This window comes from Maylandia zebra, linkage group LG7 (genome assembly GCF_041146795.1).
Source record: "Maylandia zebra isolate NMK-2024a linkage group LG7, Mzebra_GT3a, whole genome shotgun sequence".
Lineage (NCBI taxonomy): Eukaryota > Metazoa > Chordata > Actinopteri > Cichliformes > Cichlidae > Maylandia > Maylandia zebra.
Genome location: NC_135173.1, coordinates 56,933,962 through 57,382,084, shown reverse-complemented (window position 1 = coordinate 57,382,084; position 448,123 = coordinate 56,933,962). Strand labels below are relative to the sequence as shown.

Genomic DNA, 448,123 nt, shown 5'->3' with positions numbered 1-448,123 from the left:
CCCTAATTTTTTTTTTCCTCCCATGTCCCCTGGGGGGCTCCGTAGAATACACCACATCTCCCCTTTTAAACAAAAACAGAATATTCCTTTTCTCAGGACAGAACTTCTCTTTTTCAAAGCCATACAAGAACATCTGGCAAACAATCTGCATTACATTTTTAACCTTTTGTTTTTGTTTTCTTGTTCTTTTCTTTTCTTAACAACTCTTTTTAGCTTTATTTTACTGTGCTCTACAAAACCCTTATAACACAGTTACATAACAACAACCTTTTTTTTTTTCTTACAGATCTAACTTTTTAGGTTTAACTATTGGCCTCCCTGACTTGGTTCTGACCACATCAGTGTTAACAGGTGTAGCAGGGATCACACTGGGTGTTTGAGGCTTCTGCAACACAGGCACATTAGCAGGTTCATGCACAGGTGAACTTAAAGGAATCAAATGCACACGATTACGCCTCACAGTCCCTTGTGGTAACTCCACTGTGTATGATCGGGGTGTAGAGTGATTTTGGATAACAGTGCCTGTAGTTTTGACATCAGTCACCCAAACTTGCTCTCCTGGGGACAGGCTGCATAAAGGTTTTGCGCGGTGGCGCCTGTTGAAGTTTGCCATGTCCATCATCCTCTTCTCCCTTTCCTTTCGAGCGAGCAGTGCGTTGTCCGGCAGTGTGGGCTCCAGCTGCGATGGAAGCATCGGCAGTGTGGTTCGCAGACGTCTGCCCATTAAAAGCTCTGCAGGGCTGTATCTGGACTGCAGTGGTGTAGCTCTATAGGCAAGAAGAGCTAGATAAGGATCAGCTGCTTTTTTCAGAAGATTTTTTACAGTCTGCATAGCACGTTCTGCTTCTCCATTACTTTGCGGAAACTTGGGACTGCTTGTGATGTGTTTGAAGCCGTATGCTGCTGCAAAGTCTGTAAAGATTTGACCTGAATACTGTGGTCCATTATCAGACATGAGGACCTCTGGGATGCCGTGACGGGCAAAGAAAGATTTCAGGTGAGTAATGACATCGTTTGATTTTGTCCTGTTTAACAAAGCAATCTCAACAAATCTAGAGTGATAGTCAACAGCGAGAAGGTAAGTTTTCCCTCCCAGCTTGAAAAGATCTGTGCCCACTCTCTGCCATGGGCGGGCAGGGTATTCTGTTGGCATGAGTGGCTCACTGTTATTGTGTCTTTCTTGAATACACGTTTTGCACTTGAGCACCATCTCAGAGATTTGTTGACTCAGCCCGGGCCACCACACTGTTTGGCGTGCACGAGCTTTACATTTTACAACACCTTGATGTCCTTCGTGTAGTTTTTCCAGCACCTCGTTTCTCATTGCTGAAGGAATGACAAGCCGTGTGTCTTTTAACAAAAGGCCGTCTTCAACAGTGAGCGTGGCTCGGTCAGGCCAGTAATTTCGCAGTAAAGGCTCTTGTTTTGCATGTTCTGGCCAGCCTTCGGTGCACATGTCCATGACGCGAGCACACACACTGTCGCTTTTCAGTTGTTCCTTCAGTGTTTGCATATATGATGAACTGACAGGCATGTTTGCTACAATACTGTCGACATATATGTCTGTGCTTTCCATTAGCTCTTTGTCTGACAGGTTCATTGGTTTTTTCAGAGGTGAGCGGGACAAAGTATCTGCTGTCCAGAGCGATTTCCCTGGGGCGTACTGCACAGTGTACGAGTAACGCATGAGTCTCATTCTGAATCGCTGGATCCTGGGTGGCAAGAGATCCAGAGCTTGTCCTCCCAGTAAGGAAACGAGAGGTTTGTGGTCCGTTTCAAGACAAAAATGTTTACCAATCAGGAAATCACGAAAACGCTCACACGCCCATGTAGATGCCAGTGCCTCTTTTTCCACTTGTGCGTATCGTTGTTCTGTAGGAGAAAGGGACCTCGATGCATACGCCACTGGTCGCCATCCTTCTTCCCACAGCTGCAAAAGAACACCTCCGAGACCATAGGATGAAGCATCTGCTGATACTTTAATGTCTCTGTTGGGGTCATACATTGCGAGCACTGGGGGTGAGGTCAGGGCATCTCGTAATGTTTTGAAAGCTCTCACTTGGTCAGTTCCCCAATACCATGCGTTCTTTTTGGAAAGAAGATCTCGCAGGGCTTTGTCTTTTTCAGCTAAATGGGGGATGAACTTGCCCACTTGATTCACCATGCCCAGAAAACTGCGCAACTCTGACACATTAGTTGGCTCTGTCATTTCTGTAATTGCCTCCGTTTTCTTCGGGTCAGGACTGATTCCTGTATCCGCTATGATGTGACCCAAGAAAGCAACCTTGCTCTGGGAGAGCTCGCATTTTTCAACATTCAGCGTTATGCCTGCTTTTTCCAGTCTTTGCAGTGTAGCATGGAGACGGGAATCGTGCTCCTGATGGTTACGTCCCCACACCAACACATCGTCAATGTGACACACCACTCCTTCGAGACCCTCGATGACCTCCGCCATCATGCGCTGAAAGTGTTCGGGCGCTGAGTTGATCCCAAACGGTAGGCGGTTAAAGTGGAACCGCCCAAAGGGTGTGATGAAGGTGGTGAGTTTGGCAGACTCATCGGACAGGGGAATCTGCCAGAAGCCCATGTTGGCATCCAGTTTGCTAAACACTTTGGCTCCTGCGAGCATTCCGAGACTTTGTTCAACCGATGGCAGGACATATTTTTCCCTGCACACATACTCATTTAGTCCGGTAAAGTCTACGCAAAGTCTTAGCCTAGGGCTGTTTTTCTTTGGAACAACAACCATGCCGGCACACCAATCCGTTGGTTCCTCAACTCGGGTAATGACACCAAGCTCTTCCATTCGTTGGAGTTCCTCTTTTACCCTTCCCATCAGAGGCAGAGGAAGCCTTTGCGGAGTTTTGAGTGAGTACGGCACAGCATTCGGTTTGAGTTTAATGTGATAGGCCCGCTGCACTTTCCCTAGACCATTGCAAAGTTTAGGGTAAGTAGTCTTCAGAGTGTCCATTGAAACCGCGTCAACTCGCACCAGCAGGCCAAGAGCTGTAATGGCGGGCAGCCCTAGCAGTGGAGTGCTCAGGTTTCTTACAACATAGACCTTCTCTGTTGTCTGTTTCGCTCCGTAGTTGAGCTGTAGCTTTGTAAAACCTGCAACGTCCAGTGGTGTTTTTCCAGGGCCTAACAAAGGTTTTTCTGGCTGCAGGAGAACTGGTCTGTGTTCGTTAGCAAAAATCTTTGATAAGTCTGAGTCAGCTATTACAGTCACATCTGCTCCAGTATCCAGTTTGAAAGTGATTTTTGCATCTTTCACTTGTATGTTGGCTGTCCACGCCTGGCCGTCACTGGAAACTGAGCCTAGGAAGAAACCTTGCTCCTCTTCCTCCTCAATACTTTGCACTGTCTTGCTTTGTCTGCAGACTCGCTGGTAGTGACCTTTTTTTACACATAAATGACATTTTGCATCATTTGCTGGGCACTCAGGTTTCGGATGTGGAGAGCCTCCGCACTTGTAGCATTTGTTACTTTGTCTCTTGCTATATTGCTGTTGTGTTTTGACAGTTTTATTTTTGAACATGTTGAACTTTGTTTTGTCGTGCTTTTGTATCACTCTGTCAACTGTTTTCGCATTTACATGCATTACATTTGTTTCACTTCTCAAAGCTGACTGTTGCTTTTTGATTTCTTCTGACTGCCTGGCCATATTTATAGCTTTATCCAAGTCCAAGTCTTTTTCCATCTGCATGCGCTCAGACAGCCTCGTGTCGGCCAAGCCCACTACTATTCTGTCTCTTATCAGCTCATCGTGGAGCGGTCCGTAGTTACAGTGCTCTGCTAATGCATGCAAGGCAGTCACGAATGCATCAACAGTCTCATTCGGCTCTTGTTTGCGCATATTAAAACGTGCGCGCTCATAAACAACATTTTTCCTGACAATGAAAAAGTTGTGGAAGCTATCTCTCACTTTAGCATAGTCCCGTTGGTCTACATCACTTAACTTTAGTCCTCTCAGGACGTCATCCGCTTCGTCTCCCATACAATATATGAGAGTGTTCACTTGATTTTCCTCCGAGCTCGCAGACAGATTACTTGCCTGACGGAATCTCTCGAAGCGACGGACCCATCTTGTCCATTCGTGTGGTTTGGAAAAATCAAAGGGCTCCGGTGGTTGGATGCTAAACGTAGCGCTGGGAGTGCTAGCCGCGGTGCTAACTCCTGCCCTCGGACGATCGTCTACGTCGTCATTCGGCATTTTGTTTCCACCTTCCCCTTCTCCTCACACTCGGCAGATGTATGGAGTCTTACGAGTCACACAGCACTTCTGACACCATGTGTGATTCTTACTCTGAATCTGAATAAGTACGCGGGACCACTGTGTGCGGTAAGACCATCTCTTTTACTTCCTGTATTACCATCTACCGGCATGCATTGCCAGTGCGTAACACGTAATTACACAATCAAACAGTGAACACATACTGCCCATACAACAAATGTACCAGAGACAATTATGAATACTACGGAGCCCCCCAGGGGACATGGGAGAAAAAAAAATTACGGAGGAAAAAAAAAAAATTAGGGAGAAAAAAAAAAATTAAGACGGACTTTTGCGAGATCTCGCAAAAGTATTGCGAGCGCTCGCAAAAGTATTGCGAGATCTCGCAATAAGTATTGCGAGCGCTCGCAAAAGTATTGCGAGATCTCGCAATAAGTATTGCGAGCGCTCGCAAAAGTATTGCGAGATCTCGCAATAAGTATTGCGAGCGCTCGCAAAAGTATTGCGAGATCTCGCAATAAGTATTGCGAGCGCTCGCAAAAGTATTGCGAGATCTCGCAAAACTCCAACAATGGCGGCAGCTACTTAGTTGTAATATTACTCTTTCTGGGTCACAAAATACACTTTTAAGATATTTTGAGGCGTGAATGTAGTTGTGTAAACGTCAGATACCTGCTCGGTTTACAAGACATCACATATTTGCAAAAGAGCTCCGACGTTTTTGGAGATCTGACACCCACTAGCTCGAAGCTAACGGGAGGTCGAGACCTACTACAGCCGGGAGGAACACCGCTTTCCCGGCACATCGTGCCTCGACCTCCCGGTCGGCTTCGAGCTGGCGGCCACTAGCTCGAAGCTAACGGGAAGTCGAGACCTACTACAGCCGGGAGGAACACCGCTTTCCCGGCACATCGTGCCTCGACCTCCCGGTCGGCTTCGAGCTGGCGGCCTCCGAAGAATGCGGCTAAAACTTTTGCGAGATCTCGCAATACTTTTGCGAGCACTCGCAAAAAGTCCGTCTTAATTTTTTTTTTCCTCCCTAATTTTTTTTTTTCCTCCCTAATTTTTTTTTTCCTCCCATGTCCCCTGGGGGGCTCCATAGAATACACCACATCTCCCCTTTTAAACAAAAACAGAATATTCCTTTTCTCAGGACAGAACTTCTCTTTTTCAAAGCCATACAAGAACATCTGGCAAACAATCTGCATTACATTTTTAACCTTTTGTTTTTGTTTTCTTGTTCTTTTCTTTTCTTAACAACTCTTTTTAGCTTTATTTTACTGTGCTCTACAAAACCCTTATAACACAGTTACATAACAACAACCTTTTTTTTTTTCTTACAGATCTAACTTTTTAGGTTTAACTATTGGCCTCCCTGACTTGGTTCTGACCACATCAGTGTTAACAGGTGTAGCAGGGATCACACTGGGTGTTTGAGGCTTCTGCAACACAGGCACATTAGCAGGTTCATGCACAGGTGAACTTAAAGGAATCAAATGCACACGATTACGCCTCACAGTCCCTTGTGGTAACTCCACTGTGTATGATCGGGGTGTAGAGTGATTTTGGATAACAGTGCCTGTAGTTTTGACATCAGTCACCCAAACTTGCTCTCCTGGGGACAGGCTGCATAAAGGTTTTGCGCGGTGGCGCCTGTTGAAGTTTGCCATGTCCATCATCCTCTTCTCCCTTTCCTTTCGAGCGAGCAGTGCGTTGTCCGGCAGTGTGGGCTCCAGCTGCGATGGAAGCATCGGCAGTGTGGTTCGCAGACGTCTGCCCATTAAAAGCTCTGCAGGGCTGTATCTGGACTGCAGTGGTGTAGCTCTATAGGCAAGAAGAGCTAGATAAGGATCAGCTGCTTTTTTCAGAAGATTTTTTACAGTCTGCATAGCACGTTCTGCTTCTCCATTACTTTGCGGAAACTTGGGACTGCTTGTGATGTGTTTGAAGCCGTATGCTGCTGCAAAGTCTGTAAAGATTTGACCTGAATACTGTGGTCCATTATCAGACATGAGGACCTCTGGGATGCCGTGACGGGCAAAGAAAGATTTCAGGTGAGTAATGACATCGTTTGATTTTGTCCTGTTTAACAAAGCAATCTCAACAAATCTAGAGTGATAGTCAACAGCGAGAAGGTAAGTTTTCCCTCCCAGCTTGAAAAGATCTGTGCCCACTCTCTGCCATGGGCGGGCAGGGTATTCTGTTGGCATGAGTGGCTCACTGTTATTGTGTCTTTCTTGAATACACGTTTTGCACTTGAGCACCATCTCAGAGATTTGTTGACTCAGCCCGGGCCACCACACTGTTTGGCGTGCACGAGCTTTACATTTTACAACACCTTGATGTCCTTCGTGTAGTTTTTCCAGCACCTCGTTTCTCATTGCTGAAGGAATGACAAGCCGTGTGTCTTTTAACAAAAGGCCGTCTTCAACAGTGAGCGTGGCTCGGTCAGGCCAGTAATTTCGCAGTAAAGGCTCTTGTTTTGCATGTTCTGGCCAGCCTTCGGTGCACATGTCCATGACGCGAGCACACACACTGTCGCTTTTCAGTTGTTCCTTCAGTGTTTGCATATATGATGAACTGACAGGCATGTTTGCTACAATACTGTCGACATATATGTCTGTGCTTTCCATTAGCTCTTTGTCTGACAGGTTCATTGGTTTTTTCAGAGGTGAGCGGGACAAAGTATCTGCTGTCCAGAGCGATTTCCCTGGGGCGTACTGCACAGTGTACGAGTAACGCATGAGTCTCATTCTGAATCGCTGGATCCTGGGTGGCAAGAGATCCAGAGCTTGTCCTCCCAGTAAGGAAACGAGAGGTTTGTGGTCCGTTTCAAGACAAAAATGTTTACCAATCAGGAAATCACGAAAACGCTCACACGCCCATGTAGATGCCAGTGCCTCTTTTTCCACTTGTGCGTATCGTTGTTCTGTAGGAGAAAGGGACCTCGATGCATACGCCACTGGTCGCCATCCTTCTTCCCACAGCTGCAAAAGAACACCTCCGAGACCATAGGATGAAGCATCTGCTGATACTTTAATGTCTCTGTTGGGGTCATACATTGCGAGCACTGGGGGTGAGGTCAGGGCATCTCGTAATGTTTTGAAAGCTCTCACTTGGTCAGTTCCCCAATACCATGCGTTCTTTTTGGAAAGAAGATCTCGCAGGGCTTTGTCTTTTTCAGCTAAATGGGGGATGAACTTGCCCACTTGATTCACCATGCCCAGAAAACTGCGCAACTCTGACACATTAGTTGGCTCTGTCATTTCTGTAATTGCCTCCGTTTTCTTCGGGTCAGGACTGATTCCTGTATCCGCTATGATGTGACCCAAGAAAGCAACCTTGCTCTGGGAGAGCTCGCATTTTTCAACATTCAGCGTTATGCCTGCTTTTTCCAGTCTTTGCAGTGTAGCATGGAGACGGGAATCGTGCTCCTGATGGTTACGTCCCCACACCAACACATCGTCAATGTGACACACCACTCCTTCGAGACCCTCGATGACCTCCGCCATCATGCGCTGAAAGTGTTCGGGCGCTGAGTTGATCCCAAACGGTAGGCGGTTAAAGTGGAACCGCCCAAAGGGTGTGATGAAGGTGGTGAGTTTGGCAGACTCATCGGACAGGGGAATCTGCCAGAAGCCCATGTTGGCATCCAGTTTGCTAAACACTTTGGCTCCTGCGAGCATTCCGAGACTTTGTTCAACCGATGGCAGGACATATTTTTCCCTGCACACATACTCATTTAGTCCGGTAAAGTCTACGCAAAGTCTTAGCCTAGGGCTGTTTTTCTTTGGAACAACAACCATGCCGGCACACCAATCCGTTGGTTCCTCAACTCGGGTAATGACACCAAGCTCTTCCATTCGTTGGAGTTCCTCTTTTACCCTTCCCATCAGAGGCAGAGGAAGCCTTTGCGGAGTTTTGAGTGAGTACGGCACAGCATTCGGTTTGAGTTTAATGTGATAGGCCCGCTGCACTTTCCCTAGACCATTGCAAAGTTTAGGGTAAGTAGTCTTCAGAGTGTCCATTGAAACCGCGTCAACTCGCACCAGCAGGCCAAGAGCTGTAATGGCGGGCAGCCCTAGCAGTGGAGTGCTCAGGTTTCTTACAACATAGACCTTCTCTGTTGTCTGTTTCGCTCCGTAGTTGAGCTGTAGCTTTGTAAAACCTGCAACGTCCAGTGGTGTTTTTCCAGGGCCTAACAAAGGTTTTTCTGGCTGCAGGAGAACTGGTCTGTGTTCGTTAGCAAAAATCTTTGATAAGTCTGAGTCAGCTATTACAGTCACATCTGCTCCAGTATCCAGTTTGAAAGTGATTTTTGCATCTTTCACTTGTATGTTGGCTGTCCACGCCTGGCCGTCACTGGAAACTGAGCCTAGGAAGAAACCTTGCTCCTCTTCCTCCTCAATACTTTGCACTGTCTTGCTTTGTCTGCAGACTCGCTGGTAGTGACCTTTTTTTACACATAAATGACATTTTGCATCATTTGCTGGGCACTCAGATTTCGGATGTGGAGAGCCTCCGCACTTGTAGCATTTGTTACTTTGTCTCTTGCTATATTGCTGTTGTGTTTTGACAGTTTTATTTTTGAACATGTTGAACTTTGTTTTGTCGTGCTTTTGTATCACTCTGTCAACTGTTTTCGCATTTACATGCATTACATTTGTTTCACTTCTCAAAGCTGACTGTTGCTTTTTGATTTCTTCTGACTGCCTGGCCATATTTATAGCTTTATCCAAGTCCAAGTCTTTTTCCATCTGCATGCGCTCAGACAGCCTCGTGTCGGCCAAGCCCACTACTATTCTGTCTCTTATCAGCTCATCGTGGAGCGGTCCGTAGTTACAGTGCTCTGCTAATGCATGCAAGGCAGTCACGAATGCATCAACAGTCTCATTCGGCTCTTGTTTGCGCATATTAAAACGTGCGCGCTCATAAACAACATTTTTCCTGACAATGAAAAAGTTGTGGAAGCTATCTCTCACTTTAGCATAGTCCCGTTGGTCTACATCACTTAACTTTAGTCCTCTCAGGACGTCATCCGCTTCGTCTCCCATACAATATATGAGAGTGTTCACTTGATTTTCCTCCGAGCTCGCAGACAGATTACTTGCCTGACGGAATCTCTCGAAGCGACGGACCCATCTTGTCCATTCGTGTGGTTTGGAAAAATCAAAGGGCTCCGGTGGTTGGATGCTAAACGTAGCGCTGGGAGTGCTAGCCGCGGTGCTAACTCCTGCCCTCGGACGATCGTCTACGTTGTCATTCGGCATTTTGTTTCCACCTTCCCCTTCTCCTCACACTCGGCAGATGTATGGAGTCTTACGAGTCACACAGCACTTCTGACACCATGTGTGATTCTTACTCTGAATCTGAATAAGTACGCGGGACCACTGTGTGCGGTAAGACCATCTCTTTTACTTCCTGTATTACCATCTACCGGCATGCATTGCCAGTGCGTAACACGTAATTACACAATCAAACAGTGAACACATACTGCCCATACAACAAATGTACCAGAGACAATTATGAATACACCACAGAGGGGAGGTGAGTGTTCTTCTGATTATACAGCTAAGCAAAAGCGAGCGTCCTTACTGATGAGCAGCCTTTGAGCAGCGACAGGGCTGACTAGGTGAGTATTGAGAAGGCGTGGAAGGTGAACCAGGAAGCCACTACTGTGAACTGTTACTGTGAACATAACATACAACTACTCAGAAAACAACTCAAGGAAAACACAAGAGAGCCAGAGCCAATTTTACCGCCATAGTAAGGCAGACAATGTGGCAAAGAGTGGAGGTCCGGGCTGCTCCTTAAAACTGCTGCCTTACTGCCGGTAATGAGTTACAGGTGGGCTCGAAAGTTGCCACCCCTGGGTGCACAGCTCTCTCAGCAGGGAAGAGTAGTAGATCCCCGAAAGCTGACACTTAAGCCATGTCAGTAATTAAGAAATAAAAGGCTGTTGGTCCTGATAATATACCTTTCGAGGCACATAGATGTGTAGGAGAGAAGGCAGTGGACCAAATTGTTTGATATGAATGTCTTGGACGTCAATGTCAAACGTTTTTGGACTGAAGGTACCTGCATTGCAACCACACATTACTCACCAAATTTATGGGATTTGAGTTATTGCTTACTTTCTTCAAATTCCCCCCAAAATAGAGGAAAAGTTAAATGGATTGACTTATTATTATTTTTCTTGCTTGTAATTTTTTGTAACTAGTCACAGTTGAGCTAGTCAGTTTTATGGTGGGGTTTGAAATAAACCAGCCTCTCTTTACTAGAGGATGTGTCTTTTGATATTCAGGCTGTATTTTGATATTAGAAATATTAACCGCTTTTGCTGAATGCAGAAACATCACTTGACAGCATTCTTTGTCTTCATGTGGCTCACAAATGGGAACACTCACATTGGCTCCGAGAGCACGGTGAGTGACTAATAAAGCCTGGGACTATTATGGTCTTCCACCAAGCTGATATTTACTTCGGGAGATTCTGAAAATATCCTTTCATCTACAGAAGCCTCTGAGGCAGAGGTTCCAACATGATTCTGTCACTTGCGTGTATTATTGCCACAACCCTCATTTTTCAGGATTTAGAGCTGGGGGGTTAAGTAAAACGTTAATCATAGTTTATCAGATAAATTCAAATACAATGCAGTTATCCTTAGTCAAAGTTAAATTTAGGAAGGTAGAGGAAAATTCAGAGGAATGAAAAACCTATGTCATTAAAAAAAAAGAGAAAGGAAAAGACAGAGAGCCATGGTTAATTACAAGTGACAGATAAATGCCAAATTCATGACCGGGCATGCTGAGAGCTTAAGGTCAATGACGTGTGGACCCTGTGTGTTTGTGTGTCTGCGTGTGCGCTTATAACTGCCTGCCTACCCAGAATAAAACTGCATGTCTCTGTCTAGTAATGTCATTAATCACCTTTGGTAATAAACACAGTTGACGCCAGGCCCAGAAACTGTACAGTTTCTTGATGGTTTGCTCTATATGCCAGAATCCCTGTAAGTGTGTGTGTGTGTCTGCAGCACAGATGTCATAACCAATTAACAACTTAGTAGCAACATAAAATACCCCTAATGAATTGTATCTGGTAATGCACTGAATCCTGTGAATGTGTGGTTGCGATCTGAAAAGGTGTCTTGTAGCAGAACTCAAATTGTCCCGAAAGAGTAACATTATTTTTCATTAGGAATCAGGCAGTATGTCTCCCTCCATCACTGAGTGTTACACTGAAATACCTAGCGAGAAAGAGGGAGGGCAAAGAGGCAATTCATATAAAGAGAGATACAACTAGAAAAATTTAAACTGCAATAAGTGTTATTTTCTTTTTTTTGTTTGCCACTTTGAAGAAGCAGAATATATTGTGACATCACATTACTGGACCATTGTTCATGCATGTCTGATTTGTGTACGAATATACCATGTTGTGGCAGAGGTGTGATCTCTGGCTCTGCTGCAGGGGAGGGGTGATATGGCAGGCTCAAAAAGCAGGGCTGTGCAGGCTGCCAGGGACGCTGTGGACAATCCAGTAATCAAAATCTCCCATATTTAAATGACGCTGGGACCAGAGCAGGAGAGAGCTGGAGAGCTGTCCAACTGGAGCTGAAAAGTACCAGTAAAGTTTTACATTTACAATAAAAATTGCTTCACAAGCACATTCTGTCTAGTGTGTGGTGACTGGGGTTCACACATGTGTTTGAAAGTTATATTGTGGACGCTGGCCAGCCACTGAATGGTGAGCTCGTGTGTTGTAAAATGACACAGCCATACATATGAGCGAAATGAAAACCGTTCACTGAATGAAATGAAACTTTCCAAATTGGTAGCAGCAACTAGGGGTCACTGAGTCAATAATGCATGGCTAGAAGAAGGAAAAAAAGCATCTTGAAGAACATATATTAGATCATATATTTGTGTGATCACAGCACTGTCTTACTGGCTGGAAGAAGGAAAAACATTTGCTTAAACAACATTGGTACTCCTGTCTACTTTATTACAACACCTTTAATTGCTGTAGTTTCATAATGCTGTGCTACGTTTTGCACCTTACATGTGACAGTTATCTTGGCTGGAGCTACATAGTAGCATTGCTAGAATCAATGAAAATCATTGTGCTTTGTTAAAAAAAAAATCGGTTTTTTTAAAACAGCTTTTATGTTGCAACAGCAGGCTTTTGTTCCTCAGCTAACAATGTAAAGTATTTTAATATATAACAGCATTTCATTATATACAACTTTTACATTAAGACTTTTTGTCAAGGCAATGGCTAAATGTAAAAATGCTGTAGGGGCAGAAATAAGTAGAAGTATTTTTGGCTGCTCAGCTGTATGAAATGAAGAAAATAACATGTCTAGCATGTCTCATCTGGTCACAACAGCATGCTCTGAAGCTGTCATCCTGGCCTCGGGTCAGTGAGATGTCAGAGAAGCGTCTGGGTGAGCAAAGACACCCAGGAGCAAGGAGACAAGGAACCCTTTAAACAAATTAGGAACTAGGTGATTTATTATTTAGACTGTGTTTAATGAAGCACTTTTTAATTGTGTGTAATTTTACGCTAGACACTGCACTTCTTCTGATTCATCTGCAACACTGTGGAAACAAAGGGCAGCCTCTGGAGATGAAAAATTAAGCCTTACTGCAGTTCGTCTAGGTACCAGTTGAGGCTGGGTGCAAATGAGATTCAGTCCCCTCTAAACTTTCATGTTGAAATGTCTATCATTACAGGATTTAAAAAGCATTTTTATGACATGACATCAAACAAAATCTTAGCCTCTAAGGATAGTTTCCTTTATAACAACTCCAGGGCCAACACGTTGGATCAACTTTTTTATAACTCATCCACCTGGATAATTGAGTTATGGGCATTACCATATTGATTGACAGATGTTCCAATCCTAGTCATCATCTCTGAGGTCTCATCCACTACCAGGGGCAGATCTAAAGAAATTTTCTTAGGGTGGCATGGAAATCAAGTGGGGTGGCATAATTACACAAATGCAGGAGTTACATTCCGCATGGTTAAAGTACATCAAATGCAGTAAGTATAGACATGTTTAATATAAATATATTTTGTAACTGTAATATTTTCTTTAACCCACATAATTAAACATTTCAGTTACATAAAACATGCAAATTTTGATTTTATGTACTATATAGTCTATATAATAAATAAGTATGTAGTCCAGTAATTCTTAAAAATGTAGTAATCATATAACTCTTAGTACCATTAATGTTATTATTATTATTGCTGTTGTAGTTATCATTTGATCATTATTTACATTTCCAAAACACCATGTGCCAAACGATTCTTAGAATTACAATTTAAAAAAAAGTTCTGAAAATGGCCATAAGGCTCTTGTTCTTTCCTGGTTGGCACATCTCTGCAACATTGTTTGGAAGTCTGGTGGTGGAACACGGCACCAGCACTTTATCCTCTGAAGAACAGTGTCGACAAGTTTGCCCAATTGGTCAATATGTGTGTGTGTTTTCGGACTTTGAGGCCGCATTTAACTGCATCTCTTAGGGCTGTTTTGTAGCATGAGGCATCATGTCTGTTGTTACAAACTGGGCATTAGTAGAGTTGCAGTGACAGCTTCAGGTTCACATTGTTGGAATGATTCTGTTGATGGTTTTTGAACAGAACTTTTACGTACATACATTGGTGTAAAAAAGTGTTTCAGATCACTGAACAAATTTAAATATTAGACAATGATAACACAACTAAACACAAAATGCAGTTTCTAAATCAAAGTGTTTATTATTTATGTCAAGGTGCGTGGTGAGAACAGGACCCAAATGCAGGACTTTCCAATCAAAGACAGTGCGTTTGATTTACAGTGAGACATGTAAACAATCGTGAAACAGCTTTCAAAGAAGTGGTTTCCGTGAACGTGCTCCCAACTCCCGCTCCGTGCTCCGTGGTGTGACAGGCAAACAACTCCAACACTTGATATTTACAAATGCTCCAATCCCATGACACACTCCTCTCCAAGTTCCTAACAAGACAAGGTGTAGAGATCAGTTTGGTGAACTCACAAAAACACACAGACTATTTCCACTCAGAACTGGGACTTCACTAACTCAGTAACTGAACGATCCAGCGTTGACTCAAGCTCAGTCAAACAGTTTAGTAACCACTTTGCGAAAGTGATCAGCAGCACCTGGAATCTAGATGGAAGACAGGTGTGGCTGGCTTCAGCGTGGGAAAGACCTTCTGGCCTGATGACGCCTATAAACTGGCACACTGGAAAACACACATAGACATAAAGGAGGAGCCAAAAAAAAAAAAAAACACAAAGAAAAACACACACACAAGCAGCAGATCGACTGGCGGAGACGATCACAATTTAGGAGGGAAAATCTAAACCTACATCGTATATAGTGAAAATAAAAATGAATATTTAGGGAAAGAGATTGAGAGATATGTCACTGTAAGACACTATATAAAAGTTACTAGACCAGTTCTAGGTTGCAGGAGTGGTGGAGCACAGCACAGTGAAGAGACCAGAACTGGAAACCTTTAAATGAAAAGCTGGCATAAAACAAAAAACATATAAACTAAACAAAATCAGTGGGAGCTAAGTAGGTCACACTTAACTTTTCATAGTTCAAGATAGTTTTATAACTAAAACTATCAAACCCAACCTTGTTCCAGATTTTGCTGTCAAAAAATATTTGGCATGATGTCTTCATTCAGACTGAATTCATGTATTATTTTCTCCCTGTCTATTAGTGCCATCACATTGGATGAACTGGTGCGACTGATCCCAAAACTCAAACAAGTACGAGAGGGACTAAAGCTCTGTGATTTAGATGATGTGTGGGCACACCCTCATCAGAGGTAGCTCTTAGATTTAAAGCATTTAAAACAAAAGGCAGAAAAGCAACAATAAAAGTTAAAACCTCAAGATGTTTTCCAACATTTTCGGACATCATTTTAGAGACAACCTTAAACATTACATAATACTTACCACTTTGTTAATTCTTGTTGATGGCTAACATGCAGCAGAGGATAATTTACACTTGGCACTGTCTTTATGGATCCTTAGTCCATTTTGCACCAATTTACAGTTGGCTCTACAATAGATGTGCCTGGTTCAACTTCCAGTCACAGCCGCGACAAATGTCCAACGCAGTTCATAGAAGCAGTGCCAAAGTCTTAAAACTATTAAAGTCTTGAGAAAATAGGTTCTCCAGAAAAGGCTTCACAGTCTGAAGTGTTTCTTTGGTAGAGTGGGGCTTCTGCTGCTGCTCTCTTCCTCTGCAGCCTCTCTCTTCACACCCTGTACAAACATCTTTAGAAACTGACAGAGCTCCGACATGATACCTCTGCCCTCTGAGCTGTCCGTGACTCTCCAGCGGTTTGTCATTTCACTTCTCTCTTCTGTGCGATAAATATATATATCTTTTGCTGCTTTTTATTAACCAATCTTTCTTCACACAGTAAATTAAATAATTTGTGCATTACAGCTAAACTAAGCTTATTTTAACTGAGAATCAATTGCTAATGGGACCACAGAAGAAATATTTGCAGGAGGATGTTGGGCATATGTCATGACCCAAAATTCAAAAGATTAAATAAGCTGATCAGGGCTTAACAGAAATTTTGTGCAAAAAAAATTGTGCAAAAAGTATTAAATCACCCTTCATTTCTTTATGTTTTGCTTCCAATGAGATAGACTGTTTTGACCTTTTTAAAATTGTCTAAAGTAATCTGCTCCTGTGACAGATTGGCGACCTGCCCTCCCATACTGTGATAGCTGGGATAGATGCTGAATTGAATACATACTTTTCAACAACTGTGAAATTGCTTTGTTGTTATTTTGGTTGGTACTCCTCAGTTAATATCACTCCCTCTCTCTATCTAAAAGCTGTTTTACTCATTAAGCACTGAGCTCATGTCAGCTTTATTAAGCCTTGCCCTCTGAGGTAAATGAGATTAGCCTAAAAAAGTCTATTTATAGCCTATACAATAATATTTAAGTCTTAAAGATCTCAAGAGGTTATGCCAATCATGCATTATACAACAAAAGGGGTTTGAGAGTTGATTCTGAGAGGCACATTTAACTCCAACAATAACATTTCTTTAACTGGTCACATTAAAATTGAAAAAGACACATTTTCTCTAATTACTATAAATGGAATCCATCTGTGCATGTTTCCAGCTGTGTGTTATGAGCATAAATCATGAAAACATGGACAAACTCTCTCTCACACACTGCAACAGATTACACCACATAACCAACCGTTTTTAACAGTGCCACTTACAGCGATAACAAAAACTATTCAGCTTTATTAACTTTGATACTTTATCCATCAGTTGTCAGCCGACACATTCTCACATTCGGCTTGTTTCTTACGTTTCTTGTATTTTTGCACACCACTGTTGCTTGTGAAGCTTGCACAAAAGAATCTCACTTACGTGTGCTGTACCAGTGTACCAGTAATGTGACGTGACAATAAAAGTGATTTGATTTGACTTTAATAACTTAAATACTTCACTCATTCTTTGCAAACTAACACTTTGATGAACACTTGAAAATGTTTATTTTTTTTGCTCATCTGCTGACATTCAAGCTCCAGTTAGTTGCCGCTCCGCAACTTTTACTCTTCATCCATTATGTTTTCATAATTGACGGTTTAATGGCTTTTATGACTAAGGTACAACTTAATTTGCATTGCAGTTCCATTCATGTCACAATTAATCTGGTTCAGTTTAGAACAGTCTTGTCCACAACACCAACCCTGGAGTTATCAGCAGCAAATTTGATGCTTCAACTAGAGTATGGAGCTGGCATTGATGTTCATGCTTGATTACATAATTTCAACACATTTGGTAAACAGTGCAGTTATGTATACTAATTAAATATATGTGAAAAAATAGCAGTAAACTCTGGAGCAGAGAGTCTAGACAAAAAACTGCAGGTTCTCTAATGACTCCAAAATTGTCTCTTGCCACATCTTAGCCCAGCAACAGATTAGCAACCTATCCAGAGTGTTGATGAGGTGATGAGAGCTCACAAGCCCAGAATCCCAGTTGGTCACAACCAATAGCAAAGACCAGGAAGCTGAGAACAACAGCGTACTGTGTGAGAAACATGCAGGAAAGTCTGCACCAGCGTCCATAGCCCCCACGTTGATCCAGAAAAAGTCAAGCAGCATGTATGTATGGAAGAATCCTAGATGAATGCAGCATGAAGTCAATTTGAAGTAACTGAACATGTTTCTGCAGATTCACCTGTATTAGTGTTGCTTAGCATAAATTTGCAACAGTTTGTGTCATCCTCAAGGCTAAAACCTTTATGGTTCCAGCATGTGATGTCCATGTGATATTTTAAATTTCCAGCTGACAATTAAGTAACCATTTATGCAGGCACTGCACTATTCTTGTGAACAAGTGTCAGCACCAAGACAAAACCTCTACATCAACATTAGTATACAATTAAACGTCCAAACAGGAAACAAAACAAACTTTAACTTTTAAAGCAGCTTCCCCTTTTTGCTTCTTACTTGGCCAACTCAAGTTTCACACTTTTCAGTGCTTAAATTTCACCAAGCATATCAATTTGGACTATCAGTATAATTTTAGATTAATATTTCTCGCTTAAAAAAAAAAAAAAAAAAAAGAGACAATGACTTAATGAGGCATTTATCAGCCATTTATTGTTAATTAAGGAAGTTAACATGGTTAACTGCATTGAAAGTCATACAATAAACCTTTAAGCGTTGTGAGAGGTTCCTCCCCATGCCAGAGGAGGAAAGCTGCAGGAATATACATACAGTATATTTTATTGGCAAGTAGATATGTTTAAGTACATTCTCCTCTACCTGGAACTCATGTACAATTTAAAAAATAGATTTTGTTTGCATTGCGATCACCTTTTTTTTGTTTTTTTTGTTCAGGATGTTAAGGATGAAAGTATTCACATTTAAGTGTTATGGGTTCTTGAACGGCGGTGGAACTAAAGAGCACTGTTAAGTTGGTTTGTTTCTTTTTAATAGCTATCACATACACATAGACTCGCCTTCTATGCGTATGCCTATGTATCTAAATTGCTTACATGATAAATGGAAAGCAGTTTTATCATCTCAGGGAGAAAAAACAAAAACAAAAAAAACAAAGCCAAGAATGTAACTTAGAACACGTATGGCCGTCAGCAGCCACAATGTCACAGCGCACACGCGCACACACACACACACACCACAAAAACACTGTAAGCACACATTCCACAAAACATTAGGCAGGTACAAAGTCAACCATTCAACGATAAAAACTGCATACAGTACACCACACTACAGAAGATCTCAGTCAGATGATGGCGTTTACACGGGAGATGTTCCAAAGAACACTTGCTGTGGAGCAGCCACATATTTGCAGAGTCCTCCAATGAGAGGAAGCAGCTCCCGGAAACACTGATGTCATGATTTTTTTTTTTTTTTTTTTTTTTTAAATCACAGAAAGAAGCTGTTCAGTCCAAAATCAGTGGTTACGGAGAACTATTCACAAGGCAAGCTGCTTCTTCCTTTTTCTCAAAAGGAGAGATTCTGAGTCAGCACTGTTACAGCAAGTTCAATCGCAAAACTGCAGTTTCTCAAGGCGTAGTGATGGTAAGCAAATGTGCAGAAACTGACAATGCTTGACAAAATACTGAGGCCACATGTTTGAAAAAAAGTGACTATCCTAATATTGAAGCTGATCGTGAAGATAAAGAAACAGTGACATTTAAGAAAATACATTTTCAATTCTTACTGTTAGCTGATAAGATTCTACTCTCATATCTGCACTTTGAATATAAAGCTGGCTTAGCATAAGGCTAGTCTGTATAAGCACAGTCAAGAATCGCTTCCACCATACGCTTCCTCAAGGTGATGTTAGTCATCCTTCGAGCACTGCACTATAGATGGCAATTTCAATCAGTCAGTCCACTGCCTTAGTCCAGACTTAAATCATCTCAGTAACTAACAGATGAACAGCCATTAAATTTGGTGCTAATCTTGAATGCAAGGTACATTCAAGTTTCCCTGAGGATACTCATGTAGTGCCATTATGAGATCAAATTGGTGAATATCTACAAAAGTGATGACATCTTTAAAAACCCTTTTTTTATTTTGCATGCGATGCCAAATGGTAAATATTAGTAAGTTACATGATAACAATACAATTTTCATATACCCGGCTGGGCCTAAGGAGGACCTGATAGCTGCTCCATGCAGACTCTACAATAAACATCACAAGTTACGTAAAAGTGAACAAACCAAAAAGAATACGGGTCAATTTGAACCAGGTGTCTATTACTATTATCTGAGAATAAAGAGCACCCAGACATTAGCAGATATAGAAAAAGTAACACAAGTACTTTTCATAAGTCCAATGTGTAACTTAAAATCAGCATGGTTTTATGGATTTGATAGAACGAAAGTACGTTTCTTTACAGATAATTTAGAATAGTGATGTCATTAAACATGTATACAAATACTATTAATCCGAATATTTGTTTTATTGATTTACCTTTAAGTAGATTTAATATAGCCGTTCCCTCGTTTTCAGTCTCTAAGCAAAACTAAGCTAAACAAATAGCTACTAGCTATAGCATCATAGTTTACAGATGTGAGAGTGGGATCCATCGTATTATCTGGAGTAAATGATTGTTTTTCTCCAAAATGTCAAAGTATTCCAATAAAACTGTTCACTTTGATTGACACACAAAAGAAAGACCAGAAAATACTCTCCTATAAAATGTGTGAATGTTTGTTTGTGTGTATAAGCTCCTGAATCCAACTGACCACAACCATAACAATTTATCTACTACCAAAACTGATGTGTGATTACTTCCTAGAACAAACTTTTAAACTTAAGTACATGTGGTGTTCAAAATAGGCAATGGTATATAAAGGCATTTATCCTTAACAAGAAAAGAATAATAAAAAAAAGGGAAAATGCACTTACAAAAAAAAGGGGGGGGGAAAAAAAAAAAAAAAAAAAAAAAGAGACATCTTTTTGGCAGCCATCAGCATATGGCAATGCCTGCAAATGACATACAGAGACTCCCCTGAAGTCCTAATATGTCAACATCCTGACTTTGCAACATAAGTGCATAGCTTCAAGAAACTCCTCCCAAAAATCCAGATTCATAAATCCACCAGATGAATCAAGGCTTAACTGAAACTAATGCTGCCAATTCAAAGTGCAGCATTAAGGACATTCGGCTTGAGCTCTGGAATGATTAACCAACACTGTTAATCCTAATGAAAGCGTACTAAACTCGTGAACTAGGAGACAAAGAAGTTAATTACACTCCCAAGAACCTGAATTTTTGTTTCTCTTTGAGGTGTTTTTGCCACAGAAAAATTAATTTGTGTAGTTACAAATCAACAGTAAAAACCACTGGAAGTTTTTCCCCCACTTTTGTTGAGCCCAAAGACTGTATAACTAGGTGCAAAATGTGAATAAAATTATGTGTGGGTTTGGCACAGGCCTTTTTCAGTAAACTCTTCACTTCCATCTACAAACGATCAATTTCACTTTCCTTTGGTTAATTTAAAAAAAAAAAAAAAAATTTACACAGAAGAATGAGAGATGAGCAAAGATTAGTTAGGTTCTTTTCCCTCTGAGGAGGGTGCTCGCTGTTGGCAGCCCTTTTTGCAGTGAGATTTACAAAGCCTAAACCCAAACTGTGGTTTAGTAGTAGATTTAGCATGTTAGGCTTCTCAAAGGCTCTTCTGACGATCACAGTGGTTTAGAATTCAACTAGAGGGAAATTGTTCACTTAAGAATAAGCAAGAACAGGAGGGGAACCCCAGTTTCTGGTCTCCCTCGTATCTTGTGTGTGTGTGTGTGTGTGTGTGTGTGTGTGTGTGTGTGTGTGTTCTTGTTTTCTTTCCCCCATTGTTCCATATCATTATGGTCAAGTCTCAGGCTTCAAGGTGTGGCTGGCGAAAAAACTGTCAGGTATCAAGATCCTAAAAAGAAAAAAAACAAACAAACTTGATTTAATTTGATTGTCTGGATGCAATACTGGTCTGTGTTAGATAGGGGTGGGGTGGAGGGTGGGGGGTGGGGGGGGTGCAAGATGTTATTTATGCACTGAGGATTATTTACATGCATTGTGACAAACTGGCAATTTTCAGTTGTAGCATTTTCATATCAGCACAATCCTGAGGTGAAACATTGGATGGCACTGCTTAAACATTGCTTCTTTTCTCTAGTCAGATATATCAGTCAGTTAAGCTAATTATTTGCATTTTAACTCTTAAATGACTGAAAGGGAACACTTAAACATTGAAAATGTACAACTTGTTATTGTTTCATAGGAAACGTGTAGGATCATTTATGCTTCAAGGAAATATTTATGTTTTGAACATTACATACTTTAATTCTATTGCAATTTTCCACTAATCACTGCATTGTAATCCCACTGACAAAAGTCACTTGAATGAATGATGAAAAAATTTCTCCTACTGAAAACACTCCTTCCAGGTAAAGTGAATGAATTTTCTTACCTGGAATATTAAACCTGCATCAAGATTAAATTGTAATGTCGTAGTTTTGATGCAGTAGTGATTGGTTAACAGACTAGAACACGATTCAGAGATATCCTGAATTACATGTGGTTTAACAACTGAAAAAACAGAGCAGCAGGGGACACCATGAACAAACCTACAGTTTTCAACAACATTTTGACAAAGCCTATAGCTCAGTTATCCAAAAGCCTTTATCTCTAGGACTGATCTCTGTGAGGACGAACAAGTTGTTAAGTTTTCAGAGGAAGGTGCAGGTTTCTAAAAATGGAATAAAGATCTTGTGGAATGTCTTTGTGCTTAAAATGATTTAAAAACATAGTTAAGAGCATTAGAACAATTAGGTACAGATAACAGAAACAGTGTAGGTATGAGAAAGATAAATGACCCCACTTAATAACTTGATTGCTTGACATTTAATGTACTAACAGTAGGTATGAAAAAATGCAGGAAAGAAAAGAGGACTGGCACTTTTCATCTTCCAAATAAGGAAACAGATTACAAGTCTTTAGCAGAAATGGTCAGAGATGTTACATGGATATTTGAGGTGTGCTTACTTAATCACAATGTCAGCTCATGCATTAAGTGACAATAATAATAATAATAATAATAATAATAATAATAATAATAATAATAATAATAATAATTTAAAAAATGTTTTCCATTATTATAATTTAAATTTCCCTTCAGTAAATTTAACCTTCTTCTCAGCTATATATAAACTACAAAAGATTAGAACACAATATTTAATTTTTTTTAGGTAATCTAAAAAGGTAAAAGTTAATCAAAGCTAGTTTTGTTGTTTTCTCCTTAATTAACAATAACTCTGTATTTAATGCTATAAAGACTGACCTTTATTGTTTTAACTACTGTAGGCAACTGTCTTTTTCTAATTCCTTCTCTTTGACAAGCAGAACTGGTTGTATTTTTGTTTTTTAGATCAGCTTCCTCTCATTTAAAGCTATGACAGTTCTCTCCGTATGTTCTTCATGGATTTACCTGGAGCTGATAGAGCACTGGTATCAAAAGGTGAATCTCATCTGAAGCTCTTCTGTTGCTGCATCAGCCCCACATTTTCATACACCCTGGAGCTGTCCTCCCTCATCCTGACAACAAATACAAATCAACAAGAAACTGTCAATGCTTTCTTTACAAGGGTTTAAATGCCACAGGTCATTTAAGAGGCACTTACTCTGTGCAGGTGGGAGTAGGAATAGGAGTGCAAGGAGGCAGAGGGCTCTGCTCTCCTCCAGTCAGGTCAGACAAAGAGTACTTAATGTTTGTGTACTCACGTCCCTTAATCTTACTTTTCTGTGGAGGAGAAAGCAGATGAATGGTATAAGTGTGAGTAGAAGTGAGGTGAAAAATAAAAAACAAAGTGCTGCGTACCTGCTCTTCTTCTATGCGCCTCTGCAATGTTTCTATGTAGTGCTGTACAGCCATGTAGATGAATCTGTATTGTGCCTCAGTCTGCACCATCCCAGAACGCTGAGAACGAACCATCTGTATGGTCTTCGGCACATCAATGTCACAGTCCACTCCTGCACCAGGAAAAATAAATAAATAATTTAACAAATTTAATGCATTTTGCATAGTCAAAAATAGACTCCAGACTGCAGTCCAGATCTTGTCCCAAACACCATTCTTTATAGAGTTTATAAGTCAGGGAAACCAAATATGCACATTTTTGTTGATGACAATGTAATAGCGTAATCTTCAAACAGCTGGTCACTTTTTCAAGAGAACCTGGAAAAGCGCTTCGACGTATTTGAAAATATGAGACATAACAGTCCCCTTATCTCTCAAGGTATCAGCTGACCAGGCACTCATGACATCCAGGCATGAGTGCAGAAACATTTGGACTACATTCTCCAGAAATGATCAAATTATATATATTTTTAATGAAACAACTCGGCAAGCAAAAGGGGAGATACAAGTACTCTGTGGGATTGCATCAGGAAGGTTCATCTCGCATAAAACTCTGCTAATATCAAATATGAGGAGCTACCTGCTGTAGCAACCCTTTGTGACAAGGGAGCAACAAAGCTTAGATTATTTATTCTAAACATCAGTTGTCTCTTATAAGTTTTTGAAGTCTAGTAGAATTTTAAAAACAAAACAAAAAACATGTAATCTGTGTGTGTTTTTTCTTGGATAAGCAGAGAGTTATGTAGACGTGTATAAGACATCATCCTCACACGTCTAGACTGCTGAGTGTTCGTTTCAAGTACTGGCAAGAAACTGGCAAGTATGCAAGCACAAACTGTGTAGTTGCTATTAAGAAGCAACCAATGAAAGAACTGGCCCTAGGCCAAAGTAAGTTTTGACTAGATCAGTGTTAGCCCTAGCCCCTGACTGTGACAGAGGTTAAGGTTGACAGATAAAATAAATTCATGATACAGTGCAGGACAGGTACCATTAAATTAAATACAAAGTTATTTAATTATTTCACCAAATATATATCTGTCCTCACAATCACACTTAAAATGCTCAGACTCAGAGCAGACATTAATATGTATGCAGCCTGAAACAAAAATCAATTTTGGGAAAAAAAAAAAAAAAAAAAAAAAAAGAAAAAGAAAGAAAAAGAAATGCATTTACAGACTAAGAAAATATGCAGAAGAAAATATGGAGAATTGTGAGCTTGGTGCTACAGTGGCCACAGAGTGCATGTGTACTCACCTTTTTCTCTGATCACATCTATTAGGATGTCAATCACTATAAAGGTTCCTGTCCGCCCAATCCCTGCACTGAAAAACAAGACTTTGAATAACCATATCTCTTTCATTATCAATGATAAAGTGTTCTGACTGTGGAATTTGAGGTACCTGCAATGTACCGTTATTGGCCCAGCATCCAATATGCTCTCCTGTTTAAGGTTGACCTCTTCTAAGAAGTCAAGTACACCACCTGGGTCAGTGGGGACTCCATGATCTGGCCAGGCCCTAAAGTGGTACTGCCAAACTGTACGTTCTGTGTTGCCCTGAAAAACAACAACAAAAAACAGAGTCCATAATCAAAGGGGTTCATGGGATTTGAACAGGTTTTAAATCTGTCATCTTTAGTAATTTTTGGCATTTATTGCAGTGAACTTCAATGATGGATAACAACTTTTTTTTTTTTTTTTTTTTCAAAGAATCATCATGTTAGATTTGCACAGTATATTTTCATACAAACAAACAACTTACCTGTCCAACTTTGGAAAGTTTCAGTTCTCTTAAGATGTAGTCATGTGCAGACGTCTCTCTGACATTGCGAACACGCATAGCCCCATACTCCTTCAGCGCTGACACGTCTGGCCAGTATTTCACACACTTACTCTGTTGAAACACAATCACATAGTTACACATTACATATTCATCAGTAGTAATAGTAGAACATTTGAAGTTCCTGTGAATGTCGATATTTTCTGTAAATATGTTAAACACATTTTAATTTTTTTAAAGGAAACATACATGCATACATACATACATACATGGAAATTTCACATACTAGAAGTTACTGCTAATATTAGCTAAGATAGCTAGTTATCAGGAAGTTGACTATTTTTGTTTTTTTACTTTTTCCACACTATATCCTTTACTTTGAACTTTTGTATAAAATTTTGAAGTTTTGTAGTTTTTCTTTTTGTATTTGTACATTTTTCTTATTGTGGTTCTAATTGTATTATACTCAACTTTTTGCATGGCATTCTATTCTGTTGTTCCCTTTGGTGCATCTTTATTTAATTTTGTTTACTGTGCTCTACATTCTAATTTTATATTTAACTTATTGAGTCGTTTTACTGTCAAGATATTTTCTCATGGGTTGTGTATGACATTTTGGCTGCTGTAAAAGGATTTTCCAACTTTTGGGATGGCATCTATCTTGTTTTATCTTAAACACGTCAATTTAGGAGCGTTGATAGTGTCTCACAGAAGTTCTTTACCTTTGTTTTTTTTTGGGGGGGGGGGGTTGTTTGTTTTTTTTTTAAAGACACTGGGAACTTTTAAGTATATTTTCTAAACATGCAGGGTTAAAGTTGTGATCAGTGCATTTCAGCTTGAACCATGATAAACCTGTCATGCAGTTTTGGTGCTTTAACTTTAAAGGTAGTTTCAAACTGTTAACAAATTAATAAACATTACTAATTAACTTATTTTTATTTAATAAAATACTAACTCAAGCTTAATGACCTAACAGTTTAGAATTTGTTAACAATGGTGTTTATCCCTGACAATCAACCATATTGTCTGCTTAGATTAATTATTTTAAGAATTTGAGCAGCACACAAAAACGGCACATCTTGAAATAGTATCTTAACCTTTAAGGTAGAATTGCAGTTCCGTGATCAGTCGCTTTGCTTACCTTCCCTCTTTCTACCTCTTTGGTGGTCATGACGATGACTCGAGAGTCCTCCTGAAAAACCATCCTCCAGAAGTCACTGATGGTGTTATGTAGACAGCCCTGAGTGGCAATGTAGCTCTTCTTCACCTTGGTGCCTTGATTACACTTTGAGTCCAAATCCGGCTGCATAAACACACATAAGCATGACACAGTCAGCAACTGAGAAATACAGCAAACAAGAACACAAACTGACTGATCACACAGGCTGATGAATAGCGGCGTGAGTGAAAGTTGACATATGAAGCCATCTACATACTATCACATACATATGCAGTGTGTGCAATGTGTGTCCCAAAGATGACATGAGTTTACCATGACAGTGGATACTACCATGATGATATTGGCGTTGATATAGTCAGAGCCTGGCTCATCTGGGTCCCCGTCTTTCAGCACCACGCGTGTGTGGTCGACTGGAAATGGAAATAAAATCAGTAGTTAGTTGCCTCAAAAATCCCTTCAGGAGGTCCTTGAGCAGTTAAACTGGAGGGTTTTTATAGACAAAAATGAGTGATTTTCTTACAAGGCAGAATGTTCTTGTATCGGTTCTTGTTTTTGTTCTCTGGTCTCTGGCCCTCTTTGCGACTGTAGAGCAACTTGCACTCTTGTTGCTGTAAGGTCTGAATAGGAAAAAAAGAGGAGAGTCACATTTTAAAATGCCATTTCCAACCAAGATTTCTAAAATTTTTAATCACACTTTATCCAGAGATGGTTTTCTGGGGGAAATAACCCAGTAAATGAGCAGTTTCTGAAATACTCTGACATCAACAATCATGCCACATTATGTTAGGTGTCAAGTTATTTGTTAGCCTTAGCAGGCAAGCTGAAGTTAGCCGACACTAGGCATATTTGTTGAGTGAAGCCTTGCGAACACGAGATTTGGCCTTCAGGAGAAAATTATTGTCAACATTAACAGGAAATTCAATACATAGCAAGACTCAAACCCTTAACCTATCACTCTTCTGGTTAATGTTAGTGAATACAACTATCGCTGATGCAGACAAATCACAAGAAATCGTATATAAACAAATACTATCTTGAGTAGAAAAGGTCAGCTAATTCCAAAGTCTGCCATTTTCAAATTACTTTATTAGCTTACATTACTGTATGTTGCCAGTACAGGCATAAGGTTGCAACTAACTGCAATTTGCTTGCTAACATTATTCCTCCTGAAATCATGTACGGTACGTAGAAAAGCTAATTCGCTAGCTTGCTAAATTATTTCACTGGCTACTGTGATCCATGACACTAATTTACAGTTAATGTCCAACACTATTAATTTTAGTCAGCTGTCAATTTTATAATTAGGGCTACACGGTGATCCTTATCACAATTATTTGGTTAAATATTAAGATCACAATTACCTATGATTATTCATTGATTATAGTGACACCAAAAAAAATTTATCATGTAAACAGAACCCGGTTTTCACTAACTTCACCTAATTTATGGTTATAAATTTATCTTTGCAGACAAATAATGAAGTCTTTCACTTCATTCACTATAACTCCATGTCTATGCAAGTATGAGGCTTCACAATGGCATAAAAATGCTACAGAAGCTATGTCCATATTTTAAACTGTCTGCACATAAAATAGATATGCATGAAAGCATGAGCAACAGGAGGCAGTTCACTTCACATCCAGAATCAGAATCAGAAACTTTATTGTCATTGTCATGAGAACAACGAAATTAAGAATGGTCCCCGATCATTGCATCATCCCTAGCAATATCAAAATATAAATAAAACAATAAAATTCAATAAATAAAATAGATAGAATACTTAAAATACTAATAAGATATAACAGTAAAACATTCACATACATTCCCACACACATGCTTCAGACCGTGCATAGATTAACACAAGAGTGGCGTGATGGACATTTAATATGTAATAAAGTTATGACTATTTACTTTCATTTTTAAAGATGTCGATAATACAAAAGTACACGAATAATAAAAATTAACACAAACGTAGGACCACTCACCTCAAATTCTTCCCAGAATCCCTGTTTGACCTTGTCTGTTGCCTCCGCTAGTTTGCTAAGCTCCCTAACTCGACTCTCAATCTCTGCTGCGTTAATACGGGTAGTGTTCAGAGGCTGCAAAGACCAAGAGTCAGAAGAGAAACAAATCAGGAAATGTTTCCAATGTTTCTCTTCCTTTACAACTGAACAGATTCTGAGGCAGGTAATATAGGCACAAATGCTTGGGAACACATGGCTACAGGAGATGGGTCAAACCTGTTTAAGCTGAAGCACAGTGCCCAGAGTTTCAACCATAGGGTTCTTCTTGTAGTGCTCTACCAAGTCTGTGAGGGAGTCAAACTTCTCCCCTCCACCCACATCATACTTCAGGTCATGCTGAGCAAAAGGACACAGGTACATCAGCAATATAATTAAAAACAGACTAGCCTTATGTTACCAGAATCAAGATACAGATGTCTTTTGTATACAACCAATTCATATCTATGTATACAGTCCTCAAGACCTAGGTGAAATTTTACAAGGTATGTTAATTGACTGAATATCTTGTCTTAAAATACTGAGATGTTGTTGCTTTCAGTAATGTGCAAAAACTCTATATTATAGAAAATGAGTGACTGCAACACAACTTCTAGCTTATCCACCTTGGGTAGCAGCAGCTATACCACTGGGTATTATTAAAAAGTATTTTCTAAGAAAGCACTCTGCTTCTGAACTTGAAATTTTCATTACAAAAAAGAAAAAATCTAGGTAATCCATGTCATGATTTTGAAGAGGCAACTAAGTAATACTGAGTAATGCCACAACACCAGTCTGGCCTGTTAAGCAGCCAAAAGTTAAGAATAATTAAGGGCCAGGGCTAGCTGGTTAGCAAGGCTTTTAAAAAAAAAAAAAAAAAAAAAAAAAAAAAAAGTCAACTAATAAATCTGCTACCCTTGGAAAGATGGAAAAGGATAAACTAAATTTCTAAATATACTTGGGTGGCTGCTGGTATACCTGCATGCTACATGATGCACAGAATTCAGACAAACTAAGAGGCAGAGTTTAGGTGTGGAAAACACACGGAGTGTGTACAAAATCTGGATCTTACCTGGCAGCGGATCATGACATGAGTGACTTTAGGTTTACTGTCACTGCTGTCTGTTTTGTCATCTCCAGTACGGACCGATAGAACAAAATCTCCCGGATGGCTCTGGCTCTCCCTCACCAGGAAACTGCCATTCTTGCCTTTCTCAGTGAGCAACTTCTCAGCCTCCCTGCCCGACAGGTGTCCGTGGAACCATCTGCAATGGGAAAATATGAAGGTAGTAGAATATATCACGTAACAGAGATGTGCTCTCATATTATGTAAACTGCAAGATCTGCCTTAGTTAACTTGAAGCAAGCACAGCTTATCAAAGATAAAAGACATAACATTAAAATCTGAAGCTTATAGTTCTTACTTACTGTTTAAGTGTGAATTGAACTGGCAACTATAGTGTTATCAAATAGTTTAAAAAAAAAAACAAAAAAAAACAACACCTGTGTCCAAAATGGTCTTATGTAAATTTAATATACAAAATATACAAGGTGTTCAGAAATTATTGACAACTCATTTGGAGTTTGTTTTTTTTAGAACTTTTCTGCCACAAAAAATATTACATGAACATTAACACTTACCTCTCTGAGGTGGGATCTGCACAGTTGAGTGGATACTTCAGCTCAATAACATCACCGTTTTTCTCTTTCAGTTGTCCATGATGTTCCATGTAATACTGCACCAGCTCTGCAAGTGTGGCAAACTTCTCCCCGCCATAAAGGTCATAGTAATCTCCTGTGTTCTGGATCTTAATATGGGTGACTGCTCCATTTCGCCTTCAGAACAGCACAAACATTTATGTTACTATCACATGAAAGATCATCATCAGGTTACAAATGTAGGAACAACTGGCCTATGATCCATTTTTTACTCATATTTTGAGCTCAGATACAAGCTAAACAGCCAAAATATTATGTTACATATTATAAGTTATATTATAAGTCATAAAATTTGCAGAATTTTTCAGCGTGTTTTTCTCTAATTATTTTAGTTCTACCACCATGTTCTGTCCATTTTTGTACACACAAAACTGGTCTGTTTTTCACTCTTCACTGCCCTCTTCTGTCTTCAATTATATGACTGAATATTTTATTTTAAAAAATAGCTTTAATAATCAGTTTTGGGGAAAGGGTTAGGGAGGGTTAAAAAATAAAATAAAAATGAGCACCATTAGCTCCAGTTATGTGAAAAGAAAACATAACTGGAGCTAATGGTGAGTTATGCCACAACAAGCTGATGGAGGACTTCCATGACGCACTCAGCACCTTACTCATCACTCACTACTACTGCATTCAAATCATTACTAATTACTAAACTCTTAATCTTTCTCCCATATGTGTCTTTTGTTCCATTTCCCTCTGCACTCTTCTCTTTCCCCTCACTCACAAATGATCGTGGCAGGTGGATGTTTTCACCCTACAATATAAAATGCCATGAGGTAGGTGTTCTTGTGAATTGGCACTAGATAAATGAAATTGAATTCATTTAATTTAATTTGAATTAATTTAATTTTAAAAAATGTATAAACAGAAGATGATTACTTTGCAAAAAGTTGCAGACAGGATATAAACTGCCTCTTAGCTCTTGAATCACAGAAGTTACATTAAGCTGTAACTTGATAACAAACAGGATGAACCTACAAATGACAGTGTTGTGAGTGTCAGCTTTAAGAGGAGATGGCGTCATGAAAGTACAGAAAGCTATAGGCAATCAATCTGACCATGATTAATCCCCAAGATTAAGATGTTCACAGTATTTCTCACTTGTGAAAATTAGTTCTTTTGATCTGACAAAACAAGATTTTATGACATTTTTCAGATGAAGTAATTCATTGGATCTCAATCAATCAGGACATTAGGTGATAATGAAAACTACTCTATGGAGGTACTCTGTGCCTCCAGCTTTCGTCTTTCAAACAGAACACAAAATTTTATACTGTCACCAACTTTAGGAAACTGTTACAGGCACGACATTATATTAACTGAACTGAAACAACCCTTAGGTTTGTTTCTGTTCCAGCCCTTCTGATGCAGAGCGAGAAATGATACAAAATTAGCAAAGTGATAATCAGTTTAACACTGTGTAACATGTACCACTAACACCATAGGTATCATTTCTATTGGCATATGTTTTTTGGTGATACAAACCAGACTAACTGTTGAGTAATTATAGGTGACTGCCATCAACACAGAAAATAGAAAAAAGGAGAACTTGTGTCAGATATGCGGCTCAATAACTGTCAGTGACTTAGTTTAAAATAAATAAATAAATAAAAAAAATTTTTTTAAAAAGGACAAGACACGCTGATTTAAACTAGCGTCCTTGTGGAAATGTCAGTTTCCACACGAGAAGCATGATTTGTTTTGTTTCCATAGGAAGTAAATATGGTGCAAGATGAGAGACCGTAGAGATGAAATATGTGGCTGTTTCAAAAATAACACTGGCTACATCAGCCAAACTGACTTAATGATACTTTATCTTGAAATAGAATTTATGACTTGACAGGCCTCAAGAGAAAAATACAAAGCTGTTTGGGTTTTTTGCATCAGCAAACACTGGTCTTGCCTTCTTCAGATAATACTGGATTTCTCACTATCGTCCAAAATTGTAAAGGAAAGACAACAATTTAATAGTCCAATTATGCTGCAAGGGACAGAACATAAAGAACTAATACAGACATATTGTATCATGTTATTACTTAAACAATTCCCTCTTCACACACCAAGCAAAGCTATTACTCTTTTCCAGTCATGTTTGTGTCCACCTGTTAAATATAAGTCTAATATTTACTCTCAGGCTTGCTCTGCACCAGCTCCTAAGTGAACCATCTGGCCATTAAGCTGCTAGATGTAGATGTGCTAGTTTCCAACTTTGACTGCTTGTTAGTTTAGTGCTGGGTACCTAATGTGCTGCAGGGGTTTATCTGTGCTTGTTCACTCAAAACACCTGCCTGCTGCTCCTGGAAACGAATGTGATGTGGGCAGAGCGTGGAAAACAGACAATTATACTGAATAGACTAAAACATCCTACAGAACTGAGGGATAATTCTCTGTGGATTTATCAAAACCTAATTCAAGTTCCACAGTCTTTTGACTAACTGTTACTGCTGAAATACTGATTAGTCCAATAGATTAGTCAAACAGAACCACATTCGTGGTTCTATTTGAAAGCAAAGTAGGTAGGACAATTTTGCTGTGAAACTACACTGTCCTACAAAAAGTGTGTCTTAAATCTTGCTTTATGCAGATCATAAAACAGAAGAATCCAGTAAATTATTTCACTCTTGCAAAATTTTAGTTTAAAAAAAAAAAAGAGAATAAAGAGAAAGAGATAATAAAAAGAGATAATATATGTAAAGTGAAAATTAAACGATTTGTTGCTCATTCAATCCATTTATATTTTCTCTTCCAGTCGAAGGGATAATGCTGTATAACTCCTGTCTTTTGAAAGTCCTTCAGCATCTGTGACCAAGCCACAAAAAAAAAAATTAAAAAAAATATTAGGAAAAACCTAAAGGCTGGCAATACTGAAATGTCCAACCATTCAAAATTTACTTTGATCACCTTAACAGAGCTCATAGTCTTTCTCAAGTTGATTTGTAAAAATTATTTATAAAGTGCAAAAGCACATTTTATTAAAACAGCAGAACAATCACAGTTCATCCATTGCTTCCTGTATTGTAATGGTTTTTAAAACTCTTAATGCACACCACAGGGATAGCCAAAATATCAAAGCAAACCTCTGTAAAGTTGACTCTGACAGTCAACTTTGTATGTTCCTTGTTTCCTTACTTGTTTCACAAGCAAGAATGTTTTGTTTTATTTTTATTTTAATCTAACTTGTAAAAGGGTAATGCAAAACAATTCTTCTGTTATAAAGTCAAAGAAAGGCATCCAGATCATTAAAAGGGAGGGAAAAAAAACAAAAAAAACAAAACAAAACATTGGATCAGCAGACAGATTATTCAATGTCCAAATGTTTGCTCCAGTAACACTGTTTAGTTTTCACAATCCCACAGTACACTAGGGATGCACCTCTGGAGTATGGTGCTTTGTACAAACATGTGTAACGTCACTTACCGTACTGAGAGCGTGAAGTCTCCTGGATTGCTTTTACTGGGTCTGGCTAAAAAGCTCCCGTCCACTCCACGAGTCAGCAGGAGGTTTTCAGCCTCCACACCTGTGATGTTGGGGTGAAACCACCTAAAAGAGGACAAGTAAACTAACAATTTAGACTTACTGTTAAGTACATGCATTTCATTTTTACTCATTATATAGTGCATTGTGTGAACTTTTTGCCAAAAATCCATACATTGCACAACAACAACATGACATAACTCAGAGTGGATGGTCAATTATAGTACTAAGAGGTGTTCAAAATTATGAATTAACTGCTTAAAACTTGATTATTTGCAATTTTCAATCCACTATTCAGAGACAGTATTATCAAAGTTCTTCTAAAAGCATGTAGTTTCATCTCCACTCACTTATCTGGGCATTTTGAAGTATCAATCAAGTTTAATTTTAATGCTCACCTGGACATGAAAGTTAAATCTGATTAAAACAGCTTAAATGTGTCAATGACTTACACATTAATGAGGATTTCAAAAGGCCACTGGGGAAGTTATACTCCAATCACCATCCTTGCTGTTAAAAATTTCTTGCCTAGATTTCAATAAAGGATTCCTTTGAGAGTCTTGTCTCTCTCTTATAATGTTTCTGGTATTATTGCACAGGATGCTTGCTGACAATGAGACTCATTTGGAACCAAGGGTAAAAAAGAGCCACACTGTCTCTGTCTTTCTTCACTTCCTCTCTATCCAACTCTGTATATTCCAGTAAAGACATTCAGAGGCTGACTGCGCTCTTTCTACAAGTTGCCACCCTGCACTCCCCCGAAAAGACTGCCTGCCTGTTTCACTCATGCGTCCATTGTGGTCATCTCCTGCCTCTGCCTCCCTGTGAATATTATTTTCATCTTTTGCCTCTCGTCTGTACAAGAAGTCTGTGTTCTGTGCACCATCTATATGAAATATATTTATTCCACTCGCTAACGATGACTTTTTAACGCGTTACATTTATTACCTAAGGAATTTAATTTACTTAAAATGTTGAAACTGCTATGACTTCTTCCTACTCTGCACATATCTACAACGTCAAAGTACTTCATTTCCGTTATTCTGATGCACTCCTGCTGTTTTCCCGTTTTCTTGTTAAAATGACTCGTTAATTTTTGTACCAATATGGGGTGTCTTATGCTCAGTTATTTGTAAATACAGCTGGTTTGACTTGGACAGCAGCTCAAACCATAACAAATCAATCCAACAAGATGTATCTGTTAACAGCAGCTGTAGCAGAGTTGGTTAACTTGAACTTTATCTATTAGTAACTACAGTTTGTGGACAGCTTAGCTTTGTATGTTCTGTACAAATGTTACAGCGCTGTTTACTTAACAAGTTGAGACTGCCTTAAGTTGCCGGTGTAACGCTAAATGAAGCAGCCCTACACCACCTATTTCTGTCTATTTCCAGAAACGTCGGAACTCTCATTGACTGTCTACCGACATACCAAGATCCAAACAGCTGAGTTCACTTAAAGTTAGCAGACTCAGCTAGCATTATCAGCAGACATTGTTTTCCAGACAGCCCCCGCTTACCTCCGAGATGTCATTTTTTTTCGTTCCTCACTTCCTCGCTGGCAGTTAGCAGTAGCTTTAATTAGCTGGCTAACGTTTCCCACCGTTAAAGCTTCAGTTACAGTATAAAGTGCTTCATTGGTTCACATCCGGTCAAAACGGGCACCTTAAATGTAGTTAAGCATCGACACCAATTTTTTTTATAGCGCCCGTTACAAAAAAAATGTCTCTAGGCCTCGGCCCCGGAGACTTCACAGCAAGTCGATTATTGGACGTCACCAAACCTGCGACAAAACAGAGGGTGTAATGGATTTTTTCACCCTGGGCGTCCGTTTCTCGTGGTCGCTTTAACCCGCTTAAATAAAAGCTACAGATCTCAGTCCGTCCGGTAAACGGCGTCAGATAAATTAAAGAGCCAGATCACTTTCACTCAGCGCATGCTCTTTAAAGGTTTTTTTACGATACAGCGGCGAAAGCGGTAAACGACGAAGAACGTCTGCGAAGGCTTCTCGAACAGTTCGTTGACTGTCTGTACTCACGGCAAAGGGAGATAAATTACATTTCATATGTTATTTGTGACGTAATTAGATGCGCTACCATTTTAAAAATGATATTATTAAACTTTCGTAATGTTTTGTTGTGGCGTCTAGGGTTATTAGAAACGCGTAGAAATAAATACAGATAAAAAAAATTAGTATAACAATTTCTTTTCTATTTGAACATTTACTTGCAATCTTTGAGCTATCTAATATTTGTCATTTGCTTTGTAAGCAAAATCATATAAAATATTTCACATAAAACAGACTAACTTAGGAGAAAGTCAAGTGGTGATGTAAGTAACTTTATCACTGAAGCATTGTACTCTTTTCCCCAAAATAGTACATCCATAAGACTGGTGAAAATGCATCTTGCTTTTAAATCCTTTTATTTATATTTGATCCAACAAATATAAATATTTGGACAAACCCATTAAAACCTTGGCCAACATTCAAGTCATGATGGATGAGATTTCAACCTTTCAAACAGGGTGCTGGTGTAAAATGCTAATATTGGCCATAGACAAAGGAAAAGAAGAGGAGGAGGGTGTGTTATGAGGCAATGAGAGCGTAGGAAAGACAGAAGTCTGGGGGTTAAAGTTGGCAGTATAAATATATTGTGGTAGATATATTGTTTATGCAGGAGACCAGATGGAAGGAAAGCAAGGCCAGGAGTATTGGAGGTGGATTCAAGCTGCTCTACCATGGTGTAGATAGAAAGAGGAGTGGAGTAGGGGTAAGGAAGAGTATGTGAACAGTGTTGTGGAGGTGAAAAGTGTCAGGCAGGAACATGAGTCCGAAGCTGGAAATCGAATGGTCGATGTTGAATGTTGTCAGTGCGCATGCAACACAGGCTGGATGTCAATTAGAAAAGAAAGACAAATTCTGGGGTAAGTTGAGTAAGTTAGATGAAGCAATAATGTCACCGGGGGGGGGGGGGGGGGGGCATTATTGTGATTGGTGCAAAATTCTATGGACATGTAGACAAAGGGAACAGAGGTATTTAGTGGGTAAGGTGTTAGAGAAATGCAGAGGGACGGATAATAGTACATTCTGCGAAAAGGATGAAAATGTCTGTACTAAACATGTACTTTAAGAAGAGGGAAGAACACAGGGTGACATAAGAGATGAGGAAGGTGCACACAGAGGGTCCACATCTTATGCAAAATGTGCAATCTGAAAGATATAGGAGACTGAAAGGTGGTGTCAGAGGAGAATGTCGCTAAACAGCATCAGATGGTTGTCTATAGGATGCCTTTGTACATTAAGAAGAGGAAGCGAGTGAAGGCAGAGGCAAGGAGTAAGTGAAAGAAGTTGAAGAAAGAAGAATGTTGCACAGAGTTCAGGAAGAAGTTGAGGCATGCTCTGGGTGGAAGGAAAGAGTTACCTGATGACTGGGAAAGTACAGCTTTAGTGCTGACACTGGTGTTTGGTGTATCCTCTGGACACAACTGGGTAAAGCAGACCTGGTGGTGAAATGATGAAGTACAAGAAACTATTGAAATGAAGAGGTTAGTAAAGAAGGAGTGACATATTTAGGAGATGAAAAAAATAGACAGGAAGGCTAGGAATACAGCAACGAGAGAGGTGGCAAAGAAAAAGGATTGTAGTGTGTTGTAAGTGACGCTAGAAATTAAGGAAGGAGAAAAGGACTTTTGCTGATTGGCTAAACAGAGAAATTGAAATGGAAAGTATATGCTGCAGGTTAGAGTGGTTAACCATAGAAATGAAAATGTGCTAACAATAGAAGAGAGTGTGTTAAGATGATGGAAGGAGCACTTTGAGGTGCTGATAATGCCAGAAAATGAGGACGATAGGAAAACAGATGGAGAAAAGTTAGTGAATCACAAAGAGTGGAGGATTAATAAGGAGGAAGTGAGGGCAGCAATGAAGAGGATGAAGAGTGCAAACCCAGTTTATCCAGATGACACACCTGTGAAGGCATAGAGATGTCTAGGAGAGACGTGTTCCAGGAGGTTGTGCTAAACAGTCTTTTGGTTCAAACTGTTTAATGTAATGTTGTAGAGTGACAGGAAACCTGAGGAATGGAGAAGAATCAAAATACTTTATTAAGCTGAGGGGAAATTATTTGGTCACTGTCACTCCAAGACAGTAAGAACAGTAACTTACTAAACTGAATTAAATAATACAAAATATTATAAAGTTACAAATCTAACAAAAAAGTATTCAAGTCTGTCACTCATGCCACACTACAAAAAAGTCTTACAGTGATGCACTGTGTCTTCAAGCAGTATTATCTTCAAGTAGAGTTTTGAACTGCTATGCAACATTAATAAATTACTATTATCATTATTATTGTTGTTATTGCAAAATGCTGTCAACTGATATCAATTGTTTTCATAATCGTGTACTATTACTTAGATGACTTGGTGCTGTTGTTTAGGATATTTTGTTATTATATTCTTATTATATATTTGTATAAACATATGTATTTTACTCATTAAATTAGTGCATTTTCACTTATGTTCTTTTGATTTGATTTTTTTATAAATCAATAAATAAAAGTATTTACATTCAGTGTAAAAACACAAATTATAGTAAACTAAAGAACATGAGTCTTTAAGTATTCGCGTTGCACATAAGGAGTCTTTACGGGGTTGACTTTGGCAAGTTTACATAGACTTAAGGGACTTCTTCCAATAACAAATGAGAAAACGAAAAGTTGCCTTTCACTTCCTTTTCAGTGTGTGTCACGTATCCTCGGAGGTTTGGCCCTCGCAGGTACCCGTGCAGTAAGCCCGTACGTGGCAGTCTGAGAGCAGCACAGAGTAGCCGAGCTTGTTGCGGCTCCTCTCCTGCAACAGTCCACTCACACAAACTGGATATACAGTAGCGAGGAAATTTTTTATACCGTCAGATTTATTTTTACGCTTTCCACACAACCACTGAAACATGTTTACCTTGTCGGAGCTAGTTGTCTTGCTGGCCGTCCTGTCGGCCACTGCTTCTGGTTACTTCGTTAGCATAGACGCCCATGCCGAGGAGTGCTTCTACGAGCGGGTCAACTCCGGCACCAAGATGGGCCTCATGTTTGAAGTGGCCGAAGGAGGCTTCCTGGACATCGACGTCGAGGTGAGATGTTTCATTCGGATAGCAAAAGAGTCACCTAACGCGAGGCAGGATGTACTTGTAAATCATAAAATGCAATGCAACACAAGGCCTGTGCTAATGCTAGCTATTAGCCGGTACCGTTTGGTAAAACTAGTTGGGTGCAAAGCAGGTGTAAAGGATTTAACATACAGTTGAATGGAAAACGTTAGAATTTACATCTTACAGAGTTGCTTTTTTTAGTTTCCCGCTAAGAGCTGCTCCATAATGATGATTAAATTACCCATTATGATATAGGAAGTGCAGCATTAGCATTGTTTCTAAGTTGCTAATTATGTAGCTAATACGATTATTGATTATTGAATAGTTAATGCGCTGTAGACGTTGTAGGATTTGTTTATTTTCGCTAGTTTTAAGCAGAAAATCTAGCTATTTCTGCAGTCTGACTTAGTTTCTGCCATATGTTTCCTAAAGCACATCATGCCCGTCATGTTATTCTCCAGTCATGCAGCAATGTCAGTTATTCAGAAATTCTTCTATCTCCAGATAACAGGACCTGACGGTAAGCAAATTTACAAAGGGGACAGAGAGTCCAGTGGGAAATACTCGGTGGCAGCGCACATGGATGGAACCTACAAGTTCTGCTTCAGCAACAAGATGTCAACCATGACACCCAAGATTGTCATGTTCACCATTGATATCGGAGAGGCTCCCAAAGGCCAGGATATGGAGACAGAAGGTACACAGTGGGGATTTATGTAGTTTAACCGCAACTCTTTTTATTCCCGTTGCTTTTAAAATGATTGTTCCTTTTATTAATTTCTTATTTTTTGACTTTATTATGTGGATTCACTGTTTCCCTCTTCGTAGGTGGTGACAGCTGGGATGGTAGGGCACAGCAGGCTTTGACTAAACTACTGTTGTGAAATAAATTTTTGAGCTTGTGATGCACTGCAGTCTTCTCTAACCAGAGTTGCTTCTGTAGTAAAAACTAATTAAGCATACATAAGACAGACGTGGTGATGTTTGCGAATGATTTGACTTGTTGCACATGTTGAGAACATGTATGAAGTATAAATGTCTCTGATAATGGGACAGCACTGGCAGATACATGCATCACAGGTGTGAAAAGGATATGCACATCTTGCATGTTTTTGTTGTTGTTTGTTTTTGGGGTTTTCTTTTTCAAATGGGGGTAGCAGGGTTCCTTACCACTGTGTTGTGACTCATCACTGACAAGTCACTTTTCTCTTGTTTCAGCCCACCAAAACAAGCTGGAGGAGATGATCAACGAGCTGGCAGTTGCCATGACAGCCGTGAAGCACGAGCAGGAGTACATGGAGGTCCGTGAGAGGATACACAGAGCAAGTAAGAGCTTTTACATTAAGTCCAATAACCATTGTAATCATAAGTGTAAATAAATCTTTATAATTGTTCTCCTCTTCTTCTCCATCCAGTCAATGACAACACAAACAGCAGAGTGGTCCTGTGGTCATTCTTTGAAGCTCTGGTTCTGGTGGCAATGACACTCGGACAGATTTACTACCTGAAGCGATTTTTCGAAGTGCGGCGAGTGGTGTAGTGCTATTCAAATGATACTCCTCTGTGTCCTCCACTGTACTTTTTTGTTTTGTTTTGTTTTTCCCCTCCAACACCAAGACAGTTATTTACACTGTGGAAATGAGAGTGGCAGTTTTGAGTAAAGCCTACATGTGATTGGATCTCAGAGGTTTTGTTCTCTTGTTATCTGTTTGGTTTCTTCTTTATAAATATAATTTATGTTTGGAACGAATGGCCAAAAGATTGTGGGATAAATTTCAGTTTATTAGTTTTTCTTTTTAACAGATCTGTTTAATTACAGTTAGTACAGCTGTTTCCTGTGCAAATGACTGTAAGGCTCAGTGTCCGCAGTCAAATGAAAGACTTAAAATTGCACATGAATGGACAGGTATGTGTGGCGTCAGAGTGGAATGTTGCCTATATTAAGTTTGAAATGGGAACCGTTTTGAAATGATAAAAATGGCACATCTGAAAACATCATTGCATTAGTTTAGTGTCTGAGATAGGAAAAGTTTGATTTCAGGTGTCAAAGCCAAGTCAGACTGGCAGATACTGCCAATGTGTTAATTCTCAAAAACCACAAATTGCACTCCCGATGAACTTGTCTAGCTATCTGAAAAAATGTACATTGCAGCTGGTCTTTAAGGGAAACTATACAGGTTCTAACACTGTCTATTGATTCATAGCGATTTGTGGCACAGGTGGGTGGACATCTTTTCCAGGGGAAATTGTGTGGCTCACTCCCCACATAGTTCAGAAATAGAATTCGACAGGGAAGTCTTTTGTGTTGCCATAAACTAACATTTATGATTTTCAAACTCTTGGATTTTAAAAAGTTTGGCCTGGCTGTAAGATCATAAAAAGCAGAGGCAGGGTTGAATTTTAACTGAAATATTTGGGGTGCCTCTCAAAGTATAGAGGAATACTGAAATCCATGTTACATGTTGATTTGGGTGGGTTGGGTAGGTAGGGGGTTTAAACACTTGACTGCTGTGTTCTTTAGTTGCTTCTATAGTTATTTTTGTTAGGGTTGGGGATTTTAAATTATATGTATAAAATTTGAACTGTTAATTTGCCCGCCCCCCCCCCCTCCCCTTGAGCATTGCTTGTGACAGCTGTTTGGATGAGGTCTTTCTTCCAAGTATATACGTCCAAGGCAGTAGATGTTTCCATTTAGCCACACCATGGTACATGCACTAGATATGCTCCAGATTTGTATTTCAAAGAATTTATGGTGAGCTCGGGCAGGAAAGTTGCTCTGTACACAGTCTCTCCTTTTTGTGAGTGCAACGAAATCAGCTAAATGGATCTTTACAAATGTAGAAGTGTGGTCTGTAAAAAAAAAATGCCCCAGGTTTCATAATAAAGCCAAAATTCTGTACAATTATTTTTGATGTCTTTATAAATGGGTGTGATGTTTCATTATGATTAGAGAGAAGGGACTTGTCAACAGGTGTAATTGCACCATTACATTAAAATATTCCTTGGAACACAGCTGCTCCTATATTTTTTCAAGATTTTAAGAGGTTTATTATCCCAGAACATAAGGACTAGTGAGGCAACACTGTATCAACTTAACTTAAAATGAGTAATACAAATTAGGCAATCCAATCTAAATTTAGAGGAAAAAATGCATATAAATAATTCACATTAATATCCAATGGGTTTTACATGAGAATTATACTTACGCGTAAGCTCTACATCATAACTTGCACCATAACCAGAGCCTCTTTATAGCAGTATGTCCTAGCCTTCTACATAACTTGATATGCACTTCCTGAGAAATGTAACCACACGTCGGGTGGACACATACCACAAGGACTTGGAATGGCATGGAAGGTTGCAGTGTAGGCATTAAAGGAATTTCCTGTTAGGATGTAAATTTCCTTTACAAGCTTTAAGCTTTAGAGTGCAAGAGAGGGCTGGTATGAATATAAATATAAACTTTAGGAATTACAGTATATAAGAAATTGTCATGTGTAATGTATTATGATGTGTCCCTGATGTGTGGATATATGATTGGTGCTATGATGCTGCACATCCTCCTTTCTGCTTCATTAATGAGCAGGGTGAGAAGATTCCTGCATCTGCTAGCATTGATGTCTTTAGTGAATAGAAGGCTGCTGCCAATGACCTTCTGTGTGGTACTTGGTCAGTGCATTGCCTTTCTGTCTGCACCTGAGCCATGATGAAAATGCTACAATACAGAGGTCAGCCTGCTCAAGTATCCTAGGTAAGTAAAGATAGTTTTCCAGATGACAACGTATTTTATTTGAATCCCCATTTACTTGAAACTGGTGATAACCTCTACAGCAGCTCCTCCAAAGTAGAGGGGCAGGAACTCAGTCCTGTTTATTTTGTCCATGACAATCCACTCAAAGCACTTCATAACTATAGGAGTTATTAGGTGATGGTCATTCAGGCATGAATGCTGCTGAGGTCTTTGGAACAGGACTGATGGTAGCAGATTTAAATTGTGTTATCTTAGCTTGAAAGAATAAGATGTCAGTCTGTGGCTCTGAGAGCACCTCTGCGGCCAGAAAACAGGAGAATCTCTGGCAGAAGAAACTAAAGCAACTGTGTCCAGAGAGGAAGCCAGAAAAGCTTTAGTTTTCTAAAGTGTTTCCACATGAACTGTTTAGAGAAAAAAGTACTTTAACAAAAGTACCAATAATATAATATGAAAACACCTGACTGCTGCCAAGCTGCTGCTGCAGATGTTTAAGATGAAACTCCATTTAAGTACTTTATTGTCCACTAATGGATCCTACTCAGATGTCTGTGGTGGCTGTCCTGTGAGGAACACAACAGCTTTCCCATCAGAAACACTACATATTGATTTTTTTTAAGTATATTTAAAAGCAGATGAATTAAAAAGATTGAGGACTGTGACATAGTTAACTGTATGCATCTACAGGAGGATAAAAATGAATGATAAATTTATGTAATGTAAAAATGTACATTTGGTGAACCAGGTGATTTTCCAGAGATGTTAAAAGTGCTGGTGGAGTATGCATCTTGCAGCCTTCACTTTGGTACGTTTTTATAGATATCTGTTTTTAGATTTTGTTAGCTCTCGCTTGCCATGGCAAAACACCACTATTGCAGGGTGCCCAGAATCTGTGGCAAAACAATCCTAAATCATAATGACAATTGCATTGTTCAGGAGAACGACCAGCAACTGCAGGAAGGTTTTATTTATCTTGTGTACAGTCACTGGGAACCATGCAGTTTGGAGAGCTTCTGTTCCCACCCGGCGTGTAAACAGCAGCGGACCCGGAAACAGGAGCAGCGTGGAGTGCGACTGTAGCAGACCCACTGTGAACGACTTTAGTTTCGAGCTCTGCTGAATGTTTGGTTTCCAGCATGGATAATACAACAGACGGGACGTGGGACAGATTACCAGTTAAACTCAACGAGAAGATTTTGCAAACGCTCGATGAACTGAAATTCACACACATGACACCTGTACAGGTCAGTGAACACTTTCAGCCCGTGGCTCACACCTCTCCTCAGTAAACACTAAATCTGATCTGTTGGAATTTTCCCTTCTAGTCTGCCTGTATCCCGCTGTTCATGAGTAACAAGGATGTGGCTGCCGAGGCGGTAAGTGCGCCATTTAACCATTAAAAATAAAGATCACTGAATTTTATTATTGCAGATGTTTCAGAGTTATGGTAAACATCCTCCCATCCACCCGCACATCCAGCCAGCCAGCCAGCCATTCAGTGTCACGGGTGTCTGGATCCTCTCCCAGCTGTCCCAGGGCTGCAGACAGGGCACACACTGGACAGGTCGCCAGTGTGTTCCCGGGCTGACAAACGTGGTGACCATCCATGTGCACAGTATACATTATACCGATTAACCACCACTGCAAGTACTGACATTTGAATTTAACTGGACAGGAAAAATTGTCTTGACAGGGTCATTCCATATAAAATCCACCCAATCTGGAAAAGTGGACCCCCAGACATATCCGCTGGTTGTTGTATTTTCAATGTATGTTATAATAAATCATGCTATTTTACCTTAAGAATGTGAACTTTTTCAAAAACCTCATTTATCATCAATAATTTTAAATATGGGTTTTTGATGCTGCCTGAAAGTAAACGCAGAAATAAGCTTCCGGAATCTCAGAGCTGATGTAACCACCTCAACCTGACACCCCCGTCTGCTGCAAGGTTATCTGCTCAGCACACGTGTAGAGAGTGGTTGTCCTGTGAGTTATCGCAGCAGCCTCTTGTAGCTCACTGAGTGTCATTTGATTGCAGGTGACTGGGAGTGGAAAGACGCTGGCTTTTGTCATTCCTATTATAGAACTCCTCCTGAAGCGGGAAGAGAAGCTAAAGAAGATGCAGGTAAGATTGAAAGCGAAGCAAAGATGGCATTTAACCCCAGTTTAAAAAAAAAAAAAAATAGGATGACTAGCAGTGTTTGAAGTAATTAAAATGAGCTTTTGTTCTTTTTTGTGATATTGTTATAGAGTTTAATACCTCCTTGATCCTGAACAGCTGAACTCTGAGTTATGATAGTTCTTGATATTTTACAGATAATCTGTGAAATATACAAAGCCTCAACAATATGATTTGGACACTTTGTTAAGCCCCAAATAATGTCTTTTGCAGGTTGGTGCCCTTGTGATCACTCCCACAAGAGAACTGGCCGTACAGATCAGTGAAGTGATGGAGCAGTTTATTGAGAAGTTTCCACAGTTCAAGTAAGTAGAAGATACAGTGTGAAAGGGGTGTTGTATATAATACAAACCCCTTAGTTAATAAGATGAAAAATTCTTAAAGCCTATTTAAATGAAGTGTAATGGTTAAAAAAAAAGTGTGAAAGTGAACATGTTTGGTTGCACTCCATATGTCAGAAAGAGCAAATAGTGGATGGAAATTTGTGATGTGCTCGTATGGTGAAAAAATCTGCCTTTAAGAGTGTGGTTAGAAAAGTCCGAAGTTGGTGAGGGTGGCCTCTGCCTCTACAGCTATCCTTGGATAAAACTGGAAACTATTCTAATGGCCGTTAATTCATTATTGATATATACTGAGGTGTCAGAGGTTGTCAAATGTCGTCATCATCATAATCTAAGAATGAAAGTGTTTTAGATTAATGTCGAAATTATCCCAGTATATAATACTGGCTTTAATAAATACCTGGCATTATATAGCAGACAGGAAAAGACCATGGCGATGTGCCCATTTACATATGTGACACAGTTACTGTGGTACTGTCACAGTTACTGAAAGAAATATAAAACTGATGAATGTGTGCAGACAGAGGATATACAATGTGTAATAGGTAAAGTTGCCACTCTGCTCCTTAAACAAATAGCAGTGCATCACTGATCATGTTATTAATGTGAACCTATGTCACCCACAAAATACAAGTAAAACCCCTTGAAAAACATAATTATTATTTTAACTGAACTGTGACTGAAATAGTAACCGGTTGTATAAACCTCTACTTCATTAATGATCAGAGAAGTCTTTCATGTTTTCCCACTTGGTGTTTTTCAGGCAGATTTTACTTATCGGTGGCAGTAACCCAGCAGAGGATGTGGAGAAGTTCAAGGATAAAGGGTATGCGATGATCTGAGGGCCTTTCCACTAACACACGACTAGCAGAGTTTTTCAGCTGGACTGAAATATATCCATTATAAGCACAATGATCCACAATCTTGTTCTGTTAAGAAGTAAAAATTGGGCTGTGTTAATGAAATTAGTTTTTCTGAATGGCTCTTCATATCAATGGACCCAGGAGTATTATATCAAAAACTCCTGTGCTATCCATCACAGAATCATATTAAAAACATCCAAACCGCTTGAATTTGTGCATCTGTGTCTCAGAGCAAACATTGTGATTGCGACACCGGGACGCCTCGAAGATATGTTCAGGAGAAAGTCTGATGGTCTGGACTTGGCCAGCTCAGTTAAAAGCCTGGATGTGCTGGTTCTAGATGAGGCCGACAGGCTGCTTGACATGGGATTTGAGGCCAGGTATGGAAAAACTCTTAACATTTATTGTTTTCAATGCCAGAAGAAATTATCCTGAGGCCTATAGCACCTCTTCAGAAAGCTACTCAAATGCATATGAAACATGGAGCCCACAAAATGAATAGAATTTCACTTGATGGATAGAATTTCACTTGCCAAAATAGTCAAAAGGACTTTGCTTTTTAATGCTTTAAAGTTGGACATTTTAACATGTGAGTCTATGGGAATTGACTCAGTTTTGAAAAAAGGTCTAGTGACTGTTAGAGGAACTGCAGTTTTTTGTGCGTCACTGCTGGTGAAGTCTAATGTTAAAGCACAGAGCACGACAATAAGAACTATCCAAATACTTTGTGTGTTTGAATTTTGTAGTGCGTTTTAACTCGTTATGGGTAATAGTCTGTATTTGTGTATCCAGTCTAAACACCATCTTAGGTTACCTGCCTAAGCAGAGACGTACAGGCTTGTTTTCAGCCACTCAGACCCAGGAGCTGGAGAAGCTGGTGAGGGCTGGCCTCCGCAACCCCGTACGGATCACCGTCAAAGAGAAAGGCCTGGCCCCTGCTGCCACCGCCCAGAAAACCCCTTCCAGGCTGTCCAACTACTACACTGTGAGACAATTATTTATTCATTAATGTAGAAAAGTGTAGCAATGACACAAAAAAAATCTCATGCTTTTATTTCAGATTTGTAGAGCAGAGGACAAGTTCAACAACCTGGTGGCTTTCCTGAGGCAGCACAAGCATGAGAAGCTTCTGGTCTTCTTTAGGTAAGTTAAAGCGGTACACAAAAAAACTTGGTAGCTTTCAACTTTGCTCGTGTGTTGTGTGAACCACTGGACTGCAAACTCATTGTCATGACAACAGTTTCTTTTATTGGAAAATGTTTTTCTCCGTGACATGTCCGATTAGGTCTGTTATGACACGATTCCTTGTCATCTCGTCTTCAGTACCTGTGCTTGTGTGGAGTATTACGGTCGAGCTCTAGAGACGTTGGTCAAAAAGGTCACCATCCACTGCATCCACGGCAAGATGAAACATAAACGCAACAGTATCTTTGCTGACTTTCGGAAACTAAAAAGGTAAAATTCAGTTTGTGTGTACAGATACAGAAAATATGGCTGTTTTGGGGGGGTGGGATTTGTACATCATTTTTTTGCTTGTGTGTCATGCAGTGGGATCTTGGTGTGCACGGACGTGATGGCCAGAGGCATCGATATCCCTGATGTTAACTGGGTGCTGCAGTATGATCCTCCCAGCAGTGCCAGGTGAGTCAGTACTAACTACATAACTGGATCTTTTGGTCACTGTATGCACCTCTTGTTTTTGCATTTTATTTATTTATTTGGTCTGACTCAGTGCCTTTGTACATCGATGTGGGCGAACAGCAAGAATCGGTAATTATGGCAATGCTCTCGTCTTCCTGCTTCCAATGGAGGAAACCTATGTTAACTTCCTGTCCATCAATCAGAAGGTGAGTTCAGCAGAAACTGAAAGTGATCAGTAACTTTTCACACCACCTCTCTGCTCTGGTTGCTCCTAACTGAGAGTCTGTGCTAGTTCAGCATACTTGAGACCTCTTTACTTGTATGGTTCACTTACTGGGGTGGCTGTAGCTCAGGTGGCAGAGCAGGTCATCCACTAATCAGAAGGTCGGTGGTTCGATCCCAGGCTGCATCCTGGCTGCATGGCAAATATCCTTGGGCAAGATACTAACCCCGTGTTTGCCTACTGGTGGTGGTCAGAGGGCCCGGTGGCGCCAGTGTCCGGCAGCCTCGCCTCTGTCAGTGCGCCCCAGGGCAGCTGTGGCTACAATGTAGCTTGCCATCGCCAGTGTGTGAATGTGTGTGTGAATGGGTGAATGACTGAATGTAGTGTGAAGCGCTTTGGGGTCCTTACGGACTAGAAAAGCGCTATACAAATGCAGGCCATTTACCATTTACTCAGAACATCAGCAGTCGGGTTAGGTGATCACATGATCATGAGGACTATGGAAGTAAACAACCTCAGTATCACAGCTCCTTCATTGGATTACTGTTGCATATTTGTAATTTGTTCAGTTGTAAAAAGCAATGTGTTTTTTAAATGAAGGTCTTTAACCAACATTTAAGAAAATGTAAGCCCCCTTTCACCTGCATGCTCAGTAGTGTTAAATGATCTGTAGGCAAGTAATGTCCCACACCTTTAAAAATCCAACCCAAGTACAAGGTTTAAGTTTACTAGGATTATATTTATATGAAAGCTCAGAATTATTTTAAAATTGCTTGCAACCAAAAAGGAGAAAAACAGAAATAAATTTGCTGTTGATAATATTTACCACAGGATTTCTAAAAGTACACATTTTTGCATGTTTTGGTTTCTGTCAGCTTGTCCTTCACAATATATTCAACTGTAGTCACGCTTACTTTTTTAAAAAAAATTTCAAGTAATAATTTCCATCAAATTGCAAAGGAAATTCTTGGAAATATTTTCCATTCACAGCTAAATTCTTCAGAAAATTATAAGGTGCACAATATGGAACCTGCAAAATCTCATCTTGTTCATCTACTCCCCAGTGTCCACTCCAGAGGATGTCCCCAATAAAAGACGTGGTGGATGTTCTGCCAAAAGTGAAGGCCATGGCTCTGGAGGACCGGGCCATGTTCGAAAGAGGGATGAAAGCATTTGTCTCATACGTCCAGGCCTACGCCAAACATGAATGTAGCCTCATCTTCAGGACCAAAGGTTAAAAAAAACAAAACAGCAAGCACATGTGTAGAGCATCCTAAATATTATTCAAATACAAATTTGTTGTATCCACAAACAGACAAATGTAATGTGTCACATTTTCGATGTCTAGATCTGGATTTTGGCTGCTTGGCACATGGCTTTGCACTTCTTCGCCTGCCCAGGATGCCTGAACTGAGGGACAAAAAGTTTCCTGATTTCATTGAGACGACAGTGGACACAGACACCATCCGTTACAAAGACAAGAACAGGGAGAAGCAGAGACAGAAAGCACTGGCTGAGCTCAAAGATAAGACTCCCTTTCCTAAAAAGAACTTTATAAAGAATAAGGCCTGGTCTAAACAGAAGGGCAAGAAGGAACGCAGGCAAAAGATGGCAGCCAAGAGAAAGCACAACGAGGTATTTCCGTTCATTCATCATTAATGTTTAATTAAAGACATCTGATGACTACAGTTTTAACTTTTGTGTTTTTGCAGGATTCTGATGTGGATGATGAAGACCTGAAAGAGCTTTTAGATGACACTCGTCTCCTCAAGAAACTAAAGAAAGGCCAAATCAGTGAGGAGGACTTTGAGCAACAGATAACAAGTGGAGCAAAGTCGAAACACAAAACAGAAGAACCGTAACAGTTTGGAAGAAGACAATGGACAATATAACAGCTATTCAGATGTATCCACCGGAGTTGAATTAAATCTCTGACACACATTTAGTTTTTGTTGGTAGTTTTTATTGGAGAATTGTGAAGCAGTTATAAATAAAGTTTGATGAGTTCATCGCTGACTGCAGATGGGGTAAGGACTCCCAGGTCAGTGAAGAGGAGGGTGATGAGGGAGGGAGGTGTGTAATCAATAATTGGATGTTCTTCTGACAGGTTCTTTGCAGTCTTCAAGGTGTCTGCTTTGTACTGTTGAGCCCCAAAATAGATATGTAAGGAAAGCTTCTGAATATAAAATAAGGGGGAGAGAAAGAAAATCTGTACAGTTTTACCTTAAATTTATCTGGCACGTCCTGTTGGTTGAGCGGGTACAGACGTACGAATTTGAAACTCTCTGCCACAACGTAGAAGGGCTTGTTGTGTGCCTTGGAGCACAAAGCCATCTGATAAGTGCCGATCTGCAAGACAAAACACAAAAGTCTATTATTGTATCACAAGCTGTGTCACATTTATCACTTTTAGGGTGAACAGAGTGCAACCCGTGTCACAATTTTAAAATGTCCCATAAAGACAACACATGCGAGCAAACATTAAGTTACGGTTTTAAACAGACTGTATATCGCGGTCTCAAACTCATATATTGAGGTGAATAATTATAAGTCAATTTGGCACTTGAAGTTACTTTTTTGTTAGAGAGGATTTGTGTGTTGTTGAGTGCAATGTTAAGTTCTTTAAAAAGCAAAAAAATGATTTAATACAAAGGCAATATGAGCAGAAAGCACAAACAGGGCTGGCTGTGTTAGAGTTATTTGTTAAGAAAACTATTTTCACTAGCAGTCAAAAACTAATGTGTACACTTATGTCTGCATTTTTTTTGTTTAATACGAACAAAATTATAGCAGAACTGCTACCACGTGTGGTCAGAAAGAAAGTACCAATTAGTTTTTTGGTAGTTCACTGAAAGGCTTCAGTTAAGAGTGAGAAAAACATTTTTTTTTTGCCTTGTTATTCAATATTTGAAATTTAAAAACACAAACAAACAAAACACTACATTTTCAGAAATATCTGTGGGTGTTTTGTTGCTTGTTTGGGGTTTTTTTGTACTACTCAAACACTAAAGTGGCCCTCCAATGAGATGACAGTGCCAGCAGTGGCCCACTGCTCATTTCAGTTTGATACCCCTGCTCTATATTAAAGATGTAGCTGCCATGATATCACTGAGGCATCATTGGTTAGCGAAGCCCTGTTATGAAGCTGCAAACTAAACATTTCCATTGTCTCCATGTTGGTGTCTTAAAACAAGATATGAAAAGTGAGCAGAGCCACACAGTAAAGCATACCCTGCTTTATCGGGACATTGATGGAGACAATAATTTATAAAATGATCAGAATACAACACAGAGAACCCTGTGCTGTAACCTGACATGCACCACGTTACAAATGTAACTACAGATCACCTTCAACACACTTGGTTTATCATAAAGCGTCATTTATGGCTTGCCTAGACTACAAAATGTTGTGACGTATGGTTTGGAGTTGACGGCACTAATACAAAAACAAGTAAAGAAAAACAGGAGGCCAAGAGAGGCCCAAAGAAGAAGCAATAACCAGCATTTTAACACTGATTTGAATTTGATTCAATTGAAGAGCATCTGAGTTTTTACTGGAACACACCTTATTGATGATCCCACCACTCTCCACAACTCCCTCAGCACCAACGATGACTAGATCCACTTTTTCCAAGACGTATCTGTAAAGAATGACAGAAAATACAAAACTAATGCAAATGACATTGACAAGAGACATGACATTAAAATCAGACGTTATTAACATCTGTATCCACCCCACAGCTGCGTCCAGCACCACCGTTACTGGAACATTGAGTTTCCTCAGGGCTTCTGCCATGTGTTGCCTGAATAATTTTTAAAAAAAAAAGGACATTATTGAGCCTGTGTCCTTTCAGAGTAAGACTACAGTACAGTATATAGACTGCTCCCTCACCCAGCTGCATCAGGCTGTGATTCAGTCACATAGACAGAGAATCGTTTCTTCTCAGCTGCAGCTTTTTCCAGCACCCTGAGGACAACTCTGGAGTAGGAGTGAGTCAGGATTTTCTGAGAGAGACAGGGAGAAAAACAAAAATAAAAAAAAAATGCATCACTGAACCTTTTCCCTGTACAGAGCAAGAATTAGGTTGTGTTCCATACTTACAGCGCCATCTTTGATAAAGGTGTGACAGAGCTTGGCAACCTTGGTCCTTGACATGGAGATCTTCTCTAAAAATAGTTCTCCTCTCTCCTCCATCACCTTCTTACAGCGAGACAGGTCCTGAAAAGAATAAATGTTAGCATCTGCCTTGGATTAAGATAACGGGTCTGATCATGCAACCTCTTTAAATCTGGCCAATCTCTATAGCAGTTCCAGCAGGACTGCTATTTCTAAGTTCCTTCTAATGGTCTTTTTTTTTTTCTAAAATCTTGCATTTGTGCATCTACAATGTGTGCTAGAACTTCTTTGATTTGGATTCCTTTTTGGGAAGGAGAATGACATTTCAAAACTGCCAAGGACGACAAATAAAAGGCTCAATAAAACATGGTGGAAGCAGCATAACGGGAGGGGTCCCTAGTGAGCTTGGCTTCCAGTGTCCCTAGGTCACAAATTTTTATTAGTGATGTGAAAAACAGAGCTGAATCTATACTGAGGTATGCAGAGCTACAATTTCTGCTTACAGCAAAAAACAGCCACATCCAGCAAAGTCCCACAGTGACCCAAAACACACTCTAAAAGTAGCGCTGGAGTTTTTGATGGTCAGGAAATGGAATATCCTGAAGCTGTTGGTTCAATCACGTTATCTTAACCCGATCAAACTGTGTTTCACTCACTGAAGACAAAACAAAATACAGACCCATAAACAAACAGTAACTAAAGACAGATGCAGTAATGGCCTGGCAAATGTCATGAAGGAGGAAACACATTCTTTGGTGATGTCTGTAAGTTCCAGGCTTCAACCAGGCATCGACTGCAAAAAAGTATGAAAAATAGTCACAACTACTTTCATTTGTCAAATTGTGACACCTCCAAACCTAACAGTTTTTTCTTTACTTTGATTATATTTGTTCTCCTGTATGAACCACAATTTTGCTGTAGAATTGCAGTGTCTCTTTTAATAAAGTTCTTTCGAGAACAGTAGCACTTGCACAGCATCCATAAGGTCTGACTCGATAACGTACAACAGATCTGGTAGTGCTCTGATGATTTCACTCAAGTTATTCACGCTTAATCTTGTTCAATGTTTGAATGTCCAACGCCAAACTGTCTTCACTCACCTGGTGCTCCAGAGATGTGAGGCTTATGAAGCGCAAGAAGAGCTCCCCTCCCGAGGAGACAGCCACAGAGGAGTCCACTCCTGTAAGGCAGTCTGTGGCTGACGTCAGGCTCTCCCTCAGGCCCAGGATTGTTTCACCTGAAGGGGGAGAGACAGCTTTGTCATCCTAGTAGTTCCTTACAGTGCTCTTTGATTGATTGATTGATTGATTGATTGGTAATTTATTTCAACATGTGAACAATATACAAGTACATTTAGAAAAGAAATAAGAGAGAAAAAAATACTATACAAATTACATACAAAAATCTGTGAAATCTTTATTTCATTTATGGTAGAAAAATAATAATTCTTATTAAAACTGTACTTGACATGTGGGCTTCAGTAACTTTTTAAAGCACTCTAGATGCTGTTTTCAGATCTTGGCCCACATGATTATCGCAGAGAAACGACAAAAAACACTATTTACAAATTGAGAAAACACAAAAAGGCTAAATTTCACGTCTTCTTCTCCACATCCAAGCGAGAATAAGAAAAGCCGAGAGGTGTCTATATTAACACCAAGGGCTTAACACTAACCTTTATCTCTCTTTAGGAATTCAAGCAAAGTGCGGATAGCAGCAACAGCAGAGGCCATGTCCGGGTCTTTCTTCATCTGATCCCTGAAATACTCCACCAACTCTGTCCCAGAGATAGAGGCACAGAGATATCCAGTTAATATTTCTAACACAAAAAGCAGAAAATTATTTTTAAAATAGAGTAATTTACCTTCGTTGTTCATCCTGAAAGCAACAACAGCGCCTAAAAGATAACCACAGAAGATTTCTACAGGTTTCAGTCAGTGCGCTCTTTCTAACACATGCCAGAGCGGCTGACTCCGCTCACTGTCTCTTTCTTTCAAACGAAAATATTCACAGCGCTTGAAATATTGTTTTAAGTCAGCCCCACTCTGAATGGCAGCAAAACCCCGCTGAACTCTGTCTAAAAGTTGCTCCTGTCACTATTTCCAACTTACACACCATTAGCTCATCCTGCAGAAGGCAGGTTGACGTGTCGCAGAGTAATGACGTAGACAAAAACGTCTCCCAGACGCCGTGCCGTTCACGTGAAGTTGGAAATGTGACTTTAATTCGTTCATGTGTTTTTTTTTCTGTTTTCGTTTGTTTGTTTTTATAAACCACAAAATAACAGCAAAGATTGTAAAATAGTAACATAGTAATGCAGAATCTCCACAAAGTGAGTGAAATGACCATAAAGCAACAACAGAGAGATAGAATTGTCTATTAAAACCTCAAAGATATTCACTTACCTATAACGAGAGACAACCGGACCATACGAGAGTCAGAGACAAAACAACTGGTGAGGAACCATTTGAACTTTTTATTGGTGTCAGGTCCATCCATGTTAATGAACAGTACAGCACAGACATTTAATAAGTTGCTTATTCCATTCTGTAATGTAACTTAAAGGACATATAAGTGTTTCTTAGTGTGCTCTGGGCACAGTGGGTATAAAGAGGTACAAGAGCATAAAACAACGTTTATTATGAAATTATTATGAAATATGTCTTCATACCAGCAGTTATGATATAATGACATTTATAATAATGATGTACCTTAATTGAACTACACAGCAATATTACGGGCCATTTATGAAATTAAGTATACTGCTTACACAGGGTGAAGTGTCAACACATACTTTATTGTTCCATAATCCAGCTTCCAGTTAATCTCGATACCTTTCACAGCCACAAATATAGCTAAACTGGTCCCAAACCTTTAACCTGTACCACAGTATATGAACTAAAAATGTAAACACCAACGCACATAGCAAGAAAATACATATTTTAAAATGTTAATGAATTAAATTAAACTTGCTAATTAATGTCAATAATGATTTTTAGTGGGCTAACTTGATTCCAATAGCTTGTAAGCACATGAAGGAAAAGCCAAAGATTAAATGCTAAAAGTTAAAGAAGGAAGAATGTTATACAGAGTTCGTGGAGGAGCTGAAGTATGTGAAGGAAGAGACTATTAAAGAAAAAGTGGAATAGTCAGGGAAATGAAGAACACAGACAGGAGTACTGGGAGGCTAGGTGTATGGCAAAAAGAGATGTGTCAAAGGCAAAGGCTAAAAGCTCATTGTGAGGCTGGACACTAACAGCCTCACAATGAGCTAAGGATAAGGGAACTTGTGAGGATAAGGGAACTTGTGAGGATAAGGGAACTTGTGAGAGAGACTGAGCTGGAAAGGATGTGCAGCAGTGATTTGTCACATAGTAGGAAAGATGTGTTAACAAGTGATGAGAGTATGGTGAGAAGATAAAAAGGAGTACTTTGAGGAGCTGATGAATGAAAAAATAATAATAGAGAGGGCGATGGATGGGAAAATTATATCAGGAAGTCCAGAGGATTAGTAAGGAGGAAATGAGGACAGTGAGGACAGTGAAAAGGGAGTTTGTCCAGATTTAATTCCAGAAACAAACAATGCACATTTACTGACAGTGGGTATGACAGACAGTTTGCTGGGAAACATACAAAACATTTTTATACAAAATCTGAACAAGTTTAAAGTGTTTTAATTCCAGAAAATCTCAGGTTTTAAACATCTATCACAATGGGCAGTGCACAAGAGAGGTGACGAAAAGAGTGGCGACACAGTTGAAGATTCACCCCTGTTTGGTGTGATTAAGAGGGGCAGGATTAGAAATGAGAACATCAGAGGGACAGCTCAGGAGTTTGGAGACAAAGTTCAAGAGGAAAGCCTGGGGTGGTTTGGAAGTGTGTAAATAGGGCATAATGTATATATTAGACAAAGAACGTTAAATATGGAGCTGCCAGGCAGGAGTAATAGAGAAAGATCGCACAGAGTCGCACAGAAAGAAGACATGCTGAGGCCTGGTGTGACTGGAGAGGATGCCAGGGATAGGATGTGATAGAGGTAGCCTGTCTGAGTATTTTTATACACACTGCTATTATTTCTACACATACTAAACTACATACACTTCTAGAGATATTTGTTATGGTGTTGATGCACTTCTCACAATGACATTTTACAACTTATGAAAACAGTTTATGTTTCTTAGTCAGAACCTTAGGTCTGTCACTTTCCTGAATACTGTCCAGCACTGCATTAGTGTTTACAATCAAGTTATTTCAAATTGTTTTCAAATATGTAAAAATGAGCAAATACAGTCACACACTCTTGGTGTTAGCAGTGAAATTGTCCTTCGGGTGAAAGCACGTTCTAAGAAGAAGTTTAGTTGAAACACACAGAAATACATACAGTCCTTTGTCCTTTTGGCACGGGTAATTACATGCATATACTATACATATAGATCCAACGGCCACTTTATTAGTTGCATCTTACTAATCTCAGCTTGGACTGCCTTTTGTCTTCAGAACAGGCTTTAATTCTGTGTGTTATAGACTCAACAAAGTGCTGGAAACATTCATCAGCAATTTGAGTTTCCTGTTCTTAGCTGACAGGAGTTGCACCTGGTGTGGTCTTCTGCTGTCGTCAAGTCAAGTCAAGTCAGCTTTATTGTCACTTCAACCATATACAGTTAGTACACAGTACACAGTACACCTTTTTCCAGATGGCAGGAGTGTGAAGAGTGTGTGAGAGGGGTTGTTGATGTCATGATTAAGTGACATCAAAGACATGCAAAACAAATCCAAATAGACTCCACAGAGACACAATATAACTATAAAGAGATTTAAAATCTGTGACAGAAAGAGATGAAACCAAGGACAGAACAGAAGACACAAAATGACAACATGAGGCAAGCAGAAAAGAACACAAAGCTCCTGAGACATGCTCAAAATGACTGACGGATACAAAACAAGGCCAAAAGACACATAATGACTCCAAAGAAATGTCAGATGTTTGAAGGAGATGCACAGTGACAAATAGAGACATGGGACAGAACCTGCCAGAATGAAAGTGGTGTAATTTTGCTGTTGTTTTTCAGTCTTGTGTTAAGACGTGGGGGACATTTATACTCTTACTCGAGGCCAGTCTATGCAAAGTACTAAAAAACAATAATGAATCAAACAGAGTAAAAATATGAAATCTTCTTCGTCCTTTCCTCGCACACTCTCTAGTTTTAGCGTCAAGTTTTCTGGCTGGAGTGAAGTAGAGAACATCAGGCAGCTTGCAGCCTCTTTGTTCTCCTCCTGGCTCAGCAGGGAGACGGCTCTTCTGAGTGCAGCTGCAGCCTTCCGCCCCCCCCTCCTCTCGCTGCTCTATCAACCCGCGCAGGCGCAATTGGCTCCTCTGTGCGCTCTACTGTTTGCATTGTGTCTGAGCTGCCGGCGAGCTTTAAAAATATTATACCCACCGCGGCAATGTCGGGCAGGTCGGTCCGAGCTGAAACCCGGAGCAGGGCGAAAGATGACATCAAGAGGGTTATGGCCGCTATTGAGAAAGTACGAAAATGGTAAGAGGAAAAGTAGAAAAAAAAAAGCAGGGTTCGTTATCTATCACGAGAAAGGCTTGCTTGTTGGGGGAGGAGAGGGAAGGAGCGAGACAGAGCGAGGGATGAAATTGAAAGAAAAGGACATTTTCTGAAGTGGATTTCACGGCAGATGTACTTGCAGCTCAGGTGCACCGGGGCGCACTAGTGCGGTGCACCACCCCGTCCATCGGCGGGCTAGCACGTTTAGACTACATGTAGCCGGCGTATTTTTCCACTGATTTTAACGGCAAGGGTTGAACCCAGAAGCCATATTTCGATGCAGTCACATGAAGCCATTGCTGCCCGCTGTTGAGCTCGTAGCACAGGCGGCGGTTTTTAGGATCGAAACGTCTAATAAGTCCGGACTTGGAAACAATTTGACGACGGCGCTCTTGAGTCGGAGCAGTTTAGTCCGTCTGGAGTTTTAAATTAAGCGCTTTGAGTCGCCCTTTAGGTCTGATAGAGACTGAGGCACGGTGGGGGTTGGGAGAGGGAAGTAGGCTACTGTAGTGCATGGCTGAACACGTAGTGACTCAGTCTTAACGTTTAACACAAGAAAAAAGCCTTTTATACACATTTGAAGGCTCCGATACGCCGATTTTTGTTATGATAGTATACACAATTTAGGTGTGAAAGCTTACTTAATGGCCAAATTTATTTATTTATTTTAAAAATAATTTATATACATACATTATATGTAATTCCCAGGTCGGCGTAGAGTTTTCGTGGTTTAATAATGTCCCTGATGTAACTAATATTGTGAAATTAAACTTAAATATGACTTAGGGCAGGGAAACTCATTTTAGTTAATACAGACCGGTTTGAGATATATATATATATATATACATACATATATACACACACACATATATATATATATATATATATATATATATATATATATATATATATATAAATATGTATATATGTTCATTTGTGAAAAAATCCAAATTGTGTCCCTCGCGTGTTTGTAGCGCTTCACTTTGGCATAATCACTTTGGTATAATTTTACAACTTTTAAATTGACCAGAATTTAAGTTTCAGTACCTAAAATCACAACAAGATGTTAAAAATCGGAAGGTCAAACTGAAGAATCAGAATTGAAGTATTTTTAAGTAATCGGCATTGAGTTATTTTTGAAAGAGTCAATAAAAACATCTTACTGGTTGTTAGTTTAGAGGAAAAGAAGAGCCAGTAAGATGTTTACCCCTCTCACTTTATAATTACCCAAGATTATTGGGTTACTGGCCGGATTACAGAGAATACTGACCTCTCCTTCGATTGATTAATCAGTAATGGATCCATAGAAAATGATTCAACAGACCACATTTCTCCCATATTAGCTTATTGCTAATATGAGTTCCCTGTTAAATTCATAATTGAACTGAAAATCGTTCTCCCCACACAGAAGATATTCAGGCTCGGTCATTTCTGAAAGACCTCCCTGAACCTTATTATCCTACCACAGCACTTCACTCTCAGGCTGCTGGTTTATTTGTGGTTCCTAGAATTTTAGACAGTAGAATTCAGAGGCTTCAGTTTCCATAAGTTCTCTCTCCTTTTAAGATTTTAAAGTTCAAAACCTTTCTTTTTTCTTTAAAATTTCTATTTAGGACTGGATCAGGTGACCCTGAACCATCCCTTAGTTATGCTGCAGTTGGCTTAGGCTGCTGGGGGCTTCCCGTGATGCACTGAGTGTTTCTTCAACATTCGTCTCTTTTTACTTTCTGTGTGTTTATACAGCCCGACTGTATTCAGTCATTAGGGAATATTCAACTCTGGTTCTTTCTCCCATAGTATGTCTTTTGTCATCTCTCTCTCTCTATGCTCTTCACTTTCAACCCCAAGCGGTCAAGGCGGACGGCCGTCCCTCCCTGAGCCTGGCACTGCTGGAGGTTTCTTCCTATTAAGAGAGTTTTTCCTTCTACTGTAACCAAGTGTTTGCTCATAAGCGATTGTCTGATTGTTGGAGTTTCTAATATTGTAGCATCTTTACTATACAGTACAAAGTGCCTTAGGTGACTGATGTTGTGAATTGGTCTTAAATCTCTTAGAGTTTTTTGAGAGTTTTTTTCTTTCTTTTCATCCCCCCCCCCTCAAAACTACAACTAAAATGTAAAGTTTCTCAGCATTAATTAAAATAATAATGAACTAATTTACTGTTTCATTCATTTTCAAAGCCATTTTTAAAAGGCACCAATAATCCTGGTATCAACTTCACAACTCTTATTTATAGTACTTTTTTGTGCCTATTTTTAGAGCCCAACTTATTGCTTCATCGCTTGTTTTGTCAGATCAACAATCCCAAAGTATTAATTTCAATAGTATGAGGAGGAGAATACTGGCAAAGTATCTGATCTGAGAGGCTGAAAGTTACAGCGAGTAATGTGAGCTGATAAAAGGCAGTAAAAAAACAAGGTTGTGATTATTATTTATTTCTTTTTTACCCCTTTGCATTTTAAAGACCAGAGAAATGAGTAACTGAGAATACGAGTGTTCAGCATATGAGTGACTAAGCAAACCAATTGCAAGCTTTAACCTTTGGTGTTCAAAATGTCAGGTAACATAGGATTTCTTATTTTGTAGCTTCAGGTTACTATCAGAAATGTTTAAGACATTCAAATATTCACTGGAGAATGGTAAATGGCCTGTATTTATATAGCGCTTTTACTAGTCCCTAAGGACCCCAAAGCGCTTTACATATCCAGTCATCCACCCATTCACACACACATTCACACACTGGCGATAGCAAGCTACATTGTAGCCACAGCCACCCTGGGGCGCACTGACAGAGGCGAGGCTGCTGGACACTGGCGCCACCGGGCCCTCTGACCACCACCAGTAGGCAACGGGTGAAGTGTCTTGCCCAAGGACACAACGACCGAGACTGTCCAAGCCGGGGCTCGAACCGGCAACCTTCCGATTACAAGGCGAACTCCCAACTCTTGAGCCACGATCGCCCAAGGATCATTTTTACTTAATTGAAACAGTGGTACCTTACCAACAACAGTTGGTACACTCTGTACTCTAAGAACATAACTGCTATACTAATCCAATACTTTTTTTTTTTTTTATTGTATTTTACATTCCTATAGCATCATTTATAGAGTGGCTACAGTTATATCTACACTGCTTTCACACTGGCCCAGAGCCCTTGAGTCAGTTTGGTTTTTCTGTGCCTTACAGGGAGAAGAAATGGGTGACTGTTGGAGACACGTCCCTTCGCATCTACAAGTGGGTGCCAGTTACAGAGCCCAAATCAGATGATGTGAGTTCATTATCATCACCACCACCATCATCAAAATCATCAAAAGCTGTATACTGATTTATCCAAGCTCCGGGCTGTGTTTGTTCATCTTCCTGTCACTTTATTGCATGTTGGAACCAGTTTTACTAACTAACATTGCGCGTATTCTCCTGCTTCAGAAGAACAAGAACAAGAAGAAGGGCAAAGACGAGAAATATGGCTCAGAAGTGACGACTCCAGAGAACAGCTCTTCTCCAGGGATGATGGACATGCATGGTGGGTGTTTATGCCATGCTCCAAAAGCCTATCATCTGATATTCTGTCATAAACTGTGGAGTCTCCCCACAGCCACTACAATCCAAAATATAAAATGTATTTATAGTTGTATGATACAGCTTCACTTTACAGAAAATGGCAAAAAAAGGAGAAAAGTAAGTGAAGCTGTAGGACTTCCAGGCAAGCTTGGGAAAGTGAGATAATGTATTCCAGGCATTTTTGGAAGGAAGTTCTTCCATTGGCTGAAACATTCCAGTAACCATACTTGCGTGAGTAACAACAGGCAAACCTTTATCCAGTCTTTGGTCTGAACACGCCACCTATCATCTCAAGGCAAAAAAACAGAAAACAAAAAGAAAACCAGGCAGGCCCTGTGCTTTTTTTTTAATCAAAGGTTTCTAAACTGGAGGAAATGGTGGATTTGTTAGTGACTACTTTTGAGTAACACATTAAGTTGATTTGTTTTTGCAGTGAGCATTCCCTGCAAAACCTACAGTGTGTGTGTTCATGCTAATGAAGAAGCATGTCACCCAGTGTGTCTGTGTGGCTCATTGATGTGTTTTTAATAGTTTTATGGGTTTTTTTTTCCAAAGACAGCAGTGGTGCTATGACACAATAATTAGCTAGATTTTATCACAGAGATTACACCCTGATAATGATAAGCGGAAGAGAATGGATGGATTTTTTTTCTTGCCTTTTTAAAGTTCCCTGTTTTTCCTTTGCATATTGTTTTTTCTTCTGTTGCATTATCATGGCGTGAAAATTGACAGCGTAGACCCTTTAATACTCTTTGGAGTCATTCATTTAATTTTTTTTGATTATGAATCAAGTATTTATAAAAAAAAATATGAGCATGACACTTAATGCTGCAAACCAAAATCTGTTTGCCTTTAAAGTGACTGTGCAATACTTTCAATTTGTGTCTTTGCTAGATGACAACAGCAACCAGAGCTCCATCGCTGACTCGTCCCCAGTGAAACAGGAAAACAGTTGTAGCACCAGCCCTGCCCCAGAGCCCACCTCCACATCACACCGTGACAATGGTGAAGCCAAGACTGACCAGAGCCCAGACAGCAAGAGGGGTTAGGCACTTGCAAACACACTTCCAAATAAACAGACAGACACACATACTTTAAATGACAGTCTTATCCAAAGCTCCTCTAGCAGGTGGTGGAGTTGCATTGTCAGATGGGTGAGGAGCCCCTTCCTGTTTTTGTTTTTATCCTCAGAACAAATAGCATCACACTGTGAGAAGATTAAAATGACTGCTTCTACATAGTCAAACACTCATACGGGGACCACAGACACAGTGCAGCTGCCGTGCCGTTCCCCCCGGGACTTTAACCGTCAACCATCTTTTACCGCCACCCTCAATTCATCTTAATGCCAAAACCCCCTCTCATACATTCACATTCTAACTTACATATTATATTTTTGCATATCTCAATGTACTCCTCACAGCAGCAGTCTTGTGGGGGATTGAACCTGGAAATATTGCACCACGAATTTGAACTGAGTGCACAATAAGCAAAGATTAAACATGTTATACTTTTCAAAGAATAGTGTAATACATTCACCATTCAATTATGGACCACAGAAGTAAAAACATTACAAGAAATAAATCCTAGAATGAGGTAAACAGGCCAATGAGTGTGTCAGTGTGCGTCTATAGTCTTGCAACCATAACATTAATCAAACCAATTGTTTCTGAATTGATCATAAATAAGCTTCAAGAAAAAATGCCAAACACACTGAAAAGAATTGGTGTAACTCCAAAAGTGAAAACTGTAGATAAATTTGAGGGTGTTTTTGGCAGTTCATCTCTGTGACCACACTGTCATTAAAGTATAAAGTATAAGACAATTCAACAGGTATGTGTGCTCTTGTGCTGATCTATCATTGTCTTAACAATCTCCAGGTAAGAGCATCCCTTCATCAGAGACCTCAGAGAGAGCACAAAGTGCCAAGAGAGACAGCCTGTCCTCAGGGGAGAAGGACTCTTCAGACAGCAAAGCCACTCAGGTATGAACACATCTGTCTATAAAATTTGAATCGGTGTCATATGATCTGCTGTTGTAACCCCTAGAGGGAGCAGCTGAAAGAAGAAGAAAGTACATCCACTTTACTTCGCTTCTCAGACCCAGAAGATATCCTTTATATACAGTCTATCATATTACTATTTATTAGTCCAGAAAAATCCTCAATATTTTCTTTTCTTCTTGCCTGTAGGACCTAGAGGATGAAGCCCCGCCCAGCAAGAAAAGCAAACTGGAGTCCTCATCTCAGGACTTTGAGGAGAGTTAAATGTTTGGGGCTGAGTCATTACTCTTCTTCAGCCTCCTGTCTCTTTCCCTTTGTCCTTCCTCCATTAACTCTAGATAATTTAGGGCTAATGGACATACTGGCTCTCCTCTCACTCCTGTTTTTCTTCCCTCACCTTCTCCTCTCTACCTAAACTAAAAGGGATAATGGACGTCTCCCACCCTTCCTCTCTCACTTTCACCCTAATGGCTGCTTCCCCTCCAGTTTGTCATCTTTGCCCCTGACACTCCCCTGTCACAGAGGGAGAATGGATATTACCTCTGTTCACTGGTCCCCCTCCGTGCTTCCTTCCAGTCCTCCACACTTTTCACTAATGCCAAGAGACACGCCGAACCTGGGCTGCAACCCCCTCTGTGAACAGGGGCAGCGCTGTCAGCCAAGCCACCACCAGGCCAGATGACAAACACTGACCTGCTTCTGTGACTAAAAGAGTTAACACTGGGATTAGGATGAGGTCAATCGCAGACACTGCTCTGAGACCATTTTTTAAACGTTTCACTGCTAAGGGTTTAGCTCAGGATAACTGAAGAGGCTAGCCTGGTCTCAGATCAGCGGCTGCGGGGGGAACCTCCACCCTAGGACCACGTCACTTCAATCCTCCCGATGCGCCTCCTGTTAGACTAATGTTCTATATTTGTTTAGGAAGTGTTTAGGGTTTTTTTCTCAGGAGGGTCAATGCACTGTTATGGTATGTCACAATCGATCACAGATAGATTTGCTGCTGTAGTGGATGTCTTTTTTCTCTATCCATGAAAAGTTCACCATTGACATATGTTTTTGTTTTTTTTGCTTTCAAAGAGAGTTTGTTTATGGTTCGTAGAGGAAGAATATGACAACGGTACTGGTTGAGATACACTCTTGGTTAAGTAGTAAAAACAGGCATAGCTAGCGTAGGTCCTGGAGGTGTGCCTTGAGTTGCTATGATTAAATACACGTTTTAGGTCAAGCAGGTTTTGAATTACAATTTTGGTGCCATGTTTTGTTTTGTTTTTTGCCTTACAATTATCACTAAATAGTTTTAGCCGATATTTATTTTTTACCTACAACTGTTTTTCATTTAAAAAGAATAGATGAACATTTTGGGAAATATTTGCTTTCTTGCAGAGAGTCAAACAAAAAATATGGCATTGTCACAGCCAGGCATTAGTTAGCTTAGCTTGGTATAAAAGCTGGAAAAGGGAAATGGCTGGCCTGGGTTGGTCTAAAATCAGTCAAATAAGAACTAGGAACACCTGTAATGTTGCAGCAACACACAAATCCACCAGGTTAAATTTCCTTGATGGGTGTCGCCCAAAGTAGGACGGGACAGGAAGTGGCAGAGGGAGAAGCTAGCCTAGCAGAAATAGTATTTGATTTTGGTTATTTTACTTTTGTGAATTTTTCTCTAGGGGGTCACAGCTTCTGTCAAAGACAGTCTGGCGCATAACTCCCTGTGAATGACACGACTTAAGTTTTAGATTTGTTTTTTTTTTGTTGTTGTTTTTGTCCAAAAGCTTTGGAGATGTTAGTAGGTGAAACTAGCTTACATGTTAACATGCTATTTATTATTTATTTACAATTATTATTTTTACTTTTATACTAGAATGAGACGAAGAAAGAGACGAAGTCCCTCATTACTTCTTGGCACATAAGAAAGTGTCTAACTGTCTCCTGCCATGTAATCGCGTTATATCGCATTATCATAAAACTCTCTGCAAGGAAGCAAATTGGCGTGTTATTCCTTTACACAGTTGGAGACTGGAATTTGAACACTACCCAGAAGTTAATTTAGTTTTGTCTTGTGAAAATGTTGCAATTTGTAAACTTCAGTCAGAACACCAGTTGTTGGTCTTTGTCTACTTCAGGTGTTTGTTTGTTTTTCTTTTAGCACCTTTAAGTAGAAATTGACCAATTTCCTGGACCGGTTTTCCCACCTGCTCCACCATTTAATCACTTCTCCTCTGTGTAAGTCTTCTGTGTATCACTACTTCTCTATGACCTACTAAAGTCTTTTAGCTCAAACATTGGTTCTAATCCTCCTTCAAGGTGCTGTCTGTTGGCTGAATCCATACACATGTGGCATCAAGCTCTTGGTTTTGTGCAAAGTTGTGCAATTTACTTGAACTTTGTTGTGTGGATTCAGGCCTGTGACCTCTAATGTACAACCTCACACATCTAAGATTTACTTTCATTAATTGAGATTTCCTTGTCAATTTGGATTGAAATGAATTGACTCACCACAAATCAATGATTTCATAACATAACAGGGGCTTTATGATGCAGAATTACTTGATCAGATTTCAGCAAATCAGCATTCACATGGATGGAGAGAAAAGAAATTTAAAAAAAAATGTCTTGGTATAGAGGACGGATTAGCATATACCTCATTCCCAGTCCAGCAGCGCTGGAACTTAAAATGCTATTGTATTGACATTAACAGTTATAAACAGCATTATGTACACTCAGTTTAAGAAAAAAAATCTCACTTATGTTGTAGCTTTCATCTGATCGAGCCAATTGCTTATAGTTTGCTCATAACTGTAAAAAAAGAAAAATGGAAAAAAAGAGCTGTGAGATATAAGATCTTGTATGTTTTGGGGTTTTTTTTTTTCTTGGGACCATATTGTTTTTCTTTAGATCTTGTACAGATTTATGGTTTGGTTTGACTTATTTATTCCATCAGTAGTGCTTGGTTTTTATCATGTCCAATGGTTTTGTTTTCTTAATAAAAGTCACAAAATTTTCTGGGTGTTGATGTTCAGTGTTTGTTGAGAAGAAAAAGGGCACGAATCATGAGGACATCTGAAATAGCAGCCTTATCAAAGTATGCTTTTTGCTTTTGAGTGGCTTGTTTCAGCTTGCTTTTGCCAGTATGTGAAAGCTACATATTCAGACACACTTTTTTTTCATACCTTTGTTACAGTGGAACAAAGACATGAAAATATTAATAGTAGGACTGACTGCCCAAGGCCCCAATACCAGGAGGGGCCCTTGGAAGCCTCAAATGAACAGTTTTCCATTCACAATTTTTACTTCTACTTAATGTAATCATTAAGTTACCTGAATAATTAAAAAAAATAGTGGAGGCTTAGATGCCACTTTGACAAATGCTTTAGTCCATTCAGTTCTTACAGAACAGTGCTCAACTCTTACAGTACAGCTAATTAATTTTATTAAGTTGACTGCTAATGAAGACTGAGTCATATCTATAATCAAGAAAGCAAAACTGGGTTATCAAACAAGAAAGAGAAAAACCAAACTTCAGCCGTTAGCAAAACATTTATGCAACCACAATTACCACCATCTGGTGGTCTTCAGATAGAATGTAGGTTTAATGCACGTACACACTGCCTGAATTTCTTTTAGCCAAAAGTTACATGCACGTTTTAGAGTGGTTTTAGCGGTTTTACTTTACATGATTGCCACGTCTTTTTCATGTGTGAATTACACTGCCAAGTTCCAAATTTCTCCTTTTTTCATGCACTCCCACAATATCTGAGGTACTGAAGCCCTGGTTGATTTATATTTCTATTAATGTAACCAAAACAACAGGAAAATAAGTATATCAATTTCACAATGGAGATGTTTTTATGTATATACTTTCCTTATTTTTCTTGTCAGACAACTATTGAAATGTGAAAAAAGTGCATCTGGGACGAGCAGTGGCTGACCGGTAAAGAGGAAAGAAAGGACGAGAGCAGCTTTTCTTTTCTTAGCATTTGTATTGTTCTGTTCAGGAGTATACAGCACATAGAAAACAGTGACATTTTCCACCACATTAACATCTGTAAAATGGTTTGAAACCATTTATAGATGGTGCCTGAAATTGTTACATATAAAACATTACACCAATAATTAGACGCATCACTTATAACAATGTTTTAAAGTCTATACAAATAATTTTCCCCTTGAGTGAAAACCTCCTTATAGAATGTCAGCCTTGTCAACAGGGCAAAAAAATAAGATGTACACATAAAAGCTATCTTTTTGTTCCATGGCACTTTGTACACATTTAGCAGAAGGAAACTTCTGATTAGTATTTACAAAAACTAGGGTCAGTGGTTAGTCATGTATTATACACTGTTACACTGGAAGATTCAATATGATCCAAAATTGTGCTTTAGTATAAGATATATCAAATAAAAACTGCTATACAGGGTTAATTTAAAGAAATAGTTTGGCAATTAAGGTAATTCACTTAGTCGCTTTCTGACAGCTAATATTCTTGTAGTAGCACCTCTAAAGCTCACAAACAGTTATATGATCATGTTGCTTTAAATAGTACAAAAATGTAAAAAAAAGAAAAAGAAAAAGAAAAAAAAAGGCAATTTGTTTTATTTTCAACACATTATTTATAATGCTTCCCAATATTTCTTCAATATGTGCTAAGCTAACCTGGTGTAGCTTTAAGCTGACTGCACTTTAGAAATCCATTGAAATCCATTCAGTACCATATCACTGCTGTTTCTTTGTTTATTGTGCTTATAATTACAAAATCCACCAGATGTTAGGATTACCTTTAATTTCTATATATGTGCTAACGTGTGCTTTAATAATGTATTTTGAGGTTATCATTATTTTGTAAGAAACCAGGTTATACAGGAGTTACACATGCTGTGTGGTAACTATGTTCACAGTAAATGTTTTTAGTGTATAATAAGGTGGCTTTCATAAGGTAACTTTAAATAATGATGTATGTTCATTTGACAAAGTAAAGTCCAGTTGTATTGTGACTTTTAACAGTCACAATACAACTGGAATAGACTTTAGTAGTCAGTGTCATTAAACTCTCAAAGCGAAAAAGCAGAATTACTAAAATGTCAAACTTTTGCTTTAAAGGTACTTGTTGCAAATTCCTTTTTTGAAATCATTCTTCACAAAATAGAGAAAAAGAGAGAACTAAAGTTTAAGCAGGGCTGGACTACACTATGTGTAATACCAATTTCCACAACAAGGTGGTGTAGCAAGTCAGTGTAACGTACAACTCTATTTTGGGCATTTTCAGCCTATTAGTACAGTATAGAGAATAGACAGGAAAGCAGACTCAAATCCCTGGTCCCCTGCTTAAAAATGCTATTTGTAGGGGTACCCAGTGTAACCTACATTTAACCAAGCAAATAACTACGAGCACATTCTTATTTTCAACACACCTGCTGATCAAACCCTGCACCTTGGCGCTGCAAGTTTTCCTTAAATGCCGGAGAGGAAGATTGCAAAAAGTACCTTTAAAGAGGTCGGCATGAAAGTTAGTGCTCAATGATCGGCACCGTCCTCCTTGAAAAAATAGCTTTTAAATACTTTGAGAAGAAAACGTACATTTATTGAATCTTTAAAGTGGATAGTGCAAAGCTATCAAAGTTAGTAGAGGCTTCTGGAGTTTCATTTGGGCAGTTTCCTGTAACATTAGGCAGATGCATTTCAAAAGCCCACCTATACTACAGTAGTCCTAGCACTGACTATACACCTTCAATCAGTGCTAGCTTATTTTCCCTTAAGGGTGTCACTGGCTAATAAAAGATCATACAATAAATAACAAAATGCAACTTCATTATTAACCTTCAGTAACTTTCTACTGCATCGTTTGAAACATATCAACCTGTGGGAGACTAAACAGGAAAATGTGTTTATTCCTGATGTTGAAAAAGCTGTTGAAACCCAACCATGAGATCTGTTTAGTAGCTTTTGATTAAGTTCCCCATTCGTCACAATATTGCAGGCAACTTTTAAATTGTAAACTTTTAGGCATCTCAGGAAATGGTCCTTAAAAATCTCTTAGAAATAAGAACAATGTGAGATTATAATGAAAATCTCAGCAGTTACTAAACAGACAGAATTGTGTTATTTAGTTAAGCAATGAAACTTTATACTGAAAAAAGTACGTGTGAAGGTAAACCCATGCTTTGAAAAAAGGGCCTGAAATTATTATTTTTTGGAAAGTACCATTTCCAAGGTCAAGATTGAACTATATCCATATCAGAAAATATTTACATTGTCAGCATTTAGGTTACTACTAGAACTTAGGTTGCTAAATCTGTTTAAACAAATTAAGTCAAAATTATTTTAAATATTAAAATGAACTATTTTAATTGGAAATCTGTGACAAATTTAAGAAAAAATATGAAATATTACAAGAAATAATATTATTTTATGATCACTTTTATCATAATATTTTATGATAAAGTGATCATGTTTTGAGAATAAGGGGTCGTGTGAGAATATGAGAATAAAGTTAAGAAAAAATATCTTACTATTATAATATAATATTAATTTGCTAAAGTAAATGCAACAGTCTAAGAAAACAACGTGCCATAACATTTTGAAAATACACGCAATATTATGAAAATAAATTATTTAAGAAAAAAGAAATCCCCTCATTAAAAATGTCTGTATAACATTTTAAATAATAAAGCCAAATGATTTATTGAAAAAGTTGTAATATTCTGAGAACAAAAATTTTTTTACAGTGATGCAGTATTTTTAGAATACTAACTATGATAATTACCATTATAAGAATTTAGTAATAATATTCCAAATGTCTATTTTAATATATGCACTTGAAACAAAGTGTTGAGGAAAATTTGTCTGCTTTTCCTTGTCAAAGTAGGAATGATATGCAACTTAACGGCAAAGATTTAATATTGAAAAAAAGAAAAAACATGAATCCAGCTCATACACACTTCAGAAATGGACATTCTTACTTTTTCACAATTCCTTGCATTACCATGTTAGATCATTTTGAAATCTCTGTGTATTCTTCAAGGATTCATGTGTTGTTGTGCTTTGAGCTTTGGGCCATTTAATATTAATCATATTTATTGGATCTAATTATGAAGAGAGCCCCGTTAAAAGTTTGCTTATACTTGCTGATGGCAAAGTAACCTGATGGCAGTATAATCACAGGTGATTTAAGATGGCACTGAACTGTTTCACTGTGTGATGAAGAGCATGTATGCTACACACTATTAATATGCAATAAATAAATAAAGCTGGCGTTCTGCAGTACGCCAGCTGTTAATTCATTTTTTGTATTTATGCATTTCTTCAGCACCTGCCCCATATAGTGGTGAGGATGTGCATGGATTTTTTTTTTTCTTGTTTCACCTATATGTCCACCAAAACATTACAACTTTTTCAGTTTTATTATTATAATTACTTTTTCCCAAAAATATTTTTCCCTTTTTTATTAAAAGGGCTTCACAAAATATTGCATTAAAACATAAAAAAAAGTTATGGCAGCATCAGTGTGATTGGTTTCTAGCATCACACTGAGCTATGTGAAACAGAGTGGAGAGGTGCTTCATCTTCCCTTCATTCAACTGTGCTTCCCTTTGCTGACCATCAACAAATTCAGCCGAAGTTATTTTAGAGAAACTGAAATGCAAAACAAACATTAAAAATGACAAGTGCAGAGGACGGATTCCTTTTGTTATTAACATCAATATTGCACCAAAGCAGCATACAGTATTTGGACGAGCATTCTTCATGACACAGAATGGAGCTGCAGAGTAAAGGATTCAGACCAGGACAGTGGCTACTTCTGATATGCATAAATACGGTATAAAAATACATTATGGAAAAATTTGCAGCGGCTATATTCAGACATGTTGGGTTGGACTGTGGGGAAAAAAGAACAGGAGAGGAAACGGTGGTAACTGAACTTTTTAAGGCGAGGAAGCAAAAGGAAGGGGAAGGAGAATAAAACACCTGGAGCCTCTAGAAGGTCTGATCATCATTGCAGGACTCTGTGGCATGTCCGAAGGCCTCGCAGATATCACAGTAGGGCCTTTCAACGGCAGGGTTGCCATGGTAGGTGGTGTGAGGTACAGAGTCGGGGCTCTGAGCCTGAGTGGGGCAGTCCTCTGTGTCGTGGAGGTCAAAGCAGTCACAGATGTCACAGAAGAGACGCGGGGTTGCCTTCTTCTCTCTCTTAGATATGCCTTCATCAAACCTACGTTATAGAGAAAAGCGAAAACACACAAGCTGTGGCCATGGGTTTTTATCTGAATATGTTGTATGTAAATCATTGTATACTACACTAGTGTTTTCCTAGTCTTTTTCCTTGAAAGTGTTAGACAACAATGTGATGAGTCAAGTGCGCTGGTGGTCCAGGAGCGGTTTTAATTGTTATGACCAGGGGTGCACGTAAGTGGTCCGCAGGTGCACATTCGCTGTCAAAATAAAAGACGCGCACCAGATAAGAAGTTGCAACACGCGTTTGCGTACATAAGATTTTCTGGAGGAGGACAGACATTTGTTTAGAACTCTTAAAGATGTCAAAGAAGCAAGCTCCTTTAAGCAATTACTCTGGTGTTCCTCCACCTCCAAAGAAATGTCACTCTAGCGGACAAAAACAGTGCCTTTTATATGTGCGCAAACGCGTGTTGCAACTTCTGTCAATTGTCTGTCTGAACTAAAAGCTTTGCTCAATTATAATAAGCGAGAACAGCAGAAAACTGCCTACACAAGCAAGAGAGATTGATTGGCACTTTTGATTGAAAAACTAGTTAATTAGTCTAGCTGATCAATTCTAGATGATTTGTTTGTGCTCATTAGTTACATTTTTTTAACAGTATATTTCTTACCCATCAGTCCCGTCGTTACCATTGAACTCAGACAAAGCAAGCTTCTTCAATTTGATCTTCAGCTCCTCGTTCTTCCGCTGCAGGTCCACAATCACACTATTCAGGAAGTTGATCTGATGGAGAAAATCACACATATCTCCTCTTAAAGGACGCTGGGGTCATGTGTGCAAACGTGTGCAAACATTAACTGGAAACCGAGAATGAGATCAGTTCTGTTAGCAGCAAGTCTTACCTGTCCCTCTGCAAACTCCTTCTCTTCCCTCAGCTGCTCCAGAGCTGCATCACCTGCAAAAGTATGTCAAAGTCAAGAAAAAGAGTACACAAACTATTTTTTTGTATCTCTTGTCAGATACAAGACTGAGGTATTTTCTCACCAGAGGGTGGGAGTTCCTTGTCTCCTTCCTCCGAGGCTTGTGCTCCCATAAGCCTTTGCTCTAGACTATGAACGCGGCTCTGCAGCTGAGCTTTGTCTCTCTCTAGCGTTTCCACGGCCGACTGCAGGGTCTTGGCCACGGCATTTTCTCCTCGCAGCACCGTGATCTGCCGATAGAGACAGACAAATACCTTACATATTTGGCATTACACAGGACAAATGTAGCGTGTCCAAGATACTATAAGTTGAGCGTGAGTACCTCATTCCTCAGAGTTTCTAATTCCCGGTCTTTGTCTGAGATTAAGGCTCCAGTGGATTTCTGGAAGTTTGTGTCCCCCTCTGATTCCACATTTGAGACAATTTCTCTGCAGAAAAATGTGTACAAGGAGTAAACAGTGAAAGGACTTTTTATTTCCAGTTTCTTGCTATTCTTTATTTGCATGCATTGTTTTCTATCTTATAGATAAGACTGTATCCATTTAACGGTGTGATTACTAATGTTAAATGTTGACAGCCTAGACAAGAGCTTAAGATGATTCACAGTGTCAAACGCACACTTGAAATCAAGAAAAACAGCTGTAACATAACTGCTCTTGTCTAAGTAAGATTTCACTCTCTCAACAAAAACAGACGTTTCAGTTGAATGAAGAGTGCGAAATCCAAATTGCATAGGGTGTAAACCCGGATTGGAGTTAGTGGTGCAACGGATCACGGTTGATCCATAATCCAAACCCATCCCACTCCACGGTTTGGAACGCACGTGATCCGAAGATTCGAAAAAGAAGAAAAGAAAATATGTGTATGGTGGTCAGTCTGTCAAGCGATAGTTATGGCCACCGCTAGCGGTCCAAGTGGAGGAGCAGAGGAGTTTGCGGCATTTAAGCAGGCCTTTGCTGCCCAATCCGACTGGGCTACAGCTATTACAAAAACCATTGGGGTGTTTAGCTGCAGACGGGAGGCCGTATTCCGTTGTGCAAAACAAGGGGTTTTGCACAAGGGGTTCTGCAGCTGGTTCAAAATGCGGCTGCACGACTCCTAACAGGAACTCGAAAAAGAGCATATAACCCCCGTGCTAGCCTCTCTGCACTGGCTGCCTGTGTCTTTTAGAGTTAATTTTAAAATTCTTATGTTTGTTTTTAAATGCCTTCACAGTCTTGCCCCGCCTTACCTCTCTGAGCTTCTTCATCCCCACATACCCTGTCGGTCTCTCAGGTCAGCTGACCAGCTGCTCCTGGAGGTACCGAGATCCAGGAGGAAGCTCAGAGGGGACAGGGCCTTCTCTATTGTGGCTCCAAAATTATGGAATAATTTGCCCTTGCATGTTAGAGAGGCCCCTTCACTGTCCACTTTTAAATCACGTCTTAAAACCCACTTTTATTCCTTGGCTTTTAACCTCAGTGAGACTTAGTTTCTCTTTTAATTGAAGTAGTTATTTAATTAATGATTTCACTCTTCTTTTATTTGTTTTTATTTATATCTCATGTAATTTTATTTTACAGTTCCAATGTACAGCACTTTGTGTCAGCTGTGGTTGTTTTAAAGTGCTTTATAAATAAAGTTGATGATGATGGTAAACTATGATGAACATGCTTGAGCCACGCTATGATATCTCGTTGCGCGTCCACTTCAGTGACAAGATCGTTCCAAGCACGTATGAGCAGGAAAAGTTACAGCTGAACTATCCCAGGCATCTTCTGTTGCCCTAACTACAAATGGGTGGAACTCCAGGGCAACGGAAAGCCACGTGGCAGTGACCGCTCATTATATCACAGCGGAGTGGTAGATACAAAGCCCTGTACTGCCCAATAGATTAGATTAGATTAGATGAAACTTTATTAATCCCATGGGTTCCTCTGGGAAATTCAGTTTCCAGTAGCACAGTGAGCAGAAATATACCACATATACACATATATAAATATAGAGAATACAAAAGGGATAAATAGAATAAATAGGAATAAGAATACAAGGGAACGGCACATTTCAAGTTTTGTGAGTCTATTACACCATTGGATATTAACAAAAACTATTGCACAGGGAAAAGGCACTACAGCTTACTTGTTCCCCCCTCCTTTGTCCCCGTTCCCCCTCCCTCTCCCCTCCAGCGAGGAGTTAAACAGTTTGATGGCGTGTGGGACAAAGGACTTTTTAAGTATGCTCGTCCTTGACTTTGGGAGAAGCAACCTCTCACTGAACAGACTCCTCTGGCTGTTTATGGCCGTGTGCAGAGGATGCCCAGCACTGTCCATAATGTCCATATTGCACCCTAATTTATTTTTATATAAGTGCGTGGAATGAAATTTTTGTCTTTTTTTTCCTATTTTCGCTGATCCGAAAATTTATCCGATCCGTGACTTAAAACCGTAATCCGATCCGAACCATGAGATATTTGATCCGTTGCACAACTAATTGGAGTCATTAACATGTTCCATGATAGAATTAGCAACCCACTTTTCTGCAATCTTTGAAAAGATAGGGAGTATGCTAATAGGTTGATAATTAGCAGGGTCTGATTTATCACCCGATTTCTAAATTGGTGTAACTTTTGCCACCTTCTAACTCAGAGGAACAACTGCCTGCGTGATTGATAAATTAATAAGATTGGTCACAGGCACCAAAAGATAAGATTTATAATGCTTCAAGAAATTGGTATCAAATCCAAACTCATCCCTTGCTTTAGAACTTCTTAATTTAGAGATTATATTTTCTACTTCATTTTCTGAATATTGAACTTTGAATCTTGAGAAGAAACATCCTCTTTGGTGTCGGTATTCCCAATATTTTGTTGAAGGTCACAAGAATTAGAAAACAATTGTGCAATTTCATTAATGGTACTTGGAAATGGAAAGGAAAAAATCATTTAATTTAGTAGCGAGGCTGAGAGGCTCGGATACCAGTTCACTGGCAAATTTAAGTTCAAGGTCTTTATCAGCATTATGCTTACTGTTTGTTAATATTTTCCCAAATTAGCTTACAATTTCCTTTGGCACTATTAATTAGTCATGAAAAAATTTGCTTTTGCAATTCTCAAAGTTTGTGTGACTTTAATCCTTGCAGATATAAAACTTAATCGATCGGTATTTAATCCAGATTGTAACAATTTTTTAAGTAACTGGTCTCTGAGTCTCATAAGCTGTTTACACTCAGTATTAATCCAAGGCAAGGAATAAACTCATTTCTTTAAATGGCTCTCTTTCTGAAATTGTGACAAGACCCCTTTTATAGCAGAATATTTATTAGTGTCATCACATGATAGTATGCTAGTCCAAAATTATTTAGAGCTACCATTAAATTTTGTTCTTGACTATTTGGAATAAATGTTTTTTTTTTATATTCATGCTTTTACTGACACATCTCAGTCGCTTGACGGAGGCGGTCGCACTTTCTCCTTCTCCCTTATCTTTCCTGCTTGGCTTCTCATGTCTTTCGTATAGTCTTGCTTATTCTCTAACCCTAAGAGAGTCTCCCAGACTTGTTCTCTAAAAACATAAAGAAGAATTATGGATTTGATCAACTGGTCCCTTAACGGAATTGACACCCTCCTGGGCTTGGGAGAGCCCGATTGTCCTGCAGAGACGTTTGCTGCCGGATACTTGATGGTCAGTTGCGTCGTGTGTCTGGCGACACTCTCGATGGAGGACTTTGAATGACATCTACCAATTTGGAACTACGGTAACAGAGTTCTAGCTGATTGGAGCTGGCTTGGACCTGGCTTATCGAAGAATAAGAAGCAACTACAGCTGTTCAAAATACCACAAGGGTTGCCGACATGATAGACGATGGGCAGGGCTGTGAGTACTCAGACTGTGTGTTTTTTTTTTTTTTTAAACGTAATATGGATAACATCTTGAAGAAGAACAACGGGAATTGAGAGACCTGGTGGCCAGTGACGGACATTAGACCAACTGTAAAATTGGAAGCAGTTTGTTCGCACTAACCAAAACAACTACCATCTTCATCTCATGTGGCCCCCCTGGCGCCAGCTGGATGCTCATAACAATTCTCCCTAGATAATAAGACTGTTTGTTATGACTCTCTCCCTCCTCACCCGCGTCGACCGAAGATTGTTGACTTTTGCTTAACCAGGTGAAGGGACACTTTCTCTCGGTTGAACACGGAACACAAACACACCGACGCACATATACACATGTACACTGACACAGACCTACACTCACCCCCCACCCCCTCCATACGCCTTCAAAGCTTATGTCTTCCATGTTGTGAGATGTGATGATTCATGTGCTGAGGTGTTTTTTCTGTTCTCAAACTGATCTCCCTGTTGGAGCTCAGTCTGGGGGGAGTTCTTTTTTTCTCCTCGTCTTTCCTCATGTTGTGCATTTTCCATTGTTGTCCGGTTCCGGGTCGCTGCTCGTGCGGCTGACCGGCCAGCTACCTAGCCTGACCTGTCTCCCCAATGTGATGTTTGTGTATTGTATGTACGGTCGGCAAGGTCAGTCTCTTAATTGCCCCTTGGGGATAAATAAAGTCTTCTGAATCCTGAATCATTGTTTTACCATTGTTGGAAATGAGTTATTATCCTTGTCATGTTGCCCTGTGAGGTCTGTGTTTTGTAATTGTTTTTACCAGTTTTAGAACTTAGTACTTGGAGCCCTGGCAAATAAGTGTATCAGTAAAGCACTGGTTCAACTTCTGTTGTTTGAAAAATGTGACATATAGATAAAAATGACTTGACTTGGCTTGACTATGCTCACATTTGTCCAAAGGACATTGTTCCAGAAGTTTTGCAGTTTGTTCATATGCAACTTTGCAAAGCTCTCTTTATAGAGAGAAGCTTTCTTCTGGCAACCCCTCCGAACAAGTGTAGTAATCGTGCTGTCATGAACTTTAATATTTCCCATATAAACTGGGGCTTTCAGAGTCTGAAAGCTGTAGCACCTGAATAATCATCTTAGCTGTATTTTAGCAGATTTTATCACCGATTGCCAAAAAACACTTACAACAGAATAGTAGCAACCAGCTGACACTCCGGCAACATATCCGTTCCAGCAGTCTTGACAAACCAAAGAGAAGGAGAGCAGTTTGTTTTACTGAATCATCTCTCATGTCTCTTAATGTTTACTTTAAAACACTCTCTCCCGCCACATCTATTATTTCTGCTCTAATTGTATGCAACCTTGCCATTCCCCTCGAGCCAAAACTGCAGAGCTGCCAGTTCATCTTACATCTTTTTGACTTCACTTCACTCTGCTCCTCACTCTGATCTTACACCACATATTTGTCTTTGATGTTAGACTGTGCCTTTCACTCGGAACTTAAGTCACTGGTCTCCATTAAGTGGTGGGATGTTTATGACTGGCACAGGGCCACAGAAGTGATATTCACAGCTTCTTTTGTTTCAAGACTTAGACAAGGCTTAAAATAAGACCAAACAGCGTCACAGTAAATAGATGAAGGAACTAAAATTACATTTTAAAAAAATCAAATGTTATCCAACTAAGAGCAAATCTGGGAATACTAAAAGAAAAAACACAGTACTAATGCAACGTGGCCTGGAACTAAATCCCAAAGTGACATATTTATATTGCTTGGTTTACCTGACTATAAGTCTAATATCCAAAGATATTCAGTTGAGTTTCTTTTTTTATTTAAACAAAGAGTGCCCTTATGTCTTATGATTTGAAAGATTCAGAGGTTGCTCTTCTGCTTTTGTAATAGTCATATCTTTGTCCATTTATTTATTTTTTATACTCTATGCTGTACAATCCTTCCATTTTCTTAACGGTTTATCCACTTCAGGGTTGGTTGGAGCCTATCCTAGTTTTTTTTTTTTTTTTTTTTTTTTTTTTTATAAATGACATCAGAAACAGCAGTATGCGACATTACGTGATGGCAGAGCTTCAGTTCATCCTTTGTCTTTTTTTTTTTCTTTTTTTTTTTTTTTTTAAATAAATAGGACAGGGGGAATGAATGAGAGAAAGAGGGGGAGAGAAAGAAAGAAAACCAAAGGGGAGAAGAGACGGTGAGAAGGGGGGGGAAGAGAGAGAGAAAAAAAAAAGAACTCCTGGGTCACCTGTATGGAGAAAAAAACAAACAAACAAAAAAAACAAACAGAGGAGACAGCAAACAACAAAGAGCAACATAATAATAGAGAAAACAAAGCACCATCACAATAAACTAGCTAGTCATAGATATCAATATTTACTAAATAATAAACGATATTGTGCAGCACGCAAGATAGACAGCGCACAGTGTGCTTTGAGGCAGCAGCCAAGAAAGCTTTAGTCCGCGTCTGTGAATACCCATGTGTGCATACCTGTGTGGATCAGCATGCTTGCATTCCAAAGGTTTCTCCATGTAATGATCTGCTAGGGAGTGTGGGGGGGCCACAGCCCCGTCCTCCAGGGTGTGAAGTGGGTATGGAGGAGATCAAAACTCCAGACATCCAGAGGCCCCCAGAATACAAGAGACCATGGAAGACCAACAGAGGGGCAGCCGCGCCACTGTTCCAGTAAGAGCTGAGGAGAGTCCCAGATGAGGGCTCGCCCAGCAGCCGCGGAGCAGAAGTCAGGGGGAGTTGCAGTGACGCGCCCGTGAGCTCCGCCGGCCCCCAGCTGTGCCTGAGTGACCGAGCCCCAGGCCGAGAGGCCGGGGGCACCCCACCTCCAAAGGGGCCCGAGCGAGCCCCAGGCCCCAGGCCCCGACAAGCGGCCGCCAAGGAGTGAGCCGGTGTGTACCCGGACGCCCACCCCCAGATACAAAGAACCACCAACACACCGACACCTGAGGGAGTCCGCCACCGGCAGGGGAAGTGGTGGTGGGTGGAGATAGGCCTCCAAACCTTGGAGGGCCTGAGGTGTCCCCAGAGAGGTGGCGTCTGATACCCAACCTGACATATAGACACAGACATACGGGCACACACAGACACAAACATCCATTCCCACCCTCATGCTCTCATATGCACTCACTCCACACTCAACCAACGTGGAGACAGACATAAAGAGACGCTGTACACACAATCACACTCCCCAAGCGTACTCTACAAACCGGGTCTAGGTACCCTTGCCCCTGGAGGGGGGAATTGCACCCAGACCCAGGTGGTGTTACCCTTTTCCCTGCGGTGGGGAGAGGCAGACCACCCCGACTCCGCAGCAGCAGGGAGGCCCCACACCCCAGACCGCAGTCGGACGGCCAACTCCTCCTACTAGCCCTCCCGCTCCAGCAGGCCGCAGAGAATGGGGGTGGGAGAAGACTCCAAACCTCCCTCCACCCGCTCATTGTAGTGTTGATGCATATGTGTTCTAAGGTGCAATTAAAACCCAGGAGGGCATGGAGCTACCTGCCAAGGAGCAGCAGGTAAGCGCATAGTCCCTCCTGCTAGCCCTCAATGACTAGTTTTCATGGGACCAAAGGGATGTTACACCCTGGACAGATCACCAGGTTCCTCACTGGACTAATGCAGATACATAGACAACCTTTCACACCTAGGGCCGTTTACGACGAGTTCATGTGCATGTTTTTGTACTGAGCACCTGGAGAGAACCCATGCAGTCACATGTAGATCGTCCATACGCCACTTGACAGCCAAACTGGGTGGTTATTTCAAACCCAGGGCATTTTTGCTGTGAGGCACAGTGCCAAGGATCCCAGCATTATGCTGCCCCTGGTCGTTTGACCAGAACATTAATATGAAAGATAATGACTGGAAGAGGACTTTGTTCATAGTGAGTCTCTCAAATAGATAGCAATCAAGTCTTTCTAGATGCAAGTCTGTCTCCTCAGGAGTAATCTTAAAACCTCTCCTCTCAGTTATGTGGGGAGTTATTTGAAGCACTTTTTAAAACTAATCTCTAATAATCTCAATTTTAAGTGGTGAACAGGACATAAAAACTGCAAGTATAAAATTACCAGTTGACTCTGATAAAAACTTCTTAAAGCTAGTTGTTTTCTGAAGAAAACATCCAGATGTGCAAAAATGACATTGGTCACACAGCCTCTTATATCCTGATGATCAGAGATCAATCCTGCACTCATAGCTGTTGACCGAGTAGGAAGCTGGAGCCAACAATCAGTTAGTCAGCAAGTTACTTGGTTACAATCTCTTCTTTTTTCCCAGTCTTTAATTAAACCTTCAGCAACAAACCAGCAAATCACCACCAGAGAGCTTTTGATTTTTATCTACAGACTTTCACACCAAGTTTCACACTTTAGCTCTTCATCAGCTCTGTTACCAGGACTACAATACAGATGTAACGCTGGCTCATCTCTGATAAGAAAAAACAGTCCAGCAGTCAACAGAGGGATGTGTGTAAGTACAGAAGGGAGTCCCATTAGAGGAACCACGTCACATTAAAGCTACCCTCCAAATCTCCAAAGGAATCAATCTCCTGATGTCAATATTTGAATAATCAACCAGCACTTAAGGAACGAAAACATTATAATACTGTGGTTTTATTTCTGGTCATTCCTGATAATGACTTCAGAAGCTGTTTAGTGTTGTTTTGATGGCTTTGTGTGTATCTTTGTTTAGCTGCTTTGTTGTTATAGCTACTGTGTTGTGCTAGTTTATAGTTGAAGAGTTAAAGGGGACCAAGTGTGTTCATTTTCACATTGAGTTCATTGTATTCTTGAACTCTACTAAAGTAGGGTTGCATGAGTCATACTTTCATACATATTCATATCAATTAATGATTATTTATGTTATAGAGGAATTTGGTGCTGCCCCTCATCTTTGGGAAACAACTAATTTTTCACTTTTTAAAAATGAGTTAAATGGTTATTTGCTAAAAAATGAAAGATATGACATCATTATTGATGTTGGCTGTAGTCTTTTATAGGTTGTTACATTAGTTTTAGATGCATCAGCAGAGGAATTACTGAGAGATACAGTGACGAACACTATAACATTCTATGTTCAATGTTTAAAAACTAAACAGGAAAATATATTAAAAAGTCAGAAAATCAACATTCAAAATTTGAAGAACATATTTCATAGTATCTAACCTGGTCTTCATGTCTGGCTGCTGACAGCTGTGATCCTCGTTGTGCTGAGGCGTAAACACACACACAGACAAAATATAGAAGTATTTAAATAGAATCTAAACCCGTCTTAGCTTCAACAATTTAGTCACAGCAGGAGATAAAACCTCATTAGGCCAAAACCCTGATCTCTAACAGGATAAAGGAAAAGCATTTACATAATAAGAAAGTTAAAAAGGTCAATACCTCATCAGGATGCTGAGACTTGTGGGATGCCAGCTTCAGCTCCTCACTAGGGAAAGAAAAGACAATTCACACATTTGAGGGCTGCACTAAAGGCAGTGTAGTCGGGTCCCAGTGATGTCTGTGTCACCAACACTGCTATATGCTTAAATCTGGTGATTCCCAGATATTCGCATCTGTTAACATCTCACCTATACAAACCCAAGTAAGCATATCCAATACACATCTGGCTAAATATTCTAATGCTTAATGACTTTGTACTGCTACAAGAATCATTACTGATATACACAACAAATATATTAGAGGCTATTTTTGTAAATGATGAATACATTTCAATTAGGGTTGCAACGATACTCGTATCGATATTGAACCGTTCGATACAGTGCTTTCGGTTCGGTACGCATATGTATCGAACAATACAAAATTTTTAATTTATTTTATCAACTTTTCTTCTGACGATGCTGTCTGTGTTGAGAGCTCAGTGGATCTGCGTTTGACTACTCCGCCTAGGCTGCACTGTCGAGTGCAGATCCACTAAGCGCAGCGCAAGCTAGCAAGACAGAAGCTAACATGGCAAATTGAACCTCCCCCACCCTCATTCAGATCTGGCCTTTGGAACTATTTTGGTCTTCATGTGAAGTATGACCCTGAAGGTAAGCGCGTCATGGACAAAAGTAAAACAGTATGTCGGATGTGCCACGCAATGCTCAATTACATGGGTGGGAACTACTGCGTTAGCACAGTCAGCTCGTTAATGTGTTGACGCCATCCAGCCCCACGCACGGGGCGATTCACGGTAGCTCGTTAACGGAGATTTGCCGTGTTGTGGCGTTAACGTCATTTCAGATTAACGCTGACAGCACTAGTGGGAACACAATGAATATGACTGCACATTTACACCGACATCATCCTAGTGCAAAGACAAGTGGAAGTAGACAAAAACAACAAGCACGCATGCTACAAACTTTACCCGAGTCATTTAGACAGCCGTTAGCACATGATTCTCCTTATGGGGACCTGATATGTTTAATATGCTGCTGAGAATATAGCCCAGAAGAAGCTTATAGTATAGCTTTTATTTTGGAAAGAGCCATTTCTCTGTAATAAACTCTCTTTTCCAAAGATGAGTGATTTCTCGATCAGAGAGATTTATTTTTTTTATTACTTTGTTGTTTCAGCAACATTAAATATAAAAACTGTACTTTTGAGTTAAAATATATATTTATAATTTTAATAAATGACAAATTAAAAAAGCATGAACATTTTTTGTATCGAAATATCGAACCGTGACACCAAAGTATCGAACCGAACCGTGAATTTTGTGTATCGTTGCACCCCTAATTTCAATGATGAAATGTTCATGTTGAGCACCCATTAGTTCCCTTCAACTCTCAAAGATGTCCTTGCCAGCTGATACTCCCTAATCTAAAGACTATAATATGATCACACAACATCTGAAGTAAATAAAAGCACACAGGGGTTATTAGGAGACATTCATATTGCTGTTTGTTTTATAAGCTGTACATGTTCTCCCATTAAATCGCATCTCTCTACAGGAGATGCACTGACCAAGCAGCCAACCCAAATGGTGATTGAGAGCTACATATGGCATCAACCAGAGGCAACAGGCTTGATTCTGAGGCTAATGTGAAAGTACACTAAAGTGCAAAGCCACTGATGGATCTTACTGATGGATCTTGACCTGAAAATAATAAAGCCAATGTGAAATTGCTAAAAGCTGATTATATGCTAGAAGTCAAATTCAACACCTTCCATCATAACAACTGTATGACTCACCAGTTTGGATTGTTAACAATTAACAACACAGACAGTTGTAGCTGATTACTATTTGAAATTTCCAGATACTGAGTGAGCCAAAATTTTGAGAAGATAACCCATTGTAAACCATAGAAAAGTTCAGGGCTGGAGTTAATGTGTAGAAACAGCTACAAAGAGCTTAAGTATTACATCATATTCAGGCCATCTTCTTTTCTACAAACTTCAGTGCAGTCTTTCATTGGTCGTGCTGAGAAACCAAAAAAGTATGTCCCTAAGAACACACTGGCCTCCACTACAGGAACTGTGGTTATGTGCAGTTTGTGTAAACACCTCACTAACTTATTTCTTCTATTCTTTACTGATTACAAAAATCTCTACAGCAGTGTCCAGCTGTTATTCAGACATGTCTGAGCTAACTATGAAAACTCAACTTGCTCATGGACTCAGCTTTTCTACCCAGCTGTGATATTTGAACAATTGTTATTTTCCTATTTCTGAATTAGAATTCTGAACTTTCAGTTCATGTCTATAACTGTCACTAAATAAGAGATATCTGTAAAAATGCTCAGTGGATCTTAAAAAAAAAAGTTAACCATTACTTCAAATGGATTGTTTCAAAACACGATGGATTTATATTTGGAAACCATTCTCAGACTTTAGAAAAGCTATTTCTATGTCTGTGATGTCTGAGCAGGGACGATCAGAGAGTGCTGTTTGCCCCTCCCACAAAAGCAGCACAGAAAATTTTCAGAAGCTCTTTCACGAACCTAGCTCTCTGGGCCTGGGTGAGGCTTTAACATATTAATGGTCATGAAGTTAGCAGTACAAATATAGGGAGGTAGAGGGCCACCACAGTTTAAGATGTTTTGATGTATGCTCAATTATCCAGGTAAGTAAATCCCAAAAGGTTGATTCTGTTCATCTAGATGTACGATTTTCAGTGAGAGAAACGTTTCGTCGCTCATCCAAGTGACTTCTTCGGTCTCCGAAATCTCTTATGGGAGGCACAGTTCAAGATATTGACAGTATAAAGGATGAACCACCACCGTGACGTCATTTTCTAAAATGTACATAATCTATGTTAAGATATTCTCTGATATAAAGAGATCAGGCTACAACTAAAATGAACAACCCTCTGTGCCAAGAGCAATGGCCACTGACCACTGACCTGACTTCAGTGTAAACTGAATGTGAGATTGTCAGTGTACATTATATGCTGTATATACAGACAATTTTCATACAGCCATGATTGTGATGAAACTGATCTCTGACATTTATTAGTTTAGTAGTTTCTGAAAATATAACCAAAAAAGTCAAACATTTTGCACAACAATCCTAAATCTTAAAGTAGTGAAACGTGATGAGCTAATCTACATATTAGCTCTCATCACTAAGAAAGACACGTGTTGTTCTGTGTCTGCTGCCTACATTCACTCATGACACAGTCCTATTTTAAAAGGAGTAGTTTATATACTGTAGTGCTTTACAACTAACCTACCTACACTACACTATTTGACTACTGTATATAAAAAAGACAGCAGCATAGACAGTGTTGTCAGGGAATTTATGAATCTGGATATTTTTGGATGCCGGAACTAAATGATTTGTTCAGGAAAATGAGTTTAGCCCCATGTAGGTCATTCTTAGGATTTGTGTCAAAGTTAAAACTCTGAAGCTATGTGTGACTAATAGCCCAATCACAGCACCATCTGGGTGAAATATTTAGCTGTCTGCAGTATAATTACATTCCCCATGCCTCTATAGCATCCTGCACTCTAACACAACAGTGCGCTCCACTGTGCAGTTCTTTTTGCATATTCTGTGTTCAGAGGACATCACAAACCTCTCGTCTCAGTTCCAGTTGTGCTTTGTGTTAGGTACTAATTATTCATTTTAACATGCTAAAATAATTAAATGAGATGAGGAAAATGTCGACATTTCACCTGCTAAATATCAGCAGGTTAGCAGTTGAATAACAGCAAACTGTTTTTTTTGTCATTGTTAACAATAGAATATCTATTCTAAATTATATTTCTAAATTCTAATTCTACAATACATTTTTTTTAGATAGTAAAAAATAGGGCATGATGTAAAATGAGTTTACCACTCCTGCTTTAGATAAAAGACGGACAGACCCTGCTTACAGATCTAAATATCTTTTGCTGCCTTCACACTGCAGGAAATAGATGATTATTTAAATGCATGATCACTTTAATTCATATTCCACATAAAGCACAATTTGATCTCAACTGGACTGGATCATTAAAACGGCTGCATACTTGCCTAAAACCTGAAAAAAAATGCCCCCATAAGTGTATTCTTTCTCTTAGTGTAAAGACATACAGAAGTACACTCTGAAGACATACATATTCTCACATAATGAGCCATCTATTTACAAGAAAGAACAGCCTGAAAAATAAGTGACATGTCTCATGTAGTGTGTCTGCTTGCTGTCAAGAGTGTTATTTCAAACAAGACTATGACTGAATACTTTCTTCGCAAAGCTAATTTTGATGCTGATTTCAGACAATCATCTCTCGCTTTCATGAATCCCACAGCTGTGATAAATATAAACATCATCTGAACTGTTTATTTATACTGCAAATCCAATTTTCTGCACTCTTCCATTACGCAGGTGGCCTACAGCTGAGTTCTCTATCTTAACACCCCCTGTGTGACCGTTTTAACAGTAAAAGAAAAAGTGAAAGAAATGAAAGCATAAAAAAATATCCAAACCAAATGAAGTTAATGAACAATATTTTTGGCCTTCAAAGATAAAATTACAGCAGCACCAAAATAACACAATCATGACACGTATGTGAGCTACAATGTTTACAGCTGTTCTTTCATAGCACAAAGCCACCTTGTTTCCGTACAAGCCTGAAAACCCTCTCTCTTGCCGTCTCTCTCTTTCTCTCTCACACACACACACACACACACACACACACACACACACACACACACACACACACACACACACACACACACACACACACACACACACACACACACACACACACACACATGCTGATGTCACAACAAGAGAAATAGCCTTGTCGGAGCCAGGCGGTCCTAGGAGGAGAGGAGGGATTACATAACAGGAGCAGAGTGAGGAAGGACGTGCCTCAAAAAGGATGGCGGAAAACATTGTTGGGACAAGGCGGGGTGGAGGTGGAGGGAAAGAAAATGTAAAACAACAATATAAGACTGTAACATGAGTCATCCATTTAGAGAGCTTTTATTTTCAATTATTTAGGCAAAGGCAGAAAAAAAGACAAAATTGTGCTTGAGGAGACTGGAACCGTTACACTGTCACTGATGTCATTTGTTGACATTTTTCATCTCCATTTGCTGCCTCTACATGCTACATATTGATGACTATAATCCAGCCAGTTAAATCCATGTGGAGCTCTGCAATTTAAGGGTTCTGATGACTCAAGGGGACGTGTGGCAGGATGATGTAAAGGCTCCAAAAACACACGCATGGACACTACATATTTACACATGTACACAGAGGTACTTGACAGCTTGACAGAAACGCAAGCTCTATAAATAGAGCTCAGCGGCAGACTGGAACTTCACCAGAAACAAAAAAACAGAAAAGAAAAGAAGAAAAAATATGCCATAAGAAGAGAGAATACTTTTATCCTGAATCAAAAGCACCATGTTTCAGCTTACAACCAAAGATATACTGCTGAGTCAGTGCAAATGAAAGACTTTCCACATCTACATGTCAACACCAAACACATAGAAGGAATTAATAATGTAGATAACACGCTGTAAAAAAAATGTCCAATTTTAATTCAGATAATGTTTTAAATGAACTTGAGCAGAGAAAAGTCAAGATATAAGGATCATGTGGCTAAGGTTCATGATTCACTATTTTCACACATACAGCTTCTCTACTATTTTTGGAAGAAGGGGTTGATTATTATTTCCATGTTCAATCAGTTCAATCCCAGGAGACGATGTAAATCCCATCAGAAAAGGCAGCTGTCATAAAACATCTGCCGAATCAAACATGCGGAGCTACCTGCTGTGAAGACCTGATGTAAATGAGCAAGCAGCCAAAAGTTGACATGTGAGATTACTGTGTCGACAAAACTGCAGATTCAATCAAGATATTTCAGGATCACATTTTGTGACATTTTTAAGTATAGTTAAGGCCTTAATTTTGCATAAATGGCTCTCAGACTTTTTAAGCATCTGTGAAGACACACTGTCAAAAACATTGCAAACATATACATCCAGAAATGTAAAAACCATAACGTGGATTGTACAGTTAAGGATCTCAAACCTGAATAATGAATGCACACTCAATCTAAATTTCCAGTCAGGTGTCATGATTCAGGAATGTTTAATAGGAGTACTACGCAAATGGGCTTTCTTTGCTGTGTTTCTAAACAGTATTGTACATTGTCCTCCACATCCATTATCACACAACAGCATGCTCTGACTAATTGTACTTTCCACAACAATTTAGAGCATATTTACAAGTGGAAGCATCTCTCTAGAGAGTTACACATGTTGCCAATTCAACAGCACATTTGACATTTCAGCTATAAAAATAAAAGTATTTTTGACCCATTAAGGTAACAACTAACAACTGTCAAGCCACATTCTCACACAGTCCTTACTGAGCGGAATTAGAGCTTGAAAATGCAGACTGGATTTTTAATGAACATTTGGCCCCCAGGACAAATTTAGCAGCTCCAAACTAATGAACTGGCTGGCTGGGGGTCACCTTTACGGGAGGCAAGAGGCAGGAAAAAACACATTAGTTATCATGAGTACTCACATTTCCTTGCAGAGGACGCCAATACGCTGGTTTTCTGAGCTGCTCCCCTCTTTTGACAGACTGAGCTCTTCCTGATATTTGGAGTTCTGCTGTTTCAAAGCCTCAAGCTGAAGAGGAGCAAGATGGAAGAAAGGAAAGAGGGTGAGAAAGACACAGGGACTACAGGTATACAAGATTACACCTGATCCTTATTATTATTTCTCTAGAGGAAACAAACAAATATTGCAATTGTGTGCTGGTCAGTGATTTTTGGATCCCGTCTGGAGTATTTATGCTTATTTCATCTTGGCTGTAATTAAAGCTGCAATTACTCAAAGGAGTTTTTGTTCTAACAGTGATGCTCTGCAATTTTAAAGAGTTTGGTTTTGTTCTTCTACCTCATTACTTCAGTGTGAAATGTCTCATTTCAGGCTTTTTATCACTAGTGAGGGATATGAGTGTTTGGCCTACCTGTGTAAATGCTATGCATAAATAGCTCAAACAAAGAAGTTACCTTAAACAGGAAAAGGAAAGTCAGAATTCAATACCAAGAGAATGAAGCAAGAAAAAAAACAAAAAAACCTTAATTTTGGATAATTAATTTTGGATTTCTTCATAACATTGCGTATGTAACAGTCAGTTAACAATATAAAACTCCACTTCTCATTCGTCCATATATCAACAGAAATCCCTGTCCTACTAAAGACATGTTTATGATCTTTCTTTCACAAAAAAATGAAAGCAAAGGTGAAAAACAGTCCATAAAGCACAGAAGCTGAAAATAGTGACTGTCAATTTATCTGAATCCCCATCTAATCAATTATCAAGGTATTTACTGGCTGGGATAATCCCCAAAGCTTTAAGTCAGTGACCACACACATGAGTGTCTATGGTTTAATTCTCTCCTTCTCTCCCTTATTTAAATTCCAGCAACATTTTTGAGCTCTACAAAACACACAGATATATTCAACATCTTGTTCTAAATGATCGTTGCATTCCTTGGTTTGCATTCAAGAAAACTGCAGTAAGAAAAAAAGAATATCTGGGTCACTAAGAGTGAGACCAGAGGTAATACCTAAAATACACCAGCAGACCAAAGAGGCAAGCAGACAGCAGCATGAGCTGGAACTAAAAATAAAAGCCCCAGAAAGATCTATTCCTTCAACTTCACTGCAAGAAAACTTTTTTGTTTCCCATTTGAGTCACATGGCAGAGATTCCAAACACATCTGAAATCACTCCTGAAGCTTCAAAGCGCTTCTCGGACACATACAGCGCTGTGATATCAGCTGCTTTAGAACAGCGCCAGTCAATAATTAATTAACGAGTATGACTTTGAAGTCTATGTTTTTGCTGAAACAAAAAAGAAAATAAATACATTATAAAAACCTCATGCTAGCCTTTTAGAGCATGTTTCCATTTGCACATTTACACATTGTGATATTAACTGCAGCTGAGCTTCAGAGTTTTTTTTAATTCTATTATGATAATGTCCAAATTGAATGCATAAACACATGAAGACACACAAACAAGCACAAAATACAGAATTATCCAATAGGTTACAGGCACAGGCAAGGATCATTCACCTGCTTACAATGACCAAGAGATACTACTGTATTAGAAAATGACTGCAGCACTGAAGGTTTTCCTCTCAGTTTGATGTGCTAAAAATAAATAAATAAATAAATCTAACGAATGATCCTACCTGGTAGTGAGGCGAATAGAGGTTGTTGGAGTAACCCTGATGCAGAGCAGCTATGTCCATACCTACACAGCTTACCACTGCTGGATTTCAGATGCGTTCCCTCGCTAAACGACAGCAGTGTTGTGACAATGCCTCCCCTCTCACTCTGTCTATAAAATGCATACACCAACACAAGCCGCTAGGCATCAATAAACCATCAGCTCTCATACCCTGCTGTGCACGACTGAGAGAGAGAAATGGAGAGCGTGTTGCCTGTACAACTCTCTCTCACACACACAGAGTCAGGTTAGGTTAGCACTTCCATTATGTAAGCCTAAATAAGCTCCTCCTCAGACTCCCCCCCACCTTTCTGCAGCTCACAATCTGGTTTGTGCACACCACATGCACACACACGCATGAGAATTTTGACCATTCATTCATTGGTGAATTTCAGCATCTCAGATTGAACCCTCAGTTGGAGACTGCAACAACATGTAATGTACATTCTACCAGACATGCCTTCATACTTTAGGCTCCTGCACTCGTTTAGTGATGTGTTATAGCATGGATACTCTGGAAATCTAACTAGGGCTGCAGCTAATCATTATCCACATGACCAGTTAATGTCTATACAGCAATGCCTGATTCTAGATCAATCAGTCCATAGTTTTAGTTGTCAGCTTTAGGAACCAGCTAATAGAAAAGAAATGCATCTACATGTAGAATTATTTTTATTATTAGAAATACTTATGTTAGGTTATTACACGTTACGGTTTAAATGGTAAAACAGTTTATTTGAAATGAAGATGTTCTTTCCATGTACTAAGTTAGGAAATTACTGCACTTTACTTAAATGTGGTGTATTTGTCTTTATGGCCGGACCTAAATATTACCCACATAGCAAAATTGGTATGGCCCGGATCTGGCCCACACAATGTGCTTACACATTGCCCACATACCACAAAAAATGACGGCCCTTTGGTGGCCCACATCTGGTTTGCCAGATGTGGCCCATACATGGTCCAGCACAAGGCCAGTTGCAGACACACTGCTGGTCCTGTGCTGGCCCAGAACAGTTTCAGCTCTGGCCCCAGATGTCAGCCTAATGTGTACCTCAATCAAGCCATGTAATAACAACAATGTGCCGGAACATAATAGCACAAAAGTAACATGACGAAACTCTGTTCAGACAGTGAATGGACTGATTCTTATGTAGCGCTTTTCTACTCTCCCGGATTACTCCAGGTGCTCTATACAACATGCCACATTCACCCAATCACACACTTTCTCTAAACCGAGTGCTTCCTAACTACATTCATACACATTCACACTCTTTACATGCAGACTGGAGGAACCAGGTATCGAACCACTAGCATTCCGATCAGTAGGTGACCTGCTTTACCTCCTGAGCTACAGCCACCAAGTGGTAAACATGAGTAAACCCTCACTAGGTTTTGGACAAAGTGTACACTCACAAACCTGTCAAACCAGCATTTGAAACACTGGCTACCATAGCAGTATAGTATTGCAACGTGGCATTTGGGTCTTCTAACTAAAACAGGAAAACAGGAACATAAATAGTGCCATCATTGCCAGACCTGGCCCACATCTGGTTGACCTACACCCTACCATGACACCAGTTAGTCAGAAGTGCCAATTGATGCTGTATCTAGGGAAGACCTGTTTTCTATGAGCCTGGGCCACATAAACCACACCACAATCGGGCCAGATATGGCATGCCATTACAAAAACAGTGCCATCTATGCCAGACCTGTCTGCTATGTGGGTATTTGTCTATAATGGCACACGGCAAAAATATCAGAATTATTGTTTCATGTCGTCTATAATGTGCCAGTATGAATCTATATTTTACAGAACACAATGCAGACAGAGAGGCCAGGGTAATTTAGAAATGGAGTCATGCTGTTTAAAAGGCAGATCTGCTCCAACCCTGTTATTTACAGTACTCTTTAGTCTTTACGGGACCGTGTGCCACACCATTTTCCTTTCAAATGTAACAATGTATGCTAGAGGTGGGAATCACTATACAACTCACGATACGATATTATCACAATACTTAACGCACGATACGATATTATTGCAATTTTTTAAAATATTTTGCGATATTCAGATTCTGTACATAAAGGTGAACTTTATCAATATTCATTTTATCTAATATCAAAGTCTCACACTCAGTCTTTCTCTCATTTCAGTCAGCTTTATTGTTGACAAACTGAACGGTTTGTATTACAGTCTAGTCCAACTTAACTGAATGCAACCATCTGGTACAATTATAGCTATTCTGAACTATGCAATTTATGAAAACTATGCAGCCCATTCAGCAACTGAAGACTTTGAAAGTAAATTAAAACAAAATATAATTTTACATTACATAAAAAAAGTTTTAAACTTAATTAAAATAAAACATGTCTTAAATTAAAATAAGTAAACTGTCATGTTTATTGCTGCCAAAAAAAAAGTTAAACACATTTGGACAGTGAAGGAATGTCAGGATTCTTGCTCAGAAAAAGGAGCTGATCAACATACTCTGAAGTCAGAGCAAATTGTTTGTAACAAAATATCGATTTCTGCTGTCCCTGTATCGATACATTATTAGCAAACAAAATATCACGATACTACACAGTATCGATTTTTTCCCCCCACCCCTAATGTATGCTATGTACAGTCATGTGGAAAAGAAAGTATGCCCTATTTCAAGTTTTTCAGGTTATAATAAAAACAGCATCTGCTCCTTAGAAGGTCTTAAAACAAAGCTGAAGTAGATCCTTACTGTTTCCATAGGAATTCAAAGGGTAAGTAACAATCGGGTGCTGCTAATCAAATAAACTAACTGATCATCAGCAAGAGCGGGATGAGTATGAGCTTTGGTAGTTTGCTGGACTGAAGCACTTAGTCCATGTGTTAACACAATGCCAAGAAGGAAAGACATCACCCGTGATCTTGATCTTTCTAAGAGTGGACATCCTAAAAAAATGTATTCAAAGGTCAGACTGTAATATTCAGAGAAACTGCAACATCTCAGACTCTACAGGTCTCATAAAGCATGTTAAATGTTAAAACTGATAACAAAAGGTTAGTATGTCTTTTTTCCCAAAGTGTTCCCAGGAAAAAGGCTCTTCTCTCACACATGACAGCACAGATTAGGTTTTCAAAGCTGCAACTGAACAAACCCCAAGACGTCTGCAACACAGACAAGTCTAAAATGAAGATGTCCATGAAGTTGGTCATAATGCACAGTAACATACTCAATGAAGACCAAACACAGCATATCAGCACAAACGCAAAAACAGGTAATGCTACTCTTTCAGAATATTTGGGACTCTTTCATAAGTAATCTAAAGTGATAAGACCTCTGTGTTGTGTTCCTGAGGATCTGTCTATAAAAAGCCTCTTGTGATTTTAATTTGGTGCTTTTAAATTTGTTAGGCAGCTGAACGAAAAATAACATGCTTAATTAGAGAACTGCACATTAAGATGATCTGCAGTCAGCCCCTTTTTTCTTTTTCCTTACTTTTCATCTCTGTATACATATTAGAATGCTCAGAGTAGGAATTAATTCAATGAAGATATTAATGAAAAAAAAAAACTATAATAACTTGGACACAACACAAAACACAAAAGAGACTGATCTCAAGTCAGTTGTTTATACTGATGCATACTGATGTAATGTTGCCATCACACACACACACACACACGCTCACACAGCAGCTCACTCTGACATGTGCAGTGTTACATCACTACCTACAGCATCATGGGTGAGTGGAGAAGAGAGCTAGACGTAAGAGCATCTCTGCTGAATAATTGCTTGATCACGTGAGTGTTAGTTTTAGTGCACAAAGTCAGATTTCTCCCTCCTGCAGCTACCAAAAAATTTGGAATTAAAATATACACACGTGAATTTGATACATGCTACTATTCAGCAGTGCTGGCAAACAGAAAGAAAGCATCCAAAATGTAACATTTATACTGAATTAAAACGTCATTGATGAAAGCTTAAATAATTTACACAAAGAGGAGTTGAACTGTGCAGGAGGTGCTTATTTTGAGTGCTCACAGTTCTAATTATGTAACTTCAAAATGACTAACATTTACTACATAAATAACCAACAAGGTAAAATTCTATTTTAACCTTTAGAATGACTAACAAAAAATATTTTACGAAAACTGCATAAAATATTATGTACAACATATTAAAATAGAAAATATTACGTAGTTAAATCTATGTAGAAATGTAATTTGTATATTTATTAAATTATTAGGGATCCTTCGTCCTTTTAGAGACAACTGACACCAAATGGACCTTAGCTAAAAATATGTATCCATTTCCAAAGCTCACCATGTCTCAATGGTAGAATAACACACTGAATTGTCAATTTAAACTTGCTAATGAATGATTAGCAGAAACATTGTAGTTTTATGTTTAAGTCTTAGTTTTAGCTTTTCAATTATTATAATGTGGGTGGTATTTTTGCAAGACTTATTATAGGTATTATAATACAAACATAAAACTTCATGTAGTGCCGATATTTCAGTCACAATAATTATCTGCAGCAACCTGCTATCTTCACATTTAAGCACACTGACAAAGACAAAAACTGGAAATTTCATAAGCACACGATATTTCGGTTATTTTTTGTCTTTTTCAATTGCCAGTTTTTTATTTTTATTTTAGTTTAAGTGTTTTTTCATATCTAGTGTTGCTGTTTAGCTTAGCTTTAGTTAAATATAGCTAAGTGGAGAGCAAACATGCTACCTCTCCTGGACCATGAAACCCTCTTTAGAGAATCAGAGAGAAAGTGAGAGCAGACATCCGATAGAGAAAGAGTGGGAGAGAGGACAGAAAAAAATGGAGATTAGGCAGGGGTCATAGATGACTTAAATCATGTCAAGCTGGTGTTATATTATATACTCAGTTTAAGTTGACTCAAGTATATAAACTTGCCACTGGAGTAACAGGGGTTTAGAAACAAGCCATAACTTGCTTGTCATCAGTATGCACATACAACTTTGATTATATATGTAATCATGTTCTTATAATGTTAATTTAAGTGTCTCTTTTTCTGCTTACACCAATAGGATGGTATTTTAATTATCCATGAATTCATCAAGTAACAAACGGTATAGAAAGGAAGCTGTGTTCAAATTCCTTCAGTACTTCTCTGTAAAACAGTGGGAGAGTACAGCTGCAGTGCTGATCAAAGTGTGTAGGAAAAATGCTGGGCCAATAAATTATATAGTTTATGTCAAACATAAAGCATGTTTATGTTCATTTTTCATTTCCTACTCTAATCTCCTGTGCATTTCTTTTGTAGTGAGGAGATTCGCCATCTGGAGCCCACAGGCAAGCTGACAAATAGCAAAGATGAACATGCATTATTTGAGCAAGAGCCATGCAGTGAATGATCCTCTGCATGTGGAGTGCAAACGGAGTAGAGCTGCTGAGTATAAGATAACAAAAATATAAAGTTACAGCTGAAAGTGCAAGTCGCAAACACAGGAAGGCATAGAAGGAGGAAATACAACAAGAGGGATGGACTGTAGTATTTCATGGGTGGCTGATTAAATACGATGACTGGCCCAATCACATGCGGTCGGTGTGGGAATGTTGATGTGAATATGTAACAAAAACCCTGCAGGCTACAGAAGCTGAACTGATGTGCATGTGCAAGTTCTTTCACGGGGTTGTGGCGACATGAAGTAGAACACAAGCATGTGACACTGAAACTGTACAATACCAACAGCAAAGGGTCAGAGATGGATTAAATAGTGTTTGCTGCTCTAATGCATAATTCAATAATTAAAGGAATTCCTGTTTACAACTAACACATCCACTGTGTCATAGTTGATAGTTTTTGCTATTTTAATTTCATGCAACAAACAGCAGCCACAAAGAACCAATGCTTAGATGCTGGTGTAGCTCTGACTGTTCATTACTGGTTATAAATGCCATCCACCTGCCAGAGACTACAGATTAAAATTAATTAAATCCTTAGATTCATGAAGAATTACTGGTATTTCATTTCAATTTGGACATATAATTAATTATTATGAAAACTAAAATAAAGGGTAAATAATTTTTTAAAAAGTGTAAATAATAATAATAATAATAATAATAAAAAAATTAGATCCGGAGGGCACACTGTTTAACACAGTTTTGCTCATGTTTACATGAACTACTCCTATGTTACAAAGTTGGGGTTGGTGAGGCTTCTCCCACTTTTTAAGTGAGAAGCACAATTCAAGGGGGCATTCCAGTTGATTTAAACTAAAAGGTAGGATTTCTGACTTCCCACTTCAAATGGAACGCAGCACAAGATATAGTTAAGCAGCTCTGATCTGCCCTACAAAAGGCTTATGCTCAAGCAATTGACTGAGCATAAGCTCAGTCAATTGCTGGAGTTGCTGGAGCATAAATGCTAATGTGAGATATTGTTTCAACAGCCAAACGGTGTTAGTCTATTAATAGAGGAATCCGTTAAATGTTGAAGAGGAAACACATTACTTTAAAATATATTTGGCAATGCTTTTACAAGCTATTTTGGGAAACGTTGTTGTCGCCTCGATCTTGTCAGCATCAAGCCTATATGCAACATTTTTGCATTTTCATAAAAAATAAAAAAATAACATAAAGACAGCTATAGAAAATATTTTCAACTGATTGATTAGCTGCAGCCAAGAACATCTGTTAGAGACAGTCATCATGTCGGGTGACACAATCAATGGCTCAAAATAAGAAACTGCTTTGGTTTGAAACAGCTTGAACTTCTGTAAACTCTGATCAGTGCACACAAAGTAGAATAGCAAGTGCAGTAACTATCAGGGAGGCAGGGCTCAGCTAACAGCTAACACTGGTGAAAGAGAAGATAACAAGACCAAGGGATAGAATAGAACTTGTAAAACCAGCAGTGTGTATCCACAGTATCCACAGGTGATAAACATCATCCCACATATGTCCAATGAAAGCCCTCTGCTCACCTGTGTCTCCAGTGTCCTATTGTCAAGGGTCAACTGCTCCAGCGAAAAGGCCAACCTCTCTGACTTTTCAGTGGCCTGGAAAATATAATGCAGCCAGTATGAGATGTATGTTATAGTACAGAAAGAAATGCACATGTTTAACAACAAGCCTATTTTCCCTCTGGATATATAAAAACGTTCACATACAAATTTTTTCATTAATTATTCACTAAATGACACTTTGGGTTAAAAAAAGCTACCAGGTAGAGTGCGCCTCACACACTGTGGTAGATTTAGTCACTGTAGAGTTAATGCATACACCTTCCCTGAGTCTTGTTTCTGTTTTGGATAACTAAACAAACCACTTTTAAAAAAACTAAGTACAGAGTCAAACAGAGTCATATTAGCACTCAAAAACAGTACTCTATTAATAGAACAGAGCGATTAGAACTCATTAAGGATGTTGGCTAAAAAAGGAAAGTCAGCCTCAAGATTCTCCTACTGTTTCACCCTTACATTAATCTCTAATGGGTTTCTTGAAGCATGAACAGAAGTATGAAAGCTGTGGCTTTAGGCAAAAAAGAACTGCAAACTGTCCGGTCTACTTTCAGAAACAAAAGCAGTAGAAAAAAAGACTACATGCATTCAGCAGATATTCATTAGCAGGAAAAACTGTCTAGTTTTTCAATTTTTCATTGCTGCATTTATACATTTTCTCCCACCATGTTTGATGTGTTAAAAAAAAAAAAAAATCTGAAAAAGAGACCACTGGGAATGTAAAAGTAGTAAAGGAACAAAAGTCTTCTATAGGAATTGTTGTAGCACTGTTTCATAATCTGGAGCAGGCGCCACGTTGCGGAAGCCGCCATGTTGCCCCACCATCTTGAATATTGTTGCCTATATGGGCGTTGTTATTCCACCTAATTGCGTTTTATACAGTATATGTGGCTAGAGATCGGCCACATGCGTAGTGTGCCTTAATTTAACAATAACAGATAGCTCTTTAAAACTATCTCTCTAAAAAAAGCAGCAACTGTAATTCCTCTCAAAATGTATGGAAATAATACTGTGAATAGTCAACGGTAACTTTATTGTTCCCAAACACAACAAACACACCAGACACACACACACACAAAAAAAATTCATGGCAATAAAATTATAAGAAATTACAAGATGTACAATTTCACTCATAAATTCAATTAAAATGCCCAAATTACCAAGATAATCAGTCACAATAAATTGTTAAATGAACCGTTTTACTTATCAGTAATTTGTATCAAATTAGGGTTAATATCTTGCCAACTTTTCTTTCTAGAGAATTACTATGAAATTACTCTAAATATTTCTTTTTTTTTGTACGGTGTTAGGACAAATGTTTGGATTGTGGGTATGGCCTTTTACAGTCAAATGAACAGATGTAAATGTAAATGTAATACAGTAAAAAAAAATAAAAAAAAATATTAATGAAAATCAAAAGTGAGTAACGTCAAACTGAACCTCTTGAATAAGTGTATTTTGTACATGTGCACACCTACCTGTGTCAGCTGGGCTCTCAGCTCTTTCTCCCTGGAATGATTCTCCTCCTTCAGGGTCTGGTAGTCTTTCGTTGAACGCTCCACAATCTGCTCCAATCCTAACAGAAAAGAGATAGCAGCTTTAACAAATCACTCACTGAAATGAGAATAAAGGTAGCAGATATACAGCAGATATGTTTACCTTGCATTGTCTTTGCTGCTTTCCTGTTCTCCTCCTCAGCTGTCTCAAGTTTTTCTCTCTGAAACGGAGAGGCATCAGCTTGACCACGAGCTAATCACTCAAACAGCAGCATTCTTGAACCTTGAGCTAACCAGGGAATAATGACTGGCTCCAGAAAGCATACAAGGTTGTTGGATGAAATTCTGCTCTCAACGATCCTCACAAACAAAAACACAGAGTGATTAAATAAGACGAAGCTACAGCTCCACGAACCACCCGCACAAACATTGCACTTCATTTAGAAGATGTGCTGAAGCGTTTAAGCACAACTCATGTTCTTGCTTTTCTGTCAGTGATAATAGCAAAACGACTGACTCTGTAACATTATTGTGACAATTCAGACCAAAACATTACTATAATAATTTTAACTTTTATTTTTGTGATTGATTCATGTTTCTTGATTTTTGGCACAATTGCCAAAATATCCACTTGCATATTTACTTAGAGTTAATTCTCAAAGTAAATAGCCCTGTACATCAATACAGCAACAGTTACTGAGGATTTCTTTCTTTTATTATACAGCACAATTATTTCCATGTGTTCCTCATGCTTGCTCCATATGGAACATATTAATTTTCTTGTCTTTGAATCTTTAAGGATGTTTCCCAATAGGTCTGGCATTTTCATTTATTATATATGCACTCTTGTGAGCGATGACAATATAATATTCACTTACTAAACAGTCACAATCTATTCATCCTGTGTACCAGCTAAATGATCACCTTTTAAATGTCTACACCAAAACTTCCTCCAGCTATTTTGATGAGACAGGCCTTATGTCAAAGTAGTAATTGCTGTTCAAAGTTAAAAGATCAAATTTAGGAGTTAAATGTGCTCTATATCCTGACACCACCATTTTCTATTTAAATGCCGTTGAATTGAATGGGGTTAACAGGATGAGAAAGCTGTATCGCTTGTTTGTTTTAGCCAAACATCTGTGGTCTTTTTATAGATGCCTCATCACTCCAGCCACTCACGCACACACTCAGACCTTTTGCACTGCTTCCAAGCACTTTCTTCTCCAATGTCTGCCTCTCTAGTGTTTTGTACACATTCCTCTTGTATAGTGTATATATTGTATTATATATAATTCTCCTGTCTGTTATTTATTCCTGCATTCCTGTACAGTTGGCGTGGAGCACCCATAATTTCATTGTACATGTGCAATGACAATAAAGGGCTGTTCTATTCTATTCTTTTCTATCCTATTCTATTGTCAGTAGGCAAACTGAATAAGCTGTCAGTAAGTACTGTTTGTTGAGTTCATACAGTAAGCCACAGGTAGCTGAAGAAGTAGTTTTTTAACAATGAACAACTAAAAGCAGTTCATTTCTCACAAGATTTAATAAACAGTTTATTTAAAAAAAATCTATAAAATTATTTTATGGGTCAGGCTTTGAAGGGTTAACATAATCACAATAATTGCATTAAGAAAAAAATTATATACAATCAAGATTTTAAAATTAATTTTAATCCTGATCCTAATATATAAAGTGTTAAGAATGTAATTCCTGCAGTAAGTAGTTCAAAATAAAAATAAATACCTGCATTGATTTGTAATATATATATATATATATATATATATATATATATATATATATATAAATAAAAAAATAAATATATAAAAATGGGAAACAGAGCAGTTTAACTTTTATTTTACCCCAATTAGTTTTTAATTTGTAGTTCATTTTGACCTTTTTTTGTACTTTTTTAAAAATAATGTTTACACATTATAAAAATTCTGGCAAATATGAAGTTTACAAACTCTGTATAAATGTATTAAAATAACATGCTTGTCATCATCAGTACTATCAATTTGTCTCAAAGGCCAAATAACTAACCATTTCTCCCAGTTCTTTTTGGAGCGGTATAGAAGTAATTTCTTCCATATAATGTATATGTTTGAAAATATTAACAGACAGTGTGGCAGTAGGACAATTTCTGAAGCCAGTGTCTTGTAATGGCTTGTTTGCATGCTGCTTCCAGAAGCTATTTTTGTCAGCACTGCTTAGTCCATCAGGGTTATAACCAAGATCTAAGATCTAACCAAGTTCTACAAACATTAAAGCCCAAGACTTAAGAAATAATGGTTGTTACTTCCTTCCAAACAGGTAGGACAAAGGTGCCAGTCAAAATTTATGGGCATGATCAACATTCCTGCCAGCAAGCCTAGATGGGTGACAGTTTACTTCAACCTTTGTTTGATTTGTCAAGCCGATATGTCTGGCTCAAGTTTCTAAAATGAATGAGCTTGCACTTTTTAACAATCTTACACACAGGGGCAATGGAATAATATGCACACTGCCCAAATCTAGGATCTTGCATCTCTGATTCAAACTCAGGATTTGTACTCCTCACCTACTACAGAAATATGGGCTAGCTGAGCAAGCAGTCTCATTGTAATGTTAACGTTTGTCCATGCTGTAAGTGAAGAATACAAAGACTGGATGCAAACGTTTCACTAAAACTAAATATGTTCATTACAAGATTAAGAAAATCCCAGTCAATCCAATCAAAAGCACTCAAACTGAGTAGAATAACTTTTTCCTTTTTTTTTTTTTAATTTGTTCAATAATGTGTAACACTTTCCTCACACTGTCTTGAGTTTGCATCTATTTTTTTTATTAATCTAGTTTAATCCTCACTAGTTTTTAATTTTCATTTTTACCAAGTTAGGGAGGGTCTAAAGAATTTTTTTAAATCAATAATTGTACTGAGAAAACAAGAATTTATACGATTATTCAAATGATTTTTGTATTTAATCCAGACTACAAGTAGTGTTATGCATGACTGTCTCTCTTATAGATGGTTTGTTTCCTCAATCTCCAAGCCTGCAGTTTTGTTGTTTTGGGGATGATCTAATAATTTCCTTACCTCACAAATCCTATGTCTTTCTCCACCTACTCACTCATTTTGTGTACTTCTTATTTGTTTCTGACTTGTAATGCATTATGACAGCTATTTTATTGGCAATAATGCTCTCTGATTTTTTTCATTTTTGTTTAAGTTCTATGGTTTCTACTTTAAAATTATTTCCTTTTGTTTTAGTTTTATTCATTTTAAGTTTCTTAAATTATTATAATATGTGAGGTATGTGTCAGAATAGAAGAATATAAGTGCTATTACAATAAAAACGCAACACTCTGCTTTTATGTAAGCCAACCTGTACATTTTAAATAATTTTCTATTAATGTTTTTAGGCCTTTTATATTTTTATACTTGCTTGAAAAGTTCACAATAAGTTAGATATTAATAATTGAGACCAATGTAAAAAATAATGTAAATGTGAGTTATCATAACAAAGAGCTATGTTTGTCTACGTTCTCTTAGATGTATCACTTTAAAAGCCATTATTATTGACAGACAGGTAAAGTATACAAGTTCAAAGATGGGCTACAGTACATTGTCATTTCTCTGAACATGTGTATTGTATTTATTTATGTCCAGAGTCTCTTTCCTTCTTACCAGACTGGTTAGCTGTTGTTCCAAAGACGTCTTATCCTGCTGTACAGACTGAAGCTCTTTCTGCTTGCTCTCCAGGTCAACACTCAGCTCACTGATCTGTTCGAAGCACACAGTATAGACCATAAAACATACACATGTATATCTGTATAGAGCCATAAATTATGCATCATCACAGTAACTTCAACAGACCACACAGAGTATCACATTTTACTAGATGGTGGGTTGAATGAAGAGTGTTATACCAGTTCTTCTGATTTTACAATCATGTAACAATTTCAATAATAATGATAAATGATGACTAACACATTCAACAAGCAATTATGTTTCTTATAAAGCTGTGGCACAGGAATCGCTGAACAAAACACCATAGTCAAGAATTCTCTGGTGCTTTCTACAAACCTTCTTCTCCTGAGACTGAACCTGTGCCTTGAGGCTGCTGATTTGTTGCTGTGACAGAGACACAGCATCCTCCTTCTGCTGGGACGCCCGGAGCCTGAGCTGGAGATCTGCCACCTCCCTCTCTAGCTCCATTATCCTGGAGCGCTCAGACACTGTGGCCACCTACAGCAGAAAGCAGAGTCATGAGGAGGCTATGGGGCAAAGAGGAGACAGGGGGCATGAGAGAGGAGATTAGTAGTGCCTGCTCATATGTAATCATTTGCTTGGTTTGTCCAAAATGCAAAGACATTTACTTTACAGTCACATAAGTAAGGGAAACACATTAATTTAATTATTAATGTATAGCCTCATTTTCCTTTTTCATACTTACCTAATTAATTAGGGAGCCTACGGTTACTTAGCCTACTTGGGTCAGAAATCAATTAGACAGAATCTGTAAGATATGTCACCATGACATGACATGAACCTAAAACAAGCAGCTAGCTTAGCTTAGCATAAAGACTGAAAAAAGTGATGGAGCAGCCACAGTCAAACAGCTAAAAGCTGCTGTTTATGACGATTTCTGCAACTTTATCATCTTGTTAAATACGGTGTCGAAATGTATGAAATCTTCATATTCAAGATATGGCGCTTTAAAGGGAACCGCTGAATTTTCTTCCTGTTATAGACACCACAGAATGGTTATTACAACTACAGCTATTGCAATTTACCCCTGTTTGGCAAATGTATTTATTTTCATGACTGAATAAATGTTAAGTATATTATGGACGTTATCTTGGGGATAATAGAAAATATAGTCATGCTGAACATCAAATGGGTTATTTTATTGGCCTTAAGAAGTAAAGGTTTACTGAATATCAGTTTATTTGTACTTTTAAAAGAATGTATTTTTAAATATGACATATAATTGAGTAAAACATATCACAATGTTTCTCCCTTACATTAATGTGTTAGACATAAGCCCTATAATGAATGACATTTACTGTTATGAACACTACAGCCTGTAACAATCTGCACTTTTGCTATTTAATTGTGGCTGAACCAAGTAGGTATTAAATAGCCTGTTGCGGTACAAAGAAATTCCAAAATGCACCAAGGAGTAGAAATGAATACATATTCAGTTATTTGAATCTTTGTGTCATCTGACAGCTTACATTCTTTATGTTAAGCTAAACTAAGTAGCCTCTGTACATTTCATTATACAATACAGGTACAAAAATCTTGAGCCAACCCTCATTTCCAAACCTTCCAAAGCTTAGATTTTAGCTTAGATCTTTTTAAGGTGGTCTTAAGCAATATTTCTCCAGGCATTCTGGAGGTCTTTCAAAGTTCTTCTTTGAACTCTGCCTACTTTTGCCCACATTTTCAGTCAACTCTTTGTACCTCACCATTTTCAAAGGAAATCCCACGCAATCTTTCACAAAAACACAATTTATTCAATTTCTTTACCTGAACCCATAAAAACTGCCAACAATAACAGTTTGATAGGCATAAAATTATATTACTGAAACAACGTGATTCCCAAAAAGCTATTAGTTTAAACCTTAGCATATGACATATATTTATATCTTGGCATATGGATATGTACATAGTCTCGTTAAAAAAAATGTTCTGGGGAAAATGGACACGTAAAGAAGAAAGGACGAAGTGGCAGCCCCAAAAACTACAGTAGAAGTAACGCATCTGAATGTCATGTCAATAAGAAGCAGGAAAAAAATCCAGCAAAGACTTAAAATAGGACCTGAGAGATGCATATGCCCCTTCAGTTGATTCATCTACTGTTCACTAAATCCTCATCAGAAATGGTCTCAATGGAAGGGTGACTGTCAAGAAGCCATTCTTAAAGAAGGAAAAGGTTTAAGTATGGTAAATTACACAATAACTGGACTTCTGGATGGTGATCAATCCAAATTTTAAAACCTTGATATTACATACAGAAGAGGTCAGGAGAAAGCAATGCTCACTGTTGTACCTATCTGTAAAACATGGTGGAGGTTCTGTCACAGTGTGGGGTGCATTTCAGCCAGTGATGTTGGAGATCTTGTCAAAGTTAATGTAATTATAAATGGATTTTGATCCACCACATAATACTACTTTGAAACCATCTGATTGGCAATGCAACATTTTTCAGCATGGCAAACACACTGTCAATGCAATACACACACACACTGGAACACTATGAGTCCCGGCTTGGCCTCCCCATAGCTCAGAACTCAACATTACAATATTGAAGCAGTGTGATCATCTTAAAATGTAAAAATGTTTTTTTTTTTTTAGAGCTTTAGAATGTCCCTCAGGAAGCCTAGAGAAATATTCCTGAAGACTTCAGTTCAGGTTGTGTTGAAGAATAAAGGTGGTCATACCAAATATTGGCTTTAAAGCTTGTAAGAATGGTTTAAACTCTGTTTTTGCCTTATATACTGGATTTCCATGTGTGTTTGCACTTGTTTTAATAATAAAGAGATGAGGGATGGCTTAAGACCTTTGCACAGAGAGAGAGATTACATCAAGAACTTTGGCTATACAACTGGCTAAAACAAACCAAACATTCATTCATAAGAAAAAAATCCACTCCCACTGGAAAGAGAGGTGGCAGATCTGCAGCAAAGTTCCAACAACCAGCAGAAGACCTGGTCCAAATGGGAATTTATTGCTTTACTACAGAAGCGTTTGACTCATCAAAAATATGTCAAAGCTTCAGGTTAAAAGACATAGGATGGGAGTCTTCTACATTTATCTTAAGGTCAGCAAGTCCCATGAAAAGGTCAGGTAGTGAAAGGCTCAAACACATACTATTTGTTTGCTCTCCAGGGCTCTGATGGTTTCAGACATCAGATATCTGAAATATGATCATCTCAGGGCCTTCAGGTACAGACCCCCAGTCTAAAACAGAAGGTTTGTGAGGAGCACAAAAGCTGGGTTTAAAGAGAAGGACACCAAAACAGTTGTTAACATTGTTTCAAACAGTGACCAGTTGCAACAGGACCCAGCATAAAATAAATATGAATTATTTTCAACTTTGAATCATGCAAAACTACTCTAGTAGAGTCCCGGAATAATTACATGACATTGACAATAAGCATAATAGGTATACTTTCATCTGTCAGCTCCCTACATTGATAATGTTTGTTTACACCTCCTGCATACTCTATCACATAGTCCAAACATAACAGTGCATGTCATAAGAGCACATCTGAAGTGGACTATCTCCTGTTGTGTGCTACATATGGGAAAGGACAACGTCACCGATTTAATGAGCTAACTGTCCTGAAATTGTTGCGAAATCGTGCCCACACACCTTTATTTACAGAATAAAAATGATAGGGCACGGAACTGGTTTCAATATTCGGAATTAAAATGTATATGAAGCAAAGCAACATATTGTTGACATCTCTACATTGTTAGTTTGTAAAGTTTGTAAAGAAAAAACATGATTAAAGGCAAATCTGTGCAAACAACAAGACTGATCCTTTGTTTCTTTGATGCTATGCATCAGTGAGTTATTGTGAAGGATGACATCTACAGGAGTAATAATGTTACTGGTAAAGACAAGGCAGTATTCTCAAACAGACTGCATTTCACACCACTTTTCTAGCTTCCAAGCACTCACACAGCTGTGACACACTGTTTTGTGACTCAGTACTTTGCTCAAGGACACTCCGAGATATAGAGTGGAGGATGTTGATGGCTTATTTTCTGAGACAAAATCATGCAAAAATGCTTGATTTTGCTCTTTTCATGGGATTTGTTGATAGGAGTAAAATGTTGAAGGATTCCACCCTTATTCTTTAAAGCCAACTAAGTCTAAAGAACCATAATCTCCAAAAAATATCCTTTAATAAAGCTTTATGCACATATGTATATTGTTTAGTATAAACAATAAACATGGGTTATCTGGAAAGCTCAAAGCAGATGAAATGTTAATGTCCCTATTGCAAGGCTGTGGACAATTTGCATGGTGTTTGCATGCTGCAGTTCCTTCAGTATATGCCAGTTGTGATTATTAAGTCTAGCGGGGGAAAAAGGCTGTGGCACTACAACTGCCAGAATTACCCTAGTGTCCTCTAAATCCCTCTGGAGTTTTTCAGCTTTGGTCTTTTCAAAGAGCAGGCTCTGCTCAAGCTCCTTTATGTGGACATGCTCCAGCCTGGTCTGCGTCTGTTAGTAAAAGAGAGCAGGAAGAGAGGAAAAACAAACACCATTGCGAACACTGAGCTGCCAGCTTTGTGCCACAGACAGAAAGAAGGCAAGACTTTAAAGAGAAGACCAGGAAGTACAAAAGCACTGATGGTTTGCAGCATTTCAGCTTTTTTGTTTGGAGTATCCAGAGTTAGTTACTGTGATCATCTCTTTCTTTCAGATACTTTTGTTTCCATTTCATGAAGCAATTGAACAAGACTAATCCGGGAGTGAGAAAGATGCAGAAAAGACATGCACGATGAAGGCATAAAAAAAGTGAAGACAAAAGCGGCATTCAAACACAGACATGTGGACAAACAGATGATGAGAGTAATGGTAATTTAAGTGCTGCAGATGGGTAGAAAAATCTGAGATGAATAAATGAAAAGAGCAGGAATAGAACACAAGTCTGACCAAAAAAAGATAAATGATTGATGGAGTGCAGGAAAGGCAAAAACATTATGCAGCAAGTCTGATTTAATCAACTTCTCATTTTTTGGAAGAAAATGATCATCAGCTTTATGGTGTCATCCTAAGTTGTGAATTAAAAAGAGTCAGGAATCACAGTGAAAATCAAACTAACATGTCACTCAGTGGAACGCCGAGTTGACAGTGATGATAAACTATTCATCTTGGTTGGAGTCAATAAATCATACCAGACTTTCATTAAAGAAGTATCAGCCTGATCAGTGAGAGGCAGACAGCTCGGGTGAATAGGACAAGTGAGAGAACATGTTTAATTGAGAATCGGATTATGTAACCACATTTACCTCGAGGTCTCCCTTGGTGATGCATGCCTCTTCTACTCGAAACTGTAGGTCCTCCACTTTCCTGTCAAACAGGGACAATAATAAAATCTTCTAAAATCACAACACACAAGTGGCTCAGTCATTAAAACCCTACAGATTTACTGAAGAGCTGGAACAAGCTGATACTGCCAGTCATTCTGGCAGCCTTCTTATTTCAAAGAAAGAACCTTCTCTGTGAAAACAGGATGCTGCTCTTTTTCTCCCTCTTGTATTAAATGAGGCATTTCCAAAGTATGCATTTCAGGGCAGACGGTATCGTTGTCATGTGGATGACAATCAGAATGATCTACCTGCTACAACTGACAGTGCTCATCCGGAAAAAACTGACTATTTAGAAGACAGCAAATCCTAAATGGCAAAAAATTCATCTTAACTAAATATACAGCAAAATTAAAGTTATTTTGCTAATATCTTTGCTCTGTTAAAAGCTTAACGGGTGCTTGATTTTCTGTTGACATATGCACAAACTACAGCTAAAAAGCTTTTACTATGTAAAAGCAATTGCTAAATTAAAGCAAGTTTAATTTCCTAAGGACTTAGAAAAAGATTCCCATGCTTGTCTCACCTCTCAGCTGGACTAAGATGTAACTCTCTGTGTATAGGTTTGTACAGGTTTAGGCTGTGGCTCAGGTGAGGTCGCAGGTCACCAACCAGGTGATAGATCAGTCTTTGATTCCTGCTGTCTTGGGCAAGATACTGCACCCAAAGCTGCTCCCAGTGGATCAAATGGATGAAGTCTGCTTATGTGAATGGGAGAAAGCGCTTAGGTGTAGATAAAAGCGCTGTAAAAATTAATTTGTGTGTGACTGGGTGAATGAGACTTGTAGCAGAAAGAGTTTTGAGTGTTTAAAAAGGTACTATATAGGTATTAGTCAGTTTATTATACTTTTTCCTGATTAAAATTTATTCAAAACAAAGCTGCTAGAAGTTAAAAGGGTACAATGAAGAGGCAACACATCACTACTGTTTTAGCCCAGCTGCCCTGGGTACCAGTGTACTATAAAACCAAGCTTTTTATAGATCTAGTAATTCCATATTTTGTCCCCAGTCATCCTCGAAAGAACTCCTTCCCACTCTTGCCTAAATGTTGCTTATCATGCTAAGCTATTCTTAAGTCCCAGAATATAGATATGGAGCTGGTTATAGGTAAAGTCAAGTCAGCCACCTCTTCTCCTCCTCCAGCTGGTTGAGCAGCTCCACTTTGTCTCTATCTGCTGCTTCTACCATCGACCGCAGCTGATCCATCTTGGCCTCCATCTCCACTGCGTACTGCGGCATACAGAATTAACATGAGTGCACACATCACAAGTAAACTGTTAGATGTTGGTGACAGACCACACTTTGTTTGACCTACTGATGCCATTTTCAAAATGTGATATTGTTTCATTTTCTTATTTATTTATTCTGAAATTCTGAACTGTTCACGTGTCTCACCTGATCCCGGCATTTCCTCAGCAGAGTCAGCTCCTGCTGCACCTCTCCTGCATGGCTGGTTGCTTTTGCCACCTCGCACCTCTCCAGGTCCCTCTCTGCCAGCAGCTGCTCGATGTGCTGCTGCTTCTCCTTCAGAGCCTCCTGCAGGGCTGTGGTGCCTGAAATCTTACGAGCGTACCGAGCTGACGTTTCTGTCAGCTGTAAAAATGACACAAGCACTCGTGAATCACACTGCAGATGTTAAATCATGCACCACGCAGATTAACCAGATATCTCACCAGTCCTGCTCGGCTGGGTTTCCCACTGATTGAGGAGGTGGCGGAGCTGATGGAGCTGATGGAGGAAGCGCTGGGGCTTCTTTTGAGAATGGACCTCCTCCGTGAGCTCTTTGCCTTGGAAGGGGTGGTACAGGGGAAGCCAATTCGGGTCACCTTGTGAACTGGAGCAAACAGGCCATACCTGGGCATGCACTGGAAGTACCTGAGGAGGAGACAGGTTGTACTATGCAATTATCCTCTGTCATATGTACTACAGACAGAGCTCAGAGTATTGTAAATTTGCTATGCAAATAAAACTAAAAATCTGTCTGTGCTCTTTACCTGGTTCCAGCTACAGCGCCATCATTCTTGCCTAGAGGTTCATCTAGTTCGACTCCACACCAGTCTCCCTTAGCAAAGTCTGTCTCTCCGAGAAACCTCACCACTCCTGCCTTGGTACCACCAACCTACACACAAAACAATTCATGCAAATTCATTTTTATCTAAAAATGTTATCTTTTTTCTATTTACAATAACGGCTTCAATCTAGTGGAATTATTCAAGGTGAAGCAAGCAATTTATCGAACTTGAAACATTTACACAAGCAGCCCTAGGAAAAAAAAGCACTGAGTAGTGTAGCAATAAACTTTTCTGTGAGGCTCCATGTCTACATCACTGATATTCTGCCCTAACGCCAGCCGTCACAGTGGATTCAGTCATTCTTACCAGCACTCGGTCTCCCAGCCTTAGCTCCCTTCTGTTCTTCTTCGTGGAATCTGGGTCGGAGAGGTTGGACACTGACTCACTGGATGTCAGGATCCGGTTAAGTGCTCCGCCTGTCTTAATGGCGGTGCCTGGAGCTGAAGGAAGAAGAAAAAAAACAAATACAAGAACGATCACAGGGTCCACATTTGTCAGTCACTTTGTAAGAACATCTTAACTGAAGCAAAACTGTGAGATGTCCCAAATGCTATTTTGTTTCTTCCAGTCTCTGGCTGTGATCAACAGCCTTTATTTAAAGCTGTTAAAGCTGGAGGTGGGGTGATGTGACCAAAGTCTGATTTTAAAACTGGAAATTTGTTTGACAAATTCATTCTAAACACTAGGTAAAGAAAATGGCTGTGCTATGAAATCAACTGTGTGTCTACCTAAAATAACAAGGCAGAGAAAACGCTATAAGCAGCAGAAGGTTTGTTACTTTTTTTTTTTTTTGTATCTTTAGAGACCAAGATCCTTGTTGCAGAGCAGTAGTCTACTACCTATAGACTTTTAGCTAGGTGCTTAAAAAGTTTTATGGCAAAGTTTCTAAGTCAGCAACAGTGAGTTGAATTGAAGCAGGACGATGACTGTGAGAGAGGTACTCAAGGTAAGAGGGCCAAGAGCACTTGGCATTAAGAAGTTTATCTTCTCTTCTACTATCTGACTAATTTTTATTTTACTTTAGTTAGTTATTTTCCAAAATGTAGCTTTGTACATTTAACTTTTAGTGTTGAACAGGACAGAAAGGAGAGAAAGAGAGAGAGAAAGCAGGGAGAACAGCACACAGGAAATGGCCTGGGATGGAATCTAGCCTCTGTGGTGGCCTTGAGGCATGTGTGTCGCCCACTTAACCCTGAGTGATCAAACTAACATTCAAATTTCAAACTACATCCAAAGGTAACCCTGACAACATGGAAAAAAAATCTCTTAAATATAGCACGACTATAAGGGAATTTTAAGAATAAGCAAATGGCTAAAGTGGATGTTAACCATCTGCTGTTAAACCCATTAGTCAGAAACACACACACACACACACACACACACACACACACACACACACACACACACACACACTATTTTCTCTTTATGCTGCAAGTAGGAAATAAACTCCCTGGTGCCTCTCTCAGTCTCTCTACTCTGCAATCAATGTTAAAGGATAGAGGATAGTGGAGCATGGCTCTTGTGCAACATTAAGGCTAAGATACAAGTCTTTCCCTAAGTTTAACAAAGCTGATAAGGGCATCTCTGAAAATATTTGGTCTGTAAAGCACAGTTATCCACCCTGTTATGTTTTCACAAATAAACTTACTAGATGAAGTAGTGCCAGCAGGTGCTGCCTCGCTTGTTGCGGAGACTCCTTGTGTTGGGCTGGCCCGGCCTCCATTCGTCTCCTTCTCTGGCAGTGCTGTTCTGGACAGCTTTGAAGGCCGCGTGAATATCCCCCGTCCGTCCTCACACTGGAAGTACCGGACCCCTGCCACAGAGCCATCGTTTTTCCCGATCGACTCGTCCAGCACAATGCCCGCCCACTGGCCGGGAGCAAACTGCGTCCCTCCAACAAAGTGCACATAGCCAGGCTTGTTGCCGTTCACCCAGACTCTCTCTCCAATTTTAAAGTCTGTGTTTCCATCTTGGACTGGTGAGGTCACACTGCCAGGGGACTTTTCAGGAGGAACTGGCTTCGAGGTACCTGCAGTTGGAATCATGTTTTAATAAACCATAGTTAATAATCTTAAATATTACTTTTTTATAGTTAGATTTAAAAGGTGCATTTTTTGCCAAAAAGAATTAGGTTAATTAGGTTAAAACAAATGAAAATCAAATTTATTTATTGAATTTTCCTTGGTTTTGTTATTATTTATTAAATTATTAATAAACACCAAGTCAGAATCCAAGGAATCATATTGTAATTAGTTGGAAAAGTTGTTGGACTGGTGCACCCATAGTAGTACGAGGAACAGATTAAGTTCTAGGGAGATTTAACCCCCAAAAATGCTTCTGTTTGGGGATTAGTACCTGGTGAGAAATGTCAGTATGATCTGTTTAATACAGTCTGCATTCTAAAAAAAAATCTGCAGCTGTAAACATTTTGAGTTTCTTGTAGTCTTTCTCTATTTTCGCTTCATAAATAATGCTGAATCCAAATAACAATCATCCAAAGACTGATTTAAGGATGTAGATGATTAAAAAGAAAAGCACCTTTAGTGATACTATATACAGAAATACACATGGAGGTCCAGCACACTTTGAGAAAACTCACTGATAAGTTCTGTAGTTAAGAACGGCCCAAACAGATACAAACGATAGCACGACACTTCTTGTTGACAGAATTAGACACTTTAATAAACAGACACAATCTTGAGGGGTTTTTTCTTCAACAGCTTCTTACCAGATGACGGTGATGTCCGTGATGGAACGCTGGAGGGACGGACTATTTTACTGGGGGGTTTTAGCCCACTGGCTTTGCCTGATGTACTCATGGCTCCTTGTTTGTCCATGGCTGGGGGGGGCCTATTGAAGATGAGGGATTAGGCCTTCCCCACCACCTTACACGGTCACAGTATGATAAACAGGAGCTGGCAAAAAGAAAAGAAGAATGTATCCTCAACAAAAACAAATATAAAAAGATGACAGTGACAATAAAGAGGACACTGAAAATGCTACATCCAGATTAAGATAATCAACTTTTGGTTATTTCCTTACCTGGATGACTAAGCATGCATTAAGAAATAAAAAGATGACATGTCAATATCAAGGCAATTTCATGTGTTTTAATTTTTTAATTGTAAAAATCTAAACTGGTTATAAACTATTATACAAAAAGATAGATTTTAAATTTAAATTCTAAATCGTTCTGGTTATTTTGAATGTGTTTTTTGTTAATCAGCATCAAAAATCCCTTATTAAATATTTTGTGTTCTTTCTTGTCTTAGGACTTTTCATGTGTGACTGTAGCCCATTCACAGAGGCCTACAACCCCCACAATTACATCAGTGTCTCAGTGAGAGCTGTCGCTCTGCTCAGTGAGGCCTCAGTTTGTCTCAACACCTCCTACTGTATGTCACTAAGTCACAGCCCAGTGTTTATTACAGAGCTGTTCATTATCATCTGTGAAATCACTGTCATATTCAGCTGACCACATGGTATGTCTCCAGTTTCAGCTCACATGCCCATTAGTAGAAACATCTCTGCTACCATTTAATTCACAAGGTACGTATATGAGTCACACTGACTACAACAAGAACGTCTTTGGACATTAAAGCTAAGCGACTAAAGCCACCAAGCACTAGATGTTCATGGATGGAAGCTAAAGGTAAAAACTCATTTCAGGATGTTGGAAGACAAAATGTGTTGATTTATTTGGTTGTAAAATGGTTTATTTCAGACAGCCATACATCTACCCCAGGTTTACCGACTAGTGTTTCTAGACAACAACGTTTTAAATATTAAAAAACATGTGTTACACCATTTATTTATATGTCAAATTCAGATGTGTGTTTCCACATGCTATAATGGCCCAACCTGAAAAGACAAGATTTTCACCTTTCATTAACCAAAGCTCAACATTTTTACAAAATGTTAAGATTTTGTAAAAGGTTTCAACAAACCGTTCATGAAATCTTCTTATCAAAGAGATGGGCAGGGTGAGATGAGTTGTATTAGCTTAGACGCCAGTCACTAAATAACAAAATTAGCGTTTGACATCAAACAGACTATATTGTGCTTCCAAGGAGCCAGACTTTGTTGTAATTTTTGAAGTGCTCTTGGGCAAAGTTGTCTAGGCTTTCTGCAGGTCTTTCAATGCTTTCAATGACATTGGCTGCTTTTTCACTCATTTCCAGTCCAATCTTTGTACCTGACCATTTTCAGAGGAGTGTTTTTTATTTGGTTCTATCAGCTACTTAACACTGACCTATGAATCATTCAAGTATGTAAAAGACACCTGAGTCAAGGGATGAACCAACTTAGCAAAAGAGCTGTTTTAAATAGTTTGTCATGGCACTTTGTTACTAACACCCAGTTGCAAAAACACATATTTTTTTCACATTTCTTTAGCTAAATCTATGAAAAATACCAAAGATAACACGGTTTGACAGGCATAAAATATTATTTTTTCAATAACAAGGTTATTCCCAAAGAGCTATAGCCAAAAAACATATCTCAGCATGCTGTGCAACGTCCTTTAAAAAAAAAAAAAAAACAGCTCCTAACATAGGACCTGAGAGACACATTTGGGCCTTCCATTGATCTATTTTGCTGAAGCCTCAAGGAAAGGAAAATGTTGGTATAAAAAATGTACACAAGAACTCGACTGAAAAATCAATGGTCCACAGTCACAGTGTTCAATTGCCTTAAAACAGGATTATGAATCAAGAAACCTCCTTTAAATAATTATAATTAAATTAAGTGCAGAACAGAACAGACAGAAAACAGAGGCCAGTGGGAGATTTTCCCTAAACGTCACAGTCGAATACCAGCACCAGCAGTACAGACATGAAAATACAGGTGAAAAGTTTTTATGAATAATCTTAGCTGAAAAATCCGGACAGCTTTTTGATTATGTGTTAATTTGATCCAGTATCTTGAAAACTTCCAAAGATGATGTTTGGGTTATAAAGAAAAATCTAATTAAAGAAGATGTGTCTTTCATGAAAGACACATCTTCTTTATTGTTTGTAAGATACTGGAGAATATGTTCTTTTTATATGAAATGACAACATCACAATGGACATATTTACATGGAGAGATATAACTGATAAGAAATCTTTAAGAATTCGAAAAATAGCTTCATAATGGAGGCAAATGTTGTTAAATTATTCTCAAAAACAGATGTTTAAATCTAACTCAAATCTAATGGGACTCAGGGGCACCAGTTTTCCTCCTGGGCCACCAAAGACTTAACGCAGCCTTGTCTCCGAAGCAACCGACACCGTGAGCAGTACCTGCTCTGTCCATGGTAATAAAAGTATATCATACTCATTTAGGTCGACCTTTTTAGTTGGAGCACTAAATCGTTTCTCACAACACTGAAGAGAAATCCTGTGCAGGTAACATTACTTCAGAGGTCTTCCCCCGCCCAGCAGGTGTTGCCAGACCAACACAACAAGCACACCTACAGCTGTCATGCATCAGCCTGCTCTCCATTCTCTGCTTCCAGCTCACTAACGACCATTCAATTATCTCCGGTTTTGCATGATCACACAAAAGCAATTAATGAAGGGAGAAATCGTTAGTGTACATAACAGACACATAAGAAGACTGGTGTGTGTTGTTTGTGTGGGCTGGGCTCTCTGTATCTATGGAGCTAGTGAGATAACTTGGATTTTTACCCGCCACACTTTCCCACTAGGCATCCTGCACATTTAACCAATACCGGCGGACTGACTGGCATGTCATTTAGCAGCAGATCATAGTGATTTACGTGAGGTAACAGGCACTTGTTTTTTTATCATATTTTGCATCCTGTTAGCTAGAGCCACGGTGGTTGCTGGTATGCCAAAGCTAGCTAGCTTCAAAACAGCAATAACGCACAAACTGTGGTTAATATAAGACAACTAACACTCTAATGAGGCGATATTAAAGCAGACTAAACACAGACAACAGTGGGGAAAAAAGCTGCTTTGAGAGCTTACTTTGTCTCGTTAGATGAACTGGGTCTCAGTAAGGAATGTCGTGAGAAGGTGCAGCGTACCTTGCACCGTTACATGTTTTTTCCAACAGCTACTGTTTCCCAGCCCAGCCCCGACTCACACAATCTGACGTCACTCTTGGAAATGATGCTGCCTTCACAGCCCCAACATAAGCTCGTGAACTGTGAAGCCTAGTTGTAAATTTGGGGATCTGAGGTTACTATCGTTGCCAAAAATTAAGGTAATTCTGGAAATGAACTTAATATTTTTGTTAGCGTAAAATAAAACTAGAGTAGAGAAAAATACAAAATGTGAATTAAACAATAATATTTACTTAGGTAATATAACATTTCAAATATCAGGAAAATATTTTGATCCGTTTTATCAAATTTTTCACAACCAAAAGGAGGAAGATACAATGTTGCGTGAGTTAATATGGGCTGGGATATCTGCATTACTGTCAAAGTGTTGTTTTGTTTCTTTGTTTTTAATGATATTGTGAACTTCAGTCTAGCCCCTTAAAAATATCACATATCAAGGAGTAATAAAACAAAAACTGAAAGTAAATAGGGAAACTCACAATGGAAATTATCTGAATCTACATTAACTAAAAAAAATGCTAATTAAAAATACATAAAATACTAATAATAAAATGTCATCAGCAGTTATTGAAATGCAATTTCTTAAAGTGGGAAAAGAAAAAATAAATAAAATTCTTAACACCTCACAGTAAAAATAAAGGCAAGTACTGACATAAAAATGTACTTTTGTAGATGTACGCTATTGTCACTGACGCATAATGCGAGAGCTTCATTTTGCTGCTTTAGCTCTCTGAATCATAGCTTTGTTTTCTACACTTTGCGCAAAGCTGAAAAAGAATAGCTCACTGGATTCGTTTTCAATCGACTGTTTTTGTAAAAACTGAGGAAAAAACAAGAAATATTATCACAGTCCCTGAACCCCAAAGAGACATATCTAAATAACTTAGATATCTAATTTACTGTCAACAACTAAATGATTTTTATTGGATTTTTTTCAAAGCAAAATATTTTTAAAACTTTTCAAAGGCTAATTTTACCACCCACCTAACTATGGAACAACCATTGTTTAAAATAAATAAATATTTATTTATTTACGACCTTAGTGAAAGTACATTATTAGTAAGTAGAAAACATTCAAAAGTAAAAGTGCGCAAAATGTGCTTGGTTCCATTCAGACACTGAAAAGTGGACCAAAAGAACTATGTAATGTTTAGGCGTAATCTTAATTTTTTCTTTATTGAAAACAAAATGTGACAGGGTACACAGACTGAAATGTTATACAAGCAGAAATACACTTGCAAAGGCATTTACATACACAGTGCTTTATTCAAACTAGCTGAAATTATCTGCAAACCATACTAGACTATCTCAAAAAACCTCCCTTTGCATGTGGGTTTTGCCCTGATAGTTTGTTAGCACTAACGTGAGCTAAACTTTTCTGTGGCTGTACAACCATTTCATTCAATAAATATTATTTCAGTGGGCAGCCAAAAGATCAGTGTTACACTTGAACTGCCTAATAAAAACATTAAAACCAACCTTATCAAGTATCGTGGATACATGAGCCGATGGCATCTATGTGAGATGTTGCCTTGACAAGCTTTTAAGTTCATTCTTTACTCACCTGCCCAGCTACTAGGGAAATGTAATTGTAAGCTACTAACGACAGGTAAGTGGCTTATAATCACAAAGTACATCCAAAGTCACAACAGGTGCATCATTGCAATAAAAGCACTACACCACTAAGATGTATAGTAAGTGAGTCATTTTGTTCATAATTACAGCAAAAACTATTTGACATTTAATTTCAACTACAATAATATAAATGTTTTCAATAGCCAGGAGTTTACCATGCATTTGTGTATTCAGGTGGATCTTAGTTTCCCTACAGAATTAGAACAGGGACAAGCAGCTGGCTTTACAGCCTTCTATCATCTATGGTGGAAATGTCATTCTCTGATGACTTTTTCTCATCTTTGTCGCTGCTTCTTCTCAACAGTTTGTTAAGGACCTTGTTGAAGGCTCCACTGAAGGCAGGGCTCGAGAAATAATACAAAACAGGGTTGAGGACACTGTTGAAGTAAGTCAAACACACTGACGTGTAGAATGCCAGGTTGGCTTCTTCAAAGTATTTGCATTCATTGTACCATACCTTGAGGACCCACACTGCAATACGCGATATGGTGCTGGGGAAAAAGCAGATGATAAAGATTAAAGCCACGGCCAGGATGAACTGAACGGCCCGTTTGATTTTCCCCTTCTTGTCCACAGTCCGGATTCTCAGCTGCCATGTAATTCTGATGGTGCAGAAGGCCACGATGGCAGTGGGCAGGAAAAACTGGACAACATAGAAAGTGTTATGCCAGGTGGAAAGGGGACTAAAGCCCATGCAGATGTTGAAACTTTCACACTGCGTACGGTTGTTGTTGTAATAAAAGTGCTGATCAGCAAGAAGGTACCCCGTAGCAAGGAAGATCAAGCACCAGAGGCCAAATGAGACCCAGAAAGCATAGCCCAGCCCCATTTGGTTGATCCGATTCGACGGGTGGACGATCTTGAAGTAACGATCTACAGCCACGGCCGTGAGGAAAAAGATCCCAGCTGCGCGGTTGGCTGCCAGCAAAAAGAGCAAGATGCGACACGGGATGTCACCGTAGAGCCAGTTTTTCCCACGCCTGTAGTAATCTGCTCGGAAAGGCAGGCAGAAGAGCACGATGGAGTCTGCAACTGCCAGGTGAGTGAGGTACACAGCGTTGGGTTTCCATGTGTCCATGTGAAAGATGAACATCCACAGGGCGACAAAGTTCCCCGTTAGTCCAAACATGAACTCCAGGATGAGAACTGGAGGCAAAACTTGGTCCAGGATGGGAGATTCGAAGGCACAACAGAGATCTGTGACTGTGAGATTCATCTTCTGACCCATCAGAGGAAACGGCTGCTGTAACATACAGTGTCGGTAAAGAAAGGCTCCACCAGGTGATTTCTTTGGAAACTGAATCGTGTTTGCGCATATGCAAAAGGTGCTCAGCCAAACATACTAATCTTTATGTGGAGTGAACATCTGTGCACTCCGTTATCTATGGGGAAGCGGTATTGACCCAAAGGAGCATGGAAACAACTGTAAATGTTATCTGTCCGGGGAGTGCACCTTCATTATAAAACTATTATGCAGGGGAATAGGTTTACTCACGAGTATTGAGTGGGATGGATGAAAAACAAGTAACCTGCGGCCATTTAAGTAACTAAGATAAAGCAGCATATCAGAGCCCTGAAAAAGAACTCATTTTTAATGCTTTAAAAATAACAGACACACAACCATTAGAAGAAAAAAAGTCAAATGTGGAAAGAGTGTAAGGGTGAAGGAGACTGAAATTTATTAGCCTACAGTTTTGCTTGAGTGAAGAACATTTGGGAAGGATTCATGTCATACCACACCTTTGGCAAACGAGAGAAAGCAGCTATTAACTAAAAAAAAAAATGCCAAGTGAGTGGCTGAGTCCACAGCTTTTTATGTACAGTAAATAAAATAGGTATAAAATGACTTAATGTGTACATTTGGCCAGGTCGTCGCTGTTACAGGTCACATCCTTTCAGCAAAAGTGCATATTTGGTCTTCACTTCTTGACTTCACCCAGATCATCAATGCTGTCATCATCCACCTACAACGCACAGAGAGACACGGAGACTGAACTGTGTGTCATGTTTGAGATTATAGAGGACATTTTCAAAAGCAGTTCAGAAAATCCGCTTTTCACACCGTCCACAGACCCACGACACTGTCCTGTGCTATTATTTTGGATTGAATGAGTTCTAGCCAATTTATATTGACACTAACATATGCTGCTGTTGAGAACAATATAGTTATTATGGCATTTATTGTTTTACTGCCCAGCCCTAGATGGCACCTTAAGATGTGCGTAAACAAATGACTCAATAAAACTGAGCGAACGTTATAAATAAGAGAGTGCCAAAATTCCTAGACAACACAGCAACATACTGAGGGGGGTGGGGGCACTTATTTTTTTAAAAACACATTACTGTAGGGACACAGTATATACACCAGTCCCTCACATACATACTGTACAATGTAAAGTACTCTTATGCATGTCTCCCCTCTTCTTGCAAATGTTTGCTGGAGTATGCTGTGTTGCACATGCAAGCAACAGGAAGCTAACTGCAGTTCACTTAAAGGCAGCCGGTGTCACTGATAACAACTTGAACTTTGTTACGTTTTTACAAATTGCCAGTGAGAGAGTAAGTTAAGAATGAACCTTTTCAGCACACCCTGGTTTTCTCCAGCTTACCTCAGGCCACTTCTCTTGAATGACGTCAATTATGTCGTCTGTAAAATCTCCCTGAATGATTATTTCATCCTCTGCTGTAACTGAGGCACCACAAGAGAATTTCTGGGCAAAGAATCGCTGAGCCTCTTTAAGGTCGATGTCTGCAAGAGTCAAACCAGAGAATCATGTTAAGAATAAAACATGAAGGGAATAAGATTTTGGCAGCCTAGAGGATAAGGACAGCACAAGAGCTCTCACCAAATGTCGCCAGGCCACACACCCGTGTGACGTATTTCTTCTTGGCTCTTGGGATCTTTGCTATTGTAACTTTCTGAGGCACAGTCTTCTTTTTCTGTTTGATCTGGCCTCTTCCACCTTAAAAGGTCAATTAAAATGAACCGGATTTAAACTCATGCAGTGTTAAGTCGCACACAATTAAAGCACTGATAAAAAGTGAAATGCAGACAACATGAAGCAATCAATCCTTAGCTATCATTTGAATCCTAAAGACTTACTGGAATCAGTAGACTCAAGTTTATCAGACCCATGTCTTAAAATGAACCTATGAGGTCTCAGAGTGTAAATAAACCTTAAACAAGGCAGGTTTCATACTTATTCCATTACTTTATATGTAGGAAATTTGATGCACTATAGCAGTGAATCATGAACCAGTAGATTCTGATTCCTTTTCCCTCTGACGTTTACGTACCTCTCTTCTGTTTCTTCTTTTCCTCCTCCTCGCCTGCAGGAGGAGCATCTCCAGTGCCCGGTTCCTGCTTAGGCGCATTCGCTGCTGGGCCAGTGGGACAAATGGAAAATGGAACAACATTAAACCCACTCCCTCAACAACATGTTTAGCTTTCAAGGGATTATTATGCAGCTTGAAAGCCTGGAATCATTACAGATCTTTACAGCAAATCGTTTCACCTTTCAGGCCTTGAAAGTCTGTTTTAAACAATTAAAAGCCAGTTCTGTTCACACTGTGGTGAACCTTGCAAAGACAGGACCTCTAGAACTCCAAAACTATATTTTTAAAGTACACATGACAATCAAAAGCATTTCATGTAGCATGGAGCTGACCAAAAATTCATCACACTAAATGTTATCAATCCAAAGAGCAGCGTGAGAAAAACTTTAATGTCAGCATGACCTAAATGAGCGATTCGAGAGATCAGTTTATTCACAACAGCTGGCTAAGTACCAGTTTGGTATTATAACATATATGATTTAGCTTCCACAGAACAAAGTCAGCCTGAACAACGTCAGAGCCTGCTCAGAGCAGCAGTGTAAGGGAACTCTGAGCTTTTTCAAATAAAGCATTACTGTTAGAGAAAAAAATAATCCTGACTGACTGTGAGGGACCCAGCAACTGCAGCTAATATTAGAAAATTGTGGCTTTTGTTGGAGTCAAAATGTTAAGTCTATAATTATCACCTCATCTAATCTTTTTAGAGGAAGGCTATTCTGTTAATGTCCACAACTGTATTTTTAGTCCGTGAATGACCCACGATTTCAAAATAATGTTCATGGCTGTTTTAGTGCAGCCCCTCGGACCATCTGTCCCTCTTTAAGACAGTCTTTTCTGACGTACCTGAGATGACCATATTAGAAACAGTCCCTCTCTATGACATCAAACACATCCAAGAGTAGAATAACCTGCCTGAAACATGAGTTTTTAGAGCAGTCTGAAACCTGAAATTTTGGCTCATTACTTGCACCTACACTGACATTTAAAACTATGACCATGATCAATAAGAGCATCCAACTTGCAAAAATGGTTACATTCATTCATTATTATATATCTAAAATCTGAAACGCCACTCACCTACAGTCATCCTGGCAAACACATCTGGAAAGTTCTTCTCCAGCCACTGCCTACATTTAGCTGGCTCAGGCATGTACTCACAGTACTGCAGACACAACACTGCAGTTATTTACATTGCAGCAGAAAAAATACCCCCAACTGAATATTTATAGAAAAGTGGGTCACACAACTAAATATGGAAACTGATAGTCAAACTCACCTCTGTAGGCAGAGAGCACACTGCAGAGAGAGAGAAAAACAAATCAAAAATTAATGTCACGTTTTGAAAAGGGGCCACCGCAAAACAATTGAAGATGAAGTGTGGTTTTGATGAGTGGTTTTATATACTGCACCTCCACAATAAAGAACTTTCATTGGGTACTTTGAATCAGGGTCAGCTGTCCCTTGCTCTGATCTGCTTTCCAAGGACCCAGATTCCATCTCAGTAGTAGCCATCAGAAATTAACTAGAAAAAAAGGGACAATGAACACAGGGCACACACAACATTTATCCAACTCATGTTAAATACCAGTAGTTTGTGAGTTGTGTTTTAGGATTACAATTAAAAAATACCACAGAAAGATGTGCTTTCTTTTGTTTTTAAAATGGGTGCAAGTTTTTTGTTCTTTAAACTGACAGTAAATGGCAAAAAAAAAAAGCCTTTTAGAATTTACAATATCACAACATTCCCAAAGATATTCAGTTTACCAACATTTCACAAAGTAAATGTACATATTCAAAAAGAAAAAATGGTAACTTTATATCTATATTTACCACGCACAGACACTTTGATGAGATGCCAAGTATATTAAGGCAACGCAAAAATATTCAGCAAGTTCTTGTTTGTTTGTTTTTCTAGGTTAGAGAACAATACCATCCACATCAATTCATGTGTGAAATACTTATTTCTCCTATACTGAAGGTTCAATCAGTGCCCTGGTCCATATAAAAGATGGACAGAGCTACAGTGATGTCACCTATTCCTGAAGTCCCATTTTGAAGTCTCCAAAGCTGTCATTTTGGTTTTAAAAGAACAGAACAAAAAAAAAAAAAACAACCCCGGATGTGGTAAGGAGTGACTAGTGGACATCAACAACAAGCCAATGCAGACACCACAGATAATCCATTGTAAAACATGTTATGCCCAAGATTTATGGGACAAATTGAATTTTTTAATGAAGTATGATCCATAACAAGTGATAGAGGTTGTAAACGCAACAGGAAAGTGTTTATAATCGTCAATACAGAAATCCATCTTCCCATAGTCTTCTGTAGGACCTGAAATCTTGTTGCAACCCCAGCTATCACCATCTGGCAGCCTTTCGATAGAATGCATGTTTAAGGCACTTCCGCATTCTGGGCTACTTTTCACACCCAAAAGCTACATCCATATTTTATACTGTCTATGGTTTCTGCTAATTGCGTGATGCTAACACATCTCATCTCTGTTTGAACTTATATCACTAAGTTATTTGGCAAATAAAAAGGAAGAAACTTGCAGACAGCATTCTTTAATAATTCATTTACAGAGGAATCCATGCTTTCCTTTGCTGGCACCAAATGTCAATATATAGAAGCTAAATTAGTTTGAAACACTGCATGTATTTGCATTGCTTGCAGATATATGTGAAATATCAGCAGGCAGATATTTTTTGCCTGATACTGGCCCATGGCCGATATATTAGCGTTTACATTTTCCAAAAGTGTGAACATGCAAAAACGTGCAAACTATTTATTCTGTACAGGAATTATTGGAGAAAAGGGTGACTTTTCTGAAAGGGTTTGAACACAGCTTGTCCACCAGAGTGAATCTGACTCTAGGTACTGTGCGTATTAAATGTAGCAAGTACCATTATAACTGGGTGGAGTTTTTAACTTTTCACTTTAACCAACACGTTTGTGAGAAAGAATATGCGTCAACCTCAACATATTTTATGTATATATATAAATAAAGGCTAAGAATCAATATCAGATGTTTTATCCCATGAAAATATGGATTGGATTCGGAATGAAATAGAGGTCCGAATGGTGAGCAAATATTTGAATGGGAGAGAATTTACTTACAAGTTGTGAAAACTGCGCTTACATAGACTACACTGCAACATGAAAAGGTTTAAATACTACTCATGATTAAAGTTTACATTACAACTTATAAACCGACGGACTAAAGTCTCTTTAGATTTATTATCAGACAATAATACATGGATGAGCACGGCTCCTGGCAGTATTTCATCATGCTAGCCTGCCTTGCCAACACTCTTCCCTTAGTTTCACGACATATCGGGCACAAGGGTACCAGCTAGATAACAGCATCAAACAGATGTGACTGAAGTGAAATTGATCACCAGCCGATCTCAGACTGTAATTTAGCGCCTGGCTCCAAAACATAAGTGGAAAGAACCACAGAAAAAATAAAACATATAAGGCAGTATGAATTTGATATTGCCTGTGGAAAGAACAGGCTTTAGCTTGCTAACACATGCGGCTTCTTTGCATTAGCTGAGCTATTAAACAGAATAGTTCGCTACAATGCTTATAGTAAAGTCTACAATTAAACCGTAGTAATTATTCTGCAAACACCCATCCCGTGGACACGATGCATCGAGCTGATATCTTTAAAAAAAATATCGAGTTTAGTTTTACTGCTTCATTCATCAGGTAAGATTCATTCGCCCAGCTGTCACCGTAAGCATCTAGGAATTAGCTTAGCCGGCTAACTGAGCTAACGCACGGCTAAAGTGGACACGCTCTGCTGCTGAATAAATACAGAATAAATGTCAAATTACGTACCCCGTACGATATACTCTAAAACTGTTGTCTTTCCAATGAAACCGATCGCATTATTCAAGCTCGTAAGAGTTTTAGAAAAGCATTCTCATGAAATATGGTTCACTTGGCGTACTTGGAGCACGCCATGTAACGCGTCTTGTTTTCTTCTTCTTCTGTATAGGGTTTATTGGCGGTTGGCAAACAGCAAAATGGTGCATTACCGCCACCAACTGGTGTGGAGTGTGGACCGAAATTACAATAAATAAATAAGTAAAATATTCAAATTCTCCCGAACAAATGGGTCTGCCTTAAAAACCAAAATACAGCCTGATAACTTTCACTTATAGAGCTCACGGGAAATAAAATTAAACAAGTCCAACTTCACTTTTATATCGTCCGGCTTTTTGATCAGTTGTCTTCCTGTTCCCTACTGCAGTCACACTCCCCTGTACAGTGTTTACCTATTCACTTCTTGTTTTAGTTATAGGGGTGGATTATATGCTTCAGCGCCCCCTGTGCTTCGGAGTAAAAACACACATCACAGATTTATTTTACATCTAGTTTTGTTTTCATTACTGTCTAAGAACCTTCATAGACGTCTAAGGAAGGAAGCTCAAAACAAGAGTGAATACCAGAACAAGATGTTTGGCATTGGCAGAGAAAATCTATCAATTTTCAGGGGCATACCCATTTAGGAGAAATAAATTTAATAAATTACTGCTACTCCTCCTCCTCCTACTACTACTACTACTAATAATAATAATGATAACAATTATTATTATTATTACTATTTTAAAAATAATTTCCCAAATATGGCATTAATGAGGTGTTTGTTAGTCTTGTTATTCTTGTTCTTTTATTTTGGAGTTATATTACATTATTTTGAAAAGTTCTGCAGGAGTTCCGTCACTGACGTCACAACATTCAAAAGTTGGTTGAAGTTTCTACGAGCTAACGTGTAAACTTTTGGGGGAACATTTGTAGCATGTTTCTAAATTAGAGCAGATTTGAAGCTTTTGGATAGTTGATATGGTAAGATAATCTTAGCTATCTTAATAAGCTAGCTAGCTACCGACTTGCCCTCGAGAGATGCCCCAGAAAAAGCTCGGCACAACAATAACAACAGTGACTGATGATAGAGATTGAACAGATTTTAGTAAAAAGCTGGAATGATGTGATGGAGAAAGGGAAAAGACTGTGCACAAATGTAAGTGCTCTTGGAAAAGCCTCAGCCTGTTCCCTCTGGTCAAATGGTAAACATATGTTTTCAACTACATTTCCACCATCCTTCTTTTAAAAAATTTTTTTAAAAGAGGTGTAGTTTCATCCACCCAACATCCACTTCTGCTTTGTTTCAGATGCTTCAGGTGAGCGGTGGCATAGCACTCCAGTTAAAACGGTGAGTAATATCGACACATGTCGGGATAGTATTGTAGCAGAGTGATTGTAATTTGTTTTGTATTATATGACACTTTTAAGAAAAATGAAGGTGCTTCACTTGATGTGCACCAAATACCTGGTCGAAACAGCTTTAAGATGGACAGCAGACCAAAACAGGGCACCAAAGGCACCCCTCCCATCTTAGCAGATACCTTCCGTACTCCCAGCATGCAGGAAACTAAGGTAAGAGAGGATGGATTGCTAGGAGGATCAAGCAGGATGTTGCTGGTAAATCTTTCACATTTGTGTTTATTGTTTATATTGTTTGTTTGTTTTTTGCATTCAAAACCCAGTTATTGAAATAATTTTAAAAGTTTTATATCCTTTGACCAACACAATAACTGATTGATTCCTTCAGTTGTTATTTGAGGTTTTCTGTCATTTGTGTGTTTGGCAAAAGTTTACTGCAACTGACCTGAGCAGCACCATCATCCAGAGGCAAAGGAAGGAACTGCACCTGCTGATGGCTGAGTTAAAGGACCGGGAAACAGAGTTAAATGCCATGGCTGCTTCCCATCTTAAGCAGCATCATACCTGGGAACAGTACCGCCAGAGGGTGTTGACCTTGGAGCAGAAGTGTGCCCATTTAGATGGTGAGGAAAGCTAAGGATATGTTGGTCAGTTCAATACAGCTGAAACTCACAGGGGAAAGCTGGGTTGCAAAGCAGCTTGCAGATGTCCAGCAACTGTAGGCAGGATACAGCAGCTTCAATAGCGCACTGTACATAAGATTTACCAATCCAATGTAGAAGGAAATTAAGCATAATCAGTTATGGTAATCTAAGGACCTTGGAAAGAAAAGTGACCGGACTTCTTTTTTTAGGCCTTCGCAATAAGGCTTAAAAATCTGTGACTCTCCACCAATTGTTCTTGGAACTGAAAAAGCTTGTTGGATGAGAGGTGAAAAGTCTTCAAGAAACTTAATAAAGTCCAGATGCTTTTCTTTCCAAGCTCCTTAGATTCAAAAGTGAAATATCAATATGTTTATGATAAACCATGACAATATTGTAAATAGCTTTGTGATTTTCTTTTCTCTTGTTGCTGACAATGTAATTAATTTGTATAGATATGGTAATAACATGGTTGTTATGAAGCCATAATAAAAGTAGGAACCCCGGCTGAGTTGTAAAGAGACCAAAAATGCATTATATTAATAAGTAATCATTTTTTCTTTGTCTGCACATTGTTTCTATAGTTTGCACATCATCTGCAGACTGAGGCTGTTGATGAAGGTGCGTACACATGCCATTTTGTTAAACGGCCATATGGCGGGACTTTGTTCTTTTTTGTGTGTGCAGAGGAGGTGCAGATGCGTAACGAGGTGATCAGAGTCTTGACTAAACATGTGCGGCTGGTGGAAACCAGGGAGAAGGAGGCCCAGAAGGAACTCGACGAAGCCCGACAGCAGATCTGTGAGCTTGAAAAGAAGCAGAAGCACATCAGTGAAAAATGCCAAGACTTTCAGGTACTTTCAGGTACTGCCATAACATCAGCACACAGTTGGATACACTTAGTACTGCTGGGTGTGGTCGTTCATGTGATGAAACATAAAGATAAATGTTAAAAATGATTCAGGAATGAATTGGGTTTCTTTTTTTAATTTGTTTTTTAAAATTCCCTGATACACAATTACTTTTTTCAGCTAATCCCTTTTGGGATCGCCAGAATAGATCATCTGCCTCCATTTCACCCTGTGCCTCTCATCCTTCTCTGTCACACCAAATCTCTGCATGTGCTTATTCAGTACCCTCAATACTGCAGTTCAATATTCCAGAAGCTTCTATGTGATCTTCCCCTTTTCCTCTTCCCTCAGCTCCATCTTGAACATCCTTTGTCTAATATGGGCCTGGGCAATATGGGAAAAACAACAATTTATAACCATAATGTTTTAGTACCGTTTCATTAAATCTATTTTTTTTTAGCTGTCCTCATGACATCATGCATTCATGATATCACTTTGTCTGTTTGTTTGTTTTTTCTGTCTTCAAGTATGGTACAGGATAAAGTGTGTTAAGTCTAATGTTGTGTAGCCAAAAGGTCTTCACACTACCAAATACCTTGGATCCTTATTTCTAGCATTTCCTCATCTTTTGAGCCTTTTTTGGGAGCATCACTTTTGGTAATTCTGCGACTTGAGTCTTCTTTTTCCATTCTCATTTTGCCTTTTATATCATTTACACTCCTGATGTACTGGTGTGTATAGCTACGGTAACTCAAAGCACATGTGCTGCTACCAGCTGCTCCTCCTGCACTGTCTATCAGTCTAACCTGATGTTGCTCTAATCCTATTCTTATCACTTGCACTCTGTTCTCTGAGATTTTATCATGGATTTCAAACAGGTCAATAATAAACAGATGGCCTGTATTTGTATAGCGCTTTACATAGTCCCTAAGGACCCCAAAGCGCTTTACACTACATTCAGTCATCCACCCATTCACACACTGGTGATGGCAAGCTACATTGTAGCCACAGTTGCCCTGAGGCGCACTGACAGAGGCAAGGCTGCCGGACACTGGCACCACCAGGCCCTCTGACCACCACCAGTAGGCAACGGGTGAAGTGTCTTGCCCAAGGACACAACGACCGAGACTGTCCGAGCCAGGGCTCGAACCGGCAACCTTCCGATTACAAGGCGAACTGCCAACTCTTGAGCCACAAGTCACATCAACTTTGCATTCAAATTTCATTTGAATTGTTAGTGATGAGAACAATCTCTGTGGTTATAACTGAGTATTTTTCAGTGGAAGTCTCCAAACCCAAAGGTATTCAGGTGATGAAGGAGACCAAGACCCCCACCAAAGGAGCCCCACCCAGCAGCTGTTGAAACCTTGTGTTTTTGTGTTCTTAAATGAAGAGGCAATAAAACAGCTTGTTATAACACAAACAAGGAATATTTTGAACTGGAAGTCATGCAAAACTATTTTAGCACATTAATACAACTATGTGTCCATGCTGTTTTTCAGGAGAAGAACCAGAGTCTCAACTCCACAGTCACGGCTCTGTCCACACAAGTCGGCTCTCTGCAGGTCAGGGAGGAGGAGCTCAGTTCCATGCTCAAACTCAAGGTACACGTGTAAATCTTTGCTCTCTATATAATCTACTGGTCTTGTATCAATTTATGATGTCCCATCATTTTATCTAATTATTCTAACCCTTTAGGACCAAGATATGGCAAAAGCCTCGAGTTGTATACTCGATCTCTCAGGGCGCCTGCAAGACCTTGAGACATCTCTGAAGAAGAGTCGCTCACAGGAAAGCAAGCTCCTGAAAGACCTGGAGGAGAATAAAGTGTCTTACAAGGAAGCCAGACATGAAGTCACACAGCTCAAAGGTACATTATTAAAACTTTGTGTCATTTTGTTGCCTATTTACTCTCATTCTTTAGAGGGCAGATGATCAGAGGACACTGATATTGTTAAAAGAAAAATAAGGATAATGGAACAGTAGTCTGCAACTCTGCTCATAAAAAGGAATTGAAAGCCTTTTGGGAATCAGATTTAGAAGATCTGCCCTTATACGTTGTCTCCATGTGCTCCATGTGACATTTTTAGTCTGGATGTATGGCTGTATATTTTTTTCCAGCATTCACAGAGTTATGCACAATAAATTCTGTTAACACAGACTACAAGACACATACCATTTAGTGCTGACACATAAAGCATTGAAAACACAGGAGCTTTTTATGAAGGATCATTATTATAAAAACTCTAATGGTATCTGAACTTCCAAGATGCAGGTTGGACCGTATTTTTCAAACGGAGAACTTGTCCAACCATCAAATGGCACACTCCAAAAAACAAAGATCTTCAGCAGAAAATCTGGAAGAAAAAAAAGTTTGGCCTTTCTGTTAAAAATTAGTTATCTGTTTATTTGCATGATCAGTCGTTTATCGTGTTCTTCTATGTCGTGCTGTGCTCATAGAGGAGCTACAACAGCAGGTAACACAGAGCAGCACCCAGAGAGAGGAGATCATCCGCCTCAAGCAAGAACTCCATCTGCTTCATGGGGACACCCTGACAGGTACATCGCAAACACACTGTCTCACTGTTTTTCCTGCTATTTCATTGGTGGAAACTTCATGATGTATTTCTTGATATGTTTTTGACGTATAAGTCTCTTTGAACCCCGAAGGCTCGCTGGATAGATTTAGGACTGGCTAGTGTTACGTAGAGTTCTGTGTGCTTTATCCTGGTATATGGTCCTCATCTTTGATATTATATAATGAGTGAATATCTGTATGATAGCTATTTTAAATAACTGTTTTCATTTTCCTTTATTTGATGAACCTCTTCATCATTTTTTCTAATGTAAAAAAGACCAAACATATTGATGTGACAGTTATATGAAGTGGTTCTAGAAACGGAGAATAATCGGCATTTCATTCTCAGTGAATGACTCGCAGTAGATGGCGTCAGTGAACAGTGACAGTGTTAGATTCAGTAGCCAGGAGTATGTAGAGATAATGAGGTATGCAGTCCTGTCTTATCTCAGCAGTCTGCTTTTCTCGATAGAAATCTGTAGGGTAGATTGTTTCAGATACCTCTCAGCCTGAGAAAGACACTCTCCTGCAGAGATAAGCACAGCATTTGATCTCTTTGACCAGGGGAGGGAAACGGCTGGAAAGATGAGCTGCTAGAACTGGCCCACTCCAAACAGGAACGCCTCATGTCTGAGCTCCGCTGCCTACGACAGGTATAGTTTCTAACATGTAGTATTTCCCTGAGAGTACTGAACAAAACATCATAAGCGTGAACCCATAAAATATACTGTGGTAACTGGAGCCCAGCTCTGGAAGTACAGCTTTCCTCATTCCTCCAGCATAAGGTGACTTACCGGTTGGACAACATACCTCAGTGTTTCTGCAGTTACACAACGCAGATGTTTGACTCTGGGATACTGTCATTGTCTAGTGCTTCTTGAAGTAGTAACAGGCTATAAAGGGTAAATAAAGAGAGACAGTGGAACCTCAGGCACAGGCACATGAAGGTCTCCTGCTTCTCCTGTAGATTAGTAAAACCCCTGAACTGAATTTGGCTGATGTTTTTTTTCAGCCATTCCCATGATTTTCTCCAGTTCTTTTGAAACTTTTTTGTGTCTGAATGTGCTTCATGTTTTCACGTAATTGCAGTCATTTTGTGTCTATAATTCAGGGGGAATGCAGTAATTTCAAATCTATTTCCAAGTGTCCAGAGTCTCTTTTTTTTGTTACATCTCTGTCTCATTGTCATCTAGGTACTTGATATAGTGTGCCTCTAAATGATCATTAAACATATTTTTATATTAAGTTACAATTTTTAGGTAGTTTTCATCTGTTTGTAAGTGAGAATCTTTAAATCCACTTTTACTACTAGAATTTTTCTTTCAGCGTCTCTCTCTTTTCAACATAAATGCAGACAATTTACTCTGGTTTGAACCCCGCCTGTCATGTGGGGTCATGTTTTTAATAATTGAAAGTTTTAAGTTTAAAAAAAATGCATTCAAGTGATCATGTTTGTGTGTGTGCAGGTTTGTGAGAATCAGCAGAATGACCTGCAGCTGATGCAGCTGAGTTGTGAAACCCTGAAGGGGAAGACCAGTCAGGGATTATTGGGCAGGTGAATAATGTCCTAGGATAACAAACAAAACAGCAAAAAAAGTGCAAACCATGTAACAAAAATATGTGAAGGAACTACTTTCTGGTAGTCCTGACCCCAGTATAGTAGCTTTTCCACATATTGTTGTTCAATGGTTTGCACTAATTTTGCTGCTTTTGGACTGCTCCTGTTAGGGGTGGCCACAACAGATCATCTGCCTCCATCTCACCCTCCCCTCCATAGAGTCTTATTCTGTCTTCTTCACTATGTCCATCCATACTGCCTCCTGTCTTTTTGGCAGTGCCACTGTTTTGTGCAGCCAGAAATACATTTTAGAGCCCACAGTTATTAAAACCACAGAGGCTGCACAGCTGGCAGCAGGTGGTTTAAACCAACATGGTTACAGACCCTTTGCAGGCATATCATGTCACAAACCCATTCCAGCAAACTAATCTTTCACTGAGTAAATATGTGTGGATTATATTGTTGGCAGTAGGTATACTGTGGGGTTTTTAGAGACTCTGGACACTGATAGCAGCACACATACCCACAGCTGGCTTGTTGACTGGACAACATACTAAAAAACCCCATAAACATTCAGTGTGTGTGTCCAGTACAGTCCAATGTAGGAATGAATTAATTGTTTCGTAAGACTCAGATAATGTCTAAATGTCTAATTCTTAAATCTCAAATTTAGTAAGTGTCTGTGTTTTGTATATTAAATTGAATGTGGTAAAGTTGTGAAAAATCCTTCTAGATTTTTAACAGGAACAAAAGATTAATGAATGCGTCTCTCTCTGTGTTTCAGCCAGGATGAGTTAACATGTAACTATCCGAAGGATGAGTCACCTTCTTCACTCAGAGGGAAGAACTTAAAATCTGTGTATGATGATCTGCCTGCAGATGCTCTTCAAAGCTCAAACAACTGTAACCAGGGAGTCTTCTCAGCTTACTTGATGGATGTAAGACAACTTTATAAAGTCTCTCTACAAACCTCTTGTTTGTCAGGGACAGCATATAAGAAGAAAGTTTGTAGGGAGGGTGGGAATGGGGCTAAAATAGGTTGTTTAAGACAAGATGGGGCGATGTCAAGGGGCGATCGTGGCTCAAGAGTTGGGAGACTGACAACCTTCCTTGTAAGGTTGCCGGTTCGAGCTTGGACAGTCTCGGTCATTGTGTCCTTGGGCAAGACACTTCACCCGTTGCCTACTGGTGATGGCCAGAGGGGCAGATAGCGCGATATGGCAGCCTTGCTTCTGTCAGTCTGCCCCAGGGCAGCTGTGGCTACATCTGTAGCTTGCCTCCACCAGTGTGTGAATGTGTGTGTGAATGGGTGGATGACTGGTTGTGTAAAGCGCTTTGGGGTCCTTAGGGACTAGTAAAGCACTATACAAATACAGGCCATTTACCATTTTACAAGTTAAACTATGGGGGTACACCAAGGACCTGTATATGTTAAATTCAACTGTCAGTCACCCAAAGCTACTCTGATAGAGTCCAAAAACAAAAATATTGTGCTAGAAGTAAGTCTGTGTTTTTTTTATATGGAAACCGGAATGAAATACTTTTGACCACACAATTTAGGCTGGTGACAGTTCTGAAACATGCGTTGGCAAAGAATGATGACACAATGGAGTTGTCTTTTAATGCTGCTCAGGTTGGAAAAATTAAGATATTTCTGTTTCTAGTTGTTATTTTAAGCTAAACTAGCAAGATTTTAAGTAACTCCTAATATAAGCACAGACAAAAGTGACGTAAGGTTTTTCAGGCATTGCAAAACAAATCCGTCACCATATTGAAGTATTCCATTAAGACCAAGAGTTCTTTCCTTCTCTCATCAGGACGGCCCTCTTTCCAGATGCTCTCTGCAGCAGCTGTTAGATGAGTCCAGGCTGGTTGTGGCTGGTTCAGGGAACAGCATCCTGAGACTCCACAGTTCTTTACAGAATAGCAGCCAAATGGTGAGTTGTAGCCCACTGACCCTTTTTATTTCCAGGAGTCCCAGACACCCCAACATCACCCAAGTACCTCCATCCTCAAGTACCTTCATGACTTTCGGCCTCTTTTCATCTCTCTCTCTCCTTATTTGTGTTCATGGGGTGTGACATGAAAAGGATAAAAAATATTCAGTTCCTCCTGTTTGGGTGTGTTAATCATACCAGCTTGATCTTATTTCTTTTTCTCTAACAGACCAGTCCAGCTCCACCCAAAGTTCGTCCTCAACATAACACCAACCAGCCAGTAAATCACATGGACTTGATGACTCAGCTGAAGAATTGATTTTCCTCATGTATGTTTCAGTATTTACCAAAGTGACACAACTGTTGAGCACTAACTTTGAACTGAAAAATCAGTGTTACTATATTAAGCACTGCATGCACCACTTGTTGAACCTTAAGGCCTCCCAGGAAAAGGTGAAGTATAAATACAAACTGTGAAATGTTTTTATATCACTGATATTGTTTTAAATTGTGAGATGTGAATATGTCCTCTGTAAGTATTTAAACATATAAAGACATACAAAAATGTCATTGATTAACAAAGCCAAAGAGTGTATTTTTAAAATCTTATTTGTGGCTTTTAAAGGCTGAAACGTGTGGAGTGAGTGAGATGGGAAACCAGTCCTACTGGGTGGTGTGTCCTTGTACCGTTTTTCCAGTTTCACGGGCTACAGATCAGCCTGGTGACTCAGCCGAAATGTCTGCGTCTTTTAATAGCTTTTACGTTTTTTTGTTTGTTTTTTTAAATAAAAATATCTGTATATAACCTACATGTATGGTACTTTATTACCTGACAGTCGCACACTTTTTTTTCATTTCCTTTCATTGTGTTATTTATGGGTTTGGATGGAAGCTGCTTTGTTCGGACAGCTTTTTTAAAGCATCCTGTGGTAATTTGAAGGAGCTAGCCAAACCAGCAGGATTGTGGTGACGTGCGCGCGCCGCACCTGACTCACCTTTGTGGTTTAACGAGGCGCGAGAGCACGGACAAGGAGCCTGAACCTGTGTGTGGGACCACTTTGGATTTATGTGTCTCTATTTTTCGGTGAAAACATGAGTAAAACGAAGAATAAGAGTGATAATAAGACGGAAAAGGCTTTGGCTGCGGAGAAAGAACAGTTCGGAAAACAACAGGTTAGTCACTTTGTTCCTGTGACGGATAACTTTTTGATGTCTTTCCCCCCAATCTGTGGATTTTAAAGTCTTCCTTATTGTTCACACCGTGTACTTGATGATAACTAGTTTTAACTGTCAAATGGGTACTACCAGACAGTATCGAAATGTCAAATTCTTCACTTCTTCTGACATATTAGTGGAAAATCTTGTTAAATATATCACGTGTCAAGGAAATTCACTGGTGTTATTTCTGTCATGTCTTAATCTTGAAGTTCAATCTGATGTGGCTGTGTTAACTAGTTCCTCGTGTCCTGATTGCTCTTCTTTCATTTCTTTTAGCTCCACAGCATCAGCAAAGCTGTCACCACAGCTGAAATACCACCAAAAGACAAACATGTACGCAGTATCCTTTTAACAGCAGGTTTCCTGCTAACCAGGCTTACTGGATATACAAAACAAATACAATTTCATATATACATCTTTATTTTTTTATAAATAGCTCATGCTGACTGGCTTATTGGGACAATGCTAACATTTGCTAAGGAAATAAAACCGAATCCCTGTAAGGTATTTGGGTAGGCTTCATAGGTATCAAATTAAAGAAAAGCAACTGAGATTCGGCTTTTGGGGATCCTCAGTGTATGTGCTAAATGTCACATTCTGGAGAGCATGTTGAGACATTTAGACATTTGAATGCATGAGTGAAAAGTTGTTGGCAATACCGGAGGGGGGGGGAATCAGGACCTCTCCTTTAAAAAAATGGATTATTAATTGCAAAAAGTCACAATATGCCTTTGATCAACTTTGCTGAAAGTCTTTGTAAAGTTGTCAGTTAACATATTTTAAAGTTAACATAACATTTTCTTTAAAAAGAATTATCTGATGGAGACCCTCAACACCTTTTTTTAGTTATCAACTTTAGTTATTGCCCACCTCTGGCAAATAACAGCCTGAGAAATGTATCAGTCAATCAGTTTAGATACGTGATTTCTTGAGTTTTCAACTGTCCAACACTCTTCAACTTTGACTATACATGCAGTAATGTTTGGAATATTTCAGTGTATGGTAAAGTGGTGAACTGACCAGCAGTTGTCCCTAGATCAAAGCCATAGCGTGTGTAAAATATGTTGACTGTATATAAACCATTGCTTTCTCTCCCCCTTTGTCTTAAGCTTATCCACTGTCACCATCTCTTTTTAAAAAAAATTCATAATTGTGATGTTGATCTAATTGAGGAACTGAGGGATTCTATCTCTTCATATGATCCGAGCGGTGTCAGTCTCTCCTTTTATGATGAAACTGCTCAGTTATGGCAATCAATGTTATGCTTGTGTTTATTGTCACTTAGAAAACCTCATGCAGTTATTGAACTGTATTAAACTGTTACAGGGATTTATTAAGCTGTCAGTATAATTTAAACAGAAAACAAAAAGAGGTGAGAGGACCAAGTGGTCGTCATGGATCCAGGAGAGTTAAGTCCTGATTGTGGTGGTGTTTTTGAACCAATTTCACATGGGCACCACCGGGCATCTACGGTGAGCAAAGGGAGCCAAGGGGCCAGTGGACTCTCAGAAGACCTGTACAGTAGCCAGAGTGACTGAAACTGATAGCCACAGAGGGGTGGAAGCACACCGCTCTGATGTGCAGGGGGTTTGTTTGAATTACAATTCAGAATGAAAGCTTAATAGAAAAAGTGAATGAAAACAACTAATTCCCCCCAGGATTTTTTCATAATTTTTGAAAGCCCAAATCATAAATTGTATTAAAATGCAATAAATCAGAATCAGAATACTTTATTAATCCCGAGGGAAATTAGGGTTACAGCAGGCAGCACGCTAATGGCGCATGCGCACTTACAAAGGAACCTTCTGACCAACTTTACACAAACATCACATTGGGGAGACATGTCAGAAAGGTAGGCTGATAGGAAAAAAACAACGAAAATACACTACATGAGGTAAGAGGAGGAGAAAAAAAACTCCACTCAGACTGAGCTCCTAGTGGGAGAACAGTTTGATAACAGAAAAAACACCTCAGCACAAAAGCACATGACTATCAATACACCATAGAAACACAAGAAAAGCAACAGGGGCGGTAAAGGGTAAGAGAGCCGGTGTATACAGCGCATCCGGTCCTGCAGCATATCTGCGCTGGTCCAGTTGACTGCCATCTTCCCCGGTAGGGCACAAGCATCGAAGGCGTTGGAAAGGGAGGGGGGATGAGTGAGTGCTTATCAGTGTAAGTGTATGTGTGTGCGTGTCCATAGTTTAGCTGAGACAGTGTCCTTCGGCCTATCAGGCTAAGTAAACAGTCCTCCAGCCAATCCAGGTGTCCTTGCATGGGACGGGAAGAATAGCCGTAACACAGTCGTTATCAGGGGACACCCAGTAAGTGGGGCCTTAATTTACAAAATGAACATATTGTATTTAGTACAATTTCAAACTAGGGACTGAGTAAATGAATGTATCGGGAAAACATTTACTGAAGTCATAATTTAAATCTTCTCAGATCAACCAGATATTCTCAGATTTTTTTTATTTCAACCAGAGCAGTCACCACCCTGCCAACCAGTTAAAAAGGTTGCCTGTTGAAGGCTTTGCCACCCTGCATTCATTTTTCAGACAGTTTGACAGTCGACTGCGATAGTGTGTCCGTACTTTCTTTGAACTGTTTGTGCATTGGTACTTGGGAGTCTCCTTGACAGCTGTACAGATATCATCATGGGAACTCATAAAGAGGGTGGAGCTACGGCCTTCTGGTCGTATGTCTTGAACCTACCTCTATCCAGCAACTCCATTGTGAGCTGGAAGTTTTGCTATCTGGTTCACAAAATCCTCAGGGATGGACACAGAAATGTAAGTTCAGTTTTTTGCATTTCCTTCACCTTATACTCTCCCGCGCTCCGGTTGGTGATATGTAATCTCTTGTGTCTGTTTGATGTACAGGTGGTGACGGATTCTTACAGATACTGTCGTAATGTGAAAGATATGGGCACCCTCTGGGTGAGTAGCTGCCATATTGAAGCCGCAGCTTATATTTAAACTAGAGAATACAGTTTGGAGGTTTATCTATTAAAAAGCTTTATTTTTCATATTGAGAGTTTGTAAAAAGATCTGCAGTTACATGCATCTTTGTTTCACCTTTTTAAGATGTTGATTTCTAAAATAGTCCTTTTTTGTTTGTTTTTGTTTATTTTTTTTAAATTGGTGGTTTTGTTTGTCCATATTTGGAAACATCAGTATGACTCGCATTAATATTTATTAAAATATTTGTGTTGACTGAGTTGGTTGTTGGGTTAGTAAGGTGATTCAGTTTAAATATGATTGTTTTCTAAGCAACAAACTCTTTTTTTTTTTTTCTTTCTTCTTTTTTTTTTTGTTCTGTTTTTTTTCTTTCCTGTCCAGGGAAACTTGCATGATCGATATGGGCACATTGTCGCCTTGTCTTCCAAATACCTCTGCCAAAAAATGGAATTTCATAAAAAGGTAATTACTCATAATTTTAGTGTTACGTTGGAACAAAGGTACATTTTTACAGCATAATCGGTGTTTTGTTGCTTTCTTGTTTCAAGAACTAGAAACAAAATGCTCTGTATTGCTGTTCCTACCCACATGCAGACTTACACAATCTCCTGTGTACTTAAACTGTACTTACTACTGTAAGTACAGTTGTACTTAAATTGAACTGCTCATATACCTTACCATATACGGACCATACCATATACCTTTAACATTTCAAAAAACATAAAAAGCGGCTAATCCAAATGGCAGTCAGTTAAGCGTGAAAAAAGGAGGAAAAACACGAGCATGTACTGTATCAGTCAAAAGTTTGGACACACTTTGCCTTCACTGCTTCTATTAGCCTTAGTTAAAGGCCTCAGATCCTAACCAAACAGAGCTTTCTTTGTGTGCCCATCATAATCCTGGAAACACTTCCAAAAGAAGTGTATTAACAGTTTTACTCTCTCATAAATAAAGGTTAAACATTTCTGGCAATTAAAGACAATTGTACAGAATTTTTAGAAAACCTTTAATTAGTACAATACAGGCTTTCTTGTCTGTAGGCAGCTAACATCCATGTGCTACAGGAAAGGGTTCCTTAATCAGTTGTTTTAATTAAGTAGCATAATATGACTTTTTTTTTTTTTTTTTTTTTTTTTTTTTTTTTACAGCACAAGGTTATCCCAGGCAACCTGGAGGCCAGTGATGAGACTTTGGAGAAGGAAGCAGGAAGTGACATGAACAAAGTGTAAGTCGTCCACTTTTTTTTAAGCACAGGTAATGTGTTTCAGTTCTGCTTGAATATTTCTTGTTAAATGTTTTATATTGTAGGCTGGATATGACACAGGAGCTGTTGGATTACCTGGATGCTGGACTCAAGATGGCTGACACAGGTTAGTCCGTTAGGAGGGTCATTTTATAGATAGATAGAGATAGATATATATATAGATATATCTATATCTATAATATGTAATATATATATATATATATATATATATATACACACACACACACACAATACTAGTAACTAGTTTAGAATAAGTTGCTACTTAAACCAGGAATATTTTGATCAGTCTCTCAATACTTTCTGACATTATTTTCATTTCATTTATTTATTTATAAAGCACATTTAATAACAACAGAGAGTTGACCAAAGTGCTGTACAAAGTAATAATTAAGCAGTGACATTAACATCAACAACAGGTAAGAAAATTAAAAGGAAATTAGGATAAAAAGAATTGGTAACTCTCGTGCAGTATCAAAAGCCAAAGTGAAAAAAATGTGTTTTAAGATGTGACAGTTGGGGCCTTTCTAATGTGGAGAGAATAGAATAGAATAGAATTCAACTTTATTGTCATTGCACATGCACAGGTACAGGGCAACGAAATGCAGTTTGCATTCATCCAGAAGTGCTTTCTGGAGAGGTAGATCGTTCCACATTTTCGGCGCCACAACCACAAATGCCGATCCCCTCTATGAACCATCCTAGACTTGTGTAAGATAAGGAGTATATGATCACTTGATCAAAGGGCTCTAGAGGGCGTATAAAGCTGCAAAAGGTCAGACAAATAGTCTGGTGCCTGGCCATTTAGCGCTTTATAAGTCAAAAGTAAGATTTTAAATTTAATTCTAAAACTCGCTGGAAGCCAATGAAGGGAAGCAAGCACTGGAGTAATATGTTGGTGTCTCTTCACAAGAGTCAAAAGGAGGGCTGCAGCATTTTGTAAAAGTTGTACTGCAAATGTTGTACATTACTGTAGTGTGTCGTGTTTTCTGCACCACGCCTACTGGAGATTCCTTGAAATAATACGCCTTAGTTTACCTAAAAAATAGATAGTTTGAACCAACACATTAGTGTTCATTCTGTTCTTCAGCAAGTTAAAAACCCCTAATCAAATTCCCTAATTTGGCTTTAATGCCAAATAGTATTTCGCCAGGTGGAGGCCAACCAGGCCAAATCTACAACTCCAGCTGGGCAGTGCAGACTGATGCCACTCATACCTCTCATACAGGACTGCAGCTTTCTCTATCACTTCTGTGTGCGATTGTTGTTTAAGCTTCACAGCCGTGAGTGAAAAACAAATATTTATTTATTAAAATAAATCATGAAATAGTCAGCATTATTTAAAAAATGCCTTAAATCAATCATAACCTTTTCGTCACAGGCATTTCTCCAGATGTTCTTCTTGGACACAGAGACCGGTTCCGTGATCTGTTTATGAGGTGAATTATTTATTAGAGAAACTCACTAATCTATTTAACAGGAACAAAGTAAAATACATTTGCTGTTTAAGTGGTAGCTAAAACCTAATTTCCATTACAATGAAAAACATGTAAATAAAAATCTGAAAACGACAAAGAACGACAGTGACCTTAAAAGAAGAGGTCTGACACTGACTGTTATTTTTTTCTGTAGCCTCACACAGTTCTTTGACAAAGCCAGAGAAATGGAGTTCTTTAAAACTTTCATCCAGATCCCAGATCTCCCAGATGTAAGTGCCACAGATTTCTTTTTTTAACATATACGTGCTTTGCTCCTTCTGTTTTTGTGCCTTTTGTGTATGTTAATTGTATCATTGCCCCTCAGGCTCCTCCAAACTTCCTCCGAGCCGCTGCCTTGGCTGAGTACAAAAAACCAGTAGTAGTGACGCCAAATGAGGAGCATCATGAGGAGGAGGAGGATGTGGAGCCACAACCAGAGTTTAGAGAAGCTTCTCAAATGCCACAGGTATGGTACATAGTTGTCAGAGGATATGGTACTTTGAAATTCCACCAGCTTTGTGTGGTGTCAGTGCTGATATGTAGCTTTTTATCAAACCAGTACTATCTGCTCAACCAAATGAGAACACCTGATTCTTCAGTGGAGCAGAGAGAAATGGAAAATGACAGTCTGAAGAGAGAGCTAGATGTTCTGAAACCAGAATTACAGATCTTCAAGAATGAGGTAAATGGGATAAGATGACAGTGTTGGAGTGGCTGGTCACATAAATCTGAAAACCCTTCCTCTATGCAGTCAGCCATGGTCCTTCCATATGATGGCTAAGAGGATGCTAACTGTAGCATCCTCTGCTTTGTGATTGGTGATATTGATACATTGTGATCATTGTGCATTCATTAGGACTTGTATATTGAAAGTCATATTGAAACATTACCAAGTTTATGTTCAAATGTCTCATTTACAGCTTGTAATTGTAAAATGTGTTTGTTTCTGTGTTGTTCACAAATTAACCAAAACAGCAAGACAAGAAGTCCTTGTCAATAATTGTAAGTTTCTTCTTCCTTCCCCAGGCTCAGAGGTGTGTAACAGAGTTAAAGAGTCAAGTGAACCGACTGCAGGCTGAGGTCGAGGAGCAGCGCACCCACAAGCAGATGGCAATGGTTGAAAACGAACACCTGCGCATGGAAGTGGAGGCTTTACGAAGCACTAATGTGGCTAACATCGGGGCACAGATTGGATTCAAGGAGGCAGATGGTGAGAGTTCAGATGTGAGCATGCAGCTGAATTAGCAATACAAAAAGAGCTAAAACTGAGTAAAAAGGTGCATCTTCTTCCTAACTACACAGGCAGAGCTCAAGCAGCAGAGCTTCGTTTCACTCAACTTAAAGAGAGACATGCAGAGCTGGTTAGCAGCCATGCTGACCTAATGAAGAAGGTAAATTGCAGTTTCTTTTATGTTTATTTTTAACTTCCTTAGCTGTCGCCTTTTAAAAATTGAAATTAGAACGTTGAACCACATTGTTCAACTCAATTAATGATAGAGATAATTGGAGATGGTGATAGGTGAATTTTGTTACCTTCTTACAGACCCCATCCTGCTGTTTTCCTGTGTTTCTCATTTTTGTAGCAATGAGAAACACAGCCTTTACCTTCTTAGTTATTATGGAATGTATTTTAATCATGTGCAGAATACAGAAACGGTGAAGATTATGTCAAGCACCAAACAAGAGCACGATGATTTGCAGAGGGCTAAATATCAGCTAGAAACTGAGCTGGAAAATCTACGACGGGAGAAAAGCAATGTGGTAAGACCTGCATCAGACATAGTTTTGTGTTGATGAACAAAAGCTGTTGTCACTATTGATCTTTTCTTTCTTTCTTTTTCTTTTTTCGTCCTGATCAGATGAATCAGCAGCAGATGGAGGTGGACCGCCTGAACCAAGAACTGCTGGAGCAAAGAGCAGAGCTTGCCACCTTGCGCAGTACTCTGGAGAGTAAAGAGAAGGTAAGACTGTAATATGACCACAGATTTCATGGCAGAACACATCTATTTTTAGACTTTTGGGAAAACCCTTGTTGTTCTTTCAGCTGCTCCTTTCAGGGGTTGCCAGAGCTGGCCATCTGCCTCCATCTCAACCTGTTCCAAGCATCCTTCTCTGTCACACCAACCCTCTGCATGTCCTCCTTCACTACATCCACGAATCCTTTGCAGTGGTCCTTCCTCTTTTCCTCCTGCCTGGCAGCTCTAAAGTTAACAACCTTTCTCCAGTATAGCTTCTAGCCCTCCTTTGCATATATCCAAACCATCTCAGCCTTGCCTCCCTAACTTTGTCTTCATAATGGTCGACCTCAATGTACTAATTTCTCTGATATAGTAATTCTAATCCTGTCCGTCCTCTTTACCCCTAATGAAAAACGTAACATCTTTAACTTTTCTACCTCTAGCTTGTCCTCCTGACTTTTGCTATCCTGCTGTCACTAATTGTCCCTGACATTTGTCTCCACCCTGCCTGCAGTCTCTTCTTCCCTCGCTTGTGCTTGTCTGTTTATGTGAATTGTTGACCCCAGTTATAAAAAATTCATCTACCATCACTATTGCTCCTTGCAGCTTCACCTTTACTCCTGCTTGACCTCATCTGTTAACCTGTCCATCACCATTGCAAACAATAAGGGGCTCAGAGCCAATCCCTCATGTAGTCTTGCCTCCATCTTGAACCCATCTTTAACATCTACCGCACACCTAACTACTGTCTGTCGTCGCATATATCCCATCCTCACGTACTTCTCAGACTCATCCTATAGTACCTGGGATAGGCTCTAGAGTGTTGAAAGCATCTTGGTGCCTGATAACCAATGCCAAAAACACATTGGGCATTGAGTTCTCATATGAGTATGAGTTCTCAAGATGTCTTTGTGTTTCTTTAGGAGGGATCTCAGGTGAGCAGCAGTTTGACAGCTCTGCAGGCTGAGCGGGAAGTGCTGCTACGCTCTGCAAGAGAAAAAGATGCAGAGCTTACCACTCTGAGACAACAGGCACAACTGCAGCAGAGCTCCCTGGACTTGGAGAGAGACAGGACCAACCGAGAGCTGGAGGATCTGAGAGCTCAGCTACAGCAGCAGGTCTGAAACACGCATCACTAAAAGGTCCAGAGTGAAATACAACATGTCTTTCACAGGGCTAATGATATTAATATATCAATAATGTATTAGCTCAGGAATAGACTGCCAACCTATCCAGGGTTTATCCCTCCTCTTGCCCTGTGACAGCTAGGTTAGGTACCCAACCACAACACTGAATTGAATAAGTAGCAGAGGATGAATGGAAAGATTTCGTCTTCAGGCATTGCAAAAAATGTCCACACTTTGGTATTTTGATATCTGTAACGCTTTGCTTATGTGTTTTCTCTGTATTATTGTAGGGTCTTTTCAATTGCAGTTCAAAGCACTATGCAACTTTTATTGTGATTTGGTGCGATATAAATACAATAAAATTGAATTGGCTCAGTAGCTTTGTTTAAGACATGTTCAAATATCAATTCAGTTTTAACCTCTTTATGTTAAACTACATTATAAAATCATACTTACTCCTTAGAGCTATAAATATCCAGGTATCAAGCCATGTTAGTGATCTTTAAATGAACTTTCCAAACTGGTTGAGTGCTCCATTAACTTGGCATGACAGTCCTGTAACACTGTCAGACTTTAAAAGCTAAGATTAAAAGCCTCAGAACCAGATTTCTATTCCACATATTGTCTCCCTCCTATAGCCTCTGTACAACATCTGTAACACTGCGTGTAAAAGGACTGCCTGACCTTTGTCATGATATTGGTTGTTCAGCCTTGAACCACTTAGGCCCATCTTTCTTTTTACTTCCTTATCAAACACAGCTCTGTCTTGTGTTTACTTTTACTTTATTTGCCTCATTGATGATTGTGTTTTTCTTTGCTGTACTGGAAGCATTTATAATTGGCACAAAAGTGCCCCTAAACTTGTTGTATAATATAATTCTGTCTGCTTTTCTGTGTCTTCTGTGTTTCCTGTAGCTTGCCATAAATGCAGCACAGAAGTTGGAAATTGACAGGCTCAAGCGAGATTTGGAATCCACACGAGCAGAACTGACACAAGCAAACAACATCCTGCAAAGCAAAGAAATGGTCAGAACATTTAGATCAAAACTGCTGTAAACTTATTTTCTAGCATCTACAAGCCTTGAAGATTATAAGATAAGACTTATTTGTAAATGGAAAAACGTTTTTAAAATCTGTTTCTCAGAGTGGTACCCAGCTAAACAACACACTGGCAGGGCTGCAGGTGGAAAAGGAGGGGTTGCTGCGTATGATGCGGGAACAGGAGGCTGAGCTGAAAACCCTCAGACAACAAACTCATCTTCAACAGTCCTCTCTAGAGCAGGAGAGGCAGAGGAGCAGCATGGAACTGGGAGGCTTACATGCCCAGTTACAGCAACAGGTCCAGTTTTCTGTTTGTCGCTCTATTTTAAGACTTTATAACTGACTAATTATTAACTTCGTGTGTATGTGTGTGTGATAAATCAGGCTTCTCGTGAAAGTCAGCTAGCCCAGAAGCTGCAGGAGGAGCAGTTTTGTCTGCTACAGTGTGCAGTGGTGGAAGCTGAGGGCATCATACTGGACGCTGTGGCCAAACTGGATGACCCTATACATGTCCGCTGCATCAGCTCTCCTGGTAAAATCACTATTATTTTTCCCTCCTCAAAGAAAATCCCTTTAAAAAGAGTTTTTAAAAAATATTTTAAGGACGGAAGCTTTTTATTTATTTGCATTCAGTTGCCCATGTGTTTGAAAAGTGTGCAGTACATTATATAACCAAAGAAAAGCCATAGAATAGGCATTTTAATACAAAAACAAAACAAACTGAATAAAATCAGCAAACCTCTATTCTAAGACATTAATAAATATTGACATTGGTTCATCTGTTTGAGGAAACACACGAAGAAAGTAAACACATGGCTGATGCCTTTTAAATTTCAGAGATGACTGAAGTTCTTCATATAACTCATAGCATTCAATAGCAACAGCAATCTTCAACACAGATGTGCAGATGTGCACATTATGATATGGAAAGACATGGCAAAAAAAAAAAATCCTCCACTGAAAATAAAGATTCAGTCTACACACACATTTAAGGATTCATCATGATGGAAAACTATAAGTTGTTACTTCAGCACTGCTACACAAAACTTTATACAATAAATTAACATGGTAACCAAAAATCTTTAATCCTCAGACCTTGCCATTTTGCTTTTCCATACAGTTTGTTTTTGATCAGTTCTTTGTGTTTGACAGATTATTTGGTGAACCGAGCGGAAATCACCCTGAATTCTATTGACAAAATGCAGCAGAGCCACTCGGCCTATCTGGGAAACAGTAATGGTACGTTGGGAATTGTGGGTGTGTTCAGTTCAAGTCAGGTACATCAACTGATTAGTTTGTTTAATCCTTCCCTGTTCTGTCTAGATGCCAGTGGTTTGCTAAGAGCAGTCACACAGTTTTCCCACCTTGCTGCTGACACAATTGTTAACGGATCGGCAACATCTCACTCAGCCCCTGTCGACCAGGCGAACTGTAAGAAACGTACATAGTTGTTGTAACTGTCGTAACACTTGCTAAATATTTTCTACACAGAAAGTTGAATGCTGTGTGTTGGACTCATACAGATCTGACTGACAGCTGTCGGGACTGTGCCAATCACTGCCTTCACTTCTTGAAGGATTTGAAGATTCAGGCGAGTTTACAGCGAGCAGACCCGTCTGCAATACGCTATACTGTTCAACGCATCCTCGCTGTAGGACAGGTGGGACTGAATTTATATTTAACCAATTAACAAGACAGTATTGTGTGTATGTATGAGTGTGAGAGAGAGAAATTGTCAAGTGTGTATGTGTAAAATTGAAAATGAGGGTGGGTGAGCAGTGAACCGCTCCCTCCATGACCATGTTTCCATGTTATTGAGATAATGGCAAGAAAAGTGCCAACTTTTTTGCAGGTTTCCAAAGATCCTGAACTTGACCTCTCAATACTCGCTACTGAGACTCATGTTTGCTGTAACTGTGTGACTCTTGTTTAGGATTTGCGTCCGAAAGGGCATGATGTGCTAAAAGAAGAACTAGGAAGCATGGTGGACAAAGAGATGCTCGCCACATCTTCTGCCATTGAAGAGGCTGTCTTGCGAATGGATGTAAGAACAACCATCAGATAATTTATAAAATATATATAAGATGATCTTTTTGATATATCAAAAATAAGCATTCTCTACTATGACCTGTCTACGCAAAGCTACTGTTCTCTGAATTATATTTCTATCATTTATCTCACATAGACATCTGTTCTTTCTTTTTTTTTTTTTTCATAGGAAATACTGAGTCAGGCAAAGAAAGACAATACTGGTGTCAAACTGGAGGTCAATCAGAAGTAAGAAAAATCCTAAAGAATCATCATAAAATTATTTATTTCTGTGGTGGTTATTTTCCTCCTCTCTTACTTACAATCTGTGTGTTTGCTTCATCACAGTATCCTGGGATCCTGCTCAGACCTGATGAAGGTAAGAAAGTGGGCAATATTCAAATAATTTTGTGAACTTTAGTTAACTCTTGTTTCCTGTATTTACTGTGGTGCTCTCTCTTCTCTCCAGGCTGTTCACATGCTGGTGACTGCTGCTACTGACCTACAGAAAGACATTGTGGAAGGAGGAAGGGTAAGTTGATGTCACCCTAAAGATAAAATTGCAGGACAAGTTCAGACATTCTGTCTTTTTATTCATCAAACACGATGCAGAATGGAAAAAATGTGGGAAAAATCATGATTATCCTTTATTATTATTACCTTATTCTTCTTCACATTAACATGTAAAAGTGGCCTTTTTAGAGCTAAAAGCTCTCGAGCAAAATTGTGTGTGAGTGGGGCTTACAGACGTGTGTGTGTGTGTCAGTCCAGTCACTGAGTGTTCAACAGTCTGATGGCTTGGGGGAAGAAACTGTTTCGCAGTCTGGCAGTGAGGCCCTGAATGTTCTGGTAACACTTGCCAAAAGGCAGCAGAGTGTGTGTGTGTGTGAGGGGTCCGTGGGGTCTTCCACAATGCTGAGTGGGTGCGAATAGTGTCTGTGATGGAGGGAAGAGAGGCTCCAATTATCTTCTCCATTGTGATACCATTTGAACAACTAACAGTCTTACCTATAAATTTCAATATATCCAGTGTTTTAGCATTTTGCTAAATTTTGGCAATGAGCAAGAAGCAGAATCTGCAGTTGGTGTTTTATCGAGTGACCCATTTGTTCCATTTGTGCTGTCAGGGTGCAGCAACTGTTACTGAATTCTATGCCAAAAACTCTCGCTGGACCGAAGGACTCATCTCTGCTTCCAAAGCTGTGGGCTGGGGGGCCACACAGCTGCTGTAAGTTCAGAAATTTATCAAAACCCACTTACTGATTGATATTCTGAACAATACAATTTGTAAATAATAAATAAAACTGTAAATGGATGGTTTACTTTCATGTTTAGGGACTCAGCTGACCGGGTTGTGGGTGAAAAAGGCACATATGAGGAGCTCATCGCCTGCTCACATGAGATTGCTGCAAGCACTGCTCAGCTAGTTGCTGCTTCCAAGGTACAAACTCATGTCAAACATATTTGTGTTGGTTTGTTAGGTATCAACATACAAAGTCATGTTCAGGCTCTCGAATCTTGAAGAAATGTGGAATTAAAAAAAAAAAAAAGTACCAGCACTCCTCTGTTAAATTAACAATACTGTGAAAACACATTTGCCCTCTGCCTGATTTCTTGTGTTTTTGCATATTTTCCCAATTACATGTTTCAGTTTATCAAACAAATGTTAATATTGGGTAAAGATAAACCAAGTAAATACAAAATCCAGTTTTAAATAATGATTTTATTTATTAAGGGGGAAAAAAAACTACCAAAATCTAGCTTGAAAAAGTCATTTAAGCCTAATGTTTGTGAAGGTCATCCAGGAGGAGCATATGCTGCAGAACTTATAAGGCTGGTATCAGATGCATTCCCTAACAGCAATGTAACTCCTTGTTGCTGGTTTCTATCTACTGCTTCAAGCTCTGGAAGTTGCATTTAAGTGGGAATGTGCACAGGAAGCTTTAACACTTAATCCCTCACCTGCAACCACATCTTATGCTTGTACTCCTACCACAGAAATTAAACATTCTCAGCTATGGTGTCTATCAAACATGACCAGTCTCACTCATATTCATCTGTTGGACCAATTTATGCTATAAAGCAGAAAGTCACATAAACCCAAGTTCACTGCAGCAATTGGTGGAGTCCCTGATTTTAAGCCCTATGGGAGTGTCCCCAAGAGGGTCACGGACCCCCTGTTGATCCTCTACCTAATCACATGAGCCAATGAGTGAAAATGGGTGTGGGTCGCAATCAGCCAAGGTTTTAGGTGAATTGGAGCGATCGTGGCTCAAGAGTTGGCAGTTGGTCTTTTAATCGGAAGGTTGTCGGTTCGAGCCCCGGGCCGGACAGTCTCGGTCGTTGTGTCCTTGGGCAAGACACTTCACCTACCGCCTACTGGTGATGGCCAGAGGGGCCGATGGCGCGATATGGCAGCCTCGCTTCTGTCAGTCTGCCCCAGAGCAGCTGTGGCTAGATCTGTAGCTTGCGTCCAGCAGTGTGTGAATGTGAGGGTGAATGAATAGTGGAATTGTAAAGCGCTTTGAGGGTCTCGAAAAGCGCTATATAAATGCAATCCATTATTAATCCACTGTGAAACCTAGTCCCAACCAACTATTGATTTACTGAGATGAAATGGATCAAAGGAGCTGGTTCCACAGAAGAGGGGCCTGAAAGCTGAAGGATTTACCTCCCCTTCTACTTTTAAATATCCAAGGAACCACAGGAATACCAGCAGTCTGAGAGTGAAGCTCTCAATCTGGATTTAACAGGGAGCCAATGAAGAGAAGCCAAAATGGCAGAAATATGTTTCCTCTTTCTAGTCCCTGTCACTTTTCTCTTTTCTGGGTCAACTGAAGGCTTTTCTGGGAGTTTTTAGAACAACCTGATAATAATGAATTACAGTAGTCCAACCTGGAAGTAATAAATGCATGAACTCCTTCTACATATTTGTTTAATATGCATTTTGAAGGATATATCCAGGTCAAAAATGACTCCAAGAACAATCTAGATAGACACCATGTTTCTAAGATGTTTTTATATAGCAGAGTACAGTTACTTCAGTTATATATGAATTAGCCTCTTCAATATTAGAAAAACTTCTCAGTATTTTCAACTTGAATTGTTGCATACATGTCATGTCAAAGTAGGTGAGGTAAACATGGTCGTGGATAAAATGAATTTATTGATACTGATATAATAACATATTTGTGGACTATAAGTTACTAGCTGTTACTATCAAACTTAATATAATTAATTAAGGATTTTTTCTTTTGTCTGAATTTTGGCGCCACCTGCATCACAGTTAAAGTACTGATAACCTATATTTGGTCTAAATCTGGACAAGAGTGAGGCTATCCAGTTTTGTTTTTCGTTTTTTTAACAAACAACAAAAGTGAGCTGGATCATATGATCCACTGAAGGAGAAACATGGATTATCAGAATTTAAATACAACAGAGTTCTTTTGGCATGATTGTAAACATGATGTTCACGCACAAAAACTCTCCAGTGTGGCTAAAACAAGAGGAGTGGGCTAAAATGCCTCCACGGAAATGTGGTTTAAACTACCAGGTGAACAAACACTTGACAACAAACAAACACTTCACTATATTTATCAAAGGGCAAAAAGAATTGGACATGTATCAGCAATAAACTGTTGTCAGTGCAAGTTAAAGCAGCTGATAGTGGCATACATATATGCCAAATGGGCTCTAAATGCCAATCGACAACAGTGTCATTAAGCACAATGTTAGAAACATAAAACATAAAGGTGATAAAAGAATGTGTGCAATGCTCTACATTCAAGGGAAAGAACATCATACGAAGCATGAAAAGAAAGGAAAAAAGTATCTGCTGATCCACAGCATTCCTTGGTGTTCCACCCTTCATTCATTCATATCTCTCTGGTTTTAGCAAATTTCTTAACAAAAGAGATCTATTAAAGGCTATTTTAAGGTACTAGGTTAAATATGCCAATGTTTAGTAACAGTTCTTTTTACACCTTCAGATGAATGTTCGGGGGTCAATAGGTCACTCTTCACTACACCTTTAACTCTGTCCAAACCATCCTCAAGTACCTTATAGCTACAGGTTTTTTCTAAAATTATTATACACACAGATGCGTTACTCAAAATTGTCATTACTGAATGTTCTTCTCAATCTTTATAGCTGAATGAACAGAAAGCTGTTTTTGCATTATGGTGAAGCTACTAAAATGTACAATTGCCTTTCTATCTGTTTTCTATAAATACAAATATGAAGTGATTTGTTTGATGTTTTGTTTTTTTTCTTTTTCTTTTCTTTTTTCAAGCAAGTACACCATGGAATGAAACAGATTCACTACTGTCCCGTGAAAATTGCACAGTTGCGCATTGATGATTGTTGCTTTGCTACATTTTGGAAGGAATTTAATTCTTCTTAGCCTTTTGGCTTTTATGTGACAGTGGAAGTTGCTGGTTACTTTCCAAATTTGATTTCTCAATGAAACCAAAAGACGTGTTTTTTTTATGAAGTGAAATTTCCCTTTTAAGCCTTTCAGGTTTAAAGGGAAACTTCACTTCAGTGACTGAGTCTCAAAGAGGTAGAAATAGCCATTATTACATTAAAACCTAGAACAAAGACAAAACATGCATACAGCTCTGTGACTTTATGTAACTACTTAGAACCACCTCAGCCAGCATGGTCACCCAGTTACATCCTTTGAAATGTGCCTGCTCTGTGCCCATACATGCACCACATAGTGAAAAACTGTCCTTATGGAAAACAAACTTACTGCTACTCATTCCAGGTAAAAGCTGACCGCAACAACAAGAAGCTGAATACGCTGCAGCAGGCCTCAAGGCATGTAAATGACATGGCTGCTGTGGTCGTCACCTCCACCAAACACGGGCAGCAGCAGATCTCTGACCACGGTGAGAGGAGAAGCTCATGTTGCAAGAAAATAGCTGATGCTTCACATTTTTAGTAACCCTTTATAATAACAGCATAGTTTTGGCTAAAAATGGCAGCATACATGTAAGCAAACAATAAATCTATACAACTTGGTGAGTGTAAGTTTAACACTTACTTTAGCCCTTTTTTTGGCCTCTTATTTCTGACACTTTCTGCTGCTTAATACTTAACTGTGTTAAACAGCGGGCCAACCTGTCTACCACTGAGCATAGCATAGCTGAGCTAGCCTACAGCTTTAAGGCTTGTGAGGGTTTTTTGTTCATCTATCTCATTAGTCCGTTTGATCAGCAGCAGTTTAGCATAAAATCAACCAGACTAATCAAAATGTTTAAATGCTTAAAGTAACCATGAAATTGGCTGATTATTCTATGATGCAGCTTTGACACTCCAACTGATATTGTTGCCTTTACAGGCTTGATGGACTTCTCCGGCATGTCTCTGATCAAGCTTAAAAAAGAAGAAATGGAAGCTCAGGTCAGATAACATGTCTCTGAATGGATTGTTTAATTGTTTGTCCTTATGTGCAACTTGCTTGTTGTTCTGGATCATGTATATAAGACAAGTTAAGCCACCTTTTAAAGAAACAGTATTGTGACTATGTGAAATCAATGTAGTTAAAAACATGCAATGACAGTTTTGGATCTTAGACTAGGTCATTGGGTTTTTAGACGTCTGGAAGCCATTGCCAGATCTTGTGCTCTTTGAATCTTTCAGGTTAAGGTGCTGCAGCTGGAGAGCCAGCTGGAACAGGAGCGAGTACGCTTGGGGGAACTGAGGAAGAGGCATTACGAGCTTGGTGTGTCAGGGGATGAAGGGGATGGAGTTGATAGCTTCCCACCACCGCCACCACCTGCTCTGCTTGACTCCACTGCAGTGCCCCAGTCCTTTGCACAGACACAACCTTATTCAAACACCCCAGGTTTTTCACAATCAAATCCCTTTGCACCGAATCAAACGCAGTCCTCCTCTCTGCCACAGTCTTACACGCCTTCTCAGACCTACACGCCTTCTCAGACCTACACGCCTTCTCAGACCTACACGCCTTCTCAGACCTACACGCCTTCTCAGACCTACACGCCTTCTCAGACCTACACGCCTTCTCAGACCTACACGCCTTCTCAGACCTACACGCCTTCTCAGACCTACACGCCTTACCAGCCCTATATCCCACCTCAGCCTTTCACACCATCTCAGCCCTACACTCCAAACCAAAGTAACTTAAATCCTCACTCTTATTCATTGTCACAACCCTCACAACCCACATCCAGTCCTGCTCAGCCTAAACAGACCCAGGCTGCCTCACATAACAGCACAGAGCAACACACCAAACTAAGCCTAAAAAAACCAAATATCTTTACCAAATCTGGGAACTTGCTGAAGAATGCGGTGAGTGCTTCTCTTACTAAAGTTTTATAATCATCTTATCCCAAGGATATTTGGAGTAGGTGGTGTTTACATGCGTCCTGTTTTTCTTCTATTGGCAGTTCAAACGGAGTGAACATGGAACAGGAGAATCTTGAAGCTGACTGAGGAAGAATCTGACTTAAAGATTTAAGCTAATCACTCACTAGAGGAAAAAAAATATGCTTTCATATTTTGGAAACACTGACTTTTACCTCTACATGTATCACTTGTTAAGGCTCCTGAAAATGTTGTGTTAGAGGAATTTCAAATCAACATTTCTTTGTGCTCTTAATTTTGAAATTAAATGGTAATATTTGAATTATAACACTGATGGCTATATTAAAAATGAGATAATTGTCTGAAATAAAGTTGTATTGTTCAGTTTTCTTTAGGTTTTCTATTCACAATATTTTAATCATTTTGTGATTGGATCACATTAATGACAACAGCACTGGATGAGTGTCAGACATTAACCTTCAAAAATGTTTGGTGGCAAAACAGCTTCCGCCACGAAGGCTCCGTTATCCAGGCATATCCTACCAGGAGGACTATATGCTGCAGAACTTATAAGGCTGGTATCAGATGCATTCCCTAACACTGGTGAGCCAGCAATGTAACTCCTTGTTGCTGGTTTCTATCTACTGCTTCAAGCTCTGGAAGTTGCATTTAAGTGGGAATGTGCACAGGAAGCTTTAACACTTAATCCCTCACCTGCAACCACATCTTATGCTTGTACTCCTACCACAGAAATTAAACATTCTCAGCTATGGTGTCTATCAAACATGACCAGTCTCACTCATATTCATCTGTTGGACCAATTTATGCTATAAAGCAGAAAGTCACCTAAACCCCTCCTACCAAGGAAAAGAGTGGTAGCAGATGCTGAGGGCCAAGTGTCTGACGCCACTGATACTAAGGCGCACCAACAGGTGCTGCCACCTGCTTATGAACTCCCAAATGCTATGTGAATGCTGTTGTTGAGAACACTGCCAAAATCTGTTTAGATAAGAGTCAGACATATTAATTTACTCAAGGTCAACAGTAATAAAACGGCTCTTGGTTGCAGCTCCCATGGCCCTAATCTGGAAGACTATTCATTGATGTAGACAGTTGCACCATCTGGCTATGCCCAGAAATTTGCCACCTGGGTGTCGTTCTGGACTCAATACTTTCTGTCTAGATGCATATCAAATGTGTCGCCAAAGCAGTACGTTCCCACCCAATGAACAACTCTTGACTTTAGCCACCCTCCCTCACTCTGTAAAAGAGACCCTTATCTTGTTTTTTCTGGCCTTGGATGTTGGGGTGCTCCGGGATGTGGTTGCAGTAGGCCCACTTATTCCCACTGTGTGGCAGGGTAGTATGGGGAATTGAGGTACCTACTTTCTCGCCTTCTCAAGTTTTACATCCCAGCACCCACCCTCTGTTCATACACACATCAACATGGATGGATGTGTATTTTTGTGCATTGTTGTGTTTGTGTGGCCAGTATATGTCTATATGTCTGGGGTTGCTGTGCCTCAACTTCAGTACAACATAGTCATAGAGGATGAAGGGTTGCCCCTCCTACTGCCCCTCCTCGTTGCTGCCTCCTTGGGGATGTGAGTACTTGGTGTTTCAAGGGCTTATGGCCACATGATCTGGTGTAGTTGTCGACCCACTTCCTTGGGAGTTGTGATCCAGCGTGGCTAGGCCTCTTCTGTGCAAGGAAGGGGATTCATTATTTTAGCTTCTCACCCTCATTATCACACTCACACAAGAAGATGCTAAGTTTGTGTATCTGTTTTTGTTTCTCTCGTTAAGGTGCTGTTTGTCTTTTGACTGTGCTTTATTTATTACATTTAAGATATCTGAAAGCCTGATCATCAGTAGTCCTACAGACTCATTGCTTATGATCCTCTGGCTCCTCTTGAAAAACAAAAGAAAGATGTTTGACTTCCTGAAAGTGGCATTCCTCTGTTCTTAAAGAATGTGATTTTTAACAGTCACGTGGCTTAAAACTTCCATTTTTGATTAACCTTGGACTTCCCATGATTCATCGAGCTCATCTTTACCATGCATTAATGCATGTTATTCATTTTTTATTTTTCTGTCTTCCATATGCTTCAAGCTTTATCCTTTCTTTGTTAGTCACAGTTTTTGCTATTGGGCTTAAAATTTTTTACATAAGCACACAATGGTCATTTTTCACTTCTGAGGATCTTAGCATTTAGGTTAGCCAGCTAGTGATAACCTGCTCTTATATTTCTCAAAAATCCACAGTTTGAACTCTCCCCACATTTCAACCCTCATTTCTCAACATAGTTGTCATGGTCTGTACAGGGTCTGATGTTTTTGTGTTTATTTTCTGTTCCTCTCTCACTTTGTAAAAGTCGCTTTGAGTTCTAGGTGGAAGTGGGCTCTGTGGGTTTGCCTGTGGGCGGAGTTCTGCTCAGATTGTCCTTCTCATACCTGGGGGCTGGATGGTGTAGCAGATTTCTGCCAGATTGTCTTTGCTATGTCTCTGCTTGTCATTGACTAACTTTGTTACCTTGTTGCCAGTCTGTGCCAAGCCATGCAAAACCTCTCCTGTTCTCCTCATGTTGCTCTGAGGAAATCTGAGTTCACCATCAGCTGCTTACCACCAGAATCTATCACCTATAAGGTGAAGGACTTTCCAGAAATGTCCCTACCTGCACAATGACCCTTCCTGGTCCTCAGCCACTCAAGCCCTCAAGTAACAGAGTTAATCCAGTTCTCTAACTCTTTCCGCACAACACACATCCTTCTTAGCCTCAGCTAATTTCCCCCCACAGACAGCTATTCTTCTTTTCAAACACTTACGCTGAAAAACTACAAACTACATTGCACAGCTGAGTAAAAATGTTTTATTTGTAGAAGTGGGCAGCACGTTGGTTAGCACTGCTGCCTCACAGCAAGATCTTCATATATACATCTAACTGACTTCAGTATGAGTGTCAGGTGTAAAGTAAAGCTGGGACGATTTGTCAAAAGATTTGTTGACACAAAATTTACAAATCTAAATGTTTAGATTGCTGGTTTATGAACAGTAAAATTCTCAAAGCCCTAAACTTCTCTTTCCTTCTTTGTTAACATTTAGAAATATTCCTTTATATATCATTGTTCCTATAATTGTTATTATAACCCAGTGTTACAATTCATATAATATGACATCAGTAAATATGAATGCAGTTCTGTTATTTCTGGATTCATTAAATGTTCAAAGACTCTATGTAGACTTGGATTACCCCCCTCCATAAAGCACACTTTATTCGGTTTAGTTGAAGAGTAATGCGTTGTTTTAGGCGTTAATCGTCTCTTCGTGCTGTAATATATTCACACAGCGACCTCGTCCGTCTCTTATTTCAGTCATGCGCAATACAAACTGCAACCTCACCACTATGGAAGTAGCCACTGTGATTCACGCAGGGACCAAACAGGAAGTAAAGTTAGGGAAAGGCAACCGGCGTTCGACTTCATCATATTTAAAATAAAAGCACTAATAAACGGTACAAGGTAACAGTGTATTCACAACTGGTACTCTGCACAAACCTGCTGCACTGTTAAATTATTGTTTTGTCCACTGAGATAAGACTATTGATCTCCATAGGAACAGCAGTGGATACACTAGGTCATGGCCCTCATGAACAGCACGTGCAAAAAGGGATGACGTTACTAGTGACACGGTGATGCAAAATATATCAGCGTTCCACCACGTTTTACTTCGGGGTATGTTGAAATTTTCTAAGGTAGGCGCTTTCAGTGTTTCATATTTAATTTTAGCCTTACACACACTCCCTCAAGATACTCCCCCTTTTGCCAGGAAATAAGATGTTCTTAAGGCGTCGCCTTCAGGTATTACCTGAAAGGCTGACTCGGCCCCGTGTTAAAATTCTGTTGATCTTTCTTCAACACCATACACAGATGTTTTGACCATAAAATCATAGCAGTTGTTTCTTCGTGTTCAGCTGGAAGCTATTTAATTTTGGAAGGGCTTATTTTGATATACAGGAGTCGATAAGTGTGCTTCTAATGTTCCTTCAATGAATGAGCCTTTACTTTTCGTTGTATAAGAATAGAATTAAATGGTTTTTCCATCTTTACTTAAAAGTAACGTTTTGGAATCTTGTTTTTATTTGTTAAAAAGCACATTGCTTTGCTTTGCATTAGTTAAAACATCTCAATTATGAATATATGAGAAGAGGTTGGAATATCTTTCTCCTTGCGGGTTTTATTTTGAAACGTGCTGCCGAAATTGTGAAGTTTACTTTTGTAGTGGTTGACAGTGGTAGCTGCTAGCTTACAGGGCACCGCAGCTCCGGCGGGACAGCGATGGCACTTAGGCGATATGTATCTCAAAAAAATCAAACGGAAGGCTGGACTGAGCCGCTAGTGATGGATATGCAGTAGTTCCAGTGTTATATGCTGCTTTAAGGAGTCTCTGGACACCGCTTATCAAGCTGAGGACATAAAGCGTAACTTAGCAGGCTTGTTCTTCACGGGGGAGGAAGTTTGTTGCGGCGAAGGGAACATAATAGGAAACCGGGGAGGGACAAACTATCTCGACATGGAGGACTTCGGGTCGGCCCTGGAGAAAAATGTGGCTGACCTCACGGTGATGGACGTGTATGACATCGCCGCAGTGGTGGGGCAGGAGTTTGAGCGGATCATAGACCAGTATGGCTGCGAGGCTCTGTCTAGGCTCATGCCCAAAGTGGTGCGGGTCCTGGAGATCCTGGAGGTGATGGTGAGCCGCAGCAGCATCAGCCCGGAGACCGAAGAGCTGAGGCTGGAGCTGGACAAGCTGCGTCTGGAGCGCATAGACCGGCTGGAGAAGGAGAAGAAGCATAGAAAGGTCTCACACTGCACAGCCACAGAGCCAATCACTCTCTGCTATACAGAATAAAAGTGGAAGTCAAGATTTAATTTGTCAGTGACTGTCAGACTATGTTTTTGATCCGTGTAGGACGTGTTCAGATCGTCTTCCTAGGACAATACTAATACCACAGTAAAATGTCCTGCATTTATAATGTGATCAGAGTCAAAGTGTCACTCTGCTCTAAAACGAATCAGGCACAATAAAGTTTTGGATGTTAAACAAGTTGAACAACAACAACACCCCTACACGTACACAGAGTATATGATCCATTACAGTCAATGTTGTATAGTAATATTTTGCACTCAACCATAGAAAAAACAAGAAAACAACAAACAGTAAAATATCGACAAAAAGCATTACAAGGCACGTGGATAGTGGTAACAATTACTTAAGTAAAAATCCTATAACAGGAAGGATGCCCTGCTAAAAGAGTCTTTTTTTCATTATATTTAAATAAAAGCAAGTACTGAAAGTAAAACATGTATAAAATGCTTTTAGTGCACATTATTAATGTATAACACTAAATAGAAATGCACAAAATGGTCAAAAAATTAAAACATCATAGCTGCAGCCATAGTAAGTAGCATTTTTGTGTTTCAGTCAGAATAAAAGCTGGACATAAGCTCTAAGAAGTGAAGCAGGAGGTGAAATTTCTAAACCTTTACTTTTTTAAATAGATAGCGGGGGAAGTGACTCTGGTTTCAAACGGAAGTTAGATTAGAAAGAAGTCTACGATAAAGTGATCCTGTTTCTGACATGATTTATAATCTTGGCAAACACTTACTTTGTGAACTTATGATCTGAATTGCCTTTTCAAGTCTCATTTAATAACATACGATGTTAATTTAGTAAATTCTAGTCATATTTAAAGTAAAATCGACAAATCAGGTTTGGGGCGAGGCTTACTTTGATTGAAAAATCACTACAGTATGAATACAGTGTCACAGTGTGGCTGTACGTAGTATCATCAAGCACTTCTGTCAGATCAAATCCTTCATCATTATGTCCCGTTTTAAATACAGTCTGTGACTGAAGTTGGTTGAGGTGGAGCTCCAGTGGTTGAAATGACTTTACATACAGATAGTACTTATTCTAAATCTAGATATAGGTTCATCCAGTGTGGTAGTGAGGTGAGTATAAATTATTAATTCATATTCATTGGTGTAGGAGTTGGGTAAACTTTAGAAATGTCTAGGAATGGGTTTCTTTTTCCAATGGTTCAAGAACCACTAAAAACAATTTATGGAGTAAAAATGTATTCATACACCATGAAAGGAAAAAAATCATCCTTAACCACATGCTGTATTTTATAAGGCAATTATATATTTGTATATAATCTGAAAGTAGCTATAGCTGACAGACATAAAGGAACTGGGTAAAAAGTACATTTCCCTTTGGAATCTAAATGTAAAGTATTATGAAATGGTCAAGTAAAATCTAAATACAGTGCATTAAAGCATCGAGCTTTAAATGTTTTCATTTATTTTCCATCTTTGTGAATCTAAAAGGAGACCCTGTGTTTGGGGTTTGAAATAAGCCGGACACTCAGACTGCTCAGTGCTATAAAAAAAGTTAGTGTCAGTTTCTCGTGACAGTGACTGAGCCAGTGGTTCACATATTAACTGTCTCGTGACCGTGATAAAGCGGAGAAGGCTGTTTGTGCTGCAACTCACAGGCCATTTGAAGCCAGCACAGTTTTCACATGGAAATGAAAAGTTCACATCCACAGTGAAAATATGCGGTGTAGTGTTTATTGGCTCCGTGCACAGTTTTCTTTTGTGTATATAAAAGCTAATGTAAGAGTTGTGCAGCAGTGTATATAATAATAAAACTTTGTGTAGGTTTTTTGTTTTGTTTTTGTCATGAACCCAATGACTGAACATGTAGCATATGTTGCCCATGTGTAGTGCACATGCTCCCACTAAAATCAATGAAACTGATTCCAGCAGGCCTCGGAGCAGTGTGAAATGGCACATGTCCACAGAATCCGTCATTTCCACTCCTCCCGTGCACAGTCTGCGTAGCCTCCCGTGGTACCTTCACCATGGTAGCGACCAACGTGTCAAATTTTGCATGTTTACAATCCTTAAAAAGTCTTTAAAATTCTCTCTTGTTGATGACTGCAACTCTTACTTTTGCTCAGAATCCTAACTAGCTGTTCAACAACGATTCGGATACAGTCACCTCTGATATAATTGAAAATAAACATTTAAATATGGAATCACATTTGAAAAACATGCATCACACTTTCAAAGTAATAGTGATGTTTGCCTATTCATTCACAGGTAAACTGGAAAAATGAAGTACAAACAGCAAATTATGCATTCTTGTTAATGTGGCTGCTTTGACAATATGAACAGAATGACTCATGCTTCCTGTTTCCTGTTTGTTCCTGGTTTTCCAGTTGCTATATGAATCATCTAGGGTCTGAGTGACTGACTTGAGGAAGATGTTTCGTTTTTAGTATCTGCCAAAAATTTTCCACAATTTAAAGCAAGTCAATTCGATTGTGTTTTATAGGCTTTTGTCATTAACGCATTACTCTTTGATATGACAATTGTGTTCTTTAAAAGCAAATTACTGCAGTAAATTCTGAAAGTTAGAGATGTTGAGATTTCTTTTTCTTACACATGCGCATAAACCACAAAGAGGAAAAACTCAGAAGACCACAGCAGTGCCAGTTTTGTTTTGTAATGCCGGTCTGGGCACCATAAATGCTCGTAGAAACTATGTCCATCCAGTTGTTGTTGAGATAGTCAGGACCAAAGTGGAGCAATGCATTGATCCTCCCATTACACAACCAAAATTATTGCGAATGTTTGCAGTGAAATTGCTTGTTGGCTTTAAAATGGTTTCTTTGAACCAGGGAAGCAGGTCTGTACATAAGTGCTTGGTAATATTGCTTTTATGTACAATCACCTTGCAGTCAGGCAGCAAAAAAACCTCAATGCAATGAGGCCTTCAGTCCGATTTTTTAACTCTAGTTTTACCGAGCCATAACAAACGTGATCGGTAATGATACATGTACAGTATAACAGTTTGTGTGTATGTGTCTGAGTGCAGGAGTTGGAGCTGGTGGAGGATGTGTGGAGGGGAGAAGCTCAGGATTTGCTCTCCCAGATTGCTCAGCTGCAGGAAGAGAACAAAACCCTTCTCACCAATATGTCCATGAAAGACCCCATGAGCGAGGAGGAGCTGCAGAGGCATGAGGGTGAGGATGTGGAGCTCCATCTAAGAAAAGTACTGTCTAGCTTAAAAGAAAAAGAAAATGTGTTTGTATGTGTGTTTTTCATGATACACACCAGTTTACAAGTGACTGAGAATGTGAATGACTTACAAGTCAGTTGCTTTAAAACATTATTATGTGTTATTCACTAATATGTGTGTAGAAATGTTACTGCCCTCTACGCAAATCTTTGAGACCAAGATTGAATCGAGTCAAAAGTAGGCTCATTGAGTAGGCTTGTCACTTTTCAGGGAAAGTGTGGTTATGCATTGTTCCTACAAAGAGCTTTGCAGTTACTGTCGGATTTCTGAAACATGTGCATGGGTAATTTTTTTTTACTAACACTGTGAGCATGTTCCTGATAATAATTCCAAATAACAGACTCCTGCTTCAGTGTTGGGAGTCTGCATGCTACCACTCAAAACCTGCTAATACCTAGTAATGTTTACATCACAGCAGAGCATGAAACAGCTTGTCTTTTGCTGATTTTCCTGGAAATTCAGTTAAAGTTTCTGCCGTGTGCGCCCCGAAACTTGTCCGTTTGCCCTCGATACGTTTCTCATGTGTGTGTCCCTCTCTCTCTCTGCTGTGCACGCAGTACCACACTCAGATACAAACACAAACAAAGGGAGCCTTCTCTGTGTTAATGGTGAGCCAGTCTCATCCCTGCGTCAGAGGCTTCTCCGTGGTCTCACACAGAGGCCACAGTCACCCTGACGCACAGACCAGCTTCAGTGTACAAGCACACCTGCCAGCCTCACACACAAATCAGAGCTCACGTCTGCCTGTCAGCCCAGATGAAAAATCTATTTGTCCTGTTTATTTTTATGGCTGACAATTTTTCCCCCCTCTGTCACCGATTTCCAGGTATGTCAGAAAGGGAGAGGCAGGTGATGAAGAAGCTCAAAGAAGTGGTGGACAAGCAGAGAGATGAGATTCGAGCCAAGGACCGTGAACTGACTCTAAAAAACGAGGACATAGAAGCAGTAAGGACACAAAAACTCGGTGCCTCAATGAGAAGAGGCTGTTTTTTTTCTTCTTGTGTGAATTATAAAGAATTCAGATATTTTCTATATTTTAAATATAAGAGAGGCCTGGTTAGATCGAGCAGCAAATGTTTTGGCTCAGTATTAAGCAGACATATTTGCTGCCAGTGTTTTAATGTTTAAAAAAAGGTAAAAAAAAAAAGTTCAGGGATAGAATGGGTCTTCCGAGCATCTATTTAAAAATAGCTAAAAATAGATTGTAACAAATTAGTTTTCCAATCATTGATCAGACTTTTGTTTCTTAAGATTATTTTATCAGAGTGCCCAAGTTCCCTACCTTCAAGTTCTAGCTTCCCACCTCAACATAGGCTAAGAAACCCTGGAAATGTGCAAAGTATTTGTTTATTTTCGTAAATAATTTCTGCAAAGTCTCAAATAATTTAACTTCTTTATCTTGATTTTACAAACCTTTGAAGTGGATCATACAAGTCTCAAAAACAAATAGCCTACATGTATAATTTACAAAGTCTCACATTATCAGATGAAGGGTGTTTGATGTGTTTTGTTTGCCTGTGAGTATTTCTTTTGTATAGATTAGGTTTCAGATCACAAAGAGACCCCACCTAAATGCGACAGTGTAGTGTGAACAAGCCAGAGTAAAGGTCATGCAAAGGACATCACTACAGACCAGTCTGGATTGTGTGGCAAATTGAAGACATGGCCATAGATCTGGAAAAGGTCAACGAGTCAGAAGCTGACATAGAGGACTAAAATTTCTCCAATAAACATGTAAAATTTCACAAGATGGCTTTCCAGAAAATAACAGCAGAGCCAGTTTTTTAATGTCAGGTTCAATAAAACCTTTTTCACAGCAGACATTTTGACGTGTCACCATAGGCATCAAAGCTTCAGATTTTTTGTAAAAAAAAAAAAAAAAAAAGAGCCCCGGATCTGTTGATCTGTCATTCCAGTCATGCATTAAACACCCCTAGAATGTGCTGGTGCAAAATGCAAATATGCAGGTTTTTGGTTCTCTCAGAGCGAGAGAGGTTATACATGTTACAGAAGAGGTTACACAACTCATCTTTTGGCCTTTGGCCATAGCTCTGCTATGAATATGGAAGTATTTTTAAAAAGGATGGATGAGTCCTGGATGAGGTGGTGGATAAAGGGAACGTAAAAATGCTGTGGCCTCAAGTTCAGGATGTCGATGAAGAAGATTCTTTAGCAAGTCAGCTAATCTACTATTGATCTACTGGTTTTCCAAATCTTTGTCAGAAAACTAAACCATTACTAACATAAATATCAGCAGCTCACACTTTAGCTTGTGAATACAGCTGTATACAACATCATAGATAAGACTGATACCAAGACATGTGCTTATGTGTGTAGTAAAATGATAATTAACATGGGTTAATGATCTAATTATGACAAAAAAATACAGTTTAGGGAACAGTTTTTGTTGTCATAACCTTCCTGTTTACTGTGAGCAGGATGGGAGACAGCAGAGGACAGATGAGACACCAAAATAGCTACTAGAGATCTGAAGAAAAAAAACTTGGATAGGCAGATAAGACACAACACAGAACTATGTGATAGTATGTGATACTACAGTTGAACATTCAAAACAGGAAACATATCAGCCAAGTAAAGGCTGATATGTAAAGGTTCCTGAACATTTCAGGAGTTATGTGAATTTGTACGCATGGGTAGGTAGAAAAATAATGTGCATTGTGAGACTTCAAAATGTTCTTTAGTCCAAGATTTTCCACATGTGAAACTTACTTTAGATATACAGTGAAGTTGAGTACTCAGACGTCACTCATTTGGTTTCCTTTGCTGTCATGCTGGGAAAGGCAGCCTAGGCACTCGCACTCTGAAATGCTAAGGCCCAGGTATTTTAGGATATTAACAGTGAATTTCCATTTCAGTCATTTATATTATTTCACTTGTCCATGAATTTAGCTGTTCATTTGTTCTGTGGCTTTAGAAACCCCCTGACACCCACTAATGGTTTGTGTGTCACCCAGTACAGCACAATCAATATCTCCTCAGACAGATTGCCTGAAAATGCGTGCTCTTACCTTTGATGGGTGGCTTTTACCTCCTGTGTGGCAGTTCTGAGAAACGCGAGACCATGCAGCCCATTGTCTCTCTGTTTCTTTCTCCAGCTCCAGCAGCAACAGTCTCGACTAATGAAAATCAACCATGACCTGCGCCATAAAATCTCTGTGGTAGAAGCTCAAGGGAAAGCTCTCATTGAACAGAAGGTTGAGCTGGAGGCCAGTGCTCAGGCTCGGGGACAGGAAGTTGCTGCTCTTCGACAGGAAGCGGCACGCTTAAGGGAACGGCTTCAAGGAGAGCTGCCTGCTCAGAACCCGGACGAGCCCCCACCTCAGCCTCCTTCACCCGCAGAGGTAACAGCACAGGGAAAACTGAGCATAACTTTTTCTTTTCACGTTTTAGTTTTTTGTACAGATAACATTGCTTACTTTAATGTGGACCTATTACACAAGCTCTATATTTCTTAATTTTTGGACTCTCTGTATGTTATATAGTTAAATAATCCTTCTCTATCTTATGCTGGGCCTTGGTGAAGCCCTTCAGGTCATTCTCTGTGTGAAACAAGATGTTTTTGCTAAATTCCCCCAAATTCTTCTTCACTGCCCTTTGCAAACAAAACACAGAAGTTTTGTACTAGCAAGTAGGTGGGGCCAATGTGAGATGACCATATTAGGAATATCCACTGTCATAATGTCATACAGAGCCAAACACAGAAAAAATACTTTAGTTAGGGTAGTCTGAAGCCTGAGGTATTGGAATATTTGTACATACATTGGAACAGAAAATGATGGTGAAAAATAATAAAAGAAACATTATTGGAAGTTTCACCCAGCTTCCATCTTTGTGTGAAGCTAACCTTTTAGTTTGATCTTCTCTTGACTTGTTGTGAGAAATGAGCAAACAAACTAGCATGTTATGCAAATCGTTTGCATTGTATAACAGATTTGATCATTTTCACATGCAGTTGTTCAAACCACCATCTTTTATTTGAACTGTAGATTGTGCACCACAAATCCTCGGAGCAACTCAATAGTTTATTTATATGTCTCACAAACTGTCTTTTGCCTCACCAGTGTGGTAAAATTGCTACAGTGTTGGTGGGGGCTGAGGGCTCCTCAGAGCTGACACCCGGGGGGGTTGATGGTGTATCGTGGCCTCTGTGTGGTTCCCTCAGCCCAGAGACACACGAGGATGCTGAGGACGATGCAGTGTTGCTTTGGGTAATGCAAATGTGCTGATTGGAACTAGAGTGATGTGATTGTCCTGACTCTAACTCCAAACCTGCACTCCTCCCCATGGAACATTAGCCTTGTGGGTATAAACAAAGGAAGATAGTAGACTAACATTTCTGTGACATGTGGACTGTGCTGAAACAACTCTGCATGGGTGTCAGAAAGCTAACAGAGTATCAGTAGGATTTCCTCTCCACAGCTAAGTGACTTTCTGGACAAGTGCACTCATGACCCCTCTAAATATAGAATACTGCAAGAGCCCAGCCTTCAACGACACTTGAATCTGTCCTTTCATGCACCCTGAGATTGAAACACAGACAGCAGGAAAAGCTACAATTAAGTGTTTCTTTTTTATTTCTCTGCTGTAATAGTGGTAAGAAAGAATAAAAAAACAAGAGTACTACAATGGTTTTTTTTTTTAAATGTAGCTACATTTAAGACTTTTATATTAACTACAATTGATGTTATGTTTCGAAACACATTAAAACACATTCAGAAAAATTTCATAAATGATAAATGAATGACAGCTCTAACTAGCCAGTTAGTGCAGCTAATGACATGAAAGCTCATGGTTGAGGTTTTTTTAGCCGCTCAACAGTATTCACCACACTGATGGAAACATCTGACGTGCTAAACAAAGGTGGAGACATGCCGATAAATCTGTTCTCACGGTGACACTGAACCTGGACTGAATCTGAGCCAAATAAACACACTAGACGGCTGCGGTGGAAGATGTACATGCACCATTGTCTTTACTACTGTGTGCTCTCAGTGAGTCAAACAGGTCTGTGTGTTCTGGCTCTTTGATCCCTGATAAATGAGAAAATAAGCCACAGACCACAGCTGACTCACATCTGGTCCTTTTCACTTCATCAGCCTCCAAAACGACTGTTTTATGTCCGAGATCAGCCTTCAGGAGGTGGCCCAACTCTATTGAGATGCCTATCTGTTCACCTTGGTGTACAATCAGTGGTTACAAGTTATCCAAGTTATGCAAACATTTCCTGCTGTTGCTGCTTGACATTAACCAGCAAGATGCAAAGTTTGACGAAACATGTGATTCCAGTTGGACTTTGAGATTGTGTACAGAATCCTGAAAAGCGTGAGAATTTTAGACATTTTAGAGTAGAATTTTGCATGAGTGCCTCGTGTCCGCAGCATGTGTTTCAGGTGTTTTCCTTTAACACTCAAGTGAATTTCTCTTTGCTGAGTTAAAAAAGCTAACAGCATTTTAGCTCACAGACTGGGGTGAAGTCTGAACTAAACCAATGCATTGGACCAAAAAGGCCCTGTGTCTGACTTGTAGTTAAACATTTGCCACCAGGAGGCGATGTGCGATGAAGATATGCCTGCTGTGTTCCAATATTTCACTAAGGTATCCTTACTCCCCGCCACTGCCTCTTCCCTTCTGTTCTCTGGTTTAGTTTACTCTGTGTAATGTATTTTTCTCTCGGCAGGAGGCGCTGTGTGAGGAGGAGTCAGGGGGCCTGGATCCAAAGGACCCCAACAGGCCCAGATTCACTCTGCAGGAGCTGAGGGATGTCCTGCATGAGCGGAATGAGCTAAAGGCCAAAGTGTTCCTGCTGCAGGAGGAGCTGGCCTACTATAAAAGGTACATATAGGTGTTAAACATGTTAATATTGACAATTACCCACCTCCTGTGGAGAGAGATATTTATGAGCTGCACAAAACTGTGTTTATCGTGTGCTTAAAGCATCAACAGGATTTAGAAGTTTAGTTTTCTCAGTCAGACCACATAGGGCCAGCTTCTTGCTGAGTGCTTTAAGTTGCTGTTTCCTCATTAATATATGTTAAAATTGCACTTATTTGTAGTTGTTTTCAGTTTAATTATTATATTCTTTCATGTTTATGCTCTGTTACTTAGCACAGTTATATTTTAGCCTCGTGTTTCTTGTACTGTTATCTCTGCTTTTACTTCAACTTTCAGACTTTTGTTTATGTGCTTGTGAAGCCTTTTCGGCCGTAAGATTATTATGATACTTTGGCAAATTATGTTATTGGTGTCCACCTATATCATAAGTATGGGTGGAGGGACTGAGTAAAGAAATATTCAGTCCCTCCACAAGGGATAGACATTTACTATGACTTGTTGTGGGATGATGAAGAGAAAAAAAAGACATGCATGAAGAAGCCATAAAGAAACCATATGCATTTCCCAATTAAGATGTATTGCTTGATGTATTCTTAGTTTTAGACATTGTTTAATATTTTTCTTGGAGGGTTGCTCACAACCAACACAAGTTGCCACAGAGCTTTAAAATCTGACTAACAACCCATTTAAATTCTCTAAAGCATATTTTTTGTTCCCTTTTTTCCGCACATCTTTTGGTCATCCCTCTGCCAGCACATTAAGTTAAAAATGTATTTACTCCAAAAAAATCCCACTTTTTACATCTAATTCTTTTTGTCCATCTGTGAAAAAGCCTGATATGTTGTGCTTCATAGACAAAGTAATCCTGATCTCTGTAATTCTGGTTGTCTCTGTGTTTGTAGTGATGAGGCAGACGAGGAGATTGGAACTCCATCTTCTTCTCCCTCCCCTGAACTAAGGACTCGCTCCCGCTCTTCTGCCCAGCCAGAATCGGGAATCAAACGCCTGTATGTGGAGCTCACACTCACACAAATACTCTCACTCATGTAACATCTGCTAATGAAAACACTTGCCTGTGAAAACCTTGCTTCCTGTGATTAATGGGAACTTTGCATGCTGTGAGTAGCGGTTGATTATTTGGTCTCTACATGCTCAGTCATTTGCATATTACATGCTTGTTCTTGTCTCTTCAGCAGCAGTGCAAGACGCTGTTTCAGGCTGGCAGCTTTAGCTTTAGACTTCGCTTCCCTCGTGTGATACCATATACTATATATACTTTACTTTACAGAGGTAGCTGGGCTACTAACAAGTAAACATACATTTATCCTGTGTTTGTCAGCCATGTACAAACTGGAGTCTGTGGTTGTTTCCAATTAGCTGTCACATTGTGACAAGGACTCAAGACTAAAAGCAGCTCCAAGTATTCTAATTGTAGGACACTTTACTATTTTATTAACGTAATATTTAATTGAATGTCTTTTTTTTAGTGTTGAGAATTTTTTAATGAAATTGTTTACCTGTTAATCTGTGTCTCTGTATAGCTCTCTGATACAGAGTACATATCATTCCTGTAAGTCCTGTGACTGTATGAGGGTAAATATTTTCATGAATGTAAAACTAAAAGTATTCAAAATATAAAACAATTGTTTTCCAAAAAAAATAAACAGACATTAGAAGATTAGGGTGATATCAATAAATGGTCATTTTTACAATATTTTTTAGTATTTAAAAACATGTTCTTTGTATTTTACCATGCATTACATTATTTATACGAGGTGGCTGTGCCTCAGGAGGAAGAAATGATTCAATCCCAGGCTGCTCCAGTGTGTGTGGCAGACTATTACAAGCTTTCTGGTTAAGTTTTTTTAAATTAATTCTATGGCAGCTCTGTCAGTGTGCACAGTAGCAAGTGTAAGTACAAGATTTGGGACATTAATTAAATGTATCAGAAGGTGTCGCTATACCAATATGGTGGCAACATTAGCAGCAGTTTGCATGTTTATACAGTTTATCTGTGCAAACTAAGTTGCATTCACTGTGTTTTGGTTTTTAACATGCTGTGAGTTGTTCTTGGATTTTGTTGTATTTTTTAATTCAATATCATAATTTTATTTTCCTCTCTGGTTTAAAATAAACTCAGCTTGACATCTTTTGAGCTTTAATGAGGTTTGGTTCAGACAGAGGTCAACGGTTGATGTGGTCCTTGTCCTCCCCCATCCCCTATGTATGTGTGTTTTCGTGTCTTTACCTCTGTGTAACAGGATCTTCACCGCTATAATGCCGATGGTAGCGGCTGGTTTGATCCCAGATGACCCCACTTTACAGCCAATCAGACGCCTCATGTCACTTGTATGACTCTATATTTGGTTGGCTTTGCAATCCATCACTGTCTCAGCTAACAGGCTTCACCCCCTTTGCATGTCCACGGGGTTGCTTTCTTTTCGCACCTTTGTAGTATTCTGATTGGCTGATTGTGGGGCTGTCTTATTGTGTTCGTCGAATGAGACGACCAAGGATCGTGCAAAAAATAAATCAGCCAGTCAGAATAGTGTGTAGTCTAATGTCTCAACTTTTGCCCTCACTGACCATCCTGACTGACCATGCGCACTAAAAATGATTGTGTGGAATTTACAATATAAATTGATCTAAAGTGCTTTTAGATCATAGCTAGGGATTAATTTAATTTTTAATGCTTTAATATTTTATCATCTGCCCGGATCAATTTACAGAAAATGACGAAATAATTTCTGCTACAATTTATGAATTTTTACAATAGTGTATTAGGGCAGGTGAAGAGGAAAAAGCGGCTGGGTAAGAGGGGGTAAAATGACAGAGAACTTTAGAGATGAAAGTAATAGGTTCATGAGGGAAAAATCGCTGAAAAATAGTGTCTGTGTTTTGTAGTGATGAATGCAGCACATCACCTCACTTGACAAGGTTAAATTGGAAAGAAAATTACATATTGGAATTAAGGGGACGTTTAAATGAGCAGAAATTTACTTCAATTCCTATATAGTTATTTCACCTTAAGTGGTTTGTAGAGTTTTGTGTTAATTTGAATCAGGGTTACAACAGAACTTGACATATGACAAAAGGAAAACAATCCTGTTGACATTAGAAGTGTTCAGATTAAGAGAAACCAGTTTTAAGTGTCAGGAGCAGATATCCAAACAAAACGACTGGTGTAACATAGAGGCATTTGTTTACACTAATTTTACAGGAGGTGTCGTAATTAAAAACTAAAATAATTCACTTGTGATGCATTCTGTTAAATTTGCCATTACTCTAACACTGCTTTACATGTAGCTCATACTCAGTGTTAGCCCTACACATGGAGTTGTAACCCACCGCCTGTTTCTTCTCTCCGTTCTCTCGTCTCAGGTTTAGTTTCTTCTCACGTGACAAGCAGCGGAGCTCGCAGCGCAGTGCACATTTCGATGTCGGCTTCGGCTCGTGGGCAGGCAAAGACGACGTGTACACCGAACAAGCCCAGGAGGCGTTGCAGCACATGTAGACACCGTATGGGACTTAAAACTCTTAACACTCCCATCATTCAACTGCACACCAAACCAACACTAGCAACTCACACTGCAGCTGAAATGCCATGTACATGAGGTGAGAAGATGGCAAGAAACAAGAAGAATCTAATGTCCTTGGAAAAAATACTGTGTATACTTCAAATTCTGCCATTTAAAAAAAAAAAAAAATCCCTGAAAGTGTTTTACAGGATTGACGTGCAGGCGAGAGGGTAAACTCAGGTTGACTGTGGAAAGTGGAATTTTTTGGCAGGTGGTAAATGATAAGGAGCCTGAGGTCCGGAGTAAACAAGGGGGGAAATGACTGCACACCTGAGTGTCACTAGTTTTTTTAATGAGAGCAACATTTTAATATCCCATTTAGTTATTTCAAATTTCTGTCAAGTAGGCAGCTAATCAGTCCATCACCAGCGTTTTGCAAGTTGAGTATGCAGCTCTATGAAATCTAATTGAGGCCTCTGTTTAAATGTTGCATGCAGTCACAATTTAAAGCTGTGTGAAGGTGTGAAGATATTTTGTTCTCATATTTAATGCAGCAGTTTCTGTGACTAAAAAGAATGAATGCATAAACACTTGGGTATGAGAATTTAAAGTACTCGTGTAAAGTGAAAGTTAGATTTTGGCCATCATAATCCCAATTTGTCTTTGCATTTTTACCCATTCATAATAGTTTTTACTATCCTATTACAGGATGGTTTAAGCATTTTAGCATTTCATGACATCTCCTATAATGTTGGCTACATGTTGTATGTAGCCAAATAAGCAACATTGTGGCTTTAATGTTGAATTAGTGAGTCATTAATTCACATATTTGTACTTTTTAAGTCAATGTTTGCAATATTCCATCATTTCATGGTAATATAAAAGCTTTGACATGGTGAATTAGTTCATTATAAAACTTTTCCAGTTTTATTTAAGTCAACTACTACTGATGAATTATTTTACATTTTTTACTCACTCATCATGGTTTAGTATAAATTTAACACCTGACTTAATAATTTCTTGTTTTTATGATCTGAAAACCGTAAATGAATGTAATGCATTTGACTAAACAAATTACAAATTAAATTGTAAGATTTAGCAAGCCCGTTTTATTTATTAGATCTTTATAATACTAGTGATCTTTTTATAGATTAAAAGTTGTAAACCATAGCTTGAGCTTTTTGTTCATTGCTGCAATTTTTTATTTTCTTTTAGTCAATCTAATTCTAATTTATTAACTTAATAATGATGTATTGTCTCATAATTTTGACATAGTAAGCTCTTCACCCACTATAGTTTTGACTTAGTATCTCTTTATTTTGTTCGAGAAATTTGTATATATTTATGTTTGTGATGCTTTTTTCTTTTTATGTGCCCCTTTTCTCTAACAATTAACACAGATTTCTCTTTTGTGAAACACAGAATAGCTGTGCCATGGGAATTCCTCTAATATTTTACATACAAACTTACATTTGTCATAAAGTCTGATTTCATGCTTTCAGTGACAAACGTGACGCTCCACACTGTGCTCATGCAAACCTGCAGTTTTGTAACACCAGCCAAACCATAGCAGGCAATAATAAATTACATCTATATGATTCTGTTTAATTTCTATAATCAAACATAGGCCCGAAGAGACAGTGTAATATTGTATTTGAATCACTTATAACAAAAACATACAGCAGCTTTCACTTCAAATAAAAGCAAAATAAATTAAAATGTATTTTAATTAATACATATTATGTCATCAGTAAGAGCCTAAATCTTACATTACATTTGCACTTTTTCCCTAGATAAAATATTCATATTCAGCATAAGCAGCAATAATAACCCCGAATATCATCACACATGTGCAAAATAGAAGTCAGTGCGTTTGTGTTTATATGCATCATTTATACAAGGCCTCAAATTTAAACATGAATCAAGGCTCTGTTTAGAAACAGTGTAAGTCATGAAGGATTAATTATTTCTCAGATTGTGCATGGTTTAAAATAATGGTAATTAAGCTGAAGAGTGTGTTTACATTTATTTTTAAAAAAGACTATTTTGCGGATGGTGCTTGTGCTTTAACAGCTGATGCCTTCATGGAAACGTTAACAGTAGTGGCACTTTATCTTCATTTATACTCACCCAGGAAGGTGGAATAAATGAATGGCAAATGAAAAGATTTAGAAATGAGGCTAAAGACGTGTGTCAAAGCAGCTTCCCCCCTTTTATTAAATCACAGATATGTTAAAGAGAAACTATATTTTACATGTTATTTGGAAGTCAAAGGGATCTGCTCAATTTATTCATGAAGGAATTAAACAGTGAAATATTTTAAGGGAAATGAACTGCTACCCGAGTGCTTACTCCAATCTTAATTTTTTTCCTTTGAGTCTCCTATGAAGCCCATTAAAGTGGAGATTTAAGAGATATATTGAATGGATCAGTGCTTTATGAAATTCAAACATGTCACACCAGTAATAAAAATCTGTAATATTTGACATTTTTGCACGTGTTTTTTTTTGTTGTTGTTGTTTTTCCTAACTTGCATAACAGATCGCAGTCACGTTCAAGTGTTTGATTTGTTCATAATTGTAAAAGGAAATGGGCAAGGGAACATACATTTGTAAACAAAGAACATCCAGTGTGGTAAAATAACTGGTGTGGGGGAAAAGTTTAACTACATTAATTTTCCTCTGTCTCAATTTAAACATAAGGCACAAAGCAGTGTATTTGGTTGAAATTCCATTGTACAGAATATATCACCTTTTGCACTTATGTAACAATTTAGAAATCAGGTCTATATGAAGAAGACTAAATATGAAACATAACAGAAAGCACAGCAGTAGTCGTCCAATTCACCAAAAAAAGGATGATTTTATTTATTTATTTAAGATGCTGGGTTAGTGTGGAGAGTTGTGACAAGAAGAAATATGATTTATCTCAATTAGATGATGATAGCATGGTGGTACAGGGGTTAATACCGTCGCCTCACAGTGAGAAAGTCCTGGTCTCGTTTTGATTCCAACCTGGGGTTTTGCTGTGTGGAATTTGTGATTCTAAATTGACCTTGGCAACCTGTCAAGGGTGTACTATAACTCTCGCCCTGTGACACCTGAGATAGGATCCAGCCCCAACCCTAAATGGACAGATGGCGTGGTGCAGAGTGCCCTCTGGTGAACAAACTATACAACAACCCTCATGGTAGAAAAGAGTTCTTCCCATCTTTTTTTTTGAATTCTCATTTATTCAAAACAGTTTTAAGCATTAACGTACTTCTTTCTTTTAATGGAAGAACAAATCAGATGCCCAAGACGTTTAATTTGCATATTACATCTTTATTAAACAATGCCTAAAACCCCAGCATCAAGATTTAATCAGCGCTACAACAGCAAAGCTCTATCATGCCCTAAAAAACAGCCAACAGGTTTGTTTTGCCCCTCAACTATTATTGCATTAGTTCCACATAGACAAGGGAATAATCCAGAGTGGAATATCTCTGTCAAGAAAGGCTCATATGAAAACATTTCATACACAATGCTACTGGTAGAGGGAGTAGAGGAAGGTGTATCCTTATGTATTAAACACAGTGCATCACTTAAGATGTACTTCGTCGGATACACGTGACTGGGCTATTTATTATTAACACTGGGTTGTTTTTGTTTTTTCCTTTTGCATTTAAATAATATTAACAAGAACAGAAATCCAAACATTAAATATACTGAATATTTTAAGAATAACTTAGAGAGCTGGATTTGTTGTTGTCTTTTGGAAATCTCCATAACCTCGACAGCTGTACAGACAATAAGAACGTAGAGAAATTGGTGCAAAAGGTACAATATACTGTTTAGCTGGGTCATTTTTAAACAAAGCTGCTACAATCAGGTAAGAAATTAAAAAAATAAAATAAAAGGCTTAAAGAAATAGTTCAACATTTTAGGAAATTGTGTTTCATTTGGATTTTTGCTGAGAAAAATCAATACAAGTCATATCTGTACAGTTAACATGAATTTGTCAGGAACTGCTTAGTTTAGCATAGCAGAAAGGCTGGAAACAAGGGAAACAGTAGCCTGGCTATAAAAATAAATTTTAAAAAAAAATATACCACAAAGATATTTTAGAGTGTAATTTTGGGGAAATGAGCAAACAAAACAAAACAAAAAAATCACAATAACTATGAAACAGAAAAGAAACAACATGTACCTAGTTAGTTAGTTACAGCTAAGTAGAGATTTTATAAGAGAAATATGGCACCATGCCAAACACCCAAAAACAAAACAAGATAGCAGACTTGATTCTAGAAGAACTTTTAGTTTGTTTTGTGCAAGTTTTAAGCTTCAGTAATGTGTACAGGACACAGGACAACTTACAAGGGGAATGAATTCATCCTTCTAAAAGCTAGGAGGCTAAAATTGCTAGTCAAGCTTGGCTGTGGTGCCTGTCTCTATAATGGATTTCATGGTTTCATGAGTACAAGCTACCTCATATATCACATACTTTAATGTATTTAAATAGTTTATGAGTTTATTAGGCTTGGTAAAATTGGTGAAGAAAAGTAATGAATAATTTTTTTTTAATGTCTTAAAAAAAAAAAAAAAAGAGCTAGCTAAGCTTAGCCACTCACTGAATTGAATTAAATGAGCTTTAGTCTAAATTAAATGACAGCATTTCAGTTTATTTAATTCATGATTAACTTGTTACGGTTGAAAAAGCTGAATTAGACCACATGTTATTTAGGTACAAATGTTTGCAAGGTTGAGTCAACACAATATATAACATGCCAGTCTGTGGGCTTGACCTTTGGAAGCAGCCACAGGTCATACATGGTTTCTCTCACTTTCAGTCTTTGCATGAAACTAGGCTAGTCTTCTTGAACTCTCAACTAGACAATAAGTAAGAGCTAGGGTGACCAGATGCCCTCTGCATGTGGGACTGCACTGCAATTTCATTCCTTGTCCTCCTGTCCCACATCTTGAGACAATGCCCCACATTTTGACTGGTTCACACTTTTCTAAAGTATGGCTTTGATCAAGCACACGTTTATTATAGTCAACTGAAGCTTAGCCCATCAGTTCAAGTTACCAAAACATAACAAGCTTTGCAGCAGTATATTTTGAGTAATTGACATGTCTTTTTTTAAATTTATTTTTCAGTTTCACACAGGAGAAAATATGGTGTGAGGTGGCACAGTATGCATTTGTGTATCCCAACTGTCTTAAATTTGCGCTAGTAAGAAGGGCAGCTACCGTTTCCTTTTATTCTTCTTGTATTTACAAGAGAGCAAGAAAGCCAGAAAAGTTGCTTTCAGATATCTTGGACTGCCTCCCTGCATTATCCTGTCCTACTTTGTCCCACATAAACACTGTTTGTCACACTTTTTTTTCTGAGATCTGGTAACACTGTGTCTTTAAACACAGGCCCCGATGGATCCCCCCGACTAAAACCATAATTAAAACTACACAAAATAAAAATAAATGAAAACCAAATAAAGTATAAGTCTGAACTACTACTACAAACGATGGGTAAGCAGATCATGTGTACACCATTTTAAAACCACTGCATCAGTGCGATGAAAAGCATCAGTGGCAGCTTGAGTACGTTTAAACTCATCCAACTGGAACTGAACTCTATCATCATTTTCACACACTTGCAGAATAACCCACAACAAACAACGAACTATGCTGTTAATTAACTACTTGTATTTGTACCACAGAGTTCTGTTGTTACTGATAAACTGCTCAAGAACATAAGTGCGTCAGACTGTGGGACTGGGTGACATGTTTGTTCATTACCATAAACACAAATGCATGATCTAATCCTGTGCTGTCCTCACTAGAACACCAAATGTGGATCAAGCTGCCAATTAACAGTGTGTAACCAAGCCTGATTGTGTTTCTGTTGTTTAACTTGTTGAGCTTTACCCATTTATAACACACTACACTGTTAGGAAGGGGTCAGCTGTTATCGAGTTGGCTTTTTGTTGTCCACTGATTTGTATAAGCACTGTTCATTATGGATATATATGCAACAACAGCAAATCTGTTGGCAATTGAGCTAATAAATTTGGAACATCTAAGAAGAAAAGCCATGCAGTTGTTGTGAGACTGTTTTATATGTGTACGTAAATAGAAACTAATGGAGTTCACAGTCAAAAACTGCTTGTGTGTATTTTTTAAAATACATTCATTTTCCCATTTTACTGTGGGTTCAATAAGACTATGATGTCTGTATGTTGAAACAGGAATCTACTGATACTGGAACTGAATCACAGTTTATATTTACCAAAAATCGTGAAGATTTGGCACATAAACAAACTCTTTCATTGGTACCTGTACTGCACCTTGTTCATTACAAGAGCACACACCCTTCTGGCTGGTTTTCAACTTTAGTTTCACCAGTAAAGCAAATTTAAACTATTCTCCATCCAGATGTGTGTTTAAGCGATCATTCAGAAGCAAATACTCTAATAATGCTAACAGTGGTGTTATATTACAGTAATAAGCAGATTTGACCTCCCCTGGCCCCTGGGCTCTTCAAACCATGACACAACTTCTCTATAATTGACAGTAATGACAGATTTGATAGTCCAAAAATTCAAAATGATATTTCAGCTAGGAGTTTAATTTTAAGGCAACGGGTGTAATCTGTCTGATAAAACCTTTATGAATAAAACTGAGAATTTGCATTTTAGCCTAACCATCAACATTTTCTCTCCCCTCTTAAATTAATGCAACTGCAAGTATAATGCATTGGATTTAAGCTCAGGTGTCCGCTCTCAAAAAAGGTGATCAGATTGACATTTTGCATAGACAGGAGAGTTTGATCAATCTTCCCATTAAGTCTCAGCAAAAACTAAAAAAAAAATACAACATAATTCCCAAAATGTCACAGTATTTCTTTTGAAACAATATTTGGATTTGTAACAGCAAGCAAATAAATATATTTACAAAGTGCAGCACCACAGACAGTGTCGTCATCAGTGGGAGAAGTTATAATTAAGTGAAACTAAACAGATGAGATAATCGTGTGTGCCAAATGAGGTTAGAGAGAGACACCGAAACTATTACTTGCATGAGCGAATCATCTCTTCGAGTCACACAGAATATTCTGTAGGTTTTCCCAGATACTTTTCGTTTTAATTTTTAAAATTTACCACATACTAACTCTTTGTATATGGCATGTTTAATATTATAAAATACAATCTATGCTAAAAAATAAACATTCATAACAGTAATTTCCATATTCTAATGTAATCTTTTCCATGATCAACACAAAGTATTTCATCCAGTGTCAAAACATGTGATCTTTTTTGGTAACCAAAACCCTGAAATGCCAAATAAACCGTGAATGTGATAAACTATTCTACCCCACTGAACAATGAGTGTGAGGTCCGATTGCTGAAAATAGATGCCCCTTGAATAGAATACATATCTAAAAAGAGTTTGTAATTTGCATCTCATAGTTTCTGCTGATTCAAAAAGGGGAGCAAATACAAGTATTGCCAAGTATCTACGTACTAATTAAAAAAGCTGTATAAAAATGCAGAGCATCAACTACTACCTGCATGCTGTAGAAGCACTACTCTATAGGTAATACAAAATGTACAAAACAAATGTGCTGCAAAACAAAAGAATGTTTCTGAAACACGCATAAATAAAAAGTACAGATAACATCTGACAAGGCAGATGGACCTTAGTTGAAATGTGATATGAACCCAATCAGCCCCCATGACCTGGACCCATAAATGTCTACTAAACCCTCACACACCCCAGCTTCCTCATTATTGAAACAAACAAAAAAATAGTACACATTCTGTTTCTAAGGCCTTTTGTACACTAGCTAATGAAAAAACAAGTCTTACTGTACGTTTCCCTTTACTTTTTCTCTGGACCTCTTAATCAATATTTAAGCCAGGGGTGAGCAGCGATGGAAGCTTTGCTGCGGTCTCCATAGTCATAAAGCAGCTCCTCGCCATCGTCAATATTTCGAGAGGCGATGAGAATGAGGTGAGGGACACCGTTGATGTCGTGGAGTTTGGTTTGGCAGTTCCCATTTTTACTGTGATTTATCAACCTACCCATTCGACCAGTCTCTTTTGTAGCATCCACACTGTTGGCAGAAACACATACATTTACATTGGTGTTCGTATTAGAGGTTGTTTAATATACATGGTAAATGGCCTGTATTTATATAGCGCTTTACTAGTCCCTAAGGACCCCAAAGCGCTTTACATATCCAGTCATCCACCCATTCACACACACACTGGTGATGGCAGCTACATTGTAGCCACAGCCACAGCGCACTGACAGAGGCGAGGCTGCCGGACACTGGTGCCACCGGGCCCTCTGACCACCCCCAGTAGGCAACGGGTGAAGTGTCTTGCCCAAGGACACAACGACCGAGACTGTCCAAGCCGGGGCTCGAACCGGCAACCTTCCGATTACAAGGCGAACTCCCAACTCTTGAGCCACAATCGTCCCACATACACAATATGTTCGCAAGACAGCATTTACATTTTCACATTAAATACTGAATTGTTTTCAGTGACCATATTAACTGCTATGCTAATGTTTCATTTTCATTAAAAGAATAAAACAAAAAAATTGAAATTAATAATTTGTCCTATCAAACTGGTGGCTTTGGTTTCATAACTTAATATAACACAAATTCCAAAATGTCCAATGAGTGTTCATAGAATCCCAGAGAAGTCTTTTCTTCCTACCAGTATGTTTTGCAGAGGTACTGGAAGTAGTACATGTAGCAGCCGGTTGCTGGATTTTGAGCATATTCGGCTTCTCTCTTTTTAGCATCGGTGATCTGTAGCAGGTCTCCGTGATATTCCACCACATAATCGCCTTTCTGGAAACACCGAGTGGCAAACACCGCTCTCCCTTTTCCTTCTATGTATTGCACCTACAAAAACAGTACAAGAGGCTTTCTGTGATGACACAGCTTGGCAAAGTAAAGGTTCTTCAGTAAACATATGAACAATGTACAATTTGAATTTGGTCACTCTGAGCCTTTTTGCGGGCTTCATATTCAAATTAATTCTTAAAATAAGACATTTTTGTATGAGAACATGACTGAGTAAAATGTAAGGATTTTTTAAAGGTCTACAGTAAATCCTCATTTACAATGACAATAAGATTTTTCCTTCAGATGAAGAAAGAAGAAACAAAGAAAATTCAACGTACCTCCATTCCTTCCTCTATTCCACTTGTAATGAGATCGTCTATGAGCTTCTTTTCTTCGCACTGGTAACAAAATGGAACATGAAACAGGCCAGACCAGATTTCTCTTCATACACAGAGTCATGCAGCGGGGGTAATAGTTATTTAACCCCCAGATCTCTCGCAGTGCTTGCGAACAAGGGTTTCTCTATCAAGTGCCAACTCATCTTTTGCTTGGGGATCAAATACTTTCATTCCATAACAAATCAACGGAAATCAATTTTTTTTTTTTATGTTTTTGATAAATATTAAGTCTCTCTCCATTAAAACAAAACCACCATAAAAATTAGAAACTGTTCATTTTGTAGGTGAGCAAACTTATAATTTAAGCAGGGCTCAGATAACTATTACCCCCACGGTACATCCACATTATTAATAAAAAGTATATTTCCCTCAAACACAGTCAGAGCACCACACAAGTGCAAACATAAAGACAATGTTTTTGGCAATACTAAACATGCTATGAGAGTATATGTTAGGACAAAGCTTTTGTCATGAGCATTCTTAAAGATACAGCTAAGGTCAAAACTCCACCTTTGAACTTTATCTACTCTTAGAAAATCTGCACTTGTGGAAACTGTCCACCAGAATTTTCCATTCGAGAAAATTTTTACTTAGCAGTGACACTTTCATCAGTCTGAGAACCAATCAGTTAAGGTCTTCTGACTCCAACTTCCTGTTCTGCTTGACAGTTATTGTTCACAAATTTTGATCAACCGAAAAAACAAGAACTAACAAACACACACAAAAAGGCTATATCATCATAATGTATCCAGCCATAGCCTACAAATACAGGTACACTATAAACTAAAAGCAGATTCTGGTATGTTGCATCTTACCTACAGGTACTAAACACTCATATTCAGATATGCTTTTGTAGAGAATATCTTCTAATGGTGATTTGTATACATTTAAAAACATTTTTTATATCAGCTATTTTCAGCCCTTACTCTGATATTCAGTGACACCACAAACAATTCAGACCTGCTCTTGTGTCAAAGTGTGGAGTGGGGGTGGGAGTTGCACATAATTGTCACAAAGACAAAACAGGTTTTGGCTGAGGGAAAACACTTTAATAAGACCCATACTTTTCCCACTTCTCCAAATAAAACCACTTCAATATCGAATAATATGAACACCTATGCCTAACTACCTATAACATATGTTGTAGTACATTATGAAATAGACTTTTTTCTTACCTTGAGCTCCGTTTTACTTTTTCTTGAACTTCGTCTTACTGGATAGAAGTCAGTAACTTTCCGGTTTTGGGAATTTTCCCCTCCTGCCCTATAGTAAATAAACACATTGCAACATCAACAACTATTATACCCATTCAGCCTAATGATAGGCTATTACAGCACTGCACCATTTATTACCAAGAGGCATTTGAACTCCTTCATGGATAGGTGCCATATTCATTCAGGCCAAAAAGGGAAAAAAGTTTTCTTTGGATTTAGAGGACCAAGGATCAAACTACTGACCTTCCAACTGAAAAGCCTTCCCCTAACCACATTTAGACACTCGGTGGTGATGGTTTAACTTGTTATTATATAATATAATATTATAGTATAATATTATACTATTAAACACTAGTCTATTAATCAAGATTAGCCAGAAGAAAGTCTGTTTAATCAAATTAAGCCCATCTAGCCAAACAGAAATTTGGCTGTCAGTGAAAAACTACAGTCAACAGACATTCAGTTTATTAATGGATCACTTGGCTTTTGAGATCAAATCTGACCTTGAGCCAACATTCTTCTAACTAAGGTTAGCCAAGTCCTTGTAGGCTCTTCAACTGTAATGTCTAGGATTTTCTGTAGCAAAATTTCCCTTGAGTGGATAAGACTGGCTCGTTCATCCAAGCTACCAGGGCTGATTTAGTAATTTAACTGTCAATTTTTACATTTCTTCATCAACCAACATTACCAGACTAAAACTTACCACATATATTCTAAGTAACTAAGTCACAGCTAGTTGGCTTACCACTAGTCAAGAAAGCACTGGAAGATTTAGACCAAATATTTTAAAAGTCTAACATTATGTCCAAGTTAGTCACCAAAAACACATATAATACATTATGCAAAAGAGTTCAGACTATAACTATATTCCTTATATAGTGTCCATGTGTGTAGCTCTTGTGTGTTAACGTGTTTACAAGAAAATGTAGTAATTAAGATATAAATTCACTTACAAAGGTGCTCCAAAACCTAATCAGACCACCTTATCCATACATGGTATCTGGGGTATGAACATGACATTTATACTATGTATGGTTCCTGTATACAAAAGGCAGCATGAGGGCACACTCTTCTGCATGTACCATGAGGAAAGGTCGTAAAAATGCACCAGTAATCAACACATACATTCTTCGAGTGGATTTCTTTCCTATGACCTTGACCCGGGCTCCCCTCCTCTGGAGGCCATGGAGAGCGCCGCCATTATTGGCATGTAGGGGAGTATGAGTTAAGCCATTGCTGAGGGGAAGGGAGAGTTCAGGATGAGAACAAAGGTAGGCTTCGGTGCAGTGGAGCTGCAGAGGTGATGGCTGTTCATCAGACCAGCAGGGTGAACACTGGCTGTAGCTGTTCTCCATCTCTGTGAAAGCTGCCTTTGGGTCTTTCGTTGGAGTGCTGATGGTATTCATTGTCTTTCCTGAGAGTGAATGGAGAGAAACATCATCCTTAAGATTCAGACAAATCTTGTGCTTCTAGTTTCTCTCACTGGAAATTCTTACATGATATATATATTAACAGGGATTCAGTTACTGTCCCATGGACTGTTCAACCAGCTCTCCTCTGCTAGCGATCAAACTGAAGAACTGGAGTAAACATACTCACCTTCTCCTGGCTTCTGGACATCATTCTGCAAGGACAAAACTGGAGAGCACTTTCCTTCCTGTGTCAACCTGATGGTGGGCTTTTCATCTTGAACTGATGATATGGAGTTGGTGCAGCTTAAGAGGGCGAATGAATGGCTGTTGCATACAGTGTCCTGTGAAAGGAGAGAAAGCTTGATCACTCTCTAGATAATTTGTTGATAAGATGTAGCTTGTTTTCTTCTGTAGGAATGAAGCTGAAATGATGCAATCAACAGGAAGGGATAAGATCAACAGCCGCTTTTACTTTGTCACGGTGAAAACAGTCAGATTGGGGTGTGTTTTGTGGTAATTCTATTAAACTACTTCACTTGAAAATCTAGAGCTTGATTTGCATATTAAATGTAAATGAAATGTCTAAACACTAGAATACACACAGGAAAGACAATATTATAATCATTATAATAAAATATCAAGATGGGTGCCAAATGATAGATAGTTTTCTAAAAGAAATGTATTCATTTAATATTTAGAGAGAACTCTCATAGGTCTGACCCAAATCACAAACAGGTATTCGATTAACTTGGGATCTGAAGACTGTGAAACCCAAAAGATATGACCCACATGACTTTCATCCTAAATAAACCCTTCAGTGAACCTTGTACCCTCAGGACAGAAGCATTGTCATCCTGGAAATTAGCATTCTTATCAGGGCAGAATGTTTCAACATAGGACGAAGGTGATCACTCACAGTAACTTTGTGCTCATTTAGAGCAGGGGTCTCAAACTTAAATGAGCTGTGGGTCACTGCTGGTACTGTCATCTCATTCGAGGGCCACATTAGTGTTCAGAGTAGTACAAAAACAAACAAACAAGAAAACACCCACAAATATTTCCGAAAATTTAGTGTTTTGTTAGTTTTTTAAAGAAATTTCCAATATTGTATAACAAGACAAAACTGCAGAAGTCAACGCATTTTTTCATTACTCTTAACTGAAGCCTTTCATTGAACTACCAAATAAACAAATTGGTGCTCTCTTTCTGGTGAGACACTTGAGTGATCTTATCCTCTGTCGAGAAGAAGTGTAGCTAAACAAATCCATCATAAATGGCCCCAAAGCATGACACGCGCAGCGGATCGCCTCGTTGTAGAGGTAGGAGGTTCAGCTTTTCCTTTAATTTGTCACACACATTTATTTACATATGCGTGTAATTATTTTTCTATATTCATTGATTCCTTAATAGCTCTCCTCAATCTTATCATTTCATTCAGTACAAAACAGTCGCTACTTTCCACCAGTGTTGTGGGTGGGGCCTGGAAAAGGGGACCACGCTGGATCCACACCCACCTACACTCCCCAGTCAGCCCCTTTAAATCCAGAGTCAAGGCACAGATAGGCCTCCTGACTCATTATCTCCCGATCACATCCATTCAAACCAAACCACGGAACTGATTTTAATCTATAAACCCCGCTCAAAAATAGAAATACAAATGCACGTATTTCGATCTCTTCTAACATCAGAAAATGCTGCCGTGTCCTCGGCTGCCTGACACATGCATGTAGCTTTCAGTAGCCAAAACAAGCACTCCCCAACAAAACAGCACCTCTGTAGCGAGTCTAACGACACTAACTTACAGAAAAAAATGCTACCCAACTGGGCTACAAGTATTAACTAAACACATTTCCACCGACAAGCACCTTAGTCTCAAGAGTTATCCCACTTTAGCTAGCTCTCTGTATTTAACCACAGTTAGGCTCGACGGCGATGACCAAACAAGCAAACTTACCCCGTTCATGTCCGACTTGTTTTCGTTGCTCCTCGCTCGGCACTCTCCTCTCGATTAGAGAAAAACACGAACAGAAAATCCAGTAAAAGGCTAACCTCGCCCTGCTCCTACAAGGGAAAGATGTCCCTTCACGTCGGCCGCTTCCACGGTGACTGCGTGCCCTTCTGTTGCATTTAAACCTACAGCAGCTCAGCCAATACAGCCTCCACAGCTCCGCTCCGCCATCTTCCTGTCTGCTTGTAAATGAAGGAGAGGTGTGGAGGAGCTCCGGCGCCCCCTGCAGGTCCACAGCGACAGTACAATTATTGTGTGTTTTGTCTTTACGTTTTCTCTGGTTTTATTAGCCAAAATTTCGATACCTTTAGTGTCTGCCGCGCAAAACAAACCAACACTTCCAGGCTTCCATGTTGTCTTATTTTTTAAAATTAACTGGTATTTTAACGCAGTAAGCCTGTGTAGGTACTGTATTATCAACACTCAGAGGGCACCAGTGCAGACTGTAAGTTTGTAAATGGATTTGTGTTTCAATAGTGGCCTTCTACCCAGTTGAACACTCAAAGCACTTTCTACTGTAGGGTAATTTATCTATGCCTAATTGCTTTCTAACATTCACACATACACACACTCTGATGGTTGAGTACCTTGCCCAAGTATGGCTCAGTCTGGGGACTGGAGGCCTCTGCCCTTTTAATTGGTAGACTACCACTCTACCTTTTGAGCAAGTCTTCCATAAACAAAGCTAAAGCTATATTAAAGAGGACCTCTTAGTTAATTAATTAATAAGTTCTTGGTTATAAATTATGTCTGTTATTATTAATCTCTGGTTACCCCCCCCCCCCCTCATCTTTTGTCCCGTTTCCCTCCACTACACAATATAATGAACCTTAAGGCAACTGTTGTTGTGATTTGGTGGTATATAAAACTGAACTGAACTGAATTAGATTCAATATTCATAACACATATCATAACTGTTACAGTAGCAGATGGTCATACTAAACATGGGCAAAGTTTCAGATTCTCAGATCAGTATGTGTACAGCTATTGTAATCCAAAGACAGTTTTTCTTTTCAGATTTATTTTCTGTTCTTTAATTTTTATTATGCCAAATTATGATATCCATAATATGGTGAGTTCACTGTTGAGGCAAAGGAGCCACACCCACTTGCTTTTCAGAGCATCTGTTTGAGAGTGGGAGAAGAAAATTGGCTTAAAATTTAGAAAACTCAAATGTCCCGTTTATACCAGATAATGAACTGAGGTGTATCACAAAGGCCCAGTATAAGAAAAATACAGATTATTTGTAACTGTGAATCAAAGCAACAGTAGAGTCTAAGAGTAAAGCTATAGAGTTAGAAATAGGCAAGATTTAATTTCTGCTTCAAAATCTTTCATGTACAGCTTAGTACAAAGTACCAAAAGTAAATGTCAGTCATCATGTGCGCATATATCAATTAATAAGAAAAATAATAATAATAAAATGTACATTCACTGTACATTTTAATATCATTTATTTCTTTATTGAGTATCTGTGTTTACTAAAATCAGTTTAGGTCTACTTGCTAAACATTAAAAAAAATTACAGGACAAGGGGCAAAAGATTGAAATTAAAACTATGTGCTATTTCTTAGCTTAGCGGAAATCTCACTTAACTGTCACATTTTTAAAATACTCACACTTACAATTGCCTCTGTGCAAAGGGTTTTATAATACAATTCAGTACAATACATAAAGCCACTGTTTTTTCATAACTGAATAACACTACATGGCTTCTGTGTTGATATCTGTCATAAGGTATGTGGATACCAGTAGAGTGAAAAATCCCCAAAATATTGCCAAAGCTGTAACATATCATAATGATTGTATAGACACCAAATCTGACTCTTTACACTGATATAATGAAGATAAAAACAGTAGCTTTATAAACAACAGCACTCAGAGAGTGCAGGGCCCCCTGATGGACAAGGGCTATGCTAAAGCTTTGATGTTTTATGCTGTTTGTATTACTGCTGACGCCAGCCTGCTTTTGCTACAATATGATTACATCAGACTGTTATGGCGTCATTGTGATGTTGTAAGCTGTCACAGTGAAAAAAATAAAAACTGTGTTGTACAGCTCTCTCCATGACCATTCATAAAATATATTACTCAAAATTGTTTCTTCAGACAAACAGACAGCCGTACAGTACTCTCTCCCAGAACCATCTTGCTTTGAGGTTACAGTATCAACCATTGCAGCACCATGCTGTAATGACTCAAAGAGTTGAATCTGGTTCATAATTTATGATAGGAAAGGGAATCTGTTGTTTACTCACTCTATATGTTTACATTAACTAAAGAAACCAGAAAATTTAGTTGTTTATAGAGAAAACATGAGTGCATTGCATGCTTCCTCAAGCTCGGGTCCTCTGCCAGAGGCCTGGGAGTTTGAAGGTATTGCACAGCATCTTAGGTGTTCCTAGGACTTCACTCTTCTGAGCAGAGGCCTCTGATGTTGTGCCTGGAATCTACTGGAGCCACTCTTGAAGATTTGGGTTTATATTGTTTCCTCTGTATCAGTGTAGGGTCTTTACCTTACAATAAAAAGCGCCTTGAGGTAACTGTTTTTGTGATTTGGCGCTTTTCATGCTCCTGTTACCACTGGGGAGACTTTGGACTTAATCTTTCACATCTGCTCCACTTGTTTCTTCAGGCCTCGGTTCCTCTTTTCTTCTATTTTCTTGTGCTCCTACATTTTATGTTGATGTCCACTGAGATTGCCACTCTATCACAACAGTCTTCTGCTCTGTACAGTTCTCAAAAACCCTTAGCTGTGTGTTCCCACTTGTGTCTAGTGTATGTTGTCCAAGCTAGCATCTTACATCCTGGTACTATGTGCTGGACTGTTTCTTGGGGACCTTTGATTATAGTCTGCAACTTGGGTCCTGTTGGCTGTGATAGACTCCTGCCTCTGTGGATCTGGTGCTTAAGGCCTGTTCTGGTGCTGCTATTATCAGAGCCTCTGTGTTGCTCTTTAGGCCACAGCCTTTTTTGTATTTTCTTCCACTGGTAATATTTCCTAATGTCAGCCACTTCCTCTGTTTGTGAATGGTACAATGATATGTCTTCCATGATAGTTCCTCCATCTCATCCAGCTACCTAAGACATTTTTGTAATAGCTCATCTCTGGGTCCATATTCCTGATGTATTTGTGGATGCTCCATAATTCTCAAGGCAGTTGGCTGTAGCTGACCTTTAATTTTCATCATGATTCCCAATTGCCTGTAGGATACCCTGGTATTTGTAGCTGGTACCATTAGTGTGTATTCTGGCAATTCTTATCTAGTCCAAGTGACATCCTGATGTCCACAATAGAGATCCTGGTGAAGTGGATCAGTGAGTCGATGTCTTGCTTGCTTCTTGTGTACATCTTCAAATCATCCATGTACAGGAGGTAACTAGTAGTCACTCCACTCTTAAATCTATCAAATCCACACTTACTAAAGAGCTGGCTTCGGGGGTTGAAGCGTATTCAGAACAACGGCAGGGACAGGGCATCACCTTGTTATATTCTGCACTTGATGACAACTTGTGCAACTGCCCTGGAGTTGCCCTTAACCCTTTCATGCATGAAGTATGACAACCTCAATCAGGATTTTTTTCTTAAGAATTTGTATTCATCTTTAGGGATGTAAAGATGAATAAAATACTTTAAAAACAAAATCCTGATTGATTGTCATAATTCATGCATGACAGGGTTAAATAACAATAATTACAATGAAACACGTCATACATCTATAGTAACATTAAACGACCAGTGGGTGGCAGGGTATGGAGTGAGACATCAGTGTCCAATATAGTGGTTTATGTGCAAGTATACCATCAACACTGACGGAAATACAAGAAAACAGCCTTTGAATAGCTGTCCATTTGTTTGAATAGCTGTCCATTTGTTTGAATAACTGTCCATTTGTTGAACAACATAATTATATCCACTGTTGCCCAAATTTTTAAAGCTGCTTTGTTCCACTATAAGGTGTAATACCACCTGCTATGTCTACTTTGCTAATTCTGTTTATTCCAGCTTCTTTTATACTCAAAGTACTGAACTATAGAACATTTTCTTTCATGGTGCTCATGAAACATATGGCTGTTCATCTGTTCCAGTTAGTATTTCATTTAGTCCTAAATCCATATTTCCTGTTTTATGTTTCAGCCTGTAATATGTACTCTCGCTGATTTTGGATTGATGTCTTTTTCTTTTTTTTTAATGGCACATTCATCATATTCTAGCTTTGTTACTAAATGAAAACCTTGTGGTTACTAAGATTATTAGAGCCTCTAGAAATGACTATTTGATTTTGGATTATGAAATGACTGTGGACTGCTGATTTTTATAGGTGAAAGAATGACGAATAACCATAAATTCATTATATCACTATTCTGTGTTTATGTGTTCAACTTTCATAAATCAACTTTGCCAACAAAAAACACTTCTTTAGTGTTTTGGACAGCTAATGTGAGCATTATTTCTTCTTACTTGAACAAGAAGTCTGTAAAAACCTCGTGTCCCAAAAATTCATTTACCTTTATTTAATTTTGTATTTGTATTTGTTTATTACTTATATTGATTAACTTCATGCAGTTGTAAAGTATACACCCCTCTGTTTCCATCTATTCACTCCCACTTATACGATTCAGGGTCGAGGGGTGCTGGAAGATATTCATAACAGTCATATCCTTTTGAAATATCCCGTCGTTCCAAATTTTACCCACTGGGTTCACATCTTATTTCATAGTAAAATAAAAAAATAGAACAATGAAAAAACGATGAAAATATTTTTTTAAAAAACGAACGATATCGATACTTTGCCTCTATATTTGAGGCATGCGCATATTTCTGTTTAATAAAAGAGAACCAAGAAGAGGTGTGAAAGGAACAAGAAGACGAAGAAGAAACAATTTTCATCGTCACTTCCTATCCAGACCTGGTCGGGTCACGTGATGTGGTATTAGCTCGATGACTCTGCTATGTTTATCGTTTGCGGAAACGTTGAAGAAATGTTGATTTTCACGCTTTTATCAGTTTACTGTCATCGGGGGATGCCGCGCGGCTGCTCAGAGACTCGTTTTTGTCGGCGCTGCCCGAAGAGTTTGACTTCGAAAACGGACGCTGTAGGCCTACACGTCACGTGACCAGCATGCGGCGGAGCGTTTGATAAAAAGATGGCGTGAGCGCGACGGAGCGGATAGGACAACAAGCCCCGAACTGCTGAGCGCTGCCGATCGCGAGCCGCAGCGGCCGTTCAACCACCAGGTGAGCATATCGGCGTGGGAACGCTTCGTTTTAACGCTAGCTCAACTTCTTCGCGAGGAAAATGTAAAAATTACGGTGTTGCGCTGATTGTTGAAGAATAAATTCCAAGTTCTCGATTTGAAGATAGCGGGTAGCTGGTCTGAACGCTCCTTGTTGCTAATGTTAGCTAGCAAAAGCCGCGACACAGTGGGGGAGAGTACAGTGAGTATCAAAACAATGTGAGGGGTCGATAGCATGTTTATTTTTTTTCGTTAGCTGTGGTGCAGGAGAGTAGGAGGGGTAGCCTGCTGGAAATAGTCGAAGTTGGTATTTTTTTTAAAACTCACTTAGTGCTGAAAAAACTTGCTAACGTCATTTATCAGCAACTCGTTATCAACTTCAAGGAGCGCCGACGTAACAAGCTAGCTAGAGGTCTCTAATACGGTGTAGTGGAATCAAAGTATCCGTGATAGTTAGACCAGTGAGAGATAAAGTAAACCTGGAGAAAACAAACATTTCCAGGAGCGAGAATCTACAGTAGGATAAATGGACTGACATATGGACGTAAGCAAGTATCTGTGGTTACCATTAATAACATTGAGCCATAACGGCTGTAAGCTTTCTTTCTGAATTTTGTACGTGGTTGAACTTGGCATTAGGTTAGCCTCTGTCAGTTTGAGAGTATTTCACCTTTCTGACTTGTCACTGAAATACTGAATATGAAACTGGTTTTCAGTTTCAGCAGCTTAGCTTTCGGTTAGTGAGCAAGCTAGCGTAGCTTAGCTGTGTCACCCTGATCTAAGCAGGCCAGTTTAGCTTGTACAACATTCTGAAAAACCACGCAGTGGCTGTTGCAGACTGGTGTTTATCTTATATATGTATTCTTTGAGCTTATATAATATTTTAGCATATACGATATTATTGTCTGCATAAATAATAAGGCTATGAACCACCCGAGCTAACGAGGAAGGAGAACCTCTGATGAGAGCAGGAAGTTATAAGAGGGCATTGCAAACACGTGTCTTGTTTTGGGTCACTTTGGAACAAGTCTTTGTATCACACGGGTGTGTAGAAGTTGCTATAGTACTCGACTAGCTTTAATTCTCGTGTTGTTAATCCTACCAACGACTGAATTAAAGTATATCGAGTCAGAGTTTACAAGAATTGTTCATCATTAATTTGCTTGTTTCGATCCTGCAAGAGTTGAGGAGAGTTTAAACATCCAAACAGCTTATATTTGATTGAAACAGTATTTGCGGATTTAAGTTTAGCATCAAAAGTTTGTTGTTTCATGCTGAGTGTGAAATATTTATTTTTCATTGGAAAGCGTAGCTTTGAATTTTGTTTTACACTGATTGTTTTGTACCCCACGTGTGCTTTACATGTGGGTCTTGATATTTGTGGTTTACATTACTCTTTTGGGTTTCCTTTGTAAGCTGTCCCCATTGTATGTCTATGTCTGGTTACTGTAAATGACATGTAAGAATGAGGATTGATTATTACTGGTCTGCTTTTGATGGCAACGTTTGATTGTATTTGTTTAAGCAGAGCTCAGTTTTTCTAATTCATCTGAATCTGAACTAGAGACTAAAATGAGCTTTAAATGGGTAAAAGATGTAACCTTATGAGGCTACACATGTTGCTTGACGTGGAAAGTTTTCATTTGGCTGAAAATAGCATTCACTTTTAAATTCACAGTTGAGTTTCATGGTTGCACAGAGTGAATAGTTTCTTTTGCATCCCAGGGAAGGGTGTCTCTCTGTGTTGGAGAATTTTTAGGGCTGCGGATGAAGACAAGTTATACTAACAATTAGTCTTTGTTTGTATTGGCTGATTACACACTGTAAAAAATGCAGATGACACGTACCTAACACATGACAAAAAGGTCTTCGGATTACTTGTTTTTAGAGGGATTCGTATTAGGCTGGGAATGTTCGCACTTGAGAGGCTGGAAACATTTTTTTGTTGATTTCCCCTTTGGTTCATTATAACACAATTAACAAAATGGCTGCTGATGTTCTATCCACTCCGTGTTAACTTCTGAGTGTGATTTCCATCATACCATCATTATTGGACCTGTAGATAATCAACACTCTAAATGGAAGATGTTTCCATAAGGTTATATTAACGTTTGTCTTGCAGATGGATCCCGGACAGGATTTACTTCTCGCCGCTCTCAGTGAGAGTGGAATTTGCCCAAATGATATTGGCTTATTTGATGTTGATTCTCAGGATGTTGCACAGCCCTCTACAACCCAGCAAGTAAGATGATCCTTAGTTTTTGTTCTTATGGAGAAATTACTGTTTATACATCTGTATATATGTTAATGTTATCATTTGCTTTCCTACAGTCTATCTCCATCAGTGCCCTGGATGTTGGTGTTGGTGTGGGGACAGAGTCAGTAGAAGTTGTTCGACCTGAACATCCTGCTGCAGTCCCCATTGTTACCATCAGGGTGAGATTACAGAACAATATGTTCCTCTTGTTTTAGTTAACTCTGGTATTTTGCAGTTTATGTTTTGCGGTGTGAATTCAAATGTACTATCTTTATTTTTTTACCAGCACAAACCTCAGCCATCAACCACCACGTTTGTCTTAAATCAGCTGAATCAGTTGCCTCCACTGGGAGCTGTTGTGACCAAACAGCCTGCTATTAACCCTGTCAAGCATACCATAACTGTCACCAAGGTGGTTCATGTGGCGAATTCAACCCTGCGAAGTTCACTAGCCCCCTCTTCCACAAGTATTCCCCCTTCAGCATCCACAGTAGTGCCTTCTAACAGAGATCAGGTGAGTTTATGCAGCTCATATTTTCAGTGGGTAAATAGTTTAGTCAGTGGAAAAGCATTTTACTTGGTTATGGTAATCATTCTAATCTCAGCAGATTCAGTTGAAAGACCTCCTTCGGCCCAACAGTGTGAAGAGCACTGGTCTAAAGGGCAACAGTCTGATAGAGCTCATGAAGCTCAAGCCTCCACCTGATATTGCTCCACCAGTAGCAACGGCCACAGGCCCAGGTGAGTTATCATGTGTTCTTGTAAATATGTATTGTAAACATTTCGACTAATACTTAACACAGCAGGCCGCATAAATAAATCATTTCAGGTTCTTCAAATCATGTCATAGATGGTAATGGTCTATTTCTTACAGTGTTACTGAATGTGGTTGTAGCAAAAACTTATTAAGCACTTGTTCATAAGTAACTTATATCAAAGGCATTATCAGAGAAAGACATGGTACCCAAATGGTCCTGAATAGAAATAGAATCGTCCCATTCCTGTTTCCATGCGAACAGCCAAAAAGACTAACACATTAGACAGTCATGTTGTTCTGCTGACGTGTGCGTACATTAGAGGATTATGACAGTTAAAAGTGTGTGGTGGCAAGCATGTCTTTTCATTGTCATTATTAATGCAATGGGGAAAAAGTCAATTTTATGGTTGGCCTAATTTATCAATAACACGAATTAGCATGGCTTTTTTTCAGTGCTCTGGTGGGAGGAACCAGAGATGCTCGTTGTGTTGCCAGTCTGGAGTTTCTTAGTTGAGTTAAAGCTGTTGTGTTGTAGAAATGCTGCTTTAAAAAAAAAAAAAGAAGTAAAAAAACAATTTATTTTTTTTTTAAACTTAGTTTGACTAGGAAATCTATGCATGCATTTTGATGTCCCCTGACCACTGAAATTGAATATATGTTTCTCTTCCAGTATATTTAGATAGGGATTTCCAACAGTAAGCATGTCTTTGGACTGTGGGAGGAAGCGGATTTACCTACCTAATGACTTTTTTATATTATCCTAAATGACTCCTAGTAGGGCTGCTGTTAACATTATTTACCAGCATTGTCATCACTTTATTGGTAGGTTAATAAAACATAGGAAAGGGGGAGGGGCAAATAATAACTTTAGAGCCTGAGTTTACGTCATAGTTAAAAGTTTTAGTCTATGAATTGAAATGACTAAAATATGAGAAAAACACATTCTGCATTTAAGAAGTTGAAAACTGATATTATATTTGAATACATGTGTTCATATAAATATAAGAACTTTATATTTGAAGTTTTTGCTGATTAACATTCAGTCTGCCGGTAGTTTTCTGACCTATTATTTTTGCTATTGTTATACTATTGAAAAGTATTAATAAACATAGGTAAGTGGTGATGGGGTTTTGATCTAGTTTTCATTCATCATTCATATTTCGGATGGGTTTATCATGAGTCTGTATTAAGTCTTAAGTTTAATTTTCCAACTCCATGCCACAGCTGTGACGTTTTAATCATTCTGTTGATAAGAATCATTAAGCTCACCTCAATCCCAGAGAGCTAAAATGATCTTTAAAGTTGTAGTTGGTTGAAGCGGTTGTAACTGGTTTAAATCCTGGCTGAGCTCATCCAGAGCTGAACATTTTCTTTTTGCATCTCATGAGACAGAGATGTTTACCTGGAAAATAAAACAATATGCTAACAATATGCTGTTTATTTGTTGTGCTAACTATTATAGTTTAGCAGAGACATCTTTCTGATTCTTAAGCATTGCCTCAAAAATGACAAGTCATCCATGGGGCATTGACCATATCAGTAACAGTTTAATGGCGTGTTGGTGTTTTAGGTGACTTGAACAATGGAATCAAGAGAGAAGTTTTGGGTAAAGATGCTGCCAGGATCTGGATTCATGATGACATTAAACTACAAACTTTTCCACATTCTCTGGTAAGTGTTATAATATTAAAGGTGGACAGTTATGGTTTTTTCATGTTTTTAATTTTTCTTTATAGAGTAGATATAAGTGATTCTAAATAGTTCTTTTTGGTCTTGCTTGGCCTTGGCGTACAATTTTAAAAGCAGAATATTGCTTACACATGACTCTATACAGAAACCTCCAGTGGTGAAGGAAGAGGATGAGCCTGAGGAGGAAGAGGAGGATGAGCTGGGTCATGCTGAGACTTATGCAGAGTACATGCCACAGAAATGTAAGTACTACTGTTTTAAATCAAAGAATCAGAGTTTCATCAATAATGAGGCATTTTGTCACAAAGCAAGGAGCTCAAGGCCAATGAACTAGACTGTGGAGTAACAGCAGTGTCAGCATCACCCTTAATCAATACTGCTCCATCAAATCAAACAAGAAGCAGCCGCCTGCTGCTGCTGCTGCTTCCTTCTTCCTCTGACCACTTGGTTTTGTCACTGCAGTAAAGGTTGGCCTGAGGCACCCAGATCCTGTTGTAGAGACCAGTTCTCTGTCCAGTGTGAGCCCTCCTGATGTGTGGTACAGACTGACCATCCCAGAGGAAGTCATTGATAGGGGCTGCCTCTCTGCGTTGCAGCTGGAAGCTATTACATATGCAGCTCAGGTAATCACTGGAAACTGACTGACTATACAGTAACTTTCTTTCTTTTATTCATAATAAAAAAAAATAAGACTTAAAAAATGCATCTCTGGTTGGTTGTTCCACTTTAACTCTTCTGTTGTTGTTTCACCAAAACTTGCTATTTGAAAACGGCGTATAATATTTAATGTGATGATCTTCTGTTCTTCTGCGATTGTTGTTTAGGTATTTTTGTTTTTGCGGTGTTCTTTGCTATTCCCTATCTTGAAAAATAAAATTTCTTATCTCACTGTACCACAGCAACATGAGACATTCCTCCCAAATGGTGATCGAGCGGCTTATTTGATTGGCGATGGAGCTGGTGTGGGGAAAGGCAGGACGATTGCAGGGATCATCTATGAGAATTACCTCCTGGGCAGGAAGAGGTCACTATGGTAAGTTCTAATATTCGCCACAGTCGTTGACAGATGATTGACTGACCGTAAAATAAAACCTAAACATGTCCTCTGTATAATATTTTGTGTTTTATTGTCTTCTCTTAAGGTTTAGTGTCTCAAATGATTTGAAGTATGACGCTGAAAGGGATTTAAGAGACATTGGAGCCAAGAACATCCAGGTTCATTCCCTCAACAAGGTAAAACACTTTTATGATGTACACAATAATGTCAAGTGTTTACTCACTCGTATGACATTACACTTTTCTGTTTTTCAGTTCAAATATGGCAAAATCTCTTCAAAGCACAATGGAAGTGTGAAGAAAGGTGTCATCTTTGCCACCTACTCCTCTTTGATAGGAGAGAGTCAGTCAGGAGGGAAATATAAGACCAGATTTGAGCAGCTTCTCCACTGGTGTGGCGAAGACTTTGATGGAGTCGTATCCTTTCAGAAGTGTTTCTTTTTTTCTTTTTTTTTAAATGCATACAAAAGGTTGATTAGACCATTTTTGTTTTCATGTAACCACGAGTATGATTAGTTATATGTAAAATGATATAAATAAGATAAATATAAGGGGTTTCCTTAACAAAGTGTCCTTTAGATCGTCTATGATGAGTGTCATAAAGCCAAAAACGTTTGTCCAATTGGCTCCTCCAAGCCTACAAAAACTGGGCTTGCAGTGTTGGAGCTGCAGAACAAGCTCCCAAAGGCTCGGGTTGTGTATGCAAGTGCTACAGGTTTGTTAACAACACAAACATAATTTGATCCATGAATAAATTGGCAGTCTTAAATCCTACTATTATGCATCTTTGTAAACATTAAATATTGTAACAAAAAAAATTCCTATGTAGGTGCCTCTGAACCACGAAACATGGCCTACATGAACCGGTTGGGCATATGGGGACACAAAACACCCTTCAGAGAATTTGGGGACTTTATCCAAGCTGTTGAGCGCAGGTAAGCCTTTCAAGTTGCAGAAGAAGCCATAGACTTGAAAGACAAAGTTCCCAAAAGTCATTAAGAAGTCTGATATTGGAATCAAGGTCATGAGGGGTCTCTCTGAAAAATTTGCTAAATGATTAATGAGGGCTGTGCGGTATGATGAAATATATCGGATGGCGAAAGTAAAACATCTATTGTTTCATATTAGACGCTATCGTTTGTTTCGTGGTGTCGCAAAATACATTGTTTACTGCAGTATTTTATTTTTTTATTTTTTTCTTCATCGTTTGGATGGTCACCACGTGGATGCAGACACGAAGAATACCAACATGGCGAGTGAAGTTGAGGCAGAACCAGGTTGCTCCAAACAGAAGGACCTGTCAAAGCAAATCAAGGGCCATATTCCTAAATGAGGGGCTTATGAAAAGTCTGACACGGACCAGAAAACTGTACTATGCAAATTATGCTGCAAACTGGTCCCCACCACAGACAAAATGCACTCATTTGCAAAGCATGTGTTAAAGCTATTGCTGGAAAAAGGTAGCAGCACCACGAATTTATTTCACCAGCTGAAAAGTCATTCACTGGGAAACCAAGACTGTTTTCAACTTGGCATGTCATTGTCTCCCTGCACACCAAAGAAAACGTTAAATAAATCGGTTGTGATACCTGTGACTGTTCTTGGTCAGTTTTTATAGTCACTGTCTACACTGTTATTTCTGTAATTTGAGGTTGTCACATTATTTTTTTTTAATATATACGTTATAAGCACAAAGGAGGACATTTTTAATTTCCGCTGTTTTATTTTGTGTCCTGAATTCTATGGCACTATATGGTTGAAAATAACATTTGTATATCATGTATCGTGATATAGCCGAAAAATGTCGCCATATTAGATTTTCCTCATATCGCCCAGCCCTGTGATTAATTTTGTATGTGTGGGGGTTTTTTTTTTTTTCCACTAAGTGCTTGCTTTGATACAAGGAGGGAAAAAAATTAAGGATAAAGTTACATGAGCTAACATTCGAAAAAGGGTGCTAGCTAATAGCTTTTCTACTTTTCCACTGGCTGCTTCATACTTCATAGAAGCCTCTTGTAGGTCATAACATGCACGTCATTTTTGCATACATTTTCCTCTCAATTCCAGAGGTGTTGGTGCCATGGAGATTGTAGCTATGGACATGAAGCTGAGAGGGATGTACATTGCAAGACAGCTGAGTTTTACAGGTGTGACTTTCAAGATCGACGAGGTTCCCCTGACTCAGAAATATATCAATATGTACAACAAATCTGTTAGACTGGTGAGCATCTACCTCTTCATCACTTTAATTCTTCCGTTTGTGCTTGCACTATTTTATTTCAACTTTGTCTCCTGCTTCTTCCAGTGGGTGAGGGCACGGGAAAGGTTCCAGCAGGCTGCAAACCTCATGGATGCAGAGCAACGCATGAAGAAGTCCATGTGGGGTCAGTTTTGGTCTGCCCACCAAAGGTTCTTTAAGTATCTCTGCATTGCCTCCAAAGTCCACCGAGTAGTTCAGCTGGCCAGAGAAGAGGTTCAGAATGGAAAGGTAAAACAGTTTTTGAAGTGTGATTAACAGTGATGTTGTTGCCCTCACTAACTGGTTAAACAAATTCATATATCAATATATTTGATATGTAGGGTGTGTCAGCTGAAGCAAGTTTCTGCAGGGGCGTGGACTTTAACCTGCAAGGAAATAAGGCTGCATGTGATAGCTAAAGTCGGGCACACTTGGCAAATTAATCTGACGTGCGAGTGTGTGCATGTTTGCATGCGTTGCTGTGTATGCCACAAAGTGCTACACATAGCGGAATTTAAAACTCCCACACAATCTGAATTTGGGTAGTTGTGTTTGTGTGGCTGTTGAGATCTGTTGAAACAAATAGTGACTTGAAGCAGTAACTGTCAATTGTAGGTTTACTCCACAATAAAAGCACAGCTGTGCATCCTGTGATTGTCATTGACAATATGAAAGACACCTGAATGAATAGATGATTGAGCCAGCTCCTGCTCTTAAAGGACCCATCAGTAGCCAAATGGGAGAACATGACCGAATCTCCAATTCAGTTGTTAAGTGATGAAGCGATGAACCATACCAGTTGACAGGGAAAACTTTTATCCTAAAAAAAAAAATCCGCTTGAGGCCCTTGACATAGCAAAATGTAATACTTATAACTAGCTAAAGGCGTTTTGGTAACACTCTTAGTTATTACAAGGTAATTATTATTATTACCTATTATTACAAGGTAGTTATTGCAAACAGAACTCACAAATTTGTTTGGTCATATTGGATCTTATCGAGCTGCTTACTATTCTGTTTTGTTTTAGCCGTACCAAAGGAATTTCCCATCTTTGGGATAAATAAAGTATTATCTTATCCTTAAGCATACATTGTTTTGCTATACACGTAGACATACTGAGGATGTTTTTATCATGCGTTTAGTTTTTTACTTTCACAGCTTATAAAATGTAGCTGTGGATTATTTCCCTTGTTGTTAGTGCATCCCACCAGACTGCAACTTTTTAAGTGTTTTCAGTTTTTGCCAGGGGATGGAATTGAATTGTTTTCCCCTCTGCTGTGGGGTACTAAAATGCACTATGTCTTTATGGCAGCTAAACAGAGAAGTGAATAGAGTTGGGTGTAATTGGAATTGGGAATAACATTAGGGACCAAAGCCCTGGCCACAAACTTTAATAGTGATTTGAAATATAAAGTTGTGCAATTCTGATCATTTGTCTCCTAAATAAGAGAACAAATAAGCTAACCAGTTTTTACCTTTACAGTGTGTGGTGATTGGCCTTCAGTCCACTGGTGAAGCAAGAACACTGGAGGCCTTGGAGGAAGGAGGGGGAGAACTCAATGACTTTGTTTCAACTGCAAAGTACGGACTGACTTAAAATCACAGTTTTGTGACAGTGTGAACATAGTTTTGTGTCTTTATCATGACAATAATGGGATTTAAATGTTTCTGTTGTAGAGGTGTGCTACAGTCCTTGATTGAAAAGCACTTCCCAGCTCCAGACAGACAGAAGCTTTACAGCCTGCTGGGTATCGACCTCTCAGCAAAGAAGACCCCCTCTCCCAGTGACACAGCAGTAGAACAAGAACAGAAGGGCAAGAAGAGGAAAGGTTAAAAAAAAAAAAAAATCATAAAAACATTAATGATCCCCTTAAACTCAGCTCAGCAAAAAGATGGCTCGTGTAAATCAAATTGTGCTTTTACATCATTCTTATTTCGTTCTGCTTCTCCAGGTTCAGAGGTTAAAAAGCAGCAGAAAAAGCGTCCCCGGAAGCATGGGGGTCTGTCGGGTACGAGTTCAGATGAGAGCCAGTCAGAGGAGTCGGACAGAGACTGTGACAGTGATGACAGCTTCAAATCAGTCAGCTCAGCAGACGAAGATGATGATTTCAACCCATTCAGAGAAGAGTCTGACGATGACGATGGTGAGGATACTAGGGGAGCCTGGATGTAAATTAAAGCATTTCAAAGTGAATTTGAGCAAATCAGTATTTTTTATTTTTTTTTTTCCTCCTTCTAGATCCATGGCTTAACAGGAAGGAACCAAAGAAAGGGAAGGAGAAGAAGAAGAAAAAGAGGAGAAAGAGTATTGATCCAGACTCGATTCAAAGTGCCTTGTTGGCCTCGGGGCTGTGCTCCACTAGGCCTACTTTCACTGCCTCAGTTAATCCCCCCAGCACGCCTGCCACAGGTAAGCATGTTCCAGCATGGCAAGATAAACTTATATTACCCTGACTGAGCTTTTTGGAGGTTAATGAATACTGTGTCTTTCCTTGTTCATCAGTCAAGTCAGACAGTCAGGAAAGCTGCCTAACAAGTCAGGACTCAGTGGAACTTGCCCAGAAAATGAAGAAAGAGCTGCTTGAAAAACTGGAGGATCTGGCAGAGGATCTGCCTCCCAACACTCTGGATGAGCTCATAGATGATTTGGGAGGACCTGAAAATGTAGCTGAGGTAAAAATAATTGTTGTATGTAGGCTGGACTTCCACTTCCCCTGTTCACCCACCCCACCAGTTTTTAAGTTTGATTGTCCTGTATGAATTTTAACTTTGCGGATTCTTTAATTGTGCTTCAGATGACTGGCCGTAAAGGTCGCGTGGTCAGCAACGATGATGGGACCATCACTTATGAATCTCGCTCTGAGCTGGACGTCCCTGTGGAAATACTCAATCTCACTGAGAAGCAGAGGTTCATGGATGGAGAGAAGGTAAAGTAAAAATTTTTTTTTTTGTATATGTGTGTATGTGTATGTGTGTGGATAGATAGATAGATAGATAAAATTTAGTTTTAATCCTTTGGGTTTGTTTGCTTTCACCACCTTCCTAGCATATAACCAATTTCAATATGCAGTTAAACTGTACTGCTGTAGGCCTGCTGTAGAATTGAACCAACAGGGTTCAAAGCTGTGGCTTGTAGTTGACTGACATGTGTCTATAAATACAGACGTCACAGCTGCTAATTGCACTTTTGTGTCTGGAGTGTAACGTTCACTCATCTGTTCCTTCAACCAGAACATAGCCATCATTTCAGAAGCAGCAAGCTCGGGTATATCCCTGCAGGCTGACCGTCGAGTGAAGAACCAGCGGCGGAGAGTCCACATGACACTAGAGCTGCCGTGGAGCGCAGACAGGGCTATACAGCAGTTTGGTCAGTAGATGTTACTCCTCTGTACTCTCAGTACATGATTTTTCTTTGGCTTCCTTCTCCTGTGTTAGACTGCACCCTGTTAATAAAAAAAGAATAATAAAAAGGTATGTAACAAAATTGATGTTCTATTCTCAAACACAGGGAGAACCCACAGATCAAACCAGGTCACAGCTCCAGAATATGTCTTCCTCATATCGGAGCTTGCAGGAGAGCAAAGATTTGCATCCATTGTTGCCAAAAGACTAGAAAGCCTGGTGAGGATGCTTATTTCTTATTTCTCTTAAGTCTTGTAGAGACTTTTCTCTTCATATGTGGACTTCATTTGTGTTCATTCTTTGTAACAGGGTGCTCTCACTCATGGTGACAGAAGAGCAACAGAAACTCGGGATCTGAGCAGATTCAATTTTGACAACAAAGTAAGAACATCAAGCACTTCTGAGAGGATGTCTTATGGTTTTTAGGGCAGTGACTCACTCATACTCTCCCACAGTATGGCAGAAACGCTCTGGAAATTGTGATGAAGTCAATCGTAAAGCTTGATACTCCATTAGTGTCTCCACCCTCGGACTTTAAAGGGGATTTCTTCAAAGGTATGACTCACACACTGTTAACCACGGACAGGAGTTATTTCCTGCATTTCTGCAGGCTTGTTGTGTTTGCTGCGCATGTAGTTCATACTGTAGATGTTGCTATGTTTGTTGTATACCTTTCTGTTTTTTTGTTTTTTTTTTTAATCAATTACTTGCACATATGGTTATTGTCTTTTTTTTTTTTTTTTTCTTCTCTTTTCTACAGAAATTCAAATTGGATTAGTAGGTGTTGGCCTCATAAATGTGGAGGACAGATCTGGCACACTATCACTAGACAAAGGTGACTAGAAACTGGGGAATTTCAAGGAGAATCTCTTGTTTTTACTTCTTGGGAACCTTTAAATAACCACGTGCCTTGTTACTGTTGCAGACTACAACAACATGGGGAAGTTCCTGAATCGTATTTTGGGCATGGAGGTCCATCAGCAGAATGCTTTGTTTCAGTACTTTTCTGACACGCTTGCAGCGGTGATTCAGGAAGCAAAGAAGAATGGCAAATATGACATGGGCATTCTCGGTAAGATTTTTCAACTGCTTTTACAAACACATAAGCAAGGCTGGGCCAAAGGATGGCCTTTGTAATAAATTATTAAGTGTTTTATTCTTTCTTGGAGATTGAATGTTACTGTTGTTTCATTTTAATCATTCAATGCATTTATTTCTGTCCTCTGTTGTTAGATCTGGGCTCGGGTGATGAAAAAGTAAAGAAGGTGGACTGCAGGAAATTTCTAACACCTGGCTACACTACATCAGGGCATGTTGAACTCTACACTGTAAGTTCATATATGCATATGCTCTAGTCAGAGATTTGCATGATTAGTTGGTTCAGCTATAGACTATGTATGAGGACGAGACGTGGTACTGAATAAGTCCTTTTTTTTTTTTTTTTTTTTTTTAAATCTTACTTTGGGGCAAAGTTGGTGAACCTTTTAACTGGTAATTCTATACATTGAGTTTTGATATTCCAGTGGGGGGGGGAAGGGAGGGATATTTAACCTCCCCCCCCTTTTTTTTTTTTTTTTTTTTTTTTTTTTTTTTTTGTGTGTGTGTGTGTGAGATACGCTCAGTCTTGACTTTTTTTTTTTTTTAAAGTGTTTTCTTACTTTTAGACTTGTTATTTTGTATGCCATTTATAATGTTGTGTCATAGCAAATATGCCCCTAACTTTATGTGTCTTCATTCACAGGTAAGTGTTGAAAGGGGAATGTCCTGGGAAGAAGCCACACACGCTTGGGCAGACCAGAATGGAGCCGATGATGGTTTCTATGTGCAGGTATGGAAGTGCTAACTCTTGTGTGTCTGAATTGGGGGGTTCATTCCTTATTGATCACATTTCATTCCTTATTGATTTTTTTTTTTTTTTTTTTTTTTTGCTCAAATAGCTGAACCTCTTTCTGTGAGTTAGCCTCTAGATTGTAATAAAGTGTAGTTAACTCTTACATGTGTGTGTGAATGCAGAGCAGTGACATATGACGTACATGTCTGTGGTTGATTTTCAGATGAGGAACAACAAAAAAACGGCCATCCTTGTCAAAGAGGTGAACACTAAGAAGAGGCTGTTCTTGGTGTACAGGCCCAACACCGGCCGGCAGGTCAAACTGGAGACGTACGCAGACCTCAAGAAGAAATTTAAAAAGGTTAGATGACACTCTTTCATTTAAACTGTGACAAGAAGAAGACAGAATATTTTTTTGTGAATCATATGTGTTTTGCCCTCCCTGTATTAGGTCTTGTCAGAAGATGCCAAGCAGCACTGGACTGACCAGTACAAGTCTTCAGAAAAAATCTGCTCACACGCATATTGGTATGTGCACTTCAGATTTGCATGGTGCTTACTTTGCTTACTGTATTCCAATCCCACATTTGTTGATGACAGAAACTACTTCTCAGAGCACCAAATGCAGATTAATTTGGCAATGAAAATGGTGCCAGTACTTAATGAGAGGACATAAGCAGCTTCAACCTTTGATGCTTCCATTGCTCTGTGGTCTTTTTTTTTTTTTTTTTTTGTAAACCTGTTTGTGTTTTTCTGTTGTCAGGCGCGGTAACTGCAAGAAGGCGTCAGTGGGTCTACAGTGTGAAGTTGGTCTTCGGTGCAGGAGGTACTACGTTTTGTGTGGATCAGTGCTCAGTGTTTGGAATGAGCTGGAGGAAGTGCTCACCCCGGTCAGTGGAACCAATGTAAAGGTGCAGATTGTCCGGCTGAGAACCGAAGATGGGCAGAGGATAGTCGGTAAGTTAAGTGACTGCTGTACTAAAGGAGAAGTTCATATTTTGGAAACTAGTCTCATTTCTTGGTAGAGCTGGCGTCTCAGCGAAACTCCTGGTTTTATGTTTTGTGCCTTATTATTTAACAGACAAACATGTAACATGGTGTCTACAGATGTGTAGACACCGGGCTTATGCTCAGACCTTTTTTAAAATTTCTGTGTTGTTTTTAATGCAGGACTGATCATTCCGGCGAACTGTGTGTCTCCGTTAATTAACAAGCTCTCAACATCGGACCAGTGTCAGCAGCTGGCTGTGCAGGAGCAGCAGAAACGGCAGCAGCTTCACCCTCAGAGTCTGAGCCACACACACCACACATAGTTTAGGGGCTTTAATCCCCATCTCTACCCCTTAAGTTCACATCCCTCCCTGAAGGGATCTCTCTACACTGCAGGCTCCAGGACCTTCTGCACAACCCTCATTGTTCCTGAGGGTCAGAGGTGTGGTACCAAGCTGTGGTGACACTCGGATGTAAAGCAGTGGTTGTATAGAGAAATTTTCTTTTTTCTTCTCCCCCCCCCCCCCCCCCCAACCCCCAAAATTTGTAATCTCCAGAGACTCTTCCTTTCACCTGGAGATATTTGACAGGTGATGTATTTTCCTCTGACATTCAGAGTGAGAAGATTTGTGACTTTAAGAGAGCATGTTGATCTGAGTTATCCACTCCTCACTGATACTTTACCCTGTTTGACCCCAGAACCACCTCAGTATGAAACAAAGACTTTTTGTGGGTCTGGACCAAAAGTAGATGAAGCAAAATCTGTTTTTTCAGAGTCAGAGGAAAGTCACAGATGGGCATATAGTGCTTAACTACAATCACATATTAATGTATGCTAGAGACTCATTATATTAGATATTACCCAGCACTACTTGCAGCGTAAGAGTTCTTGTTTTTTTCTGAAGTAGAAAAAGTGATGCAGTTTACTGCAGGAAACCTTTTGCTTTTTGGGGGGGGGGGGCTTCTGATGCACTGTATCTGGCATATTTGCTCATGAGACGGTAAAAACCAAATATTCTTATTGTCAGGTTCCACTTCCTTCTAAAATCAGGCCAATTTCTGTTTTTGCTCATGTTTTTCACACAGGTCTCAGATTCCTTAAAGTTTCTTTGTTTGTTTTAATGTTTAACTTGAACATTTTGTTCCTCTTTGTCCATGTTGGAACTTGATCAGCCAGTTGTTTGTGAACGTGCATTTGCCTGAGTACTTGGAGCTACAGCAGTTGGTCACCTTCACAAAGAAATGATTTGGTTATTTTTGCATCAGCTATCCTCTGAGTTCTATATACATAGGGTGTTAAAATGTTAGAGATGATGAATATTAAGCAAACTGGGGAACTAGGTACAATAAATACAATTTAGTGCTTATTAAAGTATTGAAACATTTAATAAATGGTTTATGGCCTTTATTGTAGCTACAAACAGATGGTGTTAAGAGTTTATCTCCTCATGTGAGGGCCTTTAACATTACTATACAGTGTTTCCCTTTACTATCAGAGGATTTAAGGGGCAGGTGGTGATAAAATGCAGAGACCATAAATTACTGCAAAGTGCAGTATAGACTCACACTGCACTGAAATGAAACAAAGCACATCAATTAGGCAACTGTAATGATTGTTTCAGTGTCGTCATTTGTTCAGACGTGGCAGCATTTGAATGCTCACAAGAAGAAATATCATAGACAAAAGTGCTAAATAATTAAAGCTACATTACAGTGCTGTGAATCAGTTGTTAAATGTTTACTTGATGCTTAAAAAAATTTTTGGCAATAGAAAAAATTTAGGTCATAGTTTGGGGTCGAGGGAAAACTATTTAATATTGTACTCCTTTCCAATCCATTACAACAGTTTTATTTCTTGACTTGGTCTTTAGCTGGCTGCTATTAAAACAGAGAAAATGGCAAAAAAATGATTAGTTTTTAAAAAGATAAAGGGTTCCTGAAAAATTGTGAAATGCATGTTGTTGACAACAGCCTTTTTCATGTGTGCGTATGTTCAAGGTTTCACAGCAGTCTGCATCACTGTCCTTCTCAGTGTTTTTTTTTTTTTTTTTTTTTTCTTCTATTACTTTGATTTTTTTTTTTTTTTTTTTTTTTTGGTAAATGTAAATCTGCTCAGGGGTTAAACTCATACGAAGACCCAAACACAAGAGTTTTACAGTGTATTGCAAATGCATGATTAGAACTCAGTGGTCCTTGGACATCTTTGCTCAGTACAGTTGCTCTGTGTGTGTTTAGCTGTATTTACAGCTCGTATGTGTCAAACATCCAAACATGGTTCTCCAGTTTCTCTGCTTTCTTGTAATTAAGGTCTGTTTGTTGTACAGTCCACTTTTTCTGTTGAGCCTGTACCACCTCAGTCATATGTTGTGTGATGCTTGACCTGCCCTGGAAGGGTCAGAGCAAAGTCTGGATACGTGAGCTGTCCCAGTGGTGATAATTAAACAGAGGATGTGTTTGATTCCTAAACCTGTGGAGTGGTTACTGTTAGGTGGAACAAGAACAAATCTTTGTATCATTTGTACAGTTTGTAAAATGAGTCAAACTGAAATTGTTCATGCATCCTTTTTTTAAATTTTTTTTTTTTTTTTTTTTTTTTTTTTTTTTTTTATGGTGGAGGGAGAACTTATTCGTTAGAGCTTGCTCTCTAATTGGAAGTCTCATTTTAACTTGAATGTGCACCATGTACAGACCAACAACTCATGTTATTTTATCTTTTGGGCTGGTGGCTGACTTGGAAACATTGTTTTGTTTTTGTTTTTTTCCTGTTTTTGTTTTGTTTTTTAAAATGCTGTCAAAATGTCACGGCAGATTTAGCTCATCTGAAGTTGAAACACTTGAAGGACTTAAATGTTTTTTCCTTTCATTATTGCACGAGTTGCACTACTGACAAGAGTTGTACAAAAGTTCAAAATTACCTGTATATGACTGAGTGCAATGCTCAATAAAGCTTGGTATACTTCTACATTGTTGTGTGTTGTAATACTGAAAAGCTACTGCATTACATTATAGAATTCTCCAGATATGCAGACTACAGTTACAGATGACTGGACTTGAGTTCTTCCAGAAACATCAGTTAATCGTTTATCAAAAAACAGCAACTAGCAATATGAGATGACAAGTGTGGTATGCTTGTTTTTTGTTTTTAATGTAGGCACTCTATTTTATTATTAAAGGCAGTAATGCAACTCTTAAAAATATTCCTATGAAAAGTAAAAACACTGCATGTGAGAATGCTGCGAGGTGCTTACTCTGTATTTATTTATTTAGGTACTTTAACTACACTGAGAGCTGTACTTTATAAGTGCAGAAAAATCATTATGCATGCATATTAAACGTGTAAGGTGTATATGAGCATTTATAGCTCTATTACTTTAGGTGTTGCTAATAAACTGGCAACTAAGTATATAATGCCATTACATATAATTCCCACACACATAAGTTAATACAAAGTGCATTAAACACGAAAGCATGGTGAAATACTCTCAGAAAGGCCGTTACGGTGTTTTTTATGGAGCAATTCTCCAGCTCCTTAAAATGTCAGACTAATTATTTTTTTGTAAAATAATAATTTAAAAAAATCCATAAAAACTGCTGTCTTCTAAACCTCAAGCTTTATATGGTGGTTTTATTGATGAGCTCCCGCTGCTTGCATTGCGCCAAGATTGCAATTACCAAAATTAGGAACGTTTATTTTGAAATGATTTAACGCTAAACAGTTCATTTTTCACCCTGTTATGTGCGCCTTCGTTTTTTGGGGGGAGTGGGGGGGCAGAGTGGGCAGGGGTCCGGGTCATGACCCTGAGAGCCACGATTGGACCACACTTTTGCCTTTGTGTGTCCAACCATGTGGCCAAGAGTACTGATGGGACATGAAGAACTGAAATGACTCCTGAGCACATTTTTGAAAAACTGAAGATAACCAAGTCTCCGAAATAAGAGCGCCTGCTTCCAACTCCAGTTACTTTTCTTTTTAGGTAAAAGCAGACTGCTATCAGTAGTAATGGATACGACCCCTCAGACAAAGACAGGTACGCTGGTTTTCTTTCATACTTTATCTTAAAAAAAAAAAAGAAAAAAATATATATATTAAAAAAAATGAGTGAGTATAAAGTTTAACCTCAAATACATGTATCCACGTCTGGTTGCCTATTCTACTTTAAAAGTCTAGTTTCTCCTTCATAATGTTGTGTAAAAAATTACGTTTAAAACATCTAAACACATATCACGTTTAAACACTTTTTGTTAAAAAAAAAGTATTTTAAAAGTGTCGTTAAAGTAAACTCGGGATAAAGGTTGGCAAATGTGCTTAAAATGCGTGTTAAAGCGTGCGCGAATTTGGTCGCTTTGTGGTGAAATGTGCTTCTTTTAACCGTTTTCTTGATAATCCGCAGTGGATAGTAGCAATGTTAAAAAGCACAGTGGGTGTCAATATAAAGTGACGGCCATATTTGCCGGTGCCGCTGTTGTAAACAAAAAGTGAGAGACAGACGCTTCACTGAATTTCGGGTCATTTTTATTTCTTTAATTTACAATGTCTTTGGGAATGTCTTACAAACCCAATGTCCATCAGCACATTCCGGGAACTTCTGGGAACCAGGGTAAGGAAAAAACGGCGGAGAAAATCAAAGTATCCGTCTGTTAAATCGAGTGTTAAATTCGGGGTCTCGGAGAATACCTGGAGAAAGACCGTGTCTGTAGTTTTTGTCCAGTTATATATATAGGGTCAGATCCTGGGAGCTAGGCTAATTCATATCCGCCATTATTACTAATGTAAAAGAGCGCCATCCGCGATACAAGTCGGCGGAGAAACACGGTGGGGATGTGAAAGGAGTCGGCGGCGGTTCCTACAGTGTCGATATCCGTCGTCCGGGGTCGCGGTCCCGCCGGGTGGGTGCCGTTACACGGTGACAAAAATGTATCACTTATGTCTTCTTGAGCCAGCCTTGTTCCGTTTCCTCCATGATGCTCCTCGGTCGGAGCTGCCGATTGATCTGCCTCGAATTTTTTTTATGTCTCTTCGAGGACATCTCGTGTTGGAGGTTGAATATTACAAGCGAACAAAGCGACAGGGGAGCGGTGATTATGGAGGTGCATGTGCGTGGATGGAAGTGTTCAGATCCCCCAGTTTCTTTATGTTACCAGCCAAAACGTAAAACAATACAAAAAATCAATCTGCTCAAAGTAAAGGTATGTGTTATATAGAGAAATGTATGGAAGAGTAGTGGGAAGAGTTAAGAATTAAAAGAAAGAAGGAGAAGGAAAAAATAACAATAGGAATTGTCGTTCCAATTCAAGCTAATGGTTGTGTACAGATTGCTATGTGGGTATTTGGTAAAATTGTAATTCAAAAATTCTATTAGTAACAAGTGAAATAATTTCTATTTTTAGCACATGAATAAAGTGCAAAAAAATGATTTTTTCCCCCCCTAACAGACATTCTCTTATGAGATTGTTAATATTGATATTTCAGTGCTTTTGCAACATTTTACCCATTTTACTTCTACTTGCTGTACTTTAGTCCAGAGGTAATGAGTCCAGATAAAGGTTGCCAGATACATCTAAAGGTCAATCCTCCTAAATTTCATCACCTCTCCATTTTCATAAGACTCTTGGCATACCAAAGATGATATCACCTATGTCCAACAACAATTTTTAAGTAGTTTTTATGGCTTCATAAGCTGCTGATTAGCTTTATCTTTAATAGGACTGACAATTTTTTTAGTAGGTTTATATTAATCTACTGTACTGTAGTCTTAAACCACCCCTCATTTCTTTATATTTTGCTAGGGAAATGGGAAATGGATGTAGAGATTTATTGAATCATGTGCAAACATACATGGGAATACAGTATATAATGCAAAAAGAGAGTTTATATAATTCCAACAATCTCGAAAGTTGAAGCTTTGTTCTTCAACACAGCCTTAACTCTCATAGGAACTAGGAACATAGGAACACTGCTTCAGAGTAAGGGGAGGTCAGACTGACTGTGTTCCAGTAAATGTTTTTGTATCCAGGTATGCTAGAGCATACCTGGATACAAAAACATTTCCCAAACATACTTACTCCAGTATGTTTGGGAACATTATCATGGTGAAAAATGAAATGCTTGCATAGTGGATCAAAATCTGATTGTACTTTTCTCCGTTCACAATCCATTAATTTTGACAAGAGCCCCAACATCACTGGCTAAAGTGCATCCCCAAACCATGACAGAGCTTTCATCCTGTTTTATAGATGGCTGTAGTGCTCTCCTGACCTTCTCGGTACACAAACTAAAAATTTGAACGCCCTGTTGCTGGTGATTTTCAGCCCAGTTCTTGTGTAACTTGGCATACTTGAGCCTTTTTCCCCAGTTTTCCTTCCTTAAGAACAGCTTCTTGACAGCTACGCTTCAGCTGAGCCTGTTTCTGATGAGGCTTTGGTGAATAGTAGGTGGATCACCTGAAGGGCCAGATGCATCTCTCCTGTGACAGATTTTTTTTCTCCTTTTTCTTAAACATATGACATTCAGATAAGATAACCCAGGCCTAAAGATAGCTCTTTAGGCCTTTGCTCCTCTTTTGTCCTCCAAGTTCTCCATATTGGTGTAAATATACTCTATTATACCTGACAAACTGTGTTATTGTTGGCATTTTTCATAGTCATCTAAAGATGTTTACTTCTGCAGCAGGCTGCTGGTAAAAAAGCGCCTCAAGACAGAATTTAAATTGGTTCTTTGCTAAGTCCTCTGTCATGTAGTAACAAAACTCCTTGATAATCTAAGTTTTGTGCCTTTTTTCAAGCTTGAGTGATTCATAGATCAGTGTTAGGTGGCTTTACAAAGAAAAAGAACATTCCTTTGAAGGTGATCAGGTACAAGGACTGGACTGAACTTTAAACAACCTTCATTGTTCAAGATGACTTTCAAAAATGATAAAGTCTGTCTTCTTGGAAGAAAAGTATAAAGATTCACTGGTATACTCATCTCTTTTCTTCATGTCTGAGGTCACTAAATGGGTGGTTTGATAAAGGTTTTGAGTGTGATGACAGTAACAAGCACTGCTGCTGCTGAAACTAGAAAATCACTTCACCCCGCCTGGGCTCACTTTCTTGCGGCGTTGTACTTTTAATGTTTTCTGTGTATGTGTGTTTGTGTGTTTGTGTGTGTGTGTGTGTCAGAGAGGAGATACTACACCTGTGAGAAGAATAATTGCTGCTTGTGGTGAATGCTGTAGTATATTTAATTCGCACACATGTTCCTAAAAACCTTTTACAGTATATGCATCTTTTCTTTAACTGTAATGTGAAACATATGCACTGTCAAGCCCTGCACCATCAGCATCACCTCCCTGCTGTTTCCCACACCACAAACACTGAAGAGCTTCCTTTGTGAAACTGCTGACTATAAGAAAAAAAAAGCCTGCTTTACTGCTCTGATAATACAATTTCCATTTAAAAAAATATCTTTAATGGCAAACAGTTTCTATTTGTAGTGCCTTTTAACCTTACAGGTTCTCTAAAGTGCTTTAAAAGTTGAGCAGTTGGTTGGTTTCGAATATATTTGATTTGTCTGTCTATTTTGATTTTGACAGGAGTTGTTTTTGAATTGTCCACAGTTGCAAACCTTCAGTCTCCCTCAGCAGCTAACCTGGCCACGCTGCAGTCCTACAGGCCCCTTCTGAGTGACTACGGACCTCCTTCTCTGGGATTTTCACAGGTAACTACTAAACTCACTGCATACCCCAGCTCGTAAAGGCAAAACCAAACAAACATACTTTTCCAGTTTTTACATTTCCTTCATTGCCATGGAAGATACAAGATTGTTGTTTGTTGAGTTTTATTTGTGCAAAACTGGAGAACATTGGCCTAATTACTTCATATTCATATCAACTTTACAGTCCAGGTTTCAACATAAGTCATATTTGTATATTAAAATTGCATTTACAGTCCGTCAAACCACCCATATGATGAAAAGCAGTGTTTTTACCTGTTTATATCCAGTGGTGGTCTTTTACACAGCAGCAGCACAACTGAATCAAGAAGTGGTGATTCCTTAGAGATTTTAAGCAGGGCTGCTTATGTCACTCTTATAGTGACATGAAATACCTCTGTGTCTGCTGTAGTGTTGGGACATTATGAAGGTCAATTTTAGACACTACTCTCCACCCCGGACTCCACAGGTCCTAATTTTTGGTATCAAACTGTACCAAGTATCAAACTGTACTGTGTTGATAAGGCTCCATTTTGCATATCAGAAACCAGTTTAAATGTATTGAACCTGACTGATTTTTGCTTTAACTTCAGGGCTCTACTGGCAGCCAAGTGCCTCAGAACAAATATGCAGAGCTGCTGGCCATCATTGAAGAGCTCGGAAAGGAGATCAGACCCACATACGCTGGAAGTAAGAGTGCAATGGAGCGACTGAAAAGAGGTAACCTTGATATGCAGAGCAATACAAAAGCAGCATGCAAGCATTAACATTTCTCAGACTAAATGTGTATTTGTTTTTCTTCAAAGGAATAATCCATGCCAGGGGGCTGGTGCGTGAATGCTTGGCTGAGACTGAGAGGAATGCAAGGTCCTAGCTAAAAACGCCCATTCCTCCCTGCAAGAACTACCTTTCATGAGGAGAAAAAATAACTTGCATGGCGTTTCCTTTGCAAGGAGGAAGTAAATGAACAAAGGATGGAACAGCAAGCTCCTCAAGAGAGAGAGAGAAAAAAAAAGAAATACAGTAATGCAATTTGTGACTCCTGAGAGCTCTGGAGGATAATTTCAATCATGTGTGGGTTACTGGAACTAAAATGAGAGATATCATGTGTTTGGTTTTTTTTTTTTTTTTTTTTTTTTGTTTTGTTTTTTTTTATGCCCCATTTTTTTGGATCATAGTTTTGACTTCATATTTAAAGCATTGGTTTATGCATGCAAATGGGCCCATAGGTTAATTGTAGACACTGCATGGAGTATACAGGTGTAGATGGGGAGGACTTTTTCTTTGAATTTTTTTTAAACTTTGGGTTTTTTTGGTAGTGGTTGGTCTGATTTTCAGACCCCTTTAACACCTAGCTAAGTAAGGGAGGGACAGAGACGTGCCAAATGCATCAGTTGATTCGTGTTGAGGTTGGTTTTGGTATTAAAGGGAGGGAAAAAAAGGAAAATGCTGTTAACTTGCATCTTTGTATGTATTTATTACTCAGTGTAATAAATTGTATTTTCAATATAGTTGTCAACATGATTCATTGTACGTATTCAAAGTACATTACTTTTTCCCATGTACACATGGTTCAAGAGACTACTGGTATATTGTACTATCCATCCATCCATCCATTCGCTTCCGCTTGTCCTTTTCAGGGTCGCGGGGGGTGCTGGAGCCTATCCCAGCTGTCACAGGGCGAGAGGCGGGGTACACCCTGGACAGGTCGCCAGTCTGTCGCAGGGCTAACACATAGAGACAGACAACCATTCACTCCCACATTCACACCTATGGGCAATTTAGATTGATCAATTAACCTATCCCCACTATTGTACTATCCATCCATCCATCCATTCGCTTCCGCTTATCCTTTTCAGGGTCGCGGGGGGCGCTGGAGCCTATCCCAGCTAACTATTGTACTAGTTATAGCTAATTATAGAAGGCAATGATTGTCTGTCAATTAATTAAATTTGACCTACTAATAAATCAGCACCTACCTATAATGACACATCTCTTTGGATGAATGGATGATGGATCAGTAAACCATTTTGGTCCAGGTTGAAATATATCAACAGTTGGTTAGTTTGCCATGATGATGGACATAACCATCATGATATAACACATTGTAATACTATTAAAAGCTAGATGAAAGTAGGCTGAATCAGAAAGTCAACTGCACCGAGTGCTCATGTGGTGGTGACCTGCCAATCACAAGGTAGGTCGTACGCCTGCCTGAGTTCTATAGACTTATCCATGCCAAAAGGGAGAAAATATTTCTCTCAAACATTTAACAGTTATTAACAATTAATCTGCTATTCACTGAGCATTAATTGACAAATATTTTGATGACAAAGTGCTTCTGAGACCTGATGAGTTACTTCTGTATGACAATAAATCAGCCCCCGCTAACATATCCCAGCTTTATCTTTAAGCAGTATTTTTCATATTCTCTAAGGCCTCTAATATATAAAATGGATTCTTGTGTGACATATTTTGTGTTCACAGATATTGTGAAATACCCATAATTAAGAAACCTGCAAATTAATGCCAAGCCAAATGGGAGATGCAAGATCTGAAATCAAAATAAAACATCTGACTCGTTGTGACAGTGGACATGGGGTTCCTCCACATGTTTGAATAATCAAAATGCAACCAAACAAACAAATAAGTACAAAATTTCAAATACATTTCAAAAATGAGAATGTGATGAATGGATTCATATACTTTTTGAAACTTTTTACTCTGGTTGTTCCACAAACACACAATATGGTTTGGTGTACAGGTCTGACTGTCTTGAAACCAAATTATATTATATGCAATTGTATATACTGTAGTCACTGTTTTACATTCAAAAGTACTTTAAAAAGGAGCCACTCTCCTGAGTAAAATGTGTTTTGTTTGACTACTATATAAGTTGCTAGTATCCTTGAAACAATACTAACAAAACTATATTTAAAAAACGATACAATCAAAGATGCAGTTTAGCAACGATGGAAATCATGCATCGTTGCTAAACTATTTTATTTTACACCACAAATGAGAAATGTCTAATATGAAACCCATCACACACTAGTTCAAGAATCGAGCAAACTGACGTTAAAACACAACAAGGCGTATAAAATCAGAAACTCTTCATGACTTTAGTTATCTGGCTTAAAAGCCACACTTTAAGTCAAATAAACATTTGTCTTTATCCCGTTATTGATAATTTACAATCCTCATGCTTTTGGTTTATCTACGGTCCTAACAGATGCGTACGCCTCTGTCCCCCACATAACCAATAGAAACACTGAGTGAAAGTAACGACCAATCACAGCTCTGTATTTCAGATAATATTTTGACCAATAGCAATGTGGGCTGTGAACGCTACAGCAGCCAACGACCACTGCAGTGCAGTAGCCAACCAGCAACCAGCTAGCCAGCTTGACTACTCACAGAGAAATATGGATGAAATAATGATACAAGTTAACGGGTAGGTTAAATGTTTATTATATGTAGCCAATCAGCGCGACACAGTTTTCTGTTTTATATCATTTATTATATACCCGCGTGCGCTATCGTTTCACCCGCGCTCTCCTGCGTGCCTACGCTGTGCTTACAAACCTGTCATAAACCAACTTAGCCAAACTGAGCTAGCTAGCTAACCATTTTGAACTGCTAGTCAGAGGTAGTTACTGTGCTAGCTTGGTAACTTAGCCTGACTGACCCAGGCTCCCGTGGAGTTTATAGGCAACTTCAACTGTCTGCAGCATCCGTTGCGCTGGCCGACACCATAGAACAGCTAATGTAGCTTCTTACTAAATGAACCAGCCCACCGCTTGTGGAGCTCTATCTCTGTTGATTTTCTTGTTGTTGGCTAAGTTAATTAGGTGTCCAATCAAAGCTGCCCATGTTGGACGAGCTCTCACATACAGCAAACACAGGTCATGACAGACAGACTGACAGAAGAGGCTAAAGCAAGAACAATTACATATTATCTTAAAAATCTGCGTATTGTGCACGGCTTTTGTTTATGTCTTATTTATGTTGCTTATATTTATGTCAGTTACTGAATGTTGATAGTAGATCTAAGATCAAAACTAAGAGTTGATTTGGTGTCTTTTCTTGGCTTTTACATGTATTATACATTAACGTATTAATGCATTGTCGTGTTCACAGTTCAGCAGCACTTCCTGTTGTTGAAGCTGGAAATACAAGAAGTGTGATTAACAGAACTCTGAACTTTTCTCCTTTGGTCCCTAGCTGTCAGAGTGACTTCCTCTGCATGGGCCCATAAAAATGTCCACAGATGACAGTATCTCAGAGGATGTGTCCAGCTCAGGGGCTTTGAGCCATTGCCATGTCAGTGCTGATGGGGATGTGGGCAAGGAGAGCGAAAACTCGCTGGTGTCTTCTGAGGGGACATCAGCCTCAGGACTGGCTGTCTCTGAGGGGAGACGCACAACCTCCCAAACAACAGGAGGCACTGTGGAGTGCAGGCCCATGGACATCACACCAGCATGCAACAAGATCAGGTACCGTAACTCTTAAGTTCCTTACTGTATGAGGAAGTGTCTGCATAAAAAAAAGAAACACTTGCCCCTTTTAAAATATTAAATATTTGAATAGTTTTTTTCCTAATGCAGGTGTGTTGTTGCAGTTTTTTTAAATTTAAATGCTTAAAAGGAAATTGATTTACATCTACTACCTATTTATGCAGAATAGTTTCTCCATTATTGTGACAGCTCTCTTTAAATGCTTGTGGAAATTTGAACATATGTAGGAGTGTTGAATATGAAGATGCATTGACTGCAATTTTCTGTGTCAATTTTGATTTATGGTCTTTTAAAACTCCTGTTCTTTCTAAGAACTACAATTGACTGCATACATGATTATTTCTCAGATTTCAATGGAATGGAAAATTGAATAGGTGCTGATATTACTCTGTTGTGTTCAGTGGCCTTTTTTGTGTTGTGTTTGGAAAACCTCTGAACAGATTGAGTTTAGACATGTACAGACAAAGCTATCTTTAAGCAGTATTCTATCAAAAGTAGTAGAGCACGTGGATTACTGGATCATTCAAGTAGATACTATACATACAGTATACATATTGGGTGGTATTTATTTATAGTTACACATATAGAGTGTTAAACTGGAAGAGGAAGTATAGGGCTATTTTGTTAATTTCCACCAAAACATTTCAAAGACTAAAGATAACTTCCAGTGCTTGACACTGCCTGCTGCTCAGCTGTGACGTTACTCTGCTGCATGTACTGCAGACAAATGTGTCAGAGCTATTCTTCAAGATAAACACTGTTTTTAAATATACAGATGGATATTCTTCTGCCTTATGTTGCATAAAAATATTTTTAATATTGGCGCATGTTGAACAAAATATCAGACACTGAAAAGTCTGTGATAGGCCAATATCTGCTGCAGATATTGGCTGAACTAAGAAGTAGAGATCTTTTTTGACTTTTATTTTATTTAGTTGTCTCTAAAATACTGCTCAGCTATAATAATAATAATAATAATAATAATAATAATAATAATAATAATAATGCCAGACAGTATAAAATAATACTGCCTGGAGAAACATATCTAATATATTCTAATCTAATATTTTAATATTTGATACAATATTTTAACAATATCCAATTTGTTTTACAGGAGCCTATGTCTGAGCACAGATGAAGCCTTTGAACAAGGGAAGACCCTACCATTCATCAATCCAAGCTCCCTGGAGACCCTTAGGGCCCTGGTCCAGGAGATCCAGAGCAGTGGGGAGACAGACCCTGAGATCTGGAAGGACTGCGAGGTAGGAAAATACCCATTGAGACTGGAAGACAATAGGTCTTGTAGAAAGGCTGATGATGAAGTGTTTGCTGCTGTAGCAGTTTGTTCTTGTGCACTGTATTTGGCTGCTGGTAGCCTCAGTTCAGACTTGTCACATGTATTTTTTGATCAAATCACACCTGACAGTAAGATAGATGCACACATACACATTTACAGACCCCAACACCCACACAGCTGATCTTTTCAGACACAGGATGTGATTTGCAGAGAAAGGACAACTGTGATGCTCTACAATGTGAAGGCACTTTATGGCACAGTTCATCAAGCTTGAAGGCTTTCAGTTTGTACACCTGGGTATAACACACTCTGTTCTCAATCTTTAATTACTGTATGGGTAGGTCACAGGAAAATTAAATTCTTCCTATGTCTTCTTTCTCTCTAATGGAAGTTTGTACCATAATTGTTGTACACAGCTGGGTTCTCTGGCACCTTCATAAATACACATAGTATTGCAGTCCTTTAGTGTACATGGAACTATTTTCTTTTGTGTTCTCAACTCTACTCAATTCAGATTTATTTATAAAGAGCATTGTTTGTCTCTGTGTAAGTTAACCCGCCCTCATGCGTTTCATGCTGCTCTGGATTCATTTTGCCTTTGTGGATATTATATTCTTTGGACTGCTTAAACAACTCTATTAAAAATGTATTTTGAGTTTAATCCTTGGCTGTTTTGGTGTTCTGCATTTGGGTCAGTATTCTGCGATTCATGGGAGTGGGACCTGGAAAGGGAGCAGGTTTGTAGGAGGTTGGTGATGTAAGAAGGGGTCAAACCATGAAGGGCTCTATTGACAAAGAGAAGGATCTTGAAATCAATGAAATCAATTCAAAATTTTTCAGGAAATCAAGAAACTAAAACGGGTATAATATGATGTCTTTTTTGAGTCCGTGTGAGGATCCTAGCAACAGCATTTTCGATAAACTGAAGGTGGGACAGAGAGGACTGAGACAATTGTAAAGTGAATTGCAGTAGTTGAGTGGGAAGAAATGAGGGCATGAGTAACAATCTCCAGATCTTTCACATACAGAAAAGGCTTAATTTTTGATATGGAACAGAGATTAAAAAACCAAAACAAAGACGTTTTTAACCACTGAGGTAATTTGCTTGTCAAACTTAATCAGAAAGTGGGCTTCTCATTGGGGTTGAGGCAGAGGTGCAGCTGAATAGTGTCAGTATGAGAATGAATAGAGATTGTGTTTACTCATGATTTGTCCCAGAGTAAGCAAAACTGGGAGACCAGAATAAGCCCTAAAATGGAATCCTGAGATACCCTACAATAAGGTGCAGCTGATGTAGAAGAATTGTTTTCATTTTATACTTTTTAAAGATGTTGTTTTTCTGTATGCAAGGAATAAGTTGCTGAAGAATTTTGGTAGTGGTTGTTTGTAGAGGTTGGTAATTATTAGGTAATTTGGAGTCTAAGTTGTACTTTCTCAGCAAGGGCTAGATTACCTGCTTCAAGAGAGATGGAACGGTACCAGTAGATTTAGAAGTGTTGATAATGGAGAGGGTGCTTGGATCAAATACATCTTTCAGAAGAGTGAAAGGCACAGTAACTAGAGAGCAAGTTGTAGATTTCAATGAGAAATCTCTGTCTTTGTAAGAGCGGGTAGTGTAATCTGTTTAAAACAGTCTATTTGAGAGAGTCAGTTAAAATGTGAAAGGGGTGGGAATGCTATTAGTCTCAACTTTACTAGTAAAGAATTGTCGAAATTATTCACATTTTAAGAGTTGATGGGAGAAAACATACATTGAGCAATCATCAATCATTGAGCCAGGACAACTGTTTAAGTCCAGACTTTCTCAATTTATACAGAGCAGCAGTATCCATAATTGAGGAACAAGTGCTTTTGAATAAGTTAGTAAAATCTTCATGGCTGAGATAGAGCAGGGAAGCTGCTATGGACCAAGCATCTGTTGCAGCTTTGAAGGACTCAACAAAATAGTTAGCAGTGGAAGAATTGATATAATGTGATTGGTGAAAAGGTAGATGCTGTGTGGCAGGGGGAAGAAGGAGCAGCATATCAAAAAGGATAATATAGAATTCTAATGAAAAAGCATCAGTTATATCCAGATTACAAATTGAAATGCCAAAAGACAAATCTAGGTCTAATATATGGTCCGGTCTCGGAGTGGGTGCAGTAGTGAGCCAAGTGAGATTAAAAGAATGAAGGAGGTGTATATTAAAATGTATAGTTTCATGCATCGGTTTAAACACTCGACTCCAGCTACATGACGCGCAGCTGGAAACACTTCCCGCAAGACGAGCTGCCCGAGATTCACAGAATTTACAGAAAATGTTACATTTTTGTGATTTATATCGTTGTCAGGACGATAGAATTCTTATATCAGGATATGACATTTTGGTCATATCGCACAGCCCTACATGGAAGCATCTGTTTGAAAAGACATATTTAAGGAGAGGGAATTTATGTTTCATATGGGTTTTCTTTGTTTTAAATAAAAAATTAAAACTTGAAAAAGTTAACTTATACATTTTCTTTCATGGAGAAATCTAAAATTAATTAATTAATAAAATCTCAGAAATAACTGATGGACTGTGGTTTCAGTGCCCATATCTAATTGTGTACGTTGTATACTAAACAACTGTTGACTCCTAAACTCCTAAATAAAAATTCCACAGTGGTGGGGAGGGAAACAAAGAGAAACCGGCTTCTTTTTTCCACCATAACAAGCCGTGTTTACAGGCCGTTCCAGTGTTTATCTGTCTTACACACGCGACCAAACAACAAATACAAAATTAAACAAAAAGTACGTTAAAAATAAAAATGTCTCTTCCAGCGAGCATTTAAAAAAACAAACAACCAAACTTCGATGTAATGTTAAGTCTTTTGTGCGATTTGGCGCATCTCAAATAAATAAATGAATAATACAAAAAGTAGCTATATTAAAACTGAAACAAACAAGAAAAGAAAGTAAAATATTCCCTCTAAACAAAACTATAAATAATAAAACAGGAAAAAATCAAAGGAGTGAAAGGGTTAGACTCATACGAGCATACAGAGTGGACTAAAGACATTAGCTTGCTGCCCAACTTTCATCACACTCATATTTATAATTATATGGTCCTAAGTGTGAGTCCATACACTCATGAAGTGTTTAGTAACTTCAGGTCCCTTAACAAGCCCAGTTCCAGTTTACTGACGGATGGGTACAGGACCTTGAGATGTTCCGAGTAGCCAGATATGTAGGTGGACACCAGGTTTTATTCTAAGTGAAGGGCAACCCTTCAAAAAACGGACAGAGCAGTGGAGTAGCCAAGGCAATAGAACAATACAAAACTTTGTACTAAAATATAATGTATTTCACAAAAAAGATTTAAAACAGTTAAAAACATCCCTGGCCACGGGGAACACACAGTAAAAACATAAAAACAACACTAAAAGTCCAGTGGCGTCAGCCACAGCATTAAAATCCACTAAAATCGGAGCGGGGCAAAGAAATCCCGACAGCGACCCCAGCCGTCCTGTCTGTCTCTTCGCTCCGGAGTACTGCAACAGTCACTGTTCTTTCCAGTGAAAGGGATTTCTTGTAGCACAGTGTGTCTCGGGACTTACCCTGAAATCCAGGGGATCTGTCGCCTCTTCGTGACTTTGGAAAGATGACTTGAACAATTTTTCTTCCACGAAGGAATCTGATAAAAAATGATCTCTTTACCCGTCGGCTTCCTGTGGCTGTCATGCAACTGGCTATGGCAGTTAGTAATACAACAGCTTCTTGCCATTCTTTGTGTCTCTGTTTATCTCTGTGTGACTGTTGTCTTGTAATAGCCCGCGCTTTTATTCAAAGTAAGACAAGTAACGATGTTTGTTTTTCTGCTACAGGGTCGATGGCTGCATCTGTTTCAGCTGGTTGAGAAGCAATACCAAGAGCAAATACTTGCTCAGCAAGAACAATACCAGTGCCAAATACAGGTAAGCCTGGATTTAACATCATGTCCTGTTTTATGAAATTGGACCACCTCAAAAAAGAGATGGTGGATTACAAGGGGACTATCTTAATGAGTATATTGAAAGCAATTTCTTACAGTAAAATAATTCCTCTTTTTCAGTTGATTCAGGATGAAATTAAGGCCCTTGTTCAGCTCCAAAACCGCCAGGCTAGTGTCCAGCCACATGGGGAGTTCTCCCCAACTCCTGTGAGCAAAAGTACCACAAACATGAAGGACTATATTTTTCCCCCTGTCTCCAGTGAATGTACTGTTCCCAAAACTGTGTCCAGTGACAATGACAGTCTGGCAGCTCCCGTCCATACCCCTTTTAGCTCCCCATCGCCTCCACTCCCTAGGTCTGAGGCCACAAATCAGCGGGATGAGCGTGCAACCACAGTGCTCAGCAGTGGATATGGGACTCTTTCTACTTGGGAGTCGAGTCTGGAACCTGCAGGTTCACCGGGAGAAGATGAGGTTGTTGGTCAAAGAAGCGAGAAGCATCACTGGTCCATTAACTTCCAGAAAGACACAGAGACAAGTATGCTTGGTTGCCAGCAAGATTTCTCCAATGAGAGGATGCTCGGAGTGAATGAATCACTAGTTTATCAGCAGAAAATCTCTGGGTATGTAAGGTCAAACACATCCATGCTAAACTGAGTTTGTAAGGATGTACTGTGGTGTTTTCTCAGCTTTTTCAGACATAAACGTCTATCTGTTAACCCAAGAGCATCTGAAAATGGCTATAGACAAAGTCTGACACTAGTCCATAAACATTACAGACACGGTAAAAGGCACGGTTTACACATGTTCAGCTGGCCAACAGTTTATTTTATATGTTGAGTGTTTAAAATAATGGAAAAGTCTTCAATGTGATAAAGACAGAGTCTGTGACAGGTCAAATTAATAAGATTTAGTCGGGAGCCAAAGTTATTTGTTGCCTGCAGCTGCCTGTAGAAGTCTTGCCTCTGAGTTTCCAACACCTGCAGCATCAATCATTAAGCAAGAGAGCTGAGCAGATTTATGAATGTGACACAACAATAGTAGCTTCATTAATTACTTAAAATAAATGGTGCCCAACATATAGACACCATTGATTAGGATCAAGCAGCTAGTGACTGTGTACTTCACTTCAGATCTGTCACGCAGTCAGTTTATACCCAGTTTATACCCTACAGTGAGGAACATGAATGTAAACATGACCTAAAAGAAATACACTGATGAAGCCATCAATGTTAAGAGTTCTGTGTTTGAAACTGGTTTTATAAATACATTTAATATCAAATTTAATTGCCTGTAGATGTTTTCTAAAACATTTTTTGAAACTAAATGGCCACCCAACATGACATTTAGCATATCCTGCCAAGTATCTAGATCATCATATGTAGATCATCCCCCTATCACACTAGCTACTTTAGTAATACTGTTAGGAATTAGTAACTTAATCTGGAAAGTACTAACACAGTATTACAATATAAATGCACTTGGTAAATGGCTCTAGAATAGTGGTTTTCTTAAGTTTTGATAAATGAAAACAAAATTAAAAATGTAATTAAGGACAAACACATGTGTATGTGTGCTTACCCAATTATTTTGGACATGTTTGCGAGTGCGAGTCTTTATTAAGCTTTATTGGAATATATCATTGTGCTAGTGTTTCCTTTCCCTGTCTCACTTGTGTGGATTGGCAGCAGTATGCTTGTTGTAACAATACTCATTCAACCCTTTAGATACCCTGCAAGAATCCTGTTGAGGTTTAGGCAGCATTTGTCTGAGAAATTATAATTTTACTTACCCTAAGCAATTCTGTTGACAGCACCAGTCAACAGTTGACCTCCTGGGCCCAGAGGCAGAAACTGAGGCCCAAGAAGAGCAAAGCAGGACAAGCGTCATCCCAAATACCAGAGTACCAGGAGCAGCCTCGCAGCCCCAGAGAATCCCACAGTCAAAACACTGTGGAGAGCACAGAGTCCCAGGACCAGGTATAACCCAGGAAGTGGTGACAGCCTCTTCTCCAGGATTATTTGTCCAAGATTTTGCATAGATAAAATAAAATAAAACAAACAAACCCGCAACATTGCATAGTGTTTATTTGTAGTATTTTTTCTTTTTGCTGTATTTTTCTGTTTTGATTACTTTCCTGCTGCTGAATCTAATCCACTCATTTCTATTGGTTTTCAGCATCAACCAGCTGGGCCATCTTCCAGCTCTTTTCCACTGAGGAGGAGTGATAGTTTAGCATCTGAAGCCTCAGGTAAGAATTCAGTGACTTGAATTCAGACACACAGTGACTGGATTTGGCCACTGTAAAGTATATTGAAATAAATCAAGTACAAAACATGAAATAAAATAAAAAAAAATACAGGATATTACACTTTTTCTTTTAGAAGATGAAGCCCCTGGTCATATCAGAAATTGAAAACATACATCTCTACACATACCTGGAGAGCTAATTTCTGTGTTTCTTGCAGTTAAACATATAGTAGAGTTACAATAGAGTTGCATTTTTCTCAGCCAGTCAAACATTTTTTAAACAGCTGTTCACTCCAAGGTTTTTTTGTTTTTGTTTTGTTTGTTTGTTTGTTTTTTTGGGGGGGGGGGGGGGGGGGGTGTTACTCCAACACTATGGTGCAATTAAGTGTTTATAATAATATGTAGATTACACTAAGGCTCAGTGGAACAACAATAAGATATTTTATATAGACATACACACATATTTTTCAACTAAATTCTTTCTTTAGGTGTAATTTTGGTACTTTTAATAGCTTTGCTAGTAACAAGGAAGATATAAAATATATGTCAGCTGAATATTGGTATTGGAATTGATCCATGTTGGCTATATCCCATCCATATTGATAATGGGATATTAACAATCTTTGGTACAGAAACAAATAAAAAATGAATAGTATCAGCACTGGCTATCAGCCAAATTGTTATTGTAAACATTGCCAGTGGTGTCAATTAACTAAATATCAGACTCCTTGTTTATATTAAAAACATATATTTTTAGGATGGCCAGCGCTGCCAGAAATATGTGATAAAATTGTAGTTTCAAACAATGTTTCCAAATTATTGCATATAGCAATTAAAGTAAGCCTTTTTTTTTTTTAGGCCTCACGTATTGGCGTCTGAATGAGTGTGATCTCTATCACCCACTACCTGAAAGCTTTGACAGCGGTGCCTATCTACTTCTGCAAGAGGCATCCATGAGTCTGGTGAGTTACGTTATGGTTTACTGTGGCTTCTGAGACTGATATAAAATACATGGTTTGCTTATAATGCTGAGGTTTGATGCCTAATTTGGTCTTCTTTAGACTCCGGGAAGCCAGGAACCTCAGCTGTCTCTCAGAGAGATCTATCAGAACAAGCAAAGAGCAGATTGTAGGCGTTCAGATTGGGAAGGCTCAGCTACTTCTTTTCCGTTGTCACCGCAGGTATGTCACATGACTCAAACTCTGCAATCCCAAGATTGTAGAAGTGATTTACAGAAGATAGATAATGACACGATAAAACATTAATTATTAAAAAATATAATATTTTTAAAAATACAACTGACTGGTGACGTGTTAATCTTGTAATCTTGTAATAAATTTCACATCCACAAGTTCACATTTTCTTACAATTTGTATTTTTGTGCTTCAGATGTTGACACTGGATCCAGCAGCTAACATGCGGCAGTCAGATCGCACCTCTGGCTTCACTTCACCCTCTCATTTCAGCAGCCCATCATTCGCCAATCAGCCCCACCGCTACCCTAGAGTTGGGACCCCCATAACCCCTGACAGCATGGTGGATTGCAGCCCCAACCCTGGAGATACAGACTATATCTCTGATACCTCCAGTGTCTCTGCCCCATCTAAAGTGCAAAGCCCATGGGGAAATACAACCCAATTCCTGTCTACCTCCCAAGATAAGGCTCAGCCCTCCCAAACAGACAGCCATCAGCGCAGAGCCAGTGCTCCCTTAGCCAGCGAAGAGGAGGGTAGTCACACCCACACCAGCACCCTGAAGCCTTGTTCAGCCTCTGGTGCTTCTCTGCGTCATGGAGTCAGTCCACACATGGAAAGAGCATCATCACTAGAGGATCCTGTTGTCCTCTCTCTGTACGTACATATGTTATAATTTATAATGTTCTGCTCAACCATTTGCCTATATCTTTCCAAAAAAATGCACTGATATTAACTTTAACTTGTTTGAGCCTTTTCTATCACTTGGTTTTGATATGTTATTCTCAAACAATCCACTGAGTGTCAATCTGTCTTTGAGTGGTAGATCTTTTCAGTTTCCCTACAGAAAGTTAGCAACGCCACAGGAAAACTAGAAATGCTCTGTATGGTGACATTTTTTTAAAGTTGGGTGGGGTTTTTTTTTTTTTGGGGGGGGGGGGCATGACATAACGTTAGAGACTTGATTGAACAGAATTAAATAACATGAAAATTTAAAAAAGTTTTACATGTGTCAAATAATTAAAAAAAAAAAAATAATAATTTCTAGGAACATCTACTCTAATGCTTGATTTGGCTTGATGTTGACCTGAAGCTAAAGAACTGAAAATGTCTGTTTATAAAGTATAAACGATTAGTATTTGAACAATATGAATCTCTAAAGACATCAAATAAATCCAAAATACTGCCAAACACTATTAGCACTTTAGCTACACCTAATGTTTTCTGTTAAGAGGACCTGAAATAAGGACATGGAACGTCATGTGTTTCATAGGACCCAGAACCAGTGAACAGAAATCTCATGTTTAATAGCTTCATTTCATAACAAGATTGATTATGTTAGCACATATTTAAAACTTTTTACCCTTGAGGTTGGTTATAGTTCCCCTTTTATTCCTTTATTTACAGGTGAGTATAATCGTTTCTGGCACTGTCCAAGAGGCTTTAGCCAGCCCCAAAAAGAAAGCTGCTCTCATTCCAATTTATTGCTTCTTTTTTCCCCCATTATCTCTTTGTACTTGTAAAAGTGGAGGTATGTATTTGTGATTATCAGAAAGTCAGAAGTAATGGATAAATAAGGTAACAGATGAATTCGCTTCACTTTGCATCGTGATCACATTGCCATGCCCAGTCACCTCCCAGAGAACCAAAAACTACTTCAAGTGCTGTGAATAAAGTAACATTACACATGACCAATCTTCTTTAAAAAAGTTTTGTTTTTCTTCTCCTGTTTTTCAGACTAAGGCAGAACCTGAGAGAGAAGCATTCTCGGCATGTGGCTGACCTGAAAGCATATTATGAGTCTGAGATCCAAATCCTGCGAGACAAACTCAAGCTCAGAGATCTGCCCCAGGATTTAGAGAAGAGCAACCATGCGCTCACAGAAAGGTTTGCATTTATGGACTATAGTTTCAGTTAAAATATTATTGTTTATTATATTGAGTTGGAGTAAAAAATTAGTTTTATATGTACAAGAAAAATAAGCAGGGATGATACAGTTAAATGTAGAACCAAATCACAGTCCCCCTCAGCGGGTTAACAGTCACTTTTGGTTAGAAATAGCCAATAAGTGAACTGTTGTTTTTGATGTCAAGGGGTTCAAAAGTTTAACACATTTCTACATCTGTCAGTGCATTAACAATAGGGGACATTAAAATAGGTACTCCATTTAGGATGATGCAAAGTTGTGGTTAAGATGCTGAAATTAAAGGGGAAAAGGTGTCAAATCAAACTTGAATGATATTGAATTCATATTCTGAATTACCAAGACGCATAAAATCCCGTAGTATTGCTTTTTAGATTATTTTTATGCTTTCATTGTTTATTGCTATTTATTTACAGGTGCAGGCATCTAGAACAGGCTTTGGCTGAGGCCACCACCCGTATTCAAGAACTAGAGGCAACAAACAGCTCACTGGAAAAAAAGCTGGTATGCTTTGCTATTTATTTTATATCATTTTTACCCCTTAGCCGTAAAAAGCTGATGTGGTATTGTCATCACCCAGCAGGGGACATGGACACCCAAGTTGTGAATGCGATAACTCGTTAACCAAGCAACATACAAGTTTCAAATTGATACCATAGGTACACTACTAGAATTCTCAACAAGTTTGGTCATAGGTCAAATTTTTTGAAAATCTTGTGAATGCGAAAATCCATGTTTACGTGTTCATTTATATTTATTGGGTTTTAATTAGAATGTCTTTTTAATTTGTCACTTCATCAAGGATGTTTTCTAAAAATATGTCAATGGCTATGAAAGTAATCTTTATTCCATATCTTCATTTTGATGTCCTTTTTTTGTCATTAGGCAGAATGGCCGGAGCGCTATGCTGTAGCAGGTGCCACTGTGAAATCTTTGCAACAGCGACTGGAAGAAAGCAAACATTCGGCCAAAGAAAAGGACGCCCTGGTGGCGCGTTTGAAGAACCGTGTACGGCAGCTGGAGGAGGCAGCGCAGAAAGCCTGCAGAGAAGCAGATGAGAAGGAGGCCAGGAGGGAGAGAGAGTACAAGATGCTGCAGGATGTAAGTGTGAGAGAACAGAATGACATGAAGACATGATAACGGTCAGAAAACTGTCACATAAACATAAACATCCTCTTATTCACTGGATGCTGGTAGCATCAGTACTGAGGTATTTCCTTTAATCAGGCAAGTGCACTGTTGTTAATGGACTTGATAATTTATGATAGTTTACTTTATCTGCAGTCAGCTAGCTCTAGGTGTTGAGGAATTAGTTTGCAGCTGAGGATGTATGTAAGAGTTTTTTCTATGTTAAGAGTGTTTTTTTTCAAGGATGCACCAGTCAGGTTCATCTGATTACTATCTGCTCCAGTATTGATTCTTTTAACCTCATGTTGGCTACAGCCAGATGTTCTCCAAAGCAGGGGAGTACAAGCAAATGTCTTTCACTTTATAGTCTACATATAATTTTTGTGTAATACAGTTTCTGCCACTTTCATGACTGGTCTTTTGAAACACTGGACAGTGTAGTATCGGTGGATTTTAAAAAAACAAACATAATTCTGAAAGTACTATTAAAAAATATTAAGTCTGTCACACAACACAGTTAGAGAACTATTTACACTCACATTCACACAATTTAGAATCACCAATGAACCTAACCCCACTAGGTGCATGCCTCTGGGCTGTGGGAGGAAACCAGAGTACCCAAGTGTAGAACATGCAAACTCCACACAGAAAAGCCCTGGCTAGATGGTGGATTCGAACCCTCATATTTCTGCTGTGAAGCAACAGTACTAAAAACCATGTCACCATGCTGATCTAAAACAAAAAGCAATTGTATTTTTTGCATTCATTATCAAATTATAACATGTTATAAATCAAGCTCATTATTTTTTACAGAGGTGCACTTTTTGCACTAAAAACTAAACTCCCGATAAACCAACAGACTATGGCTAGATAACTTATGCGTAATCTATCTAACGGAACAAATTACATACTCCTTTAGATTTCAGAAAGATGTATAAATTTAGTATTTAAACAATGAAGAGGCAGTGTTATACATTGGTGGGGTTTTTTGTTTTGTTTGTTTGATTTTTTTTTTATATTATTTTAAAAAAGGACATTTGCCAGTGCTATAGTATGTATAGAGTGTTTAAAAATTCAGTTTAAAAAAACCAAACTATTAAATGACCCCATGTTAGCCACCACATCCACCTCATTTTTCATTGATTTTAATATTGGTTTTTCTTTCGTCTGAAGTATTGTCAGTACTACTGTCACATTTTCAGAATTTTGTATTAAGAGCAAAAAAGTAAATCACTCTTTGTCAGCACTGCAGTAATGCTGGCGTCCAAGGTTAAGATGTCTGTGGTTTTGTTTCCTCAGCTGCTTGGAGAATATGATTCTCTGATAAAAGACCATGAAGGATTGAAGGTAATGATTCTCTCACTGAAATTTACATTAAAACCTTACTGTGATTATTTGATTTGTTTGGCTTCATGGAGTTTCCCCATTTATTTATCTACAGAACAACCTGGTGTCAGCAGAGAATAAGCTTGTTGATTCCAATGATCAGATATCTGAATTAAAGAGGTGAGTGAAGAGAGTGACGGTAGGTGAGCTGGATCTAAAGGTTAAAAAGTCAAGACTACCAGCTTGTTTAAAGGTCACTTTAGGTCAAGGTCAAAATGTTACAGTGTTATTGTTCTCCGGCCTGTCAGTGTTTCATTGTCACTTGCTGGTTTGAGCATTTTTGTGAAAGGGCTGCAGTGGTGGGTGGTATTCAGCAGGGAGACGGAGAAAAGAATATTAATCGATAAAGCCTAACGATGATCCTGTTAAAAATAGATAATAGTGCTGGCCTCTGATGCTAGGCAGCATTGTCTCCTTGCAGTTTCCCCTTTGCCTGCTAATTGATGCCTATAGAGGGAGCACATTGATAAAGTGTGCCAAGTCAACAATAAGAACAGATGGTAGTTATAAATTGGAGTACTTTAGCTTATCTGTTTTTGAGTTAATAACCTAAAGGGTAAGGCCTACATCAGCATCCACTGAAATAACATATGACCTTGTGTGTAAAGAGACTTTGGGGAACCTAAGAAATGTTTTATTTTTTGAATACACACAAGACTTTAAAAATAGAAAATGTGTAAGCTGCTCTAAGCGTCAAGGACTAATGGAGTCACAGTGCAAATGTTAATTACTATGATCTGTAAAACAGAGGAGCAAATTACAGCCAGGCCTTGATGGTTGAGAGAATTTTTCTTGCAAAATGTTGACATTAAAGAGGACCTAATATGCTCATTTCCATTTTCATATTTTTATTCTTGCACTGGACTAGAGTAGCGTTGTATGACTCACAGTTCAAAATAATCCTACTTGAGCTTACAGAGATGTTGTACAGCCCCTCTGTCCATCCATTGTCTGAAGTAGCTGTCTGTTCATGTGATTGGTGGACCCTTAATTTCAAATTTAAAAAGCAGATGGGTGAAGCTGCTGTGTGTTTTATAGCCTCACAATAATTAACATTTTATTTGGAATTTATTTACAATCATATATTATCGTTTACACTTATTAACATTGTTTGCTGTTTTCAATCAATCCGTCAGTCATTAAAGTAAACAGCCTTGTGCTGTGTAGTGAAAAAAGAAATAAATGAGCCAGCATAGCTTGTTGTACCTGCCTTTGAAATACTTCTATGACTCTTTGAATCTAAACAGTGTTGGTTTAGTTATTTCATGTGTATGTTTGTGATTAAACCCCTCAGAGTGATCTCTAAGCTGGAGTCTCAGGTGAAGCAGTTGGAGCATGAGAACCAGGCCAGGGCCCGTTATGTTTCCCACAGTAACATACAACCTTCTGGAGCTGGGTAAGCACAAAAAGTACTGAAATCCTTCACAAGGTGTAATCATTAATGTCAGGGACTCCACCTATTAAATAAAATCAGAATCTTTACCTGGTTTAAATTTGTTTGATTTCCTATCAAGGCCATCTTCTCTGATACCTTTGACGAACAGAGGTGGTATTTTTAAAGCATTCCATGGACGTCCTGTTGAATGTGCCACTGTGATACCTTCTGGTCTCTGGACAACTATTTTTAGTGCTGTTATTTTTAGTCCCCTCTGCATATGCCCTACTTATGTCCTGTTGCCACCTGGTTTGGCCACTTTCATTGATTATAATGTTGCAGGATGTGCTCTGCAAACATTTAGATGCTTCAGGACTGTACAGTAGAACTCCAATGTGATATGGAACAGATTTGATATGGGACTCTGTAACTGTTAATAAAACAGCGAGCATTCTCCTTTGTATTGATCACCATCTTGGGTCTTTGACAATGTGAACTCTTCTACTAAAAATTCTTGTTTCAGATGTGGTTTTTGCTTTAAATTGCCAGGGTCACAAAACTTGATGATTTGAGTTTTGAAAATCACAACCAGGAACATAGATTACGTGAATCTTTACTTTTTTTTATAATAAACAAAAGTATGCCATCAGAATAAGAATGATGAACTAATAACTAAAGATTTTCTTTAATGTTTTTAATCATGTCTCTCTTATTATATCTTTCCAATTTAAGTTCAAATATTTTGTAAGTGCAGTGCTTACAAGGGGTGTATAAACTGATGCGTGCCAAATTCTTAACCTTTTAACGTGTCCACAGCCTTTTCCACCATCCGGACCTCCTGCTGTCACCCAGTAAAGGCAAAGCAGAGCCAGATGTCACCCACAGAACGTCTCCTCTTCTATCAGACCAGCTAAAAAGTGTCAGAAGACCTAATCAATCAACAGTCCACAAAAGGGCATCGTATCCATTAAATGATCATTCATCGGGAACAGGAAGCTCCGTGGACACCCCTTCAGCTGCTGGGAGCTGGAGGTGTGTTTCTGATTGTTGAGGATGTTTTTTTGTTTTGTTTAGTACAACTGTAAGTGATTTACAGAGATCTTCTCCAACAGGTGTGCATCTCCTCCAGAGTGTGAACAGTCTGTTCTTCAGATCAGACACCAGGAGCAGAGTTCTGGCCACCAGGAAGCTAGTCACAGAGAAGGATCCTGTGCCCTGACACCCATGATGAGGGCCCTGATAGAGCTGGAGGAGACTAAAGCCACAGATACCCGGGCCCCCTGTAAGAACAGCTCCACCAACCATAGTATGACTCTCACACACACATTTACAAAGGCCACTTTATACTGAGGGACTGTCTGAAATTCTAAGCAGCTAACCATGAAAAAAAATGTTCCTCAGTCCTGTAGCTCAAATCAGAAAGAGTGACTCCTGGAAAACAAGCTAATTGAGAAAAAATGAGAAATTATACAGCTGCTATATAGCCCAACATGTCAAACGAAGATTTGTGGCCAAACAGTTAGGTCAGACCTCAGTGTTGGTTTTACAAAAGCAGCTACAATTAAAAGTGGGTTTCTTACTGTAATCATTCCTCGATTTAGTACACTTTCAGTACATGTGACATTATTTAATTTGTGGTGATTCACATTAAGTTCCAGGATTTTATTCTTTACTTTCAGGTCTTCTGTAGTCACTTGTCATTTCTTGCTTTTCTGTCTGGAGATGGCTCAGCTTATACCTTATTGCACATCCTGTTGTTAAATCTTATACTGGATGCACTTTTTAAGCTGCTCTTGGATTATATTATGTTTTTGTCTCTGTAGGGGTCAGTAGCCAGAGAACCACTGTTGGGTTTGTGGAGAGAAGATACAAAGAGCCAATTCAGGAGCGCGCTGGACTTCTTCACAGAGAGAAGGAGTTGGTTAAACCTCGAGGAGTTGTGGCTGGAGCTGAACATGGAGGATCGAAAAGTCGCAGTGGAGCAGAAAGAGCTGCTGCTCTGCTAAGAGCTCAGAGGAGTCTGTCTCCAGAGGGCCACAGATCCTCCTCACTGCCTCCTCCAGCACACCGAAGCATACCCACAGCTACACCCAGTAAGAGCTTCCAGTCATTCTACCTCCATTTAGGGGTGATGGTGGCTCAGGTTGTAGAGCAGGTTACCTACTAAATGGAAGGTTCAACCCCCGACTACTCCAGTCTGCATGCCAAATAGCCTTGGGCAAGATAAGAACCCCAAGTTGCTCTCCAATTCATCCATTGGAGTATAATTCTGTGTGAATGTTAGATAGAAAGCACTTACATAGAAAAACATATATGAATCAAGCAAGTTGTATTTAACGAGTGCTCAGAGTAGAAAACAGCAAATATAAGAACAGTTACCATTTAAAGAGGAATCAAAAAATGAGTCAAATCAAGTGTCTTGTTTAATTTTTTTTGGTATGACTTAAGATGTATATACTGTGTCTGAAATTTATGGTAGCAATCAGATGGCTTAGTTGCCTTTGTTTTCTGTATTGGCTTCACTACTTGCTGCTATAATTGGTTGACTGGTATTGTGATTACTGTAATAAGTTGTACACTGCTGGAGTCCACTGTTTGTCTGTAATTTGAATTACTTTCATTAATTGGAAACACAAAACACAAAGACATTGTTTTTGGCTCTGTCTCCTGTGACACACTCAGTGTGATAGTGTTAATAGGGCTGTGTGAGCTTTACTTAGTGGTACGCTCTTTTCTTCCATTCAGCAAAGAGGGAAATGTTACTCATGCCTCTGTCTGCGAAGTCCAGCCCTAAACGCAGCCCGACTGAAAATTACTCCACTGCTTTTGGTCACCCAATGCCAAGAGAGGAATACCTTCTCCACAGGTAAGAAACATACATCACATTACCTTGTATTGTTGCGCAAGTTCTCCGTAAGCCGTGTTTGAACAGCATTAACATTACAGGGAGAGGGGGAATTAAGTATTCACTGTGCTTCACAATATTTTAACTTGTGATTCTTTATTTTAAACCATCTAGAAATAACATAATATGAGCTCTCCCATATGGGCACGTTTTTACATGACCTGAACTTTCTTTATGTGCCAAAATTGATGCCACAAAAAGAGCACAACAAAATAATTCAAAAAAGATCTCAATAAATCAAAACCTAAATAAAAACAATAAAATAAGTTATTCTGCATCTGTCCTCATGTCAGTGGAGTTGAAACAGATATTAGGGAAAGTGTTCTGCTGCCTGTGCAGTAAGCTGTACTGAGGGTACACAGTTTATTTTCTATATCCATTCATTATACATTCACTACCCGCCTTTTAAGTCTGATGTCATTAGCTGTTTCTGGGTCCAAACTCCTCTTCAGCTCCCAAACTCAAACAAATACTGTGGTATCACCGAGTTAAAAACTGTCGAAATTCTTTCATCTTTAATAAAATGATCAGTGTGGCAGCTCTACTAGGTGTAACAATCAAGTGTAACATCCAGGCGTCCATGAAAACAGGATTTCTAAAGTTTAAAAGAGTTAGAAGTTAGCAGGGAGTTACCTTGCTAGTTTCTATTTAAAGATGATATACCATATTCTGACTGAAGGATTTCTGTGAGGGTGAGGGTCCCCGATGGTTAGAGACAAATGCAATCACATGGCAGATAAAAGACGCTGAAAATGGGCCAAACTGAGATAATCCATTCACAATATGAAGTTAGTCATGTGAGGCCGACAGTGATCGCTGACTGTTCAGATCAAGCAGAACAAGATACAAAGCATTAAAGCGTTAAAAAGACAACAGCCTTTATAGTCCAAATGTAGTTTGGACCCCGAAGCAGGGTTCATATGTCATCACTTAACAACCGGATAGCCACAGTGATTCTCTGACACTTTCCTCTGGGAAGTAATATGGATGTATTTTACAGCCTGTAGGTCAATATTCAGGCCACAGAAAAGTCCCATTGCAGTAACCTGTCTGGTGTTGCACCATTTTTCTCAAGTAGTGCAGTCCCTGTACATTTCTTTGTGCTACTCGGATTAATATGACTATCATTCAAAATGTTCTGAAGCCAGGTACAGTCATAATGTGGTCTGGGAAGCAAGTGTAAGATCTGTATGAAACACATCAAACTACACTCAATATGTTCCCTTTGAGTCCTAAATTGAGCTCACCAAACCAAATGATAGTTGGAATATTGGAAAGAAATTTTCACTGCTACTACACAGTGGCAGGCTAAAAAAAAAGAAAACAAAAAACCCCCCAAAGCCTAATGCTCGGGTACCTCAGCTCAGATCTTAGTCAGCTTGGAGAGAGATGTGTCAAAGATTTTGGTGTGGGTGAGCTACTGTCGAGAAATATTAGCAGTGGAGCTCTGGCATCTATTAGTGAACATTATTAGTTGCACCATGTCACAGAGGACAGAGTAACCCTTGCGTCATATATTTGTCGTAAACACTGCCTGCTGAGATTTACCACCAGGTGTCATCCCACTGCTCCCTACACACATTAAAACCTTGTAAAGAGTGTCACACAGAACACAGGTTTGTTCAAAGTCAGTTAGAGCATGAAATGAAATATAAACACCTCACTGCTTCATCACATAAGCCCCTGAACAGCAGCTGTCACACTTGTTTTTTGTTGAATTAAAACCTCATTGTGTGCTGTCTACAGGCCTGACGGACAAGTTGACAAGAGACGTCACTCATTCCACAGCAGCAGTCCCAAGAAAAGACTCCAGTTTACGTCAACAGGCAGAGAAGATGGTAACATATTTATATGCACAGATACAGTTTTTTTTAGAAAATTCAGTTAAGTACTGCTTTTTTGTTGTTTGACCAGATTTATTGCATTGTTTTGGTGCTGTACTCCTACCATAAACCAGTTTAAATGATACTGAATAACAGGGTGATTATTTATACTTATCTTTTAATGTAAGAATGGATGGATGATGACTCTTTTAATATGCGATGTAACAATAAAACCTGATACTTGATTGATTTGAATTGATTTTCCGTTGGGCATTATTTATTTTAAGGTTTTGCTTTAGAGTGCGAGAAGGTACATTATAATTAATTTGTTATATTAATTACACTAATCTTCACTACTTCTGTTATTGCTGTAGTAACACTTCAGTAACTTTATTTTTTTCTTTTCTTTTTTTGCACACATAGCAGACAGTAGATCTAAAACAGTGACCAGTGAGTGTATTTACTGGGAGCATATTAATAATGTTTTTTTTTCCTTTCTCTGCCAGAGTCCTCTGGTGGTGAAACCCCACAGGATGAAAACTCCCAGCTGGGTTGGGAGGAGCAGGGAGGCTTTAGTGGACCTGACCCGCAGGACCCCTGTGAAGACTCAGCCTCACTTCACAGAATCCAGTCACTGGCGGAGGCTGAGAAACTGTTTGACGAGTTGACGCAGGAGAAACAGCAGGTGAGAGTTCAAAGGCATGTCACAATATGCTTTTTTATCAAATCAGTGTATGTATGTAAGTGGAACACTGGTGTCTTTTTAAAAATGGTGTAAAACGGTAAACATGCACGTGAAGTTTTCTGATGAGTCTGTAGGTGTGGGGGGGCTAGTGAATGGTATTTCTCAGTGTTAGCCCATTAATGAACTGGTAACAAGTTAAGGGTGTACTTGGTTTTACCCTAAGATAATTTAGTCTCCCTGCCTCTAGATAGATGGTTATTAACAAAAAACAAACAAACACATGAGCGTAGTAACATTCCAAAATTTAGCTTCCCTTATAAGCTGTTGGGACATGGCAAACATTGATATTAACAGCCTTTATCTCGCCACTCTACAACAAAGAGTACATGGGGGAACCCACCCAGCACTGGGAGAACACGAAAACGCCACATAGAAAGTTCCCAGCAAGCCAGTGGATTCAAATCAGGACTTTCTTGCTGTCAAGCAACAGTGCTAACCACTGTGCCACCCTGTTTGCTGTCCAATTAACTAGAACACCTGTCCTTCTGCTTTGGTATTAGGATTTCCTCTTCCTCTCATTTTGGGCAGACTTTGTACTTTATTGATTTGTTATAACAGCTTGTGATACAAGTGCCCTGTTTTTAACCTTTTCTTAATATCTCTTTGATACACTTCCAAGTCATAGTGATTGTTTCATCACATTCTGCTTGTAATTGCGAAAGGAAATTTGCAATTATTTTAAACACCAGAATGTCCAGTGTTTGCAAGGGTGTCAAGAGACCCTTGCATCTCTTGACACATAGGCCAGGATTCATTGTTTTTACAGAGCTGCTAAATGACTTGTATTTTTAGGAGGTTTATACCCTCCCCCTCTCCTCCTGTCTCTACCTTGCTGACATGGGAATATTACTCTGCGTTACACATGAGTCTAGGGCTGCCACGATTTGTCGACTAGTCACGATTACGTCGACTATCAAAATCGTCGACGACTGATTTAATAGTCGACGCGTCGTTTGAAGCTTTGTAAGATCGCAAAAGACGCAGGAATAATAGCAGGATTTAAGAGTGTAATAACGGACTGAAACAGAAGATGGCAGCACAGCATGTACAAGGATGCCAGCTGCCGTTAAACCCCGAAGAAGAAGAAGCAGCTGTGTCCCAGAATTCATAGCGCGGCCCAGCTTAGTTTCCAACAATGGCGGTAGCTAGTTAGTTTTAATGTTACTCTTATTATTCTTTCTGGGTCACAAAATAAACGTTTAACATATTTTCAGGCGAGAATGTAGCTGTGTAAACCTCAAATATCGGCTCAGTTTATCAGGACACCACATATTTTCAAAAGCGCTCCGACGTTTTCGGAGACGTCCGTTACCCACTAGCTCGATAGCTAGCCGGGGGCTAGGTCACTAGCGCCGTGAGAACATCGGACTCCCGGCCAATTGTTTTCAAACTCACCGCCGTCTTTCGCGACTCAGGTTAAATATATATGAGTCACTTAGATAAATTAAAAATGTTGTTGTTTGGCTTTTTTTTTTCTTTTTTTTTTTTGTATTTTATTTGTTCCTGAGTAAATCGGTTTGGCTGAGATTAAAGTTATAGTTTTTACACAGCTGAATAAACGTCAAGCAGACAGCTGATTATCAGAAGTGTGAGATGCTGGAGAATATACTCCGGTGTCCTGTTATATTTTAGATAGCAAGGAGTTTATTAAACTTTACCGAAACAATCTGCAAATTTCATTAAAATTGAATAAACTATCATCTTGTCTTTATTTTTAGTTAGCACCTTAAAAGCTTAAAGCTGTAAGCTAATGATAGTTATATAAGAGCAGATGCTGCTGGTGCAATAAGCTGTAGTTTTACGTCCAGTGGATGATGATCTGATTAGTCGACTAATCGCATAAATAATCGGTGACTAGTCGACTATCAAAATAATCGTTTGTGGCAGCCCTACATGAGTCCATTGAATGTGTTTCATGTGAGAGGTATTTAATTAATATCATTATTTTGGGTCATACATGATTAACCTCTGAATGTGTGATGTACAGATTGAGGCAGCTTTGAGCCGGATGCCTGGTGCAGGCGGCAGAGTGAGCCTACAGACCAGGTTAGATGAGGTAAGGCTCCACGGAAACCATCCAAATATTTATTATTATGTTTCTAGGATTTATTTATGGTGGTTGTTGATATTATTGATACATTTTAGATTTAGCCACCAACTGCTAAATGTTGTTCAATACTTAGTTTTTTTATTTAAAAAAATAAAGACCCCGAAAACATTGCCATCAGTCTGAACTGTGTCGTATGCAGGGCTTTTTAACAAACGTTAACATACTGACACTTTAAATAAAACTGCTAAACCTCAACATGTTAGTATGGTAGTATGCTTTGTTAGCATTTCGCTCAAAGCTTACCACTGTGATTAGGTAGAGACTCTGAGCTGCTGTCAACCTTGTATAGTAGATTCTGCTTTGTGGACCAAACTAAATGCATTAGCTAATAAGTATCATTGATTCTACTGTAGGGCTGTTCGATATAATGATATGTTTCGGATGACAATATGAAAATATCTATCATTTCATATTACACGATCGTTTGTTTTGTGGTGTCACAAACTGTTTATGGCAATATCTTTTCATTGTTTTGATGGTCACTGTAGTGGCTATATTATTTTTTTAAAGTTCTATCTTTCTCTTATATTTAAAATAACCACACTACAGATGGAAAAGCGACGGTTTTTATGCTTTGTTGTTAGCAACCACAATGGTAAAACATTGTGTGGCTCTGCCGTCTGCTTGTTTATTTTCCACATAAACCTTTCACAATAAAGTTGAAGCTCCTGTTGAGGTTTTTTGAAATAAACTGAACATGACCTGACAAAATACATTTATTCTCAAACATCAAATTTTATAAAATGCATCAAACAAATTACCTCAAATAAAAACATGAAGTAACTCTAAATGGCACTTACAGTCACCACATGGATGCAGGCACAGAGAACACCAGCATGGCCAGTCAAGATGAGGCAGAACCAGGTAGCTCCAAACAGAAGGATCAGTCAAAACAAATCGAGGAGCTTAGGTAGCTTCTAAATGAGGGGCTACCTTTGTAGCATGGACATGGTTTGGTTATGAAAAGTCTGACACGGACCAGAAAACTGTACTATGCAAATTATGCAACCAGTCCCCACCTCAGAATCAAACATGGCAACCCTCTTCTATCACCTACGCAAGAAATACGTGAAAGCGTATGGAGAGAGTTTACGGATGAGAAGCAAAATAAAGCCGTCAGGTGCTCAAAATAAACCTTAGAACTTAGAAGAACTTTTACTGTAAGAACGTTTATTGTCAATGTTCAGTTGCTTGCACAATGAAATTAGGAAACAAGACCACAAAGGTGTGAAAGAAAAGAAAACAATATACAAGAAAGAAGAAGAAAAACAATATAAGAACACTATATACACGATGTTTGTGTTACAGGGAGCATTGTGGGGGTGTGCACAAGGCGTTGTAATAAAATATAATAAATAAGGGTGGAAGGGCTATGGTTGTTAAGGGATGGAAATTGCACATCTGCTGAAATATTGCGGAGGAAGAACAGAATATTGCATGGAAACAAAAAGACACACACACACAGCAACACACAGCAACATAATAAATAGCAAGTAGCAGCAACAGAGTGATTGTAAAAAAAACTCTTAATTTGCATTTATTTTTCTGACTGCCCACGGGTAGAAGCTGTCCTTTAGTCTGTTGGTTTTGTACCTGATGGATCTGAACCTTATTCCAATTCAATTCAATTCAATTTTATTTATATAGCGCCAAATCACAACAAAAGTCGCCTCAAGGCGCTTCATAGATACAGAGAAAAACCCAACAATCATATGACCCCCTATGAGCAAGCACTTTGGCGACAGTGGGAAGGAAAAACTCCCTTTTAACAGGAAGAAACCTCCAGCAGAACCAGGCTCAGGGAGGGGCGGCCATCTGCTGCGACCGTTTTCCAGAGGGCAGGATGTTGAATAGATGGTGGTTAGGATGGAGGTGGTCTTTTATAATTGCCCTGGCTCAGGAGAGACATCTAGAGCTGGCAATGAAGACCAGGGTGAAGAGTGGACAGCCGATCACCTTCTTTGCAGTTCTGATGACCCTCTGGAGTCTATTCTTATCGGCTGTTGTGCAGCCAGCGTACCACACAGGGATGGCGTGCACCAGCACACTCTCGATTGTGGCACGGTAGAAGGACACTAGTAGGTCAGTCTGCAGCCTGTTCCATCTCAGAACTCTCGGGAAATGAAGGCGCTGCTGGGCTTTCTTCACCAGGGCTGATGTGGTAGTTGTCCAGGATAGGTCCTCGGAAATGTGGGTACTGAGGAACTTAAAGGAGGACACCCTCTCCACATAGTCACCTGTTATGGAGAGGGGAGGGGGATCAGTTAAAATAGTTTAAAAATTTCTGCTGGGACCTCCCAGACAAGTCAACATCCCTAGAGTTAATACAATTGCTTAAATCAGATACTAATGTATTGAACCTGCTAACTTACTTTTGAAATGGCTGCCACTGAACTTTCTGCTCCACTTCCACCCTCAGGTGGCTTTAGAGAATCGTCTGGAGAGGCTGAACCGTGAGCTGGGATCCATCCGAATGACCCTGAAGAGATTCCACGTCCTCCGTTCCTCGACCAACATATAGCAATGTCTGTCTTCTTACTTTAGTATTGATTCTACAACTTAGTGTCTTGGTTTTATACACAGCACTGATTGTCCTCCCATCTTTTTCTGTGCCATAAGCCCATCTGTACAGTGACTCCACAGCATCTTTTTATACCTCTTACTTATTACTCGGGGATATTTTGTATATGTATGAAAGATATAGCAATTTTTTGGAGTATATTTTTTAGAAAAGCACAGATTTGTACAGTCGTTTACTTTTTTAGCCACAGAAATATCAATATTAATATTCTTTACTTGCCATATTCAGGAGTAGATTTTTAAATCGGCTCATGTTTCAGAGTAAATGTGAACAATCAAAACAAATGTTTCCAGCAAAGTCATTTATCCACTTTGGAACTATCACTGCCTTTTTTTCTTTTTATTTTGTTGTGGCTCTTTTGTTTTTTAAGTTTTGAATGTTTTTCCATTTGACATGTGTTAAGGTAATTTTCTTCAATTTGTTGCTTATTTATCTTTTGCTTTGGGCCAAACTTATTGATCTTGAAGGAAATATTTAATTGAGCCAAATCAGGTTTTTTTGTGTGGCTTTTTTGCTTTATGTCTGTAAATTATTTTACAGTAATGGTCCATTCCGAAATCGAGTGAAACCAGCACACACACATTTCCACAGAGTCAAAACTCGAGTCAGCTGTTTTTCAATGACGCTTGTGCATGGAGGTTCTTGCACTGCTTCCTTGTTGTCCTGGTTTTCCTACAATGATATGAATTCACTGGAAATGTAATATTGTTGAACAATAAATGATGCTTTTTGTTAAAAATAAACCAGTATTTCTCTTTGTTTATGCCTCATCATGTGCATTGCCTAGTGGCTGTTATTCAGTATTATTTACATAGAGCCCGTTTACAAAATTTATCTCAAGGCACTTTACAGTATATTCTCAGGTAAAGAACTTACAATATTAGAGAAAGACTCCCTGTTGATCTCCATTGAGCATGCATTTGTTAATGGTGGGGAAAAAGAACTCACTTCTATGAGGAAGTACTCAGTGTACTGTGGAAAGGCCCCTGGCAACCTAAACCTATAGCAGCATTATACAGCATGACATCATGTGATGCTCAACTGAACTGTAGAACTGTTGGTTCCAATGATTTGTGCCGCTTGTACTGAAAAGTTACATTTTTCAGAGGCAGGAATCAGCCAATCAAATCAGATTTATTTACTCTAGTCAATTGAGGTAAGTGAGGTAATTGCTCTAGAAGTTTAGTGTCAAAGAGGAGATCCTGGCATTGAGGATTCACTCTGTTTTGTATACAATGAATAACAGGCAGTAATTTAAGACTAATGAAAGATCGGTTAGCTTGCCTGATTAGATTGTTGTTGCTAGGATTACTGTATCTACAAAGCACCACCATCCCACAATTAAGCACTGAGGAAATGCCTATATGCCTCCCGAGTTTAACTAGGAGCTTGGTCCACGCCATGGGGGCCTGACAGTCGTATACTCTGTGTGCCATTCATTCTCACATTTGCAGGGTTCCTATGTCCTTTATTTCTGTCCTCCTTTTAATTTTCATCTATTTGCAGCATACTCACAGTGTCTAAACCCTATTCTTACACATCAGCTAAAATTTCATACTGTTAGTGATAAGAAGTGTGGGGACCAAGAAATATGTTGCTTTCCACCTGTGGCACACTTTGTATTTTATCATTTTGTAAAAGTCAAATATAAAATGATGTTCTAATACTGTCTGGATGAGAATACAGGGCTTCATATAAATACCCATATTTTCAAAACTGTGGTGTCCTGGTCCCCTTGTTCTTGGTCGATCTCGTGCCACTCCACTTAAGAAATCCTGTAAACGCCCCTGCTTACTTGAACACTCTTTCAGCAGTAATTTCGCAGCTGGCACAGGTGACCCACTAGAGGACGCCTTTCTCCTCTGTTGCTCTGCAGAAAAATGTCCTGTTCTGTTATTACTATTTACCCGGCATGTTATCAGCAGCCACCGGCAGCACACTGCGCTGCAGCGGAAAGCCCGAACAGGACGGCCGGGTAGTCCGCTGTGGCGTTGACAGCAGCTTTGACAGGCGGAAACACACCGGGAATGAGCGCTGTTTGTGGGGGGAAATCAGCAGAACGAACACCGCTAACACTTCACTGTACAATATATGAAAGATAACGCTGTAAGCCGGCGTGTCTCCTCTGAAAATCCTCTGAAAAGTCCGGAGATGTGCGCGATATGTTGTCTGCAGACAGACCGTGACTGCAGGTGAGCCGCCGATCGCCCTGATGCCGCAGTTGTTGACCGATTGTACGGTGTCACTGCTAATTAACGCTCCTATCTCTCATTAATTCCATGGAGGAATGGAGGCGATGCAACGTTTAATTAATTCCCGCATTATTTGTGGCAGCATTGATTTGGGCTGCAGAGGTCAGGTGGTGTCCGTCATAAGCAGTGCAAAACAGCTAAGCAGCATAGTCTACATATATCATGACTGTGGTGTGAGGGGAATAATGTTAGTCTGTCTACTGTGGCAACTTGCATGACATAAGGGACACCTGTGGAGACACATGTAAAACGTTGTAAGAGCTGCCCCATGGCTGCTGTTGTGTTGTGGGTTGATCTCCTTCCGTCTGCAGTCATTTCGTGCGTCTTTGTGACTATCCTTTTTCTCGATTGCATCTCTTTTTGGTCATTTTGTGTAGGTGCTTTGCATATCATCGTTGTTTAGTGCGTTGTTGTGGTCATTTCCCTCTGTTTTTCTCTGTCTTCTTGTCGTTGTTTTGCAGGTTTTTGTCTTCTTCTTCTTCTCTTATTAAATCCGTGATTGATTTGATGGTTTTGTGTTTTTTGGGCTTTGTTTTATGCGTTCTTGTAGGTGTTTAATCTCTGCAACAGTTTGTCGTTTCTTTGCACACCCTTTACTTCTCATAGCTTTTACCTCTTTGTATTTGTTTTTGGTCTGTGTGTATATATATATAATATATATATATTATCTCTGTGTGTATGTTGTGTCTCTTTTTGCCTCCATGAGGCTTTTTGGAAGCTCTGATTTCTTTGCAGTGTTTTCCTTAGTTATTGTATCTCTACGTGTCTCTTTAACATCTTTTGTTACCTACTTTAATTGCTTTCTGTGTATTTCTCGCTGTTGCATAATTGGGCATTTTTGTCTATTTTCTTGCTAATCAGTGAATTATGATATATCTCTCTTTGGCTGTCCCTCTCTCACTCACATATACACCTTTACATTACACCTGTGAAAATGGAGAAAATGGATAGATTAATGGAGGCCAGAGAATGTTTTTTTGTCCATGGCAGCAGCTTAATGGTTCGAAACGTTTTTGGATTTCCAAAAAAGTTTCAAACTATTATGCTGCTGCCATGGACAAAAAAACCACAAACAAATAACCCATCTGCTTGTTATCACTCCTATCAGCAGATCCAGTGCCAGATGCATACTGGTTATGGATGTGCTTGTCCTATTTCCTCCCATTTTAGGTTCATTTTGAATGATTTGAGTGTGTTTGTTAGTGTGTGTGTGGCAGGGAGTGAAAGAAGATGGAGCCTCACAGGATTTGATTATCTAGCCAAAATGATTAGGTTTGCTTTAATGAATGCTGTTAGGAAGTAGCCACTGCAGAAAGAATGAGTCATATTATTGATTGCCACTTGCTCCTTCTCCTCCTCCCTCTCTCTCCCTGTGTTGTCGTCCATCTATTCACTCTTCCTTCTCTTTTTCTTTATGTCATCTCTAGATATTCACATTATCACTTCCTTTTTTTCTTGTCATTTTCTCCTCCTCTGTTTTAATTTTTCATTTCTTTTAAAGGATATGCCACATTCCCTCCCTGTCCGATGTCTACAAAGATTTAATGTGAAGTGTCATGTAGCCAGAGTGACAGTTGCATACCAGTAAGGAGGGAAGAGAGTGGCTGGGGAGTCTTGGAAGAAGGGGGAGGCTGGATGGGGGTCTTGTCACGAGATGCCACGTCATCACAGTGTGTGAAATCTATTTTTAGCAGCGTAAACAGAGGGATTCCAGCCCACTGATCATGGCTTTGCAGTCAGGGCTTTGAGGTGGGAGACTGCCAGAGCGTGAGATGCTGGATGTGAATGAACAACACCTGTATTAAGCCCTTTTTGTCTGCCTCCACCGTCACTCCCCTCCCATCACCTCGGCCTGTCATAATGAACACTGCACACTGCACTGTTTTGCTTTACATGCATTCACATGCAACATCCTTTATGTTTTTGACTGAAAAATCTGTCTCAGTTTTTTTTCAGCACTGCAATCACACAGTGATGAATCTACCATCACTTGCTTCCATTTTTGTGCACACACACTCAAGCCCAGGGATTATACGAGCACACAGTTGCCAATATCCCTGGCTGTTTTGTAACTAACTATGTTGTCTGGCATGGATTTATCAGTTTCTTTGCCTTGCAGAACCATAAAAGCACAAACATAAAGGAACAATCCAAATGCATTTGATTTTTATTACCAGGAACACAGTAAAGTGTTTTGCCAAACAGCAATAGAGACAAGCTGAGGGACAGAAACCAATGAATAAATTGGACATAAAATAATATAGAACCAGTTGCTACTTTATTAACAAATAAACATGTACCATTACAGAAGCCATTTTAGTTTTGATTTTAGTTTTTTTAGTTTACTAAAGTCATGCTGGTGAAATGTGAGGACTTTTACTCAGAACTATTTCTGTATCCTGGTGTTAGTATTTCCACTGACATAAAAAAAAAAACCCCTATTATTACACAGCTGACACAAACACACATATAGGAAATATTCAAAGTAGCCTGACATTGTTAGGGTTTACAGTGAATTGATGGTTCCCTGAACACATCTGAGACCAAGTTGGCGGGCTAGAGAGGGGGGATTGTTCTGGGAATTGAAAGCACTCAGACTAATTAACAGTCCCCCCAGCTTTGTTCAGATCTAGTGAGGCGTTATGTCCTCGTTAAATATTCACACAGGTTCAGGGGTACGAATGAGACACAGAAAAATCAATAGATTTTCGATACACTCTGCTACTTAGTTAAGAGTAGTCTCTGTGAATCAGTTTTCTCAAAGCATACAATGAACATTCTGTTTTGCATTTGGCATAAATAAGGATTGCAAGACAGAATGTGTACAGGGTGGCTGTAGCTCAGGTGGTAGAGCAGGCCATCTACTGATCGGAAGGTTGGTTGTTTAATTCCTGGCTCCCCCAGTCTGCATGCCTTGGGCAAAATGCTAACCCCCCACTTGCTCTCCAATGCACTGACGAAGCATAGGGTGTGTATTTGTATGGATGAGTGTGGCGTATTGTGTAGAGTGCTTTGAGTACTCCAGGAGAGTAGAAAAGCGCTATATAAGAATCAGTCCATTTACAAATTACAGCTGTTTTGTTATATAGATTGAAATGTATTTTTTACTGTTCTGTCTTATTTTCCTTTGGCCTTTTATCTCCTTAAATCCTCCTGTTGTAATAAATGCCTGTTACTACTTGGATGAGGTTGTTAGACCAACTAAACACCAAGAAAAATAATTCCCTATCCAAGGTGCCTTGGTGCCTTTAGGGTGATCCTGTGGGTTCCATGATTGTGGATACAAAAGAAGGCTTTTACCACCTGGTTGGACTAGATGAAAAGTTGGAAGTAACATCTGGAGCTGAACAAAAGCAAATGCACAACTGGCAAGAACTGCAGTTCCTCTAGCAGCCACTAGAGGCTGACTCGAAAAGGGAGTTGATTGCCATAGACTCCCATTACACAAATGTCCAACTTTACAGTATTAAAACACATGTTTACAGTCTGGTACAAATGCTTTATGGGTAGTTTACTCCTTCATAAAAACTCAGAGTGGGGTGAATTTGCTTTAAAACATAGTTAGGGCATTTATTGCTGACTGTAAATAGTCCCAAAGTCTGCTAGAACAACTGTGCATCACTGAATTGGACACCTTTACTGTAAATGGTTTTGCATTCTGGAGCTGTGTAATGGATTATATGACTAACATTAAGGCTTGCTTGTGGTAGAAGTTTGTGCTTCAGTTTTGGTGATTGATTATTTTATTGGTCTGTTACCTAGCCCTAATCTGCTGATATGTCTGTCTCTGAGTTGCATCTGTACAGCCTATCCATGCAGTTTCCCAACCAAGCTTGCTAGCACAGCAATTTTTTATCCATATGTAGACACTTCTGGTTTGAAAAACAAAAAACAACTTGATGGTGGCTAAAAGACAAATGTTGAGTCTGGTCCTGGTGGCTACGTCCATGTTTTATACAATGAATGCATAAATGTCTGGAGAAAATTTCAAGTTGGGAGTATGACATCGTCCAAAATGTGTTGGTATGCTGAAACATTAACAGACTGCCTGATGGAGAGGCAGGATTCATCAATCCAGAGAGCTAATTTGAAGCCCACATGAAGTCTGGAGGTCTGTAGCGGCTGACTGCAGGAAATTGGTGGCCCCTGCGCACTATGTGCTTCAGTGTCTGCCGACTTCAATTTGTTATTATACCTCTAGCAGACTGTGGAATATGTAGGAGTGAGGAAATTTCATGACTGGACTTCCTATCACAATATCCACGCTGGAATTTACTTCCATGATTAATGAAATAGTCATAGCTCATGGAAGTGATTGGAACACCTGAATACAATGATTTGGATTGGCAATATAGTGTAGGTGTGATCTCTGTCCTACCTGCTACTGCTGCTCCGTGTCACCCCAACTTCAACATATTAGTCAGCCTCTAAAGCTTGGAGGTGGGTCAAATGCTAATGGCCCTGTACCGAGGTATACCATCCTCTTCCCTTAATCTGTAGGCTTTCAAATCTTAACAGCAACCTTGCACTTCTATTTTCTTTTCTTTTTTAGTGATGTCTGTGATCACCCGGCTACCCCCTCCAGAGCCTTTCACTCTCTATCTGCAAGTAAGCCGCAAATCAACTTCTCACTAGTTACTGCTCTCCCTACACTCTCCCACTGTCCTGATGCACATCCGGGAGGGGATAAATGGAAGACTGCATTCAACGCAGCACACCTAAGTCATTTCGAATATCTGGTTATGTTGTCTCACTAATGCCCCCTGTGGTTTTTCAGACACTAGTTAATGATGTATTGAGGGACACCCCTCCTGGAAAATTGGTTATATTTCAAGGTAGAAAAATGTGAGTTCCACTTTCCTTCAGTAACCTTTTCTGGTTATATTCTGGCAGGAGACGGGTGAAGACCGACCCAGCAAAGATTCAAGCAGTGAATGAATGGCCCACTTTCGCTAACTTATACCGTCACTTCATTCGGAATTACAGCTAGGTAGCTGCACCACTCACTCACTCACTCACTCACTCACTCACCATTTCTGGTCTCCTGAAGTTGAAGCAGCCTTCATTGAATTGAAACAAGGGCCACAAGCCAAGCTACAGCATTCTTCTCACGTCGCCTCACTCTAGCCAAGCGAAATTATGATGTGGGCAACTGAGAGCTGTTTGCAGTAAAATTAGCCATTGAGGAATGGTGTCACCTATTAGAAGCAGCCGAACAGCCATTTACCATTTGGACTGATCACAAAAACCTAACTTAACTAAGAACCGCCAAGAGGCTCAATGACAGCCCAGCCCATTAGCTTTTTTTTTTTATTGCATTTTCTCTATTTCTCTACTTCCTATTGCCCAGGCTCCAGAAATGTCAAGCCTGATGCCTTGTCCCGCCAGTTTGCCACCAACAATGACCCACCCGAGACTGCCACCATCCTCCCTGCCACCTTCATGGTGGCTTCATCTCCTGGGACGTCAATCCACCAGGCTCTTCAGGATGAGCCTGACCCAGGTACCAGTCTACCTAATCACTGCTATGTCCCCATTCCAGCCCTTTCAGCAGTCATCCATTGGGTTCACACCACCAAGTAAGTAGGTGTAAGTAGGACTATTTCATTAATCAAGTGTCACCACTTTTGATGGGGAACAGAAAGAGATGTTAAAGACTATGTGGCCGCCTGCTCCATCTATGCATGAAGCAAGAACGGCACTCAAGATTCGATTCAATTCTGTCACCGGCCTGCCTTCTTCCAGGAAGTCCGTAATTCTTTCAATATTTAATAGGTTTTTCAAGTCAGCCCATTTTATTGCTCTGGACAAACTCCCTTCTGCCTCTGAAACTACCAGGCTCCTGGTTGGTCATATTTTGAGTCTCCACAGTATCCTTACAAAAATTCTCCCAGACAGGAGTCCTCAATTCACTTCACAGGTCTGGTAGACCTTCTGCACCGTTCTTGGAGCCAAGGTCAGCCTCAGCTCTGGATATCGCCCACAATCCAACAGCCAGACTGAGATGCTCATCCAGGAATTTGAATTTGCCCTCCACTGTGTCACCACACTAAACCCGGTAACCTGCTCTTTGCATCTTCCTTGGGTAGAGTATGCACATAATTCACTTACCTCATCTACAACTGGTCTCTCAACTTTTGAAGCCTCTCTAGGTTATCATCCACCCCTGTTCCTTCAGAATGAGGTTGATCTCGCTGTTACTTCTGTTCAACACCACTTGCAACTCGGGAGGTGCTACTAAAGGCCGTTGTTTGAAAGCACCATTACGTGGATCGACTAAGAAGACCTGCGCCTAATTTTACTCCAGGAACATTCCCCTCAGGCAATTTTCCAACAAGCTCGCCCCATGCTATTTTGGACCCTATGAAATTGAGTCTGTCATCAGTCCTATGGCAGTTAAACTTAAACTCCCTTCATCCATACGCATAGATCCTATGTTCTACTTTTCCCAAGTCAAGCCGGTGCGCTCCAGTCCTCTGTCATCTGTTCTTCACCAATTTGTCAGCTACCTCATGGTGGTAACCAGGCCTCATTCCATGTTTATGCTATGTGCTTAACTTGATCGCTTTGTGCCTTCAGTAACCTCGTCAAGCCACTGCGTAACTCCTCGGAAGTTAAACAACTCAAATGCCTGCCAGGAGGCTGCCCGTCGTCTTCTCAGGAATATAGGAAAAGCAAGGTCCTAACCACACTCTCCCTCTGTTACTGTGCATCCACGTCTGAGATTCCCCACCACGTACTCACGTCTTGTCATTGCTTATCTCTGTGTTTATAATAAAGCTTTTGAAAACCTTAACGCTGTTCTGTTTGTGCCTGCATTTGGTCCACTCCCACGTACTGGCCTCTGGGACTCCTTGACACCTAGTCTCTTTTTATTACATCTGAAATGTAATGCTGATTTGTAGGCTTGCTTTAACTTTCTATCTTTATATTAGTAGTTTTGTACTAACTGTGTGCATTGTATGTGCTCTGATTTCCATGCTGCGTGAATTTCTCCTTTAAGCATTTCTTTCAAGTGCTTCTGTAGTATTTTATTCATACTGTTGTGTCGTGTTAATCACTAATGTAACACTTGAAGATTTGTGCTTATGTGAGCACAAAAATAAGCAGAAGTTATATTTATAGAATAACTAGAAACAAGGGGAAAACCAAACTGCACACTACCTCATACTGCTACTTTGCTCCATTTCATTTGGAAATACCACCGTTTTTTAATCTATTGTATTTATTGCAGTCTTTTTAACTCTAAATAAATTCCACGCAGAGAATAATAATGACATGAAAAACCAATAACATTATTTTCATTCAGTGGTGTAACTTGATGCATGCTCAATCATCCAGGTAAGTAAATCCCAAAAGGTTGATTCTGTTCATTTGGACATAGTGTTTTCAGTGGGAGAAACGTTTGTTCACTCATCCAAGTGACTTCTTCAGTCTCTGGAGACTGAAGCCTCAGAAATTGCAAGTTAACATCATCTCAGATTGCAGCCCAGATAAATGCCAAACAGACTTCCAGTAGCAGTCACATCAACTGTTCCGAGGAGACAACGCAAATGAGTCTTTATGATCTAATAGCTGCTAAGACACCATTACTAAGCAAAAGCAACAAATAGAAGAGATTTGTTTGGGCCAAGAAACACAAAGACTGGACATTAAACCAGTGGAAAGCTGTGTTTGGCCTGATGAGTCCAAATTTGAGAGCTTTGGTTCCACCTGCTGTGTCTTTGTGCAACATAGACAAGGTGAACGTATGGTCTCTACATGCATGGTTCCCACTGTGAAGTATTGAGGAGGAGGTGTGATGGTGCGGGGGTGCTTTGCTGGTGACAATGATGAAAAAATTGAAGGCACACTGATTCAGCATGGCTACCACAGCATCCTGGTTTGCATTTAGTTGACCCTCATTTATTTTTCAACATGACAATGACCTCCAAACACACCTCCAGGCTGAGTAAGGGCTATTTGACCAAGAATGAGAGTGATGGAGTGCTGCGTCAGATGGCATGGTAAATGGGCTGGTTTTTATATGGCGCTTTTCTACTCTCCTGGAGTACTCAAAGCGCTCTATACAACACACTGCATTCACCCCATACACACAAGCACTATTATCTATACGGTGAGCGCTTTTCTAACTATCATTCATACTCCGATGGATGCATTGGAGAGCAAGTCGGGGTTTGTATCTTGCCCAAGGATATTTGGCATGGAAACTGGGGGAGCCAGGGATTGAACCACCAACCTTCCGATCAGCAGCTCTACCTCCTGAGCTACAGCCACTATGGCCTAGCATCCATAGTCACATGACCTAAACCCAGCTGGTTTGGGATGAGATGGACCGGAGTGAAGGCAAAAAGGCCAACAAGTGCTGAGCATCTCTGGGAACTGAAAGGCTGCGTAAAACAATTTCAGGTGACTACCTCATGAAGCTCATGGAGAGAATGCCAAGAGAGTACAGTAATAAAAGCAAAGGATGGCTATTTTGAAGAATGTAAAATACAAAGCATGTTTTGAATTATTTCACGCATAATTCACATGTGTTCATTCATAGTTTTGATGCCTTCAGTGAGAATCTACAATGTAAATTGTCATGAAAATAAAGAAAAACCATTAAATGAGAAGGTGTTTCCAAACCTTTGACTGGTAGTGTATGTACTGTAGGGCAGTGGTGTCAAACATCTAAAACCTGCAGGACACCGGCCCTCGAGGCCTGGAGTTCAACACCCCTGCTGTAGGGTCAATCCATGAAAAATCACTCTGTGATTTTGAACACAGTGGGCTGAAATTTGTTGGTTTGGTCACCTTTTGTGTCAGCATTTTTTGAACCTTGGTAACTTCTTAACCATAAGTGAGAGCCACATTTAACATTCAGGACTAAAGAAAAATGTATGCAATTTTACATCAACTCCAAGTGTCAATATCTAACGATAAAGATTTAGATTTTAGGTAACCAATTAAAAGAAACTACTTTCTAAACCCTGGTTATGGCCCTGCTTCTGTTGTCCACTGTTGGCAACTCTGTGTGAACTCGAGTTTTCTGTTCTTAGCTGATGGGATTGGCACAGGCGTGGCCTTCTGCTGTAGCTCATCTGCTTCAAGATTTACTATGTTGTAGGTTCAGAGATGCTCTTTTGCATACCCCGATTATAACAACTGGTTATTTCAGTTACTTTATAGTCATTCTCCTCTGACTTGTAGCATCACTATTGTATTTTCACTCAGAAAACTGTTGCTAACTGGTCATTTTGTCTTTTTCAGATCGTTCTCTGTATACTCTAGTGATGATTAGATATTTGTGGTAACAAGCAGTTGAACACGGGTTCCTAACAAAGTAGCTGATGAGTGTATATGTCTCTGTATGTATCCAAAAGGATGTTAACAGTTCAGCTGTTTGTCAGCTGGTTAAATGACACTTTTTATGAGATCTTTCATTTCATGAAGTCGCTACAGTTGAACATGGGGCCGCATCTAAAGTTATTTTTTTATATTCAGTCTGTGGCAGTGATTAATATTCTGCCCAAAGGAAAAAATTTAGCAGTTTTCAACTTGTGTTTGTTTTGTTTGTAGCTGCAGCTCTGTGCCATTGTTTAAGTGCACTAAACAGCATTGCAAAGACTGACACGAACTAAGCAGAGGCTCAGATGAGTGCTGAGAACACTGATTAGCTCCCCTCCCTCCTCAGGCGGTGATGCATTGCCGTCATTTACGAACGCGCAGGAAAGCAGAACAATTTGAGAAATGCCACAACTAACTCCAGCTACAGCAGCGCCATCACTTTGATCCCTGGACCCGCATCACCTCCATTTCCCCCATGCCCCCACCTCCTCCCTCTCCTCTGACACCCTCATCTAAAAATAGCTTCTCCTCTTTCATCAACCCAACCATCACGTCAGGGCTGCATTCACTCTCATTTGCTGCCCATGCCTTGTTTTTTTTTCTCTGCTGTGATATTTTGACAGTGTCAGATGACCACATTAGCTATGGATGAATACATTTGGCGTCAAGGAAAATAAACCTCCAACTAATTGCAGACACCCAAATCATTTTTTAAATAATGTAATATGCAATGCTTTTGCAACTAAGCATTACTCAATACTTTCAATGCTCTGAAACTGGATTGAGGAAGGAAATGGTTTAAAAACAGTCACTTCTCCTCCGTAATGTGATATTTTTGACAGCACTCTCTTTCTTGTGCAATGCTTCTGCATTGTAGGCTCCTTGAAACACACACCTGCTCTCTGAGGTTTATTTCAGCTGTTTCTTATTCACAGGAAGAAGGGTTGAAGCCTCCACTGGGGATGAACTGCAGGTCAGTGACACCATCTTCTATCCGTAGTAGTTCTGCAAACCAAACCATCAACTGATGGAGGAAGAGTGATAAAATATCATTTTTGTTAAGTAAAAGGAAGAACAGAACACCAGCCCTACTTACCGTAACCATTCAGAAAAGTCAAAGTACTCATTCTGCACTATAATGTCCTTTGCATTATGTGTTGTTATTAATGCTGACTCGTCATGTGTAAGCAGCATTATTTTAGTGTTTCCAAGTCCTTTTGTTTTCACTCTTATGATTGGAACCGTAAACAATCTGTGACGCCCTGAGTCTCTCTATGAAACTGATTAACATATTGACAGTAGTAAAGTGATCAACAAACACTGCCTCGACTGGTAGGGGGGTGAGGGGAAGCACGCTGTAGAAGTAATTTGCACTAATAAATAGCTTTTAGCTTTAATTTTGTTTTTAAATTTTTAAAAAGGAAAAACAAATGGACACCTCAGGTAGCGGGTTCTTTGAATGGCTACTTGAGGTCACTCCAGTGTATCAATCCTCATAGATTCTCTAGATTCTCATGTTAAAATCAATTTTTCACCTTCATGATGGCTGTACAGTATAGGGAATTTCTGCACACTTACTCCATCCATCCATTGTCTTCCACTTATCCTTTTCAGGATTGTGAGGGGGCTGGAGCCTATCCCAGCTACCAGAATACAGAGAGACAGAGATATATGCTAACTTATATTTTTAAATTGTATTAAGGCTTAAAGTTATGGAATATTAAGGGTGTGGCCACTTTGAGAGACGGAGAACTGCCTACTAGGTGGGGTCTGTCACATTACCAGCAGCTTCAAGTCACTGAACTACACTACTGAAAACCTATGGATGAGAGGGTGTGCACATTTTGGCAGGCTGTTTCTAGCACTAAGAAAAAATGGATAAAATGTAATGTAAATATAAATAAATAAGTGCCTCACAATTGTAATTATGTAATGCTTTAAAGGATATAGTGTTGAAAATGACTCAGCCGAGATAAATGTGAAATATAAATGCAAACAGTCTACTGGTAATGCAGCCATACACATGCTCAAGTGACGTCCACATAAATGCCGTTAGTTGCATCACAGCAACTGACAGTGAGTAGCCACACAGACCTTTTTTGATGAGTGCAGGATGGGTAGCAGGAGTATCTGGTGAGGAAAGATGTGCTTGACAACATCACAAATTAACAGTCACAATGACAGCAGATGTTCATGTTGGGTTGTGCGTGTGTAAGTGGTGTTTGCGTAGTAGGGGTTGTTTCTGTTAGCGTCTGCTCTGCTGATGCTCGGATAAAGAGTGTGTGTGCAGCGGGCGGAGCACCCATCAACAAGTCATTTCATTCTGAGGATGTGGATCCCTGCAGCTCACAGATAAAATGCGAGGCTGAGAGTAGTGAACCTGCTGCTGGTGTGACTGTACAAGCCTCGAAGCTTGTTTTCAGTTGCCACTGACTGTAAATTAATTTAGGGGTTGGCTTGGCTTTTGAGATCTCCTGTAGTGAAATGTCTCAGGTTGTCTTTCTTCTCCTTCCTCTTGTAAGTTATAGTCTTTGAAATGTCCTTTAAGCCCAAGCAGCAGCTACGTAGTCCCCTATAGATCACTACGAGCTGCAGGTGGAGTATTTTAAACGGAAACCCTCTGAGAAAAGTCATAGATAAATTGGTGTTAACTTGAAGCTCAATGGGAAAAGTGCAAAATAGTTCATAAAATGGAACATTAGTGGATGGAAATGTTTATTCAGGCTGGCCAAAAGCTAAACTCAGCCATGGTCTCTGCAGATCAACTTACTCAATGCCAGCTTAGGCAACATCCTGTTGCAAGTAGGGTTACCACACTGTTTAAGCTTCTTTAACCTGCACATGGTTGCTAGAGCGGCAGAGCCATTGCGTGGTGGTGGTGGGGGAATTAATAAAAAAAAGAAAGAAAGAAGAAGCTTAGACACTGCTAGCATAATGGACAGGTTTTCTACGGGGCTCCCACACAAATGCAAAGCTGAGGATGAGGCATTGCCAAATACTAGAAAATATGGTGAAGCATATCTTCCCTTTGGCTTCACCTGCACAACTGCCACGGTAGGTCTCCCCGACAGAATTGGTTTTCCCTGCGTCGGAAGCACACGCTGGGCTCTCCAAATCACAGACAAACAGTATCCCACATTCTTGATTTTTAGTTGACTAAATACTCCTGACATTTTAGAGATGTTAGCTCTTTATACAGTAAAGTTACTGTGGGATACAAATAATCCTGCCACAATTTGTTCCCCCTGTCCAAATCACAGACAAACAGTATCCCACAGTTGTTTATGTTTTTGAACCCATTTTGCACAGAGAGGCATTTTTTTTGAAAAATGCAATGTTGAATATTATTACACAGGAAAAAAATAACTACACGTAAAATAATTACACCGTGACGCCTCTGCATTTCTAAATGGAGGGACAGTAACTGCGTGTGTAAATGTAAGCATAAAACCTGAAGATAGTCAGATTAACAGTAACAGTATTTTGTCTCTATCCGCGATTGTAGAAATTCATCTCATGTAAACAGTAATGTGGCGCAGAGTGTGAAAAAAGGCACATACCTTTGACCTTGCATGACGAACTCCGTATTCCTAAACTAACCTCAACGCCAGCTGCTCCTTTGGTGCTGCTTAAGTTTGAATTTAATGTCATGTAGATTTTCTACTGATGCCTGCACTGTCTGGACTCTCGCAGCTGCTCTACAGCTGAGCCATATGCCAAATAAGGTGACTATTGACTAAAGTCAATGTTAACCAAGGTCATTCAGGACGTTTATTCAGTTCAGCTTTGTAGCAAATGAACAAATCTTAAATATACCAATCAGGAATAACATTATGACCACCTGTGTTGTGGTCCCCCTTATTGCTGCCAAAACAGCCCTGACCCATCGAGGCATGGATTCCTCTAGACCTCTGATAGTTTGCTGTGGTATCTGGCACCATGATGTCACCAGTAGATCCTTTAAGCCTTGTAAGATGTGAGGTGGGGCCTACATGGATCCGACTTGTTTGTCCAGCACATCCCACAGATGTTTGATTGGACTAACATCTTTGAAATTTAGGCTGAGTCAACACCTCAAACTTGTTGTTATGCTCCTCAAACCATTCCTGAACCACCTTTGCTTTGTTGCAGGGGGCATTATACTACTGAAAGAGGCTACATGACCCATGGTTCACCACTGTTCCTTCCTTGAGCCATTTTTGATAGATACTGTTGATTGCGTGGCCCATGACCCCAATACAGGAAGTCTGTCTCTCGACAATACTAACCACTGCAGAGCCAAAACACCCAAAAATGCTCCAGTTTTGGGGATGCTTTGACCTGCGCTCCCAATCTAAATTTAGCCCATGTCAAACTTACTCAAATCATTATGCTTGCCAATTTTCCCGGCTTCACTGTGTAGTCTGCTTTACTAAAACAAATTCTGCAAAAACTAAACATCCAAAATTGCACCAGGCTCATTAAAAGGAAAAATGGCCCTAATAAGAGAGCTGTCAGTTAAAACAATCGAAAGGATTATAAAGCTTTCTCAAGAAGAAAATCTGACACAGTTCACACAAAAGATGTTGATTTTTTCCACTCAGCTCTGTCTAAAATTTGGAGGAAGTACAAAAAAATGGAAAGGTTATAAAAGGAAAGCATATATGGGTAGATGGAAGACAGAAAACTCAAAGGACAGAATAAGAAATTCAAAGCAGTATACAGGAGTCACTGTTTGTGACAGAACTGTAAGAAATAAAGGGTATGTATAAATTAAAATATACCTTCTATGCACATCAAATTTTGTGTGCATAGAAGGTATATGATGATGATGATTTTTGAATATCTCAGAAGGCTATTTGCAGTGTGGAATTACCTGTATAAATTGTATCATTTTGCTCAACCAAAAGGAAATACCTGTGTTCACAGCACTCAGTTGACTCATTCTGAAGCTGTTCAAAATGCACCTCAGAGGCTGAAGCACAAGCAAAGCACCTCACCAAAGGCAGGACAGTCACGATGCCCTGCAAACAAAGGCATAATCATCAGCGCAACCAACCTGCTGCTCAGAGCTCCCATTAAAACGTGATGCACACACATTTTCTTCACACATTGACTCCTTATCACCTCTGATGTTGTCTTTAAAAGAGATCCCATCATCAAGGATTTGTCGGAATGTGTCAAATGCACAAAAAGAAAAAGAAAAAGGGATTTGCAAAGCCATTCCTATAAAGCTTTATAAAAATGACTGAAAAATGACACTGTCGTTGAAATTATATATTAGAAAATGTGGTTATTTTTGAAGCAACATCTTTTTCCCCTGTTTTTCCCGTTATATATATCAATCCATCCATTCGCTTCCGCTTATCCTTTTCAGGGTCGCGGGGGGCACTGGAGCCTATCCCAGCTGTCATAGGGCGAGAGGCGGGGTACACCCTGGACAGCTCGCCAGTCTGTCGCAGGGCCAACACACAGGGACAGACAACCATTCGCACTCACATTCAAACTTAGTGGCAATTTGGATTATCCAATTAACCTATCCCCTCAAGTTGCATGTCTTTGGACGGTGGGAGGAAGCCGGAGTACCCGGAGTGAACCCACGCAAACACGGGGAGAACATGCAAACTCCACACAGAAAGACCCCGGCCTGATGATGGAATTGAACTCAGGACCTTCTTGCTGTGCGGCAACAGTGCTAACCACCGTGCCCTGTTATATATATTTTATATAAAACATTTGGTTTTCTCTGGTATTAGAAATAGATTAAGAAAACAATCAGCCAATAAGTTGGTATTGAGAATAATACATAAGCAATTAAAAGATGGCGTCTTGGTTGCTATTGGTGAATGCAACTTCAGTCTATGGCAATTTGTTGCGAATGAAAAATTAGACTAAAGTTGCACTGATCTTGTTTCTGAGTTTGTCAAGTCATTTTAAAGTCATTTTTTAAAATACAAATGGAAAATTGCGCTGGTTTTTCCTCTGCTAAAATGGGACTGTTTCACTACAAACTCATCTTTGTTTGTTGTTATGTGATTGATGGCTGAAAAAAAGTTGCTACAATAAGTTATCTGTAAATTGATCAGAAAATTAATTGCATCTTTTTAGCAAATAGATTAATCATGAAAATATTTTTCAAAGCAAAAATGGTTTGCCTCACTTCAAGAAGCCTGAGCTATATTGTGTGGCGTTTGCATGTTCTTCTGGTGTCTGTGTGGGTTCTCTCCAGGTACTCGGCTTCCTGCCACAGTCCAAAGACATGCAGTTAGTGGGGTTAGGTTAATTGGTGATTCTAAATTGCCCATAGGTGGAAATGATTGCCTGTCTCTCTGTGTTAGCCCTATGACAGATACTTCCCCTATTGAGGCTGAGATAGGGTCCATCCCCCTGCGACCCTGAATTGGATAATTCAAAGAAAATAGATGGATGATTTATTTCCATCTTCTGTACTGTGAGCATTTATTGCTTTAATCTGCTTCATATCTGGAAAAAAATCAAAATTCTATTTATTGAAATTTTTCACAATTATTTTCATAATTTGTTTGTGAAAACTAGCTTTCTGCTTGTTCTCCTTTTTTATCCAATAAAATTAATCAATTAATGTAATAGACAAAACGTGCTGAGTTAGTCTTTTATAGATTGCTAAATTCCATTGTAAAGTATGTATTTTAATTGGGAGTTAAATAAATTTGACATTCACAGTCCTCCATACTTTCCACCACGGGCTTTGCTGTGATACACAACCAAGTAATGTAACACTGAAAGTGAATTGTAATCCCCCGCTTTACTGAAAATAAATTCCTATATATCTCCACTTAGTAAGCTTATTCTGGCTCAGTATTACACAACGATTCTGACTGAAAAGGCAATCAATCTAGTGGGCTGCACTGCCGACTTGCTGCATCACAACAAACTCCACCAATCAGGCCACAGCCTCATGCGTCTCCGTGGTAACAAAGCTTCCTCAGTCCCAAAGAGGTGGAGACGGCAGAAAAGGGAGCGCAGAAGAGAAATAGAGGTGGATGGGAGGAGAAAGGAGATAGAGGAGAGACAGAGAATCGATATCTTCTCTGATTTCACTGTGAGAATTTAGAAAGTGAAGCTCCTTACCAGAGCGGGGGTGAACCGGTGAAGATAAGCTGACCAAAGACGGAAGAGGAAGGGAAGCGAGGGTGCGTGCGCTGGGATTCTCTTTAGGATTGGAATCTGCAATGGACCCTAAGCCTGTATTTAGTGGATCAGTTGGGTAGCTTTGAGGTAAACACCCAAATGATTTATTTGATTATACATGATTATTTGCTTGTATACATGAAATACTGCCAAATGGAGCATTCGTTTGTTTTCTCCTCCAAACTGCACTGTTATGAACGTAAATGACATGATGGTAACATAAATGCTGCCTGCTGGACTGTGGTTCACTGTGGTCAAGGCTGACTGGAGTGAGGATCTGCAGGTGGGAAACTAAGGCTGTGAATAAGTAATGGATTCATGTTTGATGTGTGGGCTTTAGCAGTATTCAGTTTTCTTTATCAAATACCACTTTAAAAAAGAAAGAAAAAGAAAAACCTTATTTTTTTAACGTTTCTATAATCAAACACTGTAACTCTGTGGATGTGGGGAAAATGCTAGTTACAGGTTGTAGCCAAATATCTGAAAGAAAATTACCTCATCTTGCAAATTGTGTGAACCAACTTGCATGTTGATTATTTAGCTTGAAAGAATCAAAATATAAACCTTTAGATCTGGTGAAACATCATGTCATTAACGTCCTGTGGCTGCAAGCTGGGTGGTGATGATGTGCTGCACGCTGAGTTTTTCATGCCTGAGTTATGATAACAAATCATCATACGAGACTCTGCTCTGTACAGAGTAACGCAAATATCGTTTGCTAATTTCCTGCTGGATCATTAGGCAGTACATGCCTGTCTATGAAATCCACATCTGCAGCTAGTGTGGAAGGAAAACTGAATTACGCAACAAGCGCACACAGTACAGTACTTGACTCTTGGGGTATCTCATGAAACCAGGGGGGAAACAGACTTGCTGTTGATTTGTCTGTGTGTATGTGGCAGATGTTGTGCCCCAGCATATGTGTTCTCATGTGAAGACTGTTGTGGTGTGTTTTACATCAGTGTGTGCTATGATTACTGAATGTAGAGCACAATCCCATCGGGGGATCTTGTCAGTGCAGCACGACTCCTCTAAGTGCCAAAGAATCAAATCAAATGTATCCTGATGCATCCGACTGTGATGTGTAAGAAACAGATGATGCACTGGCCTCCTGCTCTTAGATGTTGTGTATGTGATTGTGACAGAAACACATTATTCATATCATGGTCGTAGGGTTTGTTTGAGGATCTGTGAGGGAACACGTTAAGTAGGGGATCAGGGAATCCCCCTGAAGTAAGCTGAGAGCATTGGACACATAGCTTAGATTTCCATTATTTTGAGTCAGAAATCGTATTTTTTGTAGAAAAAGATTAAGCAAAAGGTAACAGTTTGCCATACTGTTCATTCTAACTAACTCTTCTGCTTCTTTTATATCTTTATTAGGAGAACAAATGCATTGGAGTGGATGTGTCATGTGGATTCCCCCTATGGGTCACCTACATTGGCCATGTACTTTGCACAGACTCAGGGGACTTGGCAGAGGAACAGGAATTTAAAAAACTTCAATATGAGATGTGCAGACAAGTAAGGTGCAGAAAATAAACTAACTGAAAGCTTAAAAAGAGCTCCACAAGAGGATTTTATTTTAAATTAATCAATCCATTTTTCTTAACCACTTCAATTCAGGGAGGCTGGTTGTGAGAGGTGGCAGGTGGGGTACACCATGGAAGGGCCAGTCCATCTCAGGTCTAACACTGAGAGAAAATTTAGAATGAGCAGTTAATGTTTTTGGACTGTAGGAGGAAGTCAGAGTAACCAATTATTTGTGGGTATATTATTCATGGTTTTTTTTGTTAGAAAAAAATCGCATAATAACAAAGCCTGTAATAAAAGTATGAAAACACTGACAGGAGAATTATCTCCTGAACCTGGATCTGCTCTTGGCTCTACAGAGCTGTTTGGCTCCAGCTTCACTGCTTCTGTTGGCTGTTTGGCAGCAGGTTTAAGACAACTATAAAAAACGAACAAACAAACAAAAGCTGCAAAAAGCAGACACACACAAAGACCAGCTGGTGACCATCATGCACCATTTAGTAGCTACAGAGCCAGAGATTTCCCCTCAGGTGTTTGTGAGGCCAAAAAAAAAAAAAAAAAAAAGTTGAATTCTGGACTTGATGACAATGCACCTTTCACAAACTAAATATTCTCAGCTGAATGAAGCAGTGCTCATTAAGGTGGGTTTTAAACAGCTTCTTTGAATTGTAGGCATCTTGGTTTTGAATCGAATGTGCAAAAGTCTGTTAGATATGGAGCCTAAAATATGAACGATCAAAAGAACAGAACCAGGATCAGGAAGCTAGTTTAAGAGTTGAGAGCTTAAGAGACTAGAGAAATGGTGCATATGCAACATAATGCTTATGTTGTTGGTGCCTGTTTGATAAAATGTCTATCTTTGATCAGTTTATTAATAAATATACAGTTAGTCTCATGTATGCTACATTTGTCCAGGGCATCTTCCATGAGGAGCCCAACATGACCCTGAACATTGTCAGTATCTTTAGCATCAATCTAGACTTGCTGGCGGATCATCTCATAACCCACTCACTGGGATGGAATGGTCCTCAGTGACGGGGACCTTCCACATGGACACACAAATGAAGTGGAAGTGGGTAGAGAGAGGGTGTCAAGTTTGAAAAAACCTAATATGTTCATGTTCTGTTAATTTCTATTGACCCTAGTGCTCAAACAAACTGGTTGGAGAATCAGTCGAAGTTGTTTGTCAAACTCATCAACATGTGCTGTAAGTAGCCTTGTAATCTTTTTGCTTTTTAGCACAAGTGTTTGATTAGCTTGTGCCATGGCGAGATGTGTGTCTGTCCATCCTTATGTCCATCACCAATTTGAAAGAAACACAATTTTTCATAGATTATTCATTAGTCTGGTTCTTCAACCTAACTGTGCTCAGGTCCAAGGTCGCATTTGCCATTTTACGAGGAATAACCTGTAAGTTGTGGCAGATCGTGTCCCATACGTTCTGGTTTTATCTGCAGTTGTCCCAGAGATGAGCTGTCACAACCTTTGTCATTCAGGTTGAAACACCAGCATCTATTGTTGGACTGTGGGTCGAAGGGGCTAATGGTGGGTGTGCCTTTTTCCAGACAGTAGCTTGAGCTCCAATTTGGTGCACAGGAACAAGCTGCTGTTTCTATTTGACCAGAGCTGCTTCAGCTGTAAATTTAGTACAGTTTAGCTGTAGACTTTCTCAGCCTCCCATCACATAGGACTTTGATAGATGGCTGCTGGCAGCTAGTCATCCTCTCAGAGGTGCAGATGAGACATTTCTTTTTCTCTGCATAGGCAGGCACAGGCTCTGACCAGCTGTAATTTTCTGCTTTGAGCTCAATTGGAAAGCTTCTGAATCTACCCAGGAAACGTCCTAGCTGCTGCATGGAGTCAACACTCTGTTTGAGTTTACTGGTGATTTTGATTATAATAAATGTTAGTTGTACAGTATTTTTAAAAATAGAGTTTGCAAAGCAATTTGGCAAACAGAAAAAGCAGTTCCAGATAGAAAGCCAAATATTAGGGCCAAATAAGGTCAATACAATTAAGTTCAAGTGAAGACATAATAAAAAACAGAAAGTAAAATAAAAAATAATTAGCAGTAAAAGAGTAAAATATAGGGAAATAATAAAGAAGACAAGTGAAAGATGATAAACAGTTAATACAAGACTATAAAACACGAAATAAAATTGTAATGACGTCACAAAGGAGCAAGCCTGTAAAAATGTGCTTTGGAAGAAGTGGTTTCAAGGAAGTTTCTGATTTTTCAAGCCTAATTTCTGCAGTCATATCTTTATCTTTCTGTAGATTTAAGTTTGGGCTTTGAAACAGGCAGACGGCCCCACCTAAAGATCTGAGGCTGCAAACTGGTTCGAAATTTCTTCTGTGCAGCTCGGTACCAAGCTGGTGCCTTAAAAATGATCATCTTAGATGTTAAAATCAACTCTAAAACATATAGGAAGCTAATGTAGAGAAGTCAAGACTGGGGTGATGTGATGTTGTCTGCTAAAACTTGCAAGAAGTCAATCTGCTGTTTGAGAAAATAAACATGGATCGCTTGTTCTAGTTCATAACTTATTTGATGTCTGGTTTAAAGATAGAAGCTGAATAAAATGTTACTCTAAAATGTATGAACAAGAGACAACTCCATGGGGTTGTACAAGAAGATTTTGTATTTTTAGGTACTGAGTTGAAGAAAATCTTGTGCCATCCAACATGCAGCCCTTCATGGTGATCTGAGAACCATGTAGGATTCTCACTTATTGGAGTCTATAGAGGATAATCTTTCTTTATTATGTGGTTTTGTCCTGGTGCCACAGTGAAATGTTGTGTCTGGTGAGCAGATGTTGATTGGGGCTTAGTATAGCATTGCTCTACAAATTGTAAACTTATAGTTAAAAGATGCTAAAATGCCCTGCAAAGACAGTGGCAATTAGCTTCAAATTCACCACTAAAAGCAGCCCCTCTAATAGGAAATCATGTGACTTCTTTGTTTGTAGGAGCTGCTGTTTGTACTGTAGTTAATAAAAGCAACTTTAGACTATTTTAACAACTTACATATAAACCTGAGATTTGCTACACTTGTGCACAAGACCTATGCAAACCAGGAAAGATAGCTAATCTGTTAATGACTATCCTTATATTGAAAACTACTTGAAATGATTTTGTTTGTTAAGAAAAAGCATCTCCCATTCTTAAAATAATTGATTCATTTTCTGTCAGTGAACTAATCATTTCCCCTACAGTAATATCCTGGCAGCTCTCCTCTATAATTCACATCCTTTTGCCAAAAAAAAAAAAAAAAAAAGCCAGTTTATCATACATGACACTATGTGTCTGTTTATGTCTACATGTCAGGGCTCATCTGCCACTGTCTCACATTTTGCATTATGTGGATTTAGTGATTCTTGCTGCATAGCAGCTGTTCTGTGGGCCAAGGACTCACTCTTCACAGGAGTCAGTGAGAAATGTCACTCAGTTTCTCTGCTGTAACTGCTCCAGAGCACAAACTGTCTCTGCATTGTAAATAAGGTCATGCATTACAGCCTCTGGAGGGCAGCTTGGATTTCACTGTTCGTTCTGTTGTTGAGTCAGACAAATATTTTATACCTGCTCCTGTTGTTTGTTATTATTTATCCATTGTAGATGTGTGTAAAAGAAATCAATCTTTGAATGAAATGATTTAAAAGTATAGTATTGGGCATAGATCTGAATCATGTAACTGCTCCTGGGGCATGGACTGTTCAGACAAATAAAACAACCCCCCTGCCATGCAGTTGTTTTACATCTTGTAATAGTTTTTCTGGTCAGATTTTCCTGTTTGCAGTGCTGGCAATCAAATTGGAATATTAAAAATATAAGCAAAAACTTAGAAGCAAAAGCTATTTAAGGTTAGACCATAATAAAAGCTTACATTTGTTTTTTCAAAGCTTTGTATTCTTGGTTGCCAGGGTGACACATCTTCGCTAAAGACAATATAATGTGACCTTCTTATAAACGTAAACCAAAAAAAAAAAATCCATAACGATTTCACAGTTTCCTGTTTTCCATGAGACTGGGCTGGAACTTGTATGAAAAATCTGGAAAAAAAACAGATGGCGTTTTGGATTTTCTTCCCCCCAGAATTCTGACATTAATTGCAGAATTCTGAGTTTTTGTTTTTATAATTCAGTTTTTTCTTTCTCAGAATTCTGCCGTTCCAAAAAAAAAAAAAAACAACCTTCAAATTCTGTGGTTTATCAGCTGGGCTTTTACTGTCATTTGACAGATTTTAAAAATGGCTGTAACTTAAATACAATAATAAGCAAATGAAGACTCCAGGAAGTCTTTAATGTCAATCTACACTTCCTGACCACTGCAGTTCATTTGCTATAGAAGCTTGAACAAACCTGCACAGCTTAGTCATGCACAGATGGACAGACACACACTTCGCATTTGACATCAGCTCCTTACCTTAACCCTTTCCCCTCATCTGCCTAAGATTAAGCATTCACTGTCATGTGACCCTCCTCTGGTTGTTTAACGGCAGGTGGAATAAGCGGTACATCACCCTCACTCTCACAGCACTGTTTGGATAGATGGATAATGATGTAAATGGTAAATGGTAAAGTAAAGATGGCGGTTTTGGTTTATTTATTTATTTTTTTTAATGGAGCACATGAGTCAAAACACTTGGTTCCACCTTCCACAGAGCTGTCAGACTCATAGAGATCAGATGAGCTGCCTTTTTAAAAGTCTAAAGTTACTTTTGCAATTAAAATTCCCTCATTTGAATGGTAATTTAACTGCAGAAAACTGGTTATTTAAAAATGTATTTTAATATGCAAGCCAACAGATCAATTCGGTTTTATTTATAGTGTAGCACCAGTCAATAGTATCAACAATAGTCACCTCAAGAAGCTTTGTATTGTTGGGGTAAAGGTAAAGGTGCTACAATCAGAGAGAGAACCCCAGCAAAAGCACTTGGCGACAGAATAGAGATCACAGGCTCAGCAAGGAGCAGTCATCCAGCATGTCAGTCTCTCTAAGGTACACATGGGAAAAATACAACCCATAGCCTGGGCCCATCTCGGTTTAGCTAACACACATGTAAAAGAGAAACAAAAAGAATGCGGCCTTTTGCTCACTTCATCTAAATCAGCATCAGTAGAACTCTGGAATTAAAATGTTGGCCAAACCTGCTCTATGGGGACAAGTGAACCAGATAATGCCAGGAAACTTTTATGGAATGCATTATTTTAAATGAACAGCTTATATGTTTTCCCCCCTATGTAATAATGTAAATAAAATGTCTAATAACTTTAAGTAGTACAACCTTTCAATCTGAAATGCACTATAAGTAGAAGTATAATACCTGAGCACTGTGGCTCTCTGATACTTGAATACATGCGCTTTCTATCACTAGACAAGAAGAGTAATTTAAAAGGCAGCACTGAACACAACTTGGTTGCATCTTTGGTCTGTAGTCAGAGTTGGGATTTAGGTTGCTGGGGGATTTCAGCGCGTTTCCTGGGTCAGTGGATTACCTTGTATGTGTTGGCTTGCGTATGTAGAAGGAGGGGGGGGGGGTGTTAATCCTTGAGACAAACATGCAAACTCTTCCTGTGTTTTGTCTGTAACTCTGGAAGCTGAAAGGACATTTTTCCTCTGTTTCAGGTGTGAATAATGAGTCCCGTTCTTCCTGCTTGAACATGCAGCTTGGGTAGCAAAGCCGACTGACAGGAGCATCTACCTTCACGCGCTGCTTCCTCTTTGGACACACACACTAACTGTGTCGGCTCAACTCAAGCACGGCCATGCTGATCAAGGAGTATCGGATCCCCATGCCTATGAGTGTGGAGGAGTACCGCATTGCTCAGCTCTACATGATCCAGGTGAGTAGTTTTCCTCACACAGCCTTACAAACATTACACATGTATTTAGGTTCATTTCACCTGGTTTCACTTAGATGTGGCGCTGCTACGGCTGGACACTATTAAAAACTAAGCATTTATATTAAAAGATGCATGTGTCATGCAATTACATGTTTATACACAGTCCCACGTTTTCAGAGATTCAATTAAAAGTGGAAAAATTAGCATCGTTTTAAATATAAGGTAAGTCAGTGAACCAAATGTAAATACAAGTGAAACACTACTCTACTTTACCTGCTTAAACGGCCCTCACCTGGCTGTGACACTCTTGTTTATCAATTCAGATGCTATTACCTCTGAAAATAGTGCACTGTGTTGTAATTCCTAATCAATTAAACCACGTTTCTGGTTGTTTGGTCTAGAATCCATTGTGGTTGGTCCAAGGCAAAATAAAAAAAATGTGTATTTGTCCAAACACTTACAGGTATGGACTGAACTGTGAACAGTAAAAATAAATTAGACACACTACAAGTAATTTGAATACTTTTTTATTTTCTAATTATTATATATTATTTTGTTATAGAAATTGGAGATAAAAGCTGCAGACAAGGTGTGTGTAAAATAAATAATGGCATCATTTTGGCTTCAGAATTTGTATTAAACTGTTTTAAAAATCAGAAATTGCAACTCATATAACTTGTATGCTCCCGTCTAGATGTCTTTTTCCTTTGCTGTAAAATCAAAACTTTAAATGAGAAGTTGCATTATGTGATTTTTAAAATTCATTTATTTTTAAATAATTTATATACTCAAATATTTGTGGAGCACATTCTCTAATTTTTCTGTCTTCAAAGGAAATAATAAGTATACCTGAGAGGAATTAAATTAAAAAAAATTATAGTACAGGGCGTAGAGTAATTTTCTTGACCTGGGGCACTAAACCAGGTAGAAGTTCAGGTTTTTTATGTCATGGTGGCAGAGGTCAGCTGTGTGGGTCTGTACCAGGACAAGAGCACTAAGGGAACATGAGTAAATGGTCACAGGGGCAGTGGAGTTCTGCAGAGCAGATGGTGCTCCATATGCCTGTGGCTTGTGTTTATCTTGGTAATTGTGTGAAAATACAAATGCAGATAGTTACAAGGGCATAAAAATGATCTCTCTGTGAGTTTTGTTTAGTAAAATAAGCAGGGAAATATTCATAACCACCATCTAGCCCTCATTGTGGTGTCTCATTGCTCTGTGTATTGTGTTCTAACAAAATGTTATTCAATATTCAATATGCTTGCAGAAAAAAAACAGAGTCTGGTACTAAAGTCCAAGACCACCAGAGGTCAGGTGACGGGGGAAGAAAATCTATAAATCCAGAATTTTGTGGTTGTCAGGTGCTTCTTGAACGCTTTGTGGTGTGTGGCCTGGCAGCAAAATTGCAGAATCATCAAAATCTTTTGTCCCCGCAGTTAGTTGTAACTGTGGATACACTACAAGTGTGCATGCATCCAACAGATATACTAGAAACTAGTATAATAAGAACAGCTGTTCATCTGCAGTGTCCAGAGCTGACCATGTGCGAGTATTCTTCCCTTCTGGGAATCAGTTCAGAGACCACTGAGATGCTCTGAGACTATTAGACAGCCTTCTTCTCCAGCCCTCACCTGTGCTGACTGGAGTCAAAATGTCTATCTGAAACGTAACTGGATTTTTGTCTCTCAGTGTACAAAGCCTGATGAATTGCTCTCTGTATGATGTGAAGCCTAGCCATGTTGTGACACACAGAAAGGCTTTTTTGCTCATAATAACTTTTTCACTCTTGTGAAATTCCTTTATTTCTTTTTATTTCTTTTTTGGCCAACGTCACTGCAGAGAGTAGTCAGGAAAGTGGGAAGATATGTAAAACATGGTCTGGAGTCGAATCAAACCCAGCTTTTTAGAATATGGGTCACCTGCTCAACCAAAGGAGCTATAGCACCACCATGTTCCTTTATTGCTTCAGCTGTGTTCATGAGATACAGCCATTTTTCTTAGAGGTGAACAATGGCTGCGGATTAATTTAGCTTAACAAGGGTTGATAAGACAAATTGTAAGTGAATTTTACAAGTTACGACTTGTATTCCTAAATGTTTTATTAAATTAAAGGTTTAGTTGGGATCCTCATACCTTCAGATTATTTCCATTTATACATGAAAGTGTTGCAGCTGTTTGATGTGGTCTCAGATATGCTGGACCTCATGGCATAAAAGCAGGTAGTGCCTGTTTGATATTTATGTTTTCCCCCAAACCCTCTAAATGTATTGCCACTGGCACATTAAGTAAGACACACACACACACACACACACACACACACACACACACACACACACACACACACACACACACACACACACACACACACACACTTGTGCTGGACGTTGCCTCTTGCTCACTTTCACAGCTGGGCACTAGTTGCCATGGTAACCAGTGACATCAGCTGCAGCAAGGCAGCAGCTGCCATCATTTTGTTTTTGAGAAAAACAGCAAGTGAAAGGACAGCTGTGATTTAGTGAAATGTTGAGATATTGTTGGAAATTAAGTTACAACAGACAATTAAACAGGTAAGACCAAAAAATAAAAAAATAAATTTTAACTCCTCGAGTTACCTTCCAAAAGGTAAAAAGCATTAAAATATCAGTTCAATCCCATCATCATGCATACTACAGGACTATTATCTAACATTCTTAAAAAAAATCACGTTAAGCTTCTCAAATGTGGAAATTATTAGATCAATTTATACAAGGTTGTAAATTTTTTCCTGACTATCTTCTGCTCATAAATACTTAAAAAAAAACTTATCCAAAATACACCAAGACAACAGGCGGGTTAGCAGCTCATCTTAGAAGACATTAAGCTGTGTATTTGTTCTGAAGACTCAGTTTTAGGAGACCTTTGATGATGTGATTGGAATCTACTGCAGTGTCTCTCCCAGGGAAATGGGAATTACGGCCTCTAAAGCTCCTATTCCCACTGGGATCATATCTGTTCTGTGATACGTTTTCACTTGTGCGTCTAAGTGTGGAGGACTGCAGTTGCAGAATATAGAAAATACATATGTAGCAGTTTTTGAATATCGAATGATTGTCTGGGTTTGTGTCAGTGCCAGTGTCAGTTTCTCTAGAAGCCATCTCACATATCATCCCTCACTTTTGTTAATTAGAGGTCATTAAAAACTATCTACAGGAAATTATCAACCCCTGGGCTTTGTCCTCTGGGGACCATGATCTGTCCACAGGAGATTATTACAGTTTTTTCTACTTGTTGGTGGATTTTCCATTGCATTTTTGTTTTACTTCAGCAGCAAGCTGACAGTAACCTTTTGTTTGTGGCCAGTGTCAGATTGACGCACTGGATTTGAAAAATGACCAAGGTGGGAGATGTGTGAAGCCTTTGAGCAGCCACTCATAATGTTTGATGCATGAGGTTCTACTAAGGCACCAAGAGCTGAGGGGAGGAGTTAGCTACCCCTGGTTTATGCTAACCTTGTGTTGTCACATAAATTATTCAGGGACACTTCAGCCTGGCAGACTCACGACCCTCAGCAAAGCTGGGTTATTACAATTCACAGAGGGAGTCGTCCGAGTGTCTGCATAAGCTAGCAGCAGTTCTCAAACTGGACATACAGATAAAGTCAAGGTCAAATTTATTTATATAACACAAATGTATTTATATAGTGCATTTAGAATAACAAAGTTCAACAAAGTGTTTTAAATGAAAATATATAGCCAAGTAAAAGTTTTAAAATCCAGTAAAATAGAATCCAACACACCAGATTAAAAGACAATAAATAAAATAAGATCAAATAAAATAAAGTAAATGCAGACCATAAAATGCAATAATCTAAAGTGATGTCACACTGGAGGAAGAACTTGAGCCTATCCCACCTGCTATAGGGCGAGAGGCAGGGTACACCTTGGACAGGTTGGCAGTCTGTTGCAGGGCAAACACAGAGATACAGACTAGCATTCACTCTCACATTCACACCTATGGGCAATTTGGAATTACCAGCCAGATGTGATGAAAATCTGAAAGTAGAAAATTTTTCCACAACGTGATCAACATTACACCGCTTCTCACCAAGACAGAATTAAAAATACTAAAGAGCAATTGAGGCCTGTGACTGTTATTAGAAACAATATTTGAGAAGTAAGCAGACATGACTGTTAAACGGTCATGTAAGATCTCCAAGGAGACCTGGAGCTTGTCCTTTTTCTATTTACTCAGCATGTCTACACTCATGTCTGTGGGTTGTGTTATTCAGCAAGGGCTGAAAGGGGGATGTAGTCCAATACAGCAGTGCAGGGCTTCAGCTAACAACTCTGAGTTTGTTAAACCTGAGTGGGTTTTAGAAAGAGAGTTATCTTCAACTCTGAAGATAAAACTATAAAACTGAACTCTGAAGTGGGGTAACAGAAATATATTTGGCCCTGTACTAGCCAGCTCAACATATCCAGGGTATCTTTTTGTTAGCTGTATTCACTTACCCTAATGTTGACAATCAGGATAAGCAGTCAAGTTAAGCTGGTTATTAATTCGGTAAATTAACCCAGGGTTTTCTTGCACGCACATGAAAGAGGTGGTGTTGGCAGTCCCAATCTAAAAGGATTGTTTCATGGGTAATATGATTTTTCTTCCACAGAAAATGATCCCCATATGAGTGCCACCTACAACATGATTAAAAATCTATAAGAAACATAAAAATATAACAGTCAAATGCAACACTATTATAAAAAGGACAGTCGTTAGTCTGGTAGTTTAGTTCACAGAGGGGTAAAATAAGGATTTTTAAGGGTTTGATAATAAAGATTAAAAATAAAAACAGAATTCAAACATAGGCTATACATAAATGATATGAGGTCTCTAAGTAGAGTGTAGGTGTCCTGTTTTAGAATCAGATATTATTGCTAATAAAACAATAAAATTGTTTTTAATTTTTTTGCAGAGCAAAGCTTAGTAAACTATACAAATTTTTGAATTTTAAAGCTGACAAATGAAATGCATTCAAATTCTGAGTTTTCACTTATTAAGTTTTCACGTATTAACTGCTAATTAGATGCAATCTAATTGATGTAATCTAATGGTGTCAAACTCCATCAATAGCAACTGTAGAGACTCAGTAGTTCAATCACCACTAACAAAGCCATTATATTTTGCTTTTCAGACACTTAATCACAGGCTATGTCCACACGTACACGGGTCTTTTTGAAAACGGAGATTTTCTGTTTTCGTTTTAAAAAATAATCCCGTCCACACATAAAGGCAGAAATGAAGGAAAACGCTGCTAGGAACATGCCAAAGCAGCAGGTGGCGCTATATTCCTAACCGTGTAGAAATGTTGGCCAATCAGAAGTCTAGAAGCCTCGGTGGGAAAAAGTAAACAAAGCTGGGGCATGGAAGCAGAACCGAGTCGTATGTGTGGAGGGACAGTAACTGTGTGTATATGTAAGCATTTAAACACTGCAGAGACTACAATTAACAGTAACAGTATTGTAGAAATTCATTTCACCGAAACAATAACGTGGCGCACACTGTGACGTCAAAAAAGGCACACATCTTTGACGCTGCGTTTTCTCCGTTTTTCTCGTCCACACGTAAATGCAAAAACTGAGTTTTAGAAAATATCCACCCTGGCTGGAGTTTTTAAAAATCTCCGTTTTCAGTGACCAAAAATGCCGTTTACGTGTGGACGAAAGGTGCAAACGCATAGAAAAATCTGCGTTTGCAAAAATACCCGGGTACGTGTGGACATAGCCACAGTCAGTTTAAGTAAAAACCATTCATATTTTTCTGTGCATAAACTGTATCTTAAAGATGGCCCCAGCTACCCATTGTTTAGAGAAGTCCTGTTGTGAACTTTCTGTCAGGCTCATCATTCCCCAGGATTACCTATGTTTTAACCCTTTAAAGCCGGTCGGAGTGGACACGCTCCATTTTGTGTAACTATTTTCAAATCCCGGTAGCACTGCAACCAAGTAAGCTAGCGCAATAATTTTTTTTGCATATGAAATCGGAGGAGTTGTACTTACATCTTATGCACATCAGCTTGTCCTAGGTCACAGTTTCCTTCCACATATGGCTTTGCAAAAACTGCATAAAAAGCACTTGCAGCAACAAAAACATAATATTCCAGAAACACGCTTTGCCGATCCGATCAGCTGTTCATAACACTTCCTACGTCCATCAGCGTGAACTGTCGCATGTCCGTCATGACCTGCCCGAAACCGGAAGTGATGTCATTTTGCGGAAATGTAGTTTTTTTTACCATTGTGGCCTTATGAGCCTATACTTGTGTTTTTAAAAGTTATGTTTGACTTTATGACTTTCTGTGTCGTTTCTGGGATGCCGAGGACTCACATTGCACTGCTGGAAATATTTTATTTTGATGCATATGCTGTTATTTTGCAAATTTGCACTATAATATATTTTTTCGTTTTTCCTGCAGTATATGAAAATTGGTGTATCTCAAAAATAAAACTATGAAGACACTTAAAATAAATTTCCTGTGGTGGGAAACTAGTTTGTGCAACTTTTTTGTATTTACAGTTTTGAGGGATAAGCCTCTTAAATTTCTCTAACTAGAAATATATGTTAAAAAAACAAAAACGATTTTACATTTTTTTGTAGTTTATTGCACTTTTTTACAATTTATGTAATTACTATGCACTTAATGCAGATATATTATTAAAATTTGGGCTATAATGGTTGTATTGATGTATAGCAACTTGAAATGCTCCAAAAAATGGCTCCACAGCATGTAAAAATATACTATAAGCTCTGGCGGACTTGGTTCTATGGTAGGTCTTAAAGGGTTAATAAAGATTCACAGAGCACCCTGTATATTCTACACTGTACCTCTTTTCTGCTCTGGGATTGAAGATGAGTGTTATTAATACAGATCCTGTGTGCTCACTTCCCAGAAGGTATGCAGACAGAAGGATGGTAATTTGAGGCTCTTAGCACCTCACCTAAATTACATTACCTGCTAGATTATTACAATTTTCCAGCTGTTTGCCTCCTCTGACCTTCAGTACTGATATTACCTCCCTAAAGTCTTCAGTAGAGAGAGCTCATTTTGCAATCTGAGCTCTCCTTCTTGACCCTGAACACCCCACTCTTGCCGTTAGTAATGATCATGATGATTTGTATTCATGTTGTGCGTTCCTCGACCTGCAGCATATTACAGTGGCAGGAATGAAATGCCTTTTCAATCATTTTTCAATCATGTTTCAAAAATCACAAGACAATGCCAGTGCAGTCATTCATTCTGAATGAGTAGGAAGATGCAAAAGCTGTAGCCAGAAATACCCAGTTTGCATGAACAATGTAACACCTGATAATTAACTCTTACATCACTAGTATATCACTGCCGCTAAAAGTGCATGGGCAACCCTCAGACCCCAGATCTTCATATTGCCCTAAAAGCCCCAGGTTGACACTGTGGTGTCATACACATACAACAAACATGGACATAACCATCAACCAGGGGTTTCTGGAATCTGAATTTTGAAATATCAGTGCTCTTACTGTTGCCATGTTAACTTTTGGAGCCAGATAACAGAGAGCAAAAGAGCAGATGACTTAGCAGGAAGTTTGGGTTGCATCTCCATCCACAATCTATGTGGGTCCAACAAAGAGAAACAGATTGGTAATGGTGCATTAGTATCAGACAAATAAAATCATCGAATTTCACTCAACAAAACTGAACTGCAGCTGTCTTTTTCTAGCTGTGCCACACAGCAAAACATTCTATTTGTGCTCCAAAAGGTGCTATCGCCACAAACACATCAACATGTCCATTTCAGTGACTAGAATTAGCAAAGATCAGGCTTAGCAGATACAAATCAGCGATACTGTTGTTCCCTTTGTTGGCACACCTGTGTATTATAGCAGCCATGCCCTTTATCAGTGTCCTTATAGACATATAGACGTATAAAAAGATAAACATATTATCACATATTCTTTTGGAAAGTTCTTTTATTTTCCAGTATTATAGACTATTGTTTATATGACACATGTATGCACCGCACCCATGGTGTCAGTGCTGACTTGGATAGTTATTAGCTGGCGGTAATAAGTTTTCTTTTTCTTTTTTTTTCAAGACTCCAATTTCAATGTTTTCTGTTCCAATATGAGTCTGCCCAGCTACAGTTTTGTACCAGTGTTATTATGTCTGAAATATTCAACCAAGCATGGCAGGTTAATTATATGAAAGTCGCTGACCCTCTGAAAAACTAAAGAACTAAATCCAGTAATATGGATATCTCTCATGTAATCACTGCAGTAATTTTGGAAATTAGCTCCAGTCACAAGCCAAAGGATGGTAAAATATAAAAGTGGTTTTAAACACCAAACAATCCTTTACTGTGTGAATGTGAACATTTGCCTGCCAGTGGCTGGCAGATGTTAAAATTTTAAGTTCACTTTCCACCCTGGTAGATTGTGATTCTTATGTAGGTAACTGAGCTTCTATTATCAGATCCTGGAGGGTTTTCATATATTTAATAAGCCACATAAAGGTGGATGTGTACAAAAGGAGAGCCTTGTAAGGAGATGTAGGCTCTTTATAAACGGAAACTGTAATTCCAGACCAGTTGTCTGTAGAGCAGCAGGATTAATACAACACTCGGTGGGATCTATGTGGCTGAACCATCTGCTGCCTTTTATTGGGGGAAGTTCCATGCTGATTTTACCTCCCCTATGTCTGTCTCATTTAGTCTGGATTAGATGAAAAGATGCGAGGTTGATAACAGATTCAAAATATTACTGTATGATCTACTGTTATGCACTTCTCAGATTGTTATTATATAGATGCATAAAAAATACAATCAGAAATGTATTGTTTTGGTTGGTATTTCAGGATATTCCATTGAAATCCAAACCTTAATTTGTAATGAACTGACTTTTTTGGTAACAAATATTTTGCTTCCCACTAAGTGACCTGTGAAATCGCCTTTTGATCAAAAGTAGTTGGCCAGAGGTGTTGTGTTGCACGCTCAACTTCTGGGTGACCAGTTGCTTTTTGCAGCTACTTGAAATCATTCACTAAATGTGAAAAGAAATTTGTGCAATCACCCGGTAACCAATGAGTTTTTATTCAGTTTTTTGCCCTAAAACAATATTTTCTACAAACCTATTATCATGTAGAACAGGTCGAAGACTATCCTACTAATATTCCCATTTAGCATAAGGCATCAGATCAGATAATCTGCTCAGACTAGATCACGCTGACTCAGCTTTCCTCTTTCAGTGATGAGCTAGGACTGAGACTTCATAAAACACCTGAAAGTTCCTCCTAATGAGGATGATCCTCCTAACCTGAGGAAAATCTGCAAAATGCTGCATTTAGAATTAGAATTAGAATTAGAATTCAACTTTATTGTCATTGCACATGCACAGGTACAGGGCAACGAAATGCAGTTTGCATCCATCCAGAAGTGCTTTAGTGATATAGATATATTACAATATATATTAGCAATAGTATAGATATGTAAGTATACTACAGAAATGGGTCTATTATGGTATGTTATAATGTACACGGTATGAAGTATTTTGTGAATATTCTATAACTAAGTATGTAAAGGCTGTAGTGAGTACAAGCTATGTACAGGCTATGAACAGGATATAAATATGAAAAACTATACAGAATATGAAATAAATAACTTTACAGAAATCTGAGATATACAGCTATACAGAAATGGGAACTATGCAAGTTGTAAACAGTTGTAGGATTAAAGATTATTGAATGTACAGAATGATTATTTACACAGAGCTATACAGTAGTGCAGTTAAGATAAGTGAGGGTGTAGATAGTTTCTACAGAGGCTATATAAAGTGCTAGTGGTTGTGAGTGGTGGTTCACTCCATGTTATTATTGTGTGTTTGAGGGTACAGTTGTCAAAGCAAGATCTACATTTAAAGCAAGATCTACTCAAAATACGCAAACTGAATCTGCTGTTAACATAACTCTTCACAGTGTAACATCAAACAGAGGTGTTGTTCAAAGCCAAAGAAGATGGAAAACTCTGAACAGTAGAGGAATAGGGTGGGCGAAGTAGAGAAAACTGGTGTCTTATATAATGGAGAGGCAGACCTTTCTTGTTCCATGTGGCAGCTTTTTCTTTCCACCTCATCACATCGGCTCTGCTGCATCATCCAGCTCTGTGATGTAATCACAAGGTTGGGCAGTGACAGACAGGAGTGCTGCGTAAGGCTAGCAGGGGTTTAATTGGAAGTTTATAGAAAGAAGCGAGTGTGTGGACACCAGTCCCAGCTGCAAGTTGTTCATTAATCAAAACCAAGGTCTGAGCCAGGAAAAGTACAATTTAAGGACCTTTATCATTCAGCAGTATAAAAAGCTTGTGATTTTTGCAAGTGATCTGTTATTTCAATTTATTAGTCCCCTAAAAACATACCATAGTTGACAGGATATTAATGATAAGAAACACTCTTGGCTCTTTATAGAATATGAAGGAACAGAGTTATTTTCAAAGAGACATGCTTATTTAAGCAATTCATTGAAATTAACAAAGAAAAAAGTGTTTTTTGAAATTACACCACTCTTAGTTAACAAAGGTGCTCTTTTGGGATATGTCTTATTTCACTGAGGAGAGATCAATAGAGAGAACTAAACATAATTCATGATGATTTTAAGTTATGGTATTTGGCGATTAGATGCCGATGACCCATCACAGTAGAATAAAATGAATTAGGACAGGATACGTTGAAAACTTGGATGAAGTGACTTGCGTAAGGCAGAGATGAGGGGGAGTTGGGTTGCACGAAGGAGTCTGCAAGGGAGAATGAAAGATGAGTGGTGTGATTTAAAATATGCAGAGAGGAGACTGATTGAAGGTGGGCTGAGTTCACTCAGAGTGAAGGGAGGCAGAAAGATGATTGGACTACAGCAATGATGTCAGCACTGAGTTTTACAGCATGGGAAAGTGGAAGTGAAGTCATGTAGGTTTTGTATGTTGGAGGCAGGATCTAAAGTGTACAATCACACCCCTAATAAAGAGGAAACAGAACTGTAACGTGTAACAAATGAATTCTTGTAATGTCAGTGATGATAGCCATTGTCATAATGTTCAACATGTTCAGGCAGGTGGAAATCTCTTTCTGTTACTGCAGTATATTTCCAGTGTTGGACATTTTTCCTCCGACTGAAAAATGCTTTAAAGATACTACATCTCCTCAGAGACCAATACTGAGGGATACTGCTGAGGTGGTGTACAGAGACAAACTGTGTCCTTGTTCAACAAATTATGGACCTAACTGTATGTGAGCTTCTACCTGAGCTTCGTCTGAACACTGCTTATATAGACAAAAATATAACTTGAGGGAATCTGACCTTTTGTACTAAGGAATTATGGTCACTGAGAAAATTTGTTTTAATTGTCTGAAGTTCTTTTTGCATTTCATCTCTTGTGTTTTGAAATATTTCTGAATTCCAGGCTTACGAATAAATATCTTGGGTTTTGATGTGATCCAACACTTTTGGAGTCCAGTAGAGTATAACATGCAAATACATGTAAAATTAGCTGATGCTACATTATTATTATTAATATAATGTGTGTATGTGATACTAATGTAATACTCTAACGTGAACACCATTGTGGCTGTATATTGAGTTCTTTTACACATACTATTTGCATCTTGATTAATCTCAACAGCTTTATACTTTAGACCTCTTCATATTTGCTGTCTTGCAGAAAAAGAGCAGACAAGAAAGTTGTGGTGAGGGCAGTGGGGTGGAGATCCTGGAGAACAAACCATATGAGGACGGCCCTGGCGGCTCGGGTCAGTACACTCACAAGGTCTATCACATCGGCAAACACATCCCATCCTGGTTTTGTGCCATTCTGCCTCAAGCTGCCCTTCGAGTGGAAGAGGAGTCTTGGAATGCTTACCCCTATACGCGAACCCGGTGAGGGAACCACAGATACAGAAAATAAAGTGATGGAATTTTATTTCCGGGGAACACATTATAAAACTGTCCCCCTGTGCCTCTTGTAAAACAGTTGCTCCCTCTTAATGCTTAAGCGTACGTTACATGAGGTTGGCTTTATCTGAAGTAGAAATGCTGACCTTTCAGAGATAAAATGTTGTTAATGGTTTTTATTATGTTCTTTTTATTATTATCTGCTGATGGCAGTGTGTTCTTTCTTTCTTTTTTCTTTTTTTAAATACAACAACTTCAGCTGCATGACCACATATTCATTTGCTGCCAACTTTGAATATCATCCTGATGACTTAATGTGTTGGAACCAGCCACTCCAACTGCTTTCTAAGCCCATCAAGTGTTAAGGGAATTTTATTGGCACCACTTTTTACTTTACAACTGATGCTGATTTGCAGCATTTTACATGAGCTCTGCTTACAGGTGCTGCACTTTACTTCAGCTTAGGCTTTTTTCTGCTGATGCTCAGCTACATTTTAAAGGAGATGCACTTACTAGTAACTTTAACCATTTCCACCCTGGAGGTCCCTGTCTTAGGACCAGGCTGTTAAAATGCAGCCCATTGCAATTTCTTGAAAGGATGCTGAGCATGGGATATTCAGTGAATTGTTGTGCTTGGTTTCTGTTGACTTTCACTTGAAGATATCTAATTGCCTATGCATCATTGGGGGGGTCATGAGATCTAATATTGACTTGGGATGAAGGATCCTGTTAACTGATGCATGATACCACCAATGACTTCTAGCAAAGAACCCAAACACTGGTTCTTGTATTGTTTCAACCATGTGAAGATGCCAGAGCAGCTTTTCACTATTGCCTCTGACAATCCTAGATTGTGACACTGCATTCACACTTCATATGATTTTGAATTGGAAATTAGGATTATTACTTTCAATAGCAGTGATTTTGTGCTCAAAGCGTTTTCTTACTACAAGGCTCATTCACCCTGTCATATACACTTGCACTACTAATACTGCTTTATATAAACTGCTCTTTTCTGCATCTAAGCACTTAATAAACATTCTTACACACTGACACTCACACTCTGATGGATACTTCGAGGTCAATTCAGGGCTTGGCATCTTGCCCAAGGGTACTTTGATATGTAAACTAGGGGAGCATAGTTCCCCTAGAGGGATTGAGCCATCAACCCCCCATCTTGTAGATAACTGGCTCTACTTCTGGAGACCCAGCTGCTCATATTGCTTTTCCATCCAAAGCAACAATTTCTTTTTCTTTCCTCAGGTATACCTGTCCCTTTGTTGAGAAATTTTCTATAGACATTGAGACTTATTATAAACCAGATACTGGAAATCAAGTGGATGTCTTCAATATGTCCTCTGCTGAGAAAAGACAGAGGACTATTGGTAAGTTTATCGTCATGCACACTTAAAAACTCACTCTCTCTGCACCATTACGCTAAAATTGTGCCTCTGGGATCAACTGCCTGGTCGTCGTCTCCTCATAAGCAGGATCAGAAATCGAATTTACACAGAGTTATTTGCAATGAAAGCGCTGACAGTGTGGTGCAGAGGGGATGTAGGCTGTGGAGTGTAAGAGCTTGTGTTGAGCCTCCGCATACTAAAATTCACTGGGGTGCAGGGAAAATGTGCAGTCAGCTCCAGACACGATCCCGGCAGGGACTGATTACATAAAAGACACACACATAAAATCACATTCTTTTCTTGAGGTGAGTGAGGACATTGAGACATACCTGCTGCTTGAATCTGCCTCAGTTTAGCAATTCATTATGTCTTTGTTTCCCTTGTAGACCCCATAGACATCGTCAAGGACTACATACCTCCTCATGAGTACCTCGTGGAAGAAGACCCTAAGCTGTATCAGTCAGTCAAGACTAAACGGGGACCATTGTCAGAGGACTGGATTGAGGAAATTGGCCAGAACCTGGGTCAGAGTTCTGTCATGTGTGCCTACAAGCTGTGCAAAGTAGAGTTCAGATACTGGGGCATGCAGTCTAAGATTGAACGCTTCATTCATGATGTGGGTAGGTATGGCTTGCGTGTATGCATGTTTTTATGTGGTTCAGATCTTACAACCTACAGACATATATTTTACTGAAAAACAAGGAAAAACCAAAGTCTAAGATAACTGTAGAAGCTAAAATAAAAACAAAAAAATCCCTAAAGATCCTTAAAGATTAGCAAAAACTATGACTATATCAATATTTAATCCCAGTGTCCAATAATCCTGCAAACTGTGACATCCTAAAGAGGACTGAAATGCACAACTTGGAAGAACAGATAAAAATTCCAATTTTATTTGTTAATTCAAGATTTGGTACATAGGTAGTTAATCTATTCATATAACAAATTGCATAACAAACCAGAGGATTCTGGCTAGGTTGGCAAGATATGTCGAGTTTATAATCTAAGTTTTCAATGGCTGTTTTTTACCTGGCTAAATCATCATGGTAATTTATCTTTATTTTTATTAAATCTTTTAACTAAATCAAATCTATAAATTTTTTATTTAGAGCATCTTTCGAGTGCTGGGTGACTATGTTTTATATGTGCAAGTTCTTAAGCTTTACTAACATTGCAAATGAAACCATCGGTAAAGAGCAGTACAAACTGTGCATTGTAATATCTCTAGAATTTGCACGTAGTTAGTTGTTGATGCAGAAAAAGCACAAATGTCTTTATTGTAATAAACTTAATTCTAGTCTGCTCCAAGTTGCTTTCACACTGCTGAAATTGCAGCTACTAGAACACAGAACACAGGCCGGGAACACCTGTTCAATCAATAAAATTACTTTCACTTTGATTTGCTGACAAACTAAAACAATTTCCACTTCTCCTTCATTAGACTATGAGACAGTAAACTTTGACATTTAAAGTATTCAGCTCTCAGAATAAACAGCAGGATCAAAAATTTACTCAATGTTAAAATAATAAACCTGAGTTATACTTGAGTTAATTTAGCGTTTTACTGCTATGTTTTTTATAGTCTTTTTATGTCACCGTTGGATTATTTTCCTTTATTAACATCTCTGACTGGGGCAGGTGACATGATAAAGGAGATCATTTTGTGTGGAAGAGGAGTTATATGACTCGTGAAATGTCCCTTTTATGTGAGCATGCACAGAATATGAAGCAAAAAGCCTGGTTTAGGAAAGAAAGTGATGACCGCTGGTGTGATACACCAATTACTTGTGAGACATATTATCTCTGACAGAGTTTTGAGGGTTTCTTTTAACCCAGCTAGCACAAAGAAAGCCGAGCTCTGTTGGGCTGTGTATAGACCTCATAGACTTCACAGACCTATTAAGGTAATCTGATAGAGGAAAAGGAAATTGCTGGGTCTGCGCTTCCACAGGCCCGCTGGTTTAGAGACTTATTCCCGTTAACGAAGCAAGATGAACAGCTTAACCGGTTTTTCACATGCTATAGCAAGGGAAGGATCTCAGAGCAGCCCTTCTGCCCTCGGTGTCAGACCACTTTGAAGAACCATCACCCCACAGCAGCCTTTTATTTCTGTGACACACAGTTTACACAAACACCCATTGTAAAACCCGCCTATGGTGCATCATAAACCCTAAGGCATTGAGTGTGTATGTGTATGTAAGTGCGTCTGTGTATGCGTATTCATGTGCATGTGAGTGTGTGTGTCTGTGTTTGTGTGACCTCCTGCTCACCAAAAGGGTCATAAAGGCAGGAAGTTTACTAAATAAGAAAACAGAACCCTCACATAGGATGTGTCCCTATAATAAATGTCTTTAATCATACAGTTTGAACCAAGATTTACAAATTTAAGTAACACAATGACAACATTTAACAATTTCAACCTAACAGAAATACACACAGACCAGGCACTTAGATATACACAGTATGCAGCTAATCACGTGAGGAGGACGCAGAAGAGCTGACACAAAAGACAAGCCTCACAGCAACACAAGTCAGAAAGTCAAAAACAAAATGTAGTCTGTGTCACGGCGGTGGAATGGACTCAGGCGCAGACTGAGAAAGCACGCTTCAAACAGTTCTTTATTAATCACACTGGTGCGCTATATATACGTGAAGGGGGGGGAAACACCAGGGTCCCGGGGGTCAACAGGTTAGGGAAACACACGCCTTCATACTCGCTCCACTCCTTGTCCACACAAGCAGCTCCACTCTCACGCACGGGGTCCAGGGGTCACGAATGAGGGCAGATCCAGATAAACCTATTTACAGAGATGAGGATTAAGCCAAGGCAAGCACGGGAACAACAGAATCACTATAGAGACGGGCAATACTAACGAGAGTTACTCAATATTCCAGCGACAAGTAGCTCAGAGCCCCTGCCTTAAGAAGAGCCAGAGATCAACTGCAAATCACCGGTGATCAGCTGCAGGTGCGTAGGCCAAGGGCGGGAGCCCAATCTGAGCCCCGCCCAGGCAGACAGGCAAGAGAGAGAGAGAGCAAAACAACAAACACTTCCCATATGGAAAAGAAATAGTAAAAGCATATATGTGAATGAACCAAGTTAAAATAGAAGGAAGTGTCGAAGAAAAACTAATAAAAATGCAAACGATACCTGGTGTAGAAAGTGTCAGAGAGGCAGGAGCAGAGAGAGGTTACTGGCTTCTCGAGATAACAGAGCAGGCTGGATTAATTTCCTGCCTGTGTTGGTGTGTTTCTGTTTTATTGCTGTGATCTAAGACTGTTTATACACTTTCACGGCCCTCAGGATGCTGCCTCACAGCATTTTACTTCCAGACTAGCGAAGCAGCGGCTGCTCTATCTTCATGATATTCTCACTCAGTGGTCCAATCAACACATCTTCAATCACAAAATGTGATTTTCCTCTGTGACTCTCCCGTTTCAGCCTTTCACTGAACGTTATGTTTATGCTAATGTTATCTGCACTTGTTTACTGGGCTTCCGCCCTAAAATATTCACAGGGTCTTCATCTGCATCTCCCCTGATTCATGAATACTATCACACACCAGCTCCAAGACACATGGCCTTTTTAAACTGTGCCTAACAGGTGTTTGAGTTGCATAATATGCTCAACTTTTTTCATCCTTATTCTGAGTGTGTATACATGGAGTTAAATTGCTTTTGACACACCAATCCTGACTTCTGTTTATATAAATGAAAACTGAAAAAAAACCCAGAGGCCAGGATTGGTCTGTCAAAAGCAATTTAACTCCATGTATACACACTCAAAATAAGGATGAAGAAAGTTAAGCATATTATGCAACTCAAACAACTGTTAGGCACAGTTTAAAAAGATATGGCTGTTGAGTTTTTAAATTTATGCACATGTATAAATTGAAAAACGTGACTGTCATAATGATATGAGTGGCGATAAAACACTTTATGGTGAGTTTCAACTGACTGGTTAATTATACAGTCATCACCTAACTGTTCTTGTTCGCCATCACTGCTCTCTTTCCAAAAAAAAGAGTAAAGATCACTTATATTTCAAAAAAGCAGTAAAAAAAAAAAATCAACTAAATCAAGATGAAGACACAACACAAACCTAAATAGCTGACAGAGAATCGTAAATACCTGAAGAAAGTAAATTGGATTTATAATGATACGGATATTAAGCTAATCCACTTTTGTAGATTTGAGCCCTTAAAATAATTCATTAGCGCTAAATTTTGGTTGCTGTTCCTGCAGGCCTTCGTAAAGTCATGGTTCGAGCCCACCGACAGGCGTGGTGCTGGCAGGACGAGTGGTATGGCCTGACTATCGAGGACATCAGGCAGCTGGAGCTGGAGACCCAGCTGGCCTTAGCAAAGAAGATGGCCCAATACAGCCTGAATGATGGAGGGGGAACAGAAGCCAACAACTCCTTCATTAGCCAAGAGCAGGAGCAGGGAGCAGAGACAGTGGGCTCGACTGCAGAGGCAGAAGGAGCAGGAGGGAAGCTTGGAGATTCACTTGAGACAAGAGGGGAGCTCACAAAACAATGGTCAACATCCTCTAGATCCTCCAATAGGTCATCAAAGCGAGGAGGTGAGGATGTCCTTCTGATTTTTGTGTGTTTCACTGGCTTTTACCACAGTCTGTGGTACAATATTTGTATTGATATACCTTGAATTACAGTGTGACTGTTGACATGAGTGCAAGTACTTATTTAAAATATTGGTCATGCCATAATTTTAGGTAACGCTGTAATACACCAATGTTAATCTTTGTTTGTACAGGAAGTCCATCTCATCAGAGCATTTCAGAGTGGAGGATGCAGAGCATTGCCCGGGACTCTGAGGACAGCACAGATGATGAGTTCTTTGATGCTCATGGTAAAGATCAGCAGAATAAAACACATTATAAACAGCTCACGAGCCAATGAATTTATTCAGTATTGTACCCATGCACAAGAAAGATTTTTGCATTTCAGCAGTTCCCACAGATTCAATTTAGTATTTGGACATTATCTTGAAAGATGAATTGATGTGTTTTCATATCTGTGTGTCTTTGGGATGATAAATATTAACAATGGAGAAACTCAAGGTTGTTAATCCTGCTTGCTTCTTTTAATGTTCTCGTTTATCCCTGTGGGTATTTATCCTTAAGAATGAATGCTGAAATGTTAATTAATGAATGTTATTAAAGTTGAAGCCAGAGAAATTATTCTGCCAGACAGAGTCTCACAAATAAATTTTTAAATGTCTTAACTTGCTTATTATATTAGTTTTTAGAATGAATTTATTAGCAATGTGTGATTTCTGAGAAAAAGGTATAATAATTTGTGCCAACAGCTTGTTACTGCGCACTAATGCCATATACACGGTCACTTTATTAGGTACACCTGTTTTTGTGTTTCTGGAGTATCCAAACACATTTTTTATGAGAAAAATTGTAATTCTCAAATGAATGTGTTAGACTTCATTAGATCGATCGCCTTCTAGTTTCTGGAAAAACTTGTGTATTTACCATGTTGCTAAAATCAATTCCATCCCTAACCGTACCCATAAACCTGGAGGGTTAGGGGGTAAATTCAGAAACCTTCACATGCCTGTCTGAAGGTCCTGCCTAGTGAATGTGAATGCAAACAAAAGTGCCTACATTTTTCTCAGTACTGGGTGTGATGGAATAACAATGACCTTTGAAAGAGGACTTTGCAAGCACATCTTTAAAAAAGACCTCTGGAGACTTTGAGGAGGTTTGAGGTTTCAGGGGAACCAGCCTTTAGAGAACCATAATAGACAGACTGATTTTTCAAAGAGTGCATAAACAGGAGTCACCTTTGATGTAATTTAGGTTATTTAATCTGTGTTATGAGGCTGACTGCTTTGATCAGATCAGTGAAGTGTCTCCATTATATTAAAATCCCTCTGTGTATCTTGCAGAGGACTTTTCTGATAATGAAGACATGTTTTCCAAGGAAATCACCAAGTGGAGCTCAAATGATCTGATGGACAAAATAGAAACAATAGAAGTGGATGAAGGACAAGGTAAGTGACTGCCTCACTCTTAATCTTATGCTTTTGTGTACCAAAACAAAACAAGAAAACACTGGGCTTCATTTACTGATATACATAAAGTCCTGAAAGAGATGCACCTACCAATTTTGTTCTTATCATCTTGTGTGCATTAAGGAAAATTATCTTGTATTGAAAGGTGTTATTCTCAATGAGAAGCATGCCTACTAAAGCACAAATCAAAAAGATTTCAAAAGTGAAGAACTGAAACATTAGTGTTCCATGTGGATGAGGCACAGAAGTGTTTCCTGTGAAGTGACAAAGGGGCTGTAATAACCAGGAGTTGGATGTTTTCCCCCTGAGATAGGGACTGTGGGTCACTTAAGAATAAGAAAGGTTTGACATTTAAATCCATGCCAAGAAAACTAGGAAAAAAAGAAGGAAGAAAAAGAAAAAAAGACCAGAAAAAAGAAGGAAGACAAGGCCTACGTGACCAGCATGACAGCAGTTACATCAGACTGACGGCAATTGCTGGGCAAACATCCAAACGGAAAGCTTATGGACACACACAGTTTAAGATTTATGTCTATGCACTTTTTGTGAACTCAGACTGTATATCGAAGATGGACATAGTCACCATGACATCACCCACTGGTTGGTGGGCTACAAACATTTTGAATCCCTCGACCATTGCCATCATGTTTTATGTATTTATTTTTCTCATTTTTCTCACCCCGCAGAGTGAACAGTGCCACAGTTTACTCTGTTTGTAAATGAAGCCCAGTGTATCCTGAGGACTACAGGACTCAGAATTTATAGTTTAGGCCATCTCTTCTGTCATCAGTGATGAAGTCCATAATTTGTTTTCACAGAAACCTTGTACCAGGAGTCAGTCGGGGAGTATGCCGTCAATGTGGAGACACAGATAGAGGTGCCATTTTTTTCAGTGTTCTTGCATTTAATTCCTGTCTTTCTTACACCGACACCTATAATTAAAGGGCTTGTAGATGGTACTGTTCCTTCTACATTATAACGCCAGTGAAGTGAAACTAGAATCCAAAATAAAACTTGACCCTAGAATTTAACTTCAGGAGTGACGTTTAAGATTTTTCCTCCTCTTGTCCAGTGTTGTGTCCTTAAAAGGGGAAAACCTGGTTAGGGTTTCTTTTTTCTCTTCAAAATGAAATGTAAATGTAGCTAGCTCACCACTGGTCTTCTCTGGAGCAAAGTGTTTAGACTTTATTTGATTATTTTGAACTCATAGCTCATTTAAGTCCTTTTAAGTACTGCTTGCAGTGTTTTCCTTTACTCCCTTTTGCCTCTATCCCTATCAGCCCACCTTTATTTTCCTGCTTTTTTCCTGTTTCTCTTACCTGCAGGATTGTTCATCTCAGCAGTGTGTACAGCCTTCCAAAATTCATGTCCTCATTTTGGTCCTGCATGGAGGCAACATACTGGACACTGGCTCTGGTACAGTCAAACCTTCAAAATTCTTCCCACAATCCAACTAACTACTAAGTTCATTATAGATTACATTATAGACTATTTTTGGATTAACTGATTGTTTAGTACAAGAGTGAAAATAATAAGAATACATTCTTAAAGCTAAAATTAGCATAGTTAAGTTTTCATTTTTCTGTGATAAAAATATCATTTACATCAATATAATAATAATTAGAAGAAAAAAGGAAATTAATTTATTATCAAAAAAATTCAACCATTATTAAATTTGATCAAGGATAGAAAAGATTGAAAAATGATTTTTTTTTCATACTAAATACCAGGTGATAGGATCTCTTAAAGCCTTATAAAGTTTTCAAATGAAATAATCTAAGCACAAAGACATTAATGGCTAGATACATTTCATACAGTCATAGAAAAAATAACAACAATTATCTACCAGGATATTTACAGGAAATAATTTTACACTATAAAATATGTAATTTTAAAGAAAACAAAAACAACTAACTAATGAAAAGCAGTTCGTTTTTAGCTAGGTCAAATAGTTAAAACAAACAACATGTGAAAAGTGAATTAAAACAAAATTATAGTGGCTAGTTATGATTAGCTAAGACTAGGAAAGTGTTATATATGTTATATGTATATTTATTTAAATGAGCGAGCCCCCACCAGTAACACAATCGGTATAGGAGATGTTCATTTATGCAGTACAGTAAGTCTTTTAATTTTCAAACAAATGTGCAAGGCCTTATGATTGTGTTTCATGGCAATGATTAATAATGAGCCTTTGCTTTTCTTGAAGGAGAACAGAACAGCAAACAGGGAGATGTAAACACGCTAAGTGGAGCTTTTGAGGCTGTGATGAGGGTCCATTACCCTTCAGCACTGGGCCGCATTGCCATTCGAATGGTACCCTGCCCTGCTGTGTGTGTCGAAGCATTCTCGCTTGTGTCCAAGTGAGCAAGCAGCATTTTAATAACATGCTGTCATACACGTGCAAGCTGATTATAGACATAAAGCCACTTCTCTCTGCTCTGCAGTCTTAGCCCCTACAGCTACGATGAGAGCTGTCTATCCAGCAGTCAGGACCACATTCCGCTGGTTGCGCTTCCTCTTCTGGCTACTTCTGCACCACAGTACCAAGATGCCGTGGCAACCGTCATCTTACGAGCCAATCAGGTGTACAGCGACTTCATCAGATCTTTGGAAGGAGCTTCTTTTAATGGCCAGGTTGGGTTTCTGTTTTTTTGGATTGGCACTGCTTGTACAGATAACGCTGATTTAGTGTGCATACTCATGTTTTTGTGCTTTGCTTTATAATACAGGTGTGTGTTATTGGGGACTGTGTTGGGGGTATTCTGGGCTTTGATGCGCTGTGCAGCAGTTCTGTGACGGTATCAGAAAGCCAAAACAGCAGCAGACGGGGCAGTGCCATTAGTGTCCAGGTATCAACTTAAATTCTCTGATGACATACCAAGCTGTTGATACCGTAGACCGTATATAAAAGATGGATGTAGCTTCTGGGTCTAAAAAAGGAAACTAATGCTGAAGTCTTAAAAAGTCTTAAAAAAACAAAAACTGCCGATGTACATTATGGTCCCCACTGGTGTCAAGAAGGACTGTTCAGTGTCTCTCGGTTTATCGGTCAGCTTCACTCCTTCTTAGTTATTTTTAGGTTCAGTAGCTCAGATGCTGATGGCTAAAATGCTTAGCTAAAGACAATGTAATGTAACAGTGGCTACATCCATCTTTTATATACAGTCCATTGTTGATACCAGAAACTGTGTTTAGCTATGCTAAAATACGTGGAAAACTAGCCAACATGTTCAATGCATTGCATTCTTGCATTCAACTCCATCCTTGCTTTATATGAACTTGTCTGACAATTTTCATTTGTGTATGTCCATGAGTGCGCAATGGTGTGACTTATTCTGTTTTTACTGTAAGCGATATGTTGTCAAATGCAGTACAGTGTGCTAAATGTGACCCTTGGGGGGAAATATATGAAGAAAATGTGTACATTAGATGTAACAAGACTCTGAAGCCATGCTAGTGGGTCTGCATGGCAAGACAATACACAGTGTGGCACAGCGGTGCCTGGAACTGAATGGTAAACTAGAGCAGCCTAGTTTAGCATATTCTAATGTATTACATCTATTAGTAGGTAATACATACAAAGTGGAAGTAATGCAGTGATGTATGACATCAGTTTTGGAGGTGCATGTTCTGGTCATAAACCCAGTTAAAATTACAATTCATACAATTTCAGCCTTGCATGAAGAAAAGGTAAAGAGTTATCACAGATCTTATGTCACATTTAAAGGGTACTGAGGCAATTTTTGATATCCGTACAGGTGAAGTTAAAGCAAAATCTTGTAGTTGTCTTTCAAGTGCAATGATCTTGTAACTGTAAAAGCTAAACCATCCTTAATTTTTTAAAACATAAACAATCAGCAATTTAAAAATAAATGGGCTTCACATTGCAGGTACAGCTCACTATGGTAACATGTTTTTCTGCTGGTCTCATTTATGCTAGACAAAGACTCTGGATATTTCTTTTTCTGAGGCATCTCAAGACTATGAATGTTGGTGCAAATTTTTATTACCATTCACCTGATAGTTGCCAAATTATAGTGAGTATAGTCCTGACAAACTAACCTACAGTTTGAGAGTGCTATCCATAAAACTATAAGGCTATTACAAACACCTAAGTCATTCCAAAAAAACTAAAGACTTGTGGGAATAATTTCAATCACACATTTGACAGTATCCTCTTTCATCCCTCTCTCTCAGGACACAGAACTTCTTTCTCCTGGTATCGTCATAAACAGTGTCTCTTCTTCCTCGCCATCCCTCGAAGGAAGCCGCCATCTCAGCCGCAGCAACATTGACATCCCTCACTGCTCTGGGCCTGACGACCCCAAGAAGCAGCTTCCACGCAAACGCAGCGACTCCTCCACGTACGAGCTGGACACCATCAAACACCACCAAGCCTTCCTCACTAGGTGAGACACAGAACTTAAAACAAATGCCACAAATCCTTCAAAGATTTCTTCTAATGTGTTATATTTTGTTTCTTTCTGGGCAGCCTTCACGCCAGCGTTCTCCACAGAGAGGCTGGATCCCGGCGTTCCAGCAACAGCACCATGTTGGAGGGAGGATCTCTGGGGAAGTTCGAATTTGAAGTGACTGACTTCTTCCTGTTCGGCTCTCCACTCGGGCTCGTGCTTGCACTGAGGAAGACTGTGGTGCCCACTCTGGATGGTGGGGAAGGATTTTCTCCCTTTTTATGCTCCTATCATTTATTTTGCCGTTGGTCTAATTTGATGTTCGTCACAGGTCAAAGCAGGAAGTGGTTATTTGTAGCACTTTGTGTTTCTTCCTGTGTGAAATGCATGTCTCCAGCAGCTGGGAGGCAGGTGTCAGAGGTTAGAAGTCATGCTTTTGATCTCAAAGGCTGAAAAAGAGAAATATGTGATAGAAGTGCTTACACAGCCACAAGTCTGACTGCACTGTGTCCTTTGAGGTTTTAAAGAAACAGATTACTGACCTGCAGCTGTTGGCTTAACATGTGGACTTTAAAAAAAAAAAGAAAAAAGGAAATCATTACAGTTGCTGTCGGATGTTTGGTTTCATTGCTTTGTTTACACAGCCATTTATTTCTCATGGTTTTCCAAAGTAATATCGGAATAACTTTAAAACGTTCAATATTAGGAAAATAAGTTGTTGGTAGATGCAGTTTTATCGGTCTCTTATACTGATAAAATACATAAAGAGTCAAATATTTTTGTGCTGCTTGCCTTGAAAATGTCCTGGAATTACCACTGGTGAGGATATTCTTATCTATCACCTAAATAACATGCCACAAAAATACAGTATCCTCCCTACTCTTGAAATATGACAGTACAATCACACATCAAATTAGGGCATAAGACATAGGATTAAATATAAACAAAGCTTATACCACCTAGTAGCTTAATGAATCAAAGATTCATATGGATAAAGGTATGATTTCAAACATATGGGCATAGTTTTTTATTGCTGTTGTTTGTAGACACTGTGACAAACACTAGAGAGTCTATGGTGTAGTCAGACCAAGACCAGTGGGAAGTTTACATCAGCAAAGTAGTTGTCAAGCTTTATATAAAGATGACAGTCCTATTACAGTTTTTATCAATCACTTTGGTGCAATTCTCACATCAGCTATTGTTTCTACTTATAATTTAGTACTAAATGGACTGGTTCTTATATAGTGCTTCTACTCTACCTGAGCACCAAAAACTTGCCTCATACACACATGCACTTTTTTCTGTATATGTGCTTTCTATCTAACATAAACACACATTCATATTGTGATGGATGCATTAGAGAGCTCAAGGACCGTGAGAAGCCAGTGATCGAACCTATATAATTCTTAGTCAGAACTCTACATCTGTCACTTTCTTGAATACTGTCCAGCACGGCATTAGTGTTTTCAATCAAGCTACTTTGAACTTTTTTCAAACATGTATGAAAGAGCAAATCCACTCACACACTCTCGGTGTTAGCAGTGAAATTGTCCTTTGGGTAAAAGCAAATAGTAACACGTTGTCAGAAGAAGTTTAGTTGAAACAATTGGAAATAAATACTCACAATCTTGTGTTACAGGTGAATGTCATGGCACTGCCAATTACACACATGTGTATACTATACATACTGTACAAACTCACTGAGCACTTTATTAAGTACACGTTGTTAGTACAAGTTTCAGAGCAGAGTTGTTGCAGATTTGTCAGCTGCTCATCCAAATTTAGTAGTGACAGTGACTTTTCTGATGGGAGAATTGCACCAAAACGATCGAGGAAAACTGTTCTTCCACTGACAGTGTGTGACTGGCCTTAGTCTTTCATACAGACTTTGAAAGAAGTCTGAAGGGATTTCATTAAAAACAATAATGCAATACCGGGCAGTGTTACGGAAAATGTTTTGATTAGTTATGAGATTCAGACGAGAAGTGCTTCAAGACAATAACAAAATGTGTGTGGTGCTAATGGGTAGAAACAATAGCAGTGTGTGCAAATACAATAACAAATTCTCAAGTTAGTGGGGAAGTGTGTTACAGAGTTAAGAACTGCATTTCACTAGCCGGGACCACATCCTCATTTAGGTTTTACAGCAGTAGATAGTAGATAATGGCAGATGACTCGAGCATGAATTGAGGCTGTGGTTTGGGGAAGGCCTCAGGGCCTCAGAGGGGACTGGTGGCGAATCCCAGACTGGAAAGATCTCAATGTGCTAATGAGAAATGAATTAATTGAAAAAAGGAGACAGGGTAAGGCACAAAAACAAGAACAAACAGCTTCTCATTTTTGAGAAAGGGTGTGCTTCAAGGTGTGGTCCCACTAATGAAATTCAGATAAATGATCTCCAAAAGGAGTGGAGAGAATTACATCGATGATGTGAGAACTGCATCAATGTAACTCAGTAAAACTGTAATGTATTTTCCAGCCTACTATCTAAAGTTATAGTTTGTATACACAGTGTCCCGTGTTACTAGTCACACCAGTCTGTTTATTTAAAACTTCTTGCTGTGTTTCCTGCTCTAGTGTCGGCGCTGCGTCCAGCCTGCCAGCAGGTTTACAACATGTTTCATCCAGCTGACCCCTCCGCCTCTCGTCTTGAGCCTCTCCTAGACAAGAGGTTCTACCTGCTGCCTCCCTGTAGCGTCTCCCGCTATCAGCGCTTTCCTCTGGGTGATGGACATTCGGCTCTCTTGGGTGAGTTGACACACACGCAAACACAGACAAAAAAGAAAGGCACACTTCCTGAGACATTTTGCTGCAGAACTTTATGTAATACAAGTTGTTGACTTTTTTTTTACCCCTTGTCTGGCTTAGTTGAAACTGTGCAAAGTAACCCCCAGCTTCTGATAGAGTCTGGCAGTACAGCATCACATCGGAACCAGGAAAGCACTGTCAGTGAGACCTGCATCCCTGTGCCTGTCCTCAACTGGCAGACCTCCCAGAGCAACACAGAGAGTGTGTATTTGTTCTCTCTTTATCTCCTTTATCCTGTTATTATTATTTTTCTAATGTGGTCTGGATTTGGTTAAAACTAGAGCTTCTAACAATATAGGATTTTTTTAAGACCATTACTGATACAGATGGAAAAAATACAATATTCCAGTATATTGGCTGGTTCATCTGTTGATGTTTATGGCTCTTTCATAAACATCAACAGATTTCCCTAACATTAGTTATGGCTCAGTTGCTTTTTTTGTTTGTGGGGTTCAAAACACCTGTTTTGCCAACAGGGAAGTTGCAGAGTAAGGTAAACCCCTAAAATAATATTGAGAAAACCCCAACAATCATACAACCTTTTATGAGTAAGCACCTATTGACAGTGGGGAGAAAAAAAAAGTCCATTTTAACAGGAAGAAATATCCAACAGAACCAAACTAGAACCAAACAGCCATCTGCTGCGGGTAAACCTGTATTTACCCACTGAATTCATTTTGAGGTTCTATTATTTGATTAGCGAGCTGGTTGCAGTTTTATCATTTTGGTTCACTCTAATGACTCTAATTTTTCTGCCACTTCAGACTCCTGTCTCTTCTCAGACAAATTAAGCACTAAAAAGCGATTTTACACTAACTGCTCAGCAGCAAATAGCAAACAGAGTTCTTTGACTATTGGGTAAAAATAGTGGAACATGCAGTAGCTAAGCAGGAAGATATCTGGAGGAAACCAAAAACAGAGTTAAAAGAGTGAACGTGAGACTTAAATTTATCAAATGGTTAAAACTCAAAAGGTAACATGTTGTATTTACAACTTGTTTCTCCTTGCATGAGTGATTAAAAATATCATTATTTTATATTGGTGTTTGAATTATTCATAATCATAGAAATAATTGATCATATGTGAATAAAGAATATGACTATAACTCCTCTTTATTCGCAGTGGATACCCTTCACTCCCATACTCTTGTTGATGGTCAGCATCCATCATCAACATCACCAGGGATTCCTCACCTTCGCTGCACCCGTAGAGCCAGTGAGGCCAGCATAGCCAGCCAGGTGTCAGGCTTAGCTGACTCTTACACCGCCTCCAACATCGCTACGAGTAAGCTGACCTCTGACATTGTGTCTCTGACCTAATTTTTGGTCCAGAAGCTGGAAGTTTACATGTTGACATTCTCATTTCCTCCCTCCAAACATCCTCTTAGCAAGCAAATGTGAAGTGAGCCACACTAAAAGGCCCAGTCTGCTGTCACAGCTGCATCTACCCTACCATAGATTTGCCTCTCGGAGCACACCGCCTCAGTTGCGCAAGAAAATTCGTCAGGTTTTTCCGAGATCCAACGGTGTGGAGTCCGAGCACAGCTCGGACGTTAGCTCTGACATGACTTCTGACATGACCTCTGACCTCACTGATGTTACGTCTGACATCACTGACATCAGCTCGGCACCCCCGTCGCCCAGGGTGCTGAAGAACATAGAGAAAGGTACCCTGGGAGCTGTAGTAAGAGGACCTTGAGGGAAGGATGCTACAATCTGTATTCATTCCCTGTGTTCTTTCCTTCCTCCTCTGGCTTCTTCCTTTCTCTCAGATAGTACTCCCAAGTAGTTACAGTAATTACACTGGAGGTCCATAATCCTTCTTGTGAGCCTTTCTGAACTTAATTCCTTGAGAACCACTGTTTTCTTGTCCTGGTGGTGATTCCCAATCAGGCTTACTTGTACCTCAGTAGCTACTTTTGGTGTTGGCAGAAAAATCTCAAAAAATATATACTGATGTTTTATGACACGATGGATTTTGATATTAAATATGGTCTAAGTTTTAAATAAGAAGGTCAGTGTACTATATGTGTAAGTGATCCCTGTGAGCCTAAAGCTTCAGATTGCTCTAAAGACTTTCCCCTTGCTGCTACATCTATATGACATCACTGAGAGCAGATATTGCTAATGTGATCATCTCAGGCACGCAGAAGCCCCACCCACCTGTTGATCACACCTTCTGGTTGCGAGATGCAGCCAGTCAAAAGAAAGTTATCTCAAACAAAGCGTGAAGGAAATTAAACACTTTGTTTAAGTAAATTCAGATGCTTTAGCATTATGAATCATGGATACACTAGTAGTGGCTACAAATAAATCTGTGGAGATAAAAATGAGCGTAAGAGATCCCATTTATGTGGGAAAATAAAACAGCCCAAATAGTAGTAAAAATTGATGTGTACTAATTTATTTCTATAAGCGCTAACTAAATTCATCATATCAAATAAATTGCTGTATCCAAGTCATATATTGCAGTTTAGGGATATTAACAGTTCATAGATAAAACAGTGGACAAATACAAGTCGTGGATAATAATAATAATGGACTGCATTCATATAGCGCTTTTCGAGACCCTCAAAGCGCTTTACAATTCCACTATTCATTCACTCTCATACACTGGTGGAGGCAAGCTACAGTTGTAGCCACAGCTGCCCTGGGGCAGACTGGCAGAAGCGAGGCTGCCATATCGCGCCATCGGCCCCTCTGGCCATCACCAGTAGGTGGGTGAAGTGTCTTGCCCAAGGACACAACGACCGAGACTGTCTGAGCCGGGTCTCGAACCGGCAACCTTCAGATTACAAGACGAACTGCCAACTCTTGAGCCGCGATCGCCCTAAACAGTAACAACAGTAACAACAAACATTTTTTTACTTTTGCAACACAAAGAATGGACGAATTGCTTCACTACAATTAATCACACGTGTCTTTTAAAATATCGTAGAGTTTAAAATAGCATTCATTGGGATCATGTTTGGAACACACTGTGGTATCGGTGGAGGGATATTTGAGGGCTTTGGGGATATATCAGTCAAAAAGGTTGGGAACCACTGCATTACAAGAAAAAAAGAGAGGGAACAGTGTGCACTTCAAACCTTTCTACTACTCACCACTGTCCAGTTTTAACCTAGCCCTAGTGCCTCTTAGTCAAACCTTCAGTGAAAAACACTAACTAAAATCAGCACAGTGGACGTTCTGACTGTCTGTTTTTCCCCTCACTGCTGTAGTTGCCTCTCGGTGGTGGGGCAGTAAGAGGATGGACTATGCTCTTTACTGTCCTGATGCCCTGACAGCCTTTCCAACCGTGGCTCTGCCTCATCTTTTCCATGCCTCCTACTGGGAATCGACGGACGTTGTCTCATTTATACTCAGACAGGTTCTCTTTCAATTGATTTTATTTCTTTGATTTGTAATCACTAAAGTGTTTTAAGTTGCATAGTTCCAGGGATGATAATCTCAGTCATTGCTTTTTTAAAATTAAATATAAGACTCCATTCCTTTACAGAAAATTTGGTACAATAGGTTCACCATGCTTTCTACATTTCTTTTTTCCCCCATAAACATTAAAGAGAACAGAATATATGTGATTAATGTTAATTTCATTTCCTGTTGCAGGTAATGAGACATGAGAATTCTGGTGTTTTGGAGCTGGATGGTAAAGAAGTGTCTGAATTTACTCCTTCAAAACCTCGGGAGAAGTGGCTTCGAAAGAGGACTCATGTTAAAATTCGGGTAAGAGGTCTTTATGGTATCTCCACCTGACAGAGGCAATGCTGAACTTTTAAGATGTGGATACAAAAGAGAGATTTTTGACTTAAAGTATCTCTGTTATATTTTCGGAGGGCATAGGTTTGGCTTTAGAAGTATTTCAGCAGCAGCAAAAAATGACACAAAGGGAGAAAAATGGATGTTTTATTTACCTGAAAGGCAAATTTACAAAGAAAATCTGAATTTCTAATGATCCAAACTTTGGAGACCTCAACATCGTTCCCTAAAAGACTAATTTATCATCAGAAAATGTCATGCCACACATACTAGAGCCATCAATTTATCCATTTTCTTCTGCTTGTCCAATTAAGGGTCATGGGGGGAGCCTATCCTAGCTACCATAAGGCGAGAGCCAGGAAACCCCCAGAACAGATCGCCGGCCTGTCACAGGGCCGACACTGAGAGACAGGCAGCCATTGTCATACTGTTCACGTTCACATCTAGTTCACATCCAACTTTAATTAACCTACCCGATTAACTTAACCCCACTTACATGCTAAGCATAAAACATTTGAAATAATGCCAAGCTAAATTTGTTCCAACTAAATATTAGATTATCATTGCTTTCTTTTGACAAGGCTGTGTATAAGTTATTGTTAAAGATTAAGCACGTTTTTTGATTTTCATACTTCAGATATCTGTTAGTTACTAGCATATCTACCAAGAAAATATTTCCTCTCTAAACATTTAATAGAATAGAATAGAATAGAATAGAATAGAATAGCCCATAGCCCTGCATAAGATATAAGCAGCAAGACATAAGTAGAGGATTTCAGTTATTCTGGAAAAAAAGGTGTCCAAAAAGTCCTTGAAGAAGATACGGTAGTCCCAAAGGTGCCAAAGAGGCATTTCACAGGACAAACAATTTAGGAAAAAAGCACCTCTAATGAGCTGATTAACATTTCAGTCAAGTTCTCGTCATCTCATTTTGGCAGCAAAAACAGTAAGAGAAGTCTCAAGAGAGACTTTAGAGAATTGAAACTGATTTCCGCCTTTTTTTTGTTTTGTTTTGTTTTGTTTTGATTTTGTTTAATTTCTGTTGTATATATGTAATCATTTATATTTGAATCTTAGTTGCCTTTATGATAAAGAACACTGGAAAACCAAATAAAGAGATTTGAAAAAAAAAAAGAAAAAAAAAAGAAACTGATTTCCTGTTTTGGTTGCTTCTCAGAATGTGACAGCTAATCATCGCGTGAATGACGCCGTGTTCACAGAGGATGGAGTGCAGACACTGACGGGACGTTTCATGTATGGTCCTCTGGACATGGTCACATTAACTGGAGAAAAGGTAATGACTGACATGTTTGGCTGTTAGGAACAACAACAAAAAAGAGATGGTTTGTATTCAAGCCATGTTTTGTTTTTGTTTTTTTTCTTTTTCTTGCAGATTGACATTCACATCATGACCCAGCCTCCCTCTGGAGAGTGGGTGTACTTTGACACGGAGCTCACTAACAACAGTGGACGTGTCTCTTATGTAATTCCAGAGAGCAAGAGGCTGGGTATCGGGGTATATCCTGTCAAAATGGTGGTCAGGTATGCTGAGTTGTAGTTATTTCACAAGGAGAGACGCATACATGTATGAATTTCATCATATTTACCAGTCGCTGTTTCTCTAATAGGGGCGACCACACATTTGCAGACAGCTATCTTACTATTGTACCACGAGGAACAGAGTTTGTTGTATTCAGCATTGACGGGTCATTTGCTGCCAGCGTCTCAATAATGGGGAGTGACCCTAAGGTTCGAGCAGGGGCTGTGGATGTGGTAAGGTAAGGAGAACACCAGCATGCTTGGTAGGAATACTACTCTGCAGTAATATATAGTGTAAAACGTCTAGATAGTACAAATCAAAGTTGTGGACACAAACAAAAACTCCGTGGCAAAGACCAAAACAGATTGTTGTGGAATGTTGTCTTGGCAACTTGTTCTCCATACTTCATGGTGGAAAATGCATATGCAGATATGAGCAGTTCACTTTCTCTGCATCTCACATGGAGCCACATATCTCACATTTGAATCTGGTCTAAAGTCTGCCCCTTTTGTATGTTAGTAAGTTAGAAGAAGCAACACAAGAATTGCTTCTCTAGGTCAAAAACATCACACAATGCAAAACATTCCTCTCCACAGTGAAGGCATAAATGGATAAATGACCACAAACACATGGTCTACTTGCTGCATGGACAAAGGTACTGAGGCTGGGGTTCTCCACTCTCTCAGCTCAGGTACTTGCAGGACTAATTGTTGTGTGGAGCTTACACATTACTGTTACAGCGAAAGGTGAAAGTTTTGAAAAATGTAAAATTGAAAAACACATTTTCTTTCACACATTTTTAATTCCATATATGTTATTTTATAGTTTTCTTCTAAACTATTGAGAATAAATACTACCCCCCTGGTATTTGTAGTTTTTACATGTGCTGCATCTTGGGAATATTTATGTGAAGTAATGGCAGAATATTGATTTTCTGAACAACATATCACTCCCTTTTAGCATGGAAGTCAGCTAATCCAAACGCGACTCCTTCTCAGGATTTTTATTCTTTATTGTTTGCAGGTACTGGCAGGACTTGGGCTATCTGATAGTGTATGTCACAGGTCGTCCTGACATGCAGAAGCAGCGTGTTGTTGCCTGGCTCTCCCAGCATAACTTCCCTAATGGCATCGTCTCATTCTGCGACGGCCTGGTACATGACCCTCTCCGACACAAGGCCAACTTCCTCAAAACCCTCATCAACGAGGTAAGTGAGGGCAGGGAGAGTCTGGAATAGCAATGCAGCAAAATCCTTCCAATGTCTAAAAGTTTAAACTCTTTGTATTTGATTAGGCCAACATGAGGATATTTGCTGCCTATGGCTCCACCAAGGACATATCAGTGTACACTTCTATTGGCCTGCCTCCATCTCATATCTACATAGTGGGAAGGCCCACGAAGAAAATGCAGCACCAGTGCCAGGTCTGATAGTAAATAATTGTGGTACATTATGAATTAGTTCACAATGAAACTATTTTATCTGAGTGGGTGTACAGCTGTAAAATAGTTTCATTGTGAACTAATTAGGCCATGAATATTTTACATGATTAATCGCTGAGTGTTTAGGGTCTGTCAGGGGACCTTCTGTCTGTGCATTGATGCTGAGTAAACCCAGTTTAATTGACTGTTAATCTGTTCCAGTTCATCCTGGATGGCTATGCTTCCCACCTATCTCAGCTGGAGTACAACCAAAGGTCTCGCCCTGCCAAGACCGCCAGTACCCGTATGGTCCTCCGGAAGGGCAGCTTTGCTCTGGGCACAGCTGGAGGAGACTTCCTCCGGAAACGGAACCACATCTTTCGCACCATCTCCTCTCAGCAGCCTGGAGGGTCGGGGTCATGCTCACCCAGCCAGCCCAGCCGGACTGAGCGCACGCTCAGCCAGTGTGAAGTGGAGCGCGATAGAGGGGTCACAGCAGCAGCACAGAGGAGTATGAGTATAGCTGGGGGGTGCTGGGGGCGCAGCAGCAGCACCAAGGAGGGCAGTGTAGGCTTACATGGCCCCAAGTAATGTTTAAATAAAAGCTTTGGTATAAAGGACCCTGGCCGAGCCACTATGATCTCTGGACTAAGATAAAAGATAGAAAGGTGAAGAAAAGATGGGAGTGTGTGGATGATGGGGTTGTGGAAGGAATAGACAGATGGTTCAGCATAAATAACCCATAATTAATAGAGATTAGGAAGGAGCGATAAGTAGGGATCTGTCCAGGAGGAGTGGACTAATCAGGCCAAGTGGGATCTAGAGAACAAAACAGTTCTGTAGCATGACTCTTTTACAGTAATACTTTTATAGGATATACCACTATTTAAAAAAATGACAAAGGAAGGATTAAAAAAAGAAATTGTAAGCCTTAAACTAATCTCGTCTAACGGGAAACCCTCCCTTCTCCTTTCCAAACAACATAAACATTTACACTCATGAGCTCAGGACAAACTGCAGAGCCAGATTGATCTTCAGACAGTCAACCATGGGACTGAGGCTAAGTTCGTTTGGCAACCGTGGCAAAGGGCCAGTGATTGAGTTTCTTTTCCACTGTTTTGGAACACAGCAGTGACTGGCAATAAGTATAGAAAACCCTCATGATGCAAAAACAGAAAAGCAAATCTATCAAAAAGTAAGTAGAGACCAAAAAACAGAAAGGCAAATCTAACAAAAAGTAAGGAGAGACCAAATGGAGACCTTACTGTAAAGGATCTGTTCATCCAAACTCTACCAAAAGAGATCATATTAGTAGCTATTTTAACTAGCCACAGCATGTTAGTGTAAACAAAATCCATCCAGAAGGTTGTTAGGTTAGATGCTTTAGTTACTCTCTTCCCATTTCTTACCAACAGCCTGTCAGCTGGCTTCATAAAGAATTCTCCAATTTCATTTTACTCCACCCTATTTATCTGGTTGGTACTTTTTGGTTTTATTTGTCCAGAAGTATCTAAACATTAAGATGATGTAAATGTAGGTGGAAGTATTTTCTGTCATGAAAATGTACCTGAGAGTCTGCCAGGGTCCAAACTCTCTTTGTTACCACCTAAAATCACCATGCTAACAAGCTAAACTAGATTAGAAAAAAAGCTTGTAGCATTGTTACTGGAGAAATGATAGCATGAGAATGCTAGCATTGAGTTAAGTGTAATGGACCACAAACGAATTACCTTCATGGTATTGTGCTGGCAGAGATTTTAAAAGAATCTCTAAATTTTCTATTTTTAGATACCAAAAGATATGAATAAAGAAATGTGTATTTTGGATGAATTGATCCTTTGAACAATAAGGGCTGGATTTGTGAAATATACTGTATCACAGAGGAAAGTACTTGTCGTCTTAGTCACAGATCAGTCCTTTTCATGCTTCTTAAAACATACTGATAGCAGGTCGGCCATTCAGTTTTCATTCCACCCTGTGTGAAACTCTGTAGTATTTTCTGTTTCCGTGTGGCCTCTGGGCCATCCAAGGCCTTAATATCCCACAAGACACTTTCTTTGCAGAGGAGACGGAAAGCAGAAAAACAGGGCATGCAGCATCAAAGCAACAACTGAGACTCTGTACAGTCCACAGCAACTATCCCTTTATTTATATATATATCTATATATATATTCATCTGCTTGCAATACCTCAGATCCACCTGCTGGTGGTGTTTTGTTTCCCATAGTTGCTGCTGCTGGGAGACACTTTTGTGGTGTTTCCTGAGTATTTGCTCTTTTTTCTCATAGGATATAATGCAGGCTGGACCTGGAGCCTGTTTCATTTCAGACTGAACTGGAAGGGAGAGCTTTCACTCACAAAGATGTTTCAGTATTTGTACCAAATGGACTAAAGAATGAGCCGAAGTGATTCAGCTCGAATGTTGAAATGACTGAATTATCAGTGTGTGTGAAGTATGGGAGATGAGTCCCATTGGCCTCTCTTTCCCTTTAAAGAAGATGAAGCCACCTCACATCTCTGACCCAAATCCAAAAAAAACAAAAACTATGGGCACATATGGGCTCTTTATATAATAGGTAAAAACATTTACAGGTATGATAAATGAAAAAGTCAGGTGCCTGTGTGAACACTGAAACAGTAAAACTAGCCATGAAGACATACCCTACACAATGTGCTTCCAGTTTAGGTGATAGTGGGCAGAATCCACTATGCTTATTTTTGGCAAATGTTAACAACTAAACAACATCTCTCGAAAAATTGTTGTGTTCAGGGTGTTCTACTAAGGGCTGCACAAAACTGAATGACAAGACCTTTTAATTTATACCTTTAAAATGATCCAAATTCAGTCAATAGGAGCTAAAAAAAAGTTTTAAAAAAAGTGTTTATGCAGATAATTCAAAAAAGGCCATATACTTGATTTTTAAAATCAACCCTTCTTATATTGCAATAGAATTGTTTTAATATAGCTAGTTTTTAAAGTTATTCATTTTTATACACACCCTGTAATAATTTGACTTGACCTGACACAAAGATGAAATTTAAAACCTTGGAAATTATTTACTTTACTCTTTTAAGCCAGATTTTCAAAATAATATTTATAATATCAATAACAAGCATAAATTCTAATGTGTTTTTGCATGAACTGGAAGTCTAAGTCTAAACAAATGATACGTAGTTCTACATGCTTGGTATAGACTTAAATAATTATAACTACAACAGTTTCAGTGTTCAGATGAGCATATGGCTATTTCTGAAGCATGAAAAATTGTGAATCTGTCCTTTAAGCCTTCGTGTATGGATGTATGGAGCAGCCGCACTGCTTGTCACCCTCATTTTACTATGCTGTTATTTCACATGCCCAGTTTCCACACTACACAAGAGTGCTTCTATTTCCAGTCTGTGTGATCCAGACCGTCTTGAACCCACCACAAAAGCCAAAATCATTCTCTAATACTGTAGTTAATCAACGGCATAACCTCATTATCCTTTTTTGCACTAGTTTACAGTGGAATATACTGTAGTTACCATCTCATTTTGCTGCATTCGAACACCTCTGTAGTGCATGACATTTTTTATTTATGTCAGGATATGATATATGTGCTGGTATGCATACGTCTGTACATTTGGTCACAATATGAAAATGATGTACGTATATGTGCCAAATAGTTAACAAGGAACTCTACAGAAGTCTTTAGACCAGGAGTTTTCAAAGTCTGATATTGTGCTCCCCCACTGATGCATATCCATGCCCACACTCTGTGTTCTCTTAACAGGCATATTTTTCTGTTTGGTGGATGATTATTCTCAAAGCTTTGGAACTACAGTAACTGTAATTCTTTAAAAATTTGTGCAATCTAATGTAGACTCCTGAAGTTTACCTTTAAAAGCGCACTTTTCCTTCTTATGTTATGTTATCTTACAATAACATGACATACAGAAACCTGATTTCTTTGTGCTATTGGCTACATACACAGCACACCCAGAAATATCCTCCTGAGAAGCGAGGAAAAAACAATCTTTCTATTGAACTTTTTTGTGATTTCCTTCCTCTTTGGAGATAAAAAACAAAACCCATGAAATATCAATGGAAATCCCAGAATGTCATATATGTAGGTTAGCTCAAATAAGTCAAAAACAGATGTCCATTACAGAGGACACATAAATGAATGGGCTGGTTCTCAGGTGGATATAACTCTCAGATAATCAGTACTGCTCCTCAGCAAGCTTCCAGCAGTTGGGCAGTCAGAAGAAAGGGGGGTTTTGGGCAGGGACACCTTAAATGGACAAACAGGATCTTCTAGTTGTGAAGCAACAGTACTTACTGCTCTACTACTGTGCCACCACACTGCAAGAGGTGTCTCTTCAAATCCATTTCCTAATTTTCCTACTATCTACTGCTGTCTTTGTTTTCATTTGGTTTCAGAGGTGCAAAATGAGAAAGATTTCAAGTTTAAAATCTTCTTTTTACTGAGTAGAAAAGGCTTTTTTGTTGTTGTTGGTTAACCCAGATACTTAGAAGACTCATTGAGGAATCCAGAAAATCATTTAGAACAATGGTGACTGATTTTTAAAGGAATGTAATTAGCTTTGTGACTTGACTACATGCTGATATCTGAGAAGCACAGACTATAGCTAGAGGATTAGGAGTTTTTCTTATTTTTGTTTCTTTTCTTTAAAAAACAAAAGAAAACTTTTTTTCTTTTTTTTTTTCTTTTTTAAGATTTTGGCCCCATTAAAAGCATTTTAGCAATTGTCTTAGCTATTAGCTCTTCCTGTTTGCACTGTACCCATGAAGAACTGTCTGCTTATTAGTCATGGGTACTGGATATAGCAATGTCTTCTGAAAGTCTATGGCCCATTGAATCTAAAGATACATATATCACATAGATCCACTCATTTTTAACTTGGAAATTAAAGGGCCAAAAAAGACAACTAGTGCTTCCTGTTGCTCTCAAACACCTCTGTGCACCTGTACAATCCACCTGACACAGATGGGAGGTTGTCATAGTTTGAAAACCTCTGATGAACACTGTATCCAGCCTTTCGTAAGAAGGGGAAGTGTGTACTGAGAGCAAACGTCTTAATGCTTTGACTGGATTTTGATTTGCTGACTACATAATATTAAATTGAATGTTGCATGTGAAAAAAAATGGGCAAAATGTTTTGACCTTGTAGAACAGAGTCTGAGCGTGCTGCCAAAACCTTGGACAATATGCTAGACTGAAAGAAGTCCTGGAGAACACTTTTTCCCATTTGGCCATTTTGGCTGCTGAGTTGAATGTCTGTCCGTCTGGATTCTGACACTGTTCAGGAGCCAAGGATGTGTCACTGTACATACTGTAAAGATATATATGTAGGAAATATAGGGTCGAGGTTTATTTATTTATTTAAGGTTCATGGCGTTACTCTGGAAATTTCAGGTGAACTATAACGGAAATATGTAGCATTTTATTTGTCATTTTGGCAGTCATTGAGGCTATGGACCAACACAGGAAGCTTTTATGTTCCTACCAGTGCAATATTATTCTTCACATCACAGCAGGGGCACAATCTACCACAATTCAATCTACATGCAGTCTGAAAGCATACACGTCCATACACCACGTGCAGCTTTTTCACACCATGTGAAAACTGTTTGTATTTGAGCTGCTGTAGACATCTGCTGTCTCTTACAACAGTCAAGTATGTTTTATAGGACTATTGTACCTATTTTTCAAGCTGGAGTATTTTACAAAACCTTTGCAATATAACTCGAGACATTTTTCTCAGGCAGCAGTAGGTGCATGGAAAAGTAAAAGCCCTTAACAGAAAACAATATTTAACAAACTGTTGCATTTTGTCTAATCCAACTTAAAATTACATAACCTACACTGGTAAGAATAATAAATGAACTCTTCTCCACTATGTCCTTACAATTAAACTGAACACTTACATATAAAAACAAAAACAAACAGCAGAATATATTTCCTGTAATCACAATTATTGCCACTTTGGGATAAGAATGATTAAATATAGAGACCTACATCTTTAGTTTTAAAAAGTGCATTATTAGTTTGTGGTTTCACTTTCTAATAACACACCCTTTGTGAAAGGGTAAACATTATTGTATGCTGAATAAGTCACTGGACATGTTAGTCCAAAGAGACCACTTTTCATTTCAGTCTATGAGATGACTGCTCAGTTTAGCTTTAATGCTGACACTGTGAAAAATGTTAGCACCCACTGTTGCTTCTATGAACAGCATTTTAGCAAACTAATTATTTGGCACTTATTGAAAATTCATGTGTTTAAAACCTTCCTACATTTTCTAAAGCCAATAAAAGTATTTGTAATGACTTCTGTAAACTCATAGCTGAAACATGTATGTATTGTACTGAAGACGTACAGTCATGTAAAAGGAAAGAATGCCTACTGATTAAAGTTCTTAATTGATGACTATTTAGTATTTATAATAGGATTACAAATGTTTTTAAAAGCCATTATAAGTGAAACAAAGCTGCCAAATAAAAGTCGGTTTTGATTAATATCTTTAAATGAATAAATCTTTTAGAAAAGGCTCCTTATTAGAACGTGGGACTGACAATTTATTGATGTCCAGCTTTAGAAACCATATCATATTTTGTATGTACACATCTGAAATATAATGCCGCAGATGCTGTAGGACCGTGACAAAGTGTATAGTGGCAATAATTAATATACACTTTCAATATATGCATAGTATGGGATTAGAGTCACATGCACAAAATTTATTTTAACATCATCTAGTTTTTATAAGCACCACTATAAACACTTAATGGTTTATAACACATTAAAATGTAGCTCTACACATTGATTTATTATATTTGTAGCAATTTTAATTGCCCTGTAACCATTACGGCATCATTAATTCTTGCTTTATGTGTGATTTCCATTTGTTTTACTTTTTTTTTTTTATAATTCCAGGAATAGACAAACACTTTGTATCTGCTTACAGTTACATTATTGCATCGTTAAATGTTTATATACTGCTTATATTTGCTAGGAAAGGGTGGCATAAAATAGTACTTCTCTGCGCCATGTTAGCTGTTGCATAGATTGTCATTACCCATTTTATATGTTTTAACTGATTCTTTGATCCATGACACCGACAGCCAGTAACTAAGATGCCACATGTACTTAATTAGGGACACCAGAATTACTTTTCCAAGTGATTTAGACTCACATTTTCAGTAGGTACAGATGTGTCGTTGTTCATACAGTATGTGTTCAGCACTCACCATTATCCTCTGTACTGTGGAATAAATATAATTGGATGATAAATTACCATGTGTTTGTGTGTTCTTTTTAGCCTAGTCTTAAACGTTTACATACAATTATGTGGAATGCCTAAAAAAAAAAAAAAAGTATAAATCCGGGACTTATTACCAGCTGAGGAGTGAGATCCCACTGTGATGCCTGAAGCACAGTGTTTCAAGCACTGATGTCTTTGTATTTAGAAATAGGAAGCACCGAGTGAGAGGTACAGTGGGGCAAAAAAGTATTTAGTCAGCCACCGATTGTGCAAGTTCCCCCACTTAAAATGATGACAGAGGTCAGTAATTTGCACCAGAGGTACACTTCAACTGTGAGAGACAGAATGTGAAAGAAAAATCCATGAATCCACATGGTAGGATTTGTAAAGAATTTATTCGTAAATTAGGGTGGAAAATAAGTATTTGGTCACCTCAAACAAGGAAAATCTCTGGCTCTCACAGACCTGTAACGTCTTCTGTAAGAAGCTTTTCTGTCCCCCACTTGTTACCTGTATGAATGGCACCTGTTTGAACTCATCATCTGTATAAAAGACACCTGTCCACAGCCTCAAACAGTCAGACTCCAAACTCCGCCATGGCCAAGACCAAAGAGCTTTCGAAGGACACCAGGAAAAGTATTGTAGACCTGCACCAGACTGGGAAGAGTGAATCTACAATAGGCAAGCAGCTTGGTGTGAAAAAATCAACTGTGGGAGCAATCATCAGAAAATGGAAGACATACAAGACCACTGATAATCTCCCTCGATCTGGGGCTCCACGCAAGATCTCATCCCATGGGGTCAAAATGATCATGAGAACGGTGAGCAAAGATCCCAGAACCACACGGGGGGACCTGGTGAATGACCTGCAGAGAGCTGGGACCAAAGTAACAAAGGTCACCATCAGTAACACACTACAACGGCAGGGAATCAAATCCCAGTGCCAGACGTGTTCCGCTGCTGAAGCCAGTGCATGTCCAGGCCCGTCTGAAGTTTGCCAGAGAGCACATGGATGATGCAGCAGAGGATTGGGAGAATGTCATGTGGTCAGATGAAACCAAAGTAGAACTTTTTGGTATAAACTCAACTCGTCGTGTTTGGAGGAAGAAGAATACTGAGTTGCATCCCAAGAACACCATACCTACTGTGAAGCATGGGGGTGGAAACATCATGCTTATGGGGCTGTTTTTCTGCCAGGGGGACAGGACGACTGATCCGTGTTAAGGACAGAATGAATGGGGCCATGTATCGTGAGATTTTGAGCCAAAACCTCCTTCCATCAGTGAGAACTTTGAAGATGAAACGAGGCTGGGTCTTCCAACATGACAATGATCCAAAACACACCGCCCGGGCAACAAAGGAGTGGCTCCGTAAGAAGCATTTGAAAGTCCTGAAGTGGCCTAGCCAGTCTCCAGACCTCAACCCCATAGAAAATCTGTGGCGGGAGTTGAAAGTCCGTGTTGCTCGGCGACAGCCCCAAAACATCACTGCTCTCGAGAAGATCTGCATGGAGGAATGGGCCAAAATACCAGCTACTGTGTGTGCAAACCTGGTAAAGACCTATAGTAAACGTTTGACCTCTGTTATTGCCAACAAAGGTTATGTTACAAAGTATTGAGTTGTATTTTTGTTATTGACCAAATACTTATTTTCCACCCTGATTTACGAATAAATTCTTTACAAATCCTACCATGTGGATTCATGGATTTTTTTTTCACATTCTGTCTCTCACAGTTGAAGTGTACCTCTGGTGCAAATTACTGACCTCTGTCATCATTTTAAGTGGGGGACCTTGCACAATCGGTGGCTGACTAAATACTTTTTTGCCCCACTGTAGATCTGGGTCTAACTTTGAGTTTGTTAACTCTGCAATCGGCAACTCTGAGTTTTTTTTTTGTTCCAGAACAACTAATCAGCTTTGGAGCAGACACTGCAAGGCTTGTAAAGTAGCGACTAGTCAATCACAAGTTTGGCTCATCCAAATGTGTACTTTGCTTTCTCCGCCTCTAATGGGTCCATAAAGAACAAAATAAACACGTTGTATTCAATAAGACTTGAAACTAGCAACTGAGACTTGAAATCATCAAGAAAAGTATTTACTGAGGATACACATCAAAGGAGCCAAGTGACTTTGGACTTCTATGCAAGTTCTTTTTGTAACCAGAGGCCCACTGCTGGTTACTAGAAAACAGATGTGGTATCAAGTTACACACATACAAAGCACAGGTCTTGAACTTCATGTAGCTCAACTGCAATAAACTGAGTTTACAGCAGTCATTTTGATAATAAATACTAATAAAATTAATCTAGGCTTACAATTAATCTAGGCCTGAGATGTACCTCTAACCTGGCGTCTTCGGCCCGGAGGGCATTATTAAATGTTAGGTTGTTGATGAACAGGGGTGGAGGACTTGCGGTGGTCTTTAGGAATAAATTCCGGATACGGCAGCTGTCCCCACCTATGTTTGCTAGCTTCGAAGCACAACTATTGGAACTTGCTGGTCCCCCCCTGGCTCTTTGTGTTGTGGACTTTTATCAATGATTTTGCTGACTTTTTAGGATCTATTTGCTTAAATTATAACCGTCTTCTTATTGTTGGTGATTTTAACATTTATATCTGTTGTAAAGACGATAGGCTTGCCAAAGACTTTCTTGTTTTAGCTCTTTTAATCTTACTCAGTGGGTAAATGCTCCAACCCACTCTAAAGGTCACACACTTGATTTGGTTTTCTCTCATGGAAAACCACATCCCAGTGTTGCTAGTGTCAGGGGAACTAGCAACACTGGGATTTCTAACCACTTTCCAGTCATTTTTGATGCTGATCTACGCAAAACTGATCTGAACCTTGGGGGCCCTCGATGCCTTGCCGGTTCATTGATTCTGGGACTGTGGCTGAACTTTCTGCGTTTTTCTCTGAATCTGTGCTCCCTGATACGGCTGGCATCACACAGTCTTTATTTGATGACTTTGCCAACTCCCTACTTGCTATATGCACCTCCATACTGGACTCTGTGGCCCCTATAAAAGTGAAACGTCCTAGAAGCTGTTCCCGACCTTGGTTAAATGACTCTACACGTGCCCTATGCCGTACCTGCTGTCAAGCTGAGAGGCGGTGGGAAAAGGATAGGCTCCAGGTGTCCCTTGATATTTTACGCAGGACGCGCTTGGAATTCCAGAAATCTGCTAAGATGGCTAAAGCGGCTGTTCTGTCAGCCATCGTTACGAATAATAGTCATAATCCACGCGTTTTATTCAATATTTTTAACTCCTTGGTTAACCCTTATCCTGAAGCATCGTGGCTAGCTTCTTCGGCTCTTTGTGAGCAGTTCTTAAATCACTTCACTGATAAAATCTCCACCTTAAGAGCCTTAAAAGCTTCGGGGATGTGCCAAGCCCCCGCTTTACGCTGCTCTATGACACTTGCTCAGTTCGAACCAGTGTCACTTCCTACCCTTAAGGGAATTAAGATAAGATAGAACTTTATTAATCCCTCGGGTGGGTTCCTCTGGGAAATTCGACTTCCAAAAAAAAGCACAGCAACGACCGAAGTTACAGTTATTGATCGTCTAAAAATCTCAAATTCTGTTCACGACATTCTCCCATCTCGCATTATTAAGGAGGGATTTAATGTAATTGGGCCTTGTATATTATCACTAATCAATCTTTCTTTGTCAATGGGTTGTGTTCCGGCTGCCTTTACACATGCCGAAGTGAAACCTGTTCTTAAAAAGCGTTCCCTAGATCACTCAAATCTCGCTAATTACAGACCTATCTCGCAACTTCCGTTCCTGTCAAAAATCCTCGAGAAGATTGTCCTATCACAACTTCAGACCTATCTGAATGAGAATAACATCTGGGATAAATTTCAAACTGGGTTTAAACTGCGCCATAGCACGGAAACAGCACTTTTGAGGGTCTTCAATGATCTTCTTTTAATTACTGACTCTGGGCGCCCCGCCGTCTTAGTTTTGTTGGACCTGTCTTCTGCTTTTGATCTGGTGGACCATAATATCCTGTTAATGAGGCTTGAACTTCTGGTTGGCATTACGGGTATGGCTCTTAGTTGGTTTAAATCCTACTTATCGGAGAGGTCCTTCTCTGTCACGATGGGTACCTACTCCTCTTCCATTGCCCTCGTTACCTCAGGGGTCTGTATTGGGTCCTATGCTATTTTCTCTATATATGTTACCCCTTTGTCGTATTATTGAAAAGTACAAACTCTCTTATCATTGCTACGCGGATGACATTCAAATTTATTTTGAATTGACTGAGGATGAAACTTCATTGATACTTCGCTTCTTCGATTATATAAGTGAAGTTAAAGACTGGCTGCTGAGCAATTCTCTTATCCTTAATACCAAGAAAACGGAAATTTTAATATTTGATAGTCATACCCCTAGAGCCCATCTAACTGGTGTCCTTGGGCCCTTCGCTGATTATCTTTCCGATTCCGCAAGTAATTTGGGTGTTTACCTGGACGGCTCCTTTAAGCTTGACAAGCATGTGTCCTCTGTTATTAAATCTTGTTTCTATCAACTTTGTTTAATTTCTAAGGCCATTCCATACTTACCACGTGAGGATCTAGAAAAGCTTATCCATTTCTTTGTCACATCCAGGTTAGACTATTGCAACTCCCTATACACTGGGCTTCATTCTGCCCTTCTTCGTAGATTGCAACTCGTCCAAAACGCCGCGGCTCGCCTTCTAACTGGTACTCGTAGGTTTGAGACAATCACCCCAATTCTCACTGGCTCCCAATTAAACACCGCATTGATTTTAAAATCTTACTGCTTACTTATAAAATCATAAATAACATTGCACCCAGCTACCTTATTGATCTCCTTAGTGTGTATACTCCCGGTAGAATGCTGAGATCGTGAGACCAATTGCTCTTGGTACAACCTAGGTCAGGGCTGAAAACCAGAGGTGACCGTGCCTTTGGTTCAGTTGCACCTAACCTCTGGAACAACCTCCCTCATACTATTTGCACATCTGACTCAATCCAGACCTTCAAGTCTTGAAAACCCACCTTTTTAGCTTAGCCTTCCCGGCCTCCTAGAGCAGGCCTTTTAAGTGTTCTTTCTTGCCTTCCCCTTTCCTCTCTTTTGCCTATATTGTTTTTATCGTTAAGTCTTGCTTATCTGCGTGCTTGTATGCTTGGTTAATCAATGCCAGCCATCTGCTAGCTTATCTGCATTTGTATTTTACTACTGTTTTATTGGATTATGTGAAGCATTTTGGCTACCTCTGGTTTTAAATGTGCTATACAAATAAAGTTGTATTGTCTTTCATGTTAAACTGAAGGCTATGAAAAGATTTTCATGCCTTTGAACAGCGTGAGTAGTTAAACATATTTTAGTAATAATTAGTAACTATGAACTAGTGGCCCCGAAAAAATTAGCTAGATGCTCCACAGGAGCCCTGAGGGCTAAATAAATACACATACAGCAACAAGAAGTAATCTTTTATTATGGCAAATGAAAAAAGAACTGTTTCTGTAAATGTATCCTGAAACACCTTGATCATAGTGCACCCTTTAGCGCAGTTAATGTCACATAAGGTTAATTTTAGGCTTGTCTCAATCAAACCTTAATTACATACAGTATCAACACAAACACGTGGCTCATGTTACACACAAACTTGACATGCCCTGTTCATCCGAGCTGAAACAGGAAGAACAGGAAGAAAAATTCCTCCAAATATTGCACAAAATGGCAAAAGTTGTTTATAAAATTGCCCTGGTGAGCATGACTGATCTGATAAAAAATAATTTAAAACAATGTCTGAACTTTTTTTTGTTTTAAAATCAAGTACTTGGGATTAAGCACACAGAGAAAAACTTTATAGATACGCTTTACAGGAACATGGCAGAGCGTGGGCGGTACGCTCTTTGGCTTTGCAAATGGATGGATGACAGGAAGCAGTCTGTACAGCAGAGAGGTCAGGGAAAACCAAACACACTTACAGGAACTCACACCATAAAATCACAGCTGAGTTAAATCAGCTGCTTCATCAGCACTGACCTCCTTATGGCCTTCACCTCTCTGAGGACCAATCAGTGAAATAGCACATGTTATGCGTCTATAGCGCCCGAGGCCTCTTGGGGGTGATTTGTTTGCTAGCTTGTTCCTCTTCCTGGAGAGTACAACGGAAAGACTTGACTTTATCTGGAAGAGGAGAGAATATCACACAGAAGGCACTATTTAAATGATGATCTTTGTCTTTAAGGATAACATGAAATCACGTCACTCATACAAAATTTGATACACCAGCTGAAGCTTTTTTTTTAAATATTGTGAAATATTCTGTAGCAAAATGTGAATTTTATAAAAAGTGAAGGTGAAATGATAGGATAAGAGCAGAAACTGGTGAAGAATAGGAAATAAAGATTTATCTCTGTCCTATCAACATGGATAATCCTTCTGCTGGACAATTGTGTTGTCTTTGTTGGGTCTCTTGTATTTTCATATAATTCGTAGCTTAACTTCTTTCTTTCATATAATCAGCTATTTGCTCATTGTGACAAAGTGGAGAAGCAGTTGTAATTCTCTCCATTTGTCCCATATGTGTTTACCTTTTTTTTGCACATTGTACACATTATTCTGTTTCTATGTATTTGCTATGATTTGCTATTTGTCAAGTAACATTGCTTCACTCACTATCCCGGGTTTGTTTGTGTAAGCGTTTTGTTGCCGGCAAATCAAACATTCTGCAAATTAAGACAAATACTAAGTTATACTTCTTTATACTTTATTATGTTACAGATTAAGTACTTACTCTGTTTGTCTTTTCAGTCATCATGAGTGTCAGGTGTGGGGAAACGCCCGCTTGGCATTTCCTCATTTTAAAGTCCTGATCATGTCACACATGACATCATCAGGTCAAACCATGTGGAGGGGTTTCTTTTTCCAGAGAGATGCTTCCTTTTGTTTGTGTTAATGTTTAAAGGGATTTGTTGAATGTTTTTCCTTTTGTTAATACTGCCATTTAGTTGTGTAAATGTGCATATTAGAAGTGTGTAGAGGTTTTGTGTTTTTAGATAACCTGAGTAGAGTTTTAGATCCCTCAGTTGAGTGAGTGGTACTGGCTGGGCAATTGGAGGGAAATTGATGGCCCTATTTAAAGCCAGTCTCTACCAGATGCAGGAGAGAGGAGAGGTGAGCTGTGTCACCAGAGCCATGTTATGTTGAGTTTTGTTAAATGAATTGATTTGGGGAAAGTTTTAAGTTATACATTAAATTAAGTTCACTGCAAATAAATTGCTCACCTTGGAAACCCAAAATGTCTGCATAGTCTGCTTCCCTACCACCTTCCTTGACGTTCGAGTGTGACTACTTCACACTCATCAATACTGACCTTGATTGAAGTATCAGATTTTTAAATCACCAAATATGGGTATAGTTCTTAAAAATCCAATATGAATATCACCCCTATATAGGGCGATTGTGGCTCAAGAGTTGGGAGTTCGCCTTGTAATCGGAAGGTTGCCGGTTCGAGCCCCGGCTCGTGTCGTTGGACGGTGGATGACTGGTTGTCTATAGCGCTTTGAGGTCCTTAGGGACTAGTAAAAGCGCTATACAAATACAGGCCATTTACCATATGAATAAGTGTAAAACTTATTTGAGTTGTTTGCACAAAACACATTTTGAGTTGTACAACTGAAAATGTGAAGATATATTTTAATTTTACTTGCAAGTTTGTTGATGGAAATGGCACACTATCATAGAAACTACTTAGCACTCTTGCACTGTAATGCGTTCGTTTGGAGTGAGGCTTACGCACTGTAAACAGAACAATAATACAAACCAACCAATATACACATCAAGGCTGCAGTAGATGAAAAATCCTGTGTTTTGTGAGATAAAATTGCCGTTTCTGAGTCTGGTGGAGAGTAACAGATTCATTTCCTTGTGGGAAAGAACTGCTGGCAGAGGAAATGTTTTAAATGTAGCTTAATATATAACATAACATCGGTACATTGCTTTTATTACTGTGGCAGCTGGTAGTTGTTTGTTAACGGTGTGTCTGTTGCCATCTACAGTTATTCATTTATCAGACTAACTTGTAGAATTGATACTTTCTTAATGCAAAGAGGCTGAAAATTTGGAAACTGCATGATGTTTACCTCTTAACTCAGTAAGAATGTCTATCTTCTGGTCCAGGATTTGTTCTAACTGAGTTGCATATGATTCAACATCATAGTCCACCTCCTCTGTCATTTCCAGAAGCACCTTCTCATCCTCCAAGCACCGGATCGACTCCTGTAAGGGAAAACGATGCAGCTGAGTTGGGCTATGTGGTTTTAAATTCATATTGCCTATGAATGCAAAAGTGGGTCAAAGTTATGTTATGGCACGTGGTTCCTCCTTATAAAAATATGGCAAATTCTATGGTATTTACTGTAAATTACTGCACTAAAGATAAGATAACCTTTATTAGTCCCACATGTGGGAAATTTGTTTTGTCACAGCAGGAAGTGGACAGTGCAAAAGTTATATGGCAAAAATTAGAATATAATAAAAATAAAATACTGTACACAACTGTACAGAATAGAATAAAATAAAATACTATATACAGTAGAATAAATAGAATAAAATATACAATAGGATAAAAATAGAATACAAATACTTAATACAACTGAGTAAAAATACAACTTTGTCAGATAAAGAGTATTGCACTTAGTGTTATTGCACATGTGTGGATGTGTGTGTTTGATCAGTTGGAGTCTTTGTTGTACAGTCTGACAGAAGTGGGGAGGAAAGACCTGCGAAATCTCTCCGTCCCACACCGTGGGTGCTGCAGTCTGCCACTGAAGGAGCTGCTCAGTGCTGTCAGAGTTTCCTGCATGGTGTGGGAGATGTTGTCCAACAGGGATGACAGCTTAACCACCATTCCCCTGTCACTTCCCACCTCCACTGGGTCCAGAGGGCATCCTAGAACAGAGCTGGCCCTTCTGATCAGCCTGTTCAGTCTCTTCCTGTACCCGGCAGAGATGTTGCCACCCCAGCAGACCACACTGTAAAAGATAGCTGAGGCCACCACAGAGTCATAGAAGGTCTTCAGGAGTGGGCCCTCCACTCCAAACGACCTGAGTCTCTGCAGCAGGTACAGTCTGCTCTGCCCTTTCCTGTAGTCTGAGTTATGAGTCCAGTCCAGTTTGTTGTTCAGATGAACACCAAGGTACCTGTAGCAGTCCACAGCCTAAATGTCCATACCTTGGATGTTCAGTGGTTGCAGTGGAGGATGTTTGTGCCTGCGGAAGTCGACCACCAGCTCCTTGGTTTTACTGGTGTTGATGTGGAGGTAGTTCAGCTGGCACCAGTCCACAAAGGCTTGGGTCAGTCCTCTGTACACCTTGTCGTCCCCATCAGTGATGAGGCCGACTACTACAGAGTCATCAGAGAACTTCTGCAGGAAGCACTGGGTGGAGTTGTGGGAGAAGTGTGCAGTGTAGATGGTGAAGAGGAACGGAGCCAGAACCGTTCCCTGTGGGGTCCTTGTACTGCAGACGACCCTGTCCGACACACAGCCCTGAGTCCTCACATACTGTGGTCGGTCGGTGAGGTAGTCCAGTATCCAGGTAGTGAGGTGACGGTCCACTCCAGAGTTCTCCAGCTTGTCCTTCAGGACCGAGGGAAGAATAGTGTTGAAGGCACTGGAGAAATCAAAGAACATGATTCTCACAGTGCTTCCAGCGGTCTCCAGGTGAGCGAGGGAGCGATGTAGGAGGTGAATGACGGCATCATCCGCTCCAATGCCAGGCTGGTAGGCAAACTGAAGTGGGTCCAGTGATGAGCTCACCAGGTGCCGAAGCTGAGCCAGGACCAGCCGCTCCAGGGTCTTCATCAGGTGGGATGTCAGAGCCACTGGCCTGTAGCTGTTGAGGTCCTTGGGGCGTGAAGTCTTTGGCACTCGCATAAGCTGTTATCGCGATAACATGCGAGAATTCCCGGGGCAGGTAATACGGACGCATGCTAACGGCTAACAGCTCAATGTCTCTGCTGCAGAGTTGTTCTTTCACAGTGATGTGCTCAGGGTTACACCATCTGTCATTTACAAACACTGCCAGTCCCCCTCCTTTCCTCTTACCGCTGTCTCTCGTCCTGTCCGCTCGCAGCAGCTGGAATCCCGGTAGTGTCACGCTTGTGTCCGGAGTTAGCTCCGTTAGCATCATGATGCTACATTGCCGGTACTCCCTCTGTGACCAGGTTAGCGACGTGACCTCATCCATCTTATTGGGCAAAGATCTTACGTTTCCAATAATTACAGAAGGAAGAGATGGTCGATAACGTCTCCTTCTCGGGCGACGGCGCTCCTTCCCAGCACGACACCCCTGTCTTTTCTTCCTCAGCTCGCTGGGAATGTCGATGTAGCTTTAAACAGGTTAAAGCTATCAACAAAGGACTTCATGGAAGGACTTCATACATCTATGTATTTTGTTGAACAGATAACAGAATAAAGAATGACAAACTTCTGGTGACCAAAGAAAAGCAGGATGCTTGTTGAGTCAAACACTTCTGGGAAACACTGACCCACACATACAATTTTGAGCAACAAGAAGAACTGGGAGCTCTTCAAGTAGAAGAAGGCACCATATCTCAACATGAAGTCTGTTTGGCGATGAAAGCTCAAAAATCAAACAAACCAGCCAGCATGGATGAAATCCAATCAGAATTGCTGAAATATGGAGGGCCGATTGTTACAAATGTGCTCACAAAAGTGTTCAATGAATGTTGGTGAATGGAGGCCGTCCCCAAAAACTGTCAGAAAGGCGTCATCCTCAAACTACCAAAGGAGAGCAACATGATGGAGTACACAAACTGGTGTGGAATCACCCTACTCTCTGTCAAAAGAAAGGCCTTCTTCACCATGCTACTCTGCCAACTTAAAGGCACTGCCGACCAACGCCTCTGCGAAGAACAGGCGGGCTTTCGACATGGACGATCATGCACTGACCAAATATTCACCCTCAGGAACATCATCGAACAGTTAGCGTTCAATGATATGTGTTAATTGAGAGCGATCACTCTCAATAAACTTCATCGACATCAAAAAAGCCTTTGATAGCATTCACAGAGATTTGCTTTGGAGCATCCTCCACCTGTACGGTGTCCCGCGAAAATTCATCTCAATCTTCAAGTCACTCTACTGCCACCCCAACTGCTCCATCAAGATGAACACGGGCCACACCGATCTCTTCACCATTGAGACTGGTGTCAGGCAAGGACGCATCCTCTCGCCCTTCCTGTTCCTAATGGCCCTCAACTTCATCATGAAGAAAGCCCTGGTCAGGCCAGATGCAGGCATCACCTTGGACGGGATCAGTTGACTTACCGACCTTGATTTTGCAGATGACTGGTGGAAGATGGACACCACCTCCAGCATCCAACGTCGAACCTGGCTGGAAAAAGTTGGACTTTGCATCAGTGCAGAAAAATCAAAAATCATGCACATTAGCGACCAGGCCGGTATGCCTAAGATCAAGATCGGTGGGCAAGAACTCGAGGTGGTTGAGAGGTTTGCATACCTTGGCAGCGTCATTGGCTGGGACGGAGATTGAGAGACTCATTTCAAGAGCCGCACTGGCAAAGCCTCGTTGGTATTCCAACAAATGTGAAATATCTGGTCATCTGCCTCCATCTCAATCAACATCAAGGTTCATTAGTACGCCTCAACCATCATCCCAATGGAAATCTATGCATCTGAAAGGTGTAAAGCGTCGGCCAGTATTACCAGGAAGGTGGACGTCTTCCACCAGTGCTGCCTTTGAAGGATAATGAAGATCCGATACTTTGATCATGTCACCAATGAGTAGGTGCTACGATGAAGCAACCGTCCTCACCTCAGCGTGATTATCGCATGCTGCCGTCAAAAACTTGCCAGGCACATCATTCGCATGGACGACAGCCAAACAAAACATTCAGATGGGTTCCACCTGGAGGTTGTGGCAGGGGACGGCCATGGCTGACCTGGCACCGGACCTTCCATTATGACCTCAAAGCCCTTTGCATTGCTTGGGATAAAGGTGAAGAGCTTGCTGGAAATCGTAATCGATGGAGAGACCTTGTCGCCCAATACGCTCGATAGCTTGGGTGGACGAAGGTCTGGCAAAGGTAAAGCCTCTTGAGAAAATAGGGTAGATGAATTCCAGTGCTAGCTGTGAACTGTTGCTTAGGATATCAGATTTTTAAAACTAAAGCTTTACCCATTATAATAAACGATTTAGCATTGTTCAGAAAAAATCTGTATCTATACTAACATGCCTCAAAACAAATGATCAATCAGGTATGTGGGGCTAGGCATAGCAATTAGCTACAATTGGTTATTAATTTCCTATTATTTTTAGCTGTAAATGGAAAAACAGAAATCTTCTGGCCTACTGTACCTGAAAAACAGCCCTGTGATCCTCTAGCACCTGCTCCTCCATTTCTACCAGCTGAGAGACGGCTTCATGGAAAGTGAAGAGCTGCGGGGAAACCTCTTCCTCCTACAATAAACAAAGCCAGTGCTGTGATTATGAATTTAAAACTGCAGGAAATATATGCAAATTTAAACTAAAAACAATTATGCTAGATAAATTCCAAGAAATAATAATAATGTACCAAAACCCACAGGTACTTCATTTACTTCTTTTATTAAATCCTAATGTTATTCAATATTCAGCCATGACCATTTTCCAGATGAGGCACCATCAGCCACAATGTGAATGAGGGTTATGACATAAAAGTTAAAAAATAAAGTGACTGCAGAGGAAGGCAAGATCTATTGTTTATTTTGTTGAAACTAGTTTTATATGGAAAGTAACTGTGCAAGAACCTGCAAGCAGACTTAGTGCTGAATTGAACTGTGAATGTGGCAGGGAGCTAGAGTAAAGATATGAGAAGGTAGGAGGTATTTTGAATATTATTGTTTTCTATGGGCCACATTTGTGGAATAATGCAAGTTATCATCTGGCTCAGCAGTTCCCAGCCAACTGAAGTCAGTTTGTGGAAACCTAGCATCTATATTTTTCACACGGAGCTGCTGTGGGTTCAGATATTCTCTGTCACGGTAGCGTGCGTGGGCAGCAGATGTTCTTACGTTCTGTTCACAGAGCAGCTTCAGATCATCTCTCTGTGGAGAGCTCCCCACTCCCCACTGAGCCTCCAGCACCTCCAGCTGCGTGATGTGTCCTCCCTGATGGCTCTCCATCATGGCTGCCGCAGGGTCCACTGTGAGCTCCTTCACCCTGACAACACATCAGCACTATAGGTAAACCAACAGTATGACAACTGCAAACAACTGCAGAGGTGAGCTACAATGGTGTGTAGCTGTATATGAGAAATATACAAACGTGTCGCGTCGGTGACAAGTGGTTCAACATGCCAAGAAATCAGTGATGAATACTGTGAGTTATGAGAAAGAAACATGAAGATGAAGATGATGACGAAGAACTTCATGCAGGCTTTGGGAACTCACGTCTGGAAAACAAGTCAAGTCAACAAATGACTGATGAAAAAAGCCTAAAGAACAAAGAAAACCAAAAAGTTTATACTTCTGCTGAATTTGGGATTTAGAGATGGAACAAAGTGGGGCACATGCATCATGATAGGTGACACAAAGCTAAAATATATTGAATAGATTGGATGATACTGGTAAGGTGATGTAGCGATTTCTTTTTTTACTTTTTGCCAACAAATCTTACAGAAAGATCAGAACCCAGAGGAGGCAGTTGTCAAATGGTATGCTGAATGGAAAGATCAGGATGCGGTGTAATTTTTTTATATTTTTTTTGCCAGCCATAAATTATTGTAGCACATAATTTTATAAATGAATTGTTAACGTACTCTTCATTTTAGATCAGTTTTATTAACGGTTTCCTGAAGATGCTTTATATTTTAAGGTAAAAGCCCACAGCAACACTGAGAGAACCCCATTGCCCTATGAGCAGCTTTGTTGAGGATCGCTCCTTTAACAGGAAGGTCATATGTGTTGTTAATTGACAGAAAATGCCCCTCTTTTTTTTTTTTACTGTGAACCCCTTATAAAAAATTGAAATTTCTATAGATAGTGAAAGAACAGGATCTTTTCTGTCATTTAACAGCTTATCAGTTGCGTCATTACATCGGTGCAGTATAAATGGCCATTAGGGAAGGTTGTGCTGGGCCAATTTCTGCCCCCACGCCCTATATTTGATACTGCTGCTTTAGTGAATAATTATTTGCACTACGAAGACATGTATGTGGGTTTAAAACACAATAAATGACAATTAGTTTTTACAGCAACTAAAAAATTTGTCATCCAGTGCAACAGTGTATCTCACTGGAGTGTTTTGGGATGGAAGTGCAAAATATATAATACTTATATAATGTAATACTTCATAGAAAAGTACAATTGTTATTGTTTTTTTTTCCCCAAAAGGATTTGTTGACAAAAATAAAATAAGACTAACAAAAAAAGTGAATGACTTAACCTTCTAGGACCTGGCGTCCACATATGTGGACATCACATTTTGGGTTATTTAGACCAAAATACTCAATTTTGCTCTACAAGGGCCTGATATCCACTTACGAGGACATTATACAGCTACTGTTCTATCAAAATTTTAAACAAATATCCCCATATGTGGTTCTTATTTTTCTTAAAAACAAAAATAAGGTAAAAAAAATAATAAAGAAATCTGGTGATTCTTCGTTTTTACATTCATAGGGCCCCAATCGGCCCAAATATCAAAGAGAAACTAAAAATGCATTCTGTGGAAGAGTTTGGGTCTTAGGAGGTTAAAGCAATAAAAAAAACTTTGTAAATAATAAGTAAAGTGAGGCAGACAGTGAATGAACTCATTTTAACCTTGGTTCACATGCCAGCTAAACTGAATTTAATTCAGTTTTATTTATATAATGCCAAATCACAACAACAGTTGTCTCAAGGCACTTTATCTTGTAAGGTAAAGACCCTACAAAAATGATTACACCATTATTATGGTGACTGATGATGTTAGGACCCTCAATGATCTTTTTAGAAACAGACACAAAGCGGCTGCCTGGGTTCATGTGAAATGCCAATACGAGGGTAACTAATTGTGCAGGACACTGTTAAGAGACATAGCAAAATGATCATACTCATAGGTAGGGGAGAGCTCAGAGCGACCTCCTCCACCCCCACTCTGGGAGAAGGGAATGTCTGAGGGACTTATCCCAAATTCCTTTACTCTGGGAAAAAAATGCATGACAGGGGAGAGAAACACACATCAACAAGTGGAGGCAGGAGAGGATCATGTTATGTTATGTTATGTAGTCTTTTCTATTTTACATTTTTATGAATTCATTCAACAGAGGAGAAAGACAAACGGAGCACACAGATAACTAAGAATATTCCTCACAATAAGTCAACATTTTCAAGAAAAATCTGGCTTTATGTTTCATGCAAACTCCTCAAACACAAAATTTTAAATAATTCTCTATACTGTTACAATGGTGAATGTGCTTAATAAACAAATTTTCCAAACTTCTGTTTGTGATAGGCAGCCAATCAGAAGAAAGCTGGCTTAAAGTGAGAGAAGTTGAAGTTGAATTGAATTTTTTGACAGTTGAATCTTGTATAATAGATAAAACTATGGAACTTGAAATCAGTATAACAGGTCCACTTTAGAACTTTATGTTGATGCTTTTGACAAAACCTGAAAGTCAGGGTAGTTAGTGGAAAGTGAAGGTGTATAAATTTGAAATTATAACTCAATGTGCATTCATCTTAATGTTATATCTGAAAACCTTTTTTTGCCTTTCAGTAGAATCTTTCCTACCTGTTGGCATATCTCAATGTGTTCAGTGTGTTTTCACAAGATGCCATCCCAGGAGAGATGGTTGCAATCTGTAAAAAGATGAGAGAGGGATTTACCAAAACTGCAACCAAATCTGTAATCACTTTCTATTGTGTCTGTCTATAGTGGGTACATGTTGTTTTCTTACCATGCATGTTCTGGAGTTTTCTCCGATGAACGAGTCCCGCAGCACTTGGGTTAACTTGCTGGCTCTAAATGGAGTGTGTGGTTTGTTTCTGCCCAGGGCTCGAATACACTCCTGCAAACATACACCATGCCCAATTATGCAAAAAATCTGGCTAACTAATTATAGTCATTTTTGAAAATAATTTTTAAGGAGAACTAGGAAATATTTACTATTTTTCTTTTCTCAGATGATTTGCTGTTTCAAGTCAATTGAATATATCTGGGTTTTCTCGAGATTGCCTGCCTCCATCTCCTCCTTTCCTGTAGAATCTTCCAAGAATCTTCTTTGCTGTCTTAAAGTTGTTGTTTTTTTGCTTTTTTTTATATCTATAGCCTATTTGTTGCATTTTCCTTGGTGGATGTTCTTCTGATTATACAGCAGCAAAATGCCCCTGAAAGATATTCTTGATCCCTTTTTTCCTCCTGCCTGCTGTCTTCACATCCATTGCTTCATATATCCACTATCCCTCCTCTGACATGTCCAAAAACCCCACCCCTCAAAGCTGCTCAACCAGAGCACCTTATTAAATCCTGTCCAATCTGCTTACTCCTACAAAGATCTTAACATCTTCAACTCTGCCACCTCCAACTTGGCCTCCTGTCAGTGCCACTGTGTCCAAACCATACATCATACCAAATCTCACTACCACCTTACCTTTCACTCTTGCTGCTATTCTTCTGTCACAAATTACCCCTGACAGTTGTCTCCATCAACGTCACCTTGCCTGCACTCGCTTCACCTCTCTTGTGAGGTGAAGCGAGTGCAGGCTGTCTCCGTAGCGATCGGTGAGTGGGAATAGTCGGTGTAAGAATCCAAGTTAATCGTCTTAATATTAAATCAATCGAAAGTATCCGTAACATTTTCTTTCTGTTTGCAGCATCCCCTCGTCGACATGAGAGCTAAGTGGTGAAAGAAGCGCATGCGCAGGCTTTTCCTCTGGGACATTCTGAACTCTTTGTTCTATTAGAAGGCATAGCATACATTTTCACTGCTATGCAGATGACACCCAGCTCTATCTGTCCATGAAGCCAGATAACACACACCAATTAGTTAAACTGCAGGAATGTCTTAAAGACATAAAGACCTGGATGGCCGCTAACTTTCTGCTTCTTAATTCAGATAAAACTGAGGTTATTGTACTCGGCCCTGAAAAGCTTAGAAATATGGTATCTAAGCAGATTCTTACTCTGGATGGCATTACCTTGGCCTCCAGTAACACTGTGAGGAACCTTGGAGTCATTTTTGACCAGGATATGTCCTTCAACGCACATATTAAACAAATATGTAAGACTGCGTTCTTCCATTTGCGCAACATCTCTAAAATTAGAAATATCCTGTCTCAGAGTGACGCTGAAAAACTAGTTCATGCATTTATTACTTCCAGGCTGGACGACTGTAATTCATTATTATCAGGATGTCCAAAAAACTCACTGAAAAGCCTTCAGCTAATCCAAAATGCTGCAGCAAGAGTACTGACAGGGACTAGAAAGAGAGAGCAGATTTCTCCTGTTTTGGCTTCCCTTCATTGGCTTCCTGTTAAATCCAGAATTGAATTCAAAATCCTGCTCCTCACATACAAGGTCTTAAATAATCAGGCCCCATCTTATCTTAATGACCTTGTAGTACCATATCACCCTATTAGAGCACTTCGCTCTTGCTCTGCAGGCCTACTTGTTGTTCCTAGGGTATTTAAAAGTAGAATGGGAGGGAGAGCCTTCAGTTTTCAGGCCCCTCTTCTGTGGAACCAGCTTCCAGTTTGGATTCGGGAGACAGACACTATCTCTACTTTTAAGATTAGGCTTAAAACTTTCCTTTTTGCTAAAGCATATAGTTAGGGCTGGACCAGGTGACCCTGAATCCTCCCTTAGCTATGCTGCAATAGACATAGGCTGCCGGGGGATTCCCATGATGCATTGAGTTTTTCCTTTCCAGTCACCTTTCTCACTCACTATGTGTTAATAGACCTCTCTGCATTGAATCATATCTGTTATTAACCTCTGTCTCTCTTCCACAGCATGTCTTTTATCCTGTCTTCCTTCTCTCACCCCAACCGGTCGCAGCAGATGGCCGCCCCTCCCTGAGCCTGGTTCTGCTGGAGGTTTCTTCCTGTTAAAAGGGAGTTTTTCCTTCCCACTGTCGCCAAAGTGCTTGCTCATAGGGGGTCATATGATTGTTGGGTTTTTCTCTGTATCTATGAAGCGCCTTGAGGCGACTTTTGTTGTGATTTGGCGCTATATAAATAAAATTGAATTGAATTGAATTCTGTACTGTCACTTTGCATGGTTAACCCCGAGTATTTTAACTCATCCACCTTCACTACCACCTCTGCTGCTTGCTTTTTCACTGTTATACCTGCCTTCCTTTACCATCAAAACTGCTCATGTCAATGTTAATTAGATTTGCAGGACATTCATGTGCTCCAGGACTTGAAAAAATGAAAACCTTCACTAGGACTTTTCTGTTGTTCTACAAAGTATAATTCTTTTTTTTTAGCAAAGGTATGGTGTGCAATCATTTCACCCTGGAAAATAAACAGTTCAAAGAAATCTTTAAAATGAAAATGACATTAATACCCAAAATGAGTGTATGTAAACTTCTGAAATCACAACTATATGAGAAGCACAACACTAAAGAACAGAATATCTGTAGTACTAAAGCGAAGACCTTGAGTGCCAGCAGACTCTTGTTGATCTCTGCTCCCTCGAGGCGAGTCTGCCGGTCAGCGCTGGACGTGTCTGCCCCTCTCTCATTCCCCGCCAGGTCGATAAGAGAGAACTTTCCATGCATCTTCCCCCGCCGACGCAGGATGATCTGGAAAACAGCGTGACTCCGGGAGGAGTGAGCGTTGGCCGATGTCTGCCCAGACGTCCTGCAAGAGGCATGGTGGGGGGTGTTCAGGGGGTTCATTCAGCGGTTCTCCAACTCAAATCTTGTTACTGTTTAGTGTTTTCACATATCCATATGTGAAAAAAAAAATCACGTTTACCTGCAGCTGTTTCCCACTTCGATGAGTTTGAGGACGTCTTCTGTGCATTTCACCTCCCTCTCCTGCAGGCCCACCACCTGCACCTGCTGCTTCCCGTCCTCCAGCACCCGTAACTTGGCTTTACGGTTTAACAGGTCAAACACCTTCAAACACAAATATGCTCAACAGTAGCGTTAGCAGTTTAACCTTTTCTCAGCTTCACAAAGACAGAGGACTGGACTCTGGCAAATTTCTCCTGATTTAATTTCCATTACTTGTGCTGATGGTTCTTACCCCATGTAGTATTTTCCTAGCAGCACTTCTACCATGAGAATCATTCACATGATTTACCACCAGCCACTTATGCTGAGATGTGTTTAACATGGTCCCTGATCTGAGCTGCTGGTATCTGGTCAAGGCACATGAACCTCCTTTCCTAGAGCAATTCTCATTACAGCTAATTTTAATCAGAGCCGGTCCTTAAAAAAACTTTTCTGGACTACCTGTCTTTATCATTTGAAGTCATTCTTGTCATAATATTAACATTTACAGCATACTTCCTCCTGAAGTAGCACCATTTAATTTCAATCCCTCACTGCTGACAAATAATACAAATAACGTGCGATATCATGCCCAGATGTGATATGAATCCCAAGCTTGCACCTAGCTCTTACAGGTTCACAGTTCATCTGCTCCCTGCCAAGAAAGCGGTGCCTACTTCAGGTCAAGTTCCATGTTAGTCGCCTTAGAGCAAAGGCCCACTCATGAGCCTCCACAGGGTGTGGAGAGGGGCTCACGTTTGCATGTGAGGAGGAGGGAGATCCTGAAGTTCCTCTGTTGCTGCCCAAGAAGTGCAGTATAAGTTATAAGCTCTCCCACTCGATTATGGAGCCTATCTCCCTGGCATGGAGCACCAAAGGTGCCTCAGGAGGCAAAACAAGACCACAACTGAGAGTATGTTCCACCTGGTGAATGCCAGTGTTCCATGCTATTTGTGTTGTTCTGAATGAACCGACTGAAAGGGAACAAAGTGTTATGTTTAATACTTCTATTGCCTGGAGAAGAGGAATGAGGTAAAACACTAGCTTGCTCTGTTGTGCAGCTGGGCTTGGTGAAGAGCAGCTATCAGACTGACTGTGATGACAGGGGTGTGTATGTGCAAGTGCGGCCGACATTATATATGTTCAGGGAACAGAAGTTATAAACATAACAATTTGTTTTCCAGTGACTGAGGTACCCGTCTGCTACAGAGAATCAAGCACATTGGCATAAACAGTTAAATATAAATATGTGGTATTTTTGAAGTAAATTGAAGTAAATGTCTCATCCTTCATCATGACTCTATTCATCAATTATTTTTTTTTGTAATTTTTTTTTATTATATATTAACATACAGCTTAACTGATCAGTGATGATAACACACTTACCTTCCCACTGTAAATTTCAAAAAATGTGGCAAAAACTTGCAGGTCCAGCTTCTTATAATTTGGCTTCTTTAACATGAGAAAAACGTCTCTGGCTGCAGGGAGAGAAGGACACACCTAAATGAGAGAGACCAGCAATAATAATGATAATAATAATAATCAGTAAAGCAGAAACTAACCAGACAGTGCATAGATCCCTTTGGAGCAGTCCTGGTTCTTTCCTGAGAAGTCCCCTCCCATTGTCTAAAAGGAGACATGAGTTAGAATTTGAGAAGTTTGGTTTTATGACACTAAAACCAAACTTCTCAAATCAAAGTCAAAAACTCACATGTGTTTTTCCACTTCCAGTTTGTCCGTATGCAAAGCACGTCGCCATTCCCCTCTCAAAAATGGTCTCAACCAGCGGCTGAGCAGTGAACCTGCAGGGTGGAGTGTTTATTGGCAGCAGAATATTTGACTCAAGTGCTACAGCATGAAGAAAAAAGAAAAAACAGTGTACCTGTAAACCATTTCATTGGTGGAGTTCTCATCAAAGGCATAGTCAAATCGGAAGGTCTGGTTCTCCAGGTAGCGGGTCAAGTCAACTTTCTGCTTGGGCTCATGGACCATTACAACGTCCTTACTGGGAATGGTGATCACATCCAGATCCTTTGTTGATAACTCTGAAGAGACACAGTCATTGTTATAGACACAGGCTACAATGATGTACAAGGGCAAGGACAAGCAGCAGTCTATAGACATCCCTGTTACTTGTTTTTAATTAATCGACATTCAGAGATTTTTAGAAATAATATTTAAAATGGACACAATTGGCACCACAACAGAAGAAATGACCCATGAGTAGGGATGGGTACCGGTATCCGGTGCCATGATGGCACCGGTTCTGACATAAACGGTAGTAACCAGACCGAAAAGCAGCGCACATTTCGGTGCTTTATTTCCCTGAGATGTCATACACTTTGGATTCTAGCCAATCATTTTACCTTTCCGAGGATAGTAGGCGGGTCCAGGTACGTACGTTCTTTTAGAGCAGAGCTACAGATTAAAAACGCCCAAGGCGAAGTGGTCAAAAGTCTGGCTGTACTTCACAGCAAAAGATGCAAACCCAGCAGCCTGCAACAAGTGCTTTAAGGTGATACTGTGCAAAGGAGGTAACACCTCGACTCTGATGAAACGCCTGGCGACCCATAGCGTTTTTTTAAAAGTCTAGAAATGCGCCATATTTGATAGCTTGCTGCAAGACCTCACACCGTGCACATCTACTGCGGGTGTGGTGCCTGTTATCGGACCAGGAGTTAGCAACATGAACCCGAAGAGGAGAGTCCTGGCCCCTAGCCCTGCCAGTGTAGCAGAAATGATGACGGATGATGACGGCAGCAGCAGCCGTTCTTCTCTGCGTGAGTAGCTTAATGTTGTTCGTGTGTAATTTACGTTGAGTAGACTAACCACCATTAATGCACGTAAGGTGAACTAGCAAACACCGTCGTAGTTACATGCGGCTGTCTTCTTGTTTGACGGCAGATGCTCCCTTCACCCTGGCCAAAAAGGCTAAAATGCCCAAAGAAAAAGTGGAAAACAGCTGAGAGGTTTTAGGACAAAGTTTGTGTTTTTCCATTGTTTAAGCACTGCTTCCAGCCAAGAGTGATACCATATATGCCACATAGCTGCAGAGAAGACTAACATTGTTATCTTTTTACAAAAAAACAGCTGAACATGAGAGGTTTTTGGACAAAGTTTGTGTTCTTCATTCTTTAAGCACCGGTTCGAGCACCGGTTCGAGCACCGTTTAAGCACTGGCACCGTTTAAAAAGTACCGGTTTGGCACCGGTATCGGATTAAACCTAAACGATACCCATCCCTATCCATGAGTGTCCAAAATCAGGCAGATCTGATTGATATAGTGGATGTAAACAATAAAAAACTTTTAGGGAGGCTTTCCACCTTCTCACAGGGGTCATCTCTCCAATTCTAAACTACTTTGATTAGCTGTCTGAGCTTGAACACAGGCTTCACAGTTTCTCTGAATACAGCTGCTACATAAATATGCTCTTACCTTTTTTGTTGAGGGGACGTGCACGAACGCACACGCATATCCTGTGCTCCTCAATCTGAAACATGAGAAGACATGAATAAATAGTGCGGTTCACACCTTTGTACTGGCCATATGACCTCCTCGTTTCTCCTTTCTTCCAACATTCTCAGGTACCTCTCTCTCTACTGACTCCTTCTGACCAGCAGATCTAAATTGGACTCACCAGATCGTTTGTGGTTAAAGGTCTGTAGTCCAGACTGGCTCTGAAGTCTCTGATCATACACATAATCTCATAGTTTGGTAAATTAACGTCCACCTCCTGCAGTGGCACAGAAAACAAAAGTATTGATCACATAATGACAAAGACAATAAAAACATTCAGGAAGCATTTCAATTATTCGTGAATTAATTAATTCAAAATCAACATCCTAACATTTTGAGTGACACGTCACGTACTTTTAAGTCTTTTGTCTAAATCAGCCGATTAGAAGCTACTTTCAGCCTGAGAATACTTTTTGTATCCAGACAGTGCTCTCTAAAATGGGTTTGGTAGATCACGTTTTGATTTTTAGTTCCAACTAACTATATGTTTTAACTCTAGGGCCACCTGCTCAGAACACTGTGAACCGAACACAGCTGCAATAATCAAAAGAAAAAAACTGAAGCATCTGATTCCTTTAAAAGTTTGTGTTGTTTCAGCTGTTTTCAGAATTTAAACGTTTTTATTAAATGCTACATGAGCTGACTGATTAATTAAAACAGTGCTTATTAAATCTTCTCACAGTTTCAGTTAATATGACTTGATGAGTAATGTTTCTTTTGCTTTGTTTTTTTGGAGTATAATTATCCATGTTTTTTTCTTTTTCATTTCACTCACATTGTCACAGTTTTGCTTATTTAACATGAGGTTATATTTAAAAAACCTGATTAATGGCATGCATTATAGTTTCAATAATTTGCTACTGCAAATCTGGAACATTACCAGCACACTGTGAAAGACTACAGCAGACACACACAATAGAAATAAGCACAGAAAAAAGCTCAGTCCACACATCCACATGCATTAAGGTCAAAATATTCAAGCAAAAATATATACAGTATATTTAATCTTGGGTTAACAGTACAGAGTCTAGTTGTTTGTGCATAATTCTGTTGACCTTTTTTTTTTATAAAGAGACACAGTACAACAGTATAGTGGGTAAAACTCCTGTTGTATGAGAGGCAGCATTATTATCCATGTCTTATAGTTATGACTATAAACCAGAACTTTCAGCATTTAGGTTTGAAAATCTGGGACTTTTGTTTGTTAGAGTGGTGGGGTTGGCTCAAATACTGAACTTTGAAGTCATTTAGATGAAAAAGTGAAGACAGTAGACATTTTGCATTTTTGCAAATTTTGGAAGTGTTACAGTACAAATAGTAAAACAGGTGGCCTCCAGGAGATGTCTTAAAAACCCTGGGAACATGTGTTGGCAGGTATGCTATAAATCAGCTTCATATCTAGAGATAATTCTCAAACAAATGGTTCTCCACTTCACACTGTGGTAATGTGTTTGTTGATGTGTGTATAATGTAAAGTACTGTAGTGTATGCTTGAGTTCTCACTTGTGCCCTCTTCTCTCTGAGCTCTTGTTGCTGAAGACGTCTCTTCTCTCTTTTCTCCTGCAGTTTCTCCACCTCCTTCACACAGTTAGATTTCCTCCGTGCTGAAAAAACAAGGAGCACAGTGGCCTAAAATATCAGCATCAAAATATATATACATATGGTTACAGGCTGAAGTAACAGGGACTATTCCCTCTGATACATTAACAATTATTTTTGATGATGCTGACTCATAATGCCTTACATTTACTTTTACACACACAAAACAAGAGCTGCAGCTTTGCTGATGCTCCTACTCAGTCATCTGGCCACCACATCGACAAAACACTTCATACAACAAAAGGGAAAAAAAAAGAAATAAATCAAAAGAACTGTGTAGCTGAGTAGTTACACTACGCTTTGTACATTTACCTAAAATCTAAATGGTTTCATAAATTTAATTAATCTTGTTCAACTTTTATTATATGTCCCACTTTCAAATCTTGAATTAAAAGTCAGTTTTTCTACTATACAGATGCATCATGCATGCATCACCTTAAATCAGTCATTCTCAATAATCAAGTGTAAAATGTACAATATCTAAAACTTTATATTATAAAGACTACATCCATTTAGCCAATTCATAAGTTGTAAAAAATAATTTGTTGATAATTGTGAATGCCCCCTAACCTGGGTGTTTTTTTAATTGGCAACCAGCATTATTTTAAACGTGTTAAAAGTCCTGGAGTATTCCTAAAACACATGGCAGTGATTTGATTGATTCAGTCCCTCAGCCCATATCTTGCCAAGCTCCATTTGTCATTCTGTGTCTGAGTTCATCTGTGTCATGATGTCGGCTCCGTTCTGCTCTTGCTTTCAGTGTATGCACATAGCCCGGTGGGCAGGTCTACAAAAAACTTGCTAGATTTAACTGATTTTTAAAAAAAATTACACTGAATATGGCTTTTTATTTAAAGTATTTCTTTTTTCAAATGTTATGTTTTGAGTGCTATTTGAAGGCCTGATCTTATTTACATATTTATGGTCATTCAAACAACAGCAGAGGAAAAACTTAAACAAGTGCTGCAGTATGAAGCCACAGCGAGTGAAAGAGCCTTTGACACCCTTAGACACACAGCTGTGTGGGAGCATGACATCACTGCTACAGAGAACAACAACAGAGATGCTGGAAACTCCCTCCAGAGAATTTCAAACAGAGCCATGTGGACATGAATCCTCTCTCATATGAAGTTTGCAGACGGGGTGACTGTGTTACCGTTCTGCTGCTGTATCAGGGACTGGTTTACGGCAGGCTGGGGAACGATGGTTGGTGGGGGTGGCTCCGCAGCTTGGCTGTGCTGACTGGGACGTGCCCGGGTTGTTCCCACTGAGGCAGCTGAGGAGCACACAATCCAGTGTAACTGCTCATCTCAAAACATTAAAAAGGCAGTTCACCCAAATTATACAAAGTTAAACCCAAATTCTCAGGAGAAGTGTTCACAGTGACCCTCTTAGATTTTCTGTGAGGTTTGTTCATGCCAGTGTTTCTATGCTGACTGCTTCAAACCGACTGCACAAACTTAACCATTCATTTTGTCATAACTGACAGACTCGTGAAGCAGGGGATTTTATCATTAGAAGAGTAAATACAACCAAACATGACTCTTTAATTCTAACAAAATATTACAATTTTAAATATTTAACACTGATTTTTTTTCTTGTCAATTCAGTTAAACATTCATAAGAAAGAAATTTCAGCACACTTATTGGATGTTTCTTCCTAAATGCACACTGGGAGTCATTATTACATTCTTACAAAACCCTGTTGTATACAAATTTCTATCTTTGACTTTTACAGTTATTAATCACTTGGACTAATTCTTGTATTGGGAAAACTTTAACTCACCTTAAAAACTGACTTTAAGGTGAGTTAAAGAAGTTGTAGTGAAACTGTTCTACAGTAATTTCCGAGAAAATAACCCTCACTCACTCTGCTTCCCATAAACTCTTTTTTTTTTTAACATGATCGGGCAGCACCAACTGTATCGAAGTAGAAAATGATTAAATTATAAGCTTCATATCTCAGAGCTGTTAGTGGGAGAACGTACCTCTGTTCTCCCGTGGGGTATTTTCAGCCTTGGGTATTGCTGTAGTCCGTCTGGTCTATAAAGACCATAATCATTAGAGTTGAATTAAGAATGAAAGAAGGGAGTACACAAAGTATGCAAGGAAAAATGTCTAAACTGAATTATATGTTATAGCAATAAATACAGCATAATCTCTTCAAATCAGGAATAATAGTAATATTCTGTTAAAAGGTCATGTGCAAATAGGAGTGATTGATTAATGATGTCTGGTGTTGAGAAGCAGACCTTGGGTACTTTGCTGGTTTTGGCAACATTGGAGGGAGGAACAGGAGCCTCGGGACTCTGTGGTATCTCTTCATCAGGAGCTACATCTGGATTCAGAGCAAAGACGCTCTCCAGATCAATCTAAATCAGAAAAAAGAAAGAAATTCCTTTGTTATCGTTACAATCTTTGTTTAAGCAGGGGCTCAAGATCACCTCATCAAGTGCAACAGGGGCTGTATTTGCTGAGAACATCAATAAAGATGATCAATAACGTTTATCTTTGCAGTATGTGACTGCTTAATTTGTCGTAATATCTTTTATCAATAATATTTTTTCAATATTTCTACTCTTTTAGAAGGCTGTAATGATGTAAAGGTGAACTTAGCCTCCCAAATGAACACCCAACATAAAAAAAAGCTCAGATAATTCTGCCAATGACAAAGCTCGTTAAAATCTGCGATCTTTCTGGTTGCCAGCAGGAGGACATTCTTTAGCTTTTTAAAAAGAAGTTTGATTGCATAGAAACCTATGGGAAAATGGCCTATGAGTTTCAGGTCTTATTGCACACATACATGAAATTATGGTCCTAATTAGATTCTAAAATGAACAATAAAGCAGGTTTTGTCTTAAAGCAAACCTACATTGTTTTTGTGAATGTAGTATTGCTAAATCTTCCAGTCTTTCCTAGTTTTGGTAAACCTTACTTATCACATCTGGTTTCAAAACATCAACATTACAATTCCCAAAAAAAAGCTCACCTTTTGACATGAGGACTTTATTAAACTATGGGTCATGTGACGGTGTCTACTTCTATCTTTTTTAAGCATTTTATGCTTATACACTTGAGATACTTGTAGTGCACTGCATCGGGTACAGCAATATGTTATATGTTACAACAGCATTACAACATGTCCAGGATAAAGCAAGTAATAAGATACTCATGTCTATTTCATTGCTTTCAGGTGTTCCAAAAAGTGATTTCCAGTGTTTCTTTGTGTTTTTCATCTCTAACATATACTGATAAATATTGTGTGGTCAGGATTCACTAAGCTGTTATGTATAAAATAAAGAAATTACCTATTTTGCAAGTATCTTCATGACTCTGTAATATTGTATCTGCTCCTTGTTTTTTATTACGATCAATCCAGTCCTTTTTGGCTACTTAAAACATCTTTACAGTACTATGTCATGTTTGTTGCAATTTCTGCCTCTCTTTTGGCCAGATCCCTCTTAAAAAGCCATTTTTAATATGAATAAGAGTTTTTACCTTGATAAATAACGCGTATATAAAAGTCACTTTGACAAAACTGATTGCAGCATCTGATGTCTGACAGGGTTATTGTTTCTGGCTCAAAATGCTTTGATATTATTAAGATATGTTTCACAGGCCAGCAACTCATTTACAACAGTTTAAATACCAGCTATCATTTTTTGGCAGACAATCACTTTTTAGTCACTTCATCAGCAACACAAATAAAACTACAGACAGGTGCCATATTTGAAAGTTAATTCCTGACAACAATTCAGGAAGAGAATTACAAATTACAAATCACTACATTTCAGGACATAATGAATGAAACCGAGTGCAGAGGTAGATGTACCTCTTTCCCTTTGGTGTCTCCGTTCTCAATCCATTCCACTGTCACACTCTCATTGTCTTCATGCAGTGATGTGACCATCGCCTGGTGTATTCGTCCTGCAGAGAGGATACAGATGGATGCTAGGCCTGCGCAGTGCTGGACCAGACTGTAGAGCCAATGCTCATACAGACACCAACTTATGAGCCATAAAGCTAATGTTCAGTAATTAGGCCTGAGGATATTTTGTGCATTATCTTACAACAAATAAACTGATCCATCAGTCATTCAGTGTTTACAGGGAAAACTTAAACCCTAAAATAAGGATGCTGATATGCTAAATGGGTGTGGCTGATGAAGGATGATGTTGAGACTGTCAATCACACCACTGCAAGCGCTGCGTGTAGTGACTGTTGACCGGGTTCTTAGCCATCAGACAAATATTAAAATACACAGAGCAGTTTGAAAGTCGTGCGATTTTTTTACTGAGATGAAATACAGTTGGAGATGAAAGGCCCCCATCAGCCATCCATCAGCCCTGGTTAACAGGCCACCGCTGCATGGTGCATGATGCAGTGCAGACTTGTGCCTGCATCCCGTCCTCTAACCGGAGGTGTTTCGGCCATGAAGCAATGGACGGGAGGAAGGAGAGGGAGGGCGGCAGGGTAGGTGTCAACCGGACAGCAGGTGGACGGACCCGCCCGCAGCCCTGCAGTCAGGTCGACCCATTGCCGTATGTCTGCATCACTGACAGACACAGCAGCACCGTGTCAAAGACTATTTGTGTCATTTTTGAGTCTCTGACATTTCGCTCGCCGACCTTTTACTGCGACATTCCTGTGAATGACAGTGTAGCAGCCTGCTAGCTAGCAAAAACACCCGGCTGCGTTGAGCGGTAACGTTAGCTGCTCTCATGCGGACCGGCCGGATGGAGAGCGGTGTGTCTGAATGTGCATGTGTGAGCGGAGCATGCTACGTACCGTCGCTCCGTTTTATCTCCACATAAATGCCAACGAATATCTTCCCGAACATCCCGGCCATCGCTCTCGGTATGCCGTTTATTGAGCGCTCCAGTCTAAGTTGTGTGATATTGCGGAGACTGAGGTCATTTGCGGTCTGTCAGGAGAGAAGACAGGCGGAGAAGAGCAGGTGCGCATGCGCCACTGATGTTTTCACCTACAATTTCAACCCAATAAATAAATAATAAAAACGGACTACTGTCGTTAAATTTATAACAAAAATTCACGTTGTAATCCTGTTGTTGTTAGTACAATTAACGAAATATGTAGATACTTTACTTTTATTTCCATTTTCTGTAACTTGGACAATATAATTAATTATAGGGCAGAAAATTAGATTAATATATCTTATTTTTTTATTTATTAAAAAAAAATCAACAATCTAAGCTCAATAAAAGCTAATGAACTTTTCGATTTTGGACTGATTCAGAACCTTAGGAGCCTGACAGGCGACATTCTGTCCTCTCCAGTTTTTTGTGACTGTGAATCAGGACAGGAATTAACGAGTACAGTTTATACCAAAATGTGCATCTGTTTAAAATATTGTGGCAATTCTGTTCATTGTTTTTTGTGATGTTTTGTCATAGCGAAAAGAGAGAGACTGTAAATGTATATATATCACATAATTTATTTTTAATATAACGAATTAAGATGTATTCATCCAGTTTTATGCATATAAATAATAATAATAATAATAATGATAATAATAATAATAATAATTTACAAAAACAAGTTAACTGTGACTGTATGAAGGCAGACAGAAGACCATAACAGATATGGTGACATAACTGATTGACAAATATCATTTTTATGATTCACTACTTTAATTAAAAAGTGCATCTTTTTTTAAACCAGCATTATTGTAAGGACAATCACTGAACATTAAGTCGTATTTTTAAAACAATGCTATATCTTTTTTTATGGAAGCTGAATTTAAAGCAGATTTTTCAAAGTAACATTTTCAACCAGGACTGTTTATTCTTGATTTTCTTTATGTTTACAGAAACCCCAGGATTGTTAACTCACTCTATTCTATTTTAAGCCAGTTTGAGCTTCTGACAAAACAAAAAAGTTGCTATTGTTCCCAATCACTTGACCGTAGAGTAGTAGAAGGAAATTTTAGAACTGAATTTGTTGTACGAGTGGCATCTCATCAAGCTGGAACTCCTGAGAGTGACCCATTATGTTTGTAGTAGCCTGTAATCTTTGTAATCTTTCATTTTCATTCATCTTGACCCCATGCCCACGGGGCTTGTGAAATCCTGCCTCTCTTCTTTACTCCCACTCATCTGTGCTATCATTCACTCTTCTCTCACCACCGGTATCGTTCCCTCCTTATTGAAGACTGCTCTAGTCACTCCTATACTGAAAAAACCTTCTTTAGATCCTAACAACTTTAACAACCTCCAATCTACCCTTCATTTCTAAGATACTCGAAAAAGTGGTTGCAGCTCAACTTCATTTACACCTGGTTAATAATAACATCTATGAGAGATTTCAATCTGGTTTTCGCTCATGTCACAGTACCGAAACTGCTCTACTTAAAGTCACTAACGATCTCTTAATCGGAGCTGACTCTGGTCTTCTCACCATTCTCGTCCTTTTAGATCTGAGCTCTGCCTTTGACACCATTTCTCACTCTGTCCTTCTAAGCAGACTTTCCTCTCTCGGCATCTCTGACACACCCCTCGCCTGGTTTCAATCATATCTCCTCGACCGTTCCCAGTTTATTCAACTAAGATCATTCCGCTCTCGCCTATTCCCCGTCACCTCTGGTGTACCCCAAGGCTCAGTTTTAGGTCCTCTTCTCTTTATAATATACATCCTCCCTCTAGGTACCATCTTCCGCAAATTTGATCTTCAGTTTCATTGTTTTGCTGATGACACCCAGTTATATCTCTCTTGCAAACCTGATTCCTCCCTCCCACCTTCTTCCCTTACAGAATGTCTATCCGAGTTAAAATCCTGGTTTACCTCTAATTTTCTAAAGCTCAATGAGGATAAAACTGAGATCCTCCTTATTGGCACCAAATCCAACCTTTTGAAGGCAAACCATTTCTCACTTACCATCGATAACTCCACAGTTTTCCCTTCTCCTCAGGTTAAGAGCCTTGGTGTCATCCTAGACAGTACACTTTCTTATAAATCACACATCAATAACCTCACCCGTTCTGCCTACTTCCATCTACGTAACATTAACAGATTGCTTCCTTCTCTTTCCACCCAGTCTACGTCCATTCTTGTACATAGTCTTGTTACCTCCCGTATTGACTACTGCAATTCTCTTCTGCATGGCCTCCCCCAAAAATCCCTCCATAAGCTTCAACTGGTTCAGAACTCTGCTGCTCGCATTATCACCAGAACCCCCTCTTACCAGCACATCACCCCTGTTCTTCAGGAACTTCACTGGCTCCCTGTGAAATTCCGGATAATTTTCAAACTTTTTCTGCTCACCTTCAAGGCCATTCATAACCTCGCTCCTTCTTACCTTTCTGACCTGTTAACCACCACTTGTTCTGCCCATTCACTTCGTTCTTCTTCTTCTGTCCAGCTTACTGTACCTTCCTTCCGCCTCACCACCATGGGAAGCAGAGCTTTCAGCTGCTCTGCTCCCAGGCTGTGGAACTCTCTGCCCCCTGAAATAAGAAATATTGGTTCTCTCCCCCAGTTTAAATCCCAACTCAAAACTCATCTGTTCAAATCTGCATATTCACTGTGAATCCACTGTTTGTTCATTTTATCTTGTGCTTTATTTTATTGTTCTTATTCTGCCATTGTTTTACTAAGTGTTTTATCCTATTGTAAAGTGTCCTTGGGTGACTTGAAAGGCGCTCATAAATAAAATTTATTATTATTATTATTATTTTATACACTGGTGACCATGGAAGTGATCGAAACACCTGAATTCAGTGATTTTGGATGGGTGAGTGAATAATATATTGTAATGTACATGCTATGATACACTTATATCTTCTAACACACAGCTGAGGTCACTTGTGGGGCTCCACAGGGTAGCATTGAATCCTATGACAACTATTCAAAAACTATTCAAATTTTCCTTTATTTTTTGATGATTAAAAATTTATATATATATATATATATATATATATATATATATATATATATATATTAGAAAGGTTCTGATTCAAGGGGAATAGAAATGCTTTGGTTCAATATACATAAATTATCACTGAATTATAGCAGTGTGATTGTAGTTACAATGTTCTTGTTCAGTCATGTTTATTTGCTAGTAGATAAGTATACATTTATATATGTTGCATGCATTAACTTCCATGACATATTACAAACTGACTCTGGAGGAAGACTTATTACACAGAAGGCAAGTCTTTATTTTGACTGAGTCACAGTTCTCAGAAACGTTATCCAAACTAAATCCAAAAACTAAACACACAAACTCATAAGTAGCCCAAAGGTGTATACTAGGAATCAAACTGAACACAGCCATGATTTTTGTTGTTGTTTTTTTCCCTTGCATAAGCTGGCATGACAAATCACAAAACACCAGCTGGGAATAATGGGCCGCATGATGATTGATATCAACTTTCTTTGTTAATCAGGGCTTTCTGCATCAGGCTCTGTGTGTGCTCACAGAAAAATGGGGGATTTCATGCATCTTTTGACTTATTTTCCACACAAAATGATCTCTATGTGACACCTACTCCGATTAGAGATGTCATCAGATCATCACATGTTAGTTAAAATCTATATAGGATATAAAAGGATAACAGTAAAATGCAACATTTAAATTAATTAAATGAATTAATTTATCCTCTGCTAAAGGAGGTAACAAAAAACCCCACATAAACATGTTTTCTTAGTATTTGCAAAAATTCACCAATGACTTACTTGTGGGTTCTGTTATCAGTTATATCTAAATTCCCCCATCATGTTTTTAAATGACTGAATTTGTGTTTTAATTAAGCTTGTGGTACTTTCTCTCACTTTCTGTACAGTTTTTCTCAATCGCTTTGGCTCAGTTCTCACAGCAGAAAAGTCAAAGCAGTGTTGTCATTGTTTCTACATATACTTCAATACTAAAGATATTTATTACTGTGTTGATGCACTTCTCATTTGAGTCTGACAGCTCATCAAAGCAGTTTGTACTTTTGTTGTTTACAACTCTAGGTCTGTCACTTTCTTGAATACTGTCCAGCATTGCATTAGTGTTTTCAATCAAGTTACTGCAAAATTACAAGAACTATTTTACTTACAACAAATGAAAATACATACTTTCAGTCTTGTGTCACAGTTGCTCATCTAAATTTCCCTTTCTAGTATGTACTAAGAATGCCTCAGTTTCCTGTTCTTAACTGACAGGTGTGGCTCCCAGAGATGCTCTTCTGAGTGAGTGGGGTTTTTTTTGAGTTACTGTTTCCTTCCCAAGAGCTCGAAGTAATCTGGCCATTCTCCTCTGATATCAACAAAGTGTTTTCACCCAGACAACTGTCGCTCACTGGATGTTTTCTCATATCAGCCCATTCCCTGTAAACCCTGCAGGGGATTGTGTGGGAAAGTACATCTACAGTGTCTGAAATATTCACACAAGCTGACATCAAAATCCACGCCATAAATAATTATCGTTCTTCCTTATTCTGATGCTTAGTTAAACTGAGGTTTAACTCAGTTCTCAACATCTGCTGCTATGTTCTCAGATTGTACATACTCTCTTTGTCTGTTTTCGTATTTTGCTTTTCTCCATTTCATCAGTTTTGTAAAGTTTCAAATAAATCCTTTCCATTTCTTTTTTGCTGAAAACAAAGCACTCTACATCGGCCTTCATTTCTGCAGAACTCTTTCCAAAGTCAGTATGGTTTTGACAAAAAAAACCAAAAACCAAACAAACATTTTATTGACTCAGTCTTTAAAGGTCAGTGAATGGTTTTTATTCATTTACCAGAGTTGATGTGCTTGATTGACCATTCATGTTTCAACAAAAGTAAAAAAGATTTTGATCATTGGAGCATCTTTTGCACAGGTTACGCTGTGTTGTAAAAAATTCCCTAACTGTTTTGAAAACTGGATTATGAGTGGCGAGAATGACTTTTCTGCTGTGAGAACTGAGTCGAATTGATTGAGTCGAAACGAATTGGTTTTAATAAAGCCTTGAGACTTTATTACTACTTGAGACCAGTAGAGGGAGCTGCTGTCTTAAAAAAGATGAGTCTCGGGTAATTATCACATACAATGATGCCAGTTTAGGGAGCTGGAAGATTTTAGATAAGGAAAGTTGAGATTTTTTCTACCAAACTGTATTGGCATCACTAGAATATTGTATATTGTTATATACCTCAAATTATTTATCATACAATAATACTACTCTGATAACCTTTGGTGTAGGGATTCATTTTTTAAAGGGCAAGCGCACCCAGAAAATGCTACCTTGCATTATAAATCATTAATAATTGAAGTGATATAATATAATAGAATAGAATAGAATAGAATAGAATAGAATAGCTCTTTATTGTCATTGTACATGCAAAATGAAACTGGAAGAGAACAGAAGTATATTTGTATATTTCGGCAAAAAGGTTCTTAGTGCTTTTTAAAAATTAAAAGTAAATTACATGAGAGCAAAAACGCCTTAAAAGACGAGCCTTTTTAAATGTACTATTTATTTTAAGAACAGAATTTAATTCAATAATTAATCAACAATTTAAGATAAAAAAAAAAGTCAGTACTTTGTTTAAATGTTGGCACAAGTATGTAGTCAGCAGCATCTAGATTCATTTAGGCATGTGATCAAGATAACATCCTGAGGTTCAAACCGAGCATCAAAATGGTGACGGAAGGTGATTTTAAGGCTTTAAGGCATCATTCTCTCAGAATGGCTGTCACAGTGGAAAGAAAGTATGCAGTACTGACAAGTCTGAACTCACAGGTCGAACTTTGAAGCAGATGATTTACAGCAGCAGAGGATTGCACCGTGGTGCCACTCCTATCAGATAAGAACAGAAAACTGAGTCTACAATTCAGAAGGGTTTACCAAAACTAGGAAATAGAAGACTGGAAAAAAAATTGGATAGTAGGGTCGGAATAAAAGCATGGAGCCATCCTGACTTGTATCAGAGGTTCAGGCTGCTGTTGATGGTGTAATGGTGTGGGGCATGTTTTCTTGCCAATGTTTGAGCCCCTTATTGCCAACTAAGCATCGTTTAAGTGCAACAGCCTACCCGAGTATTGTCTGATGTCTGCTTCCAGTACAATAATGCACCATGTCCCAAACTTTGATAATCTAAAATTGGTTTCTTGAACATGACAATGAGTGCTCAAATGGGCGCCAAAGTCACCAGAGTTCAGTTCAATACGGCATCTTTGTGATGTGGTGAACTGGAGCAGCTGATACATCTGCAGTAACTGTGTGATGCTATTGTATCATGGACGAAAATTGCTGAGGAATTAAGGGAGTTCTGAAGGTAAAAGGGGGTCCTGGCAAGCCACTGATGAGTTTTTGCCTGTAATTGCAAATAGTTAAACATAGTGATTAGGGGGCACTTTTCTAACAAATGCAATGTGAGAGTGCAGTGTGAAGTCACAGTTTATATTTTATGGAGTTCTGTTTTGAAAATATGAAATGAGAATACAGATGAAGCTCATATCAAGACAACTTTACAGTTGTATGAATGTAGAAGTATTGTGATCTCCAGAGCAGTCATTCTTTCTCTCAAAGAGTGCCCAGGTTCTCCAAAGGACACAGAGCTCACACCAGAAACAGCCAGCAAAGAAGATGCTCATGGTGGTGTTATGTAGGCTGGAGAAGATGAAGAGGCAGTGTGTGATAAATTTAACTAAATTCAAATTAAAAGCCTTGCCTCCCTTCCTGTTCATTTTAAACAATACCTTGTTGATGACTCATCTACAATTTGCATTAATAAATATTTTCAGAAGAACTCTCTGTGCACACTTTAATATGCTGTGGGGGGGGGGGGGGGGGGGGGGGGGGGAACAATTAAACAAAGTGTTAATTCAGCTGGGCACTATAGTTTTTAAAACACAGTACTGGGAATTATTTTCAGCAGTGGTTAAATACGTATTTGTTCCTCTTGTATTTCTGAATGTAAGACAGTGACGTAGTAGAGCAATGTGTCTGTTTATGATTAGAGAACCAGTGAACCTCAGGACTAATTTAAACTAAATGTTAAAGTGCCTTTCCACAGATACTATGCAAGATACTTCACATTGAAAAGTGAAGCCACCAGACATTCATTAAACCTGGATTCTTGTTAAGAGGCTAGTTTCACATCACATTAAATAAAAATTTAGTTCAGTTTGTAAAAGTATGGTCATTATTAGAGTGAAAAAAGATTATAAACTATACATTTCACTGTCAGTTTGACTGTCAGATTCACCCTCTCTCAGATGATTTTAAAATACAAAGAAGGTGACAATGAAAAGCTTCTGCTCATTCATGACGCCACTGCATAATTAGAGTCTTTTTGACTCTCGATAATTTACAAAATGAAAATGTTGTATTCAGTGCAGTGTGACTGCAAATGTATCAGGAGAGCCTTTACTGATGTTATAGATAAAGTGAGAAATAGGGGTTTTTTTCTCTTGTAATTTTTGATAATTTGATTTCTTTGTGCAATCAGGACAGTTGCCTCCTGCTGGTCGTTACAAAGAATGCAGATTTTGGGGTGAAATCTTTCTGGTAGGAAAAAACCCAAGCTTAATTATCACTCAATCGTTGCTGCACTGTCAAACAAAACAAACAAACAAATAAACAAAAACAACTTTTATTTACATCATACATTAACTAGGTAATTATTTTTCTATGTATTGAAATTTTAAACACCTTCGTTGCAGTCAAATACAATTCTTGTTTCATGGACTGGGGGATACAAGATCAATACCAAACCTAAAACACGTAATAAATATAGATTGTTCTACTAAAGGTAGATGTAAGTATATGTTTTTATTCATTTATTTATTTTTTATAGAACAACTCAACGAACACAACTTAAAAAGCTGAGCAGCCATTCAATTTTATAGGATACACTTAAGCATTTATGATACCATAAACAAATGTGGCAGCTCTCCACATCCTTGAAGCTATAACCACAGAGGGTATGGCCTTATTTCTTGAAAAGCAATTGATGATTGACTTTTATGTAGATCTAAAAATGTATTCTCTTGATTATTTTTGCATACTTACAATACATGCCTGTGGTTGACTGTGGTTTGGCACTTGTATTTTGTAATAAATATGAAGACATATATTACATTTTTTTTTCTTATTACCTTTTTAGTGTCTCTACAGTGTAATTTTAAGACATCTGCCTTACACACAAAAGATCTCCAGTTTAAAACTGAGAGGAAACACAAGACCTTGGGAGGGTTGCGTCAGAAATGGCATTTGGTGTGAAAATCTGTGCCAAATCAAAGCTGTAGATCCATCATCACTCAATTCAGTTCAGTTTAGTTTAATTCATATAGTGCCAAAATCACAACAACACTCACCTTAAGGCATTTTATATTATAAAGCAAAGACCCTACAATAATAGAGAGAAAAACTAAACGAACAGAAAATCGTTCATGAACAAGCGAGTGGCAACTGGGGGAGGGAAAAACTCCTTTTTAACAGGAAGAAACCTTCAGCAGACCCAGGCTCAGGGAGGAGCCATCTGTCATGACTGGTTGGGCATGAGGGGAGGAAAACATCAACTTTTTCAAGTACAATATTTGATCTTGCCTGATCGGCACTCAGCTTTGGACATCTAACTCTTTTGTGATAGAAGTGAGGTGCTCCAAATATATCAGCCTTCCATTCAGCAGTCTTCAGTCCTAAGCTTTTAGCCATCATGCAACAACACATCAGTCCACAGTAGACTTCTTCACACTGTCCCCCTTTTCACCCCATCATTAGCAACACCCTTTTGCTCTGCCCCCCACACAGATGGACAGGCACAGAAACACATCCCCTTGCTTCATCCTATCCCTGAGTTGTCGGCCATCGCTGTCTCTTGTTTCCCCAGCAACGGCAGCCTGCCCTGCCAGACCTGAGTGTGCTTTCTTCTGTTTGCTTTGGTTTCTGGAGGATTTATGGGCCCACATTATTTTGCTGGTGTTGTGTCTAGGTGTGTAGATGAATATTGGGGTTCAGGGAATACACTGCTGCATGTTCTACAGTAAGAATGCAATTACATTTTTGAAAGCAATTATGTTTCTATAACAAGATGCAAACTCTGGTTATTTAATCAAAGTTCTCTGACATTTGAGTGTCATAGGAAATGTACTCCTTAGCTTGGAAATGCTGATTGAACCCAGACAGACTATGCTTGCATACATATTTGTGCAGATAATTCGCATTATTTTACATACCAATATTCCATGTAGTGCAGCTTCTGCAAGCAGGAGATCTATTTTGCAATCATGGATAATTCATGACGTGCACAGACACTGCATATGAAAGTCCTCTGAAGATGTTTTGGGGCAGGGAAACTCCCCTTTCTTCCACTTACTTTCACTTAGTTAATGCCTGGCTTTTTGTGTTTACTGCCTGGAAATTCACACATTGAAGTAATGTCAAATACATGACTCACTTAAATCAGCCAATGGTGTTCATGTTTTTCCTCCTGCAGTTTTGTTCAGATGTGGAATGAACAGTGTTGACATCTCTACCCAACTGAATCAAGGGGTGATCTACAGAAAGATAGAGTGGTGGCTGTTTATTTAATTTGGTTTTCTTTATTGGCGACAAATATTAAGACACAATATAGGGCAAAGAATACAGCCGCAAATAAGAAAAAGGGTTTGTAGTATCCTCTTACATCTGCCATAAAACTAACAACATTTCATAAAAAGAACATTACACCAACAGTCAGACACGGTGGTGGTAGTATGATGGTCTGGAGCTACTCTGCTGGATTCATGAGAACTGCTACTCGTTGGATATTTGCTCTTTTTCAGACCATTCACTGCAAACCTATCTGGATGTACAGGAAACACAGGAAGTTAGTAATTTAAACACAAAATTAAAGTGATTGCTAAGGTTATTAAACAGTTTTTTTCAAGAACATTTTGTTTTTTGTTTTCTCTTTCCAGCAGTTTTTTTTACCATTTGGGTATCCATACCCTTTTGATCGATCGCAGATGCTCACAGCCCTGTTGCCAGCTTGATTATTTGTACCAGATTTCATAAATTGGAAAATACATGACCCACTGAAACATTCTTACCCTGTGCTACTTAAGTCAGCAGGATTTTGCAGGAATGCTTATGCACTTTAAAAATCCAAAGTTTGTTTGTAATGGATTGTTTTCCCAATGCTGTGTTGATACTTATATCTAAACACTAATTTGCCATTGACAGTGATGTGTATGCCTGTCATGTTAGTTGTCAGCACGTTGTGCACTCTGAGCTGACCCGTGAGGGCACATATGATTAACAGCCTGCACTGTAATTGCACCGATTTGACTGCCAATTAAAATTCCCTGTCAAATCTGAAGGTCTGTGCTCAAGTTCCAAGCCTGAAAGGTCTGAGCAGTTCTCTGTAAGGACAAAGGGGCCAATCGAATTACCATCCATTTTACTGATTTCATTGCCACAGTAGAGGCCACAGGAGCAGAGCATCTTCAGCAGGTAATGGTTTCTGGCAACGATGGGCCCCTTTGTCTAGTTCACTGGAGCTGCAACATCACCCCAGGGTTTTATTGGCAGTTAGAGCAATCATTTCTCCTCTTGATGTCATTTGATGAAAAAAAAAGTTATGCTTTAGTTAACCTCATTTGCTGCTCTTTTGTGCATAAAAAATCTAGGCTATTGTATGTCTGCTCAACCAAACAATGTCCTGTGTAACTGCATAGGTCATTTCAATGTGAAATGGGATCATTTAGAAATATATGAGAGAGATTTGCTTTTATTCAAGCCAGAAATTCACTGAAAAGATGCACTACATAATGGGGATTGTCAGGTAGCAGGCCAGAGACCTTTAATTGGAAGATTAGAAACTGAAAGGAGGAGGAGGAAGAAAAAGAAGAAGAAGGTAGGAGGGGGAGGATGCTGCTGCAGTGTTTAGGGGTGAGAGCAGCGGGAGACCTCTCCAGAGATAGGGTGCTTTACTTTGAAGTGCGTGGTAGGACTGTGCAGCACAAAATCCCCCAGTCCTCAGTCTACCAGGCTTTTCTTTGCTGCTGTATTTGCTCATTATGTTTTCATGGGCTGATTCTCAACGCCTGAGTGGAATCTTTTGGCTCAGGAGAGACAAACTCCAGGGGAATAGGAATGAGGCAGAGACGCTCGTGTATTTTCAGGTCGGCTGTCTATATGGATTGATATGACTGACATCAAAAACGCTAAGATGACATATTAAGAATATGTTACTGTGATTCTTTGATTGAAAACTCACACTGAGCTGCCTTATATGAACCACTCTATCTCAGTTCAGTCTATAACTAGAATAATGAGCCCTGATCATTAGCATCGCTTTATATTTCTTCATGCTCATTTGGCCACATTAAATGTTCTCATCTTGGGTCTTGTCTGAGTGCTCCTGCCTCCTTATCCCGTAAAGCATTTTCTTCAAATTATGTCACACAAATGACAAATGAGAAATCGGTAAAATTATATCTTATTTTAAATTATGCTGAGCAGACAGTTAATGGTCTGAAATGCTGTTCGTCACAACCTTCATTGTTAGTCTTCAAATCATTGTCTTTGTTTACTTTAATATCCGTTAAATGCACTGATTTGCAAAAAGAAAGAAATATTGCTGATGCAAAAATAACATATCAGTTCAGTAAAGTATATTCTCCCTTTTATCATTTTATAATTATGATGATAAAAGTAATTTATATTTTGGATCCAGTTTTCCAATTGAAAATGGATGATGTGTTTTTATTAAAATTATCTTTTCAAAAATTATTTTTATTTTAGTTTTAAGATTTGAGTGCATATACAGTGATTATACGCACTGTGAAAAAGTTTATTTCCATGTATATTTGCAGATGTTTTAATAAATGCTGCACCTATTTTACCAGCAAAATATAAACAAAAAATAAAATAAAAATGACATTCAATTATTCTACATTTAAATTTGACATTTGAAATTATTTTTTTAAAATCTGGGTTTTTGTGTGAATTGCTTAAATGTAAATAATACTTTATTTACATTAAGTACCTATTTTTGGAAATTCAAAATATGAGACATATATGCTTCAATGCCAAACAAAGCATATATATATATATATATATATATATATATATATATATATATATATATAAAACACCCAGCACGCCCCTGCGGGCGGTTTATCCTTCAAGCTCGGGTCCTCTACCAGAGGCCTGGGAGCTTGAGGGTCCTGCGCAGTATCTTAGCTGTTCCCAGGACTGCGCTCTTCTGGACAGAGATCTCCGATGTTGTTCCTGGGATCTGCTGGAGCCACTCGCCTAGCTTGGGAGTCACCGCACCTAGTGCTCCGATTACCACGGGGACCACCGTTACCTTCACCCTCCACATCCTCTCGAGCTCTTCTCTGAGCCCTTGGTATTTCTCCAGCTTCTCGTGTTCCTTCTTCCTGATATTGCTGTCATTCGGAACCGCTACATCGATCACTACGGCCGTCTTCTTCTGTTTGTCTACCACCACTATGTCCGGTTGGTTAGCCACCACCATTTTGTCCGTCTGTATCTGGAAGTCCCACAGGATCTTAGCTCGGTCATTCTCCACCACCCTTGGGGGCATCTCCCATTTTGACCTCGGGACTTCCAGGTTATACTCGGCACAGATGTTCCTGTACACTATGCCGGCCACTTGGTTATGGCGTTCCATGTATGCCTTGCCTGCTAGCATCTTGCACCCTGCTGTTATGTGCTGGATTGTCTCTGGGGCATCTTTACACAGCCTGCACCTGGGGTCTTGCCTGGTGTGATAGACCCCAGCCTCTATGGATCTTGTACTCAGAGCTTGTTCTTGTGCTGCCATGATTAGTGCTTCTGTGCTGTCTTTCAGTCCAGCTTTGTCCAGCCACTGGTAGGATTTCTGGATATCAGCCACCTCCTCTATCTGCCGGTGGTACATACCGTGCAGGGGCCTGTCCTTCCATGATGGTTCCTCGCCTTCCCCCTCTTTCTTGGGTTTCTGTTGCCAGAGGCATTCACTGAGCACGCTGTCAGTTGGGGCCATCTTCATGATGTATTCGTGGATGTTTGTTGTCTCATCCTGGACTGTGGTGCTGACACTCACCAGTATGGTGACCATATTTTGATTTCCAAAAAAGAGGACACTTGGCCTATTCATGAAGAACTTTAATAATGCTGTTTGCTTAAAGACATTTTCGGTTAGCCATTCTGGGTGTCTCTCGTCAACTAGCAGCTGGTTCATTGGTGCTGCCAGATGCTTGTGGAGTGCAGTCAGCTTCTTCAGCCAGTAGGCGTGAACCATGTCAGGGCCTGGTGCTGTCCAACTCTTCATATTGGAGACCCTTTCTTGGATGTCTGCCACTGTGATGGTTACTGGACCCTGTTCGGGGAGGTTGCTGTGGTCTGTCCTCAGATCCACTAGCCACTGAGCATTGCTGTTATGGGTTGCATCCTTCTCCCATATGCTCTTCCAGTATTGTTCCGTATCCAGCCTTGGTGGTGCTGTTCCCATATTGTTCCCCTGCCACTGAGACTACACCTTGGCTGGTTCAGTGGAGAACAGCTGGTTTATTCGCCTTAGTGATGGAGTTTCTACTTTTGTTCTTTTTAGATAACATTTATTGTGCATTTAAAATACCTTAAAACATTTAAATGCATTAATTCATGGTGTGAAGCCCTGATTTTGCTTGTTAATTAAATAATTAAAGTCATCTTAAGGGTACATGTAAGGTTATTTAGTAAATGAATTCCATTTTTGAGGTACAATTTCCATTTGGCATGCAAATCCCTCAAAATATCTTTTGTTCACATCTGAAAACATTCTAGATTTTAATTTAAAGCAATATCATAATGACTTATTAAATATACTATAAACAATTACTTGTCTTATTCTTTTCAAAATAAATATATTTAAAAATATGATTAATGATATGTTTTCCAGTTATTAGTTGAACCAAGTGATCACTATGTTAAAAATGTGCATTTATTGTTGTGCATGTTTAAAGTTTTTTGATAAAGAGCCAGGTTTTAGGTTGTAGTAAATTCAGCCTGGTGAAGTTTCATTTTCAGAGGCAGCTGATTGCTGATTATTTGGTTTAGCTATAATGAGATGCATTAGAGTGGTGTGGCACAGAAATTTAATACTCCAAGCAATCCTTTCTCCACCAGGCAACTACCAAGTGTGAGCTAAATTTTGGGGAATCTTTTTTTCCTCTAACAGCTATGAAATCTTATCATTTTTACTTCTGAAATTTGTTTTTACTTCTGACAATTGGTGTCTTGTCAGATGATGTTTGCGCAGTTTTTCCACATGATTCCATTGATTTTTCTCTGCCGGCCCATCCAATATCCGCAGCTCTCGTGCCCTTCGTGTTGCACTGCTTGTTACTTATTTTAATATGGCTGTTTTTCATGGTGCGATGATAAAGCCATTATCTACCCTATTCAAAAACTGTCACACGCTGCCACAGAGCGGGTAACAATTAATTTTCTCCAGTGATGATACCTCAGCGAGTCCCTGGTTTGAGATAAAATTTCTTTGTCAGCTTTTATATGAAAATGTATATTTCACAAACGAGTGTGCACCATTCAATTTGGCACACATAGCTGTGCTCACAATCCATCTGATTCCCTTCAGTGGGGTCCCAGAGCTGTCAGCTGGTGAGTCAGTGGGATGCTATGGGTTGTGACAAACTGCAGCAGAGGATAGCTGAGAGGTGATGGTGAGCGATTGTGGTGCTCTGTTGGCAGCTGAGAATTTGCCATTATATAAGTAATCCACCACATTTCACCTAAATGCAATTTTTTGTGTTTGGCTACACTTTGCAAAAAAGTTAAAATGTGGCTACCATTTTTGTGAAAACACTCAAATTTGGTTTTTTGAATCACACTGCATAAAAAAAAAAAAAAAAAAAAATACACACAGTAAAATAAAAACCAAAACGTAACTGCTACATAAAAGTTGATGATGGGTCCATGAGTTTAACATATTTAGACCATATTTAGACCACTTGTCATAAAAACAAAGAAACTGTCATGGGACCGAACAGACTCAAGTGCAGACTCAGAGTTCTTAGAATGAAAATCAAAAGTTTATTTACAATCACCAGGTGAAATATATACAAAGTGCGGGGGTCGGGGTTGAATTTCAAGAAAATAGGTCGGGGTTCCACGGGAAGGAGGGGGAAGGTCCATACACAAAGTCACTATCACACACGCCATGCTCCTCTCCAATGTATACTCCACAGTCATCTTCTGCGAAAACACACTCTCACTCCACACCACCCTGCCAAACTCAGGAATCAAGGGAAGGTAAACAGGAGCAGGTCCAGGGTACCTATGTACAGGGAAACACACAGTCAGAAACAAGCAAGTGATTCGTACAGAGCCTAGGATTTGCTGGGGCTGCACTGACTCAGGTTACTCAATGATCCAACGGGGAGAAGTACTGAGCCACTGCCTTAAACAGTGGCCAGAAAACCAGGTTATTGAGCGGCAGGTGGTTAATCACTCCAGGTGTGTGGGCCAAAGGCAGGAACCTGTGACGAGTTCCAGCCAGGCAGGAGATAGGAGAGTGAGATAGAGAGAGCGGAGAAAAACAATAACAACATATGGGCTGACGCTGAGCCAGTCGAAGAGATGCAGGGGTCTTCCGGTTACTCACCAGGCTTGTCAGGATACTGGCGATGAGAGTCCCACAACATTGTCTTATCCAGGACAGCAGCCCGTGGGATCCAGGAGCGCTCTTCAGGGACGTAGCCCTCCAACAAATGCTGGAACTCCCTAACCCCGCCTAAAGTCCATGATGCAAGTAAAGGAGCAGGTTGGAAGCCTATCCACGACCTGGGTGGGTGGAGGGATCCTGGAATGAGGGCACAACGGACTGGAGAGAATAGACTTTACTTGTGAGACGTGCAAAACATTGTGTATTCCTCATGTTGCGTGGGAGTTTGAGTCTTACAGAGACAGGATTTACCAGAACTGAGACTTCAAAAGATCCAACATAGTTTGAGGTGAGCTTCTTGGATTCTGAATGTACCGGGAAGAAACGTGTGGAGAGCCAAACCTGGCCGACGGAGTATTCCGGTGCGGGAGCTCGGTGCTGGTCTGCAATGCGCTTGTTGCGCTCCTTGGTGCGCAGCAGCGCTGCCCGAGTGGCCCACCATACCTGCGCAGATGAGACTGAAGAGGCGGAACAGAATGCTCACCTTTGATTCTGGGAAAAAGCAGTGGTTGAAAACCCAAAAGGCCTCAAATGTGGTTAGAGCGGTGTTATAAGCATACTCAATCCAAGGCAGCTGCTCACTCCAGATGACCTGATTGGATGAGGCGACGCAGGGCAGAGTGGCCTCCAGCTCCGTCTGCCTGCTACTCTATGGATGAAACCTAGAAGAGAGACTGACCTTGGACTAAGGAGCAGAACTCCTTCCAGACCTGAGAAGTAAACTGCGGTTCCCGGCCCAAAACAATGTCCTTCCATGAAGGCAAAAAAACCATGGGTGGTGAGTAGCTGCGCAGTCTCTAAGGCAGTAGAAAGCTTGCATAGGGCCACAAAATGTGCTGCTTTGGAGAAATGATCAACAATAGTAAGAATTGTGTTGTTACCTGCTGAGAGGAGTAGGCCGGTGACAAAATCCAGGGCAATGTGTGACCAGAGCCGGGGAGGTGTTGACAGAGGTTGCAATAATCCCGCAAGTGGCTGATTTGATGGCTTGTTCTGGGCTTGAACAAGGTTGAACAGGCAGTCATAGTGGGCATCCCGGGATAGACCAAAAGAAGTGGCGCTGCAAGAAGGTAGTAGTGCGGTGTACTCCAGGGTGACAGGTGAGGTGGGCTGTGTGAGCACAGTGAGGTACCTGAGACCGGATGGAGACAGGACTGAAAAGCCGCCCCGATGGACCATTTCCAGGGTTCGAGTTGGTTTGCTGGGCTTCCCGATTCTATTTCCCAGGTGACGGCTCAGATTAAGCAAGAGACAGGAAGTACTGGTGCTGGGTTCTGTTTGTTGTCGGTGACGAAAAACTGGTGTGACAAGGCGTCTGGCTTGACTTTGTGAGATCCCGGCCTGTAGGTAATCGAAAAACAGAAACAGGTGAAAAACAGGGCACATCTGGCTTACCGGGCATTCAGTCGCTTAGCTGACTGCAGTCAGTTTTCTCGGTCAGAATCCAGAAATCAATAGAGTAGTCAGCCATACTTCGTCTTCCTTTTTTAAGGTTTAGCAAACGATGTGCGGCTGCTGTCTTGCTGGAGTCTTTGTCAAACACATTCCTAAACTTAGAGAGAAACTCAGAGTAAGCAATTTCTGGGTTGGCTTTAAGAGCAGTCTGAGCTCACTTGATCGTATAATCACACAGTAATTGCACAAAGAAAGTTATTTGCGCTCCATCTTCCCCGTATGGGTGCCTCTGCTGGCAGAAAAAAGTGAACACGGGGTTTGAAATGCTGCACATTTGTCCAACTCACCTGAAAAAGGTGTGGGTAGGTGCCTCTCCAGAGATGCTGATAAGAAGAGACCTTTTGTCAAAGTGAGATGGAAAACTCCCTTTTAAAATAAAGAGACCTCTGGCAGAACCAGGCTCAAGGAAAGGCAGCCATCTGCAATGACCGCTTGGGTGTGAGGTACGAAGACAGGACAAAGACACGCTGTGGAAGAGAGCTAGTGATGAATAATTAATGATTAAATGCAGTGAGCAGTGTAAAACACAATAGATTTAAATGTATTCAACAGAAAAATGACAAAAAGAACTGAATAACAAGTAATCTCCAGCCAGCCCACTGTCATGGTTCTAGGTCTTTGACCCAGTGTTTAGTGCTTTGTGTTCTGGACTTGTGTGTTTATTTTTGTTTTGCTTATAGTTAATAGTGGGTTATGTTTCCTTGTTTAGTTTTCTTGTTTTATTTCAGGCAACTCATGTTTATTTTACATCGTTTAGTTCCTTTTGTGTTCCCCTCTTGTCCCTCAGTCCTTTCATTGTGTTAGTTTCTACCTTACCAAGTCGGTCTTGTTGTCATGTCCCATCTGTCACAGTCTTCATGCCTGTGTTATGTCTTTAGTGTCCTGCTAGTCTCCCCAACCCGTCCCTTAGTCTTTTCCTCGCTCTCTCCCTCCGTCTTTTGGGCCGATCATGTCTATCTGTCATGTGTTTGTTACTCTTCCCACATCAAGTTGTGTGTTTTGGTCTGCTTCTCACTTTGTTTCCTGCCTTATTTTGACAGTCCCTCATCTCATGTGCATTGTGTTCAGTTTCACTTCCTCTGTCTTGTTATGCCTGATTTGTTACTCCTGTTATCCCAGCTGTTTCCACTTTCCTGATCACCCTGTTGTGTTGTCCCAGTCTCCCCTTTTCATTTGCTGGAACATCAGTTCATCTCATCTCTAGGTTTGCATGACACTCACACTGAATATGGTGGACTAGGAACTGTAATCAACACATGATTTGTTATTAGTAAATAAAAATGTTAAAATTGAGATTTTATCACTGATAAAATAACAGAAAAATAATTTCTCGCTTAGAACCACTCACCCACCCACACACACAGACAGGCATCTTTTTTCCACTTTTCACCTTTTCCCTGTGTTGCTGTCATTGTCCCGGGTCGCTGACCCAGCGTTCTGAGTTTATTGTTATTACTTTCTAGTTTCTTCTGATTTTGTATTAGTTCTTAGGGTTTGGTTCTTCTGTTTAGTGCTTTATTACTCCTACCTGTGTTCTCCCCCCTGTGCTCTGTTCGTGTCCCTGAGTTTGTGTTGTAAAACAGTCTGTGAGTTTCCTGTTTTACTTTGAAGGTCTGTGTCTCATTGTGTCTAATTATGTTCAGCTGTGTTCCCCTCTGGTGTGTCATTCCTTTTTTTTTTTTTTTTTTTTTTTTTTTTCTAAATGACATCAGAAACAGCAGTATGCGACATTACGTGATGGCAGAGCTTCAGTTCATCCTTTGTCATTTTTTTTTTTTATTTTTTTTTTTTTTATAATAAATAGGACAGGGGGAATGAATGAGAGAAAGAGGGGGAGAGAAAGAAAGAAAACCAAAGGGGAGAAGAGACGGTGAGAAGGGGGGGGAAGAGAGAGAAAAAAAAAAAGAACTCCTGGGTCACCTGTATGGAGAAAAACAAACAAACAAACAAAAACAAACAAACAGAGGAGACAGCAAACAACAAAGAGCAACATAATAATAGAGAAAACAAAGCACCATCACAATAAACTAGCTAGTCATAGATATCAATATTTACTAAATAATAAACGATATTGTGCAGCACGCAAGATAGACAGCGCACAGTGTGCTTTGAGGCAGCAGCCAAGAAAGCTTTAGTCCGCGTCTGTGAATACCCATGTGTGCATACCTGTGTGGATCAGCATGCTTGCATTCCAAAGGTTTCTCCATGTAATGATCTGCTAGGGAGTGTGGGGGGGCCACAGCCCCGTCCTCCAGGGTGTGAAGTGGGTATGGAGGAGATCAAAACTCCAGACATCCAGAGGCCCCCAGAATACAAGAGACCATGGAAGACCAACAGAGGGGCAGCCGCGCCACTGTTCCAGTAAGAGCTGAGGAGAGTCCCAGATGAGGGCTCGCCCAGCAGCCGCGGAGCAGAAGTCAGGGGGAGTTGCAGTGACGCGCCCGTGAGCTCCGCCGGCCCCCAGCTGTGCCTGAGTGACCGAGCCCCAGGCCGAGAGGCCGGGGGCACCCCACCTCCAAAGGGGCCCGAGCGAGCCCCAGGCCCCAGGCCCCGACAAGCGGCCGCCAAGGAGTGAGCCGGTGTGTATCCGGACGCCCACCCCCAGATACAAAGAACCACCAACACACCGACACCTGAGGGAGTCCGCCACCGGCAGGGGAAGTGGTGGTGGGTGGAGATAGGCCTCCAAACCTTGGAGGGCCTGAGGTGTCCCCAGAGAGGTGGCGTCTGATACCCAACCTGACATATAGACACAGACATACGGGCACACATAGACACAAACATCCATTCCCACCCTCATGCTCTCATATGCACTCACTCCACACTCAACCAACGTGGAGACAGACATAAAGAGACGCTGTACACACAATCACACTCCCCAAGCGTACTCTACAAACCGGGTCTAGGTACCCTTGCCCCTGGAGGGGGGAATTGCACCCAGACCCAGGTGGTGTTACCCTTTTCCCTGCGGTGGGGAGAGGCAGACCACCCCGACTCCGCAGCAGCAGGGAGGCCCCACACCCCAGACCGCAGTCGGACGGCCAACTCCTCCTACTAGCCCTCCCGCTCCAGCAGGCCGCAGAGAATGGGGGTGGGAGAAGACTCCAAACCTCCCTCCACCCGCTCATTGTAGTGTTGATGCATATGTGTTCTAAGGTGCAATTAAAACCCAGGAGGGCATGGAGCTACCTGCCAAGGAGCAGCAGGTAAGCGCATAGTCCCTCCTGCTAGCCCTCAATGACTAAGTGTATTTAAAATTGAGAGGTGGGCAACGACGTCAGGGGTGAGGTATACACCCTGATGGTAATTTGGACTCCGTGATTGTGCCCACCCCCAAGATCCTATATGTATGTGTAATGAGAGTGTGAATAATGTGAATGTCTAAGTTGTGGGATAAAATTGAGGCAGAGGCAGCCAGAAGGGGACGGGGACGGGGGGGGGGGGGGGGGGGGGGGGGGTAGCCTCCTCTGCACCCTGGTGACATACCCCCACTCCAAGGCCCTGCATGTGTGAGTGGTTGTGGAGGAGCGGGAAGAGGGAGGCAGCTGGAGATGGGGAGGGAAGGAAGGGAGGGGCAGGTAACCCCTCCCTGGGGCCAGCTCCCCCGCTGACCCCAGTAGGCACTCCCACCCTTCGCGACCCGCCAGGGAAGGGGGGCCCAGGCCCATCAGACCGGGGCCCAGTGCAGTAGCGCCCTCCGGCTCCACAGAGCCCTGGACAGTCCACCCAACCCCACCACAGAGAAAACTGCACCCACCCCACCATCCACACATCTTCCAGGCTACATAAGACGGTAAACGCCCAGGCTGAGATCTTCCTCCACCTCTCCTGTATCTCCCCCTCCTGCAGAGAGTTCCTGAAGAGAAGAAAGCTCCTGCAAGATGTGACCATCCCCCCCACCAGTTGAAGAGCCCCCCAGGCGGCTCGACGCACCGGCGGCACCCTGCTCCAGGGCCGGGCCCCCATGCACCCACCCGCCCACAACCCCGGCAACACACCAACCAGGACCCAAGCCCCCGAGGCCCGGCCCGGGCCCCAGCCCAGAGACGGAGCGCCCCCAGAACCTCACGCCCATCCCGGACCCACCCAGGGGCAGCCAGGTTGCCAGGTCAGTAACCCACGTCCGTCAGCACAGACCCTCCCCTAGCCCCGCTGCACGCAGCCACGAGGAAACAGTCACCTGAGAGCCAACAGAGCCCCCAACCGGACGTGACCGCTACCCCGGGTTGAGCCCCCCATTACTCCTACCTGTGTTCTCCCCCCTATGCTCTGTTCGTGTCCCTGAGTTTGTGTTGTAAAACAGTCTGTGAGTTTCCTGTTTTACTTTGAAGGTCTGTGTCTCATTGTGTCTAATTATGTTCAGCTGTGTTCCCCTCTGGTGTGTCATTCCTTTGTTATCTTGTGTGTATTTATAGTGTGTGCCTATCTGTGTTTGTTGTCGGCTCATCTGTGTAAACCTTGGTAAACCTTCGCGTCTCTCTGCTCTCCATTCTCTGTGTCATCTCTGTGTATCTTCCCATGTCCTCATGTTTTCAGGTTTGTTCATTAGTTTTTCCCAGTCTAGGTTTTAGTTGCTCCCTGTTCCTTATTTCCTGTTTTTGTACTTTGCCATCACTATAAGTAAACGCTCACTCACACTCCAGCAAGTATCTGCATTTTGGGTCCTTTTCTCACAACACCACACGACTGCTGCCCCAGCCGTAACAGTTGCTGCTCTTTTCTGTCTTTTGTAGAGTGGTGTGGTGGTCTGCTGACTTTATAGCTTGTGGAAATTCTGATAAAACAACAGGGATTTAAGATGACTATGATTTTATGTTGATGATTTATGTATAAAAATGTATGGTTAGCAGTAGAACCTCTACTTTCCCACACTGCCAAGTGGTGGGGAGAGCAACACTCGATCTCTTCTGAATCCTCTGAGCCTGAGCATTGACAGAGCTGCTGGGAAGAAAACATTTTTCACTATGAAATATGCATGGTGTATTCAGCACAAAATATGTCACCGCTATTCCAGTCCGAACTGCTTTCCATGATCTGTCTTTTATGAAAAATGCATGTGTTGTTGTGCCTCAGAACTTCAGTGCAGCCAAACTTGAGTTCGATTAGGGAGAAATCAAAGCACAGATTCTCAGCGAGGAATAATTCATCTTCATTGAGATGCGTTTGCTTTCCCAAAACTTGTGTGATAGTGAATAAAGGGGAGATTCTTCTTCTTTTGCACAAGAATCCTCCCATATCCTCAGGCTTAGCATGAAGATACACAAAAGAGAATAACAGCCTGCAATGAATTCCCTTCTGTGTAGAGTCCCCTCTGCAGCATCAGTCCTGAAAATACACTGGTTAATTATTACCACACATAACCAAGGGATAAAAAGTTTGTAGAAAAGCTTCCTATAAAACAAAACACACTTTAATAAAGGATAGAACTAAGTTTTGAAGTGTGGATATTGTGTTTGTCTCTTTCCTTTAAAGGAGTAGATTTATGGACGTGCTGAATTTCTCGTCCTCCACCCCTGACAACTATTAATTACCTACACCTGGATTAGCAATACCTGATCTGCTATAATTAATAACCATAAACCTTTGGGACTTTTAAGTAGCCAGTCACATTTGTTTCTGTGGACACTGATGGACAACCACCTTTAAGGACCGGAACAAGTCAGGCATGTCTAACAAATGGTTAAACACTCCTGTTTTTCCTTGTTTCCTAGCTGCTTTTTTTTTCTTCACAGAAAGCCATGTGATGTGTGCAGAACTGTAGTGCCTCTTTTTCCCACACGCTTAAGGTCTAAGTCTTAATGACCACTTAAGCTAATGTTGTCCAGTAGGCTGCATTTATGGTTTTGAACCTGCAAGTGGTGCTGCAAGCCACTGAACATGTACAAACTATGTTTCTATTCTGCTTCTCCTTCAGCAATCATAGGACAGTGTCTGCAAAACAGAGTAGTACGACAATTAAGACAATGGACGGGACAGAATGAGGCCTTCTGTGTATTCAATTATACTCCCCTCCAGCGCACCGACACCCATACACCCACACATGCCTTATTATTCCCTTCAACTGTTTAACCGCCATCCGCTTAAATGAAAGCCCTTCACCTCCTGTCATTTTATGTTTCCCCATCAAAGAAAAAAACAGCTGAAGAAACCTAAAAAAACAACAATTGTAGATGGATTTAAATGTTTTGTCTTTTTGTGAGCAGAAAAATCACTCCGTTACTACAACTGCAAGCTTTGTGAGTTTTTTTCTTTGTTTTTGCACTCTTGTTCTAAAATCTCCCATAAGTCTTCACCTAAGTTAAGCTCAGATGATTATGAAGGCCATAGCAATAGCAAATGAATCACATCCTTTTCACAGAGACCCGCCATGCTCAAATTCTTTTCATGGAAGCAACCATGCAGCAATCAGGGTAGAAACCTTTTATATTCAGATAAAGGCTATCATTCAGAAAAAGGTTGTATTGATTTGCAGTAATTGTTCCCTCTCAGGGGACAGCTGAACTCAAGCTAAGCTCCCTATACCACTGCAAAGCTGCCAGGTGCACTCACTATGGGTTTTAGATTTTTCCTTGAATTTGTCACAAGTCTGCATTGAATCATAGCATTAGTTGATGCAAGACATGAATATCAGCTAATCTAATTGCCAACCCACATCTGATATCTTTCTGTCCTTTCAGATTGTCAAATGTCATTTTAAATGAACTACATGCTCTATCTGACTTAATCAGCGCCGTATCCTACCCACAGAACTGACTGACGTGAGAAAAATGGAAAGATCAGTCTTCTTTTCAATGTTATGTTAAAGATAAAACTGATGATTACAACTTGAGTGTGCTTGTCATGACAACTAAAGATGGAGGCTGTAGGTCTTCTCCTCCTTTCACTGCTCACACATTACTGGCTGCTCCAGTTGTCTTAATTAATAGAGAGTGAAATACAGGTCAACTGATATTGACCCATCACAGATGTATTGCTGTTGGCATCTATGAACTCCAGTGTGTACTAATAGTAAAAAATGCATACATTAGGGTAGAAATGGTGTAATCCTATGACATTTGTTCAGCACAAGGGCTCAAATGCCATTACAATTTTTCTGCACGACTTCTGCAGGTCAAAGTAGCATCACAAATGAGCAAATGATGGTGATTAAACGGAGAAGTGTCTTCATGCTCTGCTGTTTAGTTGTTTGTAAAATCTGTTTCTGGAAAGTTGCAACATAACTTCAATACATTGCATTCATAAAAGCAAAGAATATCAGCCAACATAACAATCATCCCTCAAAATTTACACTGTCCTAAAGAATTCAGTGCAGGGCAGCTTTTTTTTGTCATTTACATGTACAGACAAAAGAAACTGGACACTGACATACATTTTTAACATAACAAGCAGGAAAAGTGTAATTTTAAATACTGCAGAGCGTCTTTTTTTTCCTTCTGTTTTTTAAAAAAAAATGTAAATCATAATTTGTCTTAAGTAGATCCACCTGAGCTTTCAGGAAAAAACAAGACTTTTGATGATAAAGTGGATGCTATTTACAGATGAACACCTGGAAAATATGGAAATTCAAAATTGACACGTAAGTAGCATTAAGTATTCTATCAGTTGAACACATATGCAGACAAAACACTGCTGAATGTGTGTGTTTGTGTCTGTCTGTCTGTCTGTCCGTCCCTGTTTTCTACACATTCATTTGCTGCCAGCAGCCTTAGTGGCAATTACGAATGACCCGGCTTAATGTAGTGAGGAGATCAGTACACCACGTTAAAAATCATCACACCCTCCCCCACACATATTTAGAAACATATGTGACAGACTTAACAAAGGACTATAGAGCTGAGCATGAAAGCTTGATCATGAACACACTGAGCCAAATCCTACATGTCCATTTAAATCTTAATGTCCGCCATACTCTGTTCCTGTAGGTTTGTCTTTGTGCAGATGAGTCTGGTTCCTATTTTCACCCATTAGGAGCAGCTCTGACTTGATGGTAGGTGACTGATGCTGCTAAAAGAGCCTGGGGCCATGTTCTTGTAAGCATTATAATGTGTGTTTCGTCATGGCAGCACTCACATGAATACTGCAGGCAGAAGGTGGGAACACAGCAGAATGTGCTGTTGAAAACTGTTGTCATTGCATAAAGCGGGAAGGCACTGGTGGCCCTGTGACCTCAATACAGTGCAAAAACAAACAACCAGATACTGAAATTTAGCTGTTTGCACAGAAAAGGATGGAACTGCATTACTCAACTAATGGGATTTCCAGGGAACACTGAAATCTTGAGAACAAAATATAACAAATCAACCACTTTTAGCACTGTAAATTCCATCCACTATATTGTGAACTACAAAACCCTCATGTGACATACCAAAATCTAGTCTCTAGAACCTGTATGTCCCATACATATAATCCATAAAAGCTTAAAAGCTTCTCAATGCAGCTTGCAGTTGTTGTATTTGTAGCATAGTTTTTGTATATACTTGCTGCATGTTTGTAGCGCATATCTGTACTTAACTGTGTCTATAAGTTGCTGCTGTGTATGTGTAGAAATACAAATAAATCCTGGCAATCTTCAAAAGATACTCGCAAGATATTGATATTCTACCGTACAGTGCAACCTTTTGTGAAGCTTTACGATATTGAATTAGGGGATCAAGAGTTCTTTACACAATTCATATCCATTGACATTTTGTGGGCTCACGGGTTGCACATTTGTGCCCCAGTGGAGAAAGCAATCGATGGCCTCAGCATTTCTCTGTGGACCAACGCTATTGTGCAGGACAGGACCGTGTTTGCCACACAAGGCAGCATCCTGTCCCTGTGCAGCCAATGGAAGAGCTGTTGCACAAAACTCTGTAGATGCACACAACGGGAAAAGGTGGTCAAGATGCTGCTTACTCATCTATTCTGCTCACGTTTGGACCAAGAAGGCAGACAGACAACACAGGGAGGGTGGGAGCCTCCTTCACAGCTAAAACCCCCAGATGTCATGGAGGGGGCAACGCATCATTGCCATGGAAACCAACCCTCAGTAATATTTGATTTTGATCATCAGCAAGGCTTTGATGAGATCCCACTCGTCTGCTTTCTGCTCTCCAGGTGACAGGATTTTCAAAGTTGGGAAGCAACCTGGAACAGATTGTAGTCATTCAGCTCTTGTAGGGACTAGAATTAAATTTAGCTCTGGTGATAATTGAACTGGGGAAAAGATGACTCCATTGTGATGTTTTCTCCTTTCCTTTCCATATGGGGTGCTTCTCAATCAACAGTTGTGCGCATTAACTTGGGCACCCCTGTAAAAACTGCATATTTAGTTGATTTTTTTTTTTAAGCAAAGTAAACCACAAAACCAGACAACAAAACTAAACATTGGGTAGGACAAGCTTTTTGGAACCAGTGAAAAAATACATGGTTTCTGCAGCACATTTTGTAATGAATGAATGTGAAAGAGGCAAGATGTTAGTTTGTTTATTTTTTCTGTATTAACTCCCTGTTTTGCAATCAATAAAAAGATTTTCTCACACCCCAAGGTATTTGAAGTGAGTGAACCATGGCCATAATTAAAAAGATTTTGTGTTCAGTGCTCTATATTAATCATCTGTGAAAGGCTTAAAGATATTCACCCATACTTCATCACTCTTCAGTGATAGCCCTCTTATAACGCTTCAGCTTGTTCTTTAAAATAGTTGGTGAATTTTGTGCTGTGCTTTAGGTCATTGTCCTGTTGAATGAGTTAACTTCTGATGAGTTTTATTTTCTTAAGGTGGGCAAATTTTGCTTATTTCCTGTTCCATAATTTTATTCATCAGCTCTGGTATCTGAGTAGCTTTTTATATGACAGCTACTGAAATATGAGTAAAAGAAATTGCTGTTTATGTTTATGCTGTTTTCATTACGTGAGACTTTGTCCACATTTACTATGAGTCGCACCAGTGTAATAGTGTGTGATGACTAATTGATATTTGCATATATCTTTAGATAGAAATATATATTTCTTGAAATTAAGTGGAAGTGCAATGGATCTTTTATAGTGCCCTTCAAAGAACCCAAGGTACCTTAACACTAAAATTCAAAGGCCAAAAGACTCAGTGAATAAGTGACATTTCAACTGTTTTTGTAAATGCATGAGACAGGACATTGTAGATCTTAGATGGGAGCCTGTTTCAGTGAGTGCTGCCAGTCTGTCCCTAAAAGACTGCAGTCTGCTGTGGTGGATGAAAAGTCCTTGTGCATGGAACACAGAGTCTGGGAGGTATAGAGAAAGAAAAGGCACAATAAGTACTAGGACCGAGCTCAAGTGGAGATTTGTAAGTAAAAAGGAGGATTTCATAGGAGATACAGAATTTAACTGGGAGCGATTGAGCATATATAAGGTTGGGAAGTGAGAACTTTAGCAACTTAGTTTTCAACCTACTATAGCTTGTCTGGACCTCTGGAAAGCAGACCGCACAGGACACCATTGTTGTAGTCAAGGCAGAAGATGTTAAAGACCTGAATGATGGTTTGAACTGCAGAACGTTAGAGAGTTATGGCTGAAGGTGGTAAAAGTCAGATTTATAGATGAGAATGATGTGTGACAAGGAGAAGGTAGAGTCCAAAATCATACCCAAGCTGCAGACCTCCAAAGATAGTGAGATAGAGCAGCCATTGACCATTGATATTGAATGACTGACCTCTGCCTTGATATGTCAAGGCAGAGGTCAGACATTCTTTGGAGAAGCGAGAATGTGTAACAATGTGTTCTCATCAGAATCCCAGTATGAATGCTCTCTGTGCACAACATGAACCTGGTTTATCCAGGTGTTGTTTTGCAGGCTTCAGGACCTTTGTGATGAGCTTTCAGGTAGGTTTCCTACACTGAAGACTCTCTTAAAACCTGCTTTGTGGATCAGCTTTCACAGTTCCATTTAATTCTCTGATATTTCAGAGAGTGAAAACTGGAAACTGGAAGGTCACTTGGATAAATTTTTAGCCATTTCCTACTTTGTAGGCATGAACCTCACTTCAATATAAGTTCTTCTGCCAGTTTCTTAGAGGACATTATGGGTGTTGTAGATTACTAAAAGGTCTGAACATTCAGAGATTTGATTTAAGTCTGAAGTGGTGTGAGCTTACAATGCCTGATAACAATTCTTGACGTACTTTAGGAGGACTAAACAGAAAGTTAAAGCTCATTAGCACAATGTTGCCCACATTTTGTCACATGGCACAATTAGGTGAGGCAACTTTTGCATACAACTACGCATATTTTTCCCAGGCACCTCTCAATGCTAAAATACCAGCTCACAATATGTAACATGTACCCAGTGCACAGTGAAATACTGTGCAATCACTGCTCAAATGTGGTGCCGAATTACATCATTACCAATAGGCAGAGCTACAGAAAACAACACACCTGAGTCATGAACAACATAAAGATTACTGTATCTAATACTGTGCACAAACCCTACTGCCTGCAATATGAACCTTTGTGTCTAGACGCCCATTACCCGCCTGCACCTAAAACAGTGGAATCAATACCATTGCAGGGAGTCATAATGGCCCAATTACTGTTTGTAGGTTTGTCAATGCCACGTCTCTGAGGACGCCTGCAAAAGGCCACACAAGCATGCAGTGTGCAGAGTAATGCCATAAATTTATAATGGTGTGAACATGTTTGTGTGTTGGATTTTAGTTTTTGAACTGCAGCACTGTGACATTTAGAAGAAAAACGTAAGCAAGCTGCTGTGTTAAGGCCTACGCTCATGTTGTGGCACTGGGCTTGAAAAGACAACAGAAACTACTCCCGGTGCACTTGAATGTAAGCTAAGATAATATGTCAAATATAGCTGGAGGATAACATTGCTGACCTCTTCTCCACTTGATTCTATATTAAAGGTTTTTCAGACTAATAAGGTATTTTATTTCAAATTAAAAAGGCAAAAGCAAAACCTTAAGATTTTAGAGTAAACACTTTTTGTTATTGGCTGAACAGACAGACTGTCTCGTAGCATTGCACTTTAAGATCTAGATGCAACTGTGCAAATATGTGCTTTTTAATGTTTGACAACATGTATCTTTTTATCCTGTCAGTAGCCCTTTCATGTGTTTTTACAGATGGTATCTTTAGGAATAGAAATGGACTTTTAGTTTACCGACAAATAGTTATAACTGCAAAAGAATAATAATTTGAATTCTTAGTTTGAGTGGCCGATATCATTTTCACCTTTCTGAGTTCACCTTGTGAGTGTCCTCATTGCAAAATGTGCTACTACACATCTACTGTACAGGTCTTCATAAATGAGTATACCAAAGCCTAGTCTGAAGGTGAGTTTGTCACATCTTTATGTATTTGTGACTCTAATATGCCTCTGCCCCACTACTGAAGTTCTCTTTCCACATCTTTATCTTTATTTTATTTATTTATTTTTCCCCATGGTATGTGATCCTATTGTGTTTTTTCTTTATTTGATGAAAGTGTGCAATCAATTTCATCACAGCTCTCGTGGTCCATGATGAGATTTTTTTTAGCTTTATTTTTGTCTTCACCATTATAAATAGCCCAGCTGTCCATTTTCTTTTTTTTTTTCTTCTTCTTCTTTTTTTTCAACAGTTTTCATTAAAATAATTAATACTGTTTACTTACTTATCTGTATTTAAGGGACAGGAAGGTAAAAATCTAACATAAGCCTCCTATCCCCCTGTATGCTGGCCTCTCTCTGGAGGTCTGTGGTTGGGGAATTATAGGCAGGCTGTAAGAGGCATCTTTTTGGGACCATTAGTCAAAGACGGGGACACTATCAAGGCTTTGATTATAGTGGTATGGAATATTCTCCCAGGATCCACTCTTCTTTGTGCCATTCATCAATTACCACCACTGCAGCAGCAACATAGTCGCTATTGTTCATGTGCATTTAAACACAGCAATACAGACACACACACACACGCACACACATGCACACGAGTGGATGTATACACATTATGCAGAGCATGCACAAGCACTCTCAGACATCCATGCCCATTATCACATACAGGCACTGAGGCATGTGCATGCACACACATGCAAATGGCAGGTGAAATGGTATGTGTGTACCCACCTGGTGTCTTCACACAAATACAAAACTGTTCCAGAGGGTAAGCGTGCTGGAGTTTTCTGTTTATGATTACCAGATCCTGGTACTGTTCAATACCATGGCAACACTACTGAGCCAGAATAGTTAATCAATAACTAGGTGGCTAAGTAAACACTGAAAAGATATTCATGGATTGCAGAAGATGACTCCTAATGATGCTGGTAATTTTTAGCTAATCAGGTTAAGGGCCATGGTGGCATGGGGAGGCTTGTATCAGTCAGCATGGGTCTGCTGCCAACAGTAATTACTGCGGCTTATTAAAAAAGCCTCACCTCTGCTAATTTCAGTCAATGAAACTTTGGACCATATGCCGGTATGTTATACTGCATCACTTTTAATAGAGTTTTTTTTTTTTTTTTTTTTTTTGGCCTGTCCCGTTTGGCTCTTTTGCCATCAGAATTGTTGTCTAAAGGCAAAGAAAGATGCCCAACGGATTTACTTTACCAAACTGACCATCCCAGCCTTGCCGTAATGGTCCATTTGATTCACCTTTTATTGTTTATTTTATTTTCACTTACTGAATACGGGACAGACTTGACTGGGGGAAAGAAGGGGAGAAAAAAAGAGGGAAAGAGAAACAGCTGAGAAGAGGGACGGGGGAGAAGGGCAAAAGACAAAAACCAACAGAACGGGCAGAGAAAAAAAATGCATATATCAATCACCTGGATCACCTGCTGAGAAAGAAAAAAGAAAGCAAGCAGAAGAGAACAAGAGTAATAGAATAAACAACATCACAATGATATATGGGAATATGACAGTAAATACTAAATGTTAAACATTATTGTGCAGCACCTAAGATCAACAGAACACAGTGTGCTTTGAGGTAGGAGCCAAAAAGGGTGTAGTTTGTGGGTGTGATCACCCGTGTGTACACCTGTGAGCATGGACGCGCTTGTTTTTTGTTTTTTTAAAAGGTTCCTTCATGTAATAATCTGCTAGAGGGTGTGGGGGGGCCACAGCCCCGTCCTCCAGGGCGTGAAGCAGAGTTGAATAAGTAATGATATACTGATAAAGGATGCAACAACTAACGAGATATGTGTTTGTGTGTTTCTGCCATATGGTTCATAAATGCAACATGCTAACCAAGATTAACTTTACAAGCTCGTGTCAAAAAACAGCAACATGTGCAGTCTGCAAAGCAATGACATAACAGCAAATGTGTCTTTTATATACAGCCTATGGTACAAAAAAGCATTTACTGACCATAGCAAACAGCTGTAAATGAAGATGTATGCAACTGTAACCATGCATATACCAAACTATTGTAAAACTGTGCCAAACAAACAACCTTGATTAAATTTCAGAACCAGCTTTTCTGACGGGAACTTTGTGATCAAACAGTAAGTAACCTAACCAGACCCTTTCCTTGTAAGTGCAGCATGCACATTTCAACCTCATGTCCAGCACTGTGTGAAACCTCGTATATTTGATGTGCATTATACCAATATTTAATAAATGGATTCATTTGCAACAGCAAATATAAACGAAGGAATGGTAAGAGACTTTTCTGCGGTAAAGACAAAAACAGTCAAAGAATCAGAAACGCATTTACATTATTACCATATTTGTGTTTTTGTATAACCCAACAGTTTACAGCACAGCAGGCTAATCTCTCTCATTTGTGTTTGGTACACATGATATCACATGCTCATCCACCACTGGACACCTAAACAAGGATACTCACCTGTACAGTAAATGACATAACAGATACAGTGTGTGATGCAGACCTAGACTTTTCAGAAAAATAAATCTGACCCCCAACCCCCAACCCATACCCCCAAGGCAGAAAAGGCAGCTTCACAGTTCATTTGTCAGTTTACAGATCACTAGCTGCTCTAAAAGACACAAAAGGCCTCAAACCCCAGACCTGGCACAGCAGGACACAGCACATGACTGCCTGTAGGTAGTGGAAATGTGTATGCTGAAAGATACATTCCCTAATATCATTGTGTGTTAAGTGTGTGCTTGTGTTAAAGACGCAGGCTATTCAAATAATATGGTCGTATATCTATTGGACACTATACTCAGAAACATATTTTTCCTGGAAGTCACAATTGGTGCTACATTTAACATTTTAGGGTATTTCTTTCAAACATCAACTTCTATATCAGTGTAGCTGTTATAGTGTGTGTGTGTGTGTGTGTGTGTGTGTGTGTGTGTGTGTGTGTGTGTGTGTGTGTGTATTTTATTGGGAACTGTGCAAAAATAATGCTAATAAAGTCTGGGCAATTAACTGATGAACCAGTTCATGGCCAGGTGAGGCCAATTTCCCTGATAATCCATGACAAACTAATCTGATTAAAGATCTGGAGTGGATTATGTGTCCCTTGGTTTGGACTCAGTGTCTTCAGTTTTGTGGGGTTTTGATTTATTTATGGATTTATGTGATTATTTCTTTAGTTCATCTTTACCTTGTCAAGGTGTTTAGCATTTTTCCCATGTGCCTTCTAGTTTAGTTATATATAGTTCTTAGTTCCATCTTTAATTTAGTCAGTTCCCTTTTATGTACATGGGCCTGTATTTAGTTAGTCTTGTCTTTTTGTCTATTCCCTGTCAGTCTGTGTCCTGTTCCCATCTTTGGATTTCTGTTTTCCTGTGTCTGTCTGGTTACTGTGTCCTGTTCCTCCAGTTTGTCGTGTCTCAGTGTTTGTTTACCTTTTTGTTCCAGTGTCAATTTGTATGTCTTAGTCTGAGTCTTTGTGTCCGTGTATTAGTTCCTGTTTTATGTTGACAGTCCCTTGTCTCATGTGCATCATGTTCAGATTTGCTTCCCATGCCTCATTAGTCATATTCTGCTCAGACATGTTGAGATGAACCTCTTTGGAGAACATTGTGAAGTTAAATCAGCTTTTACAGTACTATGCAAACATTAAAGGCAATACAATAAAATTGAGAAAATTAAATAAATACTTCAATCTATCAACAAAAGTAATTTAAGGTGCAGTAATAATAAACATAAGTCAAATCAATATTTGCCCAGTACCCTTTCTCCTAGATATGCTTGCACGCAGTTTTCAGAGTTTTGGGAAATAGGCTATTTTTGCTCGGAGTTTAGAGGTTGGAATGCATCCACTACATCAACTGGCATTGTTACAAGTAACAGAACTTTCTCTGATTAAAACAACAAAGGGTGTTGTGAAAGCCTTACAGGTTGAGACTGAAGAAGTCACTTGGATGATTGACGAAACGTTTCTCTCACTGAAAACACTACATCCAGATGAACAGAATCAACTTTTCGGGTATTACAGGCTGACATTTGTATTTTTACCTATCTTTGTATTCTATGTTATGGTAATACTTTTTCAAATGCTGGAAAATAGTTTTCCTGTAATGGTCAGTAGGGGTCACCTACATAAAAGTTTCCATATCCAAACTGTTACAATAACATTTTTATTTTATTCTGACATCTAACTGCTATTCCAGCAATATGTGCCTTTCTTCTCTTGCTCCTACAAATATCAGTTTTGTACCACAGTTGGTGAACCCCGATTGGCTGATTGTGCAGAAAAAGACCTATCCCAGACGCAATATATTTAGCTTAACATGCTCAACAGTTAATTATTCTTATTTATATCACTCTAAAGGGCATATCCTGCTGTCTGCCCTGTTTTTTCATTTACTGTTTCTATTAGTACAACTACATCCAAGCACCCTGCCTGGATGTATAGTTTTCCTGATTGCATGTATTCAATAGAGCCTTTTTCAACCTCCAGTCCTCCATGTCCATCACAGCCTCCCCTCAACCTTTCATCCACTGATTCCTTCATCTTTTCCCGCTGGTGCCTTTTTCGGCCCTCTGCTCTTTGTTTTCTCTCCGAGACATTCAGGTGGGCTGGACCTTGGCAAGCCACAGCCTGCTCTTTGGAGGTTTGTCTGTGGAGCAGAGATAAGGTTTAGGGTCAAAACTAATTTAGAGTAATAACAGAGTCTATCTCTGGAAAAGAGTGACTGCGTGTATATGTGTTTTTTTAAAGCCAGCAGGTACATGTACATATACAGTATTGTATATCTGCTATATGTTCACTACATTTATGAGGTTTTTTAAATCACAAAAACATCAAGACCAGCCAATGTATTTATGCTACTATCAAGTGTTGTGTATGTAGCAAACCCTGAGGTATCGTATTTATCTTTGCTACAGAGCTCTATTGTCCAGTGTTGTTTGTTTGAGTTTAAGCTGACATCACTGTGCCACATCACTAGAGCGGTGAAAATGAATTTATACACTGCTGAAAATAGTCCCCATTAAATCAACCTGCAGCTGCTTGAATAATGTGCTCGAATCCACATTGTTCATATGTTTCTGAAAATTACTGAACTAGAGATTCAAGGTTTTCAGACAGATTAGCATACTGTTTGTTTTTACTTCTTTTTGGTCTTTTCATTGATTGTTGTCTGTTCAAGATCTCACTGATGCTCCATTTCTGATACTATATATTTTATTTTATATCAGTTCCTACCTTATAATATTCCCAAAGTAAAAACGAGAAAACTTTACACTTGATACATTAAACAATTACAGTAGGCAACATCCACTTTAAAAAAAAAGCATATTTTTACTTTAATAAACATTTTCAGGGATTTTCACTCCTAACCGACAGTTCAAATAAAATAACATTTTTAAATTTTGCTTTCCATATATAAAATGTAAAATATTTTCCAACTCTGAGCTATGATGGATCAACAACAAAAATAAAAATTGGTTTTTGATCCTGTGCACAATAGAACATGGCGAATATTATGTACTCAAAGTGTAAACTTCACCATTTTAGGAAAAATATTGTAATATTTTAATAATACTAAGTTAAGGGGCTATACCTCTGTTTGTTTTGCAGGATGTTGCACAAAAAACAAACAAAAAAACCCATAACATTACATCATGTACCGATCCAATATCAGAATTTTAAAAATGAGGACTTCCATGTAAACTTTAAATTTCCAGCATTTCTCTCAACTTAACAAATATCAGCAAATATTTGTTAAGTTGAGAGAAATGCTGAATTTGATATTACCTGCCATTAAAAAAACTTTACTGTCTCTATCCTTGCTCCTCATCTGTAGCTAGCTAGATCCTGAAGTACAGCGACCACAGCTTATGGACATCTGTACTTGTTTCAGTGTTCTGGCCAAAAAAAACCCCTCCCCCAAAAAACAACCAGCACACTTTAACCGCTGACTATGGGGCAATAGTCAGAATCACAATAACCCATGGTGATTGTTGCACCAATAACATTGTCTTTTATGTGTTAATGTTTAGTCTCAAATCAGTTTAATGTTTGAAGGTGTGAAGTGATGTAAATAGCTTCCCTCAAATGTCTTAAACTGAAAGTAACAAGCCTGTTTTGAACATGTAAGGTGTACAGATATCTGTTTAAAAATGTAGGGAGCAAAACTAAAGTACAGATACTTGAAAATTCTACTTAAGTACAGTACACCTCTTGAACTAATGCACCCCATACCATGAGAGAGGGAGGTTTTTAAACTGAGCACTGATAATAAGCTGCATGGTCGTAGATGTCTACTGTGAACAACAATCATTGAACAGATAACCAACTGTCAGCCATCTACAATGCAGTTTTGAGATCCCTTCCTGGCGCTTCAACCCCAACTCGTCATTTCAGCTGAAACCTCTGGTGGTCATGACCCATGCCTTTTTTCACAACTTGATTTATGTGATGAGGCGCATGATCATTAGTGGGTCAATGACCACTCCAGTCGCTTTCTTTCCAAGCTCCTTTGAATACAATGACATCGATGACTTTGAACCTACACAGAAACAAGCTGGGCAGTTTTTGTCTCTTCAGTCCTGAGAATGTGGCGTCTTTTCAGAATCGGAATACTTTATTTGGTCACTACGTGGTCATAGTTGCTCCAAGACAGTAAGAACTAAATCATCAGAAAATTTCTGAAGATGGCAGGTCTCTGTGCAGTGGCTGAAGTCTGTGGTGTAGAAAGACTTTTAAAAATTCTAACAGTTCTAACAATCTATTTAAATTGAGCTTTGGCTCAGAGAAGATGGATCATGTTCTCACATGAAGCTTCTACTTGACATGATATAGTTCTAACCTGTGTTTGTGAATCTGACAGCAAACTGTTTCGATAGAAAGTCATTTCTGGAACTGTTTCTGAGCACATGAAGTAATTTACATGACAGAATTATGCCTGTTTTTTATGCAGTGCTGCCCGAAGCCCTGAAGCTCATGAGTATCCAGTATTGATTTTCAGCCTTACCACATACATGGAGAGGTTTCTCCAGATTTTTGAACTCTTTTGATGATATTGTCTATACAATTTTATATGTCCAATACTTTTTGAAAATTTCCCCCAGGCTTCTTCAAGTCCATTTCCCAGTGGAGCTGAGGAGTCGCCATCATCATGTCCCACTCACTTGTCTCTTCAAGCTAGTTAATTCCTGGAAATTCCTCCACTCCACTACCTTCAGGCCACAAAGAAACCTGTTAACCCCTCCTGGGCCAGATTATCTTCCATTCGCAAGTAAGCCTGACATACTCTTACTCACCATTTGGACCCACAAGTTCTTTTCCCTCTGGATCTAACTCTCATCTCCTCTCTCTTAGTGGATCACCCTCCTGAGTCTCAGTTTCTGCCCCGACACCCAGCCACTTCCCTCCAGAGTCTCTCAGTCTCTCTTTTGTGAATCGAAAGTCTCAGCTCAGTTGTGTGTGAGAGTCCACTCTTTTATCAGTCAGCACCATCCTAACGTTGTTGACGTGTTGCTGCCATCAAATTCAAAATGAAGTAATAATTCCCATGAAACAGTAAGATGTCACAGTTTAAACATTTGATATGTTTTCTATGTTCTATTATGAATAAAATATGGGTTTATTTACATTATTTACCTCAAGTTTTTTGATAGTCGGTTGTTCATACTGTATGTACTGTATATGGAAATATTATCATTATTATCACGGGGGTCATGGGATCATGGGATGATCGTGGCTCAAGAGTTGGGAGTTCGCCTTGTAATCGGAAGGTTGCCGGTTCGAGCCCCGGCTTGGACAGTCTCGGTCGTTGTGTCCTTGGGCAAGACACTTCACCCGTTGCCTACTGGTGGTGGTCAGAGGGCCCGGTGGCGCCAGTGTCCGGCAGCCTCGCCTCTGTCAGTGCGCCCCAGGGCAGCTGTGGCTACAATGTAGCTTGCCATCACCAGTGTGTGAATGTGTGTGTGAATGGGTGGATGACTGGATATGTAAAGCGCTTTGGGGTCCTTAGGGACTAGTAAAGCGCTATATAAATACAGGCCATTTACCATTTACCATCACACTGTTCTGGGATGGTGTAAGGTTAAGCAAAGACAGATTTATTGATTCAAAAATAAAAATACCTTACCTGATGTAGGGCATATTCATGCCCCCATCCACCATATTTCACTTTCATGTCACTGATCTAGCTCACAGCTTCACACCGAGTGTCCAACTTTAGGAGCACTGAGGAGGAAGCAATCTTGTCTTTTGTCTTCCTCCTGTCACCTTTGTCTTTGTCCCTGGGGACAAAGACAAGCTGACACCAAAGCCTTGTTTCATCCCTGCTCCTCAAGCTGCAGATGACACTTCACTCAAGTAGAGAATGTGAAGTGAGGGAGCAGGTATGATGTACATGTATTTCATCTGGAGGCAGAGAATGGGGCTCTGCAGAGATAGAAAGATGAAGGTTGGTCGTTGTGAGAACAAAAAACATTTCAAATCTCCACAAATTAGAACACTGTTCCTATGCTTAAATTTTCCCACTGGCTAGTTTATAAATTATTCATGAGCCTTGGGCCAAAATCTAATAAAATGCAAGAATAGCATGAACGCATTAGGTCCCTTTAAACATTCAAAGACATTAAAAAGACAGTAACTAAACATAGTGAAACTGCATGTTATACCTACAATAAACTAGTTTCATAATGTCAGAATTTATTCTGTTTTGAGAACTGAAGCTGTACCGCAAAAGCACATCTTGTACATTATTAGTATTAGTGTTAGATGTATTAAAAAATATCATGTTTTTTTAAATAATGTACTAAAGTATTGCAATATCATTTTAGTTAACAGTACATACTGTATATAAAAGACGATGTAGCTACCATGATATCACTTACTGGTGGCTCAAGTGCTTATCAGTCCTTACTACTACTATTTTGTCATATTGTTTTTGGAGGTAGACAGCATTTGGATGAGAATTAAGCTGTTGCTTAATGCTAACAAGGATGAAAGTAGCATCCCTAGACAGGGTAGACCTTACAGATGCTGAATGCTAATGCTGAAAGTTGTAGAACGCACTTTTATTTGACCTTTGCTATATCCCAGATTATTTTAGCACACTAACTTACTGTTACTTGTAGAAAGCCAATGTTAGCTGTTGGCTAGAAAGTTTGCCTTACATGTTAAGGTACTATAATATTTTGTGCAGGGCTTTTTTAGAGCAATTGATTAATGAATTTTCACTAACTAATAAGTTTATGATGTCTAATTATATAGCATTAAATGTTTGTGTAAATTAAATGTTTTTCTTTCCTATTTCACCTTTCATTGATTTGCAGCTTCAATATTTGTGATCATTGTTTTTTAAAGAGAGCATCTAGTGGGCTACATAAATTAAATGTGGTTGGCAGCTATTTGTTATGTAAAGCATGCAAAATCCCCCCCCCCACAACTACAAATGAAAAAATTAATTTTCCTTTAATTTAGTTTTTAAAATTGAATATGCTAGTAGCATGTTAGAAGCATATTTTACAGCATGCTACTAGCATATATTACAGCATGCTACTAGCATATTTTACAGCATGCTACAGCATATTACAGCAATATTACAAATTGCCAAAGTGGCTTCTTGACTGGTTTAATACAAGGCCATACTGTCACAGTGGAAGAGTGATTCAAAGAGCATATGTAAAGGTCAGACTGTACCACTGCTGTAAATGGACATCTGCTAAAAAACATGCATAAAGGTGAATTTTGTTACTCAGAGCAACTCAAAAGGCTGCAGTTTGCATGAGAACTTGATGTGCACTCAAGAGGAAAATTACATTAACAGTTAATTACACAGTCAAACATGAGCACCAATCTTTAAACAGCCGACTAAGTTAGAGATAGCAGATAACAGTGTGGTAATGTACATTAATTAACTGCCCCTCACACTTTAATGCAGTTTAAAGGTAATAGATGTCCTCAGGTGAAACGTCTCTGCTTTAACAAAGGCATATAAATTAACTTTAATATATTAATTCATTTTGATTTTTTTTTCTTTATCGTAAAATTCACAAGAGGATTATATTACACTGATACATTGGGTGGTAAGGAATTAGAGCAGGAAGGTTGAACATTATCAAGAGGGGCAGTTTTTAAATTCATACCTCTTCTTTTCATGATGTAATGGGTTTGAAGGAAATATCTCTCAATTCTATTTAACTCTAGGCTTGTTAAGGAGGCGAACAAATGGAAACTATTAATCTTCTGACAATGTGGAAAGAACCACTTAGACATACACTCTGGAGATATTAATTAGCATTTATAATTAAATACTAATTAATATCTCCATAAGTATCAATATAATCTCTCAGAAATTTTATATGCTAACCTCTGAGAACCTTTAAGGAAAGGGACAGACCAGTAATTCATTTCAGTTCAATATTATTTCTTTAGTGCCAAATCACAACAACTGTTACTTTAAGACATTTTATATTGCAAGATAAGACCCTGAAATGAGAGAAACAATCATACTCCATTTTGAAAGGAAGAAACTTTTGGCAGAACCAGGCTCAGGGAGGGGCAGCCTTCCACCACAGCTAAAGGGAACAGAGGGAGAGGGGTTATGGTAGTGAGGGAATAAGGAAAGCCAGGGGACTGTGCATATCAGGAAACGAACGCGGTCTAGAGGAAGGAAGAGAGGAAAAGTAGTCCAGGCAGCATTTTCCAGTAATCACTGCAAAGACGTTTTAAACTAGTGAGAGGGAACCTCAGAGTCTGAATGCTTACTTGGAAGTCCAGGGTTATTCAGTCACAGGGGGATGTTGAAACTGCCACGTCTGGGTTTGTGAGGGAGAAGGAGCTGACAGAGGGTGAACAGGCAGCTGAGTAGCAGTGAAGGTTTGAGAAGGAAGTGCTGCAGAGGAAACTGTTGGGTGAGTATCCAATCCAGGTATGATGAGAGGTCACCAGTGTTCTATGGAGGAAGGCGAGCTGAGCGGGCTCCAACTATTCGCATGACCAACAGTGGTATACACTGGAGACAAGGAACAAAGCCGTTGGTTCATGAAGGAAATTTTCACAAAAGGATAACCTAACAGACTGACACGTTTACAACACAGAGTTAGCTGATAATCTGGTAAGGTTTGAGCGGCCTAGCTGGTCCATTTGTACTGAAGCTGATTAGAGTGACAAGACACAGATGGTCCAGCCAGGGAGAGGAAAAGGTTCAACTCAGTTAAACTTGGATTGTGACATGCGTGAGTACTTCTCACCAGCCCACTTGTGCTGTGCTTTGTTTTGTGCTAAGAGGAAAATAAGGTAAAATGAGATCTTTAAGGTATAATGAGGCTTGATTATGTATTCAATTATGATTTTAACAAGGAGGCAATGAAAAGATGCAAATATGGAAGAAATATCATCTGTCTTTCAAGTTCCAGTTAATCCTCTTGCTACAGTGTTCTAGATCAAGGGAAGTTTTTTCAGGGAAGTGTTAGAGTAAAAGTAACTTCAGTTTTGTCTGAATTTAGAAGTAGGAAATTATATGCCATTTACGTCTTTATGTCTTTAAGACATCCATGTAGTTTAACACACATCTATCTAGCTGAGACTTTCGATTCACATCTATGTAACACTGAAAATGTATGGAGTGTCTTCTGATAATATTATCTACTGGAAACATGTAATATTAGTCCAAGTGTAACCGGTGTGATTCTGCGTTGTGTCTGATAAAAAAGGTAAAAGAAAGAAAGGCCTCCAAGTAAATAATTTGCCCACTCCAGCTCCTCTCCCACAGGGGAATTGTAGAAAAGGCTGGCATTTATTTTTACATTAAACATAAAGTATGGATTTACACGTAACATATTTGACATAAGATAAAACAAAAACAACAACACAAAATCTGACATACCTGATAAAAAAGGTAAAAGAAAGAAAGGCCTCCAAGTAAATAATTTGCCCACTCCAGCTCCTACGACCAAATACAAACAGTGGGGAAGAGGGTTAGCTCAACCCACCACAACTTCCAAGCTAGCAAGAAATATATATTCATTTATGGCGCCTAAAACCCATTTATGATACACATACTACACACTTGTAACATCTAACAAAAAACAGGCTTAATAATGACAATAATTGAACTAAAATCACAATCAGAAACATCCAGGTGGCTAAATATGTATTATATGAGCGTTTTACAGTGTTGGGAAAGAAATTATACCAACCTCTCCCACAGGGGAATTGTAGAAAAGGGGAGAGGCAAAAGGGGTACACTGTATTTATAGGGTTGCACCAAAGAAGAAGAAGAAAAGAATGAGGAGGAGCTCTAACTGATAATGAACATAACTACAGGCTTGGAGGTCCTAAAAGTCAGGTATAAAAGGAACAGTTTGGGGGTTTAGAACAAATTTTGTGTAATTATAACATAACATGTGATTTATGACCCTGTTACACAGGCACATAATCCTGTGGAACTCTGTGACTAGCTTTTGTGTGATAAGAAAACCGATTTAAATGCACAAACTGGAATCTGATACACATGATTCAAACCACTGCAGCGGAATTCCTTTAATACCATTTACTACAGACAAACCATGTAATGTCTGTAGCAAAATATTGTGGACAGCAATATCGAATCTACACTAAGGTCAAGCACAGAGATGAGTCCACTGTCAGAGGCCTTAAAAAGATCATTCTTAACCTTCACTAGTGGTGTACAATGTACTCTAAATCCTGACTGAAAGTCTTTAAATAAACCTTTTCTCTGAAAATGATCAACACATGCTAACACCCAACAAGCTCATCAAATGTTTCTTACTTACATAGCCCCAGTAAATTTAATGTTAGGTGGGTTTTAGCAGAGAGGGTTTTTAGCCTCTATCTTTGTACCCCACAACTTTACCGTACTGTTAAACATAATGGACATGATGATGATTAACGCTTTTAATAATAGTGTAATGGGTCAGTTTCTATCGATCTTGACTAAATTATTATTAAGTGAAGCGTGAATCTATTACTTATAGCTGATTTTGTGTAATTTTAACTCCAGAATATATTTTAATGATTCACTTACTATTTCACTATTTGATCAAATTAGCCTTTGTTTTTGTTTTTAACATAAATAGTATAAAACATGGAATTATGCTTTTAAAAAATGAAGCCAGATTTGATGCTAGGCCAAAACAGCCTTAATATAAGCCACACAGACTGCCAATCAACAAGCAGAGAGGCATGCTCTGTTGCTAGGAGACTAGAGAGAATACTTGCCCAATGAGATTCTGATTGGTCAGTCATTACAGGCCACTTATATAACTGACACTGAGGTTTTTTGGTGAGAATGATACATTTTTGAATCAAACATGTTATTAATTATGCAAAATAGGTTAAATTTTAAATGCCTAACAGGAGTAATGCTACAAATAACACAAATATATGTATACTGAAAAACCTGAGTAATTGCATCAATTATGTCTGTGTAACACCAGCTTCTCTCTTACTGTGCGTCATTAAAAAGGATTTTTGTTGTGAAGAGCTGGCCTTTCAGGAAACACCTAATTGCTATTGGCTGTTACGTTTGCAGTGACATTTATGAAAACTTTATGGACAACAATCCCTCCAGCTTGTGACATTTTGGATTCCTTTTAAAGCAGTGAATATGGCAATTTCTGCTTTACGGGCCACAGGACTCAAAATGAAAATGACTTCAGCTCCCAGTTTCACTGGCACAGATCAGAGAGTGATGAGAGAAAAGAGATTGACGGTGTTTTCATCCTGTAAAAAAAGGTCATCAATGTGAAGCATAGATAGAGACAAAGGGTCTTGTTGGGTTTTTCACAAGTTGTTGAACTGCAGGTAATTGAATTGATTAAGTAGATGTTAAACTCAACATGTAACTGTTACATGTGATAGTGTGGTGCCAATTTGGACTGGTGTTTGATTTGGATGTATGAAAAAAAAAAATCACTTTCAAGGGATTCCCACCTACTGCTCTTTGTGGATTTATGCAATTAATTATCTTGGCTGAATTTCATTTCGTACTCTAATAATATACTGTATACTGTCTTTAGAGTAGACTGTATACAGTTGGTATAAAGGCGGAACTCAGTAAATTGATCTAAGCATCATCATCTTAAATGCTAATTAGTTTATTACACTTGACACAACCCAGCACGGACCATAAGCACCACATCCACTGTGCACCAGGCCAACACAGTCCTTCGCCACAGTACTGCAAGCTAACCTGTTTATCCTGCACGAAACTGCAGAGTATTTTCATACAACATTTGAATAACACAGTTAGTTGATATACTTAACTTGTTTTGCAGGATGTTTCACAATATAAAAACACATAATTTATCTAATTAATTTATTAAATAAATCTGCAGTTTGTCAATGAGCAGTCGTTACCTTTAAATGCATCTTCTCTTTTTCTTCTCCTGTCCTGTCTTTCTTACATCTTTCACACTCTTTTCTCTTCCTGGAAATACAGCAGCTGGACCTTTAGCTAACAAAACACTGCGTGACAAACTGTACACAAATAGTTTTTGTGTTTGCTGATATTTGTTTAGCTGATAAAATTGCATTTGAAATAACCTGACAGCTAAAAAATGTCACTTCATTTATCCTCACCCCTCTTCTGTAGTGCTAGCTAAATGCCAAAGTATCTTGGCCATAACTTACAGACACATGTACACATTCCTCCCCACTTTAGTCCCTGGGAATATTTGACACAGCTGAACCAAAGGTAACAAGCCAGTATTGAAAATTTAAGACAGAAAGTGCAGATATTTGTGTAAAAATATAGGGAGTAAAAGTACAAAATTGTCAGAAAAAGAAATACTCAAGTATAGATACCTGAAAGTTCTACTTGAGTAGAAGGTCTATCTAATAGTCCACCTTGGACTGGGATAGTTACAGTTCAACGAGAGGAGAGCAGGGGATAAAAGTCATAAAATATGGTAAAAGTTCTAGATTTTGTGTTGTGTGATGTAGCAGAGTGTTAGAGGGCGAAGCTGTGAGCAGACAGTGAGGCAGTGTTTTATAGACACTCTTACAAACCAATCTGGGGATATTTAATCAGGGAAATGTTTTAAAATTATTATGGGTCCACATACACAAATCATATTGATAGAATTCATAAAAACAGTTTTATTACAATAGGTAATGAAAATGGGCATTCATTTGCTTTTTTTCCCCTTTTGAATTCTTAATAGCTGATGATATTTTGTGCTGAATTTGGACAGTGTAATGGTTTCATAGGAAAAACATTGCAAACTTAGGACACAGAAGGCAGAGAAAGACTCCAAAATCACTGTCTTGCCACATTTTCATTTCTCAAGTTGATACTGTTCATGTGGACGTAGCATTTTCAGTGGGGGGAAAAGATATATCATCCATCCAGGTGACTTCTTCAGTCTCAGCTGACTGCAGGTGTATGTGGTTAAATGCCAAGAGGACTGCAGTGAATTACACATCTTGAAATTCAGTCAGCCTCTGGTTAGGCAGATGGCACAACACAGAAGAGCTACCTCGTCAGACCGCGACTCCGAAGCCTATTTACACCTATAATCCAGTGGTCACTCTTACAATGATGAGGAATTTACACATCCTGAAAAGAAAGGAAAGCTGGTTTAAACCTTTATCATTTACGTGAAGAGGGAGTGATCATCTCTGAACAGAGGAAGGGGCCTTAGAGTACATATTTCACTATTGTAGCCATTCCCCAGCTCTCTGTGAAGGTTATTGTATTCATGGCCACTGATTAATGATCATAGCCATTGTTAGTCAGTGGTGCTCATTTCAATTATTATGCAAATGCACTGTTTATAACGTTGGAGAAATTCTCTAATCCTGTCAGTCAAAAGCAAAATACAGAAACCCTTCCAAAAAAAATCACAAATGAGGAGTGAATTAACAAAATAGAGAAAGGTAATTTGACACAAAAGAAAAGACAAAGAAATCGCAAAGACTACTAACTAACACACTGTCTTGAAAGCTTGACAGATGAGAAAGGCAAGTCAGCATGGCAACTAACAAGAGTAAATGGGATTGTATAGGGTGAGAAGACAGATGATAACTCAAAAGAGGTGAAACTGACGAGGACGGGACAGACAGTTACAAAGTAGGGATCTTGGCAATGGCACTCTTGACAGGAAGATTTTTAGTCTTGTCATTTTCTTGGGTAAATAATAATGATATGGATCTTTAAACTAGAGGTTTACGTTGAAACGTTGAATTTGTTCAAAATCTTCATCACTCATCCAAGTGACTTCTTCAGTCTCAGCTGACTGCAGGTTCACCAGCCTTATTAAACTGCAATAATAATTTACTGTTCAGTTGTTCTGGCAACCTGCTTCAGTCATAATATTGTGAACAATAGAGATGACCTTTAATCTTTGCATCAAGGCAAGGAAAATGGGTGAAAATGAATGAATCATGAGAAGGTGTTGGACTTGTTGGCTTCATGCTTTCTACTATAGATGGACAACTTCATTCTCAACATTTAGAGCTACTGCAAGGTACCATACGTTGTTTAGTCTTTAGAATTTTGTGGCATGAATTTATCTCATCATTTTATATAGAAAAACTTTGATATGTTTGTCAATGGGGACAACGGCTCACATAAAATGGAGCATGAGGATATGTCATCACTAAAACATCGTTGTTTGTGTATGTGTTCATGTACATTTAGAAATGTCTACTCTGGTGTCAGACATTCCATCTAATTAAATTGGCATGACAGCCATGGCGCATTAAGCCAGCGGGACTCTATCTTAAAATATATGTTCCTGCAAAATAATGTAGTTAGTAAGCTAATTTATATACTGAAACAGTGTCACTTTCTGCCATTTTAGTCTATATTAGTGTTTGCTTTAAAGCCTCTAAGGACTGTAATCTGACATCAGATCTGCAGTCGGGTCTTCTTGCTTTGCTGGGCAGGTGGACTGTTTTCTCTGCAGTCACCCCACTGCCTTCATTAACATACTGGATCGGATTATCATTACATTATGTATTCCAAGGACAGGCCTGAGCATGATGGATGATTGGTGCAGTCTAGTAATCTTCACCAAGGTGCTTTGTCCAGCCTTGTATTGCTGCCTCGAAATCTAGCGGCAGTGATCTTAGCACTTCTATGCTGCTCCAGGGTCAAAGGCTCAGAGATGTCTTCAGCTTACAGAGTCTTAAATATTAAGTAAAGGTATAGATTAAATGTTTTTATAGAGTCTGCAAATTTTATACAAACGTGCATGTTTGTTGTTTTCCAAAATAATTGCAATAATTACTTGTCCTAAGCTTAGGTGGAAGTATGTAAGTATGGATGCTTGTTTCTGCCACTGGAGATAAATCTTTTGTGGTCCATAAGTCAAAATTTCTGGTCAGTGTCTTGAAAACCTTATATTTCTTATATTTCAGAACTGTGATTTGGGTATCTCAACATTTTGATTTACTGTGTGGCTTGGAATTTCAATATATTCAGTTGAAATTTCAGTTTCTAACTTAAATTTTTTAAGATGAACTCAGAATTTCTACTTAGCTCTGCCTGGCTTTTTTGTTTGTTTGCTTGTTTTGTTTTTAGTGTTGAAAACAAGTGTTCATTGAAAAATGTTTGTACTCATTTTTATTTTAAGGGAAAGAAGATGTTCATGGAGCAAGTGACTTATAGGAGCTATATGTAAGAATTTAAGCATATGATTATCAACATTAAGCAGAAATTGCCAACAGTCTGTTACAGTTTTGACAAGATGTCTATGTATTGTGTTGCAGAGATAGCTACTGAAGTTAACTCTTACCCGCCGGCATGTCTCATAATCGCTATTTACAGGAATTAAAGTGGGATGGAATGGTCCCGTAAGGCGTTCCAGCAACTGCAGCTAATAAATACTTCAAATATGTAAAAATCAAGCAAATTCATTTTTTTATATGTTCCAGCCTGGTGGTCCTTACAGCCTATTGGCTGTAAGGACCACCAGGCATGGAGTTAAGCAATCCCCATGTCTGCACACACTGCAGATCCTTTTGAGATTTTTTTATGTGTGCAGATGAATATCAAGTAGCAGTCACACTACAAAAGAGTAGCTAGCATAAACAGAGTAACTAGTTGATAGCAAACCGTTTCTCTTCTGGTTCAATGTGTTTGCTAGCTAAAGTCAAACTGGCTGCATTGTCTGCGCAACAAATAAAATTGATTCTCAGAGAGGGTAGATGTGACTGAAACTTGATAGACTGGAAATTTAAAGCAGCTTCCATGTAATTCAATTCAATTCAGTTTTATTTATATACCGCCAAATTACAACAACAGTTGCCTCAAGGTGCTTTATATTGTACAGTAGATCCTACAATAATAGATACAGAGAAAAACCCAACAATCATATGACCCCCTATGAGCAAGCAGTTTCGCGACAGTGGGAAGGAAAAACTCCCTTTTAACAGGGAGAAACCTCCAGCAGAATCAGGCTCAGGGAGGGGTGCGACCGGTTGGGGTAAGAGAAGGAAAACAGGATAAAGACATGCTGTGGAAGAGAGATTAATAACAGGTACAATTCAATGCAGAGAGGTCTATTAACACATAGTGAGTGAGAAAGGTGACTGGAATGGAAAAACTCAATGCATCATGGGAATCCCCCGGCAGCCTACGTCTATTGCAGCATAACTAAGGGAGGATTCAGGGTCACCTGATCCAGCCCTAACTATATGCTTTTGTCATGGTCCTGGGTCGTTGACCCAGCGTTTTGTGTTTTGTGATTATTTCCCTCTGTTCTAGTTATTCTGTGTCCTCCCTCCTTGTGTCCGGTTCGGGTTCTAGATTTCCTGTTTTGTTCTGAAAGTCTGTGTCTGTTGTCATTGTGTTCAGCTTGTGTCCTCCAGTCATCATGTATATTCAGATCAGCTGTTCTTCCCTCCTGTGTGCGATTACCCGATTGCCTTGTGTGTGTGTGTGTATATATAGTGGGTGTCGGTCTGTGTTCGTTGTCGGCTCGTCTGCGTTCTATGGTGTTCCTGTCTCTGCGTCTCTCTGCCCCGCACCCCTTTTGTATGGTCTCAGGTTTGTCACTTAGTTTCTCCCAGTTTAGGTTTCCGTTTGAGATTACTCATGCTTCATTGCCTGTTTTTGCCACTACCACCCTGTAAATAAACGTCACTCGTGTCATCAGTTTGCTGCATTTTGGGTCCTCCTTTTCCTCCACTCCACACGGCACTCCGCCAGCCGTGACAGCTTTAGCAAAAAGGAAAGTTTTAAGCCTAATCTTAAAAGTAGAGATAGTGTCTGTCTCCCGAATCCAAACTGGAAGCTGGTTCCACAGAAGAGGGGCCTGAAAACTGAAGGCTCTCCCTCCCATTCTACTTTTAAATACTCTAGGAACAACAAGTAGGCCTGCAGTGCGAGAGCGAAGTGCTCTAATAGGGTGATATGGTACTACAAGGTCATTAAGATAAGATGGGTCCTGATTATTTAAGACCTTGTATGTGAGGAGCAGGATTTTGAATTTAATTCTGGATTTAACAGGAAGCCAATGAAGGGAAGCCAATACAGGAGAAATATGCTCTCTCTTTCTAGTCCCTGTCAGTACTCTTGCTGCAGCATTTTGGATTAACTGAAGGCTTTTCAGGGAGTTTTTATGACTTCCTGATAATAATGAATTACAGTAGTCCAGCCTGGAAGTAATAAATACATGAACTAGTTTTTCAGCGTCACTCTGAGACAGGATATTTCTAACTTTAGAGATGTTGCGCAAGTGGAAGAAAGCAGTCTTACATATTTGTTTTATATGTGCGTTGAAGGATATGTCTTGGTAAAAAATGACTCCAAGGTTCCTCACAGCGTTACTGGAGGCCAAGGTAATGCCATCCAGAGTAAGAATCTGGTTAGATACCATATTTCTAAGATTTTCAGGGCCGAGTACAATAACCTCAGTTTTATCTGAATTAAGAAGCAGAAAGTTAGCGGCCATCCAGGTCTTTATGTCTTTAAGACATTCCTGCAGTTTAACTAATTGGTGTGTGTTATCTGGCTTCATGGATAGAAAGAGCTGGGTGTCATCTGCATAGAAGTGAAAATGTATGCTATGTCTTCTGATGATACTGCCTAAGGCATAGGTGTCAAACTCTGGCCCCCGGGCCACATTTGGCCCGCAGTGTAATTACATTTGGCCCGCGAAGCCATACCAAATTACTATTACAGCTGGCCTACTGGTATTATACAGCTAATATCTATATATATATATCGTTTAGTATTAAGCCTTGCTTGTTCCATATTCAGTTTTTCAGCAAAACTTGTTTGAGTCAATAAGAAAAGATTGATTCTTATATCTGAAGGAAGATTTTTTTTTCAATAAATATTAATGTTAGCCCGCAACATTGTTCCAGTTCTGAATTTTGGCCCACTGTGTATTTGAGTTTGACACCCCTGGCCTAAGGGAAGCATGTATAATGTAAACAGAATTGGTCCTGGCACTGAACCCTGTGGAACTCCATCGTTGACCTTAGCATGTGAAGAGGACTCTCCATTTACATGAACAAATTGGAGTCTATTAGATAGATATGATACAAACCACTGCAGTGCAGTACCTGTAATACCTACAACATGTTCTAATCGCTCTAATAGAACATTATGGTCAACAGTATCAAACGCTGCACTAAGGTCTAGCAGGACAAGCACAGAGATGAGTCCACTGTCAGAGGCCATAAGAAGATCATTTGTAACCTTCACTAAAGCTGTTTCTGTGCTGTGATGAGCTCTGAAACCTGACTGAAACTCTTCAAATAGTGTAATGTAATGTCCTTATTTATGTTGAATCTGTTTATGTGTTGCCTGAGTCGTCTGATTATTTCATTATAGTGAAATAGTTTTAAAAAACAATGATTTCATGTTATTCCAAGTACTGCATGACAAGTGCAGGATAAAATGGATAGTTTTCAATGTTGTTGTACAGTGCTGTAATAGACTGTTGCACAATACAGGGCAAAGTGTGGTCTCAGTTTTCACTGCTTATCGGAGAGACATGCGACAGAAAGAATTCTAAGCTGAAATTTACGGGACAGTTTTGCAGTTGCCACAATGGTATTAGAGGTATATCGTCCTTTTTGTGAGCTTATAGGGGACTTTTAGTGGATTTTTTAAATATCAGATTTCACTGAGCATGGTGTACATGCAGTTGTTATGTCCCATTAGCCATAATTAAAGTTATTTCAGATAGCTTTAAGGTAAGATATTCATTATGGCTGCTATACAATAGGACTTCTGGGAGGAGATTTCAGTTTGAATTCAGATTTGGGCGGTTCTTTGGTAACACTTACTAAATTCCACCTTTATACTGGTTGACTGGTTGGAAAGCAGCTATAATGACTGTAATATGGGCTTATATGTTGCAGAATGTAGATGGGTAAATGCAGGAAGAGTAGTAAAACACAAAATCAAGAGCAGCATAGGTCAGCTGACCCGCAAAATTTTTTTGCAAAACTCGATTTCATAGAGATTTCAGACCGTGGCTTTTAGTCTTTTGATCCCAACTGCTGAAAAGAAAACCTTAAAATGTTTTCAGTTGTTATTTGTTGTGTATAGAATTTGGCATTAACTTAGCTTGTGATACCACTTGAAAATAATCATGAATAATGAAGATACCGCATCTATAAAGCCATTTACAAAAGCAAAACAAAAAAAAGAAAAAAAGGTCTCACTGATGATTCAATGTTTTTAAATTCCAAGCTGTGATATCATGAGAACTTTTTTTTCTGTCCCCATCACAGATGGATAATACAGAGTCAATAGCTTCACCAGTGTTGCAGCTGGAGTGAAATAACAGGCTGGTTCACACGGGATATGTGTGATTACGTGTGATAAGGTTTATCTGTGGTGCCAGTCACACAGATGGTGTTACAGAAATATGCTGTTGGCTGGTTATAGGATATGTTCTGATTGACACAGGAACAATTTTCTTGTGCTGAGTGGCCGAAAACAAATTGCCTCAAGTAGCAATAAAAGCATATAGGGCTAAATACACAGAGATACCTCATAAATATATGTGGCTATGCATTGATGTGTGACTGATGGACAGTCTGTGACTGTGTGACTGATGGCTGTGAGATTTTGGAGATGTAAGTGATGATGTCACAGGAGACTGAGGACAGTTAAAGAAGATAAAAAAGTAATTTTTCAAACAGCCCAAAGTACAATGAGGCTAATAACAGAAGTCCAAACAGTGAAATTAAACCAGGTGAAACCAGCAAACACAGGACAAACGCCAACAGAATAGAGATACAGAGTAATCACACACGAAACTGAAGTTTAATGGTGTACAGGTGACCTCAGTCACACACTATAAAGGAGGGGAAAATAATAAAGGAAGGAAAAATAGGGAAAGCCCCATGAGGAACTAACAGGAAAGGGAAAAAACATTTAATACACAACAAAGAGATTCAGAATTTACAACAAGGAACCATAAATAATAACAAAAACCACCAACAGGATCTCACTGAAAAAACTGGTAGTCTGTACTAATAGCCTGGTACTGAGTTTTTCTCTCTGTGAGCTTCAAAAGAAAAAACAAACAACCAAACTAAATTCAAGAAGAGGTCAAGTCATTTTTAGATAAGTGGTGGTGTTTTTAGGTGCAAAAAAACAAGCTGTGTGCTGTATTGCATGAATGGCTCTACCTGACTACAGTTTTCCTTGCTTTGCCTTGCTTTTCTGAGGTTACCACTGGAACACGCTCAACTTGGGAGTGACGCCACTCATATCTCTGACATCTGACTTCTGAGGCAAATGAAAAGTATCATTAGGGGTCCATTTGATGTTACACTTCTTTGACAGAGACGGAAAGTGTTCGTGTGACAATCTACCTGCTACTACAGCATCCGTCTTACATTATGGCATCACCACCTGGTTTGAAAACTAGCCAAGTATAAAGGTGACATTTTAAGTATGTGCTGTACTCTGAGTTTGTAGTAATATACTCAGGGCCCCGTTCTGTTAGCATAACTGCTAAAGGCATTCACTCATCCCTGTTTCAGTAAATCTGATAACTGTTTTGTTTGTTTGTTTGTTTGTTTGTTTTTTTTACACATTTCATGCTCCTTTTTTGTGATGTTTGCAATTGTCTTTTTTCTTTCTTTCTTTTTTTATGCAGGAGTTGTCTGATTTAGGACAAAGTAATAAATTTATTCTTGGCTAATGGTGTAGCAGTCAGCAAGTTATAGTGACAATGATACCAATTATGCCGTTTAGCTTCCTTTTTTTTAATACCACCTTCCTTTCTAGTTCAGAAATAAAGATTTTAAGGAGTTAGAAAGAACTCAATGGCTCATGTATAATCTTCTGTGGATATCCACAAAGAGCAGTAGTGGGCAATCATCTGATCACAGCATGTGACTTATTTTTAAATGATTATTTTAAAAATAAGTCTTGGGGGTGGCTGTAGCTCAGGAGGTAGAGCAGATCACCTACTGATCTGATCGGAAGTTTGGTGGTTCGATCCCTGGCTCCTCCAGTCTGCATGCCAAGTATCCTTGGGCAAGATACTAATCCCAAGTTGCTCTCTGATGCATCCATCGGAGTGTGAATGTTGTTAGAAAAGCACTCAGTTTACAGTCAGTGCTTGGGAGAATGGGTGTGAATGTGGCATGTTGTACACAGCGCTTTGAGTACTCCAGGAGAGTAGAAAAGCGCTATATAAGAATCTGTCCATTTACCATTTATGCTACACCAGATCTGATTGTTCCTCCACCCACTTTAACACCTGCTGACTATCAAGATTATAATGGGGATGGGGGTTGGGTTTTTTGGGTTTTTTTTTTAATCTTCCCGATGCTTCATGCCCATGCTTGCTGCTGAAAAGACGGAGGAAGTGGAATCAGGAAAGGCTAAAATAACAAAATGAGCATTGCATGACGTTAAACTAGTTTCAAGAGAAACAATGAGTTCCTTCTGGTGATCATTCACTTGGAGGTTGTTTACTCGTTTGAGTAAACAAGTAAACACACGTTTGTTTCTTTGTTTATGAGGGGCTTGATATTACTGCAGTGTTGGTGAGTAGGTATCATCAGACTACTAAATGAGGATTTATTAAAAAATGATCAAGTTAATATATTCAAAGTAATTCAGAAAACATTCTCGTTTTCTTTAAATAACAAATGAGAATGAATTCCAGTCCAAAACTACACCGGACCAGAATAAGTTGAAGTTTGTTGAGAAACTTTCACCACATAATCATTAAATTAACTGAAGTCTGAAATGAGCAGATTGGAGGAGCGTTGCTGCCCAGGGAGCTTAAGATCAACGATTAAAAACAAACTGCAATCCAAGTAATCCATTATCTTCTGTGAGTCTCTCTTCACACAAAGATAAATAAAAACTCCTGAAGTCATCTTCTCACACATGTCAATCTATTTTTCTTCTCTGACTTTTCTCAGTTCTATTTTTTCTTTTTTTAAATATCTCAATCAATCTCAATAAAAAGCTATGAAGATTTTTTAATCTAATAATACGCATTATCTAAATGTGTATTTTTACTCTGATCATGCTGAAGCCTCATTCTATATTATTTAATTCTTTAAAATTCTTTAAAAACTGTGATTATGTTAAAAGATGCTTTACTACAGCCTTGGGTCAGAGGCCAAAATAGATGTAAATAATGGAGGGAAGTGCTTCCATGTTTCTTTGAGGGTTTTTTTTTTGCACATTCAGAAGATAAATAACACTTGTATAAAGAAAGATTCTTGGGAGACATACCCGAGATGGCTTGGTAAGCTTTAATATGATGCAAACTAACACTTTACCATCAGGGTATAACAAAAAATCTGGTCAACTCAAGGCTTATCAGTCTGTCTAGCTATGAAGCTATGAGCCATTTCACCTGTTATGATCCAAAGGAAAGTGACAATAGGTGCACTGGAGAGACAACAACAAACTAAGCGCCCAAAAAGGAAGATTTTTGCAGGTGATGGCCACAGCCCATTGTTCTCTGTTCTCCCCCCTGACTTATTTTTCTCTATTTTTGCCACTGCTAGTGTTCTTGTCACTATTGGTGGCAGAGATAGGTACGATGAGGGAGTTATTACAAGAGGAGATCTGGACAAGGCCATAGAGGGGCATCATCCCCACAGGATGTGTGAGGAGGACCAGGAATGAACAGGAAGAGTACTACTGCTTCACTACTGTTAAATTACTTTGGTCATTTTGTTTATTCTACTTGCACTGCTCTGTCAATACATTGCTGTGCTAATATGACATAAAGCACTTTAACATTCCATTTGCACATGTACATTTTCAGGTTTTAATTTAAAATTTCCCATTTTTAATTTAAATTTACTTCTTGTTCATAATGTTTTGCACAGTCAATGAGCAGTTCAGGACACATTTCACAGTGTGTTGTATTGTATGGCTATGCATGTGACAAATAAGGAATCTTGAATCTACCCTAAAAAATGACCTCCATTCTACTCATGTGTGATTTTCTTACCAGACAGACATAGTAAAACAGTTTTTAAACTGCCAGGGGTTTAACTGTCAATGCCCAACACCTATCCTTAGCTGAGAGCATGACTGGGCCCAATGGTAGAACCTAATTAACTTTGGTTACTCAAGTACAGGCTTCAATGTACTTATACTATGTTATGCCACTTCCTACTTCAGCTCCACTGTATTTTGAATCTAAATATTTTACTTTATGAATCATAACTTTTTTTTTTTTTTTTAAAAAAGCTGGGTCATTACTTTGTAGTCTTTACTGTATAAATTTAGTGATATATAATATTTTTATGAATTCAGACAAAATAATGTAATTAATTTTATTCTATATAATTAGTGCTTTTACTTTAAAATGCTTAATTATTAAAACTTTTTTATTATTACATAAATAAGATTAAGGGATCTTATATATATAATTAATAATAAAAGGGTTTTCTTTCACCACTTTGTAAAATAGTTTTTCAGTGATGCTTAAATGACTGCGTAGTACCGCTTTTCACAAAGTCTGCATCTGAGAGCTCAAATGTATTACATTTATTTTAATTCAACATGGTATTGGCAGATGGAACAGGAAGTCTTGGTATCTACTGGCTCCACCACAAGCCTCAAAAAATTGCCCATTGCCCCCAGAAACTATGTCAGCAGGTTGGCTTGGCAGGTGAATTGATAACTCCTGGCTGAGTTAAACTAATCAAATAAACAAACCATTTAATGCAATTGGTAAAACAAAATCTTGTGGAAGTCAGTCAAAAGTAGGAAAATATTTTTTCTATCATTATCATTTTTTTTTTTAGGTCTTGTAGTTATGTATTACTAATTAACAACTTAATGGACAATAAAAAGAGGAAGTAATGAATCTCACTAAATGAAAAATTAATTATTTAATACTTTACTTGTAAAGAGATTTACAGAGAGAAAAGAGCAACTCGCAACAAAAATGTTATTTAAAAAAAACAATTTTAGATTCACAAATAAAAACTGTGATTTTTACGGAGAAATCTATAGGCCTTTGACCTTTGACTAAAGTCAAATTAAGAATGCAGATTATTTTCTGACATTTAATGATGAGCTCCTTCGTTTCAATTCAATTTCCTTTTCCTATTAGCTTCGGGATTCATTGTTGGATTAGCTTCATCATATAGCAGTTCTGTGAATTTTTGGTCCCTGGAGAAAAAGCTGTACTAACTACAAGTTAGCGCTAACATGAATTACACTAGCATCACTGCATGAAGCGCCAGCTTTTTTTTAGGCTTATGTTTGCTTGTGAATATATAGCATCCCAGCAGTACCAGCTAGCTAGCTAGCATTTTTGGTAAGCTAATGTGCTTGTCACAAATAAAGCTCGAAGCAGTTCAAACTTTTAGAACCACTACCGAGCCCTGTTACATTTATACAGTAAGATCAGTGGCTGCCACCTACAGCGTTTAATATAATGATTAAAATGCTGCTGTACACACGGTCATCAGTCCACATAACCACATAACTTTCTGATTTGGTTCGTCGCAGCAGATGGCTGCCCCTCCATGGGCCTGGTTCTGCTGGAGATCTTCTTGTTGGTTTTTGCCCTATGTTAAAGTACCTCGAGGAAACTGTTGTTATGAATTGGTGTTGTATAATTTAGCGTTCAAAAAATTGAGAGAGGATTATTAAAATGATAGCTGACAGTTCTGCCGTTCCTGTATTTTACGGTTTTCTGTTTTAGCAATCACCTTATGCAGAATTTAACTAAAGCTTTCAGCAGCACCAGTTTAAAAGTTGCAATATTATTTTTTAGCAATCCCATGTCTTAGGATAGCTACAAACTAAAAAGGGTTTCCAATCTACTTTCCTGATAAAGTCAAAATGACACTACTAACATACTACGGCATCTTATGTTACAAATTGGTATTACACCAAAGTACAGCCCAGCTCAACTTAAGTTGGTATCTCTTTAACACAATACATAGATCTTTTGGAAATAAACAGGAGTGTTTCTTTACATTCTGAAGATAGCGATAGTGGCTGATTATAAGCCATTTTAAATAAAAATCAATTTATTTTAAATACATTTAAAAAAAAATTACAATATGTACCTTAAAAGCAATAATAAACACAAAGACATTTTCCTCTCAAAAATCTAATTTAATTAAAGCAAAGTGTTGATTCATTAACAACTTTATAAAACAGTGATTTAGTTACATAAATAAATCGATCAGTGTATCAAATCTTAGTTTTAACTTCATGAGCATGTTGACATGGTTGTACAATCATTTACCTAATATAATAAATAAAAGGGCACATCATTCATTTCTAAACAAAAGAGCTACTAGTAGACCTCTAAGAGACGACACTGAAGAAGATGAGATGAGCTTTTCAAGCACAGAATACAGAGCCAGTTCAGCTACAAATCAAAGACACTAAAAGGCCATCATCATGGTCAGTTTGCGTATGAAAAGAGTTTGGTAGTTAGAACTCCCATTTGGTTATTTTAAAGCATTAAGACAAGGCAAGAAAGAAGGCTGTTCTTGTGTGAGGAATTCTAGAGAAATGAAGTTAAAGAGGAAGAGACAATAACATTACAATTAAATAAATTTTTTAAAAATGAAGTGGAACAGTCAAGACCTGTTGTACAGAGCAACTTTCTGTCCTGCACAAAGTCAAGAAGTGAGAAAAGGCATGGACTTCAAAAAAAAAAAGAAAAAAAAAAGCTTCATTTTGTGAGCAAATCACTGCAGAAGGTGGAATGAGGCAGACTTGACCACAATGAGAGAACAGCAGCAGTTGGCAGCTGTATGTTGCTGCCGCTCTGCCTCCTTCAATGACTTGTAAAACCCCTCAGTACACTTCTGTGCTCTGGATAATACCCACTCTGCACGTCCACTTCCTGCCGGCCACTTTCTGCAGTTCATTTCATGTCTGCAGAGCCCAAACAGGGCCCGTAATGCAATGCCAGGCCAACGTTTAGAAGTCCCTCTGATATGTTTTGTTTTTCGCTTGTTTCCAAAATTACTGCAGCTTCAAGTATTGTGTCTTACATAGAATATTCTGTCATAAATTAGTTAACATATACATTTTTTCAATATTCAGACATATACTTTCATATATACACAGGACAATAAAATGCTTTTGTTCTTTTTTCTGCCTTTTTTTTTTGTTTGTTTGTTTGTTTCTGTTTTTTTTGTTTTGTTTTGTTTTGTGTTTTTTGAGAAATCCCTGAGAATATACATAGTTTCCACGAGGATAAGAACTGCGATGGTTTGTCGTCGTGCTATCGTGGCAAATGTGTCCGTCAAATAAGCATACTGAACGTTTGCGACAACACTGCAAAGCCAAAACAACCAGCCTGGAAATGGCAGCGAAATGAATTTTGACGGTGGATTTAGAGCCTTTCTTGAGCAGATGGGTGAGGAGGCCTGGGGGGAAGAGTAAAGCTGGATCCTTTAAAAGAGGTACTCGTCACTTCAAATGGTCCATTTGGTTTAAAGCCATTTGTCTTCTCTTTGAGGCTGTGAGCATTAGCCGAGGAAAGCAGGAGCAGTGCAAGGCAGACATTTTGCCACTGGACAATACAGGAAATACACAGCGTAAAACCCTCTCACGTTTGTATGTAATGGAAAACAAAATCTTCAAACAAAGTGACAGTTTTGCAAACTAAATACATAGTTTTTGGGGTTTTTTTGACACATCAATACCAGGGGCCAGATGTATAAACAGTGTGTACAACACTCCCACAGATAAAGTGATGTTTAAAAAGTCTGGTCTATTAAAGGTACCCTGTGGAGTTTTCTTAGAAATGAAGGCAAGTGTTTCTTCCCCCATACAACATCGCAAAATCATTACACTTTATACATTTACGCTTGTTAGTAAGTGGTCTTATTATTTGCTGCCTTTGAAAGATAACTGCCAAGTTTGTTGGTGTGTTGACACAAAAAATTCTGTGAGCTACATTTAAAAACAAAAAAAATCTGCTGCATAATGATAACAGTGGTCAGCGGGGTAACTTCTAAACATCAGAAAGCAGCAAAAAATAAATAAATAAAAATGTTTGGTATTGGTGAACAGTCCAAGATTTTCAGTGTCTATACTGTTAAGACACCAAAAAGCAACAGATTTACATTTCATTTGAGCTGCATACTTGTTTTTTTATGCCATCATAAACCAGAATCATTTGAAAGTGCTTTAACCTCCTAGGACCTGGCGTCCACATATGTGGACATCACATTTTGGGTTATTTAGACCAAAATATTCAATTTTGCTCTACATGGGCCTGATATCCACTTACGAGGACATTATACTACTACTGTTCTATCAAAATTTTAAACGAATATCCTCATATGTGGCTCTTATTTTTCTTTTTTAAAAAAAAGGTAAAAAAAAAAAAAATCTGGTAATTCTTTGTTTTTACATTCATCGGGCCCCAATATGCACAAATATCAAAGAGAAATGAAAAATGCATGTCGTGGAAGAGTTCGTGTCTTCGGAGGTTAAGGAAAAGACCATACAACGTTCGAGAAATAACTCTACCATTATCATACACTTGTTGTCAGTGGGAAGGAAGAACTCCCTGAACAGACTGAACAGGAACTCTAAAATGTAATTCCTGCTTATCTTTTAAACATTTAATAAGAATTATGGTTTGGCGCTACAATATCACAAATTGGTGGAGCGGTACCTATAACTTTGTGATTATATTGCAGTTCAAACTAATACATTTAATTAGAGATCCAATTACTTAATCTATCCGTGGATCAACAGAAAATAATAGTTGGCAACTATTTAAATAATTAAAAACATTTTCAAAAGAATACTGTCAAATAAGAAAAATTGTTGCTTTTCTGTGTCTCTACTATGATGATGCCACACTGACTCCAGAATGTGGTGATGAGTGGCCATTAAAGGTAGATTCCTTCCTCTGGTTCTCGAAGGCTAAATATAATCACTAGCAGATAAAGTTTTTGGGCATTACTCTTGCTGCAGTTATGACTATGGTTGTAGCTACTGCTACTGGGGTGAAGATGATTTACAAGTTACATGTCTGATTAAAGCCCCAATGGGAACGTCTGTATTTACAGTACTGTCTTGGCCGACATCACAATTGTATGCGTTATAAGAGCAACTATCTTGGAACGAACATGGTCACAGTATAGCCATTAGCTATCCACCAGTAGCAACTAACTCTACATTCAGAATTATTTATGTGACAAAAGACTCAGTGCATTTGTATATCTATTTATGGTGAAATAAGCTGGATAAGGACAGAACCGGTATGAAAAGCCTCAAATCTCCCAAACAAAAAAGTGTGTACACTCTGTTTTAGTCTTGGCCCCGGGTGTTGCGGATATGGTTTACAGTCTTTTTTTCCCCTCCAAATTTTAAACTTTACTCTAAAACCTTTTGGGCCAGATTCTAGTGTTGGCTACCCAACACTAGAATCTGTGTGTGATCATGCTCGGTAACGTTTTAACGTCACAGTCTTAAATATTTGCCTTGAGGAAATTGTGTTATCCATCAGACCCAGCAGTCCTAAAGCACAGAAATAAGATTCACATGTAAGTTGTTTTAGGTGGATTTTCACTTCAAGTTAGAAAGGATTTAAAAAAAAGGAGACAACAAACAAAACAACAACAACAAAAATACAATTTGGTCATATGATCGTCTTTTAACCAAATCTCTCTCGAACAAGCATCATGAGCTTCTTCTTGCCCTTGTATATCTGTTTTAGGTTGTCTATGAACTGTGTGAACTGGATGTGTCCGTCGTGTGCCATGAGAAATGTTTCTCTGGCTTTGCTGAGGAACTCGATGAACTCGCTGTAGTGGCGTGGGCTGATGTGCGTCAGCCGAGAGTGCGTTGTGTTGATGTAGGCCCCGATTGTGGCGTCCAGTAGCTGCCTGAGTGGAGTTTTGTCCAGAGACATCAGCTTTCCAGAGTTTCTGCGACTGTGTAGTGCCACCATGCCACCTGGTGTTGTTAGAGTGCACCGGCGTAAAATGTCCGACAAGACAGTGGCACACTTCACACTCTTCACCACTAGAGGGATGACGGCTGCCAGTTCGTTTTTACCCAGGGAGTGGCTGAGAGCACATGCCCAGAGCACATCATTAATGGCCGGGTGTGTGTCTTGGTTGTAGCTTAGGTTCAGGTGAGTCATGGCTAACGTTGCTAGTTTGTAGGCCCTTGCTGGATAACCGCGGTGCTCCATGTAGCGTGCTATTGTAAACAGCTGTGTGTAGTTCATTCCAGTGGCAGCTGCATCCAGTACAATCTTATAGGCTGTTTCAAAGGCATTGTGGTCCTTTTCACAGAGTGTCAAAGCTGAGAGGGCACAGTTTTGGGGGTCCTTCATGGCACACTGCAGGGCTAAGGTGCGGGCAGAGTTGGCCAGGTTCTCCTGCTGATGGCAGTCCAGATGCAGGCGGACAATAGTGCTGTTGGACATGACAGTGCTAGCCACAACACTGGTTGCTTCAGTGGGGGTAAAGAGGGTGAACCAGTTCTGCATGATGCTGTCCAGAGCAAACACGCCTAGAAAGACAGAAAAAGAAATCTTAGCTTGACAGTTAAGAGGTTTTTAAAGTGAAGCTTTCAATCGCAAATGTCACTAAGTATGCTCTACATTTACCACATTTCCCGATGAAAGTCTAGTACCGAAAGCGTGTGAAGTGTAAATCATAAGACAGGAGATCTAGTGATGCTGAAAACTGAAACATCATTATCCTTCCATGCAAAAACCTTGAACGAATCCAAGCAGAAATAAAAAGGCAATCTAAAATGACTATTATATTTTGAACCTTTCAAAACCACCGTACATATTTTATTTAACAAAACATGCAATACAGTTCTGATCTGGCCTTGTAAATGAAAATCATTAATTAAAACAGCTTATTACATTGTAATTGGACAGTTTGTTGCTAATTCCTCTGACATTATATGATTTGGCCCCCACTCCACACCAGGCTGGCATTTTCTCAATGAATCCATTCAAAGTCCGCTCACAGAAACAGGGTCCCCTTGTCACTCCCCTGCATTCACAAGAGATCATCTGGAAGGAGGGTTTTCCTCTGTAGAGCTCCCTCCCCCTGGACTTAGCTTCCTGTCCACTTCAGGGAAATCAGCCACAGTATTCAAGGCCAAACATAAGGCCCACTTAATCAGCCAACAGCCCACAATCTCCCATAATTACTGACCTTCCAGTCATTCCATCTCCCTTGCAGAGAGCTTTCCAAAACCCACTTATGAAGTCTGACCTGCTGTTTCGCAAAAGTCCCTAAATCTCTAAGCATTCACAGGCACAAACATCTTTACAATCTATTTGTAGCTAACTGTTTGCTATTCCCTTCCCACAACAGGGCACAGCAGGCCTGTCGAGCTTTTTCTACACATGTATGAGTAGACTCTGTGGTGCAATAGAAAGACAAACTGAACTGCATTGTACTTTATACAAAATTTAACCACAAGCACAGCAGCAGTGTAAGAACTGAAATAAACAGTGTGCTTAAAGAAGCAGTCCGTTTATTGCTGGTTACTCATGATAACAGCATAACATAAATGACACTCTTCTCCAACTTCATGTCTTGGACTCCTGTTTTAAGTCCACGCTTTAAGGCCAATCCTCCCTGAAGCCAACTCTCTTCTAATTGGCTGTTCCTTCCAAACATAATTTTAGTTTAATTATTAGACAGTGTAGACTGTGTTATTGTATGTTAAAGTATTCAGATACAACCTAACCTGTTACTTTTTAAGTTGCGTAACCGATTAAATGTTATTGCATGACCAAGATTTGCGCTGATTCTGTCTCATAGATGGCAGGGGAACAAACATAGATATATATAAATCTTATAAAGTTTGTATCTGTCTTGTGTGAAACTTGTATGAAAAGCATACAAGAGTGAAAACGGATATAAGATCCCTTGAAAAATTATACAAATGAAACTTGTATGTTTTGGATACTTACTAAAACAATATATGAAAGTAATGAGAAAGTGGCCACTTTCATGAGTAAATCATATAAGCCTTATATGATTCACTATATGAAGTAGGCCACATCTTATGCAAGTCTTTTGTAAGTTTTTACTATTTCTTTTCCATATGGGACTGCTGCAATGCTCTCACTCTTAAACCTGTGCATGGCACATATAAGAGGTTTTATCCCAAAATTTCACCATTAGATGATATTAATATGCAGGTTATAATATGCAGAAACACAATTTATATAAAAAGACACCATTGACACCTCTGACACAATTAGCACTGTAAAGAGGGTGTGTGTCACGATTTCCTCTGGTATGAAAAACTCACCGACTTCAGTAGCACAGGTGACAAGCCAGCGCACCATCTCTCTCCGACGCCAGTTCAGTGTAGACAGGGTCATCCTCATCACCTTTACGAAACACAAAATTAAAGTCTGTACAGTGTGTGTGTGTGTATGTGTTCCTGTCTAGCTATCTTTGTGAGGACCGAAATCTGCATTTTACTATACTTGTGAGAACCAACAGTCACTTGTGAGGACACACAACCCGGTCAAATTTGAAGGCATTTTTGAGGCTCAAAATGTGGTTTTAGTGTCAGGGTTACAATTAGGTTATGGTTAGGTTTAGGGTAAGGGTTAGGGTTAGGCATTCATTTTTAATGGTTAGGGTTAGGGGCTAGGGAAAGCATTATGTGTGTGTGTGTGTGTGTGTGTGTGTGTGTGTGTGTGTGTGTGTGTGTGTGTGTGTGTGTGTGTGTGTGTTTCTTTACCTGAAGGCCCAGCTCCAGGGAAACCTTGAGCAGCGTGAGGTCAGGCAGGCTGTCCATGAGAGTGGCAATTTTGAAGGCATCCTGGGCCAGTTTAAAGATGTGGGAGGAGGAGTGGATGTTCTTCTGGATCGACTCTAACACAGTTTCTAGTTTGCGAGCATCACCTGGTAACACATCAAACAAAGCAAATGGAGAAAATACAGAATGTCACCAGGCAGGCCCTCTAATAATACCTGGGTAGTTTTCAATTACCTTCTTCTGCCAAGCTCATCCAGTGCCACATCATTATAACTTTATATATTTCTGGTAACGTTCCTGAACAAACATTTCAACATTCCCACTTCACACAGCAGCTGCTCCGGTGTGCAAAGTTCTTTACTGAATAAATGCCTTCAAGCAAGACTTGCAGTATTTGAACATTTATTGCCTGTTCAACACTATGTTTCTGTTTTTCATGTGCTTTGATCACACATTTCCAAAAGATATTTAAAGTAAAATCTTAATTAATGTAAATGGGTGAACACAGCAGAAAGTGTAACCTGAATTGTGTACTGTTTGCACGCAGCTCAGTTTGACACAATTATCCTTCTAACAACTATTTAAGGTGACAGACTTTTTGCACCTTCTTTCCATGTGGTGTGTTGAAAAGGCTAAAAACACTTTCCCTTCAGATGTAATCAGGAACTACATTATTTTGAGGGTACTCTAGCTCTTACATGTCCTGGGTACCTGCAGGTTTTTTTCCAAAATAGTTTCTCTCGCTTGCCATAGGTAGCAAATTTTACTTTAGTCTTGTATGTGGTCGCACACGTCAGAAAACATTAAATACCTCTAAACTAAAGGCGAGATTGCTCTGTCAGGAGGCTGTTCAGTTTTTTTTGAGAAGTCTAAGTTGACACCATCAGCCTGAGAAGATGCAGCATCTCCTCAGCTCACTGTGCCTTCAATCCAATTTCCTGTTTATCCTGGTTGAGGCTGTTCTAATTTAATTCATTTTATCATTGAAAATAATTCCCACATACTGTGGGGAAGTACTTCAATTGGTGATAAGCAGCATAAAGGATATTACCATCAGAGCGATATTAGGGCTGTCACGGTATCAGATTTTCACTTCACAGTTTATTGTGGGGAAAAAAAGGTTGCCATCGTTTCCATGGTATCAGTTTTTAGATTTTAAACGTTTCATCTTTTTCTTCCCATTCCTTCTGTCTTCTACACAATCATCTTCTTTAGTCTTTATTGTTTCCTGCCTTTGTGTTTAGATGTTTGGTTTGGTTTTGGTTACTTCCTGTTTTACTTTGAAGGCTGGTTGGTCTTTTGTTGCTGTTTTACTTTTGCTTGTGTTCTTTTTCCCCTGTTCTGATTATTGGCCCTGCCCTCAGTGCTTTTCTATGTTTCAGTGTTTTCACCTATCTGATTACCATACCCTCCCTTTGCGCGCACACTTTCTCAAAATCAGACATTTCTTCTCCCTCATTCCATATGCGTCAAGTGGCCCCTTTTGTTTTACTTATTGGTTTTGGGTCACTTTGGGATTTTTTTGACAGTCAATAAAGTCTTTCCTTTTGCTGTTTAACCTGTATTTGTGTGTTGCATGATGAATAAACATCACCCCAAAGCCTACAGGTGGATGCTGGGGTGGTGTAGGGGTGTGTTTGATGGAGCCATCTACCTGAACTCTACAATAAATAGTAGTAGTAATTTCCCCTATATTGCAGCACTGTGAAATAAAAGATAATATTTTTCATATGTGCATTACTGACAGTATTGATGTTTCATTTTTAAATCTGATGGTTATCATGAATATCAGGTATTTCTATCTTGCCATGTGATCTGTTTTCTGTATATATATAATTCTGTTTGATCACAAAACACCTCAAAATGCACTTTTCCAATCTTGAGTCAATGTACGTTTGTGTACCTTTAGCAGCAGTGAGCATCGTGGAGGCCAGTTCACACTGTTGAGTCTCTATGTGGCTTAGAGTGAACCAGCGAGGGTATCGGTTGGGCACCACCGACACTATGTGGTGAGGCCGAGACAAGTCACTAGAGGGGTTTGTGGACTCCAGGACCGGCAACCTGAGAGCAGATGGAAAAAAATTATATTAGTTCTTTATTAGACAGGAAGAGATGTGACCTCTCAGAAGAACACTTCATGGAGGTAAACAAGTTATCAGAGTGTAATGTTTCCCTTACAGGATCAATCAATAGTTTTTCAGTGCGTGTCCGCACACCTGAGCTCAGGTGGATCTTTGCCTCAGGCTATGAGCACTGAGGAAAGGATGGATTTAAAAATAACTTTTCCTTTTCAGCCAAACCACAGAGATGTTCTACCGGATATAGCTGATGTACTTTTATAATCATCTTTTGTTTTTAGGTCTGGGGGGGAAAAAAAAAGTCTGATCGATTTACATAATATAAAAATCAGAGAAGTTTAATTTAAACAAGACGAAATAAAGGTTCCCGTGGTGGTCTAGAAGCAAACCAACAGTGTGTATTTATTATTCACACATTTTTCTAAAACTCCTCCTCAGCATTCTTGAATTATTCAGTGAATATTCCAGCAAAAGGAGGTTTTATCATTAAACAGTGTCCCAGATAACTCCTCAGTCTGCCTCTCTTCTTTTTCCATCTCTAAATCATGAACCAGTGGAGACTTAAAGCGGGCAGAGAGGCAGGTTATATTAGGAGGTGGTGTTAAAATTCCAGCCTTAATCGGTCTTTATGTAAATGCACATTTTCCTTCTCTCTTTCAGGCATGCAGACTAAAACTGATCCTCTGTAGTGAACGTCTAGAGGATGATTTGGATGATGGACTGTCATCATTAACCCCCCAACTTCCTTCCTTCCAACATGAAGGAAGTCTGAATGAAAATGATCGCCTGAAAATGTTAGCTTAGCGCCACTATTTGCATGTTTTTTTTTAGTTTCTCAGCCATTTCGTCTTGCCTAATCTAGACGTCTATTTTTTACTATGAGTTCTAGATAAAATATTTTTTGTTTAGTTTTTGCTAGCTTCATTTCCTCAAGAGATTTTGCCTTTTGTTGGCCTGTCATTTTAAATAATGTATGATTCAAGTTTCTGCAGTAATTCTGTAGGTAATAACCACAAACCTTTCTAAAGTTACACTTCAACCGGATGTACACTTTCTTATGTGCAGGCACATGCTGCACAAGTATACATGGTGGCTACTAACGTAGGCTTAATATAGAAATATGAATCATGTATTGTAATTTCTATGACTTCCTCAGTTAAATAAAGGTGACGTTGACTTACTGCATCAGCCTGTGGTACAAAAATACCATTTTGTACACAAGACAGCCCTTATAACACAACACGCCCTAGTTCAGCTTCAGTTGATACAGCTTCAATACAATACACAGATTTTTTTTTAAATTTAAATTTAAATTTCTTTTAGGTCACTTTGGTGGTTTGTTCACATTCTGTTAACAGCTTCAGGAACTTACAATAAGTACCTTTATCACTGATGTTATACAAGTACAAAAGGTACTATATCAGTGGTGGATACTAGTATTCTGTCCTTTTTAAAAAAAATCATGTTTTCAATGGTTGTTGTACTGCCATTGAAATCACACATGAGTATTTTTCCATACAGGATATTTAGAATTAGGTCCTAAGACAATATAGTTTGGAGGTGGGGAAAAATAAAAGACAGGCGATAAAGGAAATTACCTTGAACTGTCACCTTGTCTATCCATTCAAAAACAAGCAACTGGAAAGTGAAACATCCTGTTTTCAGAATGTTGTTGGTTTTGTTTTTATGTTTTCTCATGTCTATATTTAAACTACATTTAAATATAGACAGCATGTAACTCACCTCATAGCCCTCAGTGCAATTCTATATGCCAGTTCAGCATCGTGAGGTAGCAGGGAGGTGAACAGAAACTTGGCAAAAGTGTGCATGGGGACACTCTCTCTGTAGAGTATTTCCCCCAGACCACTGTAAGGACCAGCTGGAAGAAACAAGAAAGACATGGATCAGTTCAGTCTGTACAGAGTCGACGTGAATACAGATGAGTGCAGAGAAGAGCTTCATATATGACTGGGTGGTAACCCTATGTACCAGATTGTTTCCCAGCCTGACGTTAACAAGTTTGATAGTGCTGATTAAACCCACAAAGCAAAGTCGAAGTGTGTGAGTCAGCTCTGTATCAGAGGGTTGATCACTGTGTTGGTGAAACAGAAAGCAGAAACGTTTTGCTTTTAAACTGTGCAAGAGGACATCCTGAAACATGTCAATATGCATGTAGTTCTAAAGAAAATGAAACAGCTTCTAGGAAAAGCTTTCAAGTGCTGGTGTGGTGGCACAAAAAGGGCTTATTTAGTATAATCGCTTCTATTAAATTCAATATTGGTTTTCTCTAAGACAATAATTCAGTTAAATTAAAGAAGTTATTGGATTTAATTGAAATGCTGGGCTCATTCTAAATTTTCTCATGCTTTATTTCTTTATACTTTATAAATAAAAGAGCTAAAATGTGTTAAAAGAAATAAAGATTTACAGACTTTGATAATATATATTAAAATGATTATTTCCTTCACTTTTTTAAGCCTTGCAGCTGTTAGTGGATAACTGCCCTGTTCTTTGTGGAATATACACTCCAAGCTCACTGGTTTTTACTTCGTATTCAAGTCTCTTTTTAAAAAAGAAAAAGAAAATCACAATTATGTAGTTTCATTTTTAAATTCTCAGATCACCTGGAACAGGTTTTTCTACACTAAAATAAATAAACTATTTTTAACTGTAAACGAATATACATTTGGTACTTCTGGCAGATTATGGTTTTTAGTGAAAGTTCAGTTTTCCATTAAAAAAATGGATCTTTTTAACATCTTAACCTGGAATCTGAAAACAATTCGCATGAAAAGACTAAAAACAACAGTGAGTTAAGTTTGTTCTGCTGTACGTGAGAAGTAAACTAAAACAGACTACAATGTGTGTCCATAGCAAAGAAAGATCATGTCGCACAATACAACAGTGTTGACTCATGGATGTGCTTTTAATATGCTTTTGGAGAACAGCAGAGCTTTCTGGCACAGGAAATGTCAGCTTTTAGTACGCTTTTGCTGACAATAGAATAGAGTAGAATATCACAAGATTATTTTGTGTTGACATTTTTTTCATACTATCAGGACAGCGAATAATTTTACCCAATAAACACAACCATGGTGTGCAAAAGACATATTGGCAGGAAAACTAAAGCCATAACATACACACAGACAAATACACAGCGACAACAGACTGACAATGCAAACAAGTCCACAATTGTAAATACGGGACTCCAAACGAAGCGTAAACGTACATGTACAGCACAGAACCTGCAAAGTACACAGAGTTAACAACCTTGTACACACAGAGTCTGTTCTTTAAGCTCACTGTTCGAAAAAGCAGCTTAATGTTGTTAAAGTTGGGTCCTACTCACCCTCTAGCAGTAAGACAGCTTGCTTCCGGAAGATCTTCACCAGCATGTCATTTAAATCAATTTCTTGAAGCTTGCCCAATAGTTGCTCTTCATTGCGACACACTTTCTCCTGAGCGTAAAGGCCGTCTGGCATCACTCTCTGCTGCGCCAGTCCAATGAGAGCTGTCTCCACGGCCAACGACAGGAAAGACTCTCCTTCTTCCAAGAAACGCTGCGCTGGGAAAACCGGATGCTCCGTCCATCTGCCTGAACCCAGCGAGCCTGAGGGTAAGAGAGAGAGTTGGGAGGAGGACAGGGTGAGAGATGACTTAGCAAGGACAATGTCCCCTTTGGGGTGCAGATTGAGCTGAGTATTGATAAATCTACTGATCTGTTTGTTCATTCTCGTGTTCCATTTTCCTCACTGTGTACCCTCCTGATGGTAATCATGTGTTTTAATGGTTTAATGATGTCTTGGCAGACCTTACAGTTCATCCCAGGAGAATTAACAGTCTCTAATGAGCGCGCGCACACACACACGCACAGTTATAAATAGCACAGGCTTAATTGAAAACCTTCCCACCAAAAAAAAAAGCCTTATATTCACTACAAAAAGTTCCTTCACTTCTTGAACTCATATTGACAACTCATATTTTTACCCAAGTTTACCCAAAAGTTCCTTCACTTCTTGAACTCATATTGACAACTCATATTTTTACCCATCAATCTACACTCAATAAACCTTACGAAGTAAAGGTCCAAGAGTCTCAATGCAAACCACCACAGCTGAAGTGTGTATGAGCAGTGTATGTATGATACACAACACTTTGGTATCAAACAATTTCTCTTTATAGTTGGTGCTTTGATACCATCTAATCTTTTCATAGAGTTCGTCATACATCTAAAAAGAGAAGCCCTCTGCAGAGAAAAAAAACATGCAAACCAACTCAACAGCACTGCACTAGTTAGACCTTTACAGCTGGATGAGTCAGTCTGAGCAAAATATTTATGACTGCTAAGAGCTTAAGAAATTGTATATAAAGGGCTGAGAGAACACGAGGAAAAAAGACAGCTAAGTGAAGGATGGTGGCAGTAGCTCCCTGCTGTGGTGGTGCTTCTAAGAAGGGGAAAGGGTAAGGGAGATCAGTTAGGACTAAGAGAATAAATGCAGCCAAACAGAATTTCTTAAAGAAACCCCCCCCCCCCCCCAGAGACCAAAGACTGGGACTACAGTTCAGCTTTTAGCGTAACAAGAATCTAAACTGGCAAAGATAATAATGGAATGGTCTCAGGACAAGTCTTTAGGGCTGAAGTTGAGTGTCTCAGCCAACACCCCACAGACTACCTGTGGAAAACTCTGAATACAGCAGTTCAGATGCTTGCCATGCCATCCTGCCAAGCCTGACAAGAGGTAGAAAACAAAATGGGATGAACTGCCCAAATCTAGGTGCTGCATCTTGGAGACCTCCACCCTCGACAGGAAAAGCCTGTGGAGGCTTTTCCAACATGACACAATTACATAACTGCAGCTAAGGGTACCTCTACAAAGTACTGAATTAAGTCTCTGAAAACTTCTTTTAATAAGGGGATTTCAGTTTTCATTAAGAATTCATTGTAGATTGATGGTGATTAAAATCAGGGTTATGTTTTTAAAATTAAATCTAGAACATAAAAATGAAGGGCCCTGAGCAGTTCCTGAAGAAACTGTTCTTTACAAGCAAAACCGAGTGCTAATGTGACGTCTGTTCTGGCTACAGTACGCTGAAATTCGTCTCGCTGAGCTCCCTGCATAATTAATGCATTTTAATTGGAGTGTTTTTCCTGCTGCATTTCTTATTCATGAGCTGTTATTGGAGGATGACTGGAGGCCAATCAGCATGTCTGTGTCAACTGTGCTGATTGTGACCTGAGGGCCTGCAGCTCTGACAGAGAAGATACAATCACTGCAGTGTAAATGTTGGAGGCACACTCTGGAAAATGAGTATGAGTATGAGTGTGTGTGTGTGTGTGTGTGTGTGTGTGTGTGTGTGTGTGTGTGTGTGTGTGTGTGTGTGTGTGTGTAACATCTGCAGCAAAGGAAAGCAACCATACATACATAATCACTTGAGTATTTTCATTTTCAGCTACAGTATATTTCTATATCATTGCATTCAGAGAACAATATTGTACTTTCTACTACCACTACATTTCTTTGACTTTGCATCCTATGGTAACACTACAAAATCCAATAAAATGTTAAAGCTCATCAGTGACTCACCATACTTTTGCCCTATTACCTCTTAAAAATGTGTGCCTTGTAGGGTTCTCTAGGTAATTTCAGCAAACACACATCTTCCATAAATATTATCAACCCAAAAAAAGACATGAAAATATCTCACAAAAGAATTAGAGCAAACAAAGGCACCCGTCTTCAGAAAGACTTTTGGCACCAGAGGATGTGAGCGATCTGCACGCACCTGAGAAATCAAGCAGAATTCCCTCCTCGCTGCCCCTCCCCATCTCCATGAGGGTGCTGAAAAGAGTGCCGATGGGGTCCAGAGGGTGGCCCACCCATCCTTCCAGGTTGGTGACTGCTGTAATTCCTCTGTTTAGCAGCTCTGCAGTAACACAAAGACACTAAGTATTAGTTTATAACATTAGTTTAGGCAGGCTAGGAAGACCATGTCATGATGCTGAATAAGCCTAAAACATCCATGTATCTCATATAGGGTGTACTATTTAACTGACTTAAGCCTGCACACATTTCTGCAAGCCCCTTTGCAACCCAAATCCACCACACATCCTCTTTTCCTGTTGTTTCTATATTGTCTTTTTTTAATATTTCCTGTTGTTTCTATATTGTCTTTTTTAAATATTTCCTGTCACCAGAACAGAGTCGGATATAAATTCCTGCATATGAAATAATCTTTCATGGTCGTAAATGACTGTTGATGAACTGTTGACATTCTGGTGTTAAACTGATAGAAAGTGTCACAGAAAACTAAATACAGCTTGTATGCATATCTAAAAAGGGTCTCCAGCAACAGATGTTGTGACCCCCACAGAGCTATGATGTCAGTGTCATTGAAGGAATACATAGATAGGAATATATAGATACAGATACGCAGAGACACTTTAATCTACTCCATAAAGCACAAAAAACAAATAACCTGTGGAAAAGGTCTCCAAGATGCAGTTCCACTTAATCCACACATGCAAATTTCTAGGTCTGTATTTTTATTCTACAGCTCTGTTGGCATAATTTTGCATGATTTACAGTTAATAAAAAGCCCCTATTTATGTTAGACCGGTTTTTCATAGAGAACTTTAAGTGAGCCACAGGGCTCCACCAACAGAGTAATTGAGCCCCAAATAAATGTTTCCCATGAATGTTCAAGCCCAAATTTGAATTATACAAGCAGATAACACCAATAACCTTAACAAACAAACAAAAAAAACAAGAGCAATCGAACAGATGGCTGTTTGTAAAGATGCGTGAACATTTGCACTTTAGTTCAATGCAAAATAATGTTTTTGCATTTTTTGCATACGTGCTTGATTGGCCAAGTTCCTGTAAGAGGGAAACCTAAATAAGAGCAAGCGAGGATGTGTTCTTCTTCGCGGGTGAACAGACGTTGTGTATACAGATAATACAGCAGTAAAATGAAAACAGACTTTGGAGGGCACTGATTAAAAGTAGGAAAGCAAAACTAAAGAGCACATTAAAAGAGGGTACACTGACCTTTTTTGTGGGAGCGAAAGAGCTCCAGCTGTTTCTGCTGCTGCCGCCGCAGTGTGTTGACGATGGCGATGGCCAGCCTGAGCGCTTCTTTGGGGTATCCGTGTGATCTCAGGGCATCCACTCGGGCACACGCTGTAGGGACGTGCTCTGTGGGAAGGAGAAGTTATTTCATTTGTATTCCTTCTGCTTTTTTTTCTAAATTTATTTCTTGTTATCTCTAACCACAACTCTTCTCTCTCACCATGCCACAAAGGCCACCCTCGGGTGTCGAAGAGGGACGAGTCGAGGTTCTCATGGTAGCAGTAGTTGGTGTAGTGGTCCTCCGTGATGATGTTTTGCAGGTGGGGGTCCTGCCAGTGCAGGTCGCAGGCCTCGATGGCTCGTGTGAAGACCGTCCGGTGAGGCCGAGACAGCGAGTCTGTGAGAGACGTCAGATGTTTTTAAACGTCAAGCTGCGAGGTAGTGGAGTGTGGTGGTTTATTTTGTGTGCCTAATTAGATCATTTAATCAACATAGTTTGATGATAAAGGCAAAGCAATTTATTAATTAAATTTCCATCTGAGAAATATATTTGAAGCCTACATGATACTGGTTCCCTTCGGATTCCTCCTATGGCCACCTGAGGCTGACTCTGAGGTCAAGCGCAAACTTTTTTTTTGATTTGATAAATTTAGGAATGATCAGGGGTTAAAATGACCAGGAGTTAAAAGGCATGTTTACAGCCTAGTACAAAAGTCCTGATGGATGGTTTCATTTTTGTGACACAGTTATATTTCCAGTCTTAGATTTCGCAAAGTGCTACAAAAGCTGAATACAAATGTTTAAGATTGCTTGAAAAATGGCAAAAAAAAAAAATCATATTTTGCATGGTTGGATCTTAACATGGTTCCAAGTAGAGCTTCATCATGCAACAAAAAGACATGGCAGTGAGAGAAAACTTTTTTTTGAGCATTCAATTTATTGATCGGGAGTGTATATGAAAAAGACAGAGAATAAGAGAGTGACAAGATGTATAATGAATAAGTTGAATAAGTTGAACTGAAAAAAGGTCAGTAACATAACAAGTGCAGCGTGTTACAGGCAAAAATCTCAGCAGTAATAAAAGGTCCCTTCAGCTCATTTGAAACATTTTTATTATTGCCTGAAAGAAACATTAATTTCGCTGGATTTTCTCCGATTTAGCTAAAGCTGAGGAGAGAATAGAGCCAGAAAAAGCTTCAGGACCTCAAATGTGTTATTAGGATCATTCTATTAGTAAAAAGGTAAAAAGCCTCACGGCCGCCGAGATTGAAAGGAGACTTGATTTTTTTATTTTTTTTTGGGGGGGGGGGGGGGGGGGGGGGCAGTGCTGCTGGAGATTGGACAAAGAAATGATGTGATGCAGGAGAGCGTCTGGGAATAAAACAATAGGAAGACATATTTCTGCCTGGTGTCATCTCACCTGGGTTACCAGCAGGGCCCTGGGGCAGAACGTTGGTCAGATTGGTCAGTTCGCTACTATGGTTACCGTCCTCCAAGGGGCAGACATCCACGCTGTTCCACCTGCGAAGCTGACGTAGCCAGAAAGCCTTCTGCTCAGGTTTGCAGTGGGGGTTCAGCACGATGCACATCCACAGGGCCCCTGCACACACATATCCAGATATATTACACTTACAAACTTTGCTCTCCTCTTCTGAGACTTGCAGCAAGAGAACAGAATGAAGAAAAAAAAAAAAGGAATTTAATAATCCATAAAGTTTTGTAGCTTCAAGTTAACTTGTTAAATAATTGAGGGCTGCTGCTAGCCAATACTTTCATTATTGATTAAACTGTTGATTATGCTGGTTTATAAATCATGAGATTGTTTTGTGCTCAGTTGAACCGGCAACCTTAAGGGCTGAAAAATGAAGCAAACATGGAAGTGCCAAAAAAAAAAAGAAATACAAGAAAGGATCTGCAGTTCCCCTAATGGCCACTTGAGGCTTTCTGCAAAAGCAGACCATTTACCTCCCCTGTTAAACTCTGACAGCCAATTTCAGTTTCAAATTTCAGTACAGCTAATTTCCCGTTACAAAACATCAGAGAGCTGTTTTTGTTTTAATAACTCACCCTTTTTGATACTGATAAAGCTTAAAATTTGAGGTGACTACTTTGACTGATGGATAAGCCGACACTGGCAAGTGTAGCTATTAGCCTCACCTGCACGAGCTGAAGTCACCTTTTCATGTAAATTATAGCAGATTATAGCAGATTATAGCAGATTATAGCATTTTAATGAAATTATCTGTCAAGTAATATAGCTTGCTGTGTGATTGAGACCATCAAAGAAGTCTATGCTTCGACCGCTAAGCGCTAATCAGCAGCTATCCATGCCTGTGTGGATGCGTTTGCATATGTTTTAGTTTATCAGTTCAGCTTGCTAGCACATGCTTGTCAGCATTAGTTAATAACTAAGTACATCATAGGCTTCTCTAAATATGGTTATTTCTAGCTCTGGAAAAACTAACACCAACAGCCAAAAGAATAAAGGTGAATCCTGCAGATGATTAGGCTCTGTCCATCTTCGATATACAGTCTATAGGCTTGTAACGTCAAGTCAAGAATCAGTTTGCTGTCATATTAGATCAATAAAAGCTCAAAAGCTGGAACCAAAAAAAGCTTTTTTAAACAAACAAACAAACAAACAAACAAACATAACACAGTTGAAAGACAGTTTTGGACCAGCATTTTACATATCCAACCAAACAGATGGATATATTTTTATGTTATCGACTAAGCAATCAAAGCTGAAACCTGAATTGATAAGACAGCAGGAAATATTCATATTGTTGTTGTAACCAAATTCGAGAAAGTGCCAATTTGTTCTGAACAGTCCAAGCATGTGCTGCTAATATATGATGTTCTGTTTTGTGTGACAAAATGACCACAAAAGGAAAAAGACTAAAATCAGTAAGTGATTATGCCAATTCAATTCCTGATGCTGTATTACTCAATTAATTGTTGCAGCTCCATAAACAATTGGGAGATTAATTGCACTGTTGGCTAAAACCATGAAGACAGTAGTGAAAAAAAATAACACACACACACACACACACACACACACACACACTCAAAGAGGCTGAAGAAGGATGAAGGGAATAATGACTATGTTAGGGCAAAACGAAATTGAAAAAAAAAAAAAAAGAAGATGTCCAAAAAAAGAGAAGACAAGTGGTGAGGGGAGGGATGAAGTGAATACAGGAGGGAGGGAGGGAGGGAGGCTCACAATGAGGGGGAAGGGGAAGGAGGAGACAGGCTTTATCCTCTGTCTCTTTGTTAGGGGTGCACCAAGGACAACACGGAGGAGGGAAAACAGCAGGGCGACGTCACACGTGAGTGACGAAATGCAGAGAAAGAATCTTCAACAGCAACACACAGGGGAAGGAAAGGAAACAGAAGATGGGGAAATAAGTAAAACATTAATATTTACGATTTAAGATTTAATATTAGAATTTTTATAAAAAGGACTTAAATGTTCATGAAAACAGGATTTTGAGTTTGTTTTTAAGGGAAATCTGAGTTATCTTTGATCACAAGCAAATAGGTCAGCTTTACACTTGGAGTCTGGCTGGTTTTGTTTCGTTTTTGGTCTGTTTCTGCAAAAGGAACAGTCACCATCTGGGACAAGCGATTAGAATCAGCCATAGACTGTATATAAAAGATGGGCGAATCCTGATGTCACCTATTAGCAAACTCCTGTTATGAGGCCTCAAATGGACCATCACATCAGTCTTGATTCGATTTGTTTTTTGTATTTTTGTTTGTTTGGTTTTTTAAACAGGATGTCACTTGTTTTATCCGGGAGCATAATTTACAAAATTCATATGACACTGTATTCAATAAGACGTAAAACTACCGATTGAGATAATAAACTTATCAGGAAAGTGTTTACTGAGGTCATAGAGTAGGGGAGACAAAGAGTTATTTTTCTATAGACTTCTACATAGCAAGAGTTCTTTTTGCAAACAGTGGAGTTTCCCCCTGCTAGAGAACAGGAAAAAAAAAATCAGGTAAATAAGCTTATTGCTCACATAAACGTATAAAAACTAGCGGTGGATGAATGCAAAGGATTTCACATTCTTTATCTTGCAAGATTTTGAATCTCAGAATTTCAAAATGTATTTCTGTAATAAATTGTAATAAACAATAGGACATCTAAGGGTTAAGAGAATCATAAGAAAAAGACAGCTGGTTGAACTGCACTGTAGCCGCTCACATACTAAAGCTGCCACAAATTGGTTGAAATTCTGTTTGTGTGCCTGTTATCACTGTACCTAGTTCGTCCCACAGCTGCCTGTACTTGTCAGTCATGGCCGTCCCCTGTTGCCTCCACAGCGCCAATCTAGGGTCACCCATGAACTGCTCTGTGATCAGTGTTAACATGCGAGCTCCATTGGAGTCCCTCATCTTCAGCATCTCTCTCACCTACAGAGACAACGTCACTGTGAGTAAACGGTATATATCACTTTTATTTAATCAGATAATAGGATCAAAATCAAGGTGACAGTTCTGGATTATTTTAATTTCACCAAAGAAATAAAACACTTTTAATGTAAATGATAAAAGACCAAGCATGGATCATTCTGGTACCCCTTAAGGTATTAAATTTGGAAGGTGTTTTGACTATCAGTGCAAATAGCTTGTAGAGTATCAGAATAAATATACATAAAATCAACAAAATCACCGTACATATAAGACATGATGTGATTAGTGGGTCAGTACCTTGCTGAACAGTAAGTTGAGCTGCTTTCCTGAGCCATGGTACCCGCCCTGGGAGAGAAAGAGCTTGACCTGTTCCTGGACTTGCTCCTCATCCAGATGCCAACAGTTCTCGTCATCTACACTTGCCCCCGCTGTCGGATCAGGAGCTCCTGCAGTGAATGAAAATGAATAAGTCAGTAACTCTTAACAACAACTAGATGTCCTCATAAAAAACTGATTTGATGCAGTGCAAAACAGTATGTAATGTGAAAGCATCAAAAGCACAAGTACTTATATATTCGTATGTCCATTAATGCATATGGTCTTATTATTTTAAACAATGATTAAACAACTTGCGCTGATTTCCAAACAAGTGTCTTTTCAGGGAAGAGCACAAAATGAATATGGCACCATCAGCATATCTACTAGTTTACTTTTTGCATTAAAGCATTAGTGCTGTGCAAGCTTAAATGCTGATCAATAGTGAAAATAATGCAAAATCTGCAACAATAAGCATTCTACATGAGCAAAGAGTGCATCCTTCATTTCTAACGCTTAACACCCAACTCCAGGGAATATATAATCCATAAGGTTTATGCTAAATATGTTCCACTATAAGTACACACTTAGTCATCCTTATATTCTGATAACCAGTTATTTAAATCATAATTTAAACATTCATATACTGTATTGTAAAATACTTAAAAGATTTAATTTGTCAACCTGGGATTCAGAAAGTTAAAATGGACAATTTCGCGATGTTCTGACATTTTAAGGGTAAAATGATTCATCAGTACGGGCAACAGTTTCAGCAGCAAAATTAAAATCATAGTTAGCTGCAGCACTACTTTAGATTTGTTCTGCTCAGTACAACAATCTACATAAAACCATTAATACTAAAGTAATTCAGAAACACACAGGTACATTTTCAGGCAGATAATTTGTTCAAGAAGGTAATTTTCAGTTTAATTTTAAGATACTAAAGCTACATATACAAGAGATGCTTTTTAGCATAAGATAATGTATTCAGGCAGACGTTTGCTCAAATATATATGAAATGGGGACTTATGTGTCACTATGTATCACAAATACACACAAAGAAAGTCTCCTTCTTGTATGCTGTAGTACAGGGTGCACTTACATACACAGTACATATGGAGATGACAACTGGAAATCCACTGATGGAAGATGAAGAAAATCTAATCTAATCCAGGTACATGGATTTATTTGTGTCTGTTTCTGTGTTTATGGACAGCCTGGTCTTTGTCTAAAATCACAAACCACCCTTAAAGCAGTGGCTCCACTCACCGTGGACCTGGTTGATCTCTGAGTTCTGTGACAGTATTTCATCTGCCAGCTTCTGTGCTGTCGGCAGCACATCTGTGTGATGCACTGTGATAAGGTACTGAACAAACTTCTGCAGTTGATCTCTGTTCATTTGGAATAGAGTCTCTGAGATGGGCAGGCGCAGTTTGACCTGCTCTGGCTTCCGTACTCGGTACAGTGAGAGTGCCACAACGTGGGCACAGTAAAAAATGTCCTTGTTGCCGCAGCTGCATGTCACTGCTGTGATTTTGCAGCGGTCGAAGCTGACGCTCACATTGCAGACTAGCTCTGGCTCAGAGGGTGTAGCGGGTTCCCTTACTGTGCCACTGAGGTGAAAACCTGCAAAGAGACAGAAATGACCATTAGAAATTAATCACACCATGTATTTTCATGTACATAATTTCACCATGTACATAATCACAAACCACGGCTTAAAATTAAAATAAGATATACTTTGTTTATTTATAATTTCCAACAAACCTGCATCCAGCATAGAACTCAAACCCACAATTTTGAGATTAAAAGTCTCATGCAATATCTACTGAGCTACCGAGGATCTGTGCTGGGTCCTTAACTGTTTACACTCAAAATATTCTTTTTCTTTCTTTTTTTTTTTAAGGAAAAGGCCAGTTGCCCTTACAATATAAGGTACCTTAAGACAAATATGTGTTCTAGGACTTTTTAAATAAAACTTAAAGTGAATTGAAGCTTATTGTTGTTATAATTGTATCCAATACAATAATATCATATAATATATGTTTGGTAACATATTACACTATATAATATAATGTAACTACTTTTGGGATTAAGGAGCTAGTGAGAGTACTCCAAAACAGTCAGTTAAACAATGAGTTGCCAGATTATGGTAATAATTCACTACAAATGTATCCCTTCATACAACTATTTTTATCTTTGGATGTTGTTCAGAATGATCCTATTCTCGTTCTTTGGTTCTACCTTAATTTCACGTGATCGACAAAGTGCTGCCCAGGTGAAAAAAATGGACACAAAAAAGGTAAAGGGCACGACTGAGTGCAAAGACCAAAATTTTCTCATTTCCTTTTCATTTCCTTTCCACAACACCTTCAGTGTTTACCTTATCCTCACCAGCACTTCAGCAAAGACAGGATCGTTCACAGGCACTGAGAACTGTTATTGTATTGTGAACCTATGGCCCTCTCATGGCCAAAATGTACAGGCCTCTGTGTGTTTGGGAAAAAAAGAATTTAAAAAAACGTATTTTAATGTGAATGTGACCTTGAATTTACTCTTCCCAGCTTAGGGGTTTTGACAGGGAAAAAACATAAATAAAAGCCAAATGTGACAAATACAGATTCAAAAGAACAGCAACACCACGTGGGAGTGAGGTTTAAATATGTGTTGAGTTTTGAGAGCCATAACAGATGGACATGTTTTGGCAGAATATGACAATGCAACAAGTACTTTATGGGTAAAATTCTTCTGTAATTAGAATAAATGGGCAATCTGACTGAGTTAGTGGGTTATCAGTTGATGACAGATGGTTTCATAAACTCAGCCAGAGCTAAACTGATATAAACAATTTCATTTAGTCTGTACTGTTTTAATCTTACTACAGGGAGCACATGCATAGCTCATTTTACGATACACAGGCAGAACAGTGGCTTATTTAGACCTCGAATCGCAGGAGCATGATGTACGTCTTGCATCATGTTGTCATTCAAACTGAAAATCATGTAACGTGGCCAACAGGGAGGCTGATAAGCCTCCATGCCAGACAGTGACAGATGACAGACAGCATTATTAGATGGTCGCTTGAGCCAAAGAAAATGGGAAATGCATTAAAGAGCCAACCTTCTGTCAGATGCTGTCTATGTAATCGTTTGAAAGCAGACAGAAAGAGATTTAAATCATATCTCTTTAGAAATGAGATGTCTTTAGAAAGTGATGTTAAGATATTCAACCAAGACTAACACACACACACACACACACACACACACACACACACACACACTTATATTCCTTATTCTAACTGTATCTGTATGATATCCGGTCATCTCAGGCATACATCTCTGGCTGTGAGGACTGAAGCCCCACGTATGAACTTTCTGTTTGTCAAAAGCAGTCAGTCAGTCAGAACAAAGTTGGCTTTAAGATAGAGGGAATGGAGCTAAAACAGCTTCTTTTTTTCCAGACAGAGGATGAACTAATGGGATACACGAGGGAGGAGATCAAGATTATTTCAACTGTGAGTCAGCAATAGAGTCCAAGAATAAAAATAGTGAACTGGAAACTAGCATTATAAGTCTGCTTTAAGCATATTAAAGAGATTCCAATACACTTTCTGTACAGTCAGCAATCATTTAGCGTGTGCAAAGGCTGCATGAGTTGAAAAAGAGCAAGACCAGATGCTAGCTAACTTTAGCTAACATTAGCTATCAGCTTCTGGTCTTTTCAGGCCAAGTAATGACACACCAACAAAACCCGAGTACAGTAAGTGAGCACGAGTGTTCTACTCCCTGCAAGTTCACTTTTTCTCACCAAATCTCATAGTACAAATTTGTTTACTGTTAAATAAACGCAAAAATGTTTTCAAAGCCTTCCTATATCGAATAACATCATAAATGTAAAATCTGTGGCTCAACTTCTTTGAAACCAGAGATCAAACTAAAAAGAAGAGAGATCAAGAGAGGCGCGAGTGTTTTTATGGACAGCACTAAATCTGTGTCACAGCTATGAGTATTTGCAGCAATATCGCTATGACGCACGTGGTCACATATTTATAGCTATTAATGTTAGTGCTGAATGCAACTTCTGCAGTTGCAACATCAAAATCGGATGTTCCCTTGCTCAGTAAAAGAAGCGAACAAGAGTAGGTGTTTGTCTGCAGATGTGATGGTGCTTTGTGAGAAAAAACAAAAGAGGCGGAAGGACTACAAGACAATATCTGAGAGTGAAACTTGTATAGAAATAGAAAAGAAAAAAACTAAGGTGTTTCAGTTCTTTCTGCTTTTCCAGTTGAGCAGACACTCAGTCAACCACACAACCACCAGTCCACATCCTGTCTTTTTTTTTTTTTTTTTTTTAAATACAGACACACACATACACAACACACACACACGAGATGAAATGTGTGGTGCTCTCCGTTACGCCGCCCTGCCCCAGTCATGCCTGGCCTACAGCTGAACCACTGACGTAACAGAAAGAGAGTGACTCGAGAGGAGGGAGGAGGCCACCACTGTGCTGCTGGAAAAATCGGTATGCCCTCAGCTGAGTGTGTCAGTGAGCACATGCAGGAGTTGCTTGGCGGCGAGCCAAAGCCCTGAGCTCAGCATTCTGTAATGCACTTCCTCGCTCTCTCTGTCTGCTCTTCACAGCTTGCATAATACAGCTCTGTACACCACATAGCAACCATACTTAACTCCTTCCCTCCCAACACATATGGAAACTAGTCTGGAGCATTTTAAGAACTAAAGCTGGAGATGTGATGCAGTAGAAATGCAAAGACGTTTTTTATATTTATGTTACCTATACTTCCATTTAGGGGGGTGATAGTTACATGGGTAATTGTTACTGTTGTGCTACTTTATTCCACTTTGACCACTAGAGAAGTGATTGTTACATTTACCCCTAATTCTGCGCTGCTAAATATAAGAGCTCTCCATGAATGAAATCTCAAGGACTGCTATTGGTCTTTGGGGCACTTTGGGAACCCTGGAACTAATGCATACTACCGGTTTGTTTTCTAAGTAATGATACTGCAGTTCACCAGTGTCGAGGTGTAATTTCAAGGTATGGAGGTCTTCTACTGTACAAGTACCTAACAACCCTGGAATCCACCACTGGTTCTTCTTGAGATTGCTTGGTTGATGAAACTGGTTGCAACTCTTTGCAAGAGAGGTCACAAACAGAGTCAACCACTATTCATTTCCTCACAGTTTTAAGTTGCACCAAGGTCGGTACGTAAGATGTCAATTTATCTGCAAATGGTCACCAACTACTTGCTAAGTGTTAGTGAAATAAACACTAACCAGAAAGAGAGCGTATTTATCCTTAAAGTAAAAGCTGCTTCTTTGGAAGCGTTGGTTTCAACAATAAGACAAAACGTTTACTTTGAAGTTCTCCGATTCTGGTTTGCGACACGCTTTTTCAAGTTTCACTATAACTCAGTGGTTAGTTAGTGACTGTTTGCATACATGTAGGCATCTTCTATGAAAACTACAGGCAAACACCACAATCTGCTGGTCCAGCACCCCCTGTGCAACTAATTTCACCCAGCGACAGCGAGGAATCTCCTGCAACCACTCGCCAACCAATCAGGAACAAATTTTATTTCTCTAGTGAAATTTGGTTTCTAGGGGGTCACTAACCAGCATCTAGCCTTATGTGAGTGAGGCCTCTGGGGCTTTGTTTCAGGAAGACGATCAAAAGAGCTTGACATTATATTAGAAAAAAAAAAAGGATGACCCAATTAATAAAAGTGTTGAGGTAGACCTTTCTGTCTGAAATCCAGCAAAGATTAAACAGCTTAATCTAATTGTTTTAGAACAATTAGGGAAAAATAATATTTAATACTATATTTGCATTTTATTTTGTAACATTTATGTGCAGAAAGAACCAAAAGCAGGACCAAATAATAAAATAGTGGGAGGCTATTAGCATTATCTGCAATGTACATTCCGCACATAATGCTGGTTTAGTTTTCAATACCAAGCCAACCTCTTTTAGCAAGTACATACTGCATACGTGCTTGTCATATTAGTGAAGATGCTTTCTTTATTTGTTTTCGTGCATCTGAATATGCCTCAGTGCATTAAGGGCCATTGTACATGCTGTTTAAAAAGAAACTTGCTTTTAAAAGAAAATTGCTTCTTCAGATATAAAGAGAGCTGCAGATACCCTGAATACACTCGCTTGCAAAATTGAGGTTTAACACTTCACTCCCAGTTAAGCCGTCTCTATAGGATTCACTGAATCCTATAGAGACGGCTTATATAGAGGAGGAAGGGGGCTGTGGTTGAAAACAGGCATAGGATGTTAGCCTGTGAAACAGCAGTAGCTCAGCTCCATGTAGAGTTCAGCCTCAGAAGGTGTTGTGCCAGCAACTGTGAGCTTTGTTGCACACTGAAATTGTGGCTGTAAGGGGTAAGTCACCGCAGTGTGGCCAAGCATTTCAGCTAAGGTGGTATCTTGACTTTATCAGTGTGTGCATTGTGTGTTGGTTCTGGTGACAATGGGGAACCTAATCCCTCACCCATAGATACCGAGGTGCCTCTGGGGCTGTAGGAAGGAACAGTAAACAACCAATCGATAGTCACAGTGGACTCATCACCATCTGTCTTTAATTACTGGTTTTAGATCAGCTTGCACTTTCAGGGCTTTATGGTATAGCCACTAATCCTAATCGATTTTTGTGATTAATTATTTCTAGCAGTTGATTGGATCAACAAATTTTTCAAACAAATTCATGATTTCATCTTTTTTTTTCCTTGCGAGACATAACAAAACTGTTAAGGCTAATGAATGGGATGTTGTGTTATTATGCAATTTCCTTGCATTATGAGTGAAAGCCAGTCTGATCTTTTTTCTTACACTTAAGAACTTGCACTACAGCACTTATTAACAAGCGCTATGGTGCAATACCATCACAATACCATTTCTTTTTCATGTTTTCCATATGAATCATAAACAGGTGTGGGTGATGGCTTTTTACTGGTTAACGTAATCCTTATGCTCCACTGCTACAGAACTGGAGATTTAAAACTACTCATAGTTTGAACATTGGCTTAATCGGCAAGCTACATAACTCAAGTTAAAACAGTTGTAGACAACAAAATCATTAATTGCAGAATTCAAATTAGAGGCATTTTTTATCTTCCTTTTTAATTTTTTAATATACACTTCCCACCTGTCAATAGCAGTAGATGTCAGCGATATGTTTATGGTTTATCCCCCTAGACTCATTCTAGTGAATTTAGTATCTCAGGAGAAACTTGAAAAAAATGTATTTAAAGATGAACTTGTTTCAGATTGAATTATATGTTAAATACACCACAATATCACACTATAGGTGACAAGACCAAAGGTCAACAATGCTGAGACATAATATTGTGAAAAAACTATTTTCTGGACTGAAGGGAAAAGAAATACAATCTATGTTAATTCTAGTTCTTATTTTAATGCAAAGTTAGTATTTAATATGTTACTGTACATGAAAGAGCCACTGTTAATAAGGTCTTCTTCTTTTCTTTTAACAGCTTGATGGTGGTGGCAACCATTAAAGGGAACTCCATAATCAACATTCTTTGTCAAATTTTTTCAGTAAACTTCCTCTACACATGCCTGAAACCTGAGCTATCCCTCTTATAATACTCATACATACTCATACTACATACCCATTTCAACCCTTGCCTCGCCTAGCACTCCCAAATCCTTCTCTCCATCATAACAAACATCTCTTTCCCTTTACCACCACAGCCCTTACATTTGAAGTCCTTTTCCTTCTCTTTAACGGTCTTTGAACATGCCTTTCCCCCTTGTCCTCTTCATTAGTCTGTGGCCAATAGGAGCACAGTTTCCACTGGCACCCCATTGGCCAACAAAACTGGAGGCAGAGGTTGTAAGCCCAGGCCTAGACAATCCGGTATGGAAATCTCATTCTTGATGATTCATGTTTTTAATTTGGCAAAATCTTTATGCCAGGAGGCCTTCTTGAAACAATCCTCCCCACTAAGACTGGCTGTGTCACTAAGAGTACACTGCCCCCACCCCCTGTGACTGGGTTGGCCACTGTCAATAAGTTAACCTGCTAGAAAAAGGGGCTTGAAAGGAGCTGATGGAGGCAAACCTGAAATAAGGTCAATGAGGATTTGAGTTAACTAGGTCAATCTGTGTTCCTCTTAAGTGAACACCAAAAGCTCCTTCCTCACACCGTGAACCTCACACGCTAGCCGATAAATGTCATACCTGGTGCCAGTTCTCACAGCCCTACAGTGACTAAAAGTAATTAGTAAAAGTAAGTAAAAGTAAAAACAAGACTATAGCCAAAGACAGTGATCTCCTTCCTTGTATCCAATGTCCTGCTTTTGAAACAGAACTCTAGAAATAGCAAACTGCGATGAAATACTACACAGCTGAATGAGTCCTCCTCTGACTGAGCAGACAGAAATTCCTCAGCACTCTCAGAAAAACAAGAGGCCACCTTCACCATGCATGAGAAACTGCATACGGTCTCATCACTCCGAAAAAATAAAAATAAAAATTAGAAAACAACCCAAAAACAACAACTCCAGCAAACACCATGGAAGCCCATTTCACCATGCAATAAAAAGAGGCTGATATTTGAGTTTAACTGCTGCGATTCAGGCTCCAATGAGGCCTGTCTGGCCTGTAGCAAGGATGGGGAAAAAACTCTTATGGTTTTGAAAGAACCACTGCAGTTGGAATTACTTAATCTGGCAGTGAAAGGATAGAGAGACCAGCCTTTTAACAGCGACATACCACTCTAATAGCAGCGGCAGCAGATGAATCGATTAAGAACATAACTATCAAAGCACTTAGAGATGCTGCACTCCTTACTGCCTTCATGTAATGCAATTTGAGGACTATGAGAGCAGGTGTCACACATAGCAGTCAAGCATTTTTCCAAGTCTTGAATTGCAAAAGACTATATTATTATTTTGATTAGAGTGTAAATGATTTCTCTATTATTAAATTAATTGTTTGGACTTTAAAAGATCCAAACACTGAAAAAAAGATACATATTGATATCTAGAATAACTGCAGAATATTGTTTTTTGTAGATTAAAATCTTTTCAAATCTGATAAATCAAGCACAGTGTTACTTCAGACCAGACTTAGCAAAGATCCACGAAAATCCTGAGATCAGTAGATCCAATATCGGGTCCCATCAGCTGATACTCTTCTACTTAGCAAACTCACTATCTTAAATAGAGCGTGCTACTTAAGCTGTTTCAGCCTGTCCGTATTTGTTATGCTTCTACAAGCCACTTTGCAGCCGATATGTACAGGGTGGGCCATTTATATGGATACTCCGTAATAACATGGGAATGGTTGGTGATATTAAAGTCCTGTTTGTGGCACATTAGTATATGTGAGGGGGCAAACTCCTCAAGATGGGTGGTGACCATGGTGGCCATTTAGAAGTCGGCCATCTTGGATACAACTTTTGTTTTTTTTCAATAGGAAGAGGGCCATGTGACACATCAAACTTATTGGTAATGTCACAAGAAAAACAATGGTGTGCTTGGTTTCAACGTAACTTTATTCTTTCATGAGTTATTTACAAGTTTCTCTTTGTTCACAGCCATTGACATGTCGAAGAGGTTAACACGTGAGGAGCAGATCGAAATTGTGTTGATATCTGGTGAACGCAGTAACCGGGTCATTGCAGCAGATTTCAATGCAAGACACCCTACGAGACCACCCATCTCCCATGCTACAGTTAGCAAACTGCTTGCTAAGTTTTGTGAAACTGGTTCAGTGTTGGATTTGCCAAAATGTGGACGCAAGAAAACTGTCACTAATGAAGAAACATCAGTGGCTGTCCTCGCTTCAGTCAGCAAGAGCCCACAGCGTAGCAAGAGCCCACAGCGTAGCATGAGCCCACAGCGTAGCATGAGCCCACAGCGCAGCACTCGCCACATGTCACTGGAGAGTGGCATTAGTCGAACATCCCTTCGGCGGATATTAGGTACTCACAAATGGCACCCTTACAAAACTCCAGCTACTGCAGCATCTCAACGAGGATGACCCAGATCGGCGCACAAAATTTGCAGAATGAGCAAAACAAAAATTGGAACAGGGTCCTCAGTTCACACAGAAGATTTTGTTCAGTGATGAGGCAAACTTTTATGTGAATGGTGAAGTTAACCAACAAAACCACCGCTATTGGTCTGACACTAACCCACATTGGATGGATCCCTCCAAGACTGTTAGAACAACAAAAGTGATGGTTTGGTGTGGTATATGGGGTACAACGATAGTGGGTCCATTCTTCATCAATGGAAACCTCAAGGTTACTGGATATTTGAAATTGCGACATGATTATGTGTTTCCCTCTTTGTGCACTGAAGCTGGCACGTTTCCTGAGTTTTTCCAGCAAGATGGTGCACCACCACATTATGGGTGCCAAGTCCGAGCATTCCTAGATGAACAGTTTCCTGGAAAGTGGATTGGTCGCTGTGGGCCAGTTGAATGGCCCCAAGGTCTCCCGATCTGACCCCCTTAGACTTTTATCTTTGGGGTCATCTGAAGGCAATTGTCTATGGTGTGAAGATACGAGATGTGCAGCACCTGAAACTACGGACACTGGATGCCTGTGCTGGCATTTCTATTTGTGCTGGCATTTTTCATTTGTATCTATCAGTGTGTGAAGAGTGGGAGAAGAGGGTTGCATTGACAATCCAACACAATGGGCAAACCATTGAACACATTTTATAAGTGGTCAGAAACTTGTCAATAACTCATGAAAGAATAAAGTTATGTTGAAACCAAGCACACCATTGTTTTTCTTGTGACATTACCAATCCGGTTGTTCAGTGATGACTAGGGATGGGTATTGATAAGATTTTAACGATTCCGATTCCATTTTCGATTCTGTTTAACGATTCGATTCTTTATCGATTCTCTTATCGATTCTTTTTTTTTTTTTTAAAAAAGGAGAACACTAAGGTCGATTAGCTCAGAGCTTTGTTTTATATCTTCTCTTTGAACAAGATAGAAATTTAGGAGTAACATGGCCTTACAAACCCAACAGTGAGATCTTGAGAGATCCAGCCTACGGCTCTTCAATGGGGTGTCACAGGGTCCCCAGGAAAAAAAATTGTAAATGTAAAATAATAAAATAAATATTCTTGTGAGACATATCACATATTGACGGGGTCGGGTTATGTTAAAAAGTATAAATTGTTATACTTTGTTCATTGGTTCAAAGGTACCCAACACTTCTTTTTTTGTTTGCTTGTTTGTTCTGGTGTATTTTTCATTTGAACTGTTACTCTGCCAGAGTACTCATATTTACAAGATGGCATTGAACGCCCCATTGGTGTATCAGGAAAACTATTTTGTACGTATGTTCCTTGAAGGGGATTGAAGTCGTTCTTTTTTCCACCGCAGCGAAGGGCTAGGAGTAGGAGAGGAGCTGCTGTATGTTTTTGTTATCGAATCGATCTGATTGTGAAATAAAGCATATGCAGTGAGAAAGCAACTCCAGGAGTCATCCCTGCCTTAAAGCTGCAACATTCTTCTGTAGCAATAACAAAGTATAACGTAAATTGTTCTCTGGCAATTACACAAGAATATCCAGTAATGTCCCTGCCCACAATTAAAGACATTCACTTACCAAAAATCGGGGGCATGTGCTGTGGCAAATGGGTGCAAGCCTTTGACCACAAACTTAGACACTGCTCGGTGACATTAGTCTATCCTGGCCTGAAAGGAGACGCTACCGGTAGACTGCAGCGAGAACTGCCAGCATCTGAGCCAGACTCTGTCTGTCTCTCTCATCATGGTCACCTACATGTACAGTAATGGCAGGTCTTGTAATAAGGCAGATTGCGCTAACATAATATGCACTGTTAGTTGATTATTTACCTGCCGCATTAACGGGAGAGGACGTGCAAACGTTAGCGCTGCTGCTGGGTTGAGAGTCACGAGTCCGGAGCGGAATTAAAAACGCGTGTCATCGCGTGTTTTGTGAGCAAATGCTTTTGCATATTCGTAGTGTTTCCTCCCTTAAATGAAATATCTACTTTGCAAGTTGCCCTGTTGTCATCGGTTCTCATAAAGTATAATCAAACTTTTGAGCGTTTGAGCCGCTTAGGCGCCGTGTTCCCTGCCAGGTAAATGACGCTCCGCAACGTGGTGACGTCATTCGGGGCGACTGGAATCGATAAGGGAATCGTTTGCAAAAATGGCAAACGATTCCAAGGAATTGAAACAGTGGGAACCGGTTCTCAACAAGAACCGGTTTTCGATACCCATCCCTAGTGATGACGCGACGAATCCTACTTCCGGGTCTAAAGTAGTCTGCGTTTAATATGGCTTTTGTGTTGTTAACATGTTTAATGTTATGTATTTTCTTCTATTTGATCTCAAAAAGCTCCTAAAACAGTCAGTGATCACTGTTGACCTCCCTTTATTACCGCTAATCATTTATTTAAGGTCAGTTTTTAAAACCTTAGGATGTAACTACAGCCCAGCCCATGCAGCAGTATATGAATGACTAACCTCGTATTGTGGATGAATTATCTCAGTTGTTCTCCTGGCTGAAGTTTGGTCCTTTTACAGCATCCTGCCATGCGATTACATTTGTTCCTGACCACCGAGAACACTCACGTTAACTTTTATCGAGTGGAAAAAAAGTTAGCTTGTTTATATTATGCTAACATAGCTGTGTCGCTAGCGGTCACGTAGCACATCATTATATACCAGCTAGCCCAACTTCAGTAACCCTACAAACGTCACTGCTGTTTAGTTTTCTGTCTTCATTTATGCTGGAAGTGATAACAGAGCTGTACGTTTTAATTTGTTTCCAAAACCCGGCAGTCAGGACATGCTATATTGTATTTAGATAGAAGCTAGCGAGCTAACTCCCTGCTAACTTCTAACTCCGTTAAATGTCATAAATTCCGTTTTCATGGATGCCTGGATGTTAAACTCAATTGTTACACCTGGTAGAGCAGAACGCTGATCATTTTATTAAAGATGAAAGACTTTAGACAGTTTTTCAACTCTCAGTAATGCCATAGTGATCGTTTGATATATGGACCTGCAGCGGAGTTTAGACCCAGACACGGCTAGTGACGTCAGACTGAACAACCGGATAAGTTTGATGTGTCACATGGCCCTCTTCCTATTGAAAAAACAAAAGTTGTATCCAAGATGGCCGACTTCTAAATGGCCACCATGGTCACCACCCATCTTGAGGAGTTTGCCCCCTCACATATACTAATGTGCCACAAACAGGACTTTAATATCACCAACCATTCCCATGTTATTACGGTGTATCCATATAAATGGCCCACCCTGTTTTACCACTTTGTCACATGTGAATTGACAGCACCCTTTCTTCTCAGTGAAACTTGCTTCTCTGTAAAGAAAAGTTTAATTCAGGGCCAACCCATTTTGCGTTGGCCCTGAATTAAACTGTTGTATATATTACACAACATCTCAACTTACCCGCAGTCATTAATCCTGACACCATCACTACCCTTATCCTTTATTTTAAACAAAATGACCTTTGATCGATGTTACAAACTAAAAATATTACCATGTAGTTATAGTTAATAATCCAAAGGTTCCTAGGTTTCCTTCAAATAGTGATTTTTCAAGGCCTACTTCTAGCCAATCAACTCGTAATGAGTACCTCTACTTTTGATACTCGAAGCTGATTTTCCTGATAATGCTACAAGTTAAATCTTAAACAGTGTTAAATCAATTCGATTAGTTCTGGTGTTTGTTTATTTTAGAGACTCTTCTTACACAGTATAAATGTCTAAAGTCACACAGAGTACAGGGCACATGGTGCTGTGAGTTGAAAATACTTCAGAAAACAACCTCCAGTGTTTCACTCCCTGATTAAACTAGCTCCTCCATGGAGGATCATGGACAGACAAACATACAGTTTCTCCAGCATTTTAAAAGTAAGTGTGCCTCTGCTAAGATGAAAAATAATGGCCATGAGAGGTTTGAAAACAAGCTTCTAAAGGGACAGAAGAGGATCTTTGCCTCTCCATCTTTCCCCATTTAAAAGCATTTGTTTGAGTGGTGTCTGTTCCCGATGTGCTCTGCAAAAGTCATTTGTTTAGCCTCTGAGGACCATCAGCAAGGCAGCCAGAGCTTCTTCTCTCCAAATCCATTTGTTCCCACCCCTGAGATACTGCACGGTCTCCACAGAGATCCTTGCAGAGCAGCGTTGCTGCCACTAATGAGCTCAGGAATCCCATAAAGACATAAATAAAATCAAATGCAAGCTTTTAGTGTTTGCTTACATGTTGATCTGATTGTAGCTGATCAAATCTTGTTTTCCAAGATGTGATTAGTGAATATTATGTGAACCGTGTACCTGAGAGGACTTGTTTGACACTTTGGGACACTGAGAGCTGGGAGCTAGATAAGAAGATCAATACTTCTTTTATGTGTGTATGCTAAATATGAAGAAGAAACCAGGGCATGGGTAGCAGAAACTGGATGCAGTTTAACACAAAGTTGGATTTTTAACATGGCATAAGTACAGGATTATTTCCTGTTTTGGACATTTCCTGGCTTATTTCTTTCCGACAAAGTTAACTCTTTCCTAAGTCATCTATAAAATTAGCTATAAGATAAGGATTTTATGCATTTCTGTAACATACAGGTATCTTATAGCTGGTATTGTTCAGCAACGCTAAATTTAAAAAGAAGAAGGTAAAACCTAATGTTGCAATAAACAGCACTGCTCCTACTGTAGGTTAAGTTAAAAACAAAAAGGTCTAAGGTCTAACAAAAAGGTCTCAGAACTGAAGAAGCTTCTCGGATGAGAGGTGAAACGTCTTCAAGCAACTTAAAGAAGTCCAGACGCTTTTCTTTGCAAGCTCCTTTGACTACGATGACCTGGATGACTGAGAACCTTCACAGACATAATGTCTATGAAATGTGTTTTCAGGCTATTTGTTATATTATTTTTTAATGTAGCATGACAGCATCCAGTAAGGCTAGCCATTTACCCCTTGTGTGTTTCATTAACTAGGATCACATTTTTCATCTAACTCTAAAAGCTACTTATATTACAGAATGTTACACTTTCCTTTTAAACATAATAGGGATATTATTATTATCACTATTATTATTAGCCTCCTTTTAGGTTGGCTTCACCGTCTTTGCAGTCTTAATGCCAAGTTAAACTGACATAAAACTGGCAGAAGATCAAATATACATATAGAGATTCAGATGCCACCCCAATACATTAACTGGCCGCAACACATTCATACACATGTGCTGCACTCAAAGGGCTTTACACAACTTGCCTCATTCACCCGTTCATACAAGCACTTTTTGCGATGCTTTTTCTATGTAAGTGCTTTCTGTCTAACATTCACACACATTCATACGCTGACGGGTGCATCGGAGAGCAACTTGGGGTTAGTATCTTGCCCAAGGATATTTGGTATGGAGACAGCAGCAGCCAGGGCTCGAACAACCAGCCTTCCGATTAGCAGATGACCTGCTGTACAGTTACCGAGGAACGCTCAGTCCTCTAAAATATTAACATTGTATCTTTGACCACATGCACCACGACAATGACCAAAAATAACCAAGAAAAAAAGTCAATGTGGAAAGAGGAGGCAGCTCAGACTGAGCGGATAAAGTTAACTTAGAGTTAAGTTGAATATTTTTTTTGCTCCGGTGGGACTGTGCTGGTGCAACTCCAGCTGTTTCTGCATTTTCATTTCTCTTTAATGTCACCATTTTCCTTAACTGTATCAGTACACACCATCTCCTGAGATTATTGTCTCCGTCACTGCAAAAGAAAATAAAGTGGAAAATAAAGGGGGGGGAAAAGACGACAATACATATACACTACATGTGTAAGCAATGCCTTAGTAATGAAAAAGTGTCTTGTGGAGAGGGGTAGAGAGGGGTAGAAGAATAGCAAGATGAAGCATGAAATTTTAGTGCTCCGTTAAAGTACGAAGTATATCTAAAAGTTACAATACTTACATTATTCTTATTTTTCTTACACAGTTGTTAGGAAAGTTGTTACATAGAGGACTCAAATTTGGTTGTGATTGGTTTATTTTGGGGGAAAAATATAGCTCTTTTCCCACGACCTTCAACGGCACTCATGGCGTTCTTCAACCTCAGTTACACAAGCCTAGAGACCTGTCAGGGACCATCTGGTAACCACCAGTCACTGAAAGTTGATGTGAAATCAACTTGCTGGTAACCACAGTTCACCAGTAAAATGTGTGTAATCTGGGACCAGCTGGGAAGTGATTGTTGGTGGTTGCTGGAGGTCGGGGGCTGTTACGAGCATGAAATTGTTCGCAAAGAGATATATGGTGCTGTACCAAAGACCTGCTTGTGACTGTTCTGGTCACTAGCAGGTTACCACAGTCCACAGCCAAATAGAAGACACCTACTTGTTTCCAAACAGTCACAAACTATTCACCAAGCAGTAGTGAAACTGTGACAAGTGTGAAAGTGTGATCCAAACTGGAAATGAAGAACATTAACCTTCAAATTGAAAGTTGCACCTTTTGAAATGTGCTGGTTGCTGCGACTTTTCAAGTTCCACCGCGGCCCGGAGAGAAATAACCTTTTGATATCAAAAATTAAACTATCATTTTAGTTCCGACCAAAACCTCTTTGCAACCAATTTCCCGTGGCAATAGCCAGCAACCTCCATCAACCACCCACCAAGTGGTTGGGGAATACAAATTTGTCCTAGACGGTTTGATGCTGCCAAGTCGCCAAACGGTGTCCACGCCTGTGTGACTGAGACTGAGGCTTAAGTTGCTGCTTATAAGGTCTTATAAGGACTTCATGAGAGCTAAGAAAATTCATGAGGTGTTCTAGTTTTACGCTGAACAACTTGTCAACAGCCAGTTGTTTGTCAGTTTTGGAAAAATAATAATAATATGCTCCGTTCCACTTTCCTTTGCCCAAACACAAATAAAAAAAATACTTTTTTTTTTTTTTTAAAACCCAAAACACTGGAAACATTGTTTTTTTATATCCAGGAATTTCCCTGCTAGAATGTTGTTAGTACGCTATGATATTGAAACTATCATTACTTCTATTTATAAATAAAGTACTATCACCAGGTGCACCCTATAACCAGCTGAAACATTTAAAACAAATACAGAATTATCCCTCACATTTCCCACTCAAATAAAGCCAAAAAAAGCATTTCAAAGCATCATTAGAACAGAAGAAACTGACTCATACAAAAATAATCCTTCTATAAGGAATGCTCGGAAATTAGCTCTTTGTGTCACACTTCAGGCGCACTTATAGAACAGAATGTTGTGGTTTGCGTCACAAGTTAGCGAGGGTGGTCTCTGCCCATGCAGCTACCCTCAGAAAATCCCGAAAACTATTCTAATGGCCATCAAACCACATCTTTATTGATATATGCTGAGGTGTTAAAAGTCATCATTGGGGGAGCAGGGGAGATTGCCGACTGTCATCTTTAAATACACCACTACACCAATAATGACTCTTTCTACTCGCTACGGTGAAAATGAAATATGTGGGTGGTGCAAAGCTTTAAAGGGTGAACTAAACCAAAAGTCTAACATGTCCACAAAAAACCCCAACAAAAAAACCTTAAAGTATATGTGCAAATCTAGTCTGCCAGATTCTGCAGCACCAGCAAACAAGGTTTTCTTTTCAGGAAGCACTGTGACCATTGACCTCGGCACTAACACCAGTTGATATCCTTGAGGTTACAAAAAGCCTAACGACAGCAATACAGGCTGTGTGTATATATGGCAGTAAATTTAAAACAGATCTTGCCTTTGTCAGGTGTTTCTTTTAGAATGTACGCAACTAAGACTTCTTGAGTTTTACTAACATTTGCATCTTGCAAGTCAAAAGAGCATCACTGAAGCGGCATCACATGAACGATATAAGTGACTAAACCAAACCAAATGTGGCTGCGCCAACCCTTTCCAGTAAGCGTATTTTCATATCTCACTTTTCACACACTGTGTTTGCATACATTTCTACCAAAGTAAACCCGGAGACATCAAAAAGAGAGAACTAAAAGGGCACAGTTCCCTTATACTGTGTGTTCAAGTAAATGATGACTCAGAGTTTCTGAATCATTATGACAGTTGTGTTCTTTAAATGCTGTTCAGCTGATGCAGATGTCCTCTGAGTTTGCTTGAACTATTCTCAGTGGGAAAAAAAAAAAAAAGAACTGACACACACACACACACACACACACACACACACACACACACACACACACTAGAAGTGTAGAAGTTTCTAAAAAAAAACATTGCATTGAGACACTGGTATGTAAGCATGCTGTGCATCATATATACGCTCTATGTATACTGTTGACTTCAATGTTTCAAGCGTTTATTTCTTTCCTTATTGGAGATTCTGATCTGTGTTTTTAATATAAGTACACACTGGTGTATGTGTTGTTGTTGTTGTGCAATTTAAAGGCCCGTCAAAAGACAGAATGGCAAACCAGGCTGTGCTCTTAAAGCAGTGGTTCATGCTCTACTTGTTCATATATAAATAAATCAACACTCAATCTAAAACCGATCGAATGCAACATGTGTGTTGAACTGTTAGCCTGACGACATGCCCTGCTCTTGCCTTTGTCTCAGACCAACTGTTTAACTGTCATAGTGTAACGTCACAAACGGCATGCCTCCAGGAGGAAAAGAATGCTTTCCTACAGCGTCACGGCAGAGGAGGGGCCCCTCACTGTCAAAACAGGATGCGGGTCACACCTTATCATGGCAGCGCATCAAACCAGAGTTACACACCCTCAGCCTCATTTCTGTTTGGGTTAAACACACAATACGGCTTGCTCAACATTTCTGGAGCGAGAATATGTGTGTGCTTAAAGAGCAGGTGTGAATGGACTGTAAAATAAACAACACTATAATCACAACGAGCTACTGTCCAACTGATCACTCTGCAGGTATTTTGGTTTCTGTTGTCTCGCCGTTCCTCTGCTATCTGTCTGAACACCTCCTCTTTCTGCATCTCAGTCACCAGCTGGAGCAGCCTTGCTGCTCACTGACTGCTTAAACCAGTACTAACTCACTCTCCTTTAACACAATGAAGTGTTTTACATGAGAATGTTTTCTTTTGCAATTCTACTCCACGTCATTTCCTTTTATTCCATTGCTACATCTTTGGTTAGTGGCTATGGTTAGTTAAACCGTTAATCGGAAACAGACTCAAATGGCAAGTGTTTTGGCAATCAATTGATTTTTTAGGTCATTTGGCAAGAACAGAACGGCAGAAAATTGTCATTTCCAGGTTCTAAAATCAATCGTTGGGGTTTGGAACAGCTGCTTAAAAAAAAAAAAAACAACAACAACAAAAAACACACAAATAAAAAAAACCAAGACTTTTAACCCTGAGATATAAGACGTCATCAGTCACAGCCACAAACTCTAGCTGTAAACCTGAGCAATCATACTGTATGTAATTTTTGTAACACATCAAAAGTATTTCAACCTACCCCCTAAATAAATTTTGAAAAAAAAAGTTCTGTTTTGCCTTTATCCAAAATACAGAGTTAGGGTAGGTTCAAGGACCAATGAGTGTTCACTCCGAGGAAAAACCAAACTACTGTATCTAAAAGAACTAGTAATAAAGTTCTAGAGTGCAATCAAAGAGTGTGTCCAAACCTCACTAATTAATACATTTCCTTCTGGTCAATTAAAAAAAAAAAAAAAAAAAAAGGGGTTGAAAGGAAGAAGAAAGAAAGGAAAAGATAGATAAGTAAGGGGAAAACACAAGAGCGTGAATTTAGGTAAATAAGAAAATCTTGTAGCACCAAAGAAGTATAAAAGAAGAAGTTTGGTCATCTTCAAATATCAATAACTGTATCAGAATTAATGATGTAATTTTTCTTCAGGACTCTGAGTGCATTTTGTTGATAATACTTCTGTGATTTTACTTTAGAGGGAGTTGGAACACTTCTCCAGCGTGCAGTTGCACACATTCATCTAATCAGCCCTCCCTCCCTGCTCTGCCGCCGCTCCCTGCTTTAAACTGCATTAAAGCCCAGTCGATGCGGTTTTCAAGTGCATCCCGTTTCCATCGCAAGTACTGACATTACTCATCTTTAACAGATGAAAACAATGACTCAACTTGTAGACGCATGCCAGGCATACCCAGTTTGTGCAGAAATAAACACTGGATGACTTAGCAGGGCTTGTGAGAACTTGTGTCATCCCTGAGGTGAAGTTGTATAAGCAATTAAAGCAACTGCTAGACAGGTTCATTCAAATTATTACAGTTTCATCATATTGCTATCACTTAAACGCACGCGCAGGTGTTTCTACACATAAAAGAGCAGTCTCATGTAGAGCACCACTTTAACGGTTGTATGAACACCCAGTCACTCCTTTATAGTTGTCATGTTTGACAGAAAACATGCAGTACAAACTGCTTTTCTACAATTTGATGGTCTAACAGAAAGAAAAATATACTATGTAATATTAGGGCATGGATGGACAAAAAGACTCAAGAGTTTCTCTCCTAAATTAAAAACAAAAAGTGAAAGTGAAAAATACTAAAGACCACCTAAAGCTGGTTTTAGAATCTGCATCTTAAATCAATTCCCTTTTAGCTTCTTAGTCAGTGTTTTTAAATGGCTTTGACTGACTTCTTCTATAATGCAATTGAGGATCATCAGTAGAATATTACTTTGACGAGACAACATAAAAGAGAAAAATGTTATTTCTTTATATAAAATGTATTTTAATGTATTACTGTGAAAGATATAAATGAATGAATGAAGTCATACAAGCTGAAAATAATTGGGTTGTCTTTGATTTAACTGTAACCAATAGTTTAAAAGTCAATTGATTAAACTATCATAACATACAAGAATATAAAAATGCCAGATACTGTATTAAATGATTTTAACTTAAAAAAATTGAAGTAGATTTGTATAGCGCTTTTCTAGTCCCTAAGGACCCCAAAGTGCTTCACACTACATTCAGTCATCCACCCATTCACACACTGGTGATGGCAGCTACATTGTAGCCACAGCTGCCCTGGGGCGCACTGACAGAGGCGAGGCTGCCGGACACTGGCGCCACCGGGCCCTCTGACCACCACCAGTAGGCAAACATGGGGTTAGCATCTTGCCCAAGGATATTTGGCATGCAGCCAGGAGGCAGCCTGGGATCGAACCACCGACCTTCTGATTAGTGGCTGACCTGCTCTGCCACCTGAGCTACAGCCACATGGTATAAAACAAGAAAGAGTTTAGGAAAATACATTTCCTAATTAAGAATCTGAGAATATGATTTAGTTCTCCCATCCCTAATTCAAGTAACAATACAAGAACATTTGAAAAAGGCAATACAGAAAAATGGCTCCCAGTAAACGACTCTATGAAAGACACCTGAGAGCGTAAAGAATATGTAAGAGTCTGTATGTTTGAAACTGACATATGAGATATTTCAGCTTCTACTGGTTTTGTTTTTGTTGTATGCTGGTTTTAGAAAACAGCATACAACACATAACAATTTCCTTCAGCACAAAGTACAGAGTTCACATAGCTGGTCTGGTCCAGCAAACACTGCACCATCCAAACAATAGGCAGCCAATCTTCATAATGATTGGTGTTTATGGTTGAAAAGTAAACTGTTCGTTCAATGTTTTTTCATCAGGAAATATTTTCACATTAGATCAACAATAAGCTCAAGTCCTAAGACAAATAGTTTCAGGACGAGCCTTAAAACCTGGTTCTACTTGTCCAAGTTTCAACATGACGTACTTTTAAAGCTCCATGGCTCTCGTATATATGAGTCAGTGAAACTTGGGAGCTGCGATGAAGCTTGGGGAAAAGCCCGAGATGACAGTTGGACCAGGAGAACAAGATCATTTGCTTGTTATTACAGATGCAGACAAAAGTGCCAAGGTGGAGCATGCAAAGAGGCGGAATAATAAACTGAAAGTAGGCGGGAGATCCAGAGCAAAGACAGGAAGTAAATAGTCATGGGTACAGCAGTCAATGGTTTTACGTTATTTCACACACAGTCTGGGTACTTTGCAAATTTGACTAAGCAAACACTTTGACAACTTTTCTCCCAGAGTCAAACATGCACAGACATATAGATAATGAGAGCAGATGGTAGAATCGTTATCTAGCAGAGCAGGTTCAAACGCAGCAAAGACGCACACCGATACTTAAATTTGAATCCACCCCGTCACCACAATGATAATCCAGCTAATCTGCATGCTTTTACATTGCACACAGGGCATATTTTGAATATAATTTTGGAAACAATGCCGAAACTGAGCTTCAAGATTCCGGGTGGACATTTAATGGCTACTAATGAGAAGAGACCTGCTCTAATCTTCCATAACATTTGTGTATCAAGTGTTTCTAATCACCTTTTTTTGTAGGAGTCTTTCCTCTGAGTTTATTAAACACTGACAGGTATGACACATGTTAGCTTTGCACCAGTGGGATCTACATGTGTGCCACCACCAGTGAACTAGGGTGTTACTTTTATTAAGTCTATTCTGCTTGCTAAAGAGAAAAATACTCAGTCATACTAGTAATTTTGTTAATTTCAAGTCAAAGTATTTGCAGTAGTAATTACTCTCATCATTATTAGTTTTATTATTGCGAGGCCATCTCTCTAATCATCCATAATTTACAAAATAAAATGTCATTTTGATATCCTGCACTAAAGATGCTGTGCTTAAATAAAGTAGTGTAACACCTGGAGAGATTAAATGAACAATTACAGCAATTACATAGGAATTTGCTAATTAATTTGACAAATATACAATGATCCCATCATTTCCCTTTTCAGTACAACTCCAATAGGTTTATACCTTATGAATTAAAAATGAAGCATTAGCAGTCTCTCTGACAGTTGTAGCACCTCCGTACGCCAACACACATACTGGGTCAGTTACATTACCTCACCTCCATGTGAACCAGGACATTATTGCTGGGGAATCTTTTACTGCTTAAAAAAAAATCAAGTCAAATCAAATCAAATGCACATGTCTTTGTCCAGATAAGTGCACAAAATAACTCCAAGGCTACAAAAGGATATATTGTATAGGTAGAGGAAAGGAGCATCAGTCTTCATTAAGCATGCTCTGGTTGTGAGCTAAGGTAACAGCCTCTGATTGATGATAGCTTTAAGTTCCCATTAAAAGGTAACCATTGCTCATAAGCAGTCTCTGATCAGCGCTGAGGCTGTGAGAGGTTAGTCGCCTGCTCTACAAAGACAAAAGCTTCTCTTTGGTCTGCAACAGTGATCACGAGCCCCTTGGCGTCCTCTTTATGACAACAGGAAAGACTGTTTTGCTGTGATGACCTCAGAAAATCCTGAGTTTGAAATGCTCCAAGCACTTCACCTGTTAACTAAAGTGCTCTGTTTGCAGATATGCAGTGAGCCAAAGGGCCATCGTCTTCAGGGACCACTTCACACTGGTGCCCCATGTTCCCATACAGCTGTAGCAATGGCAGGCTTTGACTTGCTGAGACAGTGTGAGGTTGAATAGCACTCCCCAGACATGCCAAGAAAAGACACCACTACAGACTGTGGAAGGCAGAGGCTGTTCTACAGCTCAAACAATTAGCTAATTGATAACGAAATCTATTTCCCAAGCAAACAAAAGAAAAGACAGATTAGCTACTTCTTAACAGTGTCCTGAATTTTTTTGTCTCACATGATAGAACTGCAAATAACAAAAGACTAATCCAGCTAATCATTTTCTTAATCGACTGATTATTTTGTTTATTAAGAAGACAATTTTTTAATAACAAATAAAATAAAATATCGGAAACCCTTCAGACTCACTTTAGCTTTGTTTGCTAGACAAAGATAACAAAGCTACACATTTGTGAAGTTTGGCCAAATAAATGTTAATTGAACCTTTTTTCTCTAAATAAATTGATTTATTAAAAATACATTATTATAAATATGAATGGGACTAAACATCAATCACTGACGCTCTAAATTGAAATAAAATATAACTATGACTACCGTAAATAAATTATGAATTTCACAACTGTAGTCAGACAAAAGGAGGAATATGAAGATGTCGCTTTGGACCCTAGGGGAAAATTGTGATGGGCATTTTTCACTATTTACTGACACTTTATGGAGCGAATGATAAATCACTACAATAATCAGCAGATGAATTCCTAATGAAACACTAGCAGCAGCAGCAGGGGCATGATATGGACAGGTGAACATGTTGGGCTACAAGAATGACAATGAGAACAAAACAGGATTTATTGAGCCAATCGAGTCAGGCGGAGGTAAACTAGTTACTCCCCTCCTCCATCCGCTGCTCTTCTCTGCCGCCTCTCCTCTCTGACAAGCTGAAGGTTAATGACGAAGGGATGCGGCAGAGGAATACAGATCAGAAACACTAAACTAGCCATAGTAAGAGATTTGCAGAATTACCTACATACCAACATATTTATATTACATACCTACGGACATGGAGTGAGGTTTTTTTGTTTATATCAATATCTGTTTTGAAAAGTCCCCCGAAAATCTCTAAAATTTAGCATGTACTTACAGCTTGTTAAGATGCAATGTTGTTCAAAAATCTTAGCAACTATAGGCTGTATATAAAAGATGGTCTCCACCATGACGTCACCCATTAGCTAAAAAGCTTCCACCGAGTGTCTTGATGTATGCTCAATCATCCAGGGAAGGAAATCCCAGAAAGCTGATTCTGTTCATCTGGATGCTGTGTTTTCAGTGGGAGAAAGGTTTTCGTCTCTCATCCAAGTAACTTCTTCGGTCTTTCTCTCGTCCATATAAACAGAATCAAATTTCTGGGACTCCCACTGAGTATTTTCACCACCACCATCTTGTTCTGAATAATAGTTAAGTTTTTACTGACATCAAGGGACTAAATGGCTATTTTCCCTTAGTAAAACTGGGTGTTTTCCTTTTGGAACCAGAGGAGTTCCCTCCTGCTGAAATGCAAGTTTAAGATATTTCCTTGGCTTCATTTTTCAGACTTGGAAGCAAGTCCATCCTTTATATACAGTTTATGAGAGAAACCCAAAGCAAATTCAATCCCATCCAGCTATTCCAAAACTTACTGAAACACCAACTGTACATCTCCAAGAAATGCACTGTTTCCTCCTGTTTCAGTAATGTTAGCTTAAAACTTCCAACACTCAGCTGAGCTACAAATTTGTGATTATTTTCTTTTTTTTTTTAAAGATATAGCTCTTCCGTAGGGAAAAAAAAAAAGATGTGCTTTCTCTTCACTGGCAGTTACTGATAAATGGGAAAAATACAGTACTAAAAGAACAAGCCAAACAAAACTCTGCATCAGCTGAGCTTCTGCCATCCATGTGGAAACAGGAATGACCTGAAAAATACCTGGGCACTACTCCAAGTCTTCAACCAGCAACAACAACCCCACTGAAACCAACTCTGCTGTAGGACATCAACACCCACTGCTCGACGCTTTGTTTTTTAATCTCACGCAGGTAGGCTCACTATGCTGTAAAACCATTTTTCAAAATGGCAAGTTTTGCCAATGGCTGCTTTCACAGCATGCGCCCAATGTTGCTCCAATAAAAATTGATCTTGCAGAGAAGAAGCATATTGAGGTCCTATGCACAGACTATTAATGCTGATCAACAAGCTAAAAGGCTGAGTGTGGTTGTCCCTTGGCATACTTACAAGGCTTTGCATCATTCACTAGGTGTGCCCCAATTCATTGATTCTTCATAAAATTGCAGATGAGATCCAGTAATGAGTGAACACGAGAAAGGCCCGAGGCTTCATGTAAGCATCTGCATATGTGTGTATGTGTATGTGAAGAAAAAGCAGTGCTTTCATTTATGAGAGCACGCTGGATTTTTAACCTTAAAAATACAAAGGTTAGGAATAGGTTTGGAACCACTGGACTACAGAGGTTCAGGATCTGTACCTAGCTGTATCCACCTCTACCGCCTGATGCATCACTCCACTGATAATAGCTGTGTAATTTCACTTTCAAAAGGGTTCAGAATACAGAAGTGGCTGCAATATTTCTGCACCTGCTTACAAATGCACAAAGCACAAAAAGAAGAAGCACTGAAATTACAAAAAGGAGGGGGGGAAAGGGGAGAAACAAGAGGCAAGTATATAAAAGGACTATTTCTTTGAACTGTGGCTTAGAGGGGTAGTGTGAGCTGCCTGTACTTCATCTGAAGGACCTGGGCACTTCTATCACCACTGACCATCAGCAGGAAGCTGCACCTCCTCAGAAGACCGCTGAACTAGAACAGGCAAATCTTGGGCTGGACTTCAGCCGGCTCCAGTGATTACAGAAGTGCACCAGTGATAGTCGAGTGTTAATGCTGCCTGCAGACTCAAACCTTACCCAACATCTGAGCTCAGAAACAGAGCTGCCTGAATATCACATGATGAAATGTGAGGAAAACTACAAGCGCTCACACAAGCCTGGTGGACATGCTGGCAGTCATCACTGCCTATCAACCCTCATGACTATGAAACAACAAGCCAGTGACAGACTTGAGGGCTGAGTCTCAAATTCTGCACTTCAGTGTACAAAATGACAGTAATGTTGACAAAAATGTCAGGAAATGGTGGAAAATGCCAGTTTTCCAGAAGCCAGGGTGACATCTTCAAAAGTCCAAAACCTAAACGACTTTTGCCATTTTTTGCTTGAAAGATTATTAATCAGTTATGAGATAAGTTAACTAAGATCCTGTTCTTCTCAACATCAACACTCTTGTATCTCAGTAATAAGTGGAACATGTCATTTATTATGCAGGGAAAAGTGGTTAACTAAAGATTATTTACAAGCTTCTGCATTATGAAAGTGTACATCTGCTTGTAGAATGATATTAGCTAGCTCAAACACACAGTATGTAGTGGTTACATTTTATAGCAAGTATTGCATTTTTTCTCTCATGTGCATCGTTTGACTTTTTAAATGAAAAAAAGAAAAAAAAAAACAGCATGGCACTGTGCAGGACATTTATTTGTTGTTTTCTGACCATGAGCAGCTTAAACATTAATCAGAATCATCTTTATTTATAAAGCTAACTCTCAATTTTCTTTCATTCCAGGCTGAGCAGACAAGCAAGAAGAAGAAAGAGGGGGGAGGGATTTGCATTTTCCCATAAACAACAAGTATTGAATACCAACAGCGTCAATATTTCAAAGACCTCTGACCCAGTGTAGTTGAAGCAGATAGAAGTAAATCAACAAAGGATGAGGGAAAGAGAGAAGTGCTTCTAAAGTCTAAGTTCAGTGTAAGTTATGAACCTGACCTGAAAAGTTCAAGCAGCTTAAATGCAAGCTAATAACTGGGAAACGCAGGTACCAAACACATTACAGCACGTTTTCCCGCCATATGTAGAATTAGGGCTGCTCGATTATGGCAAAAATGATAATCACGATTATTTTCACTGAAATTGAGATCACGATTATTTGACGATATTTATTTAACCCTTTAAGACCTACTATAGAACCAAGTCCACCAGAGCTTATATTATTTTTATTTATTTTTTTTACATGCTGTAGTGCCATTTGTGGGAGCATTTCAAGTTGCTATACATCAATACAACTGTTATAGCCCATATTTTAATAATATGTATGCATTAAGTGCATAGTAATTACATAAATTGCAAAAAAGTGCAATGAACTACAAAAAAAATTGAAAATCGCTTTTGTTTTGTTTACATATATTTCTACTTGGAGAAGTTTAAGAGGTTTATCCCTCAAAACTTTAAATACAATAAAGTTGCAAAAAATAGTTTCCCACCAAAATTTATTTTGAGTGTCTTCATAGTTTTATTTTGGAGATACAGCAATTTTTATATACTGCAGGAAAAACAAAAAACAATCCTATGATGCAAATTTGCAAAGAAAACAGCATGTGCATCATTTCACTGTGGGAAGTGTTACGAACAGCTGATAGGAACGGCAAAGCGTGTTTCTGCAATATTATGTTTTTGTTGCTGCAAGCGCTTTTTATGCAGTTTTTGCAAAGCTATATGTGGAACGAAACCGTGACCGAGGACAAGCTGATGGCATCAGATGTAAGTACAACTCCTCCGGTTTCATATGCAAAACAAATTATTGCGCTAGCTTACACGGTTCAGGTTCTACAGGGATTTAAAAATAGTTACGCAAAACGGAGCGTGCTGCTCTGACCGGCTTTAAAGGGTTAACAATGACTTTAAAAAAATAATATAAAACAGTGTGCAACACCACTGAAGTTTTTTTTTTTTTAACTCTTTTCAACCAACGGCAGTCACTCTCCAAATAACTTCTGCTTAGCTTTCCGAGCGTCCCTCGGGTCCTCTTAATCAGCGGTCTCCACCCTTTTTTGCGCCACGGACTGGTTTATGCCCGACAATATTTTCACGGACCGGCCTTTAAGGTGTCGCGGATAAATGAGGGAGGGGCTAATAATCGGCTCAGTCATTTTTAATGATCGTTGAAAGCCCAGATCGTAATCGTGATTAAAATTCGATTAATTGAGCAGCCCTATGTAGAATTTCACATACACATATACATATAGATGTGTCTCCCTGCCCAGGTAAATGTGATGCTGTTCACAGCTGTGATATTTTTTCTACTCCCTAAAATAACCATGCTCAGTGCAGACGCACTGCAGCCTATACTTCAGCTCAGACTTGCACTCTGTGAACTGATGTCAATAAAATGCTCTACGTCATGTTTACAGCAAAAACCTCAGGGTGCAGGAGGCAGCAGCCATTATTATTATTTAGCAGCCATTATTATTTATACACTTTCATAAATAAGCAATTAGTCCCTTCAATACTGACCACGAGACTGAAATCTTGTCTCCATTTCAACATCAAGGAAGTGTTATTGAGAAATGCTAGGAAGGAGGTTCTACAGATATCAGCAGTTCACAGGTAGAGCCCCAGTGATTTGGTCCCCTGATCCCTCTGTCAGGGTACTCATATTATATTTTTCCCCTATAGGATGATCTATAAATAAATCTGCTGAGCCTTCAACTTGATCTAATACCATCACAAGGTAATCTATTAATTTGGACTTTTAAACCAAATTATTAACTACAAAACCCATGAAAAATACTTTCAGCATTTCTTTATAATAATAATAATAATAATAATGGATTGGATTTATATAACGCTTTTCAAGGCACCCAAAGCGCTTTACAATGCCACTATTCATTCACTCTCACATTCACACACTGGTGGAGGCAAGCTACGGTTGTAGCCACAGCTGCCCTGGGGCAGACTGACAGAAGCGAGGCTGCCATATCACGCCATCGGCCCCTCTGGCCAACACCAGTAGGCAAGTAGGGTAAAGTGTCTTGCCCAAGGACACAACGACCAGGACAGAGAGCCCCGGGATCAAACCGGCGACCTTCCGGTTACAAATACGCTTCCCAACCCCCTGAGCCACGGTCGCCCTTTATGTTTAGTTCTAATTATAAAACGTTAGCATACAATATCCGCAAGCTCGCTTTACAATGTTGGCATGTAGACACTACTATTGGGGGCATTTTCAGGGCTCCACTTTGCAGTGGGTACCTCCGAGCATGAAGAACTACTGGATGTGACAATGCTAACTGGTTAAACTTGAAGAAGACAACAAGTAGCAATAGAATAAGCAGTGTTACCTTCTCAAGCATTGCTATTAGCATCATAAACTTGATCAGCAAAGGCTAACGCAACAACAACAACAGCATTACAGCAGCTGTGGCAGTTCTCGGTTGTTTTGCTGCTTTGGCAACATTCAGTGCTGACAATGCAGTTGAAGCTATCACAAAATTATTATATCAACTCGTGAGTCTGATTAATTTTACATCAAAACCAATTAAAAGAGAATTGATGGTCATTAGCAACATCACCCTCCCTCTGAACCTGCTTTGTGTTCCTGGAAAAGGTGCCTACAGCCTCTAACGATGAGAGATTTCACCAATCAAATCAAAGCTAGTACAACAGACCAATGACGGGGTGTAGACTACATATTGGCACAATTTTGGCTGGTTGTGTCGAACAACGGGTATTCACAACGTTTACCCAACAATACTACTTCTAATGTCTTCTACTTTCTGTTCCCTTTCTGCGTCTATTTTCTTGTTCCGTAACGACTCTTTGAACAAATTGTAGTTTCTTCACACAGGATGCATTTCTGACTTTTGACCGCAAACTGAATTAGACCCTGACCCTCCTAGCCTACTTCTAACAACTAGCCTTCAAACCCTACCTAAACCTACTCAACCCTCAAACCTAAACCGTAACCATAAATCTAATCCTAAACAGTAACCTGAAACATTGACCCTAAACCTAACCCCAACATATCAGAATATCTGTTACTTGGTTTTTGAAAAGCCAAATTAGGGGCATTTTTCATCACTGATAACTTTCACATAGATAATAATTTAAACTGTAATTTACAATTTGTAACAGAAGATAACTGTGTTGTAGCTCAACAGGTCATCTGGAGCAGTTCAATAAAATGACCACAAACTACGATATAGACTACAAAAAGGTAATAAAGCAGTCATCAGGTCTACACCTGAGAAGCTACACTGTCAAGAAAAAAATGTCTAAGTTGATCTTTGCTCAGATTAACAGTGCAGGTCTGTTGTGGAGCGTGAGGCTCCGCAGCGCATGTGTGCCAATTCATTTCCTCAAGGTCTGCTGCAAGAAAACCTTCCTCCTCCGGTGCAGCCCACATGTGGGGAGATTACATCTTTTATTTATCACTTCTTGGCTCTATTTTTCCAGCAAATTCCAAGCTGGGGTGCAATCAGCCAAGAAAGCCTCCCTGTGTGTGAGCGTTTGGGATGTGCGGACTACTGTTATTCCTCTTTGTAAGAATGCACATCGAGCCCAGATTCAGTTTCATTCCTGCAGAAACATTTCCCAATATCTGGGAACATAGGCCTCTTGTTTTGGCAGGGGAATGTGTTGTGAGTGCGTATTCACAAATACACAATGCCCACATGAACCGCCTGCATTTGACGGTGGAGGGGGGGGGTAGGCGAGGGATGGATCATGCAAGCACTCAGATTCCATTACAATTCAAATTAAGCACATGGAGTAATGGGATTACAGCCCTCAGAGATTCATGAACTCACAGGTGACAAACTGTAGCACGGTCACAGCTTCCCCGCTGACCAAACGGAGGGCTGTCTTCATTCAAGTGAGATCTTCAGATATGCACAAAGACACAACCCAAACTGGCTGTAGACTGGTGTGAATCATGGCCCATTTAAGAAGAATCTCGTGCCAGTATACTTTCTCTTTCCAAACCTCTTCTACTTAACAAGGGAGTGAAAAGATGCTTTTGTTTGCTCTTCTTTTGCTGGCAACAGGACGCTTGAAAGACACAAATGAACATGTAAATAGGAACAAAGTGCCAAACTCACAATGGAAATGCTGGGCATTTGATATGTGTGCTGGGTAATTAAAATCTCAAAGAACCTCTTCAGAGAGGGGAAAAATGACACTAAATCAAGCACTGATTCATGCTGCTGGTGGACTAAAGTTCTCAAGCACAAGCACACAGGTGTCTGTTCCTGTTTCACTAGCTCTCAATGGGTTATAAACAAGATCACGTACGGTAATTCTCAGCTTCTTTTCATAAAAAAGAAAAAAATGTATATATATACACTTTTTTTCTTGCCTTTTAAAAAAAACAGAACTCTAAAACCTTCCCGTCATTCCTCTAGATCTAAATATAAGACATCAATAGTGCATACTTGTCTCCTTTCCAGTGCAGCAGGTCGTGTTTATCAGCTTCTCACTGCTACACAATGCTGATCAAACTGTATGCAGGCTGTCAAAGCCACAATGCATGCTCAACTATCATTATTATTCAACAGCATATCAACTGTGCCACAAAGAACAACTCATTCAAATGTAATGTGTGTCAGTTGGGACCCAACCCAGCTGAACACTTCCCTTATTACTCAATAGTTTTATGTAATCTTTTAAAAACAGATTTTAAAGGTCAGACGGTATTTGAACAGGCTCCTTTCTCATGATATGTGATACAGAAAAAATAAAGCTCTAACGCAACTAAATGCTTCTTCCCCGAGTCACGTCAACGCAGTCACTAAGTGATCCAAGCCAGCCGGAGGACAGTAAAATCGTTTTATTTGTCATTAATATGACAAAGTTTCGCAGTTCATTCTGACGCTGCTGAGGTGTGATGTGGGGGAAAATCCTCTTTTGTTTTATTTTCAGCGTAGTCTGTATTTTAAGGCTTTTTTTCACATTCAAACTAGCCCCGAGCTAAACAGGATTTAAATGCCTCAGTCACACATTCCCATTCATGCACCCAGCAGATTTAAAGCCCCATTGTAGCCTCTCCGCGAGTCTGTCGCCCTTTGTTGTCAAACCCTGTCACTTTACCTCCTCGTGTTAATCGACACATTCTCGCGCACCGACATTAAATTTCTCCTCTTGTTCTTTCTGTTCTCGACTGAAATTGTCCGGTTGTTTCATTTTTGTCCGTAGAGCCCAGTATCGCCACATCACTCACCGACTTGGAGTACGTTGTCCACGCAGCCGCTCTCCAGCAGAGCGATGCCCCGTCGGAAAGGCAGCCGCGTCTCGTCGCCGCTCTCCCCGCTACTTCCGATCTCCTCCCCGCCAGTGTTGAACGACGAATACATGCAGATCTCACGCTCGCTCCTCGGGAAAGACCAGTACACGATCCGTCTCTGGACGGGCTCCGGGATCCGCTCGAAACGCTCCTCTACCCTCTGAAACGGCCACTTCTCAGCGACTTTCCTCGCCGCGATGTCCAGGAGGGTCTCCGGACTCTGGGTTCTGCTCGATTCGCCCTGGGTGGCTCCCGAGCTGCCGCACGGCGCCCCCGCGGCCCGCTGGCCTTGTCTACATGTTGAGCCGTAGCCCGGTCTACAGCAGAGCCGCTTGGCTGGGGGCTGCTGTACGCGCTCCGCCATGATAGCTCCGCTTTAACGGCGACGGAGGAAGTCAACGCACCATATGAACGGGATGGGGAACGGAAAAGGTTACCCACGGTCTGATTGTTGGCCGTGTATGGCCAAATCATCCTTTTATGGCAACATGGGGCAGGGCTTCGGCGAGCTTGTCAAACCCCTTTGTTGACAAATTAAGAGAAGGCGGGGTCTGCGGGGCAAGCTCCGTGCTGAGGACTGCCAGGAGGGCGGAATTCCCGTCCGGCCCTAGTCCTTTGAAAGCCAGATTTCGGCCCAGAATGTTAACTTTGTACAATACAACTACAACGGTGTAGTTGTATTAAAGAGCTACTTCAGACGGTGGTTTTACCGGTTGGCGTTCACATTTACTAGGGACGGAGAGAGGGGGCTTTGTCTTTCGGTGAGGTGGATCAGGCGGATGAAAGCTAGGTGCCAATGGGCGGTTATTCGCCTGTCAACACTCGAGCCTCGTGGTTTGAGGGGGGGAGGGGGCAATGAACGCAGCACCGCCCCGTGTGAGGTTTACGGTCCACCTGAATGTGGGGCGTTTAAAGGAAACGTAACTGCTTCGTGAGAGGTATGGAAGTCAATTTTTGACAAAAGAAACACGAAATCTAGTTATGAAAAAAATAGTAAGGCTGAGTCACAAAGCCCGATGAAAGAAATCTTTGAGTTATTAACTACTATAATACGATTTTTAAGATGAAAACATCATTCAATATGTACATTTTGACGTAAAATGTTTACTTTTTTAACACATAACCTCTAATTTTCCTGTTTTAGCATTTTCTTTCTTTCTTTCTGGAATTCACCAACTGTACCTTTAGGTGCCACAGACGCTTTACGATGAACTGCACAACGTGTTACGTCATGTTGCATTTGAAATTACCTGCTGATTAAAGAACCACTACTCTGTATATGTTTGCTTCTAATGCTAACTAGATGCTGAGAATTGTGATATCTGTAACATGAATGCATGAGAAGAAAAAGGGGTTGTGATGATGGTGTAAGTAGGCAATGGGTTGTCATTTATTCATATTGAAAAAGACTGCACCAAAATAAAAAATAAACTAATTTAAAAGTAGTCTGCTTATTAGATGTAACTAGTCGTTAATTGATGGTGCCAGAATGCTATTTGAGATCATCCCAGCTAATTTTAACGCCTGAATGGAATAGTATCATACATTGGCTTCACCAGAGCCTGGACTTCAACTTTACTGAAGCAGTGTGGGATCATCTTGATAGAGAATGGAACAAAGGGCAGCCAACATCTGAAGAAGAGCTTTGGAACAGCTTTTGTCCTTTTTAAAGACTGGAGAACTATTCTTGAAGACTGTTTAATGACATTTCAAGACAATTTGCTCAACACAGCCTAACTGTGTTGAAAAATAAAGATGTTTATGTCAAAGATTGACTTTCAAGCTCATTAGAAAAAAAAAATCAGCAGACTGCTGCATCTGTTTGAATTTTTTATAGTTTTGCCAACAAAATATAAAGAAATGAGGGGTGGCTTAAGACCTGTGCACAGTACAATACATAGATAAGATGTGCACTGTTAAAACACATATTTGAGCCCCAGTTATGAACGGGAGTACAAAGACCAGAACCAGCTTCAACAAGTTTTAAAGCTGCAAAAAGAGCAGTTTTTGGGTTTTTTGTATTGTGTTTAAAGTATTTAAATAATCATTAAAGCTTGTGCAAATCTTTTAAAATGTAATATCTGTGTTTCTCTATTATTCGTTGCTGCCTTTCTAGGACAGTACAGCAGGTTATACTGAAATGAAAACTCCTGGCAGCCCCATCCAAAGATGTTTGATATCTCCTTTTGATCAGCAACTGGGGAACATTTAAGACACAAATTTAAACAGTTTTACTTGAGCATA

At 39.3% G+C, this 448,123-nt stretch overlaps 18 protein-coding genes and 1 long non-coding RNA gene across 47 annotated transcripts; 10 read left to right on the top strand and 9 right to left on the bottom strand.

Moving 5' to 3' along the window:
* Positions 1 to 13,974: 13,974 nt before the first annotated feature.
* On the bottom strand, positions 13,975 to 35,299 carry ptpn11a (protein tyrosine phosphatase non-receptor type 11a). Of its 3 annotated transcripts, XR_191597.5 has the most exons (17): positions 34,861 to 35,299; positions 33,285 to 33,407; positions 29,787 to 29,981; positions 29,218 to 29,410; positions 28,386 to 28,505; positions 28,131 to 28,244; positions 26,666 to 26,762; positions 26,458 to 26,555; positions 26,107 to 26,268; positions 24,948 to 25,079; positions 24,588 to 24,742; positions 24,442 to 24,509; positions 23,149 to 23,300; positions 22,952 to 23,070; positions 22,759 to 22,865; positions 14,323 to 14,485; positions 13,975 to 14,237 (listed from the first exon to the last, which is right to left on the bottom strand). XR_191597.5 is itself a non-coding variant. In XM_004566942.5 (16 exons), exons 1-15 carry the CDS (start codon positions 34,872 to 34,874, stop codon positions 22,796 to 22,798), a joined length of 1,794 nt encoding a protein of 597 aa, XP_004566999.1. In that variant the 5' UTR covers positions 34,875 to 35,299; the 3' UTR covers positions 17,879 to 21,201; positions 22,759 to 22,795. The 3 variants fall into 3 exon arrangements, 2 of the variants coding, with proteins under 2 accessions (XP_004566999.1, XP_004566998.1); XM_004566942.5 differs by lacking the exons at positions 13,975 to 14,237; positions 14,323 to 14,485 and adding an exon at positions 17,879 to 21,201 and having other exon boundaries at positions 26,476 to 26,555; XM_004566941.6 differs by lacking the exons at positions 13,975 to 14,237; positions 14,323 to 14,485 and adding an exon at positions 17,879 to 21,201 and having other exon boundaries at positions 34,861 to 35,298.
* Positions 35,300 to 38,105: 2,806 nt separating this feature from the next.
* Positions 38,106 to 41,391, top strand: tmed2 (transmembrane p24 trafficking protein 2). 2 transcript variants are annotated; one of them, XM_004566939.5, is made up of 5 exons: positions 38,106 to 38,468; positions 38,991 to 39,183; positions 39,315 to 39,332; positions 39,705 to 39,812; positions 39,902 to 41,391. In XM_004566939.5, the coding sequence occupies exons 1-5, from the start codon at positions 38,289 to 38,291 to the stop codon at positions 40,024 to 40,026; spliced, it is 624 nt and encodes a 207-aa protein (XP_004566996.1). In that variant the 5' UTR covers positions 38,106 to 38,288; the 3' UTR covers positions 40,027 to 41,391. The 2 variants fall into 2 exon arrangements, with proteins under 2 accessions (XP_004566996.1, XP_004566997.1); XM_004566940.3 differs by lacking the exon at positions 39,315 to 39,332 and having other exon boundaries at positions 38,110 to 38,468.
* Positions 41,392 to 43,234: 1,843 nt separating this feature from the next.
* Positions 43,235 to 49,425, top strand: ddx55 (DEAD (Asp-Glu-Ala-Asp) box polypeptide 55). The gene is made up of 14 exons (XM_004566936.4): positions 43,235 to 43,478; positions 43,560 to 43,610; positions 44,276 to 44,362; positions 44,630 to 44,721; positions 45,521 to 45,583; positions 45,851 to 46,000; positions 46,413 to 46,605; positions 46,681 to 46,763; positions 46,944 to 47,075; positions 47,169 to 47,261; positions 47,353 to 47,467; positions 48,549 to 48,717; positions 48,833 to 49,119; positions 49,197 to 49,425. The coding sequence occupies exons 1-14, from the start codon at positions 43,371 to 43,373 to the stop codon at positions 49,344 to 49,346; spliced, it is 1,773 nt and encodes a 590-aa protein (XP_004566993.1). The 5' UTR covers positions 43,235 to 43,370; the 3' UTR covers positions 49,347 to 49,425.
* On the bottom strand, positions 49,426 to 54,115 carry eif2b1 (eukaryotic translation initiation factor 2B, subunit 1 alpha). Of its 2 annotated transcripts, none has more exons than XM_076886752.1 (10): positions 54,007 to 54,115; positions 53,466 to 53,498; positions 53,277 to 53,378; positions 52,702 to 52,838; positions 51,587 to 51,703; positions 51,377 to 51,489; positions 51,219 to 51,287; positions 51,050 to 51,125; positions 49,708 to 49,833; positions 49,426 to 49,624 (listed from the first exon to the last, which is right to left on the bottom strand). In XM_076886752.1, exons 1-10 carry the CDS (start codon positions 54,098 to 54,100, stop codon positions 49,469 to 49,471), a joined length of 1,023 nt encoding a protein of 340 aa, XP_076742867.1. In that variant the 5' UTR covers positions 54,101 to 54,115; the 3' UTR covers positions 49,426 to 49,468. The 2 variants fall into 2 exon arrangements, with proteins under 2 accessions (XP_076742867.1, XP_076742868.1); XM_076886753.1 differs by lacking the exon at positions 54,007 to 54,115 and adding an exon at positions 53,717 to 53,791.
* A 2,845-nt stretch (positions 54,116 to 56,960) lies between these two features.
* On the top strand, positions 56,961 to 65,724 carry bcl7a (BAF chromatin remodeling complex subunit BCL7A). Its single transcript, XM_004566935.6, has 6 exons — positions 56,961 to 57,138; positions 60,343 to 60,424; positions 60,583 to 60,679; positions 61,612 to 61,761; positions 62,598 to 62,701; positions 62,909 to 65,724. The coding sequence occupies exons 1-6, from the start codon at positions 57,047 to 57,049 to the stop codon at positions 62,981 to 62,983; spliced, it is 600 nt and encodes a 199-aa protein (XP_004566992.1). The 5' UTR covers positions 56,961 to 57,046; the 3' UTR covers positions 62,984 to 65,724.
* A 964-nt stretch (positions 65,725 to 66,688) lies between these two features.
* clip1b (CAP-GLY domain containing linker protein 1b) lies at positions 66,689 to 115,161 on the bottom strand. Of its 3 annotated transcripts, XM_004566932.3 has the most exons (24): positions 115,017 to 115,161; positions 111,773 to 111,959; positions 110,693 to 111,073; positions 109,351 to 109,484; positions 108,967 to 109,091; positions 108,646 to 108,847; positions 108,368 to 108,565; positions 108,099 to 108,202; positions 106,895 to 106,955; positions 105,999 to 106,103; positions 101,946 to 102,107; positions 101,547 to 101,642; positions 98,043 to 98,100; positions 97,862 to 97,959; positions 96,348 to 96,422; positions 87,690 to 87,796; positions 81,116 to 81,161; positions 80,894 to 80,937; positions 72,195 to 72,300; positions 71,937 to 72,102; positions 71,795 to 71,847; positions 71,563 to 71,675; positions 70,685 to 70,928; positions 66,689 to 70,351 (listed from the first exon to the last, which is right to left on the bottom strand). In XM_004566932.3, the coding sequence occupies exons 2-23, from the start codon at positions 111,879 to 111,881 to the stop codon at positions 70,694 to 70,696; spliced, it is 2,778 nt and encodes a 925-aa protein (XP_004566989.2). In that variant the 5' UTR covers positions 111,882 to 111,959; positions 115,017 to 115,161; the 3' UTR covers positions 66,689 to 70,351; positions 70,685 to 70,693. The 3 variants fall into 3 exon arrangements, with proteins under 3 accessions (XP_004566989.2, XP_004566987.2, XP_004566991.2); XM_004566930.3 differs by lacking the exon at positions 66,689 to 70,351 and having other exon boundaries at positions 70,402 to 70,928; XM_004566934.3 differs by lacking the exons at positions 66,689 to 70,351; positions 105,999 to 106,103 and having other exon boundaries at positions 70,402 to 70,928.
* Positions 115,162 to 116,271: 1,110 nt separating this feature from the next.
* On the bottom strand, positions 116,272 to 118,262 carry LOC101472698 (hydroxycarboxylic acid receptor 2). The gene has a single exon (XM_004566929.6). The coding sequence runs from the start codon at positions 117,999 to 118,001 to the stop codon at positions 116,973 to 116,975; it is 1,029 nt and encodes a 342-aa protein (XP_004566986.3). The 5' UTR covers positions 118,002 to 118,262; the 3' UTR covers positions 116,272 to 116,972.
* A 143-nt stretch (positions 118,263 to 118,405) lies between these two features.
* denr (density-regulated protein) lies at positions 118,406 to 124,385 on the bottom strand. 4 transcript variants are annotated; one of them, XM_076886750.1, is made up of 8 exons: positions 124,296 to 124,385; positions 121,495 to 121,607; positions 121,362 to 121,381; positions 121,164 to 121,247; positions 120,047 to 120,137; positions 119,596 to 119,712; positions 119,359 to 119,498; positions 118,406 to 118,713 (listed from the first exon to the last, which is right to left on the bottom strand). In XM_076886750.1, exons 2-8 carry the CDS (start codon positions 121,595 to 121,597, stop codon positions 118,669 to 118,671), a joined length of 600 nt encoding a protein of 199 aa, XP_076742865.1. In that variant the 5' UTR covers positions 121,598 to 121,607; positions 124,296 to 124,385; the 3' UTR covers positions 118,406 to 118,668. The 4 variants fall into 4 exon arrangements, with proteins under 4 accessions (XP_076742865.1, XP_004566984.1, XP_014265898.1 ...); XM_004566927.6 differs by lacking the exon at positions 124,296 to 124,385 and adding an exon at positions 123,932 to 124,109 and having other exon boundaries at positions 120,047 to 120,130; positions 121,163 to 121,247; XM_014410412.4 differs by lacking the exon at positions 124,296 to 124,385 and adding an exon at positions 123,932 to 124,109 and having other exon boundaries at positions 120,047 to 120,127; positions 121,163 to 121,247.
* Positions 124,386 to 124,820: 435 nt separating this feature from the next.
* ccdc62 (coiled-coil domain containing 62) lies at positions 124,821 to 133,694 on the top strand. 2 transcript variants are annotated; one of them, XM_012923475.3, is made up of 13 exons: positions 124,821 to 125,117; positions 125,269 to 125,309; positions 125,390 to 125,533; positions 125,751 to 125,943; positions 126,649 to 126,815; positions 128,315 to 128,416; positions 128,511 to 128,682; positions 129,273 to 129,371; positions 129,955 to 130,043; positions 130,857 to 130,945; positions 131,733 to 131,886; positions 132,766 to 132,885; positions 133,115 to 133,694. In XM_012923475.3, the coding sequence occupies exons 3-13, from the start codon at positions 125,447 to 125,449 to the stop codon at positions 133,202 to 133,204; spliced, it is 1,362 nt and encodes a 453-aa protein (XP_012778929.2). In that variant the 5' UTR covers positions 124,821 to 125,117; positions 125,269 to 125,309; positions 125,390 to 125,446; the 3' UTR covers positions 133,205 to 133,694. The 2 variants fall into 2 exon arrangements, with proteins under 2 accessions (XP_012778929.2, XP_004566981.2); XM_004566924.3 differs by having other exon boundaries at positions 124,821 to 125,163.
* Positions 133,695 to 133,822: 128 nt separating this feature from the next.
* Positions 133,823 to 152,680, top strand: hip1ra (huntingtin interacting protein 1 related a). The gene is made up of 33 exons (XM_004566987.6): positions 133,823 to 134,058; positions 134,380 to 134,443; positions 136,753 to 136,895; positions 136,986 to 137,042; positions 137,445 to 137,525; positions 138,212 to 138,288; positions 138,372 to 138,433; positions 139,467 to 139,607; positions 139,706 to 139,763; positions 139,957 to 140,032; positions 140,128 to 140,268; positions 140,362 to 140,484; positions 140,829 to 141,012; positions 141,105 to 141,193; positions 141,447 to 141,563; positions 141,662 to 141,763; positions 142,684 to 142,878; positions 143,803 to 143,913; positions 144,032 to 144,226; positions 144,313 to 144,460; positions 145,081 to 145,167; positions 145,252 to 145,359; positions 145,452 to 145,588; positions 145,862 to 145,972; positions 146,147 to 146,205; positions 146,305 to 146,335; positions 146,426 to 146,488; positions 147,084 to 147,184; positions 147,292 to 147,397; positions 150,726 to 150,849; positions 151,302 to 151,363; positions 151,604 to 152,275; positions 152,374 to 152,680. The coding sequence occupies exons 1-33, from the start codon at positions 133,978 to 133,980 to the stop codon at positions 152,407 to 152,409; spliced, it is 3,942 nt and encodes a 1,313-aa protein (XP_004567044.4). The 5' UTR covers positions 133,823 to 133,977; the 3' UTR covers positions 152,410 to 152,680.
* Positions 152,681 to 156,563: 3,883 nt separating this feature from the next.
* Positions 156,564 to 172,296, top strand: rilpl1 (Rab interacting lysosomal protein-like 1). 5 transcript variants are annotated; one of them, XM_004566921.4, is made up of 10 exons: positions 156,564 to 157,148; positions 160,236 to 160,383; positions 161,266 to 161,384; positions 163,556 to 163,801; positions 164,522 to 164,668; positions 166,005 to 166,055; positions 166,138 to 166,292; positions 167,195 to 167,299; positions 168,554 to 168,641; positions 169,674 to 169,809. In XM_004566921.4, exons 1-10 carry the CDS (start codon positions 156,861 to 156,863, stop codon positions 169,677 to 169,679), a joined length of 1,353 nt encoding a protein of 450 aa, XP_004566978.3. In that variant the 5' UTR covers positions 156,564 to 156,860; the 3' UTR covers positions 169,680 to 169,809. The 5 variants fall into 5 exon arrangements, with proteins under 5 accessions (XP_004566978.3, XP_023009527.3, XP_004566977.3 ...); XM_023153759.3 differs by lacking the exon at positions 169,674 to 169,809 and having other exon boundaries at positions 168,554 to 168,647; XM_004566920.5 differs by lacking the exon at positions 168,554 to 168,641 and having other exon boundaries at positions 156,566 to 157,148; positions 169,674 to 172,296.
* An 816-nt stretch (positions 172,297 to 173,112) lies between these two features.
* kmt5aa (lysine methyltransferase 5Aa) lies at positions 173,113 to 183,882 on the bottom strand. Of its 2 annotated transcripts, none has more exons than XM_014410398.3 (7): positions 183,630 to 183,882; positions 181,863 to 182,016; positions 181,389 to 181,677; positions 180,225 to 180,312; positions 178,990 to 179,049; positions 178,518 to 178,708; positions 173,113 to 177,904 (listed from the first exon to the last, which is right to left on the bottom strand). In XM_014410398.3, exons 1-7 carry the CDS (start codon positions 183,636 to 183,638, stop codon positions 177,694 to 177,696), a joined length of 1,002 nt encoding a protein of 333 aa, XP_014265884.3. In that variant the 5' UTR covers positions 183,639 to 183,882; the 3' UTR covers positions 173,113 to 177,693. The 2 variants fall into 2 exon arrangements, with proteins under 2 accessions (XP_014265884.3, XP_076742863.1); XM_076886748.1 differs by lacking the exon at positions 183,630 to 183,882 and adding an exon at positions 182,592 to 182,732.
* A 4,710-nt stretch (positions 183,883 to 188,592) lies between these two features.
* sbno1 (strawberry notch homolog 1 (Drosophila)) lies at positions 188,593 to 206,105 on the top strand. 3 transcript variants are annotated; one of them, XM_014410407.4, is made up of 33 exons: positions 188,593 to 188,922; positions 191,044 to 191,163; positions 191,253 to 191,357; positions 191,465 to 191,692; positions 191,784 to 191,919; positions 193,506 to 193,606; positions 193,770 to 193,866; positions 194,087 to 194,247; positions 194,524 to 194,657; positions 194,767 to 194,857; positions 194,936 to 195,097; positions 195,260 to 195,395; positions 195,510 to 195,615; positions 196,748 to 196,901; positions 196,986 to 197,168; positions 198,404 to 198,501; positions 198,598 to 198,749; positions 198,873 to 199,064; positions 199,160 to 199,330; positions 199,424 to 199,593; positions 199,716 to 199,847; positions 200,152 to 200,287; positions 200,429 to 200,541; positions 200,632 to 200,703; positions 200,778 to 200,877; positions 201,083 to 201,157; positions 201,248 to 201,394; positions 201,556 to 201,650; positions 202,064 to 202,150; positions 202,377 to 202,514; positions 202,605 to 202,681; positions 202,917 to 203,110; positions 203,324 to 206,105. In XM_014410407.4, the coding sequence occupies exons 2-33, from the start codon at positions 191,044 to 191,046 to the stop codon at positions 203,464 to 203,466; spliced, it is 4,206 nt and encodes a 1,401-aa protein (XP_014265893.1). In that variant the 5' UTR covers positions 188,593 to 188,922; the 3' UTR covers positions 203,467 to 206,105. The 3 variants fall into 3 exon arrangements, with proteins under 3 accessions (XP_014265893.1, XP_023009523.1, XP_023009522.1); XM_023153755.3 differs by lacking the exon at positions 188,593 to 188,922 and adding an exon at positions 188,955 to 189,465 and having other exon boundaries at positions 191,787 to 191,919; XM_023153754.3 differs by lacking the exon at positions 188,593 to 188,922 and adding an exon at positions 188,955 to 189,465.
* Positions 206,106 to 206,941: 836 nt separating this feature from the next.
* On the top strand, positions 206,942 to 212,344 carry cdk2ap1 (cyclin dependent kinase 2 associated protein 1). Of its 4 annotated transcripts, none has more exons than XM_004566917.5 (4): positions 206,942 to 207,171; positions 210,715 to 210,839; positions 211,427 to 211,553; positions 211,640 to 212,344. In XM_004566917.5, the coding sequence occupies exons 1-4, from the start codon at positions 207,144 to 207,146 to the stop codon at positions 211,705 to 211,707; spliced, it is 348 nt and encodes a 115-aa protein (XP_004566974.1). In that variant the 5' UTR covers positions 206,942 to 207,143; the 3' UTR covers positions 211,708 to 212,344. The 4 variants fall into 4 exon arrangements, with proteins under 4 accessions (XP_004566974.1, XP_004566975.1, XP_012778930.1 ...); XM_004566918.5 differs by having other exon boundaries at positions 206,944 to 207,171; positions 210,739 to 210,839; XM_012923476.5 differs by lacking the exon at positions 206,942 to 207,171 and adding an exon at positions 207,576 to 207,741.
* Positions 212,345 to 214,187: 1,843 nt separating this feature from the next.
* Positions 214,188 to 240,779, top strand: mphosph9 (M-phase phosphoprotein 9). 2 transcript variants are annotated; one of them, XM_004566914.4, is made up of 24 exons: positions 214,188 to 214,287; positions 215,058 to 215,329; positions 216,465 to 216,612; positions 220,494 to 220,583; positions 220,721 to 221,223; positions 222,414 to 222,579; positions 222,779 to 222,851; positions 223,709 to 223,812; positions 223,912 to 224,031; positions 224,240 to 224,700; positions 225,781 to 225,930; positions 226,384 to 226,471; positions 226,853 to 227,068; positions 228,395 to 228,442; positions 228,537 to 228,601; positions 229,776 to 229,877; positions 230,673 to 230,888; positions 230,969 to 231,138; positions 231,680 to 231,949; positions 232,602 to 232,722; positions 234,508 to 234,599; positions 235,091 to 235,269; positions 237,317 to 237,385; positions 239,859 to 240,779. In XM_004566914.4, the coding sequence occupies exons 2-24, from the start codon at positions 215,094 to 215,096 to the stop codon at positions 239,958 to 239,960; spliced, it is 3,789 nt and encodes a 1,262-aa protein (XP_004566971.2). In that variant the 5' UTR covers positions 214,188 to 214,287; positions 215,058 to 215,093; the 3' UTR covers positions 239,961 to 240,779. The 2 variants fall into 2 exon arrangements, with proteins under 2 accessions (XP_004566971.2, XP_004566972.1); XM_004566915.4 differs by having other exon boundaries at positions 230,969 to 231,162.
* A 1,146-nt stretch (positions 240,780 to 241,925) lies between these two features.
* On the top strand, positions 241,926 to 306,766 carry pitpnm2 (phosphatidylinositol transfer protein, membrane-associated 2). 6 transcript variants are annotated; one of them, XM_004566910.4, is made up of 30 exons: positions 241,926 to 242,212; positions 246,825 to 246,880; positions 247,166 to 247,262; positions 247,623 to 247,775; positions 265,913 to 266,130; positions 277,845 to 278,059; positions 279,338 to 279,459; positions 279,864 to 280,097; positions 283,723 to 284,061; positions 284,253 to 284,348; positions 285,399 to 285,503; positions 286,343 to 286,401; positions 286,850 to 286,940; positions 287,734 to 287,887; positions 287,972 to 288,161; positions 288,257 to 288,376; positions 289,725 to 289,936; positions 290,020 to 290,195; positions 292,517 to 292,687; positions 292,808 to 292,948; positions 293,870 to 294,031; positions 294,135 to 294,413; positions 295,968 to 296,116; positions 296,356 to 296,472; positions 297,683 to 297,799; positions 297,899 to 298,047; positions 298,134 to 298,283; positions 299,069 to 299,252; positions 299,339 to 299,467; positions 299,687 to 306,766. In XM_004566910.4, the coding sequence occupies exons 5-30, from the start codon at positions 266,053 to 266,055 to the stop codon at positions 300,053 to 300,055; spliced, it is 4,308 nt and encodes a 1,435-aa protein (XP_004566967.2). In that variant the 5' UTR covers positions 241,926 to 242,212; positions 246,825 to 246,880; positions 247,166 to 247,262; positions 247,623 to 247,775; positions 265,913 to 266,052; the 3' UTR covers positions 300,056 to 306,766. The 6 variants fall into 6 exon arrangements, with proteins under 6 accessions (XP_004566967.2, XP_004566965.2, XP_076742860.1 ...); XM_004566908.3 differs by lacking the exons at positions 246,825 to 246,880; positions 247,166 to 247,262; positions 247,623 to 247,775 and adding an exon at positions 252,541 to 252,578; XM_076886745.1 differs by lacking the exons at positions 246,825 to 246,880; positions 247,166 to 247,262; positions 247,623 to 247,775.
* Positions 306,767 to 312,184: 5,418 nt separating this feature from the next.
* On the bottom strand, positions 312,185 to 335,805 carry LOC101486468 (kinesin-like protein KIF2A). 3 transcript variants are annotated; one of them, XM_014410403.3, is made up of 21 exons: positions 335,632 to 335,805; positions 334,676 to 334,770; positions 333,096 to 333,215; positions 332,832 to 332,886; positions 332,000 to 332,119; positions 330,748 to 330,848; positions 329,366 to 329,461; positions 329,164 to 329,218; positions 327,610 to 327,772; positions 327,439 to 327,529; positions 327,290 to 327,353; positions 327,114 to 327,205; positions 325,708 to 325,850; positions 325,386 to 325,590; positions 322,683 to 322,793; positions 322,517 to 322,584; positions 321,837 to 321,926; positions 319,816 to 319,963; positions 319,121 to 319,222; positions 314,861 to 314,996; positions 312,185 to 312,902 (listed from the first exon to the last, which is right to left on the bottom strand). In XM_014410403.3, the coding sequence occupies exons 1-21, from the start codon at positions 335,690 to 335,692 to the stop codon at positions 312,817 to 312,819; spliced, it is 2,202 nt and encodes a 733-aa protein (XP_014265889.1). In that variant the 5' UTR covers positions 335,693 to 335,805; the 3' UTR covers positions 312,185 to 312,816. The 3 variants fall into 3 exon arrangements, 2 of the variants coding, with proteins under 2 accessions (XP_014265889.1, XP_014265890.1); XM_014410404.3 differs by lacking the exon at positions 321,837 to 321,926; XR_013099555.1 differs by lacking the exons at positions 312,185 to 312,902; positions 314,861 to 314,996; positions 319,121 to 319,222 and adding an exon at positions 320,069 to 320,195 and having other exon boundaries at positions 319,831 to 319,963.
* A 32,128-nt stretch (positions 335,806 to 367,933) lies between these two features.
* Positions 367,934 to 376,275, bottom strand: LOC143419728 (uncharacterized). The gene is made up of 3 exons (XR_013099743.1): positions 376,033 to 376,275; positions 373,403 to 373,701; positions 367,934 to 369,925 (listed from the first exon to the last, which is right to left on the bottom strand). It is a non-coding gene; the product is annotated as an uncharacterized LOC143419728 (long non-coding RNA).
* A 16,528-nt stretch (positions 376,276 to 392,803) lies between these two features.
* On the bottom strand, positions 392,804 to 446,348 carry zswim6 (zinc finger, SWIM-type containing 6). Its single transcript, XM_004566907.4, has 14 exons — positions 445,817 to 446,348; positions 414,594 to 414,950; positions 413,307 to 413,455; positions 412,859 to 413,009; positions 410,008 to 410,187; positions 408,808 to 408,984; positions 408,567 to 408,713; positions 407,302 to 407,442; positions 404,867 to 405,127; positions 403,261 to 403,396; positions 401,343 to 401,500; positions 399,422 to 399,585; positions 398,981 to 399,062; positions 392,804 to 397,207 (listed from the first exon to the last, which is right to left on the bottom strand). The coding sequence occupies exons 1-14, from the start codon at positions 446,241 to 446,243 to the stop codon at positions 396,342 to 396,344; spliced, it is 3,396 nt and encodes a 1,131-aa protein (XP_004566964.3). The 5' UTR covers positions 446,244 to 446,348; the 3' UTR covers positions 392,804 to 396,341.
* Between the last annotated feature and the right edge of the window lie 1,775 nt (positions 446,349 to 448,123).

Coding starts and splice junctions, on each gene's coding strand:
- ptpn11a (XM_004566941.6), bottom strand. Junction 29,982..33,284: donor GACTTCACGCTCTCAGTACG/GTAAGTGACGTT, acceptor GCTGTTCTGAAG/GCGAAATGGAGCAGTCACCC. Junction 26,556..26,665: donor ATACAAGAACATTCTGCCTT/GTAAGAAAATCA, acceptor TTCCATTTCCAG/TCGACCACACACGCGTGGTG.
- tmed2 (XM_004566939.5), top strand. CDS start 38,289: ATGTTTACCTTGTCGGAGCTAGTTGTCTTGCTGGCCGTCCTGTCGGCC. Junction 38,469..38,990: donor TCCTGGACATCGACGTCGAG/GTGAGATGTTTC, acceptor TTCTATCTCCAG/ATAACAGGACCTGACGGTAA. Junction 39,813..39,901: donor TGAGAGGATACACAGAGCAA/GTAAGAGCTTTT, acceptor TTCTCCATCCAG/TCAATGACAACACAAACAGC.
- ddx55 (XM_004566936.4), top strand. CDS start 43,371: ATGGATAATACAACAGACGGGACGTGGGACAGATTACCAGTTAAACTC. Junction 45,584..45,850: donor GAGAAGTTCAAGGATAAAGG/GTATGCGATGAT, acceptor TCTGTGTCTCAG/AGCAAACATTGTGATTGCGA. Junction 46,606..46,680: donor GGCTGTCCAACTACTACACT/GTGAGACAATTA, acceptor CTTTTATTTCAG/ATTTGTAGAGCAGAGGACAA.
- eif2b1 (XM_076886752.1), bottom strand. CDS start 54,100: ATGGATGGACCTGACACCAATAAAAAGTTCAAATGGTTCCTCACCAGT. Junction 51,126..51,218: donor GTGCTGGACGCAGCTGTGGG/GTGGATACAGAT, acceptor CATTCTTTACAG/ATACGTCTTGGAAAAAGTGG. Junction 49,834..51,049: donor GTGGTGGGATCATCAATAAG/GTGTGTTCCAGT, acceptor TTTGTCTTGCAG/ATCGGCACTTATCAGATGGC.
- bcl7a (XM_004566935.6), top strand. CDS start 57,047: ATGTCGGGCAGGTCGGTCCGAGCTGAAACCCGGAGCAGGGCGAAAGAT. Junction 57,139..60,342: donor ATTGAGAAAGTACGAAAATG/GTAAGAGGAAAA, acceptor TGTGCCTTACAG/GGAGAAGAAATGGGTGACTG. Junction 60,680..61,611: donor AGGGATGATGGACATGCATG/GTGGGTGTTTAT, acceptor TGTCTTTGCTAG/ATGACAACAGCAACCAGAGC.
- clip1b (XM_004566932.3), bottom strand. CDS start 111,881: ATGGACAAACAAGGAGCCATGAGTACATCAGGCAAAGCCAGTGGGCTA. Junction 97,960..98,042: donor AGCAGCAAAGACAATGCAAG/GTAAACATATCT, acceptor CTTTTCTGTTAG/GATTGGAGCAGATTGTGGAG. Junction 80,938..81,115: donor AGTCTCAGCATCCTGATGAG/GTATTGACCTTT, acceptor TTTACGCCTCAG/CACAACGAGGATCACAGCTG.
- LOC101472698 (XM_004566929.6), bottom strand. CDS start 118,001: ATGTTACAGCAGCCGTTTCCTCTGATGGGTCAGAAGATGAATCTCACA.
- denr (XM_076886750.1), bottom strand. CDS start 121,597: ATGGCTACTACTGAGATGGAATCTGGGTCCTTGGAAAGCAGATCAGAG. Junction 121,248..121,361: donor TGTGCTCTCTGCCTACAGAG/GTGAGTTTGACT, acceptor TTGTGTCTGCAG/TACTGTGAGTACATGCCTGA. Junction 118,714..119,358: donor TTCAAGAGAAGTGGCCTGAG/GTAAGCTGGAGA, acceptor TGTGCGTTGTAG/GTGGATGATGACAGCATTGA.
- ccdc62 (XM_004566924.3), top strand. CDS start 125,043: ATGATAGAGATTGAACAGATTTTAGTAAAAAGCTGGAATGATGTGATG. Junction 125,534..125,750: donor CCAGCATGCAGGAAACTAAG/GTAAGAGAGGAT, acceptor GTTTGGCAAAAG/TTTACTGCAACTGACCTGAG. Junction 129,372..129,954: donor TCATGGGGACACCCTGACAG/GTACATCGCAAA, acceptor CTCTTTGACCAG/GGGAGGGAAACGGCTGGAAA.
- hip1ra (XM_004566987.6), top strand. CDS start 133,978: ATGAGTAAAACGAAGAATAAGAGTGATAATAAGACGGAAAAGGCTTTG. Junction 141,564..141,661: donor GACGGGAGAAAAGCAATGTG/GTAAGACCTGCA, acceptor CGTCCTGATCAG/ATGAATCAGCAGCAGATGGA. Junction 151,364..151,603: donor AAGAAGAAATGGAAGCTCAG/GTCAGATAACAT, acceptor TGAATCTTTCAG/GTTAAGGTGCTGCAGCTGGA.
- rilpl1 (XM_004566920.5), top strand. CDS start 156,861: ATGGAGGACTTCGGGTCGGCCCTGGAGAAAAATGTGGCTGACCTCACG. Junction 163,802..164,521: donor AGCCTCCTTCACCCGCAGAG/GTAACAGCACAG, acceptor TTGCCTCACCAG/TGTGGTAAAATTGCTACAGT. Junction 167,300..169,673: donor GAATCGGGAATCAAACGCCT/GTATGTGGAGCT, acceptor CTCTCGTCTCAG/GTTTAGTTTCTTCTCACGTG.
- kmt5aa (XM_076886748.1), bottom strand. CDS start 182,681: ATGTGGCCCTCGAATGAGATGACAGTACCAGCAGTGACCCACAGCTCA. Junction 178,709..178,989: donor GAATAGAGGAAGGAATGGAG/GTACGTTGAATT, acceptor CTGTTTTTGTAG/GTGCAATACATAGAAGGAAA. Junction 177,905..178,517: donor TACCTCTGCAAAACATACTG/GTAGGAAGAAAA, acceptor TTCTGCCAACAG/TGTGGATGCTACAAAAGAGA.
- sbno1 (XM_023153754.3), top strand. Junction 194,248..194,523: donor CTATTACATATGCAGCTCAG/GTAATCACTGGA, acceptor ACTGTACCACAG/CAACATGAGACATTCCTCCC. Junction 200,288..200,428: donor CAGGGCTATACAGCAGTTTG/GTCAGTAGATGT, acceptor TCTCAAACACAG/GGAGAACCCACAGATCAAAC.
- cdk2ap1 (XM_012923476.5), top strand. CDS start 207,675: ATGTCTTTGGGAATGTCTTACAAACCCAATGTCCATCAGCACATTCCG. Junction 207,742..210,714: donor GGGAACTTCTGGGAACCAGG/GTAAGGAAAAAA, acceptor TGATTTTGACAG/GAGTTGTTTTTGAATTGTCC. Junction 210,840..211,426: donor CTTCTCTGGGATTTTCACAG/GTAACTACTAAA, acceptor CTTTAACTTCAG/GGCTCTACTGGCAGCCAAGT.
- mphosph9 (XM_004566915.4), top strand. CDS start 215,094: ATGTCCACAGATGACAGTATCTCAGAGGATGTGTCCAGCTCAGGGGCT. Junction 215,330..216,464: donor CCAGCATGCAACAAGATCAG/GTACCGTAACTC, acceptor TTTGTTTTACAG/GAGCCTATGTCTGAGCACAG. Junction 228,602..229,775: donor CAGATATCTGAATTAAAGAG/GTGAGTGAAGAG, acceptor TAAACCCCTCAG/AGTGATCTCTAAGCTGGAGT.
- pitpnm2 (XM_076886745.1), top strand. CDS start 266,053: ATGCTGATCAAGGAGTATCGGATCCCCATGCCTATGAGTGTGGAGGAG. Junction 278,060..279,337: donor TACCCCTATACGCGAACCCG/GTGAGGGAACCA, acceptor TTCTTTCCTCAG/GTATACCTGTCCCTTTGTTG. Junction 288,377..289,724: donor GCAGTGCCATTAGTGTCCAG/GTATCAACTTAA, acceptor CCTCTCTCTCAG/GACACAGAACTTCTTTCTCC.
- LOC101486468 (XM_014410403.3), bottom strand. CDS start 335,692: ATGGCCGGGATGTTCGGGAAGATATTCGTTGGCATTTATGTGGAGATA. Junction 322,794..325,385: donor AGAGTCTGCTGGCACTCAAG/GTCTTCGCTTTA, acceptor GTATGTTTGCAG/GAGTGTATTCGAGCCCTGGG. Junction 314,997..319,120: donor ATCACAGGGCTGTTTTTCAG/GTACAGTAGGCC, acceptor TTTCCCTTACAG/GAGTCGATCCGGTGCTTGGA.
- zswim6 (XM_004566907.4), bottom strand. CDS start 446,243: ATGGCGGAGCGCGTACAGCAGCCCCCAGCCAAGCGGCTCTGCTGTAGA. Junction 414,951..445,816: donor GGACAACGTACTCCAAGTCG/GTGAGTGATGTG, acceptor GTCTCTTTGCAG/GTTTTCACCTCAGTGGCACA. Junction 413,456..414,593: donor AGAGATCAACCAGGTCCACG/GTGAGTGGAGCC, acceptor CATTCACTGCAG/GAGCTCCTGATCCGACAGCG.